Below are 576,716 nucleotides of genomic sequence, written 5' to 3'. Positions count from 1 at the left end.
TCCCAAGCCCTTCAGGATGCTGTCAGAGAGAACCCTCTTTCTAGTCCCACCCAGAATACTGAGATGGACTGCACCTGGCCTACCAGCACCCAGGGCACTCAGAGGGCAGTAAACCAACATGGACCGGGGAAACCACAGCATAGCCTCCATTAGGAATCTGCCCGTGAACCACTAGAGTGGCTTGCCTGCAGACCCCGGCAGATGGTCCATGGCTCACACCACTCTCAGTGCCTCACCCATACGTCATCCCACCCCGTGGCCTGCCACCAGTGCACGAGGAGGGCAACGCGAGTGAGCCTCTGGAAGTGGCTAGCAGACGTGTGCAGAAAGCAGTCCCGTTCTCCCGGACTGGGAGAGATCACACACATTCAGTCAGCACCGCCCTAGAGAGAGCAAACAAAAGGGAGATTTCAGCACCCAGTGTGGCTTCACAGGATCAAGAGAAGGCCTTAAAGTTTCTATGACACTGTCTCAGGGAGTAGGAAACAAATACGCCAACCATGGAGACGATTTAAAGCCTGAATGTGTCTGGATCTGAGCTATGTATTCACTGCAGACTCTGACTATAAAGCACTTTTTCCCTTTCACTGCCTCAATTCTCACCTAAGTATGATGAAGCATTCAACCCTGCAGGAACTGCATCCTCTCTCTTGCTTCCAACTTGACTTAAGAAGAAATTAATAATGTAGAACCATGCTTCTTTCTGACTCCACGGTCAGGCATGGAGGAAATGGACCAATCAAGAGTTGCTTTCTGCACAGGAACTGGCGGTATTAATGAGGGAGAGAAAGAAATCAAAGCCATTGACACTGTGGGCTACAATACTAACCTCCTTTGTTCAGATGGCTTTTTTTTTTTTTTTTAAGATTGTATTTATTTGACAGAGATCACAAGTAGGCAGAGCAGCAGGCAGAGAGAGAGGAAGGGAAGCAGGCTCCTTCCCAGGCTCCCTGGGATCATGACCCAAGCCAAAGGCAGAGGCTTTAATTCACTAGCCACCCAGGTGCCCTTGTTCAGATGTTTTAAAACCGAATTTAATCCAAGGACTTTCCCAGTAAGAAGAAGCCAGTTAGGGGCACTTGGGTGGCTCAGTTGGTTAAGTGGCTGCCTTCGGCTCAGGTCATGATCCCAGGGTCCTGGGATCAAGCCCCACATCAGTCTCCCTGCTCAGCAGAGAGCCTGCTTCTCCCTCTGCCTCTGCCTGCTGCTCTGCTTACTTGTGCATCTCTCTGTCAAATAAATAAATAAAATCTTGAAAAAGCCAGTTAGCAAATAACTAACAACCATTAACTCCACTAGAAGTAACTACTCTCACCGTGGCCAATTGCTGATTCTATCCCTTGTTAGGAAGACTTCAAGAGGCCTTGAAAGGAGCCCACCATTGAGCAGAGGTGGGGGAATGAGGGAATTAAATATTTACTCAATTTGTTTCATTCCATTGATTTTTCTACAACACTAGAGAACTTTTTTAAAAAGAAGGTTGTGGTTAGTAATGTTTAAATCAGTCACGCTTGAACAAGGGGCAGGGATGTTGGTAGCGCATCATCTCTTCATTAGTCATTAGTCCAAATGCCTTTGTGCAGTCTACTAATAATAGTAAAGTGGCTGATACATGCATATAAAAACTTTAACATGTATCTCAAAAAGAAAGATTTTCATTATAATGATAAGATCACAAGTTCAAGAATATATTGAATTATCTTTGAACAGAGTCTTATTAAGAGAGACCTATAAACGGAAGGAAGCAGTATGTTCTAAAATAATCAGATATACGCTTTGTGGGTTTTTATTTTTCACAAATCAATTTATAAATTTATGAATCATAAAGCTTAAATGAAAATGAGTAAGTAGTAGTAGCAAAAAAAAAGGCTACTACTTGATCATTGACATATTCCTACCATATTACTATCTTTCTTTTTCTTTTTTTTTTTTTAAGATTTTATTTTATTTATTTGACAGAGAGAGAGAGATCACAAGTAGGCAGGGAGGCAGGCAGAGAGAGAGGAGGAAGCGGGCTCCCTGCGGAGCAGAGCCCGACGCGGGGCTCGATCTCAGGACCCCGAGATCATGACCTGAGCCGAAGGCAGCGGCCTAATCCACTGAGCCACCCAGGCGCCCCATCTTTCTTTTTCTTTAAGATTTTATTTATTTATTTGTCAGAGAGAGAGAGAGAGCACAAGCAGCAGGAGTGGCAGGCAGAAGGAGAAGCAGGCTCCCCACTTCGGGAGCTTGGGATTATGACCTGAACTGAAGGCAGACACTTAACCAACTGAGCTACCCAGGTGTTTCTATACCATTGGTTCTTTTAAGAGATGCTGCTACTAAGCTCTGTTCCCTCTTCCTGTGAGAGAAAAGCAGTTTTGGTAGGGCTAGAAGGGAGAGACTGGGTAAGGTTTAGGACAAAATGCACTTAAGGTACGAGGAGCTCTAGGTAACTAAAGGTCCCATGAGGGCCCTGGGTAGTGTTCATACCAAGTAGGAGTGAGCCAAAGCCAAACAGCTTATTTTGAAATTTTCTCAAAAATGCCTAGGAAAACGGGAAGAAGCTCCCTACTTCCTCCTAGTGCTGCATACTTGTTTTCCTTAAATGTCCAAATTTAGGTCCCTGGTAAAGAAACTCCTTTATACAAGTGCAAACCAACCATGTCGCAAAACGACAAATATACATAAACTATAATTTGTTGTCTGAGAATGCTTTGTTTTTAATTCCATGTCAAGGAGCTCCCTTATGCCTGTGTGTGCATACATTTATGTGATTTCATGGCCACTAAGCAAAAGCTAGAGCCTCAATTTATCTTCCATATCTTGTCCTTTCTCTGATAAACCCATTCCTTAGCTTTCCTTCTCCACATCCCTCTCCAGATGGTTAATACCTCTCATAAAAAGGGAGCTGGTATTATTATTTGGACTTGTTGCTTGATTGTACATTTATCCAAAGACAGAGTTTTAGATCTTAAGCAGGCATTTTATGTCTAGATGCAAGGAAAAGGCTAAAATAATTCATACCCAGCCATCTACAAGTAAATGGACAATAGTTGGGGCAAAGAGGAGCCATGAAAAAGGTACATCAGAAACAATGAGTGCAGAGTTCTTACCCAGGGCTTGATCCTCTACTTTCAGCTAACACTTATGGAAATAGTGATTCAGCAATACAATGGGTCTTACTAGCCACTTACAGAAGGACCCTGCCATACCTTGACCTCTATTACGAAGACCTCTCCCAGCGATTCAACTGACAGAGATGACCACATTTTTGGTATGCGGGACATTGGGTTAGGGTGTTTGTTTAAAAATTTATTTTTAGGTAATTGCTACACCTAGTGTGGGGCTCAAACTTAACAGCTCTGGGGGTCAAGAGTCACATGCTCTACCAACTGAGCCAGCCAGGTGCCTGGAGTGTTTTTTTAATCTATCTGTCTATGATTTTATTTATTTGAGAGAGAACAAGCAGAGAGAGGATTAGAGGGAGAAGCAGGTTCCCCACTGAGCAGGGGCCCTGATGTGGGGCTCCATCACAGGACCCTAGGATCATAACCTGAGCCAAAGGCAGATGCTTAACTGGACCACCCAAGTGCCCCAGGGTGTTTGTTTTAATCAATCATCTTTGAGATTTGGTAATGCATTCTTTTGCTTCCTCTGTAATTTTTATGTCGAGGTTATGGGTTGTCTAAGAGGTATTTGAATGCATCCTCTTCGCTAAGAGAAGTATTATAAAGTATTAGATCTAGTTGGATTTTTTTTTTTAAGAAAACTTCGCTGGAGTTGTTGAGCTATATGGAACCTTTAATCGACCATTTATATCACCAATTTTGTGGGAAGGGCATTTTAATTTCCACTTGCCCTTGAACTTTAGGAGACAACATACATAATTTGGAGAATGTATATTCATTTCAACAGATGTGGTAAACTACCTTAATTTTTACTTAATGACGTTTTATTAACTCTTTGGATTTTGGTAGATGAAGAAAACAGGTTTTTTTGGTTTTAAATACCAAATTCCTTTTTTCCCCCCTAGGATGTTAATACTGATACCAAGCTATGTATAATTTAATGAAATTTAGTTCCCTTTTATAACCTAAATGCTGCTATTAGTTTTCTTGGTATTGAACATAATCCAAAGTAGAGTTGTCATTACTCAAGAGAAGAAGAGGAAAAAAAGAACTTACCCCAAGTCAGTTTTCAGTTATCTGATCATCTAGCTTGTGATCTCTCTTTCCTTTTCTTTATATTTTCAGCCATTTTATATCCCCTCCTTCCCTCAGGTGGGGCCAGGAAAGAAACTGTGCAAAGTAAGATCAAACCACTGCTAACATTTGACCAACAAGGGAAGACTTGTTTTTTAAAGATTTTACTCATTTATTTGAGAGAGAGAGTATGAGCAGAAGGGAGGGGGAGAGGGAGAACAGCGCTCCTCACTGAGCAAGGAGCCCTATGTGGGACCTAACTCCAGGACCCTGGGATTATAACCTGAGCTGAAAGCAGATGCTTAACCGACTGAGTCACCCAGGCACTCAGGAAGGCTTGTTTTTTTAATTGAATTTCAGTTGTTGGTTGCGTTGTCTATCATAAAATTAAGAGCCTGCAAATATACAGGGTGTTCATTGTGTCCTTAGAGCACTTTTAACAGATCAACATGGTCACAATATCTCATAACTGCACTAAAGGTGGATATATCCTAGCATATATGAAATTGAGTAGAATATTCTTCACATCCATTGAAATAAGCTACTATGAACAAGAAGGTAAAATGAGCTAGCTGGCTTGAGGTTTACATTAGCTGTGACAAGAAAGTCAACTTACTTTTATTTATTTTTAAGGGTTTTGTTTACATATTGGAGGGAGAGAGAGAGAAGCAAACTCCCTGCCAAGCAGAGAGCCCATCACCAAGACCCTGGGATCATGACCTGAGCCAAAAGCAGACGGAGTGGCTTAATGGACAGAGCCCCCCAGGGATCCCAGTCAACTTGCTTTTTATTGTATATTGTTTTTCTCTCAAACTGACAACTTGAGTTATTCAAGTTTAAAACAGCAAAGCTATCACTGTGTGTTTCCTGTATCACCCAGAGTGGTCCATGTTAGGAATTTTAACTGCCTTGGTTGGAATGGAGCCGTTTGTATTGTATTGTTTCCATTTCAAAGCCCTTTGGAAAAAAGTTGTAAAATAAGGGATAAAGGTAGGCTTTTTAATTTTCTTTTAAAGATAACCAACATGCATTTTAAATCTGTTCTTGTTCTGCTTCTTCCTTTAAACAACTTTCCCTCCTCCCTCCCCCAACCCAATTCACCCCCACCTGCGCCCTTCACACACAATCTGGGCATCAGAAAATAGGTTCCAAACACAGGGAGAAAGGTCCAACTGCAAGTTCCTGCTGAGCAGGGCTGGAGCCAGTATGAAAAAAGGCAGATAATGGGGAAATAGCAAAACTTCTTGAACTTAGCAGTTAGGGCTTTTGCCAAGCAAAGATCAGAGCCCCTGAACTTAACTTTCCTGGATTTGGTTTGATTCTTCAAACTCAAAACCAGGTTTTTTTAAGGGCTTAGCAAGAAGCAGAGTGGCAGAAGTTGGCACTGTGAGGCAAGCCCTTCCACTCAGCTGAAGCCCAGGGCTTCAGAGGACCACCTCTGGATGCTGGAGCACGGAAAGGGACTTGGAACAGGAATTAGGTTAGGACTGAGAAAAAGTTGCGGCTGTATTCAGGTCTGTCCCTCTCGAAACACTACAAGTGAGCTCAGAGGTTCCTGGAAGTAAAGTACAAGGTATTTCATTAGTGTATTTGATAGAGACTTGGAAGATTCACATTTGCTAATGTGAGAAGCTTATTACCTCAAGTCCTTAGCTGGTTCCCCAGAGTCACCTGACAAAGCAGATGGCAAGATGACCCAACAGATTAGAGACATCAGTTTAGATGACAACCTGTGACAGCACCTGTGGTTCAGCTTCTCACAGGCAGGTCTAGGGTTTGGGGCACTTGGGGGGAAGAACATGAGAATTCATTGCTGTCCCCACTAGACTGCATTTCTTTTCATTTGACTCATCACTTAAATCTGGTCCAGGTCACAAATGGTTTGAGGTTTACTCCCAGCACATTCCTCCGTATAGGGAGACCTTGGGGAAGGATTAGATGAAATCTTGAAAAATCAGAAAACAAAACCAAAAGGCATGGTTGCTCAGCAAAAGCAGAATTGTGACCATGGAAAACATGGGAGGGAAGGACAGCAGGCATTGTGCGGTTGGGGGGCAGGGGGAGTTGTGCTGTTAAAAGAAGCTGACATCCTCTGCGATTGCTCTCTGAGAGCTCAGCTGAGATTTTAAAGGCCAAGGATCCAATTAAGGACATCAAAAACCCACGGTCATCACCAATCAGTGGTCTGGTTCTCTAAGAGTAGTGTTAGAGTTGTTAGTTCCCAGCATTTTCGCAGAAATACGGAGGAAACAAATGAGGTTTTGTTTTGTGGAGATAGTAGAATGACAAAGTATGACTTTTTAAAGTGCCCAATAAGGCACGTGGTATGATAGTAGCTGACAGGATTCTTAGGTTATTTCCTTACTTAGAAGGTAAGAGAAGTAGAGCCATCATGGTTGAGGAGGAGGGTTCCAGAGAATACCCCTCCTATCGCCAAGGTGGGTGAGATGTGGCATGGGGAGTACCTGGTCAATTGAAATGACCTGGAGTCTCAATCCCAGGCAAGGGCAGAAATAGTTTTAGAAAAGCATTTTCATATGTTCATTTTATTTGCTATTGAAAATATCCTGTAAAGATGTATAATGCAGTTGGTATTACATATAATTTCCGGTTGAGTAAACTGGCCCAGAGAGATTAAGTAACTTGTTTGAAGTTACACAGCTGAAAGAAGTAAAGCTGTCCTAGACGCCCTGTCTTCTCATCTCTAGTCTCGTGGATTCTCAACATCTAAGACTCTCAACGTATTCTTGTGAATCAAATGGAGAAATGTGATGTAACTAGAACACTTAGGCGCTTCCTAGCAATTTGAAGAATGTTGATGAATGATGAATAAATCTGTGGCATCTGCAAAGAAAATCTTTATTGGCAAGCCACAGGGCTCTGTCCTTGGCCTTTGTCTCCTAAACAATTTTATCTTCCACTTGAGTGAAGACAAAGATGATACACTTATTAAATCTGTGGATGCCATAAACCAATGAGAATATTAGATGACGTAAAAGTAAAGTATCTTGGGATATAAAATATCTTGGCAGGATGAGGGTGGGGAAGGCGGACTGGAGCCAAAAGGAGAGATTTTGTTAGATAAGTGAGAAATTCAGTATTTAGAGGGGGAAATATAACATAGTTGGGGTAGGGGCACCTGGCTGGTTCAGTAGTAAAGCATGTGACTCTTGGTCTTGGGGTTGTGAGCTCAAGCCCCATGCTGGGGGATAGAGATTACTTTAAGTAACAAACAGAGGATAAGGAAGACATGGTTCCACAGTTGGGAAATGACCCAGGGGGCAAACCTATTGTTGGTCATCAATGTGAGCAGACTTCCAGAAAGGTCCACAGACATCGAAGTGGCGCTGACAGAACATTCATGTTGATTGAAATAGTATACATGAGGTTAGACAAGGAAGTCTGAAAATGGCACTGCCTGGTAGGAAAATTAGCAAGAGTGGAGAGGTAACAAGAGACTCGGTGTCTCAAATTTGCCCCAACCACATCTACAGTATTGCTGCCAGTTCTGGGCACCACCCTTGGCGGAACCTGAGCTACCTGGAGGGTGTTCAGAAGATGATGATGAGAGTGATGACAATCTCCAAACCTCGCCAGGGGTGGAAAGAGTTTCCCAGGGGAAGAAAAGAACAGAACTCATATTTTATCAGCTTAATTGAAATATAATTTATGTATAATAAAGTACATCCATTTAGGGGCACCTGTGTGGTGCAGGGGAGTGAATGTCTGACTTGGTTTTGGCTCAGGTCATAATCTCAGCGTCTTGAGATTGAGCCCTGTGTTGGGCTCCACACTTGGTGCAGAGTCTGCTTGAGATTCTCTCTCACCTTCTCCCTCTGTTCCTCCCCACTCCCTCCCTCTCTTTAAGATAAACTAATCTTTTTTCTTTTTTTTTTTTTTTTAAAGATTTTATTTATTTGACAGAGAGAAATCACAAGAGAGGCAGGCAGAGAGAGAGGAAGGGAAGCAGGCTCTCCGCTGAGCAGAGAGCCCGATGCGGGACTCGATCCCAGGATCCTGAGATCATGACCTGAGCCGAAGGCAGCGGCTTAACCCACTGAGCCACCCAGGCGCCCCCTAATCTTTTTTCTTAAAGTACCTCCATTTAAAATATATGGTTTGGAGAGTTTTGACATTTGTATATACCCATGGAAACACTAGCACAGTAAAGATGGGAACATTTTCATGTTTCATATGAAGGTTCTTCATACTTCTTTGTAGTTCATTATCTCTTTACCCCAAGTCCAGGCAACCTCTGATCTCCTTTCTATCACTACAGGTTAATGAAGATTTTCCAGAATTTTTTTTTTTAAGATTTTTATTTATGTATTTGACAGAGATCACAAGTAGGCAGAGAGGCAGGCCCTCCGCTGAGCAGAGAGCCTGATGCGGGGCTCGATCCCAGGACCCCGGGATCATGACCTGAGCTGAAGGCAGAGGCTTTAACCCACTGAGCCACCCAAGTGCCCCAATTTTCTGGAATTTTATATAGTAAATAGAATAGAAAAGGCCAACTCTTATGACTGGCTTCTTTAACTCAGCATGAAGATTTTGAGGTTTATACATCTTGCTTATCAAGAGTTCATTGCTGAGTAGTATTCTCTTGTATGGATGTACCACATGTTTTGCTTCTATTTGTGGACATGTGGGTTGTTTCCAGTTTTTGACTCTTATGAACAAAGCTGTTAGGAACATTCATGTTACAAGTTTCTGTGGACAAATGTTTTCATTGCTTTTGGGTAGCTACCAGGAGTGGAATGGCTGGTTATATTGGACATACAGTTCCATTAGGAACCGAATGAACAAGAGAGAGGTTCCCAGATGCCATGGAGCTCATATTCTAGTTAAGGGAAGGAGTCAGTAGAACATGTAAACAGATAGGATAAGTTTAGAAAGTGATTAGTGATAAAAGGACAATAAAACAGAGTAGGTGAAGAGTCACTCAGAAGGATCTCTCTTACCTAGAACGACAAGAAAAGATCTCTCTGTAGAGGTGACACAGGAGTTGAACCGAGTCCTGAAGGCTGGGGAGGAGCGGTGTGTGAAGATTTGGGGGAGTGCATTCCAGGAACCAGGACCTGCCAGCCCAGAGTCTTTGGGAAATGTAAGATGGATGAATTAAGGGGTAATAGTTGTCTCCAGATCCCTGGCAAATAATCAGGAAGAAAAGAGATTACACTTATTCTCTAAAATGTCAGTCATAAATATAACCAATGAGTGAACATTAGATGGAAAAAAGTTTTGGTTTAGTCTAACCTTTTAATAGTGGAACCGTGAGGGATTGGAAAATGATCAACTTCTAAGTTCTTTTTGGTTGTTGTTGAGTTTTGTTTTTTTTTTTTCTTTTACCTTTCTTTATAAACACCTTTCCTACGAATGTGAATAACAACTACGACTAGAAGGAACTGAAACCAAACTTGTGACTTTGGTCTCTCAAAGCAAATTATTGAGGAAATACAAATCCAGATTATAAACAAACTGTAGTAATTTGCACTAATTTGTAAGGCAATTGATTTCTTTTTCCTATTAAGTCTGGGTTTAACAACAGGCGCTCAGCAAATATCCAAGTATTCCTTGAAAGGCTGCGGTAGGAAAGATGTGTTCTCTGCCTTCAGTCAAATGACATCTTCTATAGTCAGTGTATACAAAGCATGAGCACGTGTTAAAAATAAACATGAGGCGGATTCTTCAGCATTTACCTGCTTCTGTCCATTGAAAAGTAATAAGAGTGATTTCAAATGATACCCACCAGGGTTTTAACCCAGATAAAACATGCAATTGTACAACTGGAAAATATGTTAGAGGACTAAGTTATATCACTGATTATACTTATTGTGCAATCTTAAGGAAAATAAAGCAACAGAAAGAGGAGGAGGAGGAAAAGGAGGAAAAAGGAGAGAGAGAAGGAGAAGGAATAAACACACCACCATCAAGAAACTGCTGCTTTCATTCTTCCATGATCTTCTTCAGCCCTTGCTGGAATTGCCAGGTCAGGCATAATTTTCATATTATATAACTTTGCAACATTTTAACTCAATAAATCCTATCAGAGTAGTATATGTAGGGCCATTAGCAGAGGAACTTATTGGCAGTTTTTAAGCCGTGGGAGGGGCACAAAATGGAAAGGAGTGACACACAACTCCCCAAGAAAGGGTCCTCAAGCTGTTGTCTGTGGTTCCCTGTCACCTCCAGGGAATGTGGTGTGGGCTACTTTCTAGCCCTTGTCATCCTCAAGGTCCTCAATTTGTGCCAGAAGATGGGTCATTTACTAGGAGCAGAGCATGGCTGTTCTCCATGAAGTTGTCAGGGAATATAATCTTTACTGAGATATTATTCATATTTCATCACATTCACCCTTTCAAAGTTTGCCCCTCAGTGGTTTTAGTGCATTCACAGAGTTCTGCAACCATAACTGCTATCTAATGCCAGAATGTTTTAATAACTCCAGGAAGATAGCCCTTAGCCATTAATAAGGGATTTCTTCTTGGGGTAATTAGCAGTCCATTAGCCGTCACTTCTCATTCTTTCCATCTCTGACTATTCTACTCTCTGCCTCTATGGATCTGCCTCTTCTGGAAATCTCACATAAGTGGAACGATACAGTATGTGTCTTTGATACAGTATGTGTCTATGGCCTTTAACTTTGCATAAGGTTCATTCGTGTTATAGCATGTATCCATACTTTTCTCCTTTTTATGGCTGAATACTATTCCATTGTATGGATATACTAGTGAGTGTAATCTTGAACTCACTGTCACTCTGCATTTAGCAACAATAAGCTAGGCCCTTGGAAAATGGGTGAAATACTCAAATATACTTGTGAGGACAACACTGGAATTGTGCTGTAAGGGCAAGCAATGAAATGAAAGCTATCTAATCAGGCTATCAAATATAGTCATAAAATCACACATCTCTAAAAGTGTGATTCGCTCAAACTTGCAAAAACAATATAAATCATATATATACAATGTATAATTTTTAGTTTTATTTTACCAGACAGAATTCAAATCAAACTTTTCCTCCCCACCCCAAACACTATTTACTATGAAATATTTGTTCTTGGTTGAAGTGGATTTCCTTTCATAAAACTTTTTTTCCAATTCTAGTTCTCTCCAATTTCCAGGACCCAAATGCTAACAGTGATTGTTCTTAGGTGGTGAACTTATGAGTGATTTTAATTTCATCTTTTCATTTGTCTCTGTTTCCCTCAACAGACATGCTTTGTATTTGCAAATAAGAGGGGGAAGGAAAAAAAAATAGGCTGAGAGAAACAATTATGGAAATTCTTCTTCAAGATGTACAGCCCGTTTTCCCAGAGTGCATTCTTTGATTAAGCCAGAGGGTGGGTGGCATTTATTTTGGTGTCCCAACCTGTGTTAAAGCATATTCTAAGAATATCCTCATTTAAGTTGTTGCTGTATTTATTGAAAGATGTCATTGGGATGTCATTGACTACATTTTACAGGATCCTCTTTATAAACATCTGTAGGAGAAACATCTCTCTCTCTCCTTTTGAAGATTTTATTTATTTATTTGAGAGAGAGTGATTCAGAGAGAAAGAGAGAGAACATGAGTGAGGGGAAGAGCAGAGGGAGAAGACTCTGTCTCCCTCAGACTTCCTGCTGAGCATGGGTGGGACTCAATGCTGGGACCCTGGGATCATGACCTGAGCCGAAGGCAGACAGTTAACTGACTGAGCCACCCAGGTATGCCTTATGGGGGCACCTGGATGGCTCCGTTGGTGAAGTCTCCAACTCTTGATTTCAGCTCAGGTCATGATCTCAGGCTTGTGAGATCGAGGCCCGTGTCAGGTTCCGCGCTCAGTGCAGAGTCTGCTTGTCCCTCTTGCTCTGCTCCTCCTTGCTCTCTCTCTCTCTCTCTCGAAGAAATAAATCTTTTAAAAAAATGTCTCTTATGGTTTGCCTCCCCCTCTCTCTTTCTCTCCTTTTTGCCCTCCCCACATGTCATCTGTTTTGTTCCCTAAACTCCACATATGAGTGAAATTATATGGTATTTGTCTTTCTCTTACTGGCTTGTTTCACTTAGAGTAATACTCTCTAACTCCATCCATATTGTTGCAAATGGTAAGATCTCATTTTTTTTGATGGTTGAGTAATCGCTCAATGCATATATATGCAGTAGAATATTACATATAGATAATATATATACATATATGTGTATATATATATATACTACATCTTTATCCATTCATTAGCCGATGGACACTTGGGCTCTTTACGTAGTTTGGTTATTGTTGATAATGCTGCTATAAACATCGGGGTGCATGTACCCCCACAAATCTGTATATTTTCTCCTTTCCATAAATACCTAGTAGTGCAATTGCTGGATCACAAGGCAATTCTATTTTTAACTTTTTGAGGCTCCTACATACTGTTTTCCAGAGTGGCTACGCCAGGTTGCATTCCTACCAACAGTGTAAGAGCGTTTTCCTTTCTCTGCATCCTTGCCAACCTCTGCTGTTTCCTGTGTTGTTAATTTTAGCCCTTCTGACAGGTGTGAGATGGTGTCTCATCACGGTTTTGATTGGTATTTCCCTGATGATGAGTGATGTTGAACATGTTTTCATGTGTTGGCCATCTGGATGTCTTTTGAAAAATGTCTATTCATGTCTTCTGCCCATTTCTTATCTGGATTATATTTTTGTGTGTGTTGAGTTTGGTAAGTTCTTTATAGATTTTGGATACTAATACTTTATCAGATATATAGTTTGCAAATATCTTCTCCCATTCCATAGGCTGCCTTTTAGTTGTGTTGACAGTTTCTTTTGCTGTATAGAAGCTTTTTATCTTGATGAAGACCCAGTAGTTCATTTTTGCTTTTGTTTCCCTGCCTCTGGTGTTATGTCTGGTAAGAAGTTTCTATAGTCATGATCAAAGAGGTTGCTGCCTATGTTTTCCTCTAGGATTCTGATAGTTTCTGACCTCACATTAAGGTCTTTTCAACCATTTTGAATTTATTTTTGTGTCTGGTGTAAGAAAGTGGTCTACTTTCAGTCTTCTGCATGTTGCTGTCCAGTTTTTCCAACACCATTTGTTGAAAGGCTATCTTTGGGCACCTGGGTGGCTCAGTGGGTTTAGCATCTGCCTTTGGCTCAGGTCATGATCTCAGGATCCTCGGATTGAATCCCACATCGGGCTCTCTGCTCAGTGGGGAGCCTGTTCGCCCCACCCCCCCACCCCGCCTGCCTCTCTGCCTACTTGTGATTTCTCTCTGTGTGTGTCAAATAAATAAATAAAATCTTAAAAAAAAAAAAAGAAAAAGAAAAAGCTGTCTTTTTTCCAGTGGGTATTTTTCTTGTTTTGTTGAAGATTAGTTGACCATAGAGTTGTGGGTTCATTTCTGGGTTTTCTATTCTGTTCTGTTGATCTATGTATGTTTTTGTGCTGATATCATACTGTCTTGATGACTACAGCTTTGTAATATAACTTGAATCCAGAATTGTGATACCTCCAGTTTTGTTTTCCTTTTTCAAGATTGCTTTGGCTATTCTATTTGGGGTCAGTTCACACATTTAAAGTGTATGGCCTTTATAATATTCACAGTGTTGTGCAACTATGACTGCAATCAATTTTATAAAATTTTCATTGTCCCAAAAGAAACCACCTCCCTGGAGCCATTGACCTCCAACTTCTCTCTCCTTTGCCAGTTCTAGACAACTACTAATCACTTTGCTTTCTATCGATTTGCCTAATCTGGATGTCCCATATAAACAGTGATACAACATGTGATGTTTGTGACTGCCTCTTTCGCTTCGCATAATGTTTCTGAGGTTCATCCACTTTGTACAATGTATCTGTCCTTCATTAGTTTTTTTGTCAAATAACATTCTATTGTATGGATTTACCCCATTTTACTTGTCTATTCATTTGTTGATGAACATTTGGATTGCTTTCACCATTCAGCTATTGTGAAAAACGTGGCTTTGAACATTCATGCACTTGTATTTGTTTGAATACCTGTTTTTAATTCTTTGGGGCCTCTACCTAGGAGTGGGACAAATGAATGCTGATCATATATGATTATTTCTGTGTCAACTTTTTGAGACATCTCCAGACTATTTCCATAGCAGCTGTATTGTTTTATATTCCTACCAGCAATGTACAAGTGTTCCAATTTCCCACATTCCCACCAACATATGTTATCTTCTGTTTTCTAAAAAGATTTGTTTATTTATTTGAGGGGGGGAGGGGCAAAGGGAGAGGGAGAAAATCTCAAGTAGACTCCCCGCTGAGTGCAGAGCCTGCCATAGGGCTTGATCCCACAACCCCAAGATCAAGACCTAAGCTGAAACCAAGAGCCGGATGCTGAATGGACTGAGCCACCCATGGGCCCTCCATTTTTATTATAGCCGTTCTAACAGATATGAAATGCTTCTTCTTTGTGTATTTTTGGGATGCCTTTTATTTCAACTGTCAACAAAAAGGGATACTTCTTTGTCAGTAAATAAGAGGTTGTCATAATGCTGTTTTCAGGCAGATTAGCTTTTCATTGTGATTTTGATTTGCATTTCCCTGATGACCAGTAACGTTAAGCATCATTTCATACACTTACTGGTATTTGTCTAGCTTCCTTGGAGAGATGTCTATTCAGATCCTTTCCTCATTTTTAAATTGGGTCATTTGTCTTTTACTTAGCTATAAAGGTTGGTTTTTTTTTAAATATATTCTAGATACACAAGTCCCTTATTAGATATATGACTTGCAGATATTTTCTTGTATATTGTGAGTTGTCTTTTAGTTTCTTAATGATGTCCTTTGAAGTACTAAAACTTTAAATTTTGATGAAGTTCAATTTATCAATTTTTTTCTTTTGTTATGTTTGGTGTCGTATCTAAGAAACCATCGCCTATTCCAATATCACAAAGACCTACTCCTGTGTTTTCCTTTGAAAACTTTCAGAGGTTTAGCTCTTATTTTCAGGTCTTTAATCTAGTTGAATTAATTTTGTACAGTGTGAGGTAGGGGGTCCAAATTCATTCTTTTGCTTATGCATATCCCATGTTTCAGCACCATTGTTGAAAAGACTATTCCTTTCCAATTGAATGGTCTTTCACCCTAGTAAAAAAATCAATTAGCAGTAAATATGAGGGTTTATTTCTAGATTCTTGATTCTATTCCATTGAAAATGGAAAGACATAGAAATGTCTTTCCTTATTCCAGTACCACAATGCATGATTACTATAGCTTTGTAATGAATTTTGAAATGGAGAAATGTGAGTCTTCCAGCTTTATTCCTTTTCAGGTTTATGTTGGCCATTCTGGGTCTTTTGAATTTCCACATAAATTTTTAGGAACAGCTTGCCAATTTCTGCAAAGAAGTCAGCTGTGATTGTGACAAGATTGTGTCGAATCTGCAGATCAATTTGAAAATTATTTCCATCTTAACAGTTTTAAGGGTTTTTTGTTTCTCCAAGATTTTATTTAAATTCCAGGTAGTTAACATACAGTGTAATATTAGTTATTAGTTTTGAGTGTAGAATTTAATGATTCAACATTTCCATACAGTACTCAGTGCTTATCACAAGTGTCCTCCTTAATCCCCATCACCCATTTAACACATCACACCCCCACCCCAACCCCCCCATAACTATCAATTTTTTTCTCTGTAGTAGAGTCTGTTTCTTGGTTTTCTTCTCTTTTTTCCCCTATATTCATTTGTTTTGTTTCTTAAATTCTGCATACGAGTGGAGTCATATGGTATTTGTCTTTCTCTGACTTACTTCATTTAGTGTAATACTCTCTATCTCCACCCATGTCTTTGCAAATGGCAAGAGTTGAACAATTTTAAGTTTTTTAATCCATGAGCATATGATGTCTTTCCATTTACATAGGTCTTCTTTTTTATTTGATTGATTGATTTTTAAAGATTTTATTTATTTGAGAGAAATTGAGAGAGAGAGTGAGCACATAAGCAGGGGGAGGGACAGAGGGAGAGGAAGAAGCAGACTCCCCACTGAGCAGGGAGCCTGATGCAGGACTCAGTCCCGGGACTCTGGGATAATGACCCGAGCTGAAAGCAAATGCTTGCCTGATTGAGGCATCCAGGTAACCCTGGTCTTCTTTTTCAAAAAGATTTTATTTACTTATTTATTTATTTATTTATTTATTAGAGAGAGAGAGAAAGAGTGAGAGAGCATGAGCATGAGCAGGGGAGGGACTGAAGGAGAGGAGAGAGAGAGACTCTCAAACAGACCCTGAGCTGAGCGTGGAGCCCAGCACGGGGTTCAATCCCATGACCCTGAGATCATGACCTGAGCCAAAATGAAGAGTTGGACGCTCAACCGACTAAGCCACCAGATATCCCTATGTAGGTCGTTAATTTCTTTCAAAGATGCTTGTAGTTTTTAATGTACATGTCTTGTACTTCTTTTGTTAAGTTCAGTCTTAATTATTTTATTCTTTTGGTGTTATTGTAAGTAGAATTCTTTTCTTTATTTCATTTTTGGTTGCTCATTGTAACGATTGTATAGAAATACATATGTATATATATTTTAAGGTTTACTTATTTGAGAGAGACAGAGTGTGCTCAAGTGGGGCAAGGGGCAGTTGTAGGGCGAGGGCAAAAGAAGCAGACTCCCTGCTGAGTGTGGAGCCCAAAGCAGAGCTCGATCTCTGACCCCAAGATCATGCCCTAACCAAAATCAAGAGTGACTTAACTGAGCCACCTGGTGCCCCGCAATTTGCATTTATACATTGATCCTGTGTTCTGCAAACTAGCAGAACCTGTTTATTAGTTCCAATAATTTTTTTAGTGGTTTCCTTAGGATTTCTACATGCAAGATCACATCATCAGTTAATAGGGTGGTTTTACTTTTTCTTTTCTGATCTGGATGGATGCCTTCTATTTCTTATTCTTGCCTAACTGCCCTGGTTATAATGCCCTCACCATGTTGAATAGAAGTGGGTCTTGTTCCTCATGTTAGGGGAAAAGCACCTACTCTTTTATATTAAGTATGATGTTAGCTGTGGGTTTTTTGTAGATGCACTCTATCTGGTTGAGTAAATTCCCTTCTGTTCCTAGTTTGGTGAGTGTTTTTATCATGAGGGGGTCTTGAATTTTGCCAAATGCTTTTCTGCATCTATTGAGAGGATCCGGTGGGGTCTCACCTTTATTCTCTCAGTGGGATGTATTTTGGATGTTTTGTATGTTAAGCCAATCTTGCATTCATGGGATAAATCTACTTGGTCATTTTGTATAGTCCTGCAAGACCTATCTAAGCCTCTAAGTTTTTCTTTTCAAAGATGGAAGAGTTAAAAAGTGAATATTTTCATTATAAACATAGTTATTAATATTACAGGTAAAATTCAGGGCTGCCTGGGTGGCTCAGTCATTAAGCATCTGCCTTTGGCTCAGGCCGTGATCCCAGAGTTCTGGGACCAGGCCCCACATTAGACTCCCTGCTTGGAGGGAAGCCTGCTTCTCCCTCTCCCACTCTCCTGCCTGTGTTCCCTCTCTCGCTGTGTCTCTCTCTGTCAAATAAACATATAAAATCTTTAAAAAACATATTACAAGCAAAATTCAGCATAAGGATCCCGAAAATAGTTGGCATCTTTAGATATTAGATCATTCCATTTCCAAAAATATTATTTGTATATAACCTTCCAGGAACGCAATGATCCTTTCAGATAGGGCTCACCTATGGTTATAAAATGAGAAAAATGGGAAAGCTAATATTTGGATTTCTTTTAGAGTAAAACTCTGATCTAATTATTGACAATTAGCCAACTCTGTCCATAATTTATTCGTTTAGCAGAAATATGCAAATATAGTATTTTTGCTTCCCTCAAGCCTGTTCAGAGGAACAGAAACCTTTGGGTTAGAAACTATAAACATCTTTTGAAATAAATTTTATTAAGGGAATTCCAGTGACTTTTATTATATCCTTATTTTGGTTAGTTAGTTCCTCTGCTTTTCCACAAACTTAGATGTTTGGAAATAATATCACATTGTTCCAACAATCTGGTGGGCATGGAGTTTTCAGACAAGGAGACATTTATGGCCAGCTAAGGCAGGACAATCACTGTTCTGAATCTTGAGGTTTCAAGTCAGATGTAACAGATTCTTTTTACTCCTGGCTCAGTGTTAAAGACTTGGAGCAGATTCCAATTTGCACTGGTAGTCTTTTGTTGAACAGTTCAACCTTTACGATATGTGAAAGTTAGAATAATCCACTGGCTTCTACAAAACTTTTTTTTTTTAAAGATTTTATTTATTTATTTGACAAACAGAGATCACAAGTAGGCAGAGAGGCAGGCAGAGAGAGAGAGGAGGAAGCAGGCTGTCTGCAGAGCAGAGAGCCCAATGCGGGGCTTGATCCCAGAACCCTGGGAGGGTTTAACCCACTGAGCCACCCAGGCGCCCCTCTACAAAACTTTTAAAATAGCTTGGGTTTTGTTTTTGTTTTTGTTTTTGTTGTTAGATTGTTGCAAAGGGAACACATAAGGGTTTGAATATATTTGGATGTCTTCATTTAATGAGCTAGGGAGTTTAGAGCAGAGTTAGAGGAGGATTTGCTATGGTTCACAAAATTCTGACCAATTTTAAGTCACACAATTACTTCCAAAGTTCTCTTTCACCAAACTGTTACTAGAATCACTAACAAGCAAACTGGAAGATCAGCCTCACTCTGTGCCAGTGAGGTCAGTAAAAAAGCATTAAATGGCTCAAAGGAAGCAGGAGAGTGGGGCCCCTGGGTGGCTCAGTCGGTTAAGCATCTGTCTTCGGTTGAGGTCATGAACCCAGGATCCTGGAATCCAGTCCTGCATTGGAGCTCCTTGCTTGGTGGGGCATCAGCTTCTCCCTCTGCCTCTCCCGCTTGCTCAATCTCTCTCTCTCTCTCTTTCTCAAATAAATAAATAAAAATCTTAAAAGAAGAAGAAGAACAAAAAGGAAGCAGGAGGGTGTTATCCCCCAAGCCCCAAGGGCATATTTATGGGTACTGACTGTATCTAACGGCTACCCATCTTCTATTCAGAAAGGCCAGGCTTGCCCTTCCTCTTCTCATTCACACCTAGTTAAAAATAAATGTAACCAACAGGAAATACCAGATAACATACATCTTGTTCACTGTTTCAGAAATTATTCACTGAAGGCATAGGATGTGCCAGACCATAGGACCCATCTACGAACCAGATGTGTGCCTGCCCTGATGGAGTTTGAGGTATTTTACTGGAAACGATAAACCAAAACATGATGACAAATATGCCTATATAAATATTTAATATAAACATAAAATTATTACAAGTCATAGTACTCTTTTGTAAGATCCATGAAAGAAATATACCACAGTCTGGGATAGAGAATATCAAGGAACCAACTTCATTGTTTGAGGTGGTCAAGGAGGCATCTCTGAGGAAGTGATATGTTAGCTGAGATCTCTGGGACAAGGAGTTAGTCATTTAAATGAGTTAGTCATTTAAAAAGCACAGTGTATGAGGCACAAGGGTGGCTCAGTGGGTTAAGCCTCTGCCTTCAGCTCAGGTCATGATCTCAGGGTCCTGGGATCAAGACCCACATCAGGCTCTCTGCTTAGGGGGGAGCCTGCTTCTACCTCTCTCTCTGCCTGCCTCTCTGCCTGCTTGTGATCTCTCTCTCTCTCTGTCAAATAAATAAATAAATAATCTTTAAAAAAATAATAGATAAACATCGCTTTCTCAAAAAGGTTAAAAAAAAAAACAAAAAAAGCAGTGGACAGAGCTCTAGAGAGAAGGAACAGTGCATGCAAAGACCCAGAGCCTGGAGCAAGGCTCACCTGTTACAGGAACTAGAGAAGACCAGCCTGGCTGGAGGGTAGTGAGCAAGAGAGAATGGCATCTAAGATTAGTGGGAAGTCAGATTACATTTAGCTCTTCTAAGCAACTCTACTGGTTTGTTAGGGCTTGTAGGATATGTGTTTTGTTCCCTATACCACTAAACAATTAACTCAGTTCTGAACTGTTTACCTGGAGGAAACACTACCAGATCCTACAGGTTCAGGGCTCAGTCCTATAAGACTGCCCAATCCCTTCATCCTCTAGATGCCAACTGCCAAAGTCCAAGTGGTCACCTGTGCTTCTGACCAACGAGACTATAGATCGGAGGTTTGAATGACCCCCTCCTGCGGTTTGATTAATTTAGATTGGCTAGAGTGGCTCATAGAATTCAGAGAAATATTTTACTGACCAGAACACTGGTTGACCAAGAAAGCATATCACTCAGGAACAGTCAGATGGAAGAGATGTGTAGGGCAAGGTATGTGGGTAGGGCTCGGAGAGTGCCTGCTGTCTGGGTGTTCCACTCTTCCCAAATCTCCACATGCTCATCAAACTGGAAGCTCTCTGAATGTGGTCCTTTTGAGGTTTTATGTAGACTTCATTACTTAGGCATGATTGATTGAACCATTGGCTGTTGGCATCATTTTAACTTAATTATTTCTTTAAAGGCCTATCTTCAAATACAGTTACATTCTGAAATACTGGGGTATTAAAACACAAGGAAACAGGCTCCAAATGGAATTACTTGTGCCAAGCCTCACGTCACCAAACCAAGACTTAATTAATTAATTAAATTTCCAGAAATGGAAATTTAGGCCAGTCAGGAATTGCCTGATCAGCACTAGTTAGGTGATTTGCCTAATAGGCGCCCCCTCCCCTATTGCCATTCCCTAAAGGAAAGTAACCTTGTAATAACCAACTGCCTTAATGTCTACTATAACCTCCTTGTTCCTCCTCCCTTATGGCTATGAAAGTCATACTGTGCAGCAACTCAGGGTTCTTTTCTATCTTCTAGATTGGAGGCTGCCCAATTTGAGTTGATTTTTGCTTAAATAAACTCAAATTTTTTATTTTTATTTTTTAAATTTTTTTCTTTTTTTTTTAAGGATTTTATTTATTTATTTGAGAGAGACAGTGAGAGAGAGCATGAGCGAGGAGAAGGTCAGAGAGAGAAGCAGACTCCCTGTGGAGCTGGGAGCCCGACGCGGGACTCGATCCTGGCACTCTGGAATCATGACCGGAGCCGAAGGCAGTCGTCCAACCAACTGAGCCACCCAGGTGTCCCGCACTCAAAATTTTTAATATGCCTCAGTTTATCTCTTAACAGGGAGTTAGGGCTTCAACATATGAATTTTGGGGAGCACAATTCAGTCCATAACAGCATAACTGTAAGGATTTCAGATTTGCACTTAAGAGCAGTGGAAAACCATTAAAGAGTTTGAGGCAGGGGCTGTGCTGAAGGGGATGTAACAGATGGTTCTAGATAATAATTTTTTGCCAACAAAAGTTTGGTTTTTGCTCAAGGCATAGATGTGTTCAGTCAAAAATGCAAACTGACTGGTTCTCCTGGCACAAGGGGTGGCTATGTGATAATGTTACAAGTGGCTAATGGATATAATTTGGAGGTCTACTGAGTGGAATTTAATAGTCTCAGGAAAGGCTATCATTTTACTGAAGAAAAGGCATGTTCCTTTGCCCTATACTCTTTCTTCTTTTTCCTATCTTGGAAAAGGCTACAATACCTGGAGATGCAGCAGCCATCTTGGAACCAAGAGGATGAAGATTTATGCCAAGGATATAGAGCAAGCACATAGAGGGAGCTTGGTTTTCAGATGATACCTTTGAGCAGCTTTGTAAGTTCTAGTTAGACTCCCCCCTACACTTTTTGCTATGTGAGAACAATCCCCTGCTTGTTTAAACCACTGTGGCAGGGATTCCTGTTACAACTGAATGCACTCCTGATACAGAGAGCTGGACCAGAAGAAGGAATGCCAGGGTGGAGGCCTGGACCAGAGTCCAGACCAGAGATAACAAGGACTTGGATTAGAATGGCAGACTGAGAGCAAAGTGGACAAATTCCAGATACAAGGTGTGTTGCCCAAGCAGCCCCCAGGAGGACACCAAGGATTATCCTTTACTTATTCAGGGCCAGGAGCCCAAACGTGCTTTATTTGGTCTTCTCTTAAAGTCACGTAGCATGTACAATCTCATAAACATTTTTTGTACACCTACTTTGTGCTGCTCTTATAGTTTTGAGGCATTTTTCCCCTGGCTACTCAAATGTACATTGACCAATTCTTCCTGGGAAGTCAGTGGCTTTCAAACTTTATTCCATAATCCACAGTAGTAAATATATTTTCTATCATGGCCAGAACACACATAACTGGAAAAAAAAAGACATATATATATATAACTTTATATCACACATACACATATGTGTATCATACATAAATACATACATACAGATATATAGCTGAAAAAGAAGCTTTACAAAGCAATAATCAAAATATGCGCCACACACTCTATTCTATTAAATTAAAAAAAAAAGATTCTGGTCATATATACCACCCACTAAATTTGCTTTCATGATCCAGTGAGGAGTCAAGAATCACAGTTTGAAAACTTGATCTAAATTATTGTTTTGACATTCATTCTTTACCACCTAGTGACATCTCTTGCATTGGTATTTGACTTCTCATGCCACTGTCTTGTCTAACCATCTGGACCCAAACCTTGTTTTTGTCTCTCTCCGTCAAGAGCCATGCAATATGGAATTTGGGGTCTCCTTGATACTATAAACATGATAAACCATTCTTTCCATTTCTCAGGGGTTGGGTAGGGTGTAGAGTTTAAGGAAAATAGGAAAGTCTCATTCCCAACAAATGCTTCAGGCTGCTGTCCACATTTCTCTTCATTAATGTCGCTCCTTTTAGGACTCAATATTGTGATTATATCAAACCTTGGATTTTTGGCGGCTTTCAGAATATTGAATGCATGGATTAGTTGGTTTGGTGAGGTGACGCACCCTAAATGGCAAGCAGGATAAAGCTGGGGCAGAAGGATATTCCTCTAACTGGGAGACAGGGGTGGGGACATTTGTGGGCAAGTTTGTCACATTATCCTTGGAGTGGCCCATCTGTGTTTGAAGCATTGGAGCCGCCAAAGGCTTGGGAGGTCTGGGGAGGTTTCCTGGAACACATGTCCTTGCAAGCTAGTGATCGCGAGACAGAAAACAACCCTATTTCTTGAGCAAAGTTCACTCTTCCTGTCTCATTTTCTCTGTATTTACTGTCTTCATTTATTAACAGGAGACATGCCTGTCTCATTGGCTTCTGAGTACCCCCACCCTGTGGGTGGGGAATGGAAATCTCAGACTTGGCATTCCTGGCTCACAGGAGCAAGACCTGGCAGGCAGGCTGTTGCTTCCTGTCCCTTTGGCTCAAGGGAGGGTCCAGCTGCTCTTGGGAGAGCCATCATTTGTTGCCTGCTAAGAAATTGCTTTTCCAATAAAAAGAACAAGGCAACTTTAATTTGGCAATCTGGAAGAGGCTCCAAGATACACTGATGAGTGAAAAAATCAAGTGTAGACGGTGTGTATAATACGCTAGCTAATCTCAGGGGGAGAAGATAGGAGGATACTTATTAGTAAATGCATATTTGCATTTTTGTAGAATATCTCCGGAAGGACACACAGCAGACTAGAGCTGGTATGTTTGAGGAGAACTGGGTGACTGGGACGTAGGCATGGGAGAGACTAATTTTTCATGTATATCCTTTCTGCATTTTGAATCTTTTACCACGTACATGTTTTAATCTATTCAAGTAAATTATTTCCATTTGAAGCAATCTATGCAGCCTGAAAGTGATAGTTATGAAACATGTATGATAACACGTTTAAAGTATCATTTTAAATTAACCGTTATAGGTATGTATAAAACAAACAAAAGTAAAAATAAGCAGACTCCCTGTGTATTTAGAAAAAGACTGGAAGGAGATACACCATAAGTTTAATGGGGGTTTCTGAAACTATAGGCATTTCCGTTATTTCCAACTTTTCTTGTATCTTTTATTTCATGGCAAAAAAATTATTTATATATATAAATATATATAATATATATTATATTATTTATGTATTATTGGTAGGTCTGTACTTATTGACATTTTGTTACTTGTTTTATGGTTATAACTGAGAAAATAAGTTGTTTTTCCTTGCAAGTTTGCAGCAACTGAGCTGTCCGAGGGCTGACCTGTCCCCACGGTCTTGACTCCCCTCGTGGCATGAAGGGTTCCACATGGACTAGGAGGAGGCCGAGGGCAGGGTCAAACAAAGAAAAAGACAGGAAGATTTCAGCTGCCTTCCACCTGAGGGACTGTCTTCACCTTCATCACCTGACCCAGTGTGGGAGAGTCAGGGGTCCTGGCTCTCTACATACATACTTCCTAAAGCTCTCTCTGTCAACAGTGCTCTCACTCCTAGGATCACTGACTTCTCTAAGTTCTTTGTAGTTCCTGGCTCATACTTCAGACGTAACTCCTACACCGCCTAGCAGTGTCAGTTTTGATTCTCCACCTCTGGGTGGGTCTCTGGGTAGGTCTGTCCCTGCCTGTGCTAAAAGTCCTTGCCTTGAGGGTCTCCTGTTATCACCTGCCCCTAGGGCATCTAGTGCATTCAGTGGGCTTGAATTGTTCATGCAGCTCCCCCTCCCCCAACAACCCTACTCTTCTTCTTTCTTTATTTGACACACACACACAGATCACAAGTAGGCAGAGAGGCAGGCAGAGAGAGAGGGGGAAGCAGAGCCGGATGCAGGCCTCGATTCCAGGACCCTGGGATCATGATGCTAGCCGAAGGCAGAGGATTTAACCCAATGAGCCACCCAGGCGAACGCATCATTTTATTTTTTATTCATTTTTAATTTTTAAGTAGGCTCTATGCCCAACGTGAGGCTTGAACTCATGAGATGAAGAGTCTATGTTCTACCAACTGAGCCTGCCAGGTACCCCATCCTATCCATCATTTCAAAATGAAAATCTCACCAAGCAGCTCTCCTACTTAAATACTCCCAGCAGAGCTCTGTTCACATAAAATCCAAATTTCTGGTGTGGTAGAACAGGTTCTTCAGAGTATGTTCCCAGCTTGCCTCTCTGGCCACGTCCCCTACCACTGCCTAAGTTATCCCAGCCTTCAGCTTCTTAATATTCCTTAAACAAAATACATTCTCTCCAGCTCTGTACTTTAGTACATGCTGTTTCTAATACTTAGTGATCTCCTACTCAACCTCATAGAATTACCCGAATTATCACCTCCTCGCTGAAGCCTTCCCAGCTTCCCCAGGAGGTCTCTGCAACTCCCTTCTCTCTGTGCTTTGTCTAGGCCCTAATTCTTAATTCTTGCCACTACACAAGAACAAGGATGGTGTGGTATTATTTTCCATATCCCCCGAGCCTTCCCTGCACAAGGCCCAGCACACAGTAGGGGCTCAAAACCTTGAATGGATTAATAAGAGGTTTGCATTTTTTCCGTATTGCTGGTATGTTATTCTGGTCCTCACATGTTGTCTAATCACTGTGTGAGACAGAGCTGTGGCCAAAAGAAGCCATTAGGAAAGAAAAGTTTCCCTCACCAGTTTCTCTGGCTTTTCCCCTCAAGCACTTGCCCCTTATCTCTTCATCCGCAGACTGGTCAGTGTGGGTGGTGGTATGCATAATAAAACACCTCTGCCTTTGATTTGATTCTGTTCTTAATTTTCATCCTACTCCACGCTGTTCTTTGTCAAGTTTTAATAAATAAGTGTGACTCCCCCTTGGCACCAGACTGCAAGTGGAGCAGGAGAAGCGTGTTACAGAGGAAAGGGGAGCGTGAAAATTGTGCTGTAAGGGAGATGCCTATCAGGCTCTTGGAAGAGAGCTGCCCACCCCCATCCCCTGGCTTTGATCTCCAGGGCTCCATTAGAACAGGGTATTTGCTTTAACCAGCTCTTTGTTTCTATGCCAGGAATGTGTGCCAAGGGGTCCTACTTAGAAGTAATAAAAAATAACAACAACAAATTGCTGTCAGAGTCAGACATATCACAACCTTATGAGGTGGGTCCTTATCTAGCGGAGATAAGAGGCAGGAGCAGGGGCACCTGGGTGGCTCAGTGGGTTAAGCCTCTGCCTTCAGTTCAGGTCATGATCCCAGGGTTCTGGGATCAAACCCCTCATCAGGCTCTCTGCTCAGGGGGGAGCCTGCTTCTCCACCCTCTCTCTGCCTGCCTCTCTGCCTACTTGTGATCTCCCTCTCTGTGTTAAATGAATAAATAAAATCTTAAAAAAAAAAAAAGAGACAGGAGCAACTTTGGCTGTGATCTAGAAGGGCGGGGGGGAGGAGGTAATCCCCGCGCTCGTCCTGGAGCCGCAGCCCCTGCGGACCAGAGAAGACCCAGACCCAGGGCTTCTCCATGGTGGCTGCTATCACCAGTCCTCCAGTGGGCGACCATCGTGTAGGCAGGGTGGGGACAGTGGGGTGGGAGCCACCATCCCAGAAGTGAACAACGCCAGTATACCACTGGCATCTCTAATCACTCCCTGGGTCCTCACCTCTCCCGTCCCCACGCCCCCAGCACACACACTCATGGTCAGAGGCATGTGCTCTTTGAGTCACCTTCTGTTTCTGCTTCACTGTCTGTAGCGGGCTCAAGTACCAGGTTGCCATAGCCAGGACTGTGGTCCAATCTAACATATATTCTATACTTATCTCTACGCACATACATGGAGCGGGAGAGAGAAAATGAGAGTAATATTAATTTTTCTTTACCCAAGATAACCCTTCAGCAGACAAACCACACCGATGTCCAAAGAACATGTCTCTTCTAGCCCAGCAAAGACCAGCGCTACTTGAGCTTCCTCTTTCATTCCTAAACATCTGACGATTCATCCCTTCTAACCACCTCCATTTCCTCATTACAAATCCCACTCATCTCTTTGTAGTGTGGCCCCTCCCTCACGACTTTCCTGAGAAGACACCAAGACTCCTCAGTCTTCTCAGACCCTATCCTGTTTTCCTCTGGGAGAATAGTAATGCCAGTCACAGAACAAGGAGATCAGGGAAGATGGTCTCTCATTTATTGACTGTGAAACCTTGGTCACCTTTGCCCCTTTTGGGCACATCTTCTCCCCGTCCCCTGCCTATCATCTAAGGAGTTGCCTAGGTCCCACTGAGTCCAGCTCCTCAGGATCTCTCGAGCCTCCACCAGACCTCTTCCTCCTCACTGCCCCGACAGAGCACAAAAGTGGGAGCGGCCATGCAGTTATCTGTCAATCCCAGCTTTTAAACCATGACCTTCTTCCTGTCTGCATTAACATAGCATCGAGCTGCTATGACAATTATCACAAGCGGAGTGCCTTGAAACAACAGAAATGTCTTGTCTCATAGTTCTGGAGGCTAGAAGTCCAAAATCAAGGTGTTGGCTGAATAGTTTCCTTTTAGAGGCTCTTAAGGGGGATCTGTTCCATGCCATTCTCCCAGCTTCTGGTAGTTGCCAGCCTTCCTGGGCATTCCTTGGTTTGTAGACCCAACCCTCCAGTGTCCGCTGTTGTCTTCACAGGGCGTTCTCCTCCGTGTGTGTGGAGAGCTCTGTGTCTGTTTTCTCATAAAGACAACAGTCATGGGATTTAGGGCCCACTCTCCTGCAGTATGACTTCATCTTAACCAATGACACCTGCAAGGAGCCTATTTCCAAATACGGTCACGTTCTGAGGTTCCTGCGGACGTGGACTGTTCCAGGGCACTGTTCATCCCAGTGCACACTTTTTCCAGCTGTTTCATCTCACCCACACTTTCTCTTTGTCCCCCAAGGGACCTCCAGTTTCACCGTCTCCTGACTTCTGTGTCAGTCTTCTGTTGACCTCCGACTTTTCTATCCAGATTTGACTGCACAGTTGACGACCTGAACCTTACTGCCCCTTCTTGCAACTTTCTGCCAACTCCCAGAGTCTCTCTCTCTCATTAGCTAAGCTGCTTGAATAATAGTGTCTGTGGTCTACAAGGCTATGAAGGCAGTTGGTTCTGGGCCACACTGTGTTCCTCTAGGCCCAGTTAAAATGTTCCTTTTCCTCTGTGTGGCTGGAGGAATGGAGTGGGCCTCATGGGCTGAGGGAGACAGAAACGAAACAGAACAAGTAAACACAACCCGTTTCCCAGGATGTCCTCCCTGGGGCTGCGGCTGCTGCTGCCTTCCATGTGGTTACCTGGGCAGGGGGAGGGGGAAGGGGGCTGAGAAGGCCGCACTCCCACTGGTGCCAATACTCCACTTACCTCCCTTCTGACCCGATGTACATGCGTGCAAGCTGGTACAGGAAGCGTGCATTTCCCTTCACATGCGGCTTTGGGGGCCCAGTTTTGCCAGCCCACCTGCAGAGCACAGCGGGACAACCTCTTCTCTCCACCTCCAGGTCTCTGCAGTATCCTCTGGGGCCATGGTCCCCACTGATCATTAAGCACATACCACACGTGAGGCTCGGAGGTACCTGTCTCATATACCACCTCCTCTAGTCCTCGCAGCAACCCAGTGAGGTATGTACTGTTCCCATTTTACCGATGAGACATTAAGACATAAAGAGGTTAAGTAACTTGCCTAGAGTCCTGCCGCTGTTCGTGGCAGAACATTCCCCAAGCCCCTGCTTGGATGAGGCCAGAGCCCATGCTAGTATCAATACTCCAGCCGGCCTTCTGTTCTCCAGAGGTCAGCCTTGTTCTCAGTTTTCACCTGATCTGACACCTGATGTTTCTGGGGTGCCCTTACAAGGTGTGAGCTGCCTGAAGGACACAATTCTGTCTCTTCCTCTGTGGCTCTTGGATGAGTTCTCTTCCATTATCCATCACAGAAACACAGGAGGGGTGTAGGTGGAGGGGAGAGTGATTAAAAGGAGGGCAACAGAGCTGAGCTCTTATGAGATTCTGTCCTACTTAACTAAAGACAGGATTGGGGCTATGTTCTTCCATTTTCATAGCTCTAGAGCCCATGACTACGTGCTGAGTGAGGAAAGAAACTTTTACTCTTGATCAAAATCTACAAGCAGAAGCATTTGCCTGGTGGTGAAAGGCATGGCAGGCGCCGATCCCCGTCTTGACGCCCTCATGTGGCATTATTGGAACACCCCGCAACAAGGCACAGCCCAGTAGTGCTCCGGGCTGGCGAAGTCTTCGAAGTCCCTTGTCAGAGACCGGCAGATGGTTTTGACATAGAGCAAGTTTTCATGAAGATTTAATGTGATAATTTGGATAAAACCCGGCACAATCTGCTTTAAAAGGGAAATGTTTAGTAAAGTAACAAAACGTATGGGCGCCTGGGTAGTTCAGTTGGTTAAGCAGCTGCCTTTGGGTCAGGTCATGATCTCGGAGTCCCAGGACTGAGTCCCTCATCGGACTCCCAGCTCCATGGGGAGTCTGCGTCTCCCTCTGACTTTCTCCCCTCTCATGCTCTCTCTTACTGTCTCTCAAATAAATGAATAAATCAAAGTCTTAAAAAAAAAAAAAAAGACGGTAACAAAACATAGTGACTTGGCTGATCTTCTAAAATGGTGTCCAAATAAAGGACGCAAGGGGATAGTGAGTATGTGTGCCACTTGGGATGGCCACTTTGCCTTCAGGTTCCTGCCACCTTACGGCTCTCTACTGTACTCAGAATAAAACTCAGCTGCCTCCTCTGACCTGAGGCCCTTCTCCGTCTGCCTCCATGGTAGATCTCATCTCCTACCCTTTCCCCCTCCGGTCGCTGGCTGGGGGAGCAGGCCAGAACCTTTTGTCCAAGAAGATCTGTGCGTGCTTCAGGACTGATCTGAAGTGTCATCTCCTTCCCTGGCACCCAGCAGGGTCTTTGTTTGTCTTTCCTTTTTTTTTTTCTTTTAACACTAAGACTGCTTGACAAATAGAAGCGCAATAAATAGTTGTGGAACATATGCACAAGGGAACTGGACCATTGCCACTTTTCTTAGCTACTTTTTATTTTTGTTTTTATTTATTTTTAAAGTTTCCAGTATAATTAACATACTGTGTTATATTAGTTTCAGGTGTACAATATGGTGGTTCAGCAATTCTCTATGTTACTCGGTACTCATGATGTTAAGTGTGTGCTCTTGATCGCCTTCATCGATTTCACCCGCTCCCCGCCCCTACTTCCCCTCTGGTAACCATCAGTTTGTTCTCTATAGTTAAGAATCTTTTTTTGGGGGGGGGGCACCTGGGTGGCTCAGTGGGTTAAGCCGCTGCCTTCGGCTCGGGTCATGATCTCGGGGTCCTGGGATCGAGTCCCACATCTGGCTCTCTGCTCAGCAGGGAGCCTGCTTTCCTCTCTCTCTCTGCCTGCCTCTCTGCCTACTTGTGGTCTCTTTGTGTCAAATAAATAAATAAAACTCTTAAAAAAAAAGAATCTTTTTTTTGTCTCTTTTTTTCTTTGTTCATTTGTTTTGTTTCTTAAATTCCATGTATTAGTGGAATCAGGTATTTGTCTTTGTCTGATTGCTTTATTTCACTTAGCGTTATACCCTTTAGATCCATCCATCTATGTTGTTGCAAATCACAAGATTTCATTCTTTTTTATGGCTGAGTAATATGTCTGAGTAATGTGGCTGTATACACACATGCACACACACACGCGTGCACGCACACACACACACCACACATTTTCTATACCCATTCATCTATCCATGGACATTTGGGTTGTTTCCATAATTTGCCTATTGTAAATAATGCTTCAGTAAAAGTAGGGGTGCACATGGAGCACTGGGTGTTGTGCAAAAACAATGAATACCATTACGCTGAAAAAATAAATAAATTGGTAATTGGAAAAAAAAAAGTAGGGGTGCATATATCTTTTCAAATTAGTGTTTCAGTATTCTTTGGGTGACCCAACCATCCAAATGATAATAGAGGGGAAGGGTCATGCAAAGCAGAGAGGATGAAGTAAACTAGGGAAGGACCAGGTTCATGAGGCAGTGGAAGTTCCTTCACTTCTGTCCAGGGAAGGGTGTGGGGGTGGGGCCGACCGCACATCCTGCTGCGCTCAGGTGGAGGCCAAGCTACTGGTTTCATCAATCTGTTCTATTGTTTTTTATTTTTATTTTTTCTAGTTTCTATTTAATTTATTTCTGCTCTAATCTTTATTATTTTCTTCTTTCTGCTGGTTTTGGGTTTTGTTTGTTCTTTTTCTAACTCCTTTAGGCATGAGGTTAGGTTATTTATTTGAGATTTTTCTTGTTGAAGTAGGCCTGCACTGTCATAAGCTTCCCTCTTAGAACTGCTTTTGCGGCATCCCAAAGATTTTAGACCATTGTGTTTTCATTTTCATTTTCCTCCACATAGTTTTTGATTTGCACTTTGATTTCCTGGTTGCCCCATCCGTTGTTTAGCAGCACATTATTTAACCTCCATATAGTTGTGTTCTTTCCAGATTTTCCTTGTGGTTGATTTCTAGTTTCATAGTGTCGTGGTTGGACAGGAAGAATGCTATGACTTCCATCTTTTTGAATATGTTGAGACTTGTTTTGTGGCCTAATGTGTGATCTATTCTGGAGAATGTTCCATGTGCACTTGAAGAGAATGTGTATTCTGCTGTTTGAGGACGGAATGTTCTGAATCTATCCGTTAGATCCATCTGGTCCAATGCGTCATTCAGTCACTGGTTCCTAGATGATTTTCTGTTTGGATGATCTGTCCATTGATTTAAGTGGGGTGTTATTGTATTACTATCAGTTACTTCCTTTATGTTTGTTATTAGCTGCTCTATGTGATTAGGTGCTCCCATGTTGGTTGCATAAATATTTTTAATTGTTATATCTTCTTGTTAGGTTGTTCTCCTTATGGCTATAATGGAGTCCTTCTTTGTCTCTTTTTACAGTGTTTGTTTTAGTCTATTTTGTCTGATATAAGTATTGTTACCCTGGCTCTCTTTTCACTGCCATTTGCATGATAAATGCTTTTCCATTCCTTCACCTTCAATCTGCATGTTGTATTTAGGTCTGAACTGAGTATCTCATAGGCAGCATATAGATGGGTTTTGCTTTTTATCCATTCCATCACCCTATGTCTTTTGATTGGAGTGCTTAGTCCATTTACATTCAAAGCAATGATTGGTAGATCTGTTTTATTGCCATTTTGTTACTTGTTTTATGGTTATTTTTTATAGTTCTCTGTTACTTGTTCTTTTTTTCTCACAGTTTGCTGGCTTTCTTTAGTGGTATACTTGGATTCTTTTCTTATTTTTTGCATGTCTATTACTGATTTTTTATTATTACTGGAATATTTTTGTTACAATTGGGCTTATGTATATCATCTAATGAATATAACAGTGTATATTAAGTTGATGGTCACTTAAGTTTGAACCCATTCTAAAAGCACTAAATTTTTACTCCTTTTCCCCCACATTTGAGGTATATGGTATTGTTCATCCAGTTAATTTGTGAATCCCTTGACTGATTTTTATAGATACACTTAATTCTACTGCTTTTATAGAGACACTTAACTGTATAGATATACTTAATTCTACTGTTTTTGTGCTTTCTACTTTTCTTACTCCTGCGTATAGCCTTGCACTCAAAGAACCCTTTAACATTTCTTGCAGAGCTTATTTAGTGGTGATGAATTCCTTTAACTTTTGTTTGTTTGGGAAATTCTTTATCTTTCTTCCATTCTCAGTGATAGCCTTGCTGGATAGAGTATTCTTGGTTGCAAGTTTTTTCTTTCAGCACTTTGAATATCCCATTTCTTGCCCTTCTGGCTTGCAAAATTTCCACTGAAAAATCAGTTGATGGCACTATTGGGTTTCCCTTGTATGTCACTATTTTTTTTTCTCTTGGTGCTTTAAAAATTCTCTCTTTAACACTCTTTATTTTTTTTCCTCCTACCATTTCAATTACTATGTGTCTTGGTGTAGACCTCCTTGGTTTGATTTTATTGAGGGATCTCTGTGCATCCTGGATCTGGATATTTGTTTTCTTCCCCAGAATCCAGGAAGTTTTCAGCTATTATTTCTGCAAATACATTTTCTTTTTTTTTTTTTTAAGATTATTTATTTATTTGATAGAGAGAGATCACAAGTAGATAGAGAGGCAGGCAGAGAGAGAGAAAGAGAGAGGGAAGCAGGCTCCCTGTCGAGCAGAGAGCCCCATGCGGGACTCGATCCCAGGACCCCGAGATCATGACCTGAGCCAAAGGCAGCGGCCTAACCCACTGAGCCACCCAGGCGCCCCTCTGCAAATACATTTTCTGCCCCCTTTCCTTTCTCTTCTCTTTCTGGGATCTCTATAATGTGAATGTTATTACTCTTGATGGTGGTATTGGGTTTTCTTAATCTATTTTCTATTTTCATTTTTAATTATTCCTTTTCCTCTCTCCTGTTTTTGATTACTTTCCATTACTGTATCTTCCAGGTTACTGATCCTTTCTTCTGCTTTCTCTAATCTACTCTTTATTCACAGCAGTGTACTTTAAATTTTAGTTATTAAGTTCTTTATCTCTGATCAGTTCTTTTTTATGGTTTTCTATCTCTTTGTTTAGGATCTCGCTGAAGTCCTCCATTCTTTTCTGAAGTCCTGTGAGTACTTTTATGACCATTACTTTAAATTCTCTATCAGGCATATTACTTATCTTCTTTTCATTTAGCTCTCTTTCTGTGATTTTGTCCTGTTCTTTCATTTGGACACATTCTTATGTTGCCTCATTTTGTTTAACTCTGTGTCTGTTTTTCTGTGTTAGGAAAGTCAGCTATGTCTCCTGCTCTCGAAAGTAGTGGTTTTATGAAGAAGAGATCCTATCGCGTCCTACAGTGCAATGTCCCCTGTTCAGCAGAACCTGTTGCTTTAGAGGGGTCTCCTATGTGTGCTGTATGCATCCTACTGTTGTGGCTGAGCTGCATTTGTCTTCAGTCCAATCATCTGCAATGGCTCTCTTTGCCTTGTGGGCAGGATTTATTCCCTGTGTTGTTTGTGTGTGTTATCTTCCTCTCTCCCTGGGGCAGGAGTCAATTTGGGATGATGCCAACCCTTGTTGGGGCACTTGCACACTTCCATATGTGTGGGGCAGCTTTGGATGGACTCCTACCAAGAGTGTGGTGGAGGGGGAGGTCTACAGAGAATGCAGGGGCAGGATGTGCGGTATTAGCAATGTTTGCACTGGTCAGCTATGAGAGGAGGCTGATGCTGAACAGGGCAGGTACTGGGAGAGTGTGGGTTGGAACACCCAGTTCACAGGGAGTGTTGGTATTTGTGCTGTGCTGATATACACAGGTGTCCTTGTATCTGAGCTGGGTGTGAGAAGGGAAATGATGTTTGCCAACTCCTTTGTTCTTGGAGAAATCTCCCAAAGATCCCTGCACCTCTAGCACAGGCCCCCAGATTAGCAGATTAGCAAACAAATCTCCCTCCGTTACACCCCAGGCATCTCTCAAACTGCTGCTTCTGTGCTATATCTCAGAAGAGCTGTTTGTTGTGCTATCTCTTTAAGGGTGGAAATTCAGTTTCCTATTGCCCTCTGATTGTCCCAGAGCCAAGCCTGCTGATTTTCAAATTTCCAAATGTTAAGACTCACCGATTGTAAGAACTCACAAAGTTAGGCCCCTTTGGCTTTCAAAGCCAAATATTACAGCCTTCCCAGTGTGGATCCACCATGCTGGGGTGGGACCTGCTCCTCTCCCCTCTCTGTGGCCAGTAGGTTCTTCCCTCCTGTAGACAGTTCCATAGGTCCATTTGGCTCCTGACAATCTCCACCCTTCTTACCCTTTTCAGTATGGCCTTTTCTCTCCATTTAGCTGTGGAGAGTGTATTCTTCCAGGCTTTGAGTCATATTATGGGTTATTTACACGGAAGTGGATGTTATCCAAGTGTATCCATGGGATGAGGTGAGACTAGGATCCTCCTATTGTGCCATCTACCCCAGAAGCTGACCATTGCCATGTTACATGGGAAAGGTGCACCTTGTTTTCTTGGGGTCTTATCTGTCTTCAGGGCTCTTTTCAAGGTGAAACCATGCAAAGTTTTAAAATCTTGGGGTGACCTGGAAGTATGTAAAAAAAATAGAAAAAAAACTTTCTGTTTGTGAGACTAATAGATAATTTCTTGAACTCTTTTAGCAATCCTTATACAAAATCCACTTCCTGATTCTGTGTGTTGGTCTCACCTTGAGCACTAATTGCATCATATCAGCTTGACTTATGGTTTCCACCATTGTTTTCTAGGTTCCTTGACTTGTTGCTTTCTGGGTTTCTAAATTTAACAAGGAAAACCTAGTTTCACAACTTTTTATTCCAACTAAAATTATTCTTCAATAGTAGTAAGATAAGGAATAAGAATTTGTATTATAATCCAGTTGTCAAACTTTTTTTCCCAAACTCTTTATAAGAGTTGGTCAGTTTTAAAAACAGGTAGACTGACTCATAGTGTCCCCTCACTCAGAGATTGAAAGCTAATGGCAAGGGTCCTGGCCAAAGAACAAAGGTAGGAGTTTTAGGGACTTCTGGGGAACTGAGGTTTGCCCCTGAGCATAATTAGGAAGAGTTGTTCCACAGGAGAGAAAAAAATGAGTAGGAACCAGAAAGCTTTTCAAGGGAAAAAAGAGTTAAGGAGAAAAGTGAATGTTTGCCAATCCTATGAAAACCAAAAATGGCATAGACCAGAGATATGAGGTCTTCTCTATTCATTCACCCCTTAATTTTCTCCTGCATTTACTCATCCATTCAATGAATGTTTGGTGCATTGCACAGACACTAAACCAAGTCCCAGGAGATGAAAGGATGAATGAGTCCCATTGCTTGACTTCGAATAGGTCACACCATTCACACTACATGACCAAATGATATGGTGTTTATGACAGTGGCTTGTATATGACACAACACTAAAATGTGTTGGTTATCCTATCAATGCTTTATACAGTGACTGACAAGGAGAAGGTGCTCAAAAATGGCTGTTGAGTGAATGAAGAAGGCAAGGGATTGAAACAATAGCTGTGACATGTGAGAACTGGAGATTGTCATGGCTGGAAACTAAAAAGGGGATTGAATGATTCAGAAAAACACCAAACGGGGATCCTTGATTATTCCAGAGACAGGGAACTCTGTGTTCTGATCCCTCCTCTTCTTATAACTATGTGACCTTGGGTGACTTAATCTTTCTGGGGTTGAGTCAGGGAGTACAATCAAATATTAGACTACGACTTTTGATGTGCTTTATATGTGAATTGGGCTCCATCCTAAAGTCTGTTAAAGAAAGTAGCTAGAGTTAGAATAATACATTACTGATTCTCAGTTGTAAATCCCTTCAAAACTCATGGAAGAAAACAGATAAAACTGTTGAACAAACATTTCGTTTTCTGTGTAGGAATGTGGTCATCTCAAATGGGAACCACTGGTTAAATTATAACCTTACGCTGGTGCTTACATTAGCTTCTGTCTTTCACCCGTTGACCTTCAGGAAGCTGCAATGAGGATTTAGTATGTAATTCGGACATTAATTAGCTAGTCAAGTTTTGAGACTTACTAGTTTTGAGAGATTTATAATTGTGCCAAAGTAGCTCCCTCAATTTTTTTTATATCATTAAGTGACCATTAGCAGATATAAATATAATAAATAGAAAGTTTTCAAAGGCTGTTTGACCATCAAAGCCCACATCATTCTTAATTTGTGCCAGATTAGGGAAGAACTCCCAGCATGAAATGTGGCCAGAAACCACAGTGCAGAGAACAGTTCTTCAGTTCCAGAATGAGTCAGAGAGGAGCCAAAATTTCATCTTACAATCTCATAAATGCTTTATGACTACAATTATTTCTGGCAGCTATCAGGTGGCATACACATGCACTAACTACAATTGTGGAAATTGAGTAGTACTTCTAAGTTTTTCAACAGAGAGATCATTCAGGCAGTAAATTTATCATAAGCGGTAAGGAGCTATTTCCCATAAAAACATTTTGATATATTTCATTATATGATAAGTGCTCACTACTGAAAAATGAGAAAATGTGGATAAACAAAACCCTCAAAATCCTATTCTGAAGGGAAAAACAAACACATACTTTTAAAAATAAAAGAAAGGAATTATGCTATTTGTAAATGGAAAGATATTCAGAACCTAAGATCAGAAGTCTACATTCATATTCCTGTGCTAGAAGAATGAGCACCTGGAAAGGAGTGGAGGTGGAGGCTGACTTTTAAAAAAATATATATAACTTATAACTACATAGGGGGTGCCCCTGGGTGGCTCAGTTGGTTAGGTGTATGACTCTTGATTTTGGCTCAGGTCATGATCTTGGGTCATGAGATTGAGCCCTATGTTGGGCATGAAGCTTGCTTAACACTCTCTCTCTCTCTCTCTCTGCCCCTCTCCACCTCTTCAAAAAAATTATAAATACAAAGGAAAATGAAAACTTTGGAAAAAAAATACTGATCTTAAGGCACTTTTTAGTATGTTACTTCATATTATATTTGTATGGTGTTATTTGAGGTCAGAGAACTCGAGTTCCTATTTCTTGTGCTTACTCCTCAAAATGTTTTTTGAATTGTTTGCTCAGTGGTAATATTCAGTGACCCACTAAATCTATTGAGTATAGTGGTCTTTATTATAATCAAGAACCTAGCATGGAAACCCTCCTACCCTGTTGGTGGGAATGTAAGCTGGTGCAGCCACTCTGGAAAACAGTATGGTGGTTGCTCAAAAAATTGAAAATAGAGCTACTATATGACCCAGCAATTGCACTACTGGGTATTTACCCTAAAGATATAAATATAGTGATCTGAAGGGGCATGTGCACCCCAGTGTTTATAGCAGCAATGTCCACAATAGCCAAACTATGGAAAGAGCCTAGATGTCCATCAACAGATGAATTGATAAAGAAGATGATTGATATATATATATATATATATATACACACACACACACACACACACACACACACACACACGCAATGGAATATTATACAGCCATCAAAAAACCCCAAGATCTTGCCATTTGGAATGATGTGGATGAAACATGCTAGGTGGAATAAGTCAATCAGAGGAAGACAATTATCATATGATCTCACTGATGTGAGGAATTGGAGGAATAAGACAGAGGATCATAGGGGAAGGGAGGGGAAAAATGAAATAAGACTAAACCAGAGAGGGAGACAAACCATAAGAGACTCTTAATCTCGTGAAACAAACTGAGGGTTGCTGGAGTGGAGGTAGGTGGGAGAGATGGAGTGACTGGGTGATGGACGTTGGGGAGGGTATATGTTATGGTGAGTGCTGTGAGTTGTGTAAAACTGATGAATCACAGACCTGTACCCCTGAAACAAATAATACATTTTAAGTTAATTAAAAAAAAAAAAAAGAAAAGAAAAAAAAAAAGAACCAAGCTTGCTAAGAATCAGCCTGGCATAGTGCTTTGTGGTACTTGGTGTACTAATGGATGTTTGTTGAATAAATGAATATTTGTGTGTAAATAATGATTTCAGCCATTTGAGAGGACAAGCCTAGGATGCTGAACTCATCTAAAATTCATAGGTCTTATCTTAACAAACTTCAAAGCATTATTTTCTTAAGAGACTTGATTGACTGATTTTAAGCTTTACTACAAAGCTGTGATCACCAAGATAGCATGGTACTGGCACAAAAACAGACACATAGACCAATGGAACAGAGTAGAGAGCCCAGATATAGATCTGCAACTCTATGGTCAAATAATATTTGACAAAGCAGGAAAAAATATACAGTGGAAAGAAGACAGACTCTTCAATAAATGGTGCTGGCAAGATTGGATAGCTATGTATAGAAGAATGAAACTTGACCATTCTCTTACACCATACACAAAGATAAACTCGAAATGAATAAAAGACCTCAAGGTGGGGCAGGAATCTATCAAAATCATAGAGGAGGGGCGCCTGGGTGGCTCAGTGGATTAAGCCGCTGCCTTCGGCTCAGGTCATGATCTCAGGGTCCTGGGATCGAGCCCCACATCAGGCTCTCTGCTCCGTGGGGAGCCTGCTTCCTCCTCTCTCTCTGCCTGCCTCTCTGCCTACTTGTGATCTCTCTCTGTCAAATAAATAAATAAAATCTTTAAAAAAAAAATCATAGAGGAGAACATAGGCAGTAACCTCTTTGACATTGGCCACAGTAACTTCTTTCAAGACATGTCTCCAAAGGCAAAGGAAACAAAAGCAACAATGAACTTTTGGGACTTCATCAAGATCAAAAGCTTCTGCCCAGCAAAGGAAATAGTCAACAAAACAAAGAGGCAATCCACGGAATGGGAGAAGATATTTGCAAATGAAACTACAGACAAAGGGCTGATGCCCAAGATCTATAAAGAAGAACTCAAACTCAACACAAAACAGAAAACCATGTCAAAAATGGGCAGAAGACATGAACAGACACTTCCCCAAAGAAGACATACAAATGGCTAATAGACACATGAAAAAATGTTCATCATCATTAGCCATCAGGGAGATTCCAATCAAAACCACTTTGAGGGGCGCCTGGGTGGCTCAGTGGATTAAGCTGCTGCCTTCTGCTCAGGTCATGATCTCAGGGTCCTGAGATCGAGCCCCGCGTCGGGCTCTCTGCTCCACAGGGAGCCTGCTTCCTCCTCTCTCTCTGCCTGCCTCTCTGCCTACTTGTGATCTCTCTCTGTCAAATAAATAAAATAAAATCTTTAAAAAAAAAACAATCACCACTTTGAGGTAACACCTTACATGAGTTAGAATGGCCAAAATTAACAAGACAGTAAACAAATATTGGAGAGGTTGTGGAGAAAGGGGGACCCTCTTACACTATTGGTGGGAATACAAGTTGGTGCAGCCACTTTGGAAAACAGTGTGGAGATTTCTTAAGAAATTCAAAATAGAGCTACCCAATGACCCCGCAATTGGATTAGTGCATACCCCGAAGATACAGATGTAGTGAAAAGAAGGACCATCTGTACCCCAGTGTCCACAGAGCAGCAGTGTCCACAATAGCCAAACTATGGAAAGAGCCAAGATGCCCTTCAACAGATGAATGGATAAAGAAGATGTGGTCCATATATACAATGGAGTATTATACCTCCATCAGAAAGGATGAATACCCAACTTTTGTATCAACCTGGATGGGACTGGAGGAGATTATGCTGAGTGAAATAAGTCAAGCAGAGAGAGAGTCAAGTATCATATGGTTTTACATACTTGTGGAGCATAAGGAATAACATGGAGGGCATTAGGAGAAGGAAAGGAAAAGTGAATTGGGGGAAGTCGGAGGGGGAGATGAAGCATGAGAGATTGTGGACTCCGAGAAACAAACTGAGGGTTTTGGAAGGGAGGGGGGGTGGGAGGATGGGTGAGCCTGGTGGTATTAAAGAGGGCACATATTGCACAGAGCACTGGGTATGGTGCATAAACAATAAATCTTGGAACACCAAAAAAAGATGAAATAAAATTAAGATGTTAAAAAAAAAAGACTTTGTTTTTAAGTAATCTCTACATCCAATGTGGAGCTTGAGCTCACAACGCTGAGACTAAGAGTCTCATGCTCCATCAACTAGCCTGCCAATACCCCTAATGTGGGCATTCTTATATAGCATTGGTGGGAGTATAAATTGGTAAAGTTGCTTTAAAAATTTAACAGTGTCACAGACCTGTACCCCTGGGACAGAAAATACATTATATGTTAATAAAAATGATTAATTAAAAAAAATCACCTTACTTAGATTTCTGACCCTGTAGATATGTGCCTGTGGGTGATGTGTACCATATCTTGCCATAGGACTTAATGATCATTACAATGACTCACATTACTGAGCATTTATTTTGTGTCATTTACTCTGCTGAGACATTTATGTTCATTTCCCCCATTTAATCCCATTAAAAAATAAACTGAGGTGTATTTTTAAAAATTTAGCAATGTATTAAGAGCCTTAAAGTATTCATATGCTTTTGCCAGTAACCCCACATCTAGAACTTTATCCTAAAAATTTTCAGAGAGGCAGACAAAAATTTGTGTGTAAGCATGTTTACTGGAGTATTATTTATAATAGTGAAAACCTGAAATAACTAAAACATGCAGTAATAGGATACAATTAAATAAATTTTAGTCCATCTCTATAGAACACTTTATAGCCACCAAACATCATATTTTTGAAGAATATTTTTAAAGTTTTATTTATTTACTTTAGAGAGAGTTTGAGTGAACACGAGCAAGAGAGAGAGAGAGAATCTCAGGTAGAATCCATGCTAAACATGGAGCCCGATGTGGGGCTTGATCCCACAACCCTGAGATCACATCCTGAGCTGAAGCCAAGAGTCAGTCACTCAACTAACTGGGCCACCCAGGTGACCCAAAGAATATTTAATAATATGGGAAATTATTTGTGATATGAGGATTAAGTGAAGAAAATGCAGGATATAAAATTGTGCTTTACGATGTATATTAGTTTACTAGGATTTCCATAACAAAATATCGCAATCTGGGGTGGCCAAAAAACCACAAAATTTTCTCACAGGTCTGGAAGCTAGAAGTCAAGATCAAGGTGTAAGCAGGTTTGGTTTCTTCTTTTTTTTTTTTAATTTTTTTATTTGTTTATTTACAGCATAACAGTGTTCATTGTTTTGACATAACACCCAGTGCTCCATGCTCCATGCAGTACGTGCCCTCGCTATTACCCACCACCTGGTTCCTCAACCTCCCACCCCCGCCCCCGCCCCTTCAAAACCCTCTGGTTGTTTTTCAGAGTCCATAGTCTCTCATGGTTCATCTCCCCTTCCAGTTTCCCTCAACTCCCTCTCCTCTCCATCTCCCCATGTCCTCCGTGTTATTTGTTATGCTCCACAAATAAGTGAAACCATATGATACTTGACTCTCTCTGCTTGACTTACTTCGCTCAGCATAATCTCCTCCAGTCCCGTCCATGTTGCTACAAAAGTTGGGTATTCATCCTTAGGTTTGGTTTCTTCTGAGGCCATTCTCTTTGGCTGTCAAATGATTCCCTTCTCCTCTGTCTTCACATTGGCCTTTTGCTGGTGTCTCTCATTGTATTTCCTAATCTCTTCTTAGAAAAACACCAGTTAGGGATGCCTGGGTATCTCAGTCGGTTAAGCCTCTCTGACTCTTAGTTTCTGTTCAGGTCAAGATCTCAGGGTAGTGAGATTGAGCCCCACATTGGGCTCCGCATTCCGTAGTCTGCTTGGGCTTGTCTCTCTCCCTCTTCCTCTGCCCCTCCCACTCGTGTTCTCTTCTTTCTTTCTCTAAAATAAATAAATCTTAAAAAAAAAAAAAGGAGGGGAACCTGGGTGGTTTAGTTGGTTAAGTGTCTGCCTTTGGCTCAGGTCATGGTCTCTGTGTTCTGGGATCAAGTTCTGTGTTGGGCTCCCTGCTCAGAGGGGAGTCTCTCTCTCTCTCTCTGCCCCTCCTGTCTTTACCCCCACTCATGCTCTCTCTCTCAAATAAATAAATAAAATCTTAAAAAAAGTTTACCTACTAAAAAAAGAAAGAAAAATGCCAGTAAGATTGTATTAGGGTCTGCTCTAATTACCTCATTCTAACTTAATTTCCTTTTTATAGATCCTATCTCCAAGTAGTCATGTTTGAAGGTATTGGGAATTAGAACTCCAACATAGGAATTTTGAGGGGCACAATTTAGTCCACAATGCTGTAATTCTGATTTGTTTAAAAAATGCAGAAAAAAAAAAAAAAGACTGGAAGGACATAGAGTGGACCTCTGGCTTTGTGAGCAATGCTGAAAATTTGTAATATATGGTAATTAGTAAATAGCTTTGCTGACATACAAATTTGAGTCACATGTAGTAAGAGCCCCTGTTTAGTAAGTGACTCTAGCGCCCCATTGAGTGTCATCAACTCATCGGGCTTCTTTATGTTTCACTCATCATCTTGGATGTAGCAATTTTCATTAAGGGTCAAAAGAGTCACTTAAATGTTTTTGGTTATACGAAACCTATATTTTATAGAGGAAATATTCTAAAAGGAATTTACAGAACTGACTATCTCCTATAAGTACATAAATTTTTAAAAAATTAAAGGTTAAGAGAGGTTATTTGAGTAGTACAATAAAAAATTGTCCTGATTTCATTTTTTTTATGGTGTTTGCTATAATGAGCATGTTTTACTTTTATTTTTATTTATTTATTTATTTTTAAAGATTTTATTTATGTGTTTGACAGACAGAGATCACTAGTAGGCAGAGAGGCAGGCAGAGGGAGAGAGAAGTGGAAGCAGGCTCCCTGCTGAGCAGAGAGCCTGATGCAGGGTTCGATCCTAGGACCCTGGGATCATGACTGAGCTGAAGGCAGAGGCTTTAACCCACTGAGCCACTCAGGCGCCTCATGTATTACTTTTATAATTAGGAAACAAACACGTGTTGTTAAAAAAAAATGTTGAAAAATTTCTACCCCAAAATATGGGACGAGACTTGATATCCTCAATTTCATGCTTTGTGATTATTTAAAAGAAAATTTTTAAAAATTCTCTTCAATTTGGTTCAACAAATATTTGTTGTGTACCTACGTTGTGTTTGGTGCTGCGGGTGAAAGCTTCATGAGCTGATTTGACCTGTCTGAAAATTCTTACTCTAGTGAAGGAGATGGGAAACCACTGAATCGATAAAGGCTTCCCAGAGGTGACTTCCATTTTAGAGTTGAGCCTTGAGTGTTGAGTAAAATCTCACCATTCAGAAATGGGGAAAGGAAATAATTTCAAAAGCAGGGTCTGCAGGATGTCAGGCATAGAGGGTTTTATACCTGTTTTTTAAACAAGGAGCTGGTTTTAAGCCTGGTGAATAGAGTTGGAGCAGAGATAGTCTAGAGGAAGAATTAGTAGAGGCAGAGATTTTGGCAGCAAGACATTTTGGTGGTCCATGTGAAATGATAAGAAATCATTGGGGAGCAGTGGGGGCCAGTCAGAAGACCTTCTGGAACTGGAATTGGCAGGATTGTATTTGGGGGAATTAGGTGTAGGGGAGGGAGATTTCTTTTTCTACCCTTCAAGTTCCTCCAGCTGGAGTAAGAATTCAATTTACATGAAAGAGATTAACAGGAGAAAGAAAGCTGTTTTATAATGTGTACATGGAGGCCGAATAATGAAATTGAAACCCAAAGAAATGACCAAGCTAGGCAGTTTTATACATTTTAGACAAAGAGACAATACATTTGTGAGGAATTTATAGGCTAAGGAAAACACATGTTGGGGATTTTTAATTAGAAAGGAATTCTAAGTGGAATTTGGGCTAAGGTAGTGGATTAGTAAAAAGTAACAAGGTTTTCTTTTACGGCTTCTCAACTTTAACGTCCCTATCTCTGGTAATAAGGATTTTAAAAAATATTTATTTATTTATTTTACTTCTTAGTATAGGGAGGATATTTTTCATATGGGAGATTTATTTCCTACTTTCAGGAAGACAGGGGGGTCTGAGCGTGCTTGTACCACTGTTTCCTAAGTAGCCTCAATTCAAAATAATCAATATACCCTGGAGGTACATGTGGGAGCAACCTGCCCTAGACCCCTATCTCGGGTAGAGGTATATAAAGGAGAAGCCCTAGTTTATTAGCCTAGATTTGGGAGCATTAGGGGCATTCTAGGAGAGGAGGAGATTGGGGGGATTTTTAAAAGAGGTGAGGAAGTGGAGGTCAGAGAGTTAATTCAGTGTCATTTATAAAGTGCAGTTTTAAACATTAAAACCCTCATTTATCATTTGTGTAAGTCAGTGTTGAAGAATCTCTGTGCATGCATTTTTATTCAAAGCATTCACAAAAAGATGTCTAGATCACATATCTGTGTATATGTATTTAGATTTGATTTTATTGTAGCATTTCCCAACTTCCTACCAAATAATTGCCATGAGAGTACTATTCCTATCTCATGATTTGAACAATAGAGACACAGGATTATGTGCTAGAATTTGTCCATAGTTACCAAGGCAGTCCAAAGCTACTGTTGGCCACTAGATTTAGAACGGTAATTAAAATAGTAATTAAAATGGCATCAAAGCAGGTATTATGTGCCGGATTATATAGAGCATAACTGGCATAATCCATGACCACATAATTTAGTACTTTTGTATTTAGTATATTCAATTCTACTAGATGTTTCAAGAGCGTTTATGCCGAACCGTACTAGATAGAGAATATTTCTTGGAGAGTGGAAAGTGTTAACATTTAGCTAAAAAATGAGAGCCTCCTAAATAGGAAAGAATGACATTTGTAGAGTGAGGACTCAAGTAAGGATATTTTATTTTTAAAAAATTTTTTATTTTTAATTAACATATAATATATTATTAGCCCCAGGGGTACAGGTATGTGAATCGCCAGGTTTATACTTCACACTCACCATAGTACATACCCTCCCCAATGTCCATAATCCAGCCACCCTCTCCCTCCCCGCCTCCCCCCAGCAACCCTCAGTTTGTTTTGTGAGATTTAGAGTCTCTTATGGCTTGTCTCCCTCCTATCCCATCTTGTTTCATTTATTCCTTTAAGTAAGGATATTTTAATAAATAGTTAGTTTATAAATAATAAGCTTAATGTAAACTACAGATGAAAAGACCTAACTGTGAAGTTACTGCTGCCATTTAGAGTTAAAGAACGATTATATTGTTTTGTATTTAATAATTCTTTTATCTCATGATCACAAAATGCTTAATAAATAGGAACTCATTAAGGCATACCATTATTTGGAGGTAGTTATACATAAACAGTTCCATATTTTCAGATGGAGAAGGTGAAGCAAGAGGTCGATCCAATAATACGATATGAGTTGGCGGCAGGTATAGACATAGGAATAGAATGTAGTTTCTCTTCCCTGGCAAATCTTTGCTTCGTTGGCTTGGCTCCCTGTTCATCAGGGAGTCTGCTTCTCCCTCTGTGGCCCCTCACTCCTTGCCCATGCTCTCTTTCTCAAATAAATAAATAAAATCTTTTAAAAAATTAGAAGTAAAAACTTTCTTGTAAAAAACATTCAGACAAGAAAATCCGATTCAAGTTTTCCCCTTTGATTTAGAAAAATAAAATGCCAAACACAAACTTGCCAGATTTAATAATAAGATTTAAACCCAGAATCCAATTGGGGGCCCAGAATATCTTTTTAAAGAGCATAGAAACCTAAAATAACTTTTGATTTTTAATGCTTAAGGCATTTTATTGTTATTGTTATTATTATTATTTTTAATTATTTATTTTTATTTTTATTTTTTAAAAGATTTTTATTTATTTATTTGACAGAGATCACAAGTAGGCAGAGAGGCAGGCAGAGAGGGAGGAAGGGAAGCAGGCACCCCACTGAGCAGAGAGCCCGATGTGGGACTCAATCCCAGGATCCTGGGATCATGACCTGAGCCGAAGGCAGAGGCTTTAACACATTGAGCTACCCATGCGCCCTGGCACTTTATTATTTTTAAAATGTTTTGTTTGATTATTTCATTTCACATCACGAGATCTTCTTTTTTTTCACCAACTTAGAAATTTGAGAAAGGCAGCACAGTGGAGATGAAGGAAAGCCGACCTGTGGCTTAACTATACTGGAAATTGTTTTTATTGGTAATCTTCAGTATATGCCCTTCACTCAGACCATAGTCTAGAAGAATAATCTGTCTTTGTGTAAATGAGTTAATAGTTCCAAACAGATCAAGTTACTAATGAAAGAGAGATTTTGTGTTAATTTTTTAAATTCAAGTATAATTGATATATAATATCCTACTGGTTTCAGATGTGCATCATAATGATTGAATATTACTATGCATTATGAATGACCTCTACCATATGTCTTGTTACCATCTGTCGCCATACAGTTATTATAATATTATTCCCTATATTCCCTACGCTGTACATTACATCCCCATGGTTATATTGTAACTGGAAGTTTGCACCTCTTAATGCCCCCTTTACCTATTTCACCCATTCTCCAACTCCTAACCTGTGCCCCACTCTGTAATTAATAGTATGTTTCTCCTATCTATTAGTCTGTTCCTGTTTTGCTTGTTATTTTTTATTTAGGTTCCACATAAATTAAAATGATAGAGTAATATTCTTTGTCTGTGTGACTTATTTCACTTAGCATAATACCCTCTAGGTTCATCTATGTTGTTGGATTCTTTTTCATGGCTGAGTAATATTCTACGACATGTATGTATCCATTCTTCTACTGATGGACACTTAGATTGCTTCCATATCTTTTTTAAAATTTATTTTTTATATATATATTTTAAAGATTTTACTTATTTGTCAGAGAGAGAGAGAAAACTAGAGAGAGAGAGAGAGAGAGAGAGAGCGAGAGCACAAGCAGGGGGAGCGGCAGGCAGAGGGAGAAGCAGGGAGCCCAATGTGGGACTTGATCTCAGGACTCTGGGATCATGACCTGAGCCACCCAGACATCACTAGGTTGCTTCCATATCTTGACTATTGTAAATAATGTGACATTACATAGGGATGCATATATATCTCTTTGAATGTTTTTGTTTTCTTTGGATAAATACTTAGAAGTGAATTGCTAGATTGCATGATAGTTCTATTTAAAAAAAATTTTTTTTGAGAAGCTTCCATACTGTTTTCCAGAGTGGCTGCACCAATTTATGTTCCCACCAATAGTGCACAGGGGTTCCCTTTTCTCCACATCCTTGCCAACCAACATCTGTTATTTTTTATGTTGTTGATTTTAGCAATTTTGACAGGTGTGAGATGATAGCTCATTGTGGTTTTGATTTGCATTTCCTTGATTAGTGATGTTGACCATGTTTTCATTGTCTGTCGACCATCTGTATATCTTCATTGGAAAATGTATATTCAAGTCCTTTGCCTGTTTTTATTTTTATTTTTAAGATTTTATTCATTTATTTGACAGAGAGAGATCACAAGCAGGCAGAGGCAGGCAGAGAGAGAGGAGGAAGCAGGCTCCCTGATGAGTAGAGAGCCCAATGCGGGGCTCGATCCCAGGACCCTGGGAACATGGCCTGAGCTGAAGGCAGAGACTTAACCCACTGAGCCACCTAGGCGCCCCCCTTTGCCCATTTAAAAAAATGTTTTTTTTAATTTTTAAAAAGATTTTATTTATTTATTTGACAGAGACATAGAGAGAGAAGGAACATAAGCAGGGGAGTGGGAAAGGGAGAAGCAGGCCTCCTGCTCAGGGAGCCCAATGTGGGGCTTGATCCCAGGACCCTGGGATCATGACCTGAGCCGAAGGCAGATACTTAACTGAGCCTTTTTTAAAGTGTATTTTAACGTGTATGAATTCTTTATATATTCTGGATATTAACCCCTTAGTGGATGTATGATTTGCAAATATCTTGTTCCACTCAGCAGGGTGCCTTTCATTTTGTTGATGGTTTATTTTGGTGTGCAAAGTTCGATGTGATTTTATTTGTTTATTTTAGCTTTTGTTTCCTTGCCTGAGGAGACTGGTAAAAAAAAATATTGTTAAAACTAATGTCAAAGAGCTTACTGCCTATGTTTTCTTCTAGGAGTTTTATGATTTCAGGTCTTATATTTGAATCTTAAATCTATTTGAACTTATTTTTGTTTGTGGTGTAAGATAGTGGTCCAGTTTTATTCTTTTGTATGTAGCTGTTCGGTTTTCCCAACACCATTTATTGAAAAGATTGTCTTTCCCCTCTTGTATATTCTTATCTCCTTTGTCATAGATTAGTTGACCTTATGTGCATGAGTTTATTTCTGGGTTTTCTGTTCTATTCTATTGATCTACGTGCTTGTTTTTGTGCCAGTGTCCTACTATTTTGATTACTATAGCTTTATAGTATTGTTTGAAATTAGGGAGCTTTGTGCTTCTTTTTTCAAGATTGCTTGGGCTATTCAGTATCTCTTGTGGCACCATACAAATTTTAGGATTATTTGTTCTAGTTCTATGAAAAATGTCATTGGTATTTTGATGGAGATTGCATTGAATCTGTAGTTTGCTTTGGGTAGTATTGTCATGTTAACAATATTACTTCTTCCCTTCCATGAATATGGAATATCTTTCCATTTATTTGTGTTGTAGACCTTATATCAGATTTTGTAAGTGATGCCTTTTGTGAGTTGGGGAAAGTGTAACTGGTGGAGAATAAATTTCTCTTTAAGGAATAAGTAACTTAATAGTTGAGGACAAGGACGTCTAAACTCCCAGATTTCAATGTTTTCATATTTTAATTTCCTAACCTGATATATTTGTGATTAAATAAAAGTTATATTTATAAATATGTAAACATCTATTTAAATTGCTTGATTCCAATAAAGTGTTGGTATCGAGAAGTCATTAGAAGGAGTCATTGATGTCGTCAATAGTAATAATAATGGTAGTAACTGCTAACATTTCATAAGAGCTTGCTGTGTGCCAGGCACTGTCTAAGTGGTTTGTCAGCATTAACTTTTAAACCTTTAAGTCTTAGTTATTCCTAAATCAATCCCTGTGAAAAATGTCAAACTTTAATCTGAAAATAAAGTATACTCTATAATGCTTAGAAATAAGGTGATATAGACTATATATATATAAAACAATCATATATAAAGTGAAACTTAAAAATAAACTGTATTGGGATGCCTAGGTGGCTCAGTTGGTTAAGGGTCTACCTTGGGCTGAGGTTGTGATCCCAGGGGCCTGGGATCGAGTCTGGCATCAGGCTCATTGCTCAGCTGGGAGTCTGCTTCTCCCTGCCTCTCTCTCTCTCTCTATCCCCCCCTTCTCTCTAACAAATAAATAAAATCTTTAAAAAAATAAACTATATCACGTTTAAAAATTGTTATGTACATTATATATATTTGTACAAGAATGGGATCATGATACATAAACTAAAAAAATAAACTGTAGGGGCTCCTGGCTGATTCAGTCGGTAGAGCATGTGACTCTTGATCTCAGGGTTGTAAATTCAAGCCCCATGTTGAGCCTAGAGCTTACTTAAAAATTAATTAAAAAGCGAATTTTATTTTTAGAACAGTTTTAGATTTATAGACAAATTGCAAAGGTAATAGAGTTCCCCTACCTCTTTACCCAGTTTCTCCTATTATTAACACCTTAATTTGTATTCCACGTTTGTCAATTAATGAGCCAATATTAATAATTTATTTTATTTTATTCAGATTTCCATATTTTTTACCTAATGTCCTTTTTCCGTTCCAGGATCACGTCTAGGATGCCACATTTCATGTAGTCCTCACGCTGTCTTCAGCTCCTCTTGGATCTGACAGTTTCTCAGACTTCCCTTATTTTTGATGACCTTAACGGTATTAAGAAGTACTGGTCTGGTATTTTGTAGAATGTTCCTCAATTGGGACTTGTCTCATTTTTAAAAAAGAATTTTATTTAGGGGCGCCTGGGTGGCTCAGTGGGTTAAAGCCTCTGCCTTCGGCTCAGGTCATGATCTCAGGGTCCTCGGATCGAGCCCCGCATCGGGCTCTCTGCTCCGCAGGGAGCCTGCTTCCTCCTCTCTCTCTGCCTGCCTCTCTGCCTACTTGTGATCTCTCTCTATCAAATAAATAAAATATTTTAAAAAAAGGATTTTATTTATTTATTTGAGAGAGAGTGAGTGTGAACATGAGCAGGAGTAGGGGCAGAAGAAGAGGGAGAAACAGACTCCCCGCTGAGACGGGAGCCTGATTGAGGCTCCATCCCAGGACTCTGGGATGAGCTGAAGTCAGACTCTTAACCAACTGAGCCACCCAGGTCAAGAGTGAGAGAGGGAGAGAGAGCACTCTCGTGCCTGGGGGAGCAGGGGAAGGGGCAGAGAGAGAACCTTAAGCAGGTTCCAAGCCCAGCACAGAGCCTGATCAGGCACTCAATCTCACAATCCTGAGATGACGTTCTGCGCGGACTTCAAGAGTCTGAGGCTTAACCAGCGCCCTTGTTTAATTTTTTTTTTTTTTAACGATTAGACTGGGATCATGGGTTTTGAGAGGGAAGGCTTAATATACTTAATCTTTTTTTTTTAGCAGAATTGCTAAATTTAATTTAACATGCTAATCATTTATTTTTAACAGTATTGACTCATGGATATTTATTTTATATTTTATGTTATAATCCATACCCTTTTCTATGATGTGCTTTGTTTGCTGAATAAAATGCTATGGATAACTTTCAAAGTCAACAGAGGTTAACAACACAATTTCTAGAGATCATGTAGTATGCATTTAATCAACCAGCCACTGACGCGTATCTTTGCTTCCACTTTTTCCTAGTTTTTAACGATGCTGGTTTAACATCCTTGTGCATTCATTTTTGTGCACTTGTATGGCTAATCTTATCCTAACTCCATCCCTAAGGCACATTATATTTGAGCTATGCCCCTTGTTCTTCAAGCACACCCTGCTTTCCACAGCTTAGGCAATTTTCTCTACCTAGAATGCTCTTCCCCTATCTTTGCCCACTCACGTTCCCTGTTTGATTCTGGGCTCAGCTCCATGGCGACTTGCTGTAGAAGCTCTTCTACTGGATTTTGAAGAGAATTTTATGGTTTCATCTCACTTCTCTTTGTTGTATGTGTATTATAATACCATCTGAGCCTCCTATTCTATTCCAGGATTTCTTATTAGTTTATTAACAGGTAGGGGAAGAAATACCATCAATCATACTTATACTCTACCGTAGTACAAAATAACTAGTCTATTTTGACTTTGAAGTGGAGAATCTGAGTAGCTGAGAAGTTTAGAAGTGTGCTCAATATTGCACGGCTATTTTTCCTTTCTTTCACATATATTGATTGCTGCTGCATGCTTCAGGGAGACCGAAGAGTTGCATATACGTGCTCATTTTTGTTTAAAGTGAAAACAACTGTGCTGCGTGTAAAAGTAATGTTTTCCAGCTGTCTGTCAAAAGTGTTATCTGCGTCTAACAAAATGGGCATCTTTAATGTGCCAGGTATTTATAGGAAATTGGATATGAAAGCAGGAGAAATGAAATAATCCGGTAAATCCTTTTCTGACTGGTGGCATTACGTAGCTTATATATTATAACTAGTAAGAAGAGGTGCATACCAAAAAGCAAAACAAAAACAAAACAAAGACGCAATGTTAGTTTGGTTGTGAAGCTGTCAGTGAGCTAAGGCTAAAGAAGCTCCCGTGCTGCTGTGTGATGACACACCCAGCCTGTACCTAGGAGGATTTGGGCCCCTTCCGTTAATACTTTGCGGCGAGGTAACCTGCACATCTGTGACCCCCAACTGGGTAGGAGGAGGCCTTGCCCCAGGCGCGCGCGCAGAGACGGCCACCCGCGGGCACCTGGGTCTTGGCTCCTCCGGGCGGGTGGGCCCCGCCTCCGCTCTCCTGAAGCCCAATCATCTGGAGAGTCCGGGGCACGTCCCGCTCCGGCCACGCCCCCAGCCGGCGGGGCGGGGGGCGTCTTTAAGAGCCCGCTGGCGGGCCGCGGTCGCAGTGGGGGGTGCGGGGCTGTGGACAGGAGGCCCGACTCCCGAGGCTTTGAAGTGCTCGCTCTCCTCCGCCTTCCTCCTTGCGGCAGCCTCCGCGCCCTGCGCCGCCGGCCCACCGGGGGTTCCACCGCCCTCGCCTCGGCCTCGCCAGCCCGCCGGCTCGGCGCTCGGCAGCTCCTCCGCGAGCCCGCCGGCAACTCGCACCCCTCGCGCTCCCCTGGCGCCCGAGGGGGCCGCCTCGGGCCATGGTGCCCTTCCCCGAGGAGCCCGCCGCCGCGCGGGGGACGAGCGAGGCGCAGCCACCGGGCCCCGCGCCCACCGTGGGCGTCGCTCCGCTGCCCGGCTCGGGACCCTCGGACGGCCCCGAGGCGTCTGTGGAGAAGGTGGAGGTAGAGCTGAGCGGGCCCGCGGGCGCTGAGCCCCCGCAGCGTCCCGAGGGCGGCTGGGGCTGGCTGGTGATGCTTGCCGCCATGTGGTGCAATGGGTCGGTGTTCGGCATCCAGAACGCCTGCGGGGTGCTCTTCGTGGCCATGCTGAAGACCTTCGGGTCCAAGGACGATGACAAAATGGTCTTCAAGACAGGTGAGGCGCGGAGCCCGCCGCGCCAGCCGGGAGTGGGGGGAGAGCGGGCCCCGGGCCCCGGAGCGCATCCCGCGTGCGGAGTGTGTGTCGGCGCCCGCGTGTGCGCCTGGGTGGGTGCTTGTGTGCGCGAGGGTGTGAGAGGTGGGTCTGTCCCGCTGCGAACGCAGCCTGTCGCTCCGGGGGCCGCCGTGTGCCTGGCTTTGTATTGAATCCAGATGTGGGGACGGGGTGTTTGGAAACAAGTCGCAGAACTTACTTGCCCAGATCTAAGAGTAGCGTTTAAGCGTCTGCGGTATACTTCTCTCTTAATTTTTGAAAACAAACAGAGCCTTTCAAACCCAGCAACATCGCACTGGGATTTTTACGGTCTCTTATGTGGCCAAGACCGTTGGGTTTTCGTTCATCTGTCTCCAGGGCTGTCAAGAGGGGTGTGTGTGTGTGTGGTGAGGGAGGCAGGGTTGGCGGGATTAAAGAGATTTATTCCAAGGTCACGGTGAGTTCCGAAGGGAGCCCTGGAAGAGTCACGGTTTCGTGTTTTTTTTTGGGGGGGGGGGGGTGGTGGTGGTGGTGCACTGTGTGCTTAATATAGAAAGCATAGGGGGCAGCCAGATCAGGGACTGGGAGGAGGAAGGTGAGGGGTTGCCCTTTCCTGTTATGTTCTTTGTCGTATTTAACCATATATGAGACTGGATGAAAAAGCGCAGACTCAACATTTTTTCCCCTCTAGAGCGTTATTATGTGATCTCTTGACAGATAGGCAAAAACCAAGTCCAAGTGCTTTTGTATAAACTCTTCTACATACATTATTTTATGGTAGCTTGCGATGCAGTTGTTATCAACCCTATTTAGGTGAGCAAACTGAAGGTAGGTAAAAATAGTGTCTTGGTGAGTAGCAGAATGGAGATAGAACACACATCTTATGACTTAAAGGGCTAAGTGACTTCCATTACTAAATAAGGCTCCTCCCTGCCATTGGGGAAACTTTATATGATTGATAGTCATTTTTTTTTAACTTTAATATTCTGTTTTTACAGTGAATATTCCTTAGGTCTTTAGTGTGCATGCAAGGAACATGCAAGACTGTTATAACAAATTCTGAGGCAGAGGTAATGTTGGGAGTTTTAAAACCTTATATAAGTAGTATTACATGGATCATTCTGCAGCTTGCTTTTCTTCTACTCTGCATTGTTTGCAGTTTATCCACAGAACACCTCAGTTGGGCTGATAGCTTAAATTCTTACGTTTTAACTCAGGTTTTTCCATTGTATGAATGTATATTATACTTTACTAATACATTCTCCCTTTAATAACTATTTAGATTACTTCCAGACTTAATATAAACAATGCTGCAATGAGTGTTCTTGTACATTGTCTCTTTGCACATGTGATAATATACCATATTTAACCTGGAATTTCTGTTCCTTAAATAGCTCTTAAACTACTGTGTTACACAGGTCACAGTGTTAGAAATGTAATGTCCTGTATTTATTTTTAATAGAAGGCAGGTGTTATAAAGTTTAGCAGAATTGACATGCATATGCAGTATTGAACAAAAATAATCTTTTTTATGTGAGCATTGGGCATCTGATAAGGAAGAGGTCAAGGAGGCAGAATTGACACTCAGCATTTTAAGACTGGTTTCTTCAGCATTTAGCATATTCTTGCCTGGGTTTGCAGATTTTTAATGCAGTTGAAACAACAAGACAACAATCTTTTGTTTATCACTGTTCTTGAAAACTCAGGTGAGTAGTTCATTTGCTATCGTGGGTTTTTTTCCTCGTATCTTCATTTTATGAGAGTGACTTTGTGAGTGAGTGAGCAACTGCTGGGGAAAGGCCGTAGTTTTGCCGGGGATCCGAGTTCTACAGTGTAGAAGCCTCTACCCACTTTTCACATCCCCAGAGATCCTGCTGGCGACAGTATCCCAGTACTGGCCAGTTGAGCATGAGGGAGGGACCTGCTCTCTTGAATTTTTGTAATTCCACTTTGTCATGTTTGTGTATGTGGGGGTGTATATTGTACAGTTACACAGGTAAACCAGTTAAGCCAGTTAAATGCTGAAGATCTCTGTGTTTATCTGCATGACTGTGGTGTATGACTGTGCCCTTGCACAAAGGTGCCCACCCAGAGCACAGTTCTGTGGTGACTGGGAACCAACCTGTGCTCTGGGTGCCTGCCTGTGTACTTTTTTTTATTTAAAGATTTTATTTATTTATTTGACAGACAGAGATCACAAGTAGGCAGAGAGGCAGGCAGAGAGAGAGAGGGAGGAAGCAGGCTCCCTGCTGAGCAGAGAGCCCAACGCGGGGTTCAATCCCAGGACCCTGGAATCATGACCTGAGCTGAATGCAGAGGCTTTAACCCACTGAGCCACCCAGGCACCCCCTGCCTGTGTACTTGTAATGGTTCTGTATAACACAGCAGCTAGACTGAACAGTGACTTTTACTTGTATGCTATGCTATACAGAGCTGAAAATTGAAGAATTTTAAGGTCTAAGGAAGAAAAAAAGATTTAACCTCATCTGTGGGGAAAAAAAAAGTGGTAACATGATTTTCTTTAAGCCAGTTAATACTGAGACCTGTCCCCCCACCCCCAACACACACACACACAGACGTGTTTCATAAAGTCCATCCTTCACAACGGGCACTGAAGTGTTTGAGAAAACCTGAAGTCTGCCTGTTCAGGCTTTTTCATTTTGATATTCTGATGCTGAGTCATCTGTGATTAAACATATGCAAGCTTCCAGTACAGTGCCAAAAATAACTGAATTGTTTGAGGCTTTTATTTTTCAAAAAGTTTTGGTCCGTTATCTGTTACCTTATTTGTGATTGATAATCCTAGCATTAGCGACCACTTAATTTTGTTTTCCTGTTTTCATCGGCTTCTTCCTGGTGATGAGCCCAAGGACGCATAGGAAGGTAGTGGTGGAAAGTGAATCTAGGTTTCTAAATGATGGCTCACTTTTCTTGAGAACTAACTACGTGCCAGGCCCAGTGCGAAGCACCTCTATGCATTCCTATTTAAACTTTACTGCACCTCCGTGATACAGGGTTAACTTAATATCTTTGCAATGTGGAAACTCAGGCTTACAGAGTAAGTAGTGGAGCCAGGATTCAACCTCGGGTTTATCTGACTCCAGAAACTGGGTTTTTAATGATTGATCCTTTGCACTGGCATGATAACATTCTGTTAATATAGCTTTGTTTATTTTGTTGACTAATTCAAGCATTAGGAATTGAGTACCATACCAGGAATTCTAGGGTTAGAAAAGAAGTCTGAAAGACAAGGGTCCCTGTTTCTTGGTCTTCAATAAAGTATTGAAGTCAATACTGTCAATAAAGTATTGCCAATTGTTAATGTCTCATTGAAATAGTTTGTTGTAGAGGGACTTCCAGTGAGAAACAAGATAATTTCAAATGGCATTCAGCAGAAGTATGGGGTTTCCTTTGAAGAACCACATTCCTCTAGACTGATCCATGCATGGTAGGATGTTTCCAGACAGAACTGGAAAGGAGACTTTCTCAGGCTTACTTCTTTCAGGGTTATCTTTTTTAGTTTGAGAGAGCGTGCAAGAGAGAGCTCACAGAGGGAGAGGGAGAAGCGGACTCACCACCGAGTGGAGAACCCGATGCAGGGCTCCAACCCAGAATGCTGGAATGGTGACCTCTGTGAAGGCAGAGGCTTAACTGACTGAGCCACCCAGGCGGCCCTCTTCAGGATTATCTTAACTCTTCCAATGCAACTGACAATCTACAGAAAACTTCTCAGGAAAGTCCCTGAAGAAATTCGTTCACACTAAGATATAGGCTAATTTATACAGCTTCATGTTACGTGTTATTCATTCTACAAAAGTTTACCAAGTTTCTGTCACTCTCTGTGGTGGGCACTGGAGATGGTAACTGAGAGAAACAAGGTCAGCAGTTCCCAAAGACTTTTGATCTGCTGGGGTTTACAAATGAGTAAACAGAATATTTCCCTGAGGCCTTTGCAATTTAGCAGGACTAAATCTTATTTTAAAAAGCTGAAATTCTAAGGAAATTCCTGTGAATGGTGGGGGCTGCGAAGGCATTTGATGTTTGATAGCCTCTTTCTCTATGGTAATAAATCTTACTTCGTGAATTTAGGACTCTGGAAAAGGGAAACGAGCTGAGCTACAAGTTAGGCAGGAGAATGAGTGAAAAATGTTGACTGCCTCACAGCCCCACTATGTTATCCTAGCTGCCAGTGACAGGATGCTCAGAACTGTGCCTCACACATACCCCTGCAGCAGAGGGAGCAGACAGAACTTGAGCTGTCTCTTTTCAGTTAATCTTTTACCTGTTCACATGTGTACAGGTAAATCAGATGCTTTTTTACCGGAGTGTTATTTTTCCTTAGAAATCACAAGTGTGCTGGATATTGGAAAGCACATATTTAGTTCCTTCATGGAACTGATAAAGAATTAAGAGTTCTTTTATCTTCAGATACAGCGCTGTGGACACTCTGGGATCTTATTAGGGTATTAATCTAGCTTACTTATCTGCTTTCTTCTTGGAGAAAGAATTTTTTTTTAAAGATTTTATTTATTTATTTGACAGACAGAAATCACAAATAGGCGGAGAGGCAGGCAGAGAAAGAGGAGGAAGCAGGCTCCTGGCCAAGCAGAGAGCCTGATGCGGGGCTCGATCCCAGGACCCTGGGATCATGACCTGAGCAAAAGGCAGAGGCTTAACCCACTGTGCCACCCAGGTGCCCCGAGAAAGAAATATTTTAATGGTATATTCACTTTTAAAATATGATTCTGAAAACATACTTGTTTTAAATAAACAGTGTTTAGGGTAGTTAATGATATCCTTTTGAAGATACTATGTCTTTGTGGTCCAGAGGCTTGGTCAAGTAGACTCTTGCTTCTTTCATAATTTCCAAATTGTGATCTTTTATTTATTTATTTATTTTTAAAGATTTTATTTATTTATTTGACAGAGAGAGAGATCACAAGTAAGCGGAGAGGCAGGCAGAGAGAGAGGGGGAAGCAAGCTCCCTGCGGAGCAGAGAGCCCAACGCAGGGCTTGATCCCAGGACCCTGGGATCATGACCTGAGCCGAAAGCAGAGGCTTTACTCACTGAGCCACCCAGGTGCCCCTCTTGAAGGTTTTTTAAAAAAATGTTTTCACATTTACAGTTATGCTGATATTTACATGCTGTAGTTTTTTTTGCTACACCTAAACTTATAGGAGGTTGATTATAGTTCAGAACCGAACTGCTCTGTCTGGCCTTTGTGCTAAGGGCTCTTTGTGTGTGGGGCGGGGGGTGGGGGGTAGAGCTGCCTGGATAACTAATTATTTCTATATCCTAGGATGGTTTTTAGTCACAGTGTTTGTTGAGCTGGTTACGGTGAATGAATGATCTAGTTCATGGTCTAATACATCTTTGACTCTAAGAAAATGTCTGTTATTTGCACTGGAAGAGGCTGAAAAACCAGGATAACTCACGGCTGTTGTGCTTGAATCTCCTCCATTCTCCTCCATCTTAAAACATCCAGTCTTATATTCCATGTAAATTCACCTAGACTGCCTGTTATGGTAGGTCATTAGATCACAAAAATGGTTTCAGGATCTTGGCATAATAAAGAAATGAGTATGGTGTGAGCATTTTGTACTCCATTTCCAGAATGTTTCTGAATTCAGAGCAAGATGGAACAGTGTGAATAGTATATAATGAATTTTGATCAAATACAATAATGAGTATTCCTGTGGTTTATCATGGAACTTTTGTCAATACAGTTAACTGCTCAAAGAACAAAATCAGTCAAAAGTAAAAACATACCAGAACTACTTCAGGAGGGATTTTGAGGTATCTTTTAGGATAAATTGTACTCTGAACTCCTGTTGTGATTTGTTGTATCTTTTCGGACGGGTTCTTGTCGAATCCATATTGCAGTTCCTTGAGGCTTCATCCTAGGCCAAGTACTTGGCTTCACTTTTCTTACCTTTCTTGGGTGTCCCACACACCCCATTTCTCCAGCCACTCTGTTGGGGTTGTTATTTCCAAATTTCTTCTGTGTTCATGACCCATATTTATTGTATCTGGACAGTTCCATTTGGATACACAGGTATCTCATAATCAAAATGAATAAAAATAAAAATAAAAAGCATTTTTTAGCCACCCCACACACTCTTCTTCTGCTACCCAAAACAGTATCTCACTGGCAAATAAACCTGTCCTTTCTTCTGAATTCTCTCGGTGTGTGACACCTCTGGTTGAATTCATCTTAATTTCTTATTTCTCCCTTTTCCTAATTTTGTTAAATTACACCAAGTCCTTTTACAGTTATCTCCTTAATGCCTCAAAAATCAATCCCCTTTCTTTCCTTCAGTGCTGTCTTAATTCATGCCTTCATTAATGCCTCAATTATTGTCATAATGCTTTAACTGATCTCCCTGTTCTCAGTTATAAACTTGAGCGATTTCTCTAAAACGTAGGATTATATCCTGTTTAAAGGCAGCAGTGATACTCATTACTCTATACACCAGAGGCCTTCAAGTTCTGGTCCTTTCCTGACCCATTAGCATCGCCTCTCACCTCTCTACCTTGTTCTTTGTGCTCTGGCCAAGCCAAAAGCCTTGCACTTTTCAGAACTTACCCTGCTATCTCTTGCCTCTCACCTTTAGTGTGCCACTCCTCTCTTCAGTGTCGTTGTTAATCCTTGTTAAGAGTCTGATGAAATTGTTGGCCATTTTAGTCTTTTTCTCACAGCCATGGGACAAAACAGTGATTTTATACAACTGTTGTTACATTTTTGATACACTTGGAACATTTGTGGGGGGTGGCATGAATTCAAATGAGTTATGAGTTATGATTAAAGTGGAAGACAGAGGGCTGCCTGGCTGGCTCAGTCGGTCAGAGGGGTGCCTGGCTGGCTCATCAAGCATGTGACTCTTGATCTCTGGTGGTGAGGTTGATCCCCCTGTTGGAGTTAGAGATTACTTAAACAAAACAAAACAAAAATACCCCCCCAAAACAAGAAACAAAAACAAACTTGAAAGTGGAAGACAGAGAACCTAATTGCAACCTATTCTAATCTACCATTCTGTGAATGGCATTTTTTTTTTAAAGATCTATTTATTTATCTATTTGACAGAGAGAGACAGAGAGAGAGGGAGCACAAGCAGGGGGTGTGGGAGAGGGAGAAGCAGGCTTCCTGCAAATCAGGATGCGGGTTTGGATCCTAGGACTCTGAGATCATGACCTGAGCCTAAGGCAGACGGTTAACGGTTAACGGTTAACGACTGAGCCACCCAGGTGCCCCTGTGAATGGCATTTTATTTTATTTTTAAAGATTTTATTTATTTGACAGACAAAAATCACAAGTAGGCAGAGAGGCAGGCAGAGAGGAGGAAGCAGGCTCCCCACTGAGCAGGAATCCTGATGCGGGCTCTATCCTAGGACCCTGGGATCATGACCTGAGCCGAAGACAGAGGCTTTTGGGGCACCTGGGTGGCTCAGTGGGTTAAAGCCTCTGCCTTTCGCTCAGGTCATGATCCCAGAGTCCTGGGATCGAGCCCCGCATCGGGCTCTCTGCTCAGCGGGGAGCCTGCTTCCCCCCCCCCTCTCTCTCTGCCTGCCTCTCTCCCTACTTGTGATCTCTATCTGTCAAATAAATAAATAAAATCTTTAAAAAAAAAAAAAAAGACAGAGGCTTTAACCCACTGAGCCACCCAGGCGCCCCTGTGAATGGCATTTTAAAGGTAATTCATATTTAAGTGATAATTTGCATAGTCCTTTATCATAAATAGCTTTCATATGCATTCATACATATTCATACATTGTTTTTAGAGTAGTCTTGTAGTGTGCTGTTACCTCCGTTTACAGATAACAAAGTTAGAACTTGTACAGTTTAGGGTTGTGGCACATAATATCACTATATACATCTATTATGTTGAATTTAAGAGTGTCTTTTCAGCTGGGTAAAAATTTGTACTTGTGTTAAAGTCGTCCTGAACCGTAAAACCCTGCCTTTTTTTTCTTCTCCCTTGAAACTATTTTTTGCATATTTACCTATATATTCTCTAGAACCTGAATAATATCTTTTACCCAAGTTACCAGAAATCCTGGGAAGTTGCTTTTGGAGTAGAATTCTACTTAAGAGTTATTACAAACCAGTTAGCGATCTGATCTCATATTCAAATTAAACAAACAAACCTTAACAAAAACAAACTCCCAAACACTCCTTGAACAGCTGGCTCACCACAGCTCTGAGCACCAGCCTAGCCTGGTGCCACTCATGAACCGTGGTGTTTTTCCTGGCAGTGATTCAGAATGAGCAATTCCAGCACTCCCGAGGAGCTGTGCAAACCACCACACAGGAGGCAGCCCCTCTGAGCCTGGAGTGAGGGAGGGAAGCAGTGCTTTCACACGTACATGTACCAAATGTGTGTGCGGTACTTTTCTTTGCTCCGGTATCTTCAGGAACGGCAGAAATAACTCCCCGCCTTGCCTATAGGAGCTAGAGCTAAAGGAGCAGAGGAAATGACATGTCTTATTTCCAAGTTGAAGTCTTTTTTTCATTTTTCTTTTTCGTTATGGGGTTACGTGTGAACTAATGCACATGGGCCAAAGCTGGGTTTCTGCTTAAATTAAGTCTGGAGAGGTGTATGGGTCTGAGAAGGCAGCATAGTTTCCCTCCACTGGGAGGAGCATCTCAGAAGTTCCAGAGGTCATTTAGTTTTTATTTTTATTTTTTAAAGATTTTATTTATTTATTTGACAGACAGAGATCACAAGTAGGCAGAGAGAGAGAGAGAGAGGGAGGGAGGAGGAAGCAGACTTCCTGCTGAGCAGAGAGCCTCATGTGGGGCTCCGATTCCAGGATCCTGGGATCATGATCTGAGCCGAAGGCAGAGGCTTTAACCCACTGAGCCACCCAGGTGCCCCGTTTTTTTGTTTTTTTAATCACATTTATTTATTTGAGAGAGAGGGAGAGAGTGCTTGAGCAGGGAGGAGGAACAGAGAGCAAAGGAGAAGCAGGCTTCCCACTGAGCTGTTGGATCTACACCCTTTTCTTTCTTTCTTTTTTTTTTTTTTAGGATTTTATTTATTTGATGGGGGGAGAGAGAGAGAGCAAGTGTGTGTGAGAGAGCACAAGCAGAGGAAACTAGAGAGGGAAAAGCAGGCTTCCCTCTGAGCAGGGAGCCTGATGCGAGACTCAATCCCAGGACCCTGGGATCATGACCAGAGTTGAAGGCAGATGCCCAGCTGACTGAGCCACCCAGGTGCTCCAAGGCACATTTAGTTTAAAAAAGCATAGTCAAGATTCTAATTTTGTATTTAAAAAACAAACAAACAAAATAATCCTGATTATTTTCATTATGCAACTAAAAGGAAAGTGACCAAATCTTGGCTGGTGGATAAATACAGAAGCATACCTTTATCTTCTGAATTAAATTAGGGTTCTCACTTGAAGGGTTAGGTACCCTTGGAGGTGTGCATTAAAGTTTTCAAGGATTATGAGACCTCTGTGTTTATCAAGAGGGAACAAAGTTGATCAGAAATGCTGCTCTCGGGTGCCTGGGTGGCTCAGTGGGTTAAGCCGCTGCCTTCGGCTCAGGTCATGATCTCAGGTCCTGGGATCGAGTCCCGCATCGGGCTCTCTGCTCGGCAGGGAGCCTGCTTCCCTCTCTCTCTCTCTGCCTGCCTCTCTATCTACCTGTGATCTCTCTCTGTCAAATAAATAAATAAAATCTTTAAAAAAAAAAAAAAAAAAAAAGAAATGCTGCTCTCCCATAGGAAGGAGAATCACTGACTAGAGCTTATGTATTGGTCTGTTGTTCAGCTATTACTTTTTTTTTTTTTTTTTGGCTAAAGAGTAAATTGCATAAACGGTGTTCTGTAGGCATTCAGAGAATCAAAATTTATTCTTGTGACAAACGACTGAATCCAAAACCAATTCTGAGCTATGCTTTATAAAAGCAGAAAACCACTACTCATTAAATAGAGATATTTCTTGACTCTTCTGGGTAGATTGGTTTTAAAGTCTGGTGACTTTTTAATAGTAAAAATCTTTTCATCTTGGTTAATTATCCTTTTTATTAGTTTTGACTTCATGTTCCAGTTTTCAAATGGCGGCATCTCAAAGGATTCACATTTGTCAATAGTTGTCTAAACAATGACATTCCACAAAGTTAATTGATGTTTTAGTGCAAATGGGGGCAGAATGTTGCCATTGTTCTATACTAATGTAACACTCAAATTCTGGCAGCAATAGCCCCAACACCATAGTTCCCCTGAGTGCCATGTTATTAGATTTCTTACTTTCTATTGGTTTTTCTGTGGCTTCTAAGCTTTCCATGTTGAACAGGTGTTACTTTTATAATAAAAATATTAATATTAAAAATAATTCATGATTAACATTAGACATTAACTTTCATGACTATAATAGTAAACTTGCCCTAAGAATAAGTTGTTTTGGAGGAATAAATGATAGATGGATGGAGTTTTAGCTGTGCGTGTGTTAGATTTTGTCTCTTTCTACTCAGACAAAAATGTTAATTATGGAATAGGCTGGAAATGGAAAGCCAAGGAATACCAAACTTACTCTTTTACTTTAAATTCATAACAGATACTTACATACAAATATTCTTTTTTTTTTTTTAAAGATTTTATTTATTTATTTGACAGACAGATCACAAGTAGGCAGAGAGGCAGGCAGAGAGAGAGAGGGAAGCAGGCTCCCCGCTGAGCAGAGAACCTGATGCGGGGCTTGATCCCAGGACCCTGAGATCATGACCTGAGCCGAAGGCAGCGGCTTAACCCACTGAGCCACCCAGGCACCCCCTTTTTTTTTTTTTTTAAAGATTTTATTTATTTGACAGACAGAGATCACAAGTAGGCAGAGAGGCAGGCAGAGAGAGAGGAGGAAGCAGGATTCCTGCTGAGCAGAGACCCCCCGATGTGGGGCTCGATCCTAGGTCCCTGGGATCATGACCTGAGCTGAAGGCAGAGGCCTTAACCCACTGAGCCACCCAGGCGCCCCTACATACAAATATTCTTGCATATGTACACATGTCATTAGTACAGAGCCACAGTCTCTTATCTGACACTCTTGGGGCCATATATCTTTGGGGTTCAGACTTTTTTGGACTTTAAAAAAGTAAACTGTTACAACCATCTCAATTTTTTAACACCCTACGGGGAATATGGGGTGGCCCCCTGTAATCAAATACATTGATATTTCTGCAGCAAAATCTATGGGTATTCAGAGCAAGTGGACAAATAAAGACCATAAATAGTCTCATGTCAGTTCAGATTATATTTTGCTTCTAAGTGAGTGTTGATACCATCTTACAAAAAACTTTTGTTTTCTGTTTCTCAGTGAACATTCTTTTTTTTTTTTTTAATATTTTATTTATTTGACAGAAATCACAACTAGGCAGAGAGGCAGGCAGAGAGAGAGGAGGAAGCAGGCTCCCCGTGGAGCAGAGAGCCCGATGCGGGACTCGATCCCAGGACCCCGGGATCACGACCTGAGCCAAAGGCAGAGGCTTTAACCCACTGAGCCACCCAGGCGCCCCTCTCAGTGAACATTCTTAAGGTGCATTTTTCTACAGCACACAGTATACCTGCTTCAGGTTTTCAGTAAGTGTGGCCTTCTGCCATACTGCTCTATCAGAGATTACTAACCAGTCCTCCTTTGTTGGATGTTTGAACTGTAGGCAGTGTTATGCAATATAAGTATCCTATCTGTATACATCTTTGAACAAAGAAATTGTTTTTTCTCCCTTGGATTGCTTCCTTGGGGTACATGTCCAAAAGTGAGATTACTGGTTCAAAGGGTATGCACAATTTTATAACACTTGTTACACATTGCCAGATTGTTCTTTAGAAAACTTCAAGCAGTTTACTGTGCGCCAACAATATGTTGGCTTCCTGAACACCCTAACAGTGTTAAGTTTTATTTTTGTTAATATTTGCTAATTTGATAAGTGTCAATGCTATTTTTAAAAATTAACTTTAAATTATATTTTGTTGCTTTTAGGACTGTGTGTTTTCCCAGTTTTTGAGCCCTTTAAAAGCAGCAAAATGGCCTGACAATTGTATATAAAATCTAGAAATACAAGGGGACACATACCAGTAAATATGTTAGAGTAAATTTGTTACCACAAGTGGGAATACTAGGAAGGCCTGAGAGTATACTTGTTTTTAGATTCTCACCTGCCACACCTAGCAGGTGGGGCACACCCTTGTTCCCATTCCTCTGCTCTCAGCACAGGTGTTGATCAAGGCCTTCTTTTGGGGTTAAAAGTGGGAATGGAAATGAACCATCTGGAGACTCGGCTGGAAGGACTTCCTGACTCTTCAGGTGACTCTTCATCCTTCAGAGGATCAGGTCTGCACGAGCAGCCCTGTCTCATCCTGGGTGCTGTTGTCCTCCTCCGCCTCCTCCAGACCCAGCCTGTTCAGTTGAAAATAGCTTTAATTAATTAATTTGGGTGTACCTGTACTTAAAAATGTTTTCCTTTTATTTATTTTTAAAAATTTTCATTTAATAAATGTTCATTTATTGAGCACAAACTATGTAGTAGGGTCGTGCAGGAAATGAATACATTTGATGTATTCCATACACATGAGCGATTACGAGAGGAGGCAAAAACGTAAATGACTCTAAGGCAATATGCTATACATGTTAAATGCAGTATGAATAAGACAGAGGATTTTAGGGGATGGCAAAGTGACTTCTGAGCTGATCAGGCAAGGTTGCATGGAGATAGAGCTTTTGAGTTCGGCTTTAAAGTATCCATAGACTCGATTTCAGATTTCTCAGGAAGAGCCGTTTTAGGTAGAATGTGAGGCCTAGGCAAGGGCTAGGAGGCAGCCTACTAATGGATGTTTTACTGTGCTTTATTCTATATTGTAACTTGTTTTATCTACCCAATAATTATGTGATAAAACTGCTATAATGATTGTCATGTTTTAGATAGGCAGCTAAGGCTAGTGAGCAGTGAGGGCTGGGTTTGTATCAGGGCCCACTGGACTCTTTTTATGCCTGAGTACACACTGGACTTATTAAGTGAATGCAACGGGTTTGGTTTGCCGAGAGCCAGGATGTGTGTGTAAGGAAAGTCACAGAAGGGAAGGCTGGAAAGGAATGGTGGAGCTAGGGAATGGAAGGTTTGAATGGTGAGTTAAGAAGTTTGGATGTGATTTAATAGACAATGGGGAGATAATGAAGGGGTCTGAAGTAATGCCTTAAAAAGATGTGACTGGGTTGCAGAGGGAAAGAAAGGGTGAGCTCCAATTACAAAGTTGTTGGGTGAGATTTGAGGCACAGTAGTTGAAATAGGGAAGAAAGGACAGCTGTGAAACATTTTAAAGGACCGCCTGAGGAAATTTTTAGTAAATGTTGGGTGTGGACAGTGACGTGGAAGCAGAGATGATGCCTGCATCTGGAATCTGCATTTAAGACTTTTTGAACTGGGAGCCCCACATTTTCTTTCTGTACTGGCGCTACAGATTACATAGGCAGCTGTGGTTGGTGCCATTGTCAAGACCAGGGGCACGAGGAGGAGGAACTGATGGGGAAAGACTGAGTCAGTCCTTCGCGTGTTAAATGCCAGCAGGACATCAGGGGGTGATGTCATGCAGGTAACTGGAAGCGCAAACCCGGAGCCTCAGAGTGAAGTGAAGCCGGTGGTAGAGCTTTGGATAGAGCACGTGTCTCCAAGGGGAACATGTAGTAAGAGAAACCCAGAAATTCTGTCTCAAGCAGACCTGGGGGCTGCTCCTAAGGAGTTTAGTTCGTGTCCACTGAAATCATCATATTTAAAAGTAACAAAACTTTGAGATCCCCGGGTGGCTTAGTTGGTTAAAGTGTCTGTCTTCAGCTCAGGCCATGATCCCAGGGTCCTGGATTGGAGGGAGCCTGCTGCTCCCTCTACCTGCTGCTCCCATTGCCTGGACTCTTTCTCTGTCTCTCTCTTTCTCTGACAAATAAATTCTTTTTAAAAAATTAAAAAAAAAAAAAAGAACAGAACTTCATTGCTTTGAAAATTCTAGCATTTAGAGTTCTCTTATTCAGATCTGCAACTTCCCAAAGGTCAGAATTGTACTATTATCTTTGTCTTAAGTTTTCCAAAGTGTAGTCCTAAGACTGACTTATTTTTTTCTCTGTTGTCTGTAGGGCTATTGACATTTACTCTTTCTTTCATCCGTGATGCAATTAAGCCAGTCTGTAAGTCTTATTTTCAAGATGTTCTAGACCAAGAGACTATGAGAATAGCTTAGAATAGTTTTAATCGATTTATGTATTTCAAATTTAAGTATAAAGTATTGATGGTGGTGGAAAACCGTTCAACAGGCAGATGTTATCTTGTAGATCCGTCTTCACAGAGTTTAGTAACTGAGTCGGCTACTTCATTTACAATTCACGATGAAAACAGCTCTTTTCAGTGTAGGCTCGTTTTTTAAAAAATTGTCTAGGGAAACTAGGAAACTAGTATAAATGAATTTAAGTTCTCTGACTAGGAGTAGGGTGGAATATTGCACAGTCTGTTAAGAAACAGGACTGACTCTTGCAGTTCCGTCACACCAGACATTTGAGGTTTGGTACGGGGAGGAGGAGGTGTCCTCCTGTGCTCGCTGGCGGGGAATGGAGTTGGGCCTCATTCGGGTAATAACTGGCCATCGGGCTACACCCAAGTGTATTTTGCCTTCATCTTGTGTCACAGAGCCTAGCAGCAAGACTCCAGCAAGATAATAGAAGGGCAGCGTACTTTCAGATGCATCCAGTGCTGCCGATATGTCAAACAGTATTGTCATTGAGCAGCTGGCGTGGAGCCCCCACGTGGGCGTGTGTGTTGACTCACGTGCTCTGCTGTAATCTCTCAGAACTCGGGTCCTGAATCGCTCTCCTGTGATTCAAGCCCAGCTGAAGGTGTTGGAAGTGCAGTGACCCTGGTGCAAGAACCTGTAAGCGCAGGGGGCGGATGAAAGGGAACGGATAGTTGTGTAAGAAGAGGCTCTCTGCCTTTTTGGGTAAGACACTCTTACCTTTCCAGTAACTGTTCTGTTTTTAATGTCATTTGGCTTCATTTACAAGGTTTGTATTAAAGCGCATGTCTGTGTCGAAGCAGTCTTGTGACCGTGCTTGTCTCCTGTTGTGCTCCCGGGGATGAACTGAAATACGGCTTTGCTGACAAGTACATTTGGTATCTAGTGGTTATGGAGAGGGGAGGAAAAGGGAAGTCCAACGAAAGCACTTTTCCCCCGGAGTTTGATAAACAGAAGCCATGTAGTCTTGTAAATCCCATGGCAACACACCAGGCAGAAAAAAGACTTGCTAATAGCAAAGGTCAGGATTCACAAAAGAGCAATGTAGGTTTTTGGTATTGACTTCAAAACACACTGTTTTTGTAACTTCGCGTTCATTTGTTATATGTATGCGGTTATAGTTTTGTATATATGGTAGTTGCTTTTCGTAACTTTGATCAGGAAACAGATGAGTCACTTAAATCAAAAGGCAGACTATTATTCTTTTTGGGAAAAAAATGTAGTAAAAGTAATGCTTGATCCAATTAATCTGTCTTCTTCCTCTAATTCATCATGATAACTTCAGGTGTCTGGTGGCAACTGAGAATGCGTTATGGAAAAATGTCAAGCCATTGTAATCTCCATTATTTATGGTCACTTAAGAGGATAAATTAATCATTGGTCACTAATCTTTGGATAATTACTCTATTTAGTTGGAAGTATCCTTAATTTTTTGGAAAGCAAGTCAGTGAATTAGTAGAACTGTCAAAATTGATCAGCTTTTCTAAGCCTAATAATAAGCGAATGGAAACTAGTTGCCTGCAACCCTTTCTCTCCTGCATTGTAGAATGATCATTCTAAAACTCTGGACAGTGTAAAGGGAACAACAGGAAAATATATTAATACACTACCTCATGGTTTTCGGGTGGGCATTCAGAGCCTGTTAGTTGAGGATTAACATAGTTGCCATAACAGGTAAAGTCTTGTGACCTGTGTATGTGGTTTTCGTTATTAGAATTAGGTAAGTTACTTGCGTTATAACATTGGCTTGGTTATAGGTTTTTAGGAAGTGAGTCTTTTAGGGACAGCAATTCCATTTACTTGTGCATTGAATAAATATTTTGAAGGAGTCAGCTTTGTTTAAGTATTGTATTAGAGGGGCGCCTGGGTGGCTCAGTGGGTTGAGCCTCTGCCTTCAGCTCAGGTCATGATCTCAGGGTCCTGGGATCGAGCCCCACATTGGGCTCTCTGCTAAGCAGGAACCTGCTTCCTCCCCGCCCCTCTCTGCCTGGCTCTCTGCCTGCCTCTCTTCCTGCTTGTGATCTGTCAAATAAATAGATAAAATCTTAAAAAAAAAAAGTATTGGATGCCAGGGATGAGGATGGGAATAAAGAAAGCTATACATTTCAGTCCCAAAGGAATAAAAAAAAAGGGAGGAGGAAGTCTTAGCCTTCTGTTTTTAGCATGGGTACAGTGCCTTAAATGCAGATTAGTATTCACTTTTTGGCGTTTGTGATCCTCATTCATGAGGTTCCCAAAGAATCTTTAAGAGTAAATGAGGTTGTTATGTGGATGAATCAGAGCCATATTACTTATCACAATCAAAATAATGCCATTTTGATGATAAAATTCACCTGCGTTTGTTACAAATTGTTGTTTTTATAAGGTTTCTGGAAACAAAACAGAATTTTGCCAAGTGTTGTTTCCAGTCACTAGAGAAGGATTTGTGTCATTATGAGAAACCTAAGACTGTATGTGGGACTGACTGACTAGAACCAAAATATAAGTTAGGACTTTAGAAAGCAACTGCAGGTTTAGAAATCTTAACTAGGACACATTTTAAAAGGCTCATTAAAAAAAAAAAAAAAGATTTATTTAGAGAGTGAGAGCATGGGGAAGGGGCAAAGGGAGAGAAAGAACCTGAAGCAGACTCTTCGATGAGCACAGAACCCAAAGTGGGGCTCAGTCTCACGACCCTGAGATCATTACCGAACCAAAATCAAGAGTCAGATGCTTAACCTACTGAGCCACACAGGTGCCCTGGCTCAATTAATTTTTAAAATCCAACTTTATTGGGGGATAATTTAATATAAAATTTAGCAACCTTTAAGAAAGGCTTTATTTATTTGATAGAGAGACATAGCGAGAGAGGGAACACAAGCAGGGGGAGGGACAAAGGGAGAAGCAGACTCCCCACTGAGCAGAGAGCCCAATATGGGGCTGAATTCCAGGACTGGGATCATGACGTGAGCCAAAGGCAGACTGTTAACGGCTGAGCCCTAAATTCAGCAATTTTAAGGCTAGAATTTGATGAGTTCTGACAAATGCATATAGTTGTGAACTACCATCACAATCATGATTGAGCCTTTCATCACCCCCAAGATGTTCCAGTCAGTCTTCCGCTTTACCCTGGCCCCTGGCCACTGCTGATGTGCTTTCTGTCACTATGGTGTTGCCTGCCCTAAAATTTTGTGTAAATAGACTCACACAGTATTGTTTGTCTCTAGTGCTCACTCAGCATGATGGTTTTGAAGATTCACCCATGTTGTTGCATATATTAGTAGTTCATTTCTTTTTATTGCTGTGTAGTATTCCTTTGTATGCCTATACTACAATTTTTTATCTATTCACATCTTTTTAAAAAAGATTTTATTTATTTATTTGGGTGGGGGAGAGAGAGAGAGCGAGTAAGCACAAGCAGGGGGAGCAGCAGGCAGAGGGGATGCAGGCTCTCTGCTGAGCAGGGAATGGGATGCAGACTCAATCTCGGGACCCCGAGATCAGGACCCAAGTGTAAGGTAGATACTTAAGTGACTGAGCCACCCAGGTGTCCCTCCATTCACATCTTGATGGACATTTGGGTTGTTTTTAGTTTTTGCCTGTTATGAATAGTGCTGTTTTGAACATTTATGTGTAGTTACCTATGTTTTCATGTCTCCTGTGCACCTTATTTTAATTTAAATTTTATTCTGTATGCTTATCTGTATTTTTAAATTTCACAAGAGGATGATATTTATTTTATTATTTTTAATTAAAAGAAATTGTGGTTGAAGGAGGAGGTGAAACAGTGAGTGGAGGACTCTGGAAAGACTAATTTTTCACTTGGGTAATTGGTGAATGTGGTATTCCCAATCAAGAGAGTCAAATATGGCTGAAATTTACTTTCTTTTTTTTTTAAAAAGATTTATTTATTTTTTAGAGAGCGAGTAAGTGATCGTGAGTGGGTGTGCCAGAGCAGGGGAAGAGCAGAGTGGGAGAGAGAAGCAGACGCCCTACTGAGCGTGGAGCCCAACCGGGACTCCATCCCAGACCCTGAGATCATAACCTGAGCCCAAATCAAGAGTTGATGCTTAACTGACTGAGCCACCAAAGTGCCCCTGAAATTTCCTATTTTTGAAAAAGAGTGAAGAGGGCCTATTGAGATGAGTCTTGGGAAATCACTGACTTCAGCTAACTTACTCTCATTGGCGTGGGTGGAGGTAAGTGGGGTTTGATTAGTTTGTGGAGCAGTGAATGGGGAGTAGAGAAGGGGGTGTGGGTTGAGAAGTGATAAGAGGAGAAATAGGGTGGTAGCTAGAGGAGGATTAGCATCGGGGCAGGTTAATAATTAACTTTATAAAGGATGGGAGTAGTTTGAGGAGAGGGATCCCGGATCCCGCAGAGAGGGAGATGAAGTTACCCAGGGCTAATGAGTAGAAGAAGGGTCCTGAGCAAGTCAGTTAGGCATGGGAGCATGGTGGTGGGGGTTGGGGGGTTTGGCCGGGCTGCCACCGATTTAGGGCCTGGAGAGAAGAAAGTAAAAACAGGAGCAAATGGAGGTAGGATTGCTGAAGATCAGGATGCTGAGGGGGCATTTGTTTTCTCTGGGAAGTTATTTGTTGAGTGTCACCTGATGCGGTAGAGGAGCAGATCTGAAGAGGGTGGCAGAGGTTTGGGAGCTGAGTAGTGAGAAAAAAAAGGAATGATAACAACTCTGAGAACTCAGCCAAGATTGGACAATGTGAATTTGTGGTGAAGCTGGTTTCTGAGATTGTGGCTTTTTCTCCACCCCGCCCCACCCCCAACCCCGACTGGCTCTGCCCCCTGATAAGTGCCCAGGGAAGGTGAACTGAACAATTGATACAAAGTTGGAGAAGAATCAAAGCAAAGTAATTTTACATTTTTTGTCTGTTTTCAGCTCTGTGCTGTGTGGCTCTCTTCTCTTTACCTTTTATACACCTCATGTTTTTGGTGAAGTTGACTGAACATTTAACAACCAAATGTATGTATGTATTTATTTATTTTTTATTTTTTCCAAAGATTTTATTTATTTATTTGACACAGAGAGATCACAAGTAGGCAGAGAGGCAGGCAGAGAGAGAGGGGAGGAAGCAGGGTCCCCGCGGAGCAGAGAGCCCGATGCGGGGCTCGATCCCAGGACCCTGAGATCATGACCTGAGCCGAAGGCAGCGGCTTAATCCACTGAGCCACCCAGGCGCCCCATCAAATGTATTTTTTTTTTTTTAAAGATTTATTTATTTGACAGACAGAGATTACAAGTAGGCAGAGAGGCAGGCAGAGAGAGAGGAGGAAGCAGGCTCCCAGCCAAGCAGAGAGCCCGATGCGGGGCTCGATCCCAGGACCCTGGGATCATGACCTGAGCTGAAGGCAGAGGCTTTAACCCGCTGAGCCACCCAGGCGCCCTCAAATGTATTTTTTTAAATTGTGATAAAATTTATGTAATATAAAATTTATCATTTTAACCACTATGAAGTGTACAGTTGAGTTGCATTAAGTACATTCACTATGTTGTGTACCCATCAGTGTCCTACAATTTTAATTTGAGGCATGACTTTGTCATTTCTTTTCCTCCCTTTTATTACTCCTGATCTGTAAATTCAACATAGTCCTTTACTGGAGACAGAATTTGTATTTTTGAGATTGAGATGTTCATAATAAATAGGTACTGAGCTTAACTTTGGCAGGTGCTGTGCGAGGCCCAAAGTGTGGCATTAGCTTTCTCGATATTTCGTTGTAATTACTTGTTAATGTCGGTCTTCCTTACTAGGCTTGTGAGTACAGAGGCTATCTGTCTGTGTCTTATTTACAGTTATATCTGTACTGTCTGGCTTAGTGCTTGGCACGTAGTAGGCATTCAGTAGAGTTTTTGAGTACGTGAAAGTCCTTTACCGAAAGAATTTATTTCAGTTTAGTAAATTCTTTCTGAATGCTTCCTATAAAGTGGGCAAAACTTGTATTCACACTTTAATACAGATTATAGGGCATGCCACATTCCAATGTCTAGTTAATTAGTAGAAATCAAAAAGGGTTTATATTTGCAGTTTCACCTTGGAAGGTATTAGAGAAGCTTGTGCATTAAACAAACGGTTGTACAGAATTGGCAGCAATAATCCCAAAACTTTCAAGCCTTCAGGCTGTAGTTTAATTAGGATAACTTGACAGAAAGTGAGTTAATCAAATTTGAGAGTTGAAAGAATGTTCCAATAATTTATGTTCACACACACCTCAGATATATCAGCAGGTAACAGGAACTTTAGTTGCAGAATAGTCCAAAACAGTGGAATGCCAGTGGATTTTATGGCTTATGGTAATGTTTTGGAGAAAGAAAACTTATAAAATTGTTTGGGGCTGTTTGGTACTATTACCCTGTATGAAATAAAAAACACTAGAGTTTAAAATATTATCTTCATTAAAGATATTATATAGCTAATGTATTAAGAAACTAAGAATTATGTTTTTATAGTTTCATTTATTAATGGATTCAGTAATACTTTCTATTTAAGAAATATGCACAAATATGGGGATTTCTCTGTTAACTGGTATTAGATAAAAATCAGTATTTCCACCAACTGGCTTATGTTTAAATAATGTAAATTATGTAAATTATGATGTAAAGGGGTAAAATACACATATAAGAATTAATTAGCAATATGATAACATCTTTATAAGAATAATCACAATATGTCCTCTGATTCTGAAAGGTAAGGGCTCTGTGTTTGTGCGTAGAAAACTTCACTGAGGTCCTTTTTAAAAAAAAAAAATCTGCCTCCAGTAAGGTATTTTGGATCCTATGGAAGGAATAAAGAAAAGCTAGTGGAGCTCTAGTTCTATTATTTTCTTACCCTTTTTTCACCCTCAATAAGCTGAAACTGGAGTTTGGTTTTAGGAACAGTAATGGAAATTTTCTTATGTACCATCAGCAAAATCTAATCCTGAGTGATTACTAAGGCTTTTCAGTGTGTGCTTCTTTGTGTGGGTGTGCGTGCGTGTGTAGGAAGCAGACAGACAGACAAAAGACACAAGTCTTTGGAATGGACTTCTCCACTTAAGTAATAGAGCCGGCAGTGGGGGGAGGGGAGGGGCAGGGAGGAGCAGAATCTCAGGAAAGGAAGCCTCAGGCTCCAGTCTTGGTTGTGTAAGTGCTGCTCTGTTTCTTCCACACTGAGGCCTGCACGGTCCCCGTGCTGGTGTTCTGCCCACTTTGTGTGGGGGAGAGAGGAGCCGGCTGTGTGGAGGTGGGATCTGGGGGTCTTAGTGCCTGCGAGGCTGACAGGAGCAGGTTGCATCTCCGGCTGGGCTCTGGGGCAACAGTAGCACAAACATCTAGGGAAGACGTTCTCCTGTCATCATTTTTATTCCTGAGTCATCATGTTTACTTACTCAGATGTCTGGTGTTGCCAGTTACTTAGAAATCAAGCAAGCAGCTTCTTCTGTTGGTCTTCTTTCCTTCCTTCTTTTCTTACTTCTGTCTTGTCTGTTACTCCTTTCCTTGACGTTACTCAAGCAGGCGCATTTTTTTTTTTAAAGATTTTATTTATTTATTTATTTGACAGAGAGAGATCACAAGTAGGCAGAGAGGCAGGCAGAGAGAGAGGAGGAAGCAGGCTCCCTGTGGAGCAGAGAGCCCTATGCGGGGCTCGATCCCAGGACCCTGAGATCATGACCTGAGCCGAAGGCAGCGGCTTAATTCACTGAGCCACCCAGGCGCCCCCAAGCAGGCGCATTTAAACACAGAGGTTACCATTTCCACCAGCAAGCATTTCCTCCTTACTTCGTTGACTTCTAATCCTGTGGTGTGTGATGGTGAATTAAGACATTTGAAGATGTTGCATTCATGTAATAGCATTGGTAAATCTTGAGAATATAGTACTGAGTGAAAATATGAAGTTGTAGAATGTTTAATCTGATACCATCTACATTTCATTTAAAAACATGTAAAACTACTACATTTCGTAGAATCTAAAACACTACCGATGCTAAGATGCACCACTATTTTAATACACTGAATTTACTGATTATAAGATACATCCTAATTTTATAGATATTTTAATATGAAAAAATGCATCTTAGAATTGAAGAAATAAGGTAGGCAGATTCATTTTATTTTATTTTTAAAAGATTTTCTTTATTTGACAGAGATCGGGAGAGAGCACAAGCAGGGGGAAGAGTGGAGGGAGAGGGAGAGGCAGACATCCTGCTGAGCAGGGAGCCCAGTGCAGGGCTCGACCCTAGGACCATGGGGTCATGACCTGAGCTGAGGGCAGATGCTTAACCATTTGAGCCACCAGGTGCCAAGTAGATATATTTTATTAAAATGGACTTATATAATAAAAATATAAAAATGCATAGAGGAGCACCTGGGTGGCTCAGCCGGTTAAGTGTCTACTTTCAGCTCAGGTCAGGATCCTAGGGTCCTGGAGTCGAGCCCTACATCAGGCTCTTTATGCAGCAGGGAGCCTGTTTCTCCCTCTCCTTCTGACCCCCTTTCCTTGCTCTCTCTCACTCTCAAATAAGTGAATAAAGTCTTAAAACCCATGCATAGAAATGATATATAGCCAATTCAGGATGTAGTTTATGAAGGGAAGGATGTAGAGGAAGGCTACAAGGGACTTGAACCCTATAAATTATTTTCTAAAATCTAAAGCAAATATTGCAAAAAATTAAGATCAGACAAAGCTGGTTGGTGAATTCCTATACTTTTCTGTGTGCTGTATTTCATCATGAAAATTATATATTTAAAAGCTACGTAAAAAGCAAGTTGCAAAAGTCTTTATATAGTGGATCCTATTTTATCTTCTAGCAGTATTTTTTTTTTGATAGTGATTCTTTTTTTTTTAAATTTTTTTATTTGTTTATTTACAGCATAACAGTGTTCATTGTTTTGGCATAACACCCAGTGCTCCATGCAGTACGTGCCCTCGCTATTACCCACCACCTGGTTCCTCAACCCCCCCCCCCCCGCCCCCGCCCCTTCAAAACCCTCTGGTTGTTTTTCAGAGTCCATAGTCTCTCATGGTTCATCTCCCCTTCCAGTTTCCCTCAACTCTCTCTCCTCTCCATCTCCCCATGTCCTCCGTGTTATTTGTTATGCTCCACAAATAAGTGAAACCATATGATACTTGACTCTCTCTTCTAGCAGTATTTGATTTTGTGTTCTTTCAGGCTTTTTCCTGTGTCTGTCATACCATCGCAGGTTTTGTTGTTGCTGCTGCTGTTGTGGGAAGGCTGGGGCATATTACATTTCCATTTTTCTGTGTGAATTAAGAGACCTACCATGTGTTGTTCTAGTAATGATAAAAAGGGCAAGGTTTTTAATGCTAAAGATGGCACAGAATGAATAGGATTGGCTGGCATTATTTCTTGGTGTTAAGAAAATATTTCCGTTTTTTGTTTCTTTGAAGCCATTTTTCAGGTTGCTCCCTTACTCTTTCTTTCTTAGTCATAAGATGTCTAGAGAGGTCAAGTCTTGAGAATATGAATTGTACAAGTTGAACAAAAGTATGTCAAGATGCCTGGCTGGCTCAGCTGGTGAAGCATACAGCACTTGGTCTGGAAGTTGTGAGTTCCAGCCCCATGTTGGGTATAGGCTTTACTTAAAAAAAAATACTATCATGCCTAGAAATCTGATAGACTTTTAAAATAGGGTCATGAAGCTCATGAACTCTTTTTTTCCTTTTACTGAAACCTAAAAAGTGTTTCAGTTTTGCCCTGCTACTACCAGATGAAAGGACTGTAGTAGGATGTTTGCTTATTATGTCCCAAGCAGTGAGGAATCTAGGGGCTGAAAGGGATGTTGTTTGATCACGTTACCTTTTTTTTTTTTTAAAGATTTAATTTTATTTATTTGACAGACAGAGATTACAGGTAGGCAGAGAGGCAGGCAGAGAGAGGAAAGGAAGCAGGCTCCCTGCTGAGCAGAGAGCCCGATGCGGGGCTTGATCCCAGGACTCTAGGATCATGACCTGAGCGGAAGGCAGAGGCTTTAACCCACTGAGCTACCCAGGCGCCCCTGATCACATTACCTTTAAGGGTCCTTAACCTTCTACGTCAATTAAAAAGGAATATTTTTCATATCCTGTAATATTAGTATCACACTTAGGTATTTAATAGTCCTTATTGTTTGATTAAAATAAAATTTGGCAAGATCTGTAAAAAAAAAAAAAGGTGCTAAATATAGTCATACCATTTGACCCAAAATCTCATTCCCTAGGGTCTTGCCTAATGACTCTGAGAAGGAAAAAGCTCTATGCATAAAGAGCTCCATTATACTATTACTGTAAAAAAGTAAAGCTTCAGAGTCCATTTGAATGTTCCTAAATCCAGAAATGGCTTGATAAGTGATGGCAGTCTGTTTTATGGATTATATTACAACTATAAGTGATAATGATTGCTGTGTAGCAACATAGGAAATGTTTGGTGAAACGAGCAGATATACCATGCTATGACTCTAGAAATGTCAAGAACATGAACAAAGATGAAGAGAATATGGAAAATCAAAAACAAAAGAATAGTTGTATTAAAATGGCAGAATTTTGAGTGGATTTCTCCCCTCACCATTTGTTTAAAAAAAATACTTATTTTTGAGGGGGAGCCAGATCATTTAACGAAAAATTTGAATTTCTCTTTAAGAAAATGGCAGATGGTAGGTTGGAGGATACTAGAAAACTGAAAGTAGTGGCCCTTTTGAAGATAAAACTAAAACATTTTAAACCGAGTTTGCGTTTGCACTGCACATATTGATTATTTAATTTTGTCTTTTCAAAGTAAGTTGGCGTAGTGCAATTATGTGGAAATCAGAATAATGAAGAGGATTGGTAAAAAGAAGTGGGAGGATCAAAGCCAATGTGACTAGCTTATTCTTTTGGACTACCAAATAAACCAAATTTTTGGACTGTTTGCTTTAGTCAATATTTGGTTATTTGCTTTGAAGCTATTTGTTTGCAATAATGCCATTAACATCTTCACGAGAGCTGCAGTCTGACACTGAGAAGGTAGAATCTTAACTAATTTTATCATTTATATAGAAAGTGAACCTCTTGAATGACAACCATTTCTTTTCTCTATACGTCTTGTTTTTGATTTTTACATAACCATGGACTTCTAGTGACAAAATAAGTCCCATAATTAACTCGTAGTTAAATCATCTTGCCATCATAGGTAGACTGGGGCTAGTGATGACTGAAGAGAGGACAGAAAATACTAATAGACTAAAAAAGTTTTAGACCTTCAGGGCTTTGTTAACCAGTTAATCCAGCTTCTTTGTTTTATAGGTAAATAAGTAAGTACCAGGGAGATAGCAATGAACCTATGTCTTAGGATTTCAAATCTAATGCCCTTTCTGTTGTACTGCAAGGAGAAGAGACGGGAAAGGGAGAGCAGAGCCAAATTATTGACATTTTAGAAGCTTCTTTTTCCGAAAGGACAGAACATTGGACTTGATGTTGTTATTGTCTTAAGTTATAGTTTTTACAAAAAGTAGCACCCCAAAACAAAAATAGGTAAAATATATGGACGGTTCACCAAAGAAATATAATAAACAAACACAAAACAAAACAAACAAAAAGAAATATAATAAACATGAAAAAATGTGCAACGTAATTGGAATATAAGTAACAAATGCACATTACTACCTCAAGGTAAAAATTTACTTACAAACTTTATTAAGACTATTGGCTTTACAGGGTTTTTTGTGGGCAATCTAATTTTAGGAAATGTAATTATAATGGAAAAAACTGCAGTGCAAATAGTGAAAGATGAAGACAACCTGGTCAATAAATTTCATGAAAGCTATGGTAGCTTTAAACCTGTTTTTACTCATTCATTTGATCCTATCTGGCATCCATAGATGAATTACCGCAGGTGCTGTTTACAGACTGTGCACCACTGGGAAGGAAGCTGTGAAAGGCTCAAAGCAGTTGAGACTAAGCATTGGTATCTAATTTTCTTTTCCTTCTGTGCCCTACGCAAATAGAGAAGCTGGTTCAGATCTGACTAAAGGAATGCCCTCATCCCCATTCAGAAGATTACTGCAGGGTCCCAGGACGAGAAAGCCAGGGAAAGAGAATCATTAAAATAGGAAAGAGGCTGAAGAAGTATAGTTATTGGAGAGTGCCCTGCTGAAGACAGGGTTTGAACTGTGCTGTAACTCTGTAACAGGTATGGTTCTGTGAAGCCGGGTAAGGGGACTGAGTGGCTTATCTGTCCTTGGTAACCATGTGCCACATCTCTGAATAGACCTTATCATCTGGCCTAAACCAGTCCAGGAGTTCTGATAATAGCTTCCCTCAAAACCCATTTGGAAGTAAGCAGGGTAAAAGTAATAAATATTCAGTGTTGTTTTTTAACTAAATTATATATTTTAGAGGTAGGCCCAATCAGACCATACAGAAATGCCTCATTCTTTTTCACCTTCTGTAGCAACAGTGGGCAAATGGTCTTTGTAAAGGGCCACAGGGTAAATATTTTAGTGTAGGCCAAACGATCTCTTTCACAACTCCTCAGCTGTGCTGTTGTAGCAGAACAGCAACTATATACAACGTGTAAATGAATACGTGAGACTGTGTTTCAATAAAACTTTATTAGACACTGACATTGAATTTTACGTAATAATTTGTTGCATGTTCTTTTGATTTTTTTTTTTCCCCTCCTGCCCTTTGACTATGAAAAAACCATTTTTAGCTTTAGGGCTGTGTAAAAACACACAGCAGGCCAGATTTGGTCTGTAGGCAATGGTTTGTTTATTGCTGCTCTATAGCAGCACTGCTAATAGAAATCTAATTTGAGTGGAAATAAAACAAGCCATTTATGTAAATCAAGATCTTCTAGTAGCCATATTTTAAAGAGTAGACACACAGGTAAAATTAATACTATATTTTAATATATTTCAATTCTATTTCAATAGGTAATCAATGTAAAAAATTAGTAGTGAGATATTCTACATTCTTTTTTTCCATATGAAATCTTTGAAATTCTTTGTGTTTTACTACATGTGCTGCCGAAGCGAGCACTCTTTGTGTTTTACATTTATAGCACATTCCAATTTGAATGCTTGATAATGATCTTGTATTTAGATTTCTTAAAATGTTCAGTTGGGAAAAATGGATTCACATACATAATTTGTTCCAAGCGGCTTAAAAATGTTCTGGGAACGGAATTGAATATTAGGTTTAAGTGCTCAGTATCTACTTCTGTAGTGCAGCTCTGCAATGTTCCACTGTATGGATGTCCCATAATTAACTGGTTCCCATTGATGGACCATAAATGGTTTCCAGTCTTTTGCTTTTACAAACAATGTCATAATGAATATTTTTTTGTACACACAAATTATTATTAAGATTTTATTTATTTATTTGGCAGACAGAGATCACAAGTAGGCAGAGAGGCAGGCAGAGAGAGAGAGGGAAAAGCAGGCTCCCTGCTGAGCAGAGAGCCCGATGCGGGGCTCGATCCCAGGACCCCGAGATCATGACCTGAGCCGAAGGCAGAGGCTTAACCCACTGAGCCACCCAGATGCCCCCGTACACACAAATTATTAACATATATTGGTACATTTGTAGATACATTCTTTTTTTTTTTTTTTTAAAGATTTTATTTATTTGACAGACAGAGATCACAAGTAGGCAGAGAAGCAGGCAGAGAGAGAGGTGGAAGCAGGCTCCCTGCTGAGCAGACAGCCTGATTTGGGGCTCCATCCCAGGACCCTGGGATCATGACCTGAGCCAAAGGCAGAGGCTTTAACCCACTGAGCCACCCAGGCACCTTGTAGATACATTCTTTTTTTTTTTTTTTTTAAGATTTTATTTGTTTATTTGACAGACAGAGATCACAAGTAGGCAGAGAGGCAGGCAGAGAGAGAGAGGAGGAAGCAGGCTCCCTGCGGAGCAGAGAGCCTGATGCGGGCCTCGATCCCAGAACCCTGGGATCATGACCTGAGCCGAAGGCAGAGGCTTAACCCACTGAGCCACCCAGGCGCCCTGTAGATACATTCTTAAAGTGAAAGTTCTGGGTCAAAGTATATACACATTTTTTTCACTTTTTTTTTTAAAAGATTTTATTCATTTATTTGTCAGAGAGAGAGAGAGAGAGCGCGTGTGCGTACAAACGGAGGGAGCAGCAGGCAGAAGGAGAAGCAGGCTCCCTGCTTGGCAGGGAGCCCCATGTGGGACTCCATCCCCTGGGATCATGATCTGAGCCAAAGGCAGACACTTAGTCGCCTGAGCCACCCAGGCATCCCTACATTTTTTCACTTTGAAAAACTTTTTAAAAAAAGATTTTAGTTCTATATTTGACAGAGAGACAGTGAGAGAGGGAACACAGCGGGGGAGAGGGAGAAGCAGGCTTCCTGCTGAGCAGGGAGCCTGATGTGGGGCTTGATCCCAGGACCCTGGGATCATGACCTGAGCTGAAGGCAGCCACTAATGACTAAGCCACCCAGATGCCCCTGAAAACTTTTTATTTGCCAATAAGGTTGTGAGAATAAGGATAGTATAAAAATACCTGTAAACCCTTTATCAATTCCTAACATTTTTATTTCATTTGCATTACCACTTGTGCATACTTGTACACTCTTTCTGATGTGTGTGTGTACATATATACATAACATATATGTGAGAAAAATATTTTTCCCGAACCATTTAAGTTGGAAAAAAAAATAAGTCACATATACTATGGCCTTTTCCTTCTAAATGCTTCAGTGTATCTTTCCTCAAAATATTCTCTTATATAACTACAATAAGTTAGCAACTTCGGTAGATTGAGCATGGCTACAGTACGCTTTTTTAATATATATAATCCATATTTTGTTTTGTCGTTTGACCCAATAATACTGTTTGGTCTATACTTTTTTTTCTTTCTTTTTTTTTTTTTAAGATTTTTATTTACTCATTTGAGAGAGACAAGGAGAGAATGACTGGTGGGGTGGGGCAGAGGTTGTGGGGGGTAGGTGGAGGGGTGGAGAGAGAGAGGCAGACTGTTCGATGAGCAGGAAGCCTGATGCAGGTTTTTGATCCCAGGACCTGGAGATCATGACCTGAGCTGAAGGCAGATGCTTAACAGTTTGAGCCACTCAGGTGCCCTGGTCTACACTTCTGATTTTAATAAAGATTAAGATATTATCTCTGTATTACCACTTTACATTCCCTAAAGTAGTACTTGAGAATGCACTGTGCCCTCAACTTCAACGCAATTATGTTAACAGTTTTGGCACTCTGTTAGGGAAAGAATGGTATTTCACTATACCTTGCATTTCTCTCTCTTTTTTTTTATTAATTAATTTATTTTTTCAGCGTAACAGTATTTATTGTTTTTGTACAACACCCAGTGCTCCATGCAATACGTGCCCTCCCTATTACCCACCACCCTTCTCTTATTATGGTTGAGGATTTTTTCTTGTTTGTAAAGTTTCACTTATTTGTATTTCCTTTTAGTGAACTGTTATATCCTTTATTTTTCTACCGGGATGTTAGTTTTGTTTTACAGATTAGCAGGAATTCCTAATTTATTGAGAATCTCAGCCATTTGTCAGCGATATGAGTTGCAAATACTTTTGCCAGTTTGTCGTTTGTTTTTTTTGTTTTTGTTTATGGCATTTGTTGTTGCTGTTTGTTTCTATTTGGGGCATTTTGAAAGCATGATGCACTGGTGGGAGGAACTGAGTATTTTGTATTTAGAGTTCAAAATCAAATCCACAAGTGTGCTTAGGATATCAGTAGAGCAATAAGAAGGGAAGAGGCAGGCTTTCACCTCTCAGTATAACGGGTGAGTAAACCAAATAAATTGGGACATATTGATTTTGGACTTAAATAACTATTACTACCTCATGGTTCCATGGTCGGTCACTCTGGCTCTCAAAAAACCACAAGAAACAAACAAACAAACAAAAACCCCACACAAAACCCAGTTATGAATGTATTTAATGTTGTTTGGAACTTGATCATATCCAGGCCTTACCTAGGACTTGGGATTTTGGAAATTAATAACATTGCAGAGAAGCACTATAACCTTGCTGGTTTGGAGACTATGTTACTGGCAGGATTTCTGGTCTTTACTTTTATCATTTTGGATGTTTCCTTCAAATATTTTATGTATCCAAACACATAATTTTTATGATAAAGGAATTTTTAAAAGCCAGTTAGGGGCAGTTTTTATTTATTTACTTATTTTTCAGGATTTTGTTTATTTATTTAAGAGAGCATAAGCATGAGCGGGTGGGGGCGGTGGGAGGGGCAGAGGGAGAAGGAAACTCCTGACTGAGCAGGGGCCCAATGCGGGCTCGACCCCAGGACCTTGGGATCATGACCTGAGTAGAAGGCAAATGTTTAACTGACTGATCCACCTAGGTGCCCCAGGTGCAGTTTTTAAATATGAAGTTGGTTTAAACCATTAAGTAGTATTAACGGGGACAGCCATCATAGATATTAATTTAAAATATTTAGAAATATGAAAAACTTGGTCATATCTGTAATGCCTGCATCTGTTTCTATAAAAGCTAATTTGCACATGTCTTCACGTTAAAGAATCACATCAGTATTCAGACAAACATGCTGACATTGTTCTTCCAATAATCCTTAGTTTGGGTCATGAAGCATTTTTTCCATTTCTTCTTTCTCTGTGTGTAATACTTTTTCAAATTCTTAGATAAATAATCAAGACATTTTCCTCTGGGTCTACTTATAAGTCATAGGCATGTGTCCTGTGTGAAAAGGGCTCATCAGTAGTGTTTAAAAATAAACATAAGCTCCAAAAATGGGTGGTGGAAGAAAGGTGGAAGTTGACTAATGTCAGTTTTCCTGCGTGTCACTGTTTTAGAGATTTAACTTGGTTTATGGACTAGTATAGAACCTGATAACTCTGGCAGCCTTTGCTGTTTCAAAATGTTCTTGTATAGTTTCTACACAATATAAATTTCACACCTTAAATGGAAGTAAAGTAAAATGTCAGTTGGAATCTGTTATTGTGTGCCTATCTCCAGTCTAGAATTATTAAAAAGAAAAAGCAGACATGATGATTTTGGATTTGTATCTTAGATTTATCAGACATAAAAATAACCTTTCAAATTGCTATAAACCTTTCTTTCTTTTTTTCTTTTGATTTTATTTATTTGTCAGAGAGAGAGAGAGGCAGAGGCAGACAGAGGGAGATGCAGGCTCCCTGCTCAGCAGGGAGCCCGATGTGGGACTCGATCCCAGAACTTGGGGATCATGACCTGAGCCAAAGACAGCTGCTTGACCGACTAAGTCACCCAGGCATCCCGCTCTAAACCTTTTTTTTTTTTTTTTAAGAAAGGTTAACTGTTTCTTTAGTTATCTTGTTGTGAACTGGTAATTAGTTTATAGACTGACACCTACCCATGGACCACTCACTTTAAGCATGATTTCAGTGATTTAAACTTATGCTGGACACCAACAGGTAGTAGAGATTATTTGACAGCCTTGTGACAAAGAAGATGAACATCGTGTTACAGTGCTGATTTCTAGTACTTGAACAAGAGATTAGGGTTGTCTCAGTCACTGCAGAGTAGTTTGTGTGTGTGTGTGTGTGTGTTTTAAGAATTGGCAGTATCTTATGGTGTCAGGGTTATTTTTACTCTCTAGAACTTTGGTGTAAACTGAGGCACTCTGAAATAAAGCTTTCTTTATGGGGAATACTGTAGATATGAAGCAAGTAGAAATTTTATTTCTCTAATGAAAAAATATAAAGTGTTTTGTCAAATATTTCTGTTCATCTGTTTCTTTATTCATACATTCAAAATGTATTTGAATGTTTATTACCAAGTGATTTTGGAATATACAGTACAATCTTCAGTTTAAAAATTTTTAGACATTTTAAAATTTTAGTATATTTTATTTAATCCAATGTATCTGAAATAGTTCAACCTTAATTTAAAAAATTGAGATTTTTTTTTTTTGTACTAAGTCTTTTAAATCCAGCGCATATTTTACACTTAGACTCAATTCTGACTAGCCACTTTTCGAGTGCTCAATTACCGCATGTGGCTAGTAGCTACTATACTGGACCATGTAACTCTAAAATTCCACTTCCGTGAGTGTACCTGGCAATTCTCCATTCAACAAGTAAGGCCCATCAGACAGAGGCGTTACTATATATTTATTTTAAGCCTCTGTATTCCCAATCAAGGTCCCGAGAACAATTTTGAAGAAGAAAAAGGCTTAGGAGGTTTTAGCCAGAGTGAGTACTCCCTTTAAATGCCAGACCTAGACAATTAACCCTAAGTTGATCCCAAACTTGCTTTTAGCAATCACAGACCCACAATGCCTCCCAGTCAGACACATACAATACAACCAGCTTCTTAAAACTCCAGGTTAAATGAGCCAAGATTCAAAATGACATGTAAAATCTAGCACACATGCTTCCCGCCCGGTGTTGGAGGGTTGGAGGTAGTAGCATGGCTACCCCATCGGCCTGGATTAGCTTAATTCTTTGGCCACCAGCATTATCAAGATTTTGTTGTGTTTGAAAGAACATGGTTTTTAGAAAAATTCTGTTACTCTTCTATTTCCATTTAAAGCATAATTTCAAGAAGCTTTGTAGAAAGCTACAGATTAACCTCCTTCACCTTTGATTTTCATGTTACAGTAGAGAACGGGGCAAGTCCAGCGTCCTGGGCATACAGCCCATGTAGTCATGCAGGACTCGATGCTCGGAAGGATCCTGTGATTGGTTTAATGCTTTGCAATCAGCATCTTGAAGTTCTTCATTTTATGTTTGATCTTGTTTTGTAAATGAAGTATGATGGGACAGCGGAGCCTGTGCTGGAGGCCTTGGCTCATGTACAGTTCTGCCTTTCTACCTCCCTTGGCCCTGTTCTGCTTCCCCTTCCCAGCCACTGCCCCCGTCTGCTGCCACCCTTCACATGGAGCGGTAACCGGGTCATATTAGGGAGGAGGAGGCCCATGTTCTGCTGTTACTCTCTAGCTTCTGCTGAGGCTTGGGCCCAGGCTTAGGGAGGGCTGGAGTCAGGGGCCCACATCTCGTAGTGTTGTGGGGAGTGGGGAGTGCCAACCCCGCCCCTGGCTAGCAGCACAGTGGCACATTTGGTGGGCTGGTCCCTAGCTTACCCCCAGTCTAGGTATCTATGTCCAGATGTGGAGGTTTAAAAACCAGTGGGCAACTCTTGCCATGGATTCTGGTGGCTGGTCCGTGGGCAGGGGAAATACCTGCTTTATTTGCCCTCAGTCTGGTAGGCGGTCTGAAGGGAAAATCCAGCAGCCATCAGGCCTGAGCATATACCTCAGCCCCCCTCCCCAGGCTCTTAAAGGTCTGAACTTTTCCCTTGAGTATTTTTGTGTCCAAAGGAATGCTCCATTGGGTTGGCTAAATGCCTGGGCACCCTGTCCTCTTCCTTCCAACCTTCTTTTTTTTTTTTTATTTAAAGATTTTATTTATTATTTATTTGGCAGACAGAGATTACAAGCAGGCAGAGAGACAGGCAGAGAGAGAGGAAGGGAAGCATGCTTGCTGCCGAGCAGAGAGCCTGATGTGGGGCTCGATCCCAGGAACCTGGGATCGTGACCTGAACTGAAGGGAGAGGCTTTAACCCACTGAGCCACCCAGGTGCCCCCCTTCCAATGGCCTTCTTTTATTTTATTTTTTTTTTCCATTTTATTTATTTTTTCACCTTCCAATGGCCTTCTTGAGTCTAGCTTCAATTTGTCTCTTCTGGCTGGCATGAGGTACCCTCTGGGAGCAAGCTATGAAATGTAAATTGTGTAATTTCAGTGATTCTGCCTGAGTTTAATTTAAGAGTAGCATTGCATAGTATAATGATAATGGTGAAATCCATGCTAATAATTACACATTTTAATTTTTCTTTTCTGCGATTGTACAGTGTCAGTAGTCTCTCTTAGTATGTTTCAAATAGAAAGATAAGCTCTCTTCAAGTTGGGTCATACAAACACACATGAAATCTGATGTGTGATAAACTGGACCTGTGAGGCTTTTTGGTCAGAAGAGTAATATCACTCAGCTTATTATATATTTTTTTAAATATTTTATTTATTTATTTGACAGAGAGAGATCGCAAGTAGGCAGAGAGGCAGGCAGAGAGAGGAGAGGAGGGAGCAGGCTCCCCGCCGAGCAGAAAGCCTGATGTGGGGCTTGATCCCAGGACCCTGAAATCATGACCCGAGCCAAAGGCAGAGGCTTTTTTTTTTTTTTTTAAGATTTTATTTATTTATTTGACAGAGAGAAATCACAAAAGAGGCAGGCAGAGAGAGAGGAAGGGAAGCAGGCTCTCCGCTGAGCAGAGAGCCCAATGTGGGACTCGATCCCAGGATCCTGAGATCATGACCTGAGCTGAAGGCAGAGGCTTAACCCACTGAGCCACCCAGGCACCCCGGGCTTATTATATTTTTACTATATACAGTATATTCTGATAGAACACATCTTTATTAAGCATGTGGTTTTTATGTGAACATGCAATGCCAGGAATGATCTCTGGTGTGATCTGAGTTTCTTTCCTGTCCCTATGCTTGTCTGCTTCCTAGTCTCCTCCGACTTCAGGAGCTCATGGGTTTTTTGTCTATGGCTTGCCCTTTATTTTTGCCTGTGAGTCCCCCGGCCTTGAAGACATGGCCCTTCATTCATTCATTCCTCTCGTTGACAGCATCCCGTGTCTTGCTCTTGTATGTCCTGAACTTGGACCTGACTCTGTCCTTGGGCTTTAGTGTAGTCTGCTTCTCATCATTCTCTAGAAACTCAGCTTGGCTCCATAGACAAGAAGATGCTTTAGGGTTTTAAAGATGAAACCCAATAGGCTGTCAGAAAGGCATTCAGTTCTGGCAGGACTGGGTCACTGAGTTTCCAGGCAAGAGAAACTTTAATGCTTGGACTGTGTACCAGCGAGAACTCCTTCCTCCACAGTGGGCTGGCTGGGGCAGAACTCTGGCCTTTTATCTCACTGTGTTCTTTGAAGTGTCCAGGGCATGACTGAGATCCTTTAAGTGCAGGTTTTCCATGCAGACCTAGCACCTGGTTTAGGTAAGGACTCTCGTTACCCAGTTTTTATCAAGTTCTTATCACCCTCTACACAACTCCTGCTTCCTGCTTCCCCAGAGAAAACTGGTGGGTTCTCTTTCAGGCTGTTGTACATGGCTGGAGGCCACCCTCAGCTGCCGGCTGTCACCCATCTCCTGGGAGAAGGGTGCTGAGTGTAATCACTAGATATTGCTGCTGGTAGTTTATTTACCCCCAGCTCGTCACTACTGATTTGGAAAGTAAACATTGCCTCACCTGTTCATGGCATAATATTTTTATACTTGCTTTTCACTCACATGTTGCTATTAACTTTCCTTCTGAGAAGATCAGCATGGTCTTGGAGCCTGGTGTGATCGGGATCTTATTACTCCCCACGTATGTTTTTGTCATCAGGTGCTTCTTTGGACTCTAGCCCATACCTTCCACTTGTCACCATCCTGTCAGGCCGCTCTCTGCCTGGTTCCTAGTACCTTTGCTTTTGGAGTTTTATTCCTTCATCCTACCTACTCTTACTTTCCCTGTCAAATATAATTCTGTCACGAGCAAGTGGGCCTGACGAGCCTGGTGTGAGGGTCACAGCCCACCATGTTTGATGCTTGCAAGGAAGTTTCTTCAGATTACTACAGCGTAAAAGAATCCTTTCCCTTGGCTTACTGGATCAATTATTTATTTACTTGTGTAATTCATGTGCATGCTCAAGGATGTGTTAGTGTAGCTCTAAGACTGTGGCTCCCTCTGGAGAAGGATCTGTGTCTGATATTAGCCTCCTTCCTCAGGGTCTAATGTAGTGACTGAAATCAGGGAGACCTGCCGGCTGAGGTGCACTGTTCCTTCAGTCATTTAATTCACACTTTGAGCCCTGGATCCAGGAGGTAATCTTTGTCTGATTCTGCTGTTTTCTAATAGACTAATAACCAGTAAAATTTCCTGAATATTCTAGTGTAGGTCTAAGGCGCAAAAACTCTCATCAGAGAGAGTTTTCCAAGGGTGCTGGATTTGAGTCTTTGTCCTCGTTCTGTGGAGGAGTCACTGCTGTGACTCTGAGCTTGGGGGGTGTTTTCTCACCTAAAAACCTTCCCAAAGGAGGCGCTGGTAGTTGTCAGTACAAGAGCAGTAGAGTTAGCATTATGTTACCATTAGGGAGACACTGGCTGAAATCCCACCCTCTTCTCCTTTTCCCCTTTCAAACCTCTGAGAAGTCCCAGAGTTGGGGTCAGGACTGGATCAGAAGAAGCAGGCAAGTAGGACAGTCGGAGGTGGGCAAGGGCGGTGGGCTGCAGTCCTCTACTCCAGGGCATGTTGAGAGGCTGCGTGAAGAGCAAACCAAGCGCTCTGAGATCCGAAGGGAAAATTGCCCTAAATCCAAGATAATTTCATTCTAAGACCTAAGATGGAGGAGTTCTTGATTTTTAGTGGGCTTTTTAGTTGTCAATGGTAAGTAAACCTGGAGCGACGGGATTGGCCATAGAAATACAAAGGACCCTATGCTTTCAACTCTTCTTCAGTTGGAACCTTTTATCTGTTTGTTCTGAACCTAATTATTTGGGTTGGTCGATGGCTGAGAAATGGACTTGTGTACTTCTAGTTTGAAAAAAATTAATTTTTAATTTTCCCCCAGCAGAGTGCTTTTCTTTCACTGAATTCCTAAAATTTTATTCTGGCTTAGGTTATTGAGTAGGAATGAGAGAGTATAACAATTTTTAGTGTGATCTTTAGTATGATGTAAAAATCTCTGAAAACTTGAAGTAGAAAATGTCCTTTATAAACTTTCTATAGGAAAAATAAATGTTTAGAAACTCTGCTTATCAAGAGTTTGTTTTTCCTACCTCTGCAATTTTATCCATTAATGACTGTCAGAGTTCAAGTTCAGTTCATTGCACAGTATTTGGAAATTTTCCTCACTGTTAATTAAGAAGACTTTGAATCATAAGTACTGATGGCTAAGTGGCACAATCATCAAAGATAGTCATACTTTAGCCTTAGTACTGTTATACTGGGAAGAGGAAATACAGTTAGAAAAATATTTTTTTTTTAAGATTTTATCTATTTATTTGACAGAGAGAGATCACAAGTAGATAGAGAGGCAGGCAGAGAGAGAGAGGGGGAAGCAGGCTCCCTGCTGAGCAGAGAGCCCGATGCGGGACTCGATCTCAGGACCCTGAGATCATGACCTGAGCCGAAGGCAGCGGCTTAACCCCCTGAGCCACCCAGGTGCCCTAGAAAAATATTTTATTAAAGTACCTTAAATTTTATTAATAAAACTAATTTTAACCCTGAGTTTTCATTTTTGTTTCTAAATTCCTCAACTAGACCTAAATGGGTCATGAAATCTGCAGACTTATTTTAGTTCAAAGATCTTTTTGCTTCTATAACCACACTAAAAATCACATCAGCATTAAAAGCAGTTTTATTAAATTATAATACGTTTTAGATCATCTCCAGGGCTAACGGGAGTAGTTTGGGGTGAATCTTCGTAGAAATGGTAGTACGCTTTGATAAATATGTATGGGTATGGAGTGGTTATCACTTACCTCCCATGAAATTTCTGGAAAAAGGGGGCACATTTACAGTAAGATGTTATGATTAAGACTTATTGAAAAACCTGGGGCACTTGGGTGGCTCAGTTGTTAAGTGTCTGCCTTGGCTCAGGTCATGATCCTGGGGTCCTGAGATGGAGTCCTGCATTGGGCTCCTCGCTCAGCGGGAAGCCTGATTCTCCCTCTCCCACTTCCCCTACTTGTGTTCCCTCTCTTGCTGTGTCTCTGTCAAATAAATAAAAATAAAATCTTTAAAATATATATATATAATATTGACTTATTGTAAAAGCTATCTGACTTGATGAGTTCTCCAAAAACTACGCTCTCCATGTCTCATCAAACTGTTGTTGAAATCTCTTTGCTTCTGTTAAGTTTTTCCAGGCAGTTTGAATAATGAAGTGTAATTTCTTGGGTATTTCTGTGGTTAAATAAGTATTTCCTACAACTCTCTCTATTCTGAATGTCAGTAAAACATTACATGTGTGCTGTATATTTGCTGTTAGAATTGCAGTCAGTTGCTCTATAACAAATGTAAAATCTGTTTACACTTTCTGATGTGTTTTTCCATAAATAATACCCCTAATCCTAACTTTACCAACATGTAGGATGGTGGTATTATGAGGAAACTGAGGCTCAGACTGACTAAATCAAACAGGAGTAACCTGTTTGAAAACTAGATCTTTGGACTCCAAACACATGATCCTTCTGCTACTCTATGCTGACTACTGTTGTATACTGATTTACATTATGAATTCTTAGTGAAGACAGTCACGGCAATTAGTGACTTGAATCAGAAGCAGCTTTGTTTCAGACATAGGCATGTGTGTATTTTATGGTAGCTGTTTATATGCATGTAATATTTGTCATAAATGTCAGAATTAGAATCAATAGTGACTTATTTTTTTATTATTTATTTATTTAAAATTTTTATTTATTTTTAGAGATTATGCATGGGGGGTGGGAAGGGGTAGAGGAAGAGGGAAAGAGAATCTCGAGCAGACTCCCCATTGAGCGCCGAGCCCCTTGTAGGGCTTGATCTCACAACTCTAAGATCGTGACCTGAGCTGAAATAAAGTCGGATGCTCAACTGACTGAGCCACCCAGGCACCCCAATGGTGCCTCATTTTTGGATTTATATTTGATATATGTGCTGCCGAAGCGAGCACTGGATTTATATTTGAGAGCACTTACTATTTTAGTGGGAATTATGTTGAAGTCCTAGAATAAGAGGTGTTAAGATTTTGAAGACCATTCAAATCCGCGTTCCAAATTGGGTGTTATCTCACTTTTGTTTTATTTTTTTCATGTGATGGGTGAGGAACCTATGTGCTGGTGTTTGCTTATAAAGATAAGGCTGACTTCACCAAGAGTATTTTCCTAGTGTTTATATGTCTTCTTTTTGGTGCGAATATTTTGGTTAGCTTCTTCCCATGCTTCTCATATTTGTGTAGTTGCCGCTGAAGGATCGGTGGACATAGCATGCATTGACTTACACTGAAATATATCTAGAGTGTCAAATTTACGCTAGTACTGCCAGCTGGGCCAGAGATGAAGCGTAGCATTAAAAAATTTTATTGCTTATTTTATTTTTTTCCTACCTAGGTAGATTCATGGTAGGCCGTCTGTGACTATTTTAGGATACTGTACTACATCGCATACTTTTTAATCTGTTTTTTAATGTTTACTCCTCACAATAAACCTGTTAAGCCAGGTGAGATGACATGGTTATTAATCATATTACAAATGAAGAAATATGACTTAGAGTATAGCACCATGGTTAAGAATACAAGCTTTTGTATTTTTATATATTCTTTTATGAATGAGACCAGAACTGTGGCTCTGCCAATACTACTGGAGTGACTTCATAGCAAGTTACTCTCTCTAAGCCTTGGTATTCCAATCTGTACAATGGGGTATCTTGTAAGCTTGCTGGAGAGCTTAAATGAGAATAATGGGTAGACACTTTTCAGAATCAATAAATCTGAGGCAGCATTGTCCTCTTTAGAGGTTATTATTCATTTATTTAACTCAACAAAAATTGAGAGCCCCTTTTCTATGCCAGTCACTGGGCCAGGCATCAGGTACTTGATGGTGAACTAGACACATACGGTCCTTACTCTAATAGAATTTACGTTTTAGTGGTAGAAATGGCAAATGAGTCAATAAGAATTTCATGGAGTGACAAGAACTTTGAGGAAGGTAAAATGGGACAATGCTTAAAAGGGACATTCTTTGTTGGGAAGTCCTGTTGGAGAAAGTAGCATTTGGTCTGAGACCCAAGTGGCCATAGCTGTGTGTAGATCCGGGAAAACAGCTTTCCAGGAAGAGAAAGACAGATGTAAAGGCTGCGGGGCAGGCTGAGGGTGGCCCAGGACAGAAAGACGCCATCCAGTGTGAGAGGTGGAGGGCTGGGTTGTGTAGGGTTTGTGAGCCAGGGACAGGAGCTTGGGTTTCTTATAAGGGTTGAGTTTTTGAGCAGGGGAGGGGTATGTTCAGTTTTGGGCAAGCATTAGGGAGGTGTTACGAAAGAGGAATAGATGAACCCTTTCTGTCTCCCTGGAGTTTAGAGTCTTCTGTGTCTGAAAACTAGCACATAGCACGTAGCAGAGAGCACGGCACTTCCTTCCTGCTGGCGTACTCCTAATCTGATAATGGATATTATTTATCATGTATTCTCACAGCGGGCATCTCTCAAGTGGCATCATGGTTTTTATCAACGAAGCTGCTTCTCTAACTAGTCTGAAGGGCATTGAGGGTGGAGGCAGTTTGGGGGGAAATGGTAGAAAGGCTATTTCTGAACACTGGCTCTGAAACCGAGATTAGGAGGCAGGGGAGTGAAGCATAAAGCAAGACCCTGTTGTGCGTGGAGAAGAGGGATGTTGTTTCAACTGTGGCTCGTTGAGGGGGGCATGGGTGAGTCCGCACTGGCTGGGCCATGTGTCTCCCAGGCTCCGTGAGAAGCCAGGCAGTGCAGCCCAGATGCTGGCGCCTTGGTTCTGTAGCCCGAGACTGTTGGCAGTTTTCCCATCTCCTATGAGGCCAAAAGGGGCTGCGACGATACTCTTGTGTTTTCTTCTTAGGACAAGGTTCTCGTCCCTTGGGAGTTTATTTCTTTGAATCATTCCATCAGCTTAGCCACGATAATTGATCAGTTAACATAATCGTATGTAATTATTATGGTGGCTAACATTTATTGAGTACTTACTAAGAGTTAGTTACAAGCTCTTTTACCTACTCTGTTACTCCTCAAACCCTCTGAGGTAGATGCTGCTAAACTTGCATTTTTACTGAGGAAAATGAGGCACAGAAAGGTTAAGTAATCTATGTGTGGTCCCAGAGCAGGTCACAGAAGCTCAGGGCTCAAAGCTGTGCTTAATTTTAGAGTAGACATGATATTCTCAATTTCTTCATCACTCTTTTACATATTTAAGGTATTTATTGATTATTTAGTGGTCTGATAAGAGGGGGTGACCCTCTTCTACTGGAGAATGTAGCCTACTTGATGAAAATGATACCAGTTGGTTTTAAGACATATGGAAATTAATTTCATAGCACCATACTATAAACCTTTCTATTTTGAAGAATTTTACCTGCATACCATATGAAGTGACATGCATTTAGGAAAGCTTTCTTTTTTTAAAAGCTTTTATTTGACAGAGAGAGAGATCACAAGTAGGCAGGGGCAGGCAGAGAGAAAGAGGGAAGCAGGCTCCCTGCTGAGTAGGGAGCCTGATGCGGGGCTTGATCCCAGGACCCTGAGATCATGACCCAGACGGAAGGTAGACACTTAACCATCTGAGCCACTCAGGTGCCCCTAGGAAGGCTATTTATTGAGGAATTAAAATCTCTTTTTCTTCAGAAGAGGATGTGTTGTCCCTTTTAGAATGGGGCTTGCCAGTGACAGATTGTGATTATTATCTCTTTAGTAGTTTTTTCTTTTTGAAAGAGAGAGAGCGCAAGAGTGCATGCTTGAGTGGGCAGGGAGGGGTATCGAAGGGGCAGAATCTCCATGCTGGACATGGAGCCTGCTGTGGGCTTGATCTCACAACCCTGAGATTACGACCTGAACCGAAATCAAGAGTTGGATGCTGAGCTGACTGAGCCACCCATGTGCCCCATCTTTAGTGGGTTTTAATTGCACAGACAATATAATAAAAAGATAATTTATAAATCAAGACAAATCTTTACCTCAACAAATTAACTGTTTTTAACTTTTCATGTGTCCTTCCAGTTCTTGTTTATATACAATTTGTACATAGTTGTACAGTATTAATTTTTCACTTAATGTTATGTTATAATGGGTTTTTAAGTTAGGCAGTCTCTCTAGTAAAGATGAGAAGACTGGAATATGAAAGGGTATAAGGCATTCATAATCAATTGGGGACAATGCCTACCAAGCAGCCACGTCAGGTTTGGAGCTGGCCTTGTAAGGAGCAGCTGTGTGTTTGGACCTTGGAAAGTCTTCATCTTTCCATCCAGTCTGTCAACCTTCCAAGAAAGCCAGGGGAGAAATGGAAAAATACAGTGATTTGGAGCCCATGTGAAACTAACAAGCTGGTTGAGTTCAGTGTTGGGAAAGAGGAAAAACAGTCCCTACCTGATACGTACTTTAGATGACGGCAAAACTGTAGTGGATAGGGACTGCATTATAGTTTGTCGAAACCACCAGTGTTTTGCTCTTTTCAGTGGCTTTAATAGTTAGTTATTGGCTACAAATCTAAGTTTTATCAGAGTGGAACCACAGAGTACTTGACAACTATTATTGTAGTGATAAAGCTGGTATTTGTACTTAAGTTCAGTTTAATTCACAGTGGTTTTTAACTTGCAAATCTGTGTAACTGTAGACCAGCCACATGCCACATGCATTCAGAGGCCCCCATGTTCCAACTCTAAACAAAAAGGGTAGAATCCCATATTCACGATCTTTACTGATAGTTCCACTATCCGAACTGGCCTTTTTCTCTTGTGCTCCTGGATGTGACAAGAGGTAACTTGAGTGAAAGGCAATGGGACAAAGTAGAAATCCTGTTAAACCTGTTTGGAGAAGCCTGAGACAGTTGGTAGAGATACTTGTTTACACTTTTTTCCTTTATAAAATAAGGAAAAGTCATTATTATTCATTATTATAATTGATATTATTATCAAATTGATTATTATTATGATTTTTTGGCTCTTGCACATTTCATTTGATCTGATTGAAGTCCTCTTACATAGCATATCTCTGGGAGATTTCCAAAATGAGAATTCCAAAGTCGGGTTTTAAAGATTTTTTTTTTTTAAAGATTATTTATTTATTTATTTATTTGACAGAGAGAGAGAGAGAGCGAGCAAGAGATCACAAGTAGGTAGAGAGGCAGGCAGAGAGAGAGGGGGAAGCAGGCTCCCTGCTCAGCAGAGAGCCCAATGTGGGGTCCGCTCCCAGGACCCTGAGATCATGACCTGAGCCGAAGGCAGAGGCTTCACCGACTGAGCCACCCAGGTGCCCCCCAAAGTCAGGTTTTATTGTTAAGTTCAGGCCATTACAATTTAACGATGGCTGTAGTTGAGTTACGAACTGGGATATTTCATTATATGGCACATCATTTTACCCCAATGTATAGTTTACTTTGAAACATTTCTTTGTGTATTCTCTAAGATGTTCCCCCCCCCACACACACACTTTTCTCATAACACAAATTTGAGGCCAGTGTTGGCCCTGGAGCGTGTATGTAGGTCAGGGGGAATGCGTTCTAGATGAAATGCCACCGCAGTGGAGTCCACACAGTTTGATTTCCGGGACAGCAAGTCTTCCTGTTACATTCACATAAAGGCTTTCTTCTCTACTATGGAAACTTACTCATGTGACAGCCTTCAGTGAACCTGTTCACTGGCATATGGCCGTTTCCTTTGTGTTTACTTTTAAACAGTGACTAGAAAAAACCTTTTTTTCACGAGCTGTTCTTTCTTTGGAGGCTGTTTTTGGAGGCTCTAGTTGAATGACTGCTGTTGTACTGCCTGCACCAGACATCCTGCTGTGTGCAGTAGAGAGGCCGTGTGGCTTGGTCGGCACGACATCTGCCCTCGGGCAGGCTGCAGCCCCATCGGGCACGAGGGCTGCTCATGCTTTGCTGCCGCTGTTTGTCTGGTAGCTCTACTTCTGCGCACACTCCCCGCTCGCCTCCCTGGGCCCCAGACTTGGGTTCCACTTAGCCATCGTCCATCTTCGCACCTGCCCACCTCTGCTCTGACGGGATCCATGATGGTAGTAAAGGACCTTTTCCCCACAAGAGTCCCTGTTTTTTAATAGGGAGCGATGTGTAGCAGTTAAGAGCACGATCCAAACTGTCTGTGTCTGAATCCTGGCTGGGTTCCTTACCAGCTGTGCAATTTCAAGTAACTTTCTTGACCTCCGTGCGCCTTGGCTTCCTTAGGTGGAAAGGGTGTGCTTATGATGCTCTCCTCACAGGGCTGTAAAGAGAGTTAAGTGAGTTAATATCTATGAAACATTTAGGACTGTGTCTAGCATACGGTAAACATTATATAAACATAAAGTAAAATACTTTCTCCCTATTTATAAAAGAAATACGCTAACATAGAAAACTTGGAGAATTGTGTATTCCTTAGAATGGATAAATAAATGGGGTAGTCAGGATGGCAGAAGTGTACTGCAGGCAGGAGGTGTGGGGTGACAACGAGCTGAGACAGAATCGGTCTTTGAACTCCTAGACTGGTTGTCTTATTCATCATGACAATTTGCTTATTTCTCCAATTTCTAGATCTTTATTCCACCTTTGATAAATGAATACATTTGACATATTTGACAAATATATCTTAAGTGAGCTGGTCTTGAGCTAGTGCCTTACTAACTAGCTCTGTGGCCTTTTGGAGAGTTACTTGATCTTTGCAAGCCTCAGTTTTCCTGCCAGTGAAATGGAGTCAGTACTCCCTGTCTGGCATAGTTGCTGTGAGGATTAAATAACATATGTATGGACAGCCCTTGGCCCTACGTCTGGCCTATTGGAGTGTCATTTGGATGTTCCTTCCTCTTGATTCCTTCCCAGTTCTTTTGACCATATTGGAAGTAATGTATCTAGAAGGTCCTTAGTTGCCTGAGGGAGCGAGGATCCTGGAGAGTTGAATGGCTTGACTCAAATCCTCCAAAAGCTGAATTCATATAGGAGCAAAGTGAGCAAAATGACTCCACTTCACCCATACTTTATACCAAGTTAGTCAGATTTACACTGTCCACCAGGGTCACACATATTGTGACCTTCTGCGATGCTGTTTCCTTTTCCTTTTCCTCTTTCTTTCTCTGTGAAATATAACCTATATTTAGAATGGTGTAAACAGCCCTATAAAAGACAATTATGAACACCTTATGAAGAAACAGAACATTGCCAGCCCAGAGGTACAAATGGAGTCCTACAAACTCTATGTCTAAAAACTGTTAAAATATTCTCTGTACCTTGAAAATAAAGCTTCCTAGTAACAAAATTAGGAAATATGTAAACTTATGGTTTTAACTGAATGTTGACAAAATATCAACGATGACTGAATTCAGTCATTATTTCATCTATCATTGTATTCTTTTGATTGGCTTGTAATGTTTGGTTGAGTAATAAATTTTACTAAGTAGAATATATTCACAAATTAATACTATAAAATTATTTGCCTTGGGGCGCTTGGGTGGCTCAGTCATTAAGCGTCTGCCTTCAGCTCAGGTCATGATCCAAAGGGTCCTGGGATCAAGCCCCACATCAGGCTCCCTGCTCAGTGGGAAGCCTATTTCTCCCTCTCCCACTCTCCCTGCTTGTATTCCTTCTCTTGCTGTCTCTATCTCTGTCAAATAAATAAAATCTTGAAAAAAAATTATTTGCTTTTATTTTAAGAAAAAAGAATGGTAATGTAATCAAGACATTTTGATGTATTAGTAACAAGATGTAGTCACAATAATGATTTAAGGATTAAAAAATAAGGTAATTGTATTTGAACCATGATATTTGAATGCTTTGCAACAAAGATGCAAATTAAAGTAAATGTAAAAGTAAGAAACAAAATACATATTGTGTGATTCCATTTATGGAAAAATCTAGAAAATGCAAACTACAGTGACAGAAAATGAATCAACAGTTGTTTGGGAAGGGGCAGGAGTGAGGAATTGCAGTTGGGTATGAGGAAATTTTTAGAGGAATAGAAATATTCATTATCTTGATTGTAACAATGGTGTATACACCTGCCAAAGCTTCTCACTGAGCCCTTTATATGCAGTTTAAGTGAAACTATAAAAAATTATTTTTTCCTAAATATGAAAAATTGAGATTAAAAAAATCAAGCCAAAAAAAAGGCAAGCTAAGATAGAATAGTCTTTTTAACTAAAGATGTTGGAACAACTGGATAGCCACATGAGGAAGAATGATGTTGAATCTTTACGTCACATTATATACAAAACTTAATACAAATGGATCAAAGGAGCACCTGGGTGATTCAATCAGATGAGCATCTGCCTTTGGCTCAGATCATGATCCCGTGGACGTGGGATCAAGTCGTGCATCGGGCTGCCTACTAAGTGGGGCATCTGCTTCTCCCTCTGTCCCTCCCACTTGTTCTGTTTCTCTCAAAAATAAATCAATAAGATCTTTTTTTTTAAGATTTTATTTATTTATTTGACAGAGAGAGATCACAAGTAGGCAGAGAGGCAGGCAGAGAGAGTAAGAGGGAAGCAGGCTCCCTTCAGAGCAGAGAGCCTGACGTGGGACTCGATCCCAGGACCCTGAGATCATGACCTGAGCCAAAGGCAGCGGCTTAAACCACTGAGCCACCCAGGCGCCCCCTAAATCAATAAGATCTTTAAAAAATGGATCAAAGTCCTAAATATAATAGCCAAAATTTTAAAACTCTGAAAAAAGCATAGGTATCTATCTTCATGACCTCAAATTAGGCAGTGATTTCTTAGGAACGACATCTGAAGCACAAGCAAGAAAAGAAAAAATGGAATTTTTTCATCAAAATTTAAAAACTTCTTTTTCAAAGGACACTATCAAGAGGGTGAAAAGAAAACTCACAGAATGGGAGGAAATGTTTTGTAAGTCATATATCTTAGAGGACTAATGTCCAGATTATATAAAGAACTCTTACACCTCAACAATAAAAAGGAATCAATTTTAAAATGGGCAATGGAAAGAAGACATCCAGATGGCCAACAGACACATGAAAAAGTGCTCCACATCACTCGGCATCAGGGAAATACAAATCAAAACCACAATGAGATACCACCTCACACCGGTCAGAATGGCTAAAATTAACAAGTCAGGAAATGACAGATGCTGGCGAGGATGTGGAGAAAAGGGAACCCTCCTACACTGTTGGTGGGAATGCAAGCTGGTGTAACCACTCTGGAAAACAGCATGGAGGTTCCTCAAAATGTTGAAAATAGAACTACCCTATTACCCAGCAATTGCACTACTGGGTATTTACCCTAAAGATACAAACGTAGTGATCTGAAGGGGCACATGCACCTGAATGTTTATAGCAGCAATGTCTACAATAGCCAAACTATGGAAAGAACCTAGATGTCCATCAACAGATGAATGGATAAAGAAGATGTGGTATATATACACAATGGAATACTATGCAGCCATCAAAAGAAATGAAATCTTGCCATTTGCAATGACATGTATGGAACTAGAGGCTTTCATGCTTAGTGAAATAAGTCAATCGGAGAAAGACAACTATCATATGATCTCCCTGATATGAGGAAGTGGAGATGCAACAAGGGGGAGGTTAGGGAGGTAGGAGAAGAATAAATAAATAAAAGATGGGATTGGGAGGGAGACAAACCATAAGTGACTCTTAATCTCACACAAAAAACTGAGTGTTGCTTGGGGGAGGGGAGTGGGTAGAGGGGAGTGGGGTTATGGACATTGGGGAGGGTATGTGCTATGGTGAGTGCTGTGAAGTGTGTAAACCTGGCGATTCACAGACCTGTACCCCTGGGGATAAAAATACATTATATGTTTATAAAAAAATATAAAAAAAAAAAAGGGCAATGGATTTGAATGGGGATTTCTCCAAAAAGATCTAAAGGTGGCCAGTGATACAAAAAGATGCTCAACATCACCAGGCATTAGGGACATACAAATAGAAATCACAATGAAATACCATTTCATTCTTACTAGGCTAACTATAATAAAAATATGAATAATAACAAATGTTGGAAAAGTTGTGGAAAAATTAGAGCCTTCATACATCACTGGTGAGAATTTAAAATGAGGTAGCCACTTTGAAAACAGTCTGCCAGTTCTTCTGTAAGTTACTGTATGACACAGCAATTTCTACCCAGGAGAATTGAAAAGCTATGTGAATGGAGAACCTTGTGTACAAACATTCAGCATAGCTTTTATTCATAATAACCAAAAAGTAGCAAGAACCCAAATGTCCATCAACAAATGAATGGATGAACCAAGTATGGTATATCCATAAATAGAATATTACTTAGCCACAAAAGGGAACAAAGTACTCATACCTGTTATGAGGATGAACTTTGAAAACCTACTAAATGAAAGAAGCTGGACATAAAATGGAAACACATTTTGTACTTCCATTTATATAAAATGTCCAGAATAGGTAGTTTAAGTAGACAGGAGCTGGATGGAGGGGGGAATAGGAGTAACTACTAATGGGTACAGAGTTCCTTTTTAGGGTGAAGAAAATGTTCTGTAATTAGATAATGATGATTGCACAAGTTTGTGAATTTACAAAGACCACTGACTTGCATATTTTAAAACGTCAAATTGTATGGTATGTGAATTAGATCTCATTAAAATAGCTACATGAGAAAAAAAAATAGCTACATGAGAAAAATCAAAGGGCAAAATACAGAAAATATTTGAATTTTAATTTTAAATACAAAGTATTTATAGCTGAATTTGAGTTTTTAAAAAAGATTTTATGTGACAAGTGGGAGGGGCACAGGGAGAGACAGAGGGTCAAGCAGACTCCCCGCTAAGTTGGGAGCTCAATACCGGGCCCAATTCCAGGACCCTGTGACCATGACCCGAGCCGAAGTCAGATGCTTAACTGACTGAGGTACCCAGGTGCCCCTGAATTTGATGTATTTTTGAAATTTAATAAGTCTTATTAAATAGTTTTGTAAAATCAAAATTGTTCTAAACATTTAGAGTCTATTAATTCCCAATATAAACAATCAGTGTCATGTTTCACTTGTTTTAGGTCCAATAACATATGTATGTATGTAAGAGTAATATGAAATGTTTAATGCTGCAAAATGTTTTTCTCCATGTGTAATGGCTTTGAATATCATGCTAATTAGTGAGTACCACCAGAACCATGAATTGGAATAGGAAGAAAAGCAAGAAAATGAATATCTAGCTCTAGTTGGTACTAAACTTCATTGTGCAAGAATTCATTTCAATCATGTTCTCTTAGAAGAAGGATTCTATAAGTCAATTTTTTTTTCTTACCTAAGTGCTTTGCAGTGGCACAGCTAAAACTTCATGGTATTTAGATGAGAGCCTCTTTTGTGGACATAGGAAACAGATATGGAGATGTGCTTCTCTGAGGCCTGAACAAGAGCACATGTTCAGAGTTAGAAGTCTCACTGTGTCAGTACTGAGTGTCCATGTGTTCTTTAATGAGATTTGTATGAGCATGTGCATCTGTGATCTGCAGAGGTCTAGACAGGGGTCCCTCCTGTGGGGCTCTAGCGGACTGCTTCTGATCATATCCTACCCTTCTTTAGGCCTTACTTGATCATTAGTCTATCTTTTCACTCTTTTACTTTCAGTAGATGTTTATTACTTAAATTTGATTTTAAGATTAAGCAGAATGGCAGAGATAGTTTGACTTAGCTAAGACCAATCTTTCCTCTTGCTATGGAAAGATCAGAACTTCTAAACACAGTAGAACAGAGCAAAGGATGAGTAGTCTTGGTATCCTTTTAAGTATTTTTTTTTTCTCATCACCGATTCTACTTGTCTTTATCAATTCTTCATATAAAAGATGATCTAGGTCCTTCTAGGACAAACAGAAACTAAAAGAATTTGCCATTACCAAATGAGCCCTACAAGAAATATTGAAAGGGGTCCTCAAAGCAAAGAGAGAGCCCAAAAGTAACATAGACCAGAAAGGAACAGAGGCAATATACAGTAACAGTCACTTTACAGGCAATACAATGGCACTAAATTCATATCTTTCAGTAGTTACCCTGAACGTAAATGGGCTAAATGCCCCAATCAAAAGACACAAGGTATAAGATTGGTTAAAAAAAAAAAAAGACCCATCGATATGCTATCTGCAATAAACTAATTTTAGACCCAAAGACACCTCCAGATTTAAAGTGAGAGGGTGGAAAACCATTTACCACACTAATGGACATCAAAAGAAAGCTGGAGTGGCAATCCTTATATCATATAAATTATATTTTTAAGCCAAAGACTATAATAAGAGATGAGGAAGGACACTGTATCATACTCAAAGGGTCAGTCCAAAAAGAAGGTCTAACAATTTTAAATACCTGTGCCCTTAACATGGGAGAAGCCAATTATATAAACCAATTAATAACAAAATCAAAGAAACACATCAACAATAATAAAATAATAGGAGGGGACTTTAACACCCCCCTCACTGAAATGGATAGAGCATCTGAGCAAAAGATCAACAAGGAAATAAGGGTTTTTAATGACACACTGGACCAGCTGGACATCACAGATATATTCAGAGCATTCCATCCCAAAGCAACAGAATACACATTCTTCTCTAGTGCACGTGGAACATTCTCCAAAATAGATCATGTCCTGGGTCACAAATCAGGTCTCAACCAGTCCCAAAAGATTGGGATCATTCTGTGCATGTTTTTGGACCACAGTGTTTTTAAACTTGAACTTAATCACAAAAGAAAAGTTGGAAAGAACTCAAATACATGGAGGCTAAGGAACATCCTACTAAAGAATAAATGGGTCAACCAGGAAGCTAAAGGAGAAAAAAAAAAATTCATGGAAACAAATGAAAATAAAAACACAACTGTTAAAAATCATTGGGATGCCGCAAAGGTGGTCCTAAGAGGAAAGTATATAGCAGAAGAAGCCTTTATTAAGAAAGAGGAAAGTATATAGCAGAAGAAGCCTTTATTAAGAAACAAGAAAGGTCTCAAGGATACAACCTAACCTTGCATCTAAAGGAGCTAGAGAAAGAACAGCAGATAAAACCTGAACGCAGCGGGAGAAGAGAAATAATAAAGATCAGAGCAGAAATCAATGAAATAGAAATCAAAAGAACAGTAGAGCAGATCAATGAAACTAGGAGCTGATTCTTTGAAAGAATTAATAAAATTGATAAACCCCTGGCTAGGCTTATCAAAAAGAAAAGAGAAAGGACCCAAATAAATAAAATCATGAATGAAAGAGGAGAGATCACAGCCAACATCAAAGAAATAAAAACAATTAAAGTAACATATTATGAACAACTATATGCCAACAAATTAGGCAATCTGGAAGAAATAGATGCACTCCTAGTTACATATAAACTACCAAAACTGAACCAGGAAGAAATAGAAAACCTGAACAGACCCATAACCAGCAAGGAAATTGAAGCAGTAATCAAAAAACTGCCAGCAAACAAGAGCCCAGGGCCAACTGGCTTCCCAGGGGAATTCTGCCAAATACTTAAGGAAGAATTAATACCTATTCTGAAACTGTTCTAAAAAATAGAAATGGAAGGAAAACTTTCAAACTCATTTTATGAGGCTAGCAGTACCTTGATCCCAAAACCAGACAAAGACCCCATCAAAAAGAAGTACAGACCAGTATCCCTGATGAGCATGGATGCAAAAATTCTCATCAAAATACTAATGAATAGGATTCGACAGTACATTAAAAGGATCATTCACCATGACCCAAGTGGGATTTATTCCTGGACTGCAAGGTTGGTTCAACATCCGCAAATCAATATGATACACTACATTAATAAAAGAGTGGCTCCTGGCTGACTCGTGAGTTAAGCCTCTGCCTTCGGCTCAGGTCATGATCTCAGGGTCCTGGGATTGAGCCCTGTGTTGAGCTCTGCTCAGCAGGAAGCCTGATTTCCCCTCCCCCTCTGTTTGCCTCACTTCCTACTTGTGACTACTCTCTGTCAAATAAGTAAATAAATAAATCTTTAAAAGAAATAAAGATCAAGAACCATATGATATTCTCAATAGATGCAGAAAAAGCATTTGACAAAATACAACATCCTTTCTTGATCAAAACTCTTCACGGTTTAGGGATAGAAGGTACATACCTCAATGTCATCAAAAACATCTATGAAAACCTCACAGCGAATATCATTTTCAATGGGGGAAATAGCGCTTTCCCCCTAAGGTCAGGAACACGGCAGGGATGGCCACTATCACCACTGCTGTTCAACATAGTACTAGAAATCCTAGCCTCAGCAATCAGTCAACAAAAAGAAAAGGCATCCAAATCAGTAAAGAAGTTGTCAAATTCTCATTCTTTGCAGATGATATGATACTTTCTGGGGAAAACCCAAAAGACTTCACCCCAAAACTTCTAGAACTCATACAGGAATTCAGTAAAGTGGCAGGATGTAAAATCCATGCACAGAAATCAGTTGCATTTCTGTACAGCAACAAAAAGACAGAAGAAAGCCCATTTACAATTGCACCCCAAACCATACAATACCTAGGAATAAATCTAACCAAAGAGGCAAAGAATCTGTACTCAGAAAACTATAGAATACTCATGAAATAAATTGAGGAAAACACAAAGAAATGGAAAATGTTCCATGCTCATGAATTGGAAGAACAAATATTGTGAAATTGTCTATGCTACCTAGAGCAATCTACATATTTAATGCAATCCCTATGAAAATGCCATCTTTTTTCACAGAATGGAACAAATAATCCTAAAATTTGTTTGTGACCAAAAAAAGACCCCAAATAGCCAGAAGAATGTTGAAAAAGAAAAGCAAAGCTGGTGGTGTCACAATTCCGGACTTCAATCTCTATTACAAAGCTGTCATCATCAAGACAGTATGGTACTGGCACAAAAACAGACACATAGATCAATGGAACAGAATAGAGAGCCCAGAAATGGACCTTCAGCTCTGTGGTCAGCTAATCTTTGACAAAGCAGGAGAGAATGTGCAATGGAATTTAGGCAGTCTCTTCAACAAATGGTGTTGGAAAAATTAGACAGCCATGTGCAGAAGAACGAAACTGGACCATTTCCTTACACCACACACAAAGATAGATTCAAAATGGATGAAAGACCTCAGTGTGAGACAGGCATCCTTCAAAATCCCTGAGGAGAACACAGGCAGCAGCCTTTTTGACCTCAGCGGCAGCAACTTCTTCCTAGACAAATTGCCAAAGGCAAGGGAAGCAAGGGCAAAAATGAACTATTGGGACTTTATCAAGATAAACTTTGCACAGCAAAGGAAACAGTCAACAAAACCAAAAGACAACTGAAGAATAGGAGAAGATCTTTGCAAAGACTTATCAGATAAAGGACTAGTTTTGGAAATCTATAAAGAACTTATCTAACTCAATACCTAAAGAACAAATAATCCAATCAAGAAATGGACAGAAGAGGGGCACCTGGGTGACTCAGTGGGTTAAAGCCTCTGCCTTTGGCTCAGGTCACTATCCCAGGGTCCTGGGATCAAGCCTGCATCAGGCTCTCTGCTCAGGGGGGCGCTCTTCCCTTCCTCTCTCTCTCTGCCTGCCTCTCTGCCTACTTGTGATCTCTGTCTGTCAAATAAATAAATAAAAATCTTAAAAAAAAAAAAGAAATAGAAGACTGAACAGACATTTTTCTGCAAAGAAGACATCCAAACGGACAACAGACACATGAAAAAGTGCTCCACATCACTCAGCATCAGGGAAGTACAAACCAAAACCACATTGAGATACCACCTCACACCAGTCAGAATGGCTAAAATTAACAAGTCAGGAAATGATAGGTGTTGGTGAGGATGCAGAGAAAGGGGAACCGTCCTACACTGTTGGTGGGAATGCAAGCTGGTGTAGCTGCTCTGGAAAACAGTGTGGAGGTTCCTCAAAAAGTTGACAATAGAGCTGCCCTACAACCAAGAATTGCACTGTGAAGTATTTACCTCAAAGATATAAATGTGATCTGAAGGAGCATGTGCACCCCAATATTTATAGCAGCAGTGTCCACAATAGCCAAACTGTGGAAAGAGCCTAAATGTCCAATGACAGATGAATGGATAAAGAAGGCACACAAGTACACACACACACACACACACACACACACACACACACACAGGAATATTATGCAGCCATCAAAAAAAAGAAATCTTGCCATTTGCAACGACCGACATTGATGAAACTAAAGGGCATTATGCTAAGCGAAATAATTCAATCAGAGAGAGACAGTTATCATGTGATCTCACTGATACGTGGAATTTGCGAAACAAGGCAGAGGATCATGGAGGGAGGAAGAGAGGAAAAAAAGAAAGATGAAACCAGAGAAGGAGACAAACCATAAGAGACTCTTAATCTCAGGAAACAAACTGAGGGGAGAGGGGTGGGGGGGGTGGCTGGCTAATGGCCACTGGGGAGGGTATGTGCCATGGTGAGCGCTGTGAATTGTGTAAGACTGATGAATCACAGACTTGTACCCCTGAAACAAATAGTACATTATATGTTAATTTAAAAAATAAAAAATAAAAATAAAAAATGATCTAGGTCCTAACTCCAGTCAGGGAGGAATGTGGGTGAGAGCCCTGGCTTGCAACCCAGCCATATATGCAGTTTCTGGTTTATCTTGGCAATTTAACTTCTCTCATAATTTCCTGCCATTCAGTAATAAATAACACCCTGGCAGGATTACCTGTGGCTAGGAATGTTCTTATCAGAGCATCTTTGTTTGGTTGATACTTAGGGCAGGGCAAGGAGGCATTTGATTCATCAAGACAGAAATCCATCTGTTAGGTACAAACTTGTGTAGGCTGATGCTTTCTTAGAATATCAAGACTTATTTGTACCTGACAATTTTAGGAGGAGGTCCTTTGTGTTTCTCCAAAAGGTTGGCTGTAGCCCTTTACAAAAACTGGACTCTTGTTGGATAGTGTGTAGTGGCTAAGAACATGGCCTCCAGACTGTCTGGGTCTTCTTCCTCCACTCTGTATCTTGCCTTGGGCAAGTTGTTTAACCATTCTTTGCCTCAGTTTCCCCCTTTATACAAGTATAGTAAGAGTGCTTCAGTCCGGTTTGTTGTAAGGATTAAATGAGTTATGCATATAAGGCAGGTTCCTGGCACATAGTAAGCATTAATAAATGTTATTTTAGCACAAAACTCTATAGGAAATGTATACAAAGTTCTGGGCTACCAAAGGGGTGATGGTTTGAGATTAACTGGAAATTTTACCTTAGAGTTTATCCTAGACCTATCTAAATTACTTGTACTCAGGTAAACCCCTTTGAAAGGAGTAAACAGGTCGGTCTTCCCGTTTGAAGGGAATGGAGATATTGTAGCTGTCTAGAATGACCTTTGTTACTCAGTTCTGTGGGGTCTAATATTCCTTTTTACCTTTTAAAACAACACATGTTGCTTAATACTATTAAGTATTAAATAGCAGGATAAAGCTTTATAATTTCAAATTCTCCCAGTTCTCACAAGGGACTTTTTTGAAATAATTATCTTCCTCTATGCTGGCCTGATATTTATCTTCCTTTGCAGAACTGACACTATTCCTGGTCAGGACTGTTCTTTGGTTTGCTTTATGGCAATGACTTTAACCTTCCATTTCCCCTTCACGTTGCAGATATTCTTCTTGTTAAAGGAAGGATAGTTGTCTTATATGTTTTCCAGGGTTAGCTGTTCTGGCAAGTTAGTAACTGGAGTAGGTTTTTAGCTCCAATGAAACCAGTATCCAAACATAAGGCTATTTCTTTTTAATTTAATTTAATTTATTTATTTCAGAGAGAGAGAGAACATGAGCAGGGGAACAGAGGGAGAGGCAGAGGGAGAAGTAGGCTCCCCACTGAGCAGGGAGCCCAATGTGGGTGTGGGCTGAACAGGGGAATCATGATATGAGCCAAAGGCAGACCCTTAACTGACTGAGCCACCCAGGCACCCGCTAGCACAAGACTGTTTCTTGTTACCCCTTCAACTCCCCCATCAGGACAGCTGTGTTTTGACTGGGCTTAGGGAATCTACCCTTTTCTTTGATATCCGACCCACACGCAGATTTCATCTTTTCCTAGGAATTTGGATCAGAGTTGTGAAATCTTGAGCCAGGCCCTATCACCATTGTGACGTTCCTATTCCCGGTGGTATCTTCTCAGTTTAGAATGTCTGCTGTAGTTTAACTAAGTTATTCTATCATAATGGGGTCATATGATTTTTAAAAGCAGACTGGATATGTACCCTGATTAATTCTAACAGACTTTGGTATCAATTTTCTAAAATATAGTTATGGTTATTAGTTACATATGTAGAGAGTGTAAGACTTCTCTAAGTCCTAATAAAAAGTAGCATTGCCCTAACCCACTCCCCCTCACCCTGGTTACTGTTTTCCAAAGGCACTGCTTTCAACTTGCTTAACAGTTTCTTGTGGTTAAAAAAAAAAAAAATTCTATAGAGTATGGCTGTATTTTGACTTTTCAAACTTATCTGCAGACTTCCTTCTATGGAGGATGAAGATATGATTCATACTACTGTTTTTCTCATCCTCTTAATATTACAATTTGTGGTTAGATTATTTCAAAGTCAGTATAGCCTAGTGGTTAAGACTGAGGGCTTTCAGCTCAAGTACCAGCCTGACCTCCCAATAGATTTGTGTGATTTTTAGCAGGTTTTTAAATCTCCATATCTCTGTGTTCTCAGGAGTAACCTACCTCATGGGATTGCTGTGGCTATTAAATGACTGACTATATGTGAAACATGTAGAGTGTCTGGCACATGGGTTTTAAGTAAATTCCAGCTGTCATCATCATCAGTATCATTATGATCTCTGTCCGCCTGATACCTCCCTCTGCATTTAAAGGACAGGGCTGGTGTGGCAGTTCCAGGTGGGCTGTAAATCTCTCCTGCAGGCTTTGCTTTGTAAGCTTATATCATGGATGATTAGAAAATTTGGACCTCTTGAGGACAGGCCACTATTAAGCATTGAGGCTCAGAAGGGGCTGACTGGGCATCTTCAGTTCCTCCCACCAAAGGCATCTTCCCCAGGAGTAGTTGCTGAGGGGGTGGAGACAGGCCTTGTCTCTGCTGGGAAGTCCCGGAATGGAAACAAAAGGCTAGGGAACCAGGAAAGTTCCTTGTGGCAAGTCTCTACTGGTGCATTATTAGGACAGATGTTTTGTCCTGTGGGTGCATATTTGTGATCTCCGCAACAGAAGTGCTTACTCACTGTGTTGCTTTTTGAAACTGATAACATGTAGGTATGCTCCCAGGAAAATACATAAATATGTTAAATTTTTTTGTTTTGTTTTACCAATCCCATCCATCAGGTGATCTCTAGTATTATCCGAAACCAACAACAGTAGGTAGTGGTTTAGGTGGTCTGAGGCTTATTTGTACCTTCCCTAAAAATAATTTGTTCAAAATACAGAGATTGATGGGGCGCCTGGGTGGCTCAGTGGTTTAAAGCCTCTGCCTTCAGCTCAGGTCATGGTTTCAGGGTCCTGGAATCAAGCCCCACATCGGGCTCTCTGCTTCACGGGGAGCCTGCTTCCTCCTCTCTCTCTGCCTGCTTCTCTGCCTACTTGTGATCTCTGTCTGACAAATAAATAAATAAAATCTTAAAAAAAAACAACACAAAATACAGAGATTGAGAAAGCGCCCCAGGTATGGAAACTTTTGAAAGAGGATTCAGTGCAAAGCAACTATTCCTTTAATATTAAGCAATGATTTCAGTTATTCCTGAGAAACAGTTTTGGAAGAAGAAACGTGCCTTACATTCAGGCATATTGAGAAGTTGCTGGCATTTTCCAATAAACTCATCTTCCCTTTTCCCTACACTCTCCAAAACCATTCATTTTCCCTATTCTTAGACTCTGCCTCTGCCTCCCCTTCACTTTGTCGCCTAGCCAGATCTCTTAAGAGTCAACCTGATTGCTATTCCCTTTTATTTATTTATTTATTTTATAACCAATCAGGCTAAGTTCTGTTGATTCCACCACCCACATCCAATCTGTCCCTTTGGGTTCCCTGCTGCTTCTGAGTTCAGACCACTGTCGTTTGCCACTTGTAGCAGCCTGCAGCTCCCTCCCTCCCACTCTCCCCCTGAAGAGTCCGCTCTCTGAACGGTTCGCAGCGTGGAGTTTCTAGAATACCATTTGATCTTGTAATTCCCAGGTTAACACTTGTTAATGATGACTACTTAACATCTAATTATGAACTCTGTATTTCTTAGAACAACAGACACACCTGTACTATGATTCTGGTGGTACCTTTTCACAACCACAATATCATATCTATTAATATAGACATTAATTTTGTACATGCTGTTCCCTCCATATGGAATGTTTCTGCCTCTTTTCCCCCAGACCTTGCCTGGTGAAGCCCTGTTTGTTCATCCTTTAAGATGGTTTGGGTGTTACCCTAAAGAAAGAGTATCTGACAGCTCTTTCCCATCTGGGGTGGGTGCCCCTTCTAAGTGGTGCCAATATATGGTTTATACCTGGTCAGTTACCATGCTGTATACTGCTCTTTCCTTGTCTGTCTGTCTGTTTCTCTTGATTATGAGCTTCTTGAGATTAGGGACTTGAGATTCCCAGTACCCAGAAGAGTCTGTGACTCGATACATATTTATTGCATGAATAAAGCTGTATAACCCCCTCTCATTCATATTTGTCCATTTAATTTCCTGTAAAACACTATATATATTTTTCTCCATTAAATTTGATTTTGTTGATTTCAGTCTTCTCTCTCTCTCTCTTTTTTTTTTTTAAAGATTTACTTATTTATTTGACACACAGAGAGATCACAAGCAGGCAGAGAGGCAGGCAGAGACAGAGAAGAGGAAGCAGGCTCCCTGCCAAGCAGAAAGCCCGATGTGGGACTTGATTCCAGGACCCTGAGATCATGACCTGAGCCGAAGGCAGAAGCCCAACCCACTGAGCCACCTAGGCACCCGCTTTCAGTCTTCTCTTGATACTGATTTCAAGTCTTGATTTTGCCAGCCAGATACCAGCCATTCTCCCTAGCTTTTTGTCCCCCAGTGGAAGGGCAGCTCCGTGAGGGCAGGCATTTGTAGCTGTTTAATTCACTGCTCCATCTGCTCAGCACCTAAAACAGCAACAGTATATGCTCTACAGGCCTTTGATAAATATTTAATGAATGAATGTGTCACATACAAATCTGATTGATGGAACTTAGGTTTCCTTTCATGTCTTGGCCCTTACCTTAATTATGCTCTTTTCCACATTTTATTAGAGATAACTTAAAAAAAATTCTAAGTTACATAGGACTTAGTTCTGTGAATCTTATAGGAGAATAGGTTATACTGAGAAATTCGAGACACCTTAATGAATCAGGACTATTTCATTGTGGGAGAAGTAAGGAAATATAGAAATTGTTGATGCTATGCTGTAAGTAGTTTTAGCTGTACATGAAGGAACTGTCTTCTGGCTTTTCAGAAGTCATGCTGCTGCAGTAAGGGAGGTACATCTTACGACGGACAAAGGAGGTAGATGCAGTCTTCCTAGAGAAAGGCAGAGTGATCTAACGTTATATATCCAGCAGGAACTTCCTTCTCAAGGATTGGACGTTTCTATTCATTCATTTGATACCTTTTTGATTACCTACTATAATAATATGGAGAATGGAAGGGGGAAAGCATATGTAATGTATGGTGGCGGCGTTTAAGAAATTGAAACTTGGAGGGGCGCCTGGGTGGCTCAGTGGTTTGGGCCACTGCCTTCGGCTCAGGTCATGATCTCAGGGCAGGGAGCCTGCTTCCCTCTCACTCTCTCTGCTTGCCTCTCTGCCTACTTGTGATCTCTCTCTGTCAAATAAATAAATAAAATCTTAAAAAAAAAAAAAAGAAATTGAAACTTGGAGGGGCGCCTGGGTGGCTCAGTGGATTAAGCCTCTGCCTTCGGCTTGGGTCATGATCTCAGGGACCTGGGATTGAGCTCTGCATCAGGTTCTCTGCTCGATGGGGAGCCTGCTTCCCGCCCCTGCCTGCTTCTCTGCCTACTTGTGTTCTCTCTCTCTGTCAAATAGATAAATAAAAAAATCTTAAAAATAAAAAAAAGGAATTGAGACTTGGTGAGACAAAATCATGTGTGTGTGTGTGTGTGTGTGTGTGTAAAGTCAATGCACAGGGTGAAGAACCCTGGGTCGGGGGCAGTGAGTGGCCCCAACGGTAAGTGCTGCAGAAGCAGAGCGGAGAGAACACTGAAGGCCAGTCGGGTAAGACTGGTTCTAACCTGTCCTTCCACATAAGCAATTTTATGGATCCTTATTATCCTGTTGAAGGCTTATTAACTTGTTCTCTTGCTTTAAAATGTTCCCTAGCTTAGGTGCACAGATGAGAGCTTACAAAGGCAGGCAGTATGGTCATTTGCAAGCGGTGAAGGAATGGATAGAGCAGAGCTTTAGACTGGACAGTTTGGGGTGTAAATCTAGAGGCTTCCACTTAAATAGCTGAGTACCCTTAGCCAAATCACTTAATCCCTGAACTTTGACCATTTCAGACACTGTAATACAGGGATATTGTCTATATTCTGGGGTTGCTTCAAAGATTGAATCAAGTCGTGTATATAAAGCGCCCCACATTTTGTCGGCCACATGGTAGGTGCTCACTAAATGTTAGTTTTTCTTTCTCCCTACAAAGACAAGATGCTTGTCCTGAGTATATTTTGTGTTCCTACTGATGGTTCCTAGGTATGATTTTAAAGCTTAGTGTAACCACTACCTGTATAGTTCTTGTGGTCAAAAAAAGAGATAAAAGTTCACCATGGTGGTGAAGAGATAACACAGAAATGGGTGTAGAGAAAACGGATGTTTGATGGGGATCTAATTAGAAAAGCATTTTTCTTGATGGCCTAGAATTTGAATTATGCCATGAGTAGCCTATAAGAAAATGGTGTTCGGGGAAAGAATGGTTGTTTACTTTTATTTTTATTTTTTTGTATTTTGGAGAATATTTTTCAATATCTTCTATAAGAATGTAGTAAAAAAAAAATTTCCTCTTAACCAAGTTGCTCACCATAGGCCATTAATCCTGTCATTATGGCCAGGTTTAAAGAACTATAGCAATAATAGGGTTATGTGTGTATTAATTTATGCTACCTCATTCCATGAAGGATTTGAGGTGGTTTGCAGAAGCGTGGAACACTACACAAATAAAATGGTAAGATAGGAATAGAAAATAAGAAATCAGGAACATTGAAAATACATGGTGGGTGGTTAAGACCGGGGAAAAATAGTACCCAATTAATACGTAAACCATTAAAGGTATTGTTATAATGCAATAACAAAAACGATTCTAGGCTTCCTGGCAACCAGAATGAAAGGGAGGCATGATGCAGGTGGTTAAAGAGGAGAAAACTTACTATTACTCAAGCAAGTGAAGGGTTTCCTAACCCTTAGCTTCTTGTAGGAAGCGCTGAGGACTAAGAAAAGAATGTTGGCATTACCTTTATGGTGGATGTAATAATGGATTTCATCAGGCAGTTTCTCTAAGTGTCTCTTGATGACAGCTGAGGCTGTGACATCAAGAGACAACTCTGAAAGCAGTGCTGCCAGGGTCAGTGTGGTCTGACCGAGTTCACAGGTTCCAGGTCTGGCCTCATCTAAGGGTAACGTGGAGATACACTGCACAATTTCCCCATCTTCAAATGCCATTGCTTTCAACAGGGCTTTTGACAAGAGCTGTCCGGGAGTTTAGGACTTGTACTGTGGGTGTTGTATTTTGAATTACACTGGATTCATCTCCTTCTCAAGATCAGACTAGCAGCCTGTCAGGTCAGCATCCTCTCATGGAGATTGAGAAGCCTAAGCAGACTCACAGTTAGCTATATGACTAGCACACTGCCTTATGGATGTGGGCTGCGGGGTTTTATCTTCTACTTTGAATGATGGCAAGGGTAGAAAATATTCATTATTTTTCTTTTTAAAGATTTTATTTAAGAGAGAGAGAGCAGGAGAACACAAGCAGGGAGGAGACAGAGAAGCATGGGGCTCAGCAGGGAGCTTGATCCCCGGAGCCTGAGATCGTGACCTGAGCCACAGTCAGATGCTTAACTGATGGATCCACCCAGGCGCCCCAAATGTTTGTTATTCTTAGTGTGAGTTTCAATAAGTTGGAGTGAGGACTTTACATTAGAAGCTAGAATTGTCAACCTAAGTTAAGAGTAGAAAGAAAAAACCCCACAAACTCAACTATCTGTATACTACACTTTGAATTCCTGAGAGCTGTAAATTACAGATGAACCCTGGGGACCCAGCAGCTGATCTGAGTATGATGCTGCGAATTGTTTAACCCTGGACCTCATTACTTTTCTTTTCTTTCTTTCTTTTTTTTTTGAGAGGTACATGATACACGATTCCGGAAATCTCTGTAGTTAGAGCCATGTTACTTCAGTTAGCCGCTTCCCAAGTGAAGTGAATGGCTGCAGGGGAGTGTCCGTGTTGAGCCCCTCAGCACTCCCGAGTCCCAAGTTTCTGAGCCACTGTCTGCAGCCGTGAGCAACCTTGTCCATTTTACCTCAGTGGTCTGTACAAGTGTTACTAGTTTTTATGTATGCCTTGACCTTGAAATTTTGGGACGTGAACATTTGGATGTTCATCCAAAGTGAAATGTCGCTTTAAAGTTTTTCATTTACAGAATCTTGATATTACCAAACAGAAAAATATAGTTATTTGGAGAATTGATTTCCTCTTAAAGCATAGGTTCATTTCTCCTTTTACTTGTGTAGCTTTCTGAGGTGACATACAGGAAATTCTGAGATTTTTCACTGTGGGAGTGGAGGGTTACAGACAAGCAAAGGAGAAGGCTGGGATGATTTATGTGATAATGGATTAGGGTTGTAGGAATTGATATGAATTTGTTTAGTTTAATATAGATCTGGATGGTTATGTACAGGAAGTACTTTTAGAAATGTGTATATATAGGGGTCGATGTACATTCATGCATTACCTAGCTCTGTGACCTGAGAGGGCCTAGAAGCATGGAAACAAGCGTACTAAGCACCCAGAAAGCACCTTGATTTCTAATACCATTCTCTAAAAGGAACCAGGGCTCCTTACAGAAGTGGCTGCTTCTAGGATATATAAGATGAGCCTGGAGCATCTTACAGTACCTGAAAGCCAGGAAGTGCTCAAAAAACAAAGCAAAATCCACCAAAAAAACCCTCCTCCACAATATTTGGGATATGTCAAAGGGTTACAGGAGCCAATTGAAAGAGTTCACCATGGCCAACAAAATAAATAAGGTAGTATTGGATTATAAATCAAAGTATAAAATAAAAACCCACTGGTCCATACTGATATAAATGATTGAGCAAATAAGTAAGTGTGAGAGAATAGACAAATCTCCTGTGCAGGAGAATTCCAAATAATTTATGCAGATAGATACTTTGTCCTCAAGGAAGCACAGCATAATTCCCTTATAAAGTGTGGGTTGTGCTTGGTGACTTCCAAGAATGCAGTATGAGAAAGGGGGAAAGAAGGTAAACTTTACAGTGGAGAGAGCTGACGAATACTACCTCATCCAGGTGACCAAGGTTAATATCAAAAGTGATAAATCATAGTGTGATACTATGTATTCTTTTTTAAAAGATTTTATTTATTTATTTGACAGAGAGAGATCACTAGTAGGCAGAGGCAGGCAGAGAGGAGGAAGCAGGCGCCCCGCTGAGCAGAGAGCCCGAAGCGGCTGGATCCCAGGGCCCTAGGATCGTGACCTGAGCCGAAGGCAGAGGCTTTAACCCACTGAGCCACCCGGGCGCCCCATATACATTCTCTTTTTAAAGATTTTATTTATTTATTTGAGAGAGAATGAGAGAGAGAGAGAGAGCACGTGAGCGCGCAAGCATGAGGGGGCGTCGTCAGAGGGAGAAGCAGGGAGCCTGATGGAGGACTCAATCCCTGGACTCCAGGATCATGACCTGAGGCGAAGGCAGTTGCTTAACTGGCTGAGCCACCCAGGTGCCCAATACTATGTATTCTTGATACGATGTGATGAACTGGCACTTTACTTCTGTGCTCTTCCTTCCAAAAAAACTCATACGTGTAGTCTAATCGTGAGAAAAATCTCAGACAAATCCCAGTTGAGGGACAGTCTACAAAATACCTGACCAGTACTCCCTGATGCTGTCAGGGTCTTCAAAAACAGAAGTTAGACAAGCTGTCAGTCAGGAGGAGCCTAAGGAGACAGGATGGCTAAATATAATGTGGTATCCTGGAACAGAAAAATGGCAGTAGGTAAAAAGTAATGAAATAGGAATAAAGTATGGACTTTGTATAGACTGAATAATGTATCAATGCATTAATTGTGACGTGTACCATACTAATGTAAGATATTAATAATAGGTGAAACTGGATGTGGAGTATATGGGCACTCTGTATTGTTTTCACAATTTTTCTACAAATCTAACACTATTCTAAAAAGCTTACTTTTAAAAAATTAGAGGAGACAAAGGTGACTAGGTGGCTCATTCGATTGAGCATCTGACTCTTGGTTTTGGCTCAGGTCATGATCTCAGGGCCTTGGGATCAAGCCCTGTGTGGGGCTCACTGCTGAGTGCGGAGTCTGCTTCTCCTCCTTCTTTTCCTTCTCCCCTCCCCCACTCATGCTCCCTTACTCCTTCTCTCTATAAATCTTTAAAAAAATAAATGAGAAAATAGAGAAGCTTCAAGTTTTTAATCTTACTGTTGAGATAAGACATGGGTATTTTTATTTGAGAATGGAGTTCCAGGGGTTGTAAATACAAGTTAGCTCCGTAGTATCAGCAAAACCATAAAATACAACCTCAAACTACCTGTAGTTTTAAGGCAGATCTATGCCACAGCAAGTGTTAGAACTACACTCCTAACTGCCAGCACCTGTGAACTTAAAATGCTCCCCCCACCTCCAAAGTCTTCTCATCCGTAAGCACCATGAAATGGCTATACAGAAGTGATGGCTCCATCACTTTCGGATAATAGCTCTTCTAATGTTATTTGATATATTTTTAATTCAATGTTTTAAATATTTACTTAAATATATATTTGATGTCTTAAAAGAACTACTAATGATATAATGTGAGGAAAAGCTTTAATTCCAGAGCAGTGGAATATATGGGATTTTGAAGATTTCAATTTTGCCGGAATAGTCTGTCAATTTACCATAAGCTTTACAAATAAAAGGAGTTTGAGATTGTTTTCCTTATGTTAGTCCTTTTTAAAAATTTTTTTTTTAATTTATTTTAGTGAGAGAGATGGGAGGGACAGATGGAGAGGGAGAGAGAATCTCAAGCAGACTCCACACTGAGCCCGGAGGCCTACATGGGCCAAGAGATCATGACCTGAGCTGAAACCCAAGAGTTGACTGCTCAACCCACTGTGCCAACCAGGTGCCCCATGTGTTAACTCTTTTTAGTAAAGTTATTCTATCTCCTCTGGTGTTCTAGAGGAATACTTGTGAGGAACATTTTGAGGATCTGAAAACTAACTTTATCTTTCTTTATTCAATATTTCAAACAAACAGAAAAATGTAGAGAATAATACAACAAATGCATATTCTATATAGCTACTACTCAGCACTCAAATTCTAATGTTTTCTCCTTTTTAAAATGTAAAGTATTAGACTCAATTTTAGTTACCTGTGTACCCGTTCTTCATTTCTAATCTTCATCTATGCCTTCCCAGAGGTAATCACTTTGCTTTACTTGCTTTTATTATTCCCGTCATGTTTTATACTATTACTACATGTGTGAATCTATATGCCATTGGGTATTAACACCAACATTTCTTTATTCTAATGCTGATGGACATTTAGGTTGTTACTTTTTTTTTTTTAACTATTACAAACAACACTTCAGTGAACATGTTTATTCATGTCTTATGCACATGTATAAAATTTCTCTGGAGTACATAACTGGGAGTGGAATTGCTAGAATGTGGAGTATGCATGTCCTTGGCTTTCCTAGATGTTGCCAAATTGCTATTCACAATGGTTATTAGAATTGATGTTAGTATGCATAGGAGTTCCCATTTTCCAATAGCCTCACTAAAACTTGGTATGGTCAGACTTCTTATTTGTTGCCAAATTATCGTCTGTTATTATTTTAATTTGCATTTTTCTGATTACTAATGAGCATCTTTGTAAAAGTCAGTTGGCTATTCCGTTTTCTTTTCTTTGTATTTCCTCTGAACTCTTTTGCCCATTTTCCTATTGGATTGTCTTTTTTTCTATTGATTTATAACCTATCTTTATAAATGTAAGATGATGATAATTTACTACTTACGTGCCCTGCAGTGATCTCCCATCCTGTGGCTCATCTCTTTTGGTTTGGTTCTCGTGTCCTTTTTTGCATAGGAATTGTAAATTTTATTTGTATTTTTCTTCATGGTTTGTGCCTGTGTCTGGAAATACTTTTCTCTCATGAGTTCAAGATATTTTTTGGGCAGTGGGAGGGTGCCAAGGTAGCTCAGTTCGTTAAATGTCTGCCTTAGGCTCAGTCATGATCCTGGAGCCCCAGGATCCAGCCCCATGTCTGGCTTCCTGCTCAGCAGGGAGTCTTTCTCCCTCTCCCTTTGCCCCCCTTCCTGCTCCTTCTCTCTCTCTCTCACTCATTTTCTCTCTCTCTCTCACTCACTCTCAAATAAATAAAATCTTTAAAAAATAATTTTCGTATTGAGGTTGTAATTTGAAATAAAGTTTCCTCGGTGTATTGAATTTTTGTATTTCTGTGGCTATTTTTTCATATGCAGAATTTCTAATTAATACTCTTCTTTTTTAAGATTTTATTTATTTATTTGACAGAGAGAGAGATCACAAGTGGGCAGAGAGGCAGGCAGAGAGAGAGGGGGAAGCAGGCTCCCCACTGAGCAGAGAGCCCGATGCGGGGCTCGATCCCAGGACCCTGAGATCATGACCTGAGCCGAAGGCAGCAGCTTAATCCACTGAGCCACCCAGGCGCCCCTTAATACTCTTTTTTTAATGAACTTTCCTGTGTTTTATTTTTGTGTGTTTCATAGTTTGTTTGTTTTTTTTTAAATGAAAATACTGGTTTATTTTTTGAAAGTTCTAAGCATACCCATTTTGGAGTGGGGTCACGCTGGTTTACAGAATTAGTTTCATCTGGAGTGACTGTATTTGCTAATTGGTGATTTGTTGGCATTTTTTGTTAGCATGGGACTGGTTTCAGTTTTTTGGAATTTAAGTTTACAGAATCATTCTGGCTGGGAGTTATATTGTTTTGTTTGATTACCCTCTCTACCTAATGGGTCTTCTACCAGACTCCCTAAGTTCCCAGTTTACAGCAAGGTCTTTTAAGCTTCTTGTTCCATAGTAACACGAAAAAACCTCGCAGACCAGCCAGAGAGCCAATTGAGAACTTGTATCAGGCCTACGGGGGAGTCTGAGGCTGTAGCCTCCCTTCCCCTAGAGGCTTGTAGGATTCTAAATCTTTAATCTGGATAGAAATCGCTTAATTCCCATTCAGCTCACTTGTGCCTCCCTGTCTCCTTTATGCAGGGTGTGGGGGCATTCCAGCTCTGGCCTTTGTCAGTGAGCTTGGCTTTCTTCTGTCTCACAGGGAGTGCTTTCAGTCCTCTTAACAGTGGCCAATACCTGCTTCCAGACCTGGACTTCCAGACCTGGACTTCCAGACCTGGACTCCAACTTAGCCCATCCCTTTTTGCAGGTAGTCTATAGCTCATGACTAGGTCTTTTTTGTATCATTTATTTATATATGTATATAATATATTAGTATATATATATTATGTAATGTATATACTATTTATATCATTACTTTGTGTTTAGAACAGAGGATGATGCCTGAAACTGTGAATTCACTGTGTCATCTTGATTGAGGTCTGGATTTTGTCTTAATTTAGCTAGATTGTGAGCTTCTCCGGGAAGGGATAACTTTTTAGCAACTTCAAACATGATGCCTGGCTGTGGGTACATGGTGGGTGTTTTTTAATGAAGGACTCTTGGGCATGTCTTTATTTAAAAATTTTTTTTAAAAGATGTTATTTATTTGAGAGAGAGAGCATGAGAACACACAGCAGGAGGAACGGCAGAGGGAGAGGAAGAGCAGGGAGCCTGACAAGGGGCTCAGTCCCAGGACCCTGGGATCATGACCTGAGCCAAAGGCAGACGCTTAACCGACTGAGCCACCCAGGCACCGTGAGTGTGTCGTATTAGTGTTTCCAACCTGGATATTTAGTTTGAATCCCACCATAGTTATAAAACCTTGGCAAGGTGCCTAGGACCCCTAATCTCACACCCTGCCCCCCCTCCATTTTAAAATGAAGGTAATACCTCACAGGATTGCCTGAGGAGTGAATGACAATTTTGTGCATGCACTTTCCGTGGATTAGGAGACATTCCAGGAATGTTCTCTTTTCCATCTGTCTCAACCCCACCCTCATTGGCGATTAACACTTTTCCTGGCGTTTGTTGTTGGATATAGTGTTCTATAAGTATCAGGTTAAAATGGTTTGTAGTGTCCTCAGACTTTTATATTTTAGTGATTTTTTTTGGTCTTCTTATTTCTGCTACTGAGACAGATGTGCTAAATATACAGCTGTGATTGTGGATTTGTCTAGTTCTATTAGTTTTATGTATTTGTTTTTTATGACATCTGTTTTTTGCTGTTGTTGAAATCTTCCATATAGGTTCACTTCTTAATCAGCATTATTGAGGTATAATGGATATGTAATAAACTGCATATTTAAAGTATGTAATTGGATGAGTTTTGTCATATGTATATACTAGTGAAACCATTACTACAGTGAAGCTAATGAACATAACTATCAACCTCAAAGGTTTTTTTCTGCCCCTTGGTAACCCCTCTTCTAGCTCCTTCCATCCTCCAGGTAAACACTGATGTGCTTCCTGTCACTAGAGATTAATTTTTATTTTTTAGAATTCTGTATAAATGGAATCATACTTTATGTACTTTTTCAATCTTTTCTCATTGAATGTGATTATTTTGGTATTCGTCATGTATTTATCAGGAATTCACTCCTTTTTATGTTGCTGGGTTGTATTCCATTATATGAATGCACCTTATAGTCACTTATCTCTCAACACTTAGATTCTTTCTAGTTTTTGACTATTAGAAATCAGCTATAAATGTCTGTATGCAAGTGTTTGTATACTTGTTTTTCTTAGGTAAATACCTAGAAGTGGAATGGCTGGGTCATATGGTAGGGGTAGTTTAACTTAAAAAAAAATTCCTAAACTGATTTCCAAAGTGATTGAACAATTTTATATTCCTAGTAGGAGTGTGTCATGGTTTCAGTTGCTCTATGTCCTCCCCAGCACTTGTATGATTAGTTCTTTTCATTTTTGTCATTCTGCTCCCCTTGATTATAGCCAAACGGCTGAGAAGTGATCATTTTAGCCATTCTAATAGATGTGTGTGGTTTTTTCATTGTTTTTTAAATTTACATTTCCCTTATGACTAATGATGTTGAATGTCTTTTCATATGCATATTTCCATTTACATATCTTTTTTGTCAAGTGATTTTTTCAGATCTTTTACCAATTTTTTAGTTGGGTTGCATGCTTTTTATTGAGTTTTAAGATTTCTTTATATAATCTAAATATAAGTTCTTTATTAGATATATAATTTGCAGATCTTTCTGCCCAGTTTGTGGGTTGTCTTTTCATCCTCTTAACAATGTCTTTCCATATCAGATAAAGAGCTAGTATCCAAAAATCTACAAAGAACTTATCAAACTCAACACCCAAAGAGCAAATAATCCAATCAAGAAATGGGCAGAAGACATGAACAAACACATGAAAAAATGTTCAACATCACCCAGCATCAGAGAAACACAAATCAAAATAATGAGATACCACCTCATACCAGTCAGAATGGCTAAAACTGACAAGTCAGGAAATAACAGATGTAAGGATACAGAGAAAGGGGAACCCTCTTACACTGTTGATGGGAATACAAGTTGGTGCAGCCACTCTAGAAAACAGTATAGAGGTTCCTCAAAAGTTTGAAGATAGAGCTAACCCATAACCCAGAAACTGCACTACAGGGTATTTATCCCAAAGATACAAATGTAGTGATCTGAAGGGATGCACACCCCATGTTTATAGCAGCAATGTCCACAATAGCCAAACTATGGGAAGAGTCCAGAAGTCCACTGACAAATGAATGGATAAAGAAGATGTAAAGAAGATGTATGTATGTATGCATATGTGTTTGTGTATGTATGTGTATGTGTGTATATGCTATTCGGTCATCAAATGCTACTCAGTCATCAAAAAAAAGAAAAGAAAAGAAAAGAAATTTTGTCATTTGCAATGATGTGGATAGAACTAGAGGGTGTTTTGCTAATTGAAATAAGTCCATTAAAGAAAGACAACTATTATATGATCTCATATGTGGAATTTAAGAAACAAGGCAGAGGATCATAGGGGAAGAGAGGAAAAAATAAAACAAGATGAAATCAAAGAGGGAGACAAACCATAAGAGACTCTTGAGCCTAGGAAACAGAGGGTTGCTGGAGGGGAGAGGGATTGGGGAGAGGGGTAACTGGATGATGGACATTAAGGAGGGAGTGTAATATAATAAGCACTGGATATTATATAAGACTGATGAACCACTGACCTCTGCCTCTGAAACCAATAATACATGGTAATTGAATTCAAATAAATAAAATTTTTTAAAAAGTGTCTTTTGGGGCACCTGGGTGGCTCAGTGGGTTAAGCCTCTGCCTTTGGCTCAGGTCATGACCTCTGGGTCCTGGGATCAAGCTCCACATCGGGCTCTCTGCTCATCAGGGAGCCTGCTTCTCCCTCCCCCTCTGTCTGCCTCTCTGCCTACTTGTGATCTTTCTCTCTTTTTGTCAAATAAATAAAGAAAATCTTTTTTTTTTAAAAAGTGTCTTTCAAAGAGAAGTTTTTAGTTTTGATGACATTTACTTTATGGATTGTTTTTAATATTGTATTTAGGAAATCTTTGCCTAACCCAAGGCCACAAAGATTTCCTTCAGTGTTTTCTTCTAGAAGTTTCATAGTTTTCAGCTTCACATTTAAGTTTTATCTATTTTGAGATAATTTTTAAATATGGTGTAAAGGAGGGACCAAATTTTATTGCTTTCTGTATTACTGAAGCTCTGTTATTGAGTGTATAGAAGTTTATCGTTATATCTTCCTGATGCATTGACATTTTTATCATTATAAACTATCCCTCTTTGTTTCTAGTAATACTTCTTTTCTTAGTCTGTTTTGTCTAAAATGAGTAGAGCCACTCCAGCCTTTTTAGGGTTATTTACGTGGGGTAATTTTTCCCCATCTTTTTATTTTCAATTGATTTGTGTATTTGTATTTAAAAGCATCTCTTTATTTTATTTTAGATTTTTATTTATTTATTTGACAGAGAGAGCACAAGCAGAGGGAGCAACAGGCAGAGGGAGAGGGAGAAGCAGGCTCCCCACTGAGCAGGGAGCCTGATGTGGGTCTTGATTCCAGGACTCTGGGATCATGCCCTGAGCTGAAGGCGCCGCTTTAACTGACCGAGCCACTCAGGCGTCTCTAAAAGCATCTCTTTAAACAGGATATAATTGGTTCTTGTTTTTTAAAATCTAGTCAGATCATCTTTGCCATTTGATTAGAGTCTTTTGTCTACTTCTATTTAATGTAATTATTGATATGGTAGTATATAGGTCTGGCACTTTCTATTTGTTTTCTATTTGTCTCATCTGTTTTTTGTTCTTCTGTTCCTTCTCTTCTGCCTTCCTTTGCATTAATCAAACAATTTTAGTAATCTATTTTAATTTTTCTGTTGGCTGTTTAGCTATGTATCTTTGCATTATTTTTTTAATGCCTTCTCTGGGGATTATAATATGCATCTTTAAGCTACCCAAATGCATCTTAATACAGAATTGCTTCGGATAGAATATGGGAAACTTGCAATAGTATGTAATATTTATCCCCATTCTTAGTGTTGTTGTTATAGTATACTATCTCTATATACAGTGTTATAACTTGCTTTAAACAGTCCCATAAGTTTTTGTAAAGAAATTATGCAGAAAAAGCATGTATATGTGTATTTCAGTCCTTCCTTTGTACCCAGGTTTCCAGCTGGTATCATTTCCCTTCATCCTGAAACACTTCCTTTAATATTTCTTGTAGGGGAAATCTCCTAGTGACAAATTCTTTGTTTTTATTACCTAAAAATGTTATTTTGTTTTCTTTTATGTTTTCATTTTTTGAAGAATAGTTTAGCTGGATATAGAATCCATGGTTGATCGTTTTTTGTCTTTCAGCACATTGAATTTGACAGTTCCAATGTCTTTTGTCCTCCATTATTGATCATGAGTCACCAACTGATAATGGTATCATTGTATATAATGATAATATATGTATAATTATTGTATAATGTATAATATATATATAATATATATAATATATAATATATATAAATATAATATATATATATAATATATATAATGATAATGTATATAATACGTCAATGTATATAATACGTCATTTTTTTCTTTTGCTGCTTTCAAAATTTTGTCTTTTATCTTTGTCATTGTGAAGTTTCTGAAGTGCCTAGGAGGGGTTTGCTTAAGGAGGTTCTTTGAGTGTCTTAGATCTGTAAGTTAATGTTTTTCACACAATCTGTGATTTTTGTGGGTTCATTATTTCTTCATATATGTTTTTGAGCAGACTCCTCCCTGAGCACAGAGTACAACACAGGGCTCTGTCTTAGAACCCTGAGATCATGACCCGAGCCAAAATCAAGAGTTGGAAGCTTAACTGATTGAGCCACCTAAGTGTCCCAAAAGCAAAAAACTTAAAAACCACTCCTCATTGGAAATATAACTACCAAATAAATTTAGGGTGTCAATGAAATGGTCAAGTCAAGTACAGTCTACTCATTCTTGAATTTTTATGTGGCTGCCATACAGTTCTATGCCCCAAGAGTCATTGGGATTTTGTTAAATAATATTTTCGTATTTTTAATCTCAGGTTTGTATAGTATTGTTCCATTTTATTTAAAGCTGTTAGACCAATGTTGAAATATTACAGAACAAAGATATCTTTTTTCTTTTTTTTAAGATTTTATTTATTTATTTGACAGAGAGAGATCACAAGTAGGCAGAGAGGCAGGCAGAGAGAGAGAGGGGAAGCAGGCTCCTCACAGAGCAGAGAGCCCAATGTGGGGCCTGATCCCAGAACCCTAGGATCACGACCTGAGCCGAAGGCAGAGGCTTTAACCCACTGAGCCACCCAGGTGCCCCCAGAACAAAGATATCTTGAAAGAGGCCAAGATCAAGTGGAAATGGGGGTTGGGGCTACCAAAAAAGGGCAAAATAGTATCAACCTTAAACTAGCCATAGTAGTTCTTCCCTTTGAGTATTTTTGATGGTAAAAACTTTGCCCTTGCAGTCATTTATACCTGCGTAATTATAACACCTTTATTTTACTTAATATGCAGGAAGGCCTTCTTTTTTATTTTTTAAAGATTTTATTTATTTACTTGAGAGAGCGAGAGCATGAGCGGGGGAGGGACAGAGGGAGAGGACACAGCTCAATCTCAGGACCCTGAGATCATGATCTGAGCTAAAGACAGACGCTTAACTGACTGAGCCACCCAGGTGCCTGTACAGGAAAATCTTCTTATATATTAAATCTAACACTTCCTTTGAGTGATGTGCATTCTCCTTTGGCCATATACCGAGAGATGAGGATTGATTCTTGGTATGGAGTAGGAAATAAAGGATCTGAATGGGAAAATTGGAAAGCTTCCTGGTATTTTTGAAAAAGATTTCTCATCATGGCCTTTCTTGGATATCTCTCTCTATAACATCACACACACATATATACAAACACGTTCTAAAGACTTTATTATACATTTTTTGACATCTGTATCTCTTAAGGCATTTATCACATTCTATGTGGTGTTCTGATTGGACTTCTATTTGCATATATGTTAGTAGACTGAAAATTATTGGAAGGTAGAGAAATCTCTTAGTTGTTTTTATATTCTCAACAGCCTAGTATAGTGCTTTGAAGGTAATAGGCACTTTTAATAGGAAGGGAGAGAATGTTGTATTCCATAATTTAAATAGCACCTCTTCCATTGAAAAAGATTTGTTTTCTCAACAATAATAGGAAACCCTGTGCAGGTATTTGGTTGAATTCCATTGAGGGACTGGGCTAGTTTGCTTTATTTATTTATTTATTTATTTATTTTTATGTTATGCTATGTTATGTTAGTCACCGTACAGTACTTCATTAGGTTTTGTTTTTTTTTTAAGGTTTTATTTATTTGTTTGACAGATCACAAGTAGGCAGAGAGGCAGGCAGAGAGAGCGGAGGAAGCAGGCTCCCTGCTGAGCAGAGAGCCCGATACGGGACTCGATCCCAGGACCCTGGTATCATGACCTGAGCGGAAGGCAGAGGCTTTAACCCACTGAGCCACCCAGGCGCCCGCTTTATTAGTTTTTGATGTACTGTTCCGTGATTTGTTGTTTGCACATTTTTTAAAAAGATTTTATTTATTTATTTTGACAGAGGGGGAGAGGTCACAAGTAGGCAGAGAGGCAGGCAGAGAGAAAGGGGGAAGCAGGCTTCCTGCTGAGCAGAGAGCCCAATGCAGGGCTCAATCTCAGGACCCTGAGATCATGACCTAAGTCGAAGGCAGAGGCTTAACCCACTGAGCCACCCAGGCGCCCCTGCACATTTTTTAAATAAAAATTTTACCATGCTCGGTACAGTGACTGTGTACTTCAGTTTCTCAGTTGTTAAATGAACTTAATAAGAGGACCTACCTACAATGTTTTGGGGATTAAATGAGATCATCTCTGAGTATGCAAATATATTACCTCAAAATTTTGAGTTTTTATTAATAATAATTACAGACTTGTCAGGGGTGAAAGGCGATAGCAGTCTTTTATTTTTATAATGTGTATCATAACCATAAGATCTTGCATTCTCTGGGTTGTCATGTTAAAACTTTATAAAAGCTAGAAGTTTTATGGGTTAACAATGGCAAGTAATTATTCATTCAGGAATTAGTTTCTTCTTGAATTTGATCAGAAGATGGATCTAACCTAATCTGTTGCTGATTATTATCGTAACTGAATGTGCTGTTGGGATTTTAGCCAAGACACTAAAATACCATAGAGTGAAATTCAAAAGTGACCTGTTTCTTTCTTTTTTTTTTTTTTTAAGATTTTATTTATTTATTTGACAGAGAGAAATCATAAGTAGGCAGAGAGGCAGGCAGAGAGAGTGAGAGGGAAGCAGGCTCCCTGCTGCGCAGAGCCCGATGCGGGACTCGATCCCAGGACCCTGAGATCATGACCTGAGCCGAAGGCAGCGGCTTAAACCACTGAGCCACCCAGGCGCCCCAAAAGTGACCTGTTTCAAGAACAAGTTAGAGGCTCTAAAAGCCGAAAGAAGTACACTTACAGGTCAAGGAAGAACATTTTGTGAATATTCTTTCAGAAAATTATGCTGTGGCTTCTTCTTAGCATATGGGAGAAGTAGGGGTGCATGCTCTCTCACTTGGTATCCAGTGAGGGGAACTTGAAAGGGACCATTTAGAGATTTGAAGAGTTCTCTTCAGTGAGGGGATACAGAGGACTGGGGTCTGAATCCCCTGAGAAATCCAACAAGGAGAAAACTACAGCTGGGGCACTGCTCCCGTAGGCAAAGGTATCCAAGAGATGTCTGTGTTGGAGTTTGTCTACACTCCCACATTTGTCAGGGCAAAGCAACATGATTGTTGCCTGTACATCAGAGGCAGGCCTCATGGAAGAGAGGGGCAGTCTGGAGCTGTTTTGATTCCTGCCCAGATACACTGCCTATGAGGACAATGAAGCTCCAATAGTTGGTCTTTTAAGTGACAGCAAGAAAGTCAGGAGGAAAATGAATTATCCTTGCCAGTGGAGCTACAGCCAGAAGGTCTCTGAGGTGAGACTCTGGAGAACCCACAAAAGTACATCTGAGAAAAAAGAGTCAGCTTCAAACATGATCAGACAGGTCTTTGGGCAGGACCACTTACAATGGAATCTGCCTTCCTTGTCCCAGCTTCTCTCTTTCCTGTACCTCCCTTAGAGAGTATGGCAGCCTGGGAAGGGGAGAAGAGGTCAGGAAAAGAGACAACGCTGGGGTTGGGAAAAAAGATAGGTGTTAGACCCTCTTTCAAGATCAGCAAACAGACTCAGGGGGAGTGAATTGCCTAAGGATATATTGTAGTTATACGGTCAAGGGATTTGGACCTAAATCTGTTTGTTGTTTAGCCACATTCACTTAGGTCCCATTCATTTTTTAATACTTTTTAAGAAGAATTTATAGACTTAATATCTTATGAGATCACTCATTTCTTTGGCAGAAAGTTGCCTTAATTTGTATTCAGTATTAATTTCTCTCTCTTTTTTTCTCTGGATCCCTTTTGTTTTAGTTTTTACAGAGTCAGTACAGGAAATTATGACTTCTGATTCTTAAGTTGGTTTTTTTTTTTTTTTTCGTGATGATAACATACTTTCAGAAAAAAAGGAAAAAAGAATGTATGTGTGGTTTCATAAATAAAGTGACACCCAGGAACTATTATGCAGGTCAACAAATAGACTACCTGTGTATGTCTTGATTCCCTTAGCACAAAAACTAAGCCCAGACTCTAGGCAGATGTTCAGTTCTTAACTACTAGGTCCCAATGATTATAATTCTGTTTCTCCCCCCTAAGCATTAGCCACTATCCTGATTTTCAGTGGTCACCATTTCTTCAGTTTGACCACATAGGCATGCATTCCTAAATATATCTCATTTTTTTAAAAAAACGTAGAAGTTGCTTAAAACCATAGATAACAGGTTAGATATTAATAGTGTTTGGGTCCTAGAAGAATGATTTGATTAAGAATACAAACTTTTCAAAAAAAAAAAAGAATACAAACTTTTCAAGAACTCAAACACAAATAATTGCTGTGCTAGTTATAATTACTACTGGCAAGTCCTTTGAGCTGTGATTCAGATTTGCTTCTAATTTGTTCCAACTCCATCCCATTCCAAAAAGTAATATCTTTTTTGTACTAATATTGTTCTAAATGTGTATTATATCCTATGGGATAAGTACAAGTGCCATTTGCCATATCATAATGTCCCTTTTGTCCCTCTTTTACAGCATGGGTAAGTTCTCTGTCCATGGGGATGATTTTCTTTTGCTGCCCAATAGCCAGTGTCTTCACAGACATGTTTGGTTGTCGGAAGACAGCTGTTGTGGGTGCCGCTGTTGGATTCATTGGACTCATGTCCAGTTCTTTTGTAAGGTAAGGACTTGGTTCTTCATGCTGCTTTTCAAGAGCTGTTAGTTACCACACAGTTGTTCCTTCAGAAACTTTGCTATTTGCAAGGAAAAAAATCCTCCTTTTCATTGCATAAGCTTTAAGCAGTATGACTTAAATAAACAGTGTTATCCAGAGTAGCAAGTCAGAGGCTTCATAATTTGAAAGCTTTTGCTTGCAGAGCTCTCCTATTTTTCATTCAATTGTGTTTTTAACCCACTGATCAGAAGCTACAAAGCTTTCAGAGGAGCAAGGGGAGATGTGATATAAATTCCAGGGGTTGAACCCACTTTCCTGTAGTTCAAGTTCTGCCTTCTTAGGAAAGCCTTCTCTAGCAGCTCCAGGTCACATCAGTATTCCTGCTCGGAATCCTTTTTACACCCACAATGCTATTTACTGACTTACACTGCACTTCAGTTTTCAGACTTCAGCAGCTGGAACGAGCTGTTACTGAGGTGAAAATTTAGAAGTGAGAGAGACTCAGGAGCAGTGAAAATGCCATCGTTTATGCTGATGTGCTGTACTCTATGGGGGAGATACGAAGCTAGTATCACCCAGCATTTGGTATTTAAAATAGTGTGCAAGAAAATGTTTCCGATTTATATCCATGGCTCTCTGGGTTTCCAACTGACAGCTTTACAGTATCATGGAATAATTGTTCGGATATCAATGTTTGTGATGATACCTTTGTCAGTACTATTTTTAGTATATGTTTTGAAAAAGGCAGAGAAATGTGTAATCTAGATTTTTCCCTTAAAAGTTAAATAAAATTAAGTTAGTCTTTAAGAAATAAGTAGCAGTTATCTGGAAAACTGCTGCTATGTGGAAAAACTAAGGAAGAATGAATGAAGTATTATTTATATTTTGTTCTATGTTATTATTTGTTTCACTAAGCAGGGCATTGTACATTTTTAATATATATATGTATATATATATATTATATAAAATATATATATATATTTTTTATATATATGTATATTTTCCAAGTACCTGGAACACATGGCTGCTAAATATATGTTATGGAATAGAGTGGAGATTCAGGAAAGGGCTATCAGAAAGAGGTAAAATTAATTTGGGAAAACCCAGGGGTGACTCTTGGGCCTCTTTTGGAGATTGTGCTAGCTGTGGGTGACTAGAGGGGGAAGGGTATTCTGGAGAGAGGATTGCCAACATGCCTTGATTTTATCAGATTCTAGAGTTCCTTATGATTACCTTAGCATATTGCTAGACTAGTATTATTGTTCAAAATTTAATTATTAACCAACTTTATCTGTGTTGGTTTCTAATAAATAATTTTCCTTTACTACTGATGTATAGTCTTTTGAATAGACTTTTCAAAAGAAAAAACTTTTAGTTTTCTTTTACTCCTTACCTTGTTTCAAAGAATGTAATAATACAATCCTTTACATTCTTAAGAGCTGTGTAATTAAGTTATTTTTGGTTAAACTATAAAATTCGTAGTCCTTTATTATTCTTTTGAAGTCTATATTGCCTTAAAACTTAACAAGGTGGGATCACTAATAACACACCTCACTTAGTCTTTCTGCACTCGGAATATAATTTCTTGTTATCTTGCACAACACTGAGAACAGTGCAGTACAGGGCGAAGGTTGGTCTATAGCCCTTAGGCCAACAAAAATGAGGTACAACTGCTTCTCTGTGCAAATGTTTCTGACATAACTTTGGGGAGAAAATGTCAAATGCAGCTTTTCCTTTGAATAGATTGCTTAGTAAGTGCCTGGGAAATCTCAATAAAATAATGAATTTCCATTGTAAAATGATAATTGTTCAAAACTTTTTTTGAGATGAGGTTTTTTGCTAGTTAGGTTAATCACTGTGTCAGTGTTACTGAAGCCCTTCCTGGCCCTGTCCTTCCTGAGTTGTGGAGAGCACAGCAGTTCTTACCGAGTGCTGCTTGGGTCACCTGAAATCCATGGAAAGAGGAGGAGAAACAAAATCACAGATTTTGGTCATTCCTGGTCATTTTTTCATATACTTGAGGCATCTTATTATCCATTCGGGCTGAATTAAAATATTTTCAGTGTCATATTCTTGATGTGTTAAGTTTTTCACCTCTTTTTGGGTAAGTCTTTATTTGTATAAAATATTTTGATGAACTAAAGCCCACTTTCCTATGAGGTTTTGTTCTACCAGGCCCTCAATACAAATAATGAAAGCACTCTTCATCTTTTCATCTTTACGCAGCTCCATCGAGCCTCTGTACCTTACCTATGGAGTCATATTTGCCTGTGGCTGCTCCTTTGCCTACCAGCCCTCCTTGGTCATTTTGGGACACTATTTCAAGAAGCGCCTCGGACTGGTGAATGGCATTGTCACCGCCGGCAGCAGCATCTTCACAATTTTGCTGCCTTTCCTCTTAAGGCTTCTGACTGACAGCGTGGGCCTCTTCCACACACTGAGGGTCCTCTGCGTCTTCATGTTTGTCCTCTTTCTCGCTGGCTTTACTTACCGACCTCTTGTTCCAAATGCCAAAGATAAAGAGAGTGGAACCAAAGGAGGCAAGAGATTCTCCCTCTTTTCCAGGAGGAAATTTAGTCCTCCAAAAAAACTTTTCAATTTTGCCATCTTCAAGGTGACAGCTTACGCAGTTTGGGCAGCTGGAATACCACTTGCACTCTTTGGATACTTTGTGCCTTATGTTCATTTGGTGAGTATCCTGCTTTGGCTTTGCTGGTAATGGATATCATGATTTCATACTGGAAAAGTTCTTAGAAGAGCAAGAGAGATCACATTGAGCTTGGCCTTAAACATTATCCTGGCTGTAATTCAGGGACTCTTGAAATTCAGGGGCCCTTAAGACAAGGTCATCACACCCGTCAGATCATTAAATAGAAGGTACGCTTCATGGTTTGCTTTGGTGTTTTTAAAATTGCCAAACCTAAATAAACAGAAACAACTTAAAAAAAAAAAAGGAAGGGAAGTTAATTGGTCACATTTTCTTTAAGTAGCTTACAAATTGTAATCAGGGACAAAGATGGTGCAATGATTTTGCCAACATCAGTTAATTATTTTTTGATAAAAAGGTACAGAAATTAGGTAAACTGTAAAAGCCAATGGGCTTGACACAAAGAAGCATTACATCTACTTGTAGGATACTTCTGGGAAAATGGGAGTTCTTTTCAGAGGATTATTGAAGTGAGAGAATTGTTAGCAAATTCCAAATGTGGGGAGAACAAGATTTCACAGGAAATTAAGAATTCAAGGGCTCAAACAATTTATATTGTTTACTTCTATCTCAGAGGCAAATTTAAGCCTCTTTATACTGATACAAGAATTAGCAGTATCTGAAGTATTTGCCCCCGGCAAAATTTGCTCAAAGTGCTTCTTATGTTTCTTCCTTTTTTTCTTACTGTTGTGGCTAAAAATGTATTTACAGTTCTACTTTTGGACATTCATGCAATTTTTCTTTAAAGTTTTGGTGGAAGTTGGTAACAGCTCAGGGAATTCTGGGCTCAAGGGGTCTGCTAGTAAACTATGTCATCAACTCTTGGTGGGTTCCTATGCTGAAGTCAGAACGAATTAAGTCAAGGAAACAGAGAAATGGTAAACAGTCCTGGATCTAAGAATAATTTTGATTTCTCAATTCCTCTTATTCTCATTTTGCCGCAAGTGTTGAAGAAGCCACTGGGATGACCAATGGGAAGCAGGGAGAAGGACTAATTTTTAGTACTCTGAGTCACTTGGCATTTTGCAGAGACTAAGGTACTAGGTAAAATGACCTAGTATGCGACCCCTGTCACATGTGTAGTATGTGACTACATCTTGACCTAATAGTCCATTTTCGTACTTTTAGGAAGGCATGTCTAAACCATCTGAAGCTATTTTTTGTTAGAATATAGATCCATTGTGGAAGAATTTCCTTTATCAACTATCTTTTCTGTAGCTTCTGTGGTTAAAACATTTGTGGTGTCCTCAAAATGAGAAGATTTTTTAAAAAATTCTTTGGTACTACAAAGTGAGCACATGCAGAGAACTCAATATCTCAGTTTTGTTACTACCAGACATTTACCTAAGGACAAGTGGTAGGTGACAGTGTAGTCATTTCTGGTAATATATTTATAACCTGTAAAATAATTTCACATATATTATTTTATCTGACCTTCACAAAAAACCTGTGAAGTGGGCAAACTAAACAGTATTAGCTCACGTTGTGCAGGCTGGAAAACAGAAGAATCATTAGCAAAGATGTTAAGTGACTTCCCGTTCCCATTCAGAGATGTTAAATGAAATAAGTATGCCCAAGGAAATTTAATAAATATGTTCTTGGTCGTCTTCTTAAAGTAAATCAAATTTCATAATGAGGGATGATTCGTTTGTCATCAGGAGGCTGTAAATCAGAGAGTACACAGAACAATAAGGTCTCTGTTAACTCTGATAAAGCCAGGTCTTTTTTCTGCTTTCCCTCCTTCCAGGTGTGTTTTCTTACAAACGTGTTGCTCTTTTTCATTTGTGATTTTCTCTTTGTCAAACTGGTATAGCACCAAAAGCCATGTCAGAGAGGAAACACCAGACAGTTAAATGCCACGTGAGCTGTTTTAGTCTTGTGTTTCATGGGTGCACGGAGTTTGTCACTGTTGTAAATTAAGGTTTAGATTGCGGATACCTACTTAATCCAGGGTTCATGGATCCAGGCTTCCCCTTAGAGGAGGAAAAGGAATCTCCCGTCATCTTTCCAAACACAAGTAGATGGTGTTCAATTCGTATTAAATCCTTTATTGGGTGTTGAAGGGAATCCACATGGGAGGTATAAGAAACCGTCAAAGGAGTATAAAATCTAGTAAACCTAATAATAAAAGCTGTTATAGTTGGTAATTTTTACATATATTATTTAATCTTTACAACAGTGGAGTACTTGTGATGTAACATCTTCATTTCGCTGATAAAAAGACTGAGGAACTGAAAGATTTAAAAACTTGCCCAGAGTCACAGAAATAGTGACTGGTAATTATTGATGTGGCACTTTTATTCCAGAAGCAGTGTTGTATCTTGGGTAAAGGTAAGGGCTCTGCAGTAACGTTTCTGGGCTGCATATTTATGGCTTCTCCCTATCCCATTTTTCTTCATTAGCTCTTGGAAACATAACTCTCTTTCACTTTTCCTCCTCCCTCTCCATCACCCCCTAGTATCTTTGCTGGTTCCTTTTTCACCCTGACCCTTAATATCAGTGTGTCCTAAGGCTTCTCCCTAGTCTTTGTATCTACTCATCCCACCCAGTGGTGTCATCCAGTCTCCTGAGTTCAGACATTGTATACATGCCAGTGACTCTGAATTTGTACTTCTCACCCAGACCTCTTTCCTAAATTCTCTACCAGACTTTTAGAACCACCTACCTACTTAATATCTCTACTTGCATGACTGCTAGGTGTTTCAGATTTAACATGTCCAACCCTAAAGTCTTACCCCTTCACAAGCCTGCTCTGCCCTCAGGAGATGGCAATGTCATCCTTCTTAGTGATCAGGCCCAAAACCTTGGCTTCACCTTGGCTCTTCTTTTTTCATGCCACACTCCTGATTCAGTCTGGAAATTCTGGTGGTTCTCCTTTCAAAATATATTCAGGATCCGCCCTCCTTTCATCATTCTCACTACTGCCCCAAAGACCAGGCCACCATCATCCATTGCCCAGATCCCTGAATTTACACATGTAGCTGGTCTCCCTGCTAACGTCCCTGCTCATTGCAGTTCTCTACATGGAGGCCACCAGTGTTCTTTCAACACATAAGTCACTCCGCTCAAAACGCTTCGTTGGCTCTCCATTTCTCTGAGAGTAAAAACTCCGGTCTGTAAGGTACTCCATCATTTGGCCCCTCTTCCCTGTCTGATCTCATCTTCTGTCTTTGCCTCACTTGCTCACTCTGCTCCTGCCACACTGCCCTGTTTGCCAGTCATCTTTTTTTTTTTTTAAGATTTTACTTTTAAGTAGCCTCTACACCCAATGTGGGCCTTGAACCCCACAACCCCAAGATCAAGAGTTTCGTGCTCCTTTGACTAAGCCAGGTGGGCACCCTGTTACTCACCTTTTAATGAGGCATACCTTGACCACTTGGTTAAAACTCCCTTCTTTCTTCTCCCCTCCACAGCATTCCAAAACCCCCATAACGCTTTTTCTTTTCTTTTTCCATAGCACCTAATACCTTCTAACATAGTACATAATTTATTTTTTATGATTATTATTTGCTATCTGTATGTATATCTCTGCTAGGATATAAGCCTTGTTGGCTGAAAATCTTTTTGTTTTGTTCAGTGAGAGATCCCAAACACCTAGCACAATGCCTAGTGCACAGCACGTCCTCAAGTATTTGTTCAGTGACTGTATTATGGGTAAGCCTAAAACAACACTATTAAGCAATTTCATTTTCTCACCATTTCAGTCTTTAATATTCTCTTTGATGCCATAATGATTTTTTACATTTTATACGTTTCTCACATAGGACCTGATGGTTTTCATAGTCATTAAACAGTGAGTAAATCAAACTCGGCAAACCTCAGAATAATTAACACTAAGGCCATCTGCTAATGGAGTAAAGAACTGATGTGTTTTGCTTTGACCCACACCTTTATATGCATATGTTGAAATTGTCACTTGATAGAAGTAGAAGAAATTTCTTTGTCTCTGTCACTATTGTAAGTGTATGAAAGGAGGAAATAGGAACGCTTGGTGGCCATCCCCATTAATTAGGAGAGCTATATAGTTGGTGTCTGCCCTACTGTGTAGCAACTGAAAATCTCAAAGAGCCTTGGGTGGAGTGTGTCAGAGTAGGGTAGGATTCAGGAACCATACCCTGAACAAAAATCTGATTTGGTAGGCACAGGGGTACCTCAGATGACAATGATAGTGTAACTTTTATCAGTGACATGCAGTGCTCCATCCTCAATACGAGGGTGAGGATATAGTTTTAATTACTTTCCCATTTCTCCATCACTACTCACTTTGAAAAGCAGCTATTGAGTACCTATGTTCTTTGACTCTAGAACATATGGTAGTTGGGTTGAATTTTAGTTTTTAAGCTTTAGACCCTTGTAGTTCTCTAGCAAAGAGAAGATAAATGACTTGTGTTGTAATCTGCAATATATGTTTATTAGCCTGTTTTCAGAAACTCCATGATAAGACAGGAATGTGTCATTTTTGTGTCAGCAAGTGATTGTTCTCAAAAGAAACTTTGATCTGGTACAAAGACCCATTTATCTGATGCTGTGATTAAAGACCCAGTCATTTGCCCGCTGACATGGCGATTAAGTGGACACCGAGTCCAGTTGTAACCAGGAATGAACAAGTTATATTTTAAAACTAGAAATGAAATTTTGAGACAAACAAGCTAATAAATGAGGCATGTGGTACCTCACAAGACCCTTTATAGCTTTGATTAATGCCACATGCTCTCATGGGTCAGTACAGGGATGTCCCTGTTTGACCTCACTGGTCAGGGCCTTCTTGTTCATATTGTGAAAGCGAGAATCTACTCCTTTCAGGGCGTTGAGCCATGCAAATGGGAAAAGTGTACATGTTTTCATCAATCTGTGGCTTCCTCAGAGGGAGAGTCAGAAAACATTTGTCAAAATTCTATAATATGTCAAAAAAATGTATAATATGTCAAGCATTTTCACAAAGTCTCATGTAACCATCGCAAGAATGAGCGTATCAAGTATAATAAGTAACTACAAACGTAAGGCTAAGGAAATGACTCTGCTAAGTTATGCCTGTTCAAGGTCACTCACTGAGTTATGCTCAGAGCTGGGATTTGAACACAGGTGTTGGACTCTGAGTCTCATGTTCTTTTTATGAAAGAGTCTGCTGTTCCTTCATCAAGTCACCTCACAGATGGAGTGCTGCCTGTTTCCCTTCCATTCTCAGAACTAAGGAAAGAGACAGTGCTGGACCCTCCCAGCCCTCAGAGCCTGCTGCCCAGCTATGGGGGGGACTGTGGAAGAAATAGGTTTCTGTTCTAATGTAATCCGAGAGAGAAGATGTCATGTAACCATATTTCCAGCCTCTTCATCTCCTCTTCTGATTTCTAGCACATTGTGAATGTGAGAAAACTGAATCACTTTTCACAATCTGTGACAAGCAGAACATGGAATATACATAGTCTTAGGTTAGGTTTTGATTTCTATACTAAACATAAAGCATGGCAGAAGAAAAAATGGACAAATGTAAAAATTTATAACAAGATCTGTCATATATTGGTTAACATAAGAAATTATAGGAAAAACGGGAAAAAATAAATTGCTTATATTTTAGTTACATATAAACTGAGGCCACTGTTAGGTCATTAGTGTCCTGAGAAGGCCCTAAAGAGTCCTTGTGTTGGAAAGCTGTTCCTTGTCTCTTCTCAATACATAAATTTCACCAGGTTTTTGTTTTGTTTTGTTTTCGTTTGTTAAAATATACTTTTGAATAACTTCAAAATTTAACTGTTATATGGATATTTGCTTATGCCTCAACTGCTTGGCTTAGTTGTTGAGGTTTGAAGAACCTAAATCAGCTGGTAAGTGTCCTATTGTGATTTTTATATCATTAAAAAGTAAGTTACTCTGATAGAAGACGAAAGGAATAGAAATCTGAATTTGAAGAATCTTCCCTCAGGCTATACTTGGACCTTGGCCTTCCGCCATATTTATCAGGTGGTTGTGACAGCTGGAGAGTGTTGTCTGATCCACTGAGAGTACTTGTCTGCTCGTTTAACCGTACCGCCCTGTTCTGGAGCGTCTTTTTGGAGAAGGCTTTGCAGACACTAGCTCCACGGATTACAGAGCATAAGAGGAAACAGGCCTGAGTTATATAATTGTACTGCAGGTGAGAGTCTCTAGCGCCCAAAGAACATTTGAGGGCTGCACATCTCTTACGTATTAGCGCCCAGACTGCCCATGCCACTGTCTGTTTTTCCTTGTGCTTTTCCTGCTTTCTGTTCCCATTACTTGTATCTAGCTTTCTGCCTTCCTCTACCCATTGGCAGCTCACCTGTAATCAGGATGTTTACATTTCCTTGTAACAAATTGGAGAAAAGCTCATTTAATGGTAGGTGATGCCTACCATTTGGAGGCAGAATTGCAAACATGGGCAGCTGCTGTGAGGTTGTGCCATCTGACTGTGTCTGCATCCGTGTCAAATGGAACAGATTCATTCCTGGAGTAGCAGGGCGAGAGCAACTGCAGCCTCCCGAGCTCCGAGCAGTTTCCAATTCCGCCCGGCCGGTCCTCATACCCACACAAGGGTTTGTTTTAAACTACCAATTGGCTTTTAAACAGATGTGACATTTATTGACTTCCCATCTTTTTATTAGTGCTCAGTTTACAAGAAACTCCCACAAACGTTATCCTTCACTGGCGTCTCAGGGCCACGCTGCGAGATCGGTGTGATGCGAGGCTCCTACCTGGAGTAGCCAGGGCTTGAGCCTGGCTCCTCTTAAGAGTGTGGCTTTTAAATAAAATGTTTACATACCTGCAAAGATATAGCAGTAATTTAGCAGTTGAAAGGGATTATACAGGTGATTTAACTGCACTTCTTAAAATTAGACTAACGGAACCAAGGCACGGAAAGGGTAAGTTGCTTGCCAGACGTCACATAGTAAAAAAAAGCAGCAGAACCAGCATAACATCTGCGATGATCCATGGAAGATAAATGGAAGCTTATCGTAGCTTAAAATGTCAACATGTACATAGTAGAAACAGAATTTTTAGGGAACAAAATAGTTTTCTCAGGTAATGTAACCCTAGTCAACTCCTCAGACTCCTTTCCCAGTCAGGGGTTGTGCCATTCTGATACATTCCAGTTCTTCAGAGATGCCAATAGCGGTTATCCTGGCTTTGTCCTCTTTCTTTTGTGAACCTCTTTAGAGCTCAGGGTCAAGGTTGTTGTGTCCCTGAGAGTGCAGGCCTCCTAGTAGGATCCTTGTAAACCAAAGGTGGTTGTGTGTTGGGCCAGAACTGGGCTGCAGGGCTGATCTCTCCTGCAACATTTATCACGGATCACGGTAAGGTTCTGACAGGGGAAAAGGGTTGAGGTCCATTAAATATCTCCAGCCTTGGGCAGGATGGTTGCCGTGCTTTGGAAATATTTTAAAACTGATTTATGATAGAATTGTATAGCATGAAGAATTTCCCCGTCAGTCTTACTTGCTCTATAATCAGATTAAACCCAAGATGGAGTTAACATTAAAATTTTGTTTTTAGTCTAGAGGCTAAACACTGGAGACTAAATACTAAATACTAGGGGCTAACGGTTTCATTTTCTCCCTTCTTTTTCTTTTTGGTTTTGGTTTATTATCCTAGTTACGTTGATTGTTACTTTGACATGTATTAGCTAATGCAGTGTTATGGTACTTTGCAGAATAAAGCATAATCACATTGTTATTTCACCAGATTTTCTAACTTAAGTACAGTTGACCCTTGAAAATGCAGGGGTGAGGGGCACTGGACCCCCATGCAGTCAAAAGTCTGCAGATAACTTTTGACTTCTTCAAACTTAAATACTAATAGCCTACTGTTGACAGGAAGCCTTGCTGATAATACATAGTTGATTAAGACATATTTTGTATATTATATATATATTTTATACTATATTCTTACAGTAAAGTAAGCTAGAGAAAATAAAATGTTAAGTTTAAAAGAGAGGGGCACCTGGCTGGCTTAGTTGGTAGAGCATGTGACTTTTGATCTTGGGATTCTGAGTTCAAGCTGGGTATAGAGATTGTTGGGTATAGAGATTGCTTAATAAATGACAGTTTAAAAAACAGTATAAGAAAATACATTTACAGTATCCTACTGTATTCATTGAAAAAAATCTGTGTATAAGTGGACCCACACAGTTCAAACCCATATTGTTCAAGGGTCAAGTGTAATTTTTATTTTTTCTATTTTTTATATAAAAATAGGCTTACAAATTCCTTTGACATGAGGATATTTCTTTGATAGTGGATTAATTTAAATATCAGGATTCATCCATTGAGATTCACTGTGTTGCTTATATACACATGTATAACACCTACATACATGGCTTGCAGGGTTTTTTGGTTGTTATGTGGTCTGGAATTGTTTCATCCATTTATTTGTTCATTTCATTTCATTCGTTTTCCTTTCCCAGTGAACTTCTAAAAAGGAGATGAAAGTATTTATTTCACACAAACATCTTTTTAAATCTCTATACCCAATGTGGGGCTTGAACTCACAACCACAAGATCAGGAGTCATATATTTTACCAACTGAGCCAGCCCAGGCACCCCACACACATAAACATTTTTTATTATTATTATTAATTTAGTGTCAAGGTTAGAATTTAGTGATTCATCAGTTCATATAGCACCTGGTACTCAATACATCTCCTTAATGCCCATCCTCCCACCCAGCACCCCTCCAGCAACCCTTAGTTTTTTTTTAAGATTTTATTTATTTATTTGAGAGCATGAGTGAGCATAGAGAGCATGAGTGGGGGTGGAGAGGCAGAGGGAGAAGGAGAAGCAGGCTGATATGAGGCTTGATCTGGGGACCCTGGGATCATGACCTGATCTGAAGGCAGATGCTTAACCAACTGAGCCAACCAGGAGCTCCTGTTTTGTACATTTTTGTTTCAATTCTCCCAACAACCTTCTATGAGGAAAGCAACACTAATACTGAACAGATTAAGAACATTGAAGATTGGAGAGGTTTTATTTCGCTCGCGTGGTAGGGCTGTCACTAGAATTAGAATGGGTTATTCCCCATTATTCTGATGGGATTTTTGTTGCATGTGTGTGTCTTCCTCTAATGATAACTCACTTGAACAGATTCGAGCATTCTTTCATTTGACAAATATTCACTGAGCACCTGCTGGGTGCCATTGGCATTATAGGTGCAGGGATGCCGTGGTGAGAACAGATAAAATCTCTGCTCTCACAGAGCTTGATAATAAACAAGTAAACCAGGTAGTTTTCAAACAATGATATTTTCTTCGAAGAAAGTAAAATGCAATGGAAGGTGATGGTGGGAGGTCACTTCAGTTTGGGAAGTCAGGGGCAACCTCTTTGAGGAGGAGACAGTAAGTGTGTGGCCCAATTGGTGGAGGGCAGAATTAGAAATGTGGAAGATACTAAAAATAAGACTGCTTCCTGTTGCCCTTGAGAAGCCTATGACAGAGAATCTCTCTAGGTTCTATCTATAAGACCAGCCAACAGTTGATGAATTTTTTATCCAACTTATTTTTAGCTGGTGTATTGGAATCTGCATGTGGAAAATTTAAAAATTCTTGCATCGGGCCCAAACATTGCCTTTTTTTTTTTTTTTTCCAGATACTTTACTTACTAGTTACAGTTTCTAAAAATGCAGTGCTCTTCCTCCGTTCGCATGTGGTTATTACGGTACTGATTAGACCTCTCCTCTCCTTCACCTTACCCCACTTTTTTCAGATTTTTTCCAGTAGTGCTTTTCTCGCTTTTCTAACCTCACATTTATTTTCCTGCAGATCTCAACATCTGCTGCAATTTGACTACTCAGGTTAGTGAAAATTTGCCCATTTATGAGTTTTGTGCCGCAGGCAGTAGTCACCAGTATTCTCCTACTTCAGATGAATAAGGATCTTTACTTCTGGCCACTTACGATTCAAAATGGTGGACGTTAAATAGCTACGGAACACTCATCAGAACAAGCTAGTTGGGGTTTTTTTGTTGTTTTGTGAGGGTTTTTTTCCCCTCTTTCAAAGTGTAATATACTAATGTAGGAACTTGATAGGATAGGACAGAATACATAAGAAGCCTAGAAAACTGATCATTTACAGATAAGTAAGCTAAAACAGAGCTGCTGCTTTTAGTAAGGCAGTAAGTTGTCATGCGTTCCAAATTGTATTCAGTTAGACAAAAATAAGTATTTGTAGAATTCAGCAGTAGCTTTCAGAAGTGATACATGGTTTATGCAGTCATGAAAATTATCCCCAGAATATACGCTCCAAACTCCTAAGAGATTTTGAATTTATGGGAGAGAAAGAAATCCACAGACATCTTTTTAAGTTCAATTGAAACCAGCAATAGCATCTTTTTGTCAGGCTCTTATACTCTATAATGAATTCAGTGTAAGTATGGGAAAGGCTGGTGAAAACTGTGGCTTTTTCTACAAAATATATTGGGGGGTTTTGTGTGGGAATTGTTACACCTCAGGAAATGGTAAAGAATAAAGGGGTAAAGTAGACTGGATGCATCAAAGGGCAGGAGCAGAGCCCCCTTTCCTTTGTTCCCTCTCTAGCACCTGGCCTGTGTGTGGCGCTTAAAATATTTGGGGGCCAATTTCACCCTGGGTTTGTGGATTGGCTGAATGGCTGAAGTATGTGTTCTACGAATTTCTCTACTTGTGACTACTTCTCATTCTAATAGCACTTTATTTAAGTTCTTTTTTCTTTTGATCTTCAGTGTAATAGACCTTGAAGGTGTAACAGTTTTCTTTCACTCTTATAGGGAAAGACATTAGTTGGTTTGGAGACTTTGTCGGGTCACACCCCCCCCACACACACACAGTGTAAGGGTAGGGTTAAATAATAGAAATAAAATACCTTGTCTAGTTGCAGTGTGGAGCAATTTAAAGGTAGGGAAATCCAGTGGTAAGAGGTACATAGTGCTGAGGTGAGATGGTACCTCCTAGGCCTTGTCCCTTCTCCTAGCTGCTTCCAGAAGATTCAGATGACCATGGATGACCACAGCCCAGCAACCCCTGGCCATGCCTCTCTTGACCCTTGCACCCATCTGTGGAGTTTAAAATATCACCATATATTGATGATTGAATCTGTGAAACATTTTAATAGCCTCAACGTAAGTCAAGTGTGCCTGTGCTTACTTAATTGTGTCTCTATTTACATGAACACATGGTTTTCTTTTCTATGTTTCCTGCTCCTCAGGAGCTGCCTCAGGGACTTTCCACAGTTTGTTGCCAGGTGTTGCTTTGTTCCTACACTTTAGCTTGCAGGACACTGAATCCTGGGGTCAGGATTATTGATCCTAGTGTCCCTGTCCCCCCTCTTCCTTGTGAGGTGCTTTTTGAGCTCTGCAGCACGTTTACCTTCGCAGCAACCCTGTCCCGTATCTAGAGCCGTGTGTCAGGCCCAGGACCTCCTTTTCTCTCCTGAAATAAAATACCTGGGTCATAAAAGCTAACTGTATACATAATTTAATGAAAATAATGCCTTTATAGAAGAAGATAATAAGTAATTTTTCATTAAGTCACATGTATTTTAAAAGTTGATGTGGGGTGTTCCAGTCAGATGAGGGGACACCAAATGTGGAGCATCCCAATTGGGTGGGGGCTGGTGGCGTAGGTGTGCAAGAATTCCAAAGCAGAACAAAGGAGATAGAAGGTTCCTGCTTACACTGCAAGGGAGCAGTGGGCAGGACAGCAAAGGAGGGACTGTCTGTGATGAGGCAGTGGTGAGGAGCCAGAGTTATAAGGCAGAGGGAGGGAATATGGGAACATATGGAATTTTCCCTTTTTTGGTAACCTTAGGACTGTGCCTGGTTATAATGATCAGTGAGGGCCTATGGCTAGTTCAAAGTGAGTCACTTAATGAGCCTGTTTGAGTCAGCTCGGTGGTCAGTGGTCACTGTGGGCCCTTTTGCCTTGCTCAGGTTTCTATTGCTCAAGCCTGTTGCCTAAAAGTGGCCTCCGGATCCCCCTGCTGACAGAGCGATAGTGACAGATCTTTGGCATTTGGCGGGGAGGTCTCATCTCCAGGAGCTTCTCACTGCTGAATGAGGGGCATAGAGATGTCCTTAGCTATGGGTCAGTATTGGTCAGTTGGGAATTTATATGTAGGAATTATAAAAGGCAGAGGCAGCCAAATCCAAGCTAAACAGCATGTATGAATCTCCCTGAGCAGAAAAGATCATCTGTCAGCTCAAAGTTATGACGGTAAAGGAATCTTAACACCGGGTGGAGAGACATCAGAAAAGACATCAAAGTAGTAACAGTAGTAGTAGTAGTAGTGGTAGTAGTGGTAGTGATATTGTTATTATGGGAAAGAGAAGCGCAAACAAAACACCTTTGATAGTTGATGAAAATCTTCCTCTAGTCCAGGAGTTTAACCCATTAAAGGAGAGAGGATCGTTTAAAGAACTAATCTGAATATTCATGTCTCCTGGTAACCCTGTCGCATTTTTGTGGTAATCTGGAGAATATATATAACAGTTTGTTTTAATAGAGCATAGATTTCTCCTTGAGCTGCAGCAGGGTATCAAGGGCCATTTGGTTTCAGAGGGCCACGTTTCGAATTTGTGAGTAACTGCGTGTTGGGTGTAGTTAAAGGTGGCCGTTCTATGCTTGACTAAAGCCTCTACTTGGAATTTTACATCAATAGAGGTGGCTACAGGATAAAACCATCAAGAAGCTCTCTTTGAGGTCTAGGCTTTACAAATACCCTAATATGAAGAATCACTGGCAAGTGGGAGGAGACTTGTCTGGGGATATGGGCATCCCCAAGGATATCATCCAATATAAGTGGATATATAGGAAATACATAAGGAAAGCGGGGCCATTCATTATCTCCACAAGTCCATAGTTAACTTCATGGAGTGGGATATACTTCAGCTTTTAAGGAGTGATTTTGTCCTCCCAGCCACACAGGAGTGGTCAAAGTGAGAGTTATACAGTTGTTGGGGAATCCATCCCATTTTCCAGCTGTTCAAATAATCATATGCCCACTGGGTCCTGTTATTATCCCCACCCACAGAATAACAAGCATGAAGATTGTCTGTACATGAGCTGTTGTGGCAGTTTCTCTGAAGTTTACCTCAGGTTGTCTAGATTAGGCAAACAACAAACATTTAAAGACAGTTAATTGGGGGTGCCTGGGTGGCCCAGGTGGTTAGGCGTCTGATACTTGATTTCAGCTCAGGTTATGATCTCAGGGTTGTGAGACGAAGGCCCACATCAGACTTCATGCTGGGCATGGAGCCTGCTTTACATTCTCTCTCTCCTTCCCTCTGCCCCCTCAATAAAAAACAAAGACAGTTAATCAAAACTAGAATCTAATCCATAAGGATGCATTACTGAAACATAATTTTTCTCTCTGAATTCACCCTTATTTACAGATAGCTAAATCAAGACTAATTCATTTATTTGTTTGAAGTTTTATTTAAGTAATCTCTACACCTAGCATGGGGCTTGAACTCATGACTACAAGTTCGCATGCTCCAATAACTGAGCCAGCCAGACACCCTAAGACTAATTTGTTTGTAAAACAAGCCCAGTTTAACTCACTTGACCTAACTGGAAATATAAATCAAAACCACAATGAAATGCCACCTCACACCAGTCAGAATGGCTAAAATTAAGTCAGGAAGTAACAGATGTTGGCAAGGATACGGAGAAAAGGAAACCCTCTTACACTGTTGGTGGGAGTACAAGCTGGTACAGCTGCTCTGGAAGACAGTATGGAGGTTCCTCAAAAAGTTGTAAGTACAGCTGTCCTATGACACAGCAATTGCACTACTGGGTATTTACCCTGAAGATACAAATGTAGTGACCCAAAGGGGCACCTGCACCCCAATGTTTATAGCAGCAATGTCCACAATAGCCAAACTATGGAAAGAGTCCAAAAGCCCATCAACAGATGAATGAAAGAAGATGTGGTATATATATATTGAAATATTAGCCATGAAAAAATGAAATCTTGACATTTGCAACAACATGGATAGAATGGGAGGGTATTATGCTTAGTGAAATAAGTCCATCAGAGAAAGACAATTATATGATCTCACTGATATGTGGAACTTAAGAAACAAAGCAGGATCATAAGGGAAGAGAGGAAAAAAATAAGATGAAATCAGAAAGGGAGACAAACCATAAGAGACTCTTAATCATAGGAAACAAACTGAGGGTTGCTGGAGAGGAGGTGGGGGCATGGGGTAACTCTGCTGGACATTAAGGAGGGCAGTGATGTAATGAGCACTGGGTATTATATAAGACTGATGAATCAATGACCTCTACCTCTGAAACTATTAATACATTATATGTTAATTCAATTTAAATTTTAAAAATTAGATACATACATACAAAAAAAAACCCGAACAAACTTGGCCTAATTATTTATATAAACTCAGTAAGAATAGTGATTGATCAAATAGATCCTTTAAATCCAGTTTTGCTGGAACTTTTATAAGGAATCTCTAGATTGAACTTATAATAGAATTTCTAGGCCAGAAGCCAAGCCAAATATGTGCTATTAGACATATGTGCCTGCAGTACCTGTAGATTTAGGGAAATTCCTCTTCTTGAGGTTCCTGCATCTTCCAGGAAGTGACATTCTTAACTCACCTGGTAAAGCTGCGGGGAACTCTGTAAGCAAGGTATCCAGCCAACATTTCCAACAGGCTTTATGGCTCCATGGTGTTAGCCTTATTCCTTAAAGGGGTTTGGTCATATTGGAGGCTGTGCATGTCTCTCTCAAATATGACATTCTAGTCAAAGCCTTGGTAAAATAACCAATGTTTCCAATGGTGTCCTGTTACAAGGAGGACAGATTCTTACTGATCTTGTGCAAATAACTATAATTGTCATGAGAGGAAGAATACTGAGTGAGAATTTTGGAATTTCAGAAAGTTCAGGTGGGGAGAAAAAAGGTTTCCATTTGTTCACAAGGGAATGCTTTATCAAACCTCTGTAAGTCATATATATTTTAAGAGAAAATTTCCTTAATCTGGAAGAGCAAACATTAGAGAATCAGCAATGTTTTAAACAAGAGTCACTAAAACTATAATCATCTTCCTGAATTCACTTAGTCCCACGTGACTAATTCTTCTTCAGTTGGAATGCAGCTTTTTTTGGTTGGTTCTGGAAATTCTTACCCATTTTAATTTTATGATTTTAAAGACCTCAAAAACCTCTATTTGTCAAAAGTCTTTTTTATGAATCTCCTTGAGGACAAAACTCATTTTGCAAGAGCAACAGAACAACTATAAATGACAAAAAAAAAAAAAAAACAACCCACAAAACTCTCAGAAATGGACATGGTTGAAGATCTGATATGAAAGTTCATTATAATGCAGCAGACCAGGAAATCTGGTTATTTCTGTGACACCTAGCATTTTAATAATTAGAATGTCACGTGATGACCCTATACTAAAACATTTTGAAACTTCAGGGATTTCATATAATTTCTAAATTCTGGATTAAGTTAACATACCAGCTTCTGAATTAAGTTAACGTACTGAATAAACAAGCTCAGTCAAAAAGATTTCATTTAGAATTTGAATCTTGGGAATTTTGCTTAAGAAAAAAATCAGAGTTATAAAGTGCCTGACTAAATAGGATTACAGATCATTACAACACTTAAAACTTATTTACCCAAGGTGGCAATGAGAGATTCCAAAGAGGGTTAAAAGTTGGTTACAGAGTAAAAAAGAGGGTTACAGAGTTGTTAGCCAAACTTAGCTCCTTTAATATTGAGAAGTTTTAGTTCTCTTAAGTAACCAAAGACCCAACAAAGACAAAACAGAAACTTTGGTTTTCTGGACAGATACAGAGAAAACAAAAACAACCTCTTCCATTTTCTTATCAAGAGCAGACTTAACAATCCAAGAAAACTCTTTTTTTTTTTTTTTAGATTTTATTTATTTATTTGACAGCACAAACGGGGGGAGTGGGAGCAGAGAAGGAGAAGCAGACTCCCCGCTGAGCAGGGATCCCAATGTGGGGCTCGATGCCAGGAGCCTGGGATCACGACCTGAGCTGAAGGCAAATGCTTAACTGACTGAGCCACCCAGGCGGCCCCAAAATCCCTTTAAAAAAATTGTTTTAGAGTTTGCACATTCATGTGGGGGCAGGGGTAGAGTGGAAGGGGGTAGAGGGAGGGAGAGAGAGAGAGAAAAGCAAACTCCCCACTGAGTGAGGAGCATGACATGGGGCTCCATCTCACGACCCTGAGACCATGACCTAGTCAAAATCAAGAGTTGGATGCTTAACCGACTGAGCCACCCAGGTGTCCCAAAATTCTTTACTAAAGCTTTCCCTTCATAGGACATTCTCCCAATAAGGCACAAAGCATGTTTTCTTACATACCCAGGTATCTTTAGTTTCTCTGCAATGAGAAGCCAAAAGCATAAACCTATATTTAGTAATCAGTACTTGAATATTTTATCTTATTTGGAAATGACTTCACTGTCCAATGATTTCATTTTATCATTGAAGCAAAACGTGAAAGTTTCAGGTTACCACAGACTTTGCAAGCTATACACAGGGTCAGATGGGCCATGAAACTGAGCAAGATAAATTCTACAGTTTTTATGGAGGTCAGGATTTTGGGGACAATGTCGTGGAGCCTTGTGCCTACGAGACTTCCAACCATTTGCAAGTGTTCCAGCAAAAGAGGCCAAGTTAGAAAATAGTATTATAAGAAAGGGTTCTGTGGAGGAGCCATACCTCTTGATCTTGATCTGTACTGAGGCCAGGAAATGTTATGTAAAAAGACGAAATGTTTTTCCTCAGGCTTTGGGGGTCAAATTTGTAATTTTTTCCAGTATTTTTTTCTCCCAGAAGTATGCTTTCTTTTTTTTTATGTTTAATTTTTAATTTTTTAAATTAACATAAAATGTATTATTTGTTTCAGGGGTATAGGTCTGTAGATTTGTTCCAGTTTTAAAGAATACAGCCCAAGAGTGAGTCCAAAGGAATAGAGGAGGCTTGTCCCAGAGTGGGAAAGACTGCTGCCAATTTCCAAAGAGCTGTCCCACCAAAAGGAATGAAACTGACTTCTTTCTTTCTTTCAAGATTTTATTTATTTATTTGACACAAAGAGAAAGATCACAAGTAGGTGGAGAGAGGGCGAAGCAGGCTCCCTCCTGGGGCTCAGTCCCAGGACCCTGACCATGACCTGAGCTGAAGGCAGAGGCTTAACCCTCTGAGCCACTCAGGTGCCCCAAAACTCTGACTTCTGGTCACAGTTTCAGTCAGGGCTTCCCACTGACCTGAAAAATATGGGACCTTATGCAGGGCAACTGACCCTACTGGGGCAACCCACCAAGGAGAGGGCGAATGGCAATTGCAGTCCTTGCCGGGGTGTCCCCTGCAACAGGGAAAGCCGGACACACGGTGGGCAGGGTTGGAAAAAGAAGGGAGAGAACTCACCCCTCAGATGTGTGGAAATGTGTTTTGCCTATAGGTCAAGACGGCAGCTGGATCTGCCAGAACAAAGGGAAAAAGGGAAGCAAGGTAGCTGAGAGTTAACCAGTCTCAAGAAAGGGTCCCAACTGAATCTCTAAGGTATGCCCGTTCACCCTAGATGAGCTGAAGATGGAGTGGGAGGGGAGCGGGAAGGGATCCTTCACCCTCACAGGCATGGGCAATCCAACCTGTTTGCCCTCAGACCTTCAGATTGCAACAGGGAGCCATCTGGGTCAGAGACATTCAGTTGCCTGGGGAGTACTAGGGTTGGTTGCCAAAGGACTGAAAAGAAAAAGGAGAGGGAGGGAAGGATCCCTCACCCTTTCAGGCAAGGATGGTCTGGCGTGTTCCCCATGGGGCTTCAGATCCTCACCAAGAGTAACTTTGGTCAGAGGTTACGAGAGTCAGGTCCATTGTGGGAAAGTCCTGAGAAGTTCCTGGAGAATCTGGAGAGAGTCCAGAGCTGACAGAGGGTCCCCATACTGACCACCAAATGTGGGGCATTCCGGCCGGGTGGGGGCCAGTGGCACAGGTGTGAGAGAATTCACCTAAGGCAGAACAAAGGAGATAGAAATTTGTTGAATACAGTGCAGGGGAGGAGTGGGCAGGACAGCAAAGGAGGGACTGTCTTCCAACAAGGTGGTGGTGGTGCGCCAGTTACAGGGCAGAGTGAAGGACTGTGGGAACTTAGTTTCCTTTTTTGGTAATCTTGCTTGTGCTTGGTTGTAATGGTCAGTTAGGGCCTAATGGCTGTTTCAAGGTGGGTCACTTAACGAGCTTGTTTGGGTCAGCCTGGTGGTCGGTGGTCACTGTGAACCCTTTTGCCTTGCTCAGGTTTCCATTGCTCAAGCCTGTTGCCTAAAAGCAGCCTCTAGCGTTAATGCTTGGGCTACAGGCTACAACGTGCAAGAAACTTGAAGACATTCTGCTGAGTGAAATAAGCCATAGAAGGTCAAATACCGAGGTACCCAGAGTAGTCACATTCATAGAAACAAGGTAGAAGGTGGTTGCCAGGGGCTTGGGGAAATTTCATGGAAACAGTGTTTCAGTCTGGGAAAATGAGAATGTTCTGGGGATGGCTGGTGGTGATAGCGGCACAGGGTAAGTGTCTTTAATGCCACAGCAACTGTACACTTAAAAAAATGGTTAAAATGGTCAATACTAGGTGATAAAAGTTTTATTTAAAAATTTTAAAAAGGTAATACTTGGGCACAACCTTATTAGAAAGATTAAAATGCCCTCCACAAATTTTCAAAACAGCCCTGAGGGGATGTTACTGGCCAAATTGTGAACGAACATGCAGTATTGGTTTCAGATCAGGAAACTGATGTCCAAGATCTGAAAAATCAGGAAGGGGTAGAGTTCATAATTCAGCTCCAAAGATTTTTTTCCCCCCTGCTAGTCCTGGGCCTTCCAACTCTCAATCACAAAAGTTTTCTCTCTGCTGTGCCGGCATCCTTAATCTAGACCACTCAGGCTTTCCATGTTCTTATCTGTCCTCCTCTGGCAGTGCGGTCTTTTTCTTCCTGAAACTTTAAAACCACAAAACAGAACTGCACATGTTTAAAATAATTTCTTAGGAATGGGTAATAAAGAAAAGAAAAAGCTGGGGGTAGACAATCTCAGAAATATATGGAAACAACATTAGTGGACGGAAAACTGATCTACACCCAATTCTAACAATTTTTCATCATCTTTCAGATAAAAAAAATTTTTTTAACTTGATGTGATACTAGGGAGTTGGTTAGCAATTAAATAATTCTTAGAATTGATAGAGAAGACTCATCACTGTATGCCATTACAAAGCCGGGAGGAGAAGGGCACCTCCCCTTTTCTAAACACACGCAAACACGGAAATCCATGATATCTCAGAAGAGCTTTCATCACAAACAGCAGGGCTGCTGTGGCCGGGGTGTATTTTCAGAGTGCTCTTTGAAGTATTAGTCACGCAGGCGGGTTTTGGACTGGGGCTGAGCCCTCTGCAGCCATGTTACCAGAGGGCAGATGGTCTAACTCCTTCACAGGCAGACACTCTTCTTTTTCTTTTTGTTTTTAACGAGAAGGATGGGCAGAGGCAGAGGAAGAGAATCCCAAGTAGCTCCACACCTAGTATGGAGGGCTTGAGCTCACAACCCCGAGATCATGACCTGAGCTGAAATCAAGAATCAGACCTGACCCCCAGACAGACACTGTCTTAATTCTCAGTGCATTGTGTTCATCCAAATTAGCTGGGAACCCAGGGTCTGAGAGAGCACCGAGTCTGTGCCAGGAATGAGACTCCAAGAAGGAGACTGTTTTGAATCAAATTTGGGTTTAGGTGGAATTAATAAATTTAAATAAACTCAACAGATTAAATATCTTTCATTGCTCAGGAAAGACTAGAATAGTTTTTGATAATTTGTGAGATATCTGGCATAGAAATTGTCAGGGTCACTAAACTTCAGGTTACTCCAAAACCCTAGTGATTTATTTTCTCTTTGAAGTTGAAGTCCATCTCCTAAATTTCAGGATTATTTGAACTGGCATCAAAATCCAAAACTGGGGGCGCCGGATGGCTCAGCGGGTTAAAGCCTCTGCCTTCAGCTCAGGTCATGATCCCAGGGTCCTGGGATCGAGCTCCGCATCGGGCTCTCTGCTTAGCTGGGAGCCTGCTTCCTTCTCTCTCTCTCTGCCTGCCTCTCTGCCTACTTGTGATCTCTGTCTGTCAAATAAATAAATCTTTAAAAAAAAAATCCAAAACTGGATTTGACTGATCATTCCTTCGAACATTTTGCCAAATCTAGAGCCAATCTAATGAATGTTGCATCAAGGATGGACTATTTACGTTTTTTGTTTTGCCTTTTTTTTTTTTTAAATCTCGGGGAAATTTTTTTTTTTTTAAAGGAAAAATAAGTGCTTTAAAGAAATTTTAGAATGAGAAGATGTTTTTAAAATCAGATCAGGGTTTTTCGAGCCATCAGCCATTTTTCTTCCTTCTGAACTCTGCTGTGTCTTGGTGCTTCTTTTGCTCCTTGGTGGCTGTTAAGTAACCGTCACTCAGAAACTCTTCCTCTGTTTTCTCGGTCCTGACCTTCACGTGTCTTAGCAGTGCCACCTGTGATTACTGACACCACAGAAGCCCATTGTGGCGAAATGGAAAGACCGGCTGTTTCAGAAAACCAACGGAGCCCGCTGCCCGTGCCTCCGGAAATCCTGTCAGGCCAAAGGTCTGCTCCTAACCTTGTCAGCTGCTGAGGAGGCAGTTGGTACCTGCTCCGCAGGTGTGGTGCCCACAGAAACATCTTGGTAGTAAGAGAGACTGGGATGCCTGAAGAGAGCAGTTTGTAAAAATGTTGGTAGGCAAAGAATTGTATGTTTGTCTGAATCGTACTTCAAGCAGATCTTAGCGCTGTTTTATTCTCAGAGCACAGCTGATCAAATTTAACAAGCCAAAATGACATTTGCGGCTGATCTAATCAAGGAATATCTTTTAATAGCCGTCAGTTGTATTTCAATATTATTTTGATGTAAGGGGCTTAATTTTATGTTTTCAAGTCTGTGAGTTTAGGTTTTTTTCCACCTTTGATCACCTCAGTGGGCTTGCCCGTGCACAGTGCACATGTAAAAAAAAAAAAACTTTCTAAGTGAATGCCTCACTTGTTTTAATTTACTTCCTTTTCTTAGCAGAAACAGAGAGAAAATGCTTTTGCTTAAAAAAGACAAGGGAAAAAAAAAAAAAACAGACCAAACCCTATTTCCTATTCAGATTTCTGTTCATCTTACTGTGAAGTCAAAGGGTAGTGTAAAGTTTTGATTTGCAACAAATTCTAAGATTATCCATTAACTACTCTAGCAGGCTTTCTGCTCCCTTTCTCATTTTTAAAGGGGCCAGGCTCTTTTCTTCGAGTTTGTCTTTAAAGAAGTATATTTTCAGCAGACCGACCTCTTAGAGGGATGGAATAGCTTTTCAAATGTTGGATGGATGGGTCAGAAACCAAATTGCATGCAAGGGACAGGCACCAGGCAGAAGCCGCTCGTCTCTGGGGTGAAGAGCAAGTGGCTAGAAGCACTTAGAACTCCGAATCCTTGTTGGAAAGTAGAGAGCTGCAGAAATTGTTGTTATAAAACCCCTGAAAATACTGTGCGTTAATGCCCCATTTTTGGGTGTAGCACGTAACATAAGAGAGGCAGGTTTCTTCTAGGGACAGAATGAGTGCCTGTTGTCCAGTTTGCTGTTGTGGACGTGAAGAAGAAGGGCGGAAGGTCAGGGAGTCAGAATCCTCCCAGGCAAGTCCAGATAAGGCTGCGTTACCAGAATCTGCTTGTCTCTCAAAGGCCACAGTAATTGCAACAGCCGCGGGTGACAAATACTGTTGCTTTTTCCCGGCGAGTTCTGCAGAGGCAGCTGAAGCTCTGGTAGCACCCTCGCTGGCCATGCTCTGTTGGGGCGGTTTCTGTCTTGCTTTCCCGGCCTCCCGACATTACTGCCTTTTGGTTTTGTTTTTTTTTTTTTTTTAGCACTCTGAACGTGACTCAGCAGCTGTTACCGCACGTCCAGCATCAGAAATAGCTATCTTGAAGTGTCCCCTAGTTCCTCTTCTTTAACTGTTCCCCAAAGATACACAGTCCAGCCTCTATGTACAAAAGTTTGATCATCTTCTTTATGTAATAAGTTACATAACGTTAAATAAAAGACATTAAGCAAAAGGTCCCCATCCCCTTAAAAAGTTGGAGACAAGGGCAGTTGAGGCTAAAGACCGTTATGGCATTGGCCAAGTCACACACTTCCAGAAAACAACAGTAGGTAATTATCAGATCAGACCTTTTTTTTTTTTTTTTTTAAGATTTTATTTATTTATTTGACAGACAGAGATCACAAGTTGACAGAGAGGCAGGCAGAGAGAGGAGGAAGCAGGCTCCCCACTGAGCAGAGAGCCCAATGTGGGGCTCGATCCCAGGGCTCTGGGATCATGACCTGAGTTGAAGGCAGAGGCTTAACCCACTGAGCCACCCAGACCTTTTTGACCAATGACTTCCTTGCTTTGCTGGTATGTATCACCACTGGGTTTCGAGGGTTTCTGCAAATAAGGTGCTATAGGGTTCCCTCCTATTGGTTATTCTTCTGTTGTGCAACTATTTGTCAAGGAGAAGCTTGAGTTTCTACCGCACTTAACATCAGCTTTATTGGAGCTGGTTTTATACTATGGCCACCCATTTAGTTTTCTTCGTGGTTGACTAAAAGCCAGAGGACTCAGCCCAGATTCTTCATGGAAGAACACTAGGTCTGATGTCTCCCTGTGTCTGGCGCCGTGGCTCCTCCGCAGGGGAGAGTTGGGGAGGGGAGAGAAGACAACCCAGCAAGATGACTTTCTTGGGCTCCTGCCCCAGCCTCTCAAAAAGGAATCTGCCTCTGGGCTCCAGTGAGGGGAGAGGGACCGTCCCTTCAGCTGGCTGGTCAGAAACATGTCACCTGCAGATATAGGTTGAATCACCACTTACTTGAAGTGGGAATGGTTGGGAGGAAGGGAAACTGTGAACTGCTTTGTCTTTTTGTTCTTTCTTTCACCCATGGTGTAGAATGAGCAGATATTTAGGGATATGAGTTCTTGGTTACTTTGGGTAACAAAACAGTAAATAGGGCTTTACACAACCCAAAAATAGCTTCTATGGTTAACAAAAGTTCTTGCTCAAATGATGAAAAATGTTTCAGGAGCAGGGAGCATTCAAAGTGTCGGCAAGGTTTTGGTCATCTGTGAGAGGTGTGCAGCCGTGGAGTAAACACGTGTTTGGGGACAGAAATAAAAGTCTGACTCCTGCGTGGAAGGCACACACACATTCAGATAAAGTCTGCTTGAAACAGCTGCTCTACAGAATGGTGTTCTTCCTTTTCCACTAGTGGCCTCTGTTTTAAGCTCTGTATTGGTTTAAAAAGTTAGATTAGGGGTGTCTGGGTGGCTCAGTCAGTGGACTGGTCCTGTTCATGATCTCATGGTCCCGCGATCAAGCCCTGCCTTGGGCTCTGCACTCAGCGGGGAATCTGCTTGAGTGTGTCTCTCTCTCCCTCTTTCTCTCTCTCTAAAATAAATCTTTAAGAAAATGCTTGTTTAAAAAAAGTGAGATTTAAGGGGCGTCTGGTGGCTCAATCAGTTGAGCCTCTGACTCTTGATTTGGGCTTAGGTCAAGATCTCAGAGTCGTGGGATCGAACTCCATGCTGTGCTCTATGTGGAACCTGCTTAGGATTTCTCTCTCTCTCTCTCTCTCTCTCTCGCTCTTGCTCTCTACCTCTTCCCCTCACCCTGCTCACCCCCTCCCTCAACAAAAAAAAAGGTTAAAATAAGTTGGATCAAATATGGAAACATCTGTCCAGTATTTTCATGTTCTTATCCATGTAACTTGTTATTAGACATAACAATTTTGCCCAATATTCATGCTTTCTGCTACAGTGCATGCCAGTCTCCGGAGGATGAGACGTAGGCAGAGACTCATAAACTAGTCTGCAGCAATCATGGGAGGCCCAGGCTGCAAGGAGAAAACACCAGATCTTCGGGGTACTGGTACCTCAGTGAGGAAGGATCTCTCGGACCCAGAGATCCAGCATCCCTAGATTCTGTTCTCCAGGCCCTCAAATTCCCTCAATTACTGACCAGAGATACTTTTTTTAGCTTGCAGATTTGGGCTGCTGATGGGGAGGAGGTATTAGAATCTGAAGTTCTTGTTTTATTTTAACAGCAACAATAGCAATACATTTCAATGAAATAACACCCCTTATAGTTGAAGAACTAAGTTTCCACTTAAGCGTAGTTTGAATTTACCAAACTTACCGACTTTCATAAGGCCCCAAATATTTCACCTTAGTATTTCATTTAGGATTATAAAGTAGGGCAAGGGGAGAAATAAAGCACTACTAAAAGATGATAGCACTTTGGCAGGCAGGTGTTCTTAGTTTTATCAAAAGAATGGCTAAGAAAGACCTCAAAACGGAGACCATGCAAACTGGGCCTTCCAGGCAGGGATCCATTAGGAGCCAAATGCATTCATCGAAACCTCCGGGCTAATGCCGCTTGAGGGAGGGAGGCCAGAAATGTCCATCATCCCAGGAAGCTCCGGGTCCCTTGGTTACTCACCTCTGCTCTCCTCACCAGGGATCACCTCCCACCTGGAAAGGGATCCCAGGTTCCGCCCTGCCTGGCCAGGCACAGTCCATCTCCCCTGCTGGCTGTGTTCCTCACGTGACCGTCTTCCAGACTACACCTGCTCGGGAGACCTGCCTCTATCTCCTGGCCTAAGACTTGGCCCCCATCATCTATATCTCTGCTCAAGTACCTGGCAACCTGGTCTTGCTTGGTGCCAAAGGTCATCCTAGGGGCCTCCCTTATTTTTTCTTTTTAATTGAGGTGAAATTCACATCATGTAAAACTCACCATTTTCAAGTGAGCAATTCAGTAGTATTTAGTATATCCAAAATATTGTATAACCACTACTATCTTGTTCCAAAATATTTTCATCACTCCAAAAGGAAACTCCATATCCATTAAAAAAAAAAAAAGAAGAATGGCTAGTGAATTTAGTTTTCTTGAATACTGAAGAATGTCTTTTAAAAAGTTATAATAGATCTTTTGGGTACTTACTGAAGTAAATTAATACATTAAGTCTGGATTCAAATTCCAAAATAAAGCTGGTGAATACACATAATTATATCCTACCTGCCTTAAGTCAGGGTATTTATTTTCTTCAGAATGAGCTGGAATCCATCTTTCCACTTTATCTAATAAGGGCCCGGAGAAATAAGTGAGTTAGAGGTTACCTTTATCAGCAGCTCTCTCATCTTGCAGCCACAAGTGGATTTCTTAGACCAGCACCATTCAATAGAAATACAATGCAAGCCGCATATGTAATTTATAATTTTCTAGTTTCCAAATATTAAAAAATTTATATGAAGGTCGTAACTAAGACAGGCAAAATATTTCAACTTGGAGTCAGTTTTTAAATTATTGAGGTATTTTACATGCTTTCTTTCCAGTAAGTCTTCCAAATTGGCCGTGTGTTTTGTGCTTACTAGCTCCATTTTCGGGGCTCAGTAGTCCCTACGTGGCTAGTAGCTACCATATCGGGCAGCACAGTGTTAGCGCGCCGGGCACAAGGAGGCAGCTGGAGGTGAGGCTGTGGCAGTGAAGCAGGAGCTTTCGCCTGTCCAACCAGGAGTCGGAGCTTTACCCTGAAGGCTGTGGGAGCCAGCAAAGGATCTTAGGCCGAGAAGTGTTTTAATTTTGAACTCAATCTGGTGGTCTTAGAGAAGAGAGATTCAGGAGTGGGTCCTCAAGCCAGAAGCATGCCCGAAGGCTGTTGTTGTCTAACTAAGTGAGGAGTTTAGGAACCTAAACTGTGGCACCCCTCTCTCGGGTCCCCTCCCTCTCAGGAGCTTTGTCCTATCACTTTACCATTCCTCAATTAAACAAAAACAAAAACAAAAAAAAAAACAAAAAGGAACCTAAACTAAAGTGTGTCTGAGAAGGGTAGGAGGTAAAATCATCAGAATTTAGGGGCGACTCCTGGATCTTGGGGGATGGAGAGGGAGTAATCTAGGATGGTTATTCAGTTTCTCCCTGTGGTTATTGGGACAACAGTAGTAGTGTTGCCAGAAACGGAGGGAGGCCGGGTTGGGAGGGGGAGAGGAGTTCAGTATGGGGCTTGCTGACTTTGTGGTGTCTTTGGAACAGGCAGGTGGGTAGGTCTAGTTTGACATGTAAGCGTTTACACAAGAGAATATGTAGCTTTAGAAGCTAGAAAAGCTGGGTAGGAACATTCAGTACTTAAGGTGCCAGTGAAAACATTAGGCAGTAACAAGAAGGGGATGTAAGACAGAGGTGATCAAGGACAGCTTTATAGAAAAGGTGGGGTTTGAGCAGAGTCTTAAAGAATGGGTGGGATTCAGAAAGTCAAAGATGACACAAGACGTAGCAGAAATGTAGGGAGGTAAGAAAAGTACAAGACGCGTTTAAGCGATGCTGAATGAACCTATCCTGCTGGGCATATGGGATTTGGGCTAAGATCAAAGCCAGCCTAATGCAGTTTGCAGACATGTTCTGTTTGGCTTGCATGGGGTTGGATCCTGCCGGATTCTAAATTTAAGGTAGGTGCCAACATTTCGACAAAAAATTTCTGACTTTCCTTTAAAATAAAAGGGGGCTGGGAGATAGACTTGGCAACGTGGTGGTCCTGTATAGAAATAATCAACTTAGGAATGTGCTCCCTCTCTCTAACAAGCCTGAGACCTGTAGACATCTGCATTTTCTGCTTTTCAGTGGAGGATCAGTAGGTAATAAGGGCACAAAGATAGACTAGTGAGAGGTTATGAAGGGCTTTTAATACCTAAGTAAAGAATACAAATGTAGGCAGTGGGCAAGTGATGAATGAGGGATTGATGAGATGAAAGGATTGTTCTGGACCAATGTGAAAACACAAAAGTTGGGGACGGGAGTTACCAGTTTTGAAAAGGGAAAGGCAGATGCACTGGTGTTGGCCTATCCAAGTGGGCATAAAAATACAAAATGGAAGTCTCTTAAGGGGATGGCATTCATTCATCCCTGAAGGCTACTGGGACCACCTGGAAACACTGGGCCGTTGAACTTGCTGGGGTAATTTGCTTTGCAGGCTTCTGGAATTCAGGCCAAAGTTTGGTGTAGGGAACAGTAAGTCTGATTGTTTCAAACAATTGTTTGGATTTGTGAAAACATCTCTGTGGTTTCAGAGAAAGCAGTAGGAGGACAGACATGCTTTTTCTCCTGTGAGCACAGATGCTCATTGAGAGAATGGAAGTGCTAAGAGAGGGTGACTCTTTGGGGCTGTGGAGCAGAGCTCATGCTGGTGGGTGCTGAGTTGCGTGTTTTGTCACCCAAGATAGCACCTGCCTGGTCACACTGCCTTTAAAAACATTGTCAGGGCGTCTGGGTGGCTCGGGCTTCCTCTTCACTCCCCCTGCTTTGCTCTCTCTGTGTCAAAAAAATAAATCTTAAAAAAAAAAAACAAAACCAACCCAACACATTGTCAGGTGGCCATTTTATAGTCACTGCTCTAGGCACACTGTCAATTAAGGGAAAGGGTCCTTTAAAAAAAACCCTAAAATTAATATCTTTTTTTTTAAGATTTTATTTATTTGAGAGAGAGACAGAGATAGTGAGAGAGAGTACAAGCCAGAAGGAGGGGGAGAAGCAGGCTCCTGCTGAGTAGGGAGCCCATTGTGGGGCTTGATTCCAGGACCCTGGGATCATGACCTGAGCCAAAGACAGACGCTTGACCCACTGAGCCACCCAGGAGCCCCCTAAAATTAATATCTTATCATTATTAACTGTGTCAGGCATATTCTAAGTTCTTTACACAGATACTTTATTTTAATCCTCAAAACCACCCTCCTGAGGTCTGTTGCTATCTCCATATTATAGTCAAGGTAATTGAGGACCTGGAGGTTAAGAACTTATTCAGGGTCGCTAGGCTGATAAGGGATGGACCCTAGACTTGAACCCAAGCAGTCTCTTTAAGAGGCTTTTCTCCTAACTGCTGTGTTCAACTGCTTCTGTGTCTCTGTCTGTTCTGATGCCGCACAGACAGGCAGATGCACAGCCAGGGACCCTTACGCCTTTATCCCGGAAGCTCCAGGACAGCTTATTTCAGGGGTGGCCATTTGGTTCAGGTTCTCCGAGAAGATGTGAAACTGCCTTAAACTGCCTTTAAGGAGAGCAGATGATGGCGTCCTTAGGTGACCCTGACAGAGCAAGATTGTCCGGCACGTTCAAAGTCTGTTCTCTTCCGTTAGCTAGTGGCTCCGTGTTAACTTAGAAAATGCATGTTGGGGAGCGCCTGGGTGGCTCAGTGGGTTAAAGCCTCTGCCTTCGGCTCAGGTCATGATCCCAGGGTCCTGGGATCGAGCCCCGCATTGGGCTCTCTGCTTGGCAGGGAGCCTGCTTCCTCCTCTCTCTCTGCCTGCCTCTCTGCCTACTTGTGATCTCTGTCAAATAAATAAATAAAATCTTAAAAAAAAAAAAGAAAAAGAAATGCATGTTGGTAACCCATTTTTGAATAAAGACCTCTCGTGAGGATTCTTGTTTCTTTTATGCAAGCTAAATCACGTTAGCCTTGTCTTCATATGTTCTGATGAAAGATTAGCACAGAAGAAATTTTATGAATATTTGGATTTGGAAGGGGGTGAGAGTCTATAACATTGTGGAGACGCAAAGGCATTTTGTGTCAAAACTTGCCAATTTTTCCTACCATATTTAGTGTTGCTTTTTTTCTCTTTGGCCCACAGATGAAATACGTGAACGAGAGATTTCAGGATGGAAAAAACAAAGAGGTGGTTCTCATGTGCATTGGCATCACTTCAGGAGTTGGACGGCTGCTCTTTGGCCGGATTGCAGATTACGTGCCCGGTGTGAAGAAGGTTTATCTTCAGGTACTTTCTCAAGCCACTTTTGCCCCTGGCAAGATTATCTTTATCCCCTCATGTCTCGTTATACGTATTTAGTTCCTTAAATTCATCTGTAAAAATGACAACTATTTTCTGGAACCTAACTTCTACCAGCAGTTTTTCAAAGGGCAAAATCGCTAATGAGTTTTGGGTTTTCAACATGGGACACTGACGATCAAACAACAATCTTATTTGCTTTGTCACGGAACTCTACCAAATCCAAATGTTTTTTGCCCACTACTTTTTCTAAGAAGAATGTTTTATTTTTGGCACAGTTCTCATAGTCATGTGCCTTTTGCAATATCTTGTGAAATTCAGGGGTGTGTGTTTCTTTTGAACTTCTTTATTGCACATTGCCTCCTGGGCGTCGAGGGGTGTGCACGAAACTAATGCTGATTCCAGGATCATACTGACACGCATGTGACAAGTGCTTAAATGACTCCTCCATGCCAGACACTGTGCTAAATGCTGCAGAGGAAGCATGGAACAGGACCTGTGCCCTCAGTTAGTAGCTAATGGTCTCATGGGGAGACAGATAAAACGGTGTGGCGGCACAGACGATTAGTGACTCTGCTAGGTGGTGCCATAGAAACATGGGCACCACCTGAGTCGCTAGTGAGGGTTCCTGGCTGGTGGGGTGTTCCGCCGTGAGTGGCAGTCAGATAGATAAGGCAGAGAAGTGCGTTCCAAGCCGACAAAACCCCGTGGGCAGACAGGTGGAGGTGTGACACGGTATATTATGTCTGGGAAGCTAGGTGAAAGGAGAGATAAAGGGGATAAAGGGAGCGCGTAGACGGGCTGGAGGGAGACGCAGGAGGCAGGTGAGGAAGAGGATGACCACTGTCCTGACGTCTACCAGGAGCCATGAGAGGGTTTTAACCAAGGAAGCGACATGGCATGAGTTGTATTTTATTAAGCTTAATCCAGTGAAGAGTGGAATGAAGTGGAGGCGGGGCAGGGGTTCCGACAGCCCCGGAAGGCTGCGTGCCCTATAGCTGCCTTTCTGTGACGTAGCCCGAATAGGCGGGCCACAGAGATAGAAAGCGGATTCGTGGTTGCTGGGGCCGGGGGAGGAGGCACTGGGGAGTAAGTGCTACAGGGTATGGAAACTCTTTCTGGGGTGATAGAAATATTCTAAAATTAGGCAGTAGTGATGGTGATACAACTTTGTTAACTAAAACCCACATAGTATTGACTTTAAAGGGGCGAATTTTATGGTAGGTGAATTTATTATCTCAATAAGGCTGTTGTTTAAAAAAAGTGGAGGCAGAGGGACTGGCTGGAGACTATTGAAGTCGTCGAGGCAGGAGGAGCCAAGGCAGAAGCATTGCAGTAAAGCGGTGTGAAGCCGGGACCCTGGGGATGATGGAGCCCCCTCCGCGGGGTCTGAGGTTTGTGGTTCTAGTCCCAGACTGGATGTTTGTGCTGCTTCATTAAGATCAATGATTCAGTAACAGTAAGATGCTGAGTTCATTTTTGCCATTTTAAATTTGTGCTGCTCGTGGGAAGGCTGGGTTTGGAGCTCCTGAGAGAGTCAAGAAACCTGTGGGACTTCGGCATTTGCGGGCTGTGTGTGGGAGTGGAGGTCCGGGTGTGCAGCGGGGAATGAAAGGCGTGGCCAGGTTGGTGGGAAGGAAGCAGGGCGCAAAGTGTTTTCAGAGACAGGAGTGCTTGGCAGTGTCAGCAGCTAGTGAGAGGGCAAGCACGTCAAACCTAAAAGGTTTTTGGCATCTGGGTGGCTCAGTTGGTTAGGCAACTGCCTTCGGCTCAGGTCATGATCCCAGAGTCCCAGGATCGAGTCCCGCATCGGGCTCCCAGCTCCATGAGGAGTCTGCTTCCCCCTCTGACTTTCTCCCCTCTCATGCTCTCTCTCTCAAATAAATAAATAAAATCTTAAAAAAAAAAGACTAAAAGGTTTTCATTGGATTTAGCAACAGAGTTTCAGCACAGTGGCAGGTACTGAAGAATGATCATAATCACTGAATAAATGGCCACATAGACTACTTTGCTCAAAAGCTTGGCTGTGAAGGGAAGGTGAAGTCTGGGGTGGGGGGCGGTTTGGGAGTAGGGAACTGAGCATGTCTCCTCACTGTACAGATGGGAGGCAGTATTTGAACCGGGCCTTAAGTGGGATTTGGATGCAGGAAAATGATTGGAAAAAGCATTTATTACAGATAAAATAACTTTCATTAAGTGATTTGAAATAACAGCAGCTGCCGTGTATTATTTCCATGTGCCAGACAATGAGCTCAGTGCCCCACGTGCAGTCTCTGGTACTCCTTACCCCAACCCTTTGAGGACGGTGTTGGAGGTGTGAACCCTGAGGAGCAGGGAGGTGGCCTCACGGTGGTGGCTGTGTGTGGCTCCCTTCTGCTGTCTGCAGAAAGGAGTCAGGTCACGTGGTGGAAGGAAGTGTCCATACTTGGTAGAGTGCACCTTTTGAAAGCATTTACTGTATTATGATCAGTCCCCTTTTATTAGGACCTTTTCTGTGAACTTGCTTGTAGGACAGTTGGTCTTGTTCTCCAGGGTCAAGGGAACCCTCTAATGGACACTTGCTGCATTACAGACTCTCCGCTTCCTTCATTCTTTGCAATGATTGTGTCTACTGTGCTCCAGCCTAGACCCTGGCAGGGTGATACACACAAGACACGCATGGCCCCTGAGTTCCTGGAGCAATACTGGGGGCAGGAAAAAGGAAGAATTCAAAAGACAGGGAGTGCCATGGCAAGAGTTTGGGAAACTAGGAAGGGCCACATTATTAGGACCTTAAAAGCCAAATGAAGAGATTTTACTATAAGTGTGGTGAGTCTTTGCTGGAGAATGATGTGGTTTGATTTCACATTTTTTAAAAAGATGTATTTATTTGGGGGGGGAGAAGGAGAGGGAAAGAATCTCAAGCAGACACCCCACTGAGCATGGAGCCTGACACAGGGCTTGATCTCACGACCCTGAGATCATGACCTGAGCCGAAATCAAGAGTCAGGTGCCCCTGATTTCACACTTTATTTTTTATTTTTTAAAAGATTTTCTTTCTGTATTTGAGAGAGAGAGCATGAGCCAGGGGAGGGAACAGAGGGAGAAGCAGGCTCCCGGCCGAGCAGGGAGCCCAACATAGGACTCAATCCCAGGACCCTGGGATCATGATCTGAGCTGAAGGCAGACCCTCAACTGAGCCACCCAGGCACCCCCCGATCTCACATTTTAAAGTCACTGCGGTTGTATGTGGAGGAGAGATTCCTGAGATGGAAGCAGTAATCCATTCTCCACAGTAGTATCTGCTGAGTCACAGGTGAGGACTGCATTTCGGAGAGGCCTGTGAAGGAGAAGGAAGGCCTTCAGTGTGTGCTGTGGCTCCTGGCCTCGCGCCTTTACATCACTCCCCTCCTCTGTCTCTCCTTTTCCTTGGCTTCCCGGCCCAACTCCCAACCGTTCAGCGTGGTTTTTGATTCTTGGCTGTTCTTTGTTGTAACCAACTCCAGCTCTGCCTGTTTGCTTTTTGCCCTTTCTTTCCCTCACTGGCTGCCGGCCTCTTGGCCAGGCCTGTGAGAGCTGGAAGGCTCCCACTGCTCACCTTCCTTACCTTCTCGTCATTGGTGGGGCAGACATACCCACTCCCTGCTTTTGTCCGTTATAGCCCAGCCACACGGGGCTGTGACAGTTCTCTCCCCTCCCCATATCCTAGCAGCTGGGCACGAAACACACTTCACAACCTCCCACGTGGTCTGATTTCTGGTCACGGTCATCTTGGGTCTGGGAGGCTGCAGAGCAGAAAAGCACAGGCTCGGGAGTGAGACATGAGTTCACCCCAGTTCTTGTCACCAGCTGTCTCCAGAACCGGCCGAGGGCTGCGGTAAGGAGTCACGGTGACAACCATGTAAAGCATCTCCCCAGAGCGGGTGATTAATAAACCCTTCCTTTGATTATGTTTTAATATTCTATCAAATACTGAAGCAGATCCTGATTTGGAACAGGTCTCAAGAAAGGAGACCTTGGTTATCCTGAACTAGAGATCTTTGCTTATAATTTTTTTAAAGTTATCTGTACACCCAACATGGGGCTCGAACTCACAACCCTGAGTCGCACGCGCCACCAGGTGAGCCGGCCAGGCGCCCCGGAGACCTCTGCTGATAGACAGACTCCTCAACTCCTGGTTCGGCCGTCTCACACCTCGGCTTCAGAGTTCTGAAAGTAAACTCCGTCAGGGCCCTGGTTTCCTGTTTTCAGCTTAACCACTTTAAATGCCGAGCAAAGAGATAACTGAACTGCGTCATACGGAATAATAATGGTTAAAGGCTTTCTGCTCCGGGCTCCTAGCTGGAAACGTCTGGAAACTTTATATTGAATAAATTCGTAGGAGCAACACTTGACTCTAACCGGGGCCAGTTGCGTGTCTGCCTCTGAAAATGCCTACCGCTTATTCAGGTGCAGCTCATTTTTCTTCTTGAACTCAGATTCCTGAGCAAAATTTAAACTGACATTTCTCCAAGAATGTTCTTTTGGTGATAGAAATAGGGAAAGATAATAGGAAAAAAAAAAGGGAAAGAAAGACCCACCCCAATTTTTTTGTTAAGTATGTAAACAAACTCAAGCAAGGTGTTCTGTAATAGAACCTATAATCTGTGACAGAAGATATTTCCTTGGGCGATTTTAAGAAAACAAATGCAAGAAAGACATCTCAACCGTCAGTGCCTTATTAAATCTGTGCCAGAGGCTAGCAGAGAGTTAGGGACCTCTGAATACTTCATTTAGGGGCGCTTGGGAGACTCAGTTAAGCCATCTGCCTTAGGCTCAGGTCATCATTCCAGGAGTCCTGGGATTAAGCCCCACACCTGGCTCCCTGCTCCGAGGAAAGCCTGCTTCTCTCTCTCCCACTCCCCCTGCTTGTGTTCCCTCTGTCTCTGTGTCTCTCTGTCAAATAAATGAAATCTTAAAACAAACAAACAAACAAAAAAAACCTCATTTAAATCTAACCAGAGCTGCTGTGCTGGAGGAGGGGAAAGAAGTCTGTAGTAATACCAAATTTATTTATCTTTCAAACCGGAGCCCAGTATTTACAAATCAATATTTGATGTATGGATCAGTATTTATTTGGGGAAGTGATGAAGTACAGAAAATCCCCTATGAACAGTTCGGTAGCTATTTTCTGAGACACAGTAAAGGATAAATGTGTAAATGCCAATGAACTCAATTCTTAACAAAAAAAACCAAGAAACTTTACTGTTAAATAACAATTTCTATTTATTAAAACTTAACAGTTTTGACTAATAATAGTTATTGTCAAGTAATTTAAAAAGGGAGAATATAGTTAATACAGTTTGAACTGAGAACTCGTAGTCAGGTAAAGTATTAAGAAATTGTTAAGTTCAAATATATAGTAATATATACATAAATTTGAAACGTGTTTTGTTTTTTTTTTAAGAGAGGTGGGGAGGGGCAGAGGGAGAGGGAAAAAGAGAACCTTAAGCAGACTTCAGTTCCAGTGCAGAGGCCAACCCAGGGCTGGATCTCATGACCCTGAAATCATAACTTGAGCCAAAATCAAGAGTCAGATGCTTAACTGACTGAGCCGCCTAGACACTCCTACTAAATTTGAAACTTTTTTCTTTTTTAGATTTTATTTATTTATTTGACAGAGAAAGATCACAAGTAGGCAGAGAGGCAGGCAGAGAGAGAGAGAGAGAAAAGCAGGCTCCCTGCTGAGCAAAGAGCCCAATACGGGGCTCGATCCCCAGATCCTGAGATCATGACCTGAGCCGAAGGTCAGTGGCTTAACCCACTGAGCCACCCAGGCACCCCTAAACTTGAAACTCTTAAGTGAATTATTTTTTATAAAACTAACCAAAGAACAAAAATTGGAAAGGGCCAAAAATGTATAGAAAAATCAGGATAACCACTAGAAGTAAAGGGTCTCGAGTTATATAAATTGTCTGAGAAAGCATTCATATATTGAGCACAATTGATTTGGTGTGCTTAGACTTTCAATAATTCACTCTGGTTCTTATCTTGGGAGAGATTTTTACTGAACAAAATAGTAAAAGATCAGGAAGTATACTCAAAGAAAAAAATATTCTTGAAAGCAAACCTAGGGATGCCTGGGTGGCTCAATTGATTAAGTGCCTGCTTTTGGCTCGGGTGGTGGTCCCAGGGTCCTGGGATGCAGTCCTGCATCGGGCTTAGCGGGGAGTCTGCTTCTCTCTCTGCCTGCTCTGCCTGCTGCTCCCCCCTGCTTGTGCTCTTTCTCTGACAAACGAATAAATAAAATCTTTATTAAAAAAAAAAAAGCAAACCCCGTAGAGTTACAGTGGCATGGTTGGGAATGTTTAGTCGGTGGCTTGACCAATTAAATTCATTGAATGTGGCCCCATAGTGTCCAGAAATTTTATTCTGGATTCTCTGGAGTTTGTGATAATAGATAAGTTATGACTTTCCATGTTTATCTCCTTTTATGTTTGTAGGCAGAGTTAAAAAATATATATATAATTAAGACTATTAAAGTGTGGTTAGGTTATCATTGATAATACTCCTGAAATTTTTATGTACTTGTGAATTTCAAACCGAAATGTCCCCCAATAATGGGTCCATGATTAAAGGAGCGAGACTGATACAAAGCGAAGGTCAAGCAAAGCTTTATTTCGCGCCAAGCATCAAGAATCAGACTGAACGTTTGGGGCTGCGCCTCTTACAGAGAGAGTGACCTTGCCCCTCGCCCTCCCCCCCCCGCCTTACCCACTAACTTTTAAAGGGCAAGGGCCATGCGGTTGGGCCTGGCCACACACGGGTGGCCAGTGAGATTGCAACATACAGAGAAAGCCGCACAGTCATGTTAGGTCACACACGGGTGGCCAATTGAATTACAATTTACCCTAGTAGCTATTTGAACTAGCCTATCACCTTGGTCAGAATTGGTGCCCTAAAAGGCGGGGCCCACACTGCTTGGTAGCTAGGGAGACAGTATGCGCCCCCACTGATTGGATACCTCCACCTGGCCTGACCCACCCTTGTATTTGGGCTTTGTTACCTGGGACTGGTTTCCCGGTCTTGCTTTTAAGTCAGTTGGGGGGGGGGGGGCAGGGTCAGTTTAAGTTTTCCTGCATAAACAACAAAATCACTGTTTAACCCAAGATGGAATCCCTCTGGCTAAATAGGCCCTTACAGAACTACTTTCTACATTTTATTTTTAGATCTTTTTCTGTAGATGGGAAATATTGGGAAGTACTTGTTCAAGGTCACAGAGAGCTGGAACCTGGTCTTGTTCCTCTGAACCTTAGTTCTTTCTGACCTACCAGGCTATAAGCCCACTAATTACCCATGCAAAGAAATTATGCGTGTGTTTTCATTGAATTGGGCTGGAGGAAGTGTTCAAGTAGAAAATAAAAAGGAACACCTGGGTGGCTCCTCCGGTTAAGTTTCTGCTTTCTGCTCCTGTCAAGAGCACCCCAGCAGGCTCCCTGCTCAGCGGGGAGCCTGCTTCTCCGTTTTCTTCTCCTTCTGCCCCTCCCCCACTCTTGCTTGCTCTCTCTCACAAATGAGTAAATAAAATCTTTAACAAAGAAAGTGGGGGGAAAAAAACCCAGGAGAATGGGAGATGGTGTTCTTTAGAAAAAGTGAAGTGCCAGACTTAATTTTCAAATAACTAACTCAGAGTCTTAAATTATTATACCATAAAGTCCTGTTTTAATAGTGAAGAAGAAAAATGCACTCAGCTGTATGGTATGATGATACCAAAAAGAGACCTAACCTGGAGTCTGCCACTTGCTTCAAGAGCATGTTTCTTACCGTGCGGTCCGCGGACCACTTGCATTAGCGTCCACTGGAGAACTTGGTACAACTGCCGCTCTTCCTCCTGCGTCCGTCGTAGCCCCACAGGCAATTGGGCGGCGGAGGAGCTTGTGTGCGGCTGCCCTGAGCCGAGTGACTGAGCTTGGTGGGCCGGAGGTGGGAAAAGCAGAATAGAAGATGGTGACCCAGATGGCTGCTTTATATGGTCTCTCCCTTCCTCCCCAGCTCCCTCGTCGTGGGAGGTACCCCCAGGAGGAGTTCCGCCTGCTCGCTGCTCTCACCTGCGTAGACCAGGGGTTCCCCGATGGGCACATGTAGACACGTTACTAAATGTCTCCCAGCATCACTCTGCATCTGTAAAATGGACATCACACTCGTACCAACCTCATGAAGTTGTTAGGAGATCACTAGCTAGCATGGTTAAAACAGTGCCTGACATTATTTTTTTTGGGGGGAGCGGGCTATGGACATTGGGGAGGGGAGGCGAACCATAAGAGACTATGGACTCTGAAAAACAACCTGAGGGTTTTGAAGGGTCAGGGGTGGGAGGTTGGGGGAACAGGTGGTGGGTGATGGGGAGGGCACGTTTTGCATGGAGCACTGGGTGTTGGGCAAAAAGAATGAATACTGTTACGCTGAAAAAAAAAATAAATAAAAAGGGAAAAAAAAAAAAAACAGTGCCTGACATTATTTTTTTTTAATATTTTATTTATTTATTTGAGAGAGAGAGATCACAAGTAGGCAGAGAGGCAGGCAGAGAGAGAGGAGGAAGCAGGCTCCCCACTGAGCAGGAATCCTGATGCGGGGCTCGATCCTAGGACCCTGGGATCATGACCTGAGCTGAAGGCAGAGACTTTAACCCACTGAGCCACCCAGGCACCCCAAAAGTGCCTGGCATTTAATAAACATTAAGTAAATGATCCAGCTATCCTATGCATATTTCTAAAAAGGCTGATGCTTTTTGAAACATCTCTTCTGCTGACTGGTGAACTGTCTAGTTTCATTTAGTTCTTTGCCTAAAAAAGTTACTGAATTGCCTGCTCCCTTTTGTGTACCCACCATACTTGGACTATACAACTGTGGAATATCTAGAACACTCGATGTGCAGTCGTTTTCCATGTTCATCCCCCCACAACCCAAGGGTAAGGAACCAAGGTTTATTCACGTGGCACCGTATACAGCACAGAGCACAGAAGCTACCCAATGGCAGGCGAATCGAGCGTTTGGTTCTGTTAACTACTCTACCATTAAATGAAAGTGTTCCATGGCTCAGACTATTTCTCAGCCTTAAGTCTGTGCTTAAATAGGGTATATCTGTGCCGTATTACCAGAAGACAGTGTTTGAAAATATCATTAAATAATCACATTGATTTACATTATCAAATAAAATCGGATTACATAATTTAGCTCTCAGGATGTTCTAGTAGAATATGTTTATGTTTTCATTTGCATATTACATATATTTCCTATGATAGTCAAAACTTAATTGGAATTTGAATAATCGAAATTCAGTACATATTTATGTAATACATAGCAAATCATAGATACTTATTTTAATCTCACTTGGTCTGAATATTTGGAATATGTCTGGAATATTGGCAGGCAACGTATTCTAAATTATTTAAATATCTAAACCTTAACGTCATTCTAGTCCCCAAGCTGGAAGCTGTGTGATGTGAAATACTGAGCTTGCTGGCATATTTTCCTTTTGCAGAAGACTAATGCTAGCTAATAGGGTATATACAACTTCAAAATCGGATATTTGATGAATGCATTTGAACTGATTCTCAAAGAACAAACATTTATTATCAACCAGGTGTAAGATTCTTTTTTTTTTTTTTTAAGATTTACTTATTTATTTAAATCTCTGCCACAGGTAGGCAGAGAGGCAGGCAGAGAGAGAGGGGGGAAGCAGGCTCCCTGCTGAGCAGAGCACCCGATGCAGGGCTCGATCCCAGGACCACCAGGATCATGACCTGAGCTGAAGGCAGAGACTTTAACCCACTGAGTCATCCAGGTGCCACATCAACCAGGTGTAAGATTCTTAAACATTAGATTATCTACTCCAAATATGACTTTTGTACAAATTCTGACTTCAAAGAACTTACAGGCTAGAAGGGAAAGTAAGTAATAAAAATACTTATTTTATTCTTGTTCCTTTATGGAAAATTTGAGAAAGTGCTAGGGGAAGTTGGGGGAGATGATTATGGGAGTTGATTATATATATAAAATCAAGGTGAATTGGGCCAGGGAGGCAACTAACCAATAGCTGGGCAAAAGTCCTAAGCATGTTGTTTGGTGACTGTACATTCACTTTTCCTGAGAGCAGAGTTGACATTGTGCTGTCTTGTCCTAGGTAATCTCCTTTCTCTTCATTGGTCTGATGTCCATGATGATTCCCCTATGTAGGGTCTTTGGGGCCCTCATTGCTGTCTGTCTCATCTTGGGTCTCTTCGATGGATGCTTCATTTCCATTATGGCCCCCATTGCCTTTGAGTTAGTTGGTGCCCAGGATGTTTCTCAAGCAATTGGATTTCTACTTGGATTCATGTCTCTACCCATGACTGTGGGCCCACCTATTGCAGGTAAATATGATGATTCTTCAGTAATTTACTATATGGAAAATGTGAGTTTTTGGTTGCCGGTCTTTTGCTTTTGTGTGTGCCTTATTGATAACATTTTTAATAAGACCAGCCTTGGATGACGTGTTGAAAAAGTTTGCTGAGGAGTCCCTCTTATCCTTATTGATACATAACATACTCTATAAAATGTTCAATTGTAAGCTTCTGGGCTTCAAGCTTTCACAATGCCTATATTTCATTTAGTATATGTTTTGGGAAAATGGAAACACAGTTGCTTTTAAAAAAGAGATGAAGATTCTAAAAGATTTCTAAATATGTACGTTTTGTGTAAGAGATCATATCCTCTCCAGAAATAATTAATGGAAAATAGCATTTAGTGGAAATAACTCAAGTGTCCATCAGTAGATGGATGAACAGAATGTCTGTAGCTATATAATGGGATAGCATTCAGCCATAAAAAGGAAGTATTGTACCAATCAATACATGCCACCAGGGGGACGAACCTTGTGACCGTTATGCGAAGTGAAAGAAGCCAAATACAAAAGGTCACATACTGTCAGATTTTATTTACATGAAATATGCAGAACAGGTAACTCCATAGAGGCAGAGAGCAGATTGGTGGTTTCCAGGGGCAGGAAGGAAGGGGGATTAGGGAATAACTAACTGCTTAATGGGTATGGCATTTCCTTCTGGTGTGATAAAAATATTTTGGGACTAGATAGAGATGGTGGTTGTACAACATTGTGAATGTGGTAAATGCCACAGAAATGGTTAATTTTATGTTCTATGAATTTTACCTTTAGAAATCTTCTGAATAGTATAAAGTTGCCTCGTGTTCAATATTACTTGGGTGCCCATGTGAATTATTAGGTTATGATTCGATAAAACTAGGATAAAGTTGAATTGTATGTATTGTCATCTGTGTCCGGCCTGTGAGGGGCTCAGCAAGAGCTCACTCTCATATCCAGAACCACTCATATCTGGCAACTTTGCCAACTGGGAACGTAGGCATGAATAAGCAAACAATCATTAAAGGTCTCAGTTTCCCCGCAGGAGGACCCTCTGGCCCCTCCCCTGTCCCCCAGGTAATACACGACTTCCACTATTTTTACACCTCACAAGCTTGGATTTTTAGGTTTTCCAAGTCTACAACAGATTATAAGCAGCACTTTGGTAGGAATGCTATTTGCAACTAGAAATAACTGAGAACAGACCAGTAACAGGAGATAACCGGAAACTTCCAAAGTAGGCCGAATAGGCGGCCGCTGGCAGCTGAAAGCTCTTGATTCACCAGGAGTTTCTGAGGGGTCACAGTATTACAGTCAAACATGATAATTAGTGCTCAGAAGGAGGAAAGTTATAGTTACATACAGAATATTCTGATTCAGAAGATAGGAAAATTGTATCTGCATATCGTTGTATCTGTATATTATTTACAATATACATTTCTAATTTCTAATACAATCTCGAAAGTTGTATCTGTATATTTTAGGTCTAGAATAAATGTACACTTTTTTAATGTGTCAGTACTTAACTGGACAAATTCTCGGTAGTTTATTTCAAAAAGCCAGATACTCAATTCGTTGTGTTCCCTGGACATTTCAGATAACTGATATTTTATTTTAAAACTGACAAAAGTTTAAAAACACTAAGATTTAAAATCTGGGTTTTGTGGGGCACATGTCTGGCTCAGTTGGTAGAGCCTGTGACTCTTGATCTCAGGGTTGGGAGTTCGAGCCCCATGTTGGATGTAGAGATTACCTAAGAAATAAAGTCTTAAAAAAAAAAACCTGGATTTTGTTAGAGAAATTAGAAATAAGGAGTATTCTGAATAGGAGTTTTCAGAAGCAGGGCCCAAGGATCTATCAGACTGCCAAACGTTTTACTCCCATGTGCTGACAAATATATTTAATAATCTAACTTCTTCATCTTAACTCTCAGATCTATAATTTTTCATGATTTTGAATTCTAATTTTATCTTTTTAAAGATTTTGTTTATTTATTTGAGGGAGGGAGAGAGAGAGAGAAAGAGCATAAGCAGGGGAGCGGGGAGGAGCAGAGGCAGAGGCTGAGGGAGAAGCAGATTCCCCACTGAGCCGGGATCCCACGTGGGGCTTGATCTCGGGATCGTAAGATCATGACCTGAGCCAAAGGCAGATGCCTAACTGACAGAGCCACCGAGGCGCCCCTTGAATCCTAATTTTAAATAGTTTTATGTTGTTTCATAAGCAAGTAGGCCCAAGAAAGTTTGCAATACAGACATTGTGGGGTATGTGTGTATGAGAGAGGTTTCAGGGTGGTGGTTTATCCACCTTCCCCTGAAATAAGGACTGTTATACCCTGGGTCACAGTACCCCAAAGGCCTCAGAATGGTTTTGAAAAAGCCAAAGCTTGGTTACAAATATTTTTTTCCATGTAATATCTTGGTATGCAAACCCAAAAACCTGTAGTCTGTGGCAAGATTAAAGATCTAAGATCTTTTCCATTCTCGTATCAGAAAAGGTTTATACTTCAGACCCATTTCCTAAGAAATGTGTGACTGATCTGAGACCCCTAGGAGCCACCTTGTTCTCTCTTAGTGACAGTTTTTTCCCTTCCCAGGGTTACTTCGTGACAAGCTGGGCTCCTATGATGTGGCATTCTACCTCTCTGGAATCCCTCCCCTTATTGGAGGTGCTGTCCTTTGTTTTATCCCCTGGATCCATAGTAAGAAGCAAAGAGAGATTGATAAAACCACTGAAGGAGAAAAGATGGAGAAAATGTTGGAGAATCAGAACTCTCTGCTGTCGAGCTCATCCGGAATCTTTAAGAAAGAATCTGACTCTGTTATTTAATGTCTTACATACCTCCACCAGACTGAACTTGCTTTCAGAAGTTTAAGCAAGTTTTCCTTTTATATAAATTGCAAATTTCTTATTTTTTTAATTACATACTAGGAATAGCACAATAATGAGGAACTGGAACCCTTATTACTACAAGAACCATTTTCTGCCACTGAATAGCTAGCTGATGTATTTCCATGAGTGTGGGGGCAGAGACTCTCGCGTATGAAAACTTACGTCGGAAAGTCAAATATTGTGAGCATTGATGCTATCTCAGTAAAAAGCAACTCTGGAAAACTGTGAATGCTAATAGGCTTGTACAAATATTTAAAAATACCTCAAGATATAATGAAAGGGTTGCAATTTGGTTAGGACTGGAAATACTGTCTCTTGTCTCACGTGATGTTTTTAATTCCGGTATCTCTGTTTTAATTTCTTCTACTGGGAAACTTTTTACAAGATTGAAGCCTGGATTCTAGGTAATGTCAGATCTACCTAAACCTCAAGTCTGTGTTAAAGCTGCTTGCCTGCTGTTAAATAAGATCTGAAATTAAGTTATTCCGCCTTGCTCCACTGGCCAGGGAGCTTCCAGGAGCAGATGGTGGCACTGTGTTCAGATTCGTGCGCGACACAGAAGGGATCCTGGTCATAAGGGCAGAGCAATTCGGGAGGCAGGCATTTCTTCCTCCTCCATTTGTTCCTTTTCGGTTTGCAGTGTGTTTTACTCAAGTAGCCAGGAACCCCCAAATTTCTGAACTTGTTTAAAGTGTAACAATAAAGTGAAATAGAATGAATGAAAGAGATTCTGACCATTTTAACGTAGAATTTTTCTGACTTCGGGATTTGTTAGCACTAGGACGTGACATTTCCACAGAGTCTTACTGAGCATGTTATCAAGTTGGCAGTTTCAGGTACAGATGGGGAAAAAAAATCTTTGTACTCATGCAGAAAATATTTCTGATAGAAACAGTTGCTCAAATGCATTTATAAAATTAATAGGTCTTGGGCGCCTGGGTGGCTCAGTGGTTTAAGCCGCTGCCTTCGGCTCAGGTCATGATCTCAGGGTCCTGGGATCGAGTCCCGCATCGGGCTCTCTGCTCGGCAGGGAGCCTGCTTCCCTCTCACTCTCTCTGCCTGCCTCTCTGCCTACTTGTGATCTCTCTCTGTCAAATAAATAAATAAAATCTTAAAAAAAAAAAAAAAAAAAATATTAAAAAAAAAAAAAAAAAAAAAAAATTAATAGGTCTTGAAAGATTAAAAGCACTTATAAAGAGAACTTCTGTATTTCCAAAACTTTCTGGCAAAATTTGCACTCGTCGGTATTTATCCCAGCACACTCCCCATTAACATTACCAGTTATGCAGAGACACTTGCATAAATGTATTATTTTTAATATTTAATTTTAATTTTTAAGATTTTTTAAATTTAAAATTATTTAAATTTAATTTTTAATTTTAATATTTTAAAGTATTAATGTTTTAAAGACCTAAAATTAAAACCAAAGTCATGCCATGACCTGTACTCATCTACAAAAATAAAACTCATCTACAAAAAAATAGGAATACTTTCCTCATCCTGAATGGTTCTTATTTATGTCTTTGAAAGTTAATATGCAAAGTATATTTAAGTCCTAAGTATAAATGTGTATTAGAGCTTCCTCAAATGTAGCTTGTTAACTTGGGAAGAATGCTGTCTTTTCTAATGCACCTCCAGGATCCATCTGTTTTGAACTTCTCTGTAAGGACAGAAACTTAGTCTCTTATCTCCCTACTTTTTCTTCCAGCATCTAATCTTTGACTTTAGCTGAAACCTGAAGAACAAACATATGGATTTGTAGTTGTTGATGGGCGGGGCAGGCCACATAGGGGGCTAGAGAGAAGTGAGGTGGTTAATAAAACAGCTAGAAAACCCAGAAGTTCGAAGTAGGAATGCTAAATGTGCAATTTATTTTTAATAGGATTTTAAATGATTTTTGATTGTGAAGACATTCAGCAGTTTACTATGACATACACATGGTTGTAACTTTTACTACTTCTATATTTCATATTTAGGAAACTTGGGTAATTTGTCTTTTTGGAAGGTTATGTTGTTTAAAAAACAACTATATTTTGACCGTTCTCCCCTTTTATATTCTTAAGTTTTTAGAAAATGACTTAGAGGGGCACCTGGGTGGCTCAGTCAGTTAAGTGACAAACTCTTGATTTCATCTCAGGGTCATGAATTCAAGCCCCGCATCAGGCTCCGTGCTGGGCATGGAGTCTGCTTGAGATTTTCTCTCTCCCTCTGCCCCTCGCCACCCAAGCACCCATGCTCTAAAAAAAGAAAAAGAAAAAGAAAAAAAAAAGGCTTAGAAATGACAATATATTATTGGGTTCTTCAATTATTCATGCCTAGTTATATAAAAATTGCTTCCTCATTATTATCAGTGCTTTTGAGATCAGAAAAACATACAGCTAAGACCAATCATCAAACCTGCCATTATATAAAAAAAAAATTTTAATAGCTTTAGCATAGACTCCTAAGACTTGTCCCTACCCCTGCCAATTTTACGGAAAGAATTCTAAAAGAGAAAATTAACTCGGTAGAGAACTCCAAAATGTTTTCCCTTTCAAAATTTGACTGATTTTAGAAAGGAAAAAAAAGTAATAATCTGAAACTCAAAGGTTAGGTTCCATAACAAAAGAACAAAGTGGGGCACCTGGATGGCTCAGTTGGTTAAACCTCGGACTCTTGATCTCAGCTCAGGTAGTGACCTCTCAGGGTTGTGAGTAGTAATGTGGAGCCTACTTAAAAAAAAAAAAAAAAAAAAAAGCGAAGTCGCTGAAGTATTTATAGTAAAACTTAGATCTCAGAATCTAAGATCTCTTAGAATATTGTGTTCATGTATTAAATTACACATATGCAGTTTTCAGTCAGATGGAATGAATTAAACAGTCCTATGACACTGAAAAATCTCTCCTACAATAGACTGTTATGGAGAGTTCTTTGCTGTAATAACATAAAGTTAAAAAGTACAAAAGATGCTAAATTCTATAAAATTGTATTTCATAACATGTTTGGTACAAAAAGCTCTAGAAGTCTGAAGTTCTGGAAGTTCTGCAAACTTATAAATGAAAAATACTAATATTCATAAGGATTTGTGTTTTAGAATAAGAAACGTTACCCTAATCTTTCCAAGTGAATCCTTTCTAATTTCTGAACAGTGTTAACTTTATTGCAATAGAGTGACCTGGTGGGCCTAAATGTTTTTGTTCAATCCATGCAATTGAGAGGAAAACAGTAGAGTCAGAACTCTGCTTTCTATCTCATCATCCTAATTCTGATAAAACTCAGCAAATTCTCACATTCAAAAGGTTCTAGCATTTGAGGCCAACAATATAAGGGGAGCAATTATTCCTCCTTACAGAGACTCTGAATCAGATACTATTGTAACAGATACCCATGGATCTTCCAGAAACATTTTAGTTAAAGCAATAGATACTCTTGGTTTCCATCCATTTCAGTAATAATAAACCACCCAGATTTATAAATTTCTTTGATCACAGTTGCAATCCTTTGCTTACGTCCTACTAAGATACTTGTAATGTCCACTTGAGGTCACATAAGCTTGCATTAGGCTTCAAATTCTAGTCAGAAACAGAAGCAGGACTTAATTTGTACTTCCAGATCCACAGTACTTTTTTATATGTGTTTGCAGAAGATCCCATCCCGTAGGCTCTGCCCAAGTATGAAGCAAACTATAACTCTGTTAGCTTCAACTTTCTACACTTAAAAAAAAAAACTGTATTAACATATAATGTATTGCTTGCTTCAGGGGGTACAGGTCTGCGAATCATCAGTCTTACACAATTCACAGCACTCACCATAGCCCATACCCTCCCCAACGTCCATCACCCAGTCACTCCATCCCTTCCCTCCCCTCCAGCACCCCTAATTTGTTTCCTGAAATTAAGAGTCTCTTATGGTTTGTCTATGGTTTGTCTCCCTCCCCGGTCCCATCTTATTTCATTTTTTTCCCTCCCTTCCTACCACGACCCCCCGTCCTGCCTCTCAAATTCCTCCTATCAGAGAGATCTTAGGATAATTGTCTTTCTCTGACTTATTTCACTCAGCATAATACCCTCTAGTTCCATCCACATCATTGCAAATGGCAAGATTTTTGTGGGTTTTGATGGCTACATAGTATTCCTTAAAGTAAATGTACAATTAGTTGTAAAGTAAACACAGGTTTTAATTTTTACTTTTGTTATTTATAAACCACTTTATGTCCGGATGACTGTTGCTGTTAAATCAAGAGAAAACTGAATAGAAAATGCAGTGAACAGGGGCAGGCCACGTCCAGCGGGTGGCACCGAGGGGGGTTCCTGGTAGTTCACTTTCCCATTCTTTCTTCACTCTGCTTGCTCTTCCTGTTCTCTTTCTCCTTATCATTCTTTTTCTCTTTACTACCCCATCCTTCAAAAACCTGCTGAGTTCATTAGCCTCCTTGCTTAGTTCTACTGGCTGCTTAGCAGCCCTACTTACTGGTACCTATGGCTTCAGAGAATGGAAGCCCATGCCACGTCATGTAACCTGGTGAACGGCTTGCTCTCAGCCTTGAACTTAGAGTTCTATTGGTCTACATTGAAAACATTAATTATGTGATTAAAATCTGGGAAAGAAGTTCATATGACTGGCATCTTTTGTACTAATATCTAAAACTTTACTTAAATTTTTAAGGTTTAAGGTAATGCTTTCAGAGAAAAGACTGTCAAATTCTTAACATGAGAATTTTCAGAGGGCATACTTTTTTACTTTGATTTTCATATTCTCTTAAAGTTTTGCTAGATCTTAGCCCGAGAGCACGTTGTGGAGGATGCTTTGGAATGTAGCGTGCCCCTCACGTGTGGTTCCTAATGAATCTGTGTTAGACTTTATGGTGAACGGTGTTAGAGTTAAACTCCCAGAGTCTAGAGACACAAGTGGAAAGGAGAAGTTAATTAGCTCCAATTAAAAAATATGTTAACAATTTAAGTTTTAAACTCCTTAGGAAATTTCGAGCACCGAAAACTTCATTGTTGCTGGCATAAACGTTAAGGAGCAATTTTTGCGTTAGGCTGAAAATTGTTGCTTTTGCCAATGTGTGAAAAGGAGAAGGATGTGAAGTGTTCTTATTTTACATTTATATTCTTTAATTTGAAAGGCAAGTAGTATCTTAGCTAAGAGAAAAGAATCGTCATAGTTTAACTCTTAAAAACATAAAATTCTTACCCTGTTACTAAAACAGAACAAGTGTGCCGTTTGTAATGGTGATGTGGAGTGTCGTGGAGTAAGAACACAGCAGAGAAGGCAGCCTTGCTACTCTACTTGACTGACAATCATTAATTCTGCTCGGATTACACTCATGATTTTTGTGATACTTACCGGTAATCTGGAGCGGAGTTTGAGCATGGTTCGTGGGGCAAAGATTAACAAGGCGGAGAGCAACAACAGACAGCTTGTGGGCTCACTGTAATTTTATAATCACAGCCCTTTTTAGCAGTTTATTTATTGGCAGATAATAAACACTAATGCTTTGTTTTATAAATACGTTATAGAGCGATAGGTTACAATCTCAAAAATAAAGGGCCAAATGCCCACAGCAAATGTGAAACCTGAAGACAGCAATCACAATTCCTAACCTTACATGAATGGGGACTTAGCCAGATGACTTTAGTGACTCCTCTCGAGACAATAAAGATCCATGAAACTATTCATTGCCACATCTTTGAGTCAAAGAACCCTGAAACTTGGGATCTAATTTACTTAGCTTGTCCTTTGAAAAATGACCAATTTTTCAATAATAAACATGAATCATCTTGATCTCTGTACCTTCAAGGAGCTCTCCCACGGTACTATTTTCGTGACATACAATATAGGAGGCTACCTCATTTACAAAACAGAAGATTTCAATTTTTTGTTAGTGTGTTAGACATTGGGAATGAAATCAAACCTTTCTAAGTACTTGATCATGACAGGCCACCTACCTCAGCTTTCAGTGTCCAACTAAAAGCCCAGCTTAATCGAGTCGTGCTTAATCAGAAAGGAGCTAGGAGTGACTCTGAGATTAAAAGGCAAGGGAGTGCAAGGAATACAGGGCCCAAACTATCAGTAAACCTTCTTAAGTACTTTGGTCTGAGAAGTTGGATATAAGAGGAACAAAAAAGGAGTATTAACTAATGTGGCCTGTGGATAATGGGAAACAGGAAAACTGAAGAAATTTATGACCTACGTATAAAAATGCACACTGACTGAAATGTTTCACCAGTGGCTTTTCAAACTAGAGTGGCAGCTTAACAAAGTCTTATTTTCATTTGTGTTTTCTTTGGCATAGAAATGGGTAATCGCTGACACCAGATTACATGCTTGTGCCTTAACCATGTAACTTACATCTTACATCCCTGCAGGAGGCACCGTGGCAATGACCTTTTGTCTCACTGGAGTTTTTAAAAAATGCTGTCGTTGAGTGTGGCAGTAGTGTGGGAGCTAACCCACAAGTTCCCAGTCTAATCGAAGCCGTTTCTGGCCTTTCAGTATGAGTGCTGTGAGAAGAGTATTTTGGAGCTGAATGTCACTAACCGTGTGTGTGGTAGGAACTAGCAGTATAAAATAACTTCTGGAAATCTAATGAAATCTGTGACACAATTTTGGAGCCTCTGGTATGTGACTTTTATTCTTTACTAAATAATTTTAGTATCTGTCCATTATTAGAAGAGTCCGTTTGTTAAATATGTTAAGTGTGGGTAAGCACACAAAGCCTTTTCTGTGAGGATCTTCCCTAAACGTGGTCTACTGTAGTATACTCTAGTATACTAGAAGGTTAATGGGCCACAGTATCTTTCATAATTCAGTCTATACTGGAGGAGTACTTTAGGGACTGAGGGCTTCATGAGTGCTTTTTGGACCCCACGCAATGAGCAGACTATGTATTTGGTGCCTTTCTATCCTACCAAAGAAAAATTAGGTTAAAATTGGTGCTAAAGGTCATGTTTGTTTCAAATTATTTTTTCTTTTAAAAAAAAAAATATATATATATCACAACAGGAAATGTGTAGGTCTAGCAATATTATGCATGTTATATTCGTATATACAGCTAAAGAAAAAAACCTCACCTAAAAAGCAATTGAGTTCCGATATCTACTTAGTTATATAATTTTCATTAACATGTAAGGCTTTAAAGTGCAAAACTGAAAAGAAAATGATCACCAAATGAAAACTTAGTAATGAATATACCCTGAAGGTAATAACTTGGAGGAAAAAGTCCCATACAATGTTATATGTCCATTATATCTCCATTTAAACATAAAAATAAAATAGTTAAAATAACATAAAAATTAAAAACTCCCTTGTCAGTGTTTCTAGCACAAAGTTAGCTACTCAAAGTAGTCTTTAACTCTGAGAGCATATAGAAAAAAGTTTTATATATATTTTATTGTATATATATATATTTACATGTTACAAAATACCTTTCTAATGAGCTTGTTAAAGTGGATACTTTAAGCTATTTTTCAGGCTAAAAGTAGAGTTAGGGGAGTCATCAGTCTTAAAACTTGAATAATGAGTTACATAAAACAAATTCTCACCGAAAGTATCATTGTTCATCTTTCAGATTTAACATAAAGACTTAAATTAGTAAAGAGTACACCTTGGGTCAATGTGAGCAAGTCTCAGACCTATGATTTATTCCAGGTTCTTAGCATCATGGTTGTAGCCGACCAGATGACACCCACCTAAAATCCCACATGGGTCTCTGAGTCTTAAGGTCTTGTGAGTGGGATTCTGATGAAGTGAGTATAACGGGTTTTTATTTAATCCTGCTTTTATAGACTGCCTTAACTCTAGGAGGATTTTATAAATATAAGTTAGAATATGATACACTCTAGGAAATTAGGAAAATCATACATTTAGAATCTACCAGAGTATACTGGATTCTCTGTTAACTACTGTGAACCTGGGTTATGTGTGGAAGGGAGAATGGGGGCTTGCTCATGAGGAGTCACTGTACGGTGAGATGAAATATCCCTTTACTCACTTCTGGATTGACTTAATTTATGTGGTTTGAGAACTGTAAGATTCCAAAGGCACTGTGCTGTAATGCTTGATAAATTTGCATTTTGTCAGTTTGTTCTCCGACCAGTTTCTTTTAGCCTGAAAATGGTAGCTACAACAAACAGAACCCTACAGTGTTAAGAGAGAGTGTGGATATTTTAAGTACCTCTTCATATAATATGACATATTTCATGTCAACTTATTTTAATGTTTATCTGAAAGGCAATTTCAAATTATGTGCATATTTTCAAAGTTAGGAAAACATGCTAGATCTTAGACATCAAAACCAAATGATGCCAAGCGCACGCTGTACACCGCGGTGCAGCTCTGCTTCCCTGCCCACACAGTACGCCATGTTGGGTACAATAGTTGCTCAAACAGATCACGATGTGAAATAATTATGCTGGGTTTGATTGGTATGCAGCATTTTAGTACTTGCCTTTAAAAAATGTTTTTTTTCTTTTCAAAGTGTAATTTATAATTGGTTTTTTATAATGTGCAATTTCATATAGATAACCAAAACCTTTTTAATGGAAAGAGCTTTGTAATCATTTGGAGAATAAAATCGTTTTACTGTGGAACAATGTGGTATTCTCAGTAAATACAATTAAAAAATGTTAGCAAATTTCTGTAAGGCTTTGTGATTATATTTTCGGAATTCCCTGGGGAGACGAGGGAAGGAAAAATTACTGAAGTGAAAGAAACTGTCTGTGTTGAATGAAAGAAAAATCAGCTGTGTGCCTTTTAAGCTGCACACATGTATTCCAAATGTGCCTGGGTATCGTTACCTCTGCTGGGTGGGTGATGGGGAGAGAAATGATCCCAAAGCACGGGATAGTCCAAAAATGATTTCTATCTGAAAACTGTTTTTTTATAGATTGATTTACATTACTGTTTTGCTTATACTGATTAAATTTATCACATTCAGCTGTTACTTGGGACCTCTGACTCACTGACAGTTTCAGGGATGATCAAGAAGCGGGCTGGAATTTGGGTGGATACCCACTGCGAGACAGACGGACTCAGCAGGCAGAGGATGTTTATTACTGGATGTGCCCTAACCACAGAGCAAATCATCATTTTCACTGAATGTTGCTAAAGAGATCTTATACATTAAACTCAAGAATATGGAATTGTGCTATTTCATTTATCCCAATAATTATTCATTTATTTTTTAAAAAGATTTTATTTATTTGAGAGAGAGAGAGAAAGAGGATGAGTGGAGGTGGGAGGGGCAGTGCAGAGGCAGAGGGAGAAACAGGCTCCTGGCCAGAGAACCCCATACGAGGTTCGATCCCACGACTCTGGGATCATAACCCGAGCTGAAGGCAGGCGCTTAACCGACTGAGCCACCCAGATGCTCTGATAATTATTTACATTATATAATTATATAATTATATAATTATTTACATGTCTGGGCAAAGGAGAGAATGGATATGAGACATTGTTACCGATCCTAAGCGGGATAAAATGTACTCTCCTGGAAAAATTATTTTTATAGGAAAAAAAAAGGAATTCTAATGTATACAGGAAACCTAATTTTTCTAGAGACACAGTGCAAATCAAATAATTACAGTATCAGACAACATAGAAAGTTCTCAAATCTCCAACTAACAAATCTAAATGAGTTCTTTTTTTAAATCCTTGAGTCGCAAATTGTTTTGAACTCTTTCAGGCATGGGAAGCTCCCTAACCCTACCCCAAACAGTGGTTTCCTCCATAGCTCTTTGCTTGCCATAGTCACACTATTCAGCGTAACCACCCATCCTTGTCTCCGGCATCTATGAGCCTCCCTGGTCACTCTTGTACTTCTGACAGTTACTCCAGCAAACGGCTTTTGGTCTAGCGTTCAGTGTTCATGGGGAGCAACTTTATTTCCACTCGCACTCAACAGCAACACCTGGAACCTTGCCATCTCTGCAAATGGCTCCATCTTTGAAATCTTTCATATCATCCCTCTCTTATCATGACGTATGATCACTTTATTCCCTCTTTCTCACTTCCACTTGGCCTGCCCTTCAACTCTGAGCTTTTCTTCCTGTTGGCTCCATCCCTCCCAATCCGCACTCCCTCTCGGCATATCAGATCTGTTCTCTCTTAACTCTGTTCCCTACCCTTACTCCTGGGATTGAAAAAAAAATCCAAATAGCTCTCTGAATATTTAGCTCACTAGTTGCCCCTACATCTCCCACCCTGCAAATTAAACACTTCCAGCTTCCCCAACCGGATCATTTCCATCAGCATAAATACACACTATTATTTCTCCCATCTTGGTGGGGAAAAGACCTCTTTTACACCCATGTGCCCCCTGCAGCTACTGTCTCATTTCTTTCCATCCATTTACAAAAGGCCAAAAGGAAAAAGAAGACTTTGAAAAAATTTCTACTCACTCAATTTTATCTCCTATTCTCTTTGAGCATCTCTATGAGGATTTTGCCCCTACCACTCTGCTGAAACTGCCCTTCTCAAGGTTACCACTGACCACCACGTCGCTAAATCAAGTCGTCATTTTTCAGTCCTCATTTTATTTGAATGATCAGGAGTGGTACAGCAGGCATCAATTTCTGATCCCTGAATCAGGCTTCCAGTGCAACACACCTACCTGGTTTTCCCCCTTCCTTGCTAGCCACTCCATGCCAGGCTCCTAGCTCTAAACACGGAGAGCGCATCCCAGCTTCTCTGTGCTACCTGCGTGCTCCCCCACGCCGTGGCCGCCCCGGCTCAAGGTAGGACTTCCTACCTACATCAGCCTGGAGCACATGCCTTACCCTTTGACTCCAGACCTTTAGATCCAACTGCCAACCCAACACCTCTAAACTGGATGACCAAAGAATCTCCCAATTTAACATATCCCAAACCAAGTTCCCGAGATCCCCCCCCCACACACAAATTTGCTTCTTTTGAAGCTCTCCTCATTCCTGTGAATGCCAACTTTATTTTTCTGGTTGTGTGGACCAAACACCTTTGAGTTATCCTCACCCCCTCTCTCCTGCTCTCACACCCACTGCTGGCCTGCCAGCAAGTCCCCCGGGCTCTACCTCCAAAATATGTCCAGAGCTGGCACGTCTCATTACTGCCACCTGCTACCACGCTGACCCACGCCATCAGGGTCTCTTTTGTCCTTTGTTCCCTTCCCTTGCTCCCCCCTCTGTCTGTTCTCTACAGAACAGCCAGCATGACCCAGTCACAACGTGGCAGGTGAAGTCAGTCCTCTGCTCAGAACCTTCCCGAGGCTACCTACCTCAGAGAAAGCCGAGAAGCCAATGGTACATTATGCGTTAACTAACCGGAATTAAAAAAAAATTTTTTTAAGTTAAAAATAAATAAAAATAGAAACAATGACTTGGAAGGAAGGAAGGAACAAAGAAAGAGAAAGAAAGAAAGAAGAAAAAGAAAAAGCTGAAGTCGTGCTGTGATCGGCAAAGCTCCCCGCGTTCTGGCACCTGTCATGTCTCTGCTGTGTGTCCTGCTCTCTCCTCCTGAGCCACCTGCCTCCTTGCACCCCCCCCCCCCCCCCCCGCACTGCAGCCCCTTGCCCGGCGCTCCGCCCCCAGCTATCCACCTGGATTGCTCCATCATGTCCCTTGGGGCTTTGCTGAAAATTCTTCTCAGTGAGGCCTCCTCCCCTCCCTGACCCTTCCCTATCCCCCTCCCCGAGGTAATTTTTTTTCTCTTTAGCTGGTGGCCTGGGGGTATGTGAAGTCCGGGGCAGAAGAGCAGCCGAAGCCACCCTCTGGGGTGCAAGTGAGCTGAGGCTGGGGGTGGGGAGGTAGATGAGCACATCGAGTTAGGGGGTTCCTGCCAGCCTGAGCCTGGAGTCCGCTTCTGGGAGGACCGAGTGAAGGTGGTTACTGGGCCCAGGCAAGGTCTGTGACATTGGCATAGCCAAGGGACTAGGCACAGCTCTGGCAGAGCACCCCTAGAGGGGATAACTCCTCTCCCCTTACCCTCATGTGCAACGAGGGCAAGAGAGAGCAAAATGCAACCCTGGGCAACCGGCCGCCCCCTTCCTCTGACCATGTCCCTCCTGTGTCCCCTACTGAGAATTTTATCCATGTGCTCTTCTGAACCTCTTCACCTATGGGAGAATTTACTTCCTTTTATTTTTATTTTTTTTAAAGATTTTATTTATTTATTTGACAGACAGAGATCACAAGTAGGCAGAGAGGCAGGCAGAGACAGAGAGGGGAGCAGGCTCCCTGCTGAGCAGAGAGCCCCATATGGGGCTCGATCCCAGGACGCTGAGACCATGACCTGAGCTGAAGGCAGAGGCTTAAACCACTGGGCCACCCAGGCGCCCCTACTTCCTTTTATGATTAAATATTGAGAAGCTCAGATGGCCAGTACATGCCAGTACAGTACTTGATCTAACAGCCACAAACGTAACACATTCTAAGAGAATCTGTGGACAAAGTCAGAAAATCTCACCCCTAAAATGGAAGGGGGACATTCACGTTTTGAAACTGGTAAGAATCAAGCGGATACGGATGGGAATAGCTATTTGTGGAAATCGTCTGTGTTAGAAGTAACATGCTACAGTGACGATTTATAAAGATACTGCTGATAAGACTAGGGCACAATCCAGATCTCAGACAGATCTAGGTCATCTCCCTAAAGGAAGGATAGAAACTTTAAATCCTTACAATCAGGGCTAAACTGACAGGAAGACCTGGAATTCAGAAGTCAAGCGTATTTTTAAAAAGAGCATCAGAGGACAAGAATTTGTCACTATATCCCGAACACTTCTAGGATTCTGATTTTGCTACTACAGCCAAAAAATAAGCCTGATCATGGAAAATGGCAACTTATCTGCTTCTAAAGTTCTAAGGATATATATAAATTCCTTCTCCTCAATTTTTTGCTATAAAAGAGAAATTTGAAATGTAGTGGTCAACAAACTTTTTCTGAAAAAGGCCAGATGGTAAATATTTTTGACTTTTCTGGTCATGAAGTCTCCCGTCACAGCTACTCATTTCGGTCACTGCAGCGCAAAACCAGACCATAGGTAATGTGCAAATAAATATATGTGGCTGTGTTCCTGTAAACCTTTATTTACAAAAACAGGTTGTGGCCGGATATGGCCTGTGGGCTTTAGTTTTCTGACCTCTAACTAACCTATCATTTGATGTCTAGATTGGCCCACCTAACCAACTCACTGGGAAGGGGTGCCCTGGGAACACTAGACACAGGTTTACAGATCCACGTCTTTGGGTCTGGTCATATCAGTTAGTTTTCTAGAAGCTGATCAGCTCTGGATGAACTAACAGTTGAGTTCATAACCTTGGAAAGTTGATCTCTGAAAGACCTGACCTTGGGGTCTAGTGTGAGTAGCTCATCTGTCTCGTTCATTATTCTCTCTCTCTCTGTCTCTCAAACTCTCTTCCTCTTTTCACCATCTCTAAATGACAGCACCCACATACTGATTTTTATCTTTATTAATAGGATTTAATACGTTCTGCTAACCAAATAGGGCTTTTTTTTAAGTTTTAATAATTGGTCTATATTTAAAACATTTGAGTACAAAAGAAAATATTCAGTTATAACAATCCAGGTGTTACCATGAAGAGTTGTTAACTGCACTAAAACCACAAAACACTATGAAAGATTTTATTTTTCGCCAGCTCAGGCTGCCGTAACTAAATACCACAGACTGGGTGTCTGAAACGACAGGAATTTATTTTTCACAGGTCCAGATCAAGGTACTAATTCAGTTCCTTGGGAAGGTGATCTTCTGGCTTTCAGAGAGTTGCATTCTCTGTGTCCTCACAAGAGAGCTCACTGGCTCTGGTCTCTCTTCCTCTTTTTCTTCTTCTTCTTCTTCTTCTTCTTCTTCTTCTTCTTCTTCTTTTTTTTTTTTTTTTTAAGATTTTATTTATTTACTTGACAGAGATCACAAGTAGGCAGAGAGGTAGGCAGAGAGAGAGGAAGGGAAGCAGGCTCCCTGCTGAGCAGAGAGCCTGATGTGGGGCTCGATCCCAGGACCCTGAGATCATGACCTGAGCCAAAGGCAGAGGCTTTAACCCACTGAGCCACCCAGGCGCCCCTCTCTTCCTCTTCTTATAAGGACACTAATCCCTTCCATGGGGCCCTACCCTCACGACCTCATCTAAACCTGATTACCTCCCAAACAGCCTCTCTCCAAACACCAGCACATGAAGGGTCCGGGCAACAACATGACTTTGCAGGGCGGGGATACAGTTCAGTCCAGAGCTGATTATTTGTTTCCTTCTGAAATCATCTTCAAAGAAGCCAGGCAAGAGTTGAAAACCTAACCAGGGGCTCCAGTAAACTGTTACTGAGTAATGCTTTCGAGTCTATAACTAATGTTCCCTAATTGTCCAGGAACATAGTCATATGATAGGCTACTTGCGGTAACTGGCATTATATAAACCAGGTAGAAGCTGGGCGTCAGGAAGATGCTATTTTGGCAGGCGAAGCCCATGGCTGGGCCTTACCTCCTCATTCTTGTGGCCTCCCAAGCCCTATGCTTCAACCTAGCAGCTCAGCTTCTGTTCTTCACTGGGCTCTTTTGCTGAATGACTCAGTTTAACTCATTCTCATGGATTTTGACTATCTCAGCTCCCTTCGCTGGGCTCCCAACAGGTCCACCCACTGAAATAATAGATACGAAGCATTTCCATGTCAAGCTGGTGGGCGATTGAGCTGACCCTGGCCACCCCCGCCGCCTCAAGAGCTGGGTGAGGTGGGCATTTTCTACTGTACAGGATTTCTCTCTCTCTGAAGAAACCTCAGTTAGATTTCAGTTCTTAGGGCCGTTTTTTTGCATCATTTGGGCCTTCCCTGTATCAAGATTAGAACCAGTGGGTGGCATGGGGTGAGACAGGGAGCAGTTTAGCCCACTTAAAATCTCCTTTAGTTGCTTACCCTTGGCCACTGTAAATAAAGCTACAAATGAAGTAAAAAATGGTTTATCTTGAATATAAGTCCCCTAACTCTCCCACCTTCTGACTATATTGTTATCTTATACCTTCATCTGTAGAAATTCTGAAGCTACCGTCCAGCACGCATGCCCAGAAGAAAACACACATTCACACACACTCTCTCTCTCTCTCTCACACACACACACACACACACACACACACACACACACACGATCATGGGAATTGTGGCCTCCATACCCACCCTTCTATTCTTACCAAGCCACTCTAGTGCAAATGCAGTGAGCACTTCACTAATCTGTGGAATAAAACCACCGAAGTTATTTCCGTTTCTCTAGATTCTTCTACTCCAGTTCCACCGGCCAGTTCTGTCTGCTGATGTTCTTAGTCCTCTGCTTTCGTCATGATACTCTCACTACTCCAAACCCATCATAGCTTCCTAAAGTCAAAAGACTATGTCTTCGGTTTGGTTTTCAAATTTCTTCACAGACACTCCCTGGTGGTCTAGCGGTTAGGATTCCGTGCTCTCAAAGTTCTTCACAAATGCCTTTCCAGACTTACCTTCTACCGCTTAGTAACAGTGGGCAACTCATTATTTTTAACTCCACATTGGAGTTAAAACTCCAAAGCAAATTTTCTCTCTGCCCTTCAGCTACTCCATCCACCTTGATTTCTCGGTGCAAATTCCCAAGCTTTTTCTGCCTTAACATTTCACTTTGACATATTTTGAATAATTTGTTTACCTCCGACTTTATTAAATTCCTTCTTCACTGACCTAGGGTTCGCTCTCAATTCTTCCTTGATGTCTACAATGGAACTTTTCAGTGACTCTTTTAGATCCTGGTTTTGGTTACAAGAATTTGGTTAAAGAATTATTAAAACACACACTCTCTCTGCTCTCTTTCCTGCTCCCCCTCTCTAGTGAATTCTTCCAACACAATCAGAAAATCCTTAACCTAAGACCCACACAACCAGAAACCCTGCTTGCTCTCTCATTTTCTACCAACCTTCCCTTCACCCATGCTGCTCCAGGCGTGCCGGCCTTTTTATTTCTAGAACACTCCAAGCTCACTCCGGTTACTGGATCCTTGTACCTGCTGTTCTTCCTGGCATGCTCTTCCTGCCTGGCTGGTTCCCTCACTTCAGTTAGGGCTCGGTTCAAATGTCACTCACAGGCGCCTTCCCCAACACTGTCTTAATTTAAAATAACCCCTTTCCGTCCCCTCGCTGCCCCCTTTGTTCTGCTTTATTTTTCTCTATGGTACTGATCACTGTTGACATATTACAAATGCATTTGTGCATTTTCTACCTTGTCCACGAGGGCAAGAACTTTTGTCTGCTTTTTTCACTATTAGATCTCTGCCTGGCACAGACTGGGTATTTAATAATTATTTAATGAGTAAATCAATGAATGGGTGGGCTTTTATATAGTTCGCATAGAAATTTAAAAAAAAACAAACAAACACAAAACCCAAAACCAACCTGCTACTGGTGTTTGTTCCTAGTTTAGCAACACACCAGTCCCTGTCATTGTGGGGATTTCTGCAGAGGTGTTGGTCTTCTCCCAAGCAGAGGGTAGCAAGCGCTGTATTAGATGGCAAGGATTAACCCAGAACAGCTTGGCTCCTGAGCAGAGCAGAGCGGCATCCAGCCCTGGGTCGGTGGCTGCCTCCAGCCGAGGAAGGATGTATCTCTTACAGAACGCTTAAAGGCCTTAAAAGTAGTTTCCTTTTTGTTTTTTAATATGGACGACTCCAATTGCTCCCGCAGCACTTAGTACTTTAAGAAATGTTAGTCTATTTCTATTTGAGCCTATGGTGACCCATCTCTCACTCTGGGTTGCTTTATTTTTATTCTCTTGGTAAGTCGATTTTGGCTTCTAACAGTACAGTAAGCCAAAGATCTGATCTTATCAAAACAGCATAGGAGGCCTTATGGTGGCAGATCAAAGGGGCCTATAGTCTTGAATGTTACCATGAATCCAGTTAAAAGAAATTCTAAGTTTCTATTTCTTTAAAAAAGGAAATTTGGGGCATCTGGGTGGCTCAGTGGGTTAAGCCTCTGCCTTCAGCTCAGGTCATGATGCCAGGGTCTGGAATCAAGCCCCATATCGGGCTATCTGCTCGGCGGGGAGTCTGCTTCCCCCCGACCCCCACCCCTGGCTCTCTCTGCTTGCCTGTCTGCCTGCTTGTGATCTCTCTGTCAAATAAATAAATAAAATCTTTAAAAAATAAAAAAGCATTCATTTAACCTTTAAAAACAAACAAAAAAAGGAAATTTAAAAATCAGTAAGTTTTAATTTTATTTTTCAAAAAATGAGAGAGTGGGGAGCAGCAGGCAGAGGGAGAAGCAGACTCCCCACTGAGCAAGGAGCCTGATACAGGACTCCATCCCAGGACCCCAAGATCATGACCCAAGTGAAGGCAGATACTTATCCACATGAGCGAGCTAGGTGTCCCTAAGTTTTAATTTTTAATGAGATAAAAAAATTCCATCAGACACCCATGTCAGATCCTTTCAGTACTATTTTGAACTTTTCAAAGCACATAGTGCGAACGAAAGTTATCTTACTGAGGGGGCGCCTGGGTGGCTCAGGGGTTGAGCTGGGACTCTTGGTTTCCGCTCAGGTTATGATCTCCGGGTTGTGGAATCGAGCCCCTGTGTCCCTGAGTCAGGCTCCAAGCTCAGCAGGGAGTTGGCTCGAGATTCTCTCCCTCTTCCTCAGTTCCTCCCTCGCTTACACACTCGCAAATAAAATCTTAAAAAAAAAAAAAAAAGCTATATTTATTTTCAACTGAAAGAAAATGTCCCCTCAATATTTTATTTCTCATGAATTGTCTCACACAAAAAATTTATCTTCACTATTAGCCTAAGGAGAAACCTGAACAAAAGAGTACCCTATTTTCATCACACCCTTTTCCTTTAAAGGTGGTGAGTGACCTCTGGAGGCAATTGGACAAAATATTCTGCTGCTTTCAGGAGCAAAGTGGGGAGAATTAGAAAGTAGATCCTTCCATGTAGAGGTTTTTTTGTTTTTTGGGTTTTTTTGCAAGTTTAATCAGGATGAATTAAAGCCTTTAACTAAAATTAGTTAACTGAATTGAACCTCAATTCAGTTTAATAATATTTATCAAGTATGTAATACAATGCTACAGGGGAGATAGAGACATAACACGTTGAGGTTACAGTCTACCAGGAAACGAAAGATAAGTGCTAAAATATTTATAATACAAGCTAGAATGTGTAAGAAAATTGAGCAGTGGCACAACTACACAAGAATTCAGATTTTTGGTAAGGGTGACCAGAGAAAGTCTACTACATTCAACAAACATTTCCCGAAGACCCGCTTTGTGCCAGGCACCATGCTGAAGGATAAACAAGACACACCGCCACACAGGGCCTTCCCTTCGACACTCTCAGACCAGTAGGGAAGACGACACATAAACAGGAACATTCTGTATGAAACAGTAGGTGGACTATTAGTATTATGGAGAGGAGGGTCAGGAAAGGCTGGCTAGAGGAGGTAACAGCTAAGTGGATTCTTTTTCTTTTCTTTAAGATTTTATTTATTTATTTATTTCGAGAGAGAGCATGAGCTGGGGGGGGGGGGCGAAGGGGAGGGCAAGGGGGAGAATCTCAAGCGACTCCATGCTGAGTTGCCTTGGGTCTCCCCACCAGGCTCCATCCCATGATCCTGAGATCATGACCTGAGCCAAAACCAAGAGCCGGACCCTCAACCGCAGCCACCCAGGCGTGCCACACCTAAGCGGATTCTTTTTTTTTTTTTTATATATAATATTTTTATTTTTTATAAACATATAATGTGTTACTAGCCCCAGGGGTACAGGTCTGTGAATCGCCAGGTTTACACACTTCACAGCACTCACCATAGCACATACCCTTCCCAATGTCCATACCTAAGCGGATTCTTAAAGGTGGGAATAGTTCTGGTATAGCTTTGGCATCATAAGGCTACTCCTGTCCATCTCTCCCGCTAGTCACGACTAAAAACTCATGACAAAATACAGACGACTGCCCGAGGACTCTGAAAAGTACAAGATGGTGAAGGGGAGGCACGACTTGGAAAAGGAACCTGTCAGGGGATGGGTTTCCTGGCCTTTTTTCCCCTCTTGTCGTTTCTGTCCTGAGGAGAGGCCCCATGTGGGAACTGTTTGGCTGCATGAGTTGCGAACTCTGTGACAGAAACCCTGTCTCTCCATCCAGGGGTACCGAGGGCAAGTCCAGGAACTGAGAAGAGGGGCCTCTGTGAGTCAGAAAGTGATCAGGGAGGAGGGAGAGGACAGGGTCACCGAAGGGGATTCCTAATTTTGTGTAGGAACCACCGTCAGTCTTAGGTTCACTGCTGACCTGCACTTGTCTGCAGGAGACCCAAAGCAGCACAGCACAGCAAAGCCTTTGACAACCAGCAGTTAATCATGGGCCACTCTCAGACCACCCCCTGAGTGGTACATGCTCAGGACAGACCCAGAGCAACAGAGCAGAGGCCTTGAAAACTGAACTGAGATTGAAACCAACAACTACAGAAGGCGATGCAAAACCTGTAATGTGAATCCCATCAGGGCGCTTGCCTGCTTAAACAAGCATACATTCTCCAGAGGAGGATTCTCACAGGACCCAGGGGCAGCACCATGTTAACTGTCACTATGTTCCAGAGGGGAGAGGAAATGACCTGCGTAAAAATAGGAGGAAACTTTGCTTAAAATGACGGCAGGAGGCCAGCAGGGGGAGCTGTCGTGCCCTGCTGCTCGTGGCCACCTGCAGCTCCAACAGCAGGAGACATTCGTTGCTCTGGAGCAAGGTGGGTACTGCTTCTAAATACTACGTTACTCTCCCAGCAGGAAGGAAGAGAGGTTTTCCTCCTCCTCTGGCAGCAGCCCGGTCAGTGAGAGACTGTCACAACTCAGCCATGAAAAGCCACTATACTTTGAATTCTCACTTCACTCCAATGGACTTTTGTTTGTAGCCGTTCTCCTAACATCCCCTCTTTCTTCCATAAAAGAGGAGTCCTCGCCTTTGTTCTCTAGACTTCTGATGGTTTTGCCATAGCTTGCGGTCCCAGACTGCAATTTTCAGTTCTTCCCAAATAAATCCATTTTTGCTGTTAAAATAACTGGCTGTTTTATTTTTAAGGTTAACACCTGTCAGACAAAGAACCAGGAAACTGTGGCCAAATCCCGAGGGAAGAGACAATCACCAAGACAACTCTGAGATAACACAGGCGTTGGAATATTCAGACGAAGACTCTAAATCAGCTTCTGTGTGTTGCAGGAGGTAAAGATAAACACACGTGAGATAAATGTAAAGAAAGATATTTTCAGCAGAGAAACAAAGCATGAAAAAGATCCCCAAGTGGAAATTTTGAACTGATCAGTATCTGAAAGAAACAAGTTCACTGGATAGGTGTAATAGCACAATGGAGATGATGAAAGAAAGCGGCCCTGAACTTGAAGACAGATAAGTTAACAGAAATTACCTAAACTGAAGAGCAGAATGGGATAAGAGGCTGGAAAAAAGAACACAGGAGCATCAGGGACCTGTGCGACAGCATCAGAAGGTCTGACATACAGGTCATTAGAGTCCCAGAAAGACAGGTGAAAGAGCTTGAGTGAGAAAAATTATGTGAAAAAGTAATGGTTAGAAACTTCCCAAATTTGGTGAAATTCCCAGAAGACTAGAGTGGAGAAAACCAATTACAAACTTAGAGGAATAGTTTTGGTGAGAAGTTATAAAGTTCTAAAAGTAGGCTGTGATAATAGCCTAGAGAGCTGGTTCCAGAAATATCTATGGAGGTAAAGTTGGCAGGACTTGGTGAGGAGAAAGAAAGAAGCATAAAGACAGGATCTCATGGTCCTTACAAAGATAGCCGAGTGGTTGGTGATACCCGCATGGAGTATCAGAGAAGAGGGGCAAATTTATTTAGGGGGAAAAAAAGGAGTTTGGTTTTAGGCAATAAAGATGAAATATTGTGAAGCTTGACTTCCTACAGAGTACTTTTGCTTATATTAGATCTCAGTGAGCAAGTCGGAGGTGTGTCGCTCAAGACAGAACTCCTCCACGGAGGACGCTACAAAATCCTTTGCAACCTGCCTCTCGTACAACCTTCTCTTCTCTTTAATAAATATGCCTTTCGTTTCAACCACATCAGACTTTTCTCAAAGAGGCTTTCCCTGATCCTGAAATCTAAAACAGGTTCTCTTAAACCACAGCGCCTGTGCTTTCTGGGGTAAACTGGGAAAGGCTCCAGGACCAAATGGATGGGGCTGGGGAGAGGGGCTGGAAAGGAAACGATGAAGAGCTTTAGGTTTGTAGTCCGGGAGCCCAAGTGGGTAAAAGTCATCGGGCCCAACAGCACATTTCCGAAAGACGGTAAAAAATATTCACACGTCTTGAGGTCAATCTGGTCATCTGGTGATCTGGTCAAAGAGCAAAAGGGAACAAAAGCTGGAACTGGGTAAAGACGACGAGGCCTTCCTTCTCCACCGGTACACCTTTACTCGGGGATCCTGGAAACCCGCGTCCTGCTCCAGGTTCTGACAATGGTATCACTTGCCAGGACTGGAGCCAGAGTGTGCTTGAAACCTCAGCTGTGGGTCCGGACTCTTGAGTTACCGTTACACTATGTACAGCGCCCGATTCGCTGACTGACCCTGGGCACCTTGCTACTTACTCTCTGACTTAATCCTGCGATCTGTAAAACGAGGAAAACCCGCACTTTGGAGTGCCGTTCGCAGGATTCATGAATACCCATGAACGCTCACATAGGAAGTTCAACAAATGCGGCCGAGTGACAGATGGACACAGCTCAAAGGAGCGAGGGCAGCAATTCTAGAAAGTTGCACAAGGGACAGACCACTGGGCTCCCTTTGTCCTGCGAGGAGACCCGGGGAGCGGGTGCAAAGCCAAACCCTGCCAGTCTCGGCCCGCTTTTTCGCCCACAACCGCGTGGCCTCGTCTTACCTCACGCTGCCGCGGGTCCCAGGCTGCAGCTTCAGCTCACTCCGCCACGGGGCGCCCGCTCGCTGGGCTTCTGTGGGCTCAGCTGTGTGTGATGCGGCGGCACCGGTGCCACGTCCGGTCTCCCAGGCAACCACATAAACTTCCGGTTTGCGAGCGGCCGCGGTTGGCGAGAGGCCACATTTCCGCCACGTGACCCCTTCCGGCGCTTCGCGGGTTGAAGGGCTGGCGTCACCGGCCTGCAACACCCGGCGTGTCCGAAGTTCGACTTCCCCGCCCCGACGAGGGGCAGGTCCTGGGGAAGTGGCTGCGGAGGGGCCGGCCGGGCCTGGAGGGGTGGGGCCGGGGCTTGGCTCCCGGTTCCCGAGGCTCCGCTGAGGAGCCGGGCGGCCGGAAGACCGCTTCTCCTCAGCCGCCGAACTGGAGTTGGAGGTGGAACTCCGTGGGGCCGGGGCCCCGGCTGCGGGGCAGCGGCTCCTCGCGGCCCAGGCCGCGGCGGAGAATGAGGCGGAGGCGGTGGCGGTGGCGCGTTGCAGGCGGGGCCGCCAGGCTGGGAGCATCCTGCGCTGGTTCATCACGGTGATCCTGTGTGCTGCCTTCCTGGGGCTGGTGAGAGCCGGGGCTGGAATCCTCCCAGGCCGGGGCCTGAGCAGGCGTCCTGCAGAGAACGCCGGCTTCTGAGTTCGAGTCTCACCTGGGCCACTTGCAAACTGCGTGACCTTGGGCGCGTTCACCTGCCCCCCCCCAGCCTTAGTTTCCTAATCTGAAAAATGGGCACACTTATAATGTTCTAATGTCGGAGGGTTATTGTTAAGTGCGAAATTGATTTTCCTAGTATATTTCTTCCAGCAAGCCTCCCTACTTCTGCGTGGGGTGGGGAGTAGATGCAAGGGGGTGTTGCCAGGTCTATAGGCCCTGTCCCCGTAAGCCCACGCAGACCCCAAATTAGTACACAAAGCTGCTTTTCTGGTATTTCCTCTTCCTTGCCTGACCAAGTTCAACCAACCCCTTATTTTTGCAGAAGGGGGAAATAGACCCAGAGAGGGAAAATGACTTCCGGACCACACAGCTGGTTTTAAGTGGTGGAGGCAGGAATAATATGTTTCTTATTCTGCCCACAATCCTATGTAAAACAAACCTTTACATCTTTCAGTGTTAGATTTGGGCAAACTACAAGACTAGAAGAGCCTTTTGACAAACCCCTTGGCTGCCCCACGAGTCCCTAATTTCTGGAGATCCTCTCACCACTTGTAGAGACTTGCGATCTTGGGGGTTTGATAGGATGATTCAGCCCCTCTGAGGAGAGTCACTTCTCAGTCCTCTGAGAAAGTCACTTAGCGTCTTTCGCTTGAGTGACAACGGATTCCTTGAGTATTTTGATTTGAAAAAAAGATAAATCATTGCAGATGCTTCTTGAGCCCTCACCTGTGACAGGTCCTGTTTTAAGTGCTTTGCAAGCAGCAAGGAATTGGATTGGAGATGGAGCTCAGCCTTCCCTCCATGTACCACTGCTCGCTCTGCCCTTAGTCTAGGATTGCTCTGGCTTGGGCAGGATGCAAATCTGTATTTTGAGCAGAGCAGTCCAATTAGAATGAATTATTCTTGAAGCATAGACCCATTAGAAATATCCAACAAATATTTTCTTTTAAAGATTTTATTTATTTGACAGAGAGAGATCACAAGTAGATAGAGAGGCAGGCAGAGAGAGAGAGAGAGGGAAGCAGGCTCTGCTCAGCAGAGAGCCCGATGCAGGACTCGATCCCAGGATCCCGAGATCATGACCTGAGCCGAAGGCAGCGGCTTAACCCACTGAGCCACCCAGGCGCCCTCCAACAAATATTTTTAAGTATTCTTAAAAATTAAACAAGTATTCTCTGATGGCTTGGGGTTTTCCTTGAAGAGAAATACAGATTTAGAAACGTTTGAATTATCTATTTCCTGTGTATTTTGGTGTGTCAGAAGAAGGATACCACGTGCATCCAGAAATATTGCTGTTTTGACAGCATCAGAAAACAGGAATGCTGTTTTGATAATTTAAATTTTTATGCTGATTTGATAATTTAAAATTTTAACATCCAAATTCCTGTCTTATTTGTGAATATAGTATATTTCAAACTGCACAAAACTGTTTCAAAAATGATTTTAATGTTACATTTCACTGTTAATACAAGAGTCTTTTGTGGTATTGTTCAAAAAAGAAACAAATTGCAGCAGAGCGCCAAAAAAAATTAAAGAATTTTTTTAACTTGGGAGTCATAAAACTAGAAAACCAGTAGGATTTGACACACCAAATACAGTATCCTATAGTTCTAGGAGTCCTAGGACTGTCATCATGAATTTTTCCTGACTGTGAGATTTAAAGTAATCCCCTACATTTCATTGAAATCCCTTCCTCCCTTTTTATTTTTTAATTGAATTTAATTTTTAAGAGGTGGGGGAGGGGCAGAGAGAGAAAAGGACAGAAAGAATCTCAAGCAGGCTCCAAGCCCAGCGTGGAGCTCAATCTCACAACCCTGAGGTCACAGCGGAGCTGAAATCAGAAAGAGTTGGCTTCTTAACCGACAGCCACCCAGGCGCCCCCCCCCTTTTTAATAGTGAAAAAAGCTACCACACAGATAAACACTACCTTTTTTTTTTTTAAAGATTATTTATTTTTTTATTTGATAGAGATCACAAGTAGGCAGAGAGGCAGGAAGACAGAGAGGAAGGGAAGCAGGCTTCCCTGCTGAGCAAAGAACCTGATGCGGGGCTCGATCCAGGGACCCTGAGATCATGACTTGAGCCGAAGGCAGAGTTTTTAACCCACTGAGCCACCCAGGCACCCCAGATAAACACTATCTTAATGATTATAAATAAAAGATTTTGTCTTTTTAAATTTCAGGGAATGAGTGTTGCGATACTGGGACCGACATTTCAAGATTTGGCAACAAATGTGAACCGCAATATAAGCAGTCTTTCTCTGATTTTCGTGGGCCGTGCCTTTGGATTTTTGAGTGGCTCAGTGATTGGTGGAGTTCTTCTTGACATTTTGAATCATTTTCTACTTTTGGGTAAGTAAAGACCAATTTTAGCTTTTTATGACTACTTTCAAGGAATTTACAGTTTGTTTTTAAATGTGAAACATACTATAGTTGACAACTCAAATGGGTAGTGTTCTGGTCTCCTCAGTGGAAATCGGGTTTCCTTGGTGCCTGTTTTCATCTCAGCAGTTACTGGGAGTCTGTGTGGGGCTGCTCTGGAAATTTAGATTAGCCCTAGAATGTGTTACTATCTTTAGCCTTCCTGACCATCACTGTAATTTAGGCACCACCTCCCCGCCCCCCATCACGTACTAGTTAGCCAAAGAACTCTGCTTGTCAGGGTTTAGGGCACATCTCCTGGGGCCAATGAACATAGGCTAGAATGAATTCCTTGAACCTGCCCATTCTAGGCCCTGAACTGAGAATGAAGGTGGGAAGTACTGAGGGCCAAAGGACGTCGGCTAGATTTTTGCAGCTGCCCCATGTTCATGATTCCTGCAGACTTCTCTACCTCGCCCTTCAAGTAGACGGCAAAGCTTTTAACTTCCTCTTTTTTGAAGAGATAGACACGTTTAAAGAAAATCTGGATTAATGTGATAAAACTGCTTTGGAAGTAAGAAGACTTAATTTACTGTTGTGGACGAATAAATGAATAATTGCTCAGATTTCCAAAGTGGGTTGAGAATGTATCGCTCTCTTGTAGTTCCCTCCCTGTTCCCAAGCTAAATTACTTAATACATTTCTACTACAAACTAGCACAGCTGCATTTTATTTTTCTCTTTCTTTTTTTACCTCATACCTAAAAGTCTCCTTTTATTTATTTATTTATTGATGTATTTATTTTGATTAAAAGTCTTTTTTTTTTTTTTTAAGATTTTATTTCTTTGACAGAGATCACAAGTAAGCAGAGAGGCAGGCAGAGAGAGAGGGAGGAGGCAGGCTCCCCGCTGAGCAGAGCCCGATGCGGGGCTCGATCCCAGGACCCTGGGATCATGACCTGAGCTGAAGGCAGAGGCTTTAACCCACTGAGCCACCAACGTGCCCCAAAAGTCTCTTTTTAAAATAGGAAATATCTAAATATACTTGACTTGTCAGTTTTGCTTTAAAACTTTGCCCTGTAGTATATGGTTTGATTATCAGCAGTGCTAGAAATGTACTTGTGTTAGATTAACTTATATTTTATAGTCCATAAAGATTATGAAAGCTTGTAAAGGAAATAACCGTTTATAGACGCTGAACCTCTCATCTACGTACTATTAGCCAATTGTAATTTGACCTACCTTGCATTTATAGGAGTTTTTATGATGTCGACTTGATTCATGACTCTGTGTGTGAATTATTATTTCTTATAGCTGACTTTTACCTTTCTTCTCAGGGGTGTCAATGTTGACTACCACAGTTGGTCTTTATCTTGTTCCGTTTTGTAAGACAGCAGTATTACTGATTGTCATGATGTCCGTCTTTGGTGTCTCAGCTGGCATTCTGGATACAGGTCAGTGAGCCCTGCAGGGTCATCTTGGGATAGGGACTTCCTACTAGAAAAAGTAGAGCAGATGACATCAAATTGTCATTTGCATTGTAAAATGACACCGACCTACTGAATTGCTCATGGGGTCACCCAGTCAGAACCACCCTCTGGCAACTACTCTGCCTGCCAAGTAGGGTGCCTGGTTTTGAGTAAATTTAAAGAATTCTGTTCAGTGAGGGATTATTGGCTTGCAGTATCCAAACAGGAAAGGGTCCCCCAGGTGGGTAATTATGGCACAGGTGAGTGGGTTTTCATTTTGGGATAGAACTTGATCAGTGTATTATGGGAGGGATTGATGGGTTAATAGGCTTCCAACTTTGGAACCATATTTGGCTGAAGAATCAGAGAAGCAGCTGTCCAATTTAAAAAGCACTCTGCCTTTTGAACTAAGAGAAACCTGTGCTGTGTGTTATTTTCCTTCTCTTTCTCTCTTTTATTTCCCCTCACAAAAAGCCCCTGCCTTCCTACAGGAGATCCTCTCCATGTGTCTTTTTATCTTTTAAAACCTACTAAACAATATACTTGGTATTTGTCCACCCCTAAGACCAGCTCTCTTCTTCCCCTGCTGTATTGTCACCTGATAGAGTGGGGATATTTTATACTTTAGGTGTGGTTTGGTTGTGAAATTATGGGGTAAGTTGTATGTTTATCTGCAAATATGGTACAGAGAAAGAAAACACACTTGATGCTTCTTGCCTTTCGCCTTTGTTTCCTGTAATGGACCCAGCAGAATCCTACAGTGTTCAGGTTTCTGAACGTGTGTTTTGCGTCTGCTATATACATAAATAATTTTCCTCAACAGGTTATTTGGTAATTTGGCCATTATCTGATTATAACATATGTATTTAGAATGTTTGCAAATAAATAAATATCCATCTCTTTCCCACCTTCCTCCCCCCCCCGCCCCCCCCCCGCCAGCCTCGTATGAGAACTGTCTTGTAAAACGCCTTGGGCCAATGTGCCTGGCTCTAGGAGGTAGTGGTTTACTAGCTTGTAGAATCACATTTGTATGTGATTTTTTCCCAAATCTCAGAGTTCTCCTGTGCTGGTAGGTTAGAGTCCTTTAATCATAAAATCAACTGAGTTGCCGCACTGGATAACCGAGAATACCTTAATCCTTGTGCCATGTAAAACAGACTCCTCTTCCTTAGAGTAATGAACTGTTTTTTGCTAAGTTACTATGATTAAATAATTTTCCTCATCTTTCCTTGGTAGGTGGTAACGTCCTAATCTTGGCTATTTGGGGGGACAGAGGAGCCCCCCATATGCAGGCCTTACACTTCAGTTTTGCCTTGGGTGCCTTTTTGGCTCCCTTGCTGGCTAAGTTGGCCCTGGGCGCGACGGTGTCTGCTGAGAACCGCACAGAGGCTGACTCTAACCATTTTGCCCTCAACCAGTCATCCGAAGCTGACTCAGAATCTGTCCTCGGAGTACCTGACAATATGAATCTGCTGTGGGCGTACGCTGTTATCGGTACTTACGTCTTTGTAGTTGCTATCTTTTTTTTGGCTCTGTTTTTAAAGAAAAGCTCAAGGCAGGAAAAAGCAAAAGCATCTGCTCAGAGGTCTCGAAGAGCTAAATACCACAATGCCCTTCTCTGTCTCCTTTTCCTGTTCTTCTTTTTTTATGTCGGAGCTGAGGTCACATACGGCTCTTACGTTTTCTCATTTGCGACCACCCATGCTGGCATGAAAGAAAGTGAAGCGGCTGGATTGAACTCCATCTTTTGGGGGACCTTCGCAGCCTGCAGGGGCCTTGCAATCTTTTTTGCTACGTGTTTACAACCCGGAACCATGATTGTGTTAAGCAACATCGGCAGCCTGACGTCGTCCTTACTGCTGGTGCTTTTCGACAAGAGCCCAGTTTGCCTCTGGATAGCAACTTCAGTGTACGGGGCCTCGATGGCAACCACGTTTCCCAGTGGCGTTTCTTGGATTGAGCAGTACACCACCATCCACGGGAAATCTGCAGCATTTTTTGTAGTCGGTGCTGCCCTGGGAGAAATGGCTATTCCTGCAATAATTGGAATTCTTCAAGGACAGTACCCTGATTTGCCCGTAATTTTGTACACCTGTTTGGGGGCATCGATAGCCACCACTGTTTTGTTTCCCGTGCTCTATAAATTAGCCACCTCACCTCTCCATCAACAGCGAAAAGGGCACAGAAAAAGTGAGGACCAGAAAGCTTTGCTGTCTAGTTCTGAGCTAAATGACTATGAGGAAGACAATGAAGAAGAGGAGGCAGAAAAATGGAATGAAATGGATTTTGAAGTGATTGAAATGAATGATACAATGAGGAATTCTGTAATAGAGACATCTAGAAGTATTTCGACGGAGCCCTTAGCTGAAGTCTCCAGTCAGTCCCACCCCAGCGCAGTGGTGTTGCCGTCCCCTGTGAATCACCTTGCAAGAAACCAGGCAAAAAGGGACTAACGCCTGGAGAAGATGGATTATTCCGACCTCCTTGAATAATCTCCAGTTCTAAAGAAGCCAGGCAGAGCAGAGCATTAACAGATTATCAGCATGCTTTGGGGAATCGAAATTTCTAGGTCAGAGTATAGCAAATGCTACAAAGTTTTGAAAGGTTCTGTAATTCCAGAATTTTCCATAAAGAACAAATGGTCTCATATGGCAGGATCTTATTGTGAGGCTAGTGTTTGGCATGTGCCTGATTAGGTAATGTTCTACGGTCTCTACCCCTCAGAGCACACAAAGAAGGTGTTTGTAGTTGAGAAGTTGGGTGCTGTTCTAATAGAACGAAACCATCTAGTAGTTGAATCGATTAGCAGAGCAAGTGGTCAGTCATCAGTTTTCTACCAGGGAAGTAGAGGACTGTCGTTTCATAAAAGAGCAACTTTGAAAACGGACAGAGATCTGTTATTAATTGCTTTGCCCTCCGTGTAGTGTTGCACGGGAGAATGCTCATGCTTCGTTTGATTTCTGATTTCTATGAGGAGAACACAGACAGAACCTTAGAGACCTGGCTTCATGACTGCTGCTTACTAGTTTTCTGGCCCTATGCTCAGTCCCTTCACTTAAGTAGGCCTGGTTTATCTGTCTCCTGATGTGTAATTCTATTAGTGACAATGAGATGATTTTCAAACCAGGAATCCATCAGTTTCAAAGTTTGTGCAAGAAAAAAAAAAAAAATTCGTGCCAGGTGTCTGTTAGAACTTAACATAAATAAGTCCCATCCACTCTTCATTTCAAATGAGAAGTGAAACAGTGATAGTTTTGAGAATACTACTGGTTATGAATACATGTCAATTTAAGAGACTTCGTGTTTAATAATTACCCGTGAAACACATTTTTCAGTACTGTGTTCCATCAGCTCTAAGATGCATCTTTTTTCCACATTTGTAACAGCTCTGAAATCAGGATAGGTCTTAAAGCCCGTGGTCACTTAACAATTTTGTGACAAAATTTAATCGACAGTTATCCACATACATATACAAAATAATGTTGCATGTTACAATCGGCATCTTACAGTAATTCATTAAATTATGGAGATTTTACTATTTTTACAGATATTTTCAAAAAAGTTATTTTTATATGCTGATTTTCTTGACGTTCAGGTGGGATTTGGAGATGCAATGTTCCGTTAAAAGCTGTTTGAGAGTTACTGTGTTAGTAGTGGGGTCTACCTTAGTAACGAAGTCTGGGTCTGGGCCTTGCTCTTACAGGATTTGCTCCTCATTGAGTCTGGCTGGTAATCGCACTGTCGACTAGGCTGCTAGTGTCATTTACAAAGAGATGTATTTGGAATATTTGTATACACCCCCCACCCCAACCCTTCACACAGGGTTCTTCCTTCCTGAGCTTGAAGTACCTGGGAAATGAAAATAACGATTAGAAAGGGGCTTGGTGGCGTAGGAGTCGGGGATCGCAAAGGGTACTTCATAATGAAGGTGGCTAAGCTGGTGCGAACTCTCCTTTGATAAATGACTAGCACTGATGACAGCTTGTGTTTACTTGTCTTTACCATGTTTTATGGTGAATAATGTTTCATTTCTGCCTGCAGTGTGTTTGCTTTCTCTTGTTTATCTGATTTCTGCGAATTTGCCTTTGTTTTTTCTTGAGTGAAATACAGTATCGTTTTCAACCACTGCCCATTCACCTTCAATACCTTCCACAGTGTGGGTTTGTGTATAACCTCACAATTTTGGAGAGGGCTGGTGGAGAAATTAACAGTAAAAATCGGATTCTTCTTGCTTTTTTGTATTGTACTTTTCTCTTAGCTGCGACTTGGAGACCACCTGTATTCCATTTACTGCTTTTTCTCAGGTTGTTGGAATGTAGGCAGTAGGTGCTCTTTGGCAGCTGGGAAGCTTGCTAGAACAGGGGTTCTGTCTGTGGCATCTGCATTTGAGGGGTAGAAGATGCAGCTCGGAGAGAAGGGTGATGATAAGAACATGGCAGAAAATTTGGAAATCCACACTGGAAAATCCACTAGAGTTCCACAAACCAAAATGTGAATGACCATATGAGATTGTAGGCATTGTTAAAGTTTGATGTATTTCCATATTGGAAGGATAAGACTTCGTACAATTCCAAGAATTAGCATTCATTCTAATAATCAGTCCTTAGATAAGTGTCTGCTGATATACAAGAACCGATACTGAAGTTTTCTATTGCTGAATAACAGATTTAGCAGTTTACAACATTATTTTTTGTTTATTAGGCTCCATGCCCAGTGTGGAGCCGAATGTGAGTCTTAGAACCGTGAGATTGAGACCTGAGTTGAGATCAAGAGTTGGTTGCCTAACTGACCAAACAACAGACACTTTTTTGTCTCACAGTTTCTTGAGTCAGAAATTTGGGTACGATTTCACTGGGTCCTCTGCTCAGGGTCTCGTGGGGCTGCAGTCAAGCTGTTGGATAGAGCTGTGCTCCTTATTGGTGCTTAGGGTTCCGTTCTAGGGCCGTGTATGTGGTTGACAGTATTCAGTTCCTTGCTGTGGTAGGCTCAGGTCCCCATTTTTTTGCTGGCTGTGAGCTGCCACCAGTCCCAATTCCTAGAACCTCCTATAGTTCTTTGCCAGGCAGCCCTCTGGTAGCGCTTTCACAACATGGCAGCCCATTTCCTCAAAGCCAGCAGGAGAATCTCTCACCCGAGTCGGCTAAGCTGGAGTCTTCTTGAACCCGATGTAATCACAGGAGTGGCATCCCATCACCTTTGCCATATGCTCTTGGCTAGCAGCAAGTCACGGGTTCTACCCAAGCTCAAGGGAAGAGACTAGTACAGAGATGTAATTCATTAGGGGGGGTCACCTTAGAGTGTGTTTGCTACACTCTGATACTCGCAAAACCAAGGTTCAAGAGAACTAAAAAGTTTGGGCCGGGGACAAGAAGCCCTTAGCAGTCATTGAAAGTGATTATAGGTGCCAAACTGAGTGAGCTAGTGTGGGGGTGGAAGGCTCCCCAAAGGCCAGGCCAGTGGATCTGATGGAGGAGATTCTTTCTGTGGTGGGGCAGTGGATGGGCTAACTCGGAATGAAGCCTTTTTTCCTTCTTGACATTTTATGTTCTTTCCCACTGTGCTTTTAACTTGCTGAAATGCAGCTTCCTATGAGAGAGATAAGTAAATTTCAATTTAGTTATATTTTCATAGTAAAGTCCAAGAACACTTGGAGAGCATCTTTCATTTACTCTTATGTTTCATAGAAAAATCCTTTTAAAAAATCTGTTTTTGTCATAAAAGTAATGAAGGTATAAAAAAGTCAGCTGGAAGATTAGGGAAGTACATAAAAATATAAGGGACAAGTATAAGTAATTTATGCAAAGTTTTTATTTATCTATTTTTTTAAGTAAGCTCTAAACCCAATGTGGGGCTCGAACTCCTGACCCTCAAGATCAAAAATAGTATGCTCCATCAGCTGAGCCAGCCAGACGCCCCGGGATAGGTAATTTATAATTCTAAACACCTAGAAAAGTTCTTAACATTTCTCATCAACATAAATTCCTGGGTAAAGGAGTAAAAAAAAAAATTCCCTCCTATGGGATAAAGTTTCAGAAACAACTTGAATTTTGTGTCCAGAGTGCACTGCCACTGCAGCTGGTGGGCTGGTTATTAGTTTGGAGAACTGTAATTTATTTAAAAAAAAAAAAAAAAAGGCAGAGGGCACCTGGGTGGCTCAGTTGTCAAGTGTCTGCCTTGGGCTCAGGTCATGATCCCAGCGTCCTGGGATCGATCCCCGCATCAGGCTCCCTGCTCAGTGGGGAGTCTGCTACCCCCCCCAACTCCCCCTGCTTGTGTTCCCTCTCTCGCTGTGTCAAATAAATAAAATCTTTAAAAAAAAACCCAAAACCTAATTGATCAGTGGAGTAACCCTCCTGAAAACTATGTGAGACCGGGGTTACGTGTGAAATGATTTCATTTCAGGTAGAATCATTGAATTATCAGGATAGCTTTCTCATAACCAGAACTTTGGGTTTACCATAGCACTGTATCGCTCCTGCCACTTTAAAGTTATTACTAAAATAGAGCTTAAAGTTTTTAATGGAAGTAGATAACATTCTTCTGGCATACCTTGTATCTCTGTCTGTGAAGAGCCACTTGTTTTCATAGTGCTGTGAATGTGTGTGTTTGGATACGTGAATTCACGGATATTATGTGTATTTCATATTTTCCTATACTGGGGGGGGGGGGTGCAGTGGGGGTAGAGGTGGTAGAGAAGGGATACCAAAAAGCTTATGGTATGGTTCCAAGCTTGTTAGAAATGGTCCTTTTTTTAATTGAAATTTTTATCGCAACTGTTATAGATTTACATGCAGTTGTACATAGTGTTTTTGTTTTTTCTAAATCTCTGAGCGAGAGCTACTTGCTCAATCTGGAGGGTAGAGAACTAGGCCAGTGCTTCTCATACATTAATGTGTGTTCGAATTCTTGTTAAAATATAGATTCTAATTCTGTCGTGCCTGGGATAGGGGCTGCAAGTCTACATTTCTAATAAGCTCTTACCTGATGGGGAGCTATTGGCCCATGGACTAGGCACATTTTAGGTAGCAAGATTCACTTTTTGAGAGGGTCAAATTCTTTGCTACTTTTGGGAATTCAGTTTGTTTTGTTTTAGCTCTTCTGAATCACCCTAGATCTGAGGAGTCTGCGGTTCCCATGCGCCCCCTCCTCTCTCTTACACCCAAACCCTAGGACACTATTCGGAGTTTTCTTCAGTCCTTTCCACTTACTGCATTGGCTGTTGAATATTTATTTATTATGTCTGTCGAATGTCTCCTACTTGGCAGTCTCTGTGAGAGGTGTTATGTTGCACTGGTGAAAAGATCAGAAGTTTCCTTCATGGAACCTACCCATTAAAGCAGGACTGTCCAGTAGAATTTCCCACAATGATGGGAACATTTTATACCTGCACTGCCCAGTAGCCACTGGTCACATGCGGTGAACTGAGCGCTTGAAATATGGCTAATACACAGAAAATGAACTTTTAATTTAAATATTTACACTAGCTAGTGACTGCCATATTGGATAGCACAGGTCTACCGGGAGAAACCAGGAATCAAACAAATAATCACCCAACATCTTCCCAGAAAGGCTCTGTTCTGTTAGACTAGAAATTTTCATGTATCTGGGGTCAGAAAGGTTGGGCTAGATAGCTTCTCAAATGGCATGATATAAATTATCATGGCACTTTAAGGAAAGGGCTGGTTTTACTGGGTCTTGATGGTAGAACGTTGTGCTTAGTCATCTGGAAGAGAAGGTCTGTCTTTCCTAGTGTGTCAAGGAAGCAAACCAAGGCTGGTCACATTGTTTATCAGGAGGAGTTAAGCTCTTTGCCTTTATGCACTTTGGCCGGTTGGCATCTGAGCAAGGTTGCACTTGGATTTTTATTCAGCTATAAATAGTTTCATATTTAATGAGTTAAAATTTTATAATATTAAATTTTTGCAAAGAGAATTTTCCTATATTTTCCAACATTATTTGGTGGTTGTCTTAATTATGTGTTCTCATGGTCTGTACTTCTGCCTTGTTCATTTCTTTCAATCCTTGCAGAAAAGATCCCCTAGGTTCTTGCACTATGGCTGTTAATTCTTATGTATTATCTTCCTTTTGGCTTATATTTTTAACTGTAGAAACCTTTCGTGTCTGGTCTCTGGCTTTATAGCAACTTGCCTTTGATCTGTTCGGTTATGTCAGTTAACAGATGGCCTGGACAAGTGTTAAAGTTGTTTGATGACATGAGTGACTTCAGGCTGTGGGCTTATTTATTTATTTACGTATTTGACAGAGAGAGTGAGAGAGCACAAGCAGGGGGTATAGTGGGGAAAGAGAGGGAGAAGCAGACTCCCTGTTGGGCAGGGAGCCCAACGCGGGGCTTGATCCTAGGACCCTGGGATCATGACCTGAGCTGAAGGCAGAGGCCTATCCATCTGAGCCACCCAAGTGCCCCGGGCTTTTTAGCTACTGAACAACTTGTGAGGTTACAACGTGATTTTAAAAGTTATTTTTAGGGATTCCCCTGGGTGGCTCAGTCCATTAAGCGTCTGCCTTCCACTCAGGTCATGATCTTGGGATCCTGGGATTGAGTCCTGCATCCAGCTCCTTACTCAGCGGGGAGCCTACTTCTCCCTTTGCCTCTGTCCCTGCTGGTGTCCTCCTTCCCTCTCTCTCTCTGACAAATAAATAAAATCTTAAAAAATAAAACAATTATTTTTAAGTGTGATAAAATAGACATAACATGAAATTTACCATCTCAACCATTTTAAGTGTATAAATTCAGCAGCATCGAACACATTCCCATTTTGTGCGACCATCACAGCCTTCATCCACAAAACTAAAACTGTCACCCGTTAAACACTGTGACTCCCCATTCCACCCTCCTACCAGCCCTGACAATGATCAGTCTCCTTTCTGTCTCTACAAATTGCACTACTCTAAGTACTTCCTATAAATGGTATTACACAGTGTTTGTCCTACACCTGGCTTATTTCACTTCGCACGTTGTAGCGTGTGTCACAGTTTCCTTTGTAAGGCTGAGTAATAGTCTTTGGAATGCCTGCTTTTTTTATCCCTTTACCTGCTATGGATACTTGGGTGGCTTCCACCTTTTGGCAGTTGTGACTAACGCTGCTATGAAAATTGATGTCCACGTATCTGTTTGCATTTCAGCTTTCATTGGTTTTGAAACCAAGAGTGATTGCTGGATCATATGTTCTGTTTCTAATTTTTGGGGGGTGCTTTCATTATTGGACTTAGATAATATTGTCTTAATCAGTTTTCCCAAAAGAAACCAGGTATAGGAAGAGGCCAGAGGAGCCCATGCTTTTGTTAGTATTGGTTCAAACCCTAGGCAGACTTTTAGCCCATTTTAATCAACTTAGTATCACCCATACACTGAGTAGATGAAAAGTTTATCAGACATCTACCTCAAAGTTTGCTTACAGTTTTTATTCAGTCATGGAGCAAGTGTCGGAGAATTTACTTTGTTTGAAATCCTCCTTGAAATGAAACCAAACCTGTGCCAGTTGGAGGTTGCCCTTCTAGACAGGTTTTCAATCAGTTTTGATCTGGGGGTGCTTAACGAGGTGGGGATGGCCTCGGAGATTGATTACATCTGTACTTAAGACCACTCACATCTTACATGGCTTTGTACAATGTAAAAGCTTGTTTGAATAAAATATTGATATAAATAAATATTGATGTTGGTTTAAGATCAAATTGGTGTTTCGTTTCATGGGTGCTAAAAATGGATCTGGCATCTCTCCAGAAGTTAGTCAAGAATATTTCTAGATTTTAGATTGTGGGTGTTCTAATATGTATGTGGTAGTTGTATTGGGTTCCTAAAGTGTGAATAGTGTATTAGTGTCACTGCACGTGGGTATTTTAGAAATGACATCTAACATCTTTGATAGATGTCTAACATTTCTGCCCCTTTGGTTTCTCTTACGTTTATGATCCAATTTCTAAATTTACGAGTCCGCTGAAGAAGCTTTGGCTAGCTGGATATCTTAGTATTTTACTTGAATAATAATTCCCTAAGTAAGATGATTACAGTTATGTCTTTGTTTCAGAACAGAAAAGAAGTTTTCAAAATTGCATGTTAAGGAGAAACTGGGGTGTTTCTCCTTGCTTTGCTTCTCTACAGAACCTGCAGCTGAAGGCTTGCTGTTAGGGACCACAGCCCTTTTTGTCTTGTTTGAAACAATTGTCAGGAGAATCTGGTTAAATGCTTCTAGCTGGGAGCATGGCCCACGTGTGCAGCAACCTCTCCACCCCCTTCGCACTTTACTGGAGTCTCAGGGAAAGATATTTTTAAAGTGGGAGGAAACTAAATGGCACCCTATCTCCTGTCTTATCTGAGCAGTTAGTAATGACACCGTAGGTGTCCTTATTTGACTGCAGCCATCTCTGCTTAGAGCCGTGCACCTTGCCCTGGGCAGGGATCTTCTTGTAACTTTGCATCATGCCAGGGACTCGTGCTGGGCTTTTTCTGGCTCCTCCTAAACACAGAACCCTAGAAGCATTGGCACTGAGCCAGATGTGATTTCAAGTATTGCTGACTGTGATATCCAGGGGTCCCCCCATGCTTTCCCTGAGGAAGCAGGGGCTGGGTGTCTGGTTACACTCCTGCTTCAACTTCCGTGGAGTTGGCTGGGCCTGCGAGCAGGCAGAATGACGTCTGCTCCTCAGTGTTCCCTGGGCAGGAAGGCGGAGGGGAAGGCACTCTGGTTTACAAGGACGCAGACATGAGGATTGGCTGGGGCTCCTGATACCACCCACTGGAAAAGAGAATGGTTTCGGGAACAGAATTTTTCTTTTTGCTCACTCTAGCAAACATTTCATTCTCTCTTTTGGCAAACTTGAATGGACCCTATAGAACCCATGATAAACCTCATGTGTGGTGTGATGGGTAAGTGCGGGACCTGGAGTCTATCAGCGCGAATTGGAGTTTTGACTCTGGTACATAATCTCTTGGCCTCTATTTTCTTTCATGGGGTGGGCAGTGAGACATCAATGAAATAATGTTTATAAAGCACCTAGCATATTGCATCATACATCATACATACAGTTACAGGCTGAGTCGTGTTGCTCCCCTTTCCCCCATCCCTATGTTGAAGTCCTAGCCTCTACTAGCCCAGCCTGAATATTTGGAGAGAGGATCTTTAAAGAAGCAGTTAAGCTAAAATGAGCTCATTAAGGTGGGTCCGAATCCAACCCGACTGGTATCCTTATAAGAGGAGGAAATCTGGACACGGACCAGCACAGAAGGAAGGTCAAGTGAAGACACAGGGAGAAGACGGCCGTCTCCAAGCCACGGGCAGAGGCCGCAGAGGAAACCAGCCCTCCAATGCCTTGCTCTCAGAGTTCTAGCTTCCAGAATCCTGGGGAAGTTTTCTGTTGTTTAAGCCACCCAGTCTGTGGTACTTCGTTTTGGCAGTCCTAGCGAAGGACAAAATAAAGTGGCCACACGTGGGAAATTTTATTCATGAAATACTATTTACTAACTGAGTAAAAGAGTAAAAGAGACCATTAACAAAAGGGAAATAATAAGAGTTTTTAATAACTGTGGTTGGGAAGGGACACCCTGACTAAGCTAATACGGTTATGGGTCATAAGAACATTTAGTTGTCCCGACACATCGGTAAGAAGACCTGTGGCCAAGGGGCGCCCGGCTGGCTCCGTTAGTTAAGTGGCCAACCCTTTTTTTTGGTTTTTAATTAACATATAATGTATTGTTTCAGGGGGTACAGGTCTGTGATTCATCAGTCTTACACAATTCACAGCACTCACCATAGCACATCCCCTCCCCAATGTCCATTACCTCCCACCCCTCCACTCCTCCAGCAACCCTCACTTTGTTTCCCGGGATTAAGAGTTTCTTATGGGGGCGCCTGGCTGGCTCAGTGGGTTAAGCCTCTGCCTTCGGATCAGGTCATAATCCCAGGGTCCTGGGATCGAGCCCCGCATCGGGCTCTCTGCTCGGCAGGGAGCCTGCTTCCACCTCTCTCTCTGCCTGCCTCTCTGCCTACTTGTGATCTCTGCCTGTCAAATAAATAATAAATAAAAACTTTTTTTATTTATTTATTTATTCAACAGAGAAAGAGAGAGATCACAAGTAGGCAGAGAAGCAGGCAGAGAGAGAGAGAGAGAGGGAAGCAGGCTCCCTGCTGTGCAGAGAGCCCGATGTGGGGCTCGATCCCAGGACCCTGAGATCACGACCTGAGCCGAAGGCATTGGCTTTAATCCATTGAGCCACCCAGGCGCCCCAATAAATAAAAACTTTTAAAAAAAAGTCTCTTATGGTTTGTCTCCCTCCCAGTCCCATCTTGTTTCATTTTCCCCTCCCTTCCCCCCAAGACCCCCCACCCTGCCTCTCAAATTCCTCATATCAGAGAGATCATATAATTGTCTTTCTCTGATTGACTTATTTAAGCATCCAATTCTTGATTTCGGCTTTGGTCTTGATATCAGGATCCTGGGATCTCAGCCCTGCGTCAGATTCGTCAGGCTTCTTGCCCTGAAAGGCTTCTCGAGATCCTCTCTCTCTGCCCTTAGTGTGCAGACACACGTGCACACACACACACACTCTCTCTCTCTCTCATAAATAAATCTTAGTTCACACAGCTGGCCTGGGGAGCTCTCTGCTTGGGTACTGTGCAGAGGACGGACTTCTTGGACCCAACCAAATAGCTAAGATGAATGGAGCACACTAGCAACAGAAGACTGAGAAACAGCAAGAGCACGTAATTGTTTTTAATGGATATTATGTGTGTGCAGTAATACAACCAGATCATACAAAGGTAAATTAAAAAGTAGATCTTATTCACCCTTAACTCCAACCCCCATTAAAGCAACCATTCTTATTGTCATTTTCTGTGCATCTTCTGGAGATGTCTGTGGATCTACAAAGAAGGGTTTATATGTTTATGTACATATATAAAATAAATATAAATTAACATATTCTTTATTTTTATTGAGAAATAATTGATATGTAATATTGTATTAGTTTTAGGTGCACACCATAATGATTTGATATATGTATGCATTGTAAAATGATCACCACTATAGGTTTAAGTAATATCCATCACCACACAGTTAGAAAATTTTTTCATGTAGTGAGAACTTTTAAGATTTATGTTTTTTTTTAAGATTTACTGTCTTAGCAACTTTCAAATATACAATACAGTATAGTCAATGATACTAATACATCCCCATGACATTCTAACTAGACGTGTGTATGTTTTAATACCCCTTCACTCATTTTGCACACCCCCTACCCATCACCTCTGATAACCATCAATCTGTTGTCTGTATCTATGAGTTCAGGTTTGTTTCTTAAACTTTTTAAATTAAAAAATCTTTTTGAATTCCACATATAAGTGATTTATCATACAGTATAGGCCTTTCCCTGACTTATTTCACTTATCATAATGCCCTCAAATTCCAATGATGTATCACATGGCAGGATTTCCTTATTTTTATGGCTAACAGTCCTGTGTATGTGTGTGTGCATCACATTTTCTTTATCCATTTATTGTCAGTAGACATTTTCCATGTCTTGGCTGTTGTACATTTTCTAGTTCCTTGAAGTATAAATTTAGGTTGGTAGAGATCTTTGTTGCTTTGTAATGTAGGCCCGGGTCGGGCTCTCTGCTCAGCAAGGAGCCTGCTTCCCCCTCTCTCTCTACCTGCCTCTCTGCCTACTTGTGATCTCTGTCTGTCAAATAAATAAATAAAATCTTTTTAAAAAAATAAAGTAGTTATTGGTAGGTATGTACTTATTGCAGTTTTGTTAATTGTTCTCTATTTTCTAATTCCTTTGTTTCTTTCCTTGCTTTGTGATTTGATGGTTTTCTGCAGTGGTAGCCTTAGATTTCTTTCTTTAAAAAAAGTTTTTTTTAATTGTGTTCAATTAGCCAACATCATTAGTTTTTGATGTAGTGTTCAACGATTCATCAGTTCAGTATAACATCCCTATTAAAGTGCCCATCACTACACTCCTTTCTTTTTTTAAATGATTTTCTTTATTTGAGAGAGAGGAGGGGGAGGAGCAGAGGAAGAGGGAGAGGCAGAGAATCTCAGCAGACTCTCTGCTGGGCGAAGAGCCCTACATGGGGCCCAAGATCATGAGCTGAGCCGAAACCAAGAGTCATAAGCCTAACTGATGGAACCACCAGGCACCTCAGATTCCTTTATCTTTTGCATATCTAAAATACGTTTTGGCTTATGATTACCATGAAGCTTACATAAAACACCTTATATTTGTAACAGCCTATTTAAAATCACTAACTTAAGTTTGCATATTATTTTATTTTTTGACATTTTTATTTTAATTTCCCAGTGCTCATCACACAGTGCACTCCTTAATCCCCATCACCTTTTTCACCCGTCCTCCCACCCACCTCCCCTCTGCTAAGGAGCAATTTGTTCTCTATAGCGAAGAGTCTGTTTCTGGTTTGTCTTTTTCTCTCTCTCTCTTTTTCCATCCCTTTGTTCGTTTATTTTGTTTTTTAAGTTCCACCTATGAGTGAAATCATATGGTATTTGTCTTTCTCTGACTGACTTATTTCATTTAGCAGTATACTATAGCTCCATCCATGTTGTTGGAAATGGCAAGACTTCATTCTTTTTGATGACTGAGTAACATTCCACTGTGTATATATACCACTTCTTTTTTTTTAAGATTTATTTATTTTTTGATAGACAGAGATCACAAGTAGGCAGAGAGGCAGGCAGAGAGAGAGAGGAGGAAGCAGGCTCCCCACTGAGCGGAGAGCCTGATGCGAGGCTCGATCCCAAGACCCTGAGATCGTGACCTGAGCCGAAGGCAGAGGCTTTAACCCACTGAGCCACCCAGGCGCCCCACCACTTCTTTATCCATTCATCAGTTGATGGGCACTCGAGTTGCTTCGATATCTTGGCTATTATAAATAATGCCGCTATAAACATAGAAGTGCATGTATCCCTTTAAATTAGTGCTTTTATATTCTTTGGGTACATATCCAGTTGTGGACCTGCTCCGTCATGGGTAGTTGTATTTTTTACTTTTTGAGGAACCTCCATGTGGTGGTGTAGCCACAGTGGCTGCGGAAAACAGTGGCTGCACCAGTTTGCATTCCCACCAGCAGTGCGGGAGGGTTCCTTTTCCTCCATATGCTCTCCAGTAACTGTTGTTTCTTGTGTTGTTGATTTTAGCCATTCTGACAGCTACGAGGTGATATCTCATTATATATATATATAACGATATATATATATATATATTTTAAAGATTTTATTTATTTATTTATTTGACAGAGAGAGAGAGAGAGAGATTACAAGTAGGCAGAGAGGCAGAGCAGAGAGGGGAAGCAGGCTCCCCTCTGATCAGAGAGCCCCATGCTGGGCTTGATCCCAGGACCCTGAAATCATGACCTGAGCTGAGGCAGAGGCTTAACCCGCTGAGCCACCCAGGCGCCCCCCTCATATATATATATATATATATATATATATATATATATATATTTATTTATTTATTTATTTATTTATTTAAGGTGGGCAGCAAAGCAAAGTTTTTTGAGCGACAGTAAAGTTTATTGAGTGATGGTACAAAGCTCCCAAAGAGGGAGGGAATCTGAGAGTGTTGCCCCTCATTGTCATTTTGATTTGCATTCCCTGATGATAAATGATGTTGAGCATCTTTTTATGTGTCTGTTGGCCATCAGGATGTCTTCTTTGGAGAAATGTCTATTCATGTGTTCTGTCCATTTTTTAATTGCATTGTTTCTTTTTTGGTTGTTGAGTTGTATAAGTTCTTTATAAACTTGGATACTAACCTTTGATGGGATGTGTCATTTAGAAATATCTTCTTCCATTGTGTAGGTTGCCTCTTAGTTTTGTTGATTGTTTCCTTTGCTGTGCGGAAGGTTTTTCTTTTGATGTAGTTCCAATAGTTTATTTTTGCTTTTGTTCCTTTTGCCTCAGAGGATCAATCTAGAATAAAATTGCCATTGCTGATGTCAGAAAAAATATTGCCTGTGCTCTCTTTTAGGAATTTTATGGTTTCAGGTTTTACAATTAGGTCTTTAATGTATATGGTGTAAAAAAAGTGGCCCAGTTTCATTCTTTTGCATGTTGCTGTCCAGTTTCTCCATTGTTGAAGATACTGTCTTTTTTCCATTGGATATTCTTTCCTGCTTTGTCAAAAATTGACCATATGGTCGTGGATTTATTTCTGAGCTTTCTGTTCTTTTTCTTTTTTAAAGATTTTATTTTATTTTATTTATTTGACAGAGAGAAATCACAAGAGAGTCAGGCAGAGAGAGAGGAAGGGAAGCAGGCTCTCCGCTGAGCAGAGAGCCGGGATCGAGTCCCACATCGGGCTCTCTGCTCGTCAGGGAGCCTGCTTCCTCCTCTCTCTCTCTGCCTGCTTGTGATCTCTCTCTGTCAAATAAATAAATAAAATCTTTAAAAAAAAAAAAAAGAGAGCCGGATGCGGGACTCGATCCCAGGACCCTGAGATCATGACCTGAGCTGAAGGCAGCAGCTTAATCCACTGAGCCACCCAGGCGCCCCTGTTCTTTTTCTTTTTTAAAAGATTTTATTTTAGGGGCGCCTCGGTGGCTCAGTGGGTTAAAGCCTCTGCCTTTGGCTCAGGTCATGGTCCCAGGGTCCTGGGATGAGCCCTGCATGGGGCTCTCTGCTCAGCAGGAAGTCTGCTTCCTCCTCTTTCTCTGCCTGCCTCTCTGCCTACTTGTGATCTTTCTCTCTGTCAAATAAATGAATAAAGAATCTTTAAAAAAAAAAAAAAAAGATTTTATTTTATTTGCGAGAGAGAGACAGACCATAAGTGGGGGAGGGGGTAGCGGGGAACAGAGGGAGAAGCAGGCAGATGCTTAACCAACTGAGCCACCCAGGCACCCTGGGTTTTCTCTTCTGTTCCATTGATCTTTGTGTCTGTTGTTGTGCCAGTGCCATACTGTTTGGATTACTACAGCTTTGTAATATAACTTGAGGCTGGAATTGTGATACCTCCAGCTTTGCTTTTCATTATCTTTCTTTTTTTTTTTTTTAAGGTTTCAAGTTATTTAAACTCTAGTTAGTTAACATATAGTGTAATATTCAGTTCAGGGGTAGAATTTAGTCATTCATCACTTACATATAACACCCACTGATCGTTACAATCAGTGCCCTCTTTAACACCCAGTCCCCTGAATTTCTTTTTCAAGATAGCTTTGGTTATTCAGGGTCTTTTGTGGTTCCATAGGATTATTTCTTCTAGTTCTATGAAAAGTGTTGTTGGTATTTTGATAGGGATTTTATTAACTGCATTAATCTATAGTGTAGATTGCTTTGGGTAGTATAGACCTTTTAACAGTATTTTTCCAATCCATGATCATGGACTATCTTTCTATATCTTTATGTCACCTTCTGTTTTTTTCATAATTATTTTATAGTTTTCAGAGTACAGATCTTTCATGTCTTTGGTTAGGTTTATTCCTAGGTATCTTTTAATTTTTGGTCCAATTGTAAATGGGATTGTTTTCTTAATTTCTATTTTTGTTCCTTCATTTTTAGTGTATAGAAATGCAGTGGATTTCTGTATACTGATTTTGTATTCTGTGACAGTATTTACTGAATTCATTTATAAGTTCTTGCAATTTTTTGATGGAGTCTTTTGGGTTTTCTATATATAGTGTCATCTGCAAATAGTAAGAGTTTTACTTCTTCCTTACCAATTTGGATGCCTTTTTATTTCATTTTTTTTTGTCTGATTGCTGTGGTTGGAACTTCCAGTACTCTGTTGAATAAAAGTGATGAGTGTGGACATCCCTGTCTCATTCCTGACCTTAGGGAAAGGGCTTTCAGTTTTTCCCCATTATGGATTAGGTTACCTGTGGGTTTTTCATACACGGCCTTTATTATGTTGAGGTATGTTTCATCTAAACCTGCTTTTGTTGAGGCTTTTTTTTTTTTTTTAATCATGTATGGATGTTGTACTTTGTCAAATGCCTTTTCTGGATCTATGGAAGTGATCAAATGGTTCTCATTGTGATATATCATTGATTGATTTGTGAATATTGAACCACCCTTGCAACCTAGGAATAAATCCTACTTGATTGTGGTGAATTATTTTTTAAGTGTATTGTTGGATTTGGTTTGTTAATTGTTTGGTTACTTTGTGGAGGATATTTGAGTCTATATTAATCAGAGATATTGGCCTAGAGTTGTCTTTTTTTGTAGTGTCTTTAGCTGGTTTTGGTATCAGAGTAATGCTGGCCTTATGAATGCTTTTGGAAGCTTTCCTTCATCTTCTTTTTTTTTTTTTTTAAAGATTTTATTTATTTACTTGACAGACAGAGATCACAAGCAGGCAGAGAGGCAAGCAGAGAGAGAGGGGAAGCAGGCTCCCTGCTGAGCAGAGAGCCCGATGCGGGGCTCAATCCCAGGACCCTGAGATCATGACCTGAGCTGAAGGCCGAGGCTTAACCCACTGAGCCACCCAGGTGCCCCCATCTTCTATTTTTTGGAATAGTTTGGGAAGAGTAGGCCTTAACTCTTTAAATATTTTGTAGAATTTGTCTGTGAAGCCATCTGGTCCTGGACTTTAGTTTGATGGGAGTTTTTTAATTACTGATTCAATCTCTTTGCTGGTAATTGGACTGTTTAAATTTTCTATTTTTTCCTGTTTCTGTTTTGATAGGTTATATATTTCTAAGAATTTATCTACTACTTCTAGGCTGTCCAATTTCTTGGCATATAGTTCTTCCTAATACTCTTGTATTTGTATTTTTGTGATGTTTGTTGTTACTTCTCCTCTCTCATTTGTGATTTTATTTATTTGGAATCTTCCTCTTTCTTCCTTGATAAGTCTGTCTAGGGGTTTATCAGTTTTATTGATTTTTTTTTTTCAAAGAACCAGATTCTGCTTTCATTGATCTCTTCTATTGTTTTTTTTTTTAAGTGCTATATCATTTATTTCTGCTGTAATATTTATTATCTCCCTCCCTTTGGTGGTATTAGGTTTTGCTTGTTGTTCTTTGCCTAGCTCCTTTAGATGTAAGGTTGGGTTGTTCATTTGAGATTTTTCTTGTTTCTTGAGGTAGGCCTGTATTGCTATAAATCTCCCTCTCAGAACTGCTTTATTTATTTATTATTAAAATTAATATTATTATATTATTTATTTATTTATTTATTATTATTTGCTGCATCTTAAAGGCCTTAAACTGTTATGTTTTCATTTTCATTTGTTTCCATGTACTTTTTAATTTCTTCTTTTATTTCCTGTTTGGCCCAGTTATTGTTTAGTAGGATGTTATTTAACCTCCATGTATTTGCGGACTTTCCAGATTTTTTTCTTGTGGTTGACATCTAGTTTCATAGTGTTGTGGTCAAAAAAGGTGCATGGTCTTCCTGAATTTGCTTGTTTTGTGGCCTAATATGTGATCTATTCTGGAGAATGTTCTATGTGCACTTGAATGTGTATTCTGCTGTTTTAAAATGGAATGTTCTGAATATATCTGTTAAATCCATCTGGTCTAGTGTGTCATTCAAAGCCATTGTTTCCTTGTTGATTTTCGTTTAGATGATCTATCCATGTTTAAGTCCCCTACGATTATTGTATTACTATTGATTAGTTCCTTTATGTTGTTATTAACTATTTGATGTATTTGGGTGCCCCTCTGTTGGGTCCATAAATATTTACAATTGTTATATCTTCTTGTTGGAATATCCCTTTTATTATTATACAGTATCCTTCTTTGTCTTTTGTTATAGTCTTTGTTGTTGTCTATTTTGTCTGATGTAAGTATTGATACTCTAGCTTTTTTTAACATCCATTTGCATGACAGATGTTTCTCTATTCCATCACTTTCAATCTGCAGGTGTCTTTAGATCTAAGATGAGTCTCTGGTAAGCAGCATATAGATAGGTCTTATTTTTTTATCCATTCTGTCAGCCTATGTCTTTTCATTGGAGCACTTAGTCCACTTAAATTCCGAGTTATCGATAGTTACTTTATTGCCATTTATCATTTTTTTGGTGGTTGCTTTTGAAGATTTTTTTCAAATCCTGTCTTTCTTGCTTTCATGGTATGCTGGTTTTCTTTAGTGATATATTTGGATTTATTTCTCTTTATTTATTCTTTGGATATTTATTATAGTTTTTTATTTATAGTTACCATTAATTTGTATATAACATCTTCTGCATATAGTAGTCTATGTTAAGTTGATGGTCACTTAATTTTGAACTCATTTTTTACTTCTCTCCACGTTTTAGGTATATAGTGTTATATTTTACATCCTCTTTTTTTTGTGTGTGTGTGACTTCCTTGACTCATCCTCCCCCCCACCAGAAATATTCATTTTTACTGCTTTTTGTTTCCTACCTTCAAACTGTTATTTTGGTCTTTCCTTTCTACTCAAAGACTTCCTTTAATATTTCTTGAAGGTTTAGTGGTCATGAACTTTTCTTTGTCTGGGATACTCTTTATTTCTCCTTCTGTTCTGAATGATAGCCTTGCTGGATAGAGTATTCTTGGCTCAAGATTTCCTCTTTCAGCACTTTGAATATATCATGCCATTCTCTTCTGGTTTGGGAAGTTTTTGCTGAAAAATCCCCTGATAGCCTTATAGGGTTTCCTTTGTATATATCTGCCTTCTTTTGTTTTGCTGCTTTTAATATCTTTTGTTATCACTGTATTTTGCCATTTTATTTTGTTTTGTTTTATTTTATTTTATAGATTTAATGTATTTATTTGACAGAGAGAGAGAAAGAGTACAAGCAGGGGGAGTGGCAGGGAGAGGGAAAAGCAGGCTCCTGCAGAGCAGGAAGCCGGATGTGGAGCTTGATCCCAGGGCGCTGGGATCATGACCTGAGCTGAAGGCAAATGCTCAACCAACTGAGCTACCCAGGTGCTCCATATTTTGCCATTTTATTTATTTTTATTTTTTATTTTTTTAAAGATTTTATTTATTTATTTGACAGACAGAGATCACAAGTAGGCAGAGAGGCAGGCAGAGAGAGGAAGGGAAGCGAGCTCCTTGCTGAGCAGAGAGCCTGATGCGGGGCTCGATCCCAGGACCCTGAGATCATGACCTGAGCCAAAGGCAGAGGCTTTAACCCACTGAGCCACCAAGGCACCCCATATTTTGCCATTTTAAATACAATATGTCTTGGTGTGGATCTTCTTTCATTGATTTTGTTGGGAGTTCTCTGCCTCCTGGATCTGGATATCTGTTTCCTGTTCCAGATTTATTCTTCAAATAAATTTTCTGCTCCCTTCTCTGTCTCTTCTTCTGGGACTCCTATAATACAAATGTTATTATGTTTGATGGAGTCACTGAATTCCCTAAGTCTAATCTCATTTTGCATAATTATTTTTTTCTCTCTTTTATTCAGCTTGATTACTTTCCATTACTCTGGCTTCTAAGTCATTAATTGGTTCTTCTTCCAGGCTGTTCATTCCTTCAGCATGGTTCTTATATCATTTATTGAGTCCTTTATTTCTTCTGTATTATTTCTTATCTCTGTGTTGCTGGTCTCACTGATGTACTCTATTCTTTTCTCAAGTCCAGTGAATATTCTTATTATCATTGCTTTAAATTCTCCATCAGGCATGTTGCTTATTTCTGTTTCACTTACATCTCTGGCTATGGCCTTGCCCTGGTCTTTCATTTGGGACACATTTCTTTGTCTCCTCATTTTGCCCAAGTTTCTGTGCCTGTTTTTTTGTGTTAGGAAATTCAGCTATGTCTCCTGTTCTTGAGGGTAATGGCTTTGTGAAGAAGAGATTCTGTAGTGCCCTGCAGTGTAATGTCTTTCATTCCCCAGGCCCTGGCACTTCTGGGAGTGTCTCTAATGTGTGCTGTGTGCTCTCTGCTATTGTATCCTGGATGCTTTATCCTTTAGGCCAGTCATCTGCAGAGGCTCTCTTTGTCTGCTGTGAATAGTGTTTGGTCCTTGGCCTGAATGTGGTGAATTTTAACTAAGGCGTACTCTGGTCTACTTGTGAAATGAGCCCAGTGGCCACTGCCACTGGAACTAAAGCCTCTCAAAACTCCCGGTTTAGGAGATGAGGTGTTGGCAGGGGTTTGGGTTCGTCTTCTTGGAGAGGGGACCCCACTGTGGTGGGATTGAGGTAAGCATGACGGAAAAGGGTGGTTTTTCTTGAGTGCAGCAGGTTGGGGCTTGATGTAAGCAAAATAGGTAGTGAGTGTTGGCCCTCCCTGCACTGGTTCCCATAGGTAGCTCTGTTTATGCTGAGGGGCAGGGGAGGGAAATAGCGGCTATTAGTTCCTTTGTTCTCGGAGGGATCTCACTTTGAGTGCTCCCTCTCTGGGACTGCACTGAGATTAGCAACTAAACTCCACACTCTGTGCCTCAGACACACATCAGATTGCAGTTTCCGTGCTGTATGTCTATGGGCTGTTTGCCCAGCCTTTTTTCCAAGAGCAGCCCTAATGTCCTCCAAGCTCTCCCAGAGCCAGCATGGTGACCTTTTAAAACTCCAGGCCTTAGCCCCCCATGAGTTGCAAGAGCTCATGAAATCTGGGCTCTCTTGCTTTCTAAGCGAATTGCTATGGGCATTCATTTTTCCCATGCACCTACCTATGTGCTAGACTGTCTCTTGCCCTTTTCCATGACTGTGGCTCCCTCCCACTACAGTGGCCACAGTCCATTTTTTTCCCAAGCTGCATCCCCACACCTACTACCTTCTTTGATGTGGACTCTTCTCTACCTTTAGTTGTTTGTTCTGCCAATCTTCAGATCAGTTTGGGGGGTATTTAGGATGATTTGATACTAATCAAGTTGTATTTGTGGGTCAAGGTGAGCCAAGATCTTCCTACTTCACCACCATCTTCCCCTATAGTCTCATCTGAATGCATTTTAGAGCTCTATATTTTTACTCTCCCCGCCCCACATTTTGTTTTTGATGTCACAATTTAAATCTTGTGTATCCAGTAACAAATTATTGTAATTGTGATGTTTTGTTACATAGTTATAGTTATTAGTATTAGTTATGTAGTATTATTTTTACTATTTTTGTCTTTTAACCTTCATAACTAGATTGACAAGTGATTAACCCATCAGCATCATAATATTAGATTATTCTGAATTTAACTATATATTTGTCTTTACTACTGAAATTTATACTTTCATATATATTTCCTCTTACTAATTAGTACCCCTCATTTTGGCTTAAATCCCTTTAACGTTTTCTTGGAAGTTTGTCTAGTGGCACTGACTCCTTTGCCTTTTGCTTATCTGGATGACTTTATCTCTCATTCAATTCTGAAGGACTTTGCTGGGTGTAGTATTCTTATATGGCAGTTTTTTCCTTTGAGAACTTTGAATTTGTCATGCCACTCCCTTCTGTCCTGCAAAGTCTGTCCTAAAAAATCTGCTGATAGTATTAGTGGCATGTCCTTATACATAACAAGTTTTTCTCTTGCTGCTTTTAAGATCCTCTCCTTTTTTTTTTTTTTAAACTTTTGACAGTTTAATTATAATGTGTCTTGGTGTGGGGTCTGTTTGAGTTCATCTTACTTGGAACTCTCTGGGATTCCTGGATCTAGATATTTGTTTCCTTCTCCAGGTTAAGGAAGTTTTCAGCCATTATTTCTTCAAATGAGTTTTCTACTCCTTTCTCTCTCTCTTTTTCTGGGACTCCTCTACTGAAAATATTGTTCCTGTTGATGTTTTCCCATAAATCCCTTAAACTATCTTCCCTGTTTCTCATTCTTTTTTCTTTTTGTTTCTCTGATTGATTGAGTGCACTGCCATGTCTTTAAAGAACTTGCTGATCCTTTATTCAGTTTTGCCTAGCCTATTCTTGAACCCCTCTAAGTGTATTTTTCAGTTGAATTATTGTATTCTTCAGCTTTGTGACTTCTGTTTGGTACTTTCTTATATTTTTTTTATCTTTTTGTTGAAATTTTCTCTTTGTTCATTCATTGTTCTCTTAACCTTGGTGAACATCTTTATGACTGTTATTTTAACTCTATAAGTCATTTATCTGTGTTTCATTAAGGTATTTTTCTGGGGTTTTGTCTTGTTCTGTTGTTAGTAAAATTTCCCCTGATTTTCCATTTTCCTTGACTCTCTGTGTTGGTTTCTAGATAAAACAACCACCTCATCTTAACTTAAAGGAGTCATCTCCTACAGGAGATGAACTTTATCCTTTGTTTAACCCTTCCTAACTCTTGGTTGTCTCTCAATTAACCTATGGGTTATATTAGTTTCAGGTGTACAATATAGTGATTCAGCAATTCTGTACATTAGTTAGTGCTCATTACAATAGATGTAAACTTAATACCCTTCACCAGTTTGTCCCCCTCTGGTAACCAGCAGTTTGCTCAGTATATATGAGTCTGTTTTTTAAAATTTTTTTTTTTTTAGATTTTTATTTATTTATTTATTTGACAGAAAGAGATCACAAGTAGACAGAGAGGCAGGCAGAGAGAGAAGCAGGCTCCCTGCTGAGCAGAGAGCCCGATGCGGGACTCGGACCCAGGACCCTGAGATCATGACCTGAGTCGAAGGCAGCGGCTTAACCCACTGAGCCACCCAGGCGCCCCATGAGTCTGTTTTTTAAAACAAGTTTTTATTTATTCATTTGAAAGAGAAAACACAAGCAGGAAGAGTGGCAGGCAGAGGGAAGGGGAGAAGCAGGCTCTCCATAGAGCAGGGAAAATGATGCAGGGCTTGATCCCAAGAGCCTGTGATCATGACTGAAGCCAAAGGCAGATGCTTCACCAACTGAGCCACCAGGCACCCCTAAGAGCCTGTTTTTTTTTTTCCTCCATTCTTTGTTCCTAAATTCTACATATAAGTGAAATCATATAGTATTTGTCTTTCTCTAACTTATTTCACTTGGCAGTATACCCTCTACTTCCATCCATGTTGTTGCAAATGGCAAGATTTCATTTCTTTTTTTTAATGGCTGAATAATATTCCATTGGATACTTGGGCTACTTCTGTAAATTGGCTATTATAAATATGCTGCAATAAAATAGGGGTGCATATAGCTTTTTGAATTAGTGTGTTCATATCCATTGGGTAAATACCCAGTAGTGGAATTACTGAATCAAACAGTAATTCTGTTTTTAACTTTTTGAGGAACCTCCAAACTGTTTTCCACAGTGGTTGCGCCAACATTCCCAACAGTGCATGAAGACTCCTTTTTTCTCCGCATCCTTGCCAGCACTTGTTGTTTCTTGTGTTTTTGATTTTAGCCATTCTGACAGGTGTGTGGTGATAGCTCATTGTGGTTTTGATTTGTATTTCCCTGATGATTAGTGATGTTGAGCATCTCTCCATGTATCTGTTGGCCATCTGGATGTCTTCCTTGGAGAAATGTCTGTTCATGTTTTCTGCCCATTTTTATTTTTATTTTTAAATTTAAAACATTTTTAAAATTTAAATTCAATTAATTAACATGTACTGTATTATTCTGGGGGACTTCTGCCCTTCTTTAATTGGATTATTTGTTTTTTAGGTGTTGAGTTGTATAAGTTCTTTATAAATTTGGATACTGACTTTTAAAAAATTAACATATAATATATTATTTGTTTCAGGGGTACAGGTCTGTGAATCATCAGTCTTACACAATTCACAGCACTCACCATAGCACATACCCTCCCCAATGTCCATAACCCAGGCATCCTATCCCTCCCCCACCACCCCCTAGCAACCCTCAGTTTGTTTTCTGAGATTAAGAGTCTCATGATTTGTCTTCCTCCCGATCCCATCTTATTTCATTTTTTCCCTCCTACCTCCTAGGACCCCCTGCCCTGCTTCTCAAATTCCTCGTGTCAGAGAGATCATATGATAATTATCTTTCTCTGATTGACTTATTTTACTTAGCATAATACCCTCTAGTTCCATATACATCATTGCAAATGGCAAGATTTTGTGGGCTTTTTGATGGCTGCATAGTATCCCAGTGTGTGTGTGTGTGTGTGTGTGTGTGTGTGTGTACCACATCTTCTTTATCCATTCATCTGTTGATGGACATCTAGGTTCTTTACATAGTTTGGCTATCGTGGACATTGCTGCTATAAACATTGAGGTGCTTGTGTCCCTTCGGATCACTACATTTGTATCTTTAGGGTAAATACCCAGTAGTGCAATTGCTGGGTCATAGAGTAGCTTTATTGTCAACTTTTTGAGGAACCTCCATACTGTTTTCCAGACTGGCCGCACCAGCTTGCATTCCCACCAACAGTGTAGGAGGGTTCCCCTTTCTCCACATCCTCACCAACATCTGTCATTTCCTGACTTGTTAATTTCAGCCATTCTGACTGGTGTGAGGTGGTATCTCACTGTGGTTTTGATTTGTATTTCCCTGATGCCAAGTGATGTGGAGTACTTTTTCATGTGTCTGTTGGCCATCTGGATGTCTTCTCTGCAGAAATGTCTGTTCATATCTTCTTTCCATTTCTTGATTGGATTATTTGTTCTTTGGGTGTTGAGTTTGATAAGTTCTCTATAGATTTTGGATAGTATCCCTTTATCTGATAAGTCATTTGCAAAGATCTCCCATTCTGTCGGTTGTCTTTTGGTCTTTTTGACTGTTTCCTTTGCTATGCAAAAGCTTTTGATCTTGAGGAAGTCCCAATAGTTCATTTTTGCCCTTGCTTCCCTTGTCTTTGACAATGTTTCTAGGAAGAAGTTTTTGTGGCTGAGGTCAAAGAGGTTGCTGCCTGTGTTCTCAAGGATTTTGATGGATTCCTATCTCACACTGAGGTCTTTCATCCATTTGAGTCTACTTTTGTGTGTGGTGTAAGGAAGTGGTCCAGTTTCATTCTTCTGCATGTGGTTCTCCAATTTTCCCAACACCATTTGTTGAAGAGACTGTCTTTTTTCCATTGGACATTCTTTTCTGCTTTGTTGAAGGTTAGCTGACCAAGAGTTGAAGGTCCATTTCTGGGCTCTCTACTCTGTTCCATTGATCTATGTGTCTGTTTTTGTGCCAGTACCATACTGTCTTGATGATGACAGCTTTGTAATAGAGCTTGATGTCTGGAATTGTGATGCTGCCATCTTTGGTTTTCTTTTTCAACATTCTTCTGGCTATTTGGGGTCTTTTCTGGTTCCATATAAATTTTAGGATTATTTGTTTCATTTCTTTGAAAAAAATTGATGGTATTTTGATAAACATTGCATTAAATGTGTAGATTGCTTTAGGTAGCATAGACATTTTCACAGTATTTGTTCTTCCAATCCATGACCATGGAATGTTTTTCCATTTCTTTTTCTTCTTCAATTTCTTTCATGAGTACTTTATAGTTTTCTGGGTACAGATTCTTTGCCTCTTTGGCTAGGTTTATTCCTAGGTATCTTAAGGTTTGAGGTGCAATTGTAAATGGGATTGAGTCCTTAATATCTCTTTCTTATGTCTTGCTGTTGGTATATAGAAATGCAACTGATTTCTGGGCATTGATTTTATATCTTGACACTTTACTGAATTCCTGTATGAATTCTAGCAGTTTTGGAGTGGAGACTGTTGGGTTTTCCATATAAAGTATTATATCATCTGCAAAGAGTGAGAGTTTGACTTCTTCTTTGCTGATTTGATGCCTTTAATTTCTTTTTGTTGTCTGATTGCTGAGGCTAGGACTTGTAGTACTCTGTTGCATAGTAATGGTAACAGTGGACATCACTGCCGTGTTCCTGACCTTAGGGGAAAAACTCTCAGTTTTTCCCCATTGAGAATATTTGCTGTGGGTTTTCATAGATGGCTTTGATAGTATTGAGGTATGTACCCTCTATCCCTACACTTTGAAGAATTTTGATCAACAAAGGATGCTGTACTTTGTCAAATGCTTTTCAGCATCTATTGAGAGTATCATATGGTTCTTATTCTTTCTTTTATTAATGTATTTTATCACATTGATTGATTTTTTAGTAATATATCCCACTTTGTCATGGTGGATAATCCTTTTAATGTACTGTTGGATCCTATTGGATAGTATTTCGGTGAGAATTTTTGCATCCATGTTCATCAAGAAAATTGTTCTGTAATTCTCCTTGTTGATGGGGTCTTTGTTTGGTTTTGGGATCAAGGTAATGCTGGCCTCATAAAATGAGTTTGGAAGTTTTCCTTCCATTTCTATTTTTTGGAACAGTTTCAGGAGAATAAGTATTAGTTCTTCTCTAAGTGTTTGGTAGAATTCCCTGGGGAAGCTGTCTGGCCCTGGGCTCTTGCTTGTTGGGAGAATTTGATGATATCTCCTTACTGGTTATGGGTCTCTTCATGCTTTCTATTTCTTCCTGGTTCAGTTTTGGTAGTTTATATGTCTCTAGGAATGCATCCATTTCTTCTGGGTTGTCAAATTTGCTGGTGTATAGTTGTTCATAATATGTCTTTTTTTTTTTTTTTAAGATTTTATTTTTTTGACACAGAGAGAGACACAGCGAGGGAGGGAACACAAGCAGAGGGAGTGGGAGAGGAAGAGGCAGACTCCCCGCAGGGCAGGGAGCCTGACATGGGGCTCAATCCAAGACCCTGGGATCATGGCCTGAGTCAAAGGCAGATGCTCAACGACTGAGCCACCCAGACACCCCTCATAATATGTTCTTATAATTGTAGTTCTGTGGTGTTGGTTGTGATCTCTCCTCTTTCATTTGTGATTTTATTAATTTGGGTCCTTTCTTTTTTTGATAAGTCTGGCCAGGGGTTTATCAATCTTCTTAATTCTTTCAAAGAACCAGCTTCTGATTTTGTTGATTTGTTCTACTGTTCTTTTGATTTCTATTTCATTGATTTCTGATCTGAAATGTATGATTTTTCTTCTCCTGATAGGTTTAGGCTTTCTTTGCTGCTCATTCTCTAGATCGTTTAGGTTTAAGGTTAGGTTGTGTAATTGAGACCTTTCTTGTTTCCCGGGAAAGACTTGTATTACTATATGCTTTCCTCTCAGGACTGCCTTTGCTGTGTCCCAGAGATTTTGAACAGTTGTGTTTTCATTTTCATTTGTTTCCATGAATTTTAAAATTTCTCCTTTAATTTCCTGGTACATTCATTCTTTAGCAGGATGCTCTTTAGCAGCCATGTATTTGAGTTCTTTCCAACTTTCCTTTTGTGGTTGAGTTCTAGTTTCAAAGCATCATGGTCTGAAAATATGCAGAGAATGATCCCAGTCATTTGGTACTGGTTGAGACCTGATTTGTGACGTAGGGTGTGATCTATTCTGGAGAATGTTCCATGTGCACTAGAGAAGAATGTGTACTCTGTTGCTTTGGGATGGAATGTTCTGAATATATCTGTGATGTCCATCTGGTCCAGTGTGTCATTTAAAGCCTTTATTTCCTTGATCTTTTGCTTAGATGATCTGCCCATTTCCGTGAGGGGGGTGTTAAAGTCCCCTCCTATTATTGTATTGTTGCCAATGTGTTTCTTTGATTTTATTACTTGGTTTATATAATTGGCTGCACCCATGTTAGGGGCATAGATATTTAAAATTGTTAGATCTTCTTGTTGGACAGACTCGTTGAGTATGATATAGTGTCCTTCCTCATCTCTTATTATAGTCTTTGGCTTAAAATCTAATTTATCTGATAAAAGGATTGCCATCCCAGTTTTCTTTTGATGTCCATTAGCACGGTAAATGGTTTTCCACCCACTCACTTTAAATCTGGATGTTTCTTTGGGTTTAAAATGAGTTTCTTGTAGACATCATATTGATGGGTCTTTTTTTTTTTTTTTAATCCAATCTGATACCCTGTGTCTTTTAATTGGGCCATTTACCCCACTTACATTCAGGGTAACTATTGAAAGATATGAATTTAGTGCCATTGTATTGCCTGTAAGGTGACTGTTACTGTATATTGTCTCTGTTTTTTTTCTGGTATATGTTACTTTTAGGCTCTCTCTTTGCTTAGAGGACCCTTTCAATAGTCCCTGGAGGGCTGGTTTTAGTGTTTGCAAATTCTTTTAAGTTTTGTTTGTCCTGGAAGATTTTTATTTCTCCTTCAAATTTCAATGACAGCCTAGCTGGATATAGTAATCTTGGCTGCATATTTTTCTTGTTTAGTGCTATGACTATATCATACCAGTCCTTTCTGGCCTGCCAGGTCTTTGTGGATAGGTGTGCTGCCAGTATAATATTTCTACTGTTGTATGTCACAGACCTCTTGTCCTGAGCTGCTTTCAGGATTTTCTCTTTGTCACTGAGACTTGTAAGTTTTACTATTAGATAATGTGGTATGGACCTATTTTTATTGATTTTGAGGGGGATTCTGTGTGCCCCCTAGATTTTGATGCTTGTTCCCTTTGCCAAATTAGGGAAATTCTCCGCTATAATTTGGTCCAATATACCTTCTGCCCCCACTTCTTCTGAGATCCCAATTATTCTAATGTTGTTTCATCTTATGGTATCACTTATCTCTTGAATTCTCCCCTTGTCGTCCAGTAGTTGTTTTATCTCTCTTTTTCTTATCTTCTTTATTCTCCATCATTTGGTCTTCTATACCACTAATTCTCTCTTCTGCCTCATTTATCCTAGCAGAAAGAGACTCCATTTTTTTTTTTAAGATTTTAAGTAGGCAGAGAGGCAGGCAGAGAGAGAGGAAGGGAGGCAGGCTCTCTGCTCAGCAGAGAGCCTGATGCGGGGCTCGATCCCAGGACCTCGGGATCATGACCTGAGCTGAAGGCAGAGGCTTAACCCACTGAGCCACCCAGGTGCCCCAAGAGACTCCATTTTTGATTACATCTTATTAATAACTTTTTTTATTTCAACTTGGTTAGATTTTAGTTTTTTTATTTCTCCAGAAAGGGATTTTATTTCTTCAGAAAGGGATTATTTAGTACCTTGTATGCTTTTTTCAAGCTCAGCTATCACCTTGAAAATTGTCATTCTGAATTCTAGATCTGACATATTGCTAATGTTCGTATTGATTAGGTCCCTAGCCATCCGAACTGCCTCTTGTTCTTTTCAAAAAAATATTTATTTATTTATTTATTTTTGAGAGAGCATGAGAGAGGTAAGGGTCAGAGGAAGAAGCAGAATCCCCACTGAGGAGGGAGCCTGATGTGGGCCTCAATCCCAGGACTCCAGGATCATGACCTGAGCTGAAGGCAGTTGCTTAACTGACTGAGCCACCCAGGCACCCTTGTTCTTTTGGGGTGACTTTTTCCATCTTGTCATTTAATCCAGGTAAGAATAGATAGATTCTTATCTATAAGTTATCTATATCTTTTCTATATATTATAGAATGTTAGGTAAGATTCTTAGATAGATAAGAATGAGAGGACAAAATATAAAAGGGTAGAAAAAACCCCAGAAAGATATACTTTAACAAAATCAGAAGAGATCCAAAACCAGGTGAAGACTAAAGGAGGAAAAAAGAAAACACACACACACACACACGTGTGTGTGTGTGTGTGTGTGTGTGTGTATAAATATATATATAGATAACAGAGTTAAATAGATCTGTTAAATAGATAACAGAGCCACACACTTGATCACTTGATTTTGGGTGCATTTTGGCCTGTTAGAAGAAACTGCCTCCCAGAATTTTAAAGAAAGAAAAACATCTATCTATCTATCTATCTATATACAAAAAAATAAGGGTAACATGATGAAGGGATGGAATATGACTGGAAAGATGAAAATTAAAGATTCTAAAAAAGGAATTGATAAGATAAGAAATTGGTTGGAAAAAAAAAAAAAGAATGTGATCAGGCTGGAGACCTGAACAAAGCCATGTGCTAGATTTGGGGTATATTTTGATTTATTAGGAGAAACTGTATCCCAAAATTTTAAATTAATAAAAACCTATATGTACACAAAAAATAAGATTAAACACAATGAAGGGATAGAGTATTACTATAATAATGAAGATTAACAAGATTTTTTAGGGGTACCTGGGTGGCTCAGTGGGTTCAAGCCTCTGCCTTCGGCTCGGGTCATGATCCCAGGGTCCTGGGATCGAGCCCCACATCAGGCTCTCTGCTCAGCAGGGAGCCTGCTTCCTCCTCTCTCTCTGCCTGCCTCTCTGCCTACTTGTGATCTCTGTCTGTCAAATAAATAAATAAAATCTTTTAAAAAAAGATTTTTAAAAAAGGTATTGATAAGATAAAATAGTTAAAAAAACATTAAAATAGAAAAGTGGAAAAATTTTTAAAAATAGAATAAGAAGAAAATAAAATTTAAAAAAGTTAAGTTTGAAAGAGTAAAGAATCATGGGTAAAAAGCCATGAATTCTATGTATTGCTTTCCTCTAGCTCTGGAGTTCCACAGTTCTCACTGATTGGTGAAGTTGGTCTTGGCTGGATATTCCTGCTGATCTTCTGGGGGAGGGGCCTATTGCCATGATTCTCAAATGTCTTTGCCTGAGGCAGAATTGCACCACCCTGGCTGGGGGCCATGCTAAGTAATCTGCTTGGTTTCGTTCTCAGTAGCTTTTGTTCCCTGAATGCTTTCCATACAGCTTTGGAGGACAGGAATGAGGATGGCAGCCTCCCAATCTCTGGCCCAGAGGAGCCGAGAACTGGGAGCCTCACTCCTCAGTGTGCCGTCGGAGAAAAGCCGCCAATCCCTCCCTTCTCCCTGGTCTCCAGCCTGTGACGGATTGTTTCTATCTCTGGTACCCAGCCCTGTTTGGAGACTCCAAGCCCAGCAGATTTCCTCCAGTGCGCTCCTGCTCTGCTACCCCTGGGGGAGGAAGGAGGGGTCTCCCCAGATCTGCCACTTGTGGGGTCCCTGCTCAAAGAGCAGTGGTCCCACTGTGACTCGGATCATGGTGTAAAGTAACCCTGAACTGAGAGCCCCCTCCTTGGCTCCGTCTCTGCTGCCGGCTTCCCCGCTCCAATATCTGGCAGCTCTGCTGCACTCAGGCACCCCAGTCTTTCTGTGACCCTGCGGGTCCTGAGACCACACTGTCCCTACGAGGGCTCCACCCCCTGTTTAGCCTCTGGAGCAAAGTCCCTCAGTGGAGCCGACTTCTAAAAGTTCAGATTCTGTGCTCTGCTGCTCCGCCGCTTCCTGGGAGCCAGCCCCTCCTCCCACGGTCTATCTTCCCGTCACTTCGGACTCGCTTCTCTGCAAGTCCTGCCTTCCGGAAAGTGGTCGATTTTCTGTTCCTAGAATTGCTGCTCTTCTTTTCGTCTATGTCCTGTTGGGCTTATAGGTGTTCAGAATGGTTTGACAACTATCTAGCTGAACTGCTGGGACCCGATGTTATTTAGGTCTCCGATTCCTCCACCATCCTGCTCCTCTCCATCCTGGGTACTGACCTTTGATGGGATGGGTCATTTGCAAATATCTTTTTTCAGTGTGTAGGTTGCCTCTTAGTTTTTTTGATTATTTCCTTTGTTGGGTAGAAGGTTTTTATTTTGATATAGCCCCAGTAGTTTATCTTTGCTTTTGTTTCTCTTGCCTCATAAGACCTATCTAGAAAGATTTTGCTATAACCAGTATTGGAGAAATTACTGCCTGTGTTGTCTTCTAGGATTTTTATGGTTTCAGGTCTCATATTTAGTTCTTTAATCCATTTTGTGTTTATTTTGTGTGTGGTATAAGAAAGTGGTCCAGTCATTCTTTTGCATTTTGCTCTCTGGTTTTCCCAACACCATCTGTTAAAGAGACTGTGTATTTTTCCCATTGCACATTCTTGTCTCCTTTGTAGAAGATTAATTGACCAGAAAATTGAGGATTTATTTCTGAGCTCTCTATTCTATTCTACTGAGCTATGTGCCTACTTCTGTGCCGGTACCATACTGTTTTGAGCACTACAGCTTTGTAGCATGTCTTATAATCTGGATTACGATACTGCCAGCTTTGTTCTTTTTGAAGATTGCTTTGGCTATTTGAGGTCTTTTGTGGTTCCATACAAAGTTTAGGATTATTCTAGTTCTGTGAAAAGATGCTATTGGTATTTTAACAGGGGTTGCATTAAATCTGTAGATTGTTTTGGGTAGCATGGGCATTTTAACAGTATTTGGTCTTCCAACCCGTGAGCATGGAATCTTTTTGTTTGTATCATCTTCAGTTTCTTCCATCAGTGTTTTATAGTATTCAGAGTATAGGTCTTTTACCTCCTTGGTTAAGTTTATTCTTAGGTATTTTATTATTTTTGCTTCAATTGTAAATGGGATTTTTTTCTCAATTTCTCTTTCTGCTCCTTTATTATTAGTGTATAGAAATACAGTGGAATGTTGCTGCATATTGATTTTGTATCCTGCAACCCTTACTGAATTCATTTATCAGTTCTAGTCGTTTTTTTTGCTGAAGCCTTTAGGGTTTTGTATACAGTATCATGTCATCTGCAGATAGTGGAAGTTTTACTTCTTCCTTACCAATTTACATGCCTTTTATTCCTTTTGTCTGATTGCTAAGGCTAGGACTTCCATACTATGTTAAATAATACTGGTGAGAGGGAACATCCCTGTCTTGTTTCTGACCTTATGGGAATTGCTGTCAGCTTTTCACCAGGTGGGCATTTTATTTATTTTTATTTTATTTTATTTTTAAAGATTTTATTTATTTATTTGACAGACAGAGATCACAAGTAGGCAGAGCAGCAGGCAGAGGGAGAGGGGGAAGCAGGCAGAGGGAGAGGGGGAAGCAGGTTCCCCTCTGCGCAGAGAGTCTGATTCAGGGCTCGATCCCAGGACTCCGAGATCATGACCTGAGCCAAAGGCAGAGGCTTAACCCACTGAGCTACCCAGCCCCCCCTCCCAGGTGGGCATTTTAAACCCTTCAATTCACTGTTATTTATCAGTAATCTGAGGGTGTTATGCTGGTGGTGGCTTATGTTAGGGAGCACATCAGACATGATCTCTGACTTGATATATATAGAATTTATAAAGAACTTATACGTAGAATTGAATGGAGACACTGATATCAAATGGCACACACAATTATCTGTAATTATTGGGACGGCTGGGTGGCTCCGTCAGTTAAGCATTTGCCTTCGATTTGGGTCACGATCCCAGGATACTGGGACTGAGTCCCACATCAGGCTCCTTGCTCTGCAGGGAGCCTACTTCTCCCTCTGCCTACTCTGCCTGCCGCCCCTCCTGTTTGTGCTCTCTCTCTGACAAATAAATAAATCTTCAAACAAACAAGCCTGTATTTATTATGAGCCAAAGCAGCACACAGTGATATGGGAATGTAGACTTGGCTTTTGGGGTTTTCACCTTGGCACGGTGTGGGGCAGAGGGTCTCACTTTATTGTTGAAGACGCAGTTGATCCCCGTTCTTCGTGGTAAACCTAGTCCTGTCCCCATCGGTGCCCAGTGTCTCCGTGTTCAGTCCCTCTCTGTTTCTCATTTGCTGTAGAGTAAGACTAAACTCTACTTGTGTGTGTGTGTGGGGGGGGGGGGGGTGGGGCGGTCACCTGAGTACGCGGAGTCAGGTTTGGCCCATGAGGTCTAAGTGCTTCCTTTATAATTGGTTCCCACGTGGGGTGTTCTGTTCCTAAGCTTTTCTGGAGTTGGCTAATGCTGGCTTTCCCTTACGTTTGGGTTCATCCAACAGAAGAGGAAGAGGCAAAAACGTCTTTATTGCATAACCTCGAGACCAGTGTCATTACGTCTCTGTCTCTCCCGATAGGTTGTGACATACGTGAGGACCGTGGATTCCGCTGCTGTCGCTATAGATGAGCAGGATGTGCAGCGCCTCTTAGGTGCTCCGTAGACATTGACTGACTAACACTTGACTTCTGTGGACCTTGTGGCACCCATCCATAGTCCCATTCATAGAGCCTCTCCCAAGTAATCAGGGCAGGTGCTATTATCCTGCCTTCAAAGAATGATTGGTTTTGAAACCTCTTACTTCATCTCTGTGACCACAGTAGTGGCTTTTCCAAAGTGTTGCGTTTGCACTAGCAATTCGGAGGACCAGGGTATGGGTCTCCTTACTCCGAGCCCACTGTTTCCCTGGACTCTCCCAATCCTGCCCCCAGAAGAAAGGCACCTGCGATGGCATCAGTGGCGAGTTCAGGTAAAGACTCAGGCAGTAGATGGTATTTTGATTTAAAAATGCCTCCTCGAAGAATGAATGAAACAAGATGGGATCGGGAGGGAGACAAACCATAAGTGACTCTTAATCTCACAAAACAAACTGGGGGTTGCTGGGGGGAGGTGGGGTTGGGGGGGGTTATGGACATTGGGGAGGGTATGTGCTATGGTGAGTGCTGTGAAGTGTGTAAACCTGGCGATTCACAGACCTGTACCCCTGGGGATAAAAATACATTATATGTTTATAAAAAAATTAAAAAATTAGAAAATAATAAAAATGCCTCCTCTATCTTCCTGGTGATATTCTCTCCTTCCTTAATAGACACAGAGACCTGATTTTAGAAATCTGAGAATTCGTCTACAAGATATTTGCTCTGTAAGCCACTTCTGGAGATTGGCCAAGGAGACAAAACAGCGATGGCAATGGACAAGGCAACAAGACAGAGAGTCGATTCAGTGCTGTCTTAGGACTTCCTCCTCAGACCTTGAATACTAGAGACAACCCCCGACTAATTTCCGGTATAAAGCTATTTATTAAGCAGAACTCTGGGGCATTACTGGCATTAGATATCATTCACTTCCATGAAACCCAAAATGGCTCCACGACAGGTCTCATCCTATCAGGGGAAAGCGACAAGGTGTCATGGGGTGCACCAGGCAGACTGTCCTCCAAGTCTGACTGAGACAGGGACATATGGAGCCCCCAAACAGCCTCTTGTGCCCTGCTGCTTTCTCTCCCCCCCTCTGGTCATGGCGGAGCCCTCATGTCATGTGTAGCCAGCCTTTTTACTTTATAAAATCAAATATGGGAGTATCTTTAGAAATATTATTCTGAAATTGAGAAATGAACTTACAAGCTTATTTGATAGACCCTAAAAGAATATCCCTGTGGTTGCTGTGACGCAAAAGAGAAGAGTAGATGGAAAGATCAAGATTATGTAGCTGTAAGAATGTACTGGCATAGGGGCGCCTGGGTGGCTCAGTGGATTGAGCCTCTGCCTTCGGCTCAGGTCATGATCCCAGGGTCCTGGGATCGAGCCCCGTGTCGGGCTCTCTGCTCAGCAGGGAGCCTGCTTCCCCCTCTCTCTCTCTGCCTGCCTCTCTGCCTACTTGTGATCTCTCTCTGTCAAATAAATAAATAAAATCTTAAAAAAAAAAAATGTACTGGCATAAACTCTAGCTCTGCTGGAGAATTTCAGGTCATCGGGACAGCAAGCTTGATGGCGGGGACTGGTCTCCTGAGACTCACGGGGAGGGGCCGGTGACTGTGAGCAGGGCTGGAGGGTTCCACGGACTCTCTGGGCAGCCTGCTCCAGCCCTGGCAGGACTACTTCGTCTAAAAATTCTGTAACTGCTCTGTGTTCACGTTTTATGTTTTTCCCAATGTCCTGGCCTTCTTCACAGACATAGAAAATTGAAGTTCATACAAAATTGAATATAAGTTCAGCATTTGCCTGTTTCCCACCGTTGAATGGGATTTCTCCGGGGTGGACAGAGACGCTTCTAAGTAGCTTTTGTTTGTACTTTACGTCTAGAGAAAGGCACTGGTGGGAAGTGGACAGAATGAGAGAAAATGACGTTTTTAACAAATTTAAGGGGATGTTTAATGACATTACCTCTCCAGCATTACTCAGAAATAGTTTTTCTTTTTGTGGTCTGGGTGAAAGACAAGATTATTAGTAGCTGATGAATAGTTTTGGAAAGGCAGGGAGAACAATTACGAAAGCTTACGCTTAAGCTTCTTGCAAAACACTGTTTCGGTCAAGTCAGTCTCAGTCTCAGCACGGGTGAATGAATCTCGATAAAGGGCAGTGAGGCTGCAGACCCCGAGGATGACCGTGTTCCAAGGGATGTACTTCCTCCGGAAAAGGGAACCAGAGATCTGGGAAGAGTGTAAGACAGAGCCAGTTTTGGGCACTTGTGGTTTGATAATCATTTGTTAGTCTGGCTGTGTTCAGTTGTAAAGAACTTGAGAACAGTTATTCTGCTGAGAATACCGTATCTGGTTACAAGGGGAAAGCTGATGTAAGTGGGAATCCTGTTAGCACAGAACTTAGGAAGGACAGACCAGCGACTGCCAGGCAACAGGGTAACAGAATCCCAATTCTGAGGGCCAGCCCCAGCCTCCCAAACAAACAAAATCCCTCAAAGTGGGGCTCATCTCTGCAGAACTTTGGGGAAATATGTGCAGAAACATGATTTGTGGTTCTGTGATTCCGTATCTACTGTCTCATTTTTAGAAACGAATCCCCCTCCCCCATATTTGGAAGTTCTGATTTGGCAACGGAAGACCCATTTCTGATAGACGCCCGGATGAGCTTCCTGTGTTAGAATAAGAATTGTTTTCTACTGACAAAATGGCATTTAATTAAAAAAAAAAAAAAGGAATAATTATTGCTTTCCTTCTGCAAAGTCTTGGCTTCACACAAACTCTAACAAGTAGACTCTTCTAACTACAAAAGGATGAGAGCTGAATTGTTTCCGGACAACTTTTGCTGTCCCATTTTTTCAAATCAAGTTTTGGGTGAGGGAATTTGCAGCATCAGTTGTGATATAACAATGAACTAAATTGACTGCATTAAAATTTAGAAAGGAGTAGGGTAAGATATAACCAGCAGAGGCTTATAAAACATGATACCACTGATATCAAGATAAAATCACACTGCCATATTTCATATTTTATTCAACTTTAATATGGTTTCCATTATTAACTTTTAAAAACAAAATGATTTCCAGTTTAGAAAACAATGCACTGACCACATAATTCCTTTTTCATTTTATACAGTTATACAAATATTCTAAATACACATTTTGTGTTCAAGATGATGGCAAATAAGATTAACTGTACAGTACGTAAGGAAAGAAAATATTTTAAGCATATTTAGAAGCAATAGAAATGTCTATACAAAACAAGCAAAAATGGAATAAAATTTTTTATTTTTAAAGTATTGCAACAGGCCCACAGGTTTGTAACAAAAATGTCTTTGCACAGTTCCTCACAATGCCCCAGGAATAGCTAAAGCAAGACAGCGGTTTTAGAAAATAACATTTCAAAATGCTACACATGGTACTATTGTTTGCACAGTTTGATCAAAATAACAACTCTACTCTGAGTCAAGCAAAACCTAGAGGAAATATACCTAACAACTTGAAAATCATTTGTATAAAATTCATTGCACATTTTACTCAGTTGTTTGAAAAGTAAAAAAGTGTATTTACAAAATATTTCGCAGTCAAAATTATAAAGTGAATGAGTATCTCTAAGTAACACGTCTTGATACAGACAGTTCAAGGAAAACACACGAATGGTTTTTTTTGTTTTTTGTTTTTTTTGTTTTTTGTTTTGTTTTGTTTTGTTTTAAAGAGGTTTTCAGTGCTCCTTCCACAGGGAAGTAAGGATCATCTACTCAAATGGATTTACAAGATGTTACACAAACTGGAGCAAATTCAACACATACGTTATAAAAGGATGAAGAAGAATTTGTACATTGTAAGAAGTGAGCTATTCAGAGATCAACAAGTACGATTTTTAATTCAGTTAGCATAAAAGCCTTCATAGTCTTCAGATAATAGACAGTGAACGTACTTGACTCGATGAAAGTGGAGAAAGCACCATGCACAACAGTTTAGTGGTAAACACTGAAAAAAAAAATAGCACCTGGAATTCTGTGACATTGACAGTTTAAAACTGATCTAGTAATTGCCGGAGATATGGTGCCTTGGATAATTCTCTATTTACTCGGGAGAGTTTGAAAAGTACTGGGCAGTTCAGAGAAACACACGGGACATGCCGGTCAAAGCACCCTGTGCAGTTCTTGCAGATCTGAAAGCATAAGCGGGATACGTAAAACAGTAGGAAAGTCCTGTGTGTATGTGTTAACTGCAAACTCGCACAATCCCTCCTCTCTGACCCACCATAGCTTACTGGCAGACATATGAGACACAACACACTTCAGAAAGTTTCATTAATTCTCATCTCTGAAGCCCAACTACCCTGATGGATATTACAGGTTACCCTTGAACATGGATCTGAAATGCACAGGTCCACTTGTATATGGATTTTTTTTTTTTCAGTAAATTCACAGTACACTACGATAAATGTTACAAAATTCTTAAAGGAAGCTAGAGAAAAAATAAGTTTTTCTCTAACTTAAGGATTGTTTTCTCTAGCTTACTTTAAAGATGCAGTATATAACCCATGTAACATACAAAGTAAGTATTAATCAAGTGTTACCAACAAGGCTTCCCCTCAACAGCAGACTATTAGTAATTTAAGTTTTTGGACAGTCAAAATTCCTATGTGGATTTTTGACGGGGGGCGGGGGGGGTAGTTATCCCACCCCTATGTTGTTCAAGGGTCAATAGTATATTAAGATCCACAAATAAGCTACCCATTTACCATGAAAGACTATCTTAAATGAGCTATAAACACTTTTTTTCAAATTATTCAGATTTATCTTTTTAGATGCTAATAATAAGCGATCCATTTTCTCATTCCAGAAGAGAAAATGTCAGTATGGGAAAAAAAAATCCAAAGATATGAATTAGAAAGCTGGATCAGTGGATCAGTAGTTCTCATACATGAGAACTACTGTACATGAACTTGCTATACATGAGCTTAAAAGTGTACTAACACCCGAGCCCCATCCCAGACCAACGAACCAGAATCCTCAGGCCTAAGAGCCTACGGATGTGTATACTTTTTAGGGCCCCCAGGTGATCTGGATGTTGAATAAGATTTGGTCTAAAGAAAAATAATTAATAAGGTAATTTTTAGCAGTGGAGAAGCATGATAATGTCTTAATGATCAGATATTAAACAAAGTCTCAGGTCACACATAGGTTAAAAAGATTCTAAAACATGAAAAACATCAAAAAATTAAAAAGGATATTAAATGTGGACCCAAGGGTCCAGCAAGGACAGGCTGGGGTTTTATGTGAATAGTGTATCCAATAGTGTGTTTCAAAACGGATGCAAACAGCTGCCTCTACTCCAGATGATCTTAGAGAGAAATCAAACTGCTTTAGTAGTTCTCTGATCTGTATCTCAAAGAGCTTCTCTTTTTGAGATGTCTCAACATTTTTGTTCTTTGCCCCAAGATCTACCAGTCACCCGAAGGGCATGTTCTGAGCACACTGCTTACTGCGTCCAGTCCTACGATACCATCCAAGCGAACTCCCGAGAAACTGTGCACTGACCGAGTGTGCTCTCCGAGGACTAAGGATGCTGCTCTACTAGGACACCTTTCCCTAGGAGTCTCTGCCAGGAGGCTCCCATCTCTTCCCAAATATAGAGCTTCTGTGCTACAACTGAGTGTCAGCTGCTGGGCAAACAGATCCGTTTTTATGCACTCTCTGTGCCTCATAAATAAGCCAGGATGGAATTACTTGCTGCTTTAAATCTAACTCAATTTTTCGTTTCAAGATCCATTACTGGTGATTTAAACCCTGAAACACTGTAGCTTAATTCAGCTTATGTTTTAAAACCTGAAACACTACAACCTGGATATTTACTTTTTAGCTCATGAGGCAGACATTAAAAAAAAGAAAAAGGGGTCTGCTGTAGTCTTTCTTTTTGCTAGCCTTTGAAAAATTTTGAAGACATAAGAAAGCTAATCAGATGCTTATTTCATTCATTTTCACTCTTTCATGTTTATTATTAGAAGTGTTGAAGGCGATGAATTTTTCTCTGAGATCTGCTATGGCTGTCTAGAATCTGATGTGTGTGTTTAAGAGAGTTAAAGTTTCCAAGTGTAATGATCATTTTGTTTTCTGAGTTTAAAATGAATTACTAGCATTATAGCATTGCATGGATAAAATGTCTGTAGTACTTCCAACTTTTGGAAGTTTATTAAGGCTCTCTCTCTCTCTTTTATAATTTTATTTATTTGAGAGAGAGACGGGAAGAGAGGAGCAGCAGACTCCCTGATGAGCAGGGAACCCCATATCATGACCCTGGGATCATGACCTGCGCTGAAGGCAGATGCTTAACCGACTGAGCCACAAAGGCGCTCCTTATTAAAAGCTTTCTTTACAGACTAAGATCGGGTCAGTTTTTTAACATTCTGTAATGCTTGAAAAAAGGTGTATCCTAGAGCACCGGCTTTCAGAGTTTGATATATAGTCATAAGGTCTACCTCATGTTGTTTACATCTTCTGTAACTACTTTTTGATCACTTGATTGTTCTTGGGCTGAGAAGCATGTGAAAATCTATGACTATATTTCTATTTCTTATTGTATCTCCTATAATTTCTGCTTTATGAAAATTTCTACAGACTACTTAGTATACAGGAAACACATTTTAATTCTTAAAAAAAGCTTTCAAGTTTAAAATATCTTAAAAGATCATGAGTCATCCTTATTTATAAAACATCCCTTCTTTTATGTATTTCTATATGAAATGAGACCTAATACTGACCGAGGGATCTAGTAAAATCGATGGCACCAACTAGTGTGGTGTAGGTCACTGAGGGCAGAAGCTAGGAAGGTCCGGAGAAGAGACCTACACAGCCTTCGCCTTCGCTGGAACTCCCGCGGTCCTGCTCACATGTGCACCTTGTAACAGAAGCCAACGAGAGAATGTGCTGTGGGGGTTGGCTGCTGTCACCTGGGGGGCAGCCCATAAAACAGAAGCTGGGAGCACGCAGTGACTTCAGTGGCTGCACGGACGAGAGCCCTAACATGAACACAGAAGTGGCTGGTATTCGCTCCCATGACATACCCTGTTTCCCCTGTGCATTCAGCAAGAAGCTGTTCGTTTGTTCCGATTCTTACTGCCACCATGGGCGGGACTCTGCTCAGGCACAGCTGACGCAGCAGTACGAGAACGGACCGCCTCGACCCTCCCTGGGCTCCCCAGCTTTCCAGCGGGGGAGGACACACACACACAGGCACAGCGAGGCAGAAGCGCTTATGGCACGAGCCCACTGCAGGGAAGGCTTCACCGGGTCTAGGGGTTTAAGCTGATTCCTTGTAGATGATGATTAATGGAGGTAGAGGAAAGCACTCCAGACAGAAGGAATAGGACTTTAAAGGCCAGAACCCGGGAGAATTTCTGAATTTCAAGTGCGTTCATGGACCTAAAAGTTCAGTACGCATGGAGGGTGGAGTGTAACGGAGCGGGCTAAGCGATGCGGACAGAGGTACCAGCGAGGTGCCAGAACGGAGACAGACTTGTAAAGCACACCTACGGAGTTCGAATTTTTTTTTTTTTAAAGATTTTATTTATTTATTTGACAGACAGAGATCACAAGTAGGCAGAGAGGCAGGCAGAGAGAGAGAGGGAAGCAGGCTCCCCACTGAGCAGAGAGCCCGATGCGGGGCTCGATCCCTGGACCATGGGATCATGACCCGAGCCGAAGGCAGAGGCTTAAACCCACTGAGCCACCCAGGCGCCCCATGGAGTTCGAATTTATCAGAGAGAAAGAGCACCAGACTGGTCCTTTTAAAATATAATTCTAGCTAGCGTTTAGAATGGAGTCAGGGGCGGTGGGTGACTCAGTCGATGAAGCCTCCAGCTCCTGATTTTGGCTCAGGTCCCGATCTCAGTGTCGTGAGAGGGAGCCCACTGTCAGGCTCGATGCCCAGCAGGGGGTCTGCTCCTCTCCTTCACCCTCTGCCCTTGCCCCGCACCCCGCTCACACATGTGTACGCTCGCTCTCAAAAAAAAGAAAATCTTTAAAAAAAAAAAAAAAAAGAATGAGACAATGGCAGGTGGCTGTTGCAGGAGATTAGGGGAGAGAGAATGGATGGTGACAGAAGGGAAGGAGAAAAGTGAGGGTATTTAGGAACTACTTAAGGGGGTGGAAGGGAGAGGGAAAAATCAACTTATTTCTGCAAGCTAGGCTTCTGTGGCGCATCAAAATAACCATCCCTTCACGATTCTACCAGCCTTAATGAGATCTGCTTAATGGATTCTGGATGACTGGCTGTTCTCTCGAAAACTTAAGAATTTCCTGCCAATACTAACTGTAGCGGTTAGAATGGTGCAGAGCAAACAGTCTGTGCTTTATCAACCCTTAATCATCTTCAGAAAATATTCAAATTCTTAAGAGCGTTCTCTCCCTGGTCACCTTCGTGGCAGCTAAGTCTTACTGATTGTGGATGGATACTCTGTCTTGATTCAACAGCTTCTTTACCTTGAGGATAGGGTGCAGAGCCTGGCCTTCACATAGCACTTTGGATACTTTAGGACTGTGAGGATGATTGTAGAAGAGAAATTACAACATTAGAGCTAGATGGGGCCTGTAAAAGAGGCTGATACAACAGGCCGAAGGACAAAGCCAGTATTATGAAGTCCAGACTAGAACCCTGATGTCATTATTATCAGCATAATTCATTTCTCACTAACTCACACTAGCTCTCAATTATTTGGCTGGTTTTCAAACATTTCAATTACTTTATATATTGCTCTTCTAAGATGAGACAAAACAAACTCCACTCCAAAATTGTTTTCTCTAGCCTGAAAGCTAAAAGTGTAACATGAAATGTGATGGTATAAGATATAATCATTCCTTTAAGAAATATACTACTTTGTTTTTAAAAACATGCTAATTTTTCTTCAGATTTCATTTTCCAACTTCTTTCAAGAGATTTCTGTTGTTTATTTCTGCTAAAATTCCCATATTTGAAAAATCATCTCTGCATTTTATGCCTGTATCCCAGCCAGCTGCTTATTAGCAGTGTAACACAGGGCAAATTACTTAACCCCTCTGTGACAGCTGACTCATTTGTAAGAGTTTTCTTGCACAGATTAAGACCCAGTCATGTTGGGGTGCCTGGGTGGCTCAGTGGGTTAAGCCTCTGCCTTCAGCTCAGGTCATGATTTCGGGGTCCTGGGATCGAGCCCCACATCGGGCTCTCTGCTCACCAGGGAGCCTGCTTCCTCCTCTCTCTGCCTGCCTCTCTGCCTACTTGTGAGCTCTGTGTCGAATAAATAAATAAAATCTTAAAAAAAAACCACCAAAACCCAGTCATGTTAACTATTTTCTATCTGGACTCTCAGAACTATGAGCCTTCCAAGTTTATTAGCAATTCTGTAGGACAACTAGATTTTTATGAGAATGGTATGTAGCTATGGTAGAGAAATTGTTACTTCCTTTAAAAAAAAAATACTAATCATAAAAGAAATTGGGTAGAAGAACATTGTAGTTCTAGGTTTTAATAAACACAATACACTATTCCATAAAAACAAAAAGTTATGAAACAATCAACAAAACTAAAAGGCAACCTATGAAATGGAAGAAGATATTTGCAAATGACATATCTGATAAAGGGTTAATATCCAAAACAATCCATCTTTAAATAATTTAGTTCAATTATGGGATTTTTGATATTTTAAAGTTTATGAACTTAGAATCTTTAGTTTGCTTTTCACCCAGTTTCATATCTCAAACTCTATTTCAAGTATTGATGACATTTCCCTAAAGAATCAGGTTGCCTGGGATTCTGGGTTTATCTAACAAGGTCATACCTTTACGAGCTGCTCCTGTTTACGTTCCAGCTCTCGAATTTCTTGGTTGAGGATGACCGCGACGTGCTGAGGCTGGCTCCGACATTTACCGCAGATGCCATGCTGAGTCAGGTCGTCACACACAGGACAATGTAAAGTAGTAAAATATTGTGAAATAGTGCCTTTTCGCCCTTCAGGCTCGCTTCGAGATGAGCTGGTGGCTTTCTGGATCTATAAAAACATCAATTCAGGAATCAGTCTCAGGGAGGTGGGCTGAGAGGGGAGTGAAGTGGGTGATGCGGATTACCGAGGACCCTTTTGTACATCACGGTGAGCACCGAGTAACGGACAGAAGTGCTTAGTCACTGCACCGTGCACCTGAAACTAAAGGAACAGTACATTAACCAGACTGGAGTGAAAATAATAAAACTTAAGAAGAAAGTCTGATCCAGCTTCATAGCAGAGCTGCTACTGTTATGCTAATTATAGATTCACGAAGGCATTACTTCATTGATCCAACAAATAATAGTTACTATACGTCAGGTCCTGTCCTACATAACGGGGATACAGAAATGAACAAAATCCTTCCTTTCACAAAACTTAAATGTTAGTATCATCTGTGTATGTACTTGTTTAGGGGAAGAAAATGGGTCTCTGTCACTCAGTGTTTTGGCTGAGATACACAGTGTGAGATCATACAGGCCACTGGAGATCAGAGAGGACAGTGGAAGAAATCCAGGTTGAGAGTGGATACTGTTTCAGGCCGTGCAAGTGGGCCAGGGAAACAAGGCAAGTTAGAAGGTTAAAAATAACTTGTTAGGCAGTAGGGTACAAAATTCAAGCAAGAGTAAACCTGGAACATTCCTGAAATTAGATATGTGTCACCTAAGCATTCTTCATTGGAAGGTAATACTGGTTTCAGAGATCGGTCTTCTGGTACTCTTTGGACACGGAAGTAACATTTTCATGTGGTTATTATACCCTTGGTCTCCTCCTGGTATCTTTTAATTACTATGCATCGAAGTTATTATTAGATCAAACTCTTAAAATCTGCCATTGATTTAGCATTTTTGCTGAGGAAACGAAAAGTCGTCAGAGCCTTCTGGTGCAGAGCTAGGACCCAGAAGACAGATGGCGGCCCGTGTACCTTCCACCTTCGTTTCCAAGCTCATTCTTTCCCCGAGGCCATACATGCTTGCTGAGAAATTAAAAGTAATTTGAGGATCAACTTTCACTAGTTTGCCTAAACAGCACAAGTCTTTCGCAGTCTGAGACAACAGCAGATGACTGAGCAGATCCAGTTCTCAACAGTAGATAAAAGCCCTCTCCAAGACTCGTGTCTCCCAGACAATTATCCAATCGCAGACTGCTCCTCCAGGCTGCTAGGGAGTTAACTGAGAGTTCAAGCAAAATTCCTTTGGCCCATATTCCAAGTTTCAGGTTTTACTTTAGTAAACGTTATTTCATTAGTCTGATTTCTTCAAGCACTATGTCGAGATACGACATACTACATACACTGCTTAAGCACCCATTCTGAAGGAATTTTTGCTCTCCTTCATTTACTTTTTATGAGCTGGTTTATTATGAAAATTTATCTGAAATAGCTGCAGAATTTATTTTACTCTTCTATAATTTGACCTATGTGACAGGAGCCGGGAAGGTGTTTGTAGAAAACTTAATTTCTTTTAGGAAACCAGAAGACGGTGGAGCCTTTGCCAGTTTAGGATAACAGAGCATCTGGGTTGCCTCTCATAGCACATAAAGAAACTCTTTAGTTCTACTGGAAACTGCAAGTGAATTCTCCCTACAGTCATAGCATAGGGGTACTAGTTGGTACAAGGCTTACCCTTGGTAACTCATGATACCAGCTGAAGACATCAATACCAATGAGTGAGAAGATTCTTGCCAGGGGCGGCAGGATTTGCTTGGTGATATAGTAAGTGGCATTCAGTCTCAGGGTCGGGTCTTGCAGCACTTCCACCGGGCGCCTCACCAGCTGGATAAGTGGCACTCCGGGGGCTCCACAGATGATCACGTAGGGCACTCGCTCTCCAACTCGAGGCTCAGAGCGCCGATCGTAAGTAAGCATTTTCCTATTTAAATCCAGATAGATATTCACTCAAAAACTGTTATGGAAGGCATCTTACTGGAAAATTAAGTGATAATTAAACAATTATGAAACCATGAGAGTACAAGGGGTACCTTTATGTTAGAGTCACAACTTTTTTTTTTTTTTTTTTACAGATTTTTAAATTTATTCAGGGTAGGGGGGGAGAGGGAGAGAGAGAGAGAGAGAGTGAGAGAGCACGTGCATGAGCAGAGGGGACGAGGCACAGGGAGAAGCTGACTCCCAGCTGAGCCAAGATCCTGACATGGGGCTCAATTACAGGACCTGGAGATCACAACCTGAGCTGAAAGCAGATACCCAGCCATCTGAGCCACCCAGGTGCCCAGAGTTACATTTTTTTGTGAGCTAGATACACTTGACTTAATGAACACCAAGCAGATATAAGTTTAAAAACTTACTCTGTATGTGCACTCAGGTGGGGCTCAGTCAGTTAAGCATCTGCTTTCAGATCAGGTCATGACCTCAGGCTCCTGGGATCAAGCCCCACTTTGGGCTCCCTGCTCAGTGGGAAACCTGCTTCTCCCTCTCCCTCTGCCCTTCCTCACCCCACCGCTTGTGCTCTCCCTTCCTCAAATAAATAAATGAAATCTTTAAAAAAAAGATTAAAAAAGACTTAAATAAAATAGATTTAAATCTTTTAATTTCTTATTTAACTTTTTATTTTATTTAAATCTTTAATTTTAATTTTTATTAATTTAAATAAAAGATATTTTTAAAAAGTTTTTTTTTTTTTAAAACAACAACTTACATTGTAAATCATTGCTACCTGAAAAACAACATGAGTTGCCAGATACCAACTAGCTTAAAATGATTTCTATCTCTGAAGAATAAGAACTATCATAAATCTAACAGTGAAAGAGAAGAGAAAATTTAGCTGGTTAGATGATCGGATTTTAGGATGATACCATTTAAGTGCTCTGGTAGACTCATACTAAGGACTACCTAGTGATTCTGAGGTGGAAAAACAATTCATGATCTGTACCAGATTAATTTCACTGAATGTAGTTTCTCAAGGGAAGCCCAAAAGAGGAATTCCTTCTTCCTCTTCAGAGTTTACACAGTACGGGAGAGCGTCTATTTACCTTTAGTGAGGCTTTGTCTGGGCAGGTGAAGAAACTTTGTGCCTGTGGACTAGCTGTCTTTTCATCGATTCCAAACCATTCGGAATCCCAGGACTACACTTGCTAGGTACTGAGAGTGCTACTGTGGTGTGCATCATTACCTTGTAAGTTCAAGGGCTGGCACACAAGCTCCAGGTTTATAGGAGAAACTTCCTCTGTATTCCTTGGCAAAGATAAAATCTTGGATGCTGGCTGTTCCTTCCAGAAGCTTCATACATTGTCGCTGAACATACTGTTTAATTAAACTTATATCTCTTGTTTCAAATAGCAGCTTTAGAGAACGCTCAAGTATCTTAAAAAAAAAAAAAAAAGGATATGCTTATAAAAATATCCCCTAGTACACTTCATCATTGTTGTATTTTCAACTATGTAACTACTGAGTAATTTGCTATCTACCTAAACAATCTGCTATTCACAGTAACTGGATAATAAAAATTATTTAAAATTGGAAAATATTTTGGAGATCTTATATAGCTTGCTATTTCTAAAAAGTATCACGTAGTTTGAGGAAAATCATATCAAAATAACATGCAAATAAAACATTTGCTATGTAATGAGTAACATGAAATACTTAAGCACAAGAAGCCAGGCGTAATTTCATGTATTGTTTTTTTATTTGCCTGTTACAGACTCAGGTGGACCGACAGAAGTTTAAGTGTCATATCACCAAGCAGCGAAATCAAAATCAGTCTTTTGCTGTTTCATAGTGTCAAGAAATATATATTGATTGTGAAGGAATTCTCTATGTTGGGAGTATTTCTGACATGCAGTGGATTTATGTAGCAGACTGAATTTAAATTAGTTCTAGGTTAAAGTTCTGTATCTTATTATGAATACTGGAACCAACACATATTCACTCAGTTTGCTAATTTGGCTTAAGTATGATTCTACCCTTAGAGAAAGAAGGCACTGGATGAGATCTCTTCAGAAACGAGTAGTAAACATCTCAAATGATGTAACATTCTATATATACAGCATAATATACTGACATTGACAATTATGTATTATCCTTTTTATGCTCTTATAAAAATCAGTGTGTAGAGTACTGTTCCATTTATACCACTTATTTTTGGTTTGTTATATAAGGAGTCTGGGTAAAGAAGTCAGTAAAGTGAGTCAGTAAAGAAAACGTATAAAATACTATTGGTTACAATTACTGTGGTTGAGAAATTCAGGTAATTTATGGTACCACTGTTCAGAAATCTAACTTGTATTTAATCATTCAAGTAAATAAAATTTCGGTTGATCTACAATGGATTAGTTATAAAATTATTTTCTTGCTAGTTTCTTTATCCTGCTCCCTAGGTTTTCGGCGTTGTCATGATAACATTATCATCTCTAGGTGATAGGAAGGAAATTCTTATCAAGTTCATGTGTTGTTTTTTAGCCGTTGTGATAAAAGACAGTTGTGGGAAGGAGTCAGAAACTAAGGACTAAAATCAAATTAAGTTGTTTTCATTAGAAATGAAATTCTCAAAAATCATATAGTTCCTCCACTAATAGTTACACACAGTCACAGAGGCTAGGAGGGCGACGGTGATGTGTGCTTAAGGATTTTCACCAGATTCTTTAGCGACTTACTTCTTAAAGATGAAAACAAGATAGGTAAAACCTACCTTAGAAACAGCAGGGCAGGAATCTCTTCTGACTGTTTCTATTCCTTTTGCATCAAATACCGGATCCTTTTGTTCCAGTGTTTCATACATGTAACCCACATACCTCTTTTTTGTTTGTAAGACACAGGGCAAATATACCTGTAATGGATTCACAAAATGCCTCTCAATAACAATTTTCCCCTACCACGAATATTTTATTTTTATGTCTTTTTCTGTCTTCAACTAAATATTAATTACACACACACAGAATCTAAATATGGTTTAGCACCAATTAAATTCATGATACAACATGCAGAGGGGAAAGCACACAAAATGAGTTGTTTTTACTTCCTTACCACTCAGCTCCTTTGTTTGCACTATCAAATTTTTGCCCCTACTGTAGCTGACACAGCTCTCTCAAAAGTCGTCAATCATATCATTTAAACAATTAAAAATTACTTTAACACCTACATATTTTAAAGTTTTAAGTACAAAATTAGAAGTTATAAGAGAATATACAATGAAAGGCCCTGGTCCTCCTGCCTCTACTTTCCCCGTCTTAGAGGCATCCTCTCTTATAGATTTCCTGTGTACCCTTAAGTATCCAGAGATACTTATACACATAATGGTAGCTTATCATATATATCATTCTGTACTTTGCTTATTTCATTTGATAATGTATCTTGGAGAGCATTCCATTCTAGTACAGAAAGCTCAGTTTATTTTATAGATACATAGTAGTCCATTATGGGAAGTTATCACAATTTATGTAACTAGTTACTTACTACTGTGGGTCAATTAGGATGTTTCCACCTTTTGTTATTACAAATTGTGTTCCAGTGAACAACCTTGCATGGATTAATCTATTGGATAAATTCCTAGATTAATGGTCATGGGCCCTCCACCTCCTTTTAATGCTACCAAATTGGTCCTTTCCTCTGTCCCCAAGCATTATCAATAATTGCACTAAATGTAAATGGTCTAAACAACCCAACTAAAAGGCAGAAGTAATCAGGTTGGATCTAACCAAAAAGTGAGATACAGCAATAAACTACTAAAAGTATACTTCAAATATAAGGACACAGAAAGGTTACAAATAAAAAAATGTAACAGGATACGCATGCTAACACTAATCAAAACAAAGCTAGAGTGGGTATATTAATATCAGAAAAAGTAGGCTTCAAGATAAGAAATATTATCAAAGATAAAAATATCAATTTGTCAGGAAGATACATAATCCTGAATGTGTATGTACCTAATAAGAAAACTTCAAAGTGTATGAAATAAAAACTGGCAGAACAAAAAGGAAGAAATAGGCAAAACCATGATTATACTTAGAAACTTCAGCACTTCTCTCTTAGAAATTGACAGAAAATCATTAGGAATATAGAAGGCTTCAACAATACCACTATTAACTTAAGTGCCATTTATAGGACATTCCCATAAGCAGAATACAGAAAGCTTTTAAGGTCACATGGGAATATTCATTAAGACCAACCATATGCTGGACCAAAGAACACATTTCAATAAACTTAAAAGCATTAAAATCATACACAGTGCATTCTTTGACCACAATGGAATTAAACTGGAAATAATAACAAAAAGATTTCTGGAATATCCTTAAATATTTGGTACTTAACGTAATTCTAAATGACAGTAGATAAATCATTGAAACAAATGAGTAATAATGAAAATACAAGATACCAAAATTTGAAGTTAAAGTAGTATTTAGAGGGAAATATATATCTTAAAATACTTACATTAAAAAATATTTAATATAAATGATTCAAACTTCTAAATTAAGAAGACAGGAAAAGATGGGGCGCCTGGGTGGCTCAGTGGATTGAGCCGCTGCCTTCGGCTCGGGTCATGATCTCAGGGTCCTGGGATCGAGCCCCGCATCGGGCTCTCTGCTCCGCAGGGAGCCTGCTTCCTCCTCTCTCTCTGCCTGCCTCTCTGCCTACCTCTCTGCCTACTTGTGATCTCTCTCTGTCAAATAAATAAACAAAAAAAAAAAAAAAAAAGAAGACAGGAAAAGAAAAGCAAACTAAACCCAAAGTAAGTATAGAGAAGGAAATAATAAAGCCTGGAAATTAAGGAAATGGTTCTTCAAAAAGTTCAGTAAATGGAGAAACCTCTAGCTAGATGATCAAGGCAAAATAAATGAATAAATAAATAAGAAAAAAGAAAAAAAACAAATTATCTATATCAAGGAGGGATGTCACTAAAGGTCTTACAGAAATCAAAATCATAGGAAGTATAAATAATTCATGCCAATAAATATGACAACCTAGGAGAAATGGAAAAATTTCTTGACAACTGCAAGTTATCAAAACTGACATAAGAAAACCTGAATATTTCAATATATATATATTAAAGATGTTTAATTTGTAATTAAAAATCTATGACTTCCCTCCCTCTCTCTCCAATAAAATGTCAGGACCAGAGAGATTCACTGGTGAATTCCATCAACCACTTAAGGAAAAAGAACCATACTAATCTTATATACATGGGAACATTTCCAACTCGTTTTACGAAACTAGCCTTTTTTTTTTTTTTGGCCCAAATTCAATACAGGAAAAAACTACAGATCAATATTCATCATGAACATATACATCATAATCCTTAACTAGTGTTTAGTTTCTTTAAGAAGGTTTGCCTTTTAGGTCTGTGATCTATTTCAGGTAAATTTTCATGTCTGGTGTCATGCCGGATGGGTTGAGTGAGTGTCCACACGTATGTGTACTTCTAGGACAGCACTCATTCTCACTGTTTTCTAGCTGTTCTCCCTGTCTGTGTGCCAATTAGAATGCTCACTCTTCAGGGCAATACCATATCCTAATCTTTGAATCTCTTCTTGCACAATTCTTGCTCCGAAATACGTACTTTCACCCATTTCACACCTGTTCTCTTAAATCAACCACTTCTAACTCCTATCATTCCTTCTTTCTCAGGACCTCTTGAATTTTCTTTATTTGTTTTCCTTTCTTTATTTTCCCTAGTTCAGGCTATGCAGGTTGCACCCTATCTTGAGATTCCACTCTCCCAATCCATCTTGTATACCATCGTGAGGACAATCCTCCCCAAACACCTCTGATTATGTCATACTCTTGTTTAATAAACTTTTCTGAGTTACTTTAAACACTTTAGCTTGGCATTCAAGACACTCAGCAATCTGGTCTTAACTCTGTTTTCCAGACTTCTCTCCCTGTACTCTCTATTCCCATATTGTGCTTTTCTAACTCCATATTCTCCTACATACCATTTTCTTCTATGCAGAATGACTGCAGCCCCATGGCTGCCTATTGAAAATCTTACCATTTTCTGAGACATAGTGCAATACTACCTCCTACATGGGGTCTCCCCATCCAGCGCAGGAGGACATAATATCTCCTTTTATTTGTGCTCTTACGTGTTTAGGGAGACTGCTCTCATGAGACTTTCTGTAAGTTTAAAATAAAAGAATTCTAATCTTTCCTTTTAGGTATTGGCTCTTAGAGAGTCGGACTGTGGTCTTATGCTTCTTTGCATGCCACATCTCTCCTAGCTTAGTATCCTTTATATAGAAAGAACTAAATACATATTTTATATCTAAAGTTAAATGAAAATAGTCTAAGGTCCTTATGGCAGACTCTACTGTCCAAAGAAATAATATCTGCCATCCTACATGGTCTTAACAGCGTGACTCTGACATTGTTCCCATTAAGAGATGGGAGTCTATGTTCTCTCTTAAATCTAGACAGGCTATGATGCTGTGTGACTTTGAGACAAGGTCAAAAAAAGCAAAACAGCTTTTGTCTGTTTTTCTTTGGAATGTTCATCCTGGAACTTAGCCCCATCATGCTGTGAGGAAGAACACATAGTCTCAGGGAAAGACCAAGTGTAGGTGTTCCAGCTGACAGCCCCAGATGATGTTGCAAACAGCAGCCAGCATCAACCCCCAGACATTAGAGTGAACAAGCTAATTTCAGCCATTAGCTGTTGGTTGGATTACCTTCAGCTTTTAAATTTTCCCAGCTAAGGACCTAAGCATTGTGGAGCAGAGACATGCCATCTCTGCTGCACCCTTCCTGAATTCCTGACCCATAAAATCTGTAAGCATTATTAATAAAAAGGGTGATTGTTTGACACCATTAAGTTTGGAGGTGGTCTGTTACAAAGCAATAGTTAACTGGAACAATCTTTTTATTTCTTTACATAAAGACATTACTAAAAGTTTTTTGAGAAAATTACACAAAACTAAGGGAAAGTATTTTAAATTTAACACTCTGTAGACCCATATACTACTACTGATTCTGAAAATGTATTGTGCAAGTCCAAAATCTCTAGAAGGCATGTGAATTTTATACGTGATTACTAGTACTAATATATTCTCTTACCTTTTCAAACTTCAATTTCACTGGTTTAGGATTAGTAGCAGTTACAGCTTCAGCAATTTCCTGACCAATCTTAAAAGACTGCTCCTTAGTGGCTCCTTTCAGTAGCACAAACATACTAAGAGGATTAAAAAACGAGGAAGTCATTGTAATAAAAAAGTTTCATCAAGAGTAACTTTCCTGGCTAATACTCTAATACCAAAGAAACCCTCCCCCAACACACTCTTCCTTATTAAGTTGCTTCCTATCTAAACTTTCTTGTTTTGCCATACTTTCCCTGTATATCTTATTACAGATCTTTAAGACATTTAGTATTTCTAGTTTGGCTACACAGAGACCAGCTTAGCTGTCAGAGCTGCCAAGAAGGTCTTGGGTTATTCCTAGATAATAATGGCTTTATATGACACACAATTACATCAGTCCTAAAATAAGAGAAAATGTGATTATAAAGAAATGGAAAATTTACTTGTGATATGGGAGTAAACTTCCTAATGGCAGACTGTACTGTCCAAAGAAATAGTACCTGCCATCCTACATGGTCTTAACAGTGTGATTCTGACATTCTTCCCATTAAGAAATAGGAGTCTATGTTCTCTTAAAAGACAACTTAAAAAAGACACACATATATTTTGTAATATAAGTTTACAGAAGAAATGTTAGAAAACATAAAGGACAAAGAAGAAAACAGCCACCTAATCAGACCATTGAGAAAAAAAGGCACTACAAACCTTTCTGGGTATATCTGTAAATCTCTTCTCATCTGGGATCACAGATCATTATTGCTGGGTAACTTTTTCCTTTCATTTAGTTGTACATCTTAACATTTTACCACATTGTTCAGTTCTTTTATTTTTTAAAAAGTTTTTATTTATTGTTTATTTGACAGAGAGAGACACAGCGAGAACAAATTTCTATCAGTGAAAATTTCTGGGTAAATGGTATACCTAAAAATGTTTTTTGAAAGACACTGTCAGGGTGCCTGGTTGGCTCAGTTGTTAAGCATCTGCCTTCAACTCAGGCAGTTGATCCCAAGGTCCCGGGACTGAGCCCCACATCGGGCTCCCTGCTCGGCGGGAAGCCTGCTGTTCCCTCTCCCACTCCCCCTGATTGTGTTTCCTTTCTCACGGTGTGTCTCTCTGTCAAATAAATAAATACAATCTAAAAAAGAAAAAAAGATACTGTCCAATCTGAATTTTAGAAAGATATTTCTAATGTACAATTCCAGGAGCAGTTTATGAAGATCAAGAAGGAAGAATTTCTAATATAAATAAAAAACTGCAATACAAAAAACACTCAAAAAAATGTAACAAAAAAACCCCCAAAAGTATTGGGTATTTTTCTCCAACATAATACAGAATAGCACAATCTGTGATCAACAAAACTAATAGCTAATAAACATATTAAAATAAGAGTTATAAAGTTGATCTTCATGTATAATTTTTTGGCAAATTGTATCATTTATTTACTTTGAGAGAGAGAGAGAGACAGAGTGAGCGCAGGGGGAGGGACAGAGAGGGGGAGAGAATCTTAAGCAGACTCTGTACTGAAGCATGGAGTTCAATGCAGGGTTCAATCCCGTGACCCCGACATGACAACCTGAGCTGAAATTGAAAGTTGGACGCTTTACTGACTGAGACACCAGATTCCCCTTTGCTTATAATTTTAATGGAAAGATATTAAATAGCAGAAACATGATCTTAATATTCTTGCCCCTAGTCTTTGGGCCACCTAAACCAATCTCTTATTTCTTATTTTTTTTTATTTATTTGACAGACAGATCACAAGTAGGCAGAGAAGCAGGCAGAGAGAGAGGGAGAAGCAGACTCCCCGCTGAGCAGAGAGCCCAACGTGGGGCTCGATCCCAGGACCCTGGGATCATGACCTGAGCCGAAGGCAGAGGCTTTAACCCAGTGAGCCACCGAGGTACCCCTCTTATGTTTTTTATATTGGACCTCAAATCTCATTTGGATGGTTTCTTTGGAAAAGCTTTCTCTGCCAATACTGGAGATAATACTTCTAGTCTGATATGAAAAGCTTAAGAAAATGAATATTTATTCAGTATCACTTAAGGTCTTTAAAATAAAAATGGTCTCAATCTAAATTAATTTTAAAGGCTATACTCCAAACCACCTGAAGCTTTCTAAAATTTTTTTTGTTAGGCCCATCTGATGCTATTACACCAATACAACTTTATTTTTAAAACAGATTTTAAAACTTCCTTTTGAAAGATTATTTTCAAAAGCAACTTTACTGAGATATAATTTGCATATAACAAAATGAATATATCTTAAGTGTACAGTTCCATGAATGTTGACAAATACGTAGCCTTCTTATGGGGTGAACTGGGTCCCCCTAAAATTCGTATGTTGAAGCCCTAACCCCAGGACCTCAGAATGTAAGTATACTTGGGAGACAAGGACCTTTAAAGAGGTGATTAAGTTAAAAAGAGGCCCTAGGTTAGGTGGTGAGATGAGCCTAATGTTACTGGTGTCCTTATAAGAAAAGAATATTGGAATATACAAAGAAACACCAGGGACACATGTGAACAAAGGAAAGGTCATGTGAGGACACAGAAAGAAGGTAACCACCTATAAGCCAAACAGAGAAGCTTCAAGAGAAACCATATCTGCTGACACTTGATCTTGAACTTTGAGCTTCCAGAACTGTGAGAAAACAAATTTCTGTTGTTTAAGCCACTAAATCTATAATACCTTAGAAAAACAAAGCACATTTTCATCACCCCCCCAAAATTCCCATGTGCTGCTTTGTAATAATTTTTCAGTCCTGGCCCTAGGCAACACAAAACCTGCTATATTAATTACTACAGATTTTTTTTTCTTTCAAGAATTTTATATAAATGGAACTATACAGTATGTACTCTCTTACGTCCGGCTTCTTTCAGCTTGTTCTTGAGATTCAGCCCTGTTGCTGAAGTAACAGTAACTGGTTCCTTTTTATTGCTGAGTAATAGTCCATTGTATGGATATGCTACATTTGTTTATCCACTCACCCTTTGGTGGAAATTTGGATTGTTTGTGGTTTTAGACTGTTATAAATAAAGCTGCAATAAACATCTGCTTCAGGTCTTTGTGTGGACCTAAATTTAAATTTGCTTTAGGTAAATATCCAGAAGTAGAACTGTCGAGTCAAATGTAAAGGTATGTTTAACTTGAGATGTAACTGCCAAACTTGTTTTTTAAAAGATCACTATGCTTAAAATGGCCAGGTGCAATGATGATGAAGACGCTTTGAAATTAAACACATATACACATTTCTATAAAACTCTAGGACAGGAAAAACTAAGCTGTGGTAATAGAATCACATAAGTGGCTGCCTGGTGGTAGGGGATGAAAGTGAGGGACTGACTGTGAAAGGATACAAAAGAACTTCCTACATTGGCAGAAATGTTCTGTACCCTAACCGACGTGGTAATTGGTTTCATGGACCTATACATGTATTTACTGAACTACACGCTGTGCATTTTCTTTTTAAACAATTGTGCACTTAGTATATCTCGATGAATTTGTTATCTTAAAAGTACTTTATTATAGGGTATATGAGATTTTACCCAGTAGTTAGTGGGTTTGAGTCCGTCTATGTTGTTTTGGCCAGTTTTATTTGGAGCTAAGCTTCAAGACAGCTGGCCAAGATCAATGGAAGGTCACTTAACAGAATGGAGATGAACAGCCTACATATGAAAAGAGAATTTTGAAATGAATTTGTCTGTCACTGGTGCTTTTAATCTAGTTAAATTACATTTATCTTTGGGTTGAGATCCAAGTACACATATAGAGCAGTGATTTTCACATGGTAGTGAGTGGGGATATTAGAATAACTTAGGAGGTCTTTCTCAACTATAATCAGATGAATTTCCCAAGAGATTCTTTTAAAAAAATTTTATTTTGGGGCACCTGGGTGGCTCAGTTGGTTAAGCAACTGCCTTCGGCTTGGGAGTCTGGGGATCGAGTCCTGCATCGGGCTCCCAGCTCCATGGGGAGTCTGCTTCTCCCTCTGACCTCCTACCCTCTCATGCTCTCTCTCTCTCAAATAAAGGAAATCTTAAAAAAAAAAAAAAAAAAATTTTTTTTTTTAAATTTGAGTATAGTTGATCCAAGAGATTCTACACAACTCTTATAACTGATGGGAGCAGGTCACATCCCATGAGGATGCTGTAAATATGATTGAGAACCATTATTCTATAAAATAACTATTTGAACCACTAGTCAATAATATTGTAAGGTGTCAAAAAGTCAATAATATTGTAAAATTATTGTAATATTGTAATATAGTATTGTAATTTTGTATGTAGTTGGTAGCTACACTTATCATAGTGCACATTTTATAATGTATATAATTGCCAGATCACTGTATTGATCACTTGAAGCTAATACTGTATGTCAACTGTATTTTAATAAAAAAATCTAACTGAAGAAATGCAGTGTGTTTATTATACTTTCTAAATGGACAATAATGCATAACTGCTTTAGAAAGAGAAACACCCTTCTAACAGTACTTTTGATGCTTTGGTAACTGATCTCCCTTAGCTAGACTCCAAGATTCATAAAACAGCAGTCCTGAAATTGGAGGGAGGCAATAGTCATTCACCATCATCTATCAGATTTCCTTCATTCTGATTATAAGACAACTGAGCTTCAGAGGGGCTAAGTGATTTGTTAATGACCACACAATCAGCTAGGAGTACAGCTAGAAAGAGAATCCAGATCTCCTCATTCTTAGTTAAGAACTTCTTCACTTCACCAAGTATTATCTATTATCCTTAAAGCAGTGTTTCTCAATCATTTATCATTATTGTCTTCTCAAAGAAACAAATTAAAAGTAAATATAGTAAGAAAAAATAATTAGTAAGGAATATTGTTGGGTGGGGTTGAACTTTGTGGGGCCTAAACCCATTGTACTATCTAAGTACTATTTAAGTTTTGCTCCCAATTTGTATTGTTAGGGTGATACTATTAACACTGATAGTGCATGTCCTGGAGTGACTTGCCCTCATACAGTATATTTCAATGAAATGATGAATAAATTTATGTGACTGGAATCATAAAACACCTGTGAATTCTGACTTAATGAGAAAGCACCAGCTGGGAATCAGAAAACACTGAGTACTACTTTATGGCTCCACTGCTGATGAACTGGGAATTTTAGACATGGGGAATGTGCTTTTATTATCATTATTTATTCATTTATTAAAAAACTTTTAAAAAAAAGTTTCGGATATAGTGTTCAATAATTTATCAGTTGCGTACAATGTGCTTTTGGGCAGTACCTGTGAATGTGCCTCTAATGGTTCCTCCTGACAGTGTGAAAACTACTGACCTAAATAGCGCCGAAATCATCTTCCAGCTGACATTCTGAGAATCTGTGTTTTTTGGTTTGAATTCTTAAAGAACTTAAAGGCTAAACAAAACTACGACAATCAGAATCATGCCAACTTCTGATTCTCTGTGTATGGTATCAACCACGGACATGTATGATCCTGAATTAAACTCAACAATTTAAAGGTTTAACTTTGTCCTCTTCCCTAAATATTTTGCAAGGAGCTCTGTTAACAAGGTGCGAAATGATGTTCTAGTAACTCTTATTTTGCCAGACTACTCAACAGAGGTGGTTTTACAAAGCAGTGAAATACTCAAACTTAAGAGTGGCTTTTGATGGGGTGGAGTAGAGACTATGGATAATCAGGGCCTGGATAACTTGAAAGTATCCCCCCCTGTTAGTAATGAAACAGCTGCTGTATGAAGTAAGGTCTCTTTCAGCATTAATATGATTATGCTGACTGCATGTGCATTACAGAATGGAGAAGATTAAATGCTGTTTAAAGATTACCTAGAAGCTGTTTGTAATGATTAGAAGTGTTATCTCCTACTGCTCTGCTAGTGATCAGAGCTCCCGAGGCAAGTGCTCTTAGCGTGATCCCACTGTGACTAAGCCTTCCATATGAAAAGAATATCAGACTCTACGAAATTTGCATAATACCTATATTCTAGAAGAATTTAATAAGTCAGACAAATAAGATGGTACATAAATACTTGGGCCCTAATAAATACCAAAGCAAGCAACTAGGCTGAAGTTATTAATTCAGGACTCAGAGGGAGTCCTGTCCTTTGTCAGTCCACGGATGCTGGGCTTCAGGAAGACCATGAGCCTTCTGGAATCAAATGGAAAACTCTATGTGCCTATATGCACTTTTTGTAGAAGATCAAAAAGATTTGGGGATCTAGTGAAAAGTTACACTCACAGCTTTGGCAGTATCTTTCAAAATTAAGACATACATTTAAATTCACAGAGCTGCACCTATATGAGGAATCATTTCCATTTTTAAAAGTGGTTTCTTTATAGACTAGACTCCTTGTGTATACAGTATTTTTGCAGATCACTATCACCTGGCTATCTGCAGGGATGCATGGGAATCTCTACAAGTCTGGCTCAGGACACTTACATTTTCTGTCTCTTAAGATCATATCTGGTAAGTCAGGACTTGAGCTAATCCTGATCACAAGATCATCAGGATTGGGAAGGACTTAAGTAGAACTCTGTTTTTAGTAAGGATTACCCTTAAGCTAGTTCAAACACTGAAATGAATATCTGAAGAGATGTAAAAGGACAACTATAAAGCAGAGAGTTCATTACCTGTCAGTATCTCCATATACAACCCTAGCGCCCCATTTCTTGGTATCATTCACCAGTTTAATAGCTCGTTCCAAGGTCTCTCTTGCTTTGTGAACAATACTATCACCAACCTGTGGGTACAAACACACTGGAAGTTATTTAACATAGCTTAGTATAAATCAATAGACTAACAATACTTTTCATTACCAAATATTTCTAAAATTGAAATAAGGGGAAAAGAATAAAAAAGAAAACAAAGGTCTCCAGTGCAGCATTCTTGTTATAAGGACTCAAGAAGAAAATAAACGAAGAATTTAAAGAAAGGAACCAATCAATACACAGACTCACCTGTGAGTGTATTAGTTAAGTACAAAGGACTGCACTCTATACAAGGTACGTAGATTCATAATTCCGTGAAGAATTAGCCTTATTTAAGGAATTTTTTAAATGCCTTTGTAACCAATTAGCCAGGGACTTATTCTGTGTATGTGCGTGAATGTGTATATGTGTATCTTTCAAAATTTTTCTGTTGTAGTGTTATGATAATTTCTTTCAGTATCATTAAAGTTAACACTGAACTTGAATCTCAGTGATTGGTTATACGTAATTTTTAGAAAATAAAGAACACAAAGAAAAATGTATAATTATATGATGGAAAATATATTACAAGTGTTCAATTTAAATTAAGTAGGCAGATACATGCCTAATAAGGGTACTTTCTTTAAAATTTTTCAGACATTTATGTATTTGACAGAGTACGCATGCACAAGCCGGGGAGCTGCAGAGGGAGAAGCAGACTCCCTGCTGAGTGGGGAGCCCAACAATGGGCTTGATCCTGGGACTCCGGGATCACGCCCTGAGCTCTGAAGGCAGACGCTTACCAACTGAACCACCCAGGTGCTCCTTTTTTTTTTCTTGTTTTTTTTTTTTAAAGTAATCTCTCCATCCAACATGGTGCTTTAACTCATTACCTGGATATTAAGAGTTGTATGCTCCACCAACTAAACCAGCCAGGTGCCCCTAAAAAGGGTACTTTCACTGGTCATTAGTGAGTTTAAACAAAGATCATGGCATAAACTATCAAAACAAAAAGATGGTAGATCTTGACAAATATGACTATATTTTACAGTTAAGTAAATTAAGGAGACCAGCATGGGACTGCTTCTTCATTTATTAAACTCATAAAAACTAAGAATTGGGGAAAATTACTCTTTGGCATAAATGGAGCATTCCTTTTAAAATTTTAAAGAATCAGGGCGCCTGGGTGGCTCAGTGGTTTAAGCCACTGCCTTCAGCTCAGGTCATGATCTCAGGGTCCTGGGATCGAGTCCCGCATCGGGCTCTCTGCTCGGCAGGGAGCCTGCTTCCCTCTCACTCTCTCTGCCTGCTTCTCTGCCTACTTGTGATCTCTCTCTGTCAAATAAATAAAAATAAAAAACAAAATCTTTAAAATTTTAAAGAATCATGCACCTTGTGTAAAGAAGCAAACAAAAGTTATAAACATCCTCCTCTTATGGTAAATTCAAATCACCTGAACTAAATGTAGGACTGGTAAGTGTTTAAAAGGCTGTGCTCATAAAACACTGTTTATAGTTGCTTTAAGAAGGAAATATTAAATGAACAAAGGAATAAATTTTAAAAACTGGTAGCAGATACTTAATCTGGTTATAAGAATCATGAATTCTGTTGAGACCTTTAGTGCAACAGAAAACCCTGAGAATGTGAACTATATCCTGAGACATTTAAAAAATCATGTTATCTAGTTGAAATTCAAGTTTGAATAAAATGTTCAATGTCATCTGTTGTCACTTTCAAAACAAGATACACTTTAAAATATGTGAGAGCAAATAGCCGGAAGGGTGAGCCATCTAGTGTCCGAGTCAAATATGCTTTGAGACATACACATACTGATCCAAATGTCTACCTCTACCGCTGCCGCTGCCTACTCTGACCCATTTAAGCTACACCTGGAAGAGTCAGATCTCTTGCAGCTGCCCCCAAGACGCTGTAGTGGGAAGGACTCAGCGGCAGGAATGAGGGGTGGGGGTGGTGGGAAGAAGGAGGGAGTGATAATTAAATTAAAAGTGATTCTGCCATTTTGTGCCATGGTTCCTAGTTTGAACATTACTCCATTACGCGGCTGAGATTAGCTTTAAAAAAAGGAATGTGACTGGCTTTACAGTTTAGGCAATGGTTGGGATTATCGAAAGTCATGAGAAAAATAAAGTAAAAATTCCCTGAAAAGGAGTGCTGGCAAGGATGTGGAAAAAAGGGAATCCTTGTGCTCTACTAGTGGGACTGCAAACCGGTGCAGCCACTATCGAGAACAATATGGAGGTTCTTCAAAAAATTAAAAACAGAAATACCATTTGATTCAGCAATTTCACTACTGGGTATATAGCTGAAGGAAATGAAAACACTAACTGTAAAAGATACATACACCCCTATGTTCATTACAGTATTATTTACAACAGCCAAGACATGGAAGCAACCTAAGCGCCCATGAACAGATGAAAGGATAAGGAAAATGTGGTATATACACAGTTGACTCCTGAACAACACAGGCTGGAACTGCAGGGGTTCCCTTATATGTGGATTTTTTTCAATAAATACAGTATACTACTGTAAATGTATTTTCTCTTATGATTTTACTATTTTCCTTTCTCTAACTTAAAGAACACAGCATATAATGCATACAATATACAAAATATGTATTGTTTATATTATCAGTGAGGCTACTGGTCAACAGTAGACTATTTGTAGTTAAGTTTGGGGGAGACAAAAGTTATTTGTGGATTTTCAACTCGGGGGGGGGTGGTCAGTGCCCCCAATCCCTGCATTCTCCAAGTCTATGGTTTATCTTTCCACACTTGACTGTTTTTTGCAGAGTGGAAAATTACTTTAATGAAATACAGATTATAAATTCTTTCTTTCATAGACTGTGCCTTTGAAGTTGCATCTAAAAAGCCATTACCAAATCTAAGGTCATCTAGAATTTTTCCTATGTTTATCTTCTAGAAGTTTTTGCTTTTTCTTAAAGATTTTATTTATTTATTTGCCAGACAGAGATCAGAAGTAGGCAGAGAGGCAGGCAGAGAGAGAAGGGGACGCAGGCTCCCTGCTGAGCAGAGAGCCCGACGCAGGGCTCTATCCCGGGACCCTGAGATCATGACTTGAGCTGAAGGCAGAGGCTTAACCCACTGAGTCACCCAGACACCCCTATCTTCTAAAAGTTTTATAGTTTTGTGTTTTATATTTAGTTCTGTGATCCAATTTGAGTTAATTTTGTGAAGCGTGTAAGATCTGTGTCTAGATTCACTTTCTTGCTTGTGGATATCCACTCATCCCAGCACCATTTATTGAAAAGACTATCTTCTCTCGTCAATATATTATATTACCTTTGCTCCTCTGTTAAAGATTAGATGACTATAATTTATGTGGGTCTATTTTTGTAATCTCTATTCTGTTCCACTACTATTCCTTGGCCAGTACAACACTACCTTCATTAATGTAGTTTAGTAAGTCTTGAAGTCAGGTACTGTCAGTCCTCTGATTTTATTCTTCTAAATTGTGTAGTCTATTCTAGGTCCTTTACCTCATCATGTAAACTTTGAAATCAGTTTGTTAATATCCACAAAATAACTTGCTGGGATTTTGACTAGGACTGCATTCAATCTATACATGAACTGACATCTTGACAATACTGAGTCTTCTTATCTATCAACATGGCATATCTTTCCTTTTATTTAGCTCTTCTTATATTTTTTTGATCAGCTGTATCATTTTCCTCATAGAGATCTTATGAATACTTTGTTAGATTTATACAAAGTATTTCATTTTGAGGAATGCTTAATATAAATGGTGTTACGTTTTTAATTTCAAACTTCATTTGTTCATTGCTGGTAAACAGGAAATGACTGAGTTTTGTTGTATTAACCCTATATTTGGCAACCCTGCTATAACAACTTATTAGATTTAGGAGGATTTTTTGTTAATCCTTTTGGATTTTCTACAGAGAGGATTGTGCCATGTATAACAAAGACAGTTTTACTTTTATTTTTTCCTTCCCAATCTGTATACTTTTTATGTCCTTTTCCTTGTCTTACTGCGTTAAACTTCCAGTTCTTTTATGATGTTGAAAAGCAGTGGTGAGAGGGGGGTTACCCTTGCCTTGTTCCTAATCTTAGTGGGAAAGATTCAAGGTTTTCGTAGCTAAATATGATATTAGCTGTGGGCTTTTTTTGGGTAGATATTCTTTAGAAAGCTGAGAAAGTTCCCCTCTTCCTAGTTTACTGAGGATCTTTATGATGAATGGATATTGGATTTTGTCAAATGCTTTCTCTGTATCTATTGTTATGATCATGCGGCTTTTCTTATTTACCCTGTATGTGAGGTGATGGATCTCATTAGATGATTTTTGAATGTTACACCAGCTTGCATACCCACATAAATCTCACTTGGTTGTGGTGTATATTCATTTTTGTAAATTGCTGGATTTGGGTTGCTAATATCTATTGAAAATTTTTGCATCTGTGTTCATGAGAGATATTGGGGTGCAGTTTTCTTGTAATGTCTTTGTCTGGTTTTGGTTATTAGGATCATGCTGGCCTCACAGAATGAATGATAAAGTATTCCTTTTGTTTGTCATATCTGAAAGAGATTGTAGAGAATTGATACAATTTTTTTCCATCTAGTTTTCTAAGGTGAAAGCTTAGATGATTAGTTTGGGATGTGTCTCTTCTTTTCTAATAATGGATTCAATACTATAAATTTCCCTCTATTTGCTGCTTTTGCAGATTCCCACAAATTGTGATAAGTTGTGTTGTCCTTTAGTTCAAAATATTTAAAAATTTCTTTCAAGACATTTTTTTTTTGACCCATGTGTTATTTCATCTCTAAGCATGTAGGGATTTTCCCAGCTCTCTATTATTGATTTCTAGTTTAATTGCATTGTGCTTTGAGAGCAGACACTATACGATTTGTATCTTTTAAATTTGTTAAGGTGTGTTTTATGACCCACAATGTGGTGTGTCTTGGTGCATGTTCCATGCGAGCTTGAGAAGAATGCATATTTGGGTGTTGCTGGATGAAGTATTCTATAAATACCCACTATATTCAGTTGACGATGCTGCTGAGTTCAACCACATCCTTACTGATTTTATTTTTTCCTATATGTTGCCCTTGTTTTTTGTTCCTATTTTTGTTTTCCTCTCTTTTTCTGCCTTTTGTGATTTTGACTATTTGAAATCATTCCATTTTCTTTTTTACATATCAATTATAATCTCTTACTTTTTATACAAGTGGTTGTTGCCTTAGATACATTTACTTTTTTTTAAAGATTTTATTTATTTATTTGACAGAGAGATCACAAGTAGGCAGACAGGCAGGCAGGGAGAGAGGAGGAAGCAGGCTCCCCGCTGAGGAGAGAGACCGATGTGGGGCTCATGACCTGAGCTGAAGGCAGAGGCCTTAACCCATTGAGCCACCGAGGTGCCCTACATTTACTTTCAATATACCACTTTCAAATACTACTATACCACATCACAGTAGTGCAGTGCTTTATAATGATGAAATAATCCAATTCCTCCCAACCCTTTTGTCATTTGTCATTCATTTTACTTATACATAACATACATACAAACATACATAATCAAATACATTGTTGCTATTATTATTTTGAACAAATTATAATCTGTTAGATCAATTAAGAGTAAGAAAAATAAAAGTGTTTATTTTCCTTCTTTTATTCCTTCTCTGAGGCTGGTTTTTTATTAAATTTTTAAAAATTTTTTTATAAACATATAATGTATTTTTATCCCCAGGGGTACAGGTTTGTGAATTGCTAGCACTCACCATAGCACAGACCCTCCCCAATGTCCATAATCCCACCCTCCTCTCCCGGCCCCTCTCCCCCCAGCAACCCTCAGTTTGTTTTGTGAGATTAAGAGTCACTTATGGTTTGTCTCCCTCCCAATCCCATCTTGTTTCATTTATTCTTTTCCTACCCCCCAACCCCCCCCACGTTGCATCTCCACTTCCTCATATCAGGGAGATCATATGATAGTTGTCTTTCTCTGATTGACTTATTTCGCTGGCTGTTTTGTTTTTTTAATGTAGATCTGAGTTTCTGACCTCTATCATTTTCCTTCCCTCTAAAGAATTTCTTGTAACATTTCTTACAAGGCAGGTCAATTGCCAACAAATTCCCTCAATTTTTGTTCGTCTGAGAAAGTTTTCATTTCTCTGCTTTTGGAAAATAATTTTTCAGGGTACAGATTTTAATGTTGGAGTATTTTCCTCTCAATATTAAGTATTTCATTCCATTTTCTTCTAGCTTACATGATTTAAGAGAAGTTGGATGTAAATCTTACCTTTGCTACCATATAGGCAAGGTATTTTTCCCCCTCTGTCTTCTTCTAGGATTTTAATTTTACTACTGCTTTTCTGTAGTACGAAAAGGATATCTCTAGGTTTAGTTTTTTGAGCATTTATTCTGTTTGGTGTTCTTTGAACTTCCTGAATCTGTGGTTTGGTGTCTGACATTAGTTTTGGGAAATTTCTAGTCATTACTGTTTCAAACATTTTTTTCTGTTCCTTTCTTTCTTCTCCTTCTGGAATCCCTATTACATGAATGTTACACCTTTTGTAGTTGTTCCAGTTTTAGGATATTCTTTTTTTTTTTTTACATCTTTTTTCTCTCTACTTTTTAGTTTTGTCAGTTTTTTTTTTAAGATTTTATTTATTTGACAGACAGAGATCACAAGTAGGCAGAGAGGCAGGCAAAGAGAGAGAAGGAAGCAGGCTTTCTGCCAAGCAGAGAGCCTGATGCAGGGCTCGATCCCAAGACCCTGGGATCATGACCCAAGCCGAAGACAGAGGCTTTAACCCACTGAGCCATCAGGAGCCCCTAGTTTTGTCAGTTTTGATGGAGATTTCTTCCAATTCAGAGATTCTTTTTCTCTACATCTAGTTTACTAACAAGGCATTCTTCATTTCTATTAAAGTGTTTTCGATATCTAATATTTCTTTTGGTTCTTTCTTAGTGTCTTCATGTCTCTGCTTACATTGCTCATTTGTCTTTTCACACGTGTATTTGATCCATAGTCTCTTAGCATCCTGATAGTTGTTTTAAATTTGCAGTCTGATAATTCCAACATCCTTGCCACATCTAAGTTTGGTTCTGATGTTTGCTCTGTCTCTTCAAACTGTGTTTTTTGGCTTTTGGTATGTCTTTATTTATTTATTTTTTGGATAGATGGATATATCAGGTAAAAAGGACTGCCATAAGTAGATCGTTAATAATATGGTGGTCATCTTTCGGGGAGGAAGTGTTCTATAGTTCTATGAGTAGGTCTTACTCTTTCAGTGAAACTGTTCCTCTGGACTATAGACTTCACCTGTGCTTCTGTTTTTTTCCCCCATCCTTGGTGGGACTGGATGGCTAGAGTGGTCTGGTATATTTCCTTTCCTCTACATGGAAGGCCCGTGCATTGGAACTGGCTATTTCCCTTCTCTCAGGTTAGTTAGGCTCCAGTTAAATAGTATCTCTGAGGGGCACCTGGGTGGCTCAGTGGGTTAAGCCTCTGCCTTCGGCTCAGGTCATGATCTCAGGGTCCTGGGATCGAGCCCCACATCGGGCTCTCTGCTTAGCAGGGAACCTGCTTCCTCCTCTCTCTCTGCCTGCCTCTCTGCCTACTTGTGATCTCTCTCTGTCTGTCAAATAAATAAATAAAAATCTTAAAAAAAAAAAAAAAATAGTATTGCTGAAGGTGGACCTTGTCAAGAACAGAATACTCTGATGTATTTCAAAATGGTTCCCCCTTCCTTTGCCAGAAGCGCAGGGGAATTTTTCTTCTGTGAGAGAAAACCTCTGAGAACCTGGTTGAGCTCGCAGAGGTAAAGTCACAAAACTGTAGGGGTCCTGATGACTGGGTCCCCTGGAGTCCTCAGCACTGGTTCCTGCAGAGGTGTGTGCGCCCGGGTTTCTGCTCTTATGAGTTGTGATTCTTTGTATTTACCTACTGGACTCTTCAGTTTTGGGGGTAGTGGTTTGCCCTGTGTCCTCACTTCTCCGACACATCTAAGAAGAGTTGATTTTTCAGTATGTTTAGCTTTTTACTTGTTGTGGGGAGAGACTGATAATTTTGAGCTTCTGACATGCTGGACCTGAAACTGAAAGTCCCTTGTACAAGTTTTTGAAGTTTATTCTGCCTATTGTGTACAATGTTTATTCTCCCACTGCGTGGGAACCTCATTCTTCTCCTGTTTTTCCCTTTCTAATGTGGTATACCACAATGTTCTGACCTTTGTTTGGCATAAAAAGATCACCAGTACAACAAATCTACTCTGCCCTCAATCACTAGTATGTTACTGCATTACTCTGTCACACTATATCGTATTTATGTTAAATTAACACCTTTAGTAAATAGCAAAAAGTCAGTCTTATTCTGTGAAAAGTATCTTGCAGTGGCAACTACCTCTGCAAAACCAAGGTCTTGCTTTGCATCTACTGGCACACGAGTGGACAGAGGCCGGTTATTCTAACACTTGGAGAGGCCACTACATTAAAAAGACTACATTAAAAGGACTTATTTAGCATGAAGGTTGTTGGAAATGCTGCTATCAACGTGGCATTAAATCTCGTGCTAATGGTTTGCTACGGTGTGCTCATCTAGATATGTAGCAACTGCGTATGAAGAAGAGTTCTCATAGAGGAAAACCCTAAAACCCCGAAGATTTTGTATGTATACAAGCTCCAGTTTGAACAAAACCAATCTTACATCACGGAAATGAAACTCTTTAGTCTAAACAAAACAAAATATTCAGTGAACAGATATTCAATGCTGCTTTAGTCTCTTGAAGAGATCTGTTATCACTTACCTCAATGCATGGCATTCTTCCAGAAAAATTTGCAGCTGTATAGCCGAATGTGACATTTGCTATAAGCTTAAGTCCTAGCTGACGTGCATCCAGCATTCGGGAAAGGGCTCTGTCCTGCTTGTAAGCCTTCATTGATTGCTTCACCATGAGTCTAGTCTTCAAAATTTCTTCGAGCATTCTTGGTAGCACACCTTTTCTTACTGAAGGCTATCATAAAGAAAAAAAGAATATTTAAAATCCCTTAAAAGTTACAGATTTAGATAATTAAGAAGGAAGCACAAAGTTTAATAATGGCCAACTGTCATGAATTGAAACATACTAACAACTGAGTGGCCACAGGGCCAGTGGCCATCAATACAAAATCATCACATTTTCTTTTTTTTGAAGAGGACTTTTCTCCTAAATGGTTCCTGTAATGTTTATAAATCTAATGTTGCACTACCATGTGAGTTCAGAGACCTCCAGGAAGGAGGATGTCAACTAGTGCATAAGAGACCATACAACAAGTTCAGAGGGAAATTTTGTTCAAAACTTTGATCCAAACCCCCACTCTTTCAGAAAGACACACGGGATTTGTATCACTCATAACAAACCTCAGTTTTTAAAGATCTCATCCTAATGACCCCACACAGTAATCTGCATGGAACTCCATTTATCTACCTTGGAAGAATGATGAGCTGGGTTGACTCTGCTGACATTCAAACCTGCAGTTCCAGGGACTCTAGGTATTTCAAATGTGATGCTTAGACCACTAAGCCATCCCCTCCGGCCTATATTTATTAGCAATCTGGAAGAGGGGATGAATAGTGAGGTGATAAAATTTGTTGATGCCAAAAAAAAAAAAAAAAAAAAAATCATTTGTATTAATCAAGACTAGGGAGAATTTATGAGAACTCCAGTAGGAATGAAAACCACAAAACAGTATTAACTTTGAAGATGATTCACAGACACGTGCAAGGTAATGCATGTTGGACTGAACAATTAAAATCTTAGGTATAAGGATAATCACACTTCTGAATATTAAAAAATCTTAGTTTTATTAAGCTTTACATTTTGGGTCAAAATGTAGATGCAAATTTTAAAAATACTGTTAAAGGGAGATAATATAACAAGCCACTACATATGTGACAATGAAAACATATTCTAACCTCTAATTCATTCTGTGTACCTTATGAAGCAGTCATAATGTTTATGTTAAGATGTAATAGATGTCATTATGTTAAAAGAGGTAATATTTTCCAAAAAGGAACAGGCCATGAAGTCTCTGGTGAGAATTTCCCTATCTAAATATCTAATTTTAGGGTACTCTTTGAACACAGCATCCTCTTACTGGTAGAAAATGATGCTACTTTTCTAAGTACATCAGAATGAATCTGAGGGCTTGTGGGGTCCATGCTACCATCAACTGCCCTACTGTACCACGTTTACAGTCAGACTCACTGGTAGGGAAATAGGAAAAAAAAAAGAAAGGAATGAAGTTGGCATAAGAGAGGCAACATAATCTTCTCCTAGATCTCTCTCCTATTTGTCTTTAATTTATTCATTTCTGAGGCTCTCTTTGGTCTCTTTTAAGGGGAGATAAGGGAGAGAAAAAAAGAGACCCTATTTTTAGTTCGGATATCTTAAAAATGCGATCAATAAATACATTAGAGTATCATTTCTAAGATAGCCTTAATTTAAAATAATGTAGAAGAACAATTAGAGTTTACACATTAAAGCGATCTGAATCTTTATAAGTTAACATTGTGGTGATTGTCAAACAGCAATTTAAATCTCAGATTCTAATAGCGGTCAGAACATATATATATACACATTTTATTTTTTTCAGTATTTCATTAAAAACTAAAATCTAACAGTTAAAAGACTTTAAATCTAAGTTCATGCAAAACAAGGTAACTGGTTTTTAAAAAGTAATTTCTTAGCAGATTCATGTATCTTTACTTTTTAAGATAATATACTCAAGCAAACTTGGTTTTTTTTTTCTTTGTTTTACAAGCCAACAGGATATAATCTAAATCATCAGCTCTCCAAACATTAAGCCACAGTTGATACCTTTCACTTACAAGAGAGTATTACCTTGACAAAAGCTATTCCATTGGGGGACACTGTGATATCATGCCTAATTTGGTAAAGTAAATCTGGAGGTACTCTTAGAGAGGTACAGCCAAATTTGAACTCATCATACCTATTAAGAAAGAAAACATTAAGCAAATACTTTCTCAAATCATAGAACAGTGATACTAGACAATTTTAGGAATTTAAGAACTCCAGTAGAAATTCATTTTCAAATGAATTCTAAACATGAATTCATTTACTTTGTAATTGGTCTATTACCAAATCAGTTCTTTAAATATTCACAATTTATTAAAAAAACACTTCTTAAATGGCATTATCCTAAAACTTATGGGCAAAATCTATACTGAATACTAGCTTTCAACTCAACATGTGACCACTTTACACTAAGTTCCTTAAAGAAAAATTTAAGCCTTAAATAAAAATATTTTAAATAACTTTTCCAAATTTCTGTTCTTAATAAAAAGACAGGATTACCAATATAATTTCCATGAATACTTTCTATGAAGGAATGAGTATGCTCTAGGCTAACACTATAACTTGGTTTTAAATACATAAAAATCATTATCAAGGAAGACTCTGTATTTCTTATGAGAATAATATATACTCCTTTGAACATTAAAAATGTTATTCTCATTTAGTTTATAAAATTGGTTGACATGAATAAAACCCAACACTTAACAATTTAACTTAAAAATATCACTGACGATTTCTAAGAGGTCAAGAGGAGGTGACAGCTGGAGATAGGAGATCATAATCCTCAAACTATTCCGCTGAAATGGATGTACATGGAGAATGAAACAAAGAAGTTGCAAGACTGATCTATTCACGAGTCTCCATTCATGATGCTGAATTAGTTATACAGTTATCCAGTCAATTAGCAAGGTAACTACAAAGAAGGAATTAGCTGTGCTATAGCCCATTCATCTTGCTCTTGCTCAAAAGGACAGTGTCAAGTGCAAAGAGACACTCAAAGTCTAATTTTAATAAGAAGTACAAAGCACAACATAATTACAAATGTGAAAAAAAAAACAACAAACAAACCAAAAACCCTTACTTTCCCAAGTTCTCCACATGGCCAAGGCAGGTGGAAAAACAGTAGTTGTATGCAATCACAATTGAAGGATATAGTGACTGGAAATCCAAAACGAGAACAGAGTTGCTGTAGAAGCGAGATTCAGGCTCCATAATCAGGGGAACACACTGTGGAGCTCTCATTTGGGATCTCTGCTGTACACTAGGTGTCAAAGGAATGTAGTTCATTGGTTTAGCAATACGCAACATCATTGATTCCACACGGTACTGCAGGAAGAGAGAGGAAGTAGGAAGAAAAGAAGAAAGAGTTTAAATAGAAATATATTGGTCTCTGAATATATGATAATTATTTAGGGGATGTTCTACTCTTCTGAATAAGGCTGCAGTCTTATAGGTTTTTAAAGTATGCTCCATACCCAGCATGGAACCCAACATGAGGCTTCAACTTACGACCCTGAGATCAAGACCTGAACTGAGATCAAAAGTGGGACGCTTAACGGACAGAGCCAGCCAGGTGCACCAAGGATACATTTTTACAATACAGTTATAGACTATGGGTTATTTAGTCAGCTTTCAGGTACCTATAAAAGATATTCATAAATCCTTTTCCTGTATTCTTATAACTTTTATAAAAACTGTAAAATATATCAAATAACTTATACAGTAAGTCAAATTTTGGAAAGATAGGAGAAAAAATTAGATTTCTTTTTATATTTAAAAACATCTATGTATAATAAACAGATGTGGGAAAGACTGTATAGTTTAACAATTGCATTGAAAAGTTGGCTAATGATCTTTGAGAAATTTGAGAAAATTAGAGAATGAAAGTCAGGAGACTTGAGATGGATAAAGGTTATTCCAATTTTCCAAGAAGGAAACACAAGGATTTCAAAATTGAAAGGTAGTCAACGTCATACCAGTCCCTAACAAAATTAAATCAAACAATTACTGATTGTTTATAATAACCACTATTAAGTAGATGGCTTGGAGTATTAGAAAAGGAAAGCACTCACAAGAGCCAGCATGGGTTCACAGAAATGTTCCCATCTTGTTTTAAGGTACCTTTGCCTCTTATTATAATGCCAGCTCAAATCATTTAAAAAATTTGTGGGGGGTACAAATAGCTTATAAGCAATATAATTAAATAAATAAACATACTTTGCTTATTAATAAACATGTCAAAGTAATTAGAACTCTATTTTTGCTATATTTAGTGAATTGGTAGAATGGAGAAATGTTACAGACTTACACTAATTAAAATAATTAAAAATAAAAGACTTTATGAGGTAAGGAACCTGAGTGAATGAATGTAGTATCCCTGATGCCTAGCATAGTGTTTATTTAACACACTAAAGGTATTCAAATAAATATTTGTTGAATGAATGCATGAAATCTTTTTGGGTGATGCATTTGATAAAATCTCTCATATCCTTGGGAAGTTAATAAAAAACGTATGAATTAAATTACTTCTAAGGTCCTATTTTTCTTTAACTTCTTAAAAAAGTGATACAGTTACTTATATTGATTCCCAAAGCCTCTTCCTTTTTACATTCAACTTTTATTTGGGAATTAGAACATGATGAAATTAGGAATGTAAAACAAAAGACAGACAGACTTTCTTTGCAGCTTCCTCCCTAGCTTTAAGGGGTTTTGAAAACTTCCCTAATCACACTGACAATATTCAGGAACAAAGTATCATCCCAGGGACACAGTCATTTAGTTTTTTAACAGCATGAAAAACTTAGCAATGGCCAGAAAGTTGGCATGGAGAGAAAATAAAAAATGGAGCTTTAAGTGAAATTAAAGCTTTTCCAGAAAATAAAATGACAAGATTTGATTAATCAGCTATATATTAGTACCACACAGAAAGTTCAAAATATCAAATTACTGCAAATATCGCAAAAGTAGGTCTCTCACATAGAATTCTCAAGTATGTAAGAAAATTGATTTCTTACCTGTGAACCCCTTGTCAATACATGTAAAAACTGAATGCCAAAGAGTCTAGCCATTTCACTGGTTTTCCCAATCAGGTCCAGCTGTTCTAACATCTGGAGATTTCCACGGACACGGCTAATGTAGTGATCAACCATTTTCCATCTGTTAAAAAGAGAATCCATGCTATGAACATTAGGGAAAAATGTGGACGCTTGAAACTAGTACTCTTTTAATTTTGCCAAAACCTACACATTAAAAGCGAGGATTTAAGTAGGGAGTCATGATGACAGCCGTTAGCAAAATATGTAAAGGAGTTAAACATTAGAAAATTTCATATATTTCAAGGGCATAAAACCTAGTGAAAAATATACCAGCTTTAAAGTAGTACTTGTAAGGATAATTATTCTCAGTATTTTGCTTGCTGTTACTCTATTTTTATTGTAAGAAATTAACATTCTCTTAGGTGCTACTGCTGGTACAATTACACAATTATAATGCACTGTATCTATAGGTTTTTAAAGAACATGGAGGCTTTGGGTTATCACTACAAATACCAGCCTAAAAGCATGCCTACTATCTGTTCATGGGAAGAAACACAGTAATTTGGTGATGATTTAGGAAAATAATGAGATTATACCTGGGGTAAATATATGTCAAATCAGTATTTTCTGTGAAAACACAAATATTCTGTTCTTTGTGATTTAAATCTTTACATAAATTTATCTCTACCCTGCCTTTGTTAGTAATCAAACAACAACAAAAAACCTTCCACCAAAGCCAGGAAAAAAAGTTCTGAGTATTAAAATGTAAAAATAATCTAAAGGTATATTAAAAAGAATAAACCTTATTCATTTAATGAAAGTAAGGTTCAAATATATTGCAACCTTTAATTATATGGCTTTTAGAACAATACAGTCATATAACTGTTCAATAAAAAAAGTCTTAAAAGTCATGATACATGACTAATATAGAAATACTGCAAAATGAACAGGAAAAGGGGGAAATCACCCTATAATAAAAAAGACTGATAATAACAAGTGTTAGAGAGGGTATGGAGAAATTATAACCCTTATATACTGCTGGTGGGAATGTAAAATAGTGCAGTTGCATTGGCAAACAGTCTGGCAGTTCCTCAAATTGTTGAACATAGAGTTACCACGTAATTCACTGACTCCCCTCCTCAGTATATATCCAAGAATGAAAACACACATCTACACAAAAATCCATATACAAATGTTCTTAACAGCTCTACTCGAAATAGCCAGAAAGTGGAAATAACCCAAGTGTCCATCAGCTGATGAACGAATAAACAAAATGCGGTATATATCCATATGATGGACTATTATTTGGCAATAAAAGGAAATGAAGTACTGACACATGCTACGATATGAATTAGTCTAACAACATACTAAAAGAAGTCAGTTATAAAAGGCAACATATTACATGAATCTTTTTATAGGAAATATCCAGAACAGGCAAATCTGCAGAGACAGAAAGCAGATCAATAAGGGTGGGGGCAGAGAAGGGAGGACAGGAGGGTGATGCCTAGGAGATGCAGGGCTCCTTTTTGGCGTAATGAAAATACTAAGATTTACTGTGGTAATGGTTGCACAACTGAATACGTGAAAATCACTGAACCGTATACTTTAAATGGGTGACTTATACGGTATGTGAATTCTGAGTAAAACTGTTAAAAAGAATTAAACAAAAACCTGTCTTAAAAATTTTATATTCAATTTTTAAATAGACAAAAAGAAATGTTCTGTAAGTTGCATTTCTAACAATATATTGTGACTATTTCCCCATACTTATATATATACTATTTCCCCATACTTATATACTTATATATATATATATATTTTTATAGCTATTAAACATACTATTATGATTATAACATAATTCAATGGCTCTGTTATTGAGTATCTTTTATTAATATAAGAAATGCTGTGATGAACATCTTCATAGCTACGTCTATGAACTGATGCTGAAATATTTCCAAATAAAATATGTTAAAAAAAAAGATAAATTCCTAGATTCGGTCAAAAGGTCTGTTATGATTTAGTTTTTAATACGTAGTTCACACTGCTTTCCAGAAAGTTTTAATAATTTACATTCAAGCTAATGATGATAAAGTGCTTGTTTTCTTTGCATCTTTGCCAACATTGGGGATTATAATATTTATTGCTAGTTTGACAGGCAAAAAATTCTATCACATTTTAATGTATTTTTTAGATTAAGGTAATAATACTGTATAATATGTATATTATGTATAATATGTATAATAATATATAATAATGTCAGTGTTTCATTATGGTCAGTTTCTGGATATTTATCTTCCTTTGTTTGGAGTATCTTTGCCTGGTTCCTCATTTTCCTCAAGTCTCCATGCTGGTGTTCCACATTAGACAAAGCAGGCACTTCTCCCAGTCATGGACTAGCCTCATACAGGAGGCCTCCACCACTTATTCCAGCCAGAGATTCTGGGGGCCTCTACCAACTCATTCACTTTCCAGGTAGAAGCAGGCAGTTGTGCTTTCTGTTTACCTTCTCTCTGTTGAGCAGAAGGTGGAGTTATGGTGTCTGATAGTCCAAACCACTGTCTTTGTTCTCCTCTAGGCAGCCAGACTATGTTGAACCTGTCAGAGCTCCAAGACTGGAAGGACAGACAGCAGTTCTTTGTGTAGCTGTGCAGGAGTTAGGGTACTGAAGGCATGGATTTCCTTCTCTCTCCAGGGGTGGGATTCGTCATCCACTCACTTTGTGCTAAGCAGGGGAGAAGGATCTATGGCATCTATCAACCCATACCACCATTTCCATTTGGCTCTGTAGCTAGACTGGTGAACTTGTCAGAGCCCCTTTGGAAAAGTTGGCGTGCCGATATGCAAACCAACCCTCCTTCTTCTGTGAGAGAAGCAGAGAGCTAGCGGCCATTTCGTGGTAAGAGGGTGTCTTAAATCTCCCTCCAGCTTTGGTGATTCTGGTTCTGCATTCATCGAGGGCACAGGAGTCTTTCAATTAGTTTCTGGATTTCTCACAAAGGGAGTTTGTCTGTGAATTGTTGCTGAATCAGTGCGTTTACAGGGGAAAGAGGATCTAGGGCTTCCTACTCCACCATCTTGCTGACAGCACTCCATAACTTTCCTGACATTTTGAAAGTATTTAAAAAGTGGGCTTTTTAAATTAAAAGAGCAATCTTTTAAAATAAGATCACCTTCACAGGGCACCTGGGTGGATCATTGGTTAAATGACCTACTCTTTGTTTCAGCTCGGGTTGCGATCTCAGGGCTGTGAGATCAAGCCCTGTGTTGGGCTCCATGCTTAGCTCAGAGTCTGCTTGGGACTCTCTCTCTCACTGTCCTTCTACTCCTCCTTCCTGCTTGCTCTCCCTCTCTCTAAAATAAATAAATAAATAAATCTTTAAAAAAAGAAAGTAAGATCACCTTCAATTCTACTTTCTAGTCCTATTTGGGTCACCACATGGTATAAAAAGAGAATGGAATTACATTGTGGGTTTTTTTTTTTATTAACATATAATGTATTATTTGTTTCAGGGGTATAGGTCTGTGATTCATCAGTCTTAAATAATTCACAGCACTCCCCATAGTACATACTCTCCCCAATGTCTCCCACCCTCCTCCCCTCCAGCAACCCTCAGTTTGTTTCCTGAGATTAAGAGTCTCTTATGGTTTGTCTCCCTCTCTGGTTTCATCTTGATTCATTTTCCCCTCCCTTCCCCTATGATCCTGTGTCTTATTTCTCCAATTCCTCACATCGGTGAGGTCATTTGATGATTGTCTTTCTCTGTTTGACTCATTTTGCTTAGCATAGTACCCTCTAGTTCCATCCACGTCATTGCAAATGCCAAGATTTCATTTTTTTCCGATGGCTGCATAATATTCCATTGTATATATACACCACAACTTCTTTATCCATTCATCTGTTGATGGACATCTAGGCTCTTTCCATAGTTTGGTTATTGTGGACATTGCTGCTATAAACTTTTGAATGCATGTGACATTATGGTCCTTAAAAAAAATGTGACAAAGTAGAATTCTGTTAGGTAATTTTGTTGTTGTTAAAGAATTATGCCATTCTCCTAATACTTTGGGAAACTCAAGTATAATAAGCAAATACAAGTTTTTATTTTCACTTGTTTGTTAAATATTTTATTTATTTTTAAAAATATTTTATTTATTTGACAGAGAGAAATCACAACTAGGCAGAGAGGCAGGCAGAGAGAGAGGAGGAAGCAGACTCCCTGCGGAGCAGAGAGCCGGACGTGGGGCTTGATCCCAGGACCCTGGGATCATGACCTGAGCCGAAGGCAGAGGCTTTAACCCACTGAGCCACCCAGGCGCCCCAAATATTTTATTTATTTGAGAGAGAGAGAGAGTGAAAGAGGGAGAGATCACAAGCAGTGGGGGGTGGGGGAGGGTAGGTTGAGGGAGAAGTGGACTCCCCAGCGAGCAGAGAGCCTGATGTGGGACTCGATCTCAGGACCCCTGGATCATGACCTAAGCCAAAGGCAGACAGACGCCTAACTGACTGAGCCACCCAGGCACCCAAACACAAGTATTTATTTGGGGAAGAGGGAGGGAAATATAAAGTATAAGCTACTCATGATAGGCCTGGGTAGGTGCTGAATGGATGAACATAGAGCATCTTGAGGGCACAGGGTATTTTCTGGGATAGGGCATCTAAGAAGAAAGTAACAAAAAGAATTAAGAATTCTGAGTAAAAACTCACTTGCTCTGACCTTTTTTCTTTGGATTGGTTCTACATCCAGGAAATGAAGAAAAACATTTTGATTATTATCTTCTTGAGCAACATAACCTTCTGCTACCAACACATAGCTCCTACCTCAGAAACTAGAATAGTATTCAAAATGATTGCTTGGAAAGCAGATAAAATGAGAATGCTACTGTGAGTTCCCTAGATCATGAATATTAGGGATTAGGAAGGTTTTATAAGCTGACTGAGGAATCTAAACATGGTATGGAAAAATACATTCTAACAACGTAACTCTGAGAACTTGACTCATTTATATAAATCAGGGGCTTTCAAAGGAGACCAAATGTGAATTTACAAAAACAAAATGATAATAATCAGTGCTCCCTCATGCTTTACAGATTTAATTACAAGAAATTCTTGACTAGCAAGTCCCTTTAATTTCCGAGGCAATTTACAAAAAATGTGTCTATTTACTTAAAACACTGTAGAAAGCAAGTGCAAATTATTATTTTTTTAGCAAATGGAAATTAAATAAGAATTCACTTAAATTTAAAAATAAAATTGTGTGATCTTCCAAAGTGTCTCCAAAAAAAATCTCTCCATGTAAAACAAGCCATCTAACATAAATGGTCTAATGACTAGTTCGAGTCCTTTATGTAGTATGTTAGGTCCAGCTCTCTATTTCACTTCGCAAAAGCAATTACTTATCCTACATAATGCCTAATTAGAGGTAGCAAAATAAGCATTTACTGCATTTTAGGGTTCATAAATAAACCACCAAATGTAGCTTTCAATGTTAAGTTTAATACTAATATTAAAAAGTTTGAGTTTGGGATGCCTGCGTGGTTCAGTCGGCTGAGCATCTGATTCTTGGTTTTGGCTCAGGTCATGATCTTCGGTCGTGAGATCAAGCTCTGCATCGGGCTCCACACTCAAAGGGGAGTCAGCTTGAGATTCTCACCCTCTGCTCATTACCCCGCTTGTGCACACACACACACTCTCTCTCTAATAAATGAATCTTTAAAAAGTAAATAAAAGCTTCATTTTATTTATTGATAACTTCTAAATTTCTATTTCTGTAAGCCTTTGATCATAAGCTTAGTGCTTTCTGTGACTTCACACTTCACCTCCTGGAGAGTCTTCAGAAGAGATTAGAGATGAAACAGTTCCCCCCAATATTTCAAGTTGTTTTTGAGGCTGTATTTCCACCCTCACCATCATGTGGCCTTACAATTCAATAAGCAGAACTTCATTTCAAACACTGGACATATTAATTTCAGGACTTTTTAAAAATATAGCTATTTTCTAAGCTTATTACTCCTGTGTTAACATCAACTTAAAGAAAAGCAGAGGTGGGAACTTTCACTTCTGACTCTGATGGAATAAATGGCACTGGACTGGCTTTCCTGCTTTGATAAACAGTTGCGGTAATTGTTTCTGGGCAAAGAACGACAGGCAATGTAAGACTGTGCTAGTGAACCCCAGCCCATGTGGAGATCATTCTAATTATGCTAGAATTTATATAGTCTGTCTTGCTAAGCTGAGGAGGCAAAGGTCAGAGTTCAGGCAGTTCACAGCTAGAAACTGAGAGACCGAGTGTCTGTGCAAGCAGCAGAGGTTAGCAGTCAGAAATACGCGTGGGGGTTTCCTGTGAGTAACTGGCCCAGGGCTGTGCTGAAAATGAGGAAGATGAAACCAAGTGAAGCTTACTAAAGAGCAGACGCTGTGAGCTTGGGTTTGGAACAGAACTATTCAGGCAGTGCTGGGGTTGGAGGCCCAGCAACACTAGTGAAGAGAGACCTCATTATCCCTTTATTAATAAGTTGGGTATCCACCTGGGAGTCCAGAAAAACGATGCCTTAGGAGGCCTTTGCCCAAGAGAAAAGCCTACTCCAGACAAACCTAAAACCAAGCACTAGCAATATGCAAATGGAACGGTTTGGAGACTGAATCCTGCCAAGTTTGAGGGGCATAGAAAACACTTTGGCTTACCAGAGAATCACCTTAACAAAGCATAAAAACCAGGTTTACATAAGTTCAAGGTAATTGGCCAATAACTGAATTACCAAGTTGAACAAAAATAAACATGCTTCACAGGAAGATAACAAAAATCCAGAATGTGTACAAGAGAATATCAACAACAGCCATTATATAATCATGCAAAGAAATAAAAAATATAACCCATGAGACTGATGAACCATAGGCCTGTACCTCTGAAACCAGCAATAAATTATGTTAATTATTGAATTTAAATTTTAAAAATGTTTAAAAAAATATGACCCAGTTAAGAAAAAAAGCAGTTAAACAGAAACTAACACCGAGATAGCCAGATGTTGGATTTAGTAACTATAGATATGTTCAGGAATCTAAGAAAAAAATATTTAAAAAATTAAAAGAAATATAGTCTTAATGAGCAAATAGATGGGGCAACAAAATATGGAAACTATAAAAAGAAAGAACCAAATGAGACTTTGGGAAATAAAAATACAAAAACTGAAATACAAAACGTATTGGCAGGCCTTAACAGCAGATCGGTGATGACAGAAGGAAGTTAGTGAAGCTAAAGATAGGTGATTAGAGAAAACACTGAAGAAAAATGCACAGAGCCTCAAAGATCTGTGGGACGCTGTCAAATAGTTTAACACACATGTAATTTGGAGTCTTAGAAAGAAAAGAGTAAGTGGGGGCTGAAAAAAATATTTAAATAGCCAAAAATTTCCTAAATTTGATGGAAAAACATCAATTTAAAGACCTAGGAAGCATAGCAAACACCAAGTTTTTTAAATTCTTAAAAATCCACATTTCTAAATATCATAGTGAAATTACTGAAAAGTAAAGGCAAAGAGAAAAATCTTGAAAGCAACCAGGAAAAAAAAAATCACAGAATTCTGTTTCAGATAAAGAAAGCTGCAGAAGGACATCACTCCAGTCTAACAATTATAAAGAGCTCAATAATCTACGAAATCATGTTTTCTTGAGGCCATCAGAAAGTTGAGGTTATAAGAGAACCAGGTGAACTAAAATTTACAGGGTGACAAATACATCTAAAGACAGATAGGACACATAACTTACTTCATCTTTGGCAGAGCACAGGCAGCACCATAAAAGCACTTAAGAGTGAAACCGTTAAAATGCTAATAAATTCTTCAAGGTCAGGGATGGGCCAGCATGATAGTTTATAATCGCTGGGAACCCCAGATACCAGAGGAGTGTTTTTCATGGGCCCCCCCACCAAGACTGGGGGCTGGGGAGGGCACAAAGGTATGAAATCCTGCATCTTCCTCTGACTTTTCTCTCCTATGAAGCAAAGCCTTGAGCTGCTGTGGGCCTGGCAGGAAACTCTAATCCTCAGGATTTAAGCAGAGATCCACTATCTCTGGGGAAAGAAAAGATGCAAAATATGTCTGCTGCTGGGAAAGGGGTAGTTGAAAAAGCTGCACCTGAAGGAAGGGCAGGCAAGCTCCCCTGTTCCAACTGTGGGCCTTGTACTAAGTAACAAGCAACAGCTGTCTACCACTGGGAAAGAGGCAGGGAACCTTTCCATCATAGATTCCAAGCAAGGAAACTGCGCTGATGAGGAAGGAATTGTACAAAGCAGAGGTCCACTGCTCTGTGGGAAGTCCAGGACTGTTGAGAAAACCTCATCCCCAAGCCCCAGGAGAACAGGAACCTCTAAAGACTGACTCTGGATCAGGAGAGCTGAGTAATGCCCCTGACTCCACTATAAATCTTACACAGAGGAACAGCAGCAGTCAGCTATTCATGAAGTCTGACTTTGAAAAAATGTACTGTATACACTGGAAAAATGAGGAGAACGACTATTGATTTCTCATTAGAAATGGAGGCCAGAAGAAAAGGGAGTGAAATCTTTAGAATGGTGGAAGAAAAAAAAATCTGAACCCCAGAATTAGACACTGAAAATACCCTTCAAATATAAGGATGTGATAAAGACATTTTCAGATAAATAAAGGCTAAGAGAATTTATTGCCAGCCAACTAGCAGCAGAACTGCCAAAGGAAACAATTAAACAGTTTCTTAAAATATGAAACATACTAACCATGTGACCCTGCAATTCTACTTCTAGAGAAATGAAAATGTGTATTCACATACAGACTTGCATGCAGTTTTATTCATAATAGCCTCAAACGAGAAACAACCCAATTGTCCACCAACAGGTGACCGGATAAATATATTGTGGTATATTCACACAACTGGATATCACTTAGTAATAAAAATGAACAAGTTACTGGCTTATGCAACAACATGGCTGAATCTCAAAAATTATTATGCCTTCTTGAAGGAATCCAGAGAAAAATAGGTAGATTGTAAATAATTCTATTTATATGAAGTTCTAGAACTGGCAAAACTGATCTGTAGTAATAGAAATTCAATTAGTACTTACCTGGATGCTTCAGGGATGGTAGGTTGACTCTCTAGCCTGGGGTGGTGGTTACAGGGTGTATACATTTTGTAAAGTCATGGCACAATACAATTTAAATGTGTGCATTTTGTTGTATATAAGTTATACTCTAATAATACTCATTTTAACAGGGATATTATCCTCTTCGGAGTTATAAAACGTAAATTACCTGTACAGATCTGTTTTGTTATCAAACCAATCAGATAACACTCGAAAGGTAAAGAGGGGAAAACGCTGATGAAGAACATGAAAGCTCACATTTTCAAAGGTGTAGTTAGTTAGAGCCACCTAAAAAAAAAAAAAACAAAAAACCAACAAAACCAAGACTTCATTATAATAATGATTGTACTTATGTGCAAATTTTGTTCTAAAAAATCTATATTACTTCAAACTTTTCACAGTAGATATGAAAGCTACCTGTAAAAATGATTTGTTACAAGTGAATCATAAATAATTTAAAACTATGTATATATAGTCTTCTAGATGGAAATACTCAAAATAAGCTAATATTTAATTGGAAACAATTGGACCAGATGAGTTCAACTTGGTCATAACATACTTAGGAGATTTCAGTTTTTATCACTTCTTTTTATACTCTATGCCAATACAAATACTGACAGAAGCATTTTTTAAAAACTTTTTAAAAGTTTATTTATTTTTTTTAGTAATTTTTACATCCAACGTGGGGCTTGAACTTGACCCTGAGAGCAAGAGTCGCATACTCTTCTGACTAAACCAGCCAGGCACCCCTGACAGAAGCATTTTTACAATATGACAGTCTTTTCAGTATAATGTCTTAAAGACATTGCCTTTAATATCTGTAGGGAAGGAAATGTCCAGACTTTTCAAATCTTTTATTACATCTTTCCTTTCTTGTTTACATAGGGAACAATGTTTATAGTTGTGTGTACAGTGGGGGTCTACAACAAGAAGCATATATTTTCAAACATTTTAACAATTTAACAACTTTTGCAAATAATTTTCAGGCTTCCACAGCTCACAGTGAAAGGGACTGTGAATCCCTTGCTTGTTCATGCATAAGTGTATTAAATACCGTATACAGGTTTAGTATTTTTGCCTGTTAGTGACTGTTTCACTTGTAATGTTTTGGTTGAGATGTTAAATGGTGGACAAGTACTGTGGACGTTAATGTGGGAAGTAATTTTAATCATGTGTTATTGGTCACAAGGCCTAAACTGCAGTAACTACTGCTGCTTTACTTAGCAGTATCTTGTTGCTTTGTGTGCATTAACTGGGTGTGAAGATTGTGGGTCTATCCAACAGGGAGCTGCAGTATTTAAATTGACCAATCTAATGTTACAATTACTTTGAGGTGGCCAAATGTAGACTAAAAGCCTTAATTAAAGTGGTGCAGTTTTGTAAAACTTAGCATCAGTAGTTCAAAAAATCTTGATTGCCATGCCAAAAACCTCCCCCAACCAAAAAACCAAAAAAAAAAAAAACAAAAAACCAAAACCATAAAAAAACAAAAAAAGCAAGTTAATTTTCTGTTCTTTCCATACTTACTTTTTGGTCCACGAAGACATGCTAATTAACAGAATTCCACAGATTCAAGAATGAGTTATCTAGTTAAGGTCAGGCTTTCATCCTGCTTCCAAGAACTACATTGGTGTTAAGACCCAATACGTGGACATTACAGTTACTTAATTTCATTCCCAAAGCAAAAGATTAAAAGGAAATGGCAGAAATGTTTCCTCATCCTTAGAATATGTAGGAAAAAGGGCACCTGGCTGGCACAGTCTATTAAGTGTCGGACTCTTGATTTCAGCTCAGGTTGTGATCTCATGGGTTGTGAGCCTGAGCTCTGCCACAGGCTCCACGCTCAGCAGGGAGTCTGCTTAAAGATTCTCTCCACTGCCCCTCCCCACTTGTACATGCTCTCCCAAATAAATAAATCTTTTTAAAAACTATGTAGGAAAAAGTATGCTAATGGGAAAAAGAATACTAAAAAGGGTCCAGGGGCCCTGGGTGGCTCAGTGGGTTAAGCCTCTGCCTTTGGCTCAGGTCATGATCTCAGGGTCCTGGGATTGAGTCCCACATTGGGCTCTCTGCTCGGCAAAGAGCCTGCTTTTCCCCACCTCTCTGCCTACCTCTCTGCCTACTAGTGATCTCTCTGTCAAATAAATAAAAATCTTTAAAAGGAAAAAAGGGGGTCCAAATTCATAAAACGTACTTTACCTAAACACTATCTCAGAAATACCTATGAGACACAAACAATCTAGACAGTGGCAGGCATTTTCAATGCAAAATGGAATGAGGAACCTGCAGTCCTCATTTGTAGGACAACTTGGGAGGAACAATTCAAAAGCACTTCACATTTGTATATTATAATTTTAAAATATTTTCTTTTCCACTTCTACAATCCAGCAGGTATAAAACAGGGACTGAATTTTAAAGACTAATCTGCGTCTGATCCAAACTGGTCTTACTCTATCTATAATTTCTATCAACCTCCAGAATGAGAGCACGGCAATTAGTATACTTGGCAAGCACACACACATGCATACACAAGCGTTTTAAACTTTGGGACAAGCGTATTCCAGAGTCACCAGTACAAAGCAGGTATTAACCCATTATCTTGGAAGTAAGTCACCATTTTTTCCAATAATCATTACTGGCCTGGAGAACTTCTCTCAAAAAGGATTCATTTTATTATTAAATCCTGTATTTGAGTGACTCTTCTACTTGCTAATGAATATTTTCATTTGGTTGTTGTTTTTGTTGTTGTTTTAATTCTCATTTAGTGTTACAGAAAATGAAGCCAAACATCTTATCTCTGGTAGTTACAAGATTACTTAACACAGAGTATATCACTTTAGACCAAACCTAAACTTTTGTTGGATATGTATTCATTAACATAAGCAATCAAAAAAACCTCTACAGAAAAGGTCACCTTCTTGTCCTATAGCTCTCTCATTAGAAAAAATTTTGAAGCTTGCCATGTAAGTTGACCTGTAAGGATTAACTAGCAGATTTTCTAACTCAAATTAAACTTAAAATCTTAAGAAATTGGTTCCCAATATCTGAGACAGATGGCATATCTATGTTCTGGGTTGATTTTATTTTAAACAGAACAATTTCACAAATTGAATTAAAACTAAACAAATATTATAATCTTACAATATCTATTTGAGTCACACTACTCTGAGTCTTCTTGGTGTCACAGGAGCATTAATACACTTAGCTACAATCCTAGCTTTAAGTAAAACTAAAGGAGCAAAACATGAACTCTAAAATTAAGAAGATCTATCTTCAGAATGTTCTAATCTTTAGAGAGTTATTTACTCTAGAAGTTGAAGTACAGATCCAGAAATATGTAGTAGGAGTTACTTGTTTTCAGGGGAAATCTAAGTAAGTTAAACATTATATAAATGTATTATTGTAGATCAAAGTCAGAATTGATATAAAGAAAGTGTTACAATGCTTGTACATTTATTTATGGATAAAGGAATGGTCCTGATAGAGGTATAGTTCATAGCTGTAGTCAATGTGCAGAACACAACAGTTAATCACTTCAGAAATAAACTTACTCAGAACTAGGAGAGGCAGTCAGAATTAGTGCAGGGGAACAGAGAAAATAAAGATAAAAGAAAAGAAAATAGAAGGAGATCATAAGTACCTGTGTCCTATATCCTCCATCACCTTATTCCCTCAGTTGTTCCTCATTACCTGAGTCTTCAGTTAAAAAAATTTTTTTGATTGACACATACTTCATATAAAGAAATGGACAAAAATTTTAGGTGAAGAACTCATGAATTTTTATGTATATATACAACCATGTAATCACCACCCATATGAAGATACAAAAAATATCTAGGATAGGGAGCCTGGGTGTTCAGTTAGTTAAACAACTGCCTTCAGCTCAGGTCATGATTCCAGGGTCCTGGGATAGAGCCCCAAATTGGGGTCCCTACTCATTGGGGACCTGCTTCTCCCTCTCCCTGCCACTCCCCCTGGTTGTGCTGTCAAATAAATAAAATCTTAAAAACAAACAAACAAACAAACAAAAAAACAAAAAGAAATTTCTAGGGCTCTGGAAGATGGTCTTCAGAGAGCTTATTTTATATATATTTATTTATATATATTTATTTTATACATATTTATATTTAAATAGATATACTTATATATATTTTTCATATATACGTGTCTATATATATAAATATATTTATTTTATACATATACATTTATTTTATATATATATTTATTTTATACATATTTATATTTAAAATGAAATATACACTAACCTCTCTGAAGACAGACAGCATGCCTACAATGAGTCTGAGTCTTAACCCCTTACTAGTTAATGAGGCTTTCAACAAGTCACTAATCTCTGTCAGCTTCAGTTTTCTTTATTTGGAATAGTACCTCACTATTTCTGTTGTCTTATTTATGCTGCAAGTTTGTATCAAAATTTAAAAGTGACCAAGTCTGTAAAAGTGCCTTATAAATGATAAACAACATATGAATGGGAGCGAGTACGTTATTCTACTTCCATATAATCTTCATTGCCTATCACACTGTCTTATTTAAAAGCATCTGACATGCTTATTGACAAACTAAATTTGTAATAGGGAACATTAGAAACAGATTCTGATGTTGCCAGACTGAGATAATGGGAGGCTTACATGCTTGTGTGGAAAACATCTGACTTTTCTAGTGGCTCTGCGGGGAGTGTTCTCTTCTGGTTCTTCGTCTTAGACTGCTTCTTAGGATCTGATTCTTTGTCTACACCTCAAAATGTTTGCATTCACAAAAATGTCTTTTGGCTCAATCTGATCACCCTCTCCATTCCCTTCTTCGTGAGTTCATCAACTCTCATGTGACTTCTATCTCTAATCTAGACCTTTACCTCATATTTGGGACTTTCCTATTTACATTCCTTTTTTTTTTTTTTTAAAGATTTTATTTATTTGAGGGAAAGTGAGAGCAAGCACAAGCAGGGGAAGACACAGAGGGAGAAGCCAACTTCCTGCTAAGCAGGTAGATGGACTCTGGGCTTGATCCTGCAGGACCTGAGCAGATGGCAGCAGCTTAACAATTGAGCCACCAGGCATTCCTCTGTTAACATTCCTATTTACATTTTCCATTTACATAATTTGGGACTTTGCTATCTTCACCTGGTTTTCTGACTGCTATCTCATGCCCTTTATTTTCCCACCTAACTGGAATCTTAAATCATCTAGGCCAGAACCCTGATAATTACTCTTGACACCTTCTCCTCTTCATCCTTTGTACATCTAATTCTTAGATGTACATCTAATTCTTAGATGTACATCTTGGATTTATCCTCTAAATTGTTTTTTGAATCCTTATACGACTGCCAGCCTTCACTTGAGTTACCCCAATAATCTTCTCACGGGTTTCCTTATCTTTAAATGTGTCCTCTTCCATGCTGCCCCCAGAGCTAGGTCTAAGGCAAATTCACACGTCACTGCCTCCATCCACCTCAGCCACACACTCCCATGATCTTACTCCAAGTTCTACCACCACCAATAATTACCCCCTCCATAATCTCAGGCATCCTATTCTCTGACCACCATCTCCCATCCTTGTAGTTTATTCCCTCTAGTACCCCAACCTCCCCCTGCTCCGTATCTAGCTCAAATTGCACAACTGCAATCACAACCTTGCACATACCATTTCTTTCTTTGCCTCTCTCTTGCTCTGTGATTAACTAGCTAATTAATTATTTTTTCACAAAGCTATAACCCTTTGTGAGTTGTAGTTGAATCTAACCACCCGTAACTTACACTTACATTTGTGAATGTGAACAGAGCTGGCAGGTTATCACTTTCATTTTCTGATGCAAATCTCAAATGGGCTGTCCATGCTACCTAGCTTTTATACTGTATTTTCTTAATTAACCACTCCTGGATTCTCCCAGATAACAAAAAGTCCCTCTACTATGGTTATTCTCAGTTCAGAACCCTGACTGCTTTTTTTACTGAGAAAACTCAGTCACAAAAGAACTTCGACAAACTCTCATTGACATACCCACCTACCTATTAACATCTGCAACCATATAATCTGCCTCTCTACCTGTGAAAACAGAGGAACTGGCTATACTTTTTTTCCCCCCAAAGATTATTATTTATTATGAGAGAGACAGAGAGTGAGCAAGGGAGAGCACAAGCAGTGGTAAGGGCAGAGGGAGAGGGAGGAGCAGAATCCCCGCTGAGCAGGGAGCCCAATGCAGGAGCTCAATCCCAGGATCTGCGATCATGACCTAAGCCAAAGGCAGATGCTTAACTAACTGAGTCACCCAGACTCCCCCCCAGCTATACCCTTAACTGATCTAACCCTAGGCTCAAATTTGTGGAGTAGAGATAGCAATAAATAAGCACTTGGTACTTGGCAAATTCTTGAAAGGCCTGAATTAAGGTGATACCCAGACCTCTAAACACTATCTTCTGGGCAGAGTCATTTATTCTTTCATTTAAGCAGTCAACAAGTATGTCATGAGTTCTATTTAAGAGGCACTGTGTTTGTTACTGAGGATTCAAAGTCCAGAGGGAACAGCAGTAATTTTAAGTTAAGCAGGACAGTGAAGGGGTATAGAGAGGAAATAAAAATAAGGACATCTGAATTTTTTTTTTTTTTTTTTTGACAGATCACAAGTAGGCAGAGAGGCAGGCAGGAAGAGAGAGAGAGAAGGAAGCAGGCTCCCTGCTGAGCAGAGAGCCCAATTCAGGGCTTGATCCCAGGACCCTGGGATCATGACCTGAGCTGAAGGCTGAGGCTTTAACTCACTGAACCACCCAGGTGCCCCAGGACATCTGAATTTTATATAAAGAAACCTAATTCTTTACGTGAAAGAATTACTGTGTGCTGGTGTCCAAAAGAACTGCAGAGGGCATGCCTGGAAAGTCAAATGTTTTATATAAATCTAGAAGAGCAAGAAAGATCATAGTGAATAATGAGTGTATAATAGAAAGTCCATAGTGAGAAAGTAGTTTCAAATAGGGAAGCAACAGAAGAATACAGTTTTCTTTTAAATATAAACATCTCATCTGATATTATCCAAAGTCCAAAATCTGAGATTAGACCAATTTACAGGAGATATCTTTTTACATTTTAATAAAAGAAATCAGGCAACTTCAAGGATGCAAATATGGTCTAAGATCTTATGATCTCACATATTTGGTTAAAGAATTATTTCTCTGAGTGATTGCCAATAAGATCATTTGTTGAAATTTATACTACCCCAAATCCTTATCTGGACCCCCAAAGCCTTGATTGGAAGATGCTATTAACTATTTCCAAGTACTGTCTTTCCAATTTACCTTAGTCTGACCCAGTTTTTAAATAACCTTAATTCCTTCTTATATGTAGACTAAATTTTTCTTACTTAATAAATCAGAAAGACCAAGCTGAATTCATCTAGCATTAAGTGCAAAAATGATGAAATATACAACATTGGACAAATACAACATAAAACTTTAAGACAGTTGTAGACTCTTCTAACTACTGCTATATAGACAAAAATGAAAAAATTAAAACACATCAATAACATTAAATAGTCCTGTAGCTTTGCATTTTAGAATGTAGTATTTAGTTTTGTAACTCTACTTAAGTATGACAAAAATAATACACAAAGAAGCATAAATTATGTAAGTAGGTTATACTAATACTCTACAATAACTAAAATAGTTACACCATCCTAATCTCTTATTTCCAATAAAATTTTAGATGAAGTACGTTACCTCATTTCTCATGATTCTCCAAAGATTTAGTGTAATTCGGCCAACAATATTTATTTCACTCATTGTATCTGATCCATAGTCATCTCTTTCAGGTGCAAATCTGTTCTCGATTTTGTCATCTACAGAAATGAATATAGATTGTATCAGGACTCACAGAAACCAAATTTCCAAGCAAATTATGCCAAATAAAATGAGAATAAAAATTAAAGAGAAAGATTAAATATGAAATGTAATCATCTATTTTTTATCAGACTTAATAATTAATCATTATTTTGATTAAAACAATTTTCTTTCCTCTAAGTTATGAAAGAATTTTGGAATGTCTCTGAAAATTATATTTTTTAAATAATAAAAATGTGTATAAACACATATTTAAAAAAATAAACCCTTTCACTTTAAATTTGGGAATTTCTGGTGCTATTCTTATGACATCTAATACTACAGCATTTCTTTGGTGTTACGATGAATATGTTTATTCTTAAACTGGTCATTTCCTGGAAAAACATGGTAGCATTTTTTTAAAAAAGATTTTATTTATTTATTTGACAATTTGACAGACAGAGATCACAAGTAGGCAGAGGGGGAGAGAGGAGGAAGCAGGCTCCCTGCTGAGCAGAGAGCCTGATATGGGGCTCGATCCCAGGACCCTGAGATCATGACCTAAGCCGAAGGCAGAGGCTTTAACCCACTGAGCCACCCAGGTGCCCCAACATGGTAGCATTTTTAACCTGAACAACTCTCTGAAAATGTGTTGACATCAATTAACCCACTGAGCCACCCAGATGCCCCCCCTTTTATTTCAAAAGATGATGTTTAAAAGTTTATTTCATTTAACATTTACATAATGTTTACTATGTTCTTAGGCACTGTTCTTAGCACTTCACAATTGCTCTATGAGAGAAGTTCTATTATCACCTTCATTTTCCAGATGAACAAAGTGAAGTATAAATAGGTTAAGTAACATATTTGACATCACAAAGCTAGAGAGCAGGAGAGCCAGGATTTGAACCCTGGCTATCTTTGTGCAGAATCTATACTCTTTATACTGTACCTCCCTAACCATTCCCTCTCTATTGCATCATGTTGCCTCATAAAAATGGTTTCAGCAGTGTTCTAAAAAGGCCAGGGCTGGCTCAGCTGGTAGAGCATGTAACTCTTGATCTCAGGGTTGTTGAGTTCAAGCCCCATGTTGGTGTGGAACCTATTTAAAGATAAATAAATAAATAAATAAATAAATAAATAAATAAATAAATGGTCAAGAGCATTCATTCACTTTTCTTTTTTTTAAAAAAAGTTATTTTAGAAGAGCACACATGAGAGTGGAGACAGAGGCAGACAGAGAGGGAGAGAGAGAATCCTCAAGCAGACTCCCTGTTGAGCAAGGAGCCTGACAAGGGGCTTGATTTTAGGACCCCGAGTTCATAACATGAGCTGAAATCAAGAGTCCACCGCTCAGCCAACTGAGCCATCCAGGTGCCCCTCATTCACTTTTCTGATCTGAAGTCATATACCTTACCTGTTATGGCTAATTAAAATAATTAATGAATAGACCTGAATACTCATGTTGTTGTTCCTGAATATTCAGAAACCTATCCCAAATGAAATGTTGAAAAATTGAGTTATACCACCATTTCTAGCACTCAAGGGACACAGAAGCTACGAAAAATTTGTGCAATGGGGGTGCCTGGGTGGCTCAGTGGTTTAAGCCGCTGCCTTTGGCTCAGGTCATGATCTCAGGGTCCTGGAATCGAGTCCCCCATCGGGCTCTCTGCTCGGCAGGGAGCCTGCTTCCCTCTCACTCTCTCTGCCTGCCTCTCTGCCTACTTGTGATCTCTCTCTGTCCAATAAATAAATAAAAATCTTAAAAAAAAAAAAGAAAAATTTGTGCAATGAAAAACTAAAATTATCTTTGCCTTTTTATTCCAAGCTTTTCGCAAAGATCAAAATATTTACGGTTCTTAAATCTTCTAGTTTCAGCCTTTCCCTTTAGAGTTACTGTACTTAAGACATTGTACTGAAGTCATAACCTCTCCTAGGAGTTCTCTTGATTAGTTTTCACCAATAAACCCAAAGCATATGCTCTTTTGTCCTAGTCAGACTTGTGAGTTTAAAACCAAGTTATTAAAAATTTTGTAGTTACTAAGAAAAACAAAATTCTGAGAAGTGCTTTATAAAGTTATTATTATTGCTCCCCTCCTTCAAACAGAATCAGATTATGGGAAACAGCCTTCAAAATTCATGCAAGGTTTCAGCCTGATACCTTACTAAATATCAATAGCTGGTGTCCTCATATCATCATCTCCTTCCTTAAAACCAAAAGGATAAAACATAGAACCAGACAAAATAAAATTATGGTACATCAACCAAAGAAATGTGTTTCATAGTGATTATGAGAAAGACTATCTCATAATACAGAAAAATACTTATAAGATGCAAAATGAAGGAAGCATTAACAAAAATGGGATATATGTAAGATTAAAGTTATATAAAAAGAGACCTAGATATACACATGCAAAATGACTGAAAGAAAAAAAAACCAAATACATTAATAGCCTATATAGCAGTGAGATGGGAGTATTTTTTCTTTCACTTTTCTCGATTTTTGGATTTGTCCATAATGGAGTTATGCTGTATCTAGAACTTACACAATTTAGTATTTAAAATTAGAATAGTACTGCTTAAACATCTTGTCTTTATCTACTTTGTATTGCTCTGTTGTTGAACCATAAAATATTCACAGTGCTTCATACCTGGCACCCGAGAGATCATCTGACATAAGTCAACGCTTAAGGCAGCAGCTCTTTGTAAGAGGTAACCCCAGGAATGCATCTGAATCTCATATCCTAGCAGAATATCAGGATCGTACCTAAAAGGAATGAAAAAATTATGCAAGGACCACACATTTGAACCTTTACTCAAAAGAATGGGGTTCTTCCCATTATGTCTTCTCGGATGGAGACATGGTACCTAAATAATTTCTATACAGTACGGAACAGGGCGATTAGGGTTCCTGATTTGAAGCTAGTTTTGTAAAGTGATCATAGTTTTTATGATTTATTTGATATGACTTAGGAAAGAAGTGGAAACTAGGGTGCGAGGGAAAAAAAAAAACGGGCGGAAGAGAGGCGTTCCCACTGAAGTTTTAAGAGTGAGCGTATGACTGCGACTGTCATGGGGTCAGCGTGAGATATGAAGGCATGCATGGATACCACTCTGAAAAAGCTCAACCCCCAGATGATTTTGTTGTCGCTTCTAACCTATACTGTCTTAAAGGGTTTTAATGTTGAGAAAGAAAATGAAAATGTCTTCCTTTTCCCACTTAATTTTAGTAATGATTTGGTCCTCATGTGAAGTAAGGCCTCAGTAATGACAAGTTTGTCCTCTAAACTTAAGAGAAGGTGACTTAGTTTAATGGAACAATGAAATATTAATAGGGGTGAGATTAATGTGGGGAAGCTAAGCATTAGAAACTAGGAGAAAAACGTGCTCACTACAGCCACACAGTTGCATCGGTAAGACTGAACCGACAAGGTGCATTCAACCCAGAAACAGCCTCTTTGTGGCTCCTCTTAGTACTTTCAAGGGGACCACCATAGAAGAATGTTTGGTGATAGTAGAAGGGAAAATAAACTTGAAGATTCACCTCAGTGAGAAAGTTGTGTAAGGAAGAGAGCGAATTATCAGAGTCACAATTTGAGAACAAAAACTTAGAGAGAAACTACAATAATGCTCCAAATTACAAATTGGGTTGAAATTTCTGAGAAAGTCACTTAAGGACCACCTATTGACTAATTTAATAGAACAGCCAAATGGACCTTTTCACCAACCTATAAAAAGATGTTTTCTTGGTAGAAAGTGCCACATGGCTGGTAATTTTAGAAGAAAGGGCAAGGGTTAGGCATGAGCGTGGAGAAGGAAAAGAAATCAAGGGATTATGCAACAATGAGGCAAATACTTAGTCTCAGAGACCAGAGGCGAAACAGTAGACTAATACCTAAACAAAAAGTCCAGAAAGATCCTAGGGCACATAAGAAAAGAGAGGTCTCCCAACACTCTTCCTGCTCATTTGTCTTCTAACATAACATCTAATATGTTAACTTATCTTTGTTGAAAGCAATTTCATCAATTCTTCCATTAAGGTAAAACTCTTTTCAGGGCAGTTATCTGAATGACAAGTGCATCAGCCCGAAAACTATGTATTGTCTAAATTTGAGAAACTGGGGCAGAAATATCATATCAAGTGGTTCTAGGGATTATCAGGGATGGGAGATTCGAAGGATTCCCATGCACTTAAGAAAGAACCGATGCAGCCAACTGCTTTAGTACCAAGAACAACTCAGAATAGGAATTACAATGCGCCACAGTTGGCCTTGATTTTCAGAGAAGAAGAAAGACTGCTAGTGTTCCTACTGCATACATTTCTAAGCACAGGTACGTGAAGAGGATGCCAGATGGTTACAGAGCCCTTCTTTGATAAATCCTATAAAGATAGTTCTGACTTCTTCATCTGAATTTCTCTGATTCATAAAACATCTTATCACTGCAAGAATTATTATTCCAGTAAGCTACTTTGCTGTGCTGTGGCACCTGACTAATAGAGTTGGTTAAATACACTTACTTTTTGATGTTTTAAGAAAATATTTTTATTTATTTTTATTCTTTAAAAGATTTTATTTGTCAGAGAGAGAGAGAGAGCACACATAAGCAGGGGGAGCGGCAGACAGAGGGAGAAGCAGGCTCCAGAGGGAAGCCTGATGCAGAACTCAATGCCAGGACCCTAGGTCATGACCTGAGCTGAAGGCAGACACTTAGCCAACTGAGCCACCCAGGCATCCCGAAAATATATTTTTAAAAAGTTGTCTTTTATAAATTGCTATTGCTCAGAGATGACTGCTGGGGAAAAAAAAAGTTATTCTGTGCTTTTTTTAGTTGATTAAATAGATTTTATTCCTTTAGAAGAATTAGGTATTGTTTTAATATTTTTCAGATCTATTTTATTTTTTTTTTACCTACAAGCCATTTTGTCTTAAGAGACTCTTAAAGTTATGAAACCATGTCTCAAGTTCAAAATCTCAAGGATTTCATTTCTTCTGTGAAAACATTTGGTGACAATAACAAAATCTTCGTCACTTGTTCTTCAATTTTGGTGAATTTTATCTACTTTATTTGGTTTCTAAAAGTTATGGAAAGAACAAGGTTGGGTAGATGGGACTGGTGATGAAGGAAAAAACAACCGGAAAAAACATACGCAGCAGCAGAAATATGAAAACAATTTATTTGCTTAGGCAGAAAAAAAAGCTGCTTCACAACTAAAATTGTAAATAACCCATTAATATCTGGACACAAGAGAGATGGGGGGTTCTAACCAGGGCAGTGGCAATCGGTGGGGATGGGGGAAAGGAATGATCTTGAAACATAATTCTGAGGTTATATGGATAAAATGTAATATATGTATGGAGGGAAGAGAAAAAGGAAAAAAATCAAAGCTTTTATTTAAGTTAGGGAGGCTGGGAAAAATGTAAAATTATTAATAGTTCAAGGAAATATAGAAAGAGAAATGATAAAACAATGCATTTGGTTTAACTTTTTAAATATCACTTCCTACTACTTTTTATGTTTTCCATCTGAGGAGGTAAATATTAAGAATGAATAAAGACAATAAAACTCTGAAAGTATGCATCTATATTTTATTCAATTTTTATTTGGTTCCTAGCACTATTCCTTACACTCACAGCAAACATTTATGTATTGACCAGGCTAAAAGTTTTACGTACATTATCTCATTTAACTTTCTTCTTTTTTATGGGGGGGAGGGTGGTGTGGGGAGGAGACGGAGCGAGAGGGAGCTAGAGATCTTAAGCAGGCTCCAGGCCCAGTACAGAGTCCAACGCAGGGTCAATCTCACAAACCTGAGATCATGATCTGAGCTGAAGTCAAGACTTGGCTACTTAACTGAATGAGCCACCGAAGTGTCCCTCATTTAACTCATACTTATTACCTATTTTACAATGAAGAAGCTAAAGCTTAGAGAGATAAGTACTTGCTCAAGATAAAAATACAGATGCAACAACATGGATGGAGCTAGGGTATAATGCTAAGTGAAATAAGTCAGTCAGAGAAAGACAAATACCATACGACTTCACTCTTATGCTGACTTTAAGAAACAAAACAAGCAAAAAGTCGGGGGCGGGAGGGGCGAGAGACAGACAAACCACGAAATAGCCTCTTAGCTATAGAGAACATACTGATGGTTACCAGAAGGGAGGTGGGTGAGGGGGATGGGTGAAACAGATGATGCGGATTAAGGGATGCACTTGCTCTGATGAGTACCAGGTGTTGTACCGAAGTGTTGAATCACTATATGGTACACCTGAAACTAATATAACACTGTATATTAATTAACTGGAATAAAAATTAAAACCCGTCCTTCAAGTAACATCTTCCATTAAGATACACATGTTTAAAATATAAATGTAGAAGCATATAATAAAAGCCATTTTCTTAAAAAAAATTTTACGGAGCTAGCTGATTCCAAAGTTTACCCTTTTAACAAAGCCTGTGTTGATTAGGTACTCAACAAATGGGCTGAAAGAATGAAATAATCTTTTTGGGGGTTGTTTAGAATAATATATAAAGGACATTACAGAACTGAAATGTTGATATTTAAGCACTCTTCTTCTGTTTATAATAATCGTATGATCTTTTAGAGTAAGAACCAGAAATTGGTTTTGTTTATTGCATTCTTCCTAGTGACTAATATAATTCATGTTATGGACATGAAGTCACTACACTTGTAAATGACGGACAAAATTCTCAATGCTGGCAGATAAGCCTGCTGGGAATATACGAGGAAAACACAAGCTTACAAAGCCCAGGGATATTACTGGACGTGTGCTGGCACACAAAGCAGTACTGACTGAAACTCTGCATTTACTTTTGCTGCTAGGTTGCCTGCAGAAATAAAAGTGTGAGCATTGAAGCATCTGACATGTGGATGACAACCTCTGTGAGAAGATAAAAAGTAGGCATGACAAGACTCAAATGGATGGGAATCCACCCAATCATCAGTGGTATAAACAGTAAAAATACTTACCTCTTTTTACCTCCCACAGTGACGGGTACCAGTATATTATTTTCGATGCCCTGACATTTAACTTTATTTTGCTGAAAACATTTTCGGGTCTTCTAAATTTCAAAATGGTTTATGTTAACCCATCTGGGTGGGATTCAATCAGATATTCAGTCTGTAGAATATTATGTTTATCTTTCTTGCAAAATATTGTCTCAGTTTTAAAAGAAAAAGTTCAACTAAAGAAAAAGTTCAAACTACAGAAAGCAGAACAGAAACGATCGAGTGTAACGACATGCTCAAGGACAGATTTTATCCATACATTAAGATCCAAGGAGTATTTTCTAGCCTACTTCAGGTATTTAAAAACCTAAGCCTAGTAATGGGCAGAAACATTAAGCTCCTAGAAAAGTGAAGCATTTAATAAGAGGGCCCATAGCTATCAAAAGTTACAGTCTTGGGGCGCCTGGGTGGCTCAGTGGATTAGGCCGCTGCCTTCGGCTCAGGTCATGATCTCAGGGTCCTGAGATCGAGCCCCACGTTGGGCTCTCTGCTCCGCAGGGAGCCTGCTTCCTCCTCTCTCTCTGCCTGCTTCTCTGCCTACTTGTGATCTCTCTCTCTGTGTCAAATAAAATAAAATCTTTAAAAAAAAAAAAAGTTACAGTCTTAAGAAAATGCAAAAGATTTAATTACTCTATTTTTAAATTAAAATACTTTTGTTTTAAAAAAATGCTTTTCCTAAATTTTGACAAGATTCTACTATCAACCATCCAGGCCAACTACCAAATGATCAAAAGAGATTTTTAAGGAACCACATATTACAAATGAGTATGCATCACATAGTCCTATATTTATGAACATATTGCATGCCAAAGCTTTTTGGAAACTTGGTTTAGAACTCAGAAAACATTTAAGGAAAAAAAAAAAAGTGCTGAAAGGATGGCTGGCTCCCGAGGTAGAAGCTTATTTAGTGAATAATACAATTTAAATTTAGTACCCATTATTTCACCACCATAGAAAAATTATGCTAAAATCCAACTGGGAAAGCTAGAGGCTAAGCCAGTATCTCTTTCACAGACCCTTTAATCTTGAGAATAGAATATCCTTTTTGCCATCCCTAACCTGCTGGCGATGGTGGTGGGAGGTGAGGGCAAAATCTTTCCAAAGATAACTTTTAAGGCCCCAGGAAGGGATTCTCTTCCTTTTTCCTATCTTCACCCATGTTATTCAATAGAAAGAAAGGACTCTGAACAAAAACCAGAAAAATCAGAAAATACAAAAATATACCTCTTTATTATATCTGCAATTTCTTGAAAAAGTGCCTTCTCATCAGGTGCATACGTAACTTCTAGTCCTGTAATTCCAGATCTAATCAGTAATGGGGTCTGATACCTGATATCTAAGAAACAAGCAAAATGTTTATTACATGTAACTGTGTAAGTAACATAATGTCTTATTTTTGAGTGAAATTATGCTACTGAAATACTTCAAATTAAGAGTGTTCCCCAAAGTAAATACTTCATTAACTCAATTTCTTGAAAACTTTCTTAAAGGTTTTCTAGTTTAATATGCAACTGAAAAGTCAAATTTCACTTTTTCAGTTATTTTCTTGAAAAGTCTATATTTACCAAACGCCTCAAGTAATAACATCTCCCCCAAAAAGAAATTTTATTACTTTGCTTCTATCTTTACTCTTCCTATGGAAAGAGCTTTGCTTAGTAGAGAGTATTTTAATAAATGGTATGTTGAGTTTTAAGGAACTATGTGTTATAAAAGAGTATGTACTATATCTTCCTGTATTTATGAAGAGATTGCATGCCAAAGCTTTCTGGAAACATTGGTTTAGAACTCAGAAAACATTTCATTTAAAAGAAAAGTTTATAACTACTTCTCAACGAAAAAAAAAAAAAAAAAAAAAGCCCTGACTTGCAGTGCTTACCTATTTCCATAATGTAAAGACTCCCCACCATGGCTGATTTCAAACTACCAATATGACATCAACTAGTTCAAAAAATTCATAAAAATTTAACGACTGGCTTGTGAATTAGTAAAAGTCAACTCAAGCACACCACTGATTAGACTGAAAATTCCTATATGGTTTTGTTCTGTGCTAAGACTTCCTCCTCAGTGGACTGAATTCACGTATTACTATTCAAAACTGCAGAACACTTGATAGTGTATAAAATGCCTTTATGTGGTATACTCTGTGAAGAATGTCTAAACCAAAAATGTGTATATTTAGGAAGAGATATAAACAAAATTGGAATGTATCTTTAAAGTCTCTTATAATCCATTAACTTACCCTAGTAACTTCTTAAAAGAGAAAAACACAACTATTAGCAGCAAAATACTAGCAATTCATGCATAAGTTTGTCCACCCAACCTAAACATAATCATTTTAATTCAGTATTAGCAATTACTATTTTATAAAATATTCAGAACAAATTAGATATGTTAATGGCAAATTTTATTAATAGATTTCTATTAAGTGCTTCTGACTCTGGACAATAAATCAAGTAAGACTAATGAATCCAGGACAAAGCTATACAGAATACTTCCTACTCCTACTTCAGTACACATTTTAAAAAGGAGTTCCTGATACTTGCTTGGTTTAGATCTCTAGCACAGAAACTGTCCCATTAAAAGGTTCATCCTAGGGTGGGTAGGTATAAAATTACTAAAAATGAACAATACCTTGGCTGGAGACTGTCTTGTCTTTGTCAATCACTATGACACCTGTGAGTTCTGTTTTGTCTGTATCCGGCAGTGGAGTGTCAGATGAGATGCAGTAAAACAGAGCACAGATTGGATCAAATTCAGGATCTGGTTCTAAGTCTCGTCTAGTTCGAGCATGTAACTCCACACTGATTAGGGTAAGATTCTGTATCTACAAAAGGAAATAAAAATGATGATTTTAGACAACTTTTTGAGACATGTTGAAAGAAATGTTTCACTAAGACTCCAAAGAAATATGTGTAAAATTATGGGAAAAAATGGCCATAAAGGACACAATCACAATCTAATACTCCACAGATTAAGACTAAAGATTTTTACTTCCAAGATTAGATTGAATCAATTCATGTTTTTATTTTAAAAAAACTGGTTGTGATATAATTTCTCAGTGACAATATATACTTAAAATGATTTCTCTAAAATACATGCAGTACCTCTCAAGTTTCTCAAATGTTGAGAAAGAGAATGACTAGCCCAAGTGCTTGTATTTTGAGTCAAAATCTGTTACTTTGTACCTTCTACCCAGTTAACTATGGTTTCACCTCTAGTTTACACTAAAAAGAAAGGTGTATTTTATTTTGAAATTCCTATTAATTCTCTACTACCACAATTTACTTCCGTATGTACTAGGTAAGTTTTTTTTTTTTTTAAAGATTTTATTTATTTGACAGAGAGAGATTACAAGTAGTCAGAGAGACAGGCAGAGAGAGGGTGAAGCAGGCTCCCCGCTGAGCAGAGAGCCCGATGCTGGGACTCGATCCCAGGACACGAGACCATGACCTGAGGCTTAACCCACTGAGCTACCCAGGCGCCCCTAGGTAAGTTTTTAATTATAGTTTTTCCTGAAAAAATATTGTAAGAATTATATGCCATCAACTACACAATAGATTTTTGCCCATGTATATTTTCTCTTTAACATATATGCAAAAAAGTAGTATTTTGTTTTTTGCACTTATATTCCTATGCTTATAAAAACTCTGAACTGTAATTCTTAGTTCTCTTCTTAAAAACCAAGACAAAATAAGTAGAAACTTTAGGTAAAAAAATAAAACATAGGTTGGATTCATGATTACAGCCATGGAATTATAGCCATCACCGCACCAATAATGTACATATATGTGGCAATGGAAAAGAGGAGACTACTCTTACAGTATTGGTAATTATTAAAATCATACAAATTTAATGAAGGACTGTGTTCGGTATTTATTTTGCATGAAGAAATGTAAATACAAGGCTCTCCCTTGTGGTGGATGCCGAATTTGGTAGACCTCTTTGAAGGACAATTTAGAAATATCTATCAAAATTAAAAATAGACATATCCTTTGATCTAGCAATTCTATTCCTGAAATATATCCTGCAGATATACTCACATGTGTCAATATTTATGTATGAGGATGTTCGTTAAAAATTATATTTCCAGTCTTTTACAGCTCATAAAAGACTAAAAACATAAATGTTTATCAGTTGGTGACTGGTTACATAAATTATGTGACATCCCATAAAGGCTACATATAATAAATACTCTGTAAGTTTTACAATTTTCAAAAGAACGAACCAGATCTAAATGTCCTAATATGGAAAGATCACCAAAATACACTGAAAAGTGGAACCAGTGAGTGTAGTATGTGTTTATGTATGTAAAAATGTTAAAGCACATGCACAGAAAATTTCTGCAAAGAGACATAAAAATAAAGAACTGCTTATACTGTCTTTGGGGAAGGACACTGTTTAGAGTGTGATGTGGGAGGTAAGCTTAATTTTCACTGTAAATCTTTTTGTCCTGCATGCATTAGTAAGTTTGTAATTACTTTTTAAAATGTAAAGAACATTAATTATACATATATAAAACACAATAAAACAAATATCCACAAATCTACTATTTTCTTTGAATATATACTGCTGTTTCTAAATACTAAAAACATCAAACTAAGTAAAATGGGGAGCAAAGGGAAAGAACTTCTACTTTTAAATGTATGCTCTTCAGGCTTGATTTTTTTAGACAATAATCACATATTAATTTGGCAAGTTAAAAAATCTAAACTGGGAAACCTCTCCCTAAACTCAAACCAAACCAAACCAAACCAACAACAACAAAAACAGTTTATTTAGGAAAGGATGAAAAAGCGGACTATGAAGAAGACTGAAGACAATTTCACATCAAAAGATTTGTGGAGGTTTTCTTATTTAGTAGGCCAAACTGCACATTCAAATTTTGCCATTCTATTCCTTGATATACAATGCACTACTGATCTTAGGGGCATTTTTTTAAGCAAACATGAAATCAAGAGATGGAGAGATTTACTGAGTGTGACTAAGAAAGAGGTGGTGACAAAGGAGGATGAGGATTATAACCCTTCTCTTCTGTACAGAGAATGTATATGCAGAAGAGAGGGAAATTAGTGCAGCATAATAGAACACACAGGAAAAAAAGCTATGGACACAATTCCCTAGAAAAAGGAATGGCATATATACTGTAGATTTTTTTTCTCAATCCCAATGTGACCACCAGGTGGCAGTTTGGAGTACATATTGAGATGAAAGCCTGCTTACGGAAGAAGCTGTGAGCAACCTACCATAACTTCTAAGTGATTTTAACTTCGAGGGTTCATGATTCTGCAGTGGGGTTATGGAGAAATAACGTAAGACCATAAGGGGAATAATCCTTCAAATAATTAAAGGATAATCATATGTAATGAGTCTTTTCTAAGGTCTATGAAATTTGCTTTAATAAATATTTTTAATCACATATTTTTTTCCCTAATTTTGGGTCTGTACTTCATAAGATATGTACTTCTGAGCTTATTACTTAATTTATCTAGGCTTCGAGGGATATGGTACAGGGCCAAGTAGGTTTAAAGCAGGAACTAAATGCTGTTGAAAATAGCAATATTCAAGTAATAGGGAATTAGACTATGCTCCAATTTCTAAAAAAGTACAAATCTTAGCTCCAATTTAGGTGAAAATGAGGACAACATTTGAATTTTTCTTAGACTATGCTCATCTATCCTTAGAACAGTTTAAGACAGAATTGACTTGAGAACAAATATACAAAAATAAAAAATCAAAGTTTGTGCTCTAGGGGCAAAGACAAAACAACTGTTCAATAGAAATATGAAAGTCATGTGTAATTTTAAATTTTCTAGTAGTTACATTAAAAAAAGTAAAAATAGGCTAATTGAAAAATATTTTCATTTAATACATCTAAAATATCACCCTTTCAACATGTAATCAATATAAAACATTACTAATGTGATATTTTACATTCTTTGTTCCTATTAAGTCTTTAAAATCTGTGTGCATTTACATTTACAGCACATTTCAATGCTGATGTTAAATTTTTATACAGAAATACTGGGTCTGTATTATTGTAAAATTTACAATTGAAAAAGTAGTTTTAAATACCTCAGTTGTTCCAAACATACTTAACCATTTTCTAACAAAGGAGTCAAGTATCAGTTTTTAAATCTAAATTATGTACAATTAAATGAAATTTAGAATTCACTTCCTAGATGGATAAGGCAAATTTTAAATTTTCGATAGCCACATTGTTAGTGGTGGCCAGCACAGGTATGTAAACAATGAAAATATACTCTAATTTCCACCTTAATGACTGCCAGAGATATGCTCTGAGTTGCATTTTCTTTAATACAGATAAATTTTCTTTATTTTTTAGTATGTCCCATGATTGACGTACATATTTATAAGATTGCTGCCTACCCTTTGGCATATGGTCTGTGCTGTGAAGGTAACAATAGAATCGTAGCAATGAATTAGTAAGCACTGAGTCACTGAACCAAACAAGTAGAAAATACAAATAAATATCTCATTTAGGATAAAACATCTTAGTATAACAATCCCAGAATAACATAAAGAATAGTTATAAAGGCTTTTCTAATTTTAGCTTCTATAAACCAAATTTCAGCTACAAGATTTGTGAGAATTGTGAAGTCACAAAGCAGTATCAATAACTGATGGCTACTTCAAAGGTTTCTCAAAAAAAAAAAAAAAAAAAACAAACCAAAAACTAAAAACCCAAAAATATTTCTCTATTTTATATAAATATATAAACTAATAACAAAATGAAGATTAACAGGCACAGAATTCAATGTATTCCACCCTCAGTAAGAGATGTCCATACTTGTCCACAGAATAAAACATGAGAGGTTAAATAGTGTATGTGTCCTTACTGTTGCAATTTTACCTCATGTAAAGCTTTTGCCTCCTGTAAGTTTTGTACGCTGACTTTGAAACCGTAAGTATTGTTTAAAGATGGTCCGTCAATCTGAGAAGTTTCTTTCTTTGGGGTATTTACTGCTGCAAATTGATTCTATTAAAAAAAAACAACAACAACACATAGCCAGAAAAAGATAAATAAGCAATCGTTTTCTTTTTTTTGATCACTTATTCCTACTTAGATAATCTGCTTTATGTGTTTAGTAATACATGATAAACTAGTACCATCTCTTCAGACCCAAGAAGAAACTAGTTAATATTTTATTAAGATTCTTTTCATGCTAGTAATTCAAGGTATCAGAACTGGGTATACGTAGAAATATCTGATATAATCTGTAAGCAAACCAAATGTCGATCTTTAGTTTATAAACCCCAAGTAATGAAAATAAGTCTTGTTGGAGAGCTGACATTTACACCACATGGACATTTATCTTGACCTTTCTTGGAAGTATAGCAAACAAGCAGGCAATGTATGTGCAACCAGGTTGATAAAGTTTCTATAAGATTTGAAAATGTGGGTCTGTATTTTACTCTAATACAACATGTGTCTGAAAGATGAATGAAAATGTAAATCATCTTGAAGGGTTTAGAAAAAATAGAATCTATTTTTTAAAAATATTTTTTCTAATTTCCAGATCCATTAACCATTCCCCACAATGTTGATTTATGCTCACAAAACATTTGTACTTATTCTTTAATAGCTTGTAATTCAACAATACTGATTTAAAAATGAAAGCTTTTAAAAAAGTATTTAGTTTTAAAATAGAAATGCTAAAACATATTTTATGTGGTTAATATTAATGAGATGTAACCAATATGGAAATGATTTCTATTATCTATTTTTAAGGATACATGTCTAATGTATACCTTTTTTAACATAATCATATATTTCTAAGTATTACTATATTTTTAGTATTTGAATAAAGATACTTAAGATTTTTTAGTTTCAGGAGTAAATAATGTTGCTTTCCTTTACTACTTAGTAAAATGAACTGAAAAAAATCAATGTTATAGTTGAGAAAAAAGTAATAAACCAAGAAAAAGGATATATTTTTGGTGGGATCAAAAATCACTTACTTGAGCTCTGCTGTCATTGGATTGTTCTGATTTTGCCAGTAATCAGTTAATGTATTTGTATCCTCATAATCCACATTTTGGCTATCATATTCACTTTCTCTGTAATATTTGTATTTACATATAAGAATCTTTTAGATCCCAACAACAAAAAAAAACTAAAAAAATTAGGCAATTTCTTGTTGTCTCAAAGATATGTAAATAAAATGATGCAAAAATATAATAAAATTTTTAAAAATTGAGACACGAAATTATCAATTATCTAACTGAAATCTAAGAATGGATCTTCCACTGAACAATAAGTATGTTTAGCGTAGTTACCTTCGCTGGTGTTAAGAGTACTCTTCCAAGAGTGTCAGTATTACTTCCTTTCTTATGACTCAATTTCTGGGTTTTTGGTTCTGTAGAAAGAAATGTCATATTTAACATCAAAATTGTACATCAAAATTACCTTTAATTTTTGTTATCCCAAACTCCTGAGTACCATTTGTGAGTACCGTTCTATTGTCCTATTAATTCCCCCCAAAGACTTCATAATTTAAAAATAAAACTAATTCAAACTTCTGATCCCCACTAAAATAACTTTAAAATTCTGTATTTTTAAATAAAAACATTTTTATTTTAATTATTGAGTTTTATACCTCAGCCATATCCTAGGCAATCATTTAATTTATTAATTCATTTATTTATATATTCATCAAGTATTTATGATGAGGAAAAAATAGAGTCTCTTCCCTCACAGGGTCTACAGTGAGAATAAGATACTCATCAAATGCAAAATAAAATTATAACTGGGGTAAGTATGACAAAGGGGAATATAACTAGGATTTTTATTAGGGAGATCAGGGCTTTTTTGTGCTAAAATCAGAAGAAAGAGTAGTAATTAACTAGGAACTGAGTAAGAATTTTTCCTGATTACCAAGTAAAAGAAGCAGAAATTACTGTGGGTGGAAAGAAGGCTAGGATAGACATCCAGGTGAAATGATGACAGCTTGGCCTAAGGTTGTGGTGGTAGAGGTAGAGAAAACAATGGAGAGATTTGGGTAATTTGGGAAACAAAAAAGTGACAGGACTTGGCTGGTAATAGACTAGAGAGGATGGGGGATAAGGGAATCAGGTGGGTGTTACAAATAAATCCCATGTTTCTGAGTTGTGTAATTCAGTGACAGAGAGATGGTTGTACTATTCACTTAAGTAAGGAAAACCAAAAAAGAACCACAGGGGCTTTTAACGTGTGGGCATGTATGTTTGTGTGTATGAGTACACCGGATGACTGGTGGCAAATGTATACTGTGAGATCATAAATTGAGTTTTAAAAACATTGACATTATGGGGTGCCAGAGTGGTTCAGTCAGTTGAGTGTCAGCCTTGCTTTTGGCTTAGGTTTTGATCTCAGGGTCGAGGGATCAAGCCCCACACTGGATTCCGTGCTGGGTGTGGAGCCTGTTTAGGATCTCTTTCCTCCTTTCTCCCCTCCCCCATCGAAGAAGAAGAAGAAGAAAGAAGAAGAAAGAAGAAAGAAGGAAGAAGGAAGAAGGAAGAAGAAGAAGAAGAAGAAGAAGAAAAAGAAGAAGAAAGAAGAAAGAAGAAGAAAGAAGAAGAAGAAAGAAGAAAAAGAAAGAAGAAGAAGAAGAAGAAGAAGAAGAAGAAGAAGAAGAAGAAGAAGAAGAAGAAGAAGAAGAAGGAGAAGAAGGAGAAGGAGGAGAAGGAGGAGAAGGAGGAGAAGGAGGAGAAGGCGGAGGAGGAGAAGGAGAAGAAGGAGGAGAAGAAGGAGAAGAAGGAGGAGAAGAAGGAGAAGAAGAAAAAAAATACTGACCTTGTGATGCTTTTGAGCATTCAAATAGAAATGCCAAATAGACAGCTAGATTGGAGGTTAAGAGAGTTCTGAACTGGAAATTTAAATCTGTAAGTTATCTGTAGTAATCCTGTGGGTAAGAACTCACTTATTTAGGGAGAAAATACTAAGTAAAGCTTCAAAGGAAAGCAAGTAGGCAGACACATAGGAGTAGGAGAAAAGCCAAGGGGACTAATAGCTCCAAGAAGGAAGGTATGGTCGATAGAACAATGGCTGTTTAAAGAGGGCACATGATAGAACACCAAGAAAACATATACTGGCTTTAGCTACATGAAACTTTTTGAAAATCTTTAGAAGAGCCATACTAGTGGAATGATGGGGGCAGAATTGAATGTTGAGTGGGCTAAGAAATGAGTAGGAAGTGAAGAAATGGGAGTTGTCAAATTATAGAAAACTTTTAAGAAATCTGGCTTTGAAGAACAGGAAAAAAAACAGAAGCTGCAGGTATAAGGTCAAGGCAGGTTTTGGTTTTCTTTATCTTAAAGGGTGGGAAAGAGTTGGGTATATGTTAAAGCCAGTGGGAAAAATCAAGTTGAGAAAAAGGAAGGCTTCTGAGAGGGCTCCTATATTTCACCCAGCAAGCAAAAGAACATATGATGGAAGCATCTATAAATAGATTTCAGGGCAGAAAGATAAGGTTTCCATGTGATAATTGATGACTTTATAGGACATGATAAAATAATACTAATAACTTCTCATTGGTGGAGTTAAAATTTCATTTAAAAAGCTGTGATTTTCAGGTCTAAACTGGTACCAAAAGATTGGGATCATTCCCCATATATTTTCAGACTTCAATGCTTTGAAACGTGAACCCAATCACAAGAGGAAATTTGGAAAGAACACAAATACATGGAGGTTAAAGAGCATACTACTTAAGAATGAATGGGTCAACCAGGAAATTAAAGAATTTTTAAAAATTCATGGAAACAAATAAAAATGAAAACACAACTGTTCAAAACCTTTGGGATGGAGCAAAGGTGGTCCTAAGAGAAAAATATATAGCAATACAAGCCTTTCTCAAGAAACAAGAAAGGTCACAAGTATACAATCTAACCCTATACAAAGGAGCTGGAGAAAGAACAGCAAGTAAAGCCTAAATACAGCAAGATATAGAGAAGAGAATTTATAAAGATCAGAGCAGAAATCCATGAAATAAAAACCAAAAGAACAGTAGAACAAATCAATGAAACTAGGAGCTGGTTCTTTGAAAGAATTAGTAAGATTGATGAACCCCTGGCCAGACTTATCAAAAAGAAGAGAAAGGATCCAAATTAATAAAATCATGAATGAAAGAAGAGAGATCACAACCAACACCAAATAAATACGAACAATTATAAGAACATATTATGAGCAACTACATGCCAATAAATTAGGCAATCTGGAAGAAATAGATGTATTCCTAGATACATATCAACTACCAAAACTGAAATAGAAAGAAACAGAAAACCTGAACAGACCCATAACCAGCAAGGAAATTGAAGCAGTAATCAAAAATCTCCCAGGAAACTAGGGTCTAGGACCAGATGGCTTCCCAGGGGAATCCTACCAAACATTTGAAGAATTCATACCTATTCTTCTGAAACTATTTCAAAAAATAGAAATGGAAGGAAAACTTCCAAACTCTTTCTATGAGGCCAGCATTATTACCTTGATCCCCAAACTAGACAAAGACCCCACCAAAAAGACCAACATTCCTGATTAACATGGATGCAAAAATTCTCACCAAGATACTAGCCAATAGGATCCAATGGTACATTAAAAGGATTATTCACCACAACCAAGTGGGACTTACCCCTGGGCTGCAAGGGTGGTTTAACATTCGTAAATCAATGTAATACACTACATTAATAAAAGAAAGAACAAGAACCATATGATACTCTCAGTAGCTGCAGAAAAAGCATCTGAAGTATAGCATCCTTTCTTGATTAAAACTCTTCACAGTGTAGGGGTAAAGAGTACATACCTCAATATCATAAAAGCCATATATGAAAAGTCCAGAGCAAATTATCATTCTCAGTGGGGGGAAAACTGAGAGCTTTCCCCCTAAGGTCAGGAACATGACAAGGATGTCCACTATCACGACTGTTCAACACAGTACTAGTGCCCTAGCCTCAGCAATCAGCAAACAAAAAGAATTAAAGGCATCTGAATCTGCAAAGAAGAAATCAAACTCTCACTCTTTGCAGATGATATAACACTCTGTGTAAAACCCAAAAGACTCCACCCCAAAATTGCTAGAATTCATATAGAATTCAGCAATGCACAGAAATCAATTGCATTTCTATACACTAACAAGACCCCAACCGTAAGATATGTAGAAATAAATCGAACCAAAGAGGCAAAGGATCTGTACTCAGAAAACTGTAGAACACTCATGAAAGAAGCAGAGGAAGACCCAAAGAAATGGAAAAATGTTCCATGCTCATTGATTGGAAGAACAAATATTGTTGAAATGTCTATGCTATCTAAAGCCATCCATACATCCGATGAAACCTCTATCAAAATACCATCAGCTTTTTTTTTTTTTTTTTTTTTTTTTTTCACAGAAATGGGACAAATAATCCTAAAATTTGTATGGAACCAGAAAAGACCCCAAATACCCAGAATGATGTTGAGAAAGGAAAAAAGCTGGTAGCATCAAAATTCCTGACTTCAAGCTCTATTACAAAGTTGTAATCATCAAGACAGTATGGTACTAGCACAAAAACAGACTCGTGCATCAGTGGAACAGAATACAGAACCCTGAAATGGAACCTCAACTCTATAGTCAACTAATCTTCCACAAAACAGTAAAGAGTTTTTCCAATGGAAAAAAACAGTGAGGAGTTTTTCCAATGGAAAAAAAGACAATCTCTTCAACAAATGGTGTTGAGAAAATTGGACAACCACATACAGAAGAATGAAACTGGACCATTTCCTTACACCACACACCAAAATAGATTCAAAATGGATGAAAGACCTAAATGTGAGACAAGAATCCATCAAAATCCTAGAGGACAACACAGGCAGCAACCTGTGACCTCGGCCACAGCCACTTCTTGCTAGACATGTCTCCAAAGGCAAGGGAAACAAAGGCAAAAATGAACTACTAGGACTTCATCAAGATAAAAAGTTTTTGCACAGCAAAGGATACAGCCAACAAAACCAAAAGATAACTGACAGAATGGAAGAAGATATTTGCAAATGTCTTATCAGATAAAGGATTAGTATCTGAAATCTATAAAGAACTTACCAAACTTAACACCCAAAGAACAAATGTTCCAATCAAGGAATGGGCAGAAGACACAGACATTTCTCCAAAGACGACATACAAATGGTCAACAGACACATAAAATATGCTCAATGTCACTTGGCACCAGGGAAATACAAATCAAAACCATAATGAGACAGCACCTCACACCAGTCAGAATGGCTAAAATTCACTACGCAGGAAATGACAGTTGCTGGCGAGGATGCAGAGAAAGGAGAATCCTCTTACACTCTTGGTGGGAATGCAAGCTGGTGCAGCCATTCTGGAAAACAGTATGGAGGTTCCTCAAAAAGCTGAACATAAAGCTACCCTATGGCCCAGAAATTGCACTCCTAGGGATTCTGAAGGAGCACCTGCACCCCAATGTTTATAGTAGCTACGCCCACAATAGCCACACTACAGAGAGTCCAGATGTCCACTGACAGATAAATGGATAAAGAAGATATGATACACGCGCGCACACACACACACACACACACACACACACAGGGGAATATTATGCAGCCATCAAAAACAGAAATCTTGCCATTTGCAATGACACGGATGGAACTAAAGGGTATTATGCTAAGTGAAATAAGTCGATCAGAAAGACAATTACCATATGATCTCACTCATGATGCAGAATTTAAGAAGCAAAACAGAGGATCATAGGGGAAGGGAGGGAAAAATAAAACAAGATGAAATCAGAGAGGGAGACAAGCCATAAGAGACTCTTTAATCATGGGAAACAAACTGAGGATTGCTGAATGGAAGAGGGGTGATGGGATGGAGTAATAGAGTGATGGACATTAAGGAGGGCACATGATATAATGAGCACTGGGTATTATATAAGACTGACGAGTCACTGAACTCTACCTCTGAAACTAATACACTATATGTTAATTTAAATTTAAAAACCATTTAAAAAATCTCATAGAAAAGCTCTGAATTTCATTACATAGTCTAATGTTTTCGTTTCTACATCTTTGAAAAAGAACTTTCAAGTATTTCTGTTATTTGTAAACTCACCTGTTGATAAAGGGCTCAGGCTACTTGCTTCAGGAAGCCTTTCCAGAAGTTTTCTCTGTACAATTGGTGTACTGTGAAGGCAGAGTGGATCACATATTCCAGTCCTTGCCCTAACATTAATTGGAGATATCGCTAGAGGCTCCAGAGGCTCACTGCAGGGGCTTTTCTGTATACCATCTTTTACTGGTTTTAAGATATTCTCATTCAGGGAATGTAGTTCCTCTACTGGTGATGTGGGTCTCTCATCTCCATTTAAAGTTTTAGAATCTGGGGATGTTGCCTGTTGCCAAGGCGGAATTACTGGAGAATCAGGGGAGCTATAACTAACATAGTAGTCATCATCATCATCATCTTCAACTTTCTCAGCATCATTTGTGGAAGCAACTGGTGGCAGTGCCTGGTTTTCACTTACAGTTCGACTACAACCCGTAGCTGGTGCTTGTAAAGCAATCTGAGCGTTATCAACATCTTCCTTGGTATGTGCTGCAGTGGGGAGTGTATGTGGAGCTGTACTCATTTTTGGAGGCACTACAGGTTTGTCATCTGGGTTAACTGAAGAGCTGAAGTTCTCACCAGATTTTACAACTCCAGTTGGCTCAGTTTTAGACAGTTTCTTGGAACGTTCATACTCTTCTTTGGCTTGAAGCCATGCTTGAACCAGTTGTCGACTCGGGGCACATTTGCAAGGCATAATCACAATTTTTTTATCTTCAACCATGTTATAGCTATTACTTGACCCTTTATTGACCACTGCCTGGCCATTGCGAAGGGGTGACGTTGGTCTTGGATTCTGAGTCATTGCTGAGAATGCTGTTTTCCACAGACGAAGTCCTTCCAATGAAAAGTCTCCCTCAAACTCAGCCAGATCATTTGGAAGTCGAGTTTCTACCATGAGAAGCCGTCCACCGATCTCCCTATAAACAAAATATTTTAGAACAACTGTTTTGTCTCAAAGAGCAATTACCAAAATATTTAGCTCCCTATCCTAAAGATTTTTTTGAAGTTTCTTTTGAATTCTTAAAAATGCACATTTCTTCCCTTTCTGTGCCCTCTCCCTACATATTTAATGCAGGTACACTCTTTCTAGTCTTAACATGTTTTCCTTCACAGGTATATGCTACTAAATTAATTTCCTTTGAAAGGAATCATCAATACCAGGAAAGAAGGTATTTTTTTTTAAGTGCCCCATGAAGCCTCCTTTTCTCCAAGGAGATGGCACCAACTGATCATATTCCTTTCCTCTACTCAAATAACTCTCCACCGTCACCACATATGAATAAAAAGAATGGAATAATTTTATCATTAGCGATCATCTCCCTGGATCTTACCTACAGCCTCTCTAGACATTCTCTAGTAGCTAGACTAGTTTAGCAAAACCAGTCAGTTCAAACATATCTTTGTACTTCCCCAAGTCCTTCCAAACATTAAAAAAATCACACACAATTGAGATAAATTACCATATTCTTACTCCCCTTTACATGGTAAGGCTTAACACTAACATTAAGAACTTTACGTTGGCAGAGGCCATAGAATACATAGCATAAATGCTGATAATGTATGTGTATGTGGGGAATCACTATTTAAAGGTAGCCTCATTTATTTTTCAATAGTTGGAAATATCAAGTTAAACTTCTTTCTCTAACATATATCCACTGATACTATCTCTGTCTTTTGCCACCAGAAAATCTACTTTTTCTTCCTTAAGGTATCTCTTTCCTGGATATGAAGGTAAGTTCTTAGTTTTTCCAGTTACTTTTTCTAGGGCATGATTTCCCAAATATCCTGGTCATTCTCTACATAAAACTCAATGAACTGGATTCATGTTTTCTGATTTGGAGCTGAAGGATTACCACAGGTGCTTTTCCCCTTTACGTGGAAAGACTTTGGCCCTAAATAGTTAACTCTGTAACCACCTCCCAGCTATAGGAAGATCAGAAGAAAGATTATCGCTACCGAAGAAAATGAGTACATGTGTTATGTGACATAGTCAACTCTAATATTAATGATACAGAGATCACAATGAAATAAAAAATAAAAACTGGTGAGGTATGGTAAATTCAGCTCTCTTGAATATGTCAACAGCGTGGTTATTGCTACAACTCATGTCATAATATACATCAAGAGTCTTCCATTTTTTAGTAATCCTACTTCTACGACTATATGGAAAAACCCAAAATCAAGATGTGCTTCATGAAGAAAACAATAATCACATAATTATCTACAGTGGCAGAACAGGGAACAAACTTTCTGTTCAATAAAATATACATATGATAGGATTATCATGTAGTCATTAAAATGATGTTTCCAGAAACTCATAATTTGGAAAATGTTTATAATATTAGGTGAAAAAAATCTGTATGCAATACTGTGACTATAGTAGGATCACATTTCATAAAACAAAACAAAATAAAAACTATACATTTAAAAAATCTAAAATAAAATAACCACATTAGGGCACCTGGGTGGCTCAGTTGGCTAAGCAACTGCCTTCGGCTCAGGTCATGGTCCCAGAGTCCTGGGATTGAGTCCCACATCGGGCTCCCAGATCTATGGGGAGTCTGCTTCTCCCTCTGTCCTCCCCTCTCATGCTCTCTCTCACTCTGTCTCTCTCTCTCAAAATAAATAAATAAAAATCTTAAAAAACAAACAACCAGACGAACAACAACAAAAAAAACCACATTAAAATACTGAGTGGCTGTCAATGGGTAGAGAAATTGTGGGACTTTTATTCTCTTATACCTCCTAAATTTACTATAGTGAATAGTATTATATTAAAAATTGTTTTTCAAAAATAATGACTATCGTCCTTTTATTTCAGCTGCATGACAAGTCTCAAAGCTGCACAGTAACTAACAGCAACAGAGTTAATGACTAACACATGGTAAGGTAACTGAGAATTAAAAATTAGATATGCAAGGCTTGAGACGGAAAAAAATAGTTCAATTAAAAAAATATAATCACTACTGATAAAAGCCAAAGCCCCCCAAATAATGGAAACTAATGCTCAAGGAACAGACGTTCACATATTCTGGCAGTGAAATAAAAGAAAGAGTCCCATTTGTGTTAAAAGACCACACATAAGTACTAAGCAAAATAAAACAAAACTGTAGAACTGCGTATTAGGAAGGCTGGGGAAGAAATTTTCTGTCTTCCACTTCTAATCTTTAGAGGAGGAAACTTTTAACCTGTATTTCTGATCACTTTTTCTCAAACCCTTCTTAAATAGACTCCTGCAGGATTATTGCTGATCTGCTGGGTAAAATCCTGGTATTCACTGTGTCTTTTTTACTGGGGTCAAGAACACAGTGCTGCTGAAGGTTACTGTACACACATGGTGTGGCTTCTTGCCTTAGTTGACTCTTCATCTCTCTTCTGTCCTTTAGGCTAAGTTAAGTCAGCTGCAGAAGTCTTAGCCAGCATCCTCTGCTTCTGACAGGATGACTGAAATGAACTGCCTCTCCTTGCAACTGGTTAGGTAAATGGGATAAAAGACACAGGGGGTGGGGGAAGTGGGAACAAAAACCATCACTTAAATGGCCTGGGTTAAATTATGTTCCCAACTTAGTTCCTATCAGTTATATTCTACCTTGGTGATGCAAGAGGTACAGAATACCTACTTAACTACTGGCTTATAAATAAACCAATACTGATGACTTTGTGTTTTGCTACTGGCTGTGTGTATGTGTGTGTGTGTATGCATCTGTCTACTGACTCTCTGAAAAGATTTTTTTTTTTAATGTTACTGGGTTACATATTACTGGTGTTTTATTTTAAAATTATTCTTTATCATGGCACCAAATTAATATTGTAGGATTCATTTCGGCACAGCATCTGGCTACAATATATGTATTTTCTATGGATTTTAGTTTGGCTATTCCTATTTTAAGAGCCTCTTACATGGATTCAAATTCTCTCTATTCACAAATCTTTGTACTAGTCTGACCCACATTACCAATTCCTTTGCAGCGATTTTGTTTCCAACAGCCTGAAGAAATTCAACTTCATTATTGAGGGAGAAATTTCAGAGGGTTAGCTAACATTTTCTCTTATTTGCCACAGAGAAATATGAGATTATTTCCTTTTCAAATAGTCTATTTGTATGGTTATTTTTTTTTATTATGTTCAATTAGCCTTCTTTTAAAAAACGAGAGATAAGGAGAAGTCAAGTCCATCTTGTATCCCTAATAACTGGACAAACTAATAGTAGTAACAATACGATTGAAGATGTTGGCAACATGAAAAGAAAATGATATATTATAATACAAACAAGTTAAAATAAGCTTCATTTAGATATACCATAAAGTACTTAAAACATGTATACTCATTTCCAAACATGTTTAATAAATAAAGTTTTTAAAAAATTGTAAAAATTTATAATTTTTGAAATAAACACCATTTTCAAAATGATAAAGGTGCTTAAGTACTATCACATCCTTCTTAATCTGGCATCATGTCATGGTGAGCCTCTGCATCTCTAATCCTTGATGTTGACACAGTGTTAACAGTAAGATTGAAGACCAACACTTATCAGCTTCAAGTTCTCAAGGTGCAACCATCCAGCTAGTTTGTGAATTTTCTCAGAAGTCCTAATTATGAACCACTTTTACAATGATTTACTTATAAATACGGTATATTACAGCCAGAACACTAGCAGTCAGGTACCAGTGTTATATTCAGTATAAGTACTCAGAATGACTCAAGGAGAAAAAATAATCCTGATTACCTGGGCTTTTCTGGTACATCAGAAGGATTACTGCAAAATGGTTCCTGGTAAATAGTTTCTGAAAGGTCATGATCCAACAAAGTTGCCATAATTTCTTCCCTACTTGGTGGGGACATAAGTGGTTTCAGAATGTGAGCAGTTCGAGGGGTGAAATTGCCATTTTTAGATTGTGAGGGAGAGCTGGTAGACCTTGGTGAACTATCGGGAGTTGGTGTCAATATATCATTGTTTCTTGAAACATACAATTCTAAATCTTCAGAGGCTGCATCCAGAAGTTCACCATCAGGGGAGGATAGTATTGTAGTAAAAGAGGTATTGACTGAATCAAGAGATTGCTGTATCTCTTTTCTGGTATGACCTTGAATCCAGTCTGAAGTGCCTGGCTGTGAGAGGCTAAGAAACACTTCTTTGCTTACTGAACTCCTATTCAATCTGGATTTTTCATTTAGACAGTCCTCTGCCTGCTGGACACAGAAAGAATCCATTATTGAATTAGAGCGAGTTGTTAGAGGATGGAAGGTACTTTTCCACTGGTTGTGGCGACGATTCTCATTGTTATCAACTGATGATTTCTCAAATAGTTCAGGACTTAGAGTGCTAGATCTAATCCACGAGTTTGAGTCTGAGGCATGATGTTTGTCTTCATCACACTTCTGGTTATCATGACTTAAAAACTCATTTTTTTCTATGGTTTGTCCTGGGAAAAGATCCTGAACTGCATCACTTAAGAATTTCTGAGGCAAATTCTGATCAGCTGGGACAAACTGACTTCCAGAATAAAAGCTACAAAATCCAGTCTGACCTATTGTATTAATATCAAAATTATAATTATGTTCAGGAGACAAGCTATCTTCAAGTGAGTAACAGCTCTCAAAACCTGGATCTGAAAAAAAGATGGGACTGTCATCTGATAGAGAGTTATCCAACTGGCCAGAGTTTTGTAAATTTAGAGAGTCTACTTTAAGAAGTTTGGGAACTTTTTCTTTAGGTTTTGTAGTTCTGGGAGTTCGAGGTTTTCTTGAAGCCGTTACTGACCGTGTTCGTTTAATTGTTTTGTTTTGCTCAAGGGAACCAGAAATATTTTTGTTTGGTTGATGTTTATTAGGTAATGGGTCTTGCATATTTGCATTTTGTGCTTTCTGCTGTCTTTTCTGTAGCAATTCTTTTAGAACTGCCAGTCCAGACTGGCCTTCACCAAATGCCGAAGGTGTTGACACATTTCGACTTTTACACTGAGAAAGTGCTTTGGTTTGTGAAATTGCTTCTGACAACGACCTCTGTTTTACCTTTTCAGGTTTAAAATTTGACATATCTAAAATAAAGCCCCTTTGTTTTTGCTCCCATGCTATTTGTTTGATTGGACTTCTCAAGGAAGTTACAAAGCAATTATTAGGCATTTGGCTTTCCTCTAAAGCTGCATTTCCTGGAGAACAAGTTTCACTGTGCTTTGACTGTTCTGCCATGCACACAATCTGCTGCTGACTGTCTTTGCAATGCAAAAAATTAGGGGCATATGCCTGGTCTGGCTTTGATTCTAAAGAATTACGATATTCACTTAACTTTCCGATAGATGACAAATAACTTTTTTGTGCATTTGCATTCTCTTCTGTCTTTGGAGACATTATACTCGAAGATATCTGGGTATTCTGGGCTACCTGAGACAAATGGTTGGAAAGATCAAATATATTTTTTTGAATTAAGGTTGATTCTTTTAGAGTAAACATAGCATTTTGATTATGAGACCTTTGAACATTAATTTTTGAGATTCCAGGTCCCAAAGAACTACAAACAACTGATGAATGCAAATCATCTCGTGAGCTGGGGAATGTTTGCAAATCTACAGGCTTCTTGCTTTCTAAAAAAGAAGAAAAGCAGCCAGATAAATTCTGTTGTGCATGAATTCCAGTGGGCAGGGGAGCAGAAAGGGGATGATCTATAGCAGAGCCCATTAGTGACACATCTTTCTGTTTAAAAAGTAATTGAGAGCCTCCAGAAGTATTTGAGGTCTCAGATACATTCTGATGTTTCAGCACAAACTTAACGTCAGCACCAGACTGAGATTTTATTTTTTCATCTTTAACTGTTATATGTTTTCTTGACATAGCTTTCTCATTTGTTTTTTGTTTCTGTTTTGCTCTCTGTTTCTTTTTTCCATCATCTCCTACTTTATTTGTCTGATTCCGTTTGTTCCTTTTCTTAGTAACTACAGAGGGATTCACAAGCTTAGTTTTTGATTTCTTAACCTGCGCTCTTGCTCGACTATTTTTTTCCATACGAGAATTAACAGTCTTGTTATTACATGCATTAGGACCCTTAAAAAGCACTGTTTCTTTATCTGCAGCAGCCATCATTTCTTCAGCTCTTGGATCTGTGGGAGACCAGCAGCGAGGGGGAGAAGAATTTATGGGACTTGTGCTTCTCTCAGAAAGAAAACCTAGTTTAGACATAACATCACTATAATTCAAGTCACAGTCTTCGGTTTCAGCATTGTAAGATGGCAAGGGAGGCGACAGGATGGCATGTGACCGTTTTCGCCTGAAAGACAAAGTTCTTTTAATATTTTCACTATTTGTCCTTTGTTGCTTACCAGTTTTTTTCTTAGCAGACTTATGTTTTGATTTTCTTCTGTGACTTTTCTTTGGTGTTAGTGGATAAATGGGATATTTGGTTGCAGGGGAGTCAGGAACTTTTGGCCAAAAATCCTTCAAAGGTGCAAGCTTTTTATATAGTTCCATTTTTTCCTCTGTCAATATAACTTGTTTTTCTTTAGAGTCTATTTTTCCTAGCTTCACAAGCATATTTTTTCTCCCTCTAAATCTATTAATAATAATATACTTTATGATGACAGGGGGTAGCTTTTTAGACATTTTTCTTCGTTTTCGAGCTTTGAGAGTTCCATCTAAACTTTCACCAATTTCCATGGGATGAGGTAGGCTAATTTTTGAGTTGTGTGTTACAAAACTTGACTCACTATCTTCAGTCTCATAATTCACCTTGCGTTTGGCTCTAAGTGTATATTTATTTCCATACAATCCAAAGGACTGTTCAGTTTCTAAGGTTCCATCTCCAAAGTGACAGTCTATAAAACTGTCTGCAGGTGTTTTATTTTCAAAAGCTCCACGGGTAACTTTAATTAGATCACTGGCCAATATGTTATCCTTCTCAGGATTACAAGGATTATTTTGTATACAATTATCTTTTGTGGATGCAGTCTCACTAGTTTTGGTAGAAGTCTCCTGATGACCTATAAACTTCTTTTTATTCATTTTTAACCGGGACTGTTTACTGCTGGGTTGTAGTTTGTATGTGACAGGAGAGAGTTTCTGTGGTCTACTGAGACAGTTAGAAAGAACAACACTGGGAAAAAACATATAATGTGCTGCTTGCTGGCTGAGGCTTGGCTTTTCTGCTTTATGTTCTTGAAATTCTTCATATCTAATTTTAAGTTTATTTAGCCCACTTTCATCAGCAATGCTATCAAGAGAATGTACCATAGTTCTATTCTCTCCTGAGCATGAGAGCAAGTCACAATTTTCAGTTAATGATGAAGGGAATAAACTATTCAGAGCTGTGCTGTTTCCTTTTTCATTTCCTTCAGAGGATAACTTATTTTTTGAATGACTTAGGTCAGAAAAGTTGAAAGAATTTTTGCCTAATGTACTTTCACTACTATGACGGTTCATGTGTATAAAAGGGGCATCCTTATCGATTTTTCTAATATTTGTATACTTTCTACTTGGTGCCTGTCTTGTAACAGATGGAATATCCTCTTCATAATCAAAAATACTACTTTCACAGGAAGATACTGGGAGGATATCTTTCTTACTTTCTTTATGAGAGTTTTCTGAATGGACAGAATTGCTCAAAGATCCAGGGTATTTCATGGAGTAAGTACTTTCATTTGTAAAAGAAGCAACTGAATGATCTAGACATTTTTCTATGTTGTTTGGCTGTGGAAGTTCTTCAATTAAATCTTCCTTATTCAAAACATGGGAAGAAAGGGCACTTGTGTGTTTACACTGAAAGGTAATCTTAGCAGAAGATGGGGGTTCTAATGTAGCAGCATCTTTGTGGAAGATGGAAGGTTTTACTGATAGCTTGCTTGTTGCAATCACAGAAGAGTGGGTCCTGGAATTTTCGTTGTTCAATGGATTGTCTGAAATTGAGGAAAAAAGAATTTATTTCACCTTCATACTTTTAATTTTTAAAATATTTCTCCATACTATCACCATGAAAGAAGCTATATGAAATTACATTTCCATGCTTAAAATGGTTATCTTAACAAAATGTCATTCCTCTCATTAAGATAATAACTCAATCTAAATATTCAAGAGTCAGTAATACTTGATTATTATTCATTATTTTAAACATATTTCTTTTGGTCAGAAATAAGTTACATTAGGGGCCCCTGGGTGGCTCAGTTGATTGGGCAGCTGACTCTCAATTTTGTCTCAGGTCATGAGCTAAGGGTCCTGGGATCAAGCTCTGCATGGGCTCTACACAGAGCATGTTCTCTCTCTTTCTCTCAAAAAAAAAAAAAAAAAAAAAAAAAAAAAAAATTTTTAAGTAAAAATTAAAAAAAAGAAAAAAAGAAATTTTATAGTAATATTCAGTGCCTTAGTGGTAAATAGGGAAAAATACTGTCACCTTGAAAATTTTTTCATAAAAACAGTATGCTTCTTTGTATTATCACTTCAAATAAGCTGAGAATATTTTTTCTTAAGATTTTATTTAAATTCCAATTAGCTAACATCTGAATATATTTCTTACAGTTTATGCTACTTAAATGTTAACATGATAAACTGATTAAAGTCTATAAAGTTTTAAATCAGTGATTTACAAATATTATCCTCTTAGAAATAAGAAACAATCATATATCCACATTCTTGCAAAAGAAAAAATCTTGGAGAAGGACAAAACATAATAGATAGTATTGTCAAAGCTTCACACTTAGCCAATTTTGTATGTGTGATTACAGTTTTAAAAGCAAATATATTCTCAGCTGCTAAATCATAAAATGCTCTCAGTATTAGATAACTTACCACTATTTTCATCTGCAGTTCCATCTAACTGAGGTATCGAAAGATTGGCTAGAAGCAAACTGTTATTGCTCCATTCCATTTCTTCTTCTGAAGATGAATCATCCTCTTCAGTTGAGCTTCTATGGGTATTTCTACACAGTGATCTGGAGAATATTAAGATTCATTATGAGTATGATCATAGAAAAAGCATGTCAGGTTAAAAATATTTGCTTAATCTGATGCTGTAATAGTAAAATTGAAAAGATCTAAAAATTAGAACCTCAAAAAGAAAAGCAGATTTATCTTGCTTTAGTATTAGTTCTATAAAAAGTTATTGCAGATAAACTTAAAATCCTTTTCATGTGAGCTAGAAGACACCATCATTCCTGTATCCAAAGCTCCACAATATCCTGGACTACCATATCTAATCATGTTCTTTCTTATATTCTCCCCCCATCCTATTATTAGATATAGATAACAGCTTGGTTGAGAACCCAGTAACTTCTAAAAAGGTAGCATCCCGGCATATTTTAAGAAGTCTCCACAAATATACAGTCTCTACACTGTGAACTGGAAAAAACAAACACAAAAGTAAGCAAGGGGGTACTCTGGTCAGACTGAAAGAGAAAACAGGGGTCAGAGGGGCTAGGAAGTAGTAGAGGTGTTGAGTCAATCCGAGCAGCCGCTCTAAAGCAGGTTACTAAAGAATTCAGATGGACTGTGAAGTCCAGATAGTAATCTCTTCAGGGTTCATCTCTTATCGATTTAAATTTTTTCACTAGGTCCTAGCTTGATACTTCCCTTTCTATCCATACCTAAGGTTTTCTTTCTCTGGTCTCAAAAATTTGAAAGTGTCCCTTAATTATACATATAACAGTTTCTCCATTAATCCTTTACCAAATCAAAATTTGTCCTAAAACCACTGTCTTAAGAGCTGAAAGAATTATTAGAGATCATCTAGTCCAATTTTCTACTGAATGCAAAAACCTTATTTTTAACAGATGATAAAATCTCCACTTTTACTTACATTCTCAGTATAAGGGGCTTGCGGTCCACAAGTTAATCTTTTCCATTATTAATTGTTAGGATTTTTTCCCCTCTGTTACACAGTACTTTCCAAATTCCATTCATTATTTCTGCTTTTGTCCTTTTGTCCTATGTTGTTATATGTAACCTATTGTTGCTATTTTCCATATGATAACTTGAAAATATTTGAAGGCATTTATAATTTATCCCGTAATTCCTCTCTAATTAGACCAAACATTATCTATCCTTTCTATTGTTCTTTAAAACTGACAGTGTTGGGAATGCAAGCTGGTGCAGCCACTCTGGAAAACAGTACGGAAATTCCTCAAAAAGTTGAACATGGAGCTACCCTATGACCCAGTAACTGCACTCCTAGGGATTTACCCCAAAGATACAAGTGTAGTGATCCAAAGGGGCACATGCACCCCAATGTTTATAGCAGCCATGCTCACAATAGCCAAACTATGGGAAGAGTCCAGACGTCCACTGACAGATGAATGGATAAAAAAGAAGACTACTAAGAACACTAAGAAAAAGGAATACTACTAAGCCATCAAAAAAGATGAAACCTGGCCATTTGCAAAGACATGGATGGAACTAGAGGGTATTATGCTAAGCAAATAAGTCAATCAGAGAAAGACAATTACCATACGATCTCATTTATATGTGGAATTCAAGAAACAAAATAGAGGATCATAAGGGAAGAGAGGAAAAAATAAAATGAAATCAGAGAGGGAGACAAACCATAAGAGACTCTTTCTTAATCATTGGAAACTGAAGGTTGCTGGAGGGGAGGTGGGATGGGGGGATAGGGTAACGGAGTGATGCACATTAAGGAGGGCATGTGATGTAATGAGCACTGGGTATTATATAAGACTGATAAATCACTGACCTCTACCTTGGAAACCAATAATATATGTTTAATTAACTGGATGTAAAATTAGAAAAAATAAAAATAAATAAATAAAAGTGACAGTGTTCACAGATCCTTCCTTTTCTTTCTCTTCTTTCCCTTTCCTGTCCTTTCTCAGGATTCTTAAAAAATGGTACTCAGAGCAAAACATAACATCCTAATATAATTGAAGAACTCCTTTTCTAGACACTATACTTTTACTTTTTAATCTCTTTCTAAAGTACATTTATGAAATGTTTCAGTTTGTTTTCCCAAGGTTGACTTGGGCATGGTTTTCACAGGATTGGTCCAGTTAATGAACATATAAGCATCCATTAATTGTGGGACAAACCATGCCTATGATTTTAAACAGGCTGACAGGACTGGTAAGAAGTAGATAGTGACTCTAAGAATTTTATATATTTGAATGTGTATCTACTTAATACAGGCTCAAAAGTATAAATAGCTATATAAGATATCATCTAAGAAACTGTAGAAAAATGCTAATGAGACACTGAAGGTGAAATAGAGAAATAATACCAAATAATACCAAATAATAATACCAAAATAAAATAATCAAGAGAAAAACAAATGGAAATAAGAAAAAGTGAAATGCCACAATATCAATCAAATAGAAATAATCAGATAGTCAACACATTGCTAAAATATGAAAGAAGCGATCCAATTTATTACAGTGAGACTTAAATACATCAAGTAAATACTGTAATTATTATATTAATAAAATCTAAAATCTGTTAGAATAATAAATGTTACCCTAGGTACAGCTGGTAGCTAATAATTAAATTCATTATTTTGGCAACCATACAACACTACAGATTATTGTGCTCTTAATAAAGTAAAATCATGGCTTTCCAACAGAAATTAAGCCCAGAATAGATGGTTAAGCCCAGAGAGATGATCTACCTAGTCACTATTTATAAAGCTGACTGACTGAACCTAAACACATGACTCTATATTAGGCAGCTCCTATTCAGTTCTGAGATATTTTTGGACTATATTCTGTTACCCAGTGAATTACCAATCTCTAATATTTGTGACAATCTCAATCCAATCTAGCATGATACTTGGCATTTAAGCATTTATGTTGTTTTTAAGTGCAAAGTCATGTAAGTTCTTGTGAACCCACATAACTGGTCACTACTGCCATGTTTTCTCCTTATCTAGAAGGATACTATGTAAGACTTACAAGACTCAATATGATTGTAACATTCCCCTACATAACCATATTTAAAAAGGATATAAAGACAGTAGAGCATGACTTGAACTCATGAAGATTCCTGATATTCTCTGCTTCCCTTCTTCCCTTTCTGGTGCTCATGTTTACTTAATAATCCTAATTATTACCCCTATTATAAAGGAGGACTTAGAGGCAAGGAGGAGATCAGTTAAAAAGTGAATCATAGTGTTCCAGATAAATGATAATGAAGGTCCAAACTAGGATATTAACCTTGGGAGGGAGGAGGGTGGAGGGACAGAATGGCAAAAGAGGGCAAGTCAAATATAACACTGAAGTCGCAAACTTCCAGAAGTTGGGGGGAATTTATTATTACAGAAATAACAGAGAAACAAGAACAAAGCCATTTATAGGCTGATGTGGTTGAGGCATTTCCCAATAGGCTATTCCATGGAAAGACTGATCAAGTTTATATTAAAAAAATCGAAAAACAACTTATAGAGATCTATAGGAAATTTTATGCCTTTCACTTCACTTTTTTTTTAATAGTTAGGAAATATTGACAAAAGACATTTTATGACATTGTTGAGGGTCAAATCTATCAGGAAATCAAATACTGATTCTGTCTGGACCAGGTAGCATTAGTTCTTCAAAGGTCAAGCTCCAGGAGCGCCTGGGTGGCTCAGTGAGTTAAACCTCTGCCTTCGGTTCAGGTCATGATCTCAGGGTTCTGGGATTGAGCCCCGCATCGGGCTCTCTGCTCAGCAGGGCACCTGCTTCCACCTCTCTCTCCCCCTGCCTCGCTGCCTACTTGTGATCTCTTTCTCTGTCGATAAATAAAAAATAAATCTTTAAAAAAAATCTTAAAAAAAAAAAGTCTTTGAATCACTGTCACAGGAAAGGTAACTGAGTAAATGAAGCTAGCAAAGTATGAAATAATATTTTGTAGGTTTGGATTCTCCACTCATAGAATGAAATGGAATTCTTTGAGGAAGCATACTATGAAAATACAGAAGGTTATATAGACAGATAACAAGAGAACATTTCAAACAAAGAGTTCAGAAGTTCTGGTATTATCTACCTATGTTTGAAGGAGAGGCATATTCAGTGTTTCAGGCTCAGAGGCCCAATCTTTTTCCATATACAGAACATATAAGTCAAATCAATCAGTTTCACAAGAAACTTAATTTGGAAAACCACAGTGCCATCTTATTAATTTAACTTGAGAAATGAAGAATACCAGTGTCTGTTTCTGAGACTCTTATTTATTTACTTTTAATATTTAATTCCTTCAGTCTAATCAGACCTAAAGGCTATTTCTTGTCTTCAAGCTGACTCTGTAACTGTTGCTGTAACCCATATAACTCTCAGAGGGTGTTCTTTTTCCTCAAGTTCAGGGATAAAGAGGCACTTCTACTTTGCCCCACTTACTATCAACACATATTAATACTACATATATAATTTCTAAAAGTTAAGTTTATGGCGGTAGAAGGAACTGGAGGAAGGTGGTCAAAAGATACAAACTTACAGTTATAAGACAATTACTAGGGATGTAATGTACAATGGCGACTATAGTTACCACTCCTGTAGGATTAAAGAGGAAAGTTGTTAGAATGAATCCTGAGAGTTCTCATTACAAGGAGCAGCTTTCCCCCCCGCCTTTTTTCCCTCTATTTCTTTTTATTATATCTATACGCGATGAAGAATATTAACTAAACTTATTTGTGGTAATCATTTCATAATATATGTAAAGTCAAACATTTATGCTGTACACCTGAAACTCATACAGTGATATAGGTCAATTACATCTCAATAAAACTTGAAAAAAAAAAAACAACACCTAGGTTTAATCTTTTAATAAAACTGGAAAAACACAGCTAGGTTTAATCTTTCTGAATGTAGCAAAATTTTATTTTGCTTAGAATATGAAGTTTATGCCACATGAAAAACAAAGCACTACTTTAAAGGGATTTAAAAGAAGACTAGTTTATAAAGTATTTATATTATGAATAGTAAAAAATAATTTCTAATGCGAGAACAGTGATAACGATAACAGGAAATTATTAAAGTAACCGAAAGTACTAAAAAGTTACCTCTTTTTGGCACAAGGTTCTTCAATATTGCTGTCCCATCTCTGAGACATCACCAAACTAAGTTCCATTTCTTCTTTTTCAATCTGTGGTTCGTTTTCTTCATCATCACTATTTTGGGGATTTTTATTGTTTCCAAGGAAATGACATGGTGATGGTATCCTATTTCTTCCCCCCTGATATCCATCATTTTCCAAACCAGCAAGAAGATGTACCAGAGCCTCATCAGGACTACTGTCCACTATAAAACAAGTGAAGCATCACTAACAAATAACTTTTCTAAATAAGTGAACAACTAAGGTCAATTACATTCAATAAAATCACAGATGCTGGCACATACTGAAAAAATACAGCTGATGCAAAGACTTCTGTGTCGATGTAACTGTTTTATCAAAGTGTGATGATCTTTGGACTCTTTGTACTGGAATGATTTTGTATCCTCATTAAAGAGAAGATTCCCCAGAACCCATCTTCTATCTCTTGAATCAGAACTTCTGAGTTAGGGCCCAGGAAGATGCATTTTTAACAAGCTGTCCAAGATCTTACTGCACAATTAAGCGTGAGGAACACTAAACCAAATAGGGTGACCAGTGTTTAAAACAAAATCAAAATACGTAATAAATACGTGAATTAATGCTAAGGAAGAGGTGCCTTAAAAACAATACATGTGAATACCTTATTCTCACTTAAATTTTATTTAGTGCACAGCATAGTTAAATGAAACATGTGGTTGAAAAACACAAGAGAGCTTTAAAGTAGTCAATGACATTACTTAAAAAACCTTCAAGGTTTTTTTTTTTTCTTCAAGACTATAATGAGATGCCACTTCACATGCACTATGCTTGCCAAATCAAGACAAGTAGTAAGTATTGGCAAGGAAGTCGAAGAAGGAAGTCCTACATTGCTGGTCAGACTGTAAAATGGTACAGCAGCTTTGGAAAAAAGTTTGATGGTTTGCTGAAATGTTAAAACTAGTTACCATATGATACAGCAATTCCACTCCTGATATATAACCAAGAAAACTAAAAATATATGTCCACACAAAAACCTATACATAAATAATCACAGCAGTATCATTTGTAATTGCCAAAAAAAAAAAGGCGGCAACTCACGTATCCATGTGAAGAATGGATAAATGAACTATATGGTATATCCATATGAAGGAATATTATTCAGGAGTGAAAAGGTATGAAATACTGATACATGCTACAATTTGAATGAAACTTGAAAACATTTTGCTAAGTTAAAGAAGCCACAAACAAAAGGTTATATGATTCCATTTATATGAAATGACCCAAATAGGTAAATGCAGCAAAAAACAGAATAGATTAGTGGTTGCCAAGAGCTGAGAGGAGAGAAGAATGAGGAGTGACTACTAATGGTTATGGAGTTGCTTTTTAGGGTGATAAAATGTCCTAGAATCAGATAATGGTAAGGGTTAAGTAACTGTGAACATGATAAAAATCACTGAACTTGGGGGGGCGCCTGGGTGGCTCAGTGGGTTAAAGCCTCTGCCTTCGGCTCAGGTCATGATCCCAGGGTTCTGGGATCAAGCCCCGCGTCGGGCTCTCTGCTCTGCGGACAGCCTGCTTCCTCCTCTCTCTCTCTGCCTGCCTCTCTGCCTGCTTGTGATCTCTGTCTGTCAAATAAATAAATAAAATCTTTAAAAAAAAAATTAAAAAAAAAAAAATCACTGAACTTGGGGCCCCTGGGTGGCTCAGTTGGTTAAGCATCTGCCTTTGGCTAAGGTCATGATTTCAGGGTCCTAGGATCGAGCCCCATGTTGGGTTCCCTGTTCAGTGGGGAGTCTGTCTCTCATTTGTACTCACTCTCTCTCATATAAACAAAAGTCTTTAAAAAAAATCACTGAACCATATACATTAGAAGGTAAATTTTCTGGTATGTGAAATACATCAATAAAAGGTTTTATTTAAAAAAGGGGGGAGTGCACCTGGGTGGCTCAGTCAGTTAAACATCTGACACTTGGTTTTTGCTCACATCATGATTTCAGGGTCATGAGATTGAGCTCCACATCAGGCTCTGTACTCAGCAGAGAATCTGCTTGAGATTCTCTCTCTTTCTTTCCTTCTGCCCCTTCCCTCCCAAGCACGCTCTATCTCACAGATAATAAACAAATCTTAAATCTTAATAACAATAAATAAATCTTTTTTAAAAAGACCATGAAGATAGAGGTTTGTTGCCATTTTGGCAAAAATCTCTCTCTTTTAAAAAAGATTTTATTTATTTATTTGACAGAAGGAGTACAAGATGGGAAAGTGGCAGGCAGAGGGAGGGGAAGAGGGAGAAGCAGGCTCCCTGCTCAGCAGGGATGTGGGCTCCATTCTGGGAACTTGGGATCATGACCTGAGCCGAAGGCAGATGCTTAATGGACTGAGCCATCCAGGGGCCCACAAAAATCTTTTCTTAAACCTAGTACTGCAGTTCATTTTTCCTGTCCCTTTAAAGAAGGACATTCTTTAAAAAAGAGCAGTATTAGCAAATGAATTATAGATATCTGACTTTCAGATCTTTGACTAGCACTGAGACTGCATTTTTGCAACCTTAGGCAAGGTGGAATTTATCTACTGATGATATTCTATTTGCCTGATGTAATGAAATAAGGGTATGTCTCTCTCAGTCTCTTCTTTAATTCCTTAATCTTCTCTATGTTCCTCTCTTCCAACTGCTTATTTTTTCCTCTGGGTTATTTCCTTCTGCATGTGCTATTCATTTATAAAGGAAAAAAGTATTCTACTCCTGTCTCAAATGTTCTTGATATATGACTGTGTATAATAATTTTGGTATTGCTCTTAGTCAGTCAATTTGTGTTCCATTCAAATAAAAATGAAGATAACTGACAGAGGACACTGTAAAAACGTGGGAAGACATATGAAACAGTAAGAATGAAAAAATAGAAAGTTCACAGAAAAAGAAACAAAAAAACCACTAAACAAGAGGCATGAAACTCAAAGTGACTTCTCACTTTTTGCAATGAAATTTTAAATAAATCTCTGTAAAAGACGTCAGTAATTTAGACCATATTAAAGAAATGAAATCTGACAAATGGCTTATGATGCTAATGAAAATGCGTTTAGGGAGATGCAAAAGTCAGAGTCATATTCTACCCTAACAAAAATTAATGGCTTAATAAAAACTGTCCAGGGAAATTTCTGATACTCACCAAGAAAGAATTATGGTATTTTAATGTACTCAAATTTGGAAAAGTCTAACTAAAAAAAAAAAAAAATAATGCATTTTTCCCCTAAAGCAATAAGGTTTTCCTCCAATCAAAGGCAAAAGAATTATTTTCTTTCAGAATTGGTTTTTTTTTTTTTAAAAGCTGTGTAGAAAACAAAACAAAGCTACTCCATTTAATTCAAGGCTACATTTTATACTTAAAGTAACGATTTACTGAACATGCATGCAGCATTAACCTCTTCAAACCAAAGGAAAATACCCCCTCACATAACACACTTCCATTGATTAACATTCTGAAATTTATGGTAGAGTTGCTACTCACAGAAAACTGGTGACTCACTGAGTCTTTGGGTCAAAGGCTGAAAAGTCTGACTATTTTCAATGAGGTTCAAAATTGCTTCTTCATTAATAAGAGCTTCCTCCACTTTGTGTGTAGTGCGACCTTAAGATGACAAAGAATACAAAAGCATTAAAGCAACAGATTAAATCTTATTATTTAGAATTTATGTAAATTAGAAACCATAATGATGCAAACCTATTTATAAAATTTTGAAGTGTTACTGTGATATGTGTTAAGAAAAAACATTATAAAACTTAGTAAAAGCCAGAGGAATACCTAACCAGTCACATGGAGTAATTATAAAGGAAAAAAATAAAACCAAAATCAGGGGTGCCTGGGTGATGCAGTTGGTTATGCCTCTGACTCTTGGTTTCGGCTCAGATCATAATCTCAGGGTGGTAAGATGGAGACCTACCCTGGGCTCTGTGCTCAGCGAGGAGTCTGCTTAAGACTTCCTCTCCCTCAGGGCACCTGGGTGGCTCCGTTGTTAAGCGGTTGCCTTCAGCTCAGGTCATGATCCCAGGGTCCTAGGATGGAGCCCTGCATCGGGCTCCCTGCTCAGTGGGAAGCCTGCTTCTCCCTCTCCCACTCCCCCTGCTTCTGTTCCCTCTCTCGCTGTGTCTCTCTTTGTCAAAAAAAATAAATAAAATCTTAAAAAAAAAAAAGACTTCCTCTTCCTCAGAGAAGAAGTGAGTTGGGTAAATCAGAGGGGGAGACAAACCATGAGACACTGTGGACTCTGAGAAGCAAACTGAGGGTTTCAGAGGGAGGGTGAGCCTTGTGGTGGATATTATGGAGGGTATATATTGCATGGAGCATTGAGTGTGGTGCATAAACAATGAATTTTGGAACACTGAAAAAAACTAAAGTAAACCCCCCCCCAAAAAGACTTCCTCTCTCTCTCCCTTTGCCCCTCCCCCCGTTCATGATCATGTGTGCACGTACACACTCTCTCTCTCTCAAATGAATAAATCTTTAAAAAAATTTTTTAAAATTAAAAACCCTCCATCAGTGAATCACTAAATATTTATAATCTCTTTAGCCTCTTTGATCCTACCTAGTTTGTACAGTTATATTACCCTGATTAAATTAAAATATACAAAGGGAAAAGAGTAATATAATTATTCTCTATGGTTTAAAAATTACAAATTAATTTTATATTTCTCAGCTTTCAAGATCTAAAAATTTCTCCTTCAACATATGATTTTTATAAGCCTAACTTGAACCACTAGATTAAATAATTTTAAGAATAAAGATAAAATGAGTCTCATAATCTAGTGAAAGGGAGAGAGAGAGCAAATAGCACTGGGAAAAAAGACTGTAATAAAAAATGGAAGGCAGTTAGAACTAAATGGAAAACAGTTCCCCTCTCTCCACTCATGCACTCTCTCTCTCTCAAATAAATAAAATCTTAAAAAACAAACAAAAAAAAAGTTTTGAGGAGCACCTGGGTGGCTCAGCTGGTTGGACAACCAATTCCTGGTTTCCACTTGAGTGGTGATCTCAGGTCTGTGAGACTGGAACATGACTGAGGTGGAAGAATTCAGTGGGAAAAAAAATTTGCAGTAATATGTGGGAACTAGTTATTTACCTTTAGAAAAATATGGGGTGCTTGAGTGGCTCAGTTGGTTAACCTTCTGACTCTTGATTTGAGCTCAAGTCAAGATATTGAGCCCTGATTCTCTCTCTTCCTCTCCCTCTGCCCCCTCTTAAAAAACATATATAATTAGATCCTTATTATATATAAAAGTAAAATTTCAGATAAGTATAAGACCTAAGTGTGAAAAACCAAATTGTAAGCACACATAAGCCATGGGGATGAAAACTTGCATTACATCACAATAGGGAAGGACCCAACAGGAAATGAGCCAAGAGCATGAATAAGCAATTCTCAAATAAAGACACACAAATGCTCAAACTTATTAGTAATTAGGAAATACAAATTAAACTAAGGAAATACCATTTCAAAGAATCAAAAAGGCAAAAATTTTTTACATCTGATACTATCAAATGCCATTGAGGATGCAGGGAAATATAAGCTCTGATACACTGTGGGATTATAAACTTAGGATCATTTTATAGCGGAATTTTATAATACAGCATTACTACTATAATGTGATATTTTTATTATTAACATACTTCAAAATATGAAAAATGGAGCTCTAAAAATAACAAGGCTTACAGGGGAAAAAAAGGTTAAGGCAAAATTTATGCAACTTTATAACCAGAACACTAATAAAATCAATAATTGGTACCTGAGGAGATAACTCTGATCAGTCAGGCAGGCAGCCAGTGTGGCTGGAAGCTGTCAAAAGTGGATATTAAAATGCACAGGAAATAATAGTATGGAAATGCTGGATACATTCTGATTAAAATGCAGCTGGCAGATGCTCAGACAAAGCAAATGCAAGTAGAACTCTGAGCCAGTAGGATGCCAATGAGGTGAGTCAGGAGACTCAGGTGCAACCTGCCATGAGTCAGAGATGGCACAATGCTGGGACACCTCCTAGGGAGAAAGGAAGCCCTGGGTGTAGATACCCATTTTGAATTTTAGTTAAATATAGTCAAAAGAGCCACTGCTGTTAATGCAACAGTCTGAAGGAGGCTTTTCCATTCCAGCAGAAAGTTGTAATTCTACTGCTGCTATTCTGCTTCCCCTTGCAAGAAAAACTGAGTATCAAACAATGTGACTTTGGACTAAAACTTTCCTTATACTTTTAATTACCAATCGTGTATACTCTAACTACCTTACAGAAACCCTGTTAGAACAGATGCTATCTAGGTAGAGTACTTATACCCTAAGACCCGGCAAATTCCACTTCTATATGCTTTCTACAAAGAAACTCTTGCCACAAAATGACAAAAATAACACTATGAATAACAATGCAAAAGTGAAAACCATCTAATGGTTGTAGAGAAGCAGATAAACATGTTTAGTCTTACAAAGGAACAACACTATTCAGCAGCTAAAATGAGCGAACTAGAAACTTGTATGAACAAGGATAGATTTCAAAGTTATACTGTTGACATAAGATACTCAACATCACTAGTAACAAGGGAAATGATAATTAAAACCATAATGAGATACCATTTCACACACACTAGGATGGCTATATAAAAAAAACAAATAAAGGTTCTTGGGGATGCAGGGTCACTGCAACTTTCACATACTGCTGGTGGAAATGTAAAACAGTAAAGTCACATTGGAAAAACACTATTGTAGTTTATTAGAAAGTTAAATATAAGTTTATCAAATGACCCAGCAATTCCATTCTTGTATCTCTTAAGAAAAATGCAAATACATGGCTACACAAAGACTTACATATAAGTGTTCATAGCAGCATTATTCTTTTTTTCAATTAACATATAATGTATTATTTGCCCCAGGGGTATACTTTGAAGAGTTCTGATCAAGAAAGCATGCTGTACTTTGTCAAATACTTTTTCTGCATCTATTGAGAGTATCATATGGTTCTTGCTCTTTCTTTCATTAACGTATCACATTGATTAATTTGTGGATGTTGGACAAACCCTGCAGACCAGGAATAAATCCCACTTGGTCGTGGTGAATAATCCATTTAATGTACTGTTGGATCCTATTGGCTGGTATTTTGGGGAGAATTTTTGCATCTGCATTCATTAGGATATTGGTCTGTAGTTCTTTTTGATGGGGTCTTTGTCTGGTTTTGGCATTAAGGTAAAGCTGGCCTCATAAAATGAGTTTGGAAGTTTCCCTTCCATTGCTATTTTTTGGAATAGTTTCAGGAGAATAGGTATTAACTCTTGTCTAAATGTTTGGTAGAATTCCCCTGGGAAGCTGTCTGGCCCTCGGCTCCTGTTTGTTGGGAGATTTTTTTTTATTATTTTTTTTTGAATTTTTTAAAATTTATTTCTTATTTTTTTGTTGGGATATTTTTGATGACTGCTTCAATCTCCTTACTGGTTATGGGTCTGTTTAGGTTTTCTATTTCTTCCTAGTTCAGTTTTGGCATTTTATATGTCTCAAGGAATGCATCCATTTCTTCAATATTGTCAAATTATCTGGTGTGCAGTTGCTCATAATATGTTCTTATGATTATTTGTATTTCTTTGGTGTTGGTTGTGATCACTCCTCTTTTATTCATGATTTTATTAATTTGGGTCCTTTCTCTTTTCTTTTTGATAAGTCTGGCCAGGCGTTTATCAATCTTATTAATTCTTTCAAAGAACCAGCTCCTAGTTTTGTTGATTTGTTCTACTGTTCTTTTGGTTTCCATTTCATTGATTTCTGCTCTTTTATTATTTCTCTTCTCCTGCTGGGTTTAGGCTTTCTTTGCTGTTCTTTCTCCAGTTCCTTTAGGTGTAGGGTTAGGTTGTGTACTTGAGATCTTTCTTGTTTCTTGAGAAAGACCTGTATTGCTATATACTTTCCTCTCAGGACTGCCTTTGCTGTGTCCCAAAGATTTTGAACAGTTGTGTTTTCATCCATGAATTTTTTAATTCTTCTTTAATTTTCTGGTTGACCCATTCATTATTAAGTAGTATACTCTTTAGCCTCCATGTATTTGAGTTCTTTCCAACTTTCCTCTTGTGATTGAGTTCTAGTTTCAAAGCATTGTGGTCTGAAAAATATGAAGGGAATGAGCCCAATCTTTTTTTTTTTTTTTTTACCAGTTGAGACCTGATTTGTGACCCAGGAGGTGACCTACTCTGAAGAATGTTCCATGTACACTAGAGAAGAATGTATATTCTGTTGCTTTGGGATGGGATGTTCTGAATGTATCTGTGATGTCTATCTGATCCAGGGTGTCATTTAAAGCCTTTATTTCCTTTCTGAACTTTTGGTGGGATGATCTGTCCATTTCAGTGAGAGGGGTGTTAAAGTCCCCTACTATTATCGTATTATTGTTGATGTGTTTCTTTTGATTTTGTTATTAATTGGTTTATATAACTGGCTGCTCCCATGTTAAGGGCATAGATATTTAAAATTATTAGATCTTCTTGTTAGAGCCTTTAAGTATGATATAGTGTCCTTCATCTCTTATAGTCTTTGGCTTGAAATCTAATTTATCTGATATAAGGATTGCCACTCCAGCTTTCTTTTCATGTCCATTAGCACAGTAAATGGTTCTCCACCCCCTCATTTTAAATCTGGAGGTGTCTTTGGGTCTAAAAGTTTCTTGTGGACAGCATATTGATGGTTCTTGTTTTTTTTTTTTTTAATCCATTCTGATACACTGTGTCTTCTGATTGGGGCATTTAGCCCATTTACATTCAGGGTAACTACTGAAAGATATGAATTTAGTGCCATTGTATCGTCTGTAAGGTGACTGTTACTATATATTGTCTCTGTTCCTTTCTGGTCTACTACTTTCAGGGTCTCTCTTTGCTTAGAGGACCTCTTTCAATATTTCCTGGAGGGCTGGTTTGGTGTTTGCAAATTCTTTTAAGTTTTGTTTGTCCTGGAAGTTTTTATGTCTCCTTCTATTTTCAGTGACAGCCTAGATAGATACAGTATTCTTGGCCGCATATTTTTCTCATTTAGTGCTATGAGTATATCATGCCAGTCCTTTCTAGCCTGCCAGGTCTCTGTGGATAAGTCTGCTGCCAATCTAATATTTATACCATTGTAAGTTATAGACTTCTTGTCCTGAGCTGCTTTCATGATTTTCTCTTTGTCACTAAGAGTTGTAAGTTTTATTATTAGATGACAGGGTGTGGACTTATTTTTATTGATTTTGAGGGGGGATTCTGTGCTTCCTGGGTTTTGATGCTTGTTCCCTTTGCCAAATTAGGGAAATTCTCTGCTACAATATGGTCCAATATACCTTCTGCCTCCCCTCTTTCTTCTTCTGGGATTCCAATTATTCTAATGTTTCGTCTTATGGTATCACCTATCTCTTGAATTTTGCCCTTGTGGCCCAGTAGTTGTTTGTCTCTTTTTTGTTGTGCTTCTTTATTCTCCATCATTTGGTCTTCTATATCACTAATTCTCTCTTCTGCTTCATTTCTCCTAGCAATGAGAGCCTCCATTTTTTTTTTACTGTACTTCATTAATACCTTTTTTAATTTCAATATGGTTAAGATTTTCGTTCTTTTATTTCTCCAGTAAGGGGTTTTATTTCTCCAGAAAGGGATTCTCTAGTATCTTCCATGCTTTTTTCGAGCCCAGCTAACACCTTGATAATCGTCATTCTGAACTCTAGCTCTGACATATTACTAAAGTCCATACTGAATAGGTCCCTAGCCATCGATACTGCTTCTTGGTTTTTTTTTTTTTTTTTTTGTGGTGAATTTTTCCACCTTGTCATTTTGTCCAGATAAGAACAGATAAATGAGAGAACAAGAACAAAATACTAAAAGGGTGGCAAAGATCCCAGAAAAATATACACCAACCAAATCAGAACAGACCCAAAACTGGGGCGGGGGGGGGAAGGAGGCGAAATTAAAAAAAAAAATTTTTTTTTTAATTAAAAATAGGGGCGCTTGGGTGGCTCAGTGGGTTAAAGCCTCTGCCTTCGGCTCAGGTCATGATCCCAGAGTCCTGGGATCGAGTCCCGCATTGGGCTCTCTGCTCCACAGGGAGCCTGCTTCCTCCCCTCTCTCTCTCTGCCTGCCTCTCTGCCTACTTGTGATCTCTGTCAAATAAATAAAATCTTTAAAAAAAATTAAAAATAAACAATAAAAAGTTAAAAAATTTATATATATTAGACTGGTGAACAGAACAGAGCTAGCCACTCAATTTTGGGTGTTCAGGTCTCTTAGAAGAAACTACCTCCCCAAATTTTAAAGCAGGAAAATATATATATATATATATATATATATATATATATATATGCATGCAAAAATAAGGGTAAACACGATGAAGGGATGGAATGTTACTGTAAAGATGAAAATTAAAAAATATTCTAAAAAAAGAATTGATAAGAAGTTTTAAAAAAAAAAGAAGAGAGAATGTGATCAGGCTGGAGCCTAGAACAAAGCCATGTGCTAGACTTAGGGTATATTTTGATCTATTTTTAGAAGAAATTGTATCCCAAAATTTTAAAGAAAGAAATCCTATATGCATACAAAAAATAAGGTTAAATACAATGAACAGACAGAATATGACTCTAACAATGAAAATTTAAAAAGGTTTTTTTAAAAAAAGGTATTGATAAGATAAAATAGTTTAAAAAACGTTAAAATAGGAAAGAGGAAAAGTTAAAAAATAGAATAAGAAAAAAATTAAGTTTATAAAAGTTACCTTTGAAAGACTAAATGATCATGGGGGAAAAGCCATGAATTCTTGTGTTGCTCTGCCCTAGCTCTGGAGTTCGTCTTTGTCTGAGGTGGAATGGTACTGCCCTTGCTGGGGGACAGGCTAAGTAATCTGCTGGGGTTCGTTCTTGGTAGCTTTTGTTTCCTGAATGCTTTCCATACAGCTTTGGAGGACAGGAATGAAGATGGTGGCCTCCAAATCTCCGGCCCGTAGCAGGAGAGAGCTTGTGGCCCCACTCCTTAATGCGTCCTCAGAGAAAAGCTATCAATCCCTCCTGTCTCCCTGGTCTCTGGCTGCACTCCATGTTCACCGAGCCTGTGACCCAGCATTTCTATCTCTGGCACATGGACCCATTTGGAGTCTCCAAATGCAGCAGATTCCTGCTGTGCGCTCCCATGCTGCTCCTCCCAGAGAAGGAAGGAGGGGATCTCTCCAGATCTGCCAGTTGTGCTGTCCCTGCTCGAACATCAGTGGCTCGACTGTGACTTGGACGATGGTTTTAGGTAACCCCAAGCTGAGAGCTCACTGCTCAGCTCTGTCTCTGTAGCCAGCTTCCCTGCTTCAATACCTGGGAGCTTTGCCACACTCAGACACCCCTGGGTCTTTCTGTGTCCCTGCAGGTCTTGAGATCACACTGTCCCTGCAAGGGTTCCACCCCTCACAGCCTCTGGAACGACATCCCTCAGTGGAGCAGACTTCTACAAGTTCTGATTCTGTGCTCTGCTACTCCCTCACTTGCCGGAAAACAGCCCCTCCTCCTGTGGTCTCTCTTCCCATCGCTTTGGATTCACTTCTCCATAGGTCCTACCTTCCGGAAAGTGGTTGATTTTCTGTTCTTAGAATTGCTGCTCTTCTTCTCTTCTATCTCCTGTTGAATTTGTAGGTGTTCAGAATGGTTTAATATCTAGCTGAACTCCTGGTACCTGATGATATTTCAGTTTCCTACTCCTTCACCATCTTGCTTCCTCTCTCTAGCAGCATTATTCTTCAGAGCCCAAAAAGTGAAAACAACTCAAATATCCATCAACTGATGAATGAATTAACAAAACAGGGTAAGAGCCAAGAATGCAATACTATCTGGTAATAAATTTTTAAAAATTTAAATACTGATACTACAATATGGATGAACCTGAAATATTATGCTAAATGAAAGACAGAGAAGATCACATATTGTGTAATTTCATTTATATGGTATATCTAGAAAAGACAAAATCTTGAAAGACAGAAAAGTGGATTAGTGGTTACTTAGGGTTGGAGGTGGGAAAAGATGTGCCTGCAAATGGACAGGAGGAATCTTCTGAGGTGAAGGAAATGTTCTAAAATTGAATTATGGGGATCTTTGCACAACTCTGTAAGTTTACTAAATCACTGAATTGTACACTTAAAGATTTTTTTATTTTTATTTGTTTGTCAGAGAGGGAGAGAGCATAAGCAGGGGGAGTGGCAGGCAGAGCAGGCAAAGGGAAAAGCAGGCTCCCCACTGAGCAAGAAGCCCAATGTGGGACTCAATCCCAGGACCCAGGAATCATGACCTGAGTGGGAAGGCAGATGCTTAACCTACTAAGCCCACCCAGGTGTCCCTAAATTGTACACTAAAAATAAGTGCGTTTTATGTTATACAAATCATACCTCAACTTATTAATTAATTAATTAAAGGCTCCACACCCCGCATAGAGTCCAACATGGAGCTTGAACTCAACCCAAAGATCAAGACCTGAGCTGAGATCACAAGTCAGATGTTTAACTGACAAGCCACCCACGTGCCTCCTCAATTAAATTATTTTTAAAGTGTTGAATGAAAAAAGCAAGTTGCTTAATTTATGTCAAGTAGAATACCACTTATGTAAAATTTAAAACCCAAAATAGCAGTATGTATTACGGACATACATACGTAAGAAAATATACAATCATATATGGTAACAATTTACACCAACTTTAGAACAGTGTTTACCTCTAGAAATGAAGAAAAGATAAAGGAATGGAAGAAACTTAGCGAACTCAACCAAATACTACTGAAATCTATGGTAGTATTTCTGTATACTTGCAAAGCAAACCTTACCTTTGCTCAACTCTGTATCTTTGTGGACTTCTACCATATTGGCTGGTGTACACTGAAGAATATCAGGAGACAGAACTTCAGAGTGCAATGTTAACTCAGCAGAGAACTCCTGAGATCCATCGCTATAGTCCACTGATCCTGATAATGTTCTGCTTAATTAAAACACATCTTTTATAACAAACTAGATAACCAAGCAATAAAATTAGTTCTAAGATCTATAATAAATAACCACTTACAGAGAGAAATCATTCTGTTTGAGAATTTCCTGAAGTCTCTTCTGAAAATTTTTTTCACTTTCTGTTGCTGCCACAAACCTGCGATCTTTGAATTTTAAAAGTGCATTAAAACATGTGGATAACAAATGAATGAAATATTTTCCTTTCTCTTAGAGTAGCTTTTACAATTTCCTATCTTTCTCTTGACACATATAATACCATCTAAAAGTAGTCCTATTATAAAATCAAACAAAAGAGAAATGGTTGATACTGAAGCTATAAAACTAAGCACTTAAAGTCAGTTCAAGATTAAGTTCTATAATTATAACTTAAATCTAAAACAAAAACATTGCTCTCTACCTATAAATGTACCACATACTCTGAACCTAGAAATTTCCCCCTTATAAAATATTTCTTAGAATGCCTTAGAAGGCATTCAAAATTTATCATAGCATTTTTAGTGTCTAAGACACAATAAAAATTTTAATTGGACTTCAATGTATACTTACTACTATATTTCAAATATATTTACCTTCTGAATTATGTCTTTTTATTCTTTTATGTATATCTTTAATTCTTTTATTTTTACTTAAAATTTTTATTGTATTCATGGCATTAATTTAAGCCTTCAAATTCTTTTTTGAATGTAGCAGAATTTAGTAATACATAAAATGTAGAATTTAGTAATACATAATTTAGTATGTATACTAATACGGAATTTAGTAATACATAAAATACATAAAATGAGTATTTTTTTCTGAGCTGTTCAAGATGATCATAGTGGGAATTTAAGGACATACAAAGAAAATAGTTTAAGGACAGTATTTCAAGGGTTACATTTTCAAAGCTTAATGAACAAAATGTAGTGTTTCTAAGTTGGGACTCTTCTCTGAGTATTCTACAAAAGCCTAGAACATCCTAGAAAATAAAAAAGGAGCAAAGAGGTAGGACAAGAAGACAAGGTAAGGTCAAAACCAAGGACAATGAAGATGACAGTTTCTATGGCGGTGGGGGGGTCTGGGTGGAGGGAGAGAACAATGAGTGACACTTTGGAGGTAAAGAATTACAGTTCAGAGCAATGACAGAAGGAAAAAAACTAGAACATTTAAAGGTAACTTGAAAAGCAAAATTTAAATCAAGGTAAAAATTCAATGGCTTAAACTTAAAAAAAAAAAAAAATCACCAGAGTACTATTGGGTTTATACCTTGTGATTCAGGTTGGCTAATTTGAGAAGTTTTGTTTCTGTTTCTTCGCCGTTGCTTTTCATCTTCCCATATGGCCTGCAGACCAGGGTTTCCACCAATTTGAGCTATAATCACAATAATACTTCATTTTTTTTCCCTTTTTATTAATTTTTTCAGCGTAACAGTATTCATTCTTTTTGCACAACACCCAGTGCTCCATGCAAAACGTGCCCTCCCCATCACCCACCACCTGTTCCCCCAACCTCCCACCCCTGACCCTTCAAAACCCTCAGGTTGTTTTTCAGAGTCCATAGTCTCTTATGCTTCAATATGACAAGGATCAAAGTGAAAAATACTTGCTCATAAAAAGAAATCCAAAGTTTAAAAAAATAAATACTGCCTTAAAAAAAATTACCTGCTTTGTGTAATAAAATGACCAAACATTCCCAATCTACATTATTACATTATTCTTTTGTTTTAGTTTTCTTCCTACTGGCTCCTGAAAACTCAGCAAATGAGTAAGATTCAAGCACTTGATGACAGTCAATACACCTAAGAGTTCCCTCCCTGGTATATAACCTGAAAATTAAAAAATTGAAAGGCAGAGTATATGAAATTCTTTTATGATGGCTGATGTATTTAGTGTCTTACATTAGGCTCATGCCTATGCAAATATACTTACATGAATGGAAGTACCAATGAAAAAATAATGACCATCTCATCAGAGGTACAGAAGAAATCTTCCTAACATTTTGCATCTCCCTTTTATAATATATTACTTCTCTACTAATGTTTTCTTCCCTATTTTTTCTACTCTATTTTGGTCATTAAATTTTAAAAATAAAAACACATATTAATAATTGTGTATATACCTTCAATGTCCAGCCGATTTAAGATATCAGCAGCTACAGCATCCACTTCTAGTTCACATGTACTCTGTGGTTCAACACCTTCCAGTATTAAAGAGCTGTATTAAGAAGATATCCAAAAATATAATAATCAGGGTGCCTGGCTGGCTCAGTCAGTAAAGCATGCAACTCTTGATCTTGGGGCTGTGAGTTCAAGCCCCATATTGGGCAGAGATTACTTAAAAAATAAATAACAGATTTAAAAAACATGTGTCACATAAGAGCAAATTTTCTTATGTAACTGTTCATGTTTAGTGATATTATAGTAAGTCACAATTATTCATGACGATACTGTGTGTATACATATAAAGAAATAAAATACAGGAGGAGAAAAATACAAAACCTGTTGTATTGACAACTCTATTGAGATTCCTTTTCAGTATATTTCATATATTTTGGTTCATTATATTTTATATGTAAGGAATGTACAATGTTTTAGCATGTGGGTCATATCCAGGTAGAATGGGATTAGATGACAACAGAGGGATACAGAAACCACATACATTTGTAATCACTTGCCCAGAGGTATCTTCTTCAGCAATCATAGCAGGTTATAAAACAATGAGAACAGAATATGCAACAAGAGATAAGGGGAAGAGAGCATACTGAAAAGTGGGGCAAATAGTACTGTTCTCCCTGCCTTCAGCCACTGCTGAGCTAAGGAACGTTTTAACTACAGAACTGAGAAACTATATAAGTTCAACAGTAGAATCATAGCTAAGAAAAGTGCTGATACCACAAGGCCATTAATTCTTATAACAACTTCAGAGGGTCGTTCCCCACTAATGTTCTTTTACTCAAAAGCATTTTTTTTTTATCAGAGCAGGATTAGGAAGACACCACATAATTGACCCTGTTTGACAGAATGAACATACAGCATCTAATATGAATACCAGTTTGTTCATTCCAAAATTTAGATCTCCTACAAATACTGACCGCAAATGAAGAACTTTTATTAGAAAGTGGGTGACGGCAGATTTCATTAACATTTTTAGTTCAAAGATTTTTTTTTTAACGTTTTAAGAGAAACATATTAGCAAAACCTAATTTTCTATTATCTATCCCTAAGGAAATCCCTCTATGTATATATATAGATGTAGATATAAAACATACCTGTATCTTTTTACCATTGACAGAGAAGGGACATATTAGCTAACCTATCACAATATATCCCTTTCACTTTCAGAAAAAAAATAATCACCAATGTAGCTTTTTTTTTTATTCACATAATTTAATAAAACTAGTTTTACCATGAAATGAAGTAGTAGATAAAATGGTTTGGTCAACAGTTTTCTCCTTTTACCAAAACGTTTCACAGTTTTTGCAAGAATTATACTGTAAATTCCAAGGGTGAATCTCCCAGGAGCAGCATATTCATGATAAAAGAAGGGAACAATAACAACAAAAAAAGTAATCTCATGTAAAAATTTACAACTATTTCTTGCCCTTATTACAAAACTACTTTAGACATTCAGTATAGGTGGTGTTCCTAGTGAAAGAAAGTAATTTTCACAATAAAAATTTGTTTCCAGGGGCGCCTGAGTGGCTCAGTGGGTTAAGCCTCTGCCTTCAGCTCAAGTCATGATCTCAGGGTCCTGGGATAGAGCCCTGCACCTGGCTCTCTGCTCAGCGGGGAGCCTACTTCTCCCTCTCTCTCTGCCTACTTGTGATCTGTCAAATAAATGAATAAAATCTTTTTAAAAAAATTGTTTCCAGTAGATAGAAAAACTGTAAGTAAAAAAATCTGCGGCAGCAAAACATGTAAACTATTCATCATAGTCATGAAAAGCAGATAAGCAATAGGATGGTAACTAGACAATCGTGCCTCTCTCAACATTTCTGTTTCTAGCTTAACACAACAGACATACTAATTAGAATCACTGAGGGTGGAGCTCAAATGTCTCTTCAGATCAATCGACTGGGCAGCCAAGGTTGAGATTACTGTGGTAGACTTGACTTTTGTGGATTCAACACTCTGGGGCAAAGGACCCTGAAGGTCCACCGTATGTAGTAATTTACAATGAGTTAACGAGTAGGGTTAGCAGAACTGCTAACTTAGCACTCTCATCCCTTAATAGTTTGCTGCTATTTGTCATAGTTAGAATTTATAATAAATATAGGATAACTCTGAGAAAAAACTACAGTTATCCTATATTTATTATAAATTCTGACTCTGAGTACCTCTTCTAATTTTATTAGTTTGCCTACTCATATCTTTCCTCATAATTTGTCAATTGCTAAGAATAAGATGGGCTCCCCAAAAACATTGTAAATCTCAAACTTTTTATTATATATGGTTTCCCCAAACTTAATTCTAACCAGTAAAGCTTTACTATGAGCTAACTAGAAAGATGGTTGCTTATAAATGGATTTCAAGTACTAATAAACTCTGGTCTTATTTGATCAAGCAAAACACAAGTTATTAAATATAAAACTTCAGAACTGAAGGCTCTAGTGAATAGGCAAAGTCCTTGGATCAAACTGATGTGCTCCAGTTTCAGAGAGATCAAGGAACTGTATCACAGGCATTAAAAATGAACGCAGCAAGTAGCTTCTTGGTCACATCGCCCTGGACTGATTAGAATTTGATTTCATGTGGTGATTAATATTCTGTCTAAACTTAATACCATTTCAATATGATTAAAAAACAATTCTGCTGTACTGAGAAGGAACCAAGAAGTACATATGTATGCATATGTGAACGTGGGTGTGCATGTTTATCAAAAACTCTTAATACTTGTTCAAGTCAATCAAGAGATAAGGTGAGTCACTGTGCATATCACTCTGAAGACCTCAAAGTTTCATTCTGGTACAAATATTTCTGTCATAAAACAATGTATTTTTATCATTACTGAGTGAGATTCTTTCTTAAGTTTAGGTATTAAAAACCCAACTAATTCTAAAATATAAAAATTCTGTGAAGCACATATTAGAATCTTAAATAACATAAATTTTAAACAAATATTTTTACGATAATTTATCTTCAGTCGCTTACTAAATTCACACTTTCTTATTATGAAATAAAACAAAATCATTTAAACACTTTTTCTATCTTGCACTGTTCATGAAAATTACCTACTTAAAAAAGCATCAGACGACATATATGAAAAGAGGAAGATCATAATTATCCTGCCAATACCCAACTGATAAACAGAAGGATCACGAAAGCTTGGGCAAACTTTGTGATATAAAACAGATACCTTTCTGAATTCCATGTATAAAGCTGTTATTGATAATTTAGATAGGTATTAATTACATATCTATAATCTAAACATTTGGGAAATGTTACCTCCCCCAGAAAGTCTAATAAACAATATACCTGGTCAAAACAAATCACAAACTACATTATTCATACAGAGTATATCAATCTTCTTTTTTCCATTAAAAATATTTAAAAATTTGAGGGTTATTTTTACTAAAAATATCTGCTATTTACATTTTAAATTATTTTACTATGTGATTTTTATTTGAAAAGTTATAGGGTATCAATTTACAAGGCATAATGAAGATAGATGTTGGAGAGAAGTATAAAAATTTATACCCAGATTACTTTTATTAATTACGTAATAAGTAGGTCTATTTCCATATTTCCAAGGTCTGTTTTTAAAATCTGTGATACCATGTAACATACTAATGCTGAGATTTGCTTCTCTGACAAACTTAGAGATTAAAAAATATATATAACATTAAGATTATAGTAACCACTGATTTTTTTTTTTAATACAGTAGGTTATACATGAGTAGTTTTTTTTTTCCCTTTACATTAACTAACCTTGGTATTTCATCTTCTTCCCACCGAAATAAAGTACCAGCAAGAGAATTTCCTGGTAGCCGATCCTTGCAAGATCCACTTGTACGCAATGGATCACCTAGGAATAGAAAGGTAAAAGGGGATAAATTCTACTTTTAATTCGCACACAATTACCCTTTAGGTAAAATAATATAAAACCTATATGACTTGTTTCTAAAATTGTGTCCTTAAAATGCATACACATACAGGAATGCATATGTACGTCAGAGAACAATGGTTCCAAACTAAGAGGGAACAAAAGTATTTGTAATATGGATATGAGAGAAACAGAAACAATACTTAGATACTGGAATAAAAGTATGACACATTTAAGTGTGCTATTGTGGTAGGTATGATTAAAATCTCATTTTGAAAATAATGAAGAATTAAGAATTTTTTTTTTTAAATAAGTTTTGTCTGGGTATTTTATTTATTTTTTTTTTAAGATTTTATTTATTTATTTGACAGACAGAGATCACAAGTAGGCAGAGAGGCAGGCAGAGAGAGAGGAGGAAGCAGGCTCCCTGCCGAGCAGAGAGCCCGATGCGGGGCTCAATCCCAGGACCCTGGGATCATGACCTGAGCCGAAGGCAGAGGCTTTAACCCACTGAGCCACCCAGGCACCCAAGAATTAAGAATTTTTATAGACTTTAAATTCCTCTGTATTCTGTATGAATCTCCACTAAAATTCTAGTGGAAATCAGATTCCAGGTTAAGATTCAAAACATACTTCAACACTATGCCCCCAACAAAAAAATATGTAACACATTCCAGAAGTGATGGCAGTTAATAGCAGTGAGTGGAAAATGGGGGCAAATACAAATACAATTTGACCAGCAGTGGAAGAAGGGACTATGCATGTTCGCTTAGTTGTCTAGGTTTCGGGCACTGAGTCCTGGGGTCATACTTTGAAGTAGGCTCTAAATTTTAGTAACTTTTCTGTGATCTCTTATAGGAATTTAAATCCTAAGAGAAAGCTTAATTGAGTAGCATGGACAGAATTCTAACATTAAGAAAGGTGCTAAATTTGTAATCTTTTCCAGCTAAATTGAATGCTTTTTGTTTGTTGTTGTTAAGTAGGCACCGTGTCCAGCATGGAGCCCAATATGGTGCTTGAACTCACCACCCTGGGATCAAGACCCGAGCTGAGATGAGAGTCAGACACTCAACCAAATGAACCACCAACGTGCCCCAGTACTTTGTTCTTATTTGGTTAGCCTGTTCACAAAATAGTGTAATTAAGACTGAGATCAGGTATTACCATCTTTGTTATTTCAATAAAACACATGCCGAAACATGTAAGTGATTTTATATACCTTTAGATGTTTTTAAAGACTTTGCTGTTAGGTGGCTAGGGCATTAATATGAAATTACTTTGTAAGTTGTAAATTACCATAAATATTATTTTCTAACAAATTTATATGAAAAAAGCATCTATACAAGTTTACTGATTGCATTAATATGAAATTACTTTGTAAGTTGTAAATTACCATAAATATTATTTTCTAACAAATTTATATGAAAAAAGAATCTATACAAGTTTACTGATTCAAAGTTATTGATAACATTATAAAAAAACACATTTTACCTACTTTTTGTGCACTGTTTTAGCATATTTCCCTAAAGAACATGGAAACTCCCTAATATATATATATATATATATACATAAAATTATATACATATATAATTTTTCAATTGTGGATGATAAAAAATACAAAATACCTCTGTGGTGCTCAAAATATTTACTCTGTTTAGTTTAATATACTTCACTAACAACTATAGTAATGAGCACCATTTCCATTCATCTGATACCTGATTATATAACTGAAATCCTGAGGAAAAAACTGTATATGCCTATACACTGTTAAAATTTCTAAATCTTTTCTACTTTTGAACTTACTCCATTTTCAAAAGACTCCATTATGTACACTAACTTGTCTTCCAAAATAAAAATGTTAAGTTATGCATATATATGCAATACATATTAATTTACCATAAGAAGTTAACTGTCAGTTTAATGTGTCTGAGAAATATGGTAAAATATAAAAAAGATTCGCTTCTTCTTTCCATGATTTCACTATAACCTTTTATACAAAACAAGCAAAACAAAACAAACCAAAAACCTGAGGGACATTTAGTATAAGGAATTAAGATATAAATTTTATTTCATCATACTTGCAACAATTTCCCTGCTTTTAATTTCCAACTAAATCTCATGTGTTCCTGTCTTTGAATTGTGAAAATTTTCTCTATCTTAAAAAAAAAAACCTTCTAATTAACATTCTAATTCTCATCTAACTTCTGTAACTAAAATAAATGGCTTACATATATTTGACAACTCAAACTTTTCTCACGTTTTCCTATTGGAAATAAACTTCTGTGAAAATTACCTTCTTTTCCTATAAATACCTACTGTTCATAGTCTAGAATCTTTACCATTCCTCAATCCTAACTGAACTATCATCTGTATTTGATACTGATAACCAACCTGCTGTATTCTTTTATTCCCTCGAAAACCTTTTTATTTTGGAATAATGTTACATTTATAGAGAAGTCGCAAGGGTAGTACAGAGTTTCTACTGTTAACATTTTACATTATGACAGTACATCTGTCAAAATAAATGGACACAGACACATCAATATTAACTAAACTGCACACTTAATTTGAATTTCACCAGTTTTTCCACTGTTGTCCACTTTCTGTTTCAGGGTCCAATTCAGTACACCACATGGCATCTAGTTATCCTGTCTCCCCAAGTCTCATCTGGTCTATTTCTGTCTTTCCTTGTTTTTCATGGCCTTGAGAATCATGAGTACCGGCCAGGTAACCTGTAGAACATCCTCCCATATCTGGGTTTGTCTGACATTTTTCTCATCACTAGACTGTGGTAATGGGTTTTTGAAGTATCACAGAGATGAAGTGTCCTCATCACCTCACACGAGGGGCTACACAGTATCACATGACACCACTGAGGATGTTAACCTTCAACATTTGGTTAACTAAACTAAGGTATAGTTCTATGGGTTGGATAAATACAGATGCAGTACCACACAGAACAATTCCTTCACCCTCAAAGTTTGCCTGTATATTTGCTTTGTGGTCAATACTCCCCTCTCCTCCAATTCCTGGCAACCACTAATACGTTTTCCATTTCTGTAGTGTTGCTTTTTCCAGAATGCTTTATGAATGAAATCATCCAATTAGGAGCCTCTGGATTTGGCTTCTTTCACTCAGTAAAATGTGTTAAAGATTCATCAATGTTGTATGAATTGACAGCTTGATGCTTTTTACTGATTCACAGTATTCCACTGTATGGTTAGATCACAGTTTATCCACTATCCCAATAAATGGACATTTTGGTTACTTTTAACTTTTAGCAATTATGAAGCCACTATAAACATTTGCATACAGGTTCTTGGGCAGACATAACTTTTATGGGTAAATGCGGAGGAGAGCAATCACTGGGTCATGTAAGTCTACGTGTAACATTACGAGAAACTGCCAAACTGTATTCCAAAGTGGTAGCACTATTTTGCATTCCCACCCGCAACGAATGAGTTACTGTTGTTCCACATCCTTGCCAGCATGTATTGCTAGTTTTTGGATTTTAGCCATTCTAATAGGTGCGTAGCAGTAGCTCTTTGTGGTTGTAATTTGCATTTCCCTAATGATACATAATATTAACAATCATCTTTTCATGTGTTTGCCATTGTTACATCTTCTTCTTTGCTAGGATCTGTCCAGATCTTTGAACTTTATTTTTTAAATATTTGTTTATTTCAGAGAGCTTGAGCACAAACGTGCATATTGGGAGAGATTCAAGCAGACTCCATGCTGAGTGTGGGGGAGCAGGGCTCGGGCCCATAACCCATGAGAGCATGATGCGAGCTGAAACCAAGAGTCAGATGCTCAACCGACTGAGCAACCCAGGTGCCCCTCTTTTGACTATTTTTAACTGGATTGTTTGCTTTCTTACTGTTGAGAGTTCTTTACATATTCTAGATGCAAGTACTTTATCTGATAAGTAATTTGAAAACACTTTCTCCCAGTGTGTGACTTATCTTTTCATTAATAGTATTTTCCACAGATAAAATTTTTAATTTTGATAAAATCAACTTAGCAGTTTTTCTTTTCATGGATCATATTTTTTGTATTCTACCTAGAACCTAATTGCCAATCCAAGGTCAGGCAGATTTTCCCTTTGTTCTCTTCTGTAAGTCTGATAGTTTTAAATTTCACATTTAAGTCTATGATCCATTTTTATTTTTATATAAGGTGTGAAGTATGTGTCTGGGTTCTTTTATTTTTATTTTCTGGCATCCAGTGATTCCAGCACCATTTGTTGAAACTATCCTTTCTTCACTGAATTACAACTTTTGCCAAAGGTAAGTTGATGTTATTTGTGTGGGTCTATTTCTGGGTTCTCTTTCGTTCCATTGGTCTGTATGTCCCATCCTTTTACTAATACCATGCTGTCTTGATTACTGTAGCTTTATAATATATGTCTTGAAATTGGGTAATGTGATTCCTTAAAGCTTTACTCTTGAAAATCTCTACATTGCCCTCCCCTCACCAAAAGAAGGATCTCCCAGATAAGAAATAACAAAGCCCTCAGAAGAATTTGGGGAAACAATTCCTGTAGGGAAGGAAGTTAAGCAGTGAAGTTATTTTTCTCCTGCCTTTTTACATCTTTTCTCTTCCTGCCTTCACTTTCTACTCTTTTCCTCTATGGAGAAAAAGAAAGATACTAGGCAGACAGACTACTTCATCCTTTATCAGATGATCTCTATCTTGGGATCCTATGGACTATTTATACAACTTGGTTTATACAAAATTTTATAAAATTCTAAGATTTTGAGATGATGAGAAAAACTGGCATTTAGTGAACTGTAAGTTGAACCTAAAACTGAGATTACTATTTAGGAGAATTACTTATGAACAAATGAATTATTTTGATCTACTTAAAAGGTGAGTCATATGTTGGTCAATGCTTCAATTTTTGTGGATTTAAAAAATGTAATATTTAAGTTGTCAATATAAAACAGTATGTTTTCAGAAATAGTATTACTGCATCTAAATTGTTTCATTTAAGGGTATTATCAGCATCATGGAGAGACATGACAAACACAACTATAAGTATATATAACATTATATATTAAAGCACTGCAAATAGTATTGTATTTGATAAGAATTCTGCATTATAGTTTTCCAAATTGCATCTGTAATTCCAGTACCTGAATTCCTTGTAAGTCTTTAGTGCATGTGTATGTGCACATGTGTGCACACATCAGTGTTTGCTAGGTTTTGCTCATAGAGTTTTCTTGTGTGTCTGGTATATTCTAAATTATGTGAACATATTATATTTGAAATGCTATTTTTAGGAATAATTTAAGACCTGTAATAAAATTCTACTGTACTAGAGGAATTTGCCTCAACTGAATGGTGAGTATATGACCAAACCATCACCACCTCAGATCAGGTTCTAGACCTGGGAATCTCTTTTATTCCCAAGGAATTCAAACTGTGTTGAAGTATCTTAAAGCTGTTCCACTTCTTAGTTTGTAAGGGCATCTTACCCAATGAGAGACCCTGGGTTTTGTTTCTGCCTCTCTCATTTGGAAAGGCTGTCTCAATGGAGGGTCCAAATTTTCCAGAATGAGAAAATCCCTCAAGGCAAAGGTTGATTTTCAGCAGTCTATTTCCTCTTTTGGCCAGTATTTCTTTGCTGTTTTGTATTTCTTTGATGCATTTAAGATTTTTAAAAAATCTACGTAGCCTTTAAATTTTTAATAGGAAGGTTAATTATAATCACTTAGTCCATTATTGAGCAGGGGAAAAAAAATCCTCCCTGGTTACTTTTTAGAGCACAGTCTGGATACTGTAGAAGAAACGTAAGAAGTAAAACCAAAACGAATAGACAGTAAACTATGAGATAAAAAAAAAAGTCAGCCTCTGGTTTAAGAAGTATGGCAGTGGAAAAAAAAGAAAAAATTAAAACAGGACAATAGCACTGGCAGAAAAAAAATGTTGGGGTCATTTTGTTTCAAGCAGAAGAGAAGGAATTCGATGAGAACAAAAACGAAAGATGCTAGACCATCTGACCCGGAAATTCTATTCCTAGATATGTGCCCAAGAGAAGTGAAAATACATGGCTACACAAATATCTGTACTTATGTTCAAAGCAGCTTTGTTCATAATAGCCAAAAAGTGGAAACCCAAATTTCCCATCCATTGATGAGCTGATGAACAAAATGTAGTATGTTCATAAAACAGAGTATTATTTGGCCATAAAAAGAATGAAACACTAATAGATGTTACAACATGGATGAACCTTGAAAACATTAGGCTAAATGAAAAAAAAATACAATTCCATTTATGGGAAGTGTGCAGGCTGGCAAACATACAGAGACAGAAAATAGATTAGTGGTTGCTAAGGGGTAGGAGGCATGGAAGGATTAAAGGTGACTGCTAAAGACTATAGATTTTCTTTCAGAAGTGCTGAAAACGTTCTGAATTTGACTGTGGTGATGGTTGTACAACTCTGTGACTATACTAAAAGCCAATGAATTGTCCATTTTAAATGAGTGAGTTGCACAGTATGTGAATTGTATTTCAATAAAGTTATTACAAAAAAAATTCTTTTGTGATTCTTTTCCTGATGAACCCTAATACCATTTTGCATATTCTTTTTTATTCTTTATCCACTCAGCAGTTATTTTATAAATATATGTCATTTTATGAATCATCAATTACATAACACTTGTTTCAAAGCTTTAATTTGAACTTGGGAAATTAACCTTACTTTTCCTTCTTGCTTTTCGGAACTTGACAGCAGCCAGATTTATTAAATTCATTCCATAGAGATTGTAGTCAATGAACAGCTGTAGGAGGTAGGGAATATGCGCTTCATGAGGCTGGTAAAATTTATTCATTATGGCTCCACTTTGCAAAAGTTCACATATCCTAAATTAGAAAAAAAAGTTGTATCATAAAATTATGGTTCCTAAAATGTTAAATGAAACATTGTACTACTATGGAGAATGAAACACATTTATTAGCACACAAATTTTTTATTTAAATTTTACTGAAAATTTTTATTTTGTTAGAAATGAGAAGTTTGGTCAAGTTTTAAAGTCAGCTGCACACTCAAAGAAAGTGACAAAAAACTACTTGGATGAAGAATATTTTGACTTCGAAAACCAACTTAATACTAATTATATTAAAAAAACTATGTGAAAAGTTTCTAAAATATGAACTTTTCCTGGGGTGCCTAGCTGCCTCAGTCAGTGGAGTATGTGACTCTTAGTCTCCCTGCTCTAAGTTTGAGCCCCAAATTGGGTGTAGAGATTACTCAAAAATAAAATTAAACATTGAAACATTTTAAAAGATTACAAATGTTCTGAAAAAGGATTTATGACTCAAATCCACTACTCTGAAATATTGCTATTTTAATATTTGTCTTCTCTTGAGTTATTTTTCCTTCATGATGGAGAATACAAACAATAGGCAATTATAAAAAGTGTAAGTGCTATGCAAGGGAAGTATATGAAACATCTAGAAGGGATTAATAAGATAAAGGTACAGAAGTTGTTTCTGCAAAGCCTTCTTGAAGAGAAATCTCTAAGCAGGAGACTAAATGATGAATTAAAGATATTTCTTCTCTGGAGAAAGGGAAAAGTATTTCACACAAATAAAATTACACATATGAAACGTCACAAGAAAATGCGGCCTATTTGGGAACTGCAATCACTGAGTGAGGATTAGTGACAGGCTGTGGTGAGTCTGTCTATAGGGGTGTGGGCTAGAGAGATAATGAAAAGTCAGATCATGCAGTCTATTAAAACATTCAAAGAGATAGTAGAATTTGCCTTTGAAGAGTAGGAAAGACAAATGACCAGGGTAGCTAGACAATACACAGGACTAGAGCTAGGAAGTGAGAAGGCTATTGTGGAAAAACTAAGATGATGGTAGCGTTAACAAAGATCACGGCACTGTGTTGATTCAGGAGATATATAAGGAACAGTCAAGCCTGGTGACTGATTAGATGTGGAGGATATGGCAGAATAAGAGTTAAGGACGATGTCTAGATTTCTTGGTGGTGCCATGTTATTGAAATAGAAAGGACTAGGGACGCCTGGGTGGCTCAGTCAGTTAAGCCACTGTCTTCGGCTCAGGTCATAATCCCAGGGTTCTGGGATCGAGTCCCACATCGGGCTCCCTTCCTCGGTGGGGAGCCTGCTTCTCTCTCCGCCTCTGCCTGTTTGTTCGAAATAGAAAAGACTAGAAGAAAGCAGGTTTCTTTGCAGAATTTCAGAGAGGGATTAAGGATAAACTCAGTTTTAGACATACTGGGGTTTAGGTATTGTGGGGTATTCAGGTAGGTTTCCATAAAAATATTGACAATGAATGACAATGAGAATGAGGACAAGAGTAACTTCATTTACACAGCAGAGGCAGCTAACATATTTAAGGACTATGTACTAAACATTGTGTTAGGTGTTTTAAATGCTTAATCTCAAGGAATCCTCACTATAAACCTGTGATATTATTATCCCCATTTTATAAACAGAGAAACTGAGTCTTAGATTAAAAAGTTGTCCCAAATCGTACAAATTAAAAATGAAGAGCTAAAATTAAAAAGTTTTCTCTGATTTGTGAGCCCTTACTCTTAACTGCAGAGCTTTTCTATTTATCCAGAAGATGGTGTGATATATTGATCCAGAGCTCTGGAGGGAAATTTAGGCTATTGGTATACACCTAGAAGTCAAATGCATAAAGATTAACAAAAAGACAAACCATGACAATAGATAAGGCTGTACAGTGAGGTGAGAGTACAGAGAGAAAAGCTGAAAGCCTAAGACATAACCCCAAGAACAGCTGCAGATGTTAAAAGAGGAACCAACAAAATGGCATAAATATGAATAATCAGACAGGTATAAGGAAAATCAGAGGAGGCTTATATCAAAGTGAACACCTGGCATTATTTTAAAGCACTATAACCACAGACATAAGGTCAAAAGTTAAGGACAAAATGGTATTAACTAGATTTAGCAACATGGAGATCTGATTTTGACAATGCAGATCCTCTTGAAAGGGTCTAAGGAATCCCCAGTGCACAATTTAACAACTACTTTTCTAGACTGACGAGTTCCATTTTCTCTATGAAGTAGAAGGCAAAGCCTTGGGAGGGGCTTCACATTTGAGTAAAGAGGGTGGAGAAAGGTAAGAAGAAAATTAGAGAAAAGCAGAAAAAAGCAAGGCAGGGCCCAGGTGAAGTTGAAGACTATGAATTCACAGTGGCACCATTCTGTTGTCATTTTTTTGTATCCTAACAGTAATCAGAAGCCAGACTTTATAGCAGAGAAAAAAAGGTAAATAAAGAGATTAACCCAGAATTAATGGGTTAACCTGGCAGACAAAGGAGTTGAAAAGATAGAGAATAGAATCTGAGCTGGATAGGAAAGAAATTGCAGGAGAAAGTTATACAGAATAGGGCAGGAGTAGTGAGTCTAGGGAGTTTAAAACCTCAAAACAAAACAGGGACACCTAGATGGCTCAGTCATTAAGCATCTGCCTTCAGCTCAAGTCAGGATCTCAGGGTCCTGGGATCAAGCCCTGCACTGGGCTCCCAGCTCAGTGGAAAGCCTGATTCTCCCTCTCCCACTCCTCCTGCTTGTATTCCCTCTCTCACTGTCTCTCTCCGTGTGAAATAAAGAAAATCTTAAAAACAAATAAACAAAAAAACCCCCAACAACATATAAAGGATCTTATTAGAGCCATGAAAAGGTTCTAAAACTGAATTATAGTGGTAAGTGTACAATTCAGTAAATTTACTTTAAAAACATCACTGAACTGCATATCCTTAAAATGTGTGAATTTTGTGGTAAATCAGATCTCAAAAATTTGAAAAAAAAAAAAAAAAAAAAAAAAAAAAGACTGTAGTCAGAAATCAAGATGTCTGCATTTAAAATCTCAGAGGTAGGACAAATTTCAGGGTGTGGTAAGAGTAGGTACTAGGTATTTATCCTAAAGATACAAATGGAGTGATCTGAAGGGGCACATGCACCCAAATGTTTATAGCAGCAATGTCCACAATAGCCAAACTATGAAAAGAACCTAGATGTCCATCAACAGATGAATGGATAAAGAAGATGTGGTGTATATATGTATATATATAATGGAATACTATGCAGCCATCAAAAGAAATGAAATCTTGCCATTTGCAATGATGTGGATGGAACTAGAGGGTAGTAAGCTGAGCGAAATAAGTCAATCACAGAAAGACAATTATCACATGATCTCCCTGAGATGAAAAACTTCAGAGGCAGAGTAGGGGGTTTGGGGAGTAGGGAAAGAAAAAAATGAAACAAGATGGGATCAGGAGGGAGACAAACCGTAAGAGAATCTTAACCTCACAAAACAAACTGAGGGTTGGGGACGGGAGGATATGGAGAGGGTGGTTGGGTTATGGACATTGGGGAGGGTATGTGCTATGGTGAGTGCTGTGAAGTGTGTAAGCCTAACGATTCACAGACCTGTACCTCTGGGGCAAATAATACATTATATGTTAAAAAAAAAAAAAAATAGGGGCGCCTGGGTAGCTCAGTGGGTTAAAGCCTCTGCCTTCGGCTCAGATCATGATCCCAGGGTCTTGGGATCGAGCCCCGCGTCGGGCTCCCTGCTCAGTGGGGAGCCTGTTTCCTCCTCTCTCTCTGCCTGCCTCTCTGCCTACTTGTGATCTCTGTCTGTCAAATAAATAAATAAAATCTTAAAAAAAAAAAAAAAAAAAGAATGGCAGTAAAGTTCACAGGAGATGAGCAAGTAGAGAAAGCAAGAGACCAGTCTCCAAATGGTATGTATAGGATTCATTCATTCTATAGAAAGTTACTGACTACTCTGTGCCAGACACATATATTCTGCACACTGAAGATTATACACCAAACATAGCAGAAAAAAATCTTTTTCTAGCAGGACACCAATTGTATGTGGAAAATTTTTTATGATTATTTATTTATTTATTTGAGAGAGCAAGTGAGTACATGCTGGGGGAAGGGACAGAAGAAGAACAGACTCCCCACTAAGCAGAGAGCCTGATGCAGGGCTTGATCCCAGGACCCCAGGATCATGATCTGAGCCCAAAGCACAGACGCTTAACGGACTGAGCCACCTAGGTGCCCCTGTATATGGAAATTTTAAAAAGAGGACATGTGCGTATATATGTGTGTGTATATATATGTATGGAAAATAAAAGGATGGGGCGCCTGGGTGGCTCAGTGGGTTAAGCCTCTGCCTTCGGCTTAGGTCATAATCTCAGGGTCCTGGGATCCAGCTCTGCATCAGGCTCTCTGCTCATCAGGCTCTCTGCTCAGGGAGCCTGCTTCCTCCTCTCTCTCTGCCTGCCCCTCTGCCTACTTACGATCTCAATCAAATAAATAAATAAAATCTTAAAAAAAAAAAAAAAGGACACATACCACACTTTTAAATCGCCTCTAGGGAGAAAAGTTAAGAGCAAGGGTAAATAAAATATAAATATTTTAATTTATATAAAATATAAAAATCTTTTTCATATATACTATAGCCAACACAGCACCTATAAGGTGCCAGGCACTGTTTGGAGCGACTTATAGATATTAACACATTTGATTATCAGAACTTCGTGTGCTAACATCAACCCTATTTACAGATGAGGAAGATAAGTCACAGAGAGAGTAAATAACTTGCCTAAATCCTCCCAGGAGATAAGAAGTAGAGCCAGATTTTGAATACAGGTAATCTCTCAATAAATCAGGGAATTTCAATAGGCACTGTGATAAACTGACTATATAATTTAAAGCAAACTTAAAAGAAAGAGTTTAATAAGTATTTGACTGTTATAGTCACAAGGAAGAAAAACAGGTAAGATGTATACTTCACATAGAACTAGGCTATTTTTAAAGATGTATGCAAATTTTATTTATGGGTCCCCCTCTAGCACACTTGGGGCTGAGAAAGGGTAAAAATTATTAAGGTTTACTCTCTCACCACTGTGTGTACAAGACAGGGTAAGGATTCACAGTGATTGTTCTTATGGACTCCATGGATAGAAGAAAGTGTGACCAAGGGAAGTGGTATAAGAAACATCATTGTCTCTAAGTGCCTGTTTTGAAAAATTGTTTTGGTACCCTACATAACAGAAGCTGTTTGGAATAAGGGTGGGAGCAGATTATAGAGAAAACTAGTTTTCACTGGTTACCTGGAGAAGGGAATAACTAACCATTGGGTTTAAGGCAGTGATTCAGTGAAGCACTCAGTTGGCCTAATTCAGAATAAACCTCACATCGTTGGTAGCTGTGCCTCTCTTGGTGCCTAAATCCACTCTGAGGAAACATTCAATTTGTGTCTTACCAAAAGGTTACCTTTTGAAACCTAGTACTTACTAGCAGAGAGGTCTTCTGAAAAAACAACAGTAAGCATTCTCTAAGGACACTTTTACCCTACTCATCACCACACAGAATGAAAACCCTTGTTGTGAGCCCCAAAGGATGACTGAAATCTTCTTTATGTGCCCTTCCTGCCATTAATGACTTAGACTCCAGGACCATTGACAAAATAAGATACAAGCAGACTTACTGAGGGAAAGAAAAAAACAAAACAAAACAAACAAAAACACCTGGGATATAAAATTTCACTAACATTAATAAAGAGTCAAAAGGATTTTGAGTTCTTAGTTTATACTCTGGCCTCACTCTCATATATTTCTTTTTGCTTTGAAACTGAAGAGCAAATTTCTCCTGGTTTTGAACATTTGCTCTGGCTACTAAGATCCTACAAGGCAGCCATCATCTCTCTTTATCTACTTCTACAAGCTCTCTAAACCTAAGACAGAAAAGAAGCGGTAAGGGGCCATGAAGCAAGGTCCTTTCACTCTTTTAAAATATCCTTCTTAGAGGCCAAGTTATGGCTCTCTCTTTGCACATAAATATACATATGGTCTCTTCCTTTAATAATGCTACAAACTACATAATCCTTTCTTCTAGATTTTTCTTATTATTACCGAAATACTTAAGTGATAGTTATTCATATTTTTATTTATCTTGTACCTTTTCACCATCGCAGGATTATAAAGATAGATCTTCATAAAGTGTCTTTCCTTCTCATGATAACCATAAAAAGGCCTGAAATAAAAGAAAAAGATATTTCAAATTATTTTCTGCATTCAGAGATGAAGTAATGCAGCTTGTTTCCCAAACAAGACTCAGGTGACCTAATTCAGTCTTATTTATATTATTAACCAAAACCCCAAAACACAAACAAAACCATTCAAAACCTTTCAATTAAACCTGTAATAGGTCAATATATAAAATACTGAAATCTGGTTACTTCTTTTAAAAAGTTTAAAAATAAGACTTTCAGAAACTAGGGACAAAAAGGAGTGGTAAACCATTTATACGTTAATTTCAAACATAATATCTCTATTAAAAAATGGCTCTTTTCGGGCACCTGGGTGGCTCAGTGGGTTAAAGCCTCTGCCTTCCGCTCAGGTCATGATCTCAGGGTCCTGGGATCAAGTCCCACATCAGGCTCTCTACTGGGCAGGGAGCCTGCTTCCTCCTCTCTCTCTGCCTGCCTCTCCGCCTACTTGTGATCTCTCAGTCAAATAAATAAATAAAATCTTTAAAAAAAAAAAAAAAAGGCTCTTTTCTCTTTACTCTAACCATGTATAAAAAAACCAGAGACCTTTCAAGTACCTTCTTCACCTATTTCCCATTTTTTCTGTCAAAAGCTATATTTCTTCACTAATAAAGTCCTTTAATTAATAGCATTCATAAAGCACCTGGGTGGCTCAGTCAAGGATCTGTCTTCAGCTCAGGCCATGATACCAGGGTCCTGGTATCGAACCCCGCATTGGGCTCCCTGCTCAGTGGGAAGCCCGTTTCTCCCTCTCCCACTCCCCCTGTTTGTGTTCCCTCTCTCTGTCTCTGTCAAATAAATAAACAAAATCTTAAAAAAAAAAAAAAAAAGGAACTTAACAGCATTCATGTTACTTTGCTTATTTGTCTCTGTTTATTATTGATTTTTTAAGTTCACTAGCCAGAGACAATTTACCTATATTATATATGCACATATACGTGTGTGTGTGCATAACACACATCCAACTCAAATGAAGCCTACGAAAACTGTGCAGACAGGAACTTAAAAGAGATTGAAAAGACCATGGCCTTACTTGAGGACCCTAATTATGCTGAGGCTGGATTTTTCTCAAGGGCATTAGCTAGAACGGGGAAAGGAAGAAACAAAATCCCACATGGTCAGGAGAGAAACAAGTCTTCAGTGCAAGATGAAATAAGTTGGAATATCATGTTGCATCATTTCAGAAGGATCTGAAACTACACCAGTACCTCTGATATACAGACTACCATAGTCATTTTTTTTTCTTAAGTATGCTCCATGCCCAATATGGGGCTTGAACTCACAACCCTGAGATCAAGAATTACATGCTCAACAGACTGAGTCAGCCAGGTGCCCCCAGACTATCGCTTTCAAAGATGATATAATTAGGAATAATATATAAACAAGTATGAATTTGCATACAAAATAAAAAGTTTCATATCTTCCTAGAGTTTATCTGTAAATAAGTGATTGGTTAAATCTTCAGGTGGGTAAACCCATTCACTTTCATTTAAAAAATACTGTCCCTTTATAATGGGCACTAGATAGAACTTATCCTCATTAGGATACCATTTCTGTCATGTCTGACAATGTAGTGGACATCAAATACAGGAATAATCTGGCAGCAGAGTCATTATCTGGAGTATAAACTTTTATTTCCCCTAGTTTAAGCTTTTAGGCCACAGCCATCTATATGATTGTTGTAAAGCAATTTCTATTAAAAAAAAAAACAAAAACAAATACCCAACTATTTACCAAGTCTTAAAAGGTTCTTTATCTCGTCCTTGCCACTCACTCCAATCTTGTGTCCTATACTCCTCCTTTAGCCATCCTGAACATTTTAGGCCCTCTAACTTACTCCACTCTCGAGTACTTGCCATTCTCTCTGCCTGGAAAGCTTGCTCTGAACACTGGCATGGTTTGTTTTCAGTCTTCATTCAGGTTTCTACTGAAACTTCCTCACTTCCTCATAAAAGCCTTCTCTGACCATCACTCCTTATCCCTTACTCTTCTTCACTCTTCCCCCCGCTCCCCCCCACCCTACTTTAATAACACCTAACCACTTCGTCTAGTTGGCCACTATTTACCCCATTTTTGTTGCCATGAAACAAAGGCACATTACATGAATGATTTCATTCTCTCTCACTGGCAAAATTTCAACTGTTTATTCCTCCTGCTATGGTATTTCTCATATAGATAAATAGAGTTCTCTACCTGGAGACGAGTTATTTTTAGCCAGATAAATAGGAGAAAATTTAAATGTGCAGTATAGTACATGTTTTCTTTGCTTTGTTTTGGTTTTGTTAACAATCTTTAGGGTTTTACAATTAAAATTTCAAAAACTGAATATAAGTTAAGACTATCAAACCTCTAAAATTCTTTATAAATCTAGGATTCTGTTTTCACATCTACGGCCCCAAAATATAGCCTGGAAATTCTACCCAATTCAATTTTCTGCTTCTCTATAATCTAACTGGCAACCCTTACTTCCTGCTGTTGGCTTCAGTTGGTTTTGCCAAAAGAATTCCTCAACAGGGAGATCCTTTGGATGGAAGAAAGCAGCATGGAACAGAGTTTAAAAAAATATTTTATGCTTAAAAAATGTCTGATAATTAAGTGTTTTTTAATAACAGTAAGAAGGAAAATGAAAATGGATAGCAAAAGATCTCAATTAACTTACATGGATTAGGAATCTCTTTTTAGGATATTTTCTAGAATCATGGCAGCTAAATAGCAAGGAATTCCAGAAATGAGCCTAAAGTCCTAATCCTGTCTCTTGACCTAGCCTCAGGATAATGCACTATCCAAAAAGACTGGAATTAAACCTGTACAAATTTTAATTTGGTAGTTATGTGCAACCTTGTCTAAAGAAGTAGGAAAAACTGAAGGACTAAAATAATCATAGAAGCTAAAATGTATGTAATAAAAAAGGGATCTAGGTTAGGAAAAAACTTAGAATCAGGGGAAAAGAGAATGGCAGCCACAGAACAGCTCATCTTTCACCTCAGGTATTCAGATTCTTGAAAACATGACAATGCCTTTAAGAAAATACCCATTAAAAATACAGAAGACTGGTAAGTGGGACGCCTGGCTGGCTTAGTTGGTAGAGCATGTGACTCTTGATCTCAGGGTAGTGAGTTCAAGCACTGTTGGGGAAAGAGCTTACTTAAAAAGAAAGACTGGTAACTATTCATTTTACTAGGCCATTTGGAAATTTAACTTTTGAAATGAGAAACTATTAAACATTAAAAAATTAAAATATAAAGCTGATAATTATCTTTAACCTAATTGTTACTATCATAGGATAGGTGTGAACTTGTACCTCATTCATTTATGCAACCAAATAGTTGCTGAGCCATATTTACTGTGTCCAACACCATACAAAATGCTAAGGATATCATGGTGAACAAGACAAACATCATCCTTTTTCTTGTAGAGCTAAATGCTGGTGGGAGAAATACATAAAAATTAAGTAAACAAAAATTAAAATAATTGCCAACTATATTAAGTGCTGAAGGAAACAAAGAATGGGCAGAGATACAGAATAACAATAATGACAACCTATTTTTAAGTAAGGAAATCAGAGAAAACTTCTTTGGAGAGGTAAAGGATTTAAAGGACTGGAGAAGGGTAGAGCACTCAAGGAAAGCAAACTGCATGTACGAAGCTGGGAAAGAGCTCAGCATATCAGAGGAACTGAAAGAAGATCCATCTAGAATTTCTAGATGGAGCATAGTGAACTTAAGTACGGAGGTAGGCAGGGGTCAGATCACATAGGCTGTGGTTAGAAGCTTAAATTCATTCCAATAACAATATGAAGCCATTCAAGGATTTTATTTTATTTTATTTATTTATTTGACAAAGATCACAAGCAGGCAGAGAGGTAGGCAGAAGCAGGCTCCCCGCTGAGTAGAGAGCCCGATATGGAGCTCGATCCCAGAACCCTGGGATCATGACCTGAGCCGAAGACAGAGGCTTTAACCCACTGAGCCACCCAGGTGCCCCCATTCAAGGATTTTAAGTAATTTTAAGAGGATTCAGTGTATCTTAAAAGAACAGTACTCTCATGGCTCTGAAGCAAGACAAAAATAGAAGGAAATTCCATTAAAAAGATACTGTGATGGTCCAGAGGAAAGCCTAGATTAAGGTGGAAGTAATAGAGAGACTAAGATAGTTTTCATATAAACATCTCGAACTCAAAATGTTCTAATATGAGCTCCAAATCTTCCCTGCCAGCCTGTTCTACCTGCAAACCTTGCATCCTTTTAGCAGTATGGACTCAAATTTTTATAGTCATCTTTGACTCCTATCACAACCTTCATCCAATCAGACAGCAAAGCTTATTGACTCAAACCTCAGAAAAGATCCAGAAGCTGACCACGTCTCACTACTCCCATTACTACCTAAATGCAAGTCAGCATATTTTCTCATCTCACCTAATGCTCTCCTAATGCTAATCTGAATCCTAATGCTCTCCCCTGCTTCCACCCTTATCCCCGATGATCTGCTTTTCACAGAACTGCTAAAGTAATCCTTTCAAGTTTAAGTTAAATTGTGGCTACTCAAATTTCTGCAAGAGCTCAGAGTAAAAGTCATAGTCCTCAGAACAACCCACTGCAGTAGTTCTCAAACTTCGGTGTGTATCAGAATCATTACAAAGGCTTATTAAAACACTAATTGCTGGGCCCCACCACCAGAGTTCTGTCTGATTCATTAGGTCTAGCATGGGACCCAAGAATATATTTTAAGTAAGTTCCTAGGTATGTTAATCCGAGTCCTCTGAGAAGTAGATGCCAATATATTCAAGAAATTTATCAGGGGAAACAACTGAGAGAAAATGAGGAGGGACCCAGGAGAGCCTTGGAGAGTTACCAAACTTGATACACGTCTGATCCCATGTGAAACAAAGAGAGACAGAGATCAGTAGAAAGAGCAGTAGAAATATCTTCTATTGTAGTGTAATTCTAATCAAAGTGCAGAATGACTTTCAGAGTATTCTCAAGTGTCTCCCAGGAACAGGCCTGCCTTCGTACCCTTACCAGGTTTAGCCACTGGTTAGGAATAGCCTATGAAAGCAGCTTCAGTTCATATGGAATGATAGATAGATTTCACTGTGCTGGTGGGGCTGCTGTTCAATTATGCTTGCTGTATTTGTAGATCTGACAGATGCATTCTCATAGCTGTCAAATCAGGTAAAGCTGATGTTGGTGATCCTGGAAACCATACTTTAAGAACCACTAGCCAACATGCTCTCCATCCATTCATATCTCTCTAATCTCATTTTGTCCTACTCTCTTTTTCCTCCATTCTGATCACCTCCATGTAATTCCTACTCCCTCACCTTCAATTCTTTGTTCAAATGTCATTTACCTTGTCAATGCCACCTTCCCTGATGACCTTGTATAAAACTGCCACCAGTCCACTTTCCTACCCTACACTACTGATCCATCATATACTACTCTACATCTTTGTTCCATAGCACTATCATGTAATAAATACATTTATTTTGTGTCATATCTTTAAGTTATGTTCTGTTTCCAAATACTAAAATGTAACCTCCATGGGGGCAGGGATCTTTGTTTTGTTCACCAATAAATCCAAGCACCTAGAATAGTGCCTAGCAAATGGAAGATGCTCAATAAATATGTTAACATAAATCACATGAATTTCTACAGTTCTAAGAAGTAGAGAAATGGAAAAGGTTAAACCATCCATCTTTCACTGCAATAAAAATTTACTTTAAAAAATTAAAGCATAGGGATGCCTGGGTGGCTCAGTCGGTTAAGCCGCTGCCTTCAGCTCAGGTCATGATCCTGGGTCCTGGGATTGAGTCCTGCATCGGGCTCCTTGCTCAGTGGGGAGCCTGCTTCTCTCTCTGCTCTGCCTGCCACTCTGCCTCCTTGTGCTTGTGTGCTCTCTGACAAATAAAATCTTAAAAAAAAAAAATTACAGCATAAAATTTGCCTTATTTCCATTAGATTAGAAGTAAAAGAAAAATAAACAGTATCTCTGAATCAGACAGGTTTTCTTTACTTGGAATGGTACTAGAAATACAAATAAAGAAATTTAAAAAGTTAACATATACTTACATTCCTGATACTAATGACACTTTGAACACGTGCTGAGCAGTGGAAGATGGATTGCCTAAAGCCACATTAAGTGCTCTGTCGATACTGAATGCCATCTGAGAAAGATAGCTTTCTGGCTGCTGTCCATAACCATCGTATGGCACATAGAGGTAAGGAAAGATGCCATGCAGATGAAGACATGTCTTCTGACCTAAAAATGTAACACATTATAAAGTTTAGTCTTGAAATGTATTTTAAAATTTTAACATTACAAAGCTCAGAATGCAAATCATTTAAATGTTCTAAGGACAATACAGCTTATTTAGGATAAGAGTTGAAAAAAATTAACCCATAATTTAAAGCCACCTATATTAACTGCATTTTACAACAGGACATTCAGAAGCATTTATAAACATAAGCATTATAGTATGATTGAAACAGCAGTTTTGGTGAAAATATGTTTGAGTATTTTACCCTCAAAATCTCACTGGTTTTATATACTTCACTCAATCGCCCTATAATAATACCACTTAGCACAGTGTTATGAATCTTACAAAAACTCACTGAAAGTTTTTTAAATAAATCAGTGCATGTCTGTCTTGGCATAAAGCTTTTCAAACAAAGAGAATTCCCTGAGACAACGACTGCTCTGGGAGAAAGGAGAGGGTAAAAGCAGTTCCAGTATGTGGAATTTTGCTGTAAGGGTGTGGAAAGGGGTTGGGGGAAGAGTAATAATAAAATTTTGCTATTAGGAAAAAAACAACAACAACCAAAAATGACAAAAACAAAGCAAAAGAAAACCTCTACAGATCATGTGTCCATAATGGACCTCTAGATATCTAAACTGCACATTTGGTGGAGTGGGATGAGGGGGAAACACAATGAGAGGTGAAAAAACAAGCATGTACACTTCCCAGGAAGCCGTTCTATCGGGCAAGGTATCAGGCAAGGTGCAAAAGGGGTAAACGGTGCTGACCTGCCAACAGACAATCTTGGCTATGATAAAGAAAGTAATGCGAGTAAAAACCCACAAAAGAAGTGCCACAGAAACAGTAATGTATCCATGACAAGGTTAAGTAACAACAGCAACAACAAAAAACAGATGCACCATTACTCTCATGAACCTGGCAGGGCTGTACAGAAGTGGTTCCTGTCCTTAGAGCACTGTCCCTAGGTCTCCTGGGGTACATGGCATTTGTCTACTTCAAACAGGGAGAATGGCAGTGCTGGAATCCAGAACGTATCCATTTTTTTTCATGCTGTCACTATCACTGTACTGTCCTGCCAACACAATCCTTAGGCTTCTTCCCCATCCCTTATTCCACTCTGCTTCACTGGGGGTTTTTCCTTTTTTGGCAGGAAGGTAACTATTTGTTTCCTCATTTTTTCCTATTTATAATTTAGAATGATTTATATAAAATACACAGAAAATAGTTCTATGTTCTGTTGATGTATTTAACACTATAGTGAATAACATCAGTTTATCTTGTTTTTAAGGTACAGCTATAACAGAATTAACAAATAAATCTGGAGCAGTTATTACATACAGCAGAGCAAAATCAGAAAGACCAGTCACACAATGGAATAAGATCTATACCCTCTCAAGTGCAGTATTTGGATTTCAACTACCAACTTCCCACTTCTGGAGAACTATAAATTGTGCTGCTGTTAGACCAGTTTCTATTGTTAGCAGCAGTGATGTTGCTTAATTTCAAAGGAATGGAAAAAAAACAAAAAACCTTTCACTTAAAAGCAAATTCTTGATTATTCTGTTTCATTTCAAATCTGATTATATCTATTAAATACTGCAATTTCTTAATTCTCTGAAGAGAAAAAAAAGCTAAATTTTAACGATGCTTTTTAAACATCTCATGAAAAATGTTACATCCATTACCATTCAGGACATAAACCACAATTTGTTTAAGAGCATGTGGCAATGTTAAACCATGGGGGTAAGGAAGATGGGGAGACAGAAAGTATCCTCTTTTTATTTATTTATTATTTTTTTATTTGACAGACAGAGATCACAGGGAGGCAGAGAGGCAGCCAGAGAGAGAGGAAGGGAAGCAGGCTCCCTGCTGAGCAGAGAGCCCGATGCGGGGCTCGATCCCAGGACCCCGAGATCATGACCTGAGCTGAAGGCAGAGGCTTTAACCCACTGAGCCACCCAGGCGCCCCGAAAGTATCCTCTTTTAAGTTGACAAATAAATCTAAGACCAGTGATTACAGAAGTAGTGTAATAGTGTGGTGCCTGGATGGCACAGTCGCTTGAGTGTCTGACTCTTGCTTTCAGCTCAAGTCATGATCTCAGGATCAGGAGGTCCAGCCCAGTGTCGGGCTCCACGCTTAGTGTGGAGTCTGCTTAAGACTCTCTGCCCCTGACCACTGTGCATTCTCTGTCTCAAATAAATAAATCTTTAAAAAAACAAAAAAAGAATTAGTGTAATAGTATACTTTATAAGTTTCTAAGTTACTAAGATACTAGTTTCACAGTGTGTATATCTCAATAATGGAAATTTGGATAAATTTTACAAGACATAATTATAAAACCTGATTTCTACAAGTTTCTTTATAAGGAGGGTATTCAGAGTTCACAGAATTTTTTTTAAATACCCACTTTTCAGGTCTCCTGTGAAGTAGGGGCATAAAGACATTATCTTTCTATTTCACAGCTTTGAAGCTACAATAATTTGTGATATATAACTTAGGAATAAAGCAGAAATGATTTATTCAGCAGGCACTGAGCTAGGTGCTTTACATATATTCAGTTCTAAAACATAAAAACCTCGCAAGTATCACAAAGCTTAACTTTCCCCAAATCACATACCTACTAGGTAATTGAATCAAAATTTAAAAGCAGATCAATAAAATCTAAAACCAATACTCTTTTCATTTAACCATGCTGGTTCTATCGAATGTTGGCTTCCTTAATCCTTAACTCTTCAGTTCTTATTTTTTAATGTAAATGCCTGTTTTCTTATCTGACCTTCCCATTTGAAAATTCTTTGCAACTAGTGCTGTGTTTGAATGATCATAATATCCCCAGGACCGAACACAAAGCACATTTTATGTGCTTAATAAATACTTATTAAATGGGTGAACAAATCCTCAGTAAAACAGAGTAACTGAAAACAAAACAAAACAAAACAAAAAACAGAGTAACTGCTTAAGGAGAAAGGAATGGTGTAAATGCCTTGAGTATCTGGAAAAAAAAATCTATGAAAACAGAGGGACTTTGCTACAACTAAGGATTACAGAGTTATAGGGGGACATAGGTGTTGGGAAGAGTCCCCAGCTTACTGCACTTTCCTACCCTGAATAACCCAAAGTCCCATGCAAAGCTGCAGTCATTACATCAACACAGATGTACCTCCCTCTGGTTCTCCAGCAGCTAGGGATGGCTTAACACCTCTCCTCAAAAACAACCTCCTGAAAACACAGCACAAGAATTCTTGGCATTGCACTTAATGGTTCTAATATAGAATGAGTATCACAGAAAAGAAAATGATGAGAAACAAGATAAAACAGGAAACTCAAAAAGTTAAACTAGGAATAAGAAATGTGTAAAAATCAATGTGAGATTCCATTTCTTTTTGGCAACAGGTCTTTTATTATTGTAAAATTTGCAGTTCCATAATAGCACTGCTTTATCTTGACAAGATACAGACCACTTCTATAGACTTCCCTCCATCAGCTCTACAGCACACAGTGTGGGGCCACACATACATAAAGTACCTTGAAGATAAACTATTCTGCTCCACCCCCATCAACAGGATTAGATTCAGCTGTGAGAAACCTAAAATCAGTGACTTAAGCATTTAATTAATGGTTTCTCTCTTATAATGTAAGTCTAAGGCTAGGTTGCTTGTATTGCACATTCGGGCTTTTGCAACAACTAGTTAGTTGCCTAGTTTAACAACTTGTGACTTCAATCCAGAGGCTTTTTCACTATGCTCCAAAGAGCTCCACACACAGGGTTCTTTTAAAGAATGTTTTTATAAAATTAATGAAAGCTATGCTATTTTGAAACCCTGCTAAATGATCTAGGATTCTTCGAAGGTTTAGAATAATAAGCTATGTCTAAGTAACATGTGGATCCAAAGCAAGCAAGCAACTGGCATTCTTTATCTTCCTAATTTCTGAATGTCCCCTCTTATTGTCATGCCAAACTGAATTAAGGCAGCAAATTTAGGAATAAAGACTGTTGTTGGGAGAATAAGTCTACACACATGGGTTTCAAAAATTTTTAGAATTTGGGTTTTCCAATTTGACTGATGTAGTCTAATTCATAAACTGCAATAAAGTTGTTCCAGGAAAGCTCCACAGAAACCTGTCATAGCGTAACTGCTGGTTTTTAAAGACACCATGGCAAAACTGTGTGAAGGTGGCTACTTTGCAATTCTGTGTAAGGAGTGCTTCTATAACTAAGGTGGATGTCTCTGTAACAGCCAGTACTCAGATATTGTGAATCTAATCTTTTAGGAATTTAGATGTACAGTACACATTAAGACCTCTGTATTCCAACATTTCTTATGTCATTTCCCCACATTTTCTCCTCCATTTTAAGTGCCTATATTGGGTCTCTTAATTTGGTCTCTTAAATTGTGCATCTAAAGTCTTATTAGTTTATCCACAGAAAAATTACCTGTATTTTTTTGTAGATACACTTCTGACAAGCAGAAAGACTACCAAGTACCATTCCTCTAATTTTGAGGTCTGCAAATTTTTTTCTGTAAAGTAGCAGATAGTAAATATTTTAGACGTTATGGGCTATACCGTGTCTGATACAACTACTTAACTCTGCTACTGTAGTCTGAAAACAGCCACAGACAATAAATACATAAGTGAACAGGCATGGCTGTGCTATTCCAATAAGAATTCATTTATGAAAACAGGTAGTAAGAAGGATTTGGTCCATGGATAGTAGTTTGTGAATCCCACTCTAACTGATGAGACTTTATCATCTAGAACAGAAAAGCTTAACGTCTTTTTTTTTTTTTTTTAAGAGATTTATTTATTTATTTATTTATTGACAGATAGAGATTACAAGTAGGCAGAGAGGCAGGCAGAGAGAGAGAGAGGAGGAAGCAGGCTCCCCGCTAAGCAGAGAGCCCGATGCGGGGCTCGATCCCAGGACCCTGGGATCATGACCTGAGCTGAAGGCAGAGGCTTGAACCTGCTGAGCCACCCAGGCACCCCCCCCTTTTTTTTTTCTTTTTAAAATAAGCTGACTGGTCACCACAATCAAAACCATGCTGGCCCTAAGAGTATACTATGAGACTGAATAAGAAATGTTTTTTTTTTTTTAAAGATTTTATTTATTTGACAGACAGAGATCACAAGTAGGCAGGCAGAGAGAGAGGAGGAAGCAGGCTCCCTGCTGAGCAGAGAGCCCGATGCGGGGCTCGATCCCAGGACCCTGAGATCATGACCTGAGCTGAAGGCAGAGGCTTAAACCACTGAGCCGCGCAGATGCCCCAAGAAATGCTTATTTTGTAACTTGCAACCCTATCTCCCAAATCTCAAACTCAATATATGTAAGATTTAAAAAAAAGCAAACTCTACAGAGCTATTAAATAGAAAAGCTTGGTATGTGAAAAGGAAAATGTGTATTTATGGAATTTTTGTTATTTTTTAAGTTTTATATCATTGTCATTACCTCAATCTGTGTCCCTCTAAGCAAAATCTTTCTTTGCTTCTCTTTAAAGTTTTATTCTTTCTCTCCCCATTCTCACAAAACCACAAAATGAACCAAGCAAAACTAAGTGTTTTATCATCTATTATCCTCTAAGAAAAAACAAGAATGTACATGAAGATTTAGATATTAAGATGCTAAGACAGTATTACCAACAGTAAAAAAAATAAAATGAAGACATTACAAATTTCCAAAAATAGGAGATAAATTATGATAAATTTATATCATGTCTATGGCTCTCATACCAATTCCACATACTGCTTGTTTTTATAAAGACAAAGTTATCGTAACACACCACAACCATTACGGAATGGTCTATTGCTGCTTTGCTACCGGCCGAGTTGGGTAGTTACAACAGAGACCTTCTAGCCCCCAGAGCCTAAAATACATACTATATTGCCCTTTATAGAAAGTTTGCCAACCTCAGCAGCAGATGGTGTTGAAGTATATTTCCTGGTATGAAGAGATGTTTATGATATATTTATTTCAGGTGATATTCAGTTTTATTTCAATTATAAACATATATTTACCATAGTAAACAAGATAATGATTTGATTATCTTCTTTTTGCTTACATATATTTTCCAAATATTATATAATTTCTTTAAGAGAAAGGTAGGAAGAAGTCATCTGCTTTTAAATGACCCAGAAATTAAAACAAACAAAAAACCACCACCAGGTGCCTGGGTGGCTCAGTTGGTTAAGCATCTGTCTTTGGCTCAGGTTGTGATCCCAGGGTTCTGGGATCGAGTCCCACATCAAGCTACCTTCCCTGTGGGGAGCCTGTTTCTCCTCCTCTTTCTCATGAATAAATAAAATCTTTAAAGAAAAAAACACCACCAAGAACAACAAAAAACTAAGTATGATAATTAACTTTACAAAGGGCATATGTACATAACTTTGTTAAACAGTTTCTCTTCATATTCTCCATTGTAAATAATGCTTTGGGGTTTCATATTTATTCATGCCATTTTATTTCTTCAACTGAAGTATACATGGCTTTATTAGAATCACTGGCTTTGGAGCACTGGGGTGGCTCAGTTGGTCGAGCAGCTGGACTCTTGATTTTGGCTCAGGATCATGGGATTGAGCCTTGCATCAGGCTCCATGCTCAGCATGAAGTCTGCTGTTCCTCTCCCTCTGCTCCTTGCCCCAAATAAATAAATAGAATCTTTAAAAAAAAAAAAAAAAAATCATTGGTTTAAAGTTACAATCCCACATTACTAACAGAACTTTATCCAAGAACCAGATGTCTCAAAGGCCTATTTATGCATTTGTCTAATTTATTTTTGTATTTCCAGTGCTAAACATGATTGGTTTTTTCATTCATAAATGTAGACCTAAATTCTTTATTCTTCAAATACTTTGTCAAAGTCCACCATTAGGTATTAGACCACAGGCTGCTCATAATCACAGTCTCAGAATTCATGAACTTTTTATGTTCTACACAGAGATAAAGATGAGTAAATAGGCAATTACAGTACAGCAATTCTATATCCAAAAGACTCAGATTTGTACTACTGATAGGCTTTCCAGAGGAAGCAACAGAAGAGCAAAGACAGAATGTTGTGGTATATACAAAAATCTGAACGCAAATGAGAATACACATGGTCTGGGAACAGGAAAAATGTAGTTAGGAAGGAGCAGAGTGTAATGGAGAGACAGGCCAAGTATGCATATGTAAGTGTGAGAGGGTGTGTATATTCTGTGATCTGTGTAGATTTGCATTTTATGAAGTTCCCTTGTGGGCACATTGTGAGAGAAGCTAGGGACAGAGTTTTAATAGGAAAATAAGTTTAGGAGGCTGCTAGAGTAATTCAGAAGAGAGAGTCAGCAGAGATGGAGAAAGCATCAAGAAGGACTTAGGGTACAAAAAATTTAGAGGTAACTGACTAGAACTTGGGAGTACAGTAAAAGAGAAAGAATCAAGGATGATGCAAATTTTTGGTTTAGGCAACTGGATAGATGTAAATGTCATTCAGAGAAAACTGAGAAAGAATAGGCTGATTTCTATTTTGAACTTGTGGAATTTTAGATGTTTATAGAATTTCCAAATGGAGATTTACATTAAGCACAGATGTTGAGCTTAAGAGAGAGAGGTACACAGATGTTGAGCTTAAGAGAGAGATCTGGGTAGAGAAGAAGACAGATTTGGGAGTCTGAATAACAGATGGGTAAAAATGCTCAAGAGAATACACAGACAAAAGAAGGGGCATAGGTCAGAAACTTGAGGAACAGTAATATTTAAGGGGGGAAATAAAGGATTTTGATTTGTGTGGGATATGAGAGAATGAGCCCCTGAAAGGGCTGCCAGGCAAGAAAGAGTACTAACAGCAAATACTTGAAAATATAAGCGTGTTAGCCATGGAAAAAGCACCAAGGGTCCATGAGAAATGTATAAGATAAACACAAGCAGTGAAAGGCTGGATCAGAAACTGGGAGAAGGACGTACATAAATGTATATAGAAATGGCAAGAAACAGTTCAGAATGGCAGAGGAACAACCTTTAAAAGCCTGCTCCTCCGTAATAGCAACAAGAACACTGGGAAATTCTGTCACTTTTTTCAGCATTCTGTAAAGAAATTAAAAGACCTGTGACAATCCAACACATGTTTATTCAAGAAAACCACTTGAATCTTAGCAAGAACAGCAAGCTTTGTGGTATTCTAAGTTGCCCTAATCCAATCTCCTCTGCCTCCCAGCACCCTGCCAGCTCCAGAGTAGCTGTGAAAACAGATAGCCAAGCAGGCACTGGAGGGACCAAAATAGATTTGCAGTTCCCCAAAAGCCTGATCACCAGAAAACTGTCACTATTTGACCTGCCTGGTCAAAAGTGAAAAGCTCCATTCTCAGGACTGTATTTGATCAGGCTCCGAGCTAACTCTCTGTGTATAGTACTATCTGTAGCATCTTTATGGAAAACAATCAGCAGCAACTGTTTAACATCACAGTTGCTTGAGGGAGTTTTACCAGTTGCCGCTAATAAGAGGCTGAACAAAAACCTTAAAAGGAAAAGCTGAGGACTGAAATGTCCATAAGAACTTGAAAGGCTCTGACATAGTTCTTGAAATTTAGAAGGTTATGCACATGTGTGGAGCTGCGTGCATTCTCAGGAAGGGATGAGAAGGCCCTAATCTTTCACTATGGTTGACCTTGAGGCTCTGCACCAAAACGCAAATACACAGAGGCCTTCAACAAAAGGTGGAAAGAGACCTATTAGCTCAATGCATTTAAAGGAATCTCTGGTAAATCATTAAATAACCAATAAGCTACCTGAGCAGAGACTTCAAAGAATAGAGATTGTACAGAATTAATCCATGCAAGTCACTAAAGAACAAACAACATAACTAACAATAAAACAATAATAAATCTTGGGGATAGGGAAGAATATGATTGCCTTAACTGTCAAATTATTTTAAATGTCTAGTTTTCAATAAAAATTGGTAAGATAAAGAAAAAGAGGGGCACCTGGGTGGCTCAGTGGGTTAAAGCCTCTGCTTTCGGCTCAGGTCATGATCCCAGGGTCTTGGGATCAAGCCCCGCATGGGGCTCTCTGCTCGGCGGGGAGTCTGCTTCCCTTTCTCTCTCTGCCTGCCTCTCTGCCTACCTGTGATCTCTGTCAAATAAATAAATAAAATCTTAAAAAAAAAAAAAAAAGATAAAGAAAAAGAGACGCATGGAAAAAAGGAGTCAATAAAACTGTCTCTGAAGAAGCCCAGACATTCAACTTACTAGACAAAGACTTTAAACCAGCTATTAAAAATATTTCAAAGAGGAGGGGTACCTGGTGGCTCAGTGGGTTAAGCAGCTCACTCTTGGTTTCAGCTTAGGTTGTGAGACTGAGCCCTGCACTGGGCTCTGCACTCAGTGAGGGGTCTGTTTGAGATTCTCTCTCCTTTCCTCTCCTTTGCCCTTCCCCCTCAAATAAAGTCTTAAAAAATTTTTCAAAGATTAAAAGGAGATCATGTCTGAAGAATTAAAGGGAAGTTTGAGAATCATGTTTTACCTAATAGAAAATATAAATGAATAGACAGAAATTATTTTAAAAAATCAAATATAAATTTTGGTGTTAAAAAAATTTTGGTGTTGAAAAGTGCAACAGAAATTAAAAATTTACTAAAGAGGATCAAGAGCACATTTGAACTGGTAGAAGTATCAGTGAACTTTAAGACAGGACAGTTGACGTTTTCCAATCTGAGGAACAAAAAAGAAAAGGAATGAAGAAAAATTAACAAAGCCTCAGAGATTTATAGGATTCCATGAAGAATACCAATATATACATAATGTGAGCTTTAGCAAATGAGACAGAAAAAGGAATGGGAAAAATATATGAAAGAAGTAAGGCCAAAAAGACCCCAAATTTGACTGAAAACATTAACCTGCATATAAGAAGCTCAATAAACTGCAAGTAAGAGAAACTCAAAGAGATCCATGCCAAGATGTGTCATAACCAAACTGCCAAAGGCAAAGAAAAAATCTTGAAAGTGACTAATGAAAAGCAGTTTATCATGTACAAAATTTCTTCAATAAGGTTAAGAGCTGAATTCTCATTAGAAATCATCGAGGCCAGTAGGATGACATAATCAAAGCGATGAAAGACAAAGACTGTTAACCAAGAATTCTGTATCTAGCAAAACTACCCTTCAAAACAAAGAAGAGCTGGGTAAGGTAGGAAGGAAGAAGAAATTAAGATGTTCCCAGCTAAATCAAAATTGAGAGAATTTGTCACTAGCAGGGCTAACCTACAAGAAATACTAAAGGGACTCTCATTCCAGGCTAAAATGAAAGGACAATAATAGAGAGTAGCTTAAATCCACACTAAGCAATAAAGAGTATCAATAAAGATAACTACATAGGTAAATACAAAAGATAGCAAACATGTATTTTGTAATTCCTTCTCCATGTCATTTAAGACAGCTGCATAAAGTAATAATTATAAAATTGTGTTGGTAGGCTTATAATGTGTAATGATGTAATTTATATAAATAATGTTATAATGGAGCAAAGTTTGTATGTATTACAGGCATACCGATATTGTGGGTTCATTTCCAAACCACTGCAATAAAAAATTGCTTTACTGCAATAAAGTGAATCAAATGAACTTTTTTGGTTTCCTGGTACATATAAAAGTTATGTTCACACTATAATGTTCACACTATAATTGTCTACTAGTTGTGCAATAACATTGTTTAAAAAAATGATGTACACACATAAAAAATATTTTCTTGCTAAAAAATGCTAACTATCATCTGAGCTCTCAGCAAGTCATAATCATTGATCACAGGTAACCATAGCAAATACAATAATGAAAGTTCAAAATATGGCAAGTTACCAAAATGTAACACAGACACTAAGTGATCAAGTGCTGTTGGAAAAATCGTGCTGACAGAATTGCCTGATGCAGGGTTGCCACACACCTTTAACTTGTAAAAAAAGACAGTATTTGCAAAGCACAGCAAAGTGAAGCATAATGAAGTATGCCTGTATGAAAATTAAACTGGGATTAATCCAAACTGTCTTAAATTAACACGTTAAATGTAATACCCAGAGTAACCATGAAGAAAACTAAAAGAGAAAGAGGTAGAGAAAAGGAGGGAGAGAGGAGGAAAAATGGAATTAAAATAGTATACCAGAAAATACCTATTTAGTATAAAAGAAGACTATAATAAAGGAATAAAACAACAAGAGCATAAGACACAGAGAAAACAGTAACAAAATGGCAGATATAAAACTACCCAGAACTGGTAGGAAGTCAAAGGACACATTATATCTTGCCCTATAGCCCTTAACTCAATGGGGAGTATCAATTTTCCAGTACAATTTGGGGTACTATGCAAAATGAGAACTTACAGAAGCATCAAAAACCAAAGAAAAATTAGGAGGACTAGAATCCTTTGCCTCAGTCATGTCAAACATGCTCACTTTATTTCGTTGAATTAATTAATATACTCTATTACCAGAAGAATCATCACTGAAGAAACAGGAAAATGGCTGATGTGAAGAATTGTTTGAAGACAATAAAAAAAAAATATGATTAGTACTTAGATGGAAAATACCGTAACTCCTATTCTCATTCTTTAAGGACAGGCTCCCTTGTTTAGTTCAACTATATACACCTTCCTTTACCTACAAAAGTTAAGTGCACAGCTTGTTTCCTCATTTATGTCTTCAGAGCACTTAGATAAATCTATTATATTTATGAATTTACACTGTTTACATACAGTGGAATCACATCATATGTGCATTTACTGGTAGGAAGGAATCAAGGGGGATGGAAAGAGACTCAGGTAGAGAGGCAGATCAAGTGAATGACAATGAGAATGTAATTAAATCATGCCAGTATGCCCGGGCAATAAATTTACGACCTAGTGTCATGAGATAGGGTATATAAATGTTATTCCTTAGTTTCAGTTCCTTCGTATTTCTAAAGTGGAAGCACCTCCTACTGAAAATGCCAACTAAGTGTGATTCTGTTTAAAAGATACAGTTCATAGATTTTCATTAAACATGGCCCTGCTTATGGGCCAACTATTTCGACTAGACCTCAGCTGAGGGAAAGTGATTAGTGTCTGTGTCTGTAAATAAGGAAAATTAAGCTGCTGGGCTTACTAAAAGATAGTGTGATAGAATTCTTGCAGTTTAAGAGACTGTCAAGGGAAATTCTGCCTAATTCTTAAAAAAGGTTTTAACCTCATATCTTTGCCTCAGAACCTAATTCCCATGTAAGATGCAACTTCACTGTTTCTGTCTCCATACCTACGGTGTGAGTTCCACGAACACATGCATGTCTTCATATTCTTCCTATTCTCAATACATAGAATACAAGGGGTGTTTGATCCATACTGGCTAAGCATATGCAACATAATATATGTACTTGGTCTTTATGTCTCATTCCACATCCCCACTCCCCACCTGCCACCTCACCTCCAGAGAGGTGAGAAGGACTCAAAAGTTTAGTTCAATCACCAATGGCCAATGATTTTAGTATATGTGCTGCCGAAGCGAGCACCCAATGGCCAATGATTTAATCAATCCTGACTTTGTAATGAAACGTCAACAAAAACTCTGGAACAATGAGGTTTGGGAAAGCTTCCTGGTTGGCAGTACATCCTGACTCCACAGAAATACCTGAGCTCAGAACCCTTCTGAACCTTGCCCTATGTATGTTTTCATCTGGCTGTTGACTTGTATTCTTTATAATAAACTGTATAAATATAGCATTTTTCTGAGTTCTGTAAGTTGTTCTAGCAATTTATTAAACTGAGGGTAGGGAGGGTTGAGAGAATCCCTGAATCTGCAATTGGCTAGGCAGAAGTACAGGCAGCCTGGGTATCCTTTTGGGGCTGGCATCTGAAGTGGGGGTGATCTTGTGGAACTGATCAGGGACTACACCCTGTGGGGGTCTGATTAATTTCAGATAGTGTCATAAGTGAGTTGAATTACAGAACATCTATAGCTGATGTCAGAGAACTGAGAATTTATTGTTGGAGAACCAACAGGGCATCTTTTTCATACTGGTTAACTCCTTAAGAGGTCTTTCAACTGAGTCTTGTAGAAAATTCGACTGCCTCTATTTTTTCCTCATAATTTCTACTCAAAAGCTAACAAATGCCCTCCTATCTTCCCTATTTGCAAGGGAATGAGAAGGGACTAAATTAAGGATCAACTTTCCATAGTGGACTAATTAATTAAACTAATAAACAGCAAAATATAACATTATCAAATATTTTTATGATAAATATGTCAAGAATGTGATGAAATGACATGTCCAAAATTCATGTTTAATTTAGTTTGCAGTTATTACTACAGAAAGGAAAACAGTAATTAGTTTTCGACTTTCAGAGTGACTGGGAACATCAGTTTGGGTACTATTTAAAGACTCACACAGTATGGTATACCATCGCATTTTTCTAAAAAGGCTAGCCTTAAAAAATTAAACTTCTAACAGTGTTTTCAAGCCAGAATCTCCAAGAAAATGTGTACCTCTCAGACTAAATGTCATAAAAATAACTAACAGTTATTAACCTTTGCTAAAAATAAAATTCTGACTTATAAAACAAATACTGTTTTGGGGCACCTGGCTGGCTCAGCATCAGGTTCATAAGTTCAAGCCCCAATACTGGGTGTGGAGCCTACTTAAAAAAAAACAAAACAAAACAAACAAAAAAAAAACCCCTAAATATTGTTTTAGTTTCAGATGCCTTACAGCTAGAATCGTCATCTTAATCTTAATCTATGTGGTATTTCAATTCAAAGGAAGGTAATCCAAGGTGTTAAAGTAAAATTAATAATCTGATTGGTATCTGAAGATTCACATCCAGTGATGTAAAACAGTATTAATAGCTAATCAAAATAAAGTTACTATTCAGTCAAATTTGTATATAAACGCCTGATTTTCTTTCAAAGACACAAATAAAATAAAACAATACAGGTAATTAAATTAATGCAAATCTAGTAAACCATTCAATGCAACCATTCTTCATGATAGTTTAAAATAAACTATCTACAAGAAAGTAAAAAGAACACAGAATAAGAGAAACTATTTAGAAATGTTTGATAATGGATTTGTGTCTAGAGTAACTCTTATAACTCAGTAATAAAAAGACAAATAACCCAATTTTAAAATGGGCAAAGGATCTGAACAGACATTTGTCCAAAAAGATCTAAAAATGGCAAGTACATGTAAAAGATGCTCAACATTAGTAGCCACCAATGCAAATCAAAACCACAATGAACTATACTTCATACCCACTAGACTGCTATAATGAAAAAGTGAGACAGTAACAAGTGTTGTGGATAAACTGGAAACCTCATATACTGCTGGTAAGTAAGAATGTTAAATGGTATAGCTGCTTTGGAAAATAGGTTGGTAGTTCCTCAAAAGATTAAACATGGAGTTATATGATCAGCAATTCCATTCCATTCCTAGTTATATGCCCAAGATAAATGAAAACTTACACCCACACAAAAACTTGTACCTGAATGCTCATAGTAGCATTTGTCATAATAGCTAAAAGGTGGTAATAAAGGTCCATCAACTGATAAATAAATATAATGTGGAATATCCATACAATGGGATATTAATCCAGCCATTAAAAGGAATGAAGTACTGATACATGCTACAACATGGATGAATAGGCAAACTGTAAACTGTATCTGAATAAACCTCTTACATAATTTTTTAAGCCCATACGTACTCATTGTTTTATTTTGGAGATCTCTAATGAGAAGACCTAATTTTGAATACACCATTAGTGTTAATGCATTCATTAAAATGAATTATTTGATTTGCATCACATAAATTCTGACTAAATTGAGAGAAATACAACCATTAGTCCCTAAAACCACTTTATATATCTCTATTTCCACTTAATGATGCACTAAGTACATTACTTTAGACATTTAATCACATTAAGATATGTTGTCAAATTACAGGGAGATGCTCTACTTATAGTGATCATTACTAAAAACAGACAACAATTAAGAACTGTCAATGTAAGAAAGTTTCTTCAGACAGTAAGACATTAAGATAATAAACTAAAACTGACCTACCACATGTGCTTAATATTTGCTCTGTCAAAAGTAGAAGCGGCATAGCCTCCTCCTACCCCTCAAACCATCCCCTCCAAAAATGCTGTATACCTTTTGTATATGAATTAAATGGAAATTTTCTTATGGCAATTCTTATGTTCAGTTACTCAATAGTATCAGACTGCTATGGCCATTTAGTTCTACTAAGAATAAAGTTGGGTATATGGGGGCCTGAATAAAGCAGGTATAAATCATGAAAATCAGAACTCCAAAATATTTGACAAAAACATACTGCCAAACCTATCAAAAATAATGCACACCAGAAGTCAATGGAGCACCATCTTTAAAGTATTAAAAGAGAAAACTGAATAGTTTTTAGCGGTTGCTTTTGAGTTTGCTGTATACATTTAATCTATATCCACTATCAAATAACATTATACTGCACTTCATGGGTAGTACCTTAAAACAGTATTCCAAATTCCTCTCTCCTACCTTGTGACATTGCTATCAAATTTCACTTATCTATAAGCTAGAATCACTCAATACGTTGGTCCTATTATTTTGAAATTATCTGTTATATCCATTAAAGACAGAAAATAAAAGGTTTTGGGACGCCTGGGGGGTGGCTCAGTCTTCAGGTCATGATCCCAGGATCCTGGGATCGAGCCCCCTATCAGACTCCCTGCTCAGTGGGAGGCCTATTTCTCCCTCTTCCATCCCCCTGCTCATATTCCCTCTCTTACGGTCTCTCTGTCAAAGAAATAAAATCTTTTAAAAAGGGAGGGGGGGGCACCTGGATGGCACAGATGGTTAAGTGTCTGCCATCAGCTCAGGTCATGATCCCAGGGTCCTGGGATCAAGCCCCGCATTGGGCTCCCTGCTCAGCGGAGAATCTGCTTTTCCCTCTGCCTCTCTCCCCTGCTCATGTTCTCTCTCTTTCTCAAATGAATATTTTTTTAAAATTTAAAAAATAAAATTTAAAAAAGATAAAAGGTTTTATTTTACCTTCATTTATTCCTTCACTAACTTTCCTTTTTTTCTGAAGAACTTATTTTAACATTTCTTGCAAGGTAAGTTAACAGTTCTTATACTTTTGAAAGATAAGTTCAATGTATACAAAATTCTAGGTTGGTGATTTTTTTTCTTTCAACACTAAACATTTCATTCTACTCTCTGTGCTTATATGGTTTGTGAAGGGAAGTTCAAAGTAATTCCTAGCCTTCTTTCTGTATAAGTAAGGTGTTTTTTTCTCCTTTAGTTCCCGTCAAGATTTTCTCTTTGTTTTTGGTTTCCTGCAGTTTGGAAATGATAGGTCCAAGTGTAGATTTGGTGTTTGTCAAATTCGGTGTCCTCTGCACTTCCTGGATTGGTGGTTTGGAGTCTGTCATTACTTTTGGAAAATTCTTAGCCATTATTACTTCAAATATTTCTTTTGCTCCTCCTCTCTTCTCCTGATGTGCCTATCAAAGGCATTCTTTACTTGTTAGTGTTTTTGATTTCTATTATTTTCTTTTGATTCTTAGAATTTCAATCTCTGCTCACATCACCAATCTGTTCTTACATGTTGTTCACTTTTTCCATTAGAGCCTTTAGCATACTGATTTCCCAGTCTGACAGTTCCAAAATCTCTGCCATATCTGACTAGAAGTTATACTATCTTTACTGTAGCTATGGGTATCAAAAACTAAAATTTCCTCAAACATCCTTGTTGTCCTTGGGTCTCCCTAGAAACTCCTTTAATAAAGTACAAACCTTGCAGTTCTTTCATCTTTAATCCTTTATTATTACACAGGAGCCCTGTTGATGTAGTGGTAAAATGTGGGAGGAGGGGAAGTACTCCATAATCCAATGATGAGATCTGACTCTTTCAGTGGATCTGTATTCCTGGCTATGGCTTTTGAAAGTGCTTCTGGACTTTTTTTTTCCCCAATCCACAGATGACACAGCAAGGCTAGAGAGGAAGTTGGGTGTCCCCAAGTTGGTTAGGCTCTGGTAGTTTTCCTTTTGGGAGGGAGAAAACAGAATGCTATGAGCTGATTTCAAAATGGTTACTATTCCCCTCCTACCAAAACACAGGAAATCCCCCTGCCTCCCAATCTTAAACTGAGAACCCAGTGGAGCCTGTGGAAGAAAAACTCACAAGAGCGTGGGAGCCCTCCTAAAACTAGATCCACAAAAGTTTTTTAACTATCAAGCTAATCCACACTCAGCTTCTGGCAAGTAATCAGTTACAGCTAAGTTGTCCTACAAGTTCTTGGTTTCATTAGTTTATGCTCCCACCAAGGTGTGATTCTTTGTATTCGCCTGTCTCTCCAGTTCTGGAGGCACCGGTTTACTCTGTGATCTTAGTTCTCTGTGATCTAAGAAGAACTGTTGCTTTTTAGTTTGTTCAACTGTGTTCCTGATATAAGGACTTCAAGAGTGGCGACTTCCAATTTCTTTCATGTCTGAGTGGAAACCAGAATTCAATGTCTTTTTTATGTATTCCCATCATTCCTTGAACACTTTTTTTAAATTTTCTGGAACAAGGAGATGTTCTAGGTTCATTTCTGAGTTTTCTCAAGGGACTCGTGGTTACTTTTAGTGAAGAGGGGCGCCTGGGTGGCTCAGTGAGTTAAGTCGCTGCCTTCGGCTCGGGTCATGATCTCGGGGTCTTGGGATCGAGTCCCGCCATCGGGCTCTCTGCTCGGCGGGGAGCCTGCTTCCCTCTCTCTCTCTCTGCCTGCCTCTCTATCTGCTTGTGATCTCTGTCAAATAAATAAATAAAATCTTAAAAAAAAAAAGAATATTGTTAGAAATCAAGATCAGGATGCAAAGTATGCTCATTGCTATGGGCACATACTAAGAAATTTATATATTTATAAACATACACACACCCTATATTTTTCTATCTATCCATCCTTCTCTGTATATAATGAAAATTATTCTCAAATCCCCAATTCCAACCCACCCTAGAGACATTCTAACTGTCCCTATGTCCATGCTTCTTTCTCTTTGGCCAACAGTGAGAAACCTGGCTCCCATTTTCCTTAATGTATTTACTTGTTTGCAAAATCCTAAAAAGCTAAGTACTTTCAGAACTCCTACCCACTACCATTGAGAAAAGCACATATACTAAAATTGGAATGATAACTACACTTTATTAATTTTGACAAATATATCTTTATTAGGTTTTGGAATATTTTCCATTTTCATCACCTCCAAAATTCCCTTGTGCTGCTTTTCATTCACTCCTCACCTCCTGTAAGGCAGTCACTGTTCCGATTTTTCACAAGTTTTGTCTAGCACTTCATTAAAATGGCATACGTTTTTGTGCCTGAATTCTTTTGCCCAGCACTGTGATTTTAATGTTCATCCGGGATGTCACATGTATCAGTAGTTCATTCCTTTTATTGTCCCATAGTAACTCCTTGTATGGATAATCAGTTTGTTTACCCATTTTATATATGAGATAAGAGATTCAAAGTGCCTAAAGTCATAGAGTTAACTGGATGAGAAAAATTCCAAGGGCCTCAGAGCCAGAAGTATTATAAACTCTTGATTCTTAGTTTGGTGTTCTTTTCACTTTACCAAAGCACCAAATTTTAAAAATAACAACTAGGGCACCTGGATGGTTCAGCTGGTAAAGGATCTGACTTTTGATTTCAGCTAGGTCATGGTATCAGGATTGTGAGATGGAGCCCAGGGAATCCGAGATTTTCTCCCTCACCCTTTTCCTCTCCCCTTCCACTCATTCAAAAGAACTCTCTAAAATAAATCTTTAAAAATAAACAAATAAATAATAAAAAAAAACTCCAAGGATATATTTTAACCATATAAATTTAGTGATGTATAAGAACTACCTACATACAATCACATCACAGATGTAATAATATTTTTCAAAATCACCACTGTGATACTTTCCAATGAGTTCTTAGTAGGAAATGAAAAATATCAAAATTAAAATGTTATTAAATCAAATGCAAATATTTTTAAATCTTTAAGAATATCTATAGTTAACATTGACATTTCTTCCATAATCTGTAAATTCATATTCCCTCCTAATCCTTACTTCTGCCAATGCTGATTTCAAATTTACCTGGCATTTCTTAAATATCTCTTAAACATCTACATGATTAAACATTATAACCAGTCTTCAATGAAAGTAATTTATACATTATTCATCAATTTCTTCAGTTTATTAAACTTATAAACTACCAAGAAGAGTACTCTCCTTATTCTAGCCTTTCTAGGCAATTTTTGCCCTTTTGAGTTTCTCCTCAGGTCTGTCAAATCATCCAATTCTTTTTTTTTTTTTTTCTCATTTTATTTATTTTTTCAGCGTAACAGTATTCATTCTTTTTGCACAACACCCAGTGCTCCATGCAAAACGTGCCCTCCCCATTACCCACCACCTGTTCCCCCAACCTCCCACCCCTGACCCTTCAAAACCTTCAGGTTGCCCCAACCTCCCACCCCTGACCCTTCAAAACCCTCAGGTTGTTTTTCAGAGTCCATAGTCTCTTATGGTTCGCTTCCCCTCCCCAATGTCCATAGCCCGCTCCCCCTCCCCCAATCCCACCTCCCCGCAGCAACCCCCAGTTTGTTTTGTGAGATTAAGAGTCATTTATGGTTTGTCTCCCTCCCAATTCTAATTCCCTAATTAGAAAATGTATCAATCTCTCTCTAAAACATGACACAAAAGACAAGTTTTTCTTCAACCCATAATCTTTAAGCTCCTCCTCAAACCACAATTTATTAATTCTGATCTAAGGATGATAATTTTCCTGTACTATGAAATGCTACTACTTACCCTTCATGATGAAAGTTTATGGTAGCACCAATCAAGGTGACCTTAAGTCATTGCCATAGACTGAAGGGCCAAAAAGTAGAACACCGAGAGTGAGAGTGCCATTAGAATGGGTTGTCCCACCACCTCCCCTACTGCCCAAACATGTATACCCTGTGTCTTGGCCCAATCTAGATGAACTTCCTGAAGATGAAGTAGTGGAGGAAGTAACAGAATTTGAGTTCTCTTCTTCAAAAGTATAAACAAATCTATGGATCTGTTTTATTTAACGTACGTCCCAATGTGAGGTTCCCCTCTAATAGGTTTCTAGAATTCTCATGTATTCTAAAACAACATCCATCTCACAAGAACATGGTGAAATATAAAGCATACCTTGAAGTACTGAGCATCTGTAGATATGTATTAATTTGAAATGCTCCTACAAGTTAGGGGTTATCATCCTAATTTTCCTAAGGTGAAAACAGGTTAACTTCAGACTTAATCTACCACATATATGATGACCTGAGAACTTATTCTATAACAAAAATAAGGTAGATGAGACCAACTGACTTATTGTATTTCATTTACAAGTCACAATCCTTAGCTCATAATTTATGTGAAATAAAATGCTAATTATGATTTGGAGTGAAGAAAATGAAAGGTTTAAGATGGATCAGAGCACTGAATACAATTCTATAACAAAACTTCCCAATTCCCAGTCACTACACCAAGGACAAATGTTGGTTTGATTATTAACAGCTATGGCAAAAAGCTATGGCAAAAAACTAGCACCTAGTTTCACCTTTTGGTTTTAGGTTCAAAAAATTCCTGTGAACTTCTTTTTTCATCCAAACAAAATAAAAATTTTTGATATAGCCAATATTTCATGCCCGAAGAGCTAGACCACAAGTCTAACGAAATTCGACTTACTTGAAAGAAAAAGAAATGACAGAGATGTGATGTCACCTGCTCATTCTTCTTGTGCGCCATGAGAAAAATTATACAAAGTAGGTTAATGTTTAAGATATACTCTCCTGAACTCCTTAATACTTTTCATCCTACTTCTCTAAAAATATAGTGGCCAGAATAAAGGAGATCTGTGGAAAGCAATGATTAATCCAGAGAACTAATGTAAGTAGTCGGACAACTGATCAATTCATCATCTTCAAGAATTAACTGAAGATAATAAGATGGCAATGGGAAAAGAACATAAGAAGCTCTTGGAACATGGCAAAATGCCTTGTAAGGGAAGGAAAAATAGAAACTTTTGGTTCCAGTTCAAGTGTCAATGAGAATATACTTCTATCTGAAGGAAAAAAAATTGTTAACAGGAATGCAGATAAAATAAAGACAATTAAAGGTAGTAAATAAATTTAGAAATTGGATTACTAAAAGTACCCTTACAAAGCTTACAAAGAAAGTATCTTTTAAAAATATTTTCTGGCCTCGGGGCGCCTGGGTGGCTCAGTGGATTAAGCCTCTGCCTTCAGCTCAGGTCATGATCTCAGGGTCCTGGGATCGAGCCCCGCATCGGGCTCTCTGCTCCGCAGGGAGCCTGCTTCCTCCTCTGTCTCTGCCTGCCTTTCTGCCTACTTATGATCTCTCTCTCTGTCAAATAAAAATATTTTCTGGCCTAGTTGTTCCAAAGTAATAAGGAGAATAAGCCAACAATCAAACATACATTTTTACTGAACACCTAGTATATAAATGGTTTTGCATAGGAAATGTGATTTTATTTATTTTTTAAAAGATTTTATTTATTTGAGAGAGAGAGAGAGAGAGAGAAAGAGAACACGAGTGGTGGGGATGGACAGAAGGAGAGGGAGAAACAGACTCCTCACTGAGCAGGGAGCCCAACTCAGGGGCTAGATCCCAGGACCCCAGGATCATAACCAAAGCCTAAGGCAGAGGCTTACTCGATTAACCAACTGAGCCACCCAAGCACCCTGGTAATGTGATTTTAAAATGAATTAAATATAGTCTCTTGCCCCATCTTTAGCTGGGGATAGGGCTGAGACACCAAGTTTCATATAAACCAGAGATGGAAACAAAATGCTTAGGGAGCCTAGAGAAAAGAGAATTCGAATGGAAGTGTGGCAAAAAGGTTTCACAGAAGTGATATTTCCACTGGACTTTAAAGGATGGGCAGGTATTTAATAGGCATAGATAGGAAAAAGGTAGAGCAAGAAAAAAAAAAAACGGAATAACATAAGAAAGGTATGGGAGTTAGAAATAAGTATAGGATATATTCAGGAAAATCCAAGTGTATATGAGTGGGGTGGAAAAATAGTGTTCATGGTAAAGAGAGAGAAAATGAGAAAAGCCAAGTCTAGAGAAGCAGATTGGAAAAGAGACTGAGGAATCCCTAAACACTACATAATAAGTTCATTTTTAGCAGCAGGGATTCAAATTATTTTGAGCCTTACAGACACACATAATCTAGGTTCTTACTATCAAATAAGCCTGCATACAAGTTAAATTTCACTTTAACAACTATGTTGTGTTGCAGTCATCAATCAGCAACTCTCACGTGAAATTTAAAATCAGAATAAATGCGGAAGCTGGTTAAATGCTAAATTTTAAAAGATATCCAGCTGCTCAATGGTCAACATGATTATAAACAGGGTGACCACTTAATCTATCATCTAAACTGGGATATTTCAGAATAAAGGGGGGCACTATTAATAATTACACTAGTATAAATTCAGAACATACCAAGAAAACTGGGATGAACGGTTAACCTAGTTTTAAAAACTCCCCAAATCAAAGGGACTCTTTCTTACATTCTCTTCAGTGGGAATTTCTGACTGTGGAGCAGGAGGAGAATCCAGTATTTGATATTGAGATCAATGGCTATAGCATTTTAAAGAGGCACATACTAAAAATGAGTAACAGATCTATTTTATAGTAGCAGAGACATGAAGGGTGGATAACTTCATGCAAATCTGTATAAGACTTCTTTATCTTAACTAATGACAACCATGAACACAAAGCAACTACATACCAATTACTAACCTCACAAGCACATTTAGACTTAGATAGTATTCCCCAAGTTTCTGTTTTTCATATTTGAAAACAATTTTCAACTATACCAACCATCTCAAAGCATATTACTTTTCCTTTTAATACAAGAGAGAAAAAAATCTGTTTTTATTGCTAAAATTATATAAAACACTATGGCTTGGCAAAAGATTGTTATGTGGATGGTTGCAACTTGGCCTTTAACCTTTTGCCAAATACCATACCGCAGGTGTTCTGAATTACCAGTAAATCCAGATGTAAGATATTTCAAATCCAACCAGAAATTAATTGAGACAAAACAATCCTATGGTCTTCATGAATGAAACCAAGAACTTCTTAAAAAAAGGGAGGGGAGGAGAAACCAAGAACTTCTAATGTCTAATGTTAGCACTTTGGGAAAATAATTTAACTTCTAAATATTTATTCTAGTTAAAGTTAAGACCTGATAAAGAAGGTCTTGACACTGCAAAAAGAAATCAAACTTTTTGATATTAAAAAATATTTACAATCACCTAATACCACAGGTTGACCAACTTTTTCCCTAACAGGACAAATAGCAAATTTTTAGGTTTTGTGGGCCATAGAGTCTCCTGTTGATAATACAGAAATGAATGGAGGGGGCTGTGATCCAATAAAACTTTACTTAGAAAAACAGGTGGTGGGGCTGGATTTGGTTCTCTGGACTTTATAAAAGTATAAGCGCCTTTGTATCACTCGTCTTGGAAAGTGTCTGGTACATAATATATGCTCCGAAAATGTCTGTAGAAGAATCCTATTTTTTTTAAAAGATTTTATTTATTTATTTGATAGACAGATCACAAGTAGGCAGAGAGTCAGGCAGAGAGAGAGGAGGAAGCAGGCTCCCTGCTGAGCAGAGAGCCCGATGCGGGGCTCGATCCCAGGACCCTGGGATCATGACCTGAGCCGAAGGCAGAGGCTTTAACCCACTGAGCCACCCAGGCGCCCCTGAATCCTATTATTTATTCAAAAACATAAGCAAAATGTCTGAGCTATCTTGTTACAAACATTGTATCTACTGAATGTTATTTGAGACTAACTTCCTAGTTAGAATTTGTAAGTTGGTATTTCTCACAAAAATACTTACTTCAGAATTTCTTTTCATTTAAAAAACTGTAATTGTAATATTAATCATGGTCATGTCGCTACTGAACTCTGTTTACCCAAGATTAATACTAATTTTCTGGCTCCTTGGCCATTTACATAAATAGATAATCTAATTACATAGTGTAAGGACCAGAGCTGAAAGGTCATGTTGAGTTAAAGCTAGAGTTAATACCATGGCAAGTGAGAGTGAAAGGCAGGTGGAAAGAAGCCTGAGGAGAAGACTGGTGTTCGGAGGAGAGAATGGAAGAGAAGACAGACCCGTCTGTACCATGCAGTGAAGATCTGAGAGATTTCTCTGTATTATAATAATAAATCTCCTTTTTATTAGAGCTTCTGTGAAAGGGCTTCTGTTCTTTGCAGTTAAATGATTCCTGCCTAGAAAATGGATTATGAGACATTTGGAGAGGAGTTAATATTTGAGCTGAATTTTAAAAAAATGAATAGACAGGGATTCCAGTCTACATGGATTAATAGGGAACAGATTCACCCACCTGCCTGAAACAACAACAGAAAAAAAAAAAAAAAAAAGAAACAGACATTAGACAATGGCTAGTATAGGAGAGTAATACCTGACAGAAGGAAACAAAATGAGCCCTCTTCTAATAGCTCCCTGCTTAGAGAGCGCTTCCAGGGAGTAGAGAGGGAAAGAAGTTAGGTGGAGCTCAGCAATCTCCCAGAGTTGAAGAAGCAGGAGTCCAAGCTGGCTAGAATATGTCTGGTAAGAGTACCACTGAGGAGACAGTTGTAGAAAGATAGGAGAGTTTAAAAAAAAAAAAAAAAAAAAAAAAGAAAGAAAGAAAGATAGGAGAGTAGATCTGCAGAGGGCCCCCTGAAGACTTTACTGAGTAACATCAGCACAAGCTTGTGAGTAATCTACCTGAAGCGGGAGAAGAACTAAAAGGAGCAGAGGGACCAATTTAAGGGGTCAGACAGTGGCAGGAATAATTTGTTTCATCCAGAATGGAAAAAAAATCTCACACTTCACAGGACATCGGGCAGAATAATCATAAGGTTATTGCCTCAGTAATGGAGCAAAATGCGCCCTGGATAAAGTTCATTCTGTTTCCACCTGGACAAGCATAAGAATAGCATTGAAAGTGTCAAACAATTTCCAAGTAAGTGTCCCAGAATAAAACAGAATATTTCTAGAAATACAAAATATCCCAAACACAAGGATAAATTCATAATGTCTGGCATCTGATAAAAAAAAAATTATGAGACATGAAAAGAACAGAAAAATATAGCACATAATGAGAAGAAAAAGCAACAACAGAACCAAGCCAACAACTGATAAATATTGGAGTCAGCAAAAATATCAAGATAATTCTTATAATCTGTATGTTGAAAAAAGTGGAGGAATGCTTGGACATGTTAAGCAGAGATGCGGACAATATAAAAAAAGGTGAATAAAAATTTTCATCTTACTAGAGATGAAAAATAAATGTTTGAGATGAAAAATACAATAGATGGAATTAAAAGTACATTAGAAATGCCATGGGTGCCTGGGTGGCTTGGGGTGGCTCAGCTCTTGATCCTGGAGTCCCAGGATCAAGCCCCACATCGGGCTCCCTGCTCAGTAGGGAGTCTGCTTCTCCCTCTCCCTCTGTCCCACCCCATGCTCCTTCTCTCTCTCTCTCTCTGCTTGCTCACTTTCTCTCTCTCAAATAAATAAATCTTAAAAAAAAAAAAATGCCAGAATGAAGGATTAAGAATTTGAGAGCAACAGAAATTACCCAAAATGAGGCACAAAATAATCCTGGGGGGGGGGGATCAAAACATTAGTAACCCACGCAACAACTTTAAGCAGACTCATACATATGTAATTTGAGTCTTCGAGGTGGAGGATAAGTGCTATATAAAATTATATTTAAAAAAAGAGGGAAGGACAGTATGGGCTTCAAGTAGTACATAAGAGCAAACTATACAGATTATGGAGAGGAGGAAAGAAATGAGAAAAACTGTACATTTGGCTATAAATCTGACAATGGCTGACAAATAACATAGCTAGAAGCTATTACCTTTAAGAAAGAAAAAGGACCAGGATTAGGATGTGACGGTAAGGAAAGAGAGAATTGAGAATATTTTAAAGGAAGAAATCACAGGAATTCATGACTAACTTTGTACTGAAAAGAAGAATGTTAAGAGGTTGAAATTTTGAAAAGGACCAGACTAGTTGAGTCCCAGCTTCTCTATTTACTATTTGAACTTGGAGAGGTTATTCAATACCTCTCTGGCTTACTTTCCTCATTAGTAAAGTAGAGATAATAGCAGTGCCTATGTAACAGGGCTGTTTTGAGAATTAAATTAGTTAAAACATGTGGAGTACTTTGGCCTGTAATAAGTGCTTAATAAACACTAGCTATTACAGTTCTCAAAACTTTTGGTCTCAGGACTATTTTTCCCTCTTAAAAGTTATGGAGGACCCCAAAGAATTTTGCTTATCTGGGTAATGTTGATCAATATTTACCATATTAGAAATTTAAAACTGAGAAATAAAGTATTAACATTTTCATTCATTAAAAATAGCACACCTATTACAAGTTAACATGAGTAACATTTCGTTTTTCCAAAGAAAAAAATTGGTACAAAGATAGAAACTGTTTTACATTTTTGTAAATCTCTCTGATGTCTGGCTTACTAAGAGAAAGCTGGGTTCACATATCTGCCTCTGCTCAATCTGTTGCTTATGTTGTTTTGGCTGGGAAAGACAACCAACCAATCTGTGTCATGTAGAAGCTTACACACCCAAGAAAGCTAAGATAGCATCTTCTGGGTAGAACAACGAAGTTTAAAAAGGGGGACAGCATAGTATTCGTTCTGTAAATCTTAAAAGAGTGCTTAAGAGGAGAATAAGGGATTAACTATAAACTACCCTAGTCAGCTCACAAGAGAGAGCCAGAGAAACTATTAAATTTATCCCACATGGGATATAAGGAGAACTGTAGAAAGGATGGAACCACAAAGAATTCCCATATAAGATAACAGAGATTCATAGTTCTACATAAACAGTAAGGAAATGCCTGGGCCTGAGCTGAGAGTTTAGAAAGTTTAAGCATAAGAAGCCAGATTTCCAAAGAACACAGAGAAAAAGGGCCAAGGAATGGAATCTGGGGCAGGTGGGGAGGCCAGAGGGGTGCTAGACAGAAGGAAAACAACTGAAATCTTTTTTTTTTTTTGGTGGGCAAAAGATTATTAAATAGATAAACTTCACTAGAGTAGATATGTGAATGGCAAATAAGCACATGAAAAGATGTCCAGTAACCTTAGTCCTTAGAAACAAAAATTAAAACAATGAGGTATCATTACATTCCCACTAGAAAGGACACAATTTAAAAAAGACTAAGCCAGAACTAAATGTTGAGAATATGGAGAAATTGGACTTCCCATACACTGTTGGAGGTAATGCAAAATGGTATAGCTCTTTTGGAAAGGAGTTTGGTAGCTTCTTATAAAGTAAACTAACTATATGAACCAGCAATCCTATCTCTAAGTATCTGTAAGAGAAATGAAAATATATATTCACACAAAGACTTGTACATGACTGCTCAGAGCAGCTTTATTCATAACAGTCCAAACTGGAAACTATTCAAATGTCCAGATCCTAGTGAATGGTATAACCATATAATGGAATATGACTTAGCAATATAAAGGGACACACTACTCATCCATGCAAGAATATGGATGAAGGCAGGGGCACCTGGGTGGCTCAGTGGGTTAAAGAATATGGATGAAGGCACAAATAACTATATATTGTATATTCCATTAACATGAAATTATGTAAAAGGCAAACTGTAGTAATTATATTATATAGTAATTACAGTGACAAAGCAGATCAGTAGTCGCTGGAGGTGGGGAGGAAGCTTTGATTGAAAGGGGCACAAGGAAACTTTAGAGTACTAGAAGTGTTCTATATTATCATAATTGTGATGATGGTGGTTACAGGATGGATACATTTGCCAAAATTCATCTATCTGTATACTTAAAATTGGTAAATTTTGTTGTATGTAAGTTATACCTGAATAAAACTGATTAAGGAAAAAGAACAATAAACATATCTTCATCTTACCTGTCACTCACCAGGATTTCTTTTTTTTTTAATATTTTATTTATTTGACAGAGAGAAATCACAACTAGGCAGAGAGGCAGGCAGAGAAAGAGGAAACAGGCTCCCTGAGGAGCAGAGAGCCTGATGTGGGGCTCGATCCCAGGACCCTGGGATCATGACCCGAGCTGAAGGCAGAGGCTTTAACCCACTGAGCCACCCAGGCGCCCCCTCACCAGGATTTCTTAATGCCGGACAGAAAATGGCACTAGGTAGGAAAGTACAGATGCAGAAATCATTGACAAGAAAGAACAGGGAGTTGATAGAAATGATGCAGTTGTAAGAAGAAATATGTCATTTTTATGAGATTCCAAAAATAAGAATATTTATTTTTGAAGATTTTATTTGAGAGAGAGAGGGAGGGAAGGAGGGAGGAAGGGAGAGATCACGAGTTGGGGGAATAGAGGGAGAAACAGACTCCCCACTGAGAAGGAGCCCAAAGCGGGGCTTGATCTCAGGACCCTGGGATCATGACCTGAGCTGAAGGCAGCCGCTTAACTGACTGAGCCACCCAGGCGCCCCAAGAAAATAATTTGCTTCTAAAAGAGACCTTGACCAGTCCAAAAATAGGTTTCATTGCAATAGTATTTCTTTCATTATGTTCTAAGAACTACCTAAACCAGAAGCATCCCAGACCTTCTCTGCCAGAAACTCTGTGTGCAACGTCCCTAAATCTCCTTTTAAATTTCTCCCAAAGAAATTACTCTGTGGAGTGCCTAATTGGCTCAGTTGGTTGAGTATGTGACTCTTGATCTTGGGATTGTGAGGTCAAGCCCCACAGTGGATGCAGATATTACATAAAAATAAAAATTCTTTAGGGGCACCTGGGTGGCACATTCAGTTAAGCAACTGACTCTTGGTTTCAGCTCAGGTCCTGATTTCAGGGTTGTGAGATCAAACCTCACACTGGGCTCTGTGTTGGGTGTGGAGGCTGATTCTCTTTCTCCCTCTCCTGCTGTTCCCCCCTCTTAAAAAAATTATTTTACAGACTAAATCAGAAAAAGCCACTCTTCTAAAAGGAATGTATACATGTATACACACACATATGTGAACTAGGTTTGCAACAGCTCCGAGTGAATAGTATTAAATAGCATACATGATTTCTTTATGGAAACACAGAATCATCATTACTTCATGGAGATGTAAGCAGCTCAAAGGAGCTCATCTACAAAACCCACTTAGGACACTGCTAAGGTACTCAATGTATTGCTTGCCAATCACCCTGGACTTAAGTAAGGAGATTAATTCAAGCAAAGAAAAGAAAGATCCTTTGACCATACCAAGTTTGAAGTTCCATGAAGCCACACTGCTTCTGCTTCACCACTATCTACTGGCTAGTAGTAGGTAACAACCACTTCAATTTTAATTATAATTTATAGTATCATGACTTTTAAAAAAATATGTGATTTTTTTAAAAAGCAATATGCTAGGTTTTCCTCTTTATAAATTTTGTTGACTTGTTATAGAACTTCCTATGGGCTTTCTCTATACATTTGACTTATTTTCAAACATCTTTAAAATCAAAAGAAAACACAATGAAACAAAACAATGTTAAGAACCGTAGAGAACAAAGCTGAATGAATAGCCAAGGTCTTTACCTTCAGAGGTGGTTTGTTTATGTGTGTCACAATATACATAAAACTTACCATTTTAATTTTTTGAGTGTACAAGTCAGTGGTATTAATGAGCTCACACTATTGTGTAACCATTATCACATCCATCTCTAGAACATTTTCATCATCCCAAACTGAAACTCTGCACCCATTTAACAATAAATCCCCATTTATCCCCTCCCAAGCCCCTGGTAACTACTAATTTACTTTCTTTCTCTATGAATTTGACTATATTACATATCTCATGTAAGTGGAATCATATACTATTTGTCCTTCCATCATGAGCTTTTTTTCTACCACTTTTTATTGCATATCTAGGCACCAAGCACTGCGGACACAAAGACTGGCAGCATTCAAATCTGCCCTCATGAAATTTACACTCTAGGGGAGTCAGGCAAGTCAATAACAACAACTTGCATGTCAGTGTGATAACAGCTCTAACAGAGGTACCAAGTACAATGATGGCACAAAGGATTAATGAACTCTAAGGAAAGTCAAGAGCACTTCACAATGGAGGTAATGTCCCAGGACATTTTAAAACAGGAAGAATTCACTGAATGGACATCGTCATTTCATCCAGAGGAATGGCATACATTCATTCATCAAACACTTAAGGAGGGGCAACACTATTCCCAGCATGCCACACCTAGGACAGAGTCCCCACTTTCCTTAAACTAAAAGTAAATGCAGAGACATAAGATATGCTTCCGAGGAAGAGCAAGCAGTTCAGACTAAAAAGCAAAGTGCCTGGGGAAGAATAAGATGAGGCTGGGAAGACATTCAGGTATCAGATCATGGAAAAGTCATCCAGAGTTTTACTCTATACTGTACGCCAGTTTCAAAACTTTAGAATATGTAAGAATCATTGATGACACTTGCCAGAAGTACACAGTCCTAGACAACCCCAGAGGATTTAATTTCATATGTCTGGGATGGAGCTAAGGAATCTGTATTTTTAATAAGTGCCCCAGGTGATTCTAAAACAGGCATATCCATGGACTACTTTTGGGAAACATCTCTGTACTTCATGATGTGAACTACACATCATATAGTTCATGATGGCTTCAAAGAGAAGAATTATATGAATAGATTATATGTTTTATTAATTTTCCCCCTAGTTACAAAGTAATACATGCTTTTATAAGATATAAAAAAGCACAAGAAGGGCGCCTGGGTGGCTCAGTGGGTTAAGCCGCTGCCTTCGGCTCAGGTCATGATCTCAGGGTCCTGGGATCGAGTCCCGCATCGGGCTCTCTGCTCAGCAGGGAGCCTGCTTCCCTCTCTCTCTCTGCCTGCCTCTCTGCCTACTTGTGATCTCTCTCTGTCAAATAAATAAAAAAAAAATAAAATCTTAAAAAAAAAAAAAAAAAAAAAAAAAGCACAAGAATTACTTAAATTTACCACCTTCACATTTTCTGTTTTATTATTTCTCTAATGTTTATATTATATACACTCTTAAACAGAAGGATCATACTGTACTATTTTTTTTAAAGATTTTATTTATTTATTTGACAGAGATCACTTAGCCATGCAAGTGAACACTTCCCCTTTATATTCTTTGTCAGATTTTTGATGACTATATGGCAGACTGTATATATCATATTGTAACGGCCTATTTAGCCAGAGCGATTCCACCGGGTTAAACAGTGATTTTGTTGTTTAGGCAGTAAAACTTAAACTGACCCTGCCCCCTCCCCCAGGAGAACTTACTTAAAAGCAAGTCCGGGAAACCAGTAGAATGTGGTCAACCAGTCCCTGAAAACAGAGCCCAAATACAAGGGCGGGTTAGGTCAGATGGAGACAACCCAGCCCGAATGCAGGGATGAGTCGGGTCAGGTGGTGACATCCAATCAGTGGAGAGCGCATACTGTCTCCCTAGCTACCAAGGAGTGTGGGCCCCGCCTTTTGGGCACCAATTCTGACCAAGGTGATAGGCTAGTTCAAATAGCTACTATGGGGTGAATTGTAATTCAACTGGCCAACCGTGTGTGACCTAGCATGACTGCACAGCTTTCTCTGTGTGTTACAATCTCACTGGCCACCTGTGTGTGGCAAGGCTCAACCACATGGCCTTTGCTCTATAAAAGTTAGTCTGTATGGCTGGGGGTGGTCGCCCTCTCTGTAAGAGGCGGCCCTGAATAGTCGGTTTGATTCTCGATGACTGGCGCCAAATAAAGCTTTGCTTGACCTTTGCTTTGTATCACTCTCGTTCCTTTGACCATGGATCTAACAATATAATTATCCTTCATGTAATTATCCTTCTTTTTATTTTTTTAAAGATTTTATTTATTTGTCAGAGAGTGAGAACACAAGCAGGAAGAGAGGCAGGCAGAGGGAGAAGCAGGCTTCCCAGTGAGCAAGAACCCCGATGTGGGACTCCATCCCAGCACCCTGGGATCATGACCTGAGCTGAAGGCAGACACTGACTGAGGCACTCAGGCGTCCCAATCCTTCATTTTTTTTAACGCTGAGGTTATTAACAATTTTTCACAGTTTCTCCTGTACCACTGTCAATATGTCATCATTTGGATAAAAATCTGGGTTTCAGAACGATCACTCTATTGACATGGTAAGGGCTGAATTTGAAAAGAGGTGAATTCAGAGACAAGCTGAGAGACTACTATGGTCCAAACAAAAATAATAAGACCTCAATTAAAGTCGTAACAATGGAAATGGACAGAGAATGGATTTGAAAGTCCACAATCTACATGTAAAGTTCTGTCATCTGTTTAAGACTATATATAAAGAAATAATTCCTCTTTTTCAATAAATATTTATCAGAGCCCTACAATGTATCCAAGAATAATTAGTGAGAAAAACATACCAGGATAAAAGAACACAACACATCTGCACTTTCATGTTTGTGTGTATGTGTAGGATCAGGGTTCCAACTGCATTTAAGTAATTCAGAGTCTTCCTTCTTATCAGAGGAAAAACAATTCCCTATTCTGATTCTATAATTGCAGAAGTAGAGCCAGAAAATGTCACACTTGTCAACAAAAGCTTGACCTTCTGTTCTCAAGTTATATGCTGGGGCTGTAGTGGGAGTTTAACACACTAAACAAGAAACTGCCCAGGATCAGGTTTATTTCAATTTTTAAAGAGAATCTGCATATACTGGGGCTTTCTGCCAAAAAAGCAAATGTTTCATGCATTTGGCTCCTTGTCCTTTTATGTGGCTAGTGTCCAATATCAACTTGGAGATGTCCCCATTTCAAAAATCTGCCAGCTACTGAAACATGGGTCAAACAAAAAACATTTTTCCTTTCTATGAAAAAGTATAATGTATCATGACAAGGAATCTTATTAGGTAAAGCTGAGCTCACATAAAAAATGCTTGTAGTGAACCAGTTCCCCCTAACATCTTTTTCTTTATACTAATACCCATTAAACTTCAGATTTCAAAAGTAATGATTTTTTTAATAATTAGATTCTTGAATCACACATATCCCAAGATTCTTTAGTAAATCTGACATACCTCAAGTGATGTAAATGAAAAAAATTAGAAGCATATCTTCCTTTTGAGATAACATTCCTTTTTATTCATCTACCATGTAATTTTTTCAAAACTAGAGAGCTCTCATTTATCATTTTTGATAATTCCAAGTATACGTACCCAAAAAACTTTCCCACGCTTTGAAATTTCCAATTTTTATTTATATTAGTTGGTTTATTAATTTTTAGTGATCTTGAAGCTTCCATGTATTAAAAAAGCTCTCCTTTAAAAGGCATCCCATTGGAATGCCTGGGTGGCTCAGTCGTTAAGTGTCTGCCTTAGGCTCAGGTCATAATCCCAGAGTCCTGGGATTGAGTCCTGCATCGGGCTCCTTGCTCTGTGCGGAACTTGCTACTCCCTCTGCCCACCACTCCCCCTGCTCGTGCTCTCTCTTTCCCTGACAAATAAAGAAATAAAATCTTTAAAAAACAACAACAAAAAAAAACAAAATAAAAGGCATCCCATCTTCACTTCCAAAAACACTTTCTCAATTAACAGACCACAAAAAAAACCAAAATACTAATATTAATTTCTTACTTGTCTTTCTCATGTCTATTTAATTCTACATAGTCCTAGGTAAGTAAAATAAGCATATCTGGGTCTAGCTACTTGGTAATTTGTAGTATTTTTTATTTCAAATTAAATGTGTACTATTACAATAACTGAGGCATAATTCAGAATGAAAATCCAGTGAATTTCAAGTGATTAACATAGGTAGAAAAATAAGACAAATAAGACACATAAAATTAAAATGTACCTTAGGATCTAATTATTATATTAAATTCTATCTCCACAACAATAGCCATAATCCTGGGCCATATCTCATGGTCCTTAAATCTAATAAGGCTGTTCTTTAGTTGGGACACAATTTATGATTTACCTTTATTTTACTAATAATCTGAATGATCTCAGGACATGCCAAAAAAAAAAAACAAAAAAAAAAACAACAGGGGCGCCTGGGTGGCTCAGTGGTTTAAGCCGCTGCCTTCGGCTCAGGTCATGATCTCAGGGTCCTGGGATCGAGTCCCACGTCAGGCTCTCTGCTCTGAAGGGAGCCTGCTTCCCTCTCACTCTCTCTGCCTGCCTCTCTGCCTACTTGTGATCTCTCTCTGATAAATAAATAAAATCTTAAAAAAAAAAAAAACATGCCTTTATACTATAGCTTCACCTTCTGAAATATTAATACTTCAGGAACAGCAATAGCTATTATCATCAAGGTAATCTTTCTAGAAGATAAATCTCACATCAGAAAAAAAGGTGAAAATAAGACAAAACCCATAACGAATCACATAAGAGCTATGAGACAGTATCTTATAGTCTAACATCCATTTAACTGAAATCACACAGAGAGAACAGTTCAAAAGAAATACATGAAGAGATAATAGCTGAAGAGATAATGCCTGAGAGTTTTCATTAAATAAAAGATACCAAACCACAGAACCAAGCAGTTTAGAGAATACCACGCAAAAGCAAATAGACACATCATGTTCAAAAATAAAGGCAAATCAGGGCACCTAGGTGGTTCAGTCGGTTAAATGTCTGCCTTAAGCTCAGGTTATGATCCCAGGGTCCTGGGGCTGAGCCCCATGTCATGCACCCTGCTCAGTGAGGAGTCTGCTTCTCCCTCTCCCTCTCCCTGCTCATTCTCTCTCTCTCAAATTAATAATCTTAAGGGAAAAAAAAGTAAAGGCAAATCATATCCAAAGACAAAGAGAAAAAAAGAATCAAAGATAAGAATTATAGCAAAACTACATGAGCAAGACAACAACAGAGTGGTATCTTTGTAAAGTAAAAAAAAAAAAAGGCAATCCACAATCCTATACTTAGCAAAAAATTTTTTTTGAAGATTTTATTTATTTATCTGTCAGAGAGAGAGAGAGAGACATTGAGCACACAAGCAGGGGAGCAGCAGGAAGAGGGAGAAGCAGGCTCCCTACAAAGCAAGGAGCCCAACACGGGACTCGATCCTAGGACCTTGGGATTTTTGTCCCAAGGTCCACTTTTTTGGGCCACCATTTAGGACGACCATTTTTGCCCTACAATAAAATAAATGTTAAAGAAGTTCTTCACACAGATGGAATATAGTAACAGACAGAAACCTGGATCCACACAAGGAAATCAACAACACTAGAAGTGACATAAATGAAAGAAAATACAAAACTTCATTTATTTCTTATCTGTAACTGCTCTTTTTTTAAGAAAATATTTTATTTATTTGTCAGTGAGAGAGAGAACACACAAGCAAGGGGAGCAGCAAGCAGAGGGAGAAGCAGGCTCCCTGCTTCTGGAGCCTGCTGCAGGACTTGATCCCAGGAGCCAGGATCATGACCTGGGCCAAAGGCAGATGCTTAACCAACTGAGCCACCCAGGCATCCCTATTTGTAATTGCTCTTAAAAGATAAAAAGCAGGGGCACCTGGGTGGCTCAGTGGGTTGAAGCCTCTGCCCTCAGCTTGGGTCGTGTTCCCAGGGTCCTGGGATAGAGCCCTGCATCATCGGGCTCTCTGCTCAGCAGGGAGCCTGCTTCCTCCTCTCTCTCTGCCTGACTCTCTGCCTACTTGTGATCTCAGTCTGTCAAGTAAATAAATAAAATCTTAAAAAAAAACAAACTGGCATATTAAAAAAAAAGATAAAAAGCAAAAATAGTAGCAACAACTTTTATGAAAGTAAAATCTATTAACAGAAGCACAAAAGATAAGCAGGAAGAATCGAGAATCCTTATTGTACATATGAGATTATGAGATTACATACTATTATATGATGGAGACTTTGGTTAGTTACAAATGTATATTTCAAACCCTAGGACTGCCACTAAATTAATTTCAAAAGGTATAAATAAATAAGCAAATAGTGGGGAGAGAGGAAATTTAAAAATATCCAAGTAATCCAAAAGAGGAAAAACAAAGCAAAGAACAGACAATAACAGAAGACAGCTAGCACAGTGGTAGATTTTTTAGTCCAACCATATTACTAATTACATTAAACATAAACAATCTTAACACACCAATGAAAAGAGAGATTATTAGACTAAATGAATAAGTCCAACTATATGGTATATGTTTTCTACAAGAAACGCATATAAAAGTATAAATACATTGAAAGCAAAAGATGAAAAAAGATATATTGGGAGACAACTTCCCATGGGTCTCTACTGTGGTAGCATTTTTTGAACAGACTTCTCAGTACTTTACCCACAACCATCTCCCATCTGCAGTTCCTCCTTATTAATAGTCAATAAAATGGAGATCCAGGAATCTCTTGTCTACTGCCAGTATCTATGACATTTGTGGTAAGTTAACTTGTTAGCTTTCAAGAAGGTAAAATTTCAGGCCCTTCAAATTCTTGACATATCCTGTAAACACTAATCAAAAAAAGCTAGAATGGCTATATTAACAACAGACAAGGAAGATTTCATAACAAGGAATACTGCCTGGGATAAAGAGACCACCTAACCAAGAAGACATAATAATCCTAAATTTATAAGGCCCTAACAACGCTTCAAAATACATGAAGCAACTACTGACATAACTAAAAGAGAAAAAGACAAATCCACAAGTCGGAGACTTCAACACATCTCTCTCAATATTTGCTGAAACAAGCAGATAATAAGCATATGGAAAAATTCAACTTTATTAGTGAGAGAAAACATACAAAATCACAATAAGCTATCATTTATATCTATAAAAGTTAATTTGGAACTTAAGTCTGACAATTCTAAATGTTGGTGATGATGCAGAACATAAGAACTCTCACACACTGCTGGTGGGAATACAGTTTGGTAGAACCACTTTAGAAAACAGCTGGCTTTACCTAGTAAAGGAGACATGTGCACACTCAACCTCAGCAATTCTACTATCCTAGTATAAACACATAATTTCTTACACATATGCACTACAAGACATGCACAACAGTTTTCTTAACAGCATTGTTTGTAATTGCGGATAAAAACAGGAAACAACTCAAATGTCTAAAGACAGAAAAATGGAAAAATTAACAACTCAAATGTCTAAAGACAGAAAAATGGAAAAATTAAATTATGGTATAGTCATATAATGCCAATATTATACAATAGTGAAAATGAATGAACTATATCTATGTAATTCAACATGGATAATGTCCAAAACATGGGAGGAAAAAAAAAAAAAATCACAAAAGAACAAGCACACATAAATAGCTCCAAAAAGACAAAACTACACAATCTATTGTTTAGGGATATATACATCTGAGGTAAAACTATGAAGAAAAGCAAGGAAATGATTAACCAAAATTAAAAACGAAATTATTAGACAGGAGAGAAGGAGGCAAATACTTCAAAGATATCTGTAACATTCTATGTCTTACTATAAATATTAAAACAGATATTTGTTACATTCTTTACATATATTAATCTATATTATAGAGAATATCTGTATTACATATTTAAAATTTGAAATGCTTACAAAGAACAAGCAATAAATACAGATTCACTCAGCAAATATTAAAAACCAAAATAACAAAATCATGAAATACAAATATAACACATTAGGTCCAACTAGACATTGAGACTCATATGACTCAAAAAGATCACTTGGTTATACTTAATAGGATATAAAATATGAAACAACATTCGAGCAAGGCAATGTGAACTAGTTTCTCTTCATCAGGAGTCTTCACAGCAATTCAAGGGATAGTCTTTGGTTCTCCCCAGGGAGCAATAAAGCACCAGAGGATGAAATCATGGGGATTGGTGCCATAACTACCCTAGCTTAGAAATACCAAATAGCAACCACTATCTCCAGTTCCACAGACAAGCTTCAAAACAGACTTGCTCAAGAATTACCATACCCAGGGAATGTTTCACACCTAAAAACATTAACTGATGGAGTACAGCTCTCTCCATTCTGGATGTTACATTAGCTCCCAACCCCGCTGAAATCACCAAAAGTCCTAAGGGCCTTTATAATTTGGAGAATTTCAAGTAATTAATGCTCTGGTTTAAAAAAAGTGGGGGGAGAGGCATGTGGTTGGCTCAGTCAGTTAAATGTCTTGACTCTTGATTTCAGCTCAGGTCATGATCTCAGGCTCATAAGACCGTCAGCCTGCTTAAGATACTCTCTCCCCCGCTGCCCCTCCCCCTTGCCTGCATGTGTACTTTCTAAAAACAAAAAACAAAAATAAATGAAAAAAAAAAAAAAAAACCTATTTCATGTTATCTAGGAGTAAGTTCTCTTCCACATAACAGAGAGGATGTGCAGTGAGATGCGTGGGGAAAAACTGAAACCTCAACCCAGTAGAGGCACATGGGAAGAACATTTTAATCTCAGTGAGTTGTGCACAATTATTAATTCTATGTATCTGGAAGAGCAATTCTATCAGCTTAGAAGAAAACAAAGACAACTAAGTGGACTTTCCATACTCTGCCTCCCGGTAAACACCAGGAATGGATAAATAGCCTCTTGTTCATTGATGGATAGCATGGGACCTATACAAATATTCAGCAGCATGGATAAAACATCTTAAATTGTCAATGAAAAGAATCTGTAATAATTTACATTAGGAAACAGAAGAAATGTAGAAAGTATCAGCTGTGTGTCTCAGTAAAAGACAAGAAAATTAAGTTCTTGTAAAACACATTTTATAAGGAAAGATGATCAATTAAAAAAAACAGGAAGGGCTAAAGACACAATAGACATATGCAGAGTAAGATATAAACCTATGGAACTCTAACTGGTAAGAAAAAAGAAAGGAATAAACAACAAAATTAAATTCCACACTGGAGATGAGAAAGAATCAATATTGCAAAAAACCTATCAGTAAAGTAGATGATGGAAATAAAAATGTTCACCAAGAATGCAAAAAGACAAAGTTAAAAATAAGGAAGAAGACCAGTATAAAAAAGAAATATGAACCAGCCCACCAATAACAGTTATTTAATTTTAAAAAAAACCTTAACAAATGGAATGTAAGCTATATTCAAAGGTATAACAGAAGAACTATCCCAAAATGAAAAGCACCAGTATCTCTACATCAAAAAGTCTTTCTTGTCCCAGTCAAAAGTAAAAGAGACCAGAATAACGACTACAGAATTATAAAGGAAAAGTCTGGGACACATGAATACCATATTGAGTCATGCTGTCATTAACACATGCATGCGACAAGAGCCATTTTCAGATATTCAAGGGTTCAGAAAAAGTAACCACATGAATATCTCCTGAAAAATATTCCTAAAACCATATTTGTGGCAACCAAAAGAGGGAAATTAAAATTGGAATTCAAGCATAGGTATAAGAGGTATGGTATAAACAGATTAGTGGTGGTACTCTATACCAAATTAGTATGTAGAGTCCAAATTGTTCTGTTGAAATTTAATACAGAAGCTTAAAATTTTTTGAAAGAGGAGTTACACAGTTTATTCAAAATTTATAAGTTAGTTTTAAAGATTAACTTGGGAAGCTGACAGCGTAAAACAATAAAATAAGCTAAATTCCTTTTATTACATTAAAGAAAATATTTTTGAGTTGTTCTTAAATTTTGTAATTACAACTACATTTCTATATATAAGCTTCTAAAACGATTTTTGCACCTACTTAAAACACACAAAACAGTCTAATATTGCAAAGAGCAAAGGAAAGAACAAAACAAAATTATTAAAAAGTATAAAATTACAGAAGAAAAAATCAATTATAACAAATTTTTATTGTTTAAAACCCTTCTATTGGAAAGATCCTCAGATGGGATTAAAAAAATGAAATGACATAAAAAAGATTAAAAATAGTGACAGGCAATGACAGTGTCATGGAAGTAGGAGTAACAATTTTGATATGGGTCAAGAAATAGGATTAAAGAAGAAAGGAATTAAAGGGTCTCTTTAAATCGAAGAAAGGAAGTTTACAGAACTACTCAAACATGGTCCATTAACTAGCTGTTTGTTACAGGTCTGGAACAAGACAAGTATAAAACTTGAAAGTAAGCATTTAGAAACTGTTACAGCAATCTGACAGGGGGACTGTATATCTGTTTAATATAATAATAAAAAAAGGGGGTGGGTGCCTGGGTGGCTCAGTGGGTTAAAGCCTCTGCCTTCGGCTCAGGTCATGATCCCAGGGTTCTGGGATCAGAGCCCCAGGTTGGGCTCTCTGCTCATCAGGGAGCCTGCTTCCCTTCCTCTCTCTTTGCCTGCTTCTCTGCCTACTTGTGATCTCTGTCTGTCAGATAAATAAATAAAATCTTAAAAAAAAAAAAAAGGAAGCTTGTTTTTGCTTCTTGGTTTTTCACTCTTTTTAATTTTTCTAATTCATTTCCAATGTATTTTAAAGAAGTATCAGGAAAAAACTGAATCTTTACTACAAATAATTTGAAAAGCACTGCCACAAAAGCTCTATTAGTTATGAATAACAACATCAAAATATACAAAGTTAAAACCATTAAAGATGCAAGGCAAAAATGAAGAACAACTGAAGTGGGAAGCAATTTCATTCCATGACATATTACATAAAAAAATACATGTACAGAGGATGAAAACAATTATGAAATGCTATTTTTTGGGGGGGAACTCATATCTTAGAAGATATCCCATCAGTTTAATATCAACTTCTCAAAAGGGAAAACTACTATATTAAATGCACATATTATAAGATGTATTACAACCTCAGAAATGTTAACATTTCTTTCAGTCAAGGAAATAGTATGTCCACACAATTTTGTATCATATAAATGGAAAGCATTAATTAAAGTATAGCTGACATACAATATTATACTAGTTTCAGGTAGACAACAGTGACTGGACAATTATATACATTATGAAATGCTCACTATAATTGAATTATAGTTACCGCCCGCAAAACTTCTTAATTGTCAATGAAACATTTATAAAGATAACGATGATATAACAGATCCTAAAGAACACTTCAACAACTCTGAAAAATTAAAATTTAAAGCATGGCAAAAACTGGTTTTCTACCATTGCCCACCATTGTCCACTATAAATCACGAAAGGATTTTTTTTTTGTTTCTGGATGCTGCTGGGTAAAATTATGTGTGAAGGGTTTGCCAACTTTAAAAACTTTTGAAAACTGGGGCGCCTGGGTGGCTCAGTGGGTTAAAGCCTCTGCCTTCAGCTCAGGTCATGATCCCAGGGTCCTGGGATCGAGCCCCAAATCGGGCTTTCTGCTCAACAGGAGGCTGCTTTCCTCTCTCTCTCTGCCTGCCCCTCTGCCTACTTGTGATCTCTGACTGTCAAATAAATAAATCTTAAATAAAAAAAAAAAAACTTTTGAAAGCTACCTTAAATGATTCAAAACACACTCATCTCCAAAGCCTCACGATTTTCTAATCCCCTTTTATACAGAAGTCAAGGGGGAAAACTTTTAGTATTTCACAAGGTCAGATGCTGCAGATGAGGTCACAGATGCCTCTGCTACCCTCTTCTAGCTCCTTACAACCTTATTAAAAAGTAGGATATTGTGTGGATTGTGGGCAGGTTTACTGCCTTCTCAAAAAGACTGGAGTCCATTGTCTTTCCTCTATTTGGCCCACTGGGTAAACACTAGCCTAATCTATCCACCCTAATACAACTATCTGATTGATTAGGTAAAGGCTGGCTGAATAGATTATGAGTTAGAGCCCAGCTTGAACCACTACTACTATATATGTATGTGTTGTACACATTACAAGTGCACACGCACACACACACACGGACAAACTGAACACAAGACTCAAAGCAACATTATTAACAAGTTATTCTAAGTAACACAGGATTTTTTCCACCTATGCTACACAGTCTAATCATCTAAAAATAGCTCCAAAATGGGTGGTCTCAGTATAGAACAAACTGAGGGGGAAAAAAGTGAATAAAAAACAGGATCCTTCTGAAACTGTTCATTTTAAGTTACGGCATTTTAAAGGTAAGTTCTCTAAATAAGAAGTGATAAAGTCAGGATCTTTTTCTTCTACTCCCGTGACCAGTATTTAAAGGTAACTTCAACTAAATGTGATCTAAAGCCTCATTTAAGATATAAAAGTTCTTGGGGCGCCTGGGTGGCTCAGTGGATTAAGCCGCTGCCTTCGGCTCAGGTCACGATCTCAGGGTCCTGGGATCGAGCCCCGCATCGGGCTCCCGCCTGCTTCCTCCTCTCTCTCTGCCTGCCTCTCTGCCTACTTGTGATCTCTCTCTCTGTCAAATAAATAAATAAAATCTTTAAGAAAAAAAAAAGACATAAAAGTTCTTTATAAAATGAAAAAATTAAAATGTATTTATCCTAAGAATAAACAAACTGGGAAAAATACTTGAAAGTCAACTCAGAGACCAATTTTCCTATTATATGAAGAGCTCTTTGGAACCAATAAACAAAAGACCAAGACCCAAAAAAGAAAAGCGCATAAAAGATAAACATGTAGTACATTGAAAAGGAAATACAAATGGCTCTCAAGCATATGGAAAGACACTCAGTCTCACTTGTAATAAAAGAACTGCAAATTAAAACCACTGAGATCCATGTTTTTATCTATTAGATCGGCAAAGATCAAAACACTTGAGAACATAAACCTGGTGAAGAGATGGAAAAAGTCTCATATTGCTGGTGGGAGTACAGATCAAAACAACCCCTGTGTTACACTTTTTCTTCTCTTGAAGATATTCTCGTAAGATGTTTAAAAAATAGAGTATACAAGATATATTCTGTCTTGTGTGGGCTGTTGGTCATTTTCAGAAAACTTGTAATTGCCTGTTTTTATAGAATTCTGTTCATATAATAGAGCAGATAGGTAGGGAAGTTTAAGAAACCTGGATGATGAACACAGTGATCTTGCTCCAGTGATCTGCTGCCCACCTTATACCTTATTGTGCACTTAATGGGGGCTCAGTAGATATTTGTTGATTAAATGGGACCAGGAATGATGCTGAGCAATGATGAGAATGAAATAAAACAAGATCGAGGAGTTAGCTAAATTTATCTGAATTGCTGAATAAATTTTTAAACACTATACTTTTTCAAGAGTAGACCACCGACACACTCACAAATGTTTCCTGAAAAATGAGTCAGACAGCAACAGTGGTATGGCCCCCTAATGAGTCACACACTCTTAGGAAACCCTTTCCACACTGCTCTGAGCTTGGCCATGTTTTGCTTTGGCCCATGGAACAAGATAAAATATGTGTGGCTTGCCTTCACTTGCTGCTTCTGTAAACCCTACTACTACTGCCTCCAACTGAAGGCTAGCCTACTGGATACACATGGCACCCTAGGACCCTAGCCAACAGTTCACACCAACAGCTAGACATATGAATGAAGCAATCCTAGACCAACCACCTTCCAGCTGACCTCTTAGCTGACTGCGCCCCATAAGCAGCCCAGCCACTAGCAGGGGCAGAACTGCTTAATTGAGCCTATCCCAGAATCATATGTTAACAAATAGCTTATTTTATACTACTATGTTTTGGGGAGGTTATGCAAAAACCAATACAAGTGGATAGGGAAATAGAATTGGTGGTGATTAAGGAAAATTTATGTTTTATCTGTTTGTTAAATTTCACAATGAGAATATATTCATACACTACTTGTTCAATCAAACTAAAGTTATAAAGATATTTTGTATCAGACTGATATTATAGTCAAGTCCCATTATCACCTTATAAGCACATATACATAAAACAAAACAATCTAGTCCAAACGGGAACATGTTTGAGAGACTTAATATTGCTCAGGAAAAAAAAGGGTCAGTACAGAGTAGCAGGGTATATTATCATACACACAAAAAAAGTGAATAAGAATATATTCATGGTCACAGTCATGTCTCAATAATGATTACCAAATTCCAAAATCTCAGATTTTGCTTCTCTGCTTCTTCGGTTTAGGCTAATACACATCCCCTCATTTTAATCCTCACATGCTAGGAGGTAAATATATGCTGAATAACTTTACGGAAAAGTTAATTAACCTCTCCAAGCCTCATTTCCTCAACTGTAAAATGGGGATAATACTACCCATTTTATAGAGTTGTTATAAAGATTAAAAAGACTCACTTAGAAGTGGACACATAGTACGGGGTCAATAAATGGCCTATAATCTCTGTTAGTAAAATGACTCAAAAGTAATGTCTTGACTAACCTGGCTTCTATTTTAAAATCATTAAGCATCATCAACCAGTAATTTATCAAAATTAATTTGAAAATCTTTCTAATGACTTCATTAAAAAAATTAAAAAACAATGTTATTTAAGAAAAAAAAAAACAAAAAACCCAAACCAAACCTGGGAAAACATACAAGGAAAATATGGTGAAGAAATCAAAACTCCAGGCAATAATGAATTCATTTGGTCCACATTCCACAATCCTAAATAGGTTTAAAAACCAAAGGTTTCAGTTTTTGTGTTTTATGAATTCACAAATGGCAAAAACAAGAGAGCAATAAATCCAATTATCGTCTTTGTGATCTCTGGCACACATACTTTCAATACCTTCTACACCATCTTTTATAAAGAAGGCACTACTGAAGGCTTTGGAAAATAAGGCTCTTTCAGAAGAAATAAACTTAACCTAATCTGCAGCATTGGAAAATTATAGTTACTCCTTGAATCGATGGCTTAACACTGGCCTTTTTCAAGGCAAGATCAGGCCTGGACACTTTTCTTTCTCTGAATACATCAATAGTTAAAGAAAAATCAGGCCTAATGGGTATTTATAAAAAAGTCAATTCTTTAAAAAGTATTTTAAAAGGCAATTCCCTAGCCTGAAGACATTAAGAGGTAGTGACCAACTACAAAAAGCTTCACACCACAATTGTGCAGGTATTTTAGTTTGCCCTAAATTAATAAATGCTACAAGAATTCCATTTTTTCATTTCAATTCAATTAAAGAGTGCTTAGTATACATGAAATAATGTGGCAGATTCTGGGTTAGAAGAGTGAAGAAAGTAACACTTATATTGATATCATGCCACACATTTGCTGGTTACTATTTAATCATAATAATTCAATGAGGTAAAAATTATTAGAACTCATTTTACAGAGGAGGAAATTAGGGCTCATAGAAGTAAAATAGCTTGACCAAGGTCCCTCAGCAGAAGACAGTGTAAGGGCTGGGCGTGGGGGGTGGGGGGGGAGGCACACAAGGGTGCCATGTAACTATCCCTACAAACAAATACAACACTACATGTGTTAAGTCCTTTATCAACAATGTGAAAGGGGGCTAAGATTACGGGAAGCCAAAGAGATAACCTTTTGGGAATGGGCAAAGGAGTCACAAAAGGCTTTAAAGAGTTAATATTTGAGTTGTTACTTTAAGGATGAGTAGGATTTTTCAACTTCAATGCCAAGGCTTACCCCCAACCCCCCTCATCCCCAATATATTAACCAAAATAAATTACTTACTTGAAATTGAGAAAAACAATTTTGAGAGAAATCTTCCTCAGATATATTATTCCATAGTTTTAAAACAAATAATATGATGACAGTTTAATTTTTAGGTTGCTTTTATGTGGCTTGTCTTGGTTTTTATTCTGAAATGAAATTTAGATTAGTCATTTTCTTGTTCTGAGAAACTAGGAGTATGCCAACATGTTTTAACTTCACATTTTTTCACATATCAACATGTATTCTTACTTACAAAACCTTTCATTTCACCATCTCAAACAAAACCTAATTTAATATATAAATTACTTTGAAGTGTAAATATATACACAAAATAAGATATTTTTTAAATTATGGTTATACTTCCTTGGTAATTATAATAAATGGAAAAAAATAGAAAACTCTTGTTATATTGTTATTTATTACACAAGCACTTTTGAGGTAACACGTTTTCTTGTATTATTTGAATCGTTTATATAGTAAATGCTCTCTCAACCCAAAGAAAATTAAATAACTCCCCAAGGAAATTGGCCTCAAATTCTTAGTTTTTCCCACAACTATTGTCTAAAAAGAAAATAAAATTGGACCAAAAAAAACCTCCTAACATTTACAATGACAATTACGACCCTTTTTTCTCAGAATTTACTTTGCTAGGCATACATTCAATTTCTGCTGCAGAAAACAGTCCAGTTTGCCAATACTAATTAAGCAACAAAATATTTTTCACTGAAAAAAAAATGAAATATTTAAAAAGGTAGAGAACTGGAAGAAACACAGAAGGTCATCTGAAAAACTTAAATGACAAAACAAAAACAAAAACAAAAAACAAAAAGCAAACAAAAAAAACCACCAACACACCAAAAGGTTAACTAGACCCTTATTAAGATTTTATTTTTACTGATAATTTTAGTCTCAAAAATGTATCTACTTTACGTTTAAACAGTGGAATTTTGTTTTAATTGCCTAAAACACCTACTCCTGCCCTATCTATATCTTACCTGGAAACTATAAGTTAACACATTTTACCCAAAGTTCACTGTACCTTAATTCCCACTCCTTCCTCTCTTATTTAGTATCACTGCAGTGTTAAAATGGCAGCCAGGTACCAAAGTAACACACAACATACCATATCCCATATCTCAGTAAGTTGCTGATTATTTCTTTGAAATGTCTAGGGCTACTGATAACATCCTTTGAAATCTGTTCAACCCCGACCTCCTTAAACCTCATCATGAAACAAATCCCACTACCTATTCTATAGGAAGATTCTAAGCACTATTACACATGGTAGGCCCTTAAAGATTTCTAAACTGTGTACATGCAGGTCTTCTAACAATTCTTCCAAGGTTCAGTATGTTCACCTTTCTATTATCAATGCCTTCTTCCAATTTTCGCTCATGTCTGGGGGGACAGTGTGAAGCAGTGAGTTTTAAGAGTCAAGATCATTAGTTTTCACCCCTACCCCACATAATCAACTTATAGGACACTGGACAAATCCCTGAGCTTACCTATCTAGATTTCAGTTCTCTTTATATAAAATGAAAATGATTTGACCAGAACAGTGTTTCCCAACCTTTTTCACATTGTAAATAATATTTGTTCAGCACAAGAAGGGCATTTGGAAGCATCGAATGGTGCTTGGTGAAAAAAAATCATCACATTTTCTTTATATAATTATAGAAGAAAATTAAAATTTAAATGAGGTTTGTAATAATATGAATGAATTTCAAAATCAACCTTTTTCACATCAGGAATAATATTTCAAAATAACAATGATGTTTATTTTTGCAGAACATACATGCACTATTAGGTAGCCACCTTGCAGGAAGCTAAATAACACATCAGATGCATGTGACTAGGAGACCCAATACAGCGAATACAGAAATTCAGGTCTAGAGCTGGGCTCCCCAGGGCAACCAACATCCCTGTGCTTTCACTGTCATTGGGCTACACCTTGCACTGTGTAACATGCTCCTCAGGCACCCAGAATATAAACTCCAATGGCAGCTCCATGATCCCTTCTCCACAAGACGTAGCTGCATACTCTGTGGCGAGCTGAAGTGGATTCCAAGTAATAAAGCACCTCCTTTAATGCATTAAGAATATCAAAAGGAGCAGTAACTTCAGGTTATTGCTCATGATGTTACTTGCTTAAAGGAACCCCACAGCCTTCCTGTAGACCCCACTCCACGAGAGCCTCCCTCCAGTGAACCATGTATCACTATGAAGCTCTGAATTAGAAGACCTCTAGCAAAATCTAAAATTAAACAGTATTGCAGTAATCATTTGATAACTGTTCACAACTATTACAGCCTTTGGTTTTTGTTCCTCTTTACCAATTCCTTCAAACACAACTTAAAAAACAAACAAACAAACAAACACCACTAACTCTGAATAGGTATTACATGGTTTAATAAAAAAAATCCAAAGTAACCAAACATTATACTAAAAAAAAAAATTCAGTCTCTCACCTTTGTCCTCTAGGCCACCAGTTCCCTTCAATGGAGGCAACCACTGTTACCAAACTCTCACATATCCTTTGATATCTACATACATACACACACACACACACACATACACACACGTACATATATATTTTATATAAATAATTTTTTAAACCACACAAATGGCAGCATACCATACATGGAGTCTTACATGTTGCTTTTTTTCTCTTAATATATCTTAGACAGGGCACCACTGTAGTACACATGTGTTGCTTCTTTAAGGGTTGCCTAGTATTCCATTGAATAGATATACCATTATTTACTTAACCACTTCCCTAACTGATTTATGTTTAGGTTGTTTCCAATTTTTGCAACGACAAACAATGCTGCCACAAATATTCTTACGTGTTCATTTAACTATATAAAATATTTGAGGATAAAATCCTTGAATGAAATTGCTAGATCAAAATATATGTATATCTTTAATTTTGAAAATGATTTCCAAATTGCTTTCCATAGAAAATGGAACATTTTATATTCCCACCAGCAATATGAGAATGCCCATTTCCCCTTCCTCTCATTCTCCCCAAGTTATACTATGTAATCAATTGGTCCTAATTTGATAGATGATAAATAGTCTGTTGTAGCTTTAATTTACATGTCCTTTATAAATAAAATTACATACCTTTTCATATGAATTCTCCTCACTCATTTTGTCTACTAGATCATTTTCTAGGAGCTCTTTGTATATTAAGAGGACATTAGCCTTTGTGAAGAGTGTAAAAGTAAGTTTTACTACTCCGTTTCTTTTAACTTTGATTTTTTTTCTCTATACAGAATTTATTTTTTATATTGTAAAGATCACCAACCAGGCTCCAGTTCTGTTTTATACTTTGAAAAGTCTTTGCCATTCCTAGATTAATTAAAAATAATTATCTTATGTTGTTTTGTTTATACATTTAAATCTTCTGATTCATCTGGAAGCCAACTTTTATTTTTCTAGATGAACACTTTCTTAAATAATTTTTTCCATACTAATAGGTAAGGATAGCATCCATTTTCACAAAGTAAATTTTATTTATATTTAAGTCAGTTTCTGGCCTCCACTCTGTTTCATTATTGCTATATGCCAAAACTGAACTACTTTTCAAAACATTTTAAAATTAAAATGTTACATATGAATGGGCATAATAATTTTTTAAAATGCCAGAAATTACTGGCTTGCTTTAATGTAAGAATCATTCTGCAGTTACTAAATTGAATTTACATAATCAAGTTCAATGCTATCATCACATAATCATGCATTTGGGCAGATACTTATTTTGGAGCCCAGTATGAACTTCAAGTCTCTTTTGTTGTATTTCTGAAATATACCTAGAAAGCCAGTTTTTCATTAATTTTGTACACAGTTTTCTCTCAAATTATAAAATCAATACATTCTCTCTGTAAGAAAATCTAAAAAATTAAAAACACACCTCTCAGAGATAACCAACCTTTATATATTTATGTACTTTTTCTGTATTTTAATAAATGACTATTTTGCAAACTCATTTTTTCACATAACATACTGAGCAGTCCTATATTATTTTATATTCTTCTAAAATATTAATGACATAAATTCTACCATATGAATATGTCCAGTTTATGTAACCATTTCCCAACTGTTGAATATCTGAGGTTGTGCCCTGTTGATGACTATCATCTACTGATTAATTCTTGCAAAAATGCTTGATTTTCAAGCACTGCGGTAAGTATTGACTGTATAATGGTGAGCAAAAATGAACACATTACCAGCATTTATGGAGGTTATTGGGAAAAACAGACATTAATCTCCAACATATATAAAATTACAATTATAGCAAGTGTTATGAAGGAGAGTTTATGGAGTTTTGAGAGTCTATGATAGGGAAGGCTTCCCTGAGGAAAGATAAATCAGAGTTTAAGTGAAGGAAAAGGAAAAACATTCTAGGCAGAGGGAACAGCAGGTATAAAGGCCTCATTGTGGAAGGGAGCATGGCAAGAACAGGGACTGAAATAAGGCCAATATGGCTGGAACACAAAGAGCAAGGCAAGAAGAACATGGCTCAAGCCATGACTGGATAGAAAGGTAGGGGCCAGACTATATGAAAGACCTTGTAAGACATGTAGACGCCACCACGTAAGACATGTAGCTTTGTCCTTATCCTAAATGCAATGGAAAGCTACTAAAGCATATCAAGTAGTAGGGTGATATAATCAGGTTTGCATTTTGAAAAGATCCCTCTGATTACAGTGTAGAAAACAGATTAGAAGGGAACAGAATGGACTGGGGTAGGCCAAGATTAGGAGGCTACTGTAAATGCATCCAAAAATGCTAGTAGTTTAGACTAGGGTGGTGATGGATAATGAAAAGAAGTAGATGGATTCAAAAGATAATCAGATTTGCCAAAAGATTTACATTCATAGACTAAAATCCCTAAAACTAGAATTATTGGGTCAAAAAACATTTCAAGGATTATGATATGTATTGCCAAGCTGCCCTACCACGAGCAGTTTTCTCTTTGTGAATTACCTTGTATCTGTTCCTCTATCAGAATTTTGAAATTCCTTAAAAATGACTTAATCCATACTTCCTTCATGAAGCCTTCCCTGCTAGTTGGTCACTGACATGTCCTCCTTGGAGTCCTTGCTTTTTTACACACATTTCTGTCATACTCCAATCAAACTATGATTTACGTTTTAGATGTCATCTCTCCTGTATTGTGAAAGTCTCGAGGGTAAAAGTTGTTCATAACGACACCAAAAATAGCTCAATATACATAGTAGGTTCTCATTAAGTGTTCACTGAATGAACCCAGTCACTATTACCAGATTCTACTGCGTCTAGATTTAAGAGGGTCCTGCTTCATCCTCTGATACACTAATTGTGATTTTAAATCAAATATAATACAGAAAGCTAACAAAATTTGCCACTCAGGGCTACAAATGCCTACTAAATAAAGTCATTAATTTTGTTTGTAGTAAATCACTAAATCTCAGTAGTGCTCCTGAAAAACCTTTCTAGTAATTACATCAAATAAGTATTATGTGATCTTAAAATATTTTTAAATGGCTTAACAAAAAAAAGACTATGAACAAATAAGAGTTTTATTAGAGAAATCAGTTGAAATTAGTTATAATTTGAATTGTTCGTAAATGCTATGGTTTTCAAAACTGTATTAGTCTCAAACGTAGTTAAAAATCCAATTTACCAAAAAGGTGATGTTATTAAGCAACGACATAAATTTATATAGCATTTCAGAATGATCAATTTCTCATGTTGAAAAACTTGATTTCATGTTTAACAGTTAGCATCTAGAACAATCTACTAAAATTTTTACTACCTGAAGGAAGACTAGAGGGGGGAGTGGCAGAGTTCCTTACAGTAATCTTAAAGACAAGCAGCTCCCTCTATAGTCTGTTTGGCCTACTTTGTTTAATTACTTGCTGTGTGAACACCTCACTCTCACTCTTCTATTTACTCCTACTCTGCATCTCAGCAGGAAAGCTTTTTGAAAGGATGATTCTGTTTAACCCAGTGCTGAGAAAACCGAGAGCTTTCTAAACTCAACATGAAGTGAGTTACATCAAGCAAGTAAGCAAAAGTTGGGATGTGGAAACCTGACAACCTCCCAGACCCACTGGAGTCAGGTCTTCACAACGAAGCCTTAGGATTTTATTTGAAGTGAATTCCCAGAGCAGTCACACCTGTATTCAAATCTAAGTGGAAAACACAGCTTGCTTTAGTTATTTATAGCCTTGCTTCTTTCCATTAAAACTAGTTACGGAAGCGTTGTTACATTGCTAATACATTGTTATATCAAAATAATGTTCAAGACATTTTTAAATGCGTGTAGAAAAGCAGAAGAGGTTTTTCTGGTTTTTGGTTTGTTTTTTTTTAAATAATTCCATCACTCACATGAAGAAAATTTAAGTGATTCTCTCAGGAATCAATATCCTCAGTCAGCAAGAGATTAAATCAGTCAGGATTTACCATTCAAATTTGAGTATGTCACTTTCTTTAATACCTTTTCAAATTTCACCAACTCAAGATATGAGAGCTTTTAAACCTAAGACAATTTATTTCTTAAATTATTCAGGATATGCCCTCAAAACACAGGACAATCAGAAGTCAACCGGACTGTTTTCTAAAGCAGAAAAATACTTTTTATGAATAGAAAAACTGAACTAGTAAAAACATAAGAAACCAATCAGTTCAGAATTTATAATACAAATATGAAATGCCCTCTTTATTTGGGAGACAATTTTTTCTGCTATTTTTCAGGACTCATTTATAAAACAAACTCAGTTTAAAAACAGCTTTTCTCCAAATCAAGAATTAAGGACTTCCAAAATTAACTAATAATATGAAAGGCTTATATTTATGGTACTTTATGTAACACAGTTTTATGTTATTATTTTTCATTAATTTGTTTTACTAATTAGTAAATATATAAACATAGTTTGTACTTCCAAACAATAGAACTGTCTTTATTAAAAATTCTATCATTCAGATTTTTACCAAGTCAGACTGACCTTTTAATTATTTTCAAGTTTTATTTTAATGGGTGAAATGGACTTGTTGTCTTTGGGGAGAGAATTCAGGAGCAGATAATTGTACAGTTTTTGTTTACATTTAATTAATACTAACTTTACTGGGAGTTTCTAACACGTTAAAAATGCTGGCTTGATTGCTGAAGGCTATAAACTCTAAATGTATGCCAGTGACTTCAAATTTTTTCACTTGTTGAAGAAACAGGAAATTTTTATGTGTGACACTGAGAACTATACTTATAGTAAACTCAATCTGATACTTCTTAACAACCTTAAGTTTCAGTTTCTTTGTATCAAGTTTCGATCCTTCAATGTATGTACAAAAAAGTCATCCATATTCATTTACATTATACATTTCAAAATATATTTTTTGAAGTTTTTTTTAAAGGAGGGGGCTTGTAATCTATTGTAAGAGAAGGGGAAAAAATGAATATTTATCAGAGAATAGTCCCCGTGTCAGTTTTTTTTATATTGAAAAACACAAAAGTACCTCATCATCTTTATCATTTAAAAAATATTTTCTCACTTTATAGAATTACTGCTAGTTCACAGTGAAATTCACCTATTCCACAAACAAAAGTTTTCTGTAACACAGCCTGAAAATCATCCAGGGATACAAACTCAATGACTTGGGGGGAGAGGGGGGACTATGTGTAGAGAAGTAATCCAAACCACACAAACTTTAATACCTAGAAATGCCACAGAATATCCTATTAGCATACCCCTTTATAATTCGGAAATCTGGCTGAACAGAGCTATAGCAACGTCACTCTTATTCTTCCTCTGTACTTGAAGTGAGAACAAACTGTATATTACACTGAAATTCCAATTAGAAACAAAAGACAGCACCAATATATTTAAAAGGGCAGAAGATCTATCCTTCAGAACTTTATTGCCTCTATTTTCCAGCCTCTAAAGTTTCAGGTGTTATACTTTCATAAAATTAACAGCACTCAAACTTCCCATTTCACCAGGTCCCTACCATCAAAATCGTTCTCATAATTTTAAAAAGGAATACTGTATCAAATCTCACTAACAACACAGAAATTTTTAACAAAGGGAATTTACATTAAAAGATAACTGCCTGAAAATGAGTGCTCGTGTCTGAGAAAGTGTTATTATCTTGGTAGTGCACAGAAACAGTAGTAATAAGATGAAGTGATTAGGGCAAGGAGCATCAAGTGGGAAATGCTATCTAAAATCCCATAGGGCAACACATAGCTAGAGGTAAGAGCATCCCTTTCTACGAGGCAGCTCCATTATTTCACATAGGCAGTTCACAACATGTAGAAAACCACAATTCAACCCCTTGTAAATTTGGCCACTACCTGCTTATATTATCACAAATCCCTAGGAGCTTTAGAGAAGGTAGCTTTTGTTACTGCTGTCTCCCCACCCTACTCGTTCATCAAAACAGTTTTTATTTTAAAGATACGTGAATGTAAAATGCAGTACCACAACTCAGCATGGGGCATTTCTAAATGTTTGCGTTGCTGAGTTTAGCTGCGCCTCTTAAGAAATTCACGCTATTGAGTGGGATGTTTTACGTGGGCAACAAACGCACATTTCCTACTTCCATGGATCCACGTTCCACTCAAAGCAATGCACCTGAGGATGCTGCCCCGTCCCCCGACACCGAGGCTTAGACTCCAAGGAGTCACGACCTGCACTCACAGCGGAACCACATGGTCACTTCAATGAGAAAGCTTATTTGGCCCTAGGCGCCACTCTTCAGCCCGCGGCATCTCCGGAAGGGGCAGAGGAGAGCGCTGGCGCGAGGAGGAGAGACTGAACACAGAGCGCTGACACTTACTCCTTCCTCTTAAAGCCATTTCCAGAAAGGACATTTGGGAGACGCGGGGGAGGAGGGAGGGTGGAGGGGGGGTTGTCCGCAGTCCCACCAGCGACAGAGCTCAGAGCGGGGCTCTGTGAACCGGTTCACGGAGGACATGGCGCGGCATCCTGGCCCATCTTCCTGGGCCAGAGCGCGGCTCGCGGGCGCTCGCTTCCCCCCGGCCCGAGACGGGGAGTCCCGACCCGGCTCCCGACCGCCGCACGCACTGTAAACACTCGGCGCCCGCCCGCCTCCCTGCCCGGAGAGGAGGGGGCGCAACGCTCGCGCGGACCCACATTTTTGCGCCTCTTGTCACGCACCCGGGAAAAGGCGACGAGGGCGGAGGGGAGGGAAGAGGCGGCAGCGATACACCGAAGGCCGGCGGCGTGCGCGCGTGTGCGCGGCCGGGAGGGCAGCCCGGGCGCCCCGCCGGCTCCCGCACGCGCCCCGCGCCCGCTTACCTGCCGGGGTCGCTCCGAAGACTCGCACCACGGGCACCTTCTTGACAGGGGCCTGGGTGAGGGGGGATTGGCAGATATCCAGCCCCTGCAGCGGGCTGGCCATGTAGTAGTCGGCAGTCACTATCCTCACTGAAAACATGTTCGCCGCCGCCGCCACCGCCTCCTCTTCACGAGCGATCCGGCAGCAGCAGCAGCGGCGGCGGCGGCGGCTTCTTCCGCAGCGACGGCCCCACAGCAGCGGCGGCGGCGGCGCCCCCTCCCTGCTTCGGCTCGGCCCCCTCCCCTCGCACACACTGAAACCGCGAGCAGCGGCGGCGGGCGGGGCGGTGTTGGCACTGCTGCCGCCGCCTCCTCAGGAGCACCCGGCGAGGGGCAACAGGAGAGAAGCCCTGGCGCTTTCGTCGGTGCTGGTGCTGCCGCCACTGCCGCCGCCGCCGCCGGGAATCACACGGGCTCCTCGGTCCCAGGCTGCAGCTCTTGTTGCCATGATGATGATGTCACGGACGCAACCACTGGGGGAGGGGAGAAGGGGGTTGTGTGTGTGGCGGAGGGCGGTGAGTAGTTGGGGGAGGGGATGTGGCGGGAAAGGGAGGGAGCGGGGCGGGCACCCGAGCGGGACACCCGGGTGGGGGGCCGAGAAGGTGTTTTCTCCCCCGGCCCCAGACTCGCAGCGAGGGAGGAGGCCGGTGGAAAGCGGGGTCCGCGCCTGGCGCGAGAATCGATGACTCGGCCGGTGGGCACGGCCACCTGGGTGGGAGCGGCGGAGCGGGGAGGGGGGGCGGCGGAGCGCCGATGTCATGGATGGGCTCCGAGGGGCTTGCGGGAGTGGGGCCGCCAGTGTTCGGGGCCGTTTTGGCTGCTAGGCGGGATTGGCCGGAGCTGCGGTGCTCGCGCTCGCCTAGCCGACCGCCATTTCACATCCTGCGGAGGAGGCGGGGGCAGTCACGGAGACGGCTTTTTACAAGGTAAGAAAACCCGCCCGCGGGAGGAGGGAGGCGAGGCGCAGATCTCGTGCCGCCGCGGCCTCGCGGGAGGGCGGACGGCGGAACGGGCGGGGCGGGACGCGGACGCAGCCGACCCTTCTCAGGTGTCGCCGCGGCTCTGCGCGTGGCCCGGGGGCGGTGCGAGGGGCGGGGGCGCGCGAGCGCGGGCTCCGGCCTATAAAAGGGCGGCCCGGGCGCTCCCTCCCGACTGCGCGGCTCGAGCCGCCGCGCCCCTCCCACTACGTGGTGCTGCAGTGTCTGCGCTTGGCCACCTAAAGGGATTTATTCGCGCTCGGCTTGCTTAGCGTTGCTAGGGCTTGGCGGATCCGTGCTCAGGGATTTCCCAGCACGATATTTTTCTCCCGCCTTAATAGATCCTTGCTTGGTTTCCTCTTTGGCTCTGCAGCCGGCGTCCCGAGCGCGCCCATGTACATGTTAGGACTTGTCCGCGCTGGGTGACCTCCCTCCCCTTCTCCCTCCCCCGGCAGAATCCAGGATTAAGAGCCTTTCAGAGAAATGTTCGGCCAAAAAAAAAAAAAAAAAAGTCCGTGAAAGTCACGGCTTTAGATGTGGACACCCAGTGTTATTCATTAACCGTTTGTGTGAGGTTTTACCCAAAGGCATAAAAGGAAAAGGAGGTGGGGAAAGACTGTTAAAAAAAAACTTTATCCAAAAAGTGGGAAGGGTAGATAGGGGTGCAGTTGTGAAATCGGGGGGGGGGGGGGGGGTATTAACAGAGCCCCTGGGTTGGCCATCGTATTGGAACCAAGGGGTTTTTTTGTCTGACTTGGGTCACTAATAGAGGGTGTGACCTTGGACAAATAATTTGGTTTCTTCGGACCTCAGTTTCCTCCTCGTGGAACGAGAGTTTCACTTAACAAAACCAGGAAAGGGTTTCTTCCCAACAAAAAGATTTTAAGCAGTAGGAGGCAGAAACCATGGTTTCCAGTTCGAAATATGACACTGAATAAAGGACATTTGACAGTAATTTCCAACCTACCTGCCCTAATTAGAGATCATTCCCACTTATTTATGATACAGGTGTATTTTAATGTTTGGTAGGTTGCCATGTATTTTAAGTGGTGTGAGAGATTGTCATTTGGAACCATTGTGGTTCTTCAAACAGGAAAATCAAAAGGCTCAAAGGGACAGATCGCTGGTAAGAAGCTGTCTATAAATTCCATAACATATAATGCTAATAAGAATTTATGCTCCAAGGGATTTGAGGCTGATTACCACAGTAAATTAGCCTGCAGTTTTCAACCTCAGAGCGTGCTTCTGATAAACATAGGTAGCAAGATTTCTGACATACAGGAAATTACATAATATTTTTAAGAGGAGAATCTCTTAAATTGATTTAAGTTTTATAAGGGTATGGAAGTGATTTTAAAAAAACATTACTGTGCTAAACGCATTTTCTCGTAAAATGTTTTTGTACAAGCTGAATGTCAGATGCATGACACCAGTGATTCTTACAATATTCTATAGCACTGGAGTTTTAAATTTTAATATTTTGGCTCGTAGTCACATTTTTAGGGATGAGGCCTGGAAATCTGTATTAGCAACCTCACCCACCATTCATGATTCTAAAGTAATATAAAATTGAGTGTCCCTGTACTATATTATAATCCAAATACATCCATAATATTTAAATTATACTATTCCTAACTAGGAAGAGATAAAACCATCAAATTTCATGGATTAGCTATTTCTAGAAAAGGGTTTCCTTCCCCCTACCTCTTGAATCAACATCATTGACTCAGAAAAGACAATTGCAACCACAATTCAAATCTTTCCAAAACGCCAAGGAAAGAATGTTCACTGTTGAAGAAAAACATTTGCAGCATAAAATTAGGATATTTTGTCCACTGCATATAATTGAGTTTAAGCTGATGCTCGAATTGGAAATCTGACACTACTTCCCTAATTAATCAAAGAAAGAGTTCTGTAATTTTGAGTCAAGAAATGAAAAAACCATCTTTTACTAGCTAAATGAGTTTGGAAAGATCACTTTACTTTTTGGAGTTTGTTTCCTCATCTATGAAATGGATAGTAATTTCTGTTTTAACTTCTCAGAATGGTACAGGATCAAATGAGATAACATACGTGAATGTATCATCATAAACTGTTGACATCCAGAGGTTTAACCCCTCTAAAAGGAGTCAATAAAATCATTTGCAGTTTTCTTATCTACACAGAATAATAGAAATGCCAAATTGAACTCTCTATATCCTTAGGTATTTCTTTTGTTGTTGTTGTTACTGTTGAATGGCTTCTGTTTCCTGGTTGATTTGAGATAAAGTGAGACAAAACAGACATGGTCCCTACTCTTACAGAGTATATAGACTAGCATCATAAAAATGTATTTTAGTTATCTCAATTGACATTTTATCTCTTTAAGTCCAGTGACCTATACTCATTGTGTCATGCTTTTAGTAAAAACCTCCCCAAACTTCTGTACTACCGTACTACCGTTGAATGTCTATTAGTATTTGCCTATTAGCAATTTATAAATTTATAAATGTTTATATATAAATTTATAAATATGGTCATATATAAATTTTATATATATAAATTGCCTATAGCAATTTTTAATCTAGAACAGAAGGCAATGGCTGCCATTATCAGGTTATAGGATGGCTTACCCAACACTCATCCAGTCCCCTTCTAGCTTGCTTTCCTGCACTTTAGAAGCTAGAAAATTAAAAACTACAGTTTCTAGACTCCCTTGCAGCTGGAGTGCTGCTTGCAGCTTCATGACGGTGTGCTGGTAAATGTTTACTAATGGCTGGGGGAGGGAAAAACTGCAATCTTCATGGCATGACTACTCCCACAAAGCTACCAAAATGACTTCCCTGAATGTGGAATAAGGTGGAAAAGGTGCTAACAATCAACAGCCGGCTTCAGCATATCAGTACCTTTGACCTAGTTTCCAACAATCAGATGCACCCATTCAAGTCTTAGGTGAAGGTGAGCAACATGATGCCTCAACTACACTCAGGGAGGTGGGATTTTCTGACAAACACCATGGTGGAGGTATTTGGTTCTTCTGAGTAGCTGGGGAAGAGTTCTCACATCCACTTTTAGCGTGATAGGTGCTGACTGGCTGGCGGTGTTGGGGTGAGTTCCCATAGAATAACCCTGTGTTGTGGGATGAGTGTTCTTTCTGGTTCGGTTTTTCCTGGATGTTGTTTCTAGCTATGTATTATCCAAGCCTGCTTCTCTCAGAGAACTGTAAGCTAAACGCTGTCCTTTAATCCGTTTCTGCTTAAACTAGCTCAGTCATGGCCAGCTACGTAATTTGCTGAGCCCAGAGCAAAATGAAAAATGTAGAGCCCCTTGCTCAAAAAGCAAGAAGAAAGTGCCATTATGCTTACTAAAATATAAATATAAAATATTTTTCTTTCTTCTGTCATCTCTCCCTTGTAATGATTTTTTATTTGCTTTTTAATGTCATTCTAAGTAAAGAAAAAATAGAATTTTAAATTATTAGAATGAATTTTACCATTCATCTTTATTTTGCGTAATGCCATTTATAAATGCAAATATAAAAGCATTTAACTCATACATAGAATCACCAAAATTACGCAATTCATATTTCCTAGTTTATACATGCTTATGCATTCTGTGCTTATCAGAACAGTGTAAATGCTGCACAGAACCCACTCAGCCATTTTTATTTCCCTTCTTGATATGCACGCATTCTGCCTGCCAATTTGAGTATGGAAGGCCCAAAAGGAAAGAGAACCATGGATTACCTTACCTTCCCCCTTCCTTCTCTGTCACCATTTTCAGTATAAATGGTGATGTGGGTAAGGAACACACACTAGTAAGAAAGGTATGATGGGGTTCTTCTGTCACTTGTGTTTTTTAGGATGCCATTGCCTTCTTTTTGCATCTGAAGCAAGCTCTGGTTCGAATGGAGAGCGTAGAATTTAGGAACTGTCCACTAAGTCAGCCATAGATGTAATACACTTGCCTTGTCATCGTTGTGACTCCCTGAGTTCCTACACCTCAGAGGTCCATCAGAATCCTGTGTTTCTGACACACCATGGAGACTATAGGCAAACTGGGTGGCAAGAAAGAAAAGATGCATGCATTGCCTCCTCTGCTTGAATGTATGATCCACCGTACCATCGGACTCCATTTATAAAACAGATGTTCAGGGGCGCCTGGGTGGCTCAGTGGGTTAAGCCTCTGCCTTCGGCTCAGGTCATGATCTCAGGGTCCTGGGATCGAGCCCCGCATCGGGCTCTCTGCTTGGCGGGGATCCTGCTTCCTCCTCTCTCTCTCTCTCTGCCTGCCTCTCTGCCCACTTGTGATCTCTCTCTGCCCACTTGTGATCTCTCTCTCTTTAAATAAAATCTTTAAAAAAAAACAAACAGATTTTCAAGCATAAATGTATGAAGATTTTCAAAATGGTGACTGCAGAACACTAAACCAAACACTGTACCCTGTAGAACTGCACAGTTTGCATGCCCCTGGTGTTGACCTTGAGCTCAGTGTTTCTCAAGGGGCTTCTCCTGATACGTTAGGTGAAACAATTCTACAGTGTAATGCATATTTAACATCCCTGGCCCCTGGGCACTACATGCTAGTCTTGACAAAAATGCCCCCCAAGAGGAGTTACTACTTTCTACTGAACTCCTGGAGTGCACTCCACTGTCTGCAGCTGGGAACCGTGGTCATTACAGATCTAAGAAAGGTCATGTGCAGTTTTTGCTAGTGATTCTCAAGCAGGGAAAAAATACAGAGTTGAGTTTAAAAGATTTCAGAAGTCTCATACCTGAGAGAACAGAATTACGGTGACCTTTCCCCCCTTGTCAGGAAAATAATACTATCTGCACTGGTGATGAAACAAATATTTGGGATGAAAGTTTAAAAGTGATCAGTGGGTTTTATGTGTCACATGGATATAAATAGCAGCTGACTCCAGATAGATGGCAATTTCTGGTAGTTAAGAAAAAGAGTAGAGAACTACAGAAAAGTAAAGAGAACTATCTCACTATCATTATTTTCATCAATTGGCTGAAGGGAGAAAAATTTTAAAAGCTCTCAAGAAAAATTAAGGAAGTTGCCATAAAAAGCTGTAGTACTCGAATAGATTTTGAAGACAAACCGTAAGAGACTCTTAATCTCATAAAACAAACTGAGGATTGCGGGGGGGGGGGGGGGGGGGGCGGGGGGGGAGTAGGGAGAGGGTGGTGGGGTTATGGACATTGGGGAAGGTATGTGATATGAAGTGTGTAAACCTGGGGATTCACAGACCTGTACCCCTGGAGCTAATAATTATATGTTAATAATATATGTTAATAATAGATTTTGAACTTAGTTTCATTGTGTCTCTAATTTTTTTTTAAGTTTTGGTTCTTGATTTAAGTACATTAACATCATAACAAATTAGAGCTGAAACAAGATATTCTAAGTCATTTGTTTTCTTTATCCCTATACTATTATTAGCTGTGTAGAGATTAAAAGCTCTGGCTCTATAGACTGGCCTTGCCTTTGCTAATACTGAACCTGTTTTCTCCACAACAAAATGAGGACAGTTGTGTATTACCTTGGGTTGTAAGTCATTTTTCCAAAGCCAATTCACTAAAGAAGTAATTTTACCAAAGAATATGTTTGTTAAATAAAATTAAAGTGAATTTTCTGTAAAACAAGTATTTGGTAAATTTAACTGCCTGATTCTTTGGCAAATTAATTTTTAGCATATTGGGCTATTTTCCGTCACTATTAGGCTTATTATATGGATCAAATGAGCTATTGCACACATACAGAAAGTGCTCTGTCTTACTCTAGAATCCCTCCAACATTCTGACTTCAAGACTTGGGAAGTCTTGAATATTCAATATTCTCTGAATCTTCCCCACTCCTGCGCACATATCTGACCTTCTGTAGGCTTTCACTACCTATAGGTGGACTATTGCAGTAGTCACTTGATTGGCTCAAAAGTAGTAGGGGAATTGGCTCATTCCCCTCTAAACTTACTTACTACACCATAGCAAGGGTGGCCTATCACATATTTTAAATTTGAAATTGTCAGCTACACTATAAGAGTCATTTCACCTTTTTCATATATCTTTTAGCACCACTGGAGTACTTATAGTTCCTTAGATATACTTTTTTCTAAAAGCATCATATTTCTCTGCTTTTGCCTTTCTAACTGGAATAGCTTCCCTCTTCTCGTCTCCTACCAAAATTTTTATTCATCTTCCAAGTTTTAGTTAAAATGCCACTTCCCTGCGGCTCCTGGGTGGCTCAGTGGGTTAAAGCCTCTGCCTTCGGCTCAGGTCATGATCCCAGGGTCCTGGGATCGAGCCCCGCATCGGGCTCTCTGCTCAGCGGGGAGCCTGCTTCCTCCTCTCTCTCTCTGCCTGCCTCTCTGCCTACTTGTGATCTCTGTCTGTCAAAAAATAAATAAAATCTTTAAAAAAATAATAATAATAATAAAATGCCACTTCCCTTGTAAAGGTCTCCCTGATTTCCCCAAACGAATTTAGGTGTTCTCTCTAGGTTTCCACTTTCTTTGGTTCATGCTTCTGTTAGATTATTGCACTTATTTATTAGTCTGCCATTTTAATAGAATATAATCTCCTTGAAGGACGGCACCTTGTCTTTTTATCTTTTCTATCCTAGCCCCATGTATAGTGGCTAGACTAGATCTTCAGCATATATTGAATTTAAAAATTAGAAGATCTATTTACAACTCTCTCTACTGCTTTCCTGCTACACCTCCATTTCATAGATCAGGATACCGAGGACCAAAGAAATTAAGCTATTTAGCGAGAACCCAAGCCTTCTAACTCCAGATCTATTACTTTTACTCCTTTACTGTTAGAGAATCTTCTGAGTAGGGTCATACGCTAGTCATTTCTGTTGTTGGAAATGGACTGTCTAGTCAGTGTCTTTCCATTCATTACTAATCTAGAGAATATCCCATGAGTCAGGAGGGCATAGTGATCTGGTATAATTTGTATTTTCTTTCTTATTCAATTATTTGGTTGTTTTTGTTTGTTTTCTAGTAAATTCAGTGAAAGGCAAGGTAAATTATTTGTTCCTTCCACCCCCAGGGGACATTTGGTAAAATGTCTGGAGACATTTTTGATTATCACATCTGAAGGACTGCTCCCTGTGTCAAGTAGGTAAGAGACCAAGGATACAATGCATAGGACAGCCCCATAACGGAGAGAATTATCTGACCCAAAATGTCAGTAGTGCCAAGTTGAAAAGCCCTGATCTAGTCCAAAGGAAATTTTTACGCAGCCCTTCATGCACTGCGTTGCCTCTGAAACCATGATGGAAAAGAAACCCAACCCCCACCCACCACCACCACCACCCCAAGGGATTTGGAAGCCCTGAATGGCAAACTCTGGAGGCAATTGCTATCAACTACAGACTCTCAAAAGGCTTCATGCAGGTTTCCCCCAATGGATTCATAGCCCCTGCCTGGGTGTAAGATAGGCACACAAATGTATATTGCCTGAATGATTAATAAAGTATATTTTAACCAAAATAATGGGGGTTTATTTCTTTTTTAAAAACTAAAGGGAAGTCAAATTAATCATTGTGGGGAGAATTTCTGTTCTTATCTCTTTATTACAGTTACAGGAAGAAGCAAAACTTTTTAAAAACAACTCTCAATTCACCCACTTCCATAAATTAGCAGTAATAGTTTTAAAGGAGAGACCAATAGACCTATAAATTAAAGATGATGTTTGAGGAACAAAAAATAAAAGCAGCTTTCAGAATAGAGTAATATTAGAGCTCATGCATGAGCTCTCCAGGACCCTCATTTAAATGATGTATCCAGAATTGAAACCAGAGCATTTCTGATGGATTATGGCTAGCCAGGAAGAGACCAAATGCACATGGAGTAAGGTTAGATTAAGTTCCCAATTTAAATAAGGTACAGCGTCTCAGAAGCAAGTGTCTGTATAGAGCAGCATATCAGGTAGTTTTCTCTGGCTCCAATGTCCCCACTGCACTTTTCTATCTACAGGTTAAATCACATGCTAGGAAAACTTCCACTGATAATCTTTGTTACTGACAGTGAACTCTCCTGGGTTTTGATCCTCATTTTATATGCTCATTCCAGAGTTGAAGAAAGACTACCCTCAAAGGTGTAGATACAGATCAGCACTTACATTTATTTCCTCAATAAAATGTATTTTTCCAACCTTAAAGGTTTTAAATGCAAAGCATAGGAAATACAGAAAACCATAAAGAAAATATAGGATACTCAATCCCATCCAGAGGCAGTTATAATTAACATTTTAGTCCATTTTTCTTGAAGAACATTTTTCTACGAACACATTTCTTAGCGGAAACAATGTCCCACTTTTTTTACTTTACATTATAGGGAAGCATTTTCCATACAAATTAAAATTCTTCATATCCATTATTTTACTGGATGCAGAATATACTGTGCTATGGGCATAACGACAGTTTACCACTTTCCCACAGTAGGCCAACAACAGAGTGTTTCAAATTTTACATTATAATAAGTATCCCACTGAGCATTTGCTCCATTTTGGATCCTACCCTTAACTTTTCAAGGAACTTACTTTATAATTTATTATTGGACAAGAACATCAATTCCTGGGACATGTCATGTTCCTTCTCTCCACCTCTTTTTGCTCAGTTAGTTCACTCTAGATTTCAGGTCTAAAGTCACTTCCTCCAGGAAGTCTTCCCAAACTTTATATGTGGTTATGGTTTTCTGTTATATATTCTAATTGCACAGTGTTCCTTTTCTCCATATCACTTACCTCTGGTTGTAATAATCTATTCATTTGTTTATTATTTGGTTAATTTCGGTCCCCCCGCCCTTGGACTAGAACAGTACAATCATTGTCTGGATAAGCAGTGATTATAATGTTATAAACACAGGCCAATTAATGTGATCTCATTTGTATCCCTGACAAGATAGGTTAAAGCTCGAGATTGAAATACAATTAGTCCAGAAATACTTATATGTCTGGCATTACTCTAGGTGCTGGGAATATAGAAATGAGAACAACAGGCATGATTTCAGTTTTCATGGTGCTTATAGACTTATGCAGCATTTGGCAAACTAAGGGGACAGATAATAAATATTTGGGGTTTTCACACTATATAGCCTCTCACAACTACTCAGCTTTGCCATTGAAATGCAAAAGCAATCATCAATAATCATAAATAAGAGAGTGTGTTTAGGTTCTGATAGGAGATGCAGCGGGGCTGGGTTTGACCCATGGGCTATTGTTTACCCCTGGTCTGTTGGACAAGACAGCTGTTGAACAGATCATGAGATGATGACTACTCTTCTTTTTCAAAAGAAAGGACAGGGTGCAATAACGTCACGTGACAGAGCTGTCTAACCTAGTTTAGGGAAAAGAACAAAGACTTCTTAAGGAATAGAACTTTAAGGAAGAAGAGGAATTATCTAAAGTTAGGGTGACAGACTCCATGAACTCCTGAAGTATAGAAAGAGCAAGAATAGAAAGAAATTCAACTTAAGCTTGAGATTGTTAGGGAGAGGGAGCTGAAATTTTAAGAATATAGAGTGAAAAGACAATTCAGGAAAGACAAATTTTCAAAACCTAATACTCCCTAGAGGAAGAGGTGCCAGCAGGAAAGACTGAGAAGGGATGGTCAATGAGGCATAGCAGTAACAGAAGTTTAAGACCTTACAGACCCTCTAACCCTCTCTTCCATCTCTATGTGTAGGATATACTGGTTGGGAGATATTAGCCTAAAGGCTACATGAACCTCGTATAAATTGATGCACTTTTTTGAAGAATAAGATTATATCTATATCTATCTATCTATCTATCTATATATATATCTAACCTCCGTGTGTGTGTGTGTGTGTGTGTGTGTGTGTGTGTGTGTAGAGAGAGAGAGAGAGAAGAGTAGTGCTGAGGCCTGAGTAAGGATGCCTGGGAGTGATAGGGCAGAGAATGGAGAGTAGTAAAGAAATAAGAAGTAAAAGAGAGAGGAACAGGTTGTTGGTATCTAGTAGGTGCTCAGTAATTTTTTGATAAATGAATGAAAGGATAACAATATAAGAGCAAAGAATCCAAGAAGGAAAATGTTTCAATAACAGGTTGGTCAATAGTTTTGTATACTTAAAAGAACTATTGCTCAAGGCTAGCTACCTTGGCCATCTGGGAAAAGATACAGGTAAGGACTCGGCCACTCCTGATGCCCCAGCGCAGGATAAACCTGTCCTTCCAATTTTTACCTGTAGGAAAGGCTGACCTGTTCTTTTTTTCCTCCCTAAAGATTTCAATAAGTAGGAATAGGGACCTTCCTGTGTCAGTACCTGCTCAAAACACAATAGGAACAAGATTTTTTCATTGATTACAATGACACTAGCTCAGGTGTTATCTCGTCTCTCAGTCAACTATGTTAAATGTGTTTTATTACTTTAACATTTTGTATTGTTTTAATTAGTTATTAACTTCTTATTGATATCTATAATGTCCTATGTTAGATGCTGTGAGTCATTTTTAAAAAAATGTAAGACATGGCTCTGGGGTGAAGTATTATGTAATTGACCAACAAATTGTAAGCTTCTTGACATTAGGAATCAGATTTGACATTTCCTTTTCTTCCTTGCACAGTATCAGACATATGGTTGGTACTGTAGAAATAATTTTCCCTTGCCCTCTACATTGCACCATTTGGTGACCAAATGGTGTCTATCTAGCTACTTCTGTATGACTTGGACAAAACATGCTGCTTTCCGTGGCAATGATATTCTGAGGGCATCAGTAACAGTAATTTCAGCTTGTTGAAGGTGGAGGTTCTTTGTGTAAAGGTCAGCCTGTCAGTAAATAGCATGGCACCCTGTTCTTTCAAGATTGTAAGAAACCTTTGTAAGTGTATTTTTTTACACTTAAAAAAAAAAAAAGTAGTGGGAAGCTGTACCCAGGGTCTCACCAGATGTTTTCAAATCAGAACTGGGGCAACTGAGTTGTAATTTATTTTTTAAACATTTATTTTTACCAATTTATGAGAGTGGGAAGCTGAGATTTTTCTTGTCTGAATTAGCAATAATTTCATTCTCTATTCAACTTTAGGAAAATACTAACCTAGCCCTAATTTTAAAAGGTGACACACAGATTCTTACCAAGTCAAAAAAGTGGAAAAAAAATTAGTCATAAGAATGAAGGGAAACATTACTCATTTTTCTTAAGCTGCTGCTTGCTTCTGCCTTAGTATGAACTGTTTTAGACTGAAAACTCATAGATTATGGTGGGTAGCATCTTTCTAGAATATCCAGTCCCTTATATTAAGCATATCCAAAGTCTTTTAGGACTTAAATTATTAAAGACTGACATGTGGTTTACAGTCTTCCTGTTTTCCTTAACTGCTACCCTCATCCTGAGTGAGTCAGTCACCAAAGTAGACAGAATACCATCCTCGAAGTTCATGATATCTCATCTCCCATTATCTTCAGGGGATCAATTTTGTTGCCGCACCCTGGATCTTGCCATAGACCCGATCTATTTCACCTCTAACTGCAGACTTCACAGTCTCTGGCCACGACATGCATCACAGCTCTGTCCCTCACTTCTTCCCAGTACATCATTCTCAGGTCCCTGATGTCTCCAGGGCTCTTCTCTCTCTACCTCAGTCTGCTGTCCCTCTCCCATTTCTCTGATGTGGGACCTCCAATCCAGACTTCTCTTTTTTCTCCCTCTCAGCCTTCTTCTGCCTTCACTTCCTCTGATCTTTTGCTGCATTCTATTTTAAATTACTTTACCACTCACCTTTGCCCTGCTTGGCCTGCTGTCACTAATCTGGCAAAACACCAGCTCCAGCTGGGCGCCTGCACCCAGATTGCTGAGTGTACCCAGTTAGAAAAAAAAATAGCACTCCTGCGTAGGGTGGCATTTCACATTGTACATTCAGGACCACAGAGCAATAAGGTCACTCTGTCCGTGTTGTTGGGAAGGGAAGTTTATCCTTACAATGCACTAGACTTTACTCCATGTGCCAGGGTAACTTGTTATAAATTCTCCTCTGTATATGCCAAATTAGTAATAGGCTGAATTATTTCAAATGTCGTTACCCTCTCTCTGAATCTCAAACATAGCTTTTGTGCTTACTTTCCTGTTTTAACTTTATAGTTTGGGGGCTAGTTCAACCAATAAGGTAAATTTCTAATTTCTTAAAAATTCTTATTTCATCAGTCAAAAAGAACATGTCTCAAACATTATGGAATGAAGTGAGAACTGAAGGCAAATCACTCGTCGGGATGATTACCTTTTCAGCCAGGCTTTTGTGAGTCTAAGTAGTCTCTAGTTGTTGCAACTCAGGGTCTGGGGACTTAGGCTCAGCTCCCTTGAGTCATTTCATTCTTGCCTTTCCCAGATTCCCCCTTCCATCATTTCAGATTCCACCATTTTTTCTAAAACAGACCCTTCTGGGGCACCTGGATGGCTCAGTGGGTTAAGCCTTTGACTTCAGCTCAGGTCAATATCTCAGGGTCCTGGGATCGAGTCCCGCACTGGGCTCTCTGCTCAGTGGGAAGTCTGCTTTCCCCCCTCTCTCTGCCTGCCTCTCTGCCTACTTGTGATCTCTCTCTCTGTCAAAGAAATAAATAAAATCTTTTTAAAAATTAAAAAAAAAAACAAAAAACCAGACCCTTCTTTTTTCCTAAGTAACGGAGAAAGCAGGGCTACTTGGGTGGGGAGCGGTGCGGGTGCTGTTTGTAGGTGTAGTTCCCTTATAGTGGATGGCAGTAGCATACTGGTGAAGAGTGTAGGCTCTACGCCCAGGTTCCCTACTTACCTGCTCTGTAGCTTAGGGAAAATTACTCTCTATGCCTCGTTTCCCCACTCTGTTTTATATAGGTGATAATATTAGTACCCACCTCACTGTTGTTGTGAAGACTGAACTACATATATTAAATGAGTTAATGCCTTAGAACTGGTGAGCGCTCAGTAACTGTAAGCTATTATTCATAATTTAGAAGCAGCTTCCCTATTTCCTAAAATACATTTATTCATTAGAAGAAGAGACTTTTCATCATTACAATGATGAAAGCTAGGAGCTATTAAAATTCCATTGATTGGATATAAAAAGTAGACTTTTAGAATTGCAAAAGGCTCAAGAAATTATTTAGGCCATTGGTTTTTAACCAGTACTATGCATCAGAATCACTTACGAAGGGTTGTAAAGCTACAGTTACCGAGGCCCTCCCTTCTCACATCTACCAAGTCAAAATAAAATGTCCACAGGCAATCCTGATGCAGTCTTCCTTACAAGAACCACTGAAATAATTCAAGTCTTTATATTTGATCATAAGGATAGTAAGACTTAGAAAGAATGAATGACTTGAGTAAGACCCCATAGAATAAGTAGGATCAACGTCACCTAGTTCCTTGATAAGTGATCTTCCTATTCTGTGTTGCCTACCAAATATATTAAGTTTCCAAGGAACTAATGTGGGAGTTTATCTTCCTTTCAGTAACATCAGGAAGAATAACATAGACTTAAAAAGTGTACTTTATTCATCACACAATTCAGAATAGCAAAATTTATTGTACAATTCATGCAAAGGACTACTGCACATTTACAATAGGATTTAAAGTGAATTTTGCTGTGCTTTTCATGTGGACATTAGTCTTTGCCACAATGCTGCTAATTAGTACAAGGAAACACTGTGTGTGGCAGAGAGCTGCTCAACCCAACCTCACAGACTGAAAGCAAACAAATGCTTTATAAGGAAAAGTAGCTGTAGGAATTAAGCTTCGTAGAGCTCTCAATAATAAAATAAGCATTTCATATAAATAGGATTTTTTTGTTTTACATCTTAAGTTTTTATTTTTTTTTAAGATTTTTTATTTATTTATTTGACAGACAGAGATCACAAGCAGGCATAGAGGCAGGCAGTGAGAGAGGAAGGGAAGCAGGCTCCCTGCTGAGCAGAGAGCCCGATGTGGGGCTTGATCCCAGGACCCTGAAATCATGACCTGAGCCGAAGGCAGAGGCTTTAACCCACTGAGCCACCCAGGCGCCCCAAGTTTTTTATTTTTTAAAAAGATTTTATTTATCCATTTGAGAAGAATGAGTGAGAGAGCATGCGTATAGTGTGCCCATATGCAAGCTAGGGGAGGAGCAAAGGGAGAGGTACAAGCAGACTCTGCACTCTTGAGTGGGAAGCCCATAGTGGGGTCTGACATGGGTCAGTCTCATGACCCTGAGATCATGATCTGAGTTGAAATCAAGAGTTGGATGGTTAACCACCTAAGCCACCCAAGTGCCCTGTTTTAAGTTAAAAAAAAAAAAAAAGCAAAGTAAACAAACAAAACCTTTGTAAAATATTCTTAGAATTTTCCAGTCTATAATGGTTAATGTAGGAAAAAAAAAATCAGTGGTTATTAGGTACGGTGTTCTTATTGTAGCTTTATTGATTGGTTGAAAGCCTAAAAAATATAGAAAAAAATTCTGAGTTTTTGTGTTTGGGGTCGAATGCTATGATATTATCTCTCTTAAAATATGTTTTTCTTTATCCATAATATGGAGGAATCAAAAAAATGCATTAAAACTTGGATGTGAACTTTTGCAAACACGTGAAACAAATTAAGATGGCAGAGCAGAAGAAAATGGAGCTGAAATGAAATCTACCTCTCAAAGCAGGCCTGTTTATGTTTCACTATATTTGCTATTATAAATTATTTCCATCTATTTCTTTGCTAGAAATGATAAATGACTGCCCACCAACTTCTGACTCTTAGGCAACTCTGTTTTACTAATAAACTGTTCATTTTAATCCTGTAAATGCTATGCGCAAGCCCCTGAAACAAGTGCACCATTCCAGATCCCCATCAACCTATTATTAAGCTACTGTTTCTTCTACTGTGTCTTTGCCTGATTCCAAACCCTTTCTTCTACACTTCATCTCAGGTTTGGCCTTTAGATCTTTTTTTTTTTTTTTTAAGATTTTATTTATTTATTTGGCAGAGAGAGAAATCACAAGTAGACAGAGAGGCAGGCAGAGAGAGGGAGATGCAGGCTCCCGGCTGAGCAGAGAGCCCAATGCGGGGCTCGATCCCAGGACCCTGAGATGACCTGAGCCGAAGGCAGAGGCTTAACCCACTGAGCCACCCAGGTGCCCCGCCTTTAGATCTTTTTATTTGATGCTTATTTTGGGCCTCTTGGCACTGGCCTCTGTGCTCAATCTGATCATCTTTGGTTTAAACTCACCTTGTACTTCCAAGCTGCCAAGATTTATACCCTTTGATTCTAGCAGTTCTGGAATTCCTAGTAGCCACTGGCTACTGCCTCAAGGAGACCAGTCCCAAATACTAGCGTCATATTATAAACATATTTATTCATCTGTTTAACAGATTTCATTCAACAGTACTATGTGTAAACCACCAGAGTAGTTTCTGGAGGAATATAGAAGATTACTAAGTGATAGAAGGCTCTTAAAATCTGGTAGGACAAATAAATAAGTATATAGTGATAATTTAAGATAGTATGTGTTCAACTCTTACGAAATATGTATAAATGCAAGACATCAATTAGCAAAAACTTCAAATAGATTTCTTCTTTTCTTTTTTCTTCTTTCAGTAGGCTTCATGCCTAGCATGGAACCCAATGAAGGCCTGAACTCACAACCCTGAGCTCAAGATTGAGCTGAGATCAAGAGTCAGACCCTTAGCTGACTGAGCGACCCCGGCACTCAGAAGCTTCAAATAGAAAGATTTCTAACCAGGGAGTTAGGGATATAGGGCTCAAGGAGACATTACAAAAAGAACCTGAAGTGGTGGGTCATGGACTTAAAAAGATTGAGAATACTGACAGGTTAAGTTAACAGACTTGAAGGTAGAGTAAGATAAACACCATGGGAGAAAGGCATTCCAAAAAGTAGAACCAAAGCAATAGGAACAGAAATGTAAGTTATGTTTTAAAAAGTCTTATCTAGATTGGTTGACGGTATAAGTAGAAATGGAAGAAAGCCTAAAGAACCTGGTTGGAACCAGATTATGGAAGGCTTTGAGTACGGAGAATTTAGAATTGGCAAACATATACTGAGGAGTCAGAAGGTTTTGAGCAGGAAATGATAACTGGCTTGATTTATGCAGGAAGGAGTTGCTAGTGAGGATTTTTTTTGTTTTACATCAAGGTTTTTTTTTTTTTTTTTTTTTTTTGGTTTTTTTTAAGGCAGGCAGAGACTGCAGACCAGGAAATCAATTAGGAGACTATAACAGTAATCTAAAGTAGAGAGGGCCTAGAGATGAAGACTTTATTAATTTCATTAAGCTCCTGGGGCGCCTGGATGGCTCAGTGGGTTAAGCCTCCACCTTCGGCTCAGGTCAAGATCTCAGGATCCTGGGATTGAGCCCTGTATCGGGCTATCCGCTCAGCGGGGAGTCTGCTTCCCCCTCTCCTCCCTCCCATCCCCCCGCTGCTCTGCCTACTTGTGATCTCTGTGTGTCAAATAAATAAATAAAATCTTAAAAAAATAAAAATTCATTAAGCTCCTGCTATGACCGAGGTGTTGGTGATGCAGTGAGGGCTAGGTCCTTGTCAGGTGGGGCTTTTCAATCTAGTGAGACACTGATCTCTTAAAGGCTCCTAGAGGGGTCTCTATTTTGCAACCACTTCCTACCTTTGCCTGGTTACTAAGCAGTAGGTCCTCATTTAACAAGAGATGTATTTCCTACCTTCTAAAACTACTTTACATTTTATGAGTCTGTTAAGGAAAAAGTATCCCATCCACTTGCACATAAAGAAAAGCAATTTATTACTTAAAACAAGATAAGACAGGAACACTACCAGACAAGGCAAAGAAGAAAATGACATGTGTTTTAAAGAGATAACTGAAGATGATGTGGAGAATGAATTGGAGGTTAGATTAGGGGCAAGAAAACCTAAGAAGGGGGCGCCTGGGTGGCTCAGTGGGTTAAGCTGCTGCCTTCGGCTCAGGTCATGATCTCAGGGTCCTGGGATCGAGTCCCACATCGGGCTCTCTGCTCGGCGGGGAGCCTGCTTCTCCCTCTCTCTCTCTCTCTCTCTGCCTGCCTCTCTGCCTACTTGTGATCTCTCTCTGCCAAATAAATGAATAAAATCTTTAAAAAAAAAAAAAAGAAAACCTAAGAGGTTGTTGTAGTAATCCACCCACTTGATTGTGAGAGCCTAAACAAAGACAGAATGAAAGAAGAGCAATTGGTGGTGGTTCTTTCCACCGTAATCCTTTCCATCCCTACCCTAGTTCAACTAAAGGATGGGTAGGGGACTCTCATTTGGAATTGAATTTTTTATTTATTTATTTATTTTTGGTAGGGGAAAGAGAGTGGGGAGGGACAGAGGGAGAAGGAGAGAGAGTCCTCAAGCATACTCCTCACTGAGTGTGGAGCTAGACACCTGGCTTGATCCCAGGACCATGAAATCATGACCCCAGCCAAAATCAAGAGTGGGACGCTCAACTGACAGAGCCAACCAGATGTCCTTGGAATTGAATCTTGAACAGAGGGACTCAAGAACACAAGAAACACTGTTTACTTTTTCAGATATAGAGGTAATGCTCCTATTGTCAAGTAGTCTGTTTTCTGGTTTCCTTATTTGGAGCATTGATCACACCAGTCTTCACATTGAATCTGTGAGCTCCCTCATAAATTCTTGACTTTGCTTTAGCTAGCCCAGATTGGTTCCTAGGGGCTTATAGTTAAAAACAAAATAAACAAACAAGCAACAACAACAACAAAACCCCACCCCAACTGACACTATGCAATGTTTGAATCACCTGTACAATGTTTGATAACCAGTGGAGACCATTAGGTAGTAGGAAATACGAAACTACAATAGTGGTTCTCAAAGTTACACATCAGCATCACCTGAGAACTTGTTAATGATGTAAATTCTCTGGCTTCACTCCAGACTTACTGAATATGAAACTCAAGCAGTGGGACCCTAACAATCTGAACATTCGTATGCCCTCTGGGTGATTCCAATGCACACGGTAGTTTGAGAACCAACTCAACTAGAGCTCAGAAGGGAGATTTGGGGTGGAGATAAAGATGCGTGAATCAAATATATGATAATTGCTATTGGGGGAATAAATAAACTCCCAAGAGTGGAAGAGAGAAGATGAGCCCCTGAAATAGATGAAACAATCAAAGAAATTGAGACCAGAGCAGTACAATCGGGAAGGGGGAAATTTAACAGCTATCAGGTGATCTACAGAGTCAAGTGCTATGCAGAGCCTAAGGTGGAGAAGGACAGAGTTATAGCTGTAGGAGTGCCCATTAGGGCTCATTTTTGGTGTCAATTAAGAGAAGTGATACAGATAACAAGAACAAGTGGTAAGAGAACACAGGCAAAAAAAAATAAAGGACATTTTTCGCAGCAGTTCGGGGGTACAAGAAAGTAAGGATAATAAAGTCAAGAGCTTTTTCAAGGTAGGTATTTCATTAGCTTTTGCTGCATAACAAACATTTGAAAACTCAGTGGCTCAAGACTGCAATAATTGTTGAGGCGCCTGGGTGGCTCAGTTGGTTAAACATCTGCCTGGAGCTCAGGTCACTATCCCGGACTTCCGGGATCGAGCCCCACGTTGGGCTCCCTGCTCAGCAGGAAGTCTGCTTCTCCCTCTCCCTCTGCTGCTCCCCCCGCTTGTGCTCTCCCTCAAATAAAATGGTTTGTTTTTTTTTTTTTAAAAAAAGACTGCAGTTATTATTCCAGCTCATGTCTGAGGGTTGGTTGATCTCAGTGGAGACTGCTTGTGCATCTCCAAGCCTACTGGGGAGCTTTGCTCCATGCTGGACTCTACTCCACATGTCATCCTCCTCCTGTCTGGCTTACCTCGGCACACACTTCTCATGGAGATGGGAGAAGAATTTTAAGAGGACAGGCAGAAACATATAAAGCCCCTTGAATCCTTAATTCCAAACTGACACACTGGCACTTCTGCTTCATTCTGGTGACCAGATCAAGTTATGTGGCTAAGTTCAGATACAAGGAGTGGGGAAATAGAATTTAGCTTTGTAGAGAAATCACACAGTGACACGGCAAAGGGCATGGGTGGGCTCATGGGAGGGGTATAGAACTGGGATCATTCATACTGTAGGAGGGATAACCTGAGCATGCTTGAAAGTAGAGAAGAAAGAATATGTAAAATGAAGAAGAAAGTGAACCAAGGAGAAAGGCCAGTACCATAGCTCAGAGAGTTAAACTTTGAAAAAAGGAAGGATGCTTCTGGGAATGGAAAGTAACAGAATTTGATTGGATTAGATTTAGCAACTTCAAATGCAAGATGCCCAGTAAAATTTGAACTTCAGGTAAACAATGAATACATTTGTTGAATACATATGTTCTATACAATATTTGGTAGGATCTCATAGTTTACTGGGGTTTTATTATTATTTTAAATGGCATTTAGATATTTCTATAATGTAATATTTGGGACGTACTTTTTTGGGAGGGACATACTTATACTAAAATATGATCCTTTGTTTATTTTAAATTCGAATTTAACCGGGTACCCTGTATTTTATCTGGCAGCCCTACTTTGGATGGATTTCAAGTAAATCCATAGTAAAATAATCTACAAAGGGATAGGTGGTGCGCTTGGGGATTTAATCCTGGAAGAAGTTGGAAACAGCTGTTACGGATGCTTCGAAGTGTCAAAGAAAGGATTACTGTGCAGCAGTGAAGGCCACTTAGCAACAGGAAACTTGACTTTTTCTTGGATTAAATCAGCTGTGATGTTTCCCTGCCCGGAAGCAGTAACAGAGATTGCTGGTGCAGGGGACCACCCTGGTTTGACTTCAGTAGGAGAGGTCAGGGCAAGAGTCTGGGGGCTAATTAAAATCCCTGGGGGTCCGGGCTGTAGCGGGAGGCAGGTGAATCCAGAAGGTGAATTGGGAGGCAGAAGGTGAACAGTGCATCAGAGTGGTGTGAAGAGGTAGAAGTTCACAACAAAACGGAATCTGCAATCTCAGAAGAGTTCTGTGTGATAATGGGGTTTAAAACCCAACTTCACATTACCGCACTAGAGCTAAATTAAAAGCAAGAGCTCTGTGGGGCGCCTGGGTGGCTCAGTGGGTTAAGCCTCTGCCTTCGGCTCAGGTCATGATCTCAGGGTCCTGGGATCGAGTACCGCATCGGACTCTCTGCTCGGCAGGGAGCCTGCTTCCCTCTCTCTCTCTGCCTGCCTCTCTGCCTACTTGTGATCTCTCTCTCTCGCTGTCAAATAAATAAATAAAATCTTAAAAAAAAAAAAAGCAAGAGCTCTGCACACGAGGTGCCTATGCCTCAGCTCTTTGTTAAGTGGGAATAATAATAGTTCTTACCTGATAGGACTATTGTGGGGATTAGGTGAAAGAAACAACACGAAGTACTTAGAACAGTATGTCTGATACACAGTAAACCCTCAAATTTTAGCTCTGTTTTATTATTTTAAATGCCACTTACATGCATCTCTAACCAATAAATGGGAGTGCTCTGGAGAGTACTATCTGAAAGACAAATGACAAGCACACATACGTGTTTTCCACCGCAGCCAACAAATGCTATGTTTGGTAACTACATGTACAAGCAGCTACCTGTTGAAGTTCAAGCCCACAAAACCTTTACCATGTGAGGTTGTTTTCTTTACTATTACTACAAGAAAATAATTACTATGCTCAAGTCGTATCTGTCTCATTTCCCCATAGGTGACCATGCTTTGGGATTTTCATAGTTTGAGATAATTCCTCTGGGCTCCGCCACCCAACGAGTTAAACAGGACAAGATTCCTCCCAGAGGATTGTGGTTCTGGGAATGTGAGCAGCTTGTTTTCAGGAGATCTGCACCCTGACCTGGCCTGCTGTTAGGAACTGTCGTGTTGGTGGTTGTGTTGTTCTTAGTTTTTTTCTGTCTTACATAGTTATTTGTATATAAACATTTTTGCAAAGTAAATGTTTTATGGGGATGTTTTGCTTATACAAAGAAAAATTAAAACTATCTTGAAGTAATTACATGTGTCATATTTTTCTCTTTGAAAATAAATGAAAGTATTAATTCATAGTTTCTGGAAAGAAAACAAAAGCCCAGGAAATGGCCATGCTCTTAATGTTTGAAAATAAGGTAATATTATTCTCTGTTCAAATGGAGCCTTCTAAGGAATTACTAGAGTCTCATACACAATGGACTTAAATGCATTCTTTATCTTTAAAAGGAAGCAGAATAGGATCATTGAGTAAGTCACATGTGTTCACAGCCTTGTCTGGTGTAATCATATCCTACACAAACACATTATTCTCTAGTCAGAAGGGTAAGGGGACATTTGAAACACGACCTGCCCTTGCAGAGACCTTTTTTTGTTTAAAGAATAGTGCAGCGAGAGAGACCACACAGTAGAAGATAACAGAAAATATCTTCCGTGCCTTCCTCAACCTGTCTACTTTCTCATTCTCTTTTGTTCTCTAAGGACATCTGTTGTAATGATTATTCTGTAAAACTCACAGGTATATTGCAGAAGGCATATCATATTTCATTTATTGTTTTGTCTACTATAATTATTGCTCTTTTATACCATGCCATTGTAGGTCTTTAAAATATTTTGTTTATAAAAGATATGTAAGGATATTAACAGAAAATTTATTAGTTGACTATAGATATCTAAAGAGTGAATTTTTAACTCTGAATTTAATACAATTATATCTTAGGAAGTCTATTAGATTTGTATTAAGCTACATGTTAAAGAGAAGTGTGGTTTAAAAAGATGCTGCAGATCTTTTTTATATTAATTGCAATGGATTTTTTAAAATATCCTACGTAAACATTTAAAAGATATGCCTAATTTTAAACAACAGTGATGTGAGATTTTGGAGGCTTTAAAATAGGTCCATTATTTGAAATGTTTCCAACATTTTGATAGCTGGTTTGCTGTCTATATAATGGTTGCAATTATAAATTCAACTCTTCAAAAAAAAATAAAATTTTTTTTAAAAAATTCAAGTTTTTGCTTCTTATTAGGGGTTTTTATATTGCTTCCCAGTTTTCCCCTAGGTTAATCCTTTGGGAATTTTGAAATTTACATCTGAAGGGGTTTTTTAAAAAATCTTTATTATAAAAAATTTCGAACATATGCAAAAATAGAACAAATAGTATGATGAGCCCCCAAGTGATGTTTGAGCTTTAAGTGCTATATTAGTATAGGTGCTACACTTATTAATACAACAGATGTTCAGGAACTCCAGGAATGGTTGTGGCTTAATGCACACTTGTAAGAATTTGTATAAATCAAATTTTATATCCAACCATTTCCCAACCTATCCAACCTATGACAGATTGTATTTCAAATGTTTGTTGATGGTTAGCCAATTTGTGGACCTACAAATATGATTCTCATAGAAATAATCTTAAAATGGCTATTTGCTTTTCAGGCCAAATCTCAGAAATTTATCTAATTCACATTAAGGGAAACCCATGCATCTCTTTTAACATCATTTCAATGAGAAAATGCTTCCTTTGCAATTGGAATACTGTGGAACTGCCACCTGTCTTGCCTTCTACTAAGTATGGGGGCTAGGAAAGTGGGGAGTCAGGCTCCTGTGATGGAGATTCATTTCCGTGATGGGTTTCTGATTGTCTCAGCAAAACCAGTAGGAGGGTGTGGGGATGAGTGTGCACACTGTACACACCATTCTGAAATTATTTACCTTTTCTTTAGCTACTGGAGTTTGTTTTTGTAGGGTTTTGTGGGTTTTTTTAAGGCCTACTAAAAAAAAGAAAAAAGAGGGGTGCCTGGGTGGCTCAGTTGGTTAATGTCCAATTCTCCATTTTAGCGCAGGTCATGATCTCAGGGTCGTGAAGATCAAGCCCCGTGTTGGGCTCTACCCTCAGTGCGGAGTTTGCCTGGGATTCTCTGTCTCCCTCTGCCTTTCCCCCACCACCCCAACACACATGCTCTAAAAAATAAATAAATAATCTTGCTTAAAAAAAAATGAAAAAGAAACCTTCCTTTATAACAAATACTCTGTGTCATGTCTAAAGCTTACATTTTACAGACTTTTAAAAGTAGGCTTCTGGCTTTCTGCTTTAAGTTTCTGACATAGTGGAAAATGATTTTTATGGCTGAGATATGCCTGAGACAACAAGAAAACATTCCTGACTACTAAAACAGAAAATTAGAACACAAACATAAGTATTAATTGGCCAATAAGCTAAAATCAGACATTGCAGTAATGTTTATAGTGAGCCTGTAAGTAGTATTATGCTCTAAGAGTATCTGGGAATGACAAAGCAGAAAGATGGGTTCTGATACCCTGTACTCACACTGTTCCAAATTGACCTTAAATTCTTAATTCTCCTAAAACCCTTCTCTAACCAAGAATTAGAGCCACAGAACTGTGCTCATCAACTTCTCCTTTTCATCTTGTATGCAATCTGAAATAAAAAGGGAACTAGGGCAAGTGCGTTATGGGTAGAGCAACAGGGTCAAAGTCCAGAAAGCATGGAACAGCTGAAAACAAGGCCAGCTCAGACTTGGGAACTCCAAACAATTATAATGCTCTTTGAGTCTGAGATAGTCACTTAACCTCCCAAGGTAGTAAAATGAATGATTGAAATGAATCTGTCCTATTTCTTCTAGGTAAAAGTCCCATCTGTTAATAGTCACCCTAGATCCTATGAAGTCTTTCAGTGCTAGTGTGGCATGACGGTTACGCTGTCAGCTAAGGTAGCTTCCGTGGGTATGCTCGTGAATGCTTGACGGCAGGTCCCCAAAGCGAGCTAGCCTCATTTTCCAGAGGGAGTCATGCCAGGACTCCAAAGTACAAAAAGAACTGGGCATGCTTTGTGAGGAGTCCGCCGAAGGTCCCACGGCGGGACATACCACAGTTTCACTCCTGACCTCTGCTCCCATCAGATAAAGAGGGACCTCCTGTGTGTTAAGTACTGTAGTGATGAGGTGCTTTACATGTTACTGTATTAATCCCCACAGTAACCCCAAGAATGGGGTTATTGTCCTCATTTTACAGATGAGGAAATTTCCTAAGAACCTTACTGATGGAGCTAGTGAACGGTAAAACCACCTTCAACCCTGCTATAGGGGAATGAACAGCAGATCCCACATTTAAACCTGCCCACTAAACTAGGTAAGGAGAGAAAACCAGGAAGACTTCTCTGCACTTAGCCTTACACTCACCAGCACCTCTAAGAACCCTGGCTCCTCTGCCTATGGGACCTGGACCGTTGCAACTCTCAGAGTTAGTGCATTTTCTCAAGACTACCCATGCCCCCCAACCCCCATACACACATACAAGTCCAGGGTAAGCCTGTCCCCTCCCAGCCCTTCTGAAGTCTCGGGAGAATGGCCTGCAGCTTTCCCAAGTCCTCGCTAACCCAGATGAGAGGACTAGAAATAAACCACAAGGAACAGGAGTTGTCTGGCGATCCTACCGTGGAGCCTCGAGGCGCCGGGAAGTTTCTTTGGCATCAATAGCTTCTCCAGTAACTTTGAGGATGGCTACTTCCAGATCCCTGAATTCCTAACTGCTGACGAAGGAGAGTCCAAATTTAAGACATCAGAGTCAGAAACTCCCTAGAAATAGCCGACGGCTGTTCTCAAGGTATGTTCCTCTGGCCAGTAGGGTTAGCCTCACCCGGGAACTTGTTAAAGATGCAGATCGTTGAGCCCCATCCCAGACCTACTGAATCAGAAGTGGGATCCAGGACTCTGTGTTTTCACAAACTGTCCAGGTGATTCTGATGTACACCAGAGTTTGAAAAACACTGGCCTGGGTGCCTGGGTGGCTTAGTGGGTTAAAGCCTCTGCCTTCGGCTCAGGTCATGATCCCAGGGTCCTGGAATCGAGCCCCGCATTGGGCTCTCTGCTCAGCAGGGAGCCTGCTTCCCTCTCTCTCTCTGCCTGCCTCTCTGCCTACTTGTGATCTCTGTCTGTTAAATAAATAAAATCTTAAAAAAAAAAAACAAACCACTGGCCTAGGAAAGTGAAGGGTAACCCCAGGTGCTCTACATTAACCTAGAATTAACCTGCAACACCTGCCTGGGGCTAGAGGCTCCCCTCCCCTCCCCCACACCCACTTTAACCAGTGCTAGAGCTCAGTGGTTAGAGTTAGGTGACTCTCCCGACCAAGACTACTGCCTAGTTGCTCATTATTTTCCTTGAAAATGCCTAGGAAAATTCTGGGCAAATAGCAGATGATCAATAATGACTGAACTGAAATTTTAAAACCTATTGTTTATGATAGGAAGGTCGGAAATAACTTCAATGTCTATTAATAGGGATTAGACTAAAAAAAAGTCTATGAAGATTGGGTCCAACACTGACCAATACTACCTTCACTGATTCTTTTTTTTTTTAAAGACTTTATTTATTCACTTGACAGAGTGAGATCACAAGTAGGCAGAGAGGCAGGCAGAGAGAGCGAGAGGGAAGCAGGCTCCCCGCCGAGCAGAGAGCCCGACTCTATCCCAGGGCCCTGAGATCACGATCTGAGCCCAAGGCAGCGGCTTAAACCACCGAGCCACACAGGCGCCCCTACCTTCACTGATTCTTATTGCCCAATACAATATAAATATTTAATATTTGTCGATTGAGTGAATACATACCTCTTCATATATATTCAAGTCCTGAATACAATGCAGCATTTAAAAAAAAAAAAAGATATTTTCTAATAGCATTCCCATTCCTGTGTGTTTACCCAAAAACCTGGAAGTCAATGTTTAGACCAACTCTATTCATAATTGCCTAAAGCTGGAAATAACCCAAATGTTCTTCATCTGGTGAGTGGATCAGGCAGGGACTGCATTTCTATTATTTTATACATTACTGTATGATTTTTAAAAAGAATTTATTTATGTATTATGTTTATGTTATTAAGAAATAGGCAACATTTTAGATGCTGGAAGGCTGAACACCCAAAAGTTAAGAGTAGTTATCTCCAATTGATGGGATGATGAGTGTTTTTTGTTTTCTTTGTTCTTATTTCTAGCTTCTAATTTTTCAGTATAAACAAGTTATGCTTTTATAACTAGAAAAAATAAGTTACTTTTTTTAAATGGGGAGACCTGAAAGCATATAGACTCATAAAAAAATGTACACAAGTTAGAAATGTGTTAAGTTATAAGAATATTCAAAACTAGGTTTCACTGAAGAGAAGAATTTGGATACACTCTCCAGAATAGTCCTTAAAGTCCATACAAATGCCCTGCCATGCTCGTTGAGATGCAGATTCTCATTCCAAGAATCTGTATTTCTAACAAGCTCCCACATGATCCCAGAGCTCTTGGTCCACAGAGGACTTCGAGTATCGGGGCTCAAAAACTACTCGATGTCAAGAAAGCCGCCACTAATTAGCCACATGCAGTCCTTAAGTATTTGAAATGTGGCCAGTGAGAATGGAGATGTACCAATGTAAAGTACCCACTGGTTTTGAAGACTTAACACACACACACACGAAGAATGTAAAACTCTTAACAATTATTTTGTATTAAGTATCTGTTGGAATTATTTTTTGGACGTATGGTGTTAAATAAACTATATCATTAAAATCAATTTCACATGTTTCTTTTTACCATCTTAATATGGCTACTAGAATATTTTAAATCACATGGTTTGCATTTTTGGCTTGTATTATATTTTTTTTGGATAGCACTGATCTAGAAAAAACTATTAATAGGATTTTACTTCACACTAGGTCTTAAATCACCAGCATAATGCAGGGAAAGGATTAACACCCCATTAATGACCAAACTGGCAACTTTTGTATATTCATATAAACATTCATAGGAGTTCCGAAAATCTATAGGTAGAGGTTGAGACAAATAAAAGTTACAAAATTTTAGACCAGGTGAGAAACTCTGAGGCCATGATGTGGAAACCCCTTGTCTTACAGAATTATTTATCAATCTGACAAAGATGGATTCGATACTTCGTATCTGTAAATGCTGAATAGGCACTTACACCACAGGTAAGTGACTGCCATGGAGAGCCTCCCATGAAGAAGCTAAGAATGATAGCCGTGGTCTCTCAGAGGACCCCGGGAGGAGTTGGCAGAGGCCAACACAGACTCCATTTTCCTGAGGAAGAATCAGATGAGCTCCACACATGAGGGCTTATTAGGCCGGCTCTCTGTTTCCCAGGTTTTATAGCTTGCGTTTGGTATTAATGGCGCAAATAAGGCTTCAGGGTTAGCTGTTACTTAAATAATCAATGCAAGGCATGCTGTCCCCTCTCCTCTTTCACACAAAGACAGTATTATCAGAAACCAAAGACGTTTAGTGCTCGCTTCGGCAACACACGCACTAAAATTGGAAAGAAAGCAAAGACGTTTGGACCTGAGAAACTCTTGAAACTCTGAACATGGTTGAGGGGCAGCAGCATGAAATTTGGAGTGTGGCAGCAGCACCATCAATTACGTGCGCAAATGAGGAGCAAGAAGTGCTGAGGCGATTAAAAGTTATGAATAAAACAAAAAGCTCATTTTAGTGGTTATTTTTTAAACTTATTTATCAAGAATATCTTACACCAGAGACATTGTGGCTGGAATTTGTTCTTATTGGAGTTACATTTCCTTTCTGTGAGGGAATGAAAGACAAGTTTAGGATAAATAATATAGCTTTGCAGTGAATTGTGAAAATTCTTGTTACTTCCAGAGGTAGTATAGGCTGAAAATATAAATAACCCTTTACACTTTTTTTTTTAGTTAAAATCTGGGCCTCCCTCCTGCCCTTCTGCCATAATGTTTCAACCATGTATAATATAGTATTAAAAGAATCCAGGTTGCTTTGGTATGCATTCTTAACCTGTGCCTCGTTACATGCACAGACCAGTGGCCCAGGTGATCACGGGTTGGATCTAATCTGAACATTTGTATTATTCATTTTCAACCAGGATTTTTTAAATTGCCCATCTGGAAAAAGTCAAACCTACCTGAGAATGGCCGGATGGCCCTTGCTCAGGAGTGAAAAACTGCCTAAAGCCATGCGAAACTAAAACTTGAGCTAAGCAGAATAAATAGTTCTGCGTAAGAATTTTAACTGCTTTCCTCTGTCTTTAAGAGTAATTGGAGCAGCAGTTCCAGGACCTTAAGTGTTCGCTAGCAAGCAGTGAGTTTGTTTCATTGATTTTGCTTCATTCATACCAAAAAGTAGAGTATATTGACTCTTCAGTTGGCTTTGAATATTCCTAACGATTTTTTTAAAAAGATTTATTTATTTATTTAAGGGGGGGTGTGGGGAGGGGCAGAGGGAGAGCATCTCAAGCAGACTCCCTGCTGAGCATGGGGCTCATTGTGGGCCCCACACAGGCTCAACATGGCGCTGAACTGGGGACTCAGTCTTATGATGCTGAGACCCTGACCTGCGCTGAAACCAAAAGTCAGGGACTTAACTGACTGAGCCACCCAGGTGCCCCTATTCCCAATGATTATTTAAACATCTCATTCCCCAACATGAGCAGTACTTATTTATAGGAAGTGGCCTAATTTTTTAAAATAATAACCTGCCATCCCCTGCACACACAAAAGGAAAACTCATTATTTCCCTGTTAAAAATATGTCTGTTATAAAGATACGTGTCCTCTGGGTCCCCATGTTGTGGGGTACTTGGAAGATCCCCTAATGGAGGGATTGGGGTGAGGAGACAGTTACAAAAGGTTTAGATTCTGGAAAAATATGTACATGTAAGTGTAGTCCAATAATGTAATTTAAGTAGGATTTCCCCCCCCTTCAAATACAGAGTTTTAGGAAAATAAGATGTTTTAGGAGAATCAACACACTGCTCATGTCTCATAAAACACCGAGATTGCTTTTCTCTTTCCCTGAGTTGCATCGATAGAAAAAATGCTAAATGATAATTAGTCTTCTTGTCACCTCATCCTAGGTTTTCTAGATTTATAATTTTGATGTATAGCATATTTATGACACAACTTACACCCTTATTTATTTGAGATGGATTATTAGATGCTATTTGCAGGCTGTGAAAAAAACGGCCACTCGTTTCTTTCCAAGCTTTCGATATCTAAGCCCGGTTTCGTCATTAGAGAGTTTCATGGCCTTTTCATGAAAAAATTTCTAATCATCCAACCCTTTATACAAGCATTTTCCTCTCTATGACGTTCATTTCTCCTTAAAGGTTTACTTCAGTTGCAATTTTAGGGGAAATGGGAAAGACAATGATCAGTGCATTTACATTTATAATGTGCTGATTCTCTTTTGAAAGGAGTCTTGTAATAAAGAAGGAATTCGAACAAACGCAATTTAGTTTCTGCAAAAGTACAAGAAGGCTACAAATCAGCCAGCATTCCGATCACACTGAGCTCTGCATTTCTGCGGCACATGCCCCCTGACTACAGGGCAGAACTTCCCCTCTCTCTCCAGAGAACAGGCATAATAAAGATGGAAGATGGATAGCCGTTGATAATTACTTGGCTTCAAAATGATTCTTTCTCATGTCCATAGAGTTAGGAGCAAGATGTTTAGAGAACTGTTTCAAATGTCTGTTGGGCTGAAAAGAGCAACAACGGCAAATCTAAACTTCACGTTCTTTACTCTCCTAATCCACTGTTTTATACCTCCTTAGCAAGCCGCCAATACCTCCTGCCCCACCATCCTGATCAGCCCTTGCTGCCTCCTTCCCTGAGAAGTAGGAGTAACCGGAAAAGAACTTCCACAGACCCCACCGCTAGAGCCATAGTCGCCTGCCGGCATCCGGGCCCATATCGCCTCCTGCCTTCCACACCCTCAACCCCCAACCCCTGCCAATGATAGTGAATCAGCCGCTCTCTCCTCTCCCCCTTGTCATCATTCCCACCCTCTCTACTAGATCATCCCCTTTTGTCTAAACCACTACCACCTTGGCGGAAACAGTCATCAGCTCTCCTGGATTCCTGTAGGAGCCTCCTAACTGGCCACCTTCTTTCAGCCTCTGCTCCCCTTCCGACTGTACTCATTTCAACAGCCAGCATGCTTCTGCAGAAATCCGAGGAGATCTTGTTACTCCTCCGCTTAAAACCCTCCGGAGGCTTCACATCTCATTGAGTATAAAAGCTGGAGTCCCTACAAAGGTGCGTAAGGCCCTTTTGGGTCCTCCCTGCCCTCCTCCTCCCTTTGTCACTTGCACTCCCCCTGCTCCTTCCCTCGGGCTCTTCTTGCACCAGCGACACTGATGCTACCACCTGCACCAGCGACACTGACGCTACCACCTGCTCCAGATGCTCACATAGATGGTTCCCTTCCTCTCTTTTGATCTTTCCTCCAACATCACCTTCTTACTAAGGTCTTTCCTGCCCTCTCTTGAAAATGATAACCCCCCCACCTCCCCTGCTCTATTTTTCACTTCTCTTCATGTGGTGAGATACTATGTTTTCACTTAATTGTTGTTTATAGTCTGTTTACCCCTAACTCCCAAGCTAAGGAAGATCCCCGAGTGGATCCACGAGTGGTGGGATTTTCCCACCTCCTTTTCCCTCCTTCCTGTATTACGGGTATATTCCTTGCACATAGTAAATGCTCAATAAATATCTGTCAGAAGAATGAATCTGGCTTTATGGAAGTATAACTGGAAAATAATGTGGGTGTAATGTAAGCCCTGACCGTTGTTTTTGGGGGTTTTGTTTTTTGGTTTTGTTTTTTTTTTTTTGGTGGTTGTTTTTTATAATGCAAATGCCTGATTTAAAATTTGCTAGCATCCACTTCAAAGAGGCATCCACTTCAAAGATGGCTATTTCCAACACACATTGCCAGCCACTAGCTACAGAGTCAGGCCAACTCCCCCCATTGAGTTTCCCTTGTTTTAGAGATCTTAGTTGATCTTGATAACTGATCATTTGGGCCACTTGTTGGTTGTTGGCTTTTTTTTTTCCCCCACTTCCCAGGCTTTAAATTCCACCTTTTACATCTTAAACTCATCAATAAAACGTGAGGTGAAATCTTAGACTCCCACCTTCACTCCCAATAAAAACAGAACCCCCAGGTCCCTGCACGCACTGTGCTCGCTTTCTCTTTCTACCCATGACCTTGCTGTGTGGCCCCCAGTATGCTGTGTAGTTAGTCCTCTAAGTAATAAACCACTATTTATTTATTTATTTTCCAAGTTTCCTGATAGTTACTGCTGAAGGGCATCTTGTGATGATCAGAACCACAAGTACCACTCCAGCCACAACACTAGTTGTTGACGGGCTAAGACCGACACACTGGCGTGGTTGGTAAGATTGCATGATTGCCCTCGCACTCAACCCAGGGAAACGCCTTTACCTTGCTTACCAACCGCCACACTCAGGTAGGTAACACCATCTGAGAAAGAAGCATGCACGGTAACCGGGGGTCTGTTGTGCTGCTTGATGCTTTCACATACTGCCCACGGGATCCAGTGCAAAAGGTCAGGCCTGCTGCAATCATCTCACCCTCTCCCCAGAGCAGGGCGATGAAGGCCATATAGTCTAACAAGATGACGAGACCACGGGGCGCCTGGGTGGCTCAGTGGGTTAAGCCGCTGCCTTCAGCTCAGGTCATGATCTCGGGGTCCTGGGATCGAGTCCCACATCGGGCTCTCTGCTCAACGGAGAGCCTGCTTCCCTTCCTCTCTCTCTGCCTGCCTCTCTTGTGATTTCTCTCTGTCAAATGAATAAATCTTTAAAAAAAAAAAAGATGACGAGACCACTAGTTACAAAGACTTAAATTGACTATTGATGTGCAAAAGGGTCCTCCACACTAAGGAGAGTTGAGGAGGTTGAATGAGATTGCAGGGGTGCTGTCACTGCCCAAGGAGGGCTCTGGGCTAAAGGCACAAGGAAAAGATTCCCATAAGTGAGCATGGGAGACATCTGCCTGTCACCAACTGAGTTGGTGGCTTGTGCCCAGACTCCATGTCCTAACCCAGAAAAGTGAAATAGCCTTGCAACTGGAAGCCAGTGGCACAGCAAGAGGGAAAATACAACAGGGGCCTACAATCCCCGTGTCACCACTTCATTCACACTGTTGCTCTTTGTCGCCTGACCCAATGAGATATTGTGGGTTCAATCGCTTGGTGTGGTGTTGCTAAAAAATTAATGAACAAATATAAATGTCCTAAACATCTGGGGCCGGCACCTCCTAAGAACCTTGAGGAGGAACACCAGCTCCTTGATAAATGCATGGCCTCATGGATGCTTCCTGGCTATTATTCAATGTCATGCACGAACGTGCCAAGACTCTGGTTCATGCTCCAGAGGCCTACGGTCTTGTCCCAACCACCCTGCGCATATCACACTCCCGAAGGCAGACTCCGATCCTGGGGAGGTCTCTTGCGACACCCTGGAAAAGAAAGCAGCCAGCTATGGAGAGGGCTGACAGCAACGTCATCCCAAATTTTCTGCTAACAGCCCATAAGATTAAGGTAACAGGAGAAAAACAAGTAGAAACTGAGATTTAAAAAAAAAAAAAAAACTTAATGAGATCAAATCTTTTTAAAGATTTTCTACAGTAGGAAGGAGAGAAGAGAGCTAATTGGCTATTATGGGTTTTCTTGTTTGTTTGGAACAGGCTCTAAATTCTTCACAGTGGCCAAAATTCATTAACTAGGGCTAGCATTAAAAGACTCTAAAATCCATAACTTTCTGAGAGATCCATCCCGGCTGTATGCTCATTCCTTCTGAGATACCACAGATTCTGAGCCACTTTGGCTTTCTGCCGAATGGCTTTCCAATGCCAACATGCCTCTCGAGGTGTTCCTGCCACCATGGGATGGACTGATAGAGTTATCAAGGCCTCTCCTGAGGAGGAAGAGGGAAGTGGGAAGACAAAGGCCCCTACAGCCACTGATACTCATACCCGAGCCCTCCCTCTCCTCACCTAGATATATGCTGCCTGGCGCTGTACCCATCTTTCCATCATTGAGCACTAAGGCTCATGGAGGAAGCTTATCTCCTGCTGCACAAAATTATCATGGTCCAATGGGTTCATCATTTCCATGACCACAGTGACCCAAATGACCCCTTCTTCATTTCTAACCTGAAGAGGCCCCACTTGACCCTGAGAATTGTTTTTACAAGGCACCCCCCTAATTACAGGGTGGTGTTACTACATTTAGTGGGGAGGGCTGAAGCTGTCTGAAAGGCACTGGAACTCCTAGGAGAAAACTTACATTCTTTCTCTGTTCATTGAAGATGTAAATCTTACCAAGTCTTTGTAATGTCACCGCCCCTGGAGGTAACTAAAACTGTGCCTGAGACCAAAGGAAGAAAGGGGGACAGATGTAAGAGGCCTTTTAAAATAGAAATTGCGGGGCGCCTGGGTGGCTCAGTGGGTTAAAGCCTCTGCCTTCAGCTCGGGTCATGATTCCAGGGTCCTGGGATTGAGTCCTGCATCGGGCTCTCTGCTTAGCAGGGAATCTGCTTCCCCCTCTCTCTCCGCCTGCCTCTCTGCCTAATTGTGATCCTCTCTGTCAAATAAGTAAATAAAATTTAAAAAAAAAAAAATTGCTATCCAAACTCTAGTTCACAGCCTCCCGAAGATTGTCAAGGGCAAAATACAAATCTTAAAGGTCTTCTCCACAAATAGTAAAAAACTTTAGCCATGGAGCGGGTAACCTTAGCTTGTTCCTCTGTTAGAAGCAGTTTGGATTCAACTGTTATTTATAAACTAGTGAATTTTATATTGTACCTGACCTATGGCTAAAATTTTGAAATGGAAACTTACAGGGTCTCTGTCTGTATCTGGATGTTTACATACGTCTGTGGATATAAGTTATGCATGTGATTTTCTTTTGCCTTCTAACTCCGGATGGAATTGCCAAAATTAGTAGAAGGACCCTATTGAATTGGCTTAAAAATAAGCACTTGCGAATTATTTCTAAAGCTCAGAAATACGGAAACTAACCCAAATATTTTTCAAGTTCATGCTATCTGGCATAACCTTGGGTAAATAAAAGCTGCTTTCAGTTTCGTTTAATTGAAGTAGGTATGTCTTCAGGGTTGTCAGCATTAAAGTGCAGATAACAGCTTTTATCCTACCTGGGTTTACTAGTGAAATAACTTCATGTTATCTCTAGTACAACATTTGTCAGCAAGAAAAGTAGCTTGGTGATGACTGACTTTGTCTAGAGTCTAATGAAGTTTTCAGGGGCAGTCTAAACCTAATTATTGGGAGCAAATAACTTCGATAGATAGAAGTAGGATAAGTGAGCTTTGCAGCAATCATTATGTCACGTCTCCTTAAAAATAGTCTGTCCCCCCCCAACCCCCCACCAAAAATAGTTTCCCAGACCTTTGGTCACTTCCATCCTTAGAATTTTGCTAAGTTAAATTAAATGATGGGAATTCATTGAATGTCTTCATCATTTCCAAATAAAATAAAAATACTGAAACATTAATAGCTAAGCAAATCTAAGTTTACCTACGTTTGACCTCTTATTGCAGAGGAAATAAAGATTTGGATCTCTTACTAAACACGTGTTGTGCCACATTAAAAAAAAATACTATGAGGAAATGTAGGTTTCTAGAAATCAGGAAATGTATTCATAAAATTGCCAATCTAAACAATGCTGGTGTTAACAGTTCACAATTTCTACTTCTTAGCTTTCACTAGAAATACAGTTTCCTAAGGGTTACGAATTCTAATATATGGGGTGCCTGGGTGGCTCAGTGGGTTAAGCCTCTGCCTTCGGCTCAGGTCGTGATCCCAGGGTCTTGGGATGGAGTCCCACATGGGGCTCTCTGCTCAGCAAGGAGACTGCTTCCCCCTCTCTCTGCCTGCCTCTCTGCCTGCTTGTGATCTCTGTCTGTTAAATAAATAAATAAAATCTTTAAAAAAAAGAATTCTAATATATGTAATCAAAACTACTAGAAATTATACAAAAAATTCTGTATGTAAGAAAAGTAGTATGTGTCGTGTTTTGTTTTGTTTTCCTCGTTTTGGTTAGAAAAGGCGTGAGTTATGGAGATGCATTTTTGCTGGGGGAAATGAAAGTGATTTTGTTCTAAATAAAGCTGGTGCGACGCCTGGGTGGCTCAGTGGGTTGAAGCCTCTGCCTTGGGCTCAGATCATGATCCTAGGATCCTGGGATCGAGCCCTGCACCGGGCTCTCTGCTGGGCCAGGAGACTGCTTCTTTCTCTCTCTCTGCCTGCCTCTCTGCCTGTTTGTGATCTCTGTCTGTCAAATAAATAAATAAAATCTTTAAAATAAAATAAAATAAAATAAAGCTGGTTATTTCAGAATGGGAAAGAAGAAAATGAAGGACAAACTATAGACATAGAAGGTTAGAGGGAGGGGTAGGGGAGGGAGAGAGACAGAGAGAAGAAATCTAGTGTAGTCAAGTTGGCTAAAAATTGAATTCCTATTATGAGGATTTTTAAAATTAAGCTTTAATACTAATAATGTGCTCATGTAAACCTAATTTTTATTTCATCTGCCAAAAAGACAGTTTTCTTAGATTATTAGTCTGCTCTTAACAAAAAATCTGAACAAAGGCTTTTCTTTACCTTTTAAGTCATCAGCTTGGAAAGCAAAGATTTTGTGTCCTACCCACAGTCTGTCTTCCTCAGGTCTTTGATGATGTAAATCAAGTCTTCTCTATTTAAAGAGCTAAGTTTTGTCCAGTACGATGTAACCTTCTATATTTGCTTTTGAAATCTTTTTTGCCTCTTGAAATAGATAATTAAGTATTGTATCCAGGCTTTTTTGATATTTTGAAAAATCTTATAAAATTCAAATTCTAAATGAAATTTTTTTTTTTAATTTTAAAAAGATTTTATTTATTTATTTGACAGAAAGAGATCACAAGTGGACAGAGAGGCAGGCAGAGAGAGAGAGAGAGGGAAGCAGGCTCCCTGCTGAGCAGAGAGCCCGATGTGGGACTTGATCCCAGGACCCTGAGATCATGACCCGAGCCGAAGGCAACAGCTTAACCCACTGAGTCACCCAGGCGCTCCTAAATGAAATAATTTTGATTTCATACTAACTTGGGACTTTTAGAGAGTCCCTGGAACACCTCAAAAGATTTGTCCTCTCTCTCTCAAAACACTTGTAATTCTAGTTACTATCTTACAATGTATGTCCCAGAAATAACCAAACTTTTCCATTGATAACATAAGGAACATTCATCAGATCTTAAACATGGGCATTTTTACGTCTTCTGTCATTTACAGACATTTATTGTTTTACTCTTATGCTTTCGCAAAAGTGGTCCATCTTCAAGGAGATTCGTGGAAAGGACTCTGGTAAGTACAGGTTTCTGATCATTTTCAGATCCTATCACTGAATAGGGGAAGACTTTACAAGACTCCGAGGACAAATGGGATTTATAAAACTGCTAACAAAAGATCAAGATCAAAAATTAATCACATAGGACTAAAAGAGAATGATTCTAATTTTGTAAGATTTTTTTGAAACATTACTGGTTCTTTAATCTTCTGTTTTCTACATTTGGGAAAAAATTTTTTTTTCCCTGCTAGCTAACTAGCTAGCTATGACTTACAGCAATTCGGTAAAGTATCTTTGTGAACAAAGACGGAACAATTACTTTTTTTTCTCCTACCTGATCTGTCCAGGATTCAGAAACTTAGTGAGTATTCTTATTTTCATGGCAATATAGTTAGTTGCATAAGCTCAATGAGAATCTGTTCTCTTTGTAACGGGACATACTTGGGAACATTGGTTCTATCACTAAGGCTTTAACTGTATTTTCATACTTGAGAGAGATATATAGAGACTCAGATATGACCAGACAGCTGTCAGGAATTAAGGTTGATTTTATGGAGCCAATAAAGCCCCTTGGAAAAAAAACTGGCCTGATACTTTGCTTATACTGTTCCCAGAAGCCTTGCAAGGTGAGTAAGGAAGGTTACTTCTTGGTAGGTGCGGGAACATCAGGAGACTTGGGGGGACATCAAAAAGAGAGGAATTCACCCAAATCAATAGGCATTGCTGCAAAAATCTGACAATGAGTCTTTGGTTTGGCTTCCTACCCTTGAGACTTTTGAAAGTTCAATTTGAGACTCCTTCTAAAAGTTCCAGCAAAGCAGACTTCGGACCTAATTGGTCAATCACTATTTTTGTCGCTCTTACGTAAATAATCAGGCCAAGTTTGCTGAAACCAGACTTCATTTGCAAACAAATTGGCCTATGATTATCTTTGATAGAAATGGAGGTGATTATAGAGAGAAAAATCATGTTTCAGTGGAAAAATACATATTTGTGAATATTAGGTTCTATTCTAGTTCTGTTCATTGTGTTTGAGGTTTTGTTCTCTATTGGATCCTGAATTCTCCTCATTTCCTCCAATACTTGGCTACTCCTCTTCAAAGTTACATTTTCATTCCCACCCCCCACCGCCCTTCTGGCTTGGAATCATTGAGAACTAAAACTGCCCTTTCCCCCAAAGCCATGCAAATTAAAGTGGGACAAATTTCTAAACATAAGAGAAATCACAACAACTGATGTATGTACCATCTTTATGCCTGTCGCTGGGTGGGTCACGCAGACAGATCACCTGCAAAGCAAACTGTAAACAGGACTATCAGGTCACCACTGTTGACCCTCGCTCCACTGGAAGATGCTTCAAGTCTGACATCTAGGAATCTCAACCTGCTACCCTCAGAACTCAGAAACTGGGATTACCACCTGTTCCAATCATTAACCTTTCTTTTTCTCGCATTTCCAGAGAAATGAAATTTCTTGGATCTGGGAGATTAAAGTTCTCACCTCATTTGGGAACATTTCAACCTTTATTTCTTCGGATATTTTTTTCTGCCATATGCTCTTTTTCTCTCCTTCCAAATCATACTCCTTGGTATTGTTTCTCACTGAGACTCGGTCTCCTTTGTGCTTCAGGTTGTAAAATTCCCATTTTTCAGGTTCACTGATCTTCTGTCGTGTATCATCCGCTGCTGTTAAGCCTCCAATGAAACTGAAAAGTTTGATTTTAGATACTGAATTTTCAGCTCTAGAAGTTATATATAGTACTTTGAAAAAAATTCTTTTGCTGTCTCTATTGAGATACCTTACTTGTCTCTAAATTATTTCATGCTTTCCATTACATTCTTAACCATATTTATAGGAACTGTTTTAAAGCCCTTTTCTATTAATTCTGCCATCTCTGTCAACTCTGAGTCTGTTTCTATTGACTGATTTTATCCTGGTTATGAGTTACATTTCCTTGCTTCTTTGCCTGTCTAATAATTTTTTTATTGGTGCTGGACATCGTATTTACCATGCTATTGAATTTCTAGGTTTTTTGGTCTTTTCCAAAGTATATTGTTTCAGCAGGCAGTTAATTTACTTGCACATCAGCTTGATCCTTTCAAGTCATGTTTTAAAGCTTTGTTAAGATGGTTCTAAAGTAGAAGTGGATGACTTTTCTCTTTAAAGGGCCAGATAGTAGGTATTTTAGGCTCTACAGGCTTTCTACAGTCTCTTGCAAATTCTTGGGGTTTTTTGGTTTTTTTTTTTTTTTTAATGTACCTTTAAAAATGTAAAACAAAAAAACAAACCAAAAAAAAAAAAAAAAAAAAGGAAAGAAAGAAGAAAAACAACCAAAACCAAAAAAACCCTATTCTTTGCTCAAAAGCTATACAAAACCAGGCTATAGGTTGGATTTAGCTTGTGGGCTGGATGACCTTTCTGATGTCTCTATTAAATGCCTGCTGTCATGTCAGGGTCTACTCAGTGAGATTTTCCCCTACTTTGCAAGCCTGTAATGGTTGCGTACATGCTAACAGAAGACACGAGACTCCAAGATCAAAGGACGAAGGACTTGATGACTTACAGCAGGTAGCATGAACTCCATGTTCTCATTGGTTTCTCTTGTCCCCCAAACCTCATGGAGGCAAATGCAGAGTGGATCCAAGTAGGTGTTACACTCAGTGAGTCTGAATCATAGCTGAGGAATCTTGAACTTGGAAAACCTCTCATTTTATAAGATAGCTGCAACCAAATCCACCCCCAACGTTGCCCCGGAAGGAGGCATTTTTTTATTATAATGGTCAGGAAACAAATTTGCCCTTTCTCCTGGAAGGCAACACTGTACATACCTTCTAAAGGCTATAGACTATACAAACAACCTTGGAAAGATAGTCAAGGACAAAAGTTGTCACGAGACATGGAGACACGTCCTAGAAGATCGTCTCCTAGCATCTGCCATGTTTAAGAGGACTCCTCCCTGGTTAGAGCTCAAAGCTTCCATTTGTGAAAGTGTTGCCCGTGTCTCAGATCCCCAGCAATTCTTTCCCTGAGAGTGGTTCTTCTCCCAGTAGTTGTTTTGCCTGGCTATATGGGGTCCTCCCTCATGCTGATGCATCTTAATATTCAAACAAACACTCAAGATGACCCTTACACAGATTTCTGGAACTCTGTCTCTGCACATCTTTCCCTTCTCGGATATCCTGTAACTCAAATTGTGGTTACCTTCCTGAGTTCCACTCATTTTTTTTTTTTTTAAGATTTGTTTATTTATTTGAGAACAAGAGAGCAAGAGAGAGCACACACATGCAGGGGAGAGGAGGGAAGAGGGAGACAGAGAGAATCCCATGCAGACTCCCAGCAGAGGAGGGAGCCTGAGGCAGGGCCCTTCCCCATGACCCCCCATTTCATGACCCAAGCCATTTGCTCTTAAACACAGCAAAACCATTGTGCTGTGCTTGAGTTTTGCCTCTCTGTGTGTCAATCCACAGAGAGCCTCCAGGCAGAAAACTGGGGCATTGGGAGAACTCGTTTGTTTTATTTCTCCCAGGAATCACAGCCTCTTAGTGCTTATTGCTCAATTTCTGCAAATGGTTGTTTTAAATATTTTATCTATTTTTATAACTTTTTTATAGCAGGAACATTGGTCCCGTGCCACTTACTCCATCATTGCCCAACTGTCTTTTTTAGCACGAACCTTACATGTTTTGGAATTTTGATTTGCACAATCACTTTGAGTAGGAGCTATTTCTGTCATCCTTTCCTATCCCATCTCCAACTTGATGAATATTCCCACCTGCCCTTATCTCCACGGCACACCGTAGTCTAGAACAAGATCATGAAATGACTTTCGAAGCCATTAATGCTCCCGATCCATGTTAGGAATATGGCTAATGTCGTATCTAAACCAGTTGGTATCTCAGTTCATTTGCTGTAGTGTTGTTTGTCTTTCGTGCTTTGCTTTCGTGTTCCTGGGTCCACTGCTTCCCATAAATCCACAGCTCTGGGCAGTGTAATGGCAGCAGTTTTATTCCGCTTCCTTTCATGGGGCTAGGGAAAGTTGACCCATCACCACCATGTGCCCAGAACCAAGGGATTTCCTGGGATTTGGGATGTTCTGGGCTAAAACAGGGAGAGTCCTGAGAAAACCAGGATGGTTGGTCTGCTCCAGATCCTCCCAACTTTTGGTAACATTGCTGGGTTTTGTCTCCATCCTCAATGGAGCATTTTAGCCCCAGTATTAAACCAGAGCTGAATTTCCATTTGCCACCAGCGGCTTTAACACTCAGAGCCTGATAGGCTGCAGCATTCGCCCAGCTCAGTGCTTTGCATTTCTGGTCCACAAAGATGTTTATCTTGGTTTTTTTGAGCCCAGCAATGACCTTTTGGGTTTTCTCTTTTTCTATTGCCTCCGTCATTGTTGTGCGTTTAGAGCATACAGGATGAATTGAAGCATGAATTTACTGTGCCACCTTGACTGGAAATCCTGCTGATTTTTTTTTAATTGGTTATTGTCTTAGTTCACGAAATTATGTAATTTAACAGCCTGCTTTATCTAGAAACCGTCGCAGCCCTTTCAGTCTTTTGAGGGATCCCGAGTCACAGAAGTTCAAGTGAAATGCAGCCATTGTCCATATAGTGTTTCTATTCTTTTTTTGAGGGATCGTGACTCAGCTTTTGAGTTCAAATAGAACAAAAAAGGAATCGTGTTCCAGCTGCTCCGCTGCACATCTCCTGCTTGATAAAAGTGCTATCAGGGAGTGCTTTGCCATCATCTTTACCTGCACGTCCAGCTACTCTCTTTTTCTTGTTCCTCCATTCCTGAAGAGGCAGAGGAAGAAATCAAAGGGAGGCTTGGGCAATGGTTGCCAACCTCTTTGAAAATGAAGGGTCTTTTTCACCCCTAATAAGTTCTTGTTTAAAAAAAAATTGAAGTATAGGGTGCCTGGGTGGCTCAGTCGTTAAGCCTCTGCCTTCGGCTCAGGTCATGATCCCAAGGTGCTGGGATCGAGCCCCACATCAGGCTCCCTGCTCTCCGGAAAGCCTGCTTCTCCCTCTCCCACTCCCCCTGCTTATGTTCCCTCACTCGCTGTCACTCTCTCTGTCAAATAAATAAATAAATCTTTAAAAAAAAAAAGAAGTAGTATGGCTGACACACAATGTTACTTTGGTTTCGGGTGTAGAAGATTGTGATTCAACAAGTTTACCTGTTATGCTGTGCTCACCACAGGTCCAGCTACCACCTGTCCCCACACAACACTACTGCAGTACCACTGACCCCATTCCCTGTGCTGTACCTTTCACCCCCGTGACTTACTCTTTTCATCACTGGAAGCCTGTACCTCCCCTCCTCTTCACCCATTTTGCCCATTCCCCTATCTTCTCCCCTTTGGCAAACATCAGTTTGCTCTCTGTATTTATGGGTCTGGTTCTGCTTTTTGTTTGTTCGTTTATTTGTTTTGTTTTTTAGATTCCACATAGAAGTGAAATCATATAGTATTCGTTTTTCTCTGACTTATTTCGCTTAGCATAATACCTTCTAGATCCATCCATGTTGTTGCAAATGACAAGATCTCATCCTTTTATGGCTGAGTAATATTCCTTCATATCTGAATCATATATAACATGTATATTCTCCATTCATCTATTGACACTTGTGTCACTTCCGTATCTTGGCTATTGTAAATAATGTTGTAATAAACATAAGCATGCATAGAGCTTTTCCAGCTGGTATTTTCATTTTCTTTGAGTAAATACCCTAGTAGTGGAATTATTGGATCTTAGGTCATTCTATGTTTAATATTCTGAGGAACCTGCATGCTGTTTTCCACAGTGACTGCACCAATTTGCATTCCAACCAACAGTACATGAGTGTTTCTTTTTCTCCACATCCTTGCCAACACTTACTTCTTTTGTTTTTGACTGCAGCCATTCTGACTTTCTGCAAACCTCAGTCTGTTTTTGGAGAACACCAGGATTTTTAGATTCTCTGGAATAACTTCGGAGCCCTCCCAAAGAGTTACTACTCCTGAAATTAAGTGAAAGGAGCAATATTTTTCTGTATAAATATTTCAGTTTATACAGTAAAACTTTTACATTGACATTAAAATAGTAAAGAGCCATGGGGCAGCTGAGTGGCTCAGTCGGTTAAGTGTGGGACTCTTGATTTGGGCTCAGGTCATGATCTTAGGATCGTGAGATTGAGCCCCGTGTTGGGCTCTGTGCTCAGCAGGGAGTCTGCTTGAAATTCCCTCTCCCTCTTCCTCTGCCCCTTCCCTCACTCACACACACATTCTCTCTCTAAAATAAATAAATAAACCTTAAAAAAATAGTAAAGAGCCAGAAGAGAAAAACATTTGGGTTATTTAAACTAATTTTTTTCTTTATGGAATTCAAAGTTTTATATAGAGAGAAAATTACAAGCTATACAATGTTTTTGGAAAATAAACTTCCTTACTTGTTTGCTTCAAACTATGCTTTATCTATATTCTTTTAGATGTGAAGATTTTTTTAAAACAATTTTTAGTTTTTCGTTCTTCCATTCTCTTAAAAGTAACAATTCTATTAATTGTCTTGCAGATTTGTATTGTGATTTATGGTGAGTATTTACAATATTTTTACTGGATTAATGAGTTTTTTAAAAATAAGGGTTTTTGCATTTTAAACCCAAGAATCTAAATTTGTATGCAAACCAGGATGCCTGGCTAGCTCAGTCCAAAGAGCATGTCACTCTTGATCTCAGTGTTGTGAGTTCAAGCCCCACACTGGGTGTAGAGATTACTTAAATAAATAAATAAACTTAGAAAAATATTATGCAAAGCAAGTTTCTGCCATAATGTAAAACTAATGAAGTGGCAAAAATATAACCCAGAGCAAAGTAGTTCACATTAACCATTTTAGCTTATGTAGCTTTGGTCTTCTGTTTTTATTTTAATTTTTCTTAAGTTCATTTATTTATTTTTAGTAATCTCTACACCCAGCGTGGAACTTGAACTCATAGCCCTGAGATCAAGAGTCTCCTGTTCTTGGGATGCCAGGGTGGCTCAGTTGTTACGCGTCTGCCTTCAGCTCAGGTCATGAGGATCGAGCCCCACGTCTGGCTCCTTTCTCGGTGGGAAGCCTGCTTCTCCCTCTCCCACTTCTCCCGCTTGTGTGTGTCTCTCTCTGTCAAATAAATGGATAAAATCTAAAAAAAAAAAAAAAGTCTCCTGCTCTTGTTCCTGGATTGCATGGTATCACCTTCTTTAAGAACCAGTCTATTTTTTTTTAATTTTTTTTAAAGAACCAGTCTATTTTTTAACGAAAGCAAAGTAAATAGGTGCTTACATATAACTAAATCAGTAAACACCGGCTCACATGATGGAATGAAACATTTTCTGGGAGGTAATTTAGTAAAAACTAACTGATTCATGAAATTACTACCTTATTGTTTTATTGGTTTGTTTCTTTGTTAAAGAAACTAGTTAGAAAAACACCTTGTTGGGGCATTGAAAAATGTCTCCAGAGGTAGCTGGTGTGTGATTCCTGACCGGCAGCATGGACAGGTTACAAAATGAAACGAAGAGCTATCATTTAGCGACTAAGAACACACTTTGCTTACTTAACTAGGACTAAGTACTGCTGGAGCAAGTTCAATGCTAAAAGTAGACACTGGGGTTGATCCAACAGCAGCACAAGTTATAATCCTTTAGAAATCATAGTCTGTTGGTTCAAATCAGGACACTGCGACGTGAGAATGCAATCATTTATGCCATGTTCTTATGAGGCCATTATACCCCGGCAGTCTCCATTACAGCACAGTAGAGTTACCAAAGCTAGAATTATTTCTACCTGAAGGTTGGGTTTTATTCATTTTTTTCTTTTTTGTTTTTCTTTTATATATGAGAAGATCCTTTGAGAATGATATTTAATTTCCTCTTGCTCTGGCCTCATGACCTCTCACAAATAAAATATATATATGTATATATTTATAATTATAATGTTAACTATATATTATATATAATAATTGATGTTATAATTCTAATAGAAATATATATAAATATAAATACTGAGAAGCATGTATTAGGTGAGTGCGGTGGACAGCATACTAGAACCTAGCAGTTGTAGAAAATTAATGCAAAAGATAATTGATAGAGTGGGGAGGGAATGGGTCTTGGAGTCAGATATACCTTCCTATGAATCCCATCTCCATCACACTCTCTATAACCCTGGAGAAATCACTTAATTTCTAAGGGCCTCTCAGCTTTCTTATCTGGATTTAAACACACACACACACCCACCCACACACACCCAAAGCAGAAAATGCCGGATCCTGAGGAAATGTCTCCCCTGTTCTGATACCACCCCTATTAAAAGAAATTTTTTAAAAAGATTTTATTTATTTATTTCACAAACAGAGATCGAAAGTCAGACAGAGATCACAAGTAGGCAGAGAGGCAGGCGGGGGTTAGGGGAGAAGCAGGCTCCCTGCCGAGCAGAGAGCCCGATGCGGGGCTGGATCCCAGGACCCTGGGATCATGACCTGAGCCAAAGGCGGCAGAGGCTTTAACCCACTGAGCCACCCAGATGCCCCTATTAAGAGAATTTAAATAGAATTTTATTAGCTCAGCATTTCGTATGTGTCAGGCATTGTGCTATGTGTTCTCTCGTCTACTCTTATGTGCTCATGAAGTCGCGGAGCTCATGTAGTCCTTACGTATGTCTCTAGGTTGCTAGCCTACAGGTACGTGGCCAGAAAGTGGCAGAACCAGGACTAGACATATTCTACCAATTTCAATTGTAATAACAGACCATGGGTTTCTCACCATATTTAATTTTTTAAAACACATTTACTTTTGATGCATGTATTACTTTGTTAAGTCTACCATAACAAAATACCACAGCCTGAGTGGCTTAAACAACAGAAGATTATTTTCTCACAGTTCTGGAGACTGGAAGTCCAAAACCAAGGGTGTCGGCAAGTTGGGGTTCTCCTGAGGTCTCTCTCCTTGGCTTGCAGATGGCTGCCTTCTTTCTGTGTCCTCACCTGGTCATCCCTCTCTCTCTGTTGTATGTGTCCGAATCTCCATTTCTTGTGAGGACTCTAGTCATTTTGGATTAATGACCCCATTTTAACTTTTTAACTTTAAAGGTCCTATCTCCAAATAGAGTCATATTTTGAGATCCTGAGGTGTTGGGCTTCAACACATGAATTTAAGGAGACACAATTCAGCCCATTTGTATTTGTAGCATAAGCCATGTGATACAAATAAAAAAAGAAAATAACTCGTATATAGTGTTTACCAAGTGTCCAACACTGTGTAAAACACTGCACACATTCTTTTAATCCATACGAGCTAGGTGCTCTTCTTATCCCTATTTGTTGCTGAGAGGTTAAGTAGCTGGTCCCAAGTCACATGGGTCGTAAGTGGTAGGACAGGATTTGAATCCACACAGTCTGATGCCAGAGTCTGTGCTCCTCCACTATATTCTACTGCCCCGTCACAAGAAGCATCCCGTTTGGAACAAAGAAACAGAAAACACAGTAATATCTATCCGAGATAAAGCTATAATTAATTTTAAGAGTCGGTATATGTTTAATTAGCAATTATTAGGCTGCCATATATGAAAAATAATGAAGCAGCTTTCATTTATTCTTTTGTTATGGCACGAGTAATAAATCAGAATCACTTAGAAAATGACAAAATTCTTTCTAGCATTCTACTCTATGTAATGAAGAATTAGTTAATACAAAGTATTTTTCTTCTAAATCTCCAAAGCAAATAGTATGTACAATGAAGTATCAATATTTGAAGACCTAGGACACATATGCCTCACTTCTGGTTTTTCTCCTAAGGGGATATCGTTCCTGCTTTTGCCCATTTTACTGAAGCAGAAAAAGGAGCTGAGTTCCATAGCTGGAGATGTTGGGTTCAGAGAGAGCAAAACACTCGTCCCAGCCACTGAACTAAGTCCACAAAAGGCAAGAACTTGGAGACAGAGGTGACTAGGAAAAGAAATCATAAACTACCCCTACCCCCCTTCCAGAATCCCCAGCAGGAAGGAATGTAGGGCTCCCACCACACAAAGGAACAGGATTTGAGCCAATTTAGTTGAGTCTCAAAGGACAGCATTCCTCCGCTCACATCTGGTTTAAACCCAAAGTAAGAAAAAGAATCGATGTGAGGTTAGGAAACGCTGCGATGGCGCTTCTTTGCCAGTCATTTGAGTATGTCAACAGATGCTTACAGTTTGGCAACTGGCAGGATTTCCAAAGATGAGTTAATGAAAGTTTACAAAGCCCTCACGGTCACATGCTAAGCCGGGCATAATCGAATAACAACATAAATAGTGGAGATACAGTGACGACTCTTCGGGATTAGGGGATTGGAGAGGCCACTGCTGACTGAAGTGACCTCAGTTTTCCCCGGGGAGAAAAGGTGGGTTTGATCCGGGTCTTGAGAGATGGGCGGGGCGTAGTGAAAGCATTTCCGCCTGAGGGTTCCACAGCCGCTGGGGCGTGAAGGCAGGAGTGAGGGGAGCATGCGGGAACAATGAAGAGACATCCTCTCTGGAACAGACAGACTCGGGGCGGGGGTAACAGGACAGGCCCGAGGATCAGACAGGGGATCAGATTATTGCAATGGCTTCATGCTGGAGGTCAGCACGATTTATTCTGTTAGCTGAGCTGCTCATCGAAGTTCTCTCATTTCTGCAAACGTGTTTGTAGGAACACACCTCGACAGAACCAAGTGCTTTGCATCTAGTAGCATGTTTGTTTTCTTTGAGGCCGCTCAGACCACAACAGACTCGGAGGACCGCCGTCCATTCCCGAGTCATGCCAGGCCTAGCTGAGCTGAGAAATCAGGCAGCTGTTGGCCCTCGGCCTCCATACACTCAGGCCTGGCTGGAGACCCTGGAGTAAGCTGCGGTGGTTCTAAGTGCCTGACTGGGGTTGGGAGGCGAACACTCTGCCTGCGAAGACAGATAGCCTGAGAAATGTCTTGGCCTTTTGGAATCAGTGAGATACTCATTCTCTGTCTGTAGGTCATAAACCCTACAAGGGAAGGGCTCTATAGAATTTTGAGAGACCCCCTGCCCCCAGCCACCCCTCAGGCCGGCTTACAGAAGTAGAAAGAAGTTTTGGTGTTCACAGACCTTTATTTGACTTCTGACCTGTGTGACTCGAATTACTAAACTTTATGGGACTTTTCTTTTTTAATCCGTAAAATAGTCCAGCAGCTAAGCGGTTATTATTAACTCTCTTCCTCCTCTTTTGTGATTTCTCTCTGTCCCTGACATTTTTGAGGAATATCTTTTTCTGATTGTAAGAGCTCTCTGTTAGCAAGAAGGTGAAAACCCTGTTGTTTAGGAGGCCGGTGGGTCCTGAAGAAAGCACGGGGATGGATGGAGTTGGCCCGCCCCTGACCTCTCTGTCCCCAACCGTGTGTTTATTCCTGAGGATAGGATTTCAAGTCAACCACAGCCAGTCCTTCGGATAGTCCGAATAGTCCAGAGTTCTTGGAAATCATCTCAGAGTAGGGGGATCAACTACCCTCCTTTGAGTTTAAAACAAGAAATAATGGCTTATTGCCATTATGTGCCCTACGGCATATAAAAATGAAGGTTACATATGACAAAGCATTTTATGAGTTCAGTAACAGGTGGGCAAGGCCATAAACTATCCTATTTCTAAATTGCTACCATTTCTAATGTTCAAGGCTCCAACTGCAAGTTTGTCTTTAGAAACGCAGCATAATTTGGGTATTCCCAATTGTGCTTGCAGCTAAGAAGCACATAGAGTTTGCTGGTTAGTATTTTGCCTATATTTGAATCCTAAAAATAACCACCTCCTGAGAACAGAGTGTGCTCTGTGAAGCATATACTCCAGTTGGTTAGAAACGGAAGGTACATTTTTCCTCTCCCGTCTTGCCTTTCATTTCTAAACACATTTGCCTCTATTCTGAAGCAGAGGAGACTCTTAGAGCAGCTGCAGCAAGCAGCTGTAGAATCTTCCGTGTCATCTGCTCCTCGGCTTTGCAGACTATCCCATCTTCTGCTCCCAGTTGTCCTTTCCCGCCTTTCAAAATGGGTCACCACCCTCTTCCGCCCGCTGCAACACCCGAGTTCCGGCTCTCCCCTGTGCTGATTTCAGGAGATTTGGCCTGGTGTCCCCTTGCTTTTATCATTCTTAATGGTCAAACAAATCATTCATTAAAATGTTTTTGTCGGAGCGCCTGGTTGGCTCAGTGGGTTAAAGCCTCTGCCTTCGGCTCAGGTCATGATCCCAGGGTCCTGGGATCGAGCCCCGCATCAGGCTCTCTGCTCAGCAGGGAGCCTGCTTCCCTTCCTCTTTCTGAACCTACCTGTGATCTGTCTGTCAAATAAATAAATAACATCTTAAAAAAAAAAAGTTTTTGTCACATGAGGAACAACCGGAAGGAAAAACAAAACAAAACAAAACAAAACAAAAGTCTATGGGCTGCTCGCTGTTGCCCTTGCAAGTTTTGCGTGTCGTTTCTGGTGGAGCTCTTTCCAGCGTACTGTATCTGCTACCGTATCTGCGTACTGTAAAGCTGTGCTTTTACATTTGCGTGCAGAGGCGGGGTGCTGATGACTGTTTGAGGGGAGGCCTTTGGCAGGATTACCTTGAGAAAGACGATTTATTCATCCCATTCCCAGTAAACAACTCTACCAGAGGCCGCTCCCTGTAACTTTGCACGGAGCGCTTAGGGACGGTCTGAGCGGCTGCCGGTGTCGCTCTCAGTGCATAATAAACTGCTCTAATCAGCGGTCACTGTAGTGTAGAGTTGAGCTGAAGCTTCTCTCTAAGGTTGACTCTGGGAGCTAGTGCAGGACAAATTCCTTTGCATAATACGTGAAAGCCATTTCTGTTCTCTGGCTTATAGGGAAGAGCCAGCTTATTTCGGCTGGTCCCCTTAATGTTTGATTTTGAACACTTAGAAAATGGGCTTGCCTTCCTTTTTCTCTTTTTGAAAAAACTATTATGTTGTTTTAAAACATACATGTTTTAGACCTCAAGTAACATATGATCCAAATACTAATTTAAAACAAAATATTTTTAATATAGTTGATTTATAACACATTACATGCACCAAGCATAGAAAGCAGGTAATAACAAATTATATGGTTTACTTTACTGCATTAGCAACAGAGCAGCCTGCCTTGCAAAACAATATAAATCATCTTTTACCACTGCTCTCTGAAAGAAATTCAGGGTTAACAAAATCTAAATTGCACCTGTCAGAACTACCAGTAATAGCTTCAATTTTCACTGACTAGACTCTCCCTTCTCTGTCCATACTTTTAGACTAATGGAGCAGTGGCACAGTTTTCACAAAGAAAAACAAAGGTGGAAGAAAGGAAGGGAAGACTTTATAAAGTTTCCTTTGGGTAGGTAAGAGGGCGGACCCCAGCATATAAGGACACCGGCAAAGTGTACCTGAAATAAGGCACTACCCGTGCACCAGACTGGAGAGGGGTCAGTGTGGTTTGTGCCAAAACAGGCCAAATCTCCCCTTTTCTTACACAAATAGAACAGATTTCACTACTTAGCAATAAATATATTACTGCTTTATGAGGGAGAAAAACCCCAGCTAAATTGCCTTCTTAAGTATCACACCACATAGTAAGTTTTTCTTTGCATAGAAATGTAAAAAGAATGTGCCTGCAAATGTTAATTAACTAGAACGGAGAGTAAATACTTTACGAAGGATAGATAAGAAATACAACAATTAGACCTCAGTTGGCGAGGGCCAACTGTAAAAATACAGAAACTCTGAGCTGGAAGGATTTGATTCGACCTCTATAAATCAAATCTTATATCCCCCTTGTGGCATCCCAGCAAAGTGGTCCTTCTGCCCTTGTTTTAAATACTGTAGGTGTAGGGATACCCATTACTGATGAATACCTCCAACTTCAAGTTGGTCTAACTTTGGGAAATAAACTTCTCTGTACCTACACATTCATTTGAATCCGATTCTTCCCCTTCACCCCACACAGCATAGATCTAATCCCTCCTACAACCTTTCAAATATCTGAAGATGGTCATCATGACTTAAAACTGTTCTGTAACTGTATTGCGAACTTAAGACTTGTCTCCTAAGCCAGTCACGGCAGGAGCTGTATCCTTCCACACTACTCAGCAGCTGAAAGAGTCTCCTCCCTAGAGTAGGTTGGTGGGGGTGATTCTCAGTTGATGGGTCTCTGATGTGGTTGTGTTGACGAGTTACTGCTGAAGATACTGGAGCCAGACAGGGGAGGTCCTAAGGCGAGAGAGCCCAGGAAGAGCCCTGAATCTTAATTAAGCTGGTGGCAGCAAAAGCGGGCACTGTAATGTTTCACCTTTGCCAAAAAAACCAAACACAAAGACTATTAATTCCTGTCATTGACATTCAACCAAGCCTATAATCTGGGGGTTAGGGCCTTGAGCTCCAGTTCTGCCACTGGCCAGTTGCATGCCCTTGGGTAATCCTCCCCACCATTTCAGAGCTCCCTCTGTGATATTTAAAGGCCTCTGCTGTTTTTCTGCCTAGAAAGGTGGCCCCTTCTCCTGACCTCAGCTCAGACGTCATTTCTCCAGGAACGCTGGCCTGACTCCCACTCCTTCCGCACCCTGAGACTAAGCCTCTGTCTGCCTTTGTGCCTTCTGCTCACTTCTATTGTAGCACTTTCTTCATTGTGTGTTAATAACCTGCTTACTCACATGGAAGGTACTAGAAATTCTTTTAGACTAAGGATTCAGTCTTGGTTTCCAGCTCTTGGTTCAGTGCCTGATACACAGCAGAACTCAGAAAATATTTCTTGCATTTTAAAAAGAAGGGAGGAAAAAGAAGACAGAGGAATAAGACAAAAGAAACAAGTTAGAGTACATTATCTAAATAGCCTTGTACAGTTAAAAAATCTACACTTTCTGGTTCTTGAGTTCCATCCTTAATGTCAAGCCCAGGTTTTTAGAAATTCAGATTTTCTCTAGTAAGGGATGTTTCAAGTGGTTATACCAAGTTAGAAAAACTATAAATACATATTCATCCATATAATGCAATTTTAGGACTGATATTTAGCATTCATTTAAAAATGAAACCTTATTTTATTAGATGAGGAAACCGAAGCACAATGAAATTAAGTTCTCTGCCTAAACCCACCTGGTTAGTGGGAAGACCAGATTTCAAATCCTGATCTCTCTTGCCCCTGAACCAGGATAGCTGGCCCCTCATCTTCTCCTTTTTTGAAAAAGCTGCTATAAACTCGGCTACAAATGGAAGTGACAGACGTTTTCCCTTTTATGTGACGGTTATATCAATCCACAACTTTCTGGTTATAAATTAAACTTTGAGAAACACCCTTCCCTGCTCCTATACAAACTGCTGAAAATGAGTCCTCTTTTTTTCCAGAAATGTCAGAGGGTGCTGCAATGCTACGCGAGATGACTCCTGTAGGTTGTTTGCTAAACAGAGTTGCGGTCATGTGAATTGCTTTCAGCCGGGTTGGGTATCGAGGCTCAAGGTTCTGGTGTTAAGCCATAGGGCAGAGCTGCCATGAGACCAGCTTCTTGGCACAGAGCCCCGAGGTGCAGCTGTAAGGGGACCCAGGGCAGGCCTGAGGCCAGGGCCCAGTGCTCCGTGCCAGAAACCTGAGCCAAACACGGGAACTAATTCCCAGGGCCCTGAATTGGTCTCAATTAAATTTTTAGATGAAAAGATTTTTTGTTTATCCCAAAGAACCACTTCAATTTATAAACTCATAGGCAAGCTGGGTGTTTTGCCATTATGCTTAGAATACTTTCTAGAAGCCAAACCTTTAAAAGCCGAAGCAGAAGAAGTTGATGATGACGACTTTAGATGATTTAAGAAGTCATAAAAATATTCTTTGAAAGCAGCATCTTTTATTAGATATGCTGACGGGAGAGATTTTGTTGTTCCATGTCTTCGAATATGCCATATAAGATGTCTATCTTCAGTGTAAAGTGGTGTCGGAGTGGAAATGGTAGACGTCGTGGTTAAGGTGATGGTGGTGACTGAAACAAGCTCTGGGCCCATACAGATTTGAATTCAGAACCCAGCTCCACTACTTACGAGCAGCTGATCTGGGGTAGGTGTGCTATGGTGTAAGCATGGAGATATGGACATGGTGTTGTATATTGGGGTTTTCAACCTGCCTATGGTGGAAATACCTAAATGCTTATAAAAGGTATCCCTGACTGGGCCCCCACCCAGACCGATTAAATTAGGCTCTGTGGTGGGTCCCAGCATGAATATTTTTGGAATGCTCCCCAGGGATTCCAATGTTATAGATCGATGGCATAGTGACCCAAACTTTGGTTTTGGAGTCAACTCGCTTGGCATCATCCTACCTGTAAACCACATCATGATATTTGACGTCAGACAATATACTTAATCTGTCAGAGCCTCAGTGTTCTCTAGTATATAACGTATTAGTAAGAGTTTAATGTAGGGACGCCTAGCTGGCTCAGTCAGAAGAACAGACGACTCGGTGAGTTCGAGCCCCACGTTGGGTGTAGAGATTACTTAAAAAAAATTAATTAATTTTAAAAAAGAGTTTAATGTTGAGTGGTTAGAGGATTAAGTTAAAGAAGTCATGTAAAATATAGCACAGTGTCTACGATGTAGTGAATGTTTGATTATAGCTGCTATTTTATTTTTATTATCCATGATTCCTTTAACTCACCTTGGGTTTAAGGCCCAATTTGGTCCTGTTCAGAGTCTTACAGAGAAGACTAAAAAAAGTCAGAAGTAGCTTGCTAATGAACATGAAAACAAGTGGAAAATTCTACAAGGATAAATATGGGTTGTGTAACCTTCTTGTCAGATCTGGAGTGACGGGATAAAGTTCAGGGTCTTCACTGACTCGAGCCCCAACGGGACCTACTATTTATCATTTCTCCACCTCACAGAGTCTTGTATAGAAAAAAAAAAAAAAGAAAAAGAAACCCTGGAAATATGGAAACATAGAGGCATTCAAGGGAAATACATTTTAGAAGGTGGGCAGTAGAGGCTGGAGACACCCAGCTGGGAAGATATCGGAGAGCTCAACAGTGCGTCTCAGTAGCTGTCCAACTTTAATATCAGAGAATCATCTGGATGCTTGTGAAAATGAAGATTGCTGGGCTGCACCCTCCCCGAGATTCTGGGAGTACGTCTGGAATGGGACCCAAGACTCTGCATTTCTAACAAGTCCCCTGGTGACAGTGATGCCGCTGGTCTGGGGACCACGCTCTGAGAACCCCTGTTGGCTAGACGTGTAGCTCTGGGTAATCTGGGTGTTCTTAAACGCTGATGGTTCTTTTAGTTCCTTTCCCATCTGCACCCATGCAGAGTTGGTGGGCACCCCGCAGGTCTCTCTCTCCTGATGACCCACATGCTGTCATCAAACAGAGTTGGTTTTCTGTTCATGAGTCTTTTTTCAGCCAGAGTTTTGAACTGCACTTTCCTCTGTCCCCTTGGACAGTGTTTGTCGTGTAGTCTTAAGCTCTGACAGTAGAGTTCCGTGAATGGTCGCGTGTTTGTCTTTGCCCTGTGACCAGCCACACACCACCTCATTCCCAATTCCCCCGGGGCTCTTGTGTATCAAGACAGAGCCCAGACCCAGAAGCACAGAATGAGTGTCCTTCCAATAGAGGTCTCTTCCTCCTACCTAGCAACAGGCCAAACCCAGAATCTGGGATCTGGGGCGTACAACATCAACTTCGTTTATTTAAAGGACATCAGGACATATAGGCAAATTTAAATTTGGTACACATACAGACTGAACCCTGTCGCCATCCTGGGTCACATATGTTACCAGAAACTTGGGATGGTAAAGGGCTGTATGTTTAACTTGATAGGCTAATCCCGAAGCCGGCTTCAGAACCATCTTGGGCTTCCAATTTGACAAATTCTTTACTATCCCTTTTACCATAGTTACCCAGACTCAAAACTCGGGCATGATGATCTCTAATGTCTGTTGAGTACTTCATCCTCGCAACAACCGCATGAATGGGTTCTATCTTCTTTATGTCCGAGGAAACGAAAGTTTAGCAAGGTTAAGTCCTAACTAGGATATGAGCTCCAGGATCTTTGTCAGTTTTATTCTCTGATATAGCCCAAGTGCCTAGAATAATGCCTGGCTCGTGCTGGTGTTTGTGTTTATTGAATGAACAGAGGATCATAAAATAAGCACATAGGATCTGGGATTTGAAACCAGATCTGGCTTAACCACTCTACCAGACTTGTTCTGGCTTCAACTTTGACTTTCCTTCTGTCACTCCATGAACTTATCCCCCAAATCAGTCACAAGTCCTAGCAGGTCCGTATCATGGTGTTTCTTGCATTTGCCTCCCTTTTTCCATTTCTGCTGCCACCAACTTAGTTAAATGATTGCTATTTAGTTCCTGAACTATTCTGTGCCCACTGCAGTCTTTGCAGGACCCTGAGCTGCCTACACAGCTCTTACCAGATAGAGAGGTTTTTTTTTTCTTCTTTTTTTTGAGAGAGCGAGCAGGGGGTGGGAGGGGCAGAAGAAGAGAGACAATCTTAAGTGGGCTCCAGCATGGAGCCCAACGTGGGGCTTGATCTTACGACCCTGAGATCATGACCTGAGCTGAAATCAAGAGTCCGACGTTTGATGGACTGAGCTATCCAGGTGCCTTGATAGCTTTTTTCTTAAAGCACATTCCATTCACATTGTACTTCTGCTTACAGACAAGGGAGATAGTGTGGTGTAATGGAAAACTAAGGAACTAAGGAAACCAGGGCTCTGGTCTCAGCTCTGTGGCTTTGACCAAGTTACGTATCCATGCTAGGCTTCACTCTCACCATTAGTAGCGTTAGGAAGTTAGACTGGGTGAGCTCTTCCCGCGCTAATTGTCTGGTGGGGGGATGCAAAGACTATTACACCCTGCCAGTGGGATCCCACCTGGCATCAGGTAGGAGGGGCAGTTGTGCCCACCAGGGGTTTAGAACAAGAGGAATACGTACATTTTTATCAAGCAAAGCAGAGCAGCGTAAGTGCCGTAACGGGGTAAAATGAGGAGGGAGGGAGAGATCACATCTGGTTACTAACGGGGGGCACGGACGGGCATAGAGGCCGCTCTTCCTCGTCGTCAGCCTGTCCCTGGTGTGCAGGTCCTCACCTCTCTGATGAGAGGAGAAGCTGCTGAGGTCCCAGTAGCTCTAAGGGGCTGCGGAAATCCATCATGAACACTAACTCTGTAATTCCGAAGTTGTTGGCTCAAGACCCACCAGTTGGTCTAATGCTGAGGAAACTGCTTGCAGGGGCAAAGGGAGAATGCAAGTGCTCGTCATGTTTCTGATAAATGTTCCACGTCTTCCTCCACCACTTATTAGTCTGGTGCCCTTGAGCTGGTCCCCTCTCCTCTCCGAGCCTCGATCGCACCTCTGTTCCCCATCTAGAGGTTGGGGGTAATAGTACGGCCGTCGCAGGATGGCTGCGGGAATAAATTCGATGTCATGTGTTAGGTCCCTAGCGTGATGTCTGGAGCACAGTAGGCATTCAGGAAATCTTACGTTCCGCTTTACTGTCTGACCCACTAAGCAGGTCAGTGTTTGATAACACCTTTTTTTTTTTTTTAAGATTTTTATTTATTTATTTGACACACAGAGAAATCACAAGTAGGCGGGGTGGGGGGCGGGAAGCAGGCTCTCCGCTGAGCAGAGAGCCGGATGCGGGGCTCGATCCCAGGACCTTGAGATCATGACCTGAGCTGAAGGCAGAGGCTTTAACCCACTGAGCCATCCAGGCGCCCCTTGATAACACCTTTTAAAAAACCCCTTGTGGGGAGGGACGCCTGGGTGGCTCAGGAGGTTGAGTGTCTACCTTCGGCTCAGGTCATGATCCCAGGACCCTGGGATGGAGCCCCTGCATTGGGCTCCTCGCTCAGTGGGGAGCCTGCGTCTCCTCTGCCTGCTGCTCCTTGGCTTGTGTGTGCGTGCACACTTTCTCTCTCTCTGACAAATAAATAAATGAGATCTTTACAAAAATTAAAAATTAAAAAAAAAAAAACCCTTGTGGGGAGGGCTGAGAGGGAGAGAGAGAGAGAAGTCAGAGTATTTTATATACTTTGCCCTTGCATACATTCAGATTTTGGAAATTATTTGCCATATTTACTTAAGAAGCACCCTCACCTCGCGAGTAGAAGGACGAGGTAGAAAGGGCATATCGGAAGCTGTCCCTGGTTTATCTGTGGATAAAGGACTAGGAAATCGGGAGGCCCAGCAAGCAGCATTATTGCTTCCTGCGAGTGAACTGGTAGAGACTTAGAAAAAGAACTGTGCCCTGGCCTGGGTGGCTACCCTTGTACCCCTCGCTTTCCTTCTGTAGTTATCAGGCCTTTAAGGAGTGGCGGTCACTGCATCGAGGGTTGATAGTCATCGTAACAACCAAGAAAAAAACTCATGTGGTAGAAAACTGACGCTCCACTAAACTTGGAATGAGGAAATATATGTGCAGGGTAGAATTTTTTTTTAAAGTTTATTTATTTATTTATTTATTTAGTAACCTCTGCACCCAACGTGGGGTCCAAACTCATGACCCTGAGATCAGGAGGTGCACCCTCTTCCCACTGAGCCAGCCAGGTGCTCCGAGAATTATCCTCTTCTAGAAATTAAGGAACACCATCATTCAGCCTTCGCATTATTTATTGATGACTGCCGTCGTGACAAGCGCAGTTCTAGGCGCAGGGGATACAGCAGTGACTAAAACAAAAATCCCTGCATCCCTGGAGTTCAGGTTCTGGAGGGAGATGTAGAAAACAAATACTATAAATTCGTTATTGGTATGATTAGGAAGTAGTTAGTGCTAAGGGGAAAAACAAGGCAGGAAAGGGGACCAAAGACTATCAATGGGGACAAGCTGTTGAAATGTTTAGGTGATAGTCCAAGGACAGTCTCTTGCGAGGTGGTTTTGAAGTAGAGACCAGATGGCAGTGACAGGCCAGCCATAAGGATGTCTAAGGGACAACTTTCAAGGCAGGGGAGGAGTGACTGCAGAGGTCTCCTGAGATGGGAGGGCGCCTCGCGTGTCTGCGTCTCAGGAACAGGCAGGAGGCCAGCGGGTGAGCTGAGGGGGGAGCAGCTGGCGATGAGGTCATGGAGAAAACAGGCTGGTTGTGTTGGGACTTACAGGACATGGGAAGGAGTTCGGCTTCCAGTCAGAGTAAGAAAAGAAGCCACCCAGGAGTATAGGCAGAGGGATGATTAAGCATTTTATAAGCCATATTGGCCGAGGCCTTCCTCTGTCAGAGTCTACTTTAAAGGCCTTATTTGTGATCTTTACAATAACCTTGTGAGGCAGGACCCGCCAACTTCCCCATTTTACAGTTAAGGAAACAGAGGCCTACAGAGGTTGAGTACCTTGCCTGAGGTCACACAGCTAGTAGGGACTCGGCCCAAATTTAGACCCATATCACTCTTTTTTTTTTTAAGATTTTATTTATTTATTTGGCAGACAGAGATCACAAGCAGGCAGACAGACAGGCAGAGGGAGAGGAAGGGAAGCAGGTTCCCTCCTGAGCAGAGAGCCCGATGTGGGGCTCCTAGGTTCTGCTCCCAGAACCCTGGGATCATGACCTGAGCCGAAGGCAGAGGCTTTAACCCACTGAGCCACCCAGGCGCCCTGACCCATGTCACTCTTAACCACCTCATTGTCCTGCCACCACAAGTGTCTAAGAGACTGAGACCCAGTTCCTTTTTATTCTTCCTTGATATCTGTATTTCCAGAGCACACTCCCAACAAAATTACTTCATACTCATTCATAAATACAGAACTTCTTCACTTAAGCTGATAAATATTCCCAGTATTCTGCCTTGTGATTACAAGTTTTTTTTTTAAAAAGCCTCAGATTAGCATATTAACCAGTATGTTGACATGTTGCTCTTTAATTATGCAGACAGCAATTTCTTTTTTGCTCCGAATATAGAGGTTGATTGGGAAAATTTTATTTTCTTGCTTACAGCCTTACCCAAGTGCTGCCTAAATCACTACTATATGATTTGGTATCTATAATTTATCATTTCGCCCTGCTATTAGATGAAATGCCCTTTAAAGCATTCCACAGCAAGGTGAACACAAGTCAAGCTTGCAAAGTTCGAGAGAAAAGAATTCAAAGAGTCATTAAAGAATAATGAAAGTTGATTTATATAGCATACAGTATCAGACCAGGACTGCCCAGCTTCACAAATATAATGATTCCAAGTCCTTTTCGGAAGGCATCTCAATTTCAGCACCTCGTTTTCATCATCTTTGAAGGAATAACAACACAAACACCCTATTTTTATAAAGACTCCAAAAGCCAAATCTTTAATTTATTCTCTGGATTTCACTGAAGCAAAGGCCGAAACAATAGACGATTTTAAATATAGGAAACCCAGATTCCTTTTGCCACTGTGTGGCTTTAACATTCTACTGCTGTAGCCAAGAGTCCTTGGCTTCTGGGGCCAACTGCCTTCTGCATGCTGATTTTCCAGAGTCTCTTCGGAGTTACTACTTTTGAGTACCATCTACCGTGACTTCAGTCCCTATAGGCACGGGGGTAGCGGAGTTTGGGAATGAAAACATGGGAGGAAATTTCTCCCAGTAGAATCATCAAGTCAATCTCATTTTGCGTTGCAGCCAGACGGCTTAGCTGTCCTCCCAGCGGCTTGCAAACATGTCTGCCTCTCGGGTGGCCATCGTTGAAGGACTACAACCCGGACCCTAAACACTAGAATAAAGTTTTCTATCATAGTATTTTGCAGTGAAATAGGTGAGGTGTGAGGAGGTATGTGTGTGCAGACACACAAGTGTGCCAACCATGAGCAAATACACACACACTCAATTTTCGTGGCATTCACAATAAGGGAGATGGTCCCAAAGAGTTTCTTTCTAGCCTTCATAAACTCTTTTTTTTTTTTTTTTTTTTTTTTTAAGACAGAACAAGAGTGAGAGAGAGAGCACAGTCAGGGGGAGCAGCAGGCAGAGGGAGAAGCAGACTCCCTCCCAAGCAGGGAGCCCAATGCGAGGCTTGATCCCATGACTCTGGGATCATGACCTGAGCCAAAGACAGACGTTTAACTGACTGAGCCACCCAGGTGCCCCTTCATAAAATCTATTTAACTTCTCCTCCCAACCCCTCAGACCCAAAAGGACGAAAAAGTCCTGGCCTCAAGACCTCAGAAACCCTATTACTGAGTTATGTAAAACAGAAATCTGGGACATTTTTTTTTTTAATATTTATTTAACAGAGAGAGAGGTCACAAGTAGGCAGAGAGGCAGGCAGAGAGAGAGGGAGAAGCAGGCTCCTCACTGAGCAGAGAGCCCGATGCGAGGCTCGATCCCAGGACCCTGAGATCATGACCTGAGCCGAAAGCAGAGGCTTAAACCACTGAGCCACCCAGGCGCCCCAATCTGGGATATTTTTGGTACTGATTTTTACATGGAAGTTATTTTGATACGGAAACAACTAAATCAAACCTAACAATGGTCTTTTGAGAAGAAATGGTTAAAAGGGTGTGCTTTGTGGCCAGGAAAACCACAGCAAAGTATTCCAATTAGGAATAAATTAAAGAGTGCTCTACTTTTCTGGAAGGGTCAGGAAGTCAAATTCTTGGCCTCGAGCTGCCTCTCACCCCCACCCTCGCCGACCCTGCGAACGAGTCACTCCCATCCCTTTGTGAATGCACCAGTTGCTGCCAAGTCTTGCCAGTCCTCTGAGGAAAAGAGCCAGGGATTTTCACCCCAGGCTGCCAGCCAGCATCAAAGTCAGCAGGAGGGAGCCGAGGGGCTGGGGGGGGGCGCGTCCTGTGGTGCCCCAACGCCAGCTTTCTGTCTACAGAGGAAAACTCACTCAAGTCGTGAAAGCCAAATCTGACATATTTAAAGGTCTCCCAAAGAAGTTTCGTAAGCTGTTTTTCTACTGGAAGAGTAAGCCCTCATTTCCTGAATTATGTTTTCTATTTTCCTTAAATTCAGCAGCGTTTTTTTTTTTTTAATTTTATTTAGTGACTTGACAGAGAGAGAGAGAGAGAGAGAGAGACAGAGAGCACAAGCTGGCGGAGTAGCAGGCAGAGGGAGAGGGAGAAGCAGGATCCCTGTTGAGTAAGGAGCCCGACGTGGGGCTTGATCCCAGGACCCTGGAATCATGACCTGAGTCGAAAGCAGTCACTTAACCAACTGAGCCACCCAGGCGCCCCCAGCAGCGCTTTTAATCCGTGACTCTCATTGGTGTATAAAACAACTCTGCTGTCTTCGTAATCAATCTAAAGCTTACAGCTGTGACATCTTGGTACTTTCTGTTGTGATGAATTGCCTCATGCTAACACCTGAGGACCATTTGTTGCTAACGTTCTTTAGATAACCTGCGCAGCTGATGGGAGCGGTTAGTTGGGGGAACCGGGGCCATGAGGGGAGGCGCCCCAGACAGCTGAATTCGATCAAGAAGTCAGACACTCTTGACTTTTTTTTTTTTTTAAGATTTTATTTATTTGACAGAGAGAGATCACAAGTAGGCAGAGAGGCAGGCAGAGAGGGGAAAGCAGGCTCCCTGCTGAGCAGAGAGCCCGATGCGAGGCTCGATCCCAGGACCCTGAGATCATGACCTGAGCTGAAGGCAGAGGCTTAACTCACTGAGCCACCCAGGCGCCCCCACTCTTGACTTCTTAATCAGAGAGGATTTTGCTCTTCGGATAGCAGCTACCACATAACTGTGCTTCAAGCTCTAGCTCGGTTCCTGCCTCCCGCCCAAATCCTTGCCTGACAACTTAAGACCTCATGGAGATCTTCCTCCGGGACCACCCGAAGAAGCCCCATGACATGTGTCGCTGCTATGGCATTTGGCTATGTCATCATGCACCCCCAATGATTCACTGACTTTTTCCAAGTCAAGGGCCACACGCTCTCTCCAGCTCCCTGCACGGTGCCCAGCGTGGTGGTGAACACACGTGAACACTTCGTGGTGGAAGCGAGTTGAATTGACACAGCCTTTTCCCCCCATTCTTCTCTTAGCCTGTTGGAAGCTGGAGTTTTAGCTCCGCATTCGCTACAGGTCCCTCGGTGACTCAGAAGCTTCCGGGGTGCAAGTTGGGTCACTCCCGGAAAAGGCTCATCACTTGTGTGTTTTGGCTTAGACATCACCTTTCTCTATCGACCATGGAAAAGGGGAGACCACGTCCATTCCTCGTGATCGCAGTCATTGGGGAATTACCAATGAGGTAAAGAGGAAAAAAATAAGTAACGGAAGAGAGGAAGAAAATAAGTGTAGAAAGGGATGAGAGGAAAAGAGATGGGGGGAAGAGGCAAACGAACAAACCCCAGCCCCCAATCCCGCTCTCTGACGGAAACAGATTTCCTGTTTTAATGATACAGCATAGACTCCTTGCCTGTGCGTTTAATAGATGATGACTTGCGCATCTTAATAATATCAGCTTTTTAGGGAATCGTACGCGGAAAGAAGTGCCTTTCCTGGGTGAACTAGGAATGAGCTGGAGAGGCGGTGACTTTGGGGGAAAGTAAAAGCGACAGCCTAGCCACACTGGCGCATTGTGTGCGATGGTAAGAAATGACAGTTCAGAACGAGGCAGGCTCCGCTCTCATGTGATCAGCCCCCCCTGCCCTCAATGAGTCCATGAGATTTCGCGTTTTGTAGGTTGAGCTTCCCACTGGCAGCAGCTGAAGCCGTTCATTATGCACATGGGTCACGTGATCCACTTCATCAACCAAATGGAACTGGGAGAATAAGTCACCCTAACAAGATCCTTCAGTGCGCTCTTAAAAACTACTTACAGATGTACTCTTCCTCTGAAGGGATACAATGAGTTTCCTTGTGCGGTGCCACACGATACAGGAAATGCATTATCCCCATCCAGATTCAGGCAGACCAGGAGGAAGCGCGTGAAAAGAAAGCAGCTCACAAAAGCACACACAGCTTTTGCAAAAGTCCTGAGAGGGGCTCATACACCAATTGATGATAACGGCGGATGAAATCCCAGTCCTCTGAAGCTCGGTTCATTACCAATGCTAATGTCCACACAGGGAAAGGAAACCGCATCAGTATTCAGCATCGACACAAACACTGCTAACGCTTTTTATTTATGGTTGTCACCGGGTCCCCTCAGCAGTAGGCCAGATCTGCATTTGTGTTGTAACTTCAGCTACTTTATGGGCTTCTGTGACTAGCTGTGTTACGGACCCGAAGGCGATTTGTGCCTTCAGACTGCGGCGGGTGAGAGATAAGCAGCCACACTTTGGATGGAATCAGGGCGATTTCGTTCACGGGCGGAGCAGGTAGGATGAATGTTTTTGTAGGTGAGTGCAGGATTAGAGTCACCTGTCATTGCCACCTCTTCCGATTTCAGGGGGTGTGATCACTTTAGCATTCACTCAGATGACAAATACTCATTGAATACCTACCATGTGCCAGGCACAGTTCCAGGTACTAGAACAGTGAACAGATTGTCCTACCGTCATAAAAAAGTACATTCTAGAGGGGGGAGCGGGGGAGGGCGTAAACTAATAAATATGTACTATGTCAGAGAGTGTGGCAATAAACTACCCATCACAGTGACTTAAAAGGACAAAGTTTCTTTCTCACTTACACTGTGTGTTCATTGCATGACAGCTGGGGGCTCTGTGCACCTTTGCTCCGGAACCCGGGCTGCCTGGAGAGCCATGACCTGGAGTATGGCTAGTCCCCACGGGGGAGGGAGAAGACAGAGTGGTGGATTGCACGCTGGGTCTTCAAGTTTATGCCTGAAATTAACACATGGCCCTTCTACGCACATGTCACTGGACAAAGCATGTCCAGTGGACATGGACATGGGACGGGGTGGCATCCAACTTCAAAAGGTTAGGGAGTACAGACATACCACGTGTTTGGGAAAATCAGACACACTTTGCGGGCAGAACTGCCCCAGATGATGCTATGAAGACAAAAATGCAAGGTAGAGGGGATGGTCTACGGGTAGGTGGTTTCTGCTTGATGTGGAGGGTCAGGAAAGGTCTGTCTGATAAGGTGAGATTTGAGGAGAGATCCTGAGAGAGGGAGGGCCATTTGGTTGGGGGTGGAGACTACTTTCTGCAGAGGATACAGCAAGGGCAAAGTGTGCCTGGCATGTGTGAGGGTTTGCAGACTGAGGTGTCTAATGCGGAGTGAGCAAGGGGAAGGCTGTAGAAAATTAGGTCAGAGAGGTCACAGAGTCGTAGGACACTAGGTAGCACCGTATGACACGGGCGATAGCCGTTGCAATTTTTTGTGTAAAGACGAGCTAGGTTTTAAAAGGGTCCTTGTGGCTGCTGTGGGGGCCAAGCAGGGAGCAGTTAAGAGGTTTTTTCAATAATCCAAGTGCAGTCACGGGTAGATGGGTCATGGCCAGGTTCTGGGTATAGTCTGAAGGTAAAGCCAATACAATTTGCCAGTGTACGGCTCCAAAGAGAAAGAGAAGAGTCCAGGCTAACTTCAAAGGTTTGTTTCTTCTAGTAATCCCTGGATATACATGAGCATTACCTTGTGTGGTTTTCTAGAATCTTCACATTTGGCAATATCACTGTAGTGTATAAACTGTTCCGTAAATGAGTTGAGATTCGGGAGGCCGAGTGGAGATCTGGATGCTGGGCGGTCAGCTTGAGCTAGACACCGCCTCAGGGACTTATCTCCCCGCATTGGCCTGATATGTGCTGTCCCTTAAGGTTCATGATCCAAGTTCATGTATAAAACCAGAGAAATGAGGGCGCCTGGGTGGCTCAGTGGGTTAAAGCCTCTGCCTTCGCCTCAGGTCGTGATCCCAGGGTCCTGGGATCGAGTCCCGCATCGGGCTCTCTGCTCCTCGGGGAGCCTGCTTCCTCCTCTCTCTCTGCCTGCCTCTCTGCATGCTTGTGCTCTCTGTCTCTCAAATAAATAAATAAAATCTTAAAAAAAAAACCCAGAGAAATGAACTTCATAATTAAAATTATTATTAAAAGAAGCTTATGACTGAGTCATCCGCACCTTATCCCACCTTTCCTTATCCCTTCCTCCGCAAACCTTAGATCACACCATTGCAAAAAACCCATCTATTACAACACAAGGTCTATCCTCAGTGGACACTAGTATAATGATACATCACCTCCAGTCCTCCGAGAAATTGTCTGAACAGAAATCTTAATAAAACAACATCGTGATCTTCTTCTGAATAGCGTGTCCCCTCTTTCTCCGCACGCTGTCTTCCTGTAACATGGCTCTCCGCATCACTACCACCCAGTAACTGGCACGAGAACTCCCTGCCACACCTGGGCCTTCTCATAGGTCTTCTCCAGTGGAAGAGAGCATAGGCTGAATGCAAAGTTTGCAAACTACCATAAGGGAGTGAATGACTAAAGGTCAATGCTATTTTTGAAAACGACATTTTTGGTATAAATGCTCAAAAGCATTTATTCTTCCAACCCATCTTCTTGAACTTCTATATGTGCCACTGGTTCTCAGGTTCTAGACACTGAAGACACAACCATGAATAGAATATGTAAGGAATTCTTATTTTTTTTAATTTTTAAAGATTTTTATTTATTTATCTGACAGAGAGAGAGACAGTGAGAGAGGGAACACAAGCAGGGGGAGTGGGAGAGGGAGAAGCAGGCTTCCTGCTGAGCAGGGAGCCCAATGAGGGGCTTGATCCCAGGACCCTGGGATCATGACCCAAGCCGAAGGCAGACGCTTAATGACTGAGCCATCCATGCACCCCATAAGGAATTCTTATTGTTGAAAGCCGAGAAAGCATAGAAAAGTATTTTTAAAAGATAGAATTTCCACTAAAACATAACTGCTATGAATATTCTGGGGCCGTCTTTTTCTAAGCGTACCTATCCTTCCTATCCTTTTCTTTTCTGAATAAAATTTATAACTTTGGACATCTATAATACATTAAAAATTTTTTTCTTATAAAAATAAATCATAGCAGATTACAGTGTTTGTTGAATGAATTGTTTACAGAAACAACAAATTACACAGAAGCAAAAAATTAAAAATGAAAGTCACAGATAATACCACTACTAAAAGACAGTATCACCATTAATAGTTTGGGTTATTCAATGTGGTTTAGAATAATCAGCACATTTTTACAAATTGCTCCATGACAAATGATTTACTTTTTAAATGAAGACTTTCTCTTTTTTTTTTCTATTTACAAAAGCAACATGTCATTGTAGATATTTTGGAAAATACTGAAAATGACAAAACTAAAAGTCATTCGGAGTCCCACACCCCAGTGGCAGTTCTGTTTTGAACATTTTCCAATGGTCAGGAAGCAAGAATTCCTCTTGCCTTCCATGGTCCTTATAGCTGGACATAAGGCAGATTAACAACAGGAAATCAAATTTAATAGCATACATACAGGGAATCCACACAGACATGGAAATTCCAAAGACAGGCAAAATGAGGTCTGTATTTCATTCTGAGCTAAGAAGGGGAAGGGCCTGGGACTTCAGAGGAAAAGAATGTACTTCACAGGGTGATAAGAAGAGCAGATGATGCGTAATTAGATATATGCCCTGCCATACAGATGGGTCACCCAGATAAAATTGATCTCTGCTTATTAGGACCCCCAGTTTCAATCCTTCTACATAGTTAAGGAAGGGACAGAGATTTCTCTTGAGCCTGTAGGGTCTTGACTGCCTTCAGCTCAGAATAATCTTCATGCCAAACTGGCTCGTCTTGGGTTGGCATGTCCTTAGTCCCTACATGAATCTTTTTGGAGACTTTTCCAGTCTTTTCTCTGAGCAGTATAGTATAGTAGGTTGGTTAAGAACCTGGGCAAGTTACTTAACCTCTCCGAACCTCAGATTCCTCATCTATGAAACAAAACTAGTAACACTCACTTTGAAAGATTGGTGTGAAATTTAAATGAAATAAAGCATTTAAACTACTTCGCCCGTGTCTGATACATAATAAATGCTCAATATGACTCTTACTATTTTGCAAGACACTTCTACATGGCTGGTCATCCTTCGTAGGTACATTTTTGTCATTTTTTAAAACTTAACTACATATCATTAAATTTTAAATCTTGAGACAATTTTGAATTTTTGGAAAAGTTGTGAGTAAGATACAAAGACCTTTTTCCTCCAAACCATTTGAAAGGATGTTGCCAATTCGATTCCCCCAACACCCCCGAATATCATAGTGCACATTTCCTCAAAGAGAAACCTTCCCTTCTAGAGCTCCAGTTCCCAACAGCAACACTGGGAAACTAACATTGACACATTGAGGTGTCATGTTGAGACACTAGTCAAGTTTCTCCATGGCCTGATAATGTACTTTATAGCAAAAAGATTCAAGTTCAGAACCACATGATGCAATGACTTCTCCTATCTCCTTAATCTCCTTCAGTCTAGAATATTTCCTCTTTCTTTCCTTGACTTCCATATCCTTGACAATTTTAAAGAATAGAGACCAGTTATTGTGTAGAATGTCCCTCCATTTGTGTTTGATGTTTTTTCGTGATTAAGTTCTACGTCTCTGTCAAGAACACCACAGAAGTGATGCTATGTTCTTCTTGTTGGATGCTACGAGCTAGCACACCTGCTTTGGCTGTAACAACCCAGGCTGGACCACCTTCCCACACAGATACCCTGCTCATCTCTCCTGGGCTCTGAAATCCTCTACCGAGTTACCTCTCTGCAGGGATGCCCTCTTCTCCTTGCCTAGACTCAGACACCCCACACACGAGGCTATCCCTTTGTAAGAACAATCCCCTTGCCCCATGTGGGCTCGGAAGCCCCAAGAGGGCTGCCTCCCCCACCCATGCCCAATCCTCAACCCACCTGGGATCCAGCAACCTGCCCTGAGCCATCTACTCAGCCTGCTTTTTTGGTTCCGACGCTGAGCCAAGCCAACCCTCTTCATCAACACCCAACACCCTACACCAGGCCTTCCTCTCAAGCAGATGCCCTCCTTACCCCAATTTTCTGGTGTTCTAATTCTTCAAAGATTTGTATTATCTCTCTCTATATCAGTTTTTCCTCAAACTATAGAAGTCTCTGTATATATTATTGATGGTCCATCAAATACTGTTTTCATTTCAACAATAGTGTAAAAGCACTTATACAATAAAATATAAGCTTATTTGGTTCAATTGGGATGTTTGTTTTATAGCCACACTCTTGTCATTGGTGCTTTGTGTTTAAAATTGGGTGGGCACCACGTGACCGTTAATGTGGCAATATTCAACTTTTAATGTGCTGGTGACCTTTAGATCGGCCTTCCTGGCATCAAAATAACGAAAACCATCTTGCTTTCTATTGGATGAAAATCATAGTGGATTATCTTATCAATGAGAAAGCTAAAGTTGCTCTTTTTCAGCGATAAGATGCAATTACGTTTAGTGTCTTAATGTATTTAATAAGTTGGTTTTGATCTTCCATCATCAAAATAGCCATGCTACTTTAATTGTCACAGGCTAATGAGAAAAGCTGACTTAACACACAGATGATGCGTTCACGCAAAGTGAAGGCCAAAGGAATCGGGGCACCAGCATAAATGAAGTTTTACAGTAGTTCAAAAAGAGAAAAATGGAGAGAAAATTGAGTCATTACAGGTCTCATGGTAGCCTAGGCTGAATTCAAAAGAAGCTAGGCAAAGCCGTCACTTAATTCAGATTAGAAGCAGATGTGTTGGTTTGACTCTATGTTTGTTTGACATACCAGCTTGCAAATATTCTCCAGGAAGCCTTTTTTGTTAGGAGCATTCTGGAAAAATGAGCTGTCAATATTATATTTTGGAGTGAATCCTTCTTTAGATCAGTTGGACCAATTAAAATAATCAACTGATAGTTTCACATGAGTAACCTGATGGGCGGAAAAATTATAATGATAATGATTGTGAGTCAACGACTATCCATCACTTTCAACATCAAATATTTAAGTCAACAATTGAAAGATAAAAGGCAAAAAAGCATCTTCGTTTGCTTTTGTAATGACATGGATAAATTAAACCCAACACTGGCTATTTAGTCTCAGCAAAATGTTACCACTTTTACACTAAATTATTGTTTTTTATTTGAATTTATCTGCTGATGTCATTTTTATTTAATTTGTAAATTTGATTTGTTCTTATAGTTTACATGATATTTTTAAAGATTTTATTTATTTTTTGACAGAGAGCATTGTATGTGAGAGATGGAGAGAGAGAGACACACACACACACACACACACAGAGCACAAGCAAGGGGAACAGCAGAGGGAGAGGGAGAAGCTGACTCCCTGCTGAGCAGAGAGCCCAATGCGGGGCTCCATCCCAGGACCCCAGGATCATGACCTGAGCTGAAGGCAGATGCTTAGCTGACAGAGTCACTCCCTTATAGTTTTTTTAAATTGCAAAACCACATACCATAAAATTCACCATCTTAACCAATTTTAAGTGTGCAGTTTGTAGTGGTAAGTATACCCACACTGTTGTGCAGTGGGTCTCTAGAACTTTCTCATTTTGTGTTCATATAGCTTTTAGCGAGCTAAGAGTATGCGCTGTGAGCATTTATACCTAATCATATATTGGTACATATTTAAGGAATGATATAATGAGAATTACTTAAGCCAACATGGGGGAAATTTCAAGAGAACTTTTTCCATTGGGGGAAAAAAAAGTCTGAGGAACACTAATCAATATGGCAACTGTCTTTCAATTTAAATGTCTGCTTAACCAACCCTCCCCCCTTTTCCTTCCTGGCTAGAGAGCTTGGAGTGAGCTGTTTTGGAGATGACAGTGATACCTTGTTTCTTGAAAAAGCAGAGCCGGGGAGAGCATAGCAGTGTTCCCGACCTGAATTCAAAATTTCCTTTTTAATAATAGGTATAATATGAACACAATACTGCCTTTCAAATTACTTTTCAAAATAGTTTCAAATCCATTATCCTATTTTTGAGGCCCCATGGTGAATCTCTAAAGTTAGTTTCCTTTAATGTCAAACATCATTGCCAAGTTTGATACGTTACACCTTTAATCATCCTTGCCCGTGCTGCTGAAACTTGCTCCTTAGCGACCTGACAGTGGGAAGACGGCTGTGTCCAGGGGCTGGGATTGTTCTGTGAGTCGACTGTGGTCCAGGCCTTAGTAAGAAAACAAACGAATGCTGATGATCTCCTCTGGAAAACGAGATGGAGGTGTTTTTAGCTTAAAAGCTCATGTGTTGACTCTCCTGAGGCTTCATTTTTAAAATGAAAGATTTCTTGTTGTTGTTAGGATTTGCTATTTTACTTTTCAGAAATAAGAAAATATTCAAAGTCCCCACAAAGAATCACTAGTTAAGAGGGAGAAAGCAAGAAGGGCAAGAAAGGAACACTTACTGAGAACTGACTACCTGCCAGGCACTATTCTAGAAGATTTCTGTCATCCGTCTTACCTTATCCTGACAGTCTTCCTGGGAGTCCGTTCTGTCGTCTTCATTTTAGAGCTGAAACTCCGAGAGAAAGTAACTCACCTGAGGTCACGCAACTTGTAAGTAAGTGAACCGGGGCACGCACTCAGGTTTGTCCGATTTCAGAGCTGCTCCATCTGCGCAAACGAGAAACTTGTTAAGACGCTTGTTAAACTTGGCCAGACAGACTCAGCGCGGTCAGTGCTCTCTGCCACATACTTTGCTTGGGGGAAATTGGACAATGCCAATATTCACTCATGGAGAGAGTTCCCTTGCCCCTTCCAGCAAATTATCATTTTCTGCTTCCCCACTTCGTTATTTGTAAATAACACTTGCCAAACGGCTGGCAGGTTCAACTTCCAGCATTCCCCACTCCCTACTTAGCAGAGTCTAGAAACCCATCTGCTCTCTCCCAGTGGATCCCAGCACCGGCCAGGGCTCTGCCTTCCCAGATCACTGGAGGGTACAGTGTGAAAAGCACATCCTTCCCTTCCCTTTCACTGCAGTACGGTCTGGCCCTTCAAGGGATGGACGTAGGCTGTCTTTAGAGAGAGCTGTTGTATACCTTGCAGACTGCATTGGCATTTATTGGTTTGTTTTTTATTTTTTAAAAGATTTTTATTTATTTGAGAGTGAGAGAGAGCACAAATTGGGGGGGGGGTGGCGGGAGAGGGAGAAGCAGGCTCATCTCTGAGTAGGGAACCTGACACGGGGCTCCATGCCAGGACCCTGGGATCATGACCTGAGCCGAAGGCAGATGCTTAACCTACAGAGCCCCCCCAGGTGCCCTCATTTATTAGTTTAATACATATACTCTGCAGTGCTTTTCCATACTTTCCCGTTTCTTACATTGTGTCTCCTAATCTTGGATCTCACCCACATGGTGGCTTATAGGGATGTTGAATATTATAATCAAAAGGGTGGGTGCAGGGAGGAGGAATGAGCAAGCCTTCTGTTTGTTAGGAAAATGTCCAGTCTGCTCGTTGGAGACACCTTGAAACGGCGTAGATGTGAGCTGAGTGCTGGGTCATAGGCGAGGGTCAGGGGAAAGGGCACAGTGGCTCCATTGCTCAGCATTTACCATGTACTGCCTTGACTTGGTCTTCTCACGTGTCACATCTCATCCTAGATTTTAAATAATTTTATCTATGTCCTAGATTTATTTATTTATTCATTCATTTTGGAGAGTGAGCGAGCAGGGAGAGGTGCTGAGCACGGAGCCTAATGCAGGCTTCAGTCCCATCACCCAAGAGTCAGATGCTCAACTGAGCCACTCAGGCACCCACAGCAGCCCCCCCAGCCGCTATGTCCTAGATTTTAAACAATTTGAAGGCAAGAGTCATGTATCACTCACCTTTGTGCCAAACATAGGACCTTGTACACAGTAGGCATTTAATAACTAATTGTAGTTTGGTTGCTGATCTCTAGCTACTGCTTAGCTCCCACTGGGTGACCTTTCTGGAACTAGCTTTGAATACCTGTCTTATTGGAAATGGTAGCATGATGGAACCAGAACCTTCATGCTTGCCCTGGGACTTCTGCTTCCAAGTGCCTTTTGGACCAGGAACTGTATGCTGGTATCCAAAGACCTTAGTTTAGAATCTTGAATTTTAAAAAATCTGGATGTGGGAAGGCCCTGTCCACCCAGTGTGGACCACCCTCCCCCCCCTTCAGTCACCTCCCAGCCTGGTTGAGTGCCTGAACTTGGTGATACTCTTTTGCCTGGGAGGGTTAGTGCATGAGACTTTTCCCAGCGTGGACACCAGAGCTTAAGTTATTTCTTCAGACATTCATTTTTTATTTATTAGGGTCAAAGGTAAGATGACGAGTGAAGGGGCTGCCAGGGCATCATCCAGCAGGAGCACTGGTGCTGGGCATCCTGGGGGAGGAATGCAGGGGCGCGGACGGGAGCGGGGAGGGGGGGTTGGTGCAGCTGAACAGTAAGCACCATTGGACGGTTGCTCAGGGAGGCAACTGCACAAGTCGTCCCCAGTGCAGCTCTTTTGCCCCAACCTGGTTTAGAATTGTCCTGTGTCCTTGGAGTCTGTTGTGAATGAGCTTCCTGTTTTGAAAAACAATGGGAAGCTAGAATGGGAGACGTTTTCTTTTAGCCACAAAGTGAGAACAATGAAAATAGGACTATCCTAGTTGATCATTACTTTCAGTGTTGTAACCACAAAAATGGGAAACTTCTCTTTCTAGCTTGGGAGGATTTTATAAAATCTCCACATTTTGTGCACATTTTGAACGTAAGACTTTCCCACCGCAGAACCCATCTGAGAGGAATTTAAAGCTCAGGGATGGGGCTGCTCTCTGGAAGTTTCTGAGTAACTGAACTTTGCAGATAACAACAGATTGGAAGATAGAATCAGTTAATCCCTGAACTCAAGGAACCCTTGGCCCGTATCCCAGATAACACACCATGCTGAAAATCGGTGGGTCCCCAGCCTCACCTACACGCCTTTCCCCTCTCCTCGGAAGAATGCCGCTTTTGAGCCCCGCCAGCCTGGGAGCGTGGCCTCCCCGTTCCAGTCGATGCACGCAGGGACAAGTGGCCTTCCGTGCAGGGCGTCGCCTGCAAGGTGGCAAAGCCCAGGCAGGTACGCGCCGCCCAGCTGCTGCTGAGCGACGAGGCCGGCCGCCGAGCCCCACGCCAGCTTGTTCTAAAGCAGCCCTTTTGATAACAGCGATTACATTTCCCTCACTAGAGCCTTGGGCTGATTGAGCCCCAGCCAACTTCTCCCGGTAACAAAGAGGAGGGGAAAGTAATCCAAACACAGGTTTTATTATAAAAACCAGGGAGTGAGAGAAGTATGTTTATTCTGTAAGATAGCACACCTGCTCGGTGCCCGGGAGGCTCGTTTCCATCAGTTGCCATGGCAAACTCATTCTACTTCAAGGCCATGTGGCTTTGTTTCCTTTTGAGGTCTGGTCCTTGTCCTACCTTTTCTAACAACTCCAACACAATGACATGCAAGCCTGCGACAGCATAATTGATTTCTCCTTGCCTCTCTCCACGGTTTACATTTGCGCCGCGCAGGACGGAGGCTCCCTTCTCCTTTGAACTCGCAGCTCGCCACGCAGGCCTGCCTCAGAGAGCCATCCTCATTAACATTCCAGGTCCCCCGTCCCCGTCAGCCATAAACAAGCCCCGCATCAACCGCCTCCTTCCTTCCAGTGTTACAAATGAGTGGCTCGGTTCCATGTTTTGCTGCCGATCCAGGTGCCCGGGCGCTCCGTGCGGGGCGAAGAAGCACGCGGGAGAGGCTAAAAATAGAACAGCAGTTTGGACGCATACCAGAGCAGCTACTCCATTTCAACTTGCTTTGCACACTAAGCCTAATGGGATCCATCAGGCACGAGTTCTCTCTTTCGTCCTCCGCCCCCCGCCCCCCTTTCCCCAGCTGCCTCCTACCATCAGCGCCTTCCTGGTGCACAGAGCACAGGGAGGTCAGGCAAGGGACAAGAAGTGTGTGCCCTCGTGGTTTCAGTTGCACGTGCTGGGAGATCTGGGGGCGGCAGTTATTTATTCCTTCCATACGAGTGTTTCCAGAAAAGACCAGGCAGGCCCGGCACATGGTCACCTTGACCCAGGAGGCGGAGGCTCGCATATCACTTCCTAAACACTCCGGGGAGTATGACCTGGACCAGCACTCACATGCTCCTTGAGAGGTGAAACGGGGAGCTCAGCTACGCTGAGTGTCCCTCTCCTAGGTCCCACCTGTTTGGCTTGAGGCGGAGGACTTGGGAGCAAATGCCCAGTCACAGACGGAGGGGCTGTGGCGCATGCGGGGTGAGCTGGCAATCCGGGTGCCCAGGGTCCGTGACAGCGTCCCAGCTCCCACCAAGTATCCTAGGATTCTCTCTCTCTTTTTTTTAAAAGATTTTATTTATTTATTTGACAGAGAGAGATCACAAGCAGGCAGAGAGGCAGGCAGGGGGGAAGGGGGAAGCAGGCCCCTCTCTGAGCAGAGAGCCGGACACGGGGCTCGATCCCAGGATTCTGGGATCATGACCAGAGCTGAAGGCAGAGGCTTAACCCGCTGAGCCACCCAGGTGCCCCCTGGGATTCTATCTGAAAGCTTTTCCCAATAGAAAATTGAACAACAAATCAGTATGGAGTTAGGAACATGCTATCCTGCTGGGCACAAGGCCTCCCCAGATGCCAGCTCTGTTGACTGGGCTTGGCTCTTGGGTGGTGTCCGTGTGCCTCCTGATAAAAGGGACCTTTCCTGCAGGCCCCCTCACCCTGACTCAAAGGAGAGTGATCAGGATCCATACCTTTCTCGTTTCTTCACCTGAAAGGTGATGCAGGTTTTCCAAACAGTGATGCATTATTCCAACAAGTTGCCGCTCTTGTCCAATGAGGACGGCGGGTAAAGATGACTGTTACAGGATTTCGAAGTAAAAGCATTTTTCATTGTCCTTGCTGTGGAGTTTGGCCAGATAAAACTCAACCAAAATTGATCTAATGGCAGATTTTATCTGTAAGCTTCGGGAAGGTGCCAAGATCTTTTCAATTGTGCTTCGGTTTTATATAATACTAGTGTGAAATAAATAAATATGCCAAAACGACTTCAGCAGAAGTCACACTCCAGCTAATCACAGCAGTAATTAATTCCCCAAAGAGTCTCCCCCAGAACAAGTTGCAACATGATCGTTTAATCCTCCAGCCACCAGAGGACAGAGGGACGACTTCCCTCAGGCCTCCTGCGTTCATGAGGCTCAGTTTACCTCCGGGAGATACTGGGTCATTTGTGGAACAAATCTACCATCAAAAGCCAGAAAGCTTTCTAGGTTTGCCAGATACATGTCAGCAGACTAGACACCAGGCTCTCTGGGTTCTAGTCCTACGGTGAACTTAAACAAGCCATGGTTTTGGTGGGTCCCACGCTTCCCATGCCGAAAACTACACTGCAGAGGTGCGTGGTTTCTAGGGTCCTTTTCAGACTGAAAATTCCAGATGGTTCCAGAAGGCAATGATTCAAGAATTAAATTTATTTCCGTGCTTTCTTTCTTCCTTTCTGGTTCTTCTTTTTGTTTATTTGGTTGGTGGGCTCACACAGAGCTATTTATCGTGAAAAGGAGCTCATAATTCTTCGGCAGGAGAGGCATTTCTTCTTTGTGGTGTTTTCCCACAGTCTAACCTTCCTTCTCTTTTCACTCACCACGAGGAGGTGGGGCTCCCTGATTCTTCTTGGTTCATTAGGAAGAAACAGAAAGATCCTGTGTTTTGAGAAACTCTTTCTGGATCATTTCCCAATGATCACAGGACTTTGCAGTCCCTTTGGCAAAGGTGACGGTGACAAGGGGGTGTTTGGCCAAGTGGTGGAGATGGTTAATGAAGTGGCTGAGGCGAAGAAAAATGCTCTTGGCAAAACATCATGAGACAAGGTCTGGAATGCTCAGAGCGGAGGGCTTCCCTCCCTGGCGGAGAAGACAGAGGGAAAACTCGATCTCTAAATAGGTTATTTATTTAAGAGGAAAAAAAGAAAAGAGAAGCCACAAGCATCATTTTTCTGAGCACTGAACTGAGACCTAGCTAGTCTGACACTCAGACCGTGGCCGGACACCGAGATGCCGCCGGATGACAGGTTAAGCTGAACTAACGAGGCATATGTACATTCGGTCCCTGAAATTAAAAATCCTGTTTCAAATTCTAAGTTGGTCACTGAACGTTGGATCAGAATCTCACCTTGCATTCGGCATACCTCACCCCTACAGTCAGTTTCCGTCTGAATAAAGCCTTGTGGCCAAGAGGTTATTTTTTTACCGAGTCAGCCTTACCCCACATCCTCCCCCGAAATATCCGCAGATGAATGCACACACAGGGATAATGTCTAAATAAACCAAGTGTTAATCTTCGGGTCGGTGTTCTAAAATAGTTGTTAAAATTCCTTTGATGTCTGTGGTCATCAGATTGCATAGAAACTTCAAGGGTCAAGCTTTCATCACCTGGCCAGGTGTTTTGTGTGTGTGTGTGTGTGTGTGTGTGTGTGTGTGTGTGTGTGCGTGTACTTTTGTTTTGTCTTTTTGCTACCACGGTCACCAGCTCTAACACTTTAATGACTTTGTGGGAACACCAGGGACAGTGGCTGAGAGCCCAGGACAGGTCCCTGAAGGGAGGAAGGGTCCCAGCCTCACATTAAACCTTGGCAAACTAGAACAATTTCAGAGAAATAATTGCTGACGTCATTTTACTTACAATTGTTGGAATCCTTCATGATGGTGTCCCCTCAAACGAGAGAGTCCCACCGGGTCTCAGACGCTACAGCACTAAGGGTGCTGGTGACCGCCTCACTTCAGGTAATGGTGACCTCAGGCAAGCTAGTGGTTTCCCTTTTCCTGTTTTTATAAACAGACATTCACCTCACCGCCCAGTAGACATCTAGGTACCACACATGAACCCGGGTTCTTTGCAATTCATTGGCAAACCTTCTTATTTGGCGTGGATGTTTGTCTTTTCCCTACGGTGACATACGAGGGCTGAACTGACAGGATGACGGTCTTGTTTCCCAGATGACGGAGACAGGTAACAGGAAACAGTCGCTCTCTCCCCCCACCCCACCTTAAAATCTTCGTATTTCTTATTATTTAGGGCATAATTAATGTCACCCCACCAGCGCTACAGCCTATGTACATTATATAGATATTTATCTTATACAGTTGTTTGTTTCCTTTGTTTAATTTTTTGTTTGTTTTCTTGAGATCAGATGAGCAAGAAACAAACGTTTCTAAAATGACAAATGTGAAGGTGTTGCTGAAGACATTTTAAAAAAAGCGGAAAATGTCCCTGTCAGGAAAACGTAGTTTTAGCCTCTGGGCGATGTAATTATGAAAACTCAGTCATTCCTCAATCGGGTATTTAGAACTTGGGTCCCGGACCTTAAACCACTTAGGGCCCAAGAGATACTTTCATCCACGTCATTTTAGAAGCGAGTCCTCGGGGTTTCAGGCAAGTGACAGGACCTGCTCAAGGTCACACAGCTAGTTAGTGGGAGGAGCGAGACAAGAGCCCCAAGCACCCGTCCAGCCTGCTTTCTGCCGCCGCCGTTGCTGCCTCCCGTTCCTGGATACCCTTCGGTGGACAGCCAGGCCCTATTTAGAATATATTTATAACCACGGTTGTGTGTTGTACGGAATGGTTTTGCCAAAAAGTTCTACTGCAAAAATAAAGCTTAGAAGATGACATTAAAAGGGATTGTTTAACTGTCTGGCTCTAATCCTCTCCTATGGACGAGTCGGATACATTTATCTAATAGGACATCCAAGCAGCTTTCCCGAAGCAACTGCCCGCATCACTAGGAATTAACACACATCCATTTCCTTTGAGATAAGTAAAACACGATCTTACAAAAGAGTAAACATTTTATTATTTGTACACGAACCAGGCTGATCGGAGGACCCACGAGCATCTGGCTAACTCACAAAAGTAGCTTTAAGCGAGGGGAGGGAGCTGGGGTCGTCGATGGCAATGTCATCTATATGATCTACGGGCTAAGCAGGGAGAGACCCAGAATGGACGCATCAGGCTGTTAGGAGCAGCGTGCCGGGGGGCGGGAGGGGGCGGCGTCATTAGTGGGGACTACAGAACAGCCACATCCTCTGTCTGAAAGGCAGGGTCTGTGGAGGTCTCCAGGGGAAGAGGGGTCTGCAGGACAGGTCTCCTGGGGTGGGAGGAATCCTCTGAGAGGGACCGCGAGGGGACATGTTGTCGGACCGGGATCCACCCCCCCCCCCCAACTCCCACTGGCACGACCCCAGGGCTCTGGGCACGAGGGGTCACAGGGGCACCACCTGAAGCGTGGGCAGGGGCCCCCGGGGAGGGGCTATGTACTCCTCTTCCCGGAGCAGCCGCAGCAGGATGTTTTTCTTATTCTTGGGCCAGCTGTAGATGTGAGTGTTCTGAAGCCAGGTGGGCACATGCTCCTAGGGGAGAGAGCACAGCACCGGGGTGAAGGCCTTCGGAGAGAAACCGGGATTCCAGATCCCAGGCCCAGTTCCCAAACCTCCATGGCTTCCCTTCACGGGCGCGCCCTCCTGCAGTCTCCCGGGAGCTGTGCCGTTTGGCTTTGGGAAGGGGTTAGCACGTGAGCGGCGCCTGGCTCCGGTGTAAGCTGCAGACCTCGTTACGGAAACCACATGTGCGCAGCATTTGCTGTCAGCCTTCCAGGCTACCTGCCCTGTGCACTTCCACGTGCTTTTCACCACCCTCACATAAAAGGGGTAGGACACAGGTCACGCAGAGTGATGTGAATTCCTTTGTGGCTTCAGAAGAAGTACGCCAAGGCTATGGGCTTGATGTAATTCATTATCCTTTCATTCCAGCCACTCAGATCTGGCCTGCAGTAGAAGGAGCCCACCAGATCTGGGATCAGGCCAAAAGCAGAAACTATAAGCCTGGGATCGTGAGGGTGCCGTCCCAGACTGCCCTCACGGGGTGGACATTCTGTGGGGGAGACAGACGATGAATAAGGAAAATAAATAGCGGGTTTGACGGTGATACATACTGTGGGGAAAAATAAGGCGGAGAAAGGGGAGAGGGAGTCCTGGGCAGGGCGGAAAGGCTTGCGGCTTTAAGTGGAGTGTTTAGGAAGGGTCTCACTGAGAAAATGAGCAAAGACCTACAAGAGCGGAGGGGGCCAGCTTTGTGGATGTCTGGGTCCAGGCAGTGCAAAGGCGCTGTGGCAGGGGCGTGCCTGGCCTGTTCAAGGAGCAACAGGCCAGTGTGGCCAGAGAAAAGTGAGTGAGTGAGATGGAGGAGGAGAAGAGGTCTGGAAGTAGAGAAGCCTGAGTCAGGGCCTTCTAGGTTTTCCTCTGAGTGGATGGGATCCCTTCGGAGGTTGCAGAATAAGCTCAGAAGCAGCACCTGCGACAGGTCAGGCATCGTGCTGGTGTGGATGACACCCAAATGAAAAAGACGCAGCTACTGCCCTGAGGAGTTCACGGCCCAATGATGGAACGTAAATGAAGTAAAGAAACTATTTTCCAGGCAGGGGTGTACCAAAGGGGCAGGAGGTGGGAGCAGTCTACCTCGAGCACAGGCACCCAGGGGGTTGTCTGAAGAAGTTTCATAAGCATTAATGAAACCAAGTCAGAGTCGGTCTCCTTTTCCATCACCGTGCGCCCGCCAGCCCTTCCAGCCCCAACCGCAACCCCCTGGCTCAAGGCACTATAGCTAAGAGAGCTCAAAAGAGGAACAAGTTAGTATATTGGCAAGGAGGATGAGAGGTCAGCGGAACCTAGGGACTGGGTGATAGAAGGCTAAGCGAGAGTTGACTACACAGAAAAGTCAGGGAAGGGCATTGCCAGCAGGGGGAACAGACAGTGCAAAGGCACAGAAACACGAAAGAACGGGGCAGGTGTGAGGGCATGCTGAGACAGTCCAGTATGACCAGAGCATAGAGTCCCTGTGCAGAGGGTGGGGAGAGAAGACTGAGCAAGTGAGCACAGCCCTCTTCTAAGGGGCCTCATCTGTCACGCTGAGAAAAGTGGATAAAATCCCAGCGTCCGTCAGAATCCACCACACAGTTTCTAAGCTGGAGCGAGACAGATCAGTTCTGCATTTTGGATGTTCCTCTTCCATGGCAGAAGAGAGGGTGGCTAGTACAGGATCAAAGGAGACAGGGAGACCAGCAAGGAGATCCCGCAGTGGGAACAATGAGAGCCTGGGTGAGGGATGGAAATGCACGCGGTCGCCCAGGGTGCGAGCATCGGAACCTGAGGTCGTCTCAGGGTGCCTCTGCCTCCTGCCCCATGAAGTCTCTGCAGTCCTGACCTTCAGGGATCCTCCCAGGTACAGCTGGACCTGAGCTCAGGGTGTTGTGGTCTGAGTCTCAAGACAGTCATGACACCTCTGCCTGCCCCTTGCCAAGCCTGGAACATGGCGTCAGATGGTTTTTGTCCCCATGCCCCAAACTGCTAGAATGTTCTTTCCGTGTAAAATCCCTCATATGAACCACAGCAAAGTTCACTTTGGTAACTCTGTAGATTTAATTCCCGTCATCTACAGATTTGAGAGCTGAACTCTGTGCACCAAAATACCTCTGTGGCCAGTCAGCAAAAATTGTCCATATCTTGATTTTTATGTATGAGAGATAAGAAGTATCAGATGAACCGTCTTTTTTTCTCTCCTGAGTTAAAACACAAACTACTTCTCTGTGTGTAATGGCGGTTTGAACAATTAGGACAGAGATGGCCCAGCAGATAACACCTTAAAACCTTCCTGATTCATGCTGCTGAGCTGGGTGCTACAACTTGTGGATCTTTCTGGTAACACTGTTATCTCTGAGAACTGATACAGAGTTCACCAGCTTTTCCCCTGAGAAGCCTAGATAACAAGCACACCAAAGCTTGAATTGGAAGGTTTTTGGCTTGCTTATTTCTTTGTTTACCTTCTTAGCATTGGGGAAGAGCACCGGGATGAATCTGAAATTCATGCTTCCTTGTTTGATGAACTCGATCTGCATCTGGAACAGAAAGAATTTGAAGGTTTGAGTTCAGGAATGAAGGAGAGTTAATGGCACCCAGGACGCTGCAAGCCCCCATAGCATTTTTATTCTGATTTCCTTGAGTGCCACACACCGAGGCTTTTAAGGTCTCCCCATTACACATGCATGCCAGTCACTCCTTCGTGAATCCTTTATTGAAGGCCTATTAAAAGTCACACTCTGTGCTAGACTTCAAGTTTCAAGGATTAGGATACCTTCTAGGGTGTGCCCAGCTGGCTTGTACCAGCTCACAAAAGCCAGTCGTATGTATCCCTTCCTAATTCTGTGTTTCAGGACTTTACACTGGTAGCTTGAAATTGACTATAATGAGAGTATTTATAAAACGGAAATGGGGAAATGCTACAAATCAGGATTTCTTTCTTTTTGGGGTGGGGGTATGGAGACTAGTTTATCAGAGCACTGCTGATCTGATTCCTCTCCTCCCAAAGCCAGCAGATTGGTGAGCAGGAAGAAGGATACACTGCCAACCACATTGCAGTGTGAAAAGTAGAAATAAATTGCTGTGGAAACCCAAAATGGGGGCCATCCATTTCTGCATCAGTGATTTGAAGGACAGTTAGGAGGCATATATCACTTAGATACTGAAAGACAAGAATTTGGTCTGGGAGAGGAAGCAGGGGTGAAGGGAAGGGCATCCTCAGTAGAGGAAACAGCATGAGCAGATGTCTGGAGGTTTTGAAAGAATGTCGGTGGGGTTGGGACCAGCTACCTGGGGCCCAGGATGGGCTAGGGAGGGAGTGGGAGATGAGGCTGGGGGTCTGCTGTGAGGAGCTCTGCCAGCCACACTGGAGGTCCCCACACACAGTTTGCCCTGACACTGTCGTGGCCCCCAAAGACTTAGCTGCCAAGAACTCTTATCAAACCCAGAATTTTCAAGCTGAGGGGAGCTAGTGTCTTCCCAATGCTGTGACCAGCACAAAGCTCTCAGTCATCTGATGACAAGGAGATGAGGAATTCTGTGCTCCCAAGTGTTTCATCTTCCAATTGATTTTTATCACCGAGAAGTCTTCATTGTACAGGGGAATAAAAACAGGACAGAGAAGAAAGTGATGGTGGTGACAGCTGGTTATTGAAGTCACCATAGAAACCCCTTCATAAACACACACAACGCACTCGCGCACGCACACACGCATGAATGCACCAGTTTTTTTTTCCTCTCAGAACCACTGTCTTTTACAATTGAGAGGACCAAAACGTATTTTAAAACGATCTGTGTCCTGTGTGACGTGAACACGCCAATCACCAGGACAAACATGTGAAAGGAAGGGCCCAGGGTTGACAAGTTACAAGGAAAGAACTGGATTTAGTCTCAGACTTCCATCCAGTTCCCAGAACCCGTAAAGCTTTGCTCGTCCACTAGGCCGCACCGGATGATGATTTTCTCTCCTATTTCCAGACACTGGCTTTTTGTGAAGTCGTTGGCCCTATGATGCAGTGACTCGTGGCTACCCCTTCATTCCCTCCGTCCTAGAGGCTTCTGCTGCCTGGAGGGGACCTGAGGTCTTCTTATCTGGCCTCTTGAACCCCTCTGGTGAGAAGGAAGGGCCCAAGACACTGTTGTCCCCAGAAAACTGAGTTGGGAGACAATCTGGTTGCTGGCAGGGCACCGTCAGACAAGCTCTGGGGGTAGCTGTTTCATTGCCTGGCATTGCCGCACACCAGCACAGCGTGACAGGTTTCCTCAGGAACTGGCAGGGACCTGGAGCCCTTCCCACACACCAGCTGTCAGCTCCCAGGACTGGCAGGTTCCTAGAGATGCAGACAGGACATCCAGTGCTTTGGGCCATGCAGACATGCAGCAGCCAGCCAAGGGACGGCGGCCCCCGCAGCCAGCCATGACCCTGTGCTGGGCCTGTCCGTGGGCCATCAGACTGGGAGAAGATGGAATGGGGGGGACGCTGAGCTCCTGGTTCCTTGGCCTTACTCTCTGACTTCACCGCTCGCCTTGGCCTTTACTTTGGGTTGGTTCTAACCTCAAGTAAGTGGTCAGTACTTGCTAGAAGAGGAGACAGATGGGGAAGCCTCATCCACCCACCTGCTCTGCCTTTTTCCTGGGCTCCTGATCCACAGGGCAGACTCGGACTTAAGTCAGCCTCCCCTGAAGTCTGCTGCTGGTCTCATGCCTGCCTGTGTCCTGCCTTGTGCCGCTTATTGATTCTATCCAGGCCACTTCAGCATCCTGCCCCATATTCCCATCTTAGTCTATGATTCTTTCTGTTCATTCCAGGTGCTTGTGGAATGTTCCAGTTGGAACGGAGCTTACAAATTCTAGTCCAGCGGCTGTCAAGCCTTTTTAAATCTCAGAATCCTTGGTAAACAAACAAGCCCGAGAAGGGCAAACCAGCTCTAGCTGAGGTGGGATGGGAAACCCAGAGCTGCCCTGACCCCCAGCACCTATGGGCACCCAGTAGGGACTCCGCAGAACATTTTGAAAGTCACAAGCCTAGTCCAGCATCCCAGTCAAGCAGAACTGTCTCCACAGCACCTCTGTCATCCCGGAAAGCAGGGAGATCACTAGCTCACAAAACAGCCAATTCCAAAGCTGGGTGATATTTTCCATCAGAACGGTCTATCAGATGCCAAGCAAGCCTAACTTCCTGCAAATTTCTCCCACTGGCTTTAGGTGGGCCAGGCCCCATGGTTCGCGTGTGGTGGCGGACTGTTGCTCATCTATCATGAGCTCAGCACAATCCCTTCCCTTGACCTGAGCATGGAGATGTCCCATACACGTCACAGACATGATCCCATCGCATCTTCACATCCACCCTGTAAGTAGCAGTGACCCACTGCAGGATTAGGGACACGGAGGCACAGAGAGGTTTAGGCGGTTGGTCCCACAACTATACAGGAAGAAGCAAAATTTGAAGCAAGTCCCTCTGACACAGCACCGTGCGTCCCTTCCACTCCGCTACTCTGCGTCTCTGATGTACCAGGGGACAGAACAGGACACAGATGCAGGAGCCCCCTCTCCTCGGAGCCCTGGCCCAGGCCCCTCTTGCGACCGCCCACCTGTTGGTGAACAACCAGGCCAGCAGAGCCCTGCTTTCCAGGGTCCTTTAACCGGAAGTGAGGGATCACCGATGACTGTCCCCTTGCTACGGATAGGAACGGAGTCCCAGAGATGTGGCCGCTGTCCGACAGTCCCGAAGGCAGCGGGAGCCAGAGGCAACATCCCCTGTCCTGCCCGGGGTTCCTCACCCCATCACCGCGCCACCTTCCGTGGGTCCCCAACGGAGGACAGACCTTCCCAGAAGAGCACGCCCCTCTCTGGGGGTGGCGGGGTGCGGCGCTCCCCTCGCCACTCACCATGCGATGAATGTACTTAGTGTGTAAGCCGTGCTCGTCCTCGTCCAGCTGCGACTCGGCACCTTCCACATCCTGTTTGTATTTGGGGCTGATTGCTACAATTATCATCACTGTCTTCTGTTAATGAGAGAGAAAGCATGTTTATGGAAGTGTCAAGGGTGGTCCGTTGCGGAAGCGAGGTTCGGGGAAGGCAGGCTGGCAAGCGGCCAGCAGGGCCCCAAGCCCCCCCACAGGCCCCCGCCCCGAGGGCCTGGCTCGCCGGTCCTGTGCGGAGAGCGCCGGGCTCCTGCGTCCCCACCTCCCCGCTGTCTCGTCCGGCTCCCTTCAAACGCGAGCAAACGGCTCCGTGGGCCGCGCTCCTGAAGGGAGGCGGCTTGGCCCACCATTTTGCACAGGCGGCGCTGCGACACGGACGGAAGCCTGGCCCGCCCCGCGCGGCCGCCGGGGCCGGAGGAGAAGCCCCCTCCCTCGGGCGGCGGCAGGGAAGCCGCGGGTGCGCACTCCCGAGCCCTGCCCGCCGCGAGCGCGTCTCAGCGCAGCCGGCAGGAGCGGCCCCTTCCGCACAAAGCGCACGTCAGGCTGCAGACAAAAGGAAAAGCCGCAGAACCCCAGCCTGCTGCGACTCTTGTCCCCCACCGCTCCCTCCAAAGGAAGCGGCTGAAGCAGCCGACACGGACACGCTGGCAGCGATCAATTTCTATCTTGTTAAAGCACAAAGTGTCCCAGTGGTCAGTATAGATTCTGTCAGTGGAAAACAAACCACAGGGCTGCGAGTGGGCGCCTGGGTGGGGGGCTGCGCGGCAGGGGCAGCCTCCCCCGCTCCTTCCCCCCTTTGGAAGCGCTGGAGCCCCATCGGGCAGAACACTTGGGGTGGCCTCGGATTAAATTGAATTCTGTCGCTCCCTCCCTACTCCCTGCCTTCATTTCCTCTTTTCCTATTCTGGTGTTAAAAAAAAACCAAAAAAAACAAAAAAACTGTTTGCTCTGATTGTTATCAACCACCTGTGTCTGGTTTGACCGTTATTTCCTGCCTGTGCATGTCCACGAGGGTGACCCCATCCTTCCTTTCCAGGTCTCTGCACGGCTGCCAACAAGTGAGGCTTTGTTGGGGGCTCGCGCAGCTCTGGACTGGGTAGGTTTGCCAGGGCTTCTTTCATAAAATAACTCCACAGGCGAATTGTCTTTTTTTGCCAGAAAACGAGCTCAGAATTTGGGACTGTACTTACATCTCTAAGGTAGCGTTCCATCCACTTAATGATATCAATGCCTCGGATTCTATCCTCAAATATGTCAATCTACGAGAAAAAGATGTGGGAGGTGGTTCTTAATGAGCTTTCTGTAGATGTAGAGGGAGAGAAAACACAAGAGACTGTATGCATTTAAGACCGGAAAAATTACGATTGCTTTTTGCAGGGAGGAACATGTAAGTCTAAAAAACAAAACACAATTTTCTTAAAGTCTTCCCTATTTCAACATGAGTAGGCATTCAAGTATTTAATATGCATAATTAGGATATAGTGGTACACATAAAAATCTATCTTTGGCTACACAATAATTATGTTTTAAAAATCTGAGAGACATAGTAGACCAAATTGGATATAAGCCGGCAACATATATATATATGTAATTTGAAAGGCTAACATGGTATCATCCTGGAACATTTTAATGAATGTGTGGTACAAGTACTAAGACACAATTCTGGTGCTTTTGTTGCATTCGCCAGGTCATTATTATGGTATTATGTCCAGTTTCGATCTATGCGTTTAAAAAGGATTGGATGAAACTTGGAGCAAATCCAAGGAACAGTCACAAAAACAATTACTGAGATGGTGGGAAAAGGTTTATGATGAAAGTCAAGAAACAGATCTCTTGGGCCTTGAAAAGACTGATATTAAATATCAAGTCTTCGAAGGAGTATTTGAAGGGGAGAAAAACCAGTTATTTTCGGTTTTTCAGAAGACCAAATAAGGCAGCCATTCTGGGGCTCTGGCCTGTCCTGCAGCCAGAAAGTAATGTACGTGTGTACAAGGTGCTCCTGCTTACAAGACGGATTATACACTAGAATGGGTGACTCAGGGATAGTGTCCTCGAGGAGGGGTTATTTGATTTAGCCACACTGCTCTCAGATCAGTTGTCCTAAATGTCACTCCGCCATTTAAGACGTATCAAGTCCTAGCCATTCAGCAAGCTCTCCAGGCCATCTGTGACCCAGCCTTACCTCTTTCCCTCACGTGCCCTGTCTACTTTACTCCCCGGCACCCTGAAAGCATAGCACAGACCTCCCTGCTCTCCTGTACCACACGCTGACTTCCTCGTCTTTGCCTCACCTGCTTCTGCCCATTGTGACCAGTGGTACTGGACAGTAAACACATTATTATAACATCCTTTCATTTACTGTATGTCTTGTTTAGGTCTGCCTTATCTCTTCAGCCTGGCTCTACTCTTCCTGTGGAACGAGAAAGTGCCTCGAGTACACCAAACTGTCAGACCCAAGTTCAGAATATGCGTCTTTATTGATGGAACACCCAAAATGGAATGGCTTTCTTTTTGGGCTGGATGATTCCTGCTTTAAAATGTCAGCTGGCCAGGGGCACCTGGGTGGTTCGGTCGGTTAAGCATCTGCCTTCGGCTCAGGTCATGATCCCAGGGTCCTGGGATCGAGCCCCGCATCAGGCTCTCTGCTTAGTGGGAAGCCTGTTTCTCCCTCTCCTACTCCCCCTGCTTGGGTTCCCTGTCTCGATGCCTCTCTCTGTCAAATAAATAAAATCTTTTTTTTTTTTTAAAGACTTTATTTATTTGACAGAGATTACAAGTAGGCAGAGAGGCAGGCAGAGAGAGAGGAAGTGAAGCAGGCTCCCCGCTGAGCGGAGAGCCCGATGCGGGGCTCGATCCCAGGACCCTGAGATCATGACCTGAGCTGAAGGCAGAGGCTTTACCCCACTGAGCCACCCAGGTGCCCCCAAATAAATAAAATCTTAAAAAAAGAAATGAAATTAGCTAGAAATGTTACATCAGCCTCCTTACTAAATATTCAGAAGTATTAGAATATGTAATTCTTTAGAAAAAATAAATAAATAAAATGTCAGCTGGCCAATGACCACATGAGGTGATCTTGAGAAAGCCTGTGTGGCTTTTGGTGACTGGATCGGTAACCCACTTCTATCATATGAGACAGAAGCAATACAATGTCGGGAGAAGAAACAGACAGCTGGGATCTACTCTTGGTTCTACTCTTGGCTTCTGCGCTTCCTACTCATATAATTTTAAAAACATCACTGAAACTCTCTAAGTCTTATTATCTTTATTTGTAGTATGTGGTTAATAAGCCTACTTCCCAGGATGGTTGTAAGGACTGAAACAGTTGGACATGGAAAAGGTATATCATAATGCCAGGCCTGAAGTAGGTACTCAATAAATGGTTATTGTAATTGTTACCCCAGGACCTAAATTATTCCTTGCTACTGAGGTGGGCTTTTTGGGAGGCACAATGTGCTGGATTGTTTCTCCAGATCTCCGCCAAAGTCCACAGCTTCTGTCAGGCCAACTTCTCCACACAGCTACTGTTACAGGCCAACTTGTGTTCCTCCCTCCCAAATTCATTAATTGAAGTCTTAACCCCCAGTGCCTGACTATATTTGGAGATATACTTAGGGGCTCTTGATGTATCAATACAGTAACCTAACTGTCCAGGGTGGGACTCTGTGATTCTACTAGAAGGCTTCCTGGTGATCAGAATCAAGGATGGACTTAAATTCTAAGTAGCCTCTGATTGGTAAGGTCCTAAAAACCTGTCCTCTTTTCCAAGGGCAATCAGTATGCTTATTTGGAAACGTCCAAAACTAAGATCTTTTCTGAAATGTTGGCCTTATGACCTGTAATTTGATTTTATGTCCTGGTTTCCACAGTGCTTTCTTATTCCAGAAATGAGAAATTAAAATGTTGGTTCCTGTATAGTCACTAAGTTGGAATGTATAAATTGTACGCATCTTAAACTTGCGGACACTCCCATTAAAAAAAAAATTTACAGAATAAAGAAAAAATTCAATAAAAACTGTTAAATAATGCTAAGTAATCATTAAAATGGATGTTTAGTTACTAAGTAGTTCCTTTTTATCCTTCAACATTGCTATTCATAGATATTTTCCATGATTTTTCACCACTCTCTAGGATTCACTAAATATCCCACGGGGGCCTCTGGGAAGGAAAAGATGTGATCTCAGTGTTAGAGGAAAGCCAGCCCTTTGAGTGGCCTCCTGTGGTATTTAATTTATCCTACAGAAGAACGTACATGATGTGAAGCTGTGTTGTTGGAAGGCGCTGCAGGGAAACTTGGGGAGCGTGTACTTCCTGAGATTCCTTGGGCCAAGATCACTGCGCATGGCAGGGTGGGGTCGTCCGCCTCCCCTAGAACTGGACTAGACCAGCTGAGAACCTGGCCGTGGATTCCTCGCCCAGGAACAGGACAGCCGCATTAGGGCGTGGAAGGCAGCTGGGCATAGTGGGCCTCGTGCTTCAGGCCTCACAGCCCAGTGCCCAGCACTAGGACCTGGTGCAACAAGCAGGTGGTCTGGGGAAGCCTGCAGCCCCCTGCACCACAGGCATCCCAGCCCAAGCAGGCATGCTTGGTGGAAAAGGACCAAGTCCAAAGTGTGGTAGGTTCTGGCGTTTCCTTCAGGTCAGGGGCCAAGCTGCATTTGCGGTCAGCATGAACGCACAGCCATTCTGGCTGTTCCGAGGTCCTCGGGGTCGCTCAGAAAGCATGCAAGAAGGAAGTGCCAGCATCTCTGGATAGCTGAAAATCTAGAAAATAATTACCTACATCCAAAAGCATTTAGTTCACCATCCCGTAACTCAAATAATACAGTTTAAAACTTCAACAGTTATACATATGGCTTCTCTCCCTTTGTTTTTCTTCCCATTGTACTCACTTGAGCTGTTCAGCCTTCTCTGGCTGATGAGGTACTTACTGCAGTTTGGAAGCCATTTACCAAGAGGAAGTTCACGAATTTCACCACCTCCATGGCTGTGTCCATAGAATAGGTGATAAAGACTTTCCCTAAGAGAGATTTTTCACATTTATTAGAAACTGGTCAGATTATTCTATCCTGAGCGCTTGCAAATTGTGTGCAATGTCTTTTTGTCTTTCTAGAATAATAAAGTGAAACTTTGGGATGGGGGTGATCTGAGGGCTCACGCCTGCAGCTGTGTGAATTGCTGTCCTCAGGAGAGGCCAAGAGGCAGGGGGTCTGAATAAGGGGGCGCAGACTGCCCCGTGTGCAGGGAAAGAGGAACGCCGGCAGCCTCAGACAAACCAAGGAGGCTGCTGGAAAACCACGTGATGCATTAATACAATCCATCAGCCGGAACCCGCAGGTCCTTGAGATGAGGCCACCTCCCGGTTCCTTAGAGACACTTGGCACTGTGCCCAAGGAATACTCTCGCAGCAGGCCAAGAAGCCGAACCTTGCTAAGGGGCCACCCAGCAGTGTCCTCTTTTGATCTCACGATGCTCTCTGCTGCCCTGAACTCTTGCTTGACAAGAGCAATTAGGGGAGAGGGAGGAAGTGGTTCCTTATGCCCTCCTGCCCCTTATGGGAGGGAGAAAGGCCACTGGTGGGAGAAAGGCCAGGCTGTTGGGGTACACGGAAGCAGAAATGTTAGTAGGACCTTCAGCGGCCTGAAGGACCGAGATGCCACCTCGGGGCACCCAGCGTCACTGACCCCCTTCTTCCTCCCTCGGTCAGCTGGAGCCACAGAGGGCACTATGCCCACAAGCCTGACCCAGTCAGGATGCAAACCACTGTTTTCTCGGGCTAAAATCTTGTGGGAAATTATCTGGTTAGCATGGTGATGGGAGAGATTAATAATCTCTGAGTGTTGGCTTTTAGTCTGCAATGGACAGGCTCGATCTCAGGAAGTCTCTGGGGCAGCGTGGAGAAGAAAGGAAGGCTAGAGAGAAAATGTAAATGTGTATGTATTCATCTGTGGTTGGACTCTGCTGTTTTGGAACAGATCTCTCAAACAGAAGTGTGGACAGCGGTCACATTGACTCATTTAAGCAGTCCTGTTGATAGCACTCAACCTATCCTTAACACCCAATATTCAACCAACTCCTACGTAAGAATTTTAGGACTCCTTTATAGACTATAGTAAGATAAATATGGTCTATAGACTGACATCAGGGTGCTGGCCGATGCAGCATCCATTCTCCAGAAATACTCAGAATTAAAATGTGTGAGATCTTGGGGCATCTGGGTGGCTCAGTGGGTTAAAGCCTCTGCCTTTGGCTCGGGTCATGGTCTCAGGGTCCTGGAATTGAGCCCCGCATCGGGCTCTCTGCTCAGCGGAGAGCCTGCTTCCCTCTCTCTCTCTCTGTCTGCCTCTCTGCCTACTTGTGATCTCTGTCTGTCAGATAAATAAATAAAATCTTAAAAAAAAATAAATAAAATAAAATGTGTGAGATCTTTAAGCAGATTAAACCAATTTTTTGAATGATAAACAACAGTGGATCCTTGCCACAGAAATCTTGAGGAGTCCTAAATGACTAGAGCACAGATTCCCCAGATGGGAGTTAGCAAATGCAAAAGGCTTGATTTCCAGGTTTGTTTCAAAGAGGCACCCAGATTTGCAAAGGGCTTCTCAAAATTACCTGAGCTTCTCTAGCAAGCACAACAGAATATAACAATTTCACAAGTAGTGGCTGTTTTCATAAGATTCCTGGAACTTACTCTCCTGACTGACCTTAATATGAGAACATTTTGGTGATAGTTCAACATTTCTGGTTCTGGCTGCAAAATATGGAAAAAGAATCATCACCTGACACTTAGTCGAATGTTTCTTTAAATAAAAGGCTTAGTTTGCGTTTGGTTGTAAAGCAGTATGGAGAATGTGAGACCGCTTTTTCCAAACAAGATTGCTCATTCCTACAGGAAATGACCTCGTTCTTGATGGCTGCTGCTAATTTATGGCGAAACGCTAGGTCCCCGGCCAATACCACATGGACATCCAATCAATTTACCCAGGGGCAAGTCCACTCAAGGGCATCATTTAGAAGAGAGAAGTGTTCGGGTTACTTGTCATTGGAGTATATGTTTAAGAAAATCTCACGGTAAGCATTTTGTGAGTATTGCTGGTGGTCTCAGGGTCACTAAAAACATTCCTACAAAATGCGGGTTACTCTTTTTAGCCAAGAGTAAAGAAGTAAAATTTATTTCACTGTGTATATGAGAAACACCCAAGATTATGGGTGAATAATCCTCACGTATTCTGAAAGTATAAGACCTGGCAAAAAGAAGAAAAAAACAACACTGCAAACAACTTACGTAACTCTTCCGGCAAATTGCTTGTTTTCAGAGTTCCTCTGGCTGGAAGGTTACTAAGGGGTCTAGGGACAGCAGCTGGGGATGGAGCCTGGGGAGCCAGTGGTCTCAGTTCTGCAGGACACTCCAAAGACTCCTCAGGAACCCCGGCTCGATGAGGTGGCTGGTTATACAGTTGGTCCCTGGAAAAGAATACGTTTATAGTAAAATTTTCGTTTTTCACAATGGCCAACCCCGAGGAACAGAAAGTCTTTGAGATGCCAGTGAGCTAGCTCTCTCCTCTGCCTCCATTTCTTTCCTAAGTGAGGGTTGCTTCATTGAATCTGAGTCAATAAGGGATTGGCAGGCAGCCACATGGAAGAACCCGTGTGAAGTTTCGAGAGAGGGAACTTAATTCGATTTCTCCATTCAAGGACTGTCTAATTGGGAAGATAAGTGGTATGTACAAGGCAGACATGGTCACCAATAAAAGAAAGTAGTATAATGGGTGATATACAAGGTTGGTGTTAGAGGCATTCAGATAAAAAGACAGGACTCTTAACTCATGATAGGTAACATTTAATCGTGTATCAGAAGGTAGGAAAGGCCTTGTAGGCCTCAAGTTTTTATGTTGTTGCTAATATATAGATGAGAAGTCTGATTTTGAAGACCCCTTAGAGTAGTTTCTACCACATCGTTATATGGTGTCTTTATTATTTTTCTGGTTGACAGGTGCACTTATGGGAGATTGGGAAAGCCGAAGGAAACGGAAGCCATGCTTCGGCCACTTCTGCGGGTTCTGTTGCAAAGTGCTGCTGTGAGGTGCCGAGCTCGTCAGGAGGCATCCCCATGTCCTATTACCAGCCTCCCTTGTCAAGTTAAGGGCGTAGGCATCCATTTTGGGTCAGTGCAGATCCAGCAGGAACAGAATGAATCCAGTTGTTGCAGTAGCTGTGGCTTCCTGATTCTGGATTGTACTATGGCAGCGTGGCCTCCAACAGAGAGTTCTCTGGTGACTTTCTCATTTTCTGCCTCTCTCCCTGGGACGGAGGAAGCAGCTTCTTTGGCGTCCTGTTCTGTGATGCTACTCTGGGATCTTTCTTGGAACCCTGACCTAAAACTTGCTCCTCCAATGGCCAACAATTCTAGAAGCACCCACTCCCCTGTGTTAAGTCCCTTCTGCTACAAATAACTAGAGTTTTTCCTGGGTTCCTGACAGGGAGACTAAAACTGTGTCTGTAATGTTTTATTTCCTTAAAAAAAAAAAAACAAAACCTCTGAAGGATGTGTGGCTCTTTGTTAACATTTAAAAAAAAAATCTAGGGAGTGGGAACGTGGATGTTTGTTATTTGTTGTAGGTTTGAGATGGTTTTCTATTCTAAATTTTCAAAACTGCTTTGATTTCAAAATCGATGTGTATCTGCCCAGTTTTTATAGGTTATTGCATACACTTATATTTTTACCCAAAAGAGTAATAAAAAATTTTGAAAGTCTTATGCAACGGGATTTAAAATAAAATTACACAGAATCTCATGTATACTATATTTCTGAAGTGTCAATGTTTGAGGAAATTGTTTTTATTTTAGATTTTGCTAATACATAGAAAAAAAAAATCCTTATAAAATATGCCCTCATCTAACGGGGGCCCAGGTCCACATCCTTTTTGCATTAAATTCCTTTATACTGAAAGTTGCTTGGTTGTAATAGAAGGCAATTGCTCATTAGATTAAAAAAAAAGTTAAAGCTTTGGTAATGTTAAAAATGTCCATGTAAAAACAATATCATGGATATTAATGATATTGTTAAGTTTCTATGTCAAGTTTCACTTTCAAATTTATCACTGAGGACTAGCTTCATTATCAAAACTTATTTTTCATTATCCTAAAATGATAAAATAAATCCAAGGAGACCACAGCAGGCTTAAATTGATGTTACAAAAGCAATTCCTCTGTACTAACTTCTCAATTCTTCTGTAAATCTAAAAATATTTTGAAATAAATGTTTATTTAAGAAATTACTATTGCCTCCCCTATCCAATGCCAGTGGACGTGTTTCATAAGGATGCTTAAGTTGTGTTTGTTTTCTTGGACTTGTAGATATTTCTTATGCAAGAGTACTTTTCTGGTTGTAAAATCACATTGTCTTGATTTCGTTATTTAAACTCCGTGCCATTTTTTAAAGTTTATTTATTTATTTCAGTAAACTCTACACCCAACATGGGGCTTGAAGTCACAACCCTAAAATCAAGAGTCACATGATTCTCTGATGGGGCCAGCCAGGTACCCCAAACTCTGTGTAATTTTATTCTTAAAAAATAGGGGCTCTGTCAGTAAAGAAAATCTGAGAATGTATGGGTTTTTCAGGAGAGGGGAAAGCAGGCATGTGCCTTATCTGCCATTGTAAATAGAATGGGCTTTTCTTCTTTTAATAAACTTTCTGGGCTAATTACCCACTTCCGCATTTCTGAAAAATCTGCTTTAAAAGGATCTTTGTATCTCTCTTTGTATCTCATTCTAGTCTCAAAAAAGAATATAATTTTCCTTTGAGTGGTATATAAAAATTCTGCTTGGGCAAGAACAAACATTTCATCTACTCTTCAATTTTTTTCTTAAATTAATAAGTTCCATTTCTAGGAGTTCTTCCTCTGTATTTTAAATCTGTAAATTAAGAGATGAGGAAAATGTGAAGAAAGGTCAAAGGAGAACAATGAGGGGGAGACACGACTGAAGGTTAGACAGCTGGTCTGGTCAAGCAAAACCAGAAATGGTTTTCTGAAAGAAGTATGGGAAAGACATAATAATGGCCCTCCATATGTGTGGGTGCTTATGTTACAAAAGAAAACAACGGGCTTTTTAAAACTGCTACTGAGAGCTAACTGAATTTAAAATTTCAAAGTAAGACATGGATTTAAACAGGCGTAGAAACTAGGGATATGAGCAAGAATTTCCTAATGGCGAAAGTCAGACCCAGTAAAAATAAAAATCTATTTCTGAGCTAAAAGACCAGGTGACTCGAGAGTAAAAGGAGGGGGTGTCACTTGGCATCTTAAGGGCCTTTCCTTCAAGAGAATTTTGACAAGTCACCAGTGGCTTGAATGGGTCTGGTGGAGAGATTCCTGTCCACGAGCCGCCATTTCCTTCTGACTCAAAGAGTCTGTTCCTCTGTGGGCCTCGGTCACTAGCCTGGGTGGCACACCAACGGAGAGTTTTGATACATCTTGGTCCCACTGGCATCGTTCTCAATCGTCACTAAAAAAATGTCTGAAAGTTGACCCTGTCATAGTGATACCTCGGGAGCCCCGGGGAGGAGTGGTCTCTTTGTGCGGGCCTCTGGTCTTGGTCCCAGGGGCTGGGGTAGTTCAGGACGACCTTCTGCACAGGCCTCGGGCCCCTCACACTGGCTCCAGGGATGGGCTGGACCACTTGGTGGTAGGCTGCTCGGGGATGGTCGTGGCCACCTGTAGGGGAAGACAGCAAAGTGAACAGGGCAGAAAGACTCTAGCACCTTTGTGGGAAAGCAGAAGCTCGGGGCCACTTTTTTTTCTCCATATCGTGGGTTCCAGATATCAGTTATCACCTCTGTAATGTTTGCCATATTTCTGCACTATTATTTACTTGATCGTTTTCATGAAATTGAGTCATTTTTTTCCTAAATAAAAACATCTGTGAAATCACGAGTTCGGTGTTCTAATTGGAAAGCGCAGAGCTCCACACAGGCCTCTATTTTAAAAAGATACTTAGGATAATCCAACCACGAGAAACTCTCACAACAGCATTCCGATCATAATTTTCCAAGTTTCTAGAACCCAAGGCTAGGAGAAATTATCTCCATGATAGATACAGAATTGATACTCTCTTTTTTCCTTCCCCCAAGGGGACACCACACACACTCGCTCTCACACACATATACCATTCCCTTAGGAAGAAGTAAATGAATGAGGGAAACTTGGCTCGTACCTCTGGGAAGCAGCTAACCGGTTGGCAACACCTCCCAACTTTCTCGGTTTTGTTCTTGTTAAAGCCTACATGCACTAGGGGCCGCGGCACTTGGGAAAGGGCCAGCCCGGGAGTAGAGCGAGGACGGGTGGGGACTTGTGTACATGTGTAATCTAAGAGAAAGTGGGTCCCAGCCAAGCCCAGAAGCAGAAGGGTCCCCAGGGAAGAGGGGCGGCCTGCCTGACCAGGTGAAAGACGAGAATTGAAGGCCAGAGGAGGGAGGTAGGGAAACCAGGCTGGGTGAGAGAGGAAGCCCCCGAGGGACCTGCCCAGGCCCCAAGGGGCTCAAGGAGGACATCTAAGCAGTGAGTGTGGGGATGCGCCTTAGGGATGGGTCTAGCCTACGGAGGGGTTGGAGAGAACGCAGTGGATAACCGTGCAACATAGGCCACGAGTACCTCCTTGTGATCCATGCGCCACCGCCTCTGCCCAAGAAGGATGATCCAGGAGGCAGAGCTGGTCACAAGAAGAAGGAACCTTGTTTTTCAAAACACTGATTGGCCTTTATTCTTTTTCTGATGATAATAATAATGCTGTTTGCTTGCTGTGAAGGTAGGATGGTAAAGCGAAATAAAACTAGCAAGTAAGCAAGCAAGCCACAGACAAGGTAGGTCAGAACCAGAACGCAGGGCGGTGGGGGGCTGGTGAGACTGTGGCTGGGAATTTTGTTCTTGGTTTGGCAGTCAGCAGCCATGGACATTTTCAAGGGAACGTTCAGGGGAACGATAGCCTCAAGTATAGACAGAAAACAAATAATGTGCATGTTCACTGTCTCCAGGTCTCCACTGTCTGACTCAGGCAACTTGGCTGGTTGACACTGGAAATGTGGCCAAGCCAGTCTCTCAAGCATGGTCAGGTTCCCTGGGTTCAATCTATTGTCTGCTTTGACACAGGACACCAGCCAGGTCCTTCCTGTCCCCTCTCCAACACAGGCTGTCTCCTGGCCCAGCCCCTGATGCCTTCCTGAAATTGCTTAGGGCTGGTTTTGATGTTGGGGGGCTTAAAGAAGGGGAGGCGGGATGGAGAGATGCTCCTGGATCTATCTCAGCTCCCTGGCTGATAAAGGAGACCGGGACTTGGAGAGCACGCCTGCGAGTGGGGACACGGGACGACATAAGATATACCCCAAAGACTTTGCTCTTACAGCCATTCTGGGGCAGGTCAAACATATTCCAAGGGGTCCGATGGCCAGGTGGAAATTCAGGGCAACAGAGCAGTTGCCACTGCTGTTCCTTTTCCCTAGAAAGGGGGGGAAGTGTCATGGCCATTAGGTCCCCAGGCAGGGGCCAACCCTGCTTTCAGATGAGTCTTGTGTGAGTGGACCATTTATAAAACCAGCTACAACTACACCCCTCCGGAGATCTCCCCCTGCGCTTAAAATCCTCCCTGCATGACTGCATCTCTGCCCTTGACCTTAGCCCCTCGTATGCTCTCCCAAGCTCATCAAGCCCCAGCTACCCTGGTCATCTTTCTTCTTGAACACCCCAAGCTTGTCTCTACCTCCGGGACCATGAGATGGCCGTCCTCTCTGCCTAGTGTGCTCTCACACTTCTTATCTTTACAGACCAACTTCTTACTCAAAACATGAGTAAGCATGACTCTTACTTGTCAACTTTTCGTCTGCCTTCCCTACCGGCATCTAACGTCTGTGAAAGCAGAGACTGCATCCGTTGGCTGCCATGTCTCCAAGCACAGAGCCTGCACACAGGGATGCTTAACACGCGAACGAATGGAGACTGCATGCTTTCAAAGCCAACCTCCCGCACACAGAGAAAGAGAAGCCACGAGACTTGCTACTTAGCTGCAGCCCACTTGGGTCTTGTCTCCCTCCGCAAGTAGGAAGGAGAAAGACGAGGTAAAAGAGAGGAACCTTTGCCAGTGGCCTTGAAAGTTTTCCATGTTTGCAGCCATTTTTGCTTCCCCGATCCATTAATAAGTGGCTAATAAGGTTTTACTTGCTTTAAAAGGGATACCAGGCTCTAATGATAGGGTTTGTTTCTTTTCCAGAGAGCGGATGTTAGTGCTCTTAATCAAAAGCCTTTGAGTCAAGGTCATATGATTTCTAACAGATTATTTCCCCGCACAACATGTTTTTGTCTCATAGCAACAAATCGTGTCATTAAAATCACTAAGGCATGTGGGCTAAGGTTTGATTAGCTGTAACTTTCATTTCTGAAACGGTCACCTGCAGTAAAAACTTACAGTGGTTTACGTGAACAGATGAAAAGGATCCACCTTCCCAATTTTTACAACGGAGTCCTCGGTGCCATGCTTTGATTGGTTAAAACAAAGAGATATATCGAACTCCAGAGGATCAATCAAAAATAAGCTTTCCCTTTTGTGAGTGAAATTTGGTTGTGTGGAGAAATGGCTCCTTAAGAATGTTTATCAGGTAAAGGAGTATCTTTTCATTGTTCACGTTTTAATCATTCTGTTCCACGATGTTGACCAAACTTTGCTCCTTTAGTTGGGCTCCTCTATAGAGAATTGTGGCTAACATTTATTCAACCCTTGCCACATGCCAGATACTGTTCTAAGTTCCTTATTGGGGATTACAGAGTTCAATTTTCTGTTTTCCTAAAGAAGCTTAACTTAGGATAAAATCCAGTTCCCTACCCTGGTCCTTGCATCCTTTACCTTGTGGCGTAGCTCATCTCGCTTCAGCCCTGCTGGCTCGCTTTTGGTGCCTTCACTACACCAAGCTCCTTGCTTCCTGCACTTTCTTCTCCTTCAGATTTCAGCTCAAATGTGTCCTCTTAAAGAGGTCTCCTCTCACCATCCTACTAATGTCCAACACCCAGTTTCTTCCTGCAGGGCACTTAGAACTTGTTTCGTTTGTTGATTTCTCCTCCTAGCTGGCTGTTTAGGAGACCGTGAACTCCATGAAGACAAGACCACGTGTGTTTTATAGCTGTACACCTGGTGCCTAGCACAGGACTGGGGAAACATTTGTTGAATGAATTGATTAACGAATGGGTGAGTTCTGGTGCTAAGTCCCATCGAGTCCCTCCTTTCCTCTCCTGCCCTCTTGCACAAGACCATTAAAGATGGCCTTTCCAAGGCTTGCTGTCACAAAGGCTGTACTCACGATTAGGGATTACTCCTCTCCCCAGGAGGCAGGGAACAGAAAGAACTTCTTTTTATTCATTCAACAAATATTTGTTGAACCTTTATTGCTAGCCACGCAGTGAACACAGATAAATAGGATACAGTTTCTCTGAGTGGCTCAAAAATAGAGAAAAATCTGTTTTGTCTGTGGGTGTCTGTTTTGAAACACAAACCCACACTTGTTAGTATGTGAGAAGGGGAGGCGTGCAAGTCAGCAGCCACCTACTTGGTAGACTTAAGAATTACTGCCCAAAAGTGTCTCCCTTACTGACTTGTCCTCGGTGCCTAAAATCCTGTCAAGATAATTTATTCAGCAGGGGTTGGAGGATAGAAGGCGGTGGATGGTGGGACAGACAAGTGATTTGTAAGCACTGGAACTCCTCAATTCTGAGACAGGGTTAATCACAGAACAAAGATACAAATCTTGCACACTCGTAAATGGGTGCCCAGAACCGGGTGTTATTTATCAATCTTAGGATCCTCTTGGCCTGGGTATACACAGTCTTCATGTTACTAGCCTTTCACCACTTGGAATCTGTAAACCAAATCCTAAACGAGGTTTTCCAATTTATCAGTCAAAACATTCAACATTTTTCTTCCTTATTAAGCATGGTATTACAAGAGTATGAGAGAGAAAATAAAATCTGATTTTCAAGTTGTCAAAAAGCATGATGATGTAACGCCATCAGCTTGGCCAGGAAACAAAATGGCCAACATAAACTGTTACCGGAACACCCACAGCTGTAAGCAGCTGGGGTTCCTGAAAGGCAGCTCCTTTCTTTATCATATTTTCCATCTGGGTTATTTTTTTTCCCCTTACTTTTAACTGTGCAGGCACTCCAGCATACAAATGATCACTGTTTCTGGTTCCTTTGAGCAACAGTAGGCATATGCCCACAACTATATGTTATTCAGTCTTCTTGGTAGAGAAAGCAAACATTTTGATAGTAAAACAAAGGCTCTTTAGATTTCATTATATTCTTTTTTTTTTTTTTTTTTTTAAGTGATTTGCATCATGGGTTTTATTGGATTGCACAGCCAACTGCAACCAGCCATTCTGGTGACCTTCAGTGGAAGGATCCTGGGACAGTAGGGGGCCAGCTTCTCTGGGGGACTGGTCGGGGGTAGGGGAGAAAACACCGGCTTATTTGACTTCTACTTACTCTCTACTCATTTTCGCTAGGTTTGAACTTTTTTTTTTTTACATAAAAGGGGTGACCAGTAACTATGTCTCCTTTAACTTGCAAAGACGAAGGTATGCCATTTGCATGGCTATCATTATTTATTTATATTTTCATTAACAGATGAGGAAGTAACGCTCTTGGAAAGCCAAGGAGAACCACGTAGCCATGGTTTCCAAGCATCCCTTAGGTGAACAGCTCTTTTGAAGTGGTTTTGTTGGCAATTAAGTGCAGTTATAGTCCTGACAGGAAACTAAGCATTCGTACACCTGCTTTGAATGCTTAAAATCTGTGCCAGCCAGAGGGATCTGGAAGGGGAGGGGCGCTCTACAGGATCCACGTAAGGAATAACAATAATAACTAAGAACTGCTAGCTGGGGAGGGCTTCCATTCCCAGCACCTTCAATATATTATCTCATTTAATCTTCAGGGTGACCTTCCTGGGAGCCATTGGAGCCAGAGGCCTCATCAAGCTTCCCAGCTTGTGGTGTCCCGAGGAAACACTTCAGCCCTGGGCTTCCCGGACAAAGCCAGCCCAACCCTGACTCAACCAGTGACTGGATGCTTTTGGGAGGCAGAGCCAGGGTAAAGAGAGGCATGGGGAATGAGGCTGCCCTATGCTCTCATTTCCCCATGCTCTTCTTTCTTTGACATTGACTTATTTTTAATATAAAAATAATACCTGTTTGCTGTAAAAAATTTAAGTATATAAAGGTAGAAGGAAAAGTCTCTCTGTTTCTTCTGAATTCCCTGCCCCCACCACCCCTGACGCCTCGATCACCGGCAACAGTTAAGGCAATCCTTCCAGACTTTTCAATGCATGGTTTTAAAACACATTTAGCTTTTCAAAACTAACACATATGGAATCAGCACCGCACCTTGCTTATCCGCCTAATCTTTTTTATGTCAAAATGTGTATTTTATTCTGTGTAACAGTGGCCTAGCAGTCCACTGTATAAATAAACCACAACTTACTTATCGGTCCCCTTATGAGCAGCATTTGAGTTGCTTTCCTTTGGACTTTACTATGATGATGGTTTACTAAACATCCTTGTTCACGTGTTTTTATAGGCTTGTTTAGTGTTTCTATGGGATAGATCCTACAAGTACGACTGATGGGCCAAGGAAGCACATTTAAAATTTTGGTAAATAGTGAGATGCCTTCCAGAAGGTTGTACCAATTGCCACTTCTGCCAAGAGCCGGTGGGAACGTTCATTTCCCCATAACCCCCTAATCCCACAACAATGGATGTCAGAGGAGGGTTTTTTTTTCTTTCTGCACAACTAATTAGGAAAAGGGCAGCTTAAAAAAATTTGCATATATACATTTTTCTTATATTTAGTAACATGAAGCTTGACTTCAAATGCTTATTGTTTGTGTTTCTTCTGTGAATTATCCCCTTCTCCTGCCCCAATTCTCTCCTCTGCCTTTCAACACCCCTCCTCCCTCCCAGGACCCACAGTGGCCTTCTCCCTGCTGCAGTGGAAGGAAATAGTGGAGGGAGGGAGGGCAGGACAGCTGATGAGAGAATTTCATCAGCAGGTATTAGAGACTAAGAGTCCCCAGTCAGGGGTGTTTGCATTTTAAAAGAGTCTGCCCAGAGGGGGCAATTTGCTCTGCTTCTGAGACTGGACTGCTTGTGGTGTCATTTCAGTCTTCAACACAAAAAAATACTTGCAAGTGGGAAGATCTTTCTGGAATCCTCAAATCATACTGAGTTAATGCTTTCTTTGTCTATCACAATGAGGCTTTCTCCTGATAGCAGATAAAGGCAAACTGCCTGGGACTTAGGATCACAAAGCCCTTACAAAGTATTCAGACTTCTACACATTAATCTAAGGAATGCATCAGAAATGCAGATAAAAAAAAATTTAAGAAAAAAAATGCAGATAACAACTTATATACATGATGTTTATCCTCCAATTTCTTATTGGATCAGAAAATGGAAACTCTTTACATTGTCCAATAACAGAGAGGAACTTAAAAACAATTTGGTAGAGCCATCTGAGAAAACACCATGCAGGGGCGCCTGGGTGGCTCAGTGGGTTACAACCTCTGCTTTCAGCTCAGGTCATGATCCCAGGGTCCTGGGATCGAGCCCCCACATCAGGCTCTCTGCTCAGCAGGGATCCTGCTTCCGCCCCCACCCCGCCTGCCTCTCTGCCTACTTGTCATCTCTGTCAAATAAATAAATAAAATGTTAAAAAAAAAAAGAAAGAAAACACCATGCAGCATTTTTTTTTTTATTTACTTGTCAGAGACAGAGAGTACACACAAGCAGGCAGAGAGGCAGGCAGAGAGAAGAGGAGGAAGCAGGCAGAGAGAGAAGAGGAGGAAGCAGGCTCCCTGCCAAGCAAGGAGCCCGATGCGGGACTCGATCCCAGGACCCCAGGATCATGATCTGAGCCGAAGGCAGTGGCTTAACCAACTGAGCCACCCAGGCGTCCCTAGCATTTTTAAATGATTCTGGAAGAAGTACACCGAATGTCACTGGGAATTATTTTAATTTTATATTAAATATATATGCTACACATATACATATTTTATAAGTCGAAACCCCAAAAAGGAATGATATTTAGGAGATAGAAACATGAATGGGACTTTTAGGCATATTTCAATTTTGCGAGCAAACGTATATTGCTGTTATGATTAGAAAATTTATCTTTCAGCGCAGAGAGTAGAATGTTAAAAAAGTAGTTGATCGGGGTGCCTGGGTGGCTCAGTGGGTTAAAGCCTCTGCCTTCAGCTCAGGTCATGATCTCAGGGTCCTGGGATTGAGCCCCGCAGGGAGTCTGCTTCCCTCTCTCTCTCTCTCTGCCTACTTGTGATCTGTCAAATAAATAAACAAAATCGTAAAAAAAAAAAAAAGTAGTTGATGGTTTTAACCTCACAGAATTATTCCCTTTTAACCTGGAGATCATTGAGAAATAAATGCAACCCCAACGCTGGCAAGGTTCAACCCTCAGTGATTCAGACTTACCGACGGAACTCTGCCGCCCGCCACACCCATCCTATCACCAGGCACTTAGAGCAGGCAGTGGTGTCCACAAGCCCAGCCAGTGACTTCCCAGCCTCCAAAACTCAAGGTCCCAGTTTTGGGCCTCAGGGGCTCTTTCTCCCCGAGCCCTGCTGCTTCCACAGCTCCTGGCCTCACTCTTAACCTCACAATCGTTCCTACGTTTTGCTTCCCAACATCTAAGTTCCTCTACCACTTAGCTCAAAGGTCCTTCTGGAAACCGGCCCAGATCAATGCCTCCTTCAGGCTTTCCTTCCCCCTTGTGCTCTGTCAGAACACCTCATGTCAGCATGGTATCTGCTCACGGACTCCTCGTGTCTACCTCCCCCTCCAAAATGTAAGTTTTTGTACAGCAGGACAAAAATTTCTCTCCCCCTTTTTTTTTTTTTTAAATTAGGAATTACTCTGTTGCTCCATTCACTTTAGGAAGCTTTATACAAGGTGTACATGTACAAATACAAAAAACTGCAATCACTTACAACATTTTTGGTTATTTTTAGAATTTATTTTAAAGCTAGGCATCAGGGGCGCCTGGGTGGCTCAGTCATTAAGCATCTGCCTTCGGCTCAGGTCATGATCCCAGGGTCCTGGGATCAAGCCTTGCATCGGGCTCCCTGCTCAGTAGGAAGCCTGCTTCTCCCTCTCCCGCGCCCCCGCTTGTGTTCCCTCTCTCGCTGTGTCTCTGTCAAATAAATAAATATCTAAAAATAAAATAAGATAAAATGAAATAAAGCTAGGCATCAGGCCTTTGGTCAGACTCTTTGGTCTGGCCATTTGAACTACTTCTTGTACAGCATTTATTTGCTAAGAAAAATATCAGATTTCACAGCGCCGTTATTTCCCAGTGGCCTCGGCTGAGACTTAACGTCAAGAATTGTAATGGACCTTTTGTCTCAAGACTTTATCGCTTTCAGAAAGGCTTACTGCACTGATACACATTGTTTATCTAGCCACTCATTTGGAAATAATTTACTGAGAGCCTAGTATACGCTGGTCACTGGGCTAAATTCTGGAGAATTATGGGTTAAAAATAGAACTTTCCTGGGGTACCTGGGTGGCTCAGTCAGTTAAGCGTCAGACTCTAGACTGGCTCAGGTCACGATCTCAGAGTCACGAGACCGAGCCCTGCATTGGACTCCACACTGGGTGTGGATCCTGCTTAAGATTCTCTCCCCCGCTCCGTCTGCACCACCCAACTCTGTGCACAAGTGCAGGGGCACGAGCACTATCTAAAAAAATAAAAAATAAAAATATTAAACCTTCGCTGACGTGCTGGAGGGCGAGGAAGACAAGTCCCTGAGTAGATGTCATACTGACTTTAGGTGGTTCCCACCGGCAGAGCACAAGGAAACTGAGAGCGCGAAGGCAGGACTGATCCAGGAGCTTTCCAGAGTGACCCCTGAGCTAAGTCTGACGAGGTATATACGGGGATGGTCGTATAAGTCTGCAAACACTACGATTCATTGACCTGCACACCTAAATGCATAAAAGGCGAACTTTACGGTACGTAAATCAGATCACAGTAAAGCTGCCAAGAAAGGAGGTTTAGAGCTGGGTTAAACATGCAAGGAGGGGAAGAACATCCTGGAGACGGAAGAGAACTAGGCACTTGCCGGCGAGAAGCAATTAGCCCAGTTCCGGGGACTGTGGTCCTTAGGGGTGGTTTAAATCCCCAAAGGGGTTTAAGTAACAGTGTCCCAGGAGCAACTCCATCTTCAGGTCATGGCCTGAATCCAGTTTGAAGAGCATTCGGGATTTTTGACTGAAGGCCTCCTCTCTTTGCCAAATCTAAGACGGGGAGAAGCATGCAGAGAAGGCAGAGCCCAGGTGCCCAAGAATTAAGTCAACAAAAATCTACTCTATAAGTCACTTGGGTCATCTCCCTGCCTGTAGGCAGGTTTCAGTTAAACCAACCAAGACAGAGGAATCTGTTGTCTCCTTCAAGTTTTACAGAGAAGTAGGTTCCAAGTAGGATAGGCTTTGGGCTAAGACGCAGCCTTTTTCTCGAGCTCCTGGCAAGTCCAACCACCCACGGAGAGTCCCTCCCCGCACTCTGACCAGTCTGTGCCCGTCTCAGACGCGAGGCCCTGACGCCAGGCCCTTGCTTGCTTAGTTACCCAGCCCAGAAGGTCCAGAGGAGGTGAAGTTCACTTACATGGCACCTGGTGATAGGGACCTCCAGGACAATGGTAATGACAATTCCACTGAGTGTGTGGGGGAAGGATGGGAGGCAGCCTCTGTGCACACGCTGGGATCCTCTGAGGTTCAAACTGAGGGAACTCTCTGGAGCTGAGTGGTCTGGGGAGGTCCTGGGGGTAACACACGGAGGTGAGGGGCAGGGGCCTTTCCAGCTGCCTGAGGCCCAGGACATCCAGGGGCTGGGAATCATACCCCGTGTCTATCGTAGGCAGATCTGGAGCTGCCCGGTTCCTGTGGGGCTGGGGCTGCTGCCCCGTCTCTTGGCTCCGGCTGGGGGAGTCTGCTGAGGCATTAGGTAAACTTTGGTCTGATTTGTCTGAGTCATGGCCAGTGTCAGGAGAAGCTGCTGAAAGCTGAGATCCTAGCCCTTGATTCCGTTTTTCCATAAATGAAAACTGATGCGCCAGAGGGAGGCCTCCAACCTCAGACTCCGGCTCCTGCTCGCTGACTGCGGGGGAGCCCGAGGGAAAATCTTTGCCCGGGTCTGGGTGTCTCCTCCAGAAGCTGTCTTCGCTCTCCTCCAAGATTTTCGCACGCAGGCAGGTGACCTGCTGCGACACGGGCCGTAGGTGATTGGAAAGTTTCAAGGGTGGCTGAGCCTGAGAAACTTCTCCTGAGTAACAGTGAGGGGTTTGAGGCGCAGACAAGCTGTTGGGCGCCATGTTCCTCAGATTTGGAGCAGGTGGTTCTGATTCCTCTTCCAGGGAGTAGTCTGGGATTGGTTTCAGTAACTGACTTGGGTATGGTTCTGATTCATCAACCTCCACAGGAATGCTTCGGTTCATCCTAGTTTCTGGAACAAGAGAAAACATGCCACAGCCTTAGAGGACAGATCATTTCTTGGAGTCCCTGCTTTATGACCTTAAGGGACCTCGTTCAAGATGTGGTTTCAATTAACGGCAGTGTGACACCAACGTGCTTCAAAAGCCTAGTCGCATGAAGCTGTTCTCTTATTCTCCAGCAAAAGCTCCAATCCTTACTAAGATATTTTTATATGGAAGGCGATTGAAAGGATGTGACTGGACAGTCATGTGGCAGACGGCACCGCGGGGGCAGATGAAAATCATCAGCAAGTACTGAGGAAGGAGACATGATCACGTGGGCTGCTTCGAGTGTGCGTGTAGATCTATCAGACTGGTGTGCAGGACAGACACATAAGACTTTGTTGTGTTGGTTGCCTTTGAGGATGGTGTTAAGTAGGGGAGAGTTTTCACCTTCTAAACTTTAAAAACTGTGCTGTGTGGCCATTGCTTAATCAAACACACACACGCACACACACAGAAAGAAGAAAGCGTGAGTTTTTAAAGAGCACTGGAAAAAGGTCATAGTGACATTTTCCACTTAACAGCTATAGATTGTTTGTAGGACTTAATTCCCCTTGGCCCTATGCCTGCAGTTAAGGTAGGCCTGGCCATCTGGTTTGTGATGTACGAGCTGAACGAGTAAGGCTGCCTGAACTCGCCTTTCAGCCACGGTCCCGGTAATATTGGTTTTACCGATAAAAACAGAACTCTTAATCAACATGACGAAATGAGAGAGGAAATTAGCCTCCCCTTATCACGAGTTTGGTTGAGATGATGCCCCAGGATACCCAAACTCCAGGGGAAGGCAGGAGATGGGGAAAAAGAGCAGAGGAGAGACTGCAGGCCTGTAGAAAGCTCCAGAGCAGGTGGAGGGGGAGGGAGACAGTGAACAAAACATCCCAGAGGTTTGTTCTATGCAGGCCTTGCACACAGTGTACTTCACATATCAGAGAACACGGGTGGTAATGCTGGTGGGGGGCTGTGAAGTTCATGTTCTGGCTCCATGTAGAATTTCAACCACGGTTAAGCCACTGCCTTTGGCTCAGGTCATGATCTCAGGGTCCTGGGATCAAGCCCCACATCAGGTTCTCCACTCAGCGGGGAGCCTGCTTTCCCCTCTCTCTCTGCCTGCCTCTCTGTCTACTTGTGATCTCTCTCTCTCTGTCAAATAAATAAATAAAATCTTAAAAAAAAAAAAAAAAAAGAATTTCAACCACAAACCTTTCCTGAGGGCTTGCTGGGCCTCAATTCATGATATATGTCAATTATTGCCCTAAGACAAGTTTTGAAAACAATGAACTCACTTTCTCTTGAGCCCTATAGCCAACTCAATGGCAACCTGACAGCAAGATGCTCCCCTCTGAGCAGACGGAGGACCAGCAATTTCCTCCCAAATTTATCTTCACCGCCTATAGGCAGATCCCCCCCAACTGCCCCTCCCCCTCTCTGCCAAGTGAACACTAACATGTCTCTTCCTCTTGCTTGGTGACAAACTTACCCATCTGCCACAAACAACCTTTGTACAGTTCTTTGGCACAAAGGAAAACTCTAATTTTCTAATTAATTTTCTACATTTCTAATTCCTGGCTGGCCCTCCCTCCCTGCCTCAGGCTCCCCCTTCTCCTGCCTGGCTCCCTTCTAAGCAGCTGTCTAGGTGGTGGGTGCCCCCTTGCCCCCTGACTCTGCAAAAAAGAGACCTCATCACCTACATCGATTAGACCTTGTAAACATCAACAGGAACCTACCGCAAACACAAATATTTCAGCAAATAGCTGAAATACCAAATAATTACTTTTGAAGGCTTACCACTGCTTTCCTCTCTCCTACAATTTGTCTGTAGCTATGAAATTGGATAGGCCATACAACATGCTCTTCAGCTGGTCAGGAAACAAAAGCATTTTCGGAGGGGCTGGCCAAGGGCTGTGTCATCTCTCGTGAGCATCTGCGGGCCCGCAGCTGGATGGGAGGGCAAAGAGATGCACCGAGGGAGTCAACCCGCAAAAGGACTGCATCCAGAGGACTGTTTCTTGTTGAGATTCACTTTCATTGCCCACACTTCAGGGGCCACTGTTGACATTTTCCCTGGGTTTTTAAATACAAGTATTCCCCTAAAAAGTTGCAAATTCTCTTCCAGCCAAGAAGCCTTCAGGGGCTTGGTGGAAGCTCCTGAGGAAGCGGACAAATGGGGTCATCCCACATAACCAAAGACTTAAGGTCTATCTAGCAGCGGGGATTCTGTAGTTAAACTGGACTGAAAAGGAACAAAGGGCTGCTCGGATGACAGCGCGGATGCTGCGGTGATGAACAGCCTCTGAGGAAAGCTATGGGGTTGGTACTCCGTAGAAGACAGAACAGACCCAGATGTTTTATACGTGTCACTCTCAAGTATGCAAGCAGAAAATAACTACTGAACCCTACTGTGTCCAGTTCTGTGTTGGACTCATCAACTATGTGTCCAACTCATCCTCCTTCTGAGGCATGAGCTGAAGTAAATATATTTTTTTTATAATAAGTAATACCTACAAGTGATACAAAATTCAAGAGTATAAAAGGGTATACGGGGGGGCACCTGGGTGGCTCAGTGGGTTAAAGCCTCTGCCTTCAGCTTGGGTCATGATTCCAGGGTCCTGGGATGGAGCCCCGCATTGGGTTCTCTCCTTAGCAGGGAGCCTGCTTCCCCTCTCTCTCTGCCTGCCTCTCTGCCTACTTCTGATCTCTGTCTATCAAATAAATAAATAAATAAACAAAATCTTAAAAAAAAAAAGGGTATACAGGGAATGGTAATCAAAAGTATTTCTAAGGACTTAAGCATTATTCCTACCTTCATGTTGCTTGTGATCCAGATCAAGAAAGAAAACTAATGTAGGAAATCAAAGGCCTGGGGTGCCTGGGTGACTCAGTGTGTTAAGCCTCTGCCTTCAGCTCAGGTCGTCGTCTCAGGGTCCTGGGATCGAGCCCTGCATCGTGCTCTCTGCTCAGTGGGGAGTCTGCTTCCCCCTCCCCCTTTACCTGCCTCTCTGCCTACTTATGATTTCTCTGTCAAATAAATAAAATCTTTAAAAAAAAAAATAAAGGGGGGTGCCTGGGTGGCTCAGTGGGTTAAAGCCTCTGCCTTCGGCTCGGGTCATGATCCCAGGGTCCTGGGATTGAGCCCCGCATCAGGCTCTCTGCTCGGCAGGGAGCCTGCTTCCTCCTCTCTCTCTGCCTGCCTCTCTGCCTACTTGTGATCTCTGTCTGTCAAATAAATAAATAAAATCTTTAAAAAAAAAATAAAGGAAGTCAAAGGCCCTACCTCAGGGCCTTTGCACTTGCTGTTTCTTATTTTCTGAACACTCTTCCCCTACATATCTGCATGGTTTGCTTCCTTTCTTCTTTAGGTCTTTTTACTCAGCTGCACTTTCTCAGTGAGGTGCCCTGGTCACCCTCTCTAAAATGGTTACATACCCTTCTCACTCCCTGTCTCTCTTCCCTGCTTCATCACCCTCTCCAGCAATTAGCACCACCTTACATTCTATAAAATGTATATTGTAAATACAAATATCTAATACATTTCTTATTTGTTTATTGTTTCTCTCCTCCCCCAGAATTTAATTATAGGTCTCACCACCTAGAGTTGTACCTGGCACACATAAATATTTGTTGAATGAATGATCAATTCCTGTTTTGGAGAGGGCACAGATCTGTGTAGCTAGAAGGATCATTGACAGTGAGAATGTCAGGCTCTATGGTGGGTAGGAAGGAGCATTTGTGGGCCAAGTACTCAGAGTTCTTAAAATTATACCACATGTAGGAGTGCCTGGGTGGCTCAGTCAGTTAAGTGTCTACCTTAACTGTTCAGGTCATGATCCCAGAGTCTTGAGATGGAACCTCATGTTGTTGGGATCCCTGCTCAGTGGGGAGTCTGTTTCTCCCTCTCCCTCTGCCCCTCCCTCGGCTGGTGTTCTCTCTCTTGCAAATAAATAAATATAATCTTAAGAAAAATTATACCACATGGGGACCTTTCTCCCTTTCCTTCCTTGCTTCTTCTCAAATAAACACTCACTGAGTATCAGGCCCCCAAGGTGAGCCTGGACCATGTCACAGAGGTCTCACCCATGGGTAGAGCTGACCACGACTCTTGCTTGCAGAATAAAGGTGATTCTACTACCCAGTGTAATAAGAACATCCTGCTATTCTGTTCCAGACAGGGAGCTGATCTGTTCATCCTGAGGGCTTCACCCAAAAGAGTAGAGAGTGGGCACGCCTAGAGCTCCCATGTGGGCCCCTCCCAGCCCTAGACCCCTACCAGAACTGGCAGAACCAACCCTGCCATCCTCCCCACCCCCAAGGTGTCACAGAGAACAACTACGCACGAATGGCACATCAGAAAGCCACGGGCAGATGAGGGGATTGTTGGAAATGGCACTTTTATTTCTGGTCTTTAATGCCAATGTTGCAAAAATACTATGCATTTTTAAAAATCAGTCAATATCTCACCACTCCTAACATTTCCTTTTCCCCTGTTTCACTGCAAGGCTTCTCCACATGACGGCCGCATGGTTACAATGGTGGCATGGCCTGTGCTCTGTCCCTACCCAGGAGTGGCACCTGGAGGGAAGTGCCCTAGAGGAGAAGGCTCTGGCTCCACAGGGGACCAGAAGGGCTGCCAGCCAGGACCCTGTGAGCCCCAGTGTCCTGGACAGTCTGTGGCTCCCCAGCATCCCGCCCAGCTCAGGAAGCCTGGAGCAAGCTTGGGCCTGTCAGGCCTGGAGGGCGATGGCCCTGTCTACCTCACCTCGGACCCAATTCCTGGGGGAAGTGAGGGGCTGGTGGCTGAGGGAACTCAACTCAAGAGAGTCTCTGGCTCAGAATCTCTCTTTTGGGGCTCACGATACAGGTGCTCAGGCCCCCCACCTAGAGATTCTGAGGTGAGGTCGGGGCTCCTGTGTAATTTTGTTTATGTGCCACTGGTAAACAGGTTATCTCCTTCTTTACCAAGGGAATGTAATCCATGTGATCTGGCAAGAACTGTCAGAATTGCTACAGCTCATGCCCTTGGACCTTCATTTCACTTCTAAGGATCTCCTCTACAGGGATGTGCGCACCCTGTGTGACCTGAAGAGGCTCTGAAGACTGGCCAGGCAGCCTTGTTTGTAATGGCAAAGGCTAGAAACAACCCGCATGCCCAGAAAGGTTCTGATTTTTAAAAAAAAAAAAACTGCAGTCCGGCCAACGATGACTTCTCTGTGTCTTTTTTAAAAAGACTGAGGAAGTGCTGTGTGAACTGAGGAGAACGGTCTCCAAGATTTACCTGTGAAGGGAGAAAAAGTAATGAGCAGACAGCGTATGGGGTATGTGGCTCTTTGCAGAACCGAAGATTGGGTATGCCATCTCGTCAGAAATTCCCAACAGCGCCTCTGGAAAGGGAACCAGATGGCTGAGAGAACAGGGCCAGGAGGGAGACTTGATTTCTGGAGCATTTTATACCTTCTATGTCTACCTAAAAGCTTTAAACAAAAAAAGAAAGAAAGAAGGAAAGAAAGAAAGAAAAAGAAGGGGCGCCTGGGTGGCTCAGTGGGTTAAAGCCTCTGCCTTCGGCTCACGTCATGATCCCAGGATCCTGGGATAGAGTCTCACATCGGGCTCTCTGCTCAGCAGGGAGCCTGCTTCCTCCTCTCTCTGCCTGCCTCTCTGCCTAATTGTGATCTCTGTCTGTCAAATAAATAACAAAATTAAAAAAAAAAAAAAAAAGGAAAAGGAAAAGCTCCAGAATGCTTCTGATGGTCACGAAGATTAAGAACCAGTGTGAAGGAGGGAGGCGTTCCTGGAACCACTCCAGGGAAAGAACATGTCCCTTATAATACAAAAGAGCATTCAGCAGAGGGTGAGAACATTTGCCTGGGGTGGAAATGGGTTGGCACAAGCCGGGAACAGAGGGCTGGGACCAGAGGGCTTGTCCGCAGCTCACACGACCTAGGCGGAACCAGTTGTGCGTACTTGGAAGTCTGGTTCTTACTCACTTGAGTTGACCCCAGAGACACTAACTTTCCTTCTCTTCAATCTCATTGCCCTTTGCACCATGAGCTGTGGTTCTAGCTCTTGGATTCTGACCGCACCTTGCCTCAAATCTGTCAGTGTTTCTCTGTCCAAGTCTCTCATTTTGGGCTGCCTCGCTGTCTCCTCCAGCCTGAAGCCTTTCTCTGAGCACATCCACTCTACCTCGAGGAGCCTGATGTTGTAGCTCAGATCTTATCCAGGTGCCAGCAGTGCTGGTGTCCTATATGACAACGCTCCCTGGTGTCCCAGTCACAGAATCCCTCAGCCCCTCCCCCACTCCCTGCACACAGCTCTCAGTCAACTCCCTGGAGCAGCGTCCAGCTCTGCTCCTGTTTCCTGCAACCTTCTTCTCCTCCAGCACATCCTGCCTTGAATTCTTTGTTTCTTGAAACAAAGCCTATGGAGCCTTCACAACACTATTTTTCTGATCTCATATTTCCTCAGAAAGCTTCTTTTCCTTCCATCATCCCCACCTCCCTCTGTGCGTGACCATTACACCCGACCCCAGCCTGTGTGGCAGACAGGTCTCTGTCAGAGCGCACGTGAAGGGATCCAATGTCCACACGCACAGTGAACTGCGGCTTCTGCTTTCCAGATGCGCTTACACTGAATCAACACACAATTCTAGGAAGTAGGAAAATACGCAGTATTGAACTGCACAGGCTCTAGATTCAAACTCCCTATGTTTTCATTCTTTCTCTGCCTGCCAGCAGCATGATGAGATGCGTGACCTTGAGAAAACGACCTTACCTTTCTGGGCCTCATTTTTCTGGGATGTAAAATGGGGGAAATAACATTTGCTTTACAGGTATATTGTGGGGATGAAAGAAGATAGAAGTAAAATGCTGACTCTACGGGCTGTAAAAGGCTGAACTGGGTAGCTCAGTCAGTTAAGCATCCCACCTTGGTTTTGGCTCCAGTCATGATCTCAGGGTCATGAGACTGGGCCCCGCAATGGGCTCCACTCAGAGGAGAGTCTACTTGAGATTGTCTTCTGCCCCTTCCCCCACTCACACTTGCTCTCTTTCAAATAAATAAATAAATAAATAACTCTTTTAAAAATTGCTGACTATAGGGCCTGGCCCATATCAAGCTTTCAAAAAACAAAACCCATCTTGTTATTATTTTTTTAAAAGCTTTTTTTTTTTTTTTTTAATTTGACAGAGAGAGAGAGCCCACATAGGCAGAGGCAGGCAGAGAGCCCGGCTGACGTGGGGATCGATCCCAGGACCCTGAGACCATAACCTGAGCTGAAAGCAGAGGCTTAACCCACTGTGCCACCCAGGTGTCCCATTGTTATTATTTTTTTACAGATTTTATTTATTTATTTGACAGAGAGAGAGAGATCTCAAGTAGGCAGAACAGAAGGCAGACGGAGAGGGGGAAGCAGGCTCCCTGCCGAGCAGAGAGCCCGATGCAGGGTTTGATCCCAGGACCCTGAGATCATGACCCAAGCCGAAGGCAGAGGATTAACCCACTGAGCCACCCAGGCACCCCTGTTATTTTTTTTAAAGATTTTATTTACTTATTTGAGACAGAGAGCGCATGAGTGAATGGGAGAAGCAGACTCCCAGTCGAGCAAGGAGCCCAACCTGGGGTTCTATCCCAGGACGGAGATCATGCCTTGAGCTGAAGGCAGACAGACACTTAACTGACAGCCACCCAGGTGCCCCATCATATTATTTTTACAAGCGGCCTGGTTTTAGAACTTTCTTCTACACAACGTTTACTGGTTTTATACCTGAAAGTTAATGCTATTATATGAACCTAATGAATGGAGACTGTATCTTTTTAGCCAATGTGTGTTTCTGGCACATTCAGTACACATTGTCTCTTGTCTTAAAACAAGCTGGGCCACAGAATAGGTACGTGCTAACACTTTTGCATTCCTGTTTCACAGAGGCTTAGAGACATTAAGTAGCTTTCCCAAAGTCACAGCCAAATCTAACTTACAGATCTCCTAGCTCTTTCCATTAAACCACACAGATCAGATGCTTGGCAAACTTTTTCTGTAAAGGTCCAGATAGTAAATAGTTCATGCTTTATGGACCACATATGGTCTCTGTCTCCTACTCTGCTTTTTAAAATGTTTTTAAACAGCACTTTAAAAATATAAAAACCAGGGGCGCCTGGGTGGCTCAGTAGATTGAGCCTCTGCCTTTGACTCAGGTCATGATCTCAGGGTCCTGAGATTAAGCCCTGCATTGGGCTCTCTGAGTCTGTGTTCCACCCACCCCCCCCAACACCCCGCCTGCCTCTCTGCCTACTTGTGATCTCTGTCAAATAAATAGAAAAATCTTAAAATAAATAAATAAAAATATAAAAACCATTCTTAGCAACATGCTGTACTAAAAACAGACCATGGGCCACATTTGGTCCAAGGGTTATAGTTTACCAACCATTGATACAGACTATACTGACAAATCAAAATATAAAGAAACCTTCCCCTTAGGGTGCTGGGTGGCTCAGTTGGGTAAGTGTCCAACTCTTGGCTCAGGTCATGATCTTAGGGTCATGAGGTTGAGCCCTGCATGGGACTCGCACTGGGCGTGGAGCCTGCTGAAGATGCCCTTCCTCTGTTCCCCCACCCCCCACTTGCATGCTCTCTATCTCTAAAAAAAACAGGAAAGAAAGGAAGAAAGAAAGAAAGAACTCTTCCCCTTTATTAGTAGTAATTGTTAGTGTTCATTGTACACTTATTACATGTCAAATATTGCTCCAAGTGCTTTACATATTTTAACTTATTTCATCCTCACAGCTACCCTATTTGTTAAGTACTATTGTCAATCTCATCTAACAGGTGGGGCAACTGAGGCACAGGGAAGTTAAGTAACTTCCCCGAGATCACGTGATCAGTAAGCAGCACAGACAGGATTCAAATCCAAGCAGTTCAGCACCAGAACCCTCGCACTCAATAATTTGTTGGTTGGGAGCCCTGACTTGTACAGCTATTTGAACGGAGGAGGGAGGAAGGGGCCTGAAGGAGTTGAGTAAACCCTGGAAGCTTCTAGAATGAATATGTTTTGTAACCATTCACCTTGAAGCTAAGGAGATGTGGATACAGGCCACCTGTGTTTTATAAAGGATTACCAGGCGGGAAACCTGTGGTGGCTTTCCTTCATGCCATTACAATAGAGGACACGGATGAGACTGCAGAGGCATCTTGATTTGAGAAAAGCACTTGATTGGATCTCATTAAATTTTAATCATAAACTGAATTCAAAATAAATTGAAAACTGGTTGACAGAGCACAAACAAAGGGTGATGATAAATGGTGATGCATCTAGAGAGGGGATATCTTCCAGGGGACGCCTCTGAAGCAAGGACGGATAGGATTTAATGAAGGTGTTGTGTCCCTGGAAGAAGACAAATAGCAGAGCATGAAACAGAGGAAGGGCAGAAGTGAGCAGCCTGAGTAATTAATAAACCACATTACCAGCTCCTAAGTAATCAAGGCTTGTTCACCGACTGCTTGGATTTTTTTTTTTTTTTAAAGAATTCTTTGGGTCAACAATGGGGCTGAAGAGTCCTAGAGACACACAACATGAATATTTCAGGTGGACAGAATAAATAAATATATAAATTTACAGCTGGAAAGATCCTTAGATCCAATTTGGATCAGATACTTTCAATTACAGAGTCTCAAGGTCTTACTTCATTCCTCAGGGAGGAATTTTTTTTTTTTTAATAAGTTAAAAGTCTAAAAGTCACGTATTAAAAAAAAAATCTTTAAACTCATTAATGTTCTTTGTTTACTGCCCAAATGCATGCAAACTTTCACAATGTCGGTTTGCTCAGTGGAAGCTGGTTTTGAGTGAACTGTTTGGCTCCTGTTCAAATTCCAGTGAATAAATACTTCCAAGTTTACTTGCAGAATTTCCCAGACAGAGAAGTTCTTCCATTTGGTTTGCCAGAGGATTGGAAGCAGTGCTGAGCCCAGGAGACAAGGGAGCATTTACTGGCCCTTTTTCATCCCCTGCACAGTACGACTCACATCAGGCTTAAGGCAGCACAGCATGACTTGACCTGATTTTGAAGTTTGCTCTGGAGCTTCTCTGCGCTGCTAAGCAAGGAGACCACGGACTAATGGGAATGGACGGATTCTGCTCTCTAGTTAGCTGGGGATAAATATTTGGAGAACGGCCTCATACCAGCCCAGGTTCTTGTTCGTTTTCTTTCAGATAAGGTTTCTCTAAGCACATATCTGTGATTCTTAATTTCAGTCCAAGCCCCAGAGTGAAGGAGAAGCGGCAGAAAGGAAAAATCAGGAGAGAAAGAAGAGGGGATATTAAGAATGGAAGAGGAGAGACAACAAGGAAAGTGGGGAAACCCTGAAGGGCATTTTTAAAAATGTGCCTTTTATTGGTGTAGGAGAGAGAGTTATTTAAATTGGGATTTTTATGTATTACTGGGTATGAGAAGGGGTAGCTGGAAGGGAAGGGAAAGAATGAATACAGGTGAAAGGCAAGAGTGTCGTAGGTCAACTAATGAATCAGGAAGAGCCCAGGCAGACAGCTCGGAGGAGGACCCGGATCAGGAATGGGAGGGAGCCCCAGGGAGGGGAAGAAGGAAAAACACTGGAACCCCCCAGAGCAGGAAATCAGTGAAGCAGAAAAGAGCCAAGTTTCCCTCATCACCGAGGGACCTGCCAACACCCCAGCCAGCCTCGGTCTTCAGGGTGGAAGGAAGGGGGACACGTGGGCTGGGGGAGGCCACGGCAGTTCCATCACCCCCCAAATGGCTCCATTTTAGGGGCCTCATCAGGGACCCAAGCCAAACTGGCACAGCTCTATGGGGTCACCGGGCAGACGAATGGTGCCCCACCTCCTCAGCCCCTTTACAACTCATGGTACCGCCCCGCGCCCGCTGGTGTCTATACATATTTGTAGGCACGCGCCCCCACACGCACGCGCCCCCCCACACGCACGCGCAGAGCGACCCTTGCTGCAGGTATGGGAGCACATGTGGGCTAGCAAAGGCCTGCCGGTGACAGGACACAAAGAATGTGTGTGTGGGGCGGGATGGGGTGGTAGGGACAGCTGGGGTTTCACGAACTAAAAATATCTTGGTGACAACGCACTGAGAAGAAACCGGAGAGGCCCAGGGGGAGAGCTTCTTGATTCCAATCCTCCAATGCTTTCTCACGGAAAGACAGCAGGATTGTTTTGATAAGGAAATTTGATTAAACATTAGGGGTCATTTCACTGGATCTAAAAGGAATTTAAAGTTTAACGTGCCTCGTCTGTGCCTCTTCCCCTCCCCTCCCCCCTCCAAACAGTTGCCTGCAATTCTTACATGTTTTTTATGGGCTTATCTAAAATCATCTGCCGTAGAAAAATGGTGGAATTCAGGGTATTTCTGAGCTCTCGATTCTGTGCTGTGTAAAACAGATTTCATTTAGACAAATTACCCACATAATCTGCCTTTCTGAATGCTTGTTAAAGAATGCCGGCAAATAGGACTGCTTTCTCCTCCTGTTTTCAGAGCATTTGAAAGTCACTAACTCTTTAATCCTGGGAGAAGCAGGCTTAAACATTTTGTCTTTGCACCCTGCAGAAGTGGGAATGTCCCAGTTAGGAATCTTCTCCCCGACATGTTGGTTCATTGCCCTGACTTCACTCCTAGTCAGCCCACCCCACACAGCGCGCAGAGCCATCACCGCACCATGTCATGACCTTCATCATGAAACGACTTGGGGCCCCAACACCAGATTAAGAATGACTGTGGGTGGTCTTTCTGGGTAAAAGCTAGGTTGGCAGCCAGGGCCAGTGAGCCTCATTTCAGATAACAGTGCTTCATTATTTGAAAATTTAATGGGTAACTCATCACAGTGGAAACACTGTGACATTTCTGTACTCTCATCCCGGCTTGGGGGGAGAAAGCCATCTAAGAACGTGACAATGACCATACCTCGGCCTTTCCACAGAAAGAGTTTGGCAATACTTAAAGCTCTGAGTCGGCCCGTCTCAGTCAGCCAGGGCCTGCTGGAGCTGCCCTGACAAAAAATAACTGCCCAAAAGAAATAATAATAACAACAACAACGACAATAACAACAACAATAATAAAGTAGTGGTTTGGAAAAGGTTAAGGATTCTGTGTCTGCTGATCACATTCATCACCCTTACATGGTATCAGGATGTGCTGCTTCCTTTCACCTTCCTTTAAAGCCCCCCTACCCCCCACCCCCACCTCACCGCACAGTGATTGGTTTAGCCCAGCAGTGGTTTTCAGCTCCAGCTAAGTCACACAGCCTCCTGAGCCAGGCTGGTCTGGCCTGCCTTGACTCTGTGGGAGAGTTCACAGGACAGTTCTTCCTGGGGAACCCAAATGGGACATGAACTAATTCAAGAAACCCCCTGTTTTATGTAGCAAGAGCCGATAAAAATGCCTAAATTCCGGGCAGCCCTCACACAGAGCCACGTGGCCTTGCAGCCACCCCCAGTCTCTGGCCCTGAAAACTGCTTTTATCTTGTGCGTTGAGAGCAAGTGATGAAACAGAAATCAAAGCAGCTTATATGGAAAGAGTTTGAGCACCTATGAAGCGTTTGATACCCATACAGGGTGCTAGGGGGTAGAAAAGGATTAAGAAACAAAACCCTTTCCTCAAGGAACTAACCATCTAGTAGCAGGAGGTAAAATTAATATATTTGAATAGTCAGCAAACAAATCTTCCAAGACCACCCAGTATGGCTACCCCTGTGGGACTCCCATTATTTTGTTAGAAGGGAATTTAGACGAAATCATGTTAGTTCATCCCCCACACACATTTTATTGATGAAGAAATCCAGGCCTAGGGAAACCAAAGTGAATTGCCTAAGTCACAGAGCCAGCAAGGACTGGAGTAAGGACTTGAAACCAAGTCTCTTGTCCTCTTTTTTTATTAGTTATTTGGCCTCCAATCCCCCTGCCACCCCGCCATCCATTAAAAAAAAATCCCCTATTCTAAGAGCTCATCTTGAACTGAAAGTCACATGAAGCTTGATTAGATGCTGAGATCAAGTAATAGCATTTCTCCCCCTGTTTTCAGTGCCAGTAAATGTCCCCGCAGCTTGGGAGGGGGGAGGGTGGGAGGGGCTGTAGGGGGAGCTGCACAGAGCAGAGCTGAACTTCCTGGCCCAAGAATGTGGGGTTGATCTTTTCCCTGCATGAGACAAGGATCAAGAAAACTGGGAGTTTTCCTTCCATCTTTGCCACTGACGTGCCCTGGGGCTGGAAGCCAATTACTTAATTTTTGCTGTCCCCAGCTCCCTCCTTGGAAGAAATGGGGCTGGATCCTTAACCGAAACTTGTGGGGACACTAAGTACTCAAACAAATGGTTCCCAAGCAGCTCCGAAGAAAAACACACCCGTGTGCCGCCTGTTGCTCAAAGAGTTAATCTCATTCAGCTCGCGCGTTTGAAATATTAAACCACCAGCACTTTCTCCTCGCCAGAAACTAAAGTGTCATTTTCTCAGCCCAAGTCGGTCCAGGAACAAGTTAAAGGTGGGGAGTGGAGGGTGGGGGGAAAGGAAGGCAGAACGTTTCAGTAAAGAAGAAAACAGTGTTTGGGAAAATGGGTCAGTAGCTAAAAAGTAAGGCCAGGCAGGCGACCGCTCTGAACAACTTACCTTAGCACCACCAAAGACAGACAGACCAGCGGGTAGGGTGGTCGGGCTCTCTCCTCACACTCCACCTTAGCTGGCTCCCACCTCCCTCCTCCCTCTCCAGGCCCAGGTAAGTAGTAGAACAGGCTCTGAAGCAGGAAGTGGAAGTTGTATGCAAATTTCTAGAGTCTAGGAAGCCTCAGCTGAAAAATCTCCCTGTGGGCAGTGAATCAACAGCCGAGAAGTCACTTTATTTCTTAAAACAGAAACCTCCTTCACTCCCTAGAAAAGGCCACTGACTGACCAATTAGGGTGCATTTTTGTTTCCACCACCCAGCTAAGTAACTGTGGAGGAATGTCCACACCGCCCCGGATCTCTGGATCTCCGTGCTCCCCGAGGTGCCCTAGCCTTAGCCGGAGAGGGTTCCTGGGGGTGGGGAGGATTGAACTTGGGTGTTAAGATTGGTTATTCATTAGCAGCTCCAAAGGAGGAGACTGGGGGCAGATAGCTGGGTGGACCATGAGACAAGAGCTTCTTAACTATCTGCAGCTGCTTAAAATATCAGCATTTGCTGCCGTTCACCACTGAGGGAGGACTCCCTGCCCACCCCAGTGAGCGTGAACACCCTGCCCATCAACAGGCATGAAAAAGTTAGTCCTTTTAAGAAAACACGCACACGCACACACCCTGCCCATCAACAGGCATGAAAAAGTGAGTCCTTTTAAGAAAACACGCACACGCACGCACCCTGCCCATCAACAGGCACGAAAAAGTGAGTCATTTCAAGAACACACACACACACAGGCACGTGCACATGCGTGAGTGTGCATACTTGCACACATGCAACATACACACCGTCCTCCTCTGGCTGCATTTTTCAAGACCTCAAGTTTATTTCTTCTCCTTCCTTCTCGTTATTTAATCAGTAGCCTACAGAAATTATAGTCAAAGTAGACGCTGGACACAGGCTGACAGGGGCAGCAGAATGGGATGGGAGCTGTGGCCGCTAGAGCTCTGGAATCAGAGGGACGTGGGTGTGAAGTCAGTGAGGGCATTGACCGGCTGGGCACCACAGCGAGGCGCCTGGGCAGGCGCATTGTGCCGCAGGTGCTGGCCTTGCCTACTCATCGAAGAGGCCCAAGGCTCAGCCCGCACAGCTAGCCATCTCCACCCTTGTGCGGGGGACAGACCCTGCGGCATCCCCACCCAGACTGCCAGGTTCTGCTCCAGTAAGTCCCATGAAGTGGGTTCCTCTGCATTCTGCAGGCAGAGGATAAATGGCTTGTTTTTAAAATAAAATATACATGTTGTAGATGTTTGGATATAGCCTTAAAATGGAATACTATGCAGCTGTGAAAAATCATAAATATGTATGTATGTATTTCTACATTCTAACATGGAAAAGTGGCTCTGGGATATTATTTATTGAGACACATGATCTCATTTTTGCCGCTATATATGCCAGATAAACACATGGACATACATATATAGATTTATGTTTTTTCACTTCTCCTTGGCGTCTGACACACTGACAATCATTCCATGTCTGTCAGATGAAGAAATTATAAATGTCTGGAAAAATGCATGCAGACTGTGAAGTGATTGTCACCTTCAGGGGATGAGATTGAGGGGACCGAGTGAGAATGGAGGACTTTTATACTATTTACACATAAGGGCTGTTTGAGTCTTTTTTTCCAGAAGCATATTTAAAAAAAAAATAGTATTTATTATGGTGACCTTGAACTTTCTGCCTCAAAATTATAAAAAAAATTTTTTTAGCTTAGGGAAAAATAGTATTCTCTGTGCAGCAGCTAGTCCCAGGATACTTGGAGAACAGAGAAGAAAAGAATGTCAAGGGGAGGAAACAAGGAGAGCCAAGAAAAGGGGCGCTGTGAAAACCGTTTCATTTCTCTTCCATACCTTCAGTGGCTTGGGAAAAGCCTGGAAGATGCTTCTGTCAAGTACTACCTTTGGAATACAACCCATCAGGAAGAACAGGGAGAATTTTCTTTTCTATTTCTCTTCCCAGCTCTTTCCCCAGATGGAGGTCTGAGGGCCGTGTAGAAAGATAACCAGGTGCTAAATTGCTCTTTTAATTGCTGTGAGCTGGGCCTTCCTCCTGTCTCCGTTTATCCTGAACAGAAGGGCAGGCACCTGGAGGCACAGGTTCATAGTTCCTACCTGGGGCCTTTGCTGGGGCCCCTGCTGAAAAGCAGCCTGAGGACATAAACTGTTTAGAACAGTAGAGAGTCCTGTCTGAATGTGCTGTAGGCAGCTACAGGGAAATGCAGACGCAGGGAAAGCGTCAGGGGGTCTGGGAAATGAGCACGTCTGTCCCCCAGGAGTCTCCACTGGTATTCTCAGACTAATGCATATACCCTTTTAGCTGCCATCACAGGAGAGGGACGCTTCACCAGGAACCCACCATATGCTACATGTCAGCACATTTAACCCTCCAGCAGTCCCGAGAAAGCCATTGACTGTCATTCCCACTTGGCCTTCGGGGAATCCAAGGCTCAGAGACATTGAGTAACTTCTCCGGATTTACACAGCTTGTACGTGGAAAAGGATTCCAGAACTGTTTCCCCTCTGGCGGAATGTTACTTCTTGTCCCTTCTTGTTGTGTTGTGTTCTGTCCTTCCTACATGCTTGGGTGCACACAGGTAACTTGCTTCCTTTGCACACTCTTGACAGCACTCAGGAAGAAAAAGAAGATGTAGACACTAAAAGAGTGGCGCGGAGACTGTCGGTCATATGGTACCGTGTGTATACGGGCCTGGCGGCTGCAGACACAATAACTAAAATAGCCAAGACGTGGGTCAGTCCTCTCCCTAGGAGGGGAGGGTTTGTGTTTGCCAGCTTCAAGAAGCCCACCAGCTTCTTGCAAAAGACATCATTAGATGAAAGTCAGCTCTTCCCACCTCCGTAAACCAAACCAAACAAAGCCATTTGGACCTGATGTTCAGGAACTCTCCACTCTACAGTATTAATTCATGAAAAGAAAAAAAAAAAAAAAAGGGAAAGACTCATTCCTTGGACAAGCCTTGAGTTTCCATTTTTAAATGGTATGATTTCAAATGCTGAAAGGGCAGAGTGAAACTAGGGCACACCAGAAGGAATTTCCCCAAGGATGGCCCTTGTTCAGTGGGTCTGCTGGGCTCACACACTGTGGGCTTACAGCTCTGTGGCATGCTGAAGGGACAATGGCAGGATGAGAACAAACAGCCAGGCTCCCAGCCCTGTTCTTCTGGGTATTCCAGTCACCAAACCTTTAGTGAGCGCTTGCCTTTCTCCAAGCATACACTAGGTGCTAGGCATGCAAAGTGAGATTCTCGACGTGTTCTTGTGTGTCTTTCAGAAACTGTGTAAAAACTGTGTAAGGTATTTAATAATTAGGTTGGTTACAAAAAGAGACAGGTGAGGAGAAGGAGGAGGAGAAGAGAAATCAAGTGTTGGCGAGGATGTGGGGCAAAGGGAGCACTTGTGCACCATTGGTGGGAATGTTAAGTGGTGTGGCCCCTGTGGGAAAACTATATGGCGGTTCTTAAAAAAAAAAAAAATTGCCATATGATCTAGCAATTCCATTTCTGGGTATACCCCAAAGAATTTTTTTTAATACCCAAAAGAATTAAAAACAGGGTCTCAAAGAGATATTTGGACCTCCATGTTCACAACAGCATTATTCACAATACCCCAAAGGTGGAAACAACACAACAGTCCGTCTGTGGATGAGTGGATAAGCAAAGTGGGATCTATCCGTACAGCGGAATACTTTCCAGCCTTAAAAACGAAGGAAATTCTGACACATGCTACAGCATAGCTGTACCTGGGAGACATCATGGTAAGTGACATGAGCCAGTCAGAAAAGAACAAATACTACGTAATTCCACTTGCACAAGGTCAGATCCACAGAATAGTCAGATCCACAGGGACGGAAATTGGAACGGTGGTGGCAGGGGCTGAGCAGAAGGAGGCAAGGGGAGTCATTGTTTCATGCATACAGACTTTTGGCTTTGCAAGAGGAAAGGGTTCTGGAGAGGGACGTGGGGATGGTTGTACCGAAGTGAATGTACTAAGTGCCACGGAATCGTACACTTAAAAATGGTAAATGTTATGTGCATGTCACCACAGTAAAATAGAAAATAAAATAAACAAAACAGAAATCCCCAAAGCAGTCCTGCACAATAGGTTTCGTTCACCTCATTTTCCAGGCGAGGAAAGCAAGGTGCAGAGAATTTAAGTAGCTTTCGCGGGCCACACGGCTGGGTTTCAAAGCAGAGTGGACTCTCGAGAAAGGCTGCCCTGCCCACCCCTCTACCGAGCTGCCTGGTACCCGCTGGGGGGCCAAGGATGCCACACATATATATGCCGAAGCCACACAGATTCATCTCCTCTCTGTGCCCTTTTCTTTCTCTAGACCACTATCCTCTTAATGCTGCCTTTCCTAGTGTCCTTATTCTCTCCGCTGCCTTCCCCTCATCAAAAGGTGCTCTCAGGAAAAAAAACCCGAGCAGTCGTTTATGTCTAAGTTACACGGTGTGAATTTAAATCAGTATGCCACCTCTCTGAGGGGTGTTTGCATTTTAAGCCTCATCACCCTGTATGAAATGAAAGCCTTTGTTCCATATTAAAGGAATTTCAGGCATCAGGGAGAGGGCGGGAAGGATCTGGAAGGGTGATGGCGGCAGGCAGGGCAAACGTGAACTGAGAGAAATGCAGTAAATGGGGGAAACCTGAGTCACGTGGTTAGAAGGAGATCTATTTTCTGGGCACACTGATCTTTCAGCTTGATCACGGTGTGGTGTGTGGATACGAGGCAGGTAGGTGGACGCTTCATGTTAAACCCTCCCCTTCAAGCGGGCTCAGTCTCCTGACCGCCAGACTGCAGGCCTGCTTGGCTTCAGAACATGCATGCTCTCAAGACAATCTAGTCAGTTGATTTGCTCGGGGCTTCCTTTGCCTGACAGTTCTCAATGCCTCTGCTCTTCTTGTTAGATCATGAAAATTCTAGTCTCAAGCCACCAGGTGCCGTAGTCAGAGATCTCTGTGCAGAGAACCTGAGTTTTTATGCCTTTAGTGTCGAGAGGTCACTTCATGTACACATTAACCCGGCAGGTTGTGTAGACTCAAAGGCCAGGCATTGGGATGCAAAAGCCTGTCTTCTGGGCACTCACAACCGAAGACTGGGAATTCCCAGGGAGTGGAACAGACATTATACCAATAGCATCCAGGTCAAGAGCCTGAGCTCTGAGTCAGGCGTCTGGTCTGTGTCCCTATTCCTCTGCCTGCCAGTTGTGTGACCTTCGGGAAGTTTCGTTGCTTCTTTGTCCCTTAGTTTCTTAATCTCTGCAATGGGAATAGTAAGACATCTCTCTCACAGGTGAGCAAGCCTCCAAATGTAGCAGTTCTGGCTGCTGTCTTTGTGTGAAGAACAATTTTTGTTCCATCGGGATGAAGCCTCTCCCTTAGCACAGCCCTTGGTGGGCAAGGGCGAGGGTAGATTTTAGTCCTACTTGCCTCCTCAGCCAGACACGGACGACACAACTAATGACACAACTATACTCTGCAGGCCCGCGGGAGGAGTCTGAAGAGATTAAATGATCTGTGCGCAGTGTCTGGCATTGTGCTCAGTAAACACTAGCTGCTACTATAGTAATACATAGGAACTCTCAAACAAAGGCATAAATCAATCAGAATCAATTACCAGTTAATACTGGAAGGGGAAAAACAGAAAAAAAACAAAACAAAACAGTAGATACTACAAATATTCCTATGTGGCACTAAGACGTACTTTCCTGCTACCAGCTGACTAAGGGAGTGTTGTATGTCAGAGAATTTACTACAGATCGGAGCATCCGACCACAGGTGAGGACCCAGCTGAGGAAAAACCAAAGGCAGAAGCACATACCTGGTGAGGGCTTTTGTCTGCCCTGATCTGCACTCTGGTCTGGGGACAGACGGACTACGTCATCCAGGCCATCTAAAAGCAGAATTGTCTTCTCTCTCTAAGCTTCTGCCTTGGTGATCATACCTTCCTGGTAGAGAAAAAAATACGGATTCTTCTCATACGAGCTTTGCCTACTTGGCAGAATGCATATAGAAATAAGAGTAAACAGAAGTAGTGAGTGATGATAATCTGTAAGAAAGATGTTCTTAGAGGGGCGCCTGGGTGGCTCAGTGGGTTAAAGCCTCTGCCTTCGGCTCAGGTCATGATCCCAGGGTCCTGGGATCGAGCCCCACATCGGGCTCTCTGCTCTGCAGGGAGCCTACTTCCTCCTCTCTCTCTGCCTAGTTATGATTTCTCTCTGTCAAAAAAAAAAAAAAAAAAAAAAAAGATGTTCTTAGAATTGCAGCTTAAAAGCAATAAGGTCAGGAAATTTTACTCGTGTGAAAGTTCTAAGTTGGAAACAGACAGGCAAAGGGGGTCCTGCTGCTGACTGGCACCTGAAGCTGACAAGGGAGCCGGAGCCACAAGACCCTGACAACCCATGAGACATCCTCTCTCTCTGTCTTGCTTTCTCTCTCTGTGTCGCACATGCACACACCCATGGTAGAGATGTCAGCACTCTGGGGAGCTCATAGGCCCTTTGAGGAAGCTTAATTTCTAGCCACTGATGCAGCTCAAGCCCTCACACTTTGAATCTTTTGAAAGAAGTCTTACCAGGGCACCTGGCTGGCTCAGTCAGTACAGCACATGACTCTTGATTTCAGGGTTGTAAGTTTGAGCCCCACCTTGGGTGTAGCAATTACTTAAAAATAAAATTTTTAAAAATAAATAAATAAAAGAAGGATTACCTGACATTTAGGTGAGAGGCTGAAGCCTGGTGCTAATAACAGCTAGGAAGGAGGTGATGTTTGTCTTCAGCCTTTTTTCATTAATCAATTTCCTTCATTGGTTCCACGTGTCCTTTTTTCGAGCACCATCTTCCCCCAAAACTCCTTCCACAGAGGGTTAATGCCCGTTCTATGCCACCTCCTCCAGCCTTCTAGTGTTATTGCCACAAGGCCCTTTGCTCTCCTTAACCCTTTCGTGCCACAGATCTGGCCAATCCCTGCCATCCAGTGCACCCCAGGTTCATGAGGAAGATATGGAGTAGGGAATGGAAGGAAGCTTGGGCCACTTACCCAAGGCCGCAAGGCTAGTGAGTGATAGGGCTGCGATTTGAATTCATGTAGTCTAAATCCAGGCTCTGAGCTCTCTGCCATAAGTCCTCCAAACTTTCGAGATCATCTTTCCTTTAACAAACAAACACCGTGACGTAAATCTATCTCCCACATCCTGTGGGAAGTCCAGCGCCTCCCCACCATTTCCAAGGCTTCCTGGGCAGTCAGAGTTGAGTTATATTCTCCTGCTCATTCCCACTTAAATTCCCGATTCCTTCAAGCCCTTGCCAGCATCTGCTGGCCTCTCTGTCTCTCTCTCCCTCCTTCCCTGAAACACACCTGAGCCCCAGACTGGCAAGTTAAACCCGCTCTTAAGGACCTGGGAAAGTTTGGTCATAACAGAGGGTTGCCATACCACAGCAGAGCTCCGCAAAGAGCTGCAAATTCAAAATGGGGCGTGACCGACCGACCGCAGGCTCATTCCTGCACTTACTGGGATGAGGTGGTGGGAGCCCTTTCTCTCAACCCCCTCCCATGCTCTTCCTAATGCCGGCGCCTCCGAGGGGCCCCTGTTTAAGCTCTGTACCACCCCCTTGGAGAAAAGACCTGCATGGGATCGGGAATTCTACGGTCCCCAAAGGAGGGCAGAGGCTCACTGTGGACACACCCCATTGGCCCCAAGCCTGGGTGCAGGCTGGTACGGGAGCTTGAGCGCTGAGTCATCTCTCCCCACCTCTGTCCTCCTGCTACCACTTGCACAGCCCGAATTCAGCTGCGGTCCAGTAGGAATAGGTACACAAGGAGAAAGGGCAAACTTTCAACTTTCGAGTATCACAGGTCATTCGTTTTTGTTTTCGTTTTTTTTTTTCCTGGAAAGCCTGTTCATCAGCACACCACTGGACCCCTCACCCGAGCACAGGGGCGCAGCCGGAAGAGGCCAGAGCAGAACCCTCTAGAGCGGTGGTTCTCAGATTCCACTACAGATTGGAATCACCTGAGAGCTCTGACAGGGTCTGTCAAACCTGAAGTTACCCAGGTGATTTCAAGGTACGGCCAAGGTTACAGAGCAGGACGCCAAAAATGTCTTCTCAGAATGTGGTGTACAGGTACACTGTCTGGGCGTGTTTTAAGGGACAGATTCTGGTTCAGTAGGTCTGGGGTGAGGCCTGAGGTTCGGATTTCTAATGAGCTCTCGGGTGCTACCGACGCTGCTACTCTGCGAACCACATTCACAACAGCAAGGGTCTCAAACACAGGGCCCGAGGACTGCGGTTCTGAGGACCCTTCGCTTAGCCTGCCATGGAGAATTTCTCACTAGAGTTACGTTTCTCTGTAAACCTTGACCGTAGACATTTTGGGGAGCCTATTCTGACCTCTTTCAACATATTCTGGGTCATGGGGCCACGGTCTCCCTTGCTGCCTGGGGAAAATCCCCAAATTCCTGCCATTTCATTACGTGGGTCCAAGGGCTGATACCCGTGGTGGCCGTATCGAGGCCGATGGTACTTTACAAGATCCTGTCACGGTGCAGGGCGGGTTCTGTCTGAGCAAGTTCACATTTCGAGGCTGGTCCCCAGAACGACTTGTCTGGGGCTGTTCCTCATAGAGAAGGGAAGTGAGATCTTATCTAAGCTGGCCCAGCGTCTCCACAAAGTTCTGTTTAACAGGCTGAGCCTTTTGACAAAAGTTGCCACAGAGAGGGTGAGTCTCCGTGTCCTGCCCGGATGGAACATTCGCTGCGCAGGCCTTGTTTGCCCTCCTCTGACACTGGGGCTTTACGTAGGGTGACTCTGGTTTTCCTGTTCAGTGGCACAGTATTCTCAGGATGCCCTGGAAAGCCCCAAGTCTTCCATTGTCTGCAACGGCTTTCTTCTTCAGTATCTACTCCAAGGGATACTGAATCCCTACCTCGTCTCCTGCAGGGTTTCTGATGTGCCTCACAGCCACCTGGCCTTCCGATTTCCTGCGGGCACTGAATAGGGGCACAGTCCAACCTCCCGCACAGTGAGAGCCCCTCACCACCTTCCCTGTCCCTCTCATGCTCCAGATCTGCTCACAGGGCCACGATCACCACTTCATGAAACAAAACAGGTTTTAGCTGAAGGTTTAGGGACAACAGAGGGGAATGACCGCCCAGAGCCGACCAAGTCAGCAATCTACAATGGACTGTGAGGCCTTCTAGCTTAGTTGGCCATCTTTCACCTTAGGATCCGTCACCTTGGTGTGGCTCCCTCTCTGCAGAGGCCTCCTCTCCCTCCTTCCAGGGTCCCCATCTCGGCACCACCCAGGGAAGACAATAATTTCGCATCCTTATCAAGGCTGTACCTTCTACTACTTCTTCTTGGTGGCGACCTTCTCCTTCTGGACCATTGTAAAGGATCTCACGTTATACACCCAAACATGTCCCATCAGGGTCATTTCATAAACAGCCATCTCCCACTGAGGTGAATGCCACATGCCAAAAGCAACCATTATTGTATCTTTTTGTAATGATTTTTTTCTTTCTGTTATATCAGAAATTCTAGGAATATTAGAAACAAATTGGGAAATAGTTTGGTGATTCCTCAAAAGAAATACACCCAAAAGAATCGGAAGTAGGGACTTGAAGAGATATCACAAACATTCATAGCAGCACTATTCATAGTAATGAAAGAGTGGAAATAACTCAAATGTCCATCAAGAGATGAATGGATAGAGGCATGTGGGGGGCTCAGTTGGTTAAGTGTCTGACTCTTTATCTCCACTCAGGTCTTGATCTCAAGGTTATGAGTTCAAGCCCCAAGTTCAGCTCCATGCTGGGCATGCGTCCTTCTTAAATAAAAAACCCTGAAACCAAAGAGATGAATGGATAAACGAAATGTGGTATATCCATAAAATGGAATATTATTCAGCCCTAAAACATAATGAAGTACTGATACATGTTATGACATGGCTGAACCTTGAAAATGTTATGCTAAGTGAAACAAGGCAGATGTATGAGAATGAATATTATTAGATTTCATTTATATGAGATACCTAAAGTAGTCATGTTCACAGAGACAGAATACAGAAGAAAGCTTACCGGAAAAGGGGACAATAAGGGGCTGTTGTTTAATGCGTGCAGAGTTTCTGTTTGGGATGATGAAAAAATTCTAGAAATTGGGAGTGGTGATGGTTGCAGAACACTGAATGTACTCAGGGCTGCTGACTTGTATGCTTGGAAATGGTTAAAATGGTAAATTTGGGGGCGCCTGGGTGGCTCAGATGGTTAAGCGTCTGCCTTCAGGTCAGGTCATGATCTCCAAGTCCTGGGATCGAGCCCCCCCCCCCCCCCCCCCCCCCCGTCAGGCTCCCAGCTCCTTAGGGAGTCTGCTTCTCCCTCTCCTTCTGCCTCTCTCCCTGCTTGTGCTCTCTCTCTTTCAAATGAATAAATAAAATCTTAAGAAAAATAAAAATAAAATGGTAAAATTTTTAATGTTAATGTACATTTTACCATGATAACCAGGAAAAGCCAAATTAGGAGTCCCGGCTCCTTCCATTTTCCACACCCTCAAGCAAGACTCTTCTGCATCCCATCCCCGGAGAGCCCCGGGGCGGTTGGGGGGGTGGCGGGTGAGGACAGGTGCGGGCTGAGGGCAGGCTGAGGCTGAGCTGGCTCCCATGGTGCAGTTGCGCCCACAGAGCAGGAGGGGCTGTTTGTCAGATTCTGCTTCTCAATGGGACTCAACGTCAACGCTTGGCTCACAGGTAAGCCTTCCCTCTAAAGATCCCAAATGTTTTGCTGTTTTCAGTTTTCACCTGTCTTTTGATTGGGTTGAAGCCAGCTCCCTCCCTGGGATTAATATTCACAACAAGCAGCAAGCGATTAATTTAACCAGTTGAAATTTATTGTGCACTCGCCTTAACTCAAAGCCAGCTTCTGCTGGGTGTTTATTTTTCATCGTTGATGCATGGCACATGACAGCCCCTAAGCATCTGGATTTAAAGCACACCATTGTACCGAATTCCTGCCGCACACCCCCCTTCTTGCCCGACCCCCTGAAATCTACAGAGCTCTGATTTCCGCACCATGTCTCCGAGAAGGTAATTCTCCTCGCTGGCCTAGGGGAACAGTTGGGAGCCTTGAAGCAGTTTAAGATTCGGATTTCATGCCTGGTGCTTCAAGCTGGTGACTGTTTCATTTCAGGGGACTTCAGTCAATAAATCCTGACTCGAACTTACAAGCACATTTCCCCCTCCGACCCCCCCCCCATTACAGAAACAACTAGACTCTGAGCTTGTCTCTCAGAGCATGAAACCCTCTCTGCTGGGTCCATCCTCACTCAGGGCTGCTCACGTGCCATCGGGCATCACGCAGCTCATCCAGCCCCAAACCCCTCTCCTCCTGCCTCCCCTGCTTTGCCTCAGCCCACCGGCCCTCCCTGCAAAGTGACTGTCTGGAGAGGACTCAACTGCGGGTGCCTAACAAGGCAGAACAAAGGCCTGCGTGCTCACAGAGTTCCATTTGGAGTGCACGACAATTTCAGAGCACAAATGGAAAAGAAAAAAAGAAGGTTTGAAATCTATAGCTGGCTTTTATCAAACCAGAACTTGTAGCTCTCGGCTGACAATCAGCCAGCAGCTAAAACCCACGAGGGATGGTTCTTTCTCGCAGCTTCTGGCTGGCTGTTAGCTACCAGCAGCCTTCTGACCCTTTTTTCCAGGGAAGTAACAGCTGGCAGCTGACAAAGGCGCTGGCAGGGCGGGCAACTTTTGCTTCTCTGGAAGCGAATGTAGGATTGGCAGGAAACAAGGCATTTAAAAAATGACGATTAGAGGCGTTTTCACTTGCTTTTCTTTAGGATGCTTTTGGGTTCTGGCTCTGATTGCTAAAATGTATTATGTGCTAAGGAGCTTTGATGGCTTTTTTTTTTTTCCCCCCAAAGTAGATATCTTCTCTTTTTTCCCCGGTTCACAAGTACTAACCCAGATAAAGGTGCATTCTGTGAGCGTTGTCTACTTAACCCTCTGCAAAGCAGGAATTAATAAACAAAGATGACGGACCAATGGCCATGAAATAGGAGCTCAGTGTGGTGTTGCTGCCTAATGGAAATGTGGCTTTGGTTTAGCTGGTCCTTTGGCAGGGCCCTCTGCCTTGTGTAGCAGTTGGGGAGAAGTGAAATTGGGATGAAGTAAAGTACAGGTGCGTTAAATGGCAGTGTCGGAGGATAGAATTTAGTCTAATTTTTCTATGCTCTGCCCGGCTCTCCATTTTGCTGTCGGGAAGGGCAGAAATGACAGGGATAGCAGGGGGAGCCAGCCGAGGAGTGAGCCATGGGATGGGTAATCATCCCTGGGAGAGTGGAAGGCCATGGTGTGGGGATCCCACACTTCAGCCACTTTCGTTCTAGCTGCTTTGCCACTCACTGTGTCTCCCCTCCTAGAGCACAGCACTTCGGGACTGTAGCTAATACGTTATTTGCGACCTTGCTGTTTTCACCCTGATAAGCATTTTACAATCTGCTATTGTGACAGGTGACCTATATCGAAAGATTTTTTAAAAAATTTTTTTATTTATTTGACAGAGAGAAATCACAACTAGGCAGAGAGGCAGGCAGAGAGAGGAGGAAGCAGGCTCCCTGCGGAGCAGAGAGCCCGATGTGGGGCTCGATCCCAGGACCCTGGGATCATAACCGGAGCCGAAGGCAGAGGCTTTATCCCACTGAACCACCCAGGCGCCCCTATATCGAAAGTTTTAATTAAAATGTAGATGTTCAAAGTAATGTTCGACCAGAGAACACCAAATGGATGAGGGCAAAAAGCCTGGATCCTGAATCCATGCGGGCAACAGGATAGAGAAATATCTAGAAGGTCAAAAGGACTAGACTAGATGGAAGAAGTATGTTCCTAACACAAGCTTAAATGACACATTTGTATGCATTTTGACTCTGTAAGCAGAGGATTTTCAAGACAATCGATTCTGCTTTTTATATTCTTGCCTAAGGGAAAAAAATTAGTCCATGATGAGAGGAAAGCTTTTCAAGATGGGCACATGGGTTTCTCTATGCTGCCTTCCAAGGACCCATTAAAAAGATAATGAAGGAATATGAAAAAGGTATAACCCCACAAACATGAAGAAAATGGAGAAGCAGGAATCTGTGGACAGTGGGAGAAGGAAGGTAAAAGAGAGGACAGTTGGTTACTAAAGAAGTCCTCTCTAGGGCGCCTGGGTGGCTCAGTGGGTTAAGCCTCTGCCTTCCGCTCAGGTCATGGTCTCAGGGTCCTGGGATCGAACCCCACTAACTCTCTAACTAACCTGGGTCCACTAACCCCACTGAACTCTCTGCTCAGCAGGGAGCCTGCTTCCCCCTCTCTCTCTGCCTGCCTCTCTACTTGTGATCTCTCTCTCTGTGAAATAAATAGAATCTTTAAAAAAAAAAAGTCCTCTCTACCATTTGTTTTTTAAATTGTGTAGATATATTACTCTGGTAAAAAATATATTTTTTTAAGTTAGAAGGGATCTTTGTTGTCTTGTACCTATTCCAGTTTTTTAAAATTGAAATATAATTGATATACAGTATCTTGTTAGTTTTAGGTGTAAAAGTGATTTTATATTTTATTTATATTTATTTATATTTATATTTTACTTAGTAATTTGATATTTTATACATTATCAAATGATCTCCATGCTAAGTCTCATTACTGTCACCATACAAAGTTATTACAATATTATTGACTAGATTCCCTAGGCTGTACATTCCATCTCCATGACTTATTTATTTTATAACTGGAAGTTTCTACCCCTTAATCCCCTTCACCTATTCTGCCCATCCCAACCCCACCCCCTCTGGTAACCAACAGTTCGTTTCTTGTATCTATGAGTTTGTTTCTATTTTGTTTGGTTTTTTAGATTTTACATATAAGCAAAATCATATGGCATTTGTCTTTCTCTTTCTGACTTATTTCACTGACCATAATACCTTCTAGTTTCATTTATGTTGTTACAAATGGCAAAATTTCATTCTTTTTTATGTCTGAGTAATACTCCATTTTGTGTGTGTGTGTGTGTATACACATGTATACGCACATACATACACATCTTCTTTAACTATTCGTCTACCAATGGACACTTACATTGCTTCCATATCTTGGCTACTGTAAATAATGCTGAAATGAACATGGGAATGGATGTGTCTTTTCAAGTCGTGTTTTCATCTTCTTCAGGTAAATATCCGGAAGTGCAATTGTGGATCACGTGGTAGTTGTATTCTTAATTCTTTGAGAAAACTCCATACTGTTTTCCATAGTGTCTGCACCAATTTATGTTCTTGCAACAGTGCAAAGGTTCCAGGTTGAAACGGCGCCTCCTCCTACTTCCCCGCCATCTTGTCTCCCCGCAAAGGTTCCAGTTTCTCCACATCTTCACAAATACGTGTTACTTTTTGTCTTTTCCATAAAAGCCAATCTGACAGCTATGAAGTGATACCTTATTGTGGTTTTGATTTGCAGTTCCCTGCTGATCACTGGTGTTGAGCATCTTTTCATGTTCCTCTTGGCCACCTGTATGTCTTTTCTGGCAGAATGTCTATTTATATCCTCTATTTTAAAATTGGCTTCTTTGTTTTATTGATATTAAATTGTGTAAGTTCTTATTGATTTTAGATATTAACCCCTTATTGTATGTATGCTTTGCAAATATCTTCTCCCATTTAGTAGGTTGCCTTTTCATTTTATTGATGGTTTCCTTTGCTTTGCAGATGCTTTTTAGTTTGATGTGATCTCATTTGTTTATTTTAGCTTTCATTGCCCTTGCCTGAGAAATTTGGTCCAAAAAAATATTGCTAAAAATGGTGTTAAAGAGTTAACTGCCTGGGTTTCTTATAGGAGCTTTACGGTTTCGGGTCTTACATTCACATCTTTAATCCATTTTGAGTTTATTTTTGTATATGGTGTAAGGTGGTGGTCAGGTTTTATTCTATTGAACATAATTGTCTAGCTTTCCCACACTAGTTATTGAAGAGACTGTCTTTTCCCCATTGTATATTCTTGCCTCCTTTGTCATAGATTAATTGATGGTAGATGCATGGATTTATGTCTGGACTTCCTATTCTGTTCTATTGATCTAGGTGTCTGTTTTCCTGCCAGTACGATATGTTTTGATTACTATGGATTTGTAGTATAGTTTGAAATCAGGAAGGGTAATACCTTCAGCTTTATTCTTCTTTCTCAAGATCGCTTTGGTTATTTGGGGTCTTTGGTGGTTCCATACAAATTTTAGGATTTTTTTGTTCTAGTTCTGTGAAACATGCCATTAGCACTTTAAAAAAATCATGTATTTAATTTTAATTAATTAATTTCAAGTAAGCTCTATGCTCAGTGTGGGGCCTAAACTCATGACCCTGAGATCAAGAGTTGCATGCTCCATGGACTGAGCCAGCCAGGCACCTCGCCATTAGTATTCTGATGGGGATTGCATTGAATCTGTAGATTGCTTTGGGTAGTATGGACATTTTAAAATGTTAATTCTTCCAGTTCATGAGCATGGTGTATCTTCCCATTTATTCATCTTGTCTTCAGTTTGTTTTATTAATATCTTATGGTTTTCAGTGTACAGGTTTTCATCTTCTCGGTTAAATAGCTTCCTAGGTATTTTATTCTTTTTGATGCAATTGTAAGTGGGATTTTTAAAAAATTTCTGATGCTTCATTATTAGTATACAGAAATGCAACCAATTTTTATATGTTAATGTTATATTCTATGACTTTACTGAAGTCATTTATTAGTTGTAGTAGTTTTTTGGTGAGATCTTGAGGGTTTTCTTTATATAGTATCATGTCATCTGCAAATAGAGTTTTCTTCATTCCTTTCCAATTTAGATGCCTTTTATTTCTTTTTCTTGCCTAATGGCTGTGGTTAGGACTTGCAATATTATGTTGAATAAAAATAGTCAGTGTGGGCATCCTTGTCTTGTTCTTGATCTTAGAGAAAAAGCTTTCAGCTTTTCAGGATTGCATATGGTGTTAACTGCGGATTTCTCATGTATGGCCTTTATTATGTTGAGGTACTTTCCTTCTATAACCACTTCGTTGGTTATAACAGCTTTTTTCTTAAATAGATGTTGAAGTTTGTCAAGTGCTTTTCCCGTATCTATTGAGATGATTGTATGACTTTTATCCTTCATTTTGTGTGGTTTGATTGATTTGGTGATGTCAAATCATCCTTGCATCCCTGGAATAAATTCTACTTGACTGTGGTGGGCGGTCCTTTTAATGTACTGTTAAATTTGTTTTGCTAATATTTTATTAAGAATTTTTGCATCTATGTTCATCAGGGATATTGGCCTGTAATTTTCTTTTTTGTGTCATATCTGTTTCTGATTTTGATAACAGGGTAATGCTGGCCTTGAAAAATGAGTTTGGAAGTGTTCTTTCCTCTCAGTTTTTTGGATTAATTTGAGATGGATAGGGTCTTAGATTTCTTTAAATTAGAATTCACCTATGAAGATGTTTGGTTTTGGACTTTGGGGTTTTTTGGGAACTTTTAAATTACTGATTCAATTTCATCACTTGTAATTGGTCTCTCCTGATTTCCTGCTTTTAGATTCAGTCTTGGAAAGTTGTGTCTTTCTAGGAATTTGTCCATTTCTTCTAGGTTTTCTAATTTATTGGTATGCAGTTGTTTGCCACAGTCTGTAATGATCCTTAGTATTTCTGTGGTGTCAGTGGAAACTTCTTCATTTCTGATTTTGCTTATTTGGACCCTCTTTTGTTATTGATGAGTCTAGCTAGAGGTTTATCAATTCACTTTTATTTATCTTTTCAAAGAACCAGTGTTTAGGGGCGCCTGAGTGGTTCAGTCGTTAAGTGTCCTGGTTTTGAGCCCCACATCAGACTCCTTGCTCAGCGGGAAGCCTGCATCTCCCTCTCCCACTCCCCCTGCTTGTGTTCCCTCTCTCTCTCTCTCAAATAAATCAATAAAATCTTAAAAAAAAAAAAAAGAACCAGTGTTTAGTTTTAATCATCTTTCTTTTTGTTTTGTTTTTAAGCTCTATTTATTTCTGCTCTGATCTTTATTGTTTCCTTACTTCTACTAACTTCGGGCTTTGTTTGTTCTTCTTTTTCTAGTTCCTTTAGTTATAAAGTTATTTGGGAGTCTTCTTGTTTCTTGAGGTAGGTTGTATGTTATGAACTTCCCTCTTACGCTGCTTTTGCGGTGTCCCATAGATTTTGGAAAGTTGTGTTTTCATCTTTATTTGAGTCGAGATTTTTTATTTTCTCTTTGACTTCTTCATTCACCCATTGGTTCTTTAATGTCATGTTGTTGAGTCTCCATGTGTTTGTGTTTTTCCAGTTTTCTTCTTAGAATTGATTTCTAGTTTCATACCGTTGTGGTCAGAAAAGATGCTTGATATGATTTCAATCATCTTGCATTTATTGAGACTTGTTTTGTGTTCTAACATGTGACCTGTACTGGAGAATGTTCCATGTGCACATCAAAGAGAATGTGTACTCTGCAGTTTTATGACGAAATGTTCTCCATAGATCTCTTAAGTCATCTGGTCTAATGTGTCATTTAAGGCCAGCATTTCCTTATTGATTTCCTGCCTGGATGATCTATCCATTGATGTAAGTGGGGTATTAAAATTCCCTATTATATAATTGTATTACTTCCAATTTCTCTCTTTATGTCTGTTATTATTCGTTTTAGATATTTAGGTACTCTTATGTTGGGTGCATAAATATTAACAAATGTTATATCTTCTTAGATCGACGCATTTATCATTATTTAATGTCCTTTGTCTTTTGTTACAGTCTTTGTTTCAGAGTCTATTTTGTCCAATATGAGTATTTCTACCCTGGTTTTCTTTTCATTTCCACTTGCTTGGAGTATCTTTCTCTACCCCTTCACTTTCATTTTATGTGTTTCTCAGATCTGAAGTGAGTCTCTCATAGGCAGCATACAGGTGGGTCTTGTTTTTTTTTTAAATCCATTCAGCCACTCTGCATCTTTTGAATGGAGCATTTAATCCATTTACATTTAAAGTAATTATTGATAGATAGGTACTGACTGCCATTTTGTCAATTGTTTTCTGATTGTTTTGTAGTTCTCTGTTCCCTACTTCAATTTTTAATCAAGATCACACTTACACCATTGGAAAGATACAAGGTGCTACCCTATTTTCAATCATCCCTAGAGAAAGGCAACACTAGCCTCTCCTTAAGGAAGCCACTTCATTGTCTGACTATCTTCATGGTTTTGATTCATATTTTCCTTGCTGCCTGAGGGTGATAGTGTCCTGTCTGAAGGACCTCATGTACACTCAGGGAGTGGCCCAGCTTTGTTCAATGAAGTAAAATATCCAGAGCTGTTCTCTTGATTCTTTCTACAGCAACACATTTTTGTACATGATTAAGAAACAAAACAACAAAGGGAAGAAGGTACAAAGCTTATCAAAGTCCAATAGTTGCTGCTTCACCAGAAAAACTGGTTTTCATTCTATTTCTGGTGCTGTTAGGCTGACCTTGGGGAACCAAAGATGTTTTGCACTGAAATGATTAACATTTAACAACTCTAGTTAGCCCATGGCAAAACTGTCAAATAGGCAAAGTTTGTCATTAGGATTTTTCTATCAGCCCTTGCTGGGTCTTTCTTCTGTCCCCTCTCTTAGCTTCAAGCCACCTACGGCTCTCTAGGTGCCCGGAAAACAAAACAAACTATTTTACACTAAAGTGTCATTGACTTTTGGTGAATTTTACCCTAAGGACATTTGCATTTTACATCACTCTGGATTCAATAGAGAGAATCTACACAGTCATTTGGACAGGGAAAGTATATTACAAAGAATTATTAACTATAACAGGGGATTGAGGTAACAAAGAGTTAGTAGGAAGTAAAGAGAAGTCTAAAAAATACAAGAATGGCAGATGAGGAGTAACAGCTACACTCAGGGCTGAGACAGAGCGCTCCAGCCAGAGGCCTCTGGAGTCAGGATTCCGATCTTACCCAAGAGGTCACAGCTGGGGCTCCCAGGAGGGCTGAAAAGACTCAGGGAGGCTGCACTGGTAGAACTTGCTGGGAATCTGCTCTTTAGAGTGTTAGGAGAAGATGATCATAGGAAGATATCTCACTGCTGCCAAACCACCTGAGGCGGGGGAAGCGAGAGGGAAGCTGCTGGCTCTTGGGGGCTGAGGGCTGTGGGGCATTGGTAAACTGTGGAGGTCTGCACAACAAGCATATTGCAACTGGCATAGAAAAGCCCTCCCTCCTGCAGTGTCTCTCCAAGTATCCTTATCAACAAAGCTTAACCTTATGCCTGCTGCAAAGGTGCAAAGGAAAACTCTTCATTTATTTATTTGAAAGAGAGAAAATGAGAGAGAGAGAAAGAGCATGAGAAGGACGGAGGTCAGAGGGAGAAGCAGACCCCTAGATGAGCAGGGAGCCTGATGCGGGACTCCATCCTGGCACTCCAGGATCATGAGCTGAGCTGAAGGCAGTTGCTTAATCAACTGAGCCATGCAGGTGCCCCAGATGAAAACTATTTAAAGGATGCCCATCTATTTTTGAATATCAGGCAATGAAGGATGAATATCGAGTTAAGAAGCAATAAACTGATCACTGGCGCACATTTTAGAAGAGAAAGAAAAGATCAGGGTAATGTTGAACCCCGTGGGATTCTGTAGTATTACCTTTCCAGAAGAGGCAGGCTAGAGAAGGGATGTTGGAGTAGGAGAGGCTCCTGACAGTCCAGAAATTACATCAGGTAGTTGACAGAACTGTATATCCACATTAGATGGAATATTACATGTTGCTTCTAGATGGACAGGGAGGCCGTCACACCTTGAACTCTTAGTTCGTCTCCGTTCCTAGATGTAGATGAAACTGGCTACAGGCCCACTAATTTCACTTCCTCTTGCAAGCACATGAGGAGGCAACATTCCTCAGACTCCTGGCTTCTAGGTGAAGCCTGCATGACAAGTTCTGGAAATAGAATGTGAGAAGCAGTAATAAACCCTACTTCCAGATCTGGCCCATAAGATGTCCCATTAGAGTATGTGTTCCTTATCCCTTCACAGAGGACCAGATGAAGGTGGAAGACTGAGCAGTAGGCTCCAGAGAAGCCTCCAGAAGTATCATGAGGTAGAGCCTGAGTCATAGCTCCCAGGAGGTTTACGCAGGAGAGATGCTCAGTTCACACTAAACCAGAATGGGACTGCATTGTGTAAAGTCTCTGAGACTGTGGGAATTTTTGTTACCACACAGGTAGTATTAATTTCCCTGACTGATACACCAGGTAAATTAAGACCTCCCCGCTTACCCTCAGGACAGCCTGTTTGAGCCTGAGATAGCGAAGAGATTGTACGCATCATTCCCTCCCTCCTCCTCCCACCCCAAGCTTATCAAAATGAAGAAGTTGGTCTTGTATAGTTAGCTGTTGATACAAATGGATTTGGCAGGAGACCCACACTTGGCCTCAAGGCACAGAGAACATGTGCTAGGGCAAGAACTGAGCACTTCTGGGCCGGAACTCAACCTCCGCTGCATCAGGGAACCCCACTCCTGGCCCACACCATGTGCCCCAGGAAGAGGCCCGAGGTGGGTCTTGAGTCTCCCCATTATTCACTGAAGAGCAGAGGCAGGTTTGGCGCTCTCTATAAGTATTTAGAAAACATATTGTCTTCGATATTTAAATATACACCTCTAATTCTGTAGATAATATGTGAATATACATTTCACCCCTTGGTTTTTCCCCTTTCAATATGTTCAGACCTTCCCTGGGTATGTATCAGTAAGAAAGGAAAGATATGGCCCCTGGGTTTGCTGCCATCTACGAAAACAAGCGAGGTCTGCTTCTGAGGACTCCTCTGTTTTACAGTTGTCAGACTTCCAAGCCAGATGGGAGACCCCTCAGCCACCTGGCCTGGGAGAAGCTTTGGCCCAGACCTCTGTGATTCGAGGTCCTGCAGAGAATTGCTCGGACCCGTTGGCGGTGTCTTTACGTAACATGGGCGGGGGTTAGCCAGGTCTCCTGAAGGGCTGCCTCCTGGGAGCCAGCGCCTGTGAGTAAATCACTTTCAGCTGCAGACAGGCACGGCATAAAGTTTAGGTAGGATGGACGTAAATCTGGGTCTGGAAAGAGCACAGTTTCCTGTGGTGACAGGCAGCAAGGCTGGGGTGCTTTAACACCACTCACCCCTTTTATTGGCTTCAAATAAAGTGTCCAGCTGGAGGCCTTTGGAGCAGAAAAGAACTCCACTCTGGGAAGGGGTGCTGCAGGCCTGCCAGCCAGTCAAATGCAGGCACTCAGCCTCCATCCCAGTCCAAACTTGCAACAGTCTTTTATGCCGTGAGATGTGCTTGGCGGAGGAGATCTGTGACCCCCGAAGGCAGCAGCCTCGAACCCTTAGAGGAGGTGGCCTCACAGACTGGGACAGTGGAGCCTAGCAACAGGCAGTGTGCACTCTGTTCCTGGCTTCCGCCTTTTAGTAGCTGTGTGACCTTGGGCAAGTCACTGAGTCATCCCATTTGCCAGTTCTCTCAACAATGAAATCGGGATAATAGCCTTAATACATGCAATTAACTAAGAACTTAGCAGCTCAGGGGCTAATCCGCAGTAATAGGATTCAGTCTAAGGATGTACAGGGGGGAAAAAGGAGATGTGAGCCCCTCCCCACCTCCATGCTGGAGGCCACATGGTTCTTCATGAACCCAGAAACTTTTTTGGCAGATGAGAGGGTCAGGCACATAAAAATTAATGCAGAATTAATACTTTCCTGGTGGTTCTCTCTCTCTTTTTCCAGGCAGGTGGTAGAAAGACCTTGGCAGGGAGTCAAGGGACCTGCTTTTTCAGCTCAGCCCTGACGCAGGAGGCATGGACTATACATCCAGTCTTCCTGGCTTTCATTGATCGATAGAGGGATGCCTACAGTGGCTGAGTGGGGCCTTGAAGTTAATCTGGTCCACATTCATACGTCGACAATAGCGACAACTGCTACTGTCAATATTGAAAGTTTCCCGTGTCACTGTTCTTTTATTTATTTTTTTAAGATTTTAATTTTAAATTATCTGTACACCCAATGTGGGACTCGAAGTCACAACCCTGAGATCAAAAGTCGCATGCTCTGCTGACTGAGCCAGCCAGGTGCCCTCCCCCTGCCACTGTATCGCTGTTCTTAGCGGTGTATGTGAATTGGCGCTGTTTATGTGAATTGGCTCAGAATTCCCTTCCGAGGGGAGGGAGTTACCACTTTTATACCTATTTTCAGGCGGGAAAACGAAGGAAGAGTGTTTAAATGACATATTTTTTTTTTTAAATGACATATTTTATGTACATTACCTCATCAGACTAATATATATGAAGTAGGTATGATCTCTATTACAGAAGACAAACTGAGGCTCAGAGAAGGTAAAACATTCCACCTGTTCCTAAAGAGAGTGGACTTAAAATTAAGTCCTTACAACATCTCTTTTAAGATGAGCAATCTTTGTCAATTATTTTATTTTTTATTAAATTTTTAATTTTAAAAAAGGTTTTAAAGATTTTATTTATTTATTTGACAGAGAGAGATAGAGAGGGAGCACAAGCTGGGGGAGTGGGAAAAGGAGAAGCAGGCTCCCTGCTGAGCAGGGAGCCCCATGCGGGACTCAATCCCAGGACCCTGGGATCGTGACCTGAGCCGAAGGCAGACACTTAACAACTGAGCCACCCAGGTGCCCCAATTATTTTATTTTTTATTAAGGAACAATTTACCTTCAGTAACGTGCTCCAGTATGAAGTGAACAGCTCAGTGGATTTTGACTTATGTATAGACTAATGTAACCACCAATCTGATCAAGATTCAGAACACTTCCTTCACTCCAGAAGGTTCCTCTGCGCCCTCTCTCAGTTAATATCCCTCAACTCCTAGAAAATCCCAAGGCCAATTTCTATTACCATTGATTAGTTCTGTTTGTTTTTAAACCTTGTATAAATGGAATCATATGGAATGTCCTCTTTGTGTCTGGTTTCTTTCATTCAATATTATAATTTTGAGATCATCTTATGGCTTGTATCAATGGTTTCCTTTTTTATTGCTGTGTAACATGTGCCACTGTATGAATTTATCCACAACTCACTGATCCCTTCTTGTGTTGATGAACATGCGGACTGCTTCCAGTTTGGGGCTATGGTGAATAAGGTTGCTGTGAAAATTCATGTACAAGTCTTTTTGCATGTGTATGTACTAATTTCTCTGTAGTGTACAGCTTAGGATGAGACTGTTAGAGCATTGCTTGAACATCGTGTCGCAGGAGTATGCTTAACCTTTTTTTTTTTTTAAAGATTTTATTTATTTATTTGACAGACAGAAATCACAAGTAGGCAGAGAGGCAGGCAGAGAGAGAGGAGGAAACAGGCTCCCTGCTGAGCAGAGAGCCAGATGTGGGGCTCGATCCCAGGACCTTAAGATCATGACCTGAGCCGAAGGCAGAGGCTTTAACCCACTGAGCCACCCAGGCACCCCAGGAGTATGCTTAACCTTACCAGTTCTCCAGAGTGGTGGAAAGAACTTATACTCTTACCGGCGATGAATGACCTTCCACTTGTTGTTCACCCCACTTTGGTAGTGTCAGTCCTTCCCTTGTTGGCTGTTCAGTGCTATCCTGCTGTGACCTTAATCTGTGTTTCCTTGGTGACCAACACTGTTGAGTGCCTTTTCCTATGCTCACTGGCCACTGAGATATCCTCATTTATGAAGGACCTGTTCAAGTCTTTTGCCCATTTTTAAAATGAATTGCCTTTTTAAAAATATAGATTTATAGTTCTTGATATATTCTGGGTATGAGTACTTTGTGAAAAATAGATGTTAGGGGACCTGGTGGCTCAGTCAGTTAAACATCTGACTCTAGATTTCTGCTCAGGTCATGATCTTAGGGTTGTGAGGTTGAGCCCAGAGCACAGTTGAGTCCTCACTCAGTGGGGAGTCTGCTTGAGATTCTTTCCCTCCATACCTCTCTTGCTTGTGCCTTGCCCACACACGCCCGCTCTCTCTCTCTCTAAAATAAAATAAGCAAATCTTTAAAAAAATAGATGTGGGGAGCTTGGGTGGCTCAGTTGGTTAAGTGGCTGCCTTCAGCTCAGGTCATGATCCCGGGGTTCTGCGATCAAGTCCCACATCGGGCTCCTTCTCAGTGGGGAGCCTGCTTCTCCCTCTCCCTCTGCCTGCAGCTCTGCCTACTTATGCTCTCTCTTTCTGTCAAATAAATAAAATCTTTAAAAAAATAATAAAAATAAAAAATAGATGTTGTAAATATCTGCTCCAAGCCTAGGAACTTGCATATTTACTTACTTAATGTTGTTTCTGATGAATATAAGTTCTTATGTTTAATAAGTTCTGCATTTATCATGTTTTACTTTAAATAGTTGAAATCTTTATTTTTATTATTTTTTAAATAGCTCAAATCTTTTATTTTTATTTTTTAAAAGATTTTTATTTATCTATTTGACAGAGAGAGATCATAAGTAGGCAGAGAAGCAGGCAGAGAGAGAGAGAGGAGGAAGCAGGCTCCTTGCCAAGCAGAGAGCCCAATGCGGGACTCAATCCTAGGACCCTGAGATCATGACCTGAGCAAAGACAGAGACTTAACCCACTGAGCCACCCAGGCACCCCTAAATAGTTCAAATCTTTTAAAGAAATCTCTGCCTACTCCAAGATCATGAAGATATTCTATTATGTTTTCCTCCAAAGAACTATTATTTTACCTTTTATACTTAGGAATATGATCAAACTTCAAATTAATTTTTACATATGGTGTAAGTATAAAAGTTCATTTTTTCCCACATGGATGTGCAAATGAGGTGGCACCATTATATTGAAAAGACCATCTTTTTCATATTAGATTACAATTGTGCCTTTGTTGCAAATTAAATGACTATATATATGTATGGGTCTATTTCTGGCGTCTCTATTCTGTTCCATTGGTCTATTTGTTTATTCTTACCCCAATACCAATACCAATACTAATACTCTATCTCATAGTTTTATAGTACATCTTCTCTTCTGGAAGTATAAGTCCTCAAACTTTGTTATTCTTATCAGAATGGTTTTAGCTGTTCTAAGTGTTTTGCATTTCTTATAAATTTTAGAATTTTGTCAATTTCCATAAAATTGTCTTGCTGGGGTTTTGACTGGGATAGCCTTGACTCAATAGATCAATATAGAGAAAACTGTCCTCTTAATAGTATTACATGTTTTAATCCATAAAAATGGAATATCTCTTCTCTATTATTTGATTTGAGTAAGAATAATTCGAGTAGAACTTAGTATTTTCAAATGGATAGGGATAAAGTTACCGTATGATCTAATAATTCCACTCCTAGATATATACCCAAGAGAGTTGAGAATATATGTGTAAGGGGCACCTGGATGGCTTTTGGTTAAGTGTGACTTTGGCTCTGGTTGTGATCTAAGGGTCCTGGGGTCGAGTCCGGCCTTGAGCCCTGTATAGAGCCCCAGGTTCCCTCCATGGTCAGTGGGGAGTCTGCTTATCCCTCTCTCTTTGCCCCTCTCCTTGCTCATGCCCTCTCTCTCTCAAAGAAATAAGTAAATAAATAAATAAAATCTTAAAAAAAACCACATAGGTGTACACAGAGACTTGTACGTGAATTTTCATAGCAGTATTATTCACGATAGGCAAAAAGTAGAAACATCTCAAAGTCTGTCAACTGATGAACTGATAAATGTGGTATATTCATACAATGGGATATTATTTGACAATAAAAAAAGGATGAATAGGAGTGTCTGGCTGGCTCAGCTGGAAGAGTATACGACTCTTGATCTCCATTCGAGCCCCATGTTGGGGGTGGAGCTTACTGAAATAAAGAAACTTAAACAAAAGTACCAATAAATGCTACAACATGTGAAAACATTATGCCAAGTGAAAGAAGCTAGTCACAGATGAGCACATGTGTATGATTCCATTTAAATACAATATCCAGAATAGGCTGATCTATAGAAATAGAAAGTAGACCAGTAGTTGCCCAAGACTAGGGAAATGGAGGGGCGCCTGGGTGGCTCAGTGGGTTAAAGCCTCTGCCTTCGGCTCAGGTCATGATCTCAAGGTCCTGGGATCGAGCCCCGCATCAGGCTCTCTCCTTGGCAGGGAGCCTGCTTTCTCCTCTCTCTCTGCCCGCCTCTCTGACTACTTGTGATCTCTCTCTCTGTCAAATAAATTAATAAAATCTTAAAAAAAAAAAAAAGACTAGGGAAATGGGCAGGGATGGTGTGAGTGCTGGCTAAAGGGTGTGATTTCTTTTGGGGGCAATGGAAATGTTCTAAAATTGGCTGTGGTCATGGTTATAAAACCATGTGACTACCCAAAAAGCCATTAAGTTGGACACTTTAAATGAGTGCATTGTATGGTATATGGATTACATCTCAGTAAAGCTGTTTAAAAATTTTTAAAAAGTTATTTTGCCCATAATCTGTTGTTATAGGTTTAGACACAATCTAATATATATTATGTTTGACCCACGACAGTCTCATTCTGAGGTACTGGGGGTTAGTGCTTCAACATATGAATTTGTGCCATTAAAAAGAGAAATTGTATGTATTTAAAAATGTAGATTTCTGGGTCTTGCCAACTTGCTCCAGGATCAGTAGAGCACAGCAATCTGCATTTAACTAAAATTTTGGACCCTGTTTGTTCCCTGAGTCGGCAGTGAGCTGGAAAGGAGGTAGCCAGACTGGATAAGAGCTTGAGCAGCCAGGGCGGAAGAAAAACTATAGGATTTCCCCAGGGCGTGGGAGGTAGAGGACAACTTGCTTGAGGGTGTTTTAGTTTTAAGAAAGCCAAATGGGGGGGGGGTTCCTGGGTGGCTCAGTGGTTTAGGCCTCTGCCTTCGGCTCAGGTCATGGTCTCACGGTCCTGGGATCGGGCCCTGCATGGGGCTCTCTGCTCAGTGGGGAGCCTGTTTCCTCCTCTCTCTCTGCCTGCCTCTCTGCCTACTTGTGACCTCTCTGTCAAATAAATAAATAAAATATTTAAAAAAAAAAAAAAAAAGAAAGCCAAATCGGGTGTGGAAGCCTTAGTGTCATTCAGCTTCTGGAGAAAGTTCCTCTTAACCACCACAGTCCTCTCTCCCAGATGGTGCTTCTCCAACTGACTCTGGTTCCATCCTCTGGGGGTGGGGGTGGAGAGACATATCTGAATCTCCGAAGGGTAAGGGGAGACTCTTGAGATAGTTATATCAATCAAAAGTGGGGCCTTTCCACATGGAGACATCTCGTTGGGCAAAGGGTGAGGTAGGGGTCAGGAATAAAGCCAACAGGAGATTTCAATGTGTTTGTTTTTTCTGTTGCTGTTTTTTAAAAAATCAGTTTCATCTATACATCCAGGGCCATTCCATGAAAAACAGGCCTCGGTGCCCTATAAGTTTGTGATGTTCTGGGCCTCTGTAGTGGAGGCCAGGTTCCTCACATCCAATAGGGCGGCCCTGCCTTGAAGCGCTTGGCTAGAGGGCCAGGCCCACCGCCCTGCAGCCCCAGATCCTGCCGGGAAGCGCTGTGAGCTGGGAGCTCACCCTGGTGTGCTGGGAGTCAGGCTCCCCTACTCCCCAGACCTTGGTCTGACTGCTCTTGGGGAACTGGCCACAGGTCACAGGGCCTTATCACTGCAAGGACTTGCTTTCTGAGGGCTGAGTCAGGCCTAGCCCAGCTAGCCTGACCTGGAGCTGCTCTAAGAGCAGCTGCACCCTGGTGTGCTCGGGTCACCAGCCTTTGGTGCAGTGGCAGACCATGACGTAGTTGCCTGGGCCGCCCAGACCAGAACTGAGGCAAGTAGGACTTAAAAGGAGACTTAAAAGGAGAAGTGCCTCATGAATCAGCTCCTGCTGTGACTTGCAGCAGGGGGGTGGAGTGCCTAGGGGGGTTTTGGGGGAGTGTAGGGGAGGTCAGTGGGTGGGGGGGTGGGGAAATGGGGGGGTTGCAGGTGAGAGGAGAAAGGGGCACTTTCCCTGGCCTCCTGCCTGAGAAAGCCTGATTCAGCAAGTCTGGGGAGGGGCCCAGAAACCTGTATTTTAATTGCTTCTCTGAGGACCTTCACAGGCAGATTGGCAAGTGTGGGTTGTAGGTGGGGCTTGATGCAGAAAGCTTGAGATCAGGGTCAGAGGTCAGCATCTGAAAGTGGACTTCGCTTCAGGTGTTGGGACTTTCCCTCCAGCTGGCTGAGCGGCAAGGCCTTGGGTCATCCCATAACCTAGAACCCAACCCCTCCCAACTCCCAGTCATACAGGAGGAGCCTGGGCTGGGCAGGTCAGGCAGGGAGAAGCCTCCAGATGGGAGGGGAGCAGGAGAGCAAAGCCCGCCCAGCCAGGCTGAGGGCCTAAAAAGAGCTGTGGGGCCTGCCACTGCAGGGAAAATCGCCATCGGGGAATGCTCATCCATTTGCAAAAGACTGATACCATGTCAGGCACTGTCAGCTGGAGCAGCGGCTTTCTATTCTCAACACGGGTCCCTGGGGCCTTGAACCTGAGTGGACGCGTGTCCCCAGGCAGGACGAAGCTACGTGTGCCTGTAACTCCAGCCAGGAGCAGGGCCCGCAGATCCCTTGTCTACACAGAACGCTTCTCCCAAGTCAGTCTCCCAGGTTTACCAGCCTGTCTCAGCTGCTGGCCTGGGCACTCAAATTTTAGACAAGAGCAATCCTAACACTTACAGTCAGGAGGCGACAGCCTTTCCGCTGGGCTAAAAGTTTCAGAAAGTTTTATATTACAGCACCAAATCCAGTGTTATGGTTCCAATCAATTCAGGAAATAAAATGTCTACAATTTACTTGGGTCTCTAAGACTCAGAACTCCTGGCCAAGAATGTGCCCTTTGATCTTCATCCCCTTAATCTGCAGCATTCTCTAAATGCATTTCCATTTTAAGGAACAATGTCTTCTATCGGCATCCTACTCCTGATTGAAGAAACTCAGATTGTGTTTTAGGGTTCCAACCCTCGGACTGAATTCAAAGCAACATCCGAGTGCCTGATGTGTGCCAAGTTCCTACCCTCAGTGAGCAGAGGCAAGGGGGGAAGCCAGGGGGAGATGTGCTGTCGGATCCACTGAGTGGCGGGAAGCCAAGAGCAGCGGGTTCTTAGGACGGAGTGATCCTGTGTCTGGGGCATCACAGGAGGCTTCACGAGGGGGGAGGGTTTGAGTTTGGCCTCACAGGACAGAGAGACTGCTAAGATGAAGAGAGAAGGCAAAAGAACATTCCAGGCCAGGGGGAGAGACTAGAGCAGGGCAGGGCAGGCTTGGGGAATCTTAGGCAGTTCAGTGTAGCCAGGAGCTAGGGTGGAGGTGATGGAGAGGGAAAGGGAGAGACGAGGCTGGCAAAACGGCGGAGCTGGACTACGGGGGCCCAAATACCCTTGAATTTACTCAATGACAAGAGGGCGCACTGCACGGGTTTGAGGATCTCAAGGAGATGGCGCTCCCGAAGAGCAGCTGGACCTCCAGATAAGGAGTGTGGAAAGCAGCTACTCCCAGTCACTCTCTCTGGTGGCCCCGGAGGTCCAACCGCCATTTTCCTCTGCCCACTGTGGCTCCCCTATGGGGCCAACCTAACCTGTAGGCCAAGTGTCTATCACCATGGCCCCTTGATTCTTGGTTCCGACTCCAAGGCAACCATTCCACTAGCTAGTGACCACTCAATGAATTGGTTCCTCCGGGTCAGGCGTTTGCCTTTAGAATCATCAAGCCATTCTTGAGGGGAGCAGATGGAGCAACCAACAAGAAATGAAGCGGCCAGTGCCACGGAAGGGCAACCGTTGATCTAAGCAAAAGCCAAGTCCGCCTCTCCCCCGCATCCCCAACATTCAGATTCAGCAGCTTTCTATCTCTGAGGCTTCCTAAAAATCTACCCAGTGTGGTTGGAGCTTTATCTGCCCATCAGTACTGCTGCCTGGGGGCTCTTTGTCTCTTCCAGAAACTGCCCTGATTGCGACCGAAACACTTAGATTTTGAAATTGCAACCTGTCCTAAAAAGGCAAGACTGACCTATTGGGGCTTTGATTTTCAGACAGGCTCCCAGGATAGCTCAGGTTATTTCCAACTCTAGGGTCGTCACATACAGCTGAACCAGTTGTGTACTACACAGTTTGGGGGGGGGACACATTCTTATGATCTCTTGGCGTATTTATTATAACAGTTTTCTGGCAGATGGCAGCGGTATCTGGAGGTTGGTTAGCTTTTTCTAATTTGCAAAAAGGTAACTTATAGCTAGTGGCAGGAGGCGTAGGAATCAAACTAGTGTCCAATAAATCTGGGCCACTGGCAGGGAGGGACTGGCGGGAGAGAAGGCAGGAGTGGGGAGGAGGGCTGGGGAAGGCCCCTTTGGCTAACCAAAGAGCTAAGAAGCATTGGTCTTTATGGGGTTCAAGATTCAGCCCTGTGGGGCCATCAGGGTCATCAAGGAGGCAAAACAAGGTGAAACCAAAGCAGCCGCAGCTCTGACAGGTGGAGATCTAAGGGCTGCATCTAGTAAACAAGTAATGGCCTGTAGTGGAGAGATGGGGATGACCAGAATGTGGGAGTGTCTGAATAAAAATTCTATGGTTCTAGTGGGGAAGGGGGAGGGGAGAAGGGAGAGAGCACAGGGCTTGCTACGGGGGTGCACGGCCCAGTTCAGGGCACCAACCCCACCTCGGAGCACTCTGGTTCTGAACACCTCCATCAGTCGTGCCCAAATGTCAGCATTCACAGCCGCAGCACGGCTTCTGAGGGGCTGGGTGCATTACACCAGGATTTTTATTTCAAATACTGTAGATTGCAAAATCTTTACAGCTGGAACAATGTTCTCCATTCTGCATTTGACTCTGAAGCAGAATCCCAGCCAAGCACGGCTTTTTGTTTTATCTGTTTATCTTGCAAGGTTTCCTCTGGCTGCGTGCATGTTGCTTTTGTTCTTGGCTTGCTGTTTTAAGTATAGCTTTGCTACATTTCCATTTTCTCTACTATTAAAAACCAAGTGCTTCCTCGAATTAGAACAGAAAAACACTGACTCGAGAGAAGCACCTCTTCCCCTCTGAAGCGTGGTGAGGCTGTGGTTTAGTGATCGCTCTGACAATGATTAATGCCCCATGCTCTCCCTTCCAGACCTTCAGGAACATATAAACAAATATTTTCTGGAATTTGCAGGTGAAAGGAGGGAGGTGATGTGGCTCACGCAGGATTGCGCTGATTACTGTCTGATTCCTCTCCCCTTCCCAATTACCTCGCAAATTACGCTCTGCTGAACAGTGCGGGAGCTGTTCATATTTTAAATCAAACTAAAGTCCACTGAAGTAGGAAAATTATGCATTTTCCATAAATGATGTGGGCAAATTATTATTCAATTTTTTAACAGGGTTTTTCCATCACTTTACTGTGCACAATGTAATATGGTTAATTTACCAGAAAGCATTGTTATTCATTCCCTAATTCTCGAGGCAACTGCTGCCATTTCCTTACCATTTCCTCGCTGTTCTCTGGGAAGGGGCAGACCTTCCTGGCTCCAGGCTCTGTTAGGGTGGTTTGGGCTCAGGGGCCATCTCCAGAGCCTCTGTCTCCTGGTGTGTTCTGGGGCTCGCCCCTCGGGAAGCCTCTAAGAGCAAAAGGATTCACATACCTGGGTTTAGTTTGTGAGTAGTTTTAAATTAATCCTTTTATAAAGACCCACCAAAATAAATAAATAAATAAATAATAATAAAAAAAGAAGATGAACCCTCTTGCGATTTGGTAATATTTCCCCACAGGATTACATGTACGGTTTTCATTAAAAACACTATCTGCCTAATAACCATTTCATTCTCTCCTGTTTCTAATTAGCTACTCATTGATTACTACACTGCAAGCACTTGATAATTAACCAGAGGGAAAAAATTCCAAAACAAAACAACCAGAGGACATCCTGCAACTGCCCTATGAATCTTCTTTCGTGAGTGTATGTGCTGCGTCGGGATTCAGGCAAAACGGCCTAGTGAAGGGGAGGACAGGGAAGAATGGCAAAGAGTTCACGAAGGGGAGACTAGCCCCTCCACCCTGCTCATTGCTGTTAAGAGAGTGGGGAGGAGCTATGACAAGTCTCTTCACCTTCACTTTTTTATTCTCATACTCTGTAAATAGATATCAAACTACTGTACCATTCCCGCTGGGACACTAAAACCAACGACCTGCCTAAAACCTTTCTCTCTTCTTTTATGATATTATCTACCATCCTCTTTGTTAGCTGCTCAGTGATCAGAGTAACTAATGCACCTATATGGTTGTGTTGTGTGTGTGTGTGTGTGTGTGTGTGAGAGAGTGTGAGAGAGAGAGAGATTGACTTAGTTTTTTTTTTTTTTTTTTGGTTTTTTTTTTCTTCATTTAGATGCATTTGCTGAGCGCCTTCTATATTTAAAACATATGCCAGTCCCTCGCGGGGGTTGGGAATTAGAAGGAAACACATCTAAATGCAGAAAACACCATTAAACAGTACATAATCTATTTCTACTTGTCCTTTAAGATGGAGTTCAGGCATCACCTCCTCCAGGAAGCCTTTCCTGCACTCCTCATTCTGGGCCAGACAGCTTTCATCTTTTGCTATCACCCTTTGCTATCATCTAGCAGACTATATATATATATATATATATATATATATTTTTTTTTTTTTTTTTTTTTTTTTTTTTAAAGTAAACTCTACCCTCAATGTGGGGCTTGAACTCACAATACTGAGACCAAGAGTCTCATGCTCTAGGGGCACCTCGCTGGCTCAGTCAGTTGAGTGCATGACTTTGGACCTCAGGGTTATAAGTTTGGGTGTAGAGATTAGTTAAAAATAATAAAATCTGGGGCATCTGGGTGGTTCAGTAGTTTAGGCCTCTGCCTTCGGCTCAGGTCATGATCTCAGGGTCCTGGGATCGAGCCCCGCATCGGGCTCTCTGCTCAGTGGGGAGCCTGTTTCTCCCTCTCTCTCTGCCTGCCTCTCTGTCTACTTGTGACCTCTCTGTCAAATAAATAAATAAAATATTTAAAAAAAATATTAAAATCTTTAGGAAAAAAAAAGAGTCACGTGCTCTACCAATTGAGTCACAGAGGCGCCCTGTGGAGCGCTTATTACAACAATCTTCTATGGGCTATGGGTGTCCACTCTCGCTGGACTGGGATCATTATCTTTCTGACTTTCTAGTGCTAGGACAAGGGCTGGCCCATAATAAGCACTCAACAACTGTATGGAGAAGGAATGAATGTTGAGTCCTTATATATACCCATAGTCCTATCTACCATTATCCCACTACCTTGAACAGCCTTGGCAGAGGACTCCTCTCATCCCAGTTCTGTTTCTTCCTCCTTATCCAATGTCTCCATCCTATTTACTCCCAATGGCTGCCATCTTGGGCCAGCAGGTTGACCCGACCAGACTTTGACTTCTGGGTGGCTCTGGATGGTTTCCTTCTTCCCACTATCAGACCCTCCTGTCTTCTGTCCCATTCTCAGTCAGAGGGCTGTGCTTTCCTGAAAAAAGGGAATCAGATAAGAGAATCCATTTTAAAGGGGTTAATTGCACCTCTCCCAAATACATTCTTTTTAGGTTAATAGTAATATTTTATGGACAATATCTTCATGCTGTGATTCTCAAGCAGGATGCACGTCCTCCCTGGGTCACGCAGGAGTGTGCCAGGAATCCTATAAGCTGTGGTCTGCTTAACAATGCACAATCTGAAGGTCTGGGAAAATAATTTTATGTGAAGATAAAAAATGGGATATCCTAGGGAGAGTATCAAATTTTCATGAAAGTACAAAATTAGAATGAGACCTCAAAGGCCCCATGTCCCAGGGCAGACAAGTTTATTCCCATTAGTGTTGGGGTGAGTTCTGGGCAAAGATTTGGGAAGCACTAATGGGGTTCCCTTCAGGCTCCAGACTGGGTCTTTAAATCACATACTGAGGACTGGCGACCACACATTTGCAAGGGGGCAGGGCGAGTACATGGAGCAGCTCACAGTAAATCTCAGCGTGCTTGGCACTGGCCTAGGTCAGTGCATCATTTGCAGGTCAATCATACCCCCTGGGTGGCTATCATCCATTCAGCCACCATCCATCCATCCATCCATCCATCCATCCATCCATCCATCCATCCAATGTCTACCAGCAGCTCATCATTGCTCTTGGTGTGGGGAGCAAGACTGGTGAACCAGTTAGGCAGTTACTGTGCCCAAGGAACTCATAGTCCGGCAGGAAAGATGCATTAAAAGAAGAGTCATATTATTAAACACAGTATTACAAGGAGTAGTAGTTATTCCGAAAGAGAGCACAGTGTTCTGGCTGCTGGAGGAGTAGTCATTTGTCGCTGATCACATTCTCCTTGGACTAGTCCCTGCCAAGCTGGGAAAAGGCTTATTTTTATTTTCAGTCCTTAGAATGTTGAAAATAAAGGCATGTCCCCCCTGCCCCCATGGGATTCTGGATATTTTGCATGTTGGAAAAGAATGAGGCATGATTTAGGAACTCA

General features: G+C 40.4%; 5 protein-coding genes across 16 annotated transcripts; 3 read left to right on the top strand and 2 right to left on the bottom strand.

The window, feature by feature from the left end:
- Positions 1-52,272: 52,272 nt before the first annotated feature.
- On the top strand, positions 52,273-177,123 carry SLC16A10 (solute carrier family 16 member 10). 2 transcript variants are annotated; one of them, XM_046004443.1, is made up of 8 exons: positions 52,273-52,868; positions 120,396-120,503; positions 129,966-130,110; positions 132,331-132,793; positions 161,533-161,676; positions 171,830-172,058; positions 174,657-175,876; positions 176,121-177,123. In XM_046004443.1, the coding sequence occupies exons 1-7, from the start codon at positions 52,532-52,534 to the stop codon at positions 174,887-174,889; spliced, it is 1,659 nt and encodes a 552-aa protein (XP_045860399.1). In that variant the 5' UTR covers positions 52,273-52,531; the 3' UTR covers positions 174,890-175,876; positions 176,121-177,123. The 2 variants fall into 2 exon arrangements, with proteins under 2 accessions (XP_045860399.1, XP_045860401.1); XM_046004445.1 differs by lacking the exon at positions 120,396-120,503.
- A 19,939-nt stretch (positions 177,124-197,062) lies between these two features.
- On the top strand, positions 197,063-217,933 carry MFSD4B (major facilitator superfamily domain containing 4B). 2 transcript variants are annotated; one of them, XR_006818273.1, is made up of 6 exons: positions 197,063-197,427; positions 199,700-199,868; positions 201,214-201,330; positions 202,582-207,056; positions 215,182-215,183; positions 217,907-217,933. XR_006818273.1 is itself a non-coding variant. In XM_046004446.1 (4 exons), the coding sequence occupies exons 2-4, from the start codon at positions 199,703-199,705 to the stop codon at positions 203,796-203,798; spliced, it is 1,500 nt and encodes a 499-aa protein (XP_045860402.1). In that variant the 5' UTR covers positions 197,063-197,427; positions 199,700-199,702; the 3' UTR covers positions 203,799-209,937. The 2 variants fall into 2 exon arrangements, 1 of the variants encoding a protein (XP_045860402.1); XM_046004446.1 differs by lacking the exons at positions 215,182-215,183; positions 217,907-217,933 and having other exon boundaries at positions 202,582-209,937.
- Positions 217,934-239,928: 21,995 nt separating this feature from the next.
- On the bottom strand, positions 239,929-423,124 carry REV3L (REV3 like, DNA directed polymerase zeta catalytic subunit). Of its 3 annotated transcripts, none has more exons than XM_046005094.1 (32): positions 422,668-423,124; positions 367,705-367,894; positions 361,546-361,620; positions 355,269-355,429; positions 348,448-348,544; positions 344,640-344,734; positions 343,788-343,892; positions 342,604-342,688; positions 342,368-342,516; positions 333,051-333,170; positions 329,534-329,771; positions 324,349-324,491; positions 319,307-323,462; positions 314,584-315,497; positions 308,792-308,871; positions 307,365-307,490; positions 303,125-303,317; positions 301,718-301,829; positions 296,112-296,227; positions 293,362-293,480; positions 285,807-285,925; positions 276,507-276,648; positions 274,574-274,818; positions 273,520-273,628; positions 271,444-271,650; positions 262,585-262,694; positions 255,940-256,054; positions 251,582-251,719; positions 250,067-250,257; positions 248,563-248,809; positions 246,738-246,947; positions 239,929-241,088 (listed from the first exon to the last, which is right to left on the bottom strand). In XM_046005094.1, the coding sequence occupies exons 1-32, from the start codon at positions 422,804-422,806 to the stop codon at positions 240,948-240,950; spliced, it is 9,387 nt and encodes a 3,128-aa protein (XP_045861050.1). In that variant the 5' UTR covers positions 422,807-423,124; the 3' UTR covers positions 239,929-240,947. The 3 variants fall into 3 exon arrangements, with proteins under 3 accessions (XP_045861050.1, XP_045861052.1, XP_045861053.1); XM_046005096.1 differs by having other exon boundaries at positions 301,718-301,784; XM_046005097.1 differs by lacking the exon at positions 422,668-423,124 and adding an exon at positions 413,378-413,502.
- A 117-nt stretch (positions 423,125-423,241) lies between these two features.
- Positions 423,242-514,247, top strand: LOC123941676. 4 transcript variants are annotated; one of them, XM_046005103.1, is made up of 3 exons: positions 423,242-424,288; positions 430,724-430,795; positions 444,311-444,378. In XM_046005103.1, the coding sequence occupies exon 1, from the start codon at positions 423,242-423,244 to the stop codon at positions 423,953-423,955; it is 714 nt and encodes a 237-aa protein (XP_045861059.1). In that variant the 3' UTR covers positions 423,956-424,288; positions 430,724-430,795; positions 444,311-444,378. The 4 variants fall into 4 exon arrangements, with proteins under 4 accessions (XP_045861059.1, XP_045861060.1, XP_045861061.1 ...); XM_046005106.1 differs by having other exon boundaries at positions 423,317-423,632; XM_046005104.1 differs by lacking the exons at positions 430,724-430,795; positions 444,311-444,378 and adding an exon at positions 513,872-514,247 and having other exon boundaries at positions 423,242-423,632.
- TRAF3IP2 (TRAF3 interacting protein 2) lies at positions 500,490-542,578 on the bottom strand. 5 transcript variants are annotated; one of them, XM_046005098.1, is made up of 9 exons: positions 542,188-542,578; positions 527,697-528,533; positions 517,529-517,697; positions 514,265-514,443; positions 511,911-511,999; positions 508,170-508,238; positions 506,944-507,060; positions 503,521-503,595; positions 500,491-501,055 (listed from the first exon to the last, which is right to left on the bottom strand). In XM_046005098.1, the coding sequence occupies exons 2-9, from the start codon at positions 528,523-528,525 to the stop codon at positions 500,909-500,911; spliced, it is 1,674 nt and encodes a 557-aa protein (XP_045861054.1). In that variant the 5' UTR covers positions 528,526-528,533; positions 542,188-542,578; the 3' UTR covers positions 500,491-500,908. The 5 variants fall into 5 exon arrangements, with proteins under 5 accessions (XP_045861055.1, XP_045861054.1, XP_045861056.1 ...); XM_046005099.1 differs by lacking the exon at positions 542,188-542,578 and having other exon boundaries at positions 500,490-501,055; positions 527,697-528,531; XM_046005100.1 differs by lacking the exons at positions 511,911-511,999; positions 514,265-514,443; positions 517,529-517,697; positions 527,697-528,533; positions 542,188-542,578 and adding an exon at positions 511,232-511,841 and having other exon boundaries at positions 500,492-501,055.
- Positions 542,579-576,716: the final 34,138 nt, after the last annotated feature.

The sequence above is a fragment of the Meles meles genome, chromosome 5, assembly GCF_922984935.1.
Source record: "Meles meles chromosome 5, mMelMel3.1 paternal haplotype, whole genome shotgun sequence".
Taxonomy (NCBI): domain Eukaryota; kingdom Metazoa; phylum Chordata; class Mammalia; order Carnivora; family Mustelidae; genus Meles; species Meles meles.
Note: the sequence above shows the minus strand (reverse complement) of the source record. Positions and strands in the feature narration are given on the sequence as shown.

Excerpts from the sequence above, each read along its gene's own strand:
- LOC123941676 (XM_046005103.1), top strand. The coding sequence starts at position 423,242 with ATGTGGCGGGAAAGGGAGGGAGCGGGGCGGGCACCCGAGCGGGACACC.
- SLC16A10 (XM_046004443.1), top strand. The coding sequence starts at position 52,532 with ATGGTGCCCTTCCCCGAGGAGCCCGCCGCCGCGCGGGGGACGAGCGAG. Across the intron at positions 52,869-120,395 it reads CAAAATGGTCTTCAAGACAG|GGAGTGCTTTCAGTCCTCTT; the intron begins GTGAGGCGCGGA and ends TCTGTCTCACAG. Across the intron at positions 132,794-161,532 it reads TTGTGCCTTATGTTCATTTG|ATGAAATACGTGAACGAGAG; the intron begins GTGAGTATCCTG and ends TTTGGCCCACAG.
- TRAF3IP2 (XM_046005098.1), bottom strand. The coding sequence starts at position 528,525 with ATGAACCGAAGCATTCCTGTGGAGGTTGATGAATCAGAACCATACCCA. Across the intron at positions 512,000-514,264 it reads CAATTTGCCGGAAGAGTTAC|GGAAAGTCTTTATCACCTAT; the intron begins GTAAGTTGTTTG and ends AATCTCTCTTAG. Across the intron at positions 503,596-506,943 it reads CTAAGTACATTCATCGCATG|ATGCAGATCGAGTTCATCAA; the intron begins GTGAGTGGCGAG and ends TTTCTGTTCCAG.
- REV3L (XM_046005094.1), bottom strand. The coding sequence starts at position 422,806 with ATGTTTTCAGTGAGGATAGTGACTGCCGACTACTACATGGCCAGCCCG. Across the intron at positions 293,481-296,111 it reads GATGATCTCTCGGGTGCCAG|ATGACAAAATCGAGAACAGA; the intron begins GTATGAAGCACT and ends TCATTTCTGTAG. Across the intron at positions 276,649-285,806 it reads AACAAAACAGATCTGTACAG|ATGGAAAATGGTTGATCACT; the intron begins GTAATTTACGTT and ends TCTTTTTAACAG.
- MFSD4B (XM_046004446.1), top strand. The coding sequence starts at position 199,703 with ATGAGTGTTGCGATACTGGGACCGACATTTCAAGATTTGGCAACAAAT. Across the intron at positions 199,869-201,213 it reads GAATCATTTTCTACTTTTGG|GGGTGTCAATGTTGACTACC; the intron begins GTAAGTAAAGAC and ends CTTTCTTCTCAG. Across the intron at positions 201,331-202,581 it reads AGCTGGCATTCTGGATACAG|GTGGTAACGTCCTAATCTTG; the intron begins GTCAGTGAGCCC and ends TTTCCTTGGTAG.